We start from the raw sequence: 560,024 nt of genomic DNA, 5'->3' as shown, positions 1-560,024 counted from the left end.
TACTTTAAGGACTGGACTATTGTAACTCAATTCTGTCTAGTTCATCTGAATATCTATTCCAGAAACTTCAAAAAGTTCAAAACACAGCTGCTCGGATCATACTTAGAGTACCACGATCAGAGCACACCTACCCGCTGCTCTGTACCCTACACTGGCTATCCATTCGATCCAGAATCAAACACACCAGCAAGATATTTACGCTCCTCCTCTGACAATTGTATACTCATTATTCCCACTATGAAAACAAAGTCATATGGACAGCATTCTTTTGCATACCAAGGCCCAGCAATGTGGAATGAATTGCCCACTGAACTTAGACACAAAGACACAGTGATCACATTTGAGAGGGCTCTCAAAACTCACTTTTTTCGACTGCAAGAACAAACTTAAAGATCTAATAATGTTTCCTACCTGAAATATTCTCAACATATTTTTTATTTTTTAATGTTTTTTTCTTCTAATTTCATGGTGTTTATTTTTGTAATAATATTATTATATGTTTTTTTATCTTATAGGTGTTGTCTAATGTTGTAAAGCGCTTAGAGCTTCTAAAGATTAGGCGCTATACAAAGTCCTCATTATTATTATTATTATTATGAAGTAAACACAAAATAATCTTGAAAAAAAGTTGTACTGAGGTCCAAAAGAATTAAAAGTTTCATATAAACTTAAGAAGTGGAAATGGATTGGTCCAACAAGAATTGTGATGTCAAAATGGATTTGCCCAGAACTCCCTTGAATAATTCACAATAGTTCCAAAATAATATTATAGTCCAATGAACATGTTTGTATTTCCACAAAACAGTCCAAACAAATGTTTTACCTTTAAAATAATACCTAAGTACAACATAAAAAACATCTGCAGACTTGATATTACATCAGGAACACAAGTAATAAGAATAACTCCAAAATAGGATTGCAAAATTGATTGCTTAGTTCTCTCCTTATATACACCTTCAAAGTGTCTATTACAACTATATGTCATGATACCTCATGTGACAGACTTTACTACTCAATCTAATATTTCAAAATACCGATTCATGTGACCTAAGCCATTCAACAGGAACTATCTTAATTCTTCTAAGATACCACCTAACCCAATCTGATTAAAATCAGATCTCCATTGATATACATCAAGATCTGATGGCAACCGTTTAGGAGTCATATTCTGGTAATCTATGTTATTACCATAGCCACTAATTTTATCCACCAATCAGATAAAGTCTTATATCTTGGCATTTGGAAACTGAGCAGTGTGGATGGAGAGCATGAATGTGTACCAAACAGTTTCACTTTCAGATTTTTGAAAGCTGCATTTCCATTGGCTAATTCAAAGGTCACGAGAACATGACCCTTAAGCAGTCACCATCAGATCTTCACGTAGGACAGCGGAGCTCTGATTTTAATCAGATTGCCACATGACCAATCCGTCCAATTGGCAAAAGTAGAATCTCAAAAACTTAGTGATAATTTTATTATTAGTAAATGTTAACACACTTTATTGATCCAATGCAATTTTACATTCTTTTGTATCATAAACTAGATCTTATGCACATATGAAATCCAGCTATAGTTATTCACTACAATTTACAGTCATGAATAAAAATTATAAAAATCAGAAAGGTCATATACCAGGAGTTACAAAAAATATAGATATACAAAAACACCTCCACTCATAAGGAAAAGAAAGATTTCATTTTCCATATTAATCAAGCACAAAAATGATAGTAACAATGAAATCACACATGAAGATGTATAATGAATGTACAAAAATGTATATGAAATAATACAGAACTCCCATACATGTGAAAGTGCATCTGCAATTAAATTTATTTTCTCCTAATGTGCCAAATGTCAGTGTTGTATTTTTGCAACATCCAACTGTATCTCAACACCCTCTGATTTTTATTTTTCATTTCATTGATGAAAGTAAGGGGGTTGTGATCTCTGAATACAATAACTGGAGAAACAGAATTAACATACACTTCGAAGTGTTGTAAAATCAAAATTAAAGCACAACACTCCTTCTTGATAGTGGAATAATTTCTCTAGTGATGATCCACATCATTTTTATCTTCCTGAATTAATATGCCACTAACCTCATAACCACTTGCAACAAGAGACATTTTAAATGATTGTTGAAATCTGGAGCTGAAAGAACTGGTGCGCTTTTAAGTATAGCCTTTAACTTATCAAATGTCTTCTGACATTTGTCAGACCAACAACATTTGGTCTTCTTACTCAATAAATTGGTCAGGGGCTCAAGAATTATGGAATTATTTTAGTGAAATTTCTGATAATATACAACCATACCCAAACATTGTACCAGCATCTTTTTACTGGTAGTCACTGGGAATTCAAAGATGGCTTTAACCTTAGTTTCTGCAGACTTGACTTGACTACATCCCACAATATGTCCTAACAATGTGACACAAGCTTGGCTAAACTCAGTTACTTCAATTGTCAAATTAGCCTCACTCAATCAAACAAAGAACTTCCAGATAGTTTCTAGGTGATCTTTCCTGCTGCTGCTGGATATAATGATGTCATCAATGTATGTATCACAGCCATCTATACCAGATGTTACTGTGTTCATTAAGTGACGGAATGTTGAGGGAGAATTTTTCATTTCAAATGGTATTACTTTGTATTAGTAGAGACCATTTTGAGTTGCAAAGATCCAAATTTCTTTGCTCTATCAGTAAGTGGAATCTGCCAGGGTCCTTTTAATTGGTCAAACTTTGTGACATATTTTGCAATTACAATTCTGTCAGTACAGTCATTGATTCTTGGTATTGGAAATTAGCCTGTTTAAGTAACACTGTTCACTTTTCTGTAGTGAGTGACACTGTTCACTTTTCTATAGTCAGTGCACATATGGAAAGAATTATCCGGTTTTGGCACAGGAATACACAGTGAACTCCAGTTACTTTTACTTGGTTCAGTAAAGTCATTCTCCAACAAATATTACATTTCCATTTTTCAAACATTCCTGCTTGAGAGGATTCATCCTGTAAGGGTGCTATTTTACAGGCTTAGATCTGCAATTTCAACGTCATGGTAGATTTTGTTTGTTTGAGTTGGATCATCTGAGAACAAGCACTTTTATTCACATATTAGCTGTTTAACTTATTCTTCTCTTGTGGTTATGGATGTGAAAATTTATTGTCCAGGTTCTTTAATGTTTCAGAATTTTTAAGACTAGTTGCACCAAAGTCAACAATCAAGTTGTACATCATCATTTAAGTCATCACTGTGTGGGACAGGAACAGCTAAAATAACTGAATGATTTACAGAGCTATCTCAATAAACTCCTTTAACACGTCTACGTGGTTGGTGATGCAGGTATTTCTGTTTCCGCCTCCCACAACATTATCTCCAGCTAAGTCATCGACTAGCAATGAATGAACACCCTCCATAGGCAAAGAAGTCACTGGTCCTGAAATTAAGTTTGATGTTAAATTAAATTATGGAGTGGAATGTGAATAAAATCGCACTATACTCATTGCAAAAGAAAACTTTCAGAAGCCTAAGATTTCTCAGACAAAGACAAAGTACCTGAAAATAAAATACTATGAGAAGCACATATGTCTCTTAATATTTTAATCGGGATAAGGTTGGCCGAATCACCAAAAAGTGATATAGAACCTTTCTACATGAATGATTCATAATTCTCCATAATAAAAGCAGACTCATCGGGTTTGTTTGGCCTAAAAAAAAAAAATGTATTGTTTCCAATACATGACCATGGCGTCTGTAAAACAAGAGCATTCAGAACAGCTTTGCCTTTATTCTTTTGCTTTTTTTTTAAACTTAAAACAATCAGAAATAACGTGCCATATTTTCTTGCGAGAAGCGCACTAGGAAGAGATACGGATTTCTGATCAGCCTTGTCAGACATTTGATTTTTATAAGTTGTGCCAGATTGAAATTTTTAAGTACTCGCTTGAGACTGAAGTGGTTTTCTACTAATCATCTTCTGATAGGAACATTTGCTGACAAATTAAACTTTATTAGTCAAGGAATAGTTATCGGATGTATGAACAACTTCTTCAAAATTTACTACCCGGTGTTGATGAAGGTTGAGTCTTGACATCACAATGGATAGAAATTTTGAAGTTTTCAACTAAAATTAATTATCTTAATTTGTCATAATCTTGATGGACCTTTTTTTTTAAAGAAGCGCACAGTTATTAAAATGGTAGAGCTCTTCCCCGTGCCACTTTTACATAGGTTTGGTTGTTTGCTTTTCTACAGTTCCAAATTCTCTGTCGATATGCCTTGGGTACCAACTCATAAGCCTTCAAGATATAATTCTTGACCAACTCATAATCAACACTTTATTCTACTGACAATGAAGTGTATACTTCACGAGCTTTGCCAATAAGTACACTCTGTAACAATAAAACCCAGTGTTCTCTTTGCCATTTAAAACTTACAGATATTTGTCAAAATGTAAAAAATATTTATCTACTTCTTTTTCCGCAAAAAGGGGGAACAAATTTAATATTTTTGATAACATCAAAACTGAACGTGTAGGAGAGTAATTTTTGCTTGCCAGTTCTAATTCTTTAAATTTCAATTGCATTTCAATCTCTATTTTTTCTTTTTGTATTTGTAATTTCATTTGCATTTCTCTTTCTTCTATTATATCTACATTTTCCGCTCTTACCTTTTTCTTTCTTTCTCCCTTTTGCATTTGTAAATTCATCTGCGTCTCTCTTTCTTCTTTCTGAACTTGTCTCTCTTTCTTTTCTATCATTTCTCTCTTCCCCCTCTCTCTCTCTCTCTCTCTCTCTCTCTCTCTCTCTCTCTCTCTCTCTCTCTCGCTTTCTTCTATTTGCATCTGTATTTCTCTTTCTTTTTGAAGCTTAAGTCTTCTTAGCTATATTTCCTTATTGTGTTTCAATTTCAGTTCTTTTAGCTTCATTTCAGAGCTAGATAGAGACTTAATAATTAATCCCAAATCATTAGCTTTCAAAAATGTCCTTTTCCGTCAAATACTTTACCAAAATATGCTTAATCTCCTGTTTTAACAAAGACGATTTAGTGTTGGAAAGATAATAGCGATTGGCGAGCTCTAGCAACTCATCTTTCATTAAACACTCAAAGACTTCCTGAGGCGGATTGGAAACAAAATTCTCCACAACTGATGACATTGTGACAGATTGTTGGTTTCAAAATATAAAGTAAAAAGACCAAGGATAAAGAAATGTTCTAAAGAAAAATTTATTTAAAATTATAAAACATTTTAAATTTCTCTTAAATATTTCTAACATTTTTATCCCAGACGAGCCCCCACTTTCTGCTAGGACTCTATGGTCATAAACTAAGTAATAACAAGAAGCAAAACCAACAAGTTTTGTAAACCTTAACAAATAATCTAATTATCAAGGTTAAAAATGAAAATGCGTGAGGAACTTGTGAAGTGATTCTAAAATAATCATGAGAAAGGTCTACTGAACTCCAGAAGAATGAAAAGTTCCATATAAACTTCAGAACCGGAAATGCACTGGTCCGCCAAGATTCGTGACGTCAAAATGGTGTTGTCTAGAACTCCCTTGAATAATTCACAATAGTTCCAAAATACTATTATAGTCAAATGAGTACTCTCCATTTCCACTGAACCGTTCAAACAACTGTTTTTCCTCCCAAATAATATCTAAGTACGACATATAACACGTCTACAGACTTGATGTTACAACAGAAACACAAGAAATACGAATGACTCCAAAATAGGTATGAAAATTTGATTGCTCATTTCTTTCCTTATAAACACTTTCAAAGTGTCTCTTCGCCAATACGTCGCAATACCCCACGTGACACATCTTACTACTCAATCTAATAATTCAAAATACCTATTCGTTCGACCTAAGTCACTCAAAAAGAATTAACTTAATTCTAAAATACCATCAAATCGATCTGTCCAATTGGAAGAGGGCCGAAAATCTCAAAAACATATTAATTAATGATTTCATTGTTAGTAATTCTCAGCACATACGTATCTATTTATAGATCCTATCATTTTTACATTCTTTAATATCCTAAATTAGACCCTATGCACGTAAGAAATCTAGATACAGATAATCACTACAATTTACAGTTGTGAATAAAAATTAAAATTCAGACAAAATCATGTACTAGGAGTTCAAAAAATTATAGATATACTTAACACAAGTGGCTTTTAACACTAGCACACAAACACTCTTATCGATTATTTGTCCCTTAGAGTAAGTGGCTTTTAAAACTGGCACACATGCTTTGTAATGTTTTGTATGCACAGAGAACAACTGGCATTAAAAACTGGCACAACAGGCTTCTTTGAACCTTGGACAAGAGGCTTTTAAAACGGGGACACCAGCCCTGTGATGGTTAGCATATACATGAATACATGGGTTACTTATCCTTGAACATCAGCCCTGTGGTGGTTTGTATGTACATAGATCAACAGGCTTTCAAAACTGGCACGACAGCCCTGTGATGGTTCTTAACACACAAAAAATCACATCACTCTGAATTCTGTTCGCCAAAGTATTTTTATACGAGACAACTTGGCTAAATAGAATGCTTAAATAAATATATATTTGAAAACAGGTTATAAAACAATGGGACTAAAACAATTGAACATGACTTCTTTAGCTTTATTTCTTCTAATTGAAAGTATTAAACTAAAACACTTTACTGTTGGATTTAGAATTTGAAAAATATTTTTAAACGATTTGTTCATGTGACAAGTGCCTTTTAACTATCAAAATCAAACCATGAGAGATATTAGCATTACAGGGTTTTGTATATCGTTTCTAGAATAATTAAATAAAATATTCTCTCTCTCTCTCTAAATGATTAATAATCATCATCATCATCATCATCATCATCATCAATCCCGTAGCCCAAGAGGTCGTTTGGGGCACCACAAATGACTTCACAAACAATTCTCTCCATCTTTCCCTGTTCTCTACTGCCCTTTGGGAATCTCCAAACACCATGCCTGTCCACTCCATGATGTTGTCTTCCCACTTTTTTTCTATGTGCCTCTTCTTCTTCACTCCCGCACTGTGCCTTGCAAGATTATTTTTGCAAGTCCAGATGATCCTGAGACATCACCGTACCACTTCAGTTTGCGCCTTTTCACAGTAGTCAATAGGTCTTCATATGGTCCGATGGCTCGTTGGCTCCTGCTGTGGACCTCTTTGTTGGTTACATGGTCCATGCCCGATATCTTGCGGTAGCATCTTATATAACACAATTAACTTTACAGGTACATAGCTTGACTTTTAAATTACTGAACAAATACCAAAGATATCAGAGCCTGTAAATTTCATATGAACTTTAACAACATTTAAATCTTTCTTCTTATCTTAATGGTGTCACCTGCATTAACACAGTGAGGTATTGATGTCAGTGGTGATTTATAGACATACGAACGAATATTAGAAATCGGGTTCCATGTTTATTCAGCACTATATAGCGTAGATTGTATTTATGGGTACCCTCCTCCTCCTCCCTCCACATACATACATACATACATACATACATACATACATACATACATACATACATACATACATGCATGCATACATACATACACACACACATACAGAGTCCCGATAGTATTTTAGGAATGAGGACAAGAAACTTTTTCATGGCATCTACACAATAGAAGCAATTTCTACTAGTTTATGTTACATTTGACAGAATTTAACATTTTCAACTATAAACCTATCGTATGATGAAACTAATAATTTTATATCATTGATTTATCGCCTTATATGCAAACTGACCCCACAAAATCGATCGATATGTAAACAAATAACCATGGACGGTACACTAAGTTTAATTGTTACCTCCGCGAGTGTCTTTCAAAATTACAGTGCAACGAAAAACTGGAAATTATCTGAAAAAAGTCTTTTTATCACTTACCTATTTGTGTACCAAATTACAAAATTTCCAGAAAAATAGCAAAGAAATAACAAGCTAATTCAAATATCTTTAAAACTTATCAAATGCAGGTTCTGCATACTATTTGCAGATTATATTCATTATTAAATAAAAGTAAAAAAATACAAGATAGTCGCACAGGAATTCAATATTATATAAAATGGACAGATTTCCCCATAGAAATATCAACAGTATTTTCATAATGGAAATGATAAATTGAAATTCAATTCAGACTGATTATTCAGCATTTTGCAAAATTACTATGATATTTTTTAACTGTTGAAAATTTAATAATGCATTTTGAAATAATTTGTAAAAAAAAAAAATCTTTTTTAAAATTTTGACAACTGAACACTTACTGTTATATTCAGTCACCCCATCGTAATTCTTAGCGGAAGAAGCAATGATAGTATTCGCAAGCATGTTAGATGAATCCACAAGAAACGGACGTTTCCGTGTTTCACGCCACTGCCTGTTTCGAGGTAATATGGCTCTTTTAAGGCAACGGTTGTGCATCATAAACGCCAGGTATCTTATTTATTTTTAATCTTGCGCATAATACCAAAGATGGGCTGTAAAGACTGAGGACTTGTTGGTTGTTTTTAACGGCACTATAAACACGTTTTTAACTATATCATGCCGAGGGAACGGGGTCTCAGCGTCTTTCCCGACCCGGGAACACATCGAAACAGCCAATCCCGATTGTTCAGAGTTGGCATCGAACCCACAACCCTTGGATCATGAATCAGATACGTCTACCAACTGAGTTTCCGCGGCTCACCCAAGATGGAGGAATCTCAGTCTCAGTGTATACTATGAACATTTCTAGAATAAAGTCCCTAGCAGACAATTGCAGCATCAACACATGGTGATCATATGTGTCTGTGCGGAAGATCAGTGGGTAACTGCTCACAAACATTTCGAGCAAACTGTACATATTTCAACGAGACATCCTGCGATAATATCAGCAGAATCATTACTACATTTTAGCACCCAAAGAAAACCTCCTTTATCAATCTTTTTAAAAGTGTTGTATGATATTGTCATGTGATTTAAACATTTTATTTAAAATATCAAACACCATATATATCCATTAAGGTCATCAGATGTCCAATATGGCGGCCAGTAACATCTGAAAATGTATTTTGTCTTGTTTGATTCTTAGAATCAGATAGTTACATAGAATCTGATATTATGAAACCCCATATATGTCCAGCTGTCTGTGTATATATTTGCAGACAGGTCTTCCCATTATGCATTGCTCTCATATATCATCGGGCGTAATAGCACAAAATTGGTCATATACTTTCCTACTCTGTTATTTAGTAATACAGAAACATACTTTTTTTTATTCCACTTCACGTTTGGGCTTCAAAATATGTCAAAAGTTGAAATGTCCTAAACCTTTTAGGGTATGAAGGTTTTTTTCGTCAAGACAACACATTAAATTTTTTTAAAAGAGATGCCGTAAATTATATTGAGAAAGTTAGTCCCAGAATCCTAAATATAGGTTTAAAAAATGATGCGACATAGTTCTACCTTGCCTTAATTAGACAATGATCTGTTAGAACTGATAAATATTCAGTTGTAAAATAAACACGAAAATATTTAACGAAAAAAAATATAAAAGATAAAAAAATCTCTATCACGAAAATATTAAATACTATTAACTACTCCTTATATCAAAATATATATTTCTAGAGGTTCATAATTTCCTAACTGAAAGTTCCATTTTGGTAATATTGTTACAAGCCAGGGGTCTTTACTTGACCGAGCGGTGTCAAACCCTGGCGCGATTCCCGCTAGAAGTCATAAGTTTACCCCAAATTTCTTAAGACTTCCATACAACTTCAGTTGTAAATTAGAAAGCCCGACGTGTCCATTCTATACATAAATTTTACTCTAATCAGTGCAAGACCACAAATCTCACAGCTTACCAGATATACATCAACTGCACATCTGCATGATTTCTCTTCATCAACTTTCCGTACTGTCGGCAGTTCACGCCGTAGAAACTATACAACTATCCCTTAAAAGAAGGAACTATTTTAACTACGCCACCTTAGGCCAGTCAATCCATGGTTTCCAGGTACATCTCGCCAGTACAACTGCATCACATTTGCCACCATGGGGACATAAACGGTACCTGCTAAGTCCCTTCTTATTGATTCCATTGTGTAATTTACCTGTCTCCTACCGTAAATACTGCCACTTCAGTCACACCACCAATGTACACCATTAGATTTGAGTGGGTCGGTGGTTATTTCATGGGTTTTCCCGGGTTCTTCCTCCACCATTAATACTGGCCGCCATGTATAGCCTATCGTGTGCTGAAAAATGGCGTTAAACCCTACAACAACAACAACAATTGGATCTGAATAGGGACTATGGTACACCAGGGACACTCTCGTGCGGTTTTGACCTGAATTCACTAAAAGTGAACCATGGCATCATGGAAACTCACAAACACGTCACTCCGTGACGCTTGCTCCTAGTAACTGTCTAATTATTTCGGGCTAAAGAATATTTCCACTGCACCGAATGCCAGTAATCAGATAAGAAATCACAAAATTCTAAGAATTCCTTAAAACGGGGCGCTATAACTAAATGCGCATATTCCAAATTTATTACAATATTATAAAAGTATCTTTGTGTAATATTTCAAATACCATAATATGTGATTTTTGCTATTTCATCTTACAGGTGTACAAATTTAGATCCTTTTACATTTTCGCCATCGTCAGGTACTTTCATGTACTTGAATACTTCCTTTTTTAACAATGCGATTACACATGATGTAAACTATTACGGGCACATTTTGAATTATAGTTCGGGAGATACCCTCTTTATGTATCACGATATGTATCACTTATTAAATATTGGTAATATATTGTAAATACTACAGTAGTAATATTATTGTTAAATATTTATTCAACTGATTACCAAGAAAAAGTAGTAATGGTTATATAAATCGGACAAGTAATGTTATAAAAGTATTGGTCTGGTAATATTATACAAATTAGGCAAGTAAAGCTGTGTAAATTTGGCTGGTAATATTATACAAATTAGGCAGGGAAAGCTGTGTAAATTTGGCTGGTAATATACAAATTAGGCAAGTAAAGCTGTGTAAATTTGGCTGGTAATATTATACAAATTAGGCAAGTAAAGCTGTATAAATTTGGCTAGTAATATTATACAAACTGAGCAAGTAAAGCTGTATAAATTGGGATAGTAATATACAAATTGGGCAAGTAAAGCTGCATAAATTGGGCTGGTAATATTATTCTAATTAGGCTGGTAATGCTATATAACTTGGGCTGCTAATCGTATACAAATTGGGTTAGTAATGCTATACAAATAAAGCTAGTACCTCTATATAAATTGGGCTAGCAATTCTATATCAACTGGGCTATCAATGCTATATAAATTAGGACAGCAATGCTATATAATTTGTGCTAGTAATGTTATACAAATTGGGCTTGTACTTTACACAAATTGTGCTAGTAATATTATACTAATTGGGCTAGTTATGTTATACAAATTGAGCTAGTAATACTTTACAAATTGGGCTAGTAATTCTATACAAATAGAGCTAGTACTTCTATATAAAATCGGCTAGTAATGCTATATAAAATGGGCTAGCAATGCGATATTAATTGTGCCAGTAATATTATACAATTTGGGCTGGTAATGTTATACAGTTTGGGCTGGTAATGTTATACAAATTGGGCTGGTAATGTTATACAAATTGTGTTCGTAATGCTATACACATTAGGCATGTAAAGTTAAAGCCAAACTGGATGAGAATGAATATTCATGTTTTGTTGTTGATACGAAGAATTTACGTAAAATATTTAAGCAAAGAATTTTAAATTTTAAATGTATTCAATAAAGAAAATTTAGTAGTCATATTCATGATAGATGGGCTTTATATTCATATAAAAATGTAAACACTTACAGGAATTTGAAAATTATGTGACTATTTTGTCTTCTACATTTAGAACTGCATTTGCTAACTTGAGATTATCATCGCACCGATTAAGAATTGAAAGAGGCGGAATGCTTAAAATAGACTCGAACAAGAACATCTATATTGTAACACTATTGATTTAGAAAATAAGTTTGTCCTGTGTCACACCATCTTTTAAGAAAATATATACGTTCCCATTGTTGTGTAAGATCAAGTCTCTCTTCCAATTTATAGTAGCCTACTCGTGTTAGTTAAATTAGTTAAACAAAAAAGAATGATGCTTAAACCAGCAAGATATATCTATAAAGCATTCCATTTAAGAATGATTCTGTTTGCACAAGATTGACATGTGTCATATTGCACATTTATGACAAGAACCTACTCTCATTCTATATATATACACATTTTCTGTGCCTGTTTGTTTACTGAACTTTGTTCAGCACTGCATTGGCTTGGTAGAGTTGTTATTATTGTTGCGGGTTTAAAACCATTTTCCAGCACATGTCACGCTATACATGACGGCCATTATATATAGTGAAGAAAGAACTCGGAGAAAATCTCGGGAACAACCACCGACCCATAGGAACCAGTAGAATTGTATAACAGTTATCTCAGATTTACTCGTTTCAATTTATGGTCATGTATTGTCCACTGTTAACTGCAGCCAAATCTACAAAAGATGCTGTCGCACTGTGGATTGCTTTGACATAATAAAATGTGCAAGATAGAGAGAAGTGAAGAAAAAAATGAGGGAAACCATGGGAAAATTCTGCCCGTTCGACAAATGTTACCAGAACGAAATGCACCCTTTGATGAGTAAATTGATTTAAATTATTTCCAAATGAAGGTTAAAAGATGAGTTTCCATGTGGTGAATACCCCTGATTACATACGTTAACATGCTAAGAAAACGGAAAGAATAATGAACGAGCTTCGTACACGCTTCGCCAGTAAATCAGACCAAGTTGCGATATTGTTTCACCCTAGCAGCGTGCAATGGGATCGCTGTGGCACGTGCGTATCACGTGCCGAAACGGATCGTAGGAAATGCACTTTAATGTGACAAGTCGTACGAGTACAACAATAAACTGAATCCAAAAACGCTTTTACAACTTTTGGATCTATAATGCACTAATTATGTTAGCTAGATTTAGAGAATTCGCATCAAGGTTATACCTGTTAAAAAATAATAAATACAGTTTACAAAAAAAAAAAATTACCAACACGATTGATGAAATGGAGCAAAGAAATCTTTTCTATATATAAAACATGCATTAATTAAATCTCTGTTTATTTGAATTCCCAGTGTAAAGGATTGAATAATGTACATGTTGTTATCGGTTTATGGACTGTATAGATCACAGAAGTTTTTTCTTTGTCTCGTCTGTCAAGAATATTGCAAAGATCATTGTGTGTGTGTGTGTGTGTGTGTGAAACTTTCTCTTTTCCAGCTTAGTTTAGTCCTTCTCTGGTCGCCTTGTGCCACTGTACTCACTGACTGACTTCGTCAGCCGGATGGAAAGTTTGTGCGCCATATCCCGTCTCCTAGCAACAAATAAGAAGTGCATCCAGTGGATATATTTTGCTGCAGACTGCCTCGGCTTTTACTGATACTCTCTCTCTCTCTCTCTCTCTCTCACACACACACACACACACACACCACATACACTGTTCAGCTGTTCAGGGTGATTTGATAAATAAAATATCGAAATCGAAACAACGTTTTTCATGTAGTAACATTGCTAAACAACATAACACCATTTTGGGTATTTAACCTCGTTTTGACATATTAGCAGCAGCTTGGCGAGACCGCCCTACCCCCTCCTTCCACTCAAATCGTAATTATGGGTCTCCTTTCCAATAAAAAGTATTGTTTGATGAAAATTTTAGGACCCCACTGTGTCTGGGCCTTCTCCCTACAATAGTTGCTAGAGTTGCTTGAGTGGTTGCTCCTTCACTGTATATTGGGTAATGTATACGCCTTATCTTAAAGGAGACATAAGACATATATCGAAAAAATCTGCGCTTGCAAAAACACACACAAAAATAAAATAAAGCATTAAATTTACATTATTTCCCCTTATTTTGAGAATCATACAGCTAAATTAGCAATGAGTGTACATAATATGGTCATAATCACGTGTTTATATATATATATATATATATATATATATATATATATATATATATATATATATATATATATATATATATATATATAAATGAGAGAGAGGACAATAATATATGAATGAGAGTATACATATATTGATAAAGAGTAAAATAATGAATGTGGTAAAATGACTGAGAAAATGATTGTAGATGAGCAACGAGTCAAATGAAGATGACATGGATGAGTAAATGAACGTGTGTATGAGTGAAAGAGTGAAAGATAATTTATGACTAAGTAAATGAAATGATGAAGGGAGATATAACAGAATGAATGAGTAACAAAAAGAACCGATGGATTAATGAAAGATTCAATGAGAGAGGGACTAAAGTGACAAAAAATAATCCATGAATTAACGAGGACATAACAAAACGAAAACAAGTGAGAGACGAATGAATAAATTAAACAGAAAAATAAACGAACTTCCAGTAAATGAAAAATCAATTGATTGATGGATACGTTGATAAAAATCATAATGAGATATAGTTATTAATCTTTGATAAATTTTTTTAATTCACTATCTCCACACCCATCTGAAACCAACTGAGCAAAATCGATTTAGTTCAAGAAAAATAAGCCACATCCTCACACTCCACCCAAATCTGATCGTGGACTATCGGCTCCCCCACCCCTTGCAATAATAGTGAAAGTGAGAATGTTTCAATCATCTTCCATTTCGCTAGAAAAGACTGCTTGAAGCTAGCACTATGTTTTTGATTTTTATGAGTAACATTCATTCTTTTTCTTTTCTTTAAAACATTGATGAGGTCATTAATAATTTGGAAACGCCCAGTCTATAAACTGAAACTGAAACATTCTTATAGAACATTTATAAGAAATTTTAACTTTTATACTTTAGATAATGATTGCCATGACGACACAATAGTCGCTATGAAATATTTAATTAACTTTCTTCATTACGTTCCAAAATCTCCCCGAATATCTTACATCGGAAAAAAAAAAACATGATTTGAATTTGGTAAAGAATTTTAAAATTATAACGCAATAAATGTCGATGATCTAAAGCAATTGTCAATATTATCTAAAGTTTTTTATATCTATTATTATTATTATTAGTAGTAGTAGTAGTAGCGGGAAAAACACGTGCACAAATTCAGAAAACACCAGGACCAGGACCAAATTCAAGAGTTGTTAAAAGTTAGCATATCGGTAACGAATTTGTACAATATGACGCATTTGCACATATTATTATTCTCTATGACACTCGCACAATCTGATGAAAAAAAAAAACAGTGTTTCTAGCATGCTTTCTCTTCGTATTTCATAGTTCCTAATTTTCCAACAACATGTCTGTATTTAACAGTTCAGCCTATCGCCCGTTATCAAGTGTCAGTTGTAAAATGCATTACAAATTAAGGGCTATTTAAAACTAAATATTTCCTAGTTGATGACAGGAACGATAGCATTCTAAGCTAAAATTTTCAACTGTCGGAACTAATTTTAGGTTTTGATAAAGCTATCATGAAACTCGTATCAACTGCTCGTTAATGACCCGGGATGAACATTGCGCCAAACACATGCGCGTGGCGGTAGAGACAATAATGAGTTGCATGCAGCGAGCAAGAAGACGTTTCTAAACAAAACCACGTGGTGACACAGATGTACACGACCGAAATTTTCTCACACAATTTGCTTTAAATAGGCGAGGGGAAAACCCTCAGGCTTCGCATTTTTTTCATCCATTTTTCCATAAGGACCTCATCTTACCATCTTGGAGGCCATTACTAAGATAACGTACTTACGACAGTCCAACTTTGATTTTTATATACATAACTGGTTTGTATATTAATCCAACAATTTTTGTTGGCATGTCAAAACTTCAACATTTTTTACTTTCGTAATTATGTACGAAGAGGAGGTGAAACCAGATGAAGCAAGCGTTGTCACAATTACTGATATTTCGGCTGGAATCAAGGTGGGGCCATTTCCGAACTGTTTCAGCACTGGACATAACGTTCGAGACTTTCCGGAAATCAACTATATTTTGGAGGTATAGCATTCTTTTTATACTGGTTAACACAGCTTTTATCGATGTAGTACAAATTGATTGATAGCACAACCAGGAAGAGAGAGAGAGAGAGAGAGAGAGAATAACATGCTTATTGTTTACGCCCAATGGCCAATATATGGAGAATCCTGAAACATAATCAGAAAAGTTATGTCGCGAAAGCATTTATAAAATATTGTAGCGTAAAAATCTATTTTCCCTTTCTTATGATATCAGTTCAAACTGTCGCATAAAGGCGTCAACTGATTATTGCATTTGTACTTAGAAGAAATTTTTAAAAGATTACAACTCATTTATTCCTACTAATTTGATTCATGTTTATTCAGTTAGAGTTTGTTTGAGTTCGAAAGTTCTTCTTTTCAAATTATATAAATGTGCACAAAAGTTCTGCATAGTATGTGAAATAATTATCCGAGAATTATAATCTTACAAATTCCGTGGAATATGAAATTTTGCTTTTCCTGCACAAATCCCTTCATAGCTACACAAGAAAATACAAAAAATATTTTTAACAATTTTCGTAAATGGGCTAATTAAGGTTTGCAACTAAATTGCAGAGAAAAATCTTAGAAGATCTCATACTACAAAAAATATATTCAAAATAATGGAAGCAAAAGACTACGGTGTGGAAAGGAAAATTAGTAATAAGTGAACTTTTAGACATACCGTACATACTCGTATACTCAGTAGTAAATCTGATTCAAGTGCAAACTACTTACACCCAGATCTATTGTCGCATGGCATATCTGGGTATATGCAGTTCGCTAGCACTTACCAGTAGAAGAAAAAACAAGCCCTTAACTGCCGGCTCATTATGCTAAGGCAGATCTGAGTCATGTTCTTTTTTTCAGTTAGACCGGACATATAAACAAGTACAAACGGTCCCCCCTCGGCCTTTTTTTTTTTTTTGTGGGGGGGGGGCAAACATGTAGTGGGTATCTATTCAGTTTTACGGACGCAGGCCAAAACATGTTTAGCAGCGAAATGGGGAGGGGGGCAAGTCCCCGGCCCCACGCCCCATGCATTTAAGTAAAACCATCGAGAATTGCACTATCAAGTAACCCTAAAACTGATTTCACGTTTATTAAAAGACTGGGGGCTCGCGTATTAATGGTAGAATAGTCATGTGTTAGAACAATTAAATACCCGGTGACGTTGATTTGTATTTGCAATACTTACGCATGTTTCTCTCAAACGAGTTGACCTTGTTCAGCCACATGTAGAGAAGGACACACGGTACTAATGGTATGGAAAAATGGGAACCAGCTTGGAAATGGGTGAACATAAATAATGAGTATATATGGGTTTAGCTGACCAGGATTGGTTAATAATGTGAGTTATGTGTCAGGAAAAAGAATCTTTTGAGAGCTTATCCTAGTTGTAAGTGAAAAAAATAGTGACATTGTTTTATTCATGGAATTTCAGTCCTTTAACAGTCTTGAGTTTGGAACACTCATTAAAAAAATTAGCACCTAACTCTTTGGTGCGGAATCGAAAGCACATGTTTCAAACACATGCAGGTCCAGAAAATGACGCTGCTCATATCCTTTCCTCTACACATAAGCTGACATCCAGGTTTCATCTATACTGATAAATATAGGCTCGATCATGAGCACTCAAAAATGTTAAGTTATTGAAGTTTTAATATCATGGTGTTTGCATAGGTTTACTATAGGAACTGAATTAGTACCGCGAGTCCAGAAAAGGCAAAGAGATATAGTCTAATCAACGGATGTTATTTCTTTTTGCTAGAGAAAGAGGTATAAAACAATAACCAGTCTTGAATTCTTATTCATACTGCTATTTGCAAACCAAAAATACATCAATCTATTTGTCAACATGTTTTACTTTCGTCTCTGTAGCACTTTAAAAGGACCGCTCCGGTGGCCTAGTGGTAAGAGCGTCCGCCTCGGATGCGGGAGGTCGTGGGTTTGATCCCCGACCGAGTCATACCAAAGACTTACAAAATGGTAATAACAGCTGCCTCGCTTGGCGCTCAGCATCAAGAGGTTAGTGTTAGGACTTGTTGGCCTGGTGTCAGGATAATGTGACTGGGTGGGACATCATGATACATGTCTGCGGCATGATGCCCCAGTGCTAGACATCACTATAAACTGCCACACTGCAGACATCGTAGCGATATGACTGTTAAAGCTACGTTAAAAATCCTAATCACACACACACACACACACACTCGCACTTTAAAAAATAGCAGGGTTGGGGTGGTACTGATTAATGCAATTATGTTAATTAATGATATCCATAACATGTATGTTGTACGAACTGAACTTAAATGAATGGAAAAAAACAATGATATACCGTATATACACATTTATAAGTCGAGTCCAACTGCCCACAAAAAAACATAGATCCGGATCTGCAGATGCATAACATGCAGACAGATCAGGGTCCAAGTTCTTTGTTCTACTGAATACTCTTACCAATCTGGAGCTGGGTCTGTGCAGTTTGAAGTTGAGCTCGACTTACAACTGAGTATAGACGGTACTTGAAAATTGATCGATCCTTCTTTTATTATCCTAAACAAATGTAATTAAGATAAATGCTGAAAATGATATAGCTATTACTGACCATGTTTAAGCTGCAAAATTAGTGACAGGAAGAAAGGAAACATCCATTTTCTTGTTCATTCATTTTATTAGTTTGTTAACTTCAACAGGCTTGTGGATAATAATTTCATTATTGATTTTGCACCAAATCATGTTAACAAGAGACAGACGAGTTGAAATATTTTGACCGAATGCGTCCATAGGATTACAATTAGTAAAATTGTAGTAGGATTGATATATCCTCATAGAAAAATTTCGACAATATAATATCCAGTCTTACCGTAAAATAAATTACCTCATTTGGTTTTAATAGATATATATACTGTTGTCAATGAAAGGAGCAACCTTACTCATGGAAATACATTCTTTCCATTTACACATACACACTTGATTATACCTACAACACAAATATACTACACATACACACCACACGACATATACTACAAAATCATTTTAAATATACTTACAAGATGACATACTACACAGACATCCTAAATATAGACACAAGATGACACATACAATACAAACACGTTAAATATAAACACACGGTGGCATATACAGCACAAACATATTAAATATACACACACGATGGCATATACAATGCAAGCATAGTAAACATACATACTAGATGACATACACTAAACGAACACACAAAATATACACATAAGATGGTATATATTACACACACACACATACATATGTATATATATATATATATATATATATATATATATATATATATATATATATATATATATATATATATATATATATATACTACACATAATAAATATGCACACAAGATGGTATATACAATACAAACGTATTAAATATACACACACGATGACATACACTGCACAAATACACTAAATATAAACAAGATGGTGTGATGTGATTTGGATTTTTAACATAGCTGTAACAATTTTTCAGTCATATCGCTAGGATGTCTGCAGTGTGGCAGTTTATAGTGATGTCTGGTACTGGGGCATCATGCCGCAGACATGCAGCATGATGTCCCACCCAGTCACATTATCCTGACACCAGGCCGACCAGTCCTAACACTAACCCCTTAATCCTGAGCGCCAAACAAGGCAGCTGTTAGTACCATTTCTGGAAGTCTTTGGTATCACTCGACTTTGGATCGAACCTACGACCTCTCTCATCCGAGGCGGACGCTCTAACCACTAGGCCACCGGAGCGGTCCATAAGCAAGATGGCATATACTCCACAAACATACTAAATATACACACAAGATGGCATAGTACACATACTAAATTTACACATAAGACTACACAAACATACTAAATATACACACAGTATGATATATACTCAACAAGCATGCTAAATTTATACACAAGATGGCATACATCACAAACATACCAAGTATACAGACAAGAGGGCATATTACACAAACATACAAAACATACCCATAAGATGTCATATTACACAAACATACTATATATACACACAAGATTACATACTAAAGTATTGAAAAAAGACAACCTTGATCATCAAATGCGTGCCATTGTTTCGGTCATTGGAAGGAAGTTCATTTCAAATCAAAGATCAAATATAAGAACACAACTTTTCGCGCATAATTGCGAGGTGTGTGTGTGTGTGTGTGTGTGTGTTATTTGTATTTGTAACGTAGATTTAAAGTAATTTTTCATTCATATCACTACGATGTCTGCAGTGTGACAGTTTAGAGTGATGTCTAGCACTGGGGCATCATGCCGCAGACATGTAGCATGATGTCCCACCCAGTCATATTATCCTGACACCAGGCCGACCAGTCCTAGCACTAACATCTTAATGCTGAACGTCAAGCGAGGCAGCTGCTAGTACCATATTTTGAATTCTCTGGTATGACTTGACCTTGGTTCGTACCCGTGACCTCCTGCATCAGAGGCGGACGCTCTAACCACTAGGCCACTGAAGCCGTCAAATCGCGAAGTGTATGTATGTATGTATGTATGTATGTATGTATGTATGTATGTATGTATGTATGTATGTATGACTTTCTATGACTTTCTTTATTTCCTCTTCAGAAGAGATTTCATTCAGTTAATTTTTCGTTAATACAGAAAAGATAGGAACTTAGCTTGACATTAATGGACTTACAGTACACTATATATATATATATATATATATATATATATATATATATATATATATATATATATATATACATACATACATGCATCCACATACATACACACATATATACATATATACACACATACACATATATATATACACACATACAAATATTCATACATATATACATACATACATACACACATATATATATACATACACACATATTAACATATGCATACATGTACATATACATATATATATATATATATATATATATATATATATATATATATATATATATATATATATATATATATATACACATACACAACTATTTATAAATATCAAGAAACGTAAAGAAAACGCAATATTTAAACACACGAGTGAGAGAACTCATTGCAAACGAGATATATATGCAACATAGATTAAGACAGGAAAATAAAAGAATTGGAATTATTTACATTCGACTGTAACGATTTAAATGGATTATCATGAACTCTCTCACTTAGAACACTTGTAAATAATTTATAAGATATAAATGAAGTGGGTCCATTTCCCTAATATACTGAACAAGCATAATATCAGATATCGTTTTCATTTGTTCTTCTGTACATTGTGTCTATTCCATCAGCCACCACAGACATGAATGCCTGCCATGATTGATCATCCATATAATCAAAGATGTCCACTCTCTTGCCCAAAAGGATATGAAGTAACGAGTCATTGTCCTGACAAAAAAGCCAGTGCGAGTCTAGAATGTCTATTGCATCTATTATTTTTAAATTAGATTAATTAATTGACCAGCCATAACATGATACTGACCAATTCGATTTCACTTTAACTCTTCCCAATCTTCAAACGACTGAGGGGGAAAATCGTCAAAAGGCTTGATGCTAAGGCATTATGAGATTTGAATATGTTCAGAATCATATCATTATAACCCACGACGGAAATGTATACGTCAATATTTTCTATAATAAAACTTTGAACCGCATGACCTGTGAACTATTTGATGGCAGTCGTCAGATCAAATGAGAAATCTGTCATTTAGTTACAAAATCAAAATATTATTTTGTATTGATTCAATTTACAAGAATTATTTTCGGTGGACCGGTTAGTGGCGAGTGAGAACTCTGAGGCAACTACCGAACCTAAATGGATATGCGCTATCCTTCCTCACTGCATCAACCTGAAATCAAACCCTACCGGCAAAAGCGCACAACAAATGTGTCACCAGTGTACTCTCCGTGATCCTAAGTCTCCCTCCTTGCTCCCACCCCTCTTTTTCGAAGATCACTGCACGCCATCGTACGGTCTTCCTAGAGTATTGCTGTTTGCAAAATGTATATAGGACACTCAAAGCTGTTAAAATATTGCAATCTCTAAAGGTTCTGACGTTTTGTGTATATATATATATATATATATATATATATATATATATATATATATATATATATATATATATATCGCTTAACCGGCTTGAAGCAGATGTTCCGTTTTTTAGTGCCGTTTTCATGATATTTGTGCTTGTTGCCGGTCTTCATCTACGTTATTGTGTTCATTATGTACTGGCTGTTCAATTCGTATGTGTTTCTTCAGCTCCTTGTTTTGGAAATGAGAACAATTAGACTTTTTCTCAGCTGTCTTGCTCCACTGTTTTTGAACAAACCGCCATCACGTGATACTCGCCAGTCAACCCGTTTTCCTATGATGGACCCTCATTAATTGCTTTAAATGATTACTCCTTGGCTCTCCACACTATATTGCGCTCTAGACTAAACGAACTGGGACTACATTCATCATAACCTAAAAGTAAACAGAAGCGAAAAAAGAAACGTTGTTTCAAAGCTGGCCGGCGTAGAACAGGAAGAAGAAATCCAGTTATCTCCCTTATTTCGGTTCAACAATTTAAAAAAAATTCGACCGTTAATTTAGATAACCTAATTCAAATCCCTATTAATTCGTCAACCTTTGTGTCAGCTATCCAAGAGATACCTCTGCGTATTGCATTATTCAATGCCCAGTCAGTAGGACCACCGGAAAAGCGCACAGAAATAGTTAATTTTATCAACGACCAGAATATTGACGTCTTTTTCCTGACAGAAACATGGCTAAAAACATCAGGCGATGAGCCCAAGTGTGCGGATCTAACACCCACTGGTTACTCCATCAAGTCGTTCCCCCTTAACTCTCGTGGAGGTGGAATTGCTCTCATCACAAAGAATTCCATATCAAACGTCTTAACCACACCACAACATTCAATTTCGACCACACGACGTTTGAACTAATCCAAACCACACTCACACTGGAGCAAAGGTCAGTCCATTTTTTCTGCCTATACCGCACTCCTTCTAGTAGAAAAAACAAGCTGGCTGAATCTCTCTTTTTGGAGCAGTTACCGAATCTCCTGGAGTATCGAAATTCGATAGGTGGCAACCTGATTATTCTTGGAGATTTCAACTTTCACTTTGACTGTCCAGGAAACCCAAACACATCAAAACTCATAGATTCCATTAATGTTTTCAACCTCAAATAGTCAGTTAACCAACCCACCCATAAACATGGTCACATTTTAGACTGGATTCTTCATAGACCTGATGATAACATTCTACTGTCCTCCCTGGCATCCCATGACCTAGTATCAGATCACCTCTGCATTATATGCCATCTTGACGTATCAGTCCCTAACCCTCCACCTTTACCTGCTACTAAGAGAAACCTCCGTATGATAAATAGAACCAAACTAATGCATGACATCCAAGCCAACCTAACAACTTGCTTACCTCCTACAGCAGAACAACTCGATAACTGCCTTCGTTCATTGCTCGACAAACATGCCCCAGCTACCAAGTGCAGAGTATCAATTCAAATGTGTTCTCCATGGTACAGCAGTGTTAGGGACCAGCTTCGCACTGCTAAAAGAGACCGCCGTAAAGCTGAGAGGCTCTGGCTTTCCACCAGACTCACTATTCATAAGCAGATCTATGAAGCCGCTAAGAAGAATGTCACAAATATAGTCCATGCAGCAAAATCAGCCCACTACAGTACTAAGATCATGGAAAGTTGCAGCTGCAAAGAGCTCTTCGAGATTACTAACAAGTTTTGTCAAGGAAACTGTACACCATTTCCAACTACCTTTTCTCCAGTCGACCTTCCGGATATGTTTGCAAATTTCTTTTGTGACAAAGTACAAGCCGTTAGAGATAAGTTTAACACCAAAATTTCAATTTACTCGTCATCACCATACAGTTGGGATACAGAATTTGAGCGACAACCATTAGCAGCATTTGAACCTGTCTCTATGGATTTCGTACATACAATCCTGATGAAGAGTGCACCAAAGTCATGTGAACTTTATCCAATTCCAACATCACTGCTGCTTGAGTGCTTAGATCCAGTATTGCCTTCACTAACTGATGTTATTAATACCTCTCTCTCATCCGGGGAATTCCCATCATTTTTCAAAACTGCCATTGTAAAGCCTCTGCTGAAGAAACCAACACTAGACCATAACGATTTAAAGAACTACCGCCCAGTTTCTAATCTCCCATTCATATAAAAAATCTTAGAAAAGGTTGTTCTATCCCAGCTTGTATCTCATCTGAATTCAAACAGTCTTTTTAGCAATGTGCAATCTGCATATCGCCCTTGCCACAGTACGGAAATTACTCTTCTAAAAGCAGTTAATGACATTCTCAGCGTTGGATAGCGGAAAGATTACAGTCCTCACCCTCCTTGATTTGTCTGCAGCATTTGACACAATAGACCATGATATATTACTTCACCGTCTCCAGCATGTATTTGGCATTCATGATACAACCATACTGTGGTTCAAGTCCTACTTGGTCAACAGGACACAACTTATATCTGAAAATGGAATACACTCCAGCCCAGTTGATCTATGTTGGGATGTTCCACAGGGGTCTGATCTTGGACCAGTTCTCTTCATTCTATACACTCAGTCGCTCTCAAGTGTCATAGATCATCATCCAGTGTCTCGCCAATTGTACGCTGATGACACACAAATAGACAAATCTAGCCACCCAACTCAAGTTGATGCTACCATCCAAGGTGTAGACAGGTGCAATTCTGATGTGAAATCATGGATGACATGGAACAAGCTGCAGATGAATGATGATAAAACTGAGGCCATTCTGATCACAACACAAAGACTTTCTCATTCACATCCTTTACCTCAAACAATAAATATCAGAACACCAACATTAAATTCACACAATCAGTACGAAACCAAGGTGTTACTCTGGACAGTACTCTCACATTGCACCAACATGTCATGACCATATGCAAGGCTGCATATCTTGAGCTGAGACGCATCAGCTCAATTCGCAAATATCTTTCAGTTGATGCCACTAAAACACTTGTGTGTTCATTAGTACTTTCAAGACTGGACTATTGTAACTCAATTTTGTCTGGTTCATCTCAATATCTGCTCCAGAAACTTCAAAAAGTTCAAAACACAGCTGCTCGGATCATACTTAGAGTACCACGATCAGAGCACACCTCCCCGCTGCTCTGTACCCTACACTGGCTATCCATTCGATCCAGAATCAAACACAAAATTTGTTCTCTGTGCTACGTTTCACTGTTGAACTCTAGTCCAACATACCTATCCGACCTCACCCAAGTGTACACATCAGCAAGATACTTACGCTCCTCTTCTGACAATCGTATACTCATTATTCCCACCATGAAAACAAAGTCATATGGACAGCGTTCTTTTGCATACCAGGGCCCAGCAACGTGGAATGAATTGCCCACTGAACTTAGACACAAAGACACGGTGATCCCATTCAAAACTCACTTATTTCGACTGCAAGAAAAAACTTAAAGACCTAATAACCTAATAATGTTTCCTACCTAAAATATTCTCAGCATGTTTTTTTATGTTTTCTAATTTCATTGTGTTTGTTTTCGTAATCATATCATTATATGTTTTTTATCTTATAGGTGATGTCGAATGTTGTAAAGCGCCTGGAGCTTCTAAAGATTATGCGCTATACAAAGTCCTCATTATTATTATTATTATAATATATATATATATATATATATATATATATATATATATATATATATATATATATATATATATATATATATATATATATATATATATATATACCAAGCAATCCTTAAATCTGCAAAAGCTTATACAATTTCAGAAAGTGCTAAAATGTGTCTTTATGCCGATAATTGCTGACATCGCACACCCCACATTACACATATGCACACCATCAATCCATCCATCCATCGCTCCGGTGGCCTAGTGGTTAAAGCGTCCGCCTCGGATACGGGAGGTCGCGAGTTCGAACCAAGGCAGAGTCATAGGCGTTCAGCATTAAGAGGTTAGTGTTAGGACTGGTCGGCCTGGTGCCAGGATTATGTGAATGGGTGGGACATGATGCTACATGTCTGCGGCATGATGCCCCAGTGCTAGACATCACTATAAACTGTCACACTGTATAAATCGTAGTGATAACACTAAACATTTTTTAAAGCTTCACTTAAAATCCAAATCACACACACACACACACAAACACACACACACACACACACACACACACACACACACAAATAGTCTTATCATATTCACAGCCTATTATGAAAATTCGGTCTTCAGTTAAAAACAAATAAAAGAATGAACACGAATACAACTACAACTATGAAGGATAACGTCAATTAATAACTGTTAAAATATCGTATTACTTTTCTTTCAATTTAAGTAATCTTGATTGTTTCAGCATTTTCTTTTAATTTCAACAGGTCGAATTTCGAAATGGGTTCATCCAACCATTGTTTTCCACCTCCAAAGACTGGATCAGGTATATACAACCTGCGCGTGACCTGCACGAGCAGAACGTGAGCCTATATAAGACGGACGATGGACATCTGTTCATATGCACAATACGCCCAATATCCAGAGGCGAACATCTGCTCATTTGGTATAGCGATGAAATGGCCAGGGAATGCAATGTTCCCGTACTTTTCCTAAACAATATTAAAGGTAAACACACTAATATATCTGGGTCAGAACAAGAATAATACAACTCAAAATCTTTTACAATAGGATCATAAATATGTTGAACAATAAAAGCAGACTTTTATACTTTTCAACTTTAAAAAAGACCCTTTCGTATCCAGTTAGATCTATTCTTAAGCTGGCAAGAAAGAAACGTGATTATCATGTATCCCTTCATTTTCCGTACATTCAGTTATATTTATGGACAACGTTAAACGTTATAGGTGTAAATTTCTCACAAGATATCTCTAGAACACCGTCATAAAACTAAACAGAGTACAAAATCCTTGCATTCCTTTAAGATAGAAGCAGTACTGAGGGTATTTACTACATTTGAATCGGAGGAGGATACCGACGTTTCGGATGGAAGATAGCTGCTAATGCTTTTGTTCATCGCGTTTAAAAAAAGAGAATGATTCTCAATGCCGACAACTAATTACAGTAAACAGTACAGATCCTGAAAAAAACTACTGAAGAGTCATGTACGTATCTCGCCCATTGCTGGTCAAAGACCACAACATGTACGCATCTCACCCATTGCTGACCAAAGACCACAACATGTACGCATCTCACCCATTGCTGACCAAAGACCACAACATGTACGCATCTCACCCATTGCTGACCAAAGACCACTACATAACATACTGCCCCTTCTATGGCGCAAGTCGAGTCACTCCATCGATGTGCATAAACTGTATACACGATGTTCCCGCAAAGGGAGTTGATTTTCAGTGTAGTTCATTTATTTTTTGTTTATTTATATATATTTATTTTTTTTTTTAAATAAGTTTCGGAAATTGACTATAGCGTATGAACTGAATTTTGCTGCAACATAATTGTGGTTTACCTCAATTCTTTAATGCCCTGAACATGTATATCAGGCGCGTAGCTGCCTATACGCAGAAACGCAGCTGCGTACGAAAATTTTGACGAGAAAAAAATAATGCATTTAAAACCAATTATTTAATGATTTCTTAGTACTGCAATCAACCTTGATATGAGAACAATCACTCCATGATTTCATGACCAGTGTTTGCATTGAACAAACGCAACCACTTTCTTTTTTTGTTGTTGACTAGGCGACGAGGGGAATGCCTTCGTCATTCTGCACTTGCGTATGACGAAAACTGGTTTAACTAACCTGCATACTTATACAAGTTTATGTGATCTGAATTATCATGGTAGTAAACAATGTTATCCCATGGACTGCTACTTGATTCAAAGGTGATGAATATTTTCTTGACAAAACAGCTCAATTTTATTAACCAACCTATTTAATAACATCGATAACCATTATTGCTCAGGACATCATTGCACATATAATCAAGCAAAGACACCGCGACTGACCTGTGTTTCGACTATGCCCATTTTAAATCTAACACCCTTTTCAAACATAAACAGAATATTAAATACATGTGTTATGACATTTAATAAGCGTCCAGTTGTATAAAACTTGAATTTTAAAAATTATAAATTTTTATTTGTCAATATTATTTCAATATGAAATCAGAGCTCAGCGAGTACAGTCCTTATTTTGAACAGAGTTTGCCATGAATAGCTCCTTTTTTGTTTGTCTAATTCTAATAATGAACTGCTGGAGACCTTTTTGTATAAATACAGTTGGAAGCGATTTTCCTTCAGAACACTGTTTTTCAAACTTGTCTGACCAATTCTCTTGCGTCTCTTTGCCCATTAAAATTTAGATGTTAAAGCGTCTTTCATTACAAAGACATATAATGATATATGGACACAGATAAAATATAACAACACAAATTGAAAGAATATTGACTAAAAATTTGAATTAGCCGAAAGCTCCAAAAAGTCAATACTTTCAAAATTTATTTTGCAAACAGTTATTTAATAACACAATATGAGAAAATGCTAAAGGCTATTAGCAACGTGGAACTACATTTCCCCAAATGTGTCATTATACAATCATACAATGATTAAATAGAAGATAATAATTGTTATTTTTATATAATAGGATCCCGGTGTTACGCCTGCACACACTGTGGCAAAGAATTTGTATATCCGAATACCCTCAAGTCCCATCTGATGTTCCGATGTCGGGCAAATCATAACGAAAAAGGCTCACAAAAAAGGGCAAGTCCAGAGATGCTTGGGGCTTTTCGACCTTTTATAAAAAGAGATATAGCAAGTGTCAGTCATATGGACCATCGAAGATTCGAGTCTGGTAGCTGTAGTTTTCCAGGTGATGCCAGAGCACTGCCTACAGAAAGTTTAACTGGAATGAGATCGGATTCATTATCATCATTGATAGCTAACAGAAATAAAAGAGAAAACTTCATAACGCATGTCCAGACTAATCTGCCGTATCAACCAATAAGTTGCACGAAATATGAAAGCCAAGAACATGTAAACGACAATTCCACCAAATCTATCAAACTGTTTCCCACAAGACTGCACAGTACGTCCAGTACCGTATGTGATGTCCGTTGTTACGGTTCACAGCCAACGTCATGTTGTGGCTTCAAGTTTTGTGACCGAATCCAGACGCAAAGTGTTAAGTGGCCGGATCAGACTGTGATAAAATCGACAATTTCCTTACCAGTGGACGATTCTCGTGAGCCAGTAGATCTATTGCATAAATCCTTTATCACTTTGTCCACTGAAAAGGGGCATCTTTGCATGTACTGTGGGAAGTATTATTCCAGAAAATATGGACTGAAAATCCATCTGAGAACACATACGGGGTACAAACCTTTAAAATGTAAGGTGTGCTTCCGTGCATTTGGAGATCCCAGCAACTTAAACAAACACGTGCGTCTTCACTCTGATGGAGATACGCCATACAGGTGCGACCAGTGCGGAAAAATTCTCGTCCGTAGACGAGATCTAGAAAGACATATTAAGTCTCGTCATCCACGTAATATGCAGGACACACATGATATGCATGAAAAGGATATAGACGTTGAATAATTATATTTAATTTGACGAGATTATCGGGGTTGGTACTTTAAGTGTTAAGCAGTTTTAAAAAAGCAATTAGCAGGTTTTGGTCTTGTTCAGTTATCATCCTGTTCCAATGTCAAGATTCTAGCAGTTCAAGTAGCAGAATAACTTGGATACAAAGAAGCAACTTATTTTTCTGTGACCTGTTTCTTGTATAATCTGAAATTTCGGAACTCAAAATTAGAGAAACGAAGGAAACATCGAACTTTACGCTTCTTACGGATATTTTCCTGTGGACGTTTGGTTAAACAGTCAAACCATTATAACAAAAGCAAGCATGTGTCATTATTTTTCTAGTCTTTCTGTCGTAACAAATTATTTCAGCATAAGAATTTAAACAATCAAATTAAATTGGAGATCTACTAATTCGTAGATCCAACTTGTACCTATACTTCACCATATTCTGTTGATTTTTGATTCACCAATCAAATTTCAGCTTTCAGCTATGTCGGAGGTCTTGATATGTTTTGTATTGTTTATGTTGGCTGTAACTGCACTTTTAGCACATTGACTGCATGATACTCACCTTTTAAAAGACTACATTTTCACTTCCTGGACTTTAGAGTACATGAGAGCAGCCATTTTGTTCAGCTCGCTGCATTAGATAGTGCGTAGTTTCTATGATTACCACATACAAAGAAATTTTAGTCACAAGAGATGAAAGTAACATAAGACTTATGCCAATATTCTCTCCACTGTGCATATTGCCAGTGTGAATGACTTCCCTTTATATCGATTATTGTCTTAGATCAAGCAGTATGCTTTAGAAATTGTACTGGGAAAGATTTTGCACAGAAACGATGAACAAAGAATTCTTTGGAGACAAATAAAATACATTTGTAATAAAAACCCTATACCTGCATGCTTTAAGCCTACACAAGGAACATATCAATTTTCATCAAAGAATGTCAGCATAAGATTCCTTCTGTAACCTCTTCCACGTGACCCTTGGGCAAACACCACCTAACTGCTTTAAAGTTACGTATCCGATAATTTTAGATGTAGCTTTGTATACACTCTAAGCAATGTATACAATATGTTCATGACCTTAGTACTGGTACACAACTAGAAAGAAAATCAAAACAAAAACTTGCCGCATGATTTTATCCGTCTATGTTGAACACTTGATTTTCAGTTTGTAAGAACAGTCACCTAACGAATATTCAAAGCCACTGCGTGCCCTATAGTGCCCGATAGCTCTGTGATGGCTTCTCCCAATAACGAACATTCAAAGCCACGGCATGCCCTATAGTGCCCAATAGCTCTGTGATGGCTTTTCCCAATAACGAACGTTCAAAGCCACGGCATGCCCTATAATGCCTAATAGCTCTGTGATGGATTTTCCCAATAATGAACGTTCAAAGCCACGGCATGCCCTATAGTGCCCAATAGCTCTGTGATGGCTTTTCCCAATAACCAAAGTTCAAAGCCACTGCGTGCCCTAGAGTGCCCGATAGCTCTGTGATGGCTTTTTCCAATAACGAACATTCAAAGCCACGGCATGCCCTAGAGTTCCATTTATAGCCCGGGGATGGCTTCGCCCAACCATGAAAATAAAGACATGGATTGCCCTAGAGAACCAAATATAGTCCTGTGATGGCTTCTCCTAACAATGAAAATAAGGCCATGGCTTGTCATAGAGTGACAAACATAGCTCTGTGATGGCTTCTCCCAATAATGAAAAGATAGCCAATGCTTCCCCTAGAGTGCCAAGAGTAGTCCCGTGATGGCTTCTCCTAACAATGAAAATAAAGCCATGCTTGCTCTGGTTTCTCCCAATAGTGAAAATAAGGCAATGTTGTAATAAATTATACTGATGTTGTCTAATAAGATGATTACATTTATTTGTGTGAGAATAATTCTCCCCGGAAGGTAAACACTTCTCGAATATATTGATCCGTGCATCTTAGCCTACGTTGCTTCACTTGCAAACTGAATGTTTTGTTGTAGATTATGTGACAGTGTTTCAACTTTGGAGAGATGGATGCATTTTTCTGTGGAATAAGTCAAAGCTTCGACATCATTTTTTCTATCGAATTAACCATGGTGCACCTTTTATTTAATGATTCCTGTGGAATAACAGACGTAAAAATGTGAAATGTGAAAAAAATTTCTAAGGACAAATAGGCATACACGTGGACACTTTTTGTGGTAGCGCTTTACAGTTTCGTACTTTACATGGGGCTTGTTTTTTTAAAGAAAAAGAATGTTCCACATTGGTTGCCCTGTCCATGTTATAAAGACCTTGAACATCTTAGGTTTTGTTAACAGAACTATGAATTCCATGTAATTTTGGTGTATGCTAAATGGGTGTAATTTGGGTTAAAGAGTTTAGACCCGGGCCTTACAGTTGTGCATGCATCGAAAATCGGCTAGCCCCACTTGGCCAATTTCATTTCCTGAATTTCAAAAGTAAATTGTAAACAAACGAGCCAATAACTTAAGTTAGGACTGGTCGGTTTGGTGTCAGGATGATGTGACTGGGTGGGACATCATGCTACATGTCTGCGACATGATGCCCCAGTGCTAGACATCACTATAAACTCTCACAATGCAGACATCGTAGCGATATGACTGAAAAATTGTTAAAGCTACGTTAAAAATCCAAATCACACACACACATACAGGGTAAAAATATATTAAAATTCTCTTACTTTAAAAATTTACTTCATAATAGTACCCTTTATAGTCATTAAGTCAACGCGATTAAATCTTTATTAATGCCTGTTTGACAATATTTATAACAATAGTCATAAAGATAATATTACGGGCATAATGATTTTGCAGAGGACAAGTTATGTGTGACGCTATCGGAATATCATGACGCGGAAAGGTAATTTGCATTAATTGGCGTTCAAATGCTATAATTTATGCTACAGTGTCACGAAATATAATTACTCTTGATGGTCACTGAATCGAGAAGGATGCGAGTTTTGGTAACGAAATTTTTGTTTTAAATACATTAGAATTAAGTGATAACATAGTTGTAAATACGCCCCTCCCCTAACACTACTGACCGTGTCTGCTGCATTTACAACATACCATATCATTTACGGTTCCTGTAAAAATGACTAAGTATCCTTCCGTGTTTCGATTTTGTGAATGCAGCGGGTATAGTCTGCTCGTGGTAAAATTACTAAGTTTTTCACAATCTTCTGCGCAGAAATGTAGCTTACCAGCTTATAAAATATTTGCTGAATTAAATCCAAATTCACGGATAGAAATGTCATTGACACAACATTTTTATATATAAAACAAATGTCTCCTTTGAATCAAAGTTTATTTTCCTATTTTTACGAGTAATTTTCGATATTTTAATTTTCAATCTAGTCAACATTCTCCGTTTTCAGTGATTTTATTTTTCTGTTTGAAATGACACGAAATAAAGATGGATACCAATGATAATGTAGTTTTTTCTGTTTAGTCACAGCTCTGTGTGCTGTATTGAGATAACTGAAGAGAATGTCGCTGCTTATAAGTTTTAGGAAATAAAACCCATCGCACTCACTGCAGTACTGTACTGTTATTCCCGTCTGTGTGTTATTGTTGCTGATATCGTTGTTGTTGTTGCAGTCGCATTATAATTGAGATCTGATAGACACCTACTAAAAAATCCAATGTTCTGTTGACTTTTGGGATTCCCACTCCACTTATTTTGAGTTGCCCATCAGATAAGGCGTTGTGTTTCTTGATAGGGAGAGTTAACAATAATGATGTTATATTCCAAGCGACGATGTTCATTTTCAGAAATATAGGGGTTATGATTGAATGGTTAATCACATGATTAATAGAACATGATCTTGCACGATCTCCATCCGATCTGCTCACTATAAGCAGATTATGATTTTAATCCAATTGGTTGTTACTGTTGTTGTCGGCCTTGTAACTGGACTAACTACGCTATTTGCTGATCCGAGTTTAACAATATTTAAAGCAAGATGTTTTCGCTCTGGCAAGTACTAGATTTTGGAGATCATGTACAGTTGGGTTGCATATGTATAGAGACATACATCTGGATTACGGATTAATGGCTTTCAAGACGGATATATTTATTTGAATGCGTACGTACGTACTTTATACTGCAGCCATGCCGCGTCTTGACCTCTGATGTACCCACTGATAAAGTTGGTTGTTGCGTTCTATCAAAGGCCGTCTGCTCTTCGGCCAAGATGCTCAGCTGTGGTCCCTGGCATAATATCTACGTAACATGGTTGTCTGGCGTCATCATGGTCTTTGTTCCACTCCATTCCTGAAAACTTCGCGTCCATTCACTGACTAGCAAGTAGTAGCACCATTGTCCTCGTTGCAGAGGTCGTTTTATCACTTTCCTGTAGGTAACAACAAATCATTTCCAAACGTGTCCAATTAAACCTCTCCAACTGGCCACTGGAGGCTGCCTGGTAGGGAATTGTTCGAGTCTGTGATATTCCCAGTAATCGGAACACTTCCTTGAACAAGCTTTAGAAATTACTTTCTGCATCTGTGTTCCAGTGATCATCAAAACGGTCACAAACTCGTGGATGAATTTCGCTGCTACTTGCTGTGCTACCTGATGTTGCTAAGGGAATGCTTCCATCCATTTTGTTAACTGGTCGATGATAACCAGCAAATATTTTTTTCCACTTATGCGATAATGGTCCTAACACATCTAACTGATTTCGGTAGATGGGAGCTATATACAGGTACATCATCTAAAGGGTGCGATTGATTTTACCCATTCCTTCGAGCTCTTTGCACAAAAGTCACAGCTTTTAACAAAGCGATCAATATCTTGGGCCAAGCAATACCAGTAAATGTTCTGCGTTACCATATCTTTTGTATGGGTAAATCCTTAGGTGACAAGTATTGGGAGCTGCAAGGCATCTCTCCAGGCTCTCTCACTTCTGAAATACCTAGGTACTACCAGCGGCAGATTTTCGTTTCCAAAAGCATCGACACCTCTATAGTGTAGAACACCATCAAGAAGAAAAAAACTATTCAAACACCAACCAAACGCTCATGAGCTCATGACTTTCTGATCGAACCTCACAGTTATCTGCTGGCTTTTAACATGGATCCATTTGATACATTTTCCAATGTGCAACGATATCTTCTTTGCTTTTTATGTCTAACCAGATGTACTGCACGTTTTTTGTTCGCCAGGAAAAACTACTTTCTTAATGGTAATTGGTACAATATAATCTACATCTTCAAAACTTATCCATTTTTCAGGCAGGTTGATACATGACTTGCTGCCCAAACATTGCAATGATTTGATGTCAACCACAGTTTGATAGCTGTCAAAATCACTGTTTCATCTAGCATCCTTGACAATGTATCTTCATTACCATGGTTTCTAGCTAAACGGTGCGGTAAGTAAAAATGAATACTGGCTCATTTCGGCGATTTGAATCTAAATAACTATAAAAGGCTGCCATTGTCCGTGATGTAATGACGACGCAATAAATAGTGTCTAAATTTGTTTGTGAACACTACCACTGTCAGCAGCTCTCCTCTGATGAGACTATACTTTTCTTGTATTGGTCCCTACGTGCTTTAGTGTGTGTGTGATTTGGATTTTTAACGTAGCTTTAAAAAAAATTCAGTCATATCGCTACGATGTCTGCAATGTGGCAGTTTATATTGATGTCTAGCACTGGGGCATCATGCCGCAGACATGTAGCATGATGTCCCACCCAGTCAAATTATCTTGACACCAGTCATAACAATAACCTCTTCATGCTGAGCGCCAAGCGAGGCAACTGTTAGCAACATTTTTGTAAGTCTTTGGTATGACTCGGCCGGGGATCGAACCCACGACCTCCCGGATCCGAGGCGGACGCTCTAACCACTAGGCCACCGGAGCGGTCTTTACTGAAGTCAATAACTCTCGCCTCTCCTTCATTCTTCTGTGGGAGCACAGCTCCAATGCTGAAGAAAGGCATGTCTGTATCCAGCACAAATATGCCTCCTTGTGTAGGAAAAGACAACACCGGAGAAAATGTATGTTCTTTAACTCTTCAAAAGTTTCTGATTTCAGTCTCTCCCATCTAAAAACCAACCCTTTCTTCAAGAGCTCATATAAGGTTCTGACGTTTTTTTTTCATATTTTGTTTAAAAAACCGACAGTAGTGATATGTCAGCCCATGAAATACTGTATTTTTTGGTACTCGCCAAGTCCTAACAACTTAGATCAACTGTATTTGTCTCTACACTATTTACACAGGGAAGCAAGGGAAACTTTCACAAGACCCCCGAGATGCAGTCATCATCACCTTGCACAAAAACAAAAGGGGAAAAGTCTGACTGCTCCAACTACCGAGGGATAACTCTGCTCTCCATTGCAGGCAAAATCCTTGCTAGAGTGTTGCTAAACAGACTGGTGCCCACCATTGCAGAAGAACATGCTCCAGAGAGTCTATGTGGCTTCAGATCCAATAGGGGCACAACTGACATGGTGTTCGTCATGAGACAGATCCAGGAAAAAATGTAGAGAACAAAACAAAGGGCTGTACATCACATTTGTGGACCTGACGAAGGCATTTGATACGGTGAGCAGAACTGGACTGTGGAAAATCCTTTAAAAGCTCGTCTGTCCTCCTAAATTCCTTACCATGGTCATCCAACTACAAGAAGACCGGCTTGGTCAGGTCAGAAACAATAACGACCTGTCACATACCTTCCCCATTGCAAATGGCGTGAAACAGGGCTGCGTTTTAGCCCGAAACTGTTCTCAATCTTCTTCAGCATGATGCTCCAAAAAGCAACCGAAAACCTTGATGACGAAGATGTCATCTATATCCGATTTCGGCCTGATGGAACCTCTTCAACTTAAGGCGACGTCATGCCCACACAAAGACCATGGAAAAACTGATTAAAGAACTTCTCTTTGCAGACGCCCTTGCTGCCCACATAGAAGCTGATTTACAGCGTGTAACATACTGCTTTGCAGAAGCTTGCCAGCTCTTTGGTCTTGAGGTCAACCTAAAGAAAACTGAGGTACTTCACCATCCTGCTCCCAAGGAAGTGTACCGACCACCAAACATCTTCATTGACCAGAGAGAGCTGAACGTAGTCCACCAGTTCACCTACCTGGGCTGTGTGATATCCTCTGATGCCAAAATTGACAAAGAAATAGACAACAGACTGGTCAATGCAAATAGCGCCTTCGGCAGACACTATAAACGAGTCTAGCACAATGTCAGTCTCAAGAGAGATACAAAGATCAGCATCTATAGAGATGTCGTACTGACCACCCTCCTATATGGCGCCGAATCCTGGGTCACCTACAGCTGCCACCTCCGCCTCCTTGATCGCTTCCATCAGCGCTGCCTCCGCACCATCCTCAACATTCACTGGAGTGACTTCGTCACTAACACTGAAGTCCTCAAACAAGCAGGGATCACCAGCGTTGAGGCCACGCTCATGAAGATACAGCTTTGCTGGGCAGGGCACGTGTCCAGGAAGGAGGATCATCGCCTGCCAAAGATTGCACTGTATGGTGAGCTGTCAATTGGCCACCGTGATAGAGCACCTCGAAAGAGATATAAAGACACCTTGAGAAAGACCCTCACCACCTGTGGCATCGATCACCGCCAATGGGCATCACAAGCTGCTGACTGTGAAATCTGGCGACGTACAGTTCACCAGGCTGCTGATACTTTTGAACAAAACAGACGGGCCATCTTGGAGGAAAAACGATGGCGAAGAAAAAACCTCGAACCATCGGCAGCACCCACCACAACCCAGACATTCCCCTGCAGCCTCTGTGGACAGACGTGCCAATCACGTATAGGGCTCGTCAGCCACCAGCGCGTGCAATAGACATGGACATACCCCTTCCTAATCTTCACAAGCGAAGTCAAGCCAACAACAACAACTCATTTTCATACTATCTCAGTTAAACAGAATTAATAAACTGTATTTTTGGTTTGTATCATGCACACTTTTTATACCTATTTTTTCTATTTTTAGGAGAGGGTGTATGTTTTATGGAAGAACAAAAACTAAGATTTTTTTCAGGGTTGATTCAATGAGATTCATGGCATTAAAAGTGCCTATGTACAACTTTTCCTTGTGAAAAGGTGAATTTGTTGCATTGTAACAGCATTGTCACTGTCCTTTTTTAAAAAGAAATAAAGATTTAAAAACTCATTAGTACTGTTCTTCAATTGCAGTGTTAATAAACTTAATTTCACATCATTGTGTATATTTTGTTCTGCGACTCCACTGGAAATGCACATGAAAGACTGGTAACTTGTCCATCTACTGTCATGAATATTTTCAATCTGCAAAATAGCAGTAATGAGTGTCAGCTAAAGCTTTCATGTGCTGTTGTTAAAGTCCAGTGCATTGTCAAGGTAATTTATTTACTTTTTATTGGAAAATAAAATATGACCTCTAGCCTGTGCACATCCTTAGTCAAACAGATCCAAGATTACCTATTTAATATGCATGGATGTCATTCACGTGAACTCATCCCAAAATTGTGGTGATGTAAGTTTATAATACCAACTATTCTCAAATCTGATAAAAAAAAGATAGTCTCTAATGTTGACAACCTCAGTCAATAAAATGCAAAATCACAGATGATTTTTAAAATGTGCATCTGTCATAAATAATAATAATAATAATAATAATAATAATAACAATAACAATAATAATAATAATAATGAGGACTTTGTGTAGTGCCTAATCTTTCGAAGCTCTAAGTGCTTTACAACATTAGACAACACCTATAAGATAAAAAACATATATGATGATATGATTACAAAAAACAAATACCATGAAATTAGAAAACATAAAAAACATGCTGAAAATATTTAAGGTAGGAAACATTATTAGGTCTTTATGTTTGTTGTTGCAGTCGAAATAAGTGAATTTTAAGAGCACTCATGAATTGGATCACTATGTCTCTGTGTCTAAGTTCAGTGGGCAATTCATTCCACATTGCTGGGCCCTGGTATCCAAAAGAACATTGTCCATACGACTTTGTTTTCATAGTGGGAATAATAAGTATACGATTGTCAGAAGAGGAGCGTAAGTATCTTGCTGGTGTTTACACATGGGTGAGGTTGGATAGGTATGTTGGACTGGAGTCCATAAGTGAAACGAGGCACAGAGAACAAATATTGTGTTTGATTCTGGATCGAATGGATAGCCAGTGTAGGTACAGAGCAACGGGGAGGTCTGCCCTGATCATGGTACTCTAAGTATGATCCAAGCAGCTGTGTTTTGAACTTTTTGAAGTTTCTGGAGTAGATTCTCAGATGAACCAGACAGAATTGAGTTACAATAGCCCAGTCTTGAAAGTACTAATGAACACACGTTTTAGTGGCATCAACTGAAAGATATTTGCGAATCGAGCTGATGTGTCTCAGCTCATGATATGCAGCCTTGCATATGTTCATGACATGTTGGTGCAATGTGAAAGTACTGTTCAGAGTAGCACCTAGGTTTCATACTGACTGTGTGAATTTAATGTTGGTGTTGCTGATATTTATTGTTTGAGGTAAAGGATGTGAATGAGAAAGTCTTTGTGCTGTGATCAGAATGGCCTCAGTTTTATCATCATTCATCTGTAGCTCGTTACATGTCATCCATGATTTCACATCAGAAATGCACCTGTCTATACCTTGGATGGTAGCATCAACTTGAGTTGGGTGGCTAGATTTGTATATTTGGGTGTCATCAGTGTACAAATGGTGAGACACTGGATGATGATCTATAACACTTGAGAGCGGTTGAGTGTATATAATGAAGAGAACAGGTCCAAGAACAGACCCCTGTGGAACACCACAACATAGATTAACTGGGCTGGAGTGTATTCAATTTGCAGAAACAATCTGTGTCCTGTTGACCAAGTAGGACTTGAACCACAGTACAACTGTATCATGAATGCCAAACATATGCTGGAGACGGTGAAGTAATACATCATGATCTATTGTGTCAAATGCTGCAGACAAATAAAGGAGGATGAGAAATGTAATCTTTCCGCTATCCAAAGCAGAGAGAATGTCATTAACTAATTTTAGAATAATAGTTTCCGTACTGTGGCAAGGGCGATATGCAGATTGTACATTGCTAAAAAGACTGTTTGAATTCAGATGAGATACAAGCTGGGATAGAACAACCTTTTCTAAGATTTTTTATATGAATGGGAGATTAGAAACTGGGCGGTAGTTCTTTAAATTGTTATGGTCTGTGCTGGTTTTTTCAGCAGAGGCTTTACAATGGCAGTTTTGAAAAATGATGGGAATTAGCCGGATGAGAGAGAGGTATTAATAACATCAGTTAGTGAAGGCAATGCTGGATCTAAGCGCTCAAGCAGCAGTGATGTTGGAATTGGATCAAGTTCACATGACTTTAGTGCACTCTTCATCAGGATTGTATATACGAAATCCATAGAGACAGGTTCAAATGCTGCTAATGGTTGTCTCTCAAATTCTGTATCCCAACTGTATGGTGATGACGAGTCAATTGAAATTGTGGTGTCAAGCTTATCTCTAATGGCTTGTACTTTGTCACGGAAGAAATTTGCAAACATGTCCGAAAGGTCGACTGGAGAGAAGGTAGTTGGAAGTGGTGTACATTTGTTCCTTGACATTAGCTTGTTAGTAATCTTGAAGAGCTCATTGCAGCTGGAACTTTCCATGATCTTAGTACTGTAGTGGGCTGATTTTGCTGTATGGACTATATTTGTGACATTCTTGTTAGTGGCTTCATAGATTTGCTTATGAATAGTGAGTCTGGTGGAAAGCAAAAACCTCTCAGCTTTACGGCGGTCTTTTAGCAGTGCAAAGCTGGTCCCTAACAATGCTATACCATGTAGAACACTTCTGAATTGATACTCTGCACTTGGTAGCTGGGGCATGTTTGTCGAGCAATGAACGAAGGCAGTTATCGAGTTGTTCTGCTGTTACAGTAGGAGGTAAGCAAGTTGTTAGGTTTGTTTGGATGTCATGCATTAGTTTGGCTCTATTTATCATACGGAGGTTTCTCTTAGTAGCACATAAAGGTGGCGGGTTAGGGACTGATACATCAAGATGGTATATAATGCAGAGGTGATCTGATGCAAGTTCATGGGATACCAGGGAGGACCGTAGAATGTTATCATCAGGTCTATGAAAAATCCAGTCTAAGATGTGACCATGTTTATGGGTGGGTTGGTTAACTGACTGTTTGAGGTTGAAAACATTAATGGAATCTATGAGTTTTGATGTGTTTGGGTTTCCGGGACAGTCAAAGTGAAAGTTGAAATCTCCAAGAATAATCAGGTTTCCACTTATCAAATTTCCATACTCCATGAGATTTGGAAACTGCTCCAAAAGAGAGATTCAGGCATCTTGTTTTTTCTACTAGGAGGCGAGCGGTATAGTCAGAAAAAATGGACTGACCTTTGCTCCAGTGTGAGTGTGGTTTGGACTAGTTCAAACGATGTGTGGTAGAAATGTTGTGGTGTGGTTAAGATGTTTGATATGGAATTCTTTGTGATGACAGCAAGAGTGGTGGGTGAACGACTTGATGGAGTAACCAGTGGGTGTTAGATCCACGCACTTGGGCTCATCGCCTGATGTTTTTAGCCATGTGTCTGTCAAGAAAAAGAGGTCGATATTCTGGTCGCTGATAATATGAACTATTTCTGTGCACTTTTCTGGTGGTCCTACTGATTGGGCATTGAATAATGCAATACACAGAGGTATCTCTTGGATAGTTGATACAAAGGTTGATGATTTAATAGAGATTTGAATTAGGTTATCTAAATTAACAGTTGAACTTTTAAATTGTTGATCCAGAAAGGGCATAAGGGAGATAACTGGAATTCTTCCTGTTCTATGCCAGCCAGCTTTGAAGCAACGTTTCTTTTTTTCGCTACTGTTTACATTTAAGTAATGATGAATGCAGTCCCAGTTAGTTTACGCAAGAGCACAATGTAGTGTGGAGAGCCAAGGAGTGGTCATTTAAAGCAACTAATGAGGGTACATCATAGCATAAACCGGTTGACTGGTGAGTATCATGTGATGGCGGTTTGTTCAAAAATAAAGGAAGTTGTAGCAGTGGAGCAAGACAGCTGAGAAAAAGTCTAATTGTTCTCGTTTCCAAAACAAGGAGATGAAGAAACACATACGAACTGAACAGCCAATACATGATGAACACAATAACGTAGATGAAGAGAGGCAACAAGCACATATATCATGAAAACGGCACAAATAACGGAACAGCTGCTTCAAGCCGGTTAAGCGATAGCGGCTATATTTTGAATCATCTTTTTCATACATAACTGACCTCATTCAAGATCTTAATGTAAGCTTACATATAATATTGGATGAAGCTTCTAGAGTGTTCACATGCTGACATGCAGGTCGTTGACAAAACAGATATCACATAATGGGCCATACTATAAGCTAATACAAATATCTAGATTCACAGAGCTATCAAATTGACACTGAAAAAGGCAAATTCACCATTAGATAGAAACAGATAAAAAGTAAAACTGATATTGATAATTCATTAATCAAGAACTACTTAAGCAAATAAATTTTATATTTAAAATATGTATTAAAGTCAATTTCATACATGAACATTCAACAAGCTATATCAAAATGACATTCAAAAAAGGCAAAGTCCCCATTAGAAAGAAAGAAATAAAAACCATAAAATCAAGAAATATTGTAAGAAATGAATTTAATATTTAAAATATATATTAAAGTCAATTTCATGCATCACAATGCAACATGCTCCAACTAGCTACAAACACAGGGGCTTGTTAGAAAGATAATCTGGAGTATCCGTCCTTGTATCATGGGATGGGGGTTCTAACCTGTAACAATATATTGGGTTCTAACCTGAAAGTAACATAGTGATCCCATTCTAAAACAATAACCATGAATACACTTCATCAAATCTGAAAGTAACATAGTGATTCCATTCTAAAACAATAACCATGAATACAATTCATCAAATCTGAAAGTAACATAGTGATCCCATTCTAAAACAATAACCATGAATAGACATCATCAAATCTGAAAGTAACATAGTGATCCCATTCTAAAACAATAACCATGAATACACTTCATCAAATCTGAAAGTAACATAGTGATCCCATTCTAAAACAATAACCATGAATACACTTCATCAAATCTGAAAGTAACATAGTGATCCCATTCTAAAACAATAACCATGAATACACTTCATCAAATCTGAAAGTAACATAGTGATCCCATTCTAAAACAATAACCATGAATAGACATCATCAAATCTGAAAGTAACATAGTGATCCCATTCTAAAACAATAACCATGAATACACTTCATCAAATCTGAAAGTAACATAGTGATCCCATTCTAAAACAATAACCATGAATACAATTCATCAAATCTGAAAGTAACATAGTGATCCCATTCTAAAACAATAACCATGAACAGACATCATCAAATCTGAAAGTAACATAGTGATCCCATTCTAAAACAATAACCATGAATACACTTCATCAAATCTGAAAGTAACATAGTGATCCCATTCTAAAACAATAACCATGAATACAATTCATCAAATCTGAAAGTAACATAGTGATCCCATTCTAAAACAATAACCATGAACAGACATCATCAAATCTGAAAGTAACATAGTGATCCCATTCTAAAACAATAACCATGAATACACTTCATCAAATCTGAAAGTAACATAGTGATCCCATTCTAAAACAATAACCATGAATACAATTCATCAAATCTGAAAGTAACATAGTGATCCCATTCTAAAACAATAACCATGAATACACTTCATCAAATCTGAAAGTAACATAGTGATCCCATTCTAAAACAATAACCATGAATACACTTCATCAAATCTGAAAGTAACATAGTGATCCCACTCTAAATCAATAACCATGAATAGACATCATCAAATCTGAAAGTAACATAGTGATCCCATTCTAAAACAATAACCATGAATACACTTCATCAAATCTGAAAGTAACATAGTGATCCCATTCTAAAACAATAATCATGAATAGACATCATCAAATCTGAAAGTAACATAGTGATCCCATTCTAAAACAATAACCATGAATAGACATCATCAAATCTGAAAGTAACATAGTGATTCCATTCTAAAACTATAATCATGAATACACTTCATCAAATCTGAAAGTAACATAGTGATTCCATTCTAAAACAATAACCATGAATACACTTCATCAAATCTGAAAGTAACATAGTGATTCCATTCTAAAACTATAATCATGAATACACTTCATCAAATCTGAAAGTAACATAGTGATTCCATTCTAAAACAATAACCATGAATACACTTCATCAAATCTGAAAGTAACATAGTGATCCCACTCTAAATCAATAACCATGAATAGATATCATGAAATCTGAAAGTAACATAGTGATCCCATTCTAAAACAATAACCATGAATAGACATCATCAAATCTGAAAGTAACATAGTGATCCCATTCTAAAACAATAACCATGAATAGACATCATCAAATCTGAAAGTAACATAGTGATCCCATTCTAAAACAATAATCATGAATACACTTCATCAAATCTGAAAGTAACATAGTGATCCAATTCTAAAACAATAACCATGAATACACTTCATCAAATCTGAAAGTAACATAGTGATCCCATTCTAAAACTATAATCATGAATACACTTCATCAAATCTGAAAGTAACATAGTGATTCCATTCTAAAACAATAACCATGAATACACTTCATCAAATCTGAAAGTAACATAGTGATTCCATTCTAAAACAATAACCATGAATAGACATCATCAAATCTGAAAGTAACATAGTGATCCCATTCTAAAACTATAATCATGAATACACTTCATCAAATCTGAAAGTAACATAGTGATTCCATTCTAAAACAATAATCATGAATACACTTCATCAAATCTGAAAGTAACATAGTGATCCCATTCTAAAACAATAACCATGAATACACTTCATCAAATCTGAAAGTAACATAGTGATTCCATTCTAAAACAATAATCATGAATACACTTCATCAAATCTGAAAGTAACATAGTGATCCCATTCTAAAACTATAATCATGAATACACTTCATCAAATCTGAAAGTAACATAGTGATTCCATTCTAAAACAATAACCATGAATACACTTCATCAAATCTGAAAGTAACATAGTGATCCCATTCTAAAACTATAATCATGAATACACTTCATCAAATCTGAAAGTAACATAGTGATTCCATTCTAAAACAATAACCATGAATACACTTCATCAAATCTGAAAGTAACATAGTGATCCCATTCTAAAACTATAATCATGAATACACTTCATCAAATCTGAAAGTAACATAGTGATCCCATTCTAAAACTATAATCATGAATACACTTCATCAAATCTGAAAGTAACATAGTGATTCCATTCTAAAACAATAACCATGAATAGCCATCATCAAATCTGAAAGTAACATAGTGATCCCATTCTAAAACAATAACCATGAATAGCCATCATCAAATCTGAAAGTAACATAGTGATCCCATTCTAAAACTATAATCATGAATACAATTCATCAAATCTGAAAGTAACATAGTGATCCCATTCTAAAACAATAACCATGAATACAATTCATCAAATCTGAAATAAAAGACTTATCCCATTTTCAAACAATGTGAAAATTTAGCGATGAAACAGAAAAAAATATGTACCTGTTTGTGGCAATGGAAGTTATGAATTCCAAATAACATGAAGTATCCTTCTGTGCATCAAGGCTTATTGGGCCAGAAATTATGATTGTCATCAAATCAAAATGGAGAGTTAAAGTTGCTGATAAATTAAAATACAAAAGTGACAAGTCGTAAGTAGGCAAAATCTTCAAGTAGCAACATGGTAAGACACTTCGATATATTTGAGTATGCTGACTGCATAAATTCACACCTATTTTTTAAACCACACCATCTTGTGTCAATTTATGGGAAATGATGTAAGCTTACATACCAAATGTAATTAAAATCTGAGTCTCAGCAGTGTCCATGAGTTCAGCCAATCAGATGTAAGATAACCTCATTAATATATGAGTATGTTACTAATCAATCTCATCCGTGATACTTATGACACCAAGTACAATACAAAGGATCGTTCTGTATATCTAGTATTACAGAACAGAAATTTTCTGCAATATCTAATTTTCCTTAATACTATTTTACATTTGTACTTAATGTCTGTTTAAGATGTGATCTGTCTATTGAGTAGACTGTTTATTTATCTGAGGTGTCCATTGATCCCATATGAGCTAAGTCCTGAGACAAATTAACTTTTCCAAAACTTCCAGACCTGCATGTTGGATTACATGTACACAGACCACCGTTTCTCAGCATGAACTGAATTAGTGGTGTTGCCTTGTATGTTGACACAACTGATGTTGAAATCATTTTTATGCAAAACAGATTTAATAATTGTAAATACATTCCGAGATGCTCAGATGAAAATTTCACTGAGTTACAGACACATATATCATTCACACTGCTGAGCTGAACAAACTGGAGTAAGTACACATGGTTAGTTTGGATATGGTGATTTACGAAATGAACTGATAATAGAGGTAACTGTCATTATAATGGCCAAGATTACTGCTACTGATTGTTTTTGGAGGTAACAACTCTTTGGAAAGACCATGCCTATAATTCTGGGGTATTATAATCCTTCATTATATTGTCAATGGAACAGGTATAAATGAGAAAAATGAGTCTGAAATCTGTAAAGGATATTTGCTTGATTGGGTGAATAATATATTTCATTGAGTGGGCAAAAATGCTAGTTTTTTTTACCCACAAGGTAAAATATATGTTATTAACTCAGAACAAGTAAATTTTTCATCTTAATTTATGCTCAGATGTAATGGTTAGCGATATATATAATAAATTAAAGCAGCTGATTTATAATGATGTCCCAAACAACGTCATCTATTTATTGTCCATGTTCAGCTGTTAATGTATATTCACACAAAGACTGTCAGTAGTAACATAATTCTCTTTCCTAATTCAAGGAAGAAAGGCAAATAAACAAAAAAGTGAGGAAAAAATATCCTGTTGTGGGATTTCAATGGGCACTTCAACATGGCAGGTGGCTATACTTACCTCTATACCAAGCAACCTACATCGCAGACAATATTTTTTTATCACAAAGTTCTCGATGTCTGTTGAGTGCAGTGAGAATATATTTTTTGTAATTCACTCCAGTGAATATTCTAAATTATTTCTAATGGAAAATCTATTAATTCACGGTCTAGTATAAAATAAAAATATATACTTCATATCTATCATACTTATTTTTAAATTTCATACTATTTTCATATATATAAAACTATTTATTTGTCTAGATACAGAGTTAACTTACTATCCTCTGGCATTTCTTATGAGAATAAAATTATAATGAATACCAATGTCATGATAAACATTGTAAAGTTTTGTTTAAAGGGGAATTCCTGTCTGATTTAAGAGCTGAATATTCTATTATAAAGATCAAATTTACAATTAATACATTGGTTTCTACACTATTTCTGTCAGAATCTGAATGTTTCATTGTAATCACAATCTTTTTAATCAGAGTTGACTGTACAAAATTATTAACTGGAACACCATATATTTTAATTTTCAAGCCTAGTCCAACTGCAAATGACACAAACCATGATCTGCTGGCATATAATGTGTTGGTAGAACTGAGTCTATGATGTTTGTTCTACAGATTACTCTGAACAAACTGCAGCAATCCAGATTTGCTGGTGCATTAGGCAATAAAAGATTTGGGTCTGTGCAGTTTGCAGTTGAAAATGACCTATAAGTGAGTACATCTGTAATTAAATAAACAATTTACAAACACATTTAAGTACAATTTAACTGCAAAGTGTTTCACAGCTGGCCATGTATCACAACATGCTAACAATGGTGTAACAAACAAAATAAACTTAATTAAACAAGTTGATCAGGAAATCCATATTCACTGAGAGGAACTGGACACGGATCTTTTCTTAGCTAAGTCATCAAAAAACCAGTCTCTCTTGGAATCAATATACTGAAGAAATTTATTCACTCTTTCCTGCCGATCTTTGGCATACTGCTGAACTAAAGTTTGACAGTTTGAATGGTCTAATGTCTTGCTGACTTCTTTCATAACACAGTGATAATCTGATTCTCTCTGCTGACGGTCTAGATTCATCTTGTTACTTTGCTTCGCAGACTGTAAGATAAACAAATAACAGACTAGCAGTATGCAGACTTTCTGTAGCAACTAATAGTTCATATTGATGTATGTCCCATGATTGATTTTATTAATACATTTGAAGTATGAGGTTCTAAACTAAACTACTAAATGAATGCATGTTCCAATAAAGGATTTCATCATTCCATTTTAAGTATCAATTTACATATGACAATAGTAATGGGATGAAGTATAGTAACAGTTTACATACATTAGTATGATATGATGTAACAGTTTACATGCAACAGTAGTAATGGAATGAAGTAACAGTTTACATGCTTCAGTAGTACACAGATCAAATAACAGTTTACAAAGAGTAGTAATGGGATCAAGTAACAGTTTACATACTAAAGTAGTACTGGGATCCAGTGTACTGTATATTTCATTTAATTTATAATTGATTAAATGTAATTGTTTGTAAGTTTTAAAATCTTTTTATTTTAATTTCATTACATGTCAATGTAATGTAATCTTGTTTACTTGATTTGGCATTTTTTTGCTATAGAAAATTCAGTTTGACCTGACTCTTTTCATAAACACCTAATAACAGTAACAGTGTTTCTATTTTTGACTTAGTAAAATGATTGGCTTTAATCAAGGTCATACTGGGAGTACGTGATTTTAGATGTAAACAGCCTCTATTTCACAATTTTAGGTTTTCTGAAATAGCTCAGTAGTTAGTTTTAATAGTGATGTTTAGATAGATATTTCTCAGTTTGGGCTTTTACCTTGGACACTGGAAAGTGTTTTGTTGTGACCAACTTGGAGTTGTAATTTAATTTTTATTCAAATTATTTGGATTCTAAAAGATAATTCTTTTTCCTGGAAATATCTGAGTGCTCATACATAATTCTTGGACAAAGACATTTCTTTAAAGTTTATTCGGAATTCAAACACTGGAATATTATTTTCTGTGGTTCACAAAGAACTGTAATCACATCGGCGATATACCTACTACAGTATACGTCACTGCCTTCCATTCTGGAATTTTCATCAGGACTTGAACTTGGATTCATTAGAACATTTCATTATTAGGACTTCTCAAATTTAATTCATGGATTTTTCTTGGATTTTTTCTGGATTTGATTTCTTAAAGCCTTAAGTTCTTATTTTTCCATTTTTCCATTGTTTTTCAATGGAAATAAATTATTTGTTAAATTTTTCAAAGCTTGTTGTTTTCACTCTACCTTTTGTTACTGTTTATTAGCGACTAAACACATAGCACAAGGCACAGTTTACATCCTACAGTAGTACTGGGATCAAGTCACAGTTTACATACTACAGTAGTAATGGGAGCAAGTACCAGTTTACATCCTACATTATTAATGGGATCAAGCAACAGTTTACATAGTACAGTAGTAATGGGAGCAAATAACAGTTTACATCCTACAGTAGTAATGGGATCAAGCAACAGTAGTAATGGGATCAAGCAACAGTTTACCTACTACAGTAGTACTGGGATCAAGAAACAGTTTATGTACTACAGTAGTAATGGGATCAAGCAACAGTTTACATAGTACAGTATTAATGAGAGCAAGTAACAGTTTACCTCCTACAGCATTAATGGGATCAAGCAACAGTAGTACTGGGATCAAGCAACAGTTTACCTACTACAGTAATACTGGGATGAAGAAACAGTTTACATACTACAGTAGTACTGGGATCAAGAAACAGTTTACATACTACAATAGTATTGGGAGCAAGCAACAGTTTACATAGTACAGTGGTAATGGGATCAAGTAACAGTTTACATTCTACAGTACATGTACTGGGTTCAAGCAACAGTTTACATACTACACTAGTACTGGGATCAAGCAACAGTTTACATAGTACAGTAGTACTGGGATGAAGTAACAGTTACATACTAGAGTAGGACTGACATCAAGTAACAGTTTACACACAGTAGTACTGGGATCAAGTAATAGTTTACATGCAGTGGTACTGAGATCAAGTAATAGTTTACATACAGTAGTACTGTAATGAAGTATCAATGATACAAAGCTTATACCAACAGAAAATTGATTGATGATAATTTATTTTTATTAGTTAAGTTCACCTATAAAGCATTTTAAACTAGACTTATTCATGATGGATGCATCACAAAGAGCCTGCTCAAGTCATTGGGAAATCAGGGTCCATGGCTCTTCTAAATGATAAAGTAGAATGCTGGCAAATAAACTAATTCATGGTATTGTTTGTAAAAGGTGCCTGGCAAATATGGCTGAAATCCAACAATGCAAACAAACCTTCATAAAATTATGCTGCATCAATTAAAGTCAGATGAAGAAGCAATTTGATGCCAAAACTCCTGTAAATGATGTCATGAAATGGTGGCAATCAAAAACATTTTTAAGGTCTCATCAATGTAAGTCACTTACAAAAATCAGGATGATGTGTTATCGGCAGAAATAACTACGTAAAAGAAATCATAGAATGTTGGAAATCAAAATCATTCAAGGTCTATCAATATAAAGCTACATATCAGATTTGGGTGAAATCCAACAAACATTGGTTAAGTTAAGATGCAGAAACCAAAGTCAGGAATATGAGCAATCAGGGGGCACAACTCCATCAAATGATGCACAGAATCCTGGAAATCGAACACATTCAAGGTTTCATCTATATGACAGCACATACCAAAGTCACAAAAATGTGCAATGAAGGGGAATAACTTGTGTAAATAAATGCAGGAAATGCAGTAAATCAATGCACCATCAATAGAATGCTGTTTGCCAATTTTGATTATCTGTCAATGCCAGAATATTGCAGACAAGTTATCATGAATTACCAACAATGATCTTTCTATGAAAACAATAGGATCCCTTCCCCAATCCATGTATTTAAAGTACCAACAAACATGATCTCTCTATGGAAATAACAGGACCCTTTCTGTAAGCCAAGAATTGAAAGTATCAATAAAGAAATGATCTCTCTATGAAAAGAATAGGATCCCTTCCCCAATCCATAAATTTAACATACCATTAAAAATGTCATTTTTAGCAAAAACACTCAAATTGACACCCTAGAAAATGCATTGATAGGAAGTATTTTCAGAAATGTTTTGATTGGTCAAATTGATGTGTCATGAAAGCCCTACATTGCAGAATATACTTATCTTTATTTGAACAGTCTGAACAGTCACCAGTACCAGGTATTATAAACGCAGTTCATATTTCTATCCATAAAATTGACATTATCATGGTTCCTACAACAATACCATACTTTCTGGTATTGAACTGCAAAAAGCTGGACTATGAACTTTGAACTGCCATTGCTGTTACATTATGTACTGGCAGATCCAACCCTGCAATGTTTGTTCTGTAATTTATCCAAAAAATGATGACACTGACTTGATGCATTATGTGGTGGCATGTCAGGATCAAAACTATCTGCATTGTCATGACATGTGTGTTGATATGACAGTTTATGTGACATTTTTCCTTTGCTACAAATGATAGCATTAATTAGCCTAAAACAAAAATTTTAAAAACTTCTTCAATAAGGAGGCACTAACCCTTTACAAAGTAATACAGACTGGTTAATGAGATTCACACAGATCTATTAAACTGCAGAAAAATTTTTGATGCTACGTATGTTGGTTGGTTTTTAAAATATATTTGGCAAAACGAGTAAAATATTAAAATAAACTAGAGACAAACAGTCATACATATAATTATATTGTTATAAAGGATATACAATATATCAATTTAAATTATACAATTTTTTATATAGTGCATTAGCATTAAGTCTATTAGGATACAGAGTATCTAACTTATGAATCCAATAAGTTTCTTTCATAAGTCTATTCATGTCACCATGCACAATATCTATTGGCATGAAAGAAAAATCAAGTAGAGAGTGATTACTGGTGTTAAAGTGTGTTGAAACATTGAGAACACCGGTGTCTGTTACATTTAGATGAAGAAAAGTGTATTTTTTTATTTTCTGTCTGTTTAGTTCTGATTAAAAAATTTTGCAAATTCTTGGGTCTTCTATAAGCGAGAACTGGTTTAATTTTGAAAAGTGATTTGACGCTAGTTTTATTGGATAAATTTAGGAGACTATAATATTTATTAATTATACAACCTATGTTCTCAATGTGCAAACATAAGAGAAAGTACTTCTTTCAGTAGTGCTAATAGAAAAGAGGTATTTTCTCTACGCGATAACACTAACTGCATATCAACTGACGTGATTTATTTAATAACCTGTAAAAAATGTAGCATGCAATATGTTGGACAAACACTACAACAAGTTTCTAAGAGAATGAATAATCATCGCTTTCATATAAAAAATTACAGAGATCCTTAGTTTTCCTCTAATGTTTCAACACACTTTAACACCAATAATCACTCTCTACTTGATTTTTCTTTCATGCCAATAGATATTGTACATGGTGACATGAATAGACTCATAAAAGAAACTTATTGGATTCATAAGTTAGATACTCTGTATCCTAATGGACTTAATGCTAATGCACTATATAAAACTGTATAATTTGAATGGATATATTGTATATCCTTTATAACAATATAATTATATGTATGACTGTTTGTCTCTAGTTTATTTTAATATTTTACTAATTCAAGTTTCATTAGAGACTCATGTATCTTTTAGATCCTGTCATATATAATTGTTATGATAATGATTATCTTTTATGACATTATGTAATGACGTAATTGTTGTTTTAAAATAAAAGAGGTCATCCGTTACTTTCAAAACATTTCGTGCCTGAAGAAGCATACATTAAATGTGAAACTAGTTGCACAGAATTTTCGGCGTTTGTGTTGTTTTTTTAATCACAATTTGGCAAAATGAGACAACTTTGATTTAATTTAAAGCGTCAAATAATTTTTTCCTCAATTTTCCTATATTATGTTGAGATATTGAAATAATATTGTCGTTGTGGGGATTAACACCATTTTTCAGCAAACAATAGGCTATGTATGGCGGCCAGTATTAATGGTGGAGGAAAAACCTGGGAAAACCCCGGGAAGAACCACCGACCCACGAGAAGCTACTGGCAAGCTTTCTGACATACCCACATTGGCCGAATCCTAGACTCGAACCCATGCAGAAAGAGGTGAAATGGCAGTGATCCGTAACTGAAAGCGCTTTAGACCACTCGGCCATTCGGGGCCCCTGATATTGAAATAAGTGTTAAAATCACTAGCAGCATATCATATGATTTCTCCTTTGTTTGATAAGTAAGGTAAAACTTGAATAATGTAAATATAAAATTTTCTGCATAACCTGAATGTCTTTCATAGTCATATGGGGTTGTCTTCTGCCTGCAACTTTAACAACTTTTAACAATGCAAAACATGTAACAAAAATTCTGGCACTTTGCACTTTTAAAATTCAAGTGCATTTAATTTTAAAATGCACCAGCAGTCCACAACAAGGCAAAGGATGCCATTCCCTATTATCCCTTACCATGGCACTGTACTCCTTTACCTACAGATTACACATTCATACCAGTTTCACTAATAGGGGTCTGAGCACTGGTACTAAAATATATCTAGCATGTGTGTAGCACATATTGGAAAAAACTTCCTACCTTGGATTAGTGAAAGCATTGATTTGATTTCCCATGATACAAGTAATAACCCAGGAGAGCTAGTGGTAACCACTTGGCTGTGTGTTTATTTCTAAAGTTTCCCATAAACAATTGTCAAAATTCCATCCAGTCTTATGTCTGTCATCAAAAAATGTTTTTATTTTTCATTATTAAACATGTTGCCAACATATTTTTTACAACTTGCAACTGACCTGAACGGCATCATAATTTTTCTGGTAGTGAAGTATGGCTGCATAGAAGTGCCATACACTAAACTCTGGCCACAGCACTTTCACAAAGGCCAAAACACTGAATGAGCTCTGAAAGAGATAATGTCAAGAGAATAAAATCCTGTAAATTTGTTTATTTTTGTGCATAATAATTTCATAGTTATGTGAAAAATTGAATTTACAACAGTACTTACATTTATAGATTGGGAAAGAAGTCTTGATGTGTCCAATTAAAGGAACATGTTCACAGAATTGTTCAATTTGTTGTTTGCAGTAATCATAAAATTACAACAGTACCAAGCAGGATACATCATATATCCAGCCCATGTTTAACAGTCCTATAAGTAGGCATTAGTAGGTATTGCTGATCTGGAGATTACTGACTAATACATATCAATGACCTTGACCTATGTCTTTAGACCCTAAGATCTAAAGGTTTCTTTCTTAACATCCATGATGACTGGCCATGGAATTTACTGTGTATCATTATTGTGCAAAATATGTTTCTCTTCCAGTTCCAAAGACTCAGACCTTTAATCATTAAAAACCAAATCAATAGGCATTTCTCATACCTTAAGTGCAAAAAAGCCATGTACAGACTCTATAAAAAAAAAGTTATAACACAATATGTAAACCATCAACAAACTCTAGCAAGTGCACCTGGTTGAGAAATGACATTTTTGTGCAGAAACTGTGTCATATTTCAGCAACAGTAACCTTGACCTTTGACTTTCTTTCACCAAAATCAATATGCTTGTTCCTTACTCCAAGTGCAATCCATCTACAACATATAATTCTGGTGTCTGGTGTAGAACAAAAGTTGTTTATTTATTTTAGTTTGTGACCTTGATCTTTGACATCTGACAATGTAACTCCAATACTATTTGGCTTCTTCTTATGCCATATGCAAACCTTCCCCAAAGTTTGGTCTAGGTCTGTACTGTGGAACTAACATTAGGAGTGCTCTTCAGACAAAATGAACATCTGAGAGAGTGACAGGTGTAGACAATGAAAGACAGCATATTTTGTTTCTTAGCTCTAACAGGTGATCACTGGTGAAACAAATGAATTCCTAAAGTGCAGATTTACTTTAGCATTTGTCATCTGAAAACACCAACTCCACTTCTTACTGAATGAAAAACTGATAGAGTAAATACGTCATAAATTCATCTGGTTTCAATATATAATATTCATGACGTATCTATGCAAGTGAGACAAAGTGAGAGGTGTGTGGTAAGAGAGAGAAAGAGGAAACTTTACCTGCCACAGTAGAAAGTCACTCAGCCTGACCTCCCCTGATGTGCGAATCAACAAATCAGGATCAGCGGACTTGTTGGTATACAAGCATTTCTCAAGCAAATCTTCTGAGATATCACTGTTAAGAATACAAAAGTACCATAAAACTCAAAAAGACTGAAGTATGCATTAAAGCTCTGATTATCCAAATGCCAGAATGGAGAAGATATTTCATTAAAAAATAAAATGTGCATGTATGAACTTTGATAAACAAGGGAAAAAAGTCAATTAAATGGGTGATAACTTTGTTGCTTTAAATGATATAACATTACACAACTGACATAAATCATAATAAACTCATGTTCATGTTTTTGATATTACATATATATATGTATATATGAAAGACAAAGACATGTGCTAGGCATTAAAAGTTTACTTCAAAGTTCTTTTACACACTATTATGCAAATTGCCAATTTAAAGCAGATTTTCATCATATGATAAATTTAATGTTACAGTTGTGCTCTTTCCCATAAAATTTATAAAACTATATAACTAGTTTCATTCTTTTAATTAACAATGGTTTATGCATTATATAAATTACATATTTTGTTTCATAAATTTCAAAAGAAATGAGAATCAATTAAAATCCTCCATGTTGCACACTGTTCTGACCTTTCTTTTAACATTCCCACTTGAATACCTTCTGCCAGTTCTCTGATAGCTGTACTGATCTCATCACGGGAGGTATATGCAAAGCATACATTTAGGACGGCCCTGGAAGAGGCATATAAAAAGTACTTATTCAATAAGAATGTTCAGGAAATTGACAATAAATGACTTGACAATAAATGATGACTTGACAATAAATGACCTGACAATAAAATGACCATGTCAGAAGATACCAAACTTTTTATTAAATTATTTTTCTCCAGTTATGCTAGTGATCTCATTACATAATGATAACTTTCTTTGCTACCCTCCCATTACAGCTGTCCCACAAAGATGGAAAAACAACTTTCTGTTGATATACAATTATTTATTTCTAAATATTACATAGACAAAAGGGAGCAACTGTTACAGGTACACTCTCATTGATTTGAACTGTTTAGTTTTGACATTTACCATGGAAAATTACATTTGTGCATACTTAGAATAAATTCTGGTGTCCCCAAATTCATATAATCATAACTGAAAGCTTAGTCATTTGACTTTTCTGACTGACAATTTGTATTAATCTTCACAACAGTCCCTCTGTAAAATACATCCTAGTCTAAAGCAAGGGTCAATTATTATTTTAGCTCTCTGGCGTAAACATGAAAGTTGTTCAGATGACAATGCCTTATGACAACAAATTACAATCAAGCTTAAGTTACAACATCAGTTTTCCAGGACTATAGCTAACTAAATAGAATTTTCAAGGAAAAGTTAAACAAAAATCTTCATATATAATCAACCCAGAAATTGAATATGGAACTGTAAGTGCTGAATTTGCTGGCAGCAGTCTCTCTCTTTTTCTCTTTTTTTTTTAAAACTGTATTCAAGGATATACTAAAAACAGTAAGAACTGCCAATACTGCTACAAAATTATGCAATGTAGACAGGGCTGTTCCAATAAAATATAACTGAGGTAACCCAGAGAAGGCAAGAAATGCCAATACTGCTGCAAAATTATGCAATGTAGACAGGGCTGTTCCAATAAAATATAACTGAGGTAACCCAGAGAAGGCAAGAAATGCCAATACTGCTGCAAAATTATGTGATGTAGATAGGGCTGTTCCAATAAAATATAACTGAGGTAACCCAGAGAAGGCAAGAAATGCCAATACTGCTGCAAAATTATGTGATGTAGATAGGGCTGTTCCAATAGAATATTATTGGGATAACCCAGAAAAGGCAAGAACTGCCAATACTGCTGCAGTAGTCCTCATATATGCAGTTTCTAATTTAGCATCATCATCATTTGAACACTTTTAGTAATCTGAGTACTCAACATATATTTTTAAACATGAAAATTTCCTGGGTACCATGTCCTGGAGATATATATGAAGCAGCCCTCGAACATTCGGTTCAAATCACATTTACCAACACACGTTTAGGTTTTACTTGCAAAAAGGTATAATAATCTTTCTCAAGCAATCAATCAATAAGTTTTGCCACTAAAAAGTTAATAAAGTTGCTGGCCCTATTTCATTATTTGATTCAGAAACATTTCAGCAAAATCAAATGTTACAACACATCAACATTTCCATTCATTTCAAATACCAGACACACAATACTCTGTTGATCACTTTGATAACAGTGTTAGCTTTTTTCATGCCTGAGATTCCAACAGAATCATTTTTAAATGAATCAAAGAGCTATATAAGATGACCGAATTCCATAGCAACAGTCATCAATATACAGCTTTTTTTGCCCTGAATATCAAGTAATTTGTAACAATCAAATTTAATTCATTGTCCTACATCAATAAACACAGTGTTACACAAACATGATGCAGTTAGGAGCCTTGGTCCAATTTCACCAATACAGGTCTTAAAAGTTAAGTGTTGATTTAAGATATTTGATTAGTCAGTTTTAAGTTAGAAAAACAATTCACCCAGCCAGATTACTGAAATCAAGACAAAAGTTTAAGTCCATCCTTAAGTTTCATTCATGAAATCTTCACCTGGAAAGCAGAGCCGAAATGGTCTTGATTTCCACTTCTGTGGTCATGGGTTTGATCTGTTTTCTCTATATTTTTAGTTCCTTCCACTGCAAGGCATTATTATGCCAACATGAGAGCCACCAAAAACAATCACAGAGCTCTAACTAAGTAGCATATTTGTTTATTTTACATAGAGAAAATGCATACAAGTTTTTTAGTACACTGAAATTAACTGAAAAACTTTTTAGTTTTAAGAATTTAGTTCTACGCTGTCAGCATATTGCTCCTATAGTCTGATCAGAATAGACAATGCTACTATTTCAAGTTCCAGATGTTTCATGCAAATCTGCAATGTAGCTGTAGCCAATCAATTGAGAAAAGTCACACAAACAGCGCTATATAACTGAATGGACCTGAACTAGTTTTTGATCACTAAGACACAAGATGTATTCTAAAGGCACAAAGAAAGGTCTAACTTTAAAAAAAAAATGCAAAAAAGTTCCAGACCAGGAAGAAAAATTACACAATTTGTTTAAATAGACAAGCCTTTACATTTCTGCATTTATTTGCTCTTCCTTTGAAAACTGTCTAAGGCAATGTTAATATTGTTGGCTTTACCTTGTGTTATGTTTTGAGAGATTGACAGCTTCAGCCACAAGTTCCTGCAGGTCTCTAGGCAACAAGGACAGGTTACCCAGTACATGAATACATACTTCATGTTTCTGTATTAATTCCCTAAAATGGAAAGTAACAATGTTCTAACAAAAAGAATGCAAATTTTAAAGTGAATTATGTTTCTCTGAGAATATTTACCCAATCACATTACATTAGGAATATTAGTCTGTTACACTGTGAATCCAGCCTGACAAAAAAGATGAAAATTGTATTTTCTTGTCTCTCTCATGTAGACAAAGGGCAATAACTCTTGCCACATTACCTCCCCATGCCACTGACTGGTGTAGCTAGCTTTTAGGTGGCAGGGTCCAGTTTCGTAAATTGGCCCCATGGCAAATATGGTGTGACTTTTTCAGCTTTTATTGTTTACTATTTATAGATATGGATACATTTGTGAACTAAGTGTTTTGGGCTTGTGTTGTTCTTGAAATTGATGTCAGGCATGTACACCTTCCATTGTTGCTCTGCAGTATGTTGATAGTGAAATACCAATAGTTGGCTCGGAAGAAGAGCTAGCCTCCCATAGCAGTAGACATGTGGGTTCAAGGCATGTAGAATATCTCAAAAACGGCTTGGATGACAGCTATTCTGAATTGCATCAAGCTTTTTAGTAGAAAATGTTTTTTAAAATTTTCATCTAGGGATAGGGCTTGTGTTTGCACTGTGAGCACCACATGCTGTTGAAAATGGCCTTTGGATGTGAAAAATGCATGTATAAAATAGGGGTTGGGGTGCATAAACTTCTTCTGCTATGAACTGCATTGACTTCTCTGGGCAAGTGAATAATATTCTTATGCTTAGTTTCAATATAGGTATCTAAAAATATGGACTTTTTTTTACCTCACTTGTGTATTTGATTGTTTATGATTTTTTTATACTAGTCGCTGATTGTGGCATTAAATTTGTACATAAAACTGGCCCCTGCCCTCTTAGCTGTGCAATATAATAATGAGGATGCTTGCATGGCAGGATGGTTGGGAGGGTGTTTTAAGTAATAAAATTGGGTAAGTATTTTTGGAGAAACATAATTTACTTAAAAATCTGCTTTCTCCTTTGAATATGTTCTCCAATCACATTATGTTAGGAGAATAAATAATGGGATAAGTAATGGGATATTGAGCATCCAACCTCCACCTCGGCTATCTTTTCAGGGAATGATGGTTGGCTCCCCATGTGAATGATGACCTGTGACCCTTACATACAGATTAGTAAGAAGATGAATATTGAAATCTTCTTACTTAAACAATATCACTGTCAAATCCAGTGAAGTTAGCAGGTTGTATTGATTGATCTAGTTGGGTCTGGTGGATGTCTGTGCTGCCGACAAGGGACCATCCAGATGTAATGTTTTCCTCTCTGATGCTAAATCTTCAAGATAAAAACTGGAGAAGGTTGACTCTACATGCCAGCCAAGATATTCTGTTATATCTCTGACTGAAACATTACATTTGAACACAAGGCTCAGAGATGGCTTGAAGCTTCTAAGTTGTGATCTCTGTGACGTGACTCTGATCTGGTGAGACATCAGAGTACACCAAGTGTACATCGAACATCAGCCATGAGGCAAGGGCTGAAGGGGTGATATCCTGTGTCCCCACTCACATCAGAAGGAAGAGGCATTTGCACATGCCACCAATTGTCTCTGTGCATTTCAAGTAGTGCTTGATAATGCAAAAATGGCTGCTAATTTCGACCTGACCATGGAAGAGTGTGAGCGAGTCACAACTCTTTAGTTAGCAACTGATGGAAACCTATTTTTGGCTACAAAGCCTGCTTGTGTAAAGAAAACCAACGAACCCTCCGATGTGAAATGAAGAGAGTTTAGGTCAACAGGAGGGGCATGCAGCTCGCTTACCCTGCATGAGGAAGCTAAAGCTATCAGGAAATATGTCTTGTACAACAGTAATTTTAGCAAATGTGGGCTAAAGGCTTGAATTGTTAAAACTCAGGATTGATTCCATTCAGAAACAGAATAAGGAATTTTGGGTCGATTGAAACGAAATTAGGCTACAAAATCTGACAGGGTTTTATTATGCCCACAATGATGTCTGTCACGATGCTGGAATGTGTCCAATAGCATGGAGCAGTGGCCTTTGATAGAGATTTGGGAAAACTGTTTCTCCTCAAAGAGCCAGAGAAAAATGTCAGCAAGCTGAGTGATTGAGGCACTCAGAGGGATGATATTATTGGTATGGCACCAGTAATTAAAAACATGCCATTTTCCCTAGTAAGCCTCCAGAGTGAAGGGCCTTCTTGCTCTTGAGGTTTTCTCCACAACTGAAGGTTTAAATTGTCTGTCTCGCAAGGCTTTCCTGATAAGAGCTAAGCTTGGAGAAGACGGTCCAGGCAGGAATGAAACACCTGCGCCCACTGTTTTTTGAGAAGATATGGGTTGGCCAGAATCTTCCTAGGCAGATCTATCACTTGATCAAGTAAACTGATGACCCAGGACTTGTTCCATTCTGACCCCATAATTTCTGGATAATCTTTGGTACAGGACTGCAAGAGGGTAGGCAAATGCACCCAACACCTCCAAATTGATTGACAGGCATTCACACCCCAAGCTTCTTGGTCTGTGATTGCAGAGATGAAGGTGGGTAACCTGTGAATCCAACTTGATGCAAAAGGTCAGTCATTGGACACTCCCAGGGTTTGCTAATCTGAGTAAAGATCGCAATATGGAGAGGCCATTCCGTGTTAAGAACTTGAACTCTCCTGAATAGAATGTTGGCCAAGACATTGAGTCTGCCAGGAATGTATCTGATTTGTAGACTAATATGGAGATTATCGCACCAATGTAGAAACTGCCAAATCATCACCGCGGAGTTAAAGGACACAATGAGGATCATTTTGCCTGAGAATCGACCTTTTCAGAAGTGAAAGGCATTGATGACATTCTTCATTTCTAAGAAGTTGATGAGTAGAGGCTGTTCCCCTGGCTCCCATGAGCCACCGACACCTGTGAAGTCTGACAACAGGTGAGCAATCCAACCATGCACACTGGCATCGGTACATACCGTTATTTCCAATTGGGGGTTCTCAGGCGGGATTCCCATGGTCAGCCAACCTGGGTTGCACCAATGATGCAGGAATGATCAAACACCAGTGTGGGTTGACCAACAATGTAGAGGGGCAGTTCCTGATCTGCCTGCCTCTAATTTCTTCCAAAGTAACAGTGACCCAAACAGGGTCGTCCAGAAAGGAAGGGTATGACAATGTTAGAGCTACTTGAATCAGACATGTGACGTTTTATATTAGGTGTAAATTGGCAGATGCCATCAAAGTATTGGATATGGTATGATGAGTAGTAATGGTCAATGACTTTAGCAATCCTGGCCATCACCTCCCATGAATGGCTATTGCTAGGTGTATCCGTCAAATCTGAAAAGTGACAATTAGGCCAAATTCAACAATGAAGAACGAACAACAACATCCTGAACCAGCTCTGATGTGGCATGGAGCACATTTGTATGCCTTACAAAACAAACAAATGGACATATGAACAGCTGCTATACTCTTGTTAAGTGCAGAGAGATTAGTACTGAAGGTGACTGTCAGCTTAAGTCTAACCGATTGGGGATGAAACCAAAAAGATGGTGTTTCTTCCTCCATGTCAAGACCTACTAATTATTTAGCATTATGGTCCTGTGTAGTGGTGGGGTGGAGGGCAATATGAAGTAGCCAACACCCTATAAATGTCCTGGATGGCAGCTTGAAAGCTAAACTTCAGTCTGTTCCATGGTAGGATCCGAGTATGATGTGAAGGATGGTAGATCTGATGGAGCTGAGTCACACTCACTTTGCATCATGGCCCAATCTTGGTTTACTTGTAGCTCTGGAGAATTCATATCAGGTGGCAATGAAGACTCAATTCCATCCCTATAAAAACTTCACTAGCTTTCCCTTATGAACAAGCATTGAACGAATGGAAATCTGGCACTGTTGGGACTGATGGCTAGTTTGGCCTGCAAATGGTGAGCCTGGAAGCTGGCAGAATAGATGACGTTCCAGCTATCACTGGTACTGGTTGCTCCAAGGGCCTGGCTGGACAGACAGATTTCTCAATGAAATCTCTGTCATAGTAAGGGCATGTTGCTGACGTTACAGTTAGACAGATGGATCTGTCACCAAGATCCACCTAAATCACAGCTGGCCGGACTGATTCATCAAAAGGACCACATGGTGGAATGGACAGTTGGTCAGTCACAGCTGAATGGTTTTATTATGCAATGAATTCGATACAAACCCCATGCATACTTACTTGGACATGCGAGGGACTTATGCCCACTGGGCTGCCTAAAATTGGGGAACACTATCTCAATGAGTCAGAATGCAATCAACAAACTAGTTGGCTGAGCTGTCTTCTCAAAAGGTCTCCCATGCTGGATGGTAGGTGATGGCTGGATGGCCGGTAATGGTGTGGTGGTTGTTGGCATCTGTTAGTCTCGAGAGACGATGGAAGTGTGCCCATGAGAGATGTCCTGGTTGGTGGTTGTGCAGCGTCTGCTTTGGCTATGTAGCTCAACATGGGAGTTGTGTGGTGGTATAAAGAGGTGTATCCCATGTAACACCAATAATGAATTGTAGGTTGTCTACCTTGACTTATTCATTCTTTACTTCCCTTCAATGATGTATGGACCATTGCTTTGATTGTGCATTTAATGCATTCAGTAGACATTTCTCCTGACATGACAAAAGAAGAAAACAAAGCATAGATTAGCAAAATCAGCACGTGACTACTGGCTAATACTGTAGCCCAGACTTCCATTGACACATACTACATATTGTACACAATGTACACTTAGTATATACAAACCAGGAGTCATGGTAGACTTCCATAATCTAAGTTCAATTAAAGCATTAAGATGACATTCTTCTGAAACTACACAAAACAAGAATGCAAAGCATAAATTAGGAATTCATCATGTTACTAGCTTACTAATAATACATATATCTTAATAATGGGGTAATTGAAAAAGTTGCAATCAAAACTTATAAACTATGCTTTGAACTTATTCATGTATTTATTTGACCTTTCTACTGAAATAAACCATAGAAGGGAAAATCAAAGTATCAATTAGCGATGCAATGTAAATAATCTGCAAAACCCCAACACCATTAAAAATAAAGCAAGCAAAAAAGGTCAAACTCATGTGAACTCATAATGACCTTGCAGAGATAAAGGATAACATGGTGTTAAGTGCTCTTACAAGGCCAAGTCACTCAGACATGATTTTGGTATTCCACAAAAAAAGCTGAAAATTTGAAAGGGGGCAGGTCCTCCCCTAAAGGGGTCTCGAGAGGCAGCACCCCGGATTCGGCATACCAGGGGCTGAAGGCCAAAAATACATTTTATAATCATAAAAACTGCTCCTGGTGCAACTTAAGATGATAATATATAACACAAAAAACATTTGAAAAACTAACAAACAAAAAATTTCAACTTGACTTGAATAAATTCACATTATTTATTGTCACAAGAATTTGTTCTCCAATACTATTGGTGCTAAAGTTATTTCATGTCCGTGTCAGTGTTCACATTGTAATTAAGTAACAATAATTTCTAAATTTTTTGCATCAAAAATATTATACTTCCCTCTTTTCATAACAAATCTGTAAAATAAACACCCAAGAACATCAACTATACAAATAATCCCATACATTCGCTTGTCTTTTTCTCCAATGGAGATAACCTGTTGATATGCCAGTCGAGCTCTTTTTGCAGCTTTGGCAAAGATTTCTTTAGCCTTCCTTTTGGGGGTCAATGTGCAATCGTTTCTTTTCCTTCTCAATGAGAGCCTTTTTCCTTTCAAGCTGGTGCTTGTATTGGTGACATGCAGTGCGCATATTCTGACAGAGAGCTACATCTGTTCTCTCATGCAAGAAATCTTTCTTCTTATAGTAATTAACTGCACTTTTACCAGATGCCTTCTGAGCTTCAATTTTTCCATATGCAGCTTCTTTTGTAGGTGCTGTTCCAAATGCTTCCAACCCCGATTACTGCTGAGGTCAAAAAATGCCAGTCATCTAGCATTCAGTTTTCTCATAAACTGACCAACTAAATTTCCGTCAACTTTTTACGCCAGCCATTTCCATTTCCATATGTTCTTTTTAAACCTTTATCAAAACTTCTCGTGTCATGGTCTCTCTCAACAACTCGGGATGCCATTTTTTTGCAAGCATGCTTCTTCTTTCCATTGCCATCAGTTTCCATTACATGAATACTCATTGAATGAATTAAACTTTTGACCAATCAGAATACTCTTTACGAGAGTCGTGGGCTAACTAATATATGGAATGAATATGTTACAAGGGTTGTTGCGGAATAGGACCAGAGTTCTTAAAAAACAGATTGGAGATGACAAAGAAAACCAAACCATATCAAGAAAAATTGGATTCAAGTCAGGAGAAAAGCGGAATTCAGCTTTAAAATTGAGAAAAATCATGTCTGGTCACTAAAGGTGACAAAATCAGTCAAATCTGACAGAAATTGGAAAAAAGAATGTATATAACCTGCAGAAGAATAATTTATCCACATTATAAATCCAATATTATTGTTGGATTTTCAATTACAACACAAAATTGGCATGGATTGTCAGAGGATAAACTGTACATTGATACCAGTACAGTAGCAAAGATAAAAACTAGTGACATTGGGTGGTGGCAAGGGGAGATAATGGGCAAGAGTTAATGCCCTTGGTCAGTGTGATGGAAAAGAAAAGTTGATTTTTATCTTTCAGTAGAAGGATCGTGAAGAAGCAGGCTTAGATTCATAACATAATGTGATTGGGAAATGTATTCAAAAGAGAAATATTTTTTAAAAAAGGATTAAAAAAAGTAGATCACAAAAATTATTCGATGAAAGTTTATCAAAATTTAGCAAGAATACTAGATCTGTGAAAATTCTTTTCATGTTAATATATACATAATAACAGAATAATTAACAAGTAAACTGAAAAATATTATGTCACAAATAAACTGAATTTAATCAATTTCTTAAAGCTCAATAAACCTAAGTGAGAGTATATATATATATATATATATATATATATATATATATATATATATATATATATTAATACCTCTGACTGTGAATAGATTGAATGGAAACATTACTTTATCAGCATGAAAATTTACAGGTAAACAGGCATTTCATATTTACTTGCAGACCCTGAAACTGGAAATTTTACCAAATCTGCACTTCTTTTTGTATCCCATTTGAATTGTATCTATCAATTTTCAAAAATTGTATTCCAATTTTCAAATTCATTACGAAATGCATTTGAGTCTTGTTCTACTTTCATTTATTTGCCAATGTTCTCTTTTCTATTTTTGCATTTGTGTTATTTTTTAGAAAATGCATTCATCATTTCATTTGGATGCTGTGTGCATTTCACTTATAACTGTCAGCATAAGTTTGAGTCAAGGCTTGACCAATAAGGGGTTTTTGAGAAAACCTGCCAGTAGCTTCCATGGGTCAGCTGTTATTCAAAGCCTTTCTGTGTTGTTCCTCCATAAATACACTAGCTGCCACAAAGCAAAACCAAATCAATAATTTGCATTCATTTCTGCACACTTTCTTCATGTCACTGGTAAATTACACATTTCAGGGTCTGTATTTATAAAAACATGCCTACAGGATTTATTTGCCAAAGTCTGTGCACAAAAGGATTTTTAAAATAAATATTGCATTAATTATGGCTTGAAAACATACTTTTCTTCAAGTAAGCGGGCAAACTTTTGCCTGGCCAGCTCCAGCAGACAATCAACCTCTTCCTTTGATCTTTTGAAATTCTCAATGCTGAAGGCATAGACTGTGACTTCTGTTATACCAAGATTCAAGCACCACTCTAGCGTCTGAAATATATCAGATAATTCTACAAGGTTTATTAATGCTTGAGAATAAACAAAGCTGAGCTTAATACAGACTAATACTGACAAGGAGTTTGAAAGGGTAATTTGAGATCGAGCCTGTGAGACAAAAAAAAAGAGCATTTGTGAACAAAAAGTTCAGAACTGCAAATATTAGATGATCTTGCATACTTCTGAATTTTCATTGAGACATTAGCCCATCTTTTGTCCACTGCAGAATCCCTAAAATTATCACTGTTGACTATTCTGTGGGTAGACCGGAACAGATTTCATGAGCTCTTCAATGAACAAATATTAAGGGTGAATGCTGTTAAAAACAGGAAATGCAAATTTCAATTCCCTGCTTCTCATTGTCCTGATCAATGTCTAACTCATCCCAGTTGCAATCAAATTTATGGAGATATTGTTCCGAAATAAAGTGAAGAGTGATGCAGACCTCTGAAAATCAAATGCAGCCATGGTTTCATCAATGTCAAGCAGCATACCAATTTAATAATTAAGCAATTTATTGTGCAGTACATCAAGTGGGTGGGTCTGACAATCAGGACCTTTAACCTCTATTAAGCAACATTGTAAAAAGCTGACATCGAAATCAGCTAAGACCTCGTCAATATCATGCCATATATCAAAGCATGACTGAAATCTTATTGAACTAATGGGGATTGAAAAAGGGTTGCTTACTGCACTGTTGCAGTTCTGTCCCCTTTTGAAACTTAAGAATATACCAAAGGCCCATCAGTTTTGATAGTCCAGGAGTCGAAATGAGGGATTGATATTGATAATCCCTCAAATCCTGGAAAGCAACAGAATGGATAAGACCACCAAATAGGGTATCTGTTTCCAGATGAGCATCTGTAAGGAGGTTCATGCTATGATTTAGCAGGACCTTTGAAGTGTCCAGTGCACTGAGATGGATTAACTCCACTGAAAGCACCGGGGTCATGGACAAAAAGCATCTGGAAATCATGATAACTGCTTCTAATAAGCTTTGCAGAGTGATAGGAGACAGAGATTCCTCCTTCAAGACATAGAAGGAAGAAGCCAAAAACACAATGCCTCTAATGACATAATATGGATGTGTGCCAATGATTCCAAGGAAAACCTAACTTGAAAAGCTCCAGCATGCAAGAAGTGGAGATCTGATAGGCCAAGTAGGGGAGTATACATTATAACTACATGCTGAGATTGGAGATTTAAATGTAGATGTGAGAACTGAGACAGTCCACCCTTTTGTTGCCCAGCAAATTTCTGACCTCTAGAAAACCTTTGTGAGAGCTTCCAGGCCATAGCAGATTACAGGTCCAACAGAAGATATGGCACTGAAGCATCCGCCTGAAAGCCTTGCCAAACTGAAGAGGATCTACATATCCCCCAAATCTCAGGGTTTAGGGCATAAGTTGGGGGGGGGGGCAGAAGATTTCACAGCCTTATCTAAGGACCATACCACTGTACTATGGAATTTTCCAATCTGGACCTTGCTCCCATTCTACTTGACATTACTCTCATTATCTACCATAATTTGTTATAATTGATACTTGTATTTTCAAAATTTATTTTTTTTCCAAACTAATAAATCATTAATTAAACGACCAATTATGCATTTGGTCTCCTCAACGTAGGGGTGACTTTAACCTCAAGATATGTTACATTAGTGGCTGTCAAACAGGTTACATTGGGACATAAACCTGAATCTTTTCATTGTGACATAAACCTGAATCTTTTCATTGTGACATAAACCTGAATCTTTTCATTGTCACATAAATCCGAATCTTTTCATCGTGACATAAACCTGAATCTTTTCATTGTGACATAAATCTGAATCTTTTCATTGTGACATAAACTGAATCTTTTCACTGTGACATAAACCTGAATCTTTTCATCATGACATAAACCTGAATCTTTTCATTGTGACATAAATCTGAATCTTTTCATTGTGACATAAACCTGAATCTTTTCATTGTGACATAAACCTGAATCTTTTTATTGTGACATAAACCTGAATCTTTTCATTGTGACATAAATCTGAATCTTTTCATTGTGACATAAACCTGAATCTTTTCATTGTGACATAAATCTGAATCTTTTCATTGTGACATAAACCTGGATCTTTTCATTGTGACATAAACCTGAATCTTTTCATTGTGACATAAACCCAAATCTTTTCATTGTGACATAGACCTGAATCTTTTCATTGCAAGATACATTCTTTGAAAATAGATATTCATTGCCATTTTACAGTTTTCATCACCTAGAATCAACAGAGACATGGACATCTACTAATGAAAAGCTGTATGGCACATTTTCTTCCAATGAAAAGTGGGCCCAGTGTGGTGTAGTGTCAGGATTCAGGATACAAAGGACAAAACAATTTCAGAAACATGCAAGTCTATGCTTACAGTATATGTTGGGACACAATCAAATAAAATAAAAATTTCCTATCCCAGATTATGGTGAAACTTTTTTTGCACCTAGGTCATATGTCCCAAGACTTAAGAAACAAAATAAATCTGTATTGCAATTGTGCCCCCCCCCCCCCGCATGTTACAATAAAATAGATAAACAAAACACTTAGTTGACAATAAAAAGAAAGTAACTAACCTTGTATTATCATTTATTCCTTTTTTTCAACAAGAGCATTAAAGAATAAAATATATCCAGGAAATCTGTGTATGTAGTGTAGGCTTCCATACCGTAGCATGTATCGCTTATGTCTGATAACACATGACACATTGTTCATTGACATGAACATTGAAAAACAAATTGTGTTTGGTTGCGTTCAAAGATTTGAATATGTTACCTGACTGAAAACTGGATCAAACAAAATCGCAAATAAGAGGGAAATAATCAACCAATATCATGAAGACAATTGTCATTCACATATGATACTGCGTTAGGTGCAAAATAATCAAGACTGAATTATATACAGGTCTACTGTATGAGTCTCTCACAAATAAAATTCATTATTTGAAAACACATTCACTTGAGTGCAAGTGACAATCTTTATGCCAGCACAGGTTACAAAAGTATCATTACTATTTACCCACAGACGTCAATGCTACTTTGTATTAAATATTACTACAGATGCCAAGCACATAGATGCCTGGGTGGTGAATAAACACAACTGACAGAAAGCAGTAAACTCTTTCTTTGAACTTACTGACAGGACATCATAGACAAAGATTATTTTATTACAAAGCAAGCCAACTTTGGTTACTTTTTTGTTTTTTTAAAGATATCACTACAAAGGTTATTTATTGCAAAGCAAACCGACACTGGAAGCCGACAATGGATTCTTTTAAGTGTACTGATTTTGTTTTTGTTGTGTTTTTCTTGAATGCAAAAAGACTGCAGAGATATAGAAACAAACTCTGGTTCCTTTTCACTGGTATTTACAGGAATTTTGAACATAAACAATGGAACAGATTTCAAAGTGACACAGTATAGTGCTTTGTGCACTAACATCAATGACCCAACGTCGCCCAGAATATCTGAAGAAAATAAAATCATGTGATGAATTCATGCAGGCAAGAAGAGTAGCAGATGATTTTGCAAACGAGAGGGAAATAATCAACTGATATAATGAAGACAACTGCCATTCACGTATGACATGGTGTTAGGTGCAAAATAACTAAGATCAAATTATATCCAGGTCAACTGTATGACAGTATCTTGCAAATAAAATCATTATTCGAAAACACATTCAAATGAGTATAAGGGACAATCTTTTTGCCAAAACGGGTTTCAATAGTGTTATTGTTATTACCCGCAGATATCAATGCTCCTTTGTATTAATTATAATTACAGATGCCAAGCACATAGAAGCCTGGGTGGTGAATTAATACAACTGGCAGTGAGCAGTATACTCCTTCTTTGAACTTACCAACATGACATCAAAGACAAAGGTTATTTTTATTACAAAACAGGCCGACCTCGAAATATGACTTTGGATACTCTGAAACCTTTCTTTACTTTTTAAAAGAATATCAATACAAAGGTTATTTTATTGCAAAGCAAGCTGACCTCAGAAGCCGACTAGGGATTCTTGTAAGTGTGACAATTATTTTTCTTGTTTGATTATAGAAAGCTGGCCAAGATATGAAGCTAACTCTGGTTCTTTTTCACTGATATTCACAGTAATTTTGAAAATAAATTGAAACAATGGAACAATTTTTACAGTGGCACAATATAGTGCTTTCTGCACGGACACTGATAACCCAGCGTCGCCCAGAAGATCTGGAGAAAATAAAATCATGTGATGAATACATGAAGACCAAAAGAGAAACAGATTTTTCTGTTGACAATATGATCATTAACATGGATGAAATTCTAGTGTACTTGGATCGCATTCCTGGACAGACTCACAACAAGATGGGGGTCAAAAGTGTGAGAATTAGACTGGTATAGATTTGAAAAATCTGACTTTATTCCTTACAGTTTCTGCTTCAGGTGATGTTTTGCCTGTAACAATTTTTCATGGTATGAGAAAGCTACAAAATATATTCGTGCCCAAAAGAATGGATTATTCATGTGCAGGAGAAGAGTTGTGTAAATGAGATGCTGCTGCAGTGGATTAAAGAGTTCTATCTTGAGTACACAGTTTTATAATTTTTTAAATAAAATTTAAGTTGGAGTGCATTTTCCGACATGTAATTTTTGAATGGTTTAAAGGTGTCCCACAACTTATGACTAAAAAAACCGATGTGTCCCAGAACATACAGTGCACAAAAAATTACCTTTGAAATTATTTAATGGTGTCCAAATATTGTGTCCCAACATATACAGTAAATACAGTAATCTGCGACAATGCAGTACTCAACTGATTGGTACAATTATAAATCAATGCCAGTGCTGCTGTAAAATCAAATCTAAATTGATACTGTAATTAACTAAATAAACCTAGTGGTTCCTCATTATATGGCTGCTCATGGAAGTCATAAATTAAAGTGATGAGTATCATAATATTTTTATATGCTCATTTTATTCTCTGTTAACTTTACATTGTCAGAATCCTTCAATATTTTATGATATTGCACACCTTCATAGTGTATTCATTGTGCATAAAGGAACTACTTTCTATTGTAAACAAACATTAGATGCAGACACCAGCACTTCTGATTTGTAAACAAATCATGTACACTTGCATAATAGGCGCTTTACGCTTTGGTTGATTAAATTTTTTCCTGAAGGAATGAAGTAAAGCAGATGTTTTATGAATTGCCACATTCCAGCTGCTTTGGCACATCCACATTACCTTGTTTGAAAAATTGATTCAGATTTAGGTTAGCTAGTTGACGCAGGAAAGGGTCCTTACAAATAACATATAAGTGAGAAGGGTTAAACTGTCTTCTTTAGCTGGTAATAAGGATGGCAAAAAAATATACTTACAGTTTTACATCCTGAATTTCCTCAAAATGTAATTTCTTAGTTCTGCAAATCCGAATTACATGAGCTACGTCATAGATTCTTAATCTTGATTACACAGTAATTTTGAATTAAGTGCAATTACATCCTCCTTACTGCACTCAAAATGAAATAAGCATTAATTCCATAGCATCTTTTTGATATTTGCAATTGAAAGACTTCATATTTTTCCCACATTATCATTTCAAGCATTCAGTGATAGAAACAGAAACTCATTTGCAAACAAGATTATCTACAAGTATGAGTGGAAAGAAAGATCAAGGCAAGCAACAAATAAAAACCAGATTACAGAGTGGCACCCTAATGGAGACATCTGACACAAGTATGAGTGAATCAACCTTGAGTACAATTCAGCTGGACTTGGATGAAATAAAGCAAAGTCTCAGAGGGAGCATTTCAAAAGCAGATTTTACATCTGCTATTGCTGACTTGGTGAAAAAGGATGACCTAGCAGAAATTGTTACAACTATTGTGAGGAAACTGTTAGAGAATGTGAAGGAAGATCTGAGAAAGGAGATAGTAGCAGAAAGTGAGAGGGTAATAAAGGAGAGGACAGGAGAGTTGATGGACAGGGTGGATTCACTGGAATTTGAAAACCACCAACTGTTAGAAAAATTACAAGAAGTAAAGAAGGAAAATGATAAAATGAGGATTGATATGAAAGATTATGAGAGGAGATCAAAGCAAGCAAGTGCAGCTTCAAACCAGTTCGAACAATATTCAAGGAAGCTGAACATAAAAGTTTTAGGGCTGGAGGAGGAGGAAAATGAAAATCTGAGAGAAAGAATTCCGAAGTTGGTGAAGGAAGTTACAAAAATTAATTTAGATAACAGGGACATAGTGGCTGTGCATAGGATTCCAGGTCGACAGGGACAACCAAGGCCAGTGATTGTCAAATTCTGGAGTCTGGATTGTAAACTTCCAATTATCAAGAAGCGGAAGGAGTTTCTGCAGTACAAAGGAATTAGACTGGTAGAGGATGTAACCAGGCTGAATACTGAACTTATAAATAAATTATCTAGGCATCAAGAAATTGACAGAGCATGGTACTTTAATGGATCTGTGTATGGTAAAACCAAATCAGGAAAAAGGATAAAATTTGACATCTATGATGAAATTGATGAGAAAATTAGATTATAAGTGTAATAAGCAATTCTGTGAACTTATGAAATTGACCGAATAGGTATGTGAACTTTCGTTTTTATACTCCTTTTTCTACTCTAGTTTGTTTTAATATTTTGTTTATAAGACACTTCTTTCCCTCACCAATTTTATCCATAATTTATATGTCTGATGATTCACTGGTCCACTGTTATATCTCTCCCTAATAAATTCTCTCACTAGTTTATAAATCATCTTTCACTCTTATACTCTCATATACACATTTACTAAGTTGTTTACTCACTTTTCTCAACATTACTCTTCCATGATAAATCTCTCAGTCTCACATTTTTTGCTCATACATTCAATCACCCACCACTTCCTTGTATGCGCTCTTTCACTCTTTCTTTTTCTTCCCTTTTACCCCTTTTTTTCATTCATTAAGTTGTAATTTATATCCTTTTTAATCTGTGCCGTTTGGTTTACAAAACTATCTCTAGCTCCAGAAAGGTCTGTCAGAGGTGCATAAGAGTTATCACAAATGGAGTTGTTTCACTTGTTGTCCATAGTATACTGTATCAATGTCAAATGCAGCCAAAGCTACAGCCTTTACTGTAACACCATGGATGATTTTATTATGGATGTTTGTATTCTGTGTGAGTGTGAGTGTGAAAGCCATGCATATGATAAACTCAAGGTGATAATTACTTCATACATTCCTGTACAAGAATATGTATGTGTAAAATTTCTGCTGTTTTCATGGATAATAAAATAAAAATTATATCTATTAATGTTAGAGGCCTGCAAGGTTCAGTCTTAAAACGAAGGGATATTTTTCACTGGGTAAAACAAAAGAATGTATCTATAATATGCTTGCAAGAAACTCATAGTACAAAGAACGATGAAATATATTGGGCAGCTGAATGGGGATACAAATGTATATTTAGCCACTGCTCTAGTAAGAGTGCTGGGGTTGCAATATTTTTTAGAAATACTTTTGAATTTATAATTCATAGAGAAAGATGTGACAGTCAAGGGAGATTTATTATTTTAGATATTACAATTAATGGCAACAGAATAACCCTCGTGAATTTGTACGGTTACAATGATGATAATCCTAGCTTTTTTAGAAAGTTAAAGGAGGAGACTTTATGTTTTGAGAACTCATCAATTATAATGTGCGGAGACTGGAATACTGTTCAAGACTTAGATTTGGATACTTATAATATTTTACATGACAAACACCAACAGTCTAGGGCAGCGATTCAAGACCTGAAAAACGAATTGGAATTAATTGATCCCTGGCGAAATTCCAACCAAGACTTAAAGATGTATACCTGGAGGCAAAAATCTCCCTTGAAACAAAGTAGACTAGATTACTTTCTTGTATCAGATGACATTCATATGAATACAGCAGATGCATGTATCTTACCAGGGTACAAGACTGATCATTCAGCTATTGTTTTGAGTGTGGCGTTTTCAACGTTTCCAAGGGGAAAAGGATATTGGAAATTTAATAACCAACTGTTGAGGAACATTGAGTATACTGATTTGGTCAAAAAGTGTATAACTGACACTGTAAATGAATATTATGTAGGGGGAAATAAAGATGACTCTCTCCATGTTTCTCTTTCCTGTAACGACCAAATGTTCTTTGAAATTTTGAAAATGAAAATAAGATCTGAAACTATAGGTTATTCTATTAGGAAATCAAAAGAGAAACGGGAAAAATTAAAGAAAATTGAGCAGGAAATAATAGAAATTCAGGGGAGACTGTCGAATAACATAAATGGGGAAATTCTGGAAAATTTAGAGAGAAAAAAAACAGAATTAGAGGAATCTAGGAAAAAATACATAGAAGGTGTTATATTAAGATCTAAAGCTAGATGGTATGAATTTGGGGAAAAAAGCACAAAGTACTTTTTAAATCTTGAAAAAAGAAACTATGTTAATAAGACAATAAAGGAAATTATTTTAGATGATGGGACAAATATATCTGACCAAATAGATATTTTAGAAGCACAAAAACAGTTTTATATGGAATTGTTCAAAAGTAGAATTGCTCAGCTTGATGATGAGGCTATTCATGAAACTCGAAATAGATTTTTTAATCACAATATTAAACTTAGTCGAGAGGAAAGAGAATCATGCGAGGGTCTGCTTACAATTAATGAATTTGGTATGTCTCTAAAACGGATGGAAAATGGAAAAAGTCCTGGCTCGGATGGATTCATTGTAGAGTTCTATAAATTCTTTTGGAAGTCTCTGGGGGGATTTATATGTAGATCAATAAATTACGGATATACTGTAGGAAAACTTTCAGATTTTCAGACTCAAGGAGTCATCACCTGTCTTCCAAAGGAGGAAAAAGACAGAAGATATTTTAAAAACTGGAGACCTATATCACTTTTAAATACTGATTATAAGATTGCTTCGGGAGCAATTGCAGCTAGGATTAAAAAGGTTCTTCCATCAATAATCAGCGATACTCAGAAAGGATATATGAAGGGTAGATTCATTGGAGAAAACACCAGACTATTATATGATATCATGGACCAACTTGAGAATGAAAACAGATATGGTTTATTATTGTTAATAGATTTCGAAAAAGCCTTTGACTCAATTAACTGGATCTTTGTAGAAGAAGCTCTACAATCTTTTAATTTTGGTGATTCCATTTGTAAGTGGTTTAAACTGTTTTGTAATGACTCTAATAGTTGTGTTATAAATAATGGACATATGTCATCTTTTTTCAGACTTGAAAGAGGATGTCGTCAAGGAGATCCCCTTGCACCTTATTTGTTTATCATTGGAGTTGAGATTTTAGCTACAACTTTAAAGCAAAACGTGGATGTACGGGGAGTAATCTTTGACGCCAGTGAATATAAATTGGGTCAGTATGCCGATGACGCTTTTATTCTTCTTGATGGATCTAGTTTTTCTCTTGAAGCAACTATGAATATCTTGCAAGGTTTTTCTCTATTATCGGGACTTAAATGTAACATAACAGAAACAAAAGCTATTTGGATTGGAAACAGGAAATTTTCTAATGAAAGAATATGTCCCGAAATGGGCCTAATTTGGTCCTCTTCTAACTTTACACTCCTTGGCATAGAATTTTCTCCAGATTTACAACAGATGGTGGAAATCAATTATATGAAGAAACTAACAAAGGCAAAACGAATACTGGCAAGCTGGAGTCAAAGACATCTATCAATAGTTGGTAAAGTAATTGTTGTAAAGACTCTTGTTCTGCCCATATTCATACATCTTTTTTCAGCACTTCCTAACCCATCAGCAAAAGTTGAAGCAGAACTAAATCGCATGTTATTTAAATTTGTATGGGGTGGAAAAGTAGAGAGAATAAAACGTGATATACTAGTTTCCCCAGAAAACGAGGGAGGACTAAATATGATACACATATTTTCATTCATTAGGTATATTAAGATAAGATGGGTTAAAAGATTGCTGGAAAAGGAAAATGGAACGTGGCAGAACTTAGTCAATACAACTATACTCAGAAATAAAAAGGATATTTGGAATTTAGGGAGAAGGAAATTAGAAGAATTTTGTAAGTTCATTAAAAACAGTTTTTGGAGAGATGTAATTTTGGCAGTATCTAAATGGAAAGAAGAACCGCAAAATCCTAACGAGTATCTATCCATGAGTATTTTAAATTTTGTCCCCCCTAAAATGATCTATCAATACAAATCCTGGACAGAAGCTGGTTTTGAAATTCTGAACGATCTAGTAGATGTTCACGGTAATTTAATACCTTTTGAGATAATAAAACAAAAAACTGGAAGCGATGATTTCTTGAAATACTTCTCCTTAATATCCAGAATTCCTAAAGCATGGAAAGATGCCATAAAAAACCACCTAGTACATAATAATTTTGATAAGCAGGAGGATAAAATAACGAACTTGCGAAAACAAGATTCACTCAAGTTTATTTACAAAGATCTTTTACAGGAAGCTAAAAGGCAACACACTGCGAAGCAAGAAACTTGGATGCAAGTATTAAATAAAAATATAAGTAGTGAGGAGTGGTCTGATATATATAGCCGGGCAAAATGCTGTACCAAGGATACCAAGTTGATCTCTTTTAACTTTAAATTAATCCACAGAATAATCGCTACTAATGATTTTCTTAAAAGAATTAACATATTTGATGACAACAAATGTACTTTCTGTAAGAGTGAAACTGAAAGTATTGAGCATCTCTTTTATGACTGCAGTATTACTTCACAGTTTTGGTACCGTTTTATTGAAGTTTTTGCACCTTTTTGCCCAAATATTGTACATCTGTCCAAAAAAGAAACATTTTTAGGAAGTGAACAACTGGACAGTTTGGGTAATTTTCTGCTTATTTTGGCAAAATATTATATTTATACTTGCAGATTCAATATGAAAAATCCTTCTATTTTTGCTTTTAAGCAAATAGTTGCAATGCATAAGAACATTGAAAATTACACTGCCAAGGTAAATAAAAAAGAGGACCAATTTCTTCAAAAATGGACCTCAACAATGAACATTTAACTTGTCTCTGACTTGAGGGTAAACAGGAACAAAATACTGTAATATCACAAAAGCCATGTCACCTAGATTTTGTGCCATATGCATGTGTATATGCGTGTGTGTGTGTGTGTGTGTGTGTTTCTTTTTTACTTTCTCTGTAGATTATATTTATTATCCCTAGATTATCTGATAACCAGAAATGTTTGATTGTAAGGTGATCCTGGGATGGTTCCCCGACCCAGTGGTCAACCTATTACGGGGTTTAAAAAAAAAAAAAAAGAAAAAAAAAAAAGAAACTCATTTGCAGATGTCAACATGCTTCTCACTCACTTTTTCAATCTGGTGTTATTTCAGGTGGAATTGTCACATATAAATCCAGTCCATAATCATGAAATTTTGTAGAATCGAAACAATATACCAAAATCTATTCATTCCAGATCAAATGGAAAAGTTATTGCAATGCGCATTCATTCACAATATGACTCCAAATTTCAATTTTAACTAAACATGCCATTTTCTTTTGAAAGTTATGTCGTGCACGCAACTAAGTTCACATTTATCTGGGCGGAGTTGTGTGCAGTAATAATTTTGTTGTTGTATAATGGTGAATCTGCACTTGTACACTGAGTTTGGAATACGGCATAGATTCAGTTACTTTGTTTCTTGTAGTGTATTTTGTTAATATAATTATCCATTAGGTAGAATAAGAAAATGAGCATATAATAAAAAGGTCACTGCATTTGTATGGGAAAATATGAACAAGTTTTTCAGATGGATATACTGCACTCCCAAGGTCATGCAGTATTTACATCCTAAAAACTCGTTCATATTTTCCCATACAAATGCAGTAACCTATAAAGACAGCATTATATGTCAGAATGCCAAAATAAGACTGAGTCATAATAGTATATACAAACACAAAAAAGTATTTAATAAGTAAACTCACATTATAATTGGTTCTCATTAACCCAGAATGTAGAACAGATCAAGTTAAAACATGTCTCATTTAATACCTCTGCAAGTTTGTCAAATCCTTTCAAATGACCTTCTGCTCGATCCATGCTTTTTTTCTTTGCAAAACGTCTATTTCCATCCATGATGATAGCAATATGTTTTGGGATTGGTCCAGACTTCAGTACACGTTCACACAATCTGTGTACCCATGTTCTGTTTGTCTGACGCTCAGGGAACCACGACATCTTCCTTTTCTAAAAAAATACATTCACCTTCATTCAAAAGTTTCAACATCACCTGAAATTTATTAATTATTTATGCACAATTATGGTAACTGTTGTACAATCAGTCATTTTTCTTCTTTCTGTCAAAGTTACCCTGACCTTTAAGCATTTTAATATGAAAATGACAGGGTTCTTTCTTAGCCCAATTACAAGCAATCCAAATAGTTTGCTAACTGTAGATGGTGAACAATTAGAACTTATGTGGGAAAACAATTGGTAAAAGAGAGATGGATGAACAATATCATCTTATAATATACTCTGCAACATGATAGGTGTATAAAAGGTGCACCAAAAAAATCAACTGAAAGCACACATCATATTTGCAAGCCCTACCTCTCTCTATATTAAAATAAGCCATCCTTTTGTCTAATGGAAGGTGAAGAATTTCTCCAGTAAATGTTTATTTCTGGAACAAGCCTTGTCAACATATATATTAATGTGATTTTATTAGTTTCAATTTCTAACTGAAAGTCCTATATTTACACAAAGAAAGTGTCTCTGCTCAACAAAGTGTCCCTTCCCATAACAATGGTGTAATGATCACTAAATGTGCCCCTCTTTTTTCTAGCTTCTGTAACAAGTTCTAAAATGGGGCACTGTAATTAACTGGCATTTAATGTTACATCAGCACAGGAATGATTATTTAATGCAACAGGAATAAAGTACCTTGTCCTGAGACAGTCACAACTAATCCAGGCTGGTCTGGTAAAGATGTGAACCTGTAACCACTTACTACTGGAGTAAACAAAATTACAATAAGTACTTTCATAGAAAGCACAGCACCATTGGTTAAAGAAGTAATCAAAACAACAATTTTCTAATTCTCATTTGTAGTGCCCCCACTAAGCCATGCTGCCTTTATGTGAGTAGAAGAAGATGGCCATGACCTGTATATCAAGCCTGCCCCTAAGCTGGTTTTGTAAAGATCAATATGTATCAACTCCAAGCAGCATTACCCAGTGGCCAACTGTATTTGAGGTTAATCTAGAGCATGGTAAGACATATGGATGGATGTTTGGGCATAAAAATAATTACTATGTCAAAAACAATTAACCATCCTGGATACTCTGGCAGAAAGTTGCTGAAAATATTTGGGAAAGTTCCTTATTGTCCATTTGGAAAATGAACAGCCAATAAGTACTTGAATTGGTAATATACTCTAGCTGAGAAAAGCTTACGTTCTCTTTTCTCTGATTATATATACTAATAAAAGAAAATATATAAATATGATCATTATTATAATGTTGATTACATTTTGGTTTATATCAACAAGAACAAAAAATAATAAATTTACCAAAATTTCAAAACAAATTAACAATTTTGTCAAACATGAAATTCCAACGAATTATATATCTTGCCTGCTGCCATGGTGTGATTTCACATTAAGATGGTCTGAGCGTCAGAAGGAGACTAAAGATGCAGAAAATATGATAGGATAGAGCATACTGATTTTACACTTAGCGCATAGCAGGTATCAGTCACATGGTATTGGATGAATAACCATACAAAAAATGCATTTAAAAACTCCTTAAAGTTTTCACATGATTTTGACCTTGCCTCGGAGTCTGAGTATGGTTAGTGATCTATAGTTGATAACTATCCCTTCAAGGTTTGGAAATAAACAAAAAATGTACAGAAATCTTAAACCAAATACTGAACCAAGATTTCAAATTAAGGTTAAAAAATAATGTGAACTGAAAAGAAAGGGGAGATTCCATCCAAGCGATTGCTCTGAGACTTAAGACTTATGATACAGGGTTAAGTCTCAGGATGACACTGAATAACTTCAATCTAAAACAGAATCAAGCCTTTCTTGAATTTTATATCCAATGGACCTGCAAAGTTATGATTTACTGGATAATTAAACCAGGTATCAGATTGGGCAAGGGTCCAATCCTGTACTTTCATTGGCTAAAATCAATACAATCTGACTTACTGTATTATACATGGGCTTAAATCTCTTTCTGCATTTGGGAACCAAAAGAGGAAAAGAGAGACTAACTGATCTCAATTATAACATTTATAAAAAAATAAATGAATGGAATAACTGTCACACTAGTTCTACAGTTCATTACAGTGGATATTTGTCATCCTTGGACTGAAGAATGAGAATGACAACTGTGGACATATGACCATAATGATACTTTAAGCAAAACCAATGAGTTGTATAGGTGCTTAAAATATTGTATGCTGATGCTAACATTCTAAATACAGCACTGAATTGTTCATTAAAATACTCTCCATCCATATAAAATCTATACTGCACGATATGCTTTTTTTTTACACATTAATCTCATACAACTTGTTGTGATTGCTGTTTGTAACCATTCTGCATTGTTATATATATCCGTTCCGGTTTGAATTTGCATGTACATGAATGAAGAAACCACAGAGGTTATTAATAAACAGTGAGCAATATAAAGGGAAAATATCTGGTAATATTTATAGGTAAATTGTACGTACGCTGTCAAGTATTTTGGGTTAATTTGTTGTATTTTGTGCTATATCTCATGGCAGTCCTTTTCTTACATGTAACCAATATTAATAATTATTCATGTCTCTTCACTAGCTCGTACTATTTTGTTTATTATTAACTATATATTTCTGAACTTGACAGACCACAATATAACCATATCCATATCGATGCTTCGTATTATTCTTGTAATCCTGAAACACTCGTTTTCTCTGAATTATAGCAATCTATGATTTCACGATTTGTATCTACAAGTTAAGGTATAACTAACAGAACTGTAAATAGGATAATACCAACTGCTTTTTCAAGGTCCCATGGAAGTAACAGATGAAACGTGTACACAGAGGGTATCCCCTGTGCGACGTCACTTCCAGATCATGAAGTAAATAAGTCACGTCATGAGAAAATATAGTTCTCAAAATTTAAAACAAATTGAAACACTAAAAGAAGCATATATTTTTAAAAGACCATTTAAAAAGTAAAAAATCATTGTTTGTGATATCAAATAAGTCAAATTAATTTTACATTATTATATAAATCAACTCATCGTGGTGAGATTTAATCTCAAAAAGGAAACCTAAAATTACTCCGCATCCAAAAATAGTGCGTTTGTTGTCGATCTATGGAAAAGTGTTTGTTCACATAATGGCGACCTAAGTCGCGTAGTGTTCGACTGTTGTGTGTATGCTACGAGGCAAGGAAGTTAAGTTAATTTTTTTTTAAGATGTCAGAAGATACTAAGAACATCCATAGAGTGTCTTCAACAGAGTCAGGTACAGTTGGAGCTTGGAAAGTACTTTCTCAGTCTATTTCCTTATCACTGGCTGCGACCTACATTCTATGTTCTTTCGTTTCAGAACTGTACTTCTTGATAGAGAGGTTTCTGTCCACGGGTCCGTGTCAAGAAGCTGCAGAGGTAAGTGGTCGTCTTTCTGTGGTTTCTAAGGAATGTCATTTGACTAAATTTATCAGGTATTTTTTCTCCATTTCAGGTACTACGACAAGAGCTGCACAGACACGGGGTGAGTATCCACACGTCAGTTTCAAAATTTGCAGATCCAAATTACGCGCTTTTTCGCGTTATATCTTTTGATATTGCGGCCCAGAGCGCATTTATTTTGAAAATTAATATCTCTTTTTCTACTGTGTGTCATGTCACCAAATTTTGAGTGAAATTTTCAAATAATGACTTCTGCAAAATTTTTGCAGCTTTTGCCCAAAAGACTTGACTGGGAAGGAAGAGAACATAAAAGGAGCTATGAAAATTTGGTAAGTTGGTTTGGAGACATAAGTTTGAGTATGCCATTATATTTTTTATTTTCATACAAAAATTGAACTGATGGTGAAATTATCATTTAATTTGATCCGAATTGCTGTTTGTGATTCGTACTTTTGAAACTATAATGCAAAAATGCATTTTCTTAATATGTTATTTATAAGAAAATCGGTTGGAAAATAGAATATTTGGCAGATTAACATATCGAGTCCTGCCCAGAGTTCTTAGGATGACGTTTTTGAGGGTGTGACCAAATTGGCCAATGAGCTTAGGTATTGGGTTATTTAGGTTAAAGAATTAACAAACGTATCCGTTAGACAATATTTGATTGGTTAAAGAGCAAATAGCATTTGGCAACCATCCTAGATATAGTCTATTTCGAAATGTAATTGGCGGTTGCACTAACTTCTGTTATACTCTGTTTCATATGTGACGATGTAGGTCACCTTTGAATAAATCATTGAAGGGGAATAGAAACCAGTAGATCTTGTAATACGTTTAATATTTCAGGGGAGTTAACTGTGTTTGCTATTTATGTACCACATATCATAAATACATGGAAATAATATAAAATAAAAAGATAATAGGAAGAATAAAACAAACATTAACAAATTATTTTTTGGACCTCTTCTAAGTAAACATGATATTGTGCTTTTACCTAGTTGGCAGCAGAAATGGTTTAGATAGTTTTGGTAGATATTTACTTAAATTGAATAAAGTTTTACCAGTCTCAAAGCAGATTGAACAAGGCATCAGATCTATTTTGTTTCATATTCTGATAATACATATGAGGCTTTTTCCTTCTTTTTTTGTCAGCCATTAAATACTGGCATAATAGTACTTTTCTTCACAGAGATATAACAAAGTACAGTTACTAAATTAATTCACTTTTGTTGTTTTAAGAGCACTTGGTCTTCCTATCCATTTTTGGATGACTGGAAATTAGAGCCAGGTTAGCTTATGTAATGGCCCTGCATTTCTCAACCATTGCCAGACTGTCAAAAATTACTTAACATGATGGAGTCCATTTCTGTTAATATGAGTTTCTATCATCAGAATTGTGCATGAGCTGGACAGTGAGCAAGATCCAAAATAAAGCGATCCTGTATCTGATTTTCTAAGTTCATTAACAATCTGGAAGCTATATTTCTGATTTAATTTTGATCATGCTTGGAATCAACTTTGATCATACTTGGAATATAAGGTTATATGATCAAGGTCTTGGATCAGATTGATAATGAGAAAGATCAAGGTGATCTTCATCTGATTGATCATGTAACCATTCCACTGATTATTTCTGATTTTGGTGTAAACTTAATCAGTAGATTTAAACCATCATGATGATAGATGGGTTCATTTGTGAGCAAGATGAACACATTGATCAGGTGATCTTCCAGTTGATTGGTTGAACTTGTCATTACTTAAGTAATTGTTCGAGTCTCGGATTCATCCAATGTGGGTATGTGAGAAAGCTTGCCAGTAGCTTCTCGTGGGTCGACGGTTCTTTCTGGGGTTTTCCCGGGTTCTTCCTCCACCATTAATACTGGCTGCCATGTATATCCTATTGTGTGCTGAAAAATGGCGTTAAACCCTACTTCAACAACAACTTATGTGATTGTATCTGATCAGATTTTGTCATCAAGTTTGGAAATATGCTTATTCATCATGATATCCAATTAATTTTATTATGAACAAGAGGATCAAGTTGAATAATATAAAATGTATAACGTAAAGATAATTGTATAAAATAAAACATAAAAATAGATATGTGAATCGATAAAATAATTGTAAAACCAATAACATATATGCATGCCAATAACTTCCCATGGGTTGGTGGTTGTTCATGGACACCTTGTATAGCCAATCATTTGGTGAGAATGGTGTTACACCCAACAAAACTGATGCACACAAATAACAAAACAAGCTGGCTGAGCCAAGTACAACAGTAGTGGCATTCTGATAATATTTAGTGCTGATAAGTAACACTTAAGATGTAATGAACAAATGACAGTGGATTGTGCCCTTAAGTAAGAGGTGAGGATGTTAAGTGGTTATGTTATCATGTTGCTTCACAAGGTTGAAAGGCTCAAATAAGAGGTTCAAAAGGCAAGGGCATAACAAGCATATTTCCAGGACAAAAAAAAAGGAAATTGGAACAAAAAACCAACATATGCAAATATTGCTTTTAATGGAATCAAATGAAGTAAGAATGTTTATAGATAAGATCACTCAAAAATTTTCTTAAGTTAAGTTCCTTATTTTGAGAGGCTAATGCAATTAAATTTTTTAATTTAAAGCATTTTTTGAACATCATTTTAGTTTTAACATTCAGGTCACTTGTAGAGAGCCCTGATTGCCTGCTCTGAAGTCATGCAACACTTGAATTTTTAGCAATGTCTTTGCTCAGATGTTTGCATCGCATAATATTATGCTTATCCTCCTCAGAAAATAATATGGTAGTTCCTTATTAAAATGTTGAAATGTCAAATCAGTGAAATGCTTTTTTCTCTTTTTATATTTGATAACTCTTAAAGGTTAAAATAAAGAATATCCACAATCATTCTTCAATCATTAACCAGAAAAACAATTAAGCTATAGATGTGGTTTTTGTTCCTGAAATATTAGAAGTGAAACTAAAAGATAAGCCATTACTTTTTATTATAATTTTTTTTGGACTATGGTAGACATTACACTAGGTAAAATAACAGTTTTTGAAAAATAGTAGATATTAACACTTTCCAAGCATGGCTTTTCACACAGTGAAATGCAGGTTAAATTCTAGTCCTGTTTTTATTAATATATTGCAGATAGAGTCAAATTGTCATATCAGGTCAGATCATTTGTTAAGAATATGTGAACGTGTGGGACCATTACTTGATAAAGAGCTGAAGCCAAGTGTGTGTGGAGTTGCCTCCCTTCTTGGTGCTGGAAGTTTTTCATTGCTTCGAACTGCAGAGGGTAAGTAATGTTTTCTAACGCGTTATATACATTCATGATGACAGTTATTCTAAATGTTCTTTGATAAATTTTTCTTTGAAGGATGTAACTCTTGATATCATGTCCTGTGCACATTAGTATAATGGATGTATAAGAATGCATTTTTGAGAACAATAAAATGGCACGTGATTTGTACAGAATTGTTTAAGTGTACGCAGTAGAAAATCAACAAATGTATTTGATTTATTTTGGCTGACCCAGAATACCACCTTGATGTCATGAATGATGGCTATTTATTCTTTTCTGAATTTTCAAATTTGGTGTTTTTGTGGAGTATGAGAATATATTTTTTTACTTGTAGACCAGAGCAAGGTCTACCATTGCATGCATTTTACTGTAATTGGCAATTATGCAGCTAAAAGTTCATGACAGTAATGTTAGAGTTACTGATGGGAATCAGTCAGAAATTCATAATCGATAATCGGTTCCACTTAACCAACTGGTAATCGATTATAATCGGTTACTAAGAGCAAGTTTTAATTTTTGTTTGTTATATAGTTATATCTTTGATCATTAGTTCAAGATGTTAGTACATGTACAGGAGTAATCTCTTTTAATGACATGTATACTTTAACCTGATAATGTTACATTTTTGTCTAGTGTGTTATGTGTTATTTTTGTTCTACAACTTTGTTAAATGGATGCAACTTTGTATGGCTAAGTCATATGCAACTGAAATACTGCTGCAATCCCCCAAATTCTTTTAATTCATATGTGATGTCTTTATAATTTTAATTGTAGAAGGACATGGTTTTCTTGTTTGTCATTGTTTACAAATACTACAAATAATGTTGCATTTAAACTGAAACAAATCATCAAAATATGTTTAAATTTATTAACTCAACAATTTAACAACTTGATCATGTAATAATGGCTACATGTTCCTAATTATGAAATTTTGCACCTATGAAATATCCAATGGTTTTACATTTGTAGTTGTGAAGGAAATTAATAAATTTCAGGTAAACTTTAGTGGCTGGGAGTTTTACTAACCTTTGTACTTTGCATACAGCTAAAAAGTAGTCTCCCTTTACACACAATCGATTGTGGACTTCACAATCGATTATCTTATTGGTTCGTTCAACCAACTGATGATCGATTATAATCAATAATCGGAACAACACTAGTTAGAGTACTGGATATTTTTTTAAAAGAGAATTCTTTAAATACAATTTTATTTAGAGCAGTAATACCAGATTCAGAATGTGTTTTGTAAAATGTAGAAGAGGTGCAAACATATCTGATAGTGTTGAGGAAAGTTATTCACTCTCCTTAAGTATTTATAACATTATTTACAGCACAGCACATCACATCAAAATGGTGGAACCTGTAAACATATCAGTATTTGTGAAAGGCAACTGCCATAAATCTGGGACAGAATTTTAGCTCAGAAAACATCTGGAAATTGTTATTTTGAATATTAAGATTATGGAAGCAATTTAAGGAATGTGATGGCGCACAAGAGTAACATTGCTATAAAAATACAGAAGCACTGCAGTGCATATTTTTATTTATTTATTTTATCAGGGTTGAAGAAAACCAGATGGAGTTGTCATATGCATGCAGTACTTCAACATCAGAATGCTCTTCTGCCTCCCCAAAACCTTGCAACACCATTGTCCAGTGAGTTTTGTTTTAAACTGCATATTATTGTCTTGTTTGCGTTAGCAAAAGGCAAAAACACAGGTTTTATTTTTTTCAATTTAAAATGAATTGGAAAAGATTGCATTGATGTTTCATGTTAAAATGTAGAAATTCAGATACAGGGAGGTACACAAGTGACACTGCTTTAAACCATGGGTCTCAAACACGAGGCCTGCTGGCCACATGCTGCCTACCAAGCTGTATCCTGTGGCCCTCAAAATGATTGTTGTCACATTGTAATAACAGAGATAACAATGGTGGTGCAGCCCTTGGGTCATCAGGGTGGTTTGAGTTTGAGACCCCTTTAAACATTTGAAATAATACTTGAAAACCATGCACTGTAATGTTATTTGAGTACATATACTGTGAAACTTTATTATGCAGAAAATGTTACTGTCATCAGAAACTAGTTATTTTCTGAGAAATATGGTTCTTAAGACAGAACATTGGAAATAATCATAGCACATAGTTGTGATTCAGACTATCATGGAAATACATGAACTGTGAGTTCAGTGTTTGACTCGTTACAGAGCAGAGGCAGGTTATAAAAATTGCTTTTTGTTTCATTGCAGAATGTAGGCAGGGCACAAAAAATCACTTTTTCAATAGTGTTGCTAAAGTATATGTCAGTATTGAATTTTTGCATGTAGCCGAGTTACTCTGACACTGTTGTATATAGTTATTAAAACTTGTGGTATATTCATCTTGTACTTGTACTTAGGTAACACTGACATACTTTTCATGTTTGACTTATTACATTAAGTCCTTGCATTTAGCTATTTTTTCTAAAACTTGGTGGATGTATTCATCATGAAGGATGCTTCTTGCCATAGACAAAAATTGGTAACAGTTACCTAATTTTCGTACATTCCTGGCTTTGCATGTTATTTTGGTGATTATGCAAGAAATAGCATCCATTTCTCTTTATCAGTTTTTATACCTCCTCAATACGGGTTAGAAATGGACCTCAAAAACCTATTTAAAAAATTTACAATTTTGTTTGACCTTAAAAAACTAAAAAGAACCTAAAGAACCTGAAGGAAACCTAAATTTAACAGACAAAAAACCCAAAAGCATAACAAAAGTATATTGAATGGCTCTACTCCAACCCCACAAAATGCTTTTTTAGTCACTGTATTTTTTTAGGCTAGCCTAGCAGTTAAGAAAGTGCACAAGTTTCTTAGCACATAGAGTTTTTTTAAATTTAAATTATATATTAATTTTTACTTTATTTTCGTTTTATTTAGAAACAAAATGAAAGAATGCTTTTTCCAGTTTTTAATAAAGGTTATGCTCACCATGGAGATAATCTTGTTACTGTCTTGGACCGCAGAAAAAAATGATAAACCTTGAAAGAAAAGATACTTTTAAAAAAATCCTCAAATTTTAAAATTGAATTTCACTTCTAACCCTGTCTATAGTGCCAGGAGTGTTTAGAACTGCATGCTCCATTTAAAAATCTTCCATCTGGAACATTCTTTTTAGTCCAGCTAGTTCTGTAGTTTTTGATGGATTGTTCTGAAACTTGGTAATGGTATGGTCATCACCTACAAATCAACCAATAACTTTGCACCTGCAATTTTTGTAGAAGTTGCCATTGTTGTCTTTAGCGTGACACAATCATATTAGTGCATTTAGTGTAGTTTTCATGGATTGCCTGGAAAGCTGATAAATGTTATGGTCATCAGCTGAAGACGAGAAATGTTACTAAAAACTCAACCACATTTATAATTCTTGAATATTTTGATGTCTCATTAAATAGAGTTTGACATTTGCAAGTGTTGCCATTTTAAAATACCCAAAACATTTGCTGTTTATACTGTATGTAATATATTGTGCCTTATTTTATTTCTGTATTTTGCATATTCAGTGCCATTAGTCAAAAATTATTTTAGATTTACAGTTAGTATTTATTAGCTTTTAGAAAAATGTGTATAATAACTAGAGGTGAAACGATTCATCGATGCATCAATACTTTTGCTGAAACGATACACATCAATACAAGAGACAGAGAATCAATTCAAAATGGTACTTACCATATGCATGTTATTTTAGTCTTCAGCAGTCATGAATAATTATTATTATTTGCCTTGTTATACTGTAAAATTATAATCCATCTGAAACAGCATCTTCAGTCACAGGCACTCATGTTTATTAGTAAAAACGAAAGACATTATTTGAAAATACCCACTTGCCATCTACAAGTTAACACAAATTGACATAGTTCATAATCTCCCCCCCCTCCATTTCGTGCTAATTATCTTAACCCAGAAATATGTTCAGCATATACTACATGTATAATGAAGTACTTTACTCATCATTTAATAACCACTTTAGGTGGCGCTCACCAGATAATATGTACTTTTGAGAGAGTGACGTATGTAAGGTGAAGTAGTTCGCATTTAAAACATGCACAGTGGAGAGAATGTTTGCATACCTCTATGCTACATTAATGTAATGTGGATGATATTTCTTTTGGATATTGTACTTTTGGAAATTTTACATGATTTAAGCACACTGCTAACTAAAATGACTGCTCCCTTGTGTTAAAAAATCAGTCTGAATTAGTCTAAAGTACACTATACATAGCAGCTATTAAAATAGGGAAAATGAATTTTGCCAGACTAGACAATACCAGCTTCTGAAAGTGCAATGAATGAATTACCAAATATATAAAATGTAAAAGAAGTTATCGGCTCTTTTTTATACAAATGACCTCTGAAGTTCAGGAAGTGAAAATGACCAAGTAGAGCTAGCACTTTTTTGAAAGGTGCACATTTGAAGTAAGGCCAAGCTGTATACTCTATAACCCATAGTACACCCATCAATCATACACCAAAATAAAGGGAATTAAAGGTTCTTTGCATTATACCTAAGATATACAAGGTCTTTTTTAAATAGCCAGTATAACCAGTGAGGAAAGCCGGGGACATTCTTTTTCTTTAAATTCCTAACCCTATGCAAAATGCGAAACTGTATAGCGCCACCTTAATGAGAAGTTTGAATTGTATCTACTGGTGTGTTGCACATTCAAATATGTTACATTGAATTCTCATTTGTCGTTATTGCTTCTTTAGCTCCATGTTAAACAATAGCCACCAATCGGAAACCAATGTAGCTTATTCTCTACGTGACAAACAGAAAGTATTGGCAGAGCAACGGAGAGACTTCAGGGGAAAGTCATTAGATATGTCAAGTGCTTAAGTGGAGATGCTGTAAGGGTGTGCCATTGCATGAATTATGCAAAATTTGGACAAATTTGTGCACTTGGAGAACAGTGAAACGGGTGGACTCCCACATATTCATTGAATGTCCCTCATATGAAAATGTGCTCAGCGAAGTGTATAATTATTATTTAACCATTCTTGTCGATACATCTGTTTTTTGGGTATGGTTGCGAAACTAAATTTGATTAAAACAATGTGCCCAGAAATAAATTATGGTGTAGTTTGAACCATTCATGAAGAAAGTTTTACAAATGCATGTTTAAAATATGAACTACCTAGAAAGCCCAAAATGTCTGATTCCCAGTGTGGTTCATTACAGTTTCGTTTGGCAAATACTTGCTGATGATAGTGATTATGACAGTAATTTATAAAGTTATGAAGAATATCAGATTGTTGGAGTTGGGAAAGTGTTAATGAAGATACCAGTGAGTGATTTTGAGCCCGAAATGGTGTTAAATACGAGTCAGATATACACGCTGGAGAGACAAAAAAATAGACGGAATGATCCTTTCAGTGGTATTTTGAAATTAAATGTACAAAGTGCAGAATATTGAGCTTAATTAAAATACAGACATTTTAAAAGTATAATGCAATTTCATTTTTTTAATTAATCAGATTCGCCCAGGAGATCATATGCTACAAAACAGTATATATTTATCCATATCAGGGTTAAAATAAATTGAATTAAATAAGGATTACAAAAAGCAATTAAGAAGTAAAGATATTTATTTTAATACATCTCTCTGCACAAGCATTGATGGACTAATTACCCTTATACAGCATTATGGAACAGAAATTTGGCATAATAGTTAGTAAACTACTGATTTAACAAAGGAAGTTTATGTTGGTGAAAAATCCTATTTTGGAGCAGATGTATCAAAAAGATAATATCTGTGATCTCTGGAAAACTGTACATAACAGTAACAAAAATCAGTTTCCCAACATATTCAAGATGACAAATCTACTTATATATATGCCCCCTCAGAAAGAACCACTCAACAATATTGATACAAAGAAAAGGAGCAGAGTATCCTCAGAATTAATTAACAGATTAATGCTTATACAGTTAGATGTGACATCTGTCAAAGCTGTTGATTTCATAGAGCTATAAGAAATTGGAGCAGGAAGAAAGAGATATATATTGAAGTATAGGTAAATATTGACCAATGACCCTTTCTTCCTCCCCTCCTTTTTTCTTTGATAAAGGGGAGGTCTCCCTTAAGATAAAATCCTGTTATCATCTCTCCTCAAATTGGAATTTCTCTTCTTTATGTATAGATATTTAACCAGTGAATGAAGGTGCTAATGGAATAAATGAAATTAGCATAGAATGAACGATGTGGTAGATTTCAAACTTCTCAAGTTTATCCCTTGTGTAAGTTAAAGAAAATTGTAGAATAGGAATGGGTGTAGTCAGTAGTTTTCTTTCTTCACTAACAAATACAAGTACCTGTGGCTGCAGCATTATTTTGCATCTGCAGGAAATAAAACGTGATTGATTTTGTTGGTTTTCAATGTTATTCTCATGCCTGGATTTGTTCTTGGTGAGATTTTCTTTGTACAAGGAAATTGCATTATTTCTTCTGTTTTGAAGATAACTTCGTAATGTCTTCCAAGTGTAACTGAGACACGAAAATGGTAATAATGTTTTCAGATCATTCATGTTGTACAAAAACAAAGGGAGATAAATGGACCCACCATTATATGGCCAAAAATGCTGGATAAAACTCACTGCAACCAAAAGTTCGAAAGTAATGTGGATATCTTCTCATCAGTGAGGATTGCATATAAATATATGATAACTCTATGTCCATCTGTAGTCTGCATACTGGAAAAGCAGACTAGAATGTCAACATGCATGAAATGGCACCACCTACCTTCCAAAGAAAGACCATCAAGTTGATATGTGTATTGATATGTATTGTATAGCAGGCTGTGTATCGTGAATCGTATTTATACATGGCACAGGTGTATCGCTTCACCCCTAATAATAACCCAGTATGCATTCATCCAGAAATACTTTTGTATTCTTGGATCAGATTTTACAAGTTTACTTTTGCTGTACATATACAACTGTCTAAAGTAAAAGTTATATAGGTCAGAAGTTTATAGATCTTGAAGGATTGCTACAAAGAAATAATTGCCATTTAAATTTAAGTAGAATCAAATTCTAAAAAATGAAGTCCATTACTGAAACAATCAGTCTTAAATGCCTATGTGACCTGTAGTCAAGTGTTTATTCATTTTAATATTTACACTTTGTATTTTCCTGTTATTACATGGGAAATTAATCTGATTCATTCATTTACTGATTACAAATAATTGTAAATATATTTTAACCTTTGTTTACAAATATTATCAAAGCACACAAGAAGGGTGCATCAGCAATGCACACCATCCCACATTTGGAGTGAATGCCTCATATTGCAGAGCTTGTTCATGAATCATGCAGTCATACACAAAAATCATGCTTTTTCCATTAAAAAATAAACCCAGATAAAAATGTCGTGGAAGTTCAAGCCATATGCAACTATTTTTAGTCCTTTAAAGTCTTTTCTGGTAATTTGTAACATATCATCAGTTTCCGGCACACAAAACATAGCCCATAATTATTGCTGTCAACCTTGATATTATACATAAAAGTCCAGGAAGAATAGGAACATGGACATATTGACCAAGTGTTTTAGAGGGATACTGCATATTGAAGTAAAAAATATCTTGATCATATGCGATTAAAAATGTTTTTTTGTAGATTTAAATGCTTGGTTCTTTCTATCATATTGTTCTCATAAATTCAAGGCCATGTGTTGACGGGGCGAGAGCTGAGTGGTGCATTCCATTTCAACCATGTGGTGCCAGTATCCACGTTCAGCAAAGTGACCATGCTAGGTCGGAAGCTGGGACACCTGTCAGCAGTGTATTGTATTCTTTATGACAGATCTGGCAAGTTTATTTTCACTGTAAGTATAAAGCTGTCAAGTTGGATGTTTATTCCTTATTATATTTTGCACCTATTTTCTTTATATAAGATAGGAAATTAACTGATTTATTTCCTCATGAATTTTTTGGGGTTATGTGCTGGACATTTGGTCCATTGTTCTCCAGCAATGATCTGCTACCTGTACATTAACTCTACTCATAGTTTATTCAGGTCAGGTCAGGGTGCCTCACAGTATCCATGAACAGATGTAACACAAACATTACTGCGGCAGGTAAAAGAGTTTAGATATGATGGCTGCACTTTACAGATGGAGGTCATTTTGTTGTATAATTAATTCCAAAATTTGAAAATGAAATCGGGGGGAAAATGTGACATAATCTTTGAAATCTGCATGTGGGCTACTGCATTTATCCTGCTGCATTCATCACCTCATATGTGCAAAAAAGGGACAAACCATCCTTAAGTAATGGATTCACTTAAGTAGTGGAAAGTCTTGAAAATGAAAAGCAGAAAAAATATGTTAAAATATTATGAATACCCTCGCCCACACTCAAGGAAAATAAAAATTCCATTGATGTAAAAATTGTTTTTATGTCTGATGGGAAATCTGGTTCCTTTGTCTTGATAACTTGTTGCTTCTTGAATTCCTGGCTTTTAGTTTCTTTAAAAGGTCATTGACCTCATTAGTTGACTATGATATACATTTGTTAAACAACACCAATACAGAAACTTCCAGAAAAGCTACTCACATGTCTAAATTCATACTTGTGTGAGAGAAGCAAACAAGTTAACATTGACAATGTTGAATCAGACATTCAGTATATACATGTAAATAAAGGTGTGTCACAGGGATCTATTATAGGACTCATACTATATTTATCTTGTTCCCAAATGACTTGCCTCTTGTATGCCCATCATCTTTAGTTGTATGCAGAATTAGTTTTTGTTCGGCTCTCTTTAGATCAAAATACATTTGATACAGGGTGCTGATGATCATCTGGTCAAGATCTGGCGAGGGTATGATGGCCGATTGTTGGCAACATTACGAGGACACTCAGCAGAAATCACAGACATGGCAGTCAACTATGAGAACACTCTACTGGCCACAGGGAGCTGTGACAAGACCATCCGGGTCTGGTGTCTCAAGACAAAAGCTCCTGTCACTGTGCTTAGTGGACACACTGGCATGATCACATCACTTAAGGTATGGTATATGATGTTGGATGATTTATGATTTCATTGTCTTGTAGCTTTCAGATGAGTTACACCCTTTTCTTTGGAATCTTGACATAGCTGCCAACCCTCACAAATTTGGTGTGAATTTCACGACTTTTTCAGCGATTCACGGATTCACACCTCAAGACAAAACTTCACGAATTCTCCAGTCCTCAATTATTTTAAATCTTTAATAAAAATAACCGATTTCCCGTTAAGTGCTAGTCTTGGTACTGCTGGTCACAATATTAGTAGATCTACAGCCGATTAGTACAGTTGGCCCAGTAGCAAGCATTTTAGCCTATTTTAATCTCTACGTATAAGAGTAGTTTTACAAATGCTTTTGAGAGAAACTGGGGCCTAACCGGAATTTTGCTCTGCGCATGCGTCATCAACACTGATTTGAGTTACCGTTCAGCATCGCATGTAAGATCTTGAAAATGTCTTCACCACCAAGGAAAAAGAAATGTATTACTCAAAAAGTGAAGTTTAATTTGGAATATATCAAAAATTGGCCATGCATTCTGCCATTAAACATTGATATTCATCATGCTATTTGCACTCAGGGCGCCATCGCAGAGACGATGTGAGGAAGCACGTCGGTTGCAAAAAACACGTAGAAGTTGGGAAAATTAAAGAATTCACAGATTTCAGCTCTGGAATATTTTAAACCATTGGCGAAGACCTGCAGGCTACCAACGCTGAAGCATTATTTGTGAGTTTTCTTGTTGAACACAATCTACCTTTATCAGCTGGAGACCATGCTAAACATTTGTTCTGACAAATGTTCCCAGACTCGCTTCCAAATTTTCCTGTGGAAGAACCAAAAATGATGCAGCTCCTGTGCATTCCTCACAGCAACAGTGACAGTGAAAGAGTATTTTCTTTAGTGAGGAAAAATAAGACAGACTTTAGGGCCTCCTTAGCTGCAGAAAATTTGTCAGTAATTTTAGTCACCAAGATCAACCAGCAGGCAAGAAGTCGGAACTGTTTAGAAAACAAATTTACGATCAAGCAGTTGAGGAAATTCAAGTCTGCCACGGTATCATGTCTTGATAAATAAATATTTCTGCATATATGTAGTGTTTTATTTTTATTCTACGAACCTGATATAGTGTAGTATTGACAGTCAGAGTGGATGGAGTTATTGTCATGGTATTTTTCACGAATTCATGTCCAAATTCACGACTTTTTATCCCTATTTTCACTAATTGTGAGCCTGGAAGGTTGGCAGCTATGTCTTGAAGCCAGTTTTAGCATCAGTCTGAAAATGTGCAGCAAATTAGTTTTTATGTTGGCACATGTTTGAGTCAAATTTCTTTCCTGGAATCTTAGAGGACTATTAAACTGGGGCTGCTAATTAAAACATGTAGTATTCTTTGGCTCCATCAGTCCTTTTAATTCATTAACCCCTGGTGCCGCATTTACATGGTAGGAGGTAGTAGCCTACTGCCGAACTCTGTAGCGTCAAGGTCATGTATGATACACTAAAGTGAGTGGTATTTTAGAAAGGTAGACAGATGTAGCTCTACAATGATACCAAATAATCTGGAAGTTCTAATTGCACTACAAAATACAGAGAGAAAACCTTTATTTTTTAGACCTGATTTTCTTTTCACCCAAAATTCGCCTTTGGTCAGAATCTGATTTTGAGCCTGGATTGAGACCTTTTGGTCTCAGATCTGAGGCAGACTGGTCTGAACTGCACACAGAGAGATGAACCTTTGCAAAAAGTAGGATAAGATGGGCATTTAGAATAAAGAGTGGTCTTGATATGAAAATATGGGGTCCGTTAAGCAAAATAAAAAGAACTCCAACTTTTACCCATCTGCTCATGCATGAGCGAAATAGCCAATGAAAAACGATGTTTCTAACACAACTAGGCATTAGGTTAATGGAAAATCATCTGGATGTTGATGTATTAAGAGTATTCAGAAATGGCCAACAAGATGTGTCTCCTACTCGCATTTCAGGTGAAACGACAAAAACCTCCAGGGGTTAATGAGTCTACCAGTTTGTTAAAATAACAAACATTGTTAGAAAGGTTACTGGTTGATATAGTCACGAGGCAAAGATTAAGAGCATGGTGTTTTACAGAGTTTTTGAGGACTGAAAAGTTAATTTATTATTTTCTTTAGCTATGTATTCATAGTCATTGAGACTAAATGTCAGGCTTTTGTGTATTTCAGTTCAGTCCATTTATTAAAGGTGATGCAAGATACTTGTCCTCTACAGGTGGTGATGGTTGTGTCTGTTTCTGGGAATGGAATGCTAAAAGGAATTCTTTTCAGTAAGTAAACTACATATGCACTGTACCTGTAGAGTACCTTAGTCAGCAACTGTCAGTAAATATTGCCATGATTTTCAATGAAAAGACAAGATGGGATATTTTTTTCTAGCCTTGCTTCAGATGCGTACCATTGAAAAAAAAACTGCTAGCTCAGCTTGGTCATTGTCACTTCCTGGCTTCAGAGGTAAATTGTCAAAAAAAGAGCCAATAACTTTTATTTACACTTAATATATTTGGTAATTCATATATTGCACTTTCAGAAGCTGGTATTGTCTTGTCTGGCAAAGTTTATGTTTGCTATTTTAATAACTGCTAAAGATAGCGTACTACACGTTAATTCAGGCTGACTTTTTTAGCACAAAGGAGCAAGCATTTTAATTAGCTGTGTGCTTAGATCATGTACAGTTTGCATAAGTACAATATCCAAAGAAATTTCAGCCACATTACATGTAAGTAACTTGGTGGTATACCAAAATTCTCTCCATTATGCATGTTGCAAATGTAAACAATTGTATCATTTATACTGTTCATGTAGGCAATAAAATATTAAACTTTCTTGCATTATATACATTGAATCTGTCATTTTTAGTCAGTCTATTGCATGGTACTCTACACTTATCTATTAAAATAACCATGTTCTCTCCTCTGTTCAGGAAAAATAGTTTAGAAGCAGAACAGACATAATTTAAAGTAAACAATTATAGAACCCATTTTTCTGTGTTCAGATGTGCATGTACTGTAAGAAGATGTGTGTGAAGTACATGTAAATAAAAATATGCTGATTTTGCAATTAATTTAGGTGTGTTCGTATTCAAGCATTTTTGAAGAATTGGCTAATTTTGCGCAAGAAATGATTATATTATTTTGCAATTAATAGGTTAGGCATACTTTTGTGGTAAACACTGTTTTGCAAATCTGTTTTAATTGCACTACATGTGTTCTCACTAATACTATTCTTTTTTCAACAGTAATAAGCCTATTAAATTCATTGAGAGGTCTCGAGCAGGTGCCCAAATGTTATGTTCATCATTCAGTCCTGGCGGTGCATTTCTGGCCACAGGAAGTGCAGATCATGTGATAAGAGTCTATTTCCTGCATGCAGGCGTTCCTGAGAAAATTTGTGAACTTGAGGCTCACACAGTAAGTTTCCATTACCTTAGCCTAAACATTTTGTTAAGTTAAAGAAGTGCATCCAGTCTTTAACCAGAGTTTTTAAAGAGCAGCATGTAGCAAAATAAACATGTTTCTGTCATGAAGATCCTTGTGGGAAAGGTTATAATTGGAGTAGATATGTTACATTGACCCAACTAGATGTATGACATATTTCCATTAAAAGTGTCGGATTGCTTCAACGTGTCTTTAGCTATTACAGTGTATTGGAATTGACATTTCAACTAATTTAAGCATTCATGGTGTTGCATTCTATATCAACATATACAGTGGTCCCCCACTTGAACAGTACCCTCTCTCCAGTGGCCACCCACTTTATATGGCCAGAATCCCTTGGCATCAGTGAGTTTGTGTTCAAAAGTACCCCTCAGAATACTTGGCCAGGTCTCTAATGTGGCCATCAGCTGGCATATTAGTGCAAAGACTGTCAAAATTTTCTCTCACAATTGAACACATAATGGTTGTTTACAAATAAAAGTCTCATTGATATTTGTTGATTTCTCAACTCAAGACATTAACATTTGTTCCAGCTGCCAGTAAAGTAACTTCACTCCACACAGAGGAAGTAATTTGATTATCGTTACTTGTGTGTGTTCCTTAAATGTCAGGTTTTGTCACTAATAATTTTTTCTGGCTCATATTACCAACAATAATTAAATAATTGTCAAGGTGATAAAAGCCACATATGGAGATGCACCAGACTGTTCAGCTTGAGCAGTGTAACATCTAGTCACCAGAATGTAAAATAGTATGCTAGCCTTTGTGGCTTCCATCTTGTAGATTTCAAAATGTACTTAACTGGGTTATTACTGGAAATTAAAGCTCGACCATGTAGCAAGCTCATGTTTTTGTTAACACTGAGCATCTTGTGTAATAACCACAAAATTGCAGATGAAGGAATAATTTTTTTGCAAAAAGTGCAAAATGTCTTATTTTAGAATGAAAATTTGTTTAAACAAAAAGATGGAGAGATCTTTGATCACTGTTGAGAGATTTGTTGTCAGAAAGATTCAAATAAATATTGCCATTATATACATTCAACTGCATTGAGTGGGAAAATGAAATTGGTGGACTTGCAGGGATAGTTACAGTAAACATACCATTGATATTAGTTGTATCACATTAAGCCCATAACCGGATAATATTCCTGTGATTTTTAAATGAAATTAGGAAATATTAAAAAAAATAGTTAAACCTTTAATACTTAAACATGTAGGTATTACTTGCACCTTTGTAATTGACTTCTAGAAATGCTGCCACCAGCAAATTGTTTCTCTTATACATATGTACCACATACAGTGTGCATGTGTGTGTGTGTGTGTGTGTGTGTATGTGGAATTGTTATCTGCCCTTGGCACATTAATACACATAATATATAAATATTTTTTCAACAATAGGTTGTTTCAACAGTAGGCCATGGCTACTATATTCTCTAAATCTATGATGAATTTCCACTCATTAATCACTAGTGATGTAATAAACTAATAACAAATATTAATAATCCCTGTCTTCTAAATGAATTAAACATGGGACACAATTTCATCATCTTTGCTTTCCCTTTCTCTCTCTCTCTCTCTCTTATTCATAAGGCAAGCCTTGTTTCCTTTTAATGAAAAATGTATACATCGTCTGGTATATCATTAATAAAGCATACATTAGTTATATATATTAATGAAGTTTACTGTGCTTTTTTTTTTCAGGATAGAGTAGATAGTATTGGTTATGCAAATGCTGAAGACCGGTTTGTAAGTGGCAGCAGAGATGGGACTGCCAGGATATGGAGATATGAAAGGCAGGAATGGAAGAATATAGTGCTTAACATGTCGACTAAGCTGCAAGAGTAAGTCAGCAATTGGAAGAGCATTGTATTGAAACTTTTATTGCTTTTCAAAAATGGATTAAGATCTAGAGCAGTATCCAATAAATCTCATCTGCAGATGACTGGATCTTGGATACCATGCATGATATTATGACTTTGTCTGCATTGCTTCAACATATAAATATGAAAATATTTCACAAAAGAGTGAGCAACTCATAAATCAGGAAAAAGGGAAATTGTAAGTTTTACACCCATTGTCAAGATAGCTGCTCTATAACACAAATAGACCATTTAGAAGCTACATTCACTTCATAGGAAGGTCTCAGAACAACTGAGTCGTCTAAAGTGCTGACTGTTACAGATCATTGCCATCTCACCTCTGTCTGTGTGGGTTCGAGTCTCAGGTTCGGCCAATGTAGGTATGTCAGAAAGCATGCCAGTAGCTTTTTGTGTGTTGGTGGGTTTTTTCCGGGGTTTTCCCGGGTTCTTCCTCCACCATTTATACTGTACACCATGTATAGCTATCTTGTGCTGAAAAAAGGCATTAAACCCTACAACATCAACAACAACACTTCATAGGAAAACTATCATTGATATGAAGATCATTCCATGTTCATTTTTTGCGTTTTTCCCAGACTGGTTGTCCCTGGTTAGTACAATACTTTAAACAGCCAAAGTGTACCTTTCACATTTCAGTGAATTAAGCTCTCTGAAATCAGTAATTCTACAATATATATATATACCTATTTGTTTAGGGGAAAAAAGTTACTTCCAGATTTGTTAATGTTTACTTAATTTATATACAGTAACAAATTACACATTTGGTGCAGTATTGGTAGCAAATCATGACACAGAATCGAAGTACAGGTTAATTGTCTTTTCTAACTCCCATTGATCTGGGTGGTACATTGTTTTTAAAAATCTTTTAAATGGACAAAGTACATACAAGGTTTAAATTGTAGAGATGTCCAAGTAATAGTGTTGTTTGTTTTTCTTCAAATCCTGTCTCGTATAAAGCAGATTTTCCCCTCACCCCTCTTTTTGGCACTCTTCAGAATTTGTAACCAAATTAGTACCTCTAAATGCAGGAAAGAAAATAATCAAGAAACCAAACACATAAAAAGCCGAAGGGATTTTGGTCAATATCTTTTTCAGAAACAATTCCGTGCTTTTCAGGATCTTACCAACATGATAAATGAAGCACATTTTTACTGTTACTGATGTTATTGTATTGTTATTCCTCGTGATTGCTCAGTATTTTAAATAACGAAGAAATTTCCACTTGGGCTATATATACACATGCCTTGACAGAAGTAGGGGTGCAGTTAGTACCACCACTTTTGATAAATAGTCATAAAAGTTGGTAAATATTATCATCACCTGAAGATGTACATATTGACTTTGGTCTCATCATATTGGCTACTTGTTTAATGCTGTGTGTGATAATGTTGTTAGAGAGAATAGCCATGCAGATGTTTATAAGGATTGTCTTTGAGGTTGGTAAATATTATGATCATCACCTGAACAAGTGCATGTCAACAAGTCACATTGATCCCATCATATATGTTAAAGTTATTACACCTTTGTGATGTAGCATAATGCACTGTATTACAAAATCTTGTTAGTGCAGTTTTACTATCCCAGTTTTTGATGACATCCCTTGAAACTTGATAAATATTGTGGTCAGCACCTGAAGATGGGCATATTGGCACATTACTTTACTCCCACGCTTTCTGTTGGAGTTACTGCCCTTTCATCTTATAGCTTTATGCTGTGTATGACCTCTCAATAGTCTGTCTACTCATTTTTTATGGCATGACAAGAAAGTTGGAAAAGATCAGAATGGTCACCAGAAGATGCACATATTGACAAAGCCTCATGTTCAATGGAACATGTTGATCTGAGACATAATTAATAGGTACAGCTGGTTGGCATGCAGAGTCAACCGTCTCAGCTTCTATCTACAAGATGTAGCTTCACAAAAAAAAGATTTGAATCTGGTAGGTCTGGTGTTTGCAGCCCAGACAATCACTAAACAAGAAGTCTGATGTCAGCGCAGTCTTAGGATGGACATTGAACAATGCTTTCTCTGAAATTGTTAACATTGCCATGTGCAAAAAGTTCAACTCTGAATTGATGCCACCATCAATGGATGACATCATACTTACTCAGTCTTAATTTTTTCTAGCAAAAAGTCAAGAAAATAACTACAGCTCATGTACTTGCAATATTTCCAAAAGTTACATCTGCTGTTTATCACATTTTGAAAATACAGTAAATGAAAAACAAAATCTGAAAATTTCCAGTAAACATACAAGTCCTTCTTAGGAGAAAGAAGTTGTATACAGTACAGTCCCTCTCTTGAACAGCCCTCCTGACCAGTGGCCACCTGCTTTTTACAGCCAGAATCCCTTGGTACCAATGACTTTGTGTTCAAAAGTACTCCTTAAGAATGGCCACCCCTCTAACATGACCAGTGGCCAGCATAGTAGCATAAAACTGTCAAATGTTCCCTCACAAGCAGTTACATTTTATTTTAAATGTGTCCTGTACCAATAATTAATTCATATGATAAGGTGAGCAGTCAGATTATCTCTACCAGTACCCATCTCCCAATTTCAGGTTTCCATTACTGAAAGTGTTTGATAAAGTACATGTAACACTAGGATTAATATTATATCATTATCTTTAAATCTGACATTTACAGGAAATTGGCTCGACAGTTTTGGGTTTCACACAGGTGTAGAGTTCTTCTCTTTGATGATTACAACCAGATGTAATTGTCAAGATCACAGCATGGTCAGCATAGGCTAAATATAGATTTTGTGGCTTAACACACACAAAGATTAACCTTGAACAAAAAGGGTACCAGACAAACACCAAAAATCATATGAGAGTAAATGTATCGCTTCATTTATAAAGAAGGCATTTCATCCACTCCACAAAGGTTTCAGCTGCATAATTAAATTGCAATACATAGCAACATAGGAATAAATCATTACAAAATGTTAACATATCATGTGAACAGAGACATATTTTTTAAAAAGTCATTTATTTGACTTGAAGGCATGGGTGGATGAGCTTGCCGAACAATTTTATGTTGAAATGATGCAAATAAACAACATCATAACAGATAAAGGAAAATCTTCAGCAGCAGTGGGAAAATGGAGCTAGAAAAGAGAATTATATGTATTCCAGGATTTAATGGCATTTTTTAATGGTTTTGCTTTGTGCATGACAACAGTACCACACTCACATTTCACGCTTACATCAAGAATAGGATTTATTATGATTAATGTATGTTCAGTTGAAATAATTCTATTTGTAAGACAAGAAGAACCTTTTAATAATTAATGTTACTTTTAAATGTAGATATTAAATGTTTGACATATATAGCTTTCTTACTGTGTACATTACATATACTTCTCTCAAAAAAATTTAGTCCCCCTCTGGAAAGGTCACCTGTCTTATAAGGCCACTTTCCTGGTGCAGAAGGCATGGCTGTATAAAAAAGGGGACTACTGTACATGTTTTTCACTTGCTATTTATTTAATGGTATTTTCTTTTCTCTAATAGTACAAAAACCAATGAGCCAGAAGAGAACAAATCAACCAAACTGAAGGTCACCATGGTGGGCTGGAATATTGATGACAAACTTGTAGTGACAGCTGTCAATGACTTGTCTCTCAGAGTTTGGGATGCTTCCAATGGAAAACTGCTCCATATTCTCAAGGTATTAGCAGCCAGTTATACTCTGAGCTCAGGGTACAGAATGACAAAATTATTTTTAATAACACCCATCATGAGTGTGTTAAATTGTGTACTTCAAGTAAGGAGAAATTGGAAAATTTGTATGTTTTAACAGGAAATAACATAAATATGTATTTGCTTATTAATTGGGTCCAACTGCAGAGACCCAGAACAAGCTGGCAGGGTCATTGTTGCTTATAGTTGGACTCCACTTCTAAGCAAGTATATATGGTATAAGTCTGCCCTCCCCTCTCCATAAACTAAAATTTGGTTCAAAGTTAAAATGCGGCATCTATTTTCAAATGATCCAATATGGAAAGCAATATGTTTGAACACATTAAAAAAATATGCATATGCATTTGCCTTGAAAGTCAATATTGATTTTATTTTTCGTTCTGATTTGTAACATATTCTGGACTTATTTTGTCTAGAATTGCTCGGAAAGAAAGTTTCAATCTTATCAAAAACCTAAGAGAATTTTTTTTTATTTCAACAGAAGAATGTTAGATATAAAGTCAGTTGTTTTGAAATTTGAGCTAAAAATTGGTACTTACTGTTCTGTATGTGAAAGAACTTTTATTCCAACTCTAACATGCAAGAAAGAAGTTTTTTTAAATCACTTATAGAAGTACCAACAATATTTGAATGATTTGTTTGTTGCAAATTCGGTAGCATCATTGATTATAATCCATGATCTTGCATAAAATTTATACTCCCCTTTCAAGTTCCAATATGAGTTGTACCAGTAGATCAAAATACCCACCATTTAAAACATTTATGTAAAGTCAGTCTGTGGTTCTCATTATCAAGAAGACTTCGAACACCTTGTTTAAAATTGAATCATATTTAATATTTGTAATCACTGGGATGAATTAAGACGTAAATATGTACATTGCTATTTAAATTTGTTGATCTATCCAAATTTTTCATCAAACTCTTGAACACTGTAAACCAGATTCAAGTGCATAAGAATGCACCATGTGCTGTACCCTTAAGTGCAATAGCTGACAATACATATTTAGCATCAGCACCAAAAGCACAATTTGCACAACAAAACAATACTGAATTGTATGAGAAATGATTTAATGTATGCATTGTAAAAAAATGTAGGATATATGAGTATGTTTTCATCTTTTTCTCTCACTCACTCTCTCCCTTTCTCTCAAACATGCCACTATTCTTTATTACCAATATTTTGCAACAATTTCATAACTAAATAGACATCAATACTTAATTTAAATATTTAAAAATATTTGGCTCTCTCTATGGGGGTATTCATGGGCTAGATTCTGAATGTAAAAGACTGATTCCCAATCAGTGCTAGGCTGATCCCAGCATTACATTGTATTCTGGGCTGATCCCATCTCAAGTAGAATTGGTGCTAGGCTGATCCCAGCTCAAGTAAAATCTGTGCCAGGCTGATCCCAACATTTGAGTATATTCTGAGCTGATCCATTCTTCAAGTAAATCTATGCTAGACTGATCCCAGTAGTACTGTGTATTCTGGGCTGATCCCAGCTCAAGAATAATTGGTGCTAGGCTGATCCCAGCATTAAAGTGTAATCTGGGCTGATCCCAGCTTCTGTAAACTGTGCTAAGCTGATCCCAGCTCAAGTAAAATCTGTTCTAAGCTGATCCAAGCATTCAAGTGTATTCTGGACTGATCCCAGCTTAAGTTGACTGTGTGCTAGGCTGATCTCAGCATGTTAATGTATTTTGGGCTGATCCCATCTAAACTAAATCTATGCTTGGCTGATCCCCACATAAGAATGTATTTTGGGTTGATCCCATATTCATGGGATAGAGCTAGGCTGATCCCAGTATGAAAAAAGTATTCTTATATTTTTCCTATTTAAAACTGTAAAAAAAAACGTGACCTTTATGTTATTAGTATAGCTTATGAGTATCCAATTGGGGAAAAATGCTTAAATGAATTTGATATTAAAATACATCAAATGAAAGCCCCCAAGAGGATGCCAATTTGGGATGTGACAATCCATTCAGAAGGACTGGTGTCCAAAGCTTATGATACTAAATGTATGTACACAACTATTCCTGAGCAGAAAGGAAGCGGGGGGGAGGGGGCACACAGCTGGAGTTTGATCTGCTTGGGGCACCAAGAGCCAGAACGTTTCATTCTGAAATCGAGAAAGAGCATCAGCTATAAGGTTATCCCTACCAGATATATGGCATGCCTGAATAACGAATTGTCCTTTGGCAGCACACCATGTTAGTCTTTGAACATATTTCATTATAAGATTTATTTTGGATCGGCCTTTGTAAATGATTTCAGCAGTTGCAGAATTGTCACAGTTTGCCAGAAATCTTTTCTTGGTCCACTGATTTCCCCATTAACTCCACCAATCCTGCACGTTTTGTGTCAGAATGGCACACAATATCCAGAAAAGTTTGTATTCCATGTCACTGAATGACAGTGGAAGAATGATGTGTTGTAAGATGGTCATGCCTTCAGTGAACCCATATGAAGAGCAGTGCCATATGATGTGGACGGCTGTATTGGTCTGTGCACCCATGAGACTGCCGAGCTGTGCACATTCTATCCAAAATGTTTGTATTTCCCTGTCACAGAATGCCAGTGGAGGAATGATGTTTTGTAAGATGGTCACGTCTTGCATGTACCCATATGAAGTGAAGTGCTTTCCATATGAAGTACATTGTCCATATGAATTGGATGTCTGTATCAGTCTGTGCATCCGCAAGACCTGAAGGAAGAAAAGCTGAAAAGCAGAATTTGGCAGTAGGAAGTGCTTTGGTGATGTGCAAAATGACTTGAAGTCAGCACAGTTACAAACTGGAAATTTTATCACTCAGGCAGATATATTTCTCAAAGGAATATGACTGCAACCTATCCAAGACCCGAATAATACTGTCTGATAGATATTGCTTAGCACCCTGATGCTGCCCTAATCCTAAAGTATGAGTTTTGTATAATTGAGAATTAAAACCTCATAGCACGAGCGACGTGCTCAAGGCTTGGTTGAACTCCTGCCTAGTTAAGGGAAAATCCCACCCACAAGAGGTAAGGAAGAGTGGTCCCAAATGCCACCCAGTAGTTGTAAATAGTGATGCAGCACATGATCATGGCATTGGTCTTGTGCTTTTTGGGGCATGACACTTAGGCAAAAGGGGTACCCTTGGAGTGTTTGTAATGTGTAAACTCGACAACTAAACCATCGTCACTGATCTGAATCCGAGAGAACTGAAGTTGAGTTTCTGCATCCAGGTTGTCTGTCATTACCCCTAACTGCAAGAATGCATGAAGTGCAAGGAGAAACATAGACTTAAATAGAGCCACACGGATGGCATTGTGAGTGAATCTAGGCAGGAGTAGAACAAGTTTTTTGTAGAATACACTAATCAGTGGTAGTCTGCAGCAAATGTTTATGAAGTTTTTGAAAAGAAAGGAATTGATTGGATCGTGGATGTTGTTCAGTTTCTTTACATAGCCAATAGCTGAGACATAGGTAGCTGTGGTAGATACTGCATAGGGTTTTTCAACAAGATATGAAATGAAAATTGCCAAACTGGTACTTGAAAAAAAGGATAGTGCTGTGGAGTTTTAAAGTAGTTGAAAAAAATCAATACAGTGTTTCCAAATGAACCTGTATGCTTCCATGTAACATGGTTAAAGAGCACTTTTTACCATAATGGACAATTTTATTACTCCCAGTCGTTAATGTCAGTAGTTCTGGGACCTGTACTGGGATTTCCTCTGCATAAGGTGAGAGCTGGAGGAATCTGTGCAACATTCTTGAATTCGTTAGCGAAGATTCTTATGCACTGTCCATGAATGGCAAGGATTCTGCTTCATATATTGCAGCTGTCACTGAAGGGATGGAAGTTGTCTTCCCCTAGTGCTGCATTGTTGTCCATGATGGGAATATCTGGTGGCAATGATTCTGCTTGTCCTAAAGAATAGCATGTCAGATTGGTCTGTGCTTCCCTCATGCCAATATACCTAGAGTCAGTCAAGGTGTGAAACACTTTCAGATAATAAAAGCCAGAGTATTTCGCAAGTCAATACTGTCCTCAACAATTGGGTCACTGTCGAAACATTAGGATGTGTTGACTGCACTTCCAGTTGCGCATGGGCAAAATTGTCTGTTTCAAGAATTGGTTGATTATCATTAACACTGTTGCTGCTATATTCCCTGAACAAATGAATTGATGAGATTTTGTTAATCTCTGGCTTAAATGAATGACTTGACTAGAAAGTTCTTGTCTAAGTTTGGCAGAGACCAGTTCTCTGGTAATGTCACGTTATAATTGGCCATTGATGGCGAGCAAGAGGGTTGACTCGACTTTTACGGCACAGAATCGGGAAGATGAGCAGAAAGTCTGTTTGCACAATATGGAAAATCACCAGATTCAAATCCAGCACAATCCATAAGAAAAGTTTGATGCTGAGACTCTAAATCCCTTGTCTGTACCTTTGAAGAGCCAGAGAAGTGAAACTCTCTATCTTTGAAAACCAGAAAAGTCACTGATCACATGGTACTCTATATGATCATGCAATGTTACATAAGATTATTGAATTTGGTTGGCTCTCTGAATTCTGCTGGCGATGCCAACCAGTAAAAATAATCCAGCTCATGCCCCCCCCCCCCCCAACGATCCTCCAACAAATCCCATGAAGACATGAAGACAGCGAGTAAGAGGCTAATAACAGTCTCTTGCATAATTCCCTGTATGCCTCTCAATTTCAAAGTACATGTACAACACTCCTATCCAAGTGTTAGCCTTGACTAAGCCTTGTAATTTGACATTACATCATCCTACCACACCACCAATTCCTCCCTTAATGGTCATTATCAGACAAACCCCATTGCAACACAGGCATTGTGTACCTAAAATAACTCAGATCATCAAGTTGTGCCTAACTAAAATTTAATAAGTTATCATTATAGCAGATAATACATAAACTTTTTAAAAATGAGCTTAGAAATTTTATGAACAATACTGCAAGATAATTCTTTGTGAATTATTGTTTTGTAGGATGTTTGACTTTTATCCCTTATATGTTGATAGTTACACTGGACATAGTATACATTTTTTGTCAAGTCTCATAGGCTGAATTTTACTCTATGTGAATTCTTTATCTTGATTTTGCCAGGCTCATGAGGATGAAGTGTTTGTCCTTGAACCAAGCCCTGTTGATAGACGAATAATGCTCAGTGCAGGGCATGATGGAAATGTTTTCATTTGGGACATTATTAGTGGGTCAAAGGTCAAAGGATTTTTCAATATGGTAAGATAGACATGCTCAGATTATGTTTATAAAATAATAATATTAACAATACGTTGAATTTTAGAACTACAGTTTAGTCTTCTGTATCACAATTTAATATTATTTAAAATTTCTCTAGAGAAAGAATTTAAGAAGTTAATTGAATATCAGCTATGTTAATTTAGATTTAAGGATGAATCAGGTTATGTATGGAAGAACTTTTTAGTGCTGAAACCAGTTTATGACAAATATTCAAACTGGAAATTTGTATTTAAAAATTGGTATCCTATATATACTCTCAACTTTACCACTTTTGATGCATATCATGACAATAAATCTTTCTGATGGCCTTTTGTGTGTCATTGTGTGTGTGTGAGAGAGAGAGAGAGAGAGAATTTAGAGTTAGAAGCTGTCAATTTTGTCATGAACATGGCTATCTTGGTGTCTGAAAACTTCATTCTTATACTGAATGGGGAAATAAAGGCCATGTGAATAAACTTTGTAATTTTTAGTGGCACAGGTTTAGAGTTGACGGATTCAGAGTCTGATTCTGTCCAGCTTGATGGTAATTATTATATGACAATAGTATAACATATTCAGGTTCAAATCAGATGCACACTGCATACTGTATTTGAGGTCAAACACACATCTTTTAATAAGCACATTTTCTGATTAAATTATAAAACAAGGAAATATTTGGTACATGTTTTGATCATTAGATAATTTCAGTAATGTATACATTTGTTGATACAGAAGAACCTATTTATACCAGACTCATAAATGAAATTTATTTATAATATCAAAGTATCGATTTAAATTGAAATGACTGCATAATGTATGTATTTTTTTCCAGTCTGTAATTTTTTTCTTCTGAAAACAAATTTTGCTGTTAATGGGGTTTATTGCAAACGTACTCGGTATTTCCACTTGCAATGTGTTCAGCCATTGTTCATTTGTTTTCCTTTTTCAGATTGAAGGTCAGGGTCATGGGGCAGTGTTTGATTGTAAGTTTGCTTCTGATGGTCTTAACTTTGCTGCTACAGATTCTCATGGACATCTCATTCTCTATGGCTTTGGCACCAACGAAAAACACAAGAAGGTATGTAGGATTTTGCCTTAAATGAGAATTTTCTAACATCTATTAATATTTTTGTGAATTTGCACAAAGTTTAGATTCTTTCACATTTTACATAAAAATAATGGCAGGTTTGCTTCAAGTTTTCTTTACCCTTTGACTGCACAGGCTGTCATACAGGAAGTTCTTCCAGTCATGGGCATAACTGACCGCCATTATTAACATAGATGGTGGCATGTTTATTTAATGTGATTTCCTTTGACAAAATTTTCGTACACTTTGAATTCACTGTTTATTGTAATGTACCAGTTCCTTTAGGTTTCATAGTTCATGAAAACCACAAAAATATTGAGCCAGTTGATCAAATGAACAACAGTCTTCTAGTGCAAAGATAAGACCCCATTCTCCAATCTACAAATTTAAGCTCAGACCAAAATGTCGTTTTTTGCAAAAAGAAATCGTTACTTGAACATATTCAGTAGCGCTTGACTTCTTTCAGATCCCTCAAGAAGTGTTTTTCCACACTGACTACAGACCACTCATCAGGGATGCTAATAACTTTGTTCTCGATGAGCAAACCCAACAAGCACCACATCTAATGCCTCCTCCCTTCCTTGTTGATATTGATGGGAACCCATATCCCCCTGCCTTACAGAGGCTTGTACCAGGCAGAGAGTGGTGTAAGGAAGACCAGCTAGTACCACAGATGGCTGTTAATGAGGAAGGTATTGCAGTATTTTATTTGGGATTGGATAGCTTTGTTGTACACTAACTTCACTTCTGCAACACAATCATGTATTCCACAGGTACAAGGGTTATGGGCACCCATCCAAGGTCAGAGGATTTCTCTGGACAGTATAGTTGTCAGTATTGTTTAATAAAGGTCAAAAGAACTTATTGTATAATCAGTGTGAAGTAAATAAATAAATAAATAAGCCTTTTAAACTTGATTTGTGAAGGCCTGAGATTTAGATAGTGGAATTTTGACTATTTGAATCTAGTAGAGTGTTCTTTACTTAATACTGTCTCTGTATTTTCAGTAGGGATTTCCTTAGAATAAGATTAATGGTATAAAATTTTACAAGCAGAAGGGTTGTGTATGTGTGCTATAAGCAGTATGTGTAATGAATAGTCATAGAAATATTTGGAAACTTGTTTCCTGGCCATCAAACAGTTTTGAGATGACAGGAACACGGGTAGCTAAAATTCTGGGATGTCAGTAAATGGTTATGCTGGTTCAGTCTGATTTTTGACAGATGAAAATCACATTTATTTTTCTCTTATTTATTTATCCTAATATTTGTATGTTCCTAAAGAGTAAATCCAATTTTTTATACAATGTCATTGACAATCAATATATCTTTGTCCATCTGTGTACTCAGGATGTAGTAGTAACCAGTAAGACCAGGTACTGTATTCCACAAAACTCGGGTTCAGGCTCAAGTCCTAGAAATTGAATATGATGATTGAAGCTTATCTAGGTCAGTGAAATGTACACAAAATGTATTTATTTACTCTATTTTACTCATGATGGGAGTAGATGCTGTTGAGCATAAGGATATACTCTATTTTACCAGTTTGGGGATTATGTTTGTATCCCTAGAGGACTTGCTGCAGGTGGTAACAACACAGGTCATAAATCGATCAAGTCTTGAGACCTGACTACTCCTGTAATCCTGGAGACTTCATTCAGTAGTGGGTGTACCTTAGTGACTACATTGGCATGAGTTGAAAAGGATCGATACATTTTGTATGTACTGTAGCAGTCAAGAAGAGGGCACTTTGAGTTTTGTACACATCAAGTTTTCATGATACAGGGTTGAGTTTATCAAAGCCACAGTTAAATAAACATGTTGAAGTCAGGTTGAGATCAGTTTTTTGAAATGTAATGGAGAATACAGCCTGCAAAAAATAAGGATACAAAATATTTAAATATTTAACTTTGCCAGTGATATGAACAGTTATTGCATATACTTTGTTATCCTTGTTAATTACTGCACCACACCATATAAAATTAAACATGTTTGAGAAGTTAAGCATGACCTCTCTCTCTCACTCTCTGTATGTATATATATATATATATATATATATATATATATATATATATATATATATATATATATATATATAAAATGTAATTGGAGAGAACAGCCAAATATATGCTCTTTTATTTTTCCATCACTTTATGATATTTTTATTGCAAAGGATTTCCAATTTGAGGTAAATCAATCCATCAATTGACATCCAAGTCTCATTTTCAGACAAAGATGTTCAGAATTCCATTTCAGTTTGTACTGAAGGAGATAATTCTATTTGTAATTGTCTTCATGACTTCTACACAATGTATGTACCCATAGGAGAGCAAGAGGTTCTTGGGGATATTGAACCAGTCCAGGAAGAACCAAGCAGGGCAGTCATTTCTAGAGAACAGCAGCAAGATGTTGCAGTGATGGACAGACCCATTATAGACCAGATGATTCAAGAACTGCAGCGACAGCAGGATCAAAGAATAGCAAGAGAGGGAGGAGAACCAATCCACTCTCCTCCACCTCCAGGGGGCTCTCCCAGGGTTCAGAGGTTAAACTCAGGTGAGCTGCAGTGTTTCAGAGAGTACACTAAAAGACAAGTTCATTGAAAGTAGGTAGAACATATTGCAGTTTTGCAGCCATTGCAAGTGCAGCAGGACATCTATATTTGCTTCTAACCATTTATCTTTTTTTCCATCCTTATGTCCATTCCTTTATCCAGCTAGCATGAAAAACTAGGTTAACAGGTAAAATTTGGTTAGCATGTAACTATATTTAAGTAGATAATCTGCAGAGCTCCTGATAAGAACTGAATGCATTAGGTATTTTACTCCATGACTTGGAACTAAAATTTTATTTTTTGAGCAACATTGATGAAGTATACTTGCAATTTTTATGTTAATTTGTTTGTGTAAAGAATGCAGTTTATCAAGGAGCTCTGGACTGAACTGGATTTGTATGCCATTTGTGTATATCTTAAGTTGGGCATTGTGTATCCACAAACATTTGCTTGTCTGTCCTTAACTTTGTGTGTGTATGTGATCTGGATTTTTAATGTAGCTTTAACAATTTTTCAGTCATATCGCTACAATGTCTGCAGTGTGACAGTTTATAGTGATGTTTAGCACTGGGGCATCATGCCGCAGACATGTAGCATCCTGACAACAGGCCAACCAGTCCTAACACTAACCTCTTAATGCTGAGCGGCAAGTAAGGCAGCTGTTAGTACCATTTTTGTAAGTCTTTGATATGATTGGGGAAGGGGGGGGTTGAATCCACGACCTACCTAATCTGAGGCGGACATGCTAACCACTGGGCAACCGGAGCAGTCCCTTAACTTTGTAATGGTTGGAAAGATTTTCATGAAACTTTGCCCTAATATTTATCATAAAAAGAGGGTATGCTACATTTCATAGCCATATCCAGTATATGGCGCAGAAATGAAAAATGTGATTCTGTGAATTTTTTTCTTGTAAGTAGTATAAATGTTGAACCGCTGAAGAGATTTTAATGAAACTTTGGTATTGGATATGAGATCAGTGCTGGATTGTACAGAATATGTGTCACTCTCCTTTCAATAGCAGTTCCAGTGATTTTTGTTATTTCATTGTCAGTTGGGGCAATTTCATTTCCTTGTCAGAAATTGAATCTGAAACAATTACATGGTTAATAAAGAATGTTTTCTGCTATCCACAATGACCGCTATATCAGCGACATTGGCATTTCATTGAAAATATTAAATTCTAAATTATTGCTATTTTGATCACCTTTTGATCAGCATCTCCAAACATTTCTTTTTCTGTATAAAAAAAAATAATCATATGCTTGCAATAGTTTATGCAAAGGTTTAGTTGCATATTGACCTTAGTTACATTCAGGAAAACTTGTAATATCTATACTTGTGTAGAATGAACTGGACCAGGTTTAAATTATGTAATAATTTAAGATATAGGCATAATTTTTCCAGTGGTAGAAGCAGCACCATCAAGATTTTTTTAGAATTTTAAGTGAACTTCTCCAAGAAAAGTAATCAATGATCTGTGAGTTAATTTTATGTTTGTATGCAGTGGCTGGAGGAAATGCTCATATGGTTGGAATGAGGAGAGTGGGAGAGACAGAAGGTGTCCGGCAGTCGCTTGGAAACATTTCACAAAGGGCCACACAACATGATATTGCAGCTTGGAGCCGAAGGATTGTAGTCAAGCCTCTTGATCCAGGAATTCTCAGGTAAAAGAATTTGTAGAGGAATTTATTAATATAGCTTCTTTTCATGGTTGTTTAAGCATCAATAGTAAACAAGATTTTAAAGACATCTATTAATTATGATTTATTTTTTATTTATGATTTTTATTTTGATTTATGTCATTTTACAGGCACACTGCTAGTCCATGGCACAGTCCAAATAACTAGTGCTCCATATAGTCCAAAAATATTTCAGATGCTTTCAGAATCTTAAATCTTTTTACAAGAATCGATTGAGAGCAGTTCAAAAATCATAAATGGTGCATAAAATTGTGGTAGTAAAAAAGAAAGCAGTTATCAGTAAAAGGAATATACTGAAACAAATTAATCTATATGATTTATTTTGGGTATTAAAATTGTAAACAACTTACCCAATAAACTTTTGAACATTAAGTCCTGATTTAAATGAATAAGTCTCACCATCATATCTGTATAAGAAAATGGTGTCAGCTACATTATTAAGATTCTGTGTTAAAATTTTGTGTTTTCACAAGTCAGATTTTGTGGTTCAGGGATGTATGCCCAATTAAGGTTTTGAAGAAACCTTGTTTGGTGTAGAAATCATGAAACATTAGGGATGAGTTTAAACATTAATGTGTGTGATCAAACCATTATTGGAAACTTTAGTAATCAGGTCTAGGATTTAACATTAATTTATTTGTAGTGAGAAGAAATAGTAGATTGAGAAATACAGTAGTCCTGCTGAATCTTTGATAGTCCTTCCCATGAAATGCTGACTGGAAACAACAGAAACTTTACCTGCAGTTGGACTCTTGAAATTAGGAAAAGTACCAGTCAAAATGGAAATTTTCTCATCTATGGCTTGCAGACTAATTTCAGGTCCTCTGTAATGCCATTTTTGTATTGCTTGAGAATTCAAATTCAAACTCAAACTCAGTTGTTCACTATTCACTAGTCATTGACTCTTGTCCCATAATATATTTCTTTGAGGCTATATAACACAGTGGTAATTTGCTTGCTACCACTATACCTTCAGGTTCAATCCTCAAGTTTGATCTGTACATGAATAAGTGGTTGCCCATCTTATGTACTACCTCAAGTACCAATATCCAAATCCTTAGGAGCATGTTTGACACAGATAAACATCCTTATGACAAATCTGTTAGACCTCTTAGGATTCTCACAGTTATTAACTTAGTGTATTGCATAATTTTCAATTGACATAATCTGCATATGGTTATTAACTGTCCCATTTCTAATTATTTTACCCCTGAAACCCAAAATGTTTCCATTTGGGAGTCATAAATACAGCCGGGACTTTACATTTAAGATTAGGTCTGCCCTCTTATTAGTAAAGCATCATACAACTGGAAGCTTCATTTCCACACTGACTTAAATGTGTAAATTAATTTTCATACCTGAATCTGTAATTTTAAAAAATATTCAGTGTTATTCTTGTATTTTACATAACAATATCTTACTAAAATATAATGTCTGATATTTTGTCACTGACACATAAATAAACCAAAGAACAAGGGCAAAATCTTGTATCTTTTAATTAAAGAGACATAAAGCTCTTCAGTGTTCTTTTTACAAATTCATCTATATCATGATACATTAACATCAAGTGCTACTGCAGCAGCGTAATGTTAAACTATTAGTGCTTTTGCATTTAGGTTAGAGCTGTTTCGATTAATCAGGTTGCTTGAGCATCACTCATTCGGCCTATTTGGTTTATTGAGTACGGTTTTTCCATGATGAAATTCCTTTATGGTACCAATAAATTTATTTAATTAATTATTATTACTACTTGGAATTGGAATACCCTCCACCTTCAATATAGAAGTTCCAGTATAGACTGCTAAATTAATTACAATACAAAGAATATTTTGTTTGATTCACGCTTTTTAGCTGGGATTTTTTTCAAATATAATTTTGCCATGATATAAGTGACCCACTTTAAAAATGGCAGCAAAAGTGAAAGTGAACTTTTTGAATTTTCTAGGAGAAACAATTGAAAATGTGGGCCTAATTTGGGTTCCAGAAAAAGGGAGATGGTCTGGCAAATAAACACAGTCTAAACCAGACAAAAGTGATTTGCATGTTGTGCATTAAAGTATACGCATTCATTGGTTAGTAAAAGATGTACACATGATCTTGAACAAAAGCATTTTTGTTTTGATTTTACAATCTTTTCTTGGCAAGCCTTGCCATATTATTTTAAAAAAACAACTTATAGATAAATAAATATTGTTTTGTATTATAATATATGCCAAAAGGGTCAATTACACTGCGTTTACATGCATTTAAAAAAAAAACAGCCTGTAAAAAATGTCAAAATAGGACAAAAATTAGAACAAATGGGAGGTTTTTACATGTTGTATATTCATTTTTAGTTTTAAATGAAATTCAGATAAATTACATAAGTTCAATGTGGTGCCAGCATCTAGTGTTTCTTCTGAGATAATTTTCATCCTAGCAGGCAATCTTATAAATAAAAAATGGTTCAGCTCAAACCAGAAACTGGATGTAATGGTGTTTCTCTATATGAATATGAAATTGTAGAGTCTTTGCTCCGAATGTTGATTGAATGACTCAATGGTACCTACATGTATTATCTTAGCATGTTGAAAATTCCTAAGTTCAAAGTTGAAATTTCTAGAATTTATAAACAAATAAACAATTTTGATAATTTGTTTTTTTATTAACGTTTTTTTTTGTTATAAACAATTGAACACAATTTTGATAATTTCTTTCTATTTTATTCAAAGAAATATAACAAACAGCAATCCTAAAAAATTAAGTGAATAACAATCCTAAATAATTAAGTCCTATTACAAAATCATTGATTATTTACCAGTTAGACCCTAGCAAAAAATTGATGCACTTATTTGATCATTTCTGTCGTGCAGCAGCCATATTTAATAGATTAATAATCAATCATTGATTGATTGGTGTAACCGATGATCGAGCATGAATATTTAACTAATTCCCAATACTAATTGGGGAATTGCACGTAGTACAGATATCAGTGCAGTACATTGTTACAAAAAGTATTAAGATGGCAGTACATGTAGTTGAATTGTGACACCTATGTTATATACATGAACATTGTTATACCAATAATCCACTATATCCTTATTATTTAATTTATGTTTCATTGTTTGTGCAGATGCTGATTATTATGTGCTAATCATAAAATTTTAATGTATAAATGGTATGCAATAACCAGAAGTTTTGTGTGGACTTTGAACAACTTTTATTCATTGCTTCCCATTTTATTTTCCCTGTAGGAAAAGTATAGAGTTTCGACTGGCCATGGCAGAAGAGGAAATGCACAAGTTTCTTCATGAGAGGAAAAAGAAACCACTGGTATTGTATGACGTAAGTATGGTAGTTCGGGGTATCTGAGCTGCCCAGACTCTGACTTGACCTTCTGCAGATGGGCAACTTTTAGAGGTGTATATAAAAAATCTAAAATCTGCTTTATCTCCTAAATAATAAATGGCAATATTCAAATAGGGTTTTATGAAATGTTTTCAAAGATCCAATTAGCAGTTTGATCCTAATGAAATGAAGGAAGCACCCTAATTATTATCATATAGCAGTTGTGACATTAAATCAAACCCACAGTATAATTCTTTTTCAATTTAAATGCTTGGTGTTGTTATATAGAGAAATTCTTAAGTATGTCATGTAAATATTAGCTATTGAAAATTATTTAAGGCTATTTCATTTAGATTCATCTGGATAAAATCATACCTTGAATACCAGTTTCTACTGCTATCCGTTAAAGATATGCTTGTTGTAACTTAGGATTCCTGTTTTCACTTCACCCTCAACTTAATGAAGGTAAATTTAATAGAATAGCCTTTTCACATGCATATTGCATTCAAGTAATTAAACTTTTACCATGAATTCATACATTTTATTGGAATAAATCTCTGTACACACTTGAAAAGAATGGTAATCTGTGAATCATTCTATACAGTTTTGCAAGAAGTCATCTTTGCTAGCCAAGGTTCCGATATATTAACCCCATCTACACCTTGGCAGATTGAGCAGATATTTCTGTGCTTCAGGTCTGTGAATTTCATTTTATGCAGTATCTAATCAAAATTAAGTTGTTTAAATTTGAACACTGTACCTAAATGATTTTGACAAGGGGAGTACAAACTTGAATGGGCTGATAAATAAGCAAATACACCTGTAATGGCTTCTCTCTGGTATGTAGTCTACAAAGTATCCTCTTGAAATCAATTGCCTCCACCATTTTTGGCTGATCTGCAATGTACCGCTATTACACGCTGTTGGTTATTTGGCCTTATGTACTAATGGAGGCAACTCCTGAAATCAATAGATGTTGCTAGGACAAAGTACTAAATTATTTGCTCGATCTTTCAAGGTGTAGATAGGGTTAACGTAAGGAAACCCTGGCTAGCAAAGATGGCAAGAAGTGTATGTGAATGTTTTCATTATTGTCTTCTGACGGTGTTTTTTATGTAACATAGTAGGAATAAACCACTTAATTTATCTTTCAATTGAAGGTGTACATAAAGAGTTATATAGTGTAATCATAAAATTTAAATTGTCATTAAGAGATTTTCATAACTAACTTTGAAACATTTAATTTGTTTAATAAAGTAATAACACATTCAGAGTTCGTGTACAAAAAGCATGATGATGAAAAATCATTAGAAAATGAAACATTTATTTCCATATTCTTGCTTATTTTTGTATTTGATCATATCATCATTATATGTGGGTCATCTAGTTGCTTTGTTCAGTCACAAAATCAGATTAGCTGCTCTTTTGCTGTTGCCATGGAAGCCTTTCTTATGTCACATGACTTGTCAGGGACGGCATGACTTCAGATGTCACATGACCAGCTCAGATATACCTGTTCTGCTGTACTTTGATGTGATTGTCACTATGGTGGGAGGCAGTATTTAATAGCATTTTTTGAGACATCTCTTGTTTCAAGTAAACCAATTCTTGTAAAATAAAGCAATAATACCAGGTTAAAGCCAATACATTTTATCAAAAGAAAACATTAAAAAAAAATTCAACAATTTTCTTTTAAAATTTCATGTGTACCTCACATATCAGGAATTGTTTTAACCATTCCAGTTTGTTTTAATTTTCTGTTTTGAAAATAATTGACTGTAATGTTTAAAATTTGCTGTTATTTTATTCCATTTTGCATGGTTAGACTTTCATGATAAATGGCCAGTTCACAAAAGTGGCACAATTGAACTCAGAAACTCTCTCATCTGCAGTAATATGTTAATATGCCACAGCTTGATGACAAGGATATATCTATTTAAAGCAGGAGATTTCTCTATTGTGTCTTTATATTATATTTAACCTGTGTGTACTTTCTTTCCTAACAGGATTTGTTATAGAACTGTTTTCTAATGCTAGAGTAGATCATGGTCTAATACACACCATATCATTTTCTTATAATACTTTCTGAATTTTACAAATCTCTCATATCATTCAAATATATTTTTGGTTAATTTGCAGTTTACCACTCTCCAGGCCAAAGATCCTAAGATTATTTTTTTTGTTTATTTCACCTGGCTGTAATGGTATGGCCCTGTAATTAATTGTTCATCGACAAGTTCTTGTTGCCACTTGGGAGGCTTTATTCCTGATCCAATTATGTTCGAACTTGCTGAGCTTTTTACCACTCTGGAGGCCATATTTCTAATCCTGTTTTGATAAAATTTGGAAAACAAGCTTGTTTCCTCAATGTCTTAGTGGAGTTTGAGCAACATCCATGCATGTTAATAAGGCAGTCTTGTATCTGATTGAATCTCCTACCACTTTGGAGACCATATATCATGTCTGATTTTGATTAAACATGGTACATTGAATTTTATCATCAAGATCTGAGATGAGTTTGATAAGTTGCAGGGTCCATATTAATTAATGAGGTAATTATTTTATCTAATTGTATGAGTTTATAACCATTCTTGACTTTGATCCTTCGTATCTTAAGATTTTGGTTAAGATTCATAATGACTGTCTGCCATATTTAATAATGAGGTGATGTTGTTTCTAATTGGCTGAGTTTGTCAACACTCTGGACACTATATATTTTGTTCCAAGTTTTATCAGACGTTGAATATAGATTTCAAATGATTTAGATAATGAGCATGATCAAGGTATATTGTATATTAATGAAATGATCTTGCATCAGATTGGCTGAGCTTGCTAACACCCTAATGACTATATTTCTGATCTGATCTTGAGTATATGCTGATTGAAAAATATCTGTAATGAGTGAGATCATGCATCATATTTGCAGTGCTTGTTGACCTTCAAGAAATTGTTTTTGTTAGGATTTTGATTTTAAAAAAAAGGTAAATGGACTTGCATCATCAAGATCTTGGATGAGTATGCTTACTGGGATTGTCCATGCATATTCTTGAGGTGATTTTGAATCTGATAATTATGTGCTTGTCAACAGTCAAGTGACTTTGTATCTTATCATATTTTCGTCAGATTTGTTTAATAATCTTATATCATCAAGATGTTGGATGAGTTTGATTTGCTGTGAGCTTGATACCACTGTGAAGACTGAAGTTTTCTCAGGTTTAATAAATTCGCTTATATTGTTATGCTTTAGACTGATTCTATAATAAGTGAGATGTGTGCTGAAGAGATTTGCTTCTGATTGGTTACACTTTTTACATTCTAGAGATTTCAGCTGATTTTCATCGAACTTATTAAATTATGAAAATTAAAAGCTTTAGAACATCAAGCTCCTAGATGAGTAAGATTTGTGTCTATTAATTACATCTTTATCATCCAACTCTGGTAAAATAGGTGAAAATGAAATAAAAGGTTGGCAAAATGCATATGGCTGTGTTCTTACAATTCTGCATAAGCCTGCTTAGCAAAATGTTGGACTGATAGGTTGTGTAAGACATGTGATGTAAACCCTGCCTGTTAAAATTGAAAGTGTTGCTTGCCCATTTGACTCTTTGGCTTATTTCTTTAAATACTTTACCTGATCATAATATTTAGGACATACATCATCTCACAAATCCAATCCTCCCAATCTAAACAGGATGTTAACCATGTATTTTGGCTTCCTGTTAGCAATAATATTTTCTTGCCAAGATAAAATGAGAGTGGCCTTTCCTTGGACAGAAGGACTGACACCAACTTATGTCATTTGCCAGTCACTGCATCTACATGTGACTTGTCACTATGATTTTTCAAGAGGTCTTTTGGGTGCTTTCAGATTTGTGCCTTTACATAAATCACAGTGATCCTTACGATTATTTCCCTATAATAGGGAAATATACTCCATTTGTTTGCACACGCACACATGCCTCAATAGAGCTGGATGTATAAAGCAAGCTTCATGTGATTCCATGCATCTTTCTGCATGGTACTCTGTAGTGCCAATAGTCCAAATCATTTTGATGGATTGTCTTGTTGAAACCAGGTAAATATTATGGTCTTGGCTGAAGGTATATGTATTGACCAATCACTTTGTTCCCACAATTTTTTAGATTTTGCTCTATTTTGTGATACCTTAATGCAGTATAGAATTTAATCTCAATAATGCAATTAGTTCTACAGTTGTCTTGCTAATTTTTTATGGATTACTGTGAAAAATAGTACTAATTATGGTCATCATCAAAATTGGACATAGTGATAAATCTTTGTGCACCTATAAATTTTTTTACTTAAAAGTTGTTCCATTTTTTAACAGAGCTGGGTGCAATGTATGAAAATATTTTGGGATAACAACTACTGCAGTTTTTTTAGTAGACTGCAGTGGAACATGTACATGTAGTCATCATCAGAAGATATGCATGTAATCATTGTACTCACAGTTTTTCAGCAAGAGTTATGTGCTGCTTCTTAATATTGATTCATCTCCATCATGGTGTAGATGTATTACATGGGAAGGCCAAAGATATTTATGCAAGCAGATTGTTCACCATTCCTCTAATTGTACCATGTTTGTGGTGTTGCCCAGTATCCCCATTTTTTTTCTAGCCATGCCAGCAATGAATAGACTATTAGGCCAGTATTGACAAGATATGGTGAACAGCAGGGATAAATCATGGTCAGCTCATCACTGTTTGCAAATCAAGGTATTGGCTATGATGACTTCAGCTAGCCCCATATCTCATCAGCTTCAGCTCTGACACAGTTTTGACCTTCCCCTAGTGTCGTTAAGACTGGGTATGGTGATCCATCTTTCCAGCATTCCAAGTCCCTAACTCAGATACAGACAGCATCTTGCAATCAGTCACACCACTTCAAGCCCTGGTCCTCTTGATGATGCATAGCCTGACTCTAACCAGTGTCCCACAATATCCAGTATGTAGGCATATACATCAGTACCCATTTCCACAATACCAGGTACCCATCTCACACTTTTACACCACTCAGAGTGAATACAAGGAGAGCACAGTTTCATGTCATTGATGGACATCAATCTGGTTCATCATCCCAAACTTGCAGCTATCCCATTTGGATGTCACTACCACTGCAAGAAGTTTCTTTGTCAACCCACATCTCTGATTCGAAGTTTGTTTGCATGCCCCCTCCTCTCTATTCAATCTGATGATGGATGTCCTGGAAAGACTCAAACTACTGCACATACATTGAAGAAAGTTTTAACTTCTTCCACAGAGTTCTGTTCTCCTGCACCTGCTCTGTCAATGACCACTTACAGAACTCACACATCCATTGTTCTTTTAACTAAGAAAGATCCACCTTCATAAAGCACAGATACTAGCTATGCTTTGTATTCCTTATCAAAATCCAGTCCGATTCAAACCCACCACTTCATTCATCTGGGCATAAAGTTCACAGACTCTTTTAATTGAATTTGTCTCCTTCAAGAATATGTCTTGAAGACTGTGTCAGTGGTGTTTTTCCATCTACTTGAAGCATCACATTTTTGCTTACTATTTCTTGACTACTTGTCTTGTGTCTTCTTAATGTAGTCAAGGATCTTCTCAGTTTGGACTACTTGTTGATGATACCCTTGCAGATGATCTCAGTTTGGACTACTTGTTGATGAGACCCATGCAGATGATCTCAGTTTGGACATCTTGTTGATAAGACCCATGCAGATGATCTCAGTTTGGACTACTTGTTGATGAGACCCATGCAGATGATCTCAGTTTGGACTACTTGTTGATGAGACCCATGCAGATGATCTCAGTTTGGACTACTTGTTGATGAGACCCATGCAGATGATCTTAGTTTGGACTATTTGTTGATGAGACCCATGCAGATGATCTCAGTTTGGACTACTTGTTGATGAGACCCATGCAGATGATCTCAGTTTGGACTACTTGTTGATGAGACCCATGCAGATGATCTCAGTTTGGACTACTTGTTGATGAGACCCATGCAGATGATCTCAGTTTGGACTACTTGTTGATGAGACCCATGCAGATGATCTTAATTTTGGACTACTTGTTGATGAGACCCATGCAGATGATCTCAGTTTGGACTACTTGTTGATGAGACTTATGTAGATGATCTTAGTTTGGACTACTTGTTGATGAGACCCATGCAGATGATCTCAGTTTGGACTGCTTGTTGATGATACCCATGGAGATGATCTGTTTGGACTGCATGTTGATGAGACCTAAGCAGATGATCCATAAATCCCACTACAACTTTGCCCACTAGACCAGATGATTAAAAGTTTGGACTACACAAGGTTTTTGTCTCAACTATTGTAAGAATGTGTCATGGCTTACAATGGACATTCTACTGCAGGATCATTTACCAAAAATCTTGATACTCAGATGCCAGCACAGTTGGCTGGGGTTTCGATCTCCTGCCCTCTTTTGAAGAAGTGAGGTAGGCTTGGTAGCACTCCATGCACAATTAATTTTTACAAGATGAAAGTCATTGTAAAGGCTTTTTGATCATGGTGGAATACAAATCCACATTGAAATCACCCATATCCCAAGCAGGCTTAACATCCTTGTGGACTCACTGTACAGATAGAATTAACTGATTCATACAGAAATCATTCTGTCATCCATCAATCTTCAATCAAATATATGCCCCTTGGACCTCTTTGTGATGATGTGTTTAGTTAACTCCCAGCCTTTATCTCACCAGCCCCAGATTTCATAGTCTAGACAGCCATTGTCCTTTCACAGAACTTGGACAGTCTCAGTGCACTTTTCTTCTGACACCTTTGACTCACAAGGTCATTCAGAAAACAAGGGAATCCAAGTGGTGAACAATCCTTTTTGTTTTTGCCCAAAGTGACCAAGTGGTCTAAGATGCTCATCATTACAGGTCACTGATATATCACCTTCATCCATGTAAGTTTGAATTACTGCTTTTCTAGCATGGGTATGTGGGAAAGCTTCCTCCACCAAATATATTGGCTGCAATGTACCTTGTGTCGAAAAATGGTGTTAAACCTACCAGACAAAACCAAATTGATCCTGATCATTCCCCTCAAATGAGTACAATCTTGAATCAGTGACATCTGGTATCTTGCAGCAGAGATTCCTTGGAAAATCCGGGCCTACTCACCACTTTCTGGAACAAAAGCTCTTGCAGATTTTCCTGGGAAACCCAAAAATGTTGACCTTACATGCCTGGTTGATATCCAACAAGCACTTGGATGCATATCAGCTCATGAAGTGGTGACAGTCACCACCAGAATAACATTTGAGTGAAACTTCTCACTGACCAACATCACTTAAACTTTGGGATGGACATCTGAGATGACGTTTAGTCTGTTTTTACATAGATGACCTTGTGAAACCTGTATTAGCAACACAAGAGACTACCCTCCCCACTCACTTATAGCTTATATTGATGTGGGTTACTCAACTCTAACTGGATTTGCACATGAGTGAGAAAAAATAATTTCTACACAACATCCATTCATTGACCTTTGCTAACTCTAGCCCATAAACTATGGGACAAAAGGATTAAATCTATCAAGCCTTTACGTCTGCTTCTATTGTATTATGATTGGTTAATGTAAATGAAGAAGAAACTGTTGTTTTTGTTTTTCAGTAAATTATGTTTCTTTGATAATACTTAACCAAACATAAAACAGGCATTCCCTCTCAAGTCCTCCACTAAGTTTCGTTTCCTGGAAGAACACGTGCTTCTGCTTCATTTGTAACTGATAGACGATGGGATTTGGCACCATACTCTTTAATGAAGGGGAGAATGCTCTGATTTTTATTTTTATAAGCTGATGAGATTTTGCACTTTAATTGCTAAAACAAACCAAAAGATGTGAAGTCATTTTTAAGGTTAGATGACTGGATTTGTGAGGTATTCCCCTTACATATTTTGATCAGGCAAGTAAGATTGAAGAACCTTTTTTTTTCCAAAACAGGTTTTTTAAGAATTACTTTTTAGCTGGAAATAGGGCTATTGGAGTGACTGATCATTGCCCCTTTTTGCAAACGTTTGTAACAGTTGGGACTGGTATACTACAGTTTCCACAGACATTTTATATAAGTTAAATGACATATCAGTAACATACTTAACTTTCTTGTACATTGACAACTTCATTATGCATAACATAGATACACTTATACATTGATAACATTATTTTATTTTTATAGCATTGATTAATTACATCATTTCATCACAAGCACATGGACGCAAGTTCATTTTCTTTATCATATTCATATACTTTGACATACTCTGTTCTAGAGGTACAAGTGTACTCATGTAACATATCTGCAATTTCATCAGTTCCTGAGAGTATATTCAAAAATGTAATATTTTCTCATCTATGTAAAGCATAGGTAAGACACACTGATTGCTTTTCCAACAAAGCTAAGTTAGCTAACTTTCTGTGAGTTTTATTCAACATAATTGGTGTAATCATCTTGGAGGGTACTATTCACCAATGGCAAAAACAGGTCACAGAAGTCTACTTTTTCTCACTGGTGGTTGTGTTAAGTTTTTCATTGAGTTCCATTTATCGGAAACTTATTTTATGTATTCATAAAGCTTAATTGGTGTATTCATCATGAATGGTAATACTCACCACATACCACAGTAGTCACATTTTAATGTTTAGTGATATTGTAGAGTTTTCACATTTAGCTTCTATTTTCTTACTTTTGTTGTATGTGCAGTCATGAATTGTTTATTTTGGATGGTACAGCTTACCATGGATAAATGTAGGTCACAGTGACCTATGTATCATGCTCATATTATATTTTCCAATTACATTTCTCTGATACTGTTGTATATACAGTTGTAAAACTTGCTTTATAATTTTAAAGTTGTGCCAAATTATTGGATGAAACTTTATTACTTCTGCATTGTCAAATATATTATTATATATTATTTGCCACAATAGGGTCCAGATCTTGAAAATATAGGTCACAGTTTGATAATATAATTTTATATCACAATTTTCTTTTGGCATGGTAATGTTGGATCGTTTAAAATTAGGTATGTAACTTCATAAACTAGCATGTCATAATTAGAAGTTACATTAAGGACCACATTGGGTTTCTGTCTCATTGCTGGGAGTATTTATTATATACCTATCAAGTTTCTACCCCAGAATAAACTAGAAACATCAAATCCCAAAGTAGGAAAATGACCTTTTTAGATTCCATATTACCATACTCTCAAGTTGGGCTGGAACTGCTTTATTCTCAAAGTTGGCCTGATTCAAATGAACAGGCATAAACTACTATGCTGTAGTGTTACTTGACATGCAAAAGGAAATAAGTAACATATCTGCAGCAAATCCTTATAATCAGGTTCCAACAATTTGTTCAATCCCACTTTAAATAACTGTCTAAATAATGCCATTTTTTCCATGCCACGTCCCGTTTGTAACCTCTCACAATGTCCTGCTTGAAATGATTAAAATGCTATCAGTGGTACTTTGAACAGGAACTTCCTTAGTTATCGGCTGGTGAACTTTTCTGTAATGTAAAATTTAGCAACTGCACAATAGCTGTAAATCACATATACAACTCTGTTCTCCCCATGCATATAGGAACTCTTATTATTAACAGTGATAGTAGTGAATATTTCTGGCTATTAAAAAAATTTGGTTTATGACTTAAGTTGAAGTTCATATCAGAAAGGTTAAAATTTTAAGCAATTTCTTTTCTTTTCAGTTACGTTTTGGGATTTTAGCTAAAACTTGATAGGTATATATTAAAAATATCATGTCCCATCAGCATACGAAAAATTCTGATAGAGACTCGGTGATTTGTGTCTAGTCATGAGCTGGATTTTCTGATAGTGATAACTCAACATGATCTTATGTTGCTGTGATTTATATATATATATATATATATATATATATATATATATATATATATATATATATATATATATATATATATAGGGGCCCCAAGTGGTCTAAAGCGCTCTCTGTTACGGACCACTGCCATCTTACCTCTGTCTGTGTGGGTTCGAGTCTTGGACAGATTCGGCCAATGTGGGTATGTGAGAAAGCTTGCCAGTAGCTTGTCGTGGGTCAGTGGTTCTTTCTGGGGTTTTCCCGGGTTCTTCCTCCACCATTAATAATGCCCGCCATGTATAGCCTATCATGTGCTGAAAAATGGCATTAAACCCAACAACAACAATATATATATATATATATATATATATATATATATATATATATATATATATATATATATATATATATATATATATATATATATATATATATATAAAATCAGTTAAAGGTGTGTCCTTTAACCAAGGTCTGGGTTACATGTAAGTATTTTAGGTTTCAGTCAGATTTGCCCACTTAATAACTTTAAGCTGTTTTTAAACAATATGATGATGCCTGGTGTAATTATATATTGTCACTAGAAGATGTGTTGGATTGCATGTGTGGTGTCTTGTCCTCAAGTTGAAGGCCACCAGTCAGTATTAATATTGTTTCTTTTTTATATCATAAAGCTGAGATACAGATATGAATCATGATGCACTTACGCTTCTCACTTTGATACCATCTCTTGTATCATAGTCACAATTTTGTCTTCAGGTCAGGGTAGCTGATAACTCTTTTGCCCCATTTCTGCACTTTTCCTTTAATGCATTTTGAAACAGGGCAATCATGGTTACTTTCCATTTCTGCCTAGTAACCTGCCATCTTTGTCATAAAGGTTATATGTCAGGTTTCATTATTGTGAACTTTTGTGACTGGCTATGATAGCCTGGGGACAAAAATTCACTGAAGTTGCATGCCTCATTTAGCTCTGTGGTTGGGAAACACGATAGGTTTATTCATTTTGGATGGTACTACTCACTGTGTGGAAAAGAAGGTCATTTTTACTTGCTTTTCACACTAGTGACATTTGAAGATTTTTGGATTATGCCACAGCAGAGCAGGTGATACATAGCATTGTCTTTTGACTTTTATTGTACTTTTCACACTTTCTCTGAGCAGTGTACTGTAGTTCTCCCTTTATAAGCCAATATTTTACTATAAGCTCTTTCCACCATGTCTACATGCATAAGAAAAAGTATTTAGGAATTTTTCTAACATGATTGGGAATGGGCCCTGACCCATCATTTTGGTAGAGATATTAAATATTTTGAAAAGAAAACTGGAAGTAAATTGCTGCAATTCTGAAAAAAATTGTTTCTTTCAGACCAGGGCCCATTTTTGGCTCCTGTGACCCATAACAAATTACAATTATTCTGATGATAGACCCACCCACTTTTAAAAATAAAAGTGTACAAGTTTGGCCTTTTTGTGCTTATCATGGGAGAAAATTCTTTAAGCTTTAGCACTTGCTCTCGTTTCATAGCCAAGCTTTTTGTTATAGTCTAAATAGAACTCACTGTATCACATAATGCATAAATCTAACACCACATCTCATGGTTTGGTTCAAATGTTTGCAGAATAACAAAGCTAATGAATTTCATATATGTCTTAAAAACTTGTAAATAAGATGATCACCAGGAAAAGAACTACAAAGGCATTGTCATTTCTTTTTTTAATTCCACATAGTACACAATATATAAAATATGTTAAGCTTAAATGTGGAGGAAATTATTGTAAATAAGGTAAATTTTTATGAAGTTAAGATTTTTTTATAATGAAAAAACAGTTATGCAGATATGATTATTGGGTTGAGTGGCTTATGCTGTAGAAGTGCTGTAGGTCCTTTGGACTTGTGTTATAAATTTGTTTAATTTCCATTACATTTCTCAGTATTGAAAAGGATATCTTGTTTTGCTTAGTAACCACTTTAGTTTTGTATATTTACTCTTATGATCAAATCACTGATTCATGGTAGCTTAAACTGTCTTAATGCTGATTTTTGTTATCCAAATATGTTTACAAATAAATGTTGAACAGATCAGTGATTGTGCAATATAAATCTTTTGTCAAGTATCACTAATTTATCATTGTAATTTGTTTCCTGCAGTGTGAATCAAGTGATTCAGGAAGCTATATGAAAACCAGGAAGAAGAAAAGAGCGAACCACACATATTCAACAAGAGCAGTTGAGGCAGAGGAAACGAGTGTTAACAGGCTGACGAGGAGAGCCCTCTATGATACAGAAGAGGTAAAAAGTTAAAGAGGATAGCATGATTTAAGGATTTCTCTAATGTTAAATTAATGTTAACTGCATGGCTTGAAAAGATGTGATCATTACATTATGACATCACTGATATGAATCTAATTTCATAGTGCTATGAACTCTTGTAAAGCATAACAAAATGACATGGCTGTGACTTCTGTCCTTTATTAAATAAAAGAGAAAAATGCTTATACAGATTTTTTAAAACTGGAATAAGAAACTCAAGAAAGAAAATAGTACAGCAATTATATGAAGAATATTTTTAGTTTATATTGTTTATTTTTATTTGTTCAGGAACCAGAGGCAGAAGCCGAGGAAGAGAGTGAGATACAGATGTTTGATGGATGGGGAGATAGTGCTAGTGATGGGTAAGCCACAAAGGAAATTATCTCAGTATTTATTGCATATGCAAATACAGCTGTTTCCTTTATGTACTAAAAGAGGAATGCCTGGTACAGATCAGTATTCTGTTATTGTTTCTCCCATTGGAATCATGTTCACTAGTGTTGTCTGATGAGCATTGTGCCCAAGCAGAAACCACTAGAACTCACTAAACGACTCTAAAAGAGCAGTTCCCTGAGAAGTCAATAATATATTAAGTATTTCACTTAACATAAAGTGATAATCATATATGAAATTGGTGCTGTATTGATTGTAGTTTGGGTATTATATCTCACAGAACTCAAAAGTTAGTACTCGTATGTGCTATTTGTGATGTATTCTTTATAAGTCTGATCACATGACATGGACCAATTCATATTAACATTGGATAAAGATTTATATCTACAAGATTTATTATAAGTTAACAATTTAAATGTGTTATTTTATGAAATTAGAACCAGTGCTATTAGAACAATATTTTGTTACTTGTATAGTGAAGTGTTTCTCACAGCCTCTCCTTTCCAGGGCTAGTGAGGAGGAGGTTACTTGCATATGGCCTCTCTTACACTATTGTGTCCACAGTGGCATCTTCATGCTGGGATCCCTGTTTTGACAGAGCATGCTGTGTGGCATGACCGAGTTAACAGTGGTGTAACTGTTTGGGTAGACTGGGTTAGTTAGCCTTGGCAACCAGTCTAAGAGAAGATAAACTCTTGACTCCAAACCCAGGTAGATGGAGCTCGTTAGCCTTCTCAAGCAGTTCGTCTAGGGGAAGGAAACTCCGATTCCAAATGCACCAAGTCCCAGCCATTGGATGATGGCTTCGCTGCCTTGTGGATATCTTTGGGAGAAGGAAAGGCTACGTGAGTAAACCCAGACAGAAAATCCGGAGTGGAGCCCTTAAGGTGGCTGGGTGTCAACTACGCCTTCCTTTTGGCAGCTCCTGCATCCAGATTGGTGCCAAATGTCGAGCTCAGCATTCCTTTGTAGCCCACCAGTAAGGACAAGAAGGGGGATCCTGACATCTGGGCAGCCCAGGACCTCCATACACCATGCCCGTGCTTGCACCCTGGAGAGGCCACTCCAGTCTTGCTACTGAATGAGGAAACAACACGAAAGCTGGCAGTCTATGGATTATAAGTCCCACCCGATTGGCATAGGGTAGGGGTGCCGTGGGTCAGCTGTAATGGTTGGAGGGATCATTATGTCCCACTGGCTGACTACTGCCAGCCTCAAGCCAGGTAGCCCTGGTCAGTAAGGTGTTGACCCACCAATGTCTGCCCGCTCCAGTAGGTGTCTGGAGCTCAGTGTTTTGTTCAGCATGACATGCAGATGGAAATTCCACACCAGACAAAAGAAACAAGAAACCAACAAAGAAGACTCCTGCTCTTCGATTCACAAGCTGGAACATGTGCACCAATGTGCACATGCATCTCTGACAACCTCAAGGAAGTGGACAACACCAAGAAGACAGCCATCATCAGTAGAGAGTTCACCAGACAAAATGCCAGCATAGCTGCTCTCCAGGAAACCAGGCTCGCATCTAGTGGCTCCCTCAGAGAGGAAAAGTACACCTTCCTCTGGAAGGGTTGAGAAACTGAGGAGTCCCACCATCATGCAGTGGGCTTCACCATCAAAAACACCCTTCTGGCCTCTGAGCCTCCCTCAGGCGGCACTGAGCGCCTCTTGTCCATCTGCCTTACCACTGCTGCAGGTAATGTCAACATCCTCAGTGTCTACGCTCCCACCCTCACATCTTTAGAAGACACAAGGGATCAGTTCTATGGGCAGCTGGATGAATAGATCAAAGGATGCCCCAAAGATGAACCACTATTCCTCCTCAGCAACTTTAATGCCAGAGTAGATGCGGGCCACGAGTCATGGCCTACCTGCCTCAGACATCATGGCACTGTAAAGACCAATGAAAATGGTTAGAGACTGCTGGAGCTGTGCATCTATCATGACCTGTGCCTTACAAACACCTTCAGGTGTAAGCCACAACACAAAGTGTCATGGAAACACCCAGGTCTCATCACTTGCACCAGCTCGAATTGGTCATCACCAGGCACTCTGCCATTAACAGCATCCTCTCCACCAGAACCTACCACAGTGCAGACTGCGAATCTGACCAGGCCCTCATGAGCAGAAAGGTGCACCACACACACTATACTGCCCAAAACGTTTTACAAGAAGAACGGCCCAGCCAGGACTAGTTCAATGCACACCTTTCAAGGATGGAACCAATAATCAAGGACAAACAAAAAGCCTTCATAGCTTTCAAAAAATGCCCTAATGAACAGACGCTTGCTGCCCTTAGAAGTGTCTGAAGCAACACCCAACGCATCACTTGACAGTGCACGAATGAGTACTGGCAGCAACTGTTTGAAGGAATCCAGTGCAGTGCAGAGTCTAGAAATATCCAAGGTATGTACAGTGGCAACAAGAAGGCTCTAGGCCCTACAGTGAAAGGGGTAACCCCCTGAAATCTCTGATGGGAGAGAAGATCGCCAGACCAGGAGCAACAGATGGCCAGATGGGTGGAGCACTACTCAGAGCTATACTCCAAAGAAACGTCAGTCATCGATGCGGTCCTTTGCAACATAAAGAAACTGCCCACCATGGAGGAGCTTGGCAAAGTGCCCACCTTAGAGAAGCTCAGCAAAGCAGTTGACTCCCTTCCAAACGACAAAGCATCAGGTAGTGACAGCATCCCATCCAAAGCTATCAAATGTGGGAAACCAACATTGCTTCAGCCACTGCACGATTTACTCTGTCTTTGCTGGGAGGAAGGAGCAGTCCCCCAAGACATGCATGACACCACAATTTACAAAAACAAGGGCAACCACAGTGACTAATAATTATCGAGGGATCTCACTCCTGAGCATCATTGGCAAAGAGTACACCCGCATCATACTCAACAGGCTGCAGCTGCTCTCAGACCATGTGTACCTGGAATCCCAGTGCGGCTTCAGAGAAGGCACTTCTACAGCAGACATGATCATCTCCCTCCAACAACTCCAAGGAAAGAGCAGAGAGCAAGTTGAGCCACTCTACATGATGTTCATCGACCTCACCATCCTGGCACAACTGGACTTGGAAGACCAAAGTGAGGTCGGTACTCATCAGGGAAATGCTCTTTGCAGATGACACAGCTCTTGTGACCCACACCGAGGATGCCCTCCAGAGACTGGGAGACCATTTTACTGATGCCTGCATACAGTTTGGGCTCACCATTAGCTTAAAAAAGACGCATGTCAGCATGCAAGATACCACCATTGTCTCTTCCGTCAAAATTGACCGTGTCACCCAGGAAGCAGTCAACAACTTTACTTACCTGGGGTCATCTATCAGCATCACTCTCTCTCTCTCGTGATGAAGAACTGGACAGAAGGCTTGGAAAGGCAAACACCATCATTGCACAACTAACAAAAGGGTGTGGGAAAACAACACGCTGATAGAGCATACCAAGCTCCAAGTCTACCAGGCCTGTGTTCTCAGGACCCTTCTATATAGAAATGAGACCTGGAGCACTTACATGAGGCAAGAGCGCTTGCTCAACTCCTTCCATATACAGTGCCTAAAACGCATCCTGAAAATCAGCTGGCAAGACCGTGTCCCACACAGTGAAATCCTGCAGCATGCAAGTATCCCCAGCATGTACTTCCTGCTGAACAAACGCCACCTTCGATGGCTGGGACACATCCGATGCATGGAGGATGGGAGGCTGCCAGTGGACATCCTATATGGACAGCTGGCCACTGGCACCAGAAGAGTCAGCCGCCCCTCACTCCATTTCAAGGATGTGTGCAAGAAGGACATGAAGGCATGCAACATTTCACCCGACGGTTAGGAAGTGCAGGCCAAGGACTGAGTCACCTGGAGACTGACATTAAGCAAGGGCATAGCAGTAGCTGGTGTGTGGAGAGGGAAGCTGGCAGCAGAGAAATGTGAGAGAAAGAAGAGCACATCAGCAATCCCAGCAACTCAGACTTCCCATTATGTCTGCACCAACTGCAGTAGGGACTGTCACTCATGCATAGGCCTGCACAGCCACAGCAGACAATGCCAAAACCCCAGAGACAGACAACACTCCAAGGGTGCTATTCGCATGGTCTGTTGAGACTGAGCTGCCAGTGATGATGATATTATAGAATCTGGGCTGCTTGACTAAGGGTCAGGGACTGGGCTGCAGGAGTGATAGGGCACAAGTCATTCTTGCCCTCTACATCAGTGACCAGTGCTCAAACTAGTCAGCCCAAAAAAAAGTGACTTCAATCACTTTTTTGGTCCAGAGTCACCTTTTTAGTGTATCTGATTTCCATTTCACTTATTTGAATATTACCACCAGCGAAATAAGGCTCAGAATACCTTACCTTCCAGTTTGGCAGTGATCCTATATGATTACTGATACACCTTATCTGGTTTTAACACCAAGTGAACATTGGCTAATATCCTGTGTACAACATATTAACAGCCATGACCCATGTGACTCAGTCATTCTCAGATCAATAACCTGCATATAGCCTCATTGATCATTTTTGTAGATGAATGTAATTACCAGCTTGACCCCTTAAGTAATCATTCACTGCCTTGCATTCTGGTTTTAAATGGCAAGATGATTTGATGATACAGGATTAATTTAAGTAGATGTTTCTGGTCTTAATTGCTTTATTCCAAAAGACAAGATATTGAAATATCCACAGCAATAGCCATACACAAGATTGTCTGTATAATGTAACTTTATTTCTTGATTAGAAACAACCAGAAAACTGGCCCATATAACAAACACACAGGTTTTTCATTTAATAATACGTTATAAAATAAATGTGCATCACTGCAGTTTTTAATGTCAGAACATTTGTAAAGCATTTTCTTGTAATCAATCAAAAATATCTCAGCTGACAGTAAAGAGTTTATATATATATATATATATATATATATATATATATATATATATATATATATATATATATATATATATATATTAGATAAGAAATACATATTTGCAAATAAAAAATTATTTCCACTTTATTTCACCATTTGTTCTCCCTCATTCTCACTTCTTCCATTTGTTTGATGCCTTCAGATGGCAAGTGGTCAGGGTCATAGTGATGAAAACAAGAAATTGTTTTGGCATAGTAATTCTTGATCTAGATCATGTACCATGCGTATAGTTTGTGTTGGACTTGCACTTAGGTATGGAAGATGCTGGTTGACATCAAGGTATAATTGATAATTGACTTCATAATTGAACCAAAGGTCATGGTCATTGAAACTTTTGGTCAAAACTATATAGTCAGCCATGCAGAGGCCTATTAAATATGATGCATGCATATTAATGAACTATTCTTTATTCTCTTTTTATCAGAATAGAGAGCATTTTTCCTATTTTTCTGATCCTAGTCTGAGCCCATTGTAACTATTGATAAGCAGTCACAACCACATTGGTATCTAGCATCCTCATTTGTGATATCATTTCAAATTTATGTTGGATTTTGTTAGTTTAACATATTTGTAAATAAGTTTTTTAATTTTTTAGTAGCAGTAAGTATATTTTATAATTCTGTTTCAGATCTTCATATTGTTTGGTGTGAATAATAGTTTAATCTGATGTTATTTTACCTTGTGGATCCTGCTATCTGTCTGTTTATCCTCAGTTGCTTGGTAGAGATTGCCAAACTTGTTATATAGGTTGCCATATGTTAACCAACATTGGTAGAGGTGTAATTTATGCTAATATTCCCTTCAGTCCCTATAAGAGACTCGAAGGTTAAGTTTCTCAAAATTGCTAATACTATGATATTTTGAATTTATTTTGAGCAAACATTATACATGCAGTCAAAACAAATTAGAAACATTTGGGTCCATTAGATTGATGGGTGAATATATACTAGAAAGTATTTGCATTTGCCATTGAGAGCTATGAAAAGTATCTCTGGTTGGTGTCACATATATGATTTATAATTAAAGATGCTTTTTTAATTATTTGCATACAATAGCAAGCAATGCTCAGTTTTGATTTGAAGCAACTTCTTTTGCATTCTATATTCATGTTATATGTATCATATTTTTTTCTATATGCATGTCAACAGGAATAACAATTGTAAATAATTGATCTTGCTCTACCCTACAATGTACTGTACTTCCATGAGGGAGGATAAATGAAATATTATATTGCCATTTTGTTTACTTAGGTTCAGTAGAAGACAATATCATTTTAGAACTACTTAAAAAGTCCAAAGGACTCCACAGAACAACAAGAGCTTAAAAAAATTGTGTTGTTGGCTGTGTTCATATTGAATTAGTCCCAGGGCAAAAGCAATTTTTTTTGCGGAGATAAAATGAAAAATATTACTTTTACATATCAAGACAGGTTTGGTGTCCTTTACATACTGGAATCTGCTTTGCCCCAGTTGTACAGATTTCAGGTTTTAATATTAAATTTTCACTAAAATATAATTTCTTAAAAACAAACACCGTTATTGTTGATTAAGCCTTTTTGTATCTTGAGTGTTGGGTCTAGTTTTATATATAAACTCTACTAATTTGACATTTCTTAAAAATGATACACCTTAATTTCTTGGCAGTATATCTTGAATTGTGAGGTCCAATTATTATATATGCTGTATGTATAATATGGTACACAGAACTCAGGATAACTTTGCTTTGACTGTTTTTGTTATTTTCTATAGAGATACAAGTGAATACTCTGATTGGATGGGTGACACTGGGTCCAACTTACAGCCTCCAACACGTACCTCAAGACGTGTCAAGAAAAGAAAAAGATATTCCTCTTCAGAAGAATTGGAAAGTGACAGTCATGAATCAAGAGAGTCACGGTCCAAAAAATCTAAGAAGAAACCACCCGCCAAGAAGAAGAAACCTCCCAATAAGGTTAAATTTGTAGTAGATATGCAATGTTTATATAAATTTTGGATTTGCACAATTTATGTTGTGCTCTTCACCACTTCAGCAATGTTAATTCCATTTTATCATGTGGTACCATATTGTGTCAAGTTTGTGATTGCTACAAATCAGTTAGAAAGACCCAATGAACACTGATGAATTTCTGAAGTTAGAATGACCCTTACCAGATTCACAAATTTAAGTACTTATAACAAATATTTGTAAAAGCACAAAAATGGATTCCAATCAAAATTTACAAAATTGAATTCATTGTAACAGCTGATAAACATCAGATGTCATCAAAGTCTCACATCCACTGAGGCCCATCAGAAAACCACAAGTTGCACTTTCAGCTTAAAATCAACATTTCTGAAAACTTGCAATTCATCCATTGTTCACATGCTTGCAGCTGATGGGCTTTGATTTTACATTACCTAGGAAATCTGATTAATAACCTGAAGGAGTTTAAGAGATCTTCATTTCTGGATCTTTATGTCTTTCGTGAACATCATGTACTGCTCCTTTTTTTATTTTAGTCTTGACCAGATTTTCTACCATTTACTTTTATAGTGCAACATTTACATCATGAAAAGAATTATTTCATATCATTGCCTAACAAAAGTTTGATAAAAAGTTGTTGCATTCAAAAGGAGTTTTGAATTGTTGTTTGACAATATTTGACCTCGGTAAATCTTTAAAATTTGTAGCAAAGTCACCTGTGTTTTTGATCATAACATATTAAAAAATTTTTTATTTTCCTATCAAAATCTCTATAGGCCAGTTAAGATAGAAAAGTATGGACATAGGATTTTGTTCCATTCTTAGCTCAGACAGCCTTTGGGCAAAATGAACTAATGGTATGGCCCTGCTTCCAGCATATAACGTCAGTCATGCTTCGTCCATCAACTTAGCAGACCTGTTATCAGTTTGAACAAATGTCTTTGCCAGTTTTGCCCAAGTGAGATATAAATGCTTCTTAGGACATGCTTTATCAAAGTTTGTGTCGGGGTATTTCTAGCATTAATGTGTCTTCCATAGCAACCATGTGGAAAAACTGCAAATATTTTCTTCCATTATGTATTGTTATTGTAACTAATATACTTTTTTAGAAAAGCTATCACAGAACACATTTATTTCAAGTACATTAAAAAGTCATCATAAAACGAGTTTCTTTCCAATACATAAAGAAGCTATCATAGAATAAGTTGCTTTCTAAAACTGTCTTATGTATATTTGATTTAAGTGTTTGTAAGTTTTAAAATCTTTCTAGGGGCCCCGAGTGGCCGAGTGGTCTAAAGCGCTCTCCGTTACAGATCACTGGCATCTCACCTCTGTCTGCGTGGGTTTGAGTCTCGGATTCAGCCTATGTGGGTATGTGAGAAAGCTTGCCAGTAGCTTCTCGTGGGTCAGTGGTTCTTTCCAGGGTTTTCCTGGGTTCTTCCTCCACCATTAATACTGGCCGCCATGTATAGCCTATCATGTGCTGAAAAATGGTATTAAACCCTACAACAACAACAAAAATCTTTCTATTTTTTTTTATTTTATTATATGTCAAAATAATGTAGTTCTGTTTACTAGGAACTCATACTTTTTCCAGAAAATAGTTTGACCTTTCTGTAAACATAAAGACTGACCTGATTCCCAACCTTAATTCAAATTGAGTAACAGTCACATCAACAAGTACTGTTTTTAAATTCATTTTTATTATGGGAGTAATAAGAGTGAGATTGAGGTTGTGTTGGATACATGATAAGAAGAATCTAATCATCAAAACCTTTCACATTTATACAAAAGATACCAGTGGACCATCTAGTCTAGCTGAAATTATTTGAAGCAGAAACATAATTAATAACATGTCAAATACTACAAATTTGTGTCTTTTTTATAAAATATAAGCTGAAAACTATCCTTTTCTATGGGGTATCTTGCAACTTAAAGCACCAACCTTATTACTACTTCTGTCTTTGAGACCAATGTATCTCATGTCAGTGAAACCATGGCCATTTAGGCCTCTTGATAACACAACTGGCTGTTAAGTCCACATGAGATTTTAGTATCATCCTTTGTCCATTATACATCACCATCAACTGTTATATAACAACTTATCAATACACTGAGACCGCTTCGGTGGCCTAGTGGTTAGAGCGTCCGCCTCGGATGTGGGAGGTCATGGGTTCGATCCCTGGCCGAGTCATACCAGAGACTTAAAAAATGGTACTAACAGCTGCCTCGCTTGGCGCTCAGCATTAAGAGGTTAGTGTTAGGACTGGTCGGCCTGATGTCAGGATAATGTGACTGGGTGGGACATTGTGCTACATGTCTGTGGCATGATGCCCCAGTGCTAGACATCACTATAAACTGCCACATTGCAGACATCGTAGCGATATGACTGAAAAATTGTTAAAGCTACGTTAAAAAATCAAAATCACATCACATCACATCAATACACTGAGTGACCAGTTTGCATGATTTTGCAGGGAGCATTATGCTCTGCACATCAAGACCTTTCAGATTTGTTCAGTAGATGCAGATTATGCAAATTAATATTGTCCCCATTACTAAAAATAGACACATCCATAAGCAACTTCTCAAAAACCTTTCATCAGGATTTGACCAACCTGTGACAAACCATCCAGATGTGAAGGCCTTTCAAGTTTGTACAGATGATGCCAATCTGTTATCAAATATGACTATAATTTCTCAAATTAGAAAATCTTTAAAATGCTTCTAAAAGAAAAATTTAACAGAATTTGACCAAATTTGACAGAAAGCATCCTGGCTTGAAGACCTTTATATATTAGTATGACTGATGCTAAGAATAGAAGAAACCTTTATGGTACATTGGGTCTAATAATCCATTATGTAGTCCTCATTGGCAGAGAACAACAGTTCTTAAACTTCTTGCATGTGCTTCTAATCAAAGGCACTTCCAATGCAAACAGTCTCTGCATTAATTTTGAAAGCAATGCAGAAATTGTACAGTGTTCAAGTTAGGAATGAGCAAAATATTAGCAAACAAGGATAAGAAATGTAGATCAGAAACACACAGACAAATGGAAGAAAAGTTCCACGGCGTACTCAGTATAGCAAAGAGTTATTGCACATTTTTTTGAGAGATGAAATTACTCCACTCAGGCTGACAGTATTAATCAATTTTAGAAGAAGAAACATGGCCCCTCAGCCCCCGCAGTTGAACAGCCAGACCCTCAGGAAGTGCAGACTATCCTGGAGAAGTTCCGTCCCCCTGATTGGTTGACTGATACCATTCCACGCAAGACACCCTACTTCCCTCAGATGGGAGATGAGCTTATGTACTTCCGACAGGGTCACGAGAATTATGTTAATGCTGTGAAGAGACACAATGTTTATGATATTGGTGCAAATCATAACCAGCCATGGCACAAGAATCCACACCTCAGGGTAAGAGTAACTTTTTCTTTTAGTTGCATCAGTATATTGTGAGACAAGGAATCACTTTTCTAGTGGTTTTGCCATTTTTATGGTCAACATTGAAATATGTGCTTAAAGGTAAGATATTGGATATATGTATATTAAGCATTTATATTTCCAGTACAATTTATTCCACCATAATCATTAAAAATCTATGTTAAAGTTAATATAAAGTGACTAGTCCAAATTTACAACTGCCTTATCTCCCCTGGCTAAGGCTCTGGATACAATTTCACAAAACACAGGATGACCAGTTTTTAAGATTTTAAGATATTGCCTACAATTTTTTATGTGATTACAGGTATTTCACTTACAAAATTATGTACTTTTTCATACGTTTCTCTTACATTTTTATGTAACTTTACAGCAGCTGTGAGGCAGGCATTTGTGCAAAGGGTTATTTTTTGATGGTATTTCTGTGGAGAGAGCAGGTTATTTGAGATGCTTTCTGGCATTCCAGTACATGCCATAAAATAATCTTGCTCTATCAAAGCTATTTTAAAACATTTTTGTACATTTTCCTTAAAAGAATGTCATGTAAAAATTCATCTGTGTAACAATACATTTTACTTTTGTTGATTGTCCAAAAATATAGAAGCAAATAAGACACTCAGAAGAGGATAACAAGTGAATAACATATATTTCATCAAGTGGGTGAAAAACGAATGGCAAAGCCACTTAAGTTTTTCACCAACAAGAGATAGAGGGGCCCCAACAACAAAAACACCAAGAAGAAATATATCCATTATTCGCTGATAGCAGGCACATTTTCATTTTAGAAATATGTATGACAGATCAAAATCGACAATGTCTGCAGTTTAACAGATTTTCTGCTGTATTTTATGAATATTTGCACCGAAAATATAAAAAAGTAACATAATTCTCCTTCCCAATCCAAATTAAAAGATTATATTAGGAAAATAAAAAAACAAACTTTGCACCTTGTTGGATTTGAACTTGGTTTGTCTTCAACTGGAAGTAGCCATACTTACCACTAGACTGTGCATTCATTGAAGGATAACTTCACATTTCTTGATTATAATATTATCAGTGTCTGTTGAGAGGCTGTGAGAAAATATCATTTCACTCCAGAAATTTCCCTCAGATAATCCAGTAATTCGTGACCTAGCATAAAATAATCACTAAATTTACTGAAATTGTCAAAAATCACTGAAGAAAAATTGCCCTTTATTAGTGGTTGCCAGGTTTAGGAAGTGCTGATGTGAAAAGAAACTGAGATGTAGAAAATTTTAATCCTATTGACTGGAAGTTCATTATGAAAGCAACTGTTCATTATAGTAAACATTTTATTCTATGCATTTGCATGTGATGCCATCAGCATTTACATATCATATAGGCATTTGTCTTTCATAAATGATAAAAAGATCAAAAATAATTTTGCTGTAAATGATGGTCATCATTATTATCATCATCATCATCATCATCATTATTGTCATTAGATAGTCTTATCCTCAGAAACTGGAATTAATGTTTTTATAATGGCTAATAATTATAGGTTAGTGTTTTGTATGGGAAAATATGAACAAGTTTTTCTGAGAAATACTGCACAACCTTGGGAGTGCAGTATTACTACGAAAAAATATGAGATTGTATTTGCCAATACAAATGTAGTTACTTTTTTATTATATACTCATTTTGCTTTTCTACCTAAGGCTTAATAATAAAAGGAACTCACTACAAGAAATGAAGTAATTGAAATTATGATGTATTCCAAAATAAATACACGGCTGTAAATTCATAAGTACACAGTAACAATATTAATGCACACATAGCACTACCCAGTGACCTTTGAATTTGGTTTCAAACTCCTCATTAGTTTAAAAATTATTCCCATTTTGTTCTACTTAAAATTCAAATTTAGATTCATATTGTGAATGAATGCACATTGAAACAACTTTTCCATTTTGTCTGGAATGGATGGATTTTGTTTTTCTGTTTGTGATGGATTGAATCTGTTGGGTCAGTTCCATGCAATGTTCTTTTGATTTGAGCAGTGGAGTGATCAGCATTAAATCAACTACACCTGTGATTCTGTTCTGTCTTTGATTGATTGGAATCATAATGTGGGGAAAATTTAAAGTATTTTCACATAAATTATTTAAAAAAATACACCATTAACATCATTTGTTTCATTTTGAGTGCAGTTAAGAGAACGTGATTTGAGTTGGAAATGTAGTCGAAATTACTGCACTGTTTTGTGGTATCAAGTTTTGGAACCCACAATATTGGTCATGTAATTCAGATTTGCAGAACTGAGAATGTACATTATGAGTAAATTCAAGTAAGTATAAATGTTAGTAGTATTATTGCCATTTCCATTACCAGTGAATGAAGACACATGTTTATACCCTGTCACTTGCATGCTCTTTGTTCAGTGGACCCCAGCTATTACCTGTAGTTACACTGTGAAAATTGCAAAGCAGCTGCTGTGTGATAGTCAGTGTGACCAGTGGAAATAAGACTACTTTGTCATCTTGGCTTATTGACATTGAGGTTCATCATTTTCTACCAAATCCTTGGGTTGCATTTTTTTCTTGGGTTTAGTGTTCTGACTGACTTGTAAAATGGTACATCTCTGATAGATATCTGATAGCCCTTAGCCTCAAAACATTTTGTATACCTAAAAAAAACTTGTGTATGATTTAGATTTTTAATGTAGCTTTAACAATTTTAGTCATATCACTACAATGTCTGCAGCGTGGCACTTTATAACCTCCCACACTCTAACCACGTAAGCCACTGGAGCAGTCTTGAAAAACTTCTGTGCAAGACACTCATTTGTGCAAGATACTTTTGTATAGCAGATTGGTAATTACTCTGTGATTGGTAATTACTCTGTGAATGTAAAAAAAATTTTCACAAGAAGACTTTGATGTCTAGTTGCTATGAAATTAAAAGTGTTCATATACAGCCATTGTGGCTACTATGAAGATATCTTAAAAATCTGATTATTGCAAATCGTTCTGTTACGTGTTTAGGCTTCTACAAAATGAATAAAGGAAAAAGTGAAGACAACAAGTTTTATAAAATTTAACAAATAATTTATTTCCCTAGACAACAAGGTAAAAATTAGAAAAAAAAACTTACGGTTCTACGAATCAAATCTAAAAGTAATCCAAGACTAATCCAAGAATTACAGAATAGAAGTCCTAGTAATAAAAAGTTCTAATGGAACTGAGTTCGAATCCCTATGAAATCCAAATTGGAAGGTGATGACATATGCTGTAGTCAGCTTCATACAGTTCTTTGCTGAATCACAGAAAATAGTATTCAGTGTTTGAATTATGTGTAAGTTTTGATAACAGTGCTTGTCCAAGAATTAATTTAGAGCACAAGTATTTCCATGGAAAAATAATCTCTTGGAATCCAAATAATTTGAAGAGAAAATAATTATCCCCAAACCTGTTCACAACATGAAACACTTTAACTTCTCAAGTGTTAAGGCACTAACAACTATTCTTTCTCAAAACATCAATAATAAATCTAGCTACATCGCAAAACAGATGCCCAGATGTGGGTCAGTCCTCTGGAAAAACCAGAGTTTGAAACCATTGCTACATGTTATTGGTCACATACTCCAAGCATGGCCTCAATTCCACTTTATGAATCTTACTCTGAGAAAGAATTTTTTGTTAAATTTAAAAAGTTGTTTACTTCAACGCTTACTGGTTCTGATTCAAGGTCAGGAACGAGGAACGAGGTCAGCATTAGATACAAAGTTTCTTTAATTATTTGTTTACAAAAAAACAGGTCAAACAGAACTGAACTGAATTTCTAGACAATGTCAAATTCAGTAAATAAATTACAATAGCATGTAATAGAATATTTTAAAAAAATAAAACTAACAAACAGACAATTAAAGCGAATCGAATATAAATTAAATCAAATATACATAACAGTCCTAACTGGAAAGTGATATCAGTGTAGAGTTAGTCCAGAAGTAACGGGATGATCTCTAGTTAGTACTGAATGAAAATAGTGCTTACCTAAAATACTGTTGCCACAATAAAGATTAAAAATGTCTCTACTTCTCCTGATTGGATGGTCATTTCAGCATGGGATTTTCAACAAAAGTCTTCTAATGGTGTCTTAATTGGTATGGCTGCTACAGTGGCTAATTTGGAATGTTGTATTGCTCAAGAATGTCTGATATGGTTTCAACACTGCAGTCAAAAAGAAGAAATGGTCTTATCTTGAATTCCAGGATTTTTTTTCTTGCCTTAATTGTTTAAGGATCCACTCAAAGCAGATATCAAGTAGGATATGCCTAAAGATAACAGAAATAAATGTCACTGAGGCAGTAATGTTTTTTTCCTATCAGCACATTATGCTGAAAGAAATATTGTTGAAAAAGTTTGACAGAATGTGTTTTTTATGTACTACAGAGGCAGGATGCTCAGCATTCACTCCATTGCCTTTTCACCAAAAGGAGTATATTCAAAGAAGAAAGGAGATTTTTTAAAGTTAATTACATTTTCCCTAGAATATATGCTATAACATCCTCCCACACCGCCCCATGAATGCAGGAATCTTAGTTGACATATTGTTCAGCTTAAAACTGAAGCCACCTTGTGTTGGTAAGGAGGATGTAATGAGTAAGAGTTTCTTCCCTTGGTGTTGATACATAGAAAAGATAATATTTTCATCTTTTCAGATGGACTGGATTCTGGAGGTAGAAGAGGCTTTATTTCCTTACATTAATATGATTGAATAAGTGTTCTCAGAGAAATATAATTTAAAAACATATTTGCTTTCCAAATATACAAGAGACCAAACTATATAGTACTTGTGTTAACATTGCTTCTCCACCCAACAATTTTAAATACAATATGCCTTTTTACATTCAGGAACAAGAGTTTGTAAAGATAATTGGGATTAAATATGAAATCCGCCCACCCAGGTTGTGCTGCCTGAAGCTGGCATACTTGGATCCTGTAACAAGCAAGCCAAGTGGTGGAAGCTTCTCTGTCAAGTGAGTGCTTTTAATTTATCTCACCTCTGCAAAGTAGAGAGGATCTATATTGTACCTCACCTGATGTCAGCATTGGCATCCACACATACAAAATTCATGTACATATGTACACTTCAGTGCATGTCAACCATTTTTGCTTCCAGGATCCTAGGCACCAGTTTGGAGTCTTTCATAGCACCTACCTCTTGGGGAGGGGTCAAGGAGGCAAACATTGTACATACAAGTATATTTATTGTACATTCTTGGTTAAGTGTTTGAATTTAGCTCATTTTTTTGGCAAATCATGAAACCTGGTGAGAGGACACATCTTGAATAGTACAGCACTCATCACCAAAAATAGGTCACTGAGTTCCATATTTCATAACTGTCTTGTGTTCAATTTTTGTTTTGATGTTTATCAAGTAATGTTAATGTTTCATATAAAATTTGATAGTTGCATGTGTCACATTTTCTGACTTCTATTAAGTTTGCATTTTATTTTTGTGTGCATCCTTTTTGCATATTGTTGTAGCTGGAATCATGAAACTTGGTGGGGTACTATAACCTTATCACAAAGTACGTCACTGTGATCCATATATCTTGCTTCACAGACTTTGGGTTCAAGTTTGTGCTTTAACTGTACATACTAGAAAGAGTCGAGTAGAAAACTAAATGCTTCTCTGTTGTATGACATCTGAACAAAGAGGTGTCTGTGACCTAAATTTCACATTTTACGGGTCAAGTTAATTTTTTTAATGTAGCTTATGACCACACAAGTTTTCTGCCTGCTATATACATAGTATCCTATCTTGAAAATAGTTGAGTGAATGCATTACTTCCTTATTGCCGAATTAGGTTATTATGATCCATGTTTTGCATTTCACTGACTTGGATTAAATGTTTTGCCCAAGGTTGTTTTCTTGGGCATTATTTATGTTGTTGTTGTTGTAGGGTTTAATGCCATTTTTCAGCACACGATAGGCTATTTATGTTTGACATATGGCAGCCATCTTTAAAGTTTTGTAATTGCTAATCCTGTTATTGATGTGGGGGGTTTCACTGCAAGAACACTCTTGATGTCTTATTCAGGTCCTGAAATAAAACTGCCTTTCCTTTATGGCCACCTTGATGATGTTTGCATTGAAATGGTTTTTCACCCAAAACTTGTGATGTACTTGCTTGATATTCAATGAAAATGGTAAAATATTATCTTGGTGATGGCAAATGAAAAATGGTAAAATACTGTCTTAGTGATGGTAAATGAAAAATGGTAAAATATTATCTTAGTGATGGTAAATGAAAATGGTAAAACATCTTGGTGATGGCAAATGAAAAATGGTAAAATACCATCTTAGTGATGGTAAATGAAAAATGGTAAAATATTATCTTAGTGATGGTAAATGCAAATGGTAAAACATTATCTTAGTGATGGTAAATGAAAATGGTAAAATATTATCTTAGTGATGGTAAATGAAAAATGGTAAAATATTATCTTAGTGATGGTAAATGAAAAATTTATTCTGAATCTTGGAAAAAATTCATACAATTTTTTTATTATCAACATCGAAACAAGGCACTGATTCTTTGTATCAGCCACCCTCTCTTAATTCATCCATTATTACATTTATCTGTGTACAATATGCCAATATTTTATCCTGCCTTGCTTTGTTCAGATTTCTTGTTTTTAGAACTTGGTGATACTTTCTGTTGAAAAGTACCTTATAATGGGGCATTATTTGGGAATTTAAAAAAAAATAATATCAGTTTTGTTCAAAAATGTTGTCTTAATTTTTGGCTAGTTATATTTTAACAAACTCAGATGTAGAGAGGATATGCAGTCTAAGGCAGTATATTTTGATTGGATATATTTTTGCTGTCATATTCTTGGGAGACTAAACTGCTATAATTTCTCAGCCACTTAAAGTCACTGCTATTCATAGCAACTGTTACTATTTCTTCCACATCAAAAGCTATCTTGTGTTGAGATCTTCACTGTTGGGGTGAAATAATACACTTGTACCATGTATCATTACCGTATTTACCATATGTTTTCGGACTGCAACAAATAATTACTTTTTTTGTTGTCGAAATACATATTAAATTCTTTAATTAGGTGTCTGAAAACATACAGGTGAAGTTAGATGTATTCCCCCGTCCGTAACGAAGTTACCATTAGCTGACATGACGATGTGGTGCCATGAAGTAATACAAGTATTTTGTCTAACACCACAGAAAGGATAATGAATGAAAAACAGGCATTACTTGCCTTTTTTGTCTATTTGATACAAGTCCATCCCCAGAAAACACAGCCATACATGTATTAGAGCCACGATTGTGTGCGTATTTTCCAAAAGAAATGCCATATTAGTAATTTTGCAATCCACACTTTATCCCTCTGCTAATTAGTGATCATTAAAATCTACATTACAAATGCACTAAAGATTTATTTCTGTATAATTGCGATATTAATACAAACCAAATAAAAAGATTTTGGAATTTTCTTAAGATATTTATGACAGAAACATTTTAGTATCGAGAGTAGAAATACTGGTACATGTATGATGGCTAATCTTAGAGCACCAAGGGTGAGAGGCTTCATATGGGGTGAGTGTTGTAACCACACCTAGGATGGATAAAAATAACAAGCCAGTTGCAATATACGAGTTGGCATGTTTAACATGTTGGTATTGTTTATAAAATAACGGTGATCTATTTGTTGTGGTTCTTTCTTCGTTTTTTTTCTCACCTAGCCGAGGGTAGCTTCAAAATGAGCAGAGCTTGCCAACTTGAAACAATCCACTGCTCAAAGATTGTTTTGTTGCATGTCAGAGATTTCAAGGTGTCTAGGTGATAATTATTAATAATATAACTTGTGGGATTTCTTTGACAGATGTGTTCAGAAATAAAAGGCAGCCATCCGGATTTCATTAAAAGAGCACACAATGTACTGAACATTTAGCACTCACAATCAATATTTATCATCTACAAAGAGGTTTATTACCTGTAGAACAATACCTATGTTTAAACCTTGGTATATAATGCCTCATGGATAAGGGTTTTGTTTTGTTGCGCAATGCCAATGAATTTTAGTAATCCATACCGACTCTCTGATGTAATGTTTAATGATATAAAGCAGGGGTCATGGTTTCTAATCAAAGCCATAACTGTCCCACCAGTTTGAAGTGGTTTTGTGTGTAACAATGTCTACTCTGACAACCAATCAAATTTTTGTTAGCCGAATCAAGCTATTAAAATACAAAGTATAAATAAAATACCCACCACTATCAAAAGTTTATATACTGGATAGCTGTTGTTGTGAAACATAATATTGTTAGGACTGTAATAATTTTAATGATTACATTTATCATACGTTATGTAGCAAGTGAGGAGGCACTGCCTAGTTCGTGGAGGGACTTTCCCTTGCCAAAATCGTTCCAAAGAGGCCAGTAGGCCATCCACAGAAGCGACCTCAAATTAATGATTCTAAGGATGCATCACAAAAAGAACCACCTACGAAGAAAGCTGCTCTAGATGACAAGTCTGATTATCTTGAACCCGAGAGTGCTACACATGGTTCTGTATGTGGCCACTATAAACATTATACATTAAAGCAAAAGCAGGATATCATTAACAATGCAAAACTTCTGGGAATTAGACCTACAACGGAAACATTCGAGATTCTGAAATCCACGGTGAGTACCTGAATGAAAATTGACTTTTCTGCAGATCTGAACTGGAATGGACATTTGCCTAAGTGTGGATGACCCATTTTATATGGACAAACTATGGATGATAAGATAGCTCAGTGGGTGCCCACTCAGTGTGACTTACAAATTCAAGTCATTGTTGAGGGAATATGTATATTGCGAGGAAGCTTGTCTCAACAGACTTTCAGGAGAGCAAATTCCATGCCAGTCATTCTTGGGGAGAGCATTTCATGAAAAGACATGGGTTTGTGCTCAGAAGCAGGACCTCTCTTGCCCAACATTTACACAAGGATTTGGAAGAAAAGATTGCTTCGTTCCACAAGTTTGTGATGGATAGATGTGAGGAGGACGAGTTTGACGATAAGTTTATTATTAACATGGATGATACACCAATGTACTTTGATCTTGTGCCAGGGAAAATGGCAGACAAAAAAGGAATCAAATTCATTCTGATTCGTACAACTGGAACAGAGAAGAGACACATTACTGTCATTTTAGCCATTGCAGGTTCTGGCGACATATTACCCCAAATGATTATTTTCAAGGGAAAGAGACATCTAGATCTGATGGCACAAAAAGGGTGGATTATCACAGTTCAAGAGAAAGCATGGATAGACAAAACACTAATTTTGCGATGGAGTGAAGAAATTTATTTGCCATTCACCAGAAGAGAGCGATCACTATCACTTATGGACTCATTCCAGGCTCACATCACTGATGGCGTGGAGAAACAGTTGCGGCACAGAAATGTTCTGCCGTCAATAATACCAGGAGGCTGCACATCCAAGTTGCAGCCTCTTGATGTGAGCATCAGTAAACCAATCAAGAGCTACCGCTGCCGCAGCTGGATGGAATACATCAGGGATGCTACGAATGCATTAAAATCATCTAATGGAAGCAACAACGGACAGATCAAGACAGCCAGCAAACAGACTTTGGACTGAGTTGTAAATGCCATGGACACATTGAAGGAAAAGCGCACAGTGATAATGAAATCTTTCAAGGGGTGCGGTATCAGTGTCAATCTAAACAGAAGTAAAAATGCGCTGATCAGAAATGACAAACAATTAAACAATATGGATGATGATAGTGTTACAGAATTTGAGGGCTTTTTGCCGGAGGACCTAAAAAAGGCTATGGACAAGCTACTTGAAATTGAATAATATATTTAAATACATTACAGCATTAAATCATATTTCTTTTCATTCTTTGATATTGCTATTTATTGTGTATGGCTTAATATAAAAATGTTTATCTATCAGTCTATCAATCTATCTGCATACATACATACATACATAAGATTAAGAATTTTAAATTATATTAGTTCATGGAAGTTCATGATCACATTAAATAATTGACAACCAAATGAAGCAAATTTTTTATCAGTTAAATTAACGGCAAACACACTGTGAATTTTACATTAAAATGACGCAGCAGATCTTCCTAAATTGTGTCTGAAAACATAAATTGTAGAAAAAATTATAGCTGAGCAGCATCTTAAAACTTACAAGGCATTTAAATATTATATTTCCCAAAACAAAATGGTGTCTGTAAACAGTGTCTGAAAACATACGGTAAATACGGTACATTTCCAGAAACACTATCTAGACTACAGTATATATTGTAAGCTTAAAAAGTAGAATCATCATAATGCATTGGAGTCCATTATTTTAACTTGTGTCGCTGTCAAGTCAATGATGATTATCAGTCAGAATGTTATTTGAAGTCCAGATAGATTGTTTATGATATGATCTACAATACTGTAGCCTCATGCAACAATACTGAAGTGCTTTTTGCTGAATCAAGTTAATTTTATTTTGATTCTCTAGTTTCTGTATTGAGATTTATACTGCAGCTACAAAAACAATGACAAATCATTTAACACTTACAGCTATAAAAAGTACTTCAAGTTGATAAACTGTTTTGTACATTCAACAACTGTTTTCCTTTAACAACTATTTGCAGGTATCATGACATGCCTGATGTCATAGACTTCCTGGTTCTGAAACAAATCTATGATATAGCCATGAAGAGGAAGTGGAAACCAGGCAAGTTTAGTGACAGTGATATATGTCTGAAATTGGACATGAGAAGATACTGAAATAACAAATTTCCACCAAAGATTTTTTCTCTATCATATTCACTGCCATGCATATTATTTCAAACACCTATTCTGTAATAAAGCCTCTACTGCCCCCCCTTACAGAACCCCTCCCTCTCTCTCTCTCACTCTGTATCTCTCCCTACCTCCCTCTTTCTCTGAGAAACACATTCGTTAACTTGTTTGTACAATAACACCGCATGATAGATGATGATCTTGTTCTATTTTCAACTTTGATACTAGTGCAGGATAATGTTGTTATACAGAAATAAATCTGGTTCATCTACACACTCTATACCCCCTCAAATCTGCCTTCCCATAATGTACCAGCAGATCTGGGTCAATGTAGTTTTGTTAGAGTAAATAGTAGAACAAGCAGCATAGACCCTGATCTGCCATTGCTTTATTTGAAGGCAGATTGGGGATATGTAGTGCGCAGTTGGATACGACTTATTTGATGTCCATTCATTCAAATAACATTTATTAGCAGTATTATCTTTCGTACAATAATGGAAGGTTAGATTAATCTGATGATTGAACATTCCGATTTATTGATACCATTCAAGTACATGCTATACATTCAAATACAACTCAGCATTTTTTAAATTAAAAAATATTTGTTTGCATCCATGTTTGAGCAAAATAAAAGCTGTCCAAGATACTGATATCATTATTTGATGCAAATTTTATTTTAAGCTAATATTAATACATTGTTAGGTGATCGTTTTCGATCAATGATTGATGATGCCTGGTGGTTAGGGACCATTGAAGCACATGTGCCATTACAAGCTGAGTTTCCTGACAGTATGTTCCAGTGCTTCCGAGTTCAGTGAGTAATTGTTCATTTTTTAGAATTATTAAAAGTTTATCAGTTTTATGCAAATCATATCACAGTTGTGGTTGCGGTTTTATCACAGTTGTGGTTGATATCTCACCTCTATCCAGACCGCTCCAGTGGCCTAGTGGTTAGAGTGTACGCCTTGGATGCAGGAGCTCGATCCCTGGCCGAGTCATGCCAAAGACTTATAAAAATGGTAATAACAGCTGCCTCGCTTGGCGCTCAGCATTAAGAGGTTAGTTTTAGGACTGGTCAGCCTGGTGTCAGGATAATATGACTGGGTGGGACATCATGCTACATGTCTGCAGCATGATGCCCCAGTGCTAGACATCGCTATAAACTGTCACACTGCAGACATCATAGCAATATGACTGAATTTTTTTTAAGCTACGTTAAAAATCCAAATCATACACACACACATACTCACTTTTATAAATGGTTTTTATCTCATCTAGCCACAAGACCACTGGAATTTATGGTGTGGCCTTTCAGCATTATGTGGAATTCATCGACCAGCCAGCATTCATCAACAAGTGTTATTTTGAACCTGTTCTCAAGATCTACTGCACAGGTATCAGCCAAACTTGGCACTAAGTATCCTGGCATAAAGGCCTTTCATATTTATACAAATGATGCTGATCTGTCATCAAATATGGGTATAAACCACTGAACAGAATTTGATCAGATTTTACAGAAAGCATCCTGCTATGAAGACCATTGATGTTTGTACATAGAGTGTCAATCTGCCATCAAATTTGGCCAACATTACCAAAGTTAGAAAAACTTGTCTATTATCTGTCAGTATTTGCTTGTTTCATCTTCTCAAAACCTGCATCGCTATTTCAACCAAACAATGATATAGAGTATCTTGGCTCAAATGTCTCTCAGATTTGTGCAAATGATGCCGATCTACGATCAAATATCATTGCAATTGCTAAAATTTGAAAAACCTTTAAAGGAGAATTTTACCAACCTTTATTGAAAGAATCTTTCATGCAGATCTTTCAAATTTGTACAGGTGATAATGATCAAATATCAAATATAGCCACATTGCTAAAATTTAGGCAACTTGTAAACATCTACTCCAAAATTGTTGAATGGAATCTGACCAAAGTTGTCCAAAAATCATCCTAGGATGAAGACATCATTTATGTAATTGATGCTGATCTGCAACATGGCTTTTATTATTAAAAAGGGAAAAAACTTTATAAAACTTCTCAGAAACTACTCTGCAGAATTTGACCAAATTTGGCAGAGAGCACTCAAATAACGTAATTTCACCATGAAATATTTCACTGTTACTGAATTTGGAAAATCCCTCCATGAAGTTCTCAAAACTCATTGAACAGAATTTGACCAATTTTACAGAAGTAATTCTGACATGAAGGGCTTTAAAGTTTGTGCAAATGATGCCAGTATGCCTTCACATATGCTAGCTATTATTGAAAATATAAAACCCTTTTCTATCTTCGAAATACCTCTTACTACTTAACAGAATTTGACACAGTTTGAAAAGAAAGTCTCCTATCTTGAACAATCTTTCAGATTTAAACACATGATGCTATTTCATCATCAGATATGGCTGCCATTATTAAAAGTAGAAAAATATTTGCATAACTTACCTATAAAAAAATATTGCTGAACAAAAATTCAATAACTCTCACACATAGCATCCTGGCATATTGGCCATTCAGTATTGCACAGATGATGATGATGTCTTTTCAGATGAAAATACAGAAACTTAACACACCGGAAACAGGTTTGTTCACAGTATATGCAATCAAGAGCATTGGTTAAATGGTTGTGTGTGTGTGTGTGTAGAGAGAGAGAGAGAAAGAGTTATTATGGGCCCCGTCTCACCTCTGTCTGCGTAGGTTCGAGTCTTGGGCTTAGCCTATGTGAGAAAGCATGCCAGTAGCTTCTCTTGGGTCGGTGGTTTTTTTCTGGGTTCTTCCTCCAACATTGACAGTTTCCGCCATGTATAGCCTATCTTTTGCTGAAAAATGGTGTTAAACCCTACAACAGCAGCAACAACATCAGCAGAGAGATATTTTTTCATTAGTATTTAGCTTAGATTCATTGGTTAGACTGCATAGTTATATCCAGACATTATTGCCTTTAACCACAGTCATACAAATTTACAAATTTCAGTTACATAAATTTGGTTCCAGAATGACAGAATAAAGTGAGTGTGCACAAGTGATGCACACTGCAACATGCATATTGTCAGCAAGAGAATCGTGAGCTTTGTTATAATTTGTATGGGCTACAACAAAAAGATGTAGAGCTTTTATCATTTGTCAAAAAGTTGTAGAGTATTATAGATTGCCATCAGTCCAGGTGGGCCAGTGTTCATTTTGGTTCTTGGATGATAACTTGTTGTGAACAGTTTTCAACACAACTGTTAACTTGTTTCCCTTAACCAAAAGAAGAACCTATTTGTTTGGAGCTCACTAGCTGCTAGGTTTGGATCATGGTTGCAAAAAGTTGATTTTGCTTCATTTCTGAATGATTCTTGTAAACAGATTTCAACACAGCTTGGTACAAATATGGGAAGAAAAAGTATTAAGAAATTTTGGTACATGTTTCCTTTTGCCCATCAAAGAACTCAAGGTGACTTACTAAAATTAGATTTGGGTCCTTACATTTCTTTTGAAGGTAATGGCTATACATGTGTTACCCTTGTGTTGTTGGATATCATGTTATTTGTGTATAATTGAAAAGTCAGTGAAGGCCTGCATGAAGCTTAGATACAAGCCCTTATGAAGAATATATTAAGTATCAATCAGCCTTCCTTTACCTGGCCTCTGTATACAAATGTCCTATGTGTAGAGGCAACCATTTCTGTTGGTTCACTTGTATATAGTTTAAAAGAAATTAACTCCAGTACAGAACTGGCATTTTGAAGAAAAAAGTGGATCATGATTAATTACATATACATTTATAATATTTGGTTACTTCTACACCATTCAAACTATGGGTATGATATGCAGTATTGGTAGATAGATGTTTAGTATGGTTTTAGAATTTTCATCCATCTCTTAGAAGAAAGGAGAGGAGGTGTGGGTGGGACACTTTTGCAGAGAATGGAGATAATCATAATGAAGAAAGTGCAGAAATATAAGAATCTGTGTTACAGAGTTCCATTTAGCTGTGGCTTATAACATTCATATTATTATTATTATTATTATTATTATTATTATTGTTATTATTATTTTTATTAATTACAGTTGGGATAATGGTGAAATAGAACAAATGAGCCCATGGGACTTGGAACCCATTGATTCTAGCAGTAAGTATAAAAATGGAATATATACTTGTCTACCATTTTACATAATTGAGAGGACTGCTCTGGTGGCTTAAGTGGCTAAAGCATCTGCCTTGGATATGGGAGATCACAGGTTCAAAACCTGGTCAAGTTTTACCAAAGACTTATAAAAAATGGTACTAGCAGCTGCCTTGCTTGGCACTCGGCAGTAAGAGTTTAGTGTTAGGACTGGTTGGTCAGGGCAATGTGACTGGGTTGGGCATGATGCTACATGTCTGTGGGATGATGCTTCGTTGCTAGACAACACTATAAGCTGCCACACTGCAGACATTCTAGTGATATAACTCAGATTGTTAAAGCTATGTTAAAAATCCACAGAGGAATAGGAGGGTGGGCTTATTTTGAATAGTGTAACAGTAATTAAATCGAACTGTTCAGGATGGTGAATCTCTCAGTTTGTTGTGACTTTATATTAATTGAATGAATCAGTAAAAATATTTATAGCATTATTTCTTGATTTAAAGAGATTTTTTGTAAAATGCTACCTGTTCTCTGTTATTGTTGGGTTTTTTTTAGTGTAAACAGTCACACCTCTTAAAATGTTTGGAAGTATCTCTTTACAGAATTGGAGAATGACAAAATCAAGGTCAGATCTGACAAAAGCAAATTTGGGATAAAGCCAGTTCTCTATTAATCCTTACTGATGAATACCAAATGCATGGTAATAATTATCTGACAAAACTCCCCAAAAGGGGGGTATGGTATAAGATTGATAATATACCTTGTGTATTAAACCCAACAATGAATTTCTAACTAATACTGGAGCTTGATTCAAATTATTAAAATAAGAATGCAATGGAAATTTTTCGGTTTAATATTATAGTGGAAGAGTGACTTAGATCAATGAATAGAAACAAGATGTGACATGTTAAAACATCAGTTCACATGTCTTTACCTAAACAATGACAAAAATGTATGATTTCAAAATCTCTTCTCTCTTTCTTGACCACTCCAGTGGCCTAGTGGTTAGAGCATCCGCCTTGGATGTGGGAGGTTGTGACTTATAAAAATGGTACTAACAGCTGTCTCACTTGGCACTCAGCATTAAGAGGTTAGTGTTAAGACTGGTCGGCCTGGTGTCAGGATAACGTGACTGGGTGGGACATGATGCTACATGTCTGTGGCATGATGCACGAACTAGACATCACTATAAACTGCCACACTGCAAACATCATAGCAGTACGACTGCAAAATTGTTAAAGTTATTTTAAAAATCCAAATCACACACACATTTTTTCTTTTCCTCTCACAAACTACCCTAATGGTCATATATATATATATATATATATATATATATATATATATATATATATATATATATACCCGGTTTCAACAGCTATTCCTTTGTGAAATTTCCTATATAAAAGTAATGAGCTAAAGTTTTATTTTCTTTATGTGGTTGTTGGTCAGATATTTCCTAACCCAATAGTAGTTTATTACAACTTAATTTGGTCTTTCTAGCATATTGGCCATGCAAAGGAAACATTATTCATTTGAAAAGCATGTAATAATAATAATGTTATAATTATAACAATGATAGGAGTAGTTGCTGCATGGCATTTTCCCATGGGTGGCTGCTATTGACAAGTTTCGGACTCATTATTTATGCATGTGTTGCAGCCACTCAAGGGCTTTACATATACACAGGTGACTGTTTTACACAGGTTCACCTTTTGAAAAAATACCATGCACATAATATTATTATTTTTATTTTATGTGCACTGTACGGCAAAATCAAATTTACAGGTATATGTTTTTATCTCCCAAATTTATGTTCAACACAAGGTTACTGTAGCCAGTTCATTTTAATCCATCCAGTAAGTGAAATCATCACCAACTGAAAAATATACACCAATCTTAGTTCATTCATGCTATATAAACAATATCAGGATTAGTCAGTTGTTCAACTTGTAAACATCAAAAGAAGCCATATATGGCTATTCAGTGTGACCCATTAACTTCACTTACCTTTGTAGACAGATTTTGAAATTGAATGACCCCCAACCCTGATGAAAAGGGATGTAACTTGTGTCTCTTCTTAGGGATGAACTTTTTTCTTCAAATACATTACCTGATCATAATACCTCATGGAACTACTGTTACCTTGCAAATCCATCCTTCTCAGGCTAAAACTTGCTAGCTCAAAAGCTAAAAGTTATCTGCCTACCTAGATGGTAGATAGAGTGATCTCCCTTTTGATACAGGGATTGGCACCAAAACTCATGAATATATCAGTTACTACTGGAGTGGAAGGCATGCTCTCTATATGGAGTTAACTGCAGGGAAGTTGGGAGGGTATATATGTATTATTGTCAGGTAAGAAGAAGAAATATATGTACTAATGTTAATAAAATGACACCATGTGACATCTTAAAAGATGAGCAACAATAGTTTTACCTGAAATACATGTATACATTTTCTTATCTTATCCGTTTATCAAAGATATTTTGTAGCCGGTTGACAATAAATGGAAATAGAAAATTGGAAGCAAAGGCTACAGAATTGTTCCACAATGATGGATGCTCTGCATTACAATGAAAGGTCATGAAGCATCAGTCCAACCTTTGTTGGAATGAATATCATTGAGTTGGTCAGTGTAACCATCAAATATGTGACTAAAATTTTCAATGTGGTCAGATTCAAAAGGAATTACTGTATGCCTTTTAAATATTATCTGATACCTTGCATTCAAATTCTGAGCAGGATGTCCAGGCAACATAGAAGATGGGACTTCAGTGACTCCAGAAGAACTTAAAGCCCTTCTGTATGCCCCCAAACCAGGGGAGTGGCCGGGAGAAAACCGAGATGTCTTCTGCAGCCGTGTCATCCATGGTTTGGAGAGACTTATGGAACACTCCTTGGCAGAAGATTTTCTCACACCAGTTGATCTCAACCTATTCCCTTCCTATGCCATGCATATTGAATACCTTACTGATCTCAACACCATAAAAGCTCGTCTGGAAAACAGATTTTACAGGTAAGCTTTAAGGATCAGGGTTATTAATCTAGTGGTGTGAAAAAAGAACTTGACCCAGACAAAATGGATCATGCCATCTTTACCATGGATGTGGTTGGGTTTCATATGTATTAGTCTTTATAATATACTTTTGTGTCAAATACATAAAATTATTGATGAAATATGTTTCATATTTTGTTAATTCAGTTATTTTTACATGTGAAAAATGTATCCTTATATTATCAAACATAAAAGTACAAGATTTCTCAATGCCATTTAATGCTTGCTTGAGTGTACCAGAAAAATGCATTTTGTGAGATTGAGCTGGAAACTGCTTGTCATCCTAGGTGTTGAAATTTATTTTTGTTTGCAAAAGATATTTGACTCAACCATTCGCCTCCAGAAAAAGTTATGTCCCTTTTACTTGACAGTATGAAAGGTCCGTATTAAAAAATATCACTTATTGCAAGAGATTAGATCATCTAAAATAAGCAGTTGTATCAAATTGCTGATATTTTTTTAGATCAGCCAGTAAATGCGATTGAAACCTGAGATGAACTTATGAAAAGGGTGGGTGGATGGTGTATTTAATCTTTAAAGTTTTTATTCAGAAGTTATTTTGGTACATATAATAAAAAGAAAATCTACTTTAATTTCCTGTGTAAATAATGGATATATTTCGTCTTACGATACAAAAAGATGTGTATTCAAACCTATGGTTCTGCAATTCATTAGAGCATTACATTGCTCATACTTGACAGTGAAATATTTGTGGTAATAAAATAGGAAAAGAAAATATATATTTTGAGTATTTACTATTTGGAAATTATTGTTCTCAGGAAGATGGCTATAATTGTTTATATTATATTTTGGTCATATTTGTTGAAAGTGTTTTAGGTTCTTAATGTTGGTGTTACTCAATTTAACAATTTTTACATTGGTTTAATATGCAGATGTCTGTGTTGACAATTCCTGCATTTATTTTTGCACATTTGCATGTAATTGTGTTCTGATTCAACTATCTGAATCCAAGATATTGTACAGGGCTTGGAAGGACAATTTTGCTGTAACTCCTGATCTTCCTGTAAAATAATGAAGAGCAATTAGCAGGGATGATAGAGAATCTCAGCACCTTCAAAACTTGCATATTTTATTTCTGTTAGGTGTGTTGAATACATTGTATCTCTACAATGTAACATTTATTACTGGCACGAAGTCCTCAAATACATATATATGCAATATAATGTATATAGGTGGTAATAAAACATAAAATACCCACCTGTCCAATGTAATTTATATTGGTATGAAGAAGTCCTTGAATACATATTTGTTCATTGTAATGTTTATATGTGGTAAGAAGTCCTCAAGTAACTATCTGTTCATTGTATTACGTATATGTGGTAAGAAGTCCTATAGTACCTAACTGTACAATGTAATTTGTATATGTGGTAAGAAGTCCTATAGTACCTAACTGTACAATGTAATTTGTATATGTGGTAAGAAGTCCTATAGTAACTATCTGTTCATTGTAATATGTATATGTGGTAAGAAGTCCTATAGTACCTAACTGTACAATGTAATTTGTATTGATAGCAAGAAGACCATGACATAATTTAAAATTCAATATATGCATGAGATTTGAATCATTATTCTTTTCTTTCAGGCGGGTTACTTCTCTACAGTTTGATGTGCGCTACATTGAAAGCAATGCCCAAAAGTTTAATGAGCCAAATTCCTTGATTGTGAAAAGAGCTAGAATTGTAACAGAAACCTTGCTCAAATTTATTTCGTAAGTTTGCCTCAGTATTATTTTACTAATGTGCTGCAACACATCCCCTTGCATCTTCAGACCATTACAAGTAAGCTCTATCTGTCGTGAATTTAGATTGAAAATTTTAAATTATTACAATATTTCTTGCCTAGCTGTGCTAGTGTTACTTAAATATATATTGAATGACTATACCTTCTGCTTACCATCTAAAAGAATGGCTGTCGGATAATAATCCAAAGTATTTAATGCATTTTAATCGGAGGGGGTCGCTATGAACTTGTTATTGATTCATAAAGTATAATTTCCAATTGATACACTTTATGGGATGGCAAATCAATGAAAATTAATGTTTCACTAAAATTTTACTTTGTGATATTCTGGTCTGGTATCACGCATCAATATAGCTGTATTTTCTGGCATATTATTAATGATTGTTGAACCAGTGCCAAAAACTCTATGGATTCAGTAATGTTCACACTTTGAGGTGGGGGGTGGGGTGCAATTATTTAATATCAGACATAGCACAGAAGGTTTGGTTGTGGAATATATATTAAGCACAAATTACCAGTTTAGTAAATAAAAATAACACAAATGAAGGTAAACTTTGTTGTAGCAACTTTTGTTTGGTAAGATGCAAGAGGTTATATGACTGTATACATAAGATAAATTGCTCACTTTAATCTTTACTTGCTGGAGTGTAGTCCAGTTGATGCAGTAAATTAACCTGTGATTATTCTTTTTCCTTTGCCAAAATTTCTAAAAAAAATTGTGACAGGTTTTCGTCATTTTCTGATGTATGAAAACAGCAAAATCATTTATTTGTTCATGTTTAAGTGAAAATTTCATTTTTGGGGACAAAATGTTATGAGACGTAATTCTGATATTAAACTACTTTCTTGCCAAGATTACTGTAAAAAAACAGTGCCCAATAAATTTAAATTTTCATTCTTTCTTCTCCAAAATTCTTAAAGTTATTTCACTAATGAGTTAAGAAAAATCATAAGTTGCACCTTTGACCCTGATATGAATTTGTCACTTTTGCTGGATTTGCCTGGGGAAACCATTGATGTTGAGACAATAATCAAGAATGGAATCCAGTAGGGATCTCCCTGGCAAGCGTGGATCCAATAGGGATCTCTCTTGCAAGTGTGGAATCTAATAGGGATCTTCCTTTCACATGTATAAATTCTCTCTTGTTGTGCTAAACTAACATTAGGTAACATTCATCCTTTAGCTCGAGTCACTGATGCGGCTAATGTGGGTATGTGAGACAGCTTGCAAGTAGCTTCTCATGGGTCGGTAGTTCTTTCCGGGGTTTTCCCGGGTTCTTCTCCACCATTAATACTGGCCACCATGTATAGCCTATCATGTGCTGAAAAATGGCGTTAAACCCCACAACAATAACATCATCCTTTAGCTGGCATTCATGCTCCTTCAGAGTGACACCAATAGATGTAGGATTCCCAACATTTTCTCCTCTTCTTACCTATTTACCTAATGTAATGTGATCAGGGGAGAGAAAGTAAATCTTAAGTAATCATGTTCCTCAGAGAATACTTACCTGACCATATTACAGATAATCCCTCCCACCCTTCCCTGCAATACAATCATCTTTCAAGATTTCACATAAGTAAAACTGGTTTAATTTTAACAGAATGTAGGCCACATAGTAGATAGGAATTCTCTTTTAATGTGAGACTTGGTGTTCTCTGGAAACTGTTCACTTATACCATTGTTTTGTTTTTATTTCTGTAGAAAAGGTTACAATGCTGTGATCCTGACCATCAGTGCATTTATTTACGTAGTGTAGTTCAACTCCTCCTCATTCATTTGAATTAGAGATCTCAGACTTTGGGATGTGATTGGAGCTAATCTAGTTTCTTTATTTCAATTTATACCTTGGGATTGATTCTGCAGAGTAGGAACACTTTTTGTATATGTATAATGTGGGTGGAGGTGGAGGATTTAGAAATGACTGACAAAAGTATGATGCTGATAATACCTTGATGCGAACTTCTTCTTTCAGAATTCAGAATTATTAATATTCACATGAACTCTGATTTCAGTGACCCAGACTGTGATAACCCTATCCCCATACTGGCTGAATTGGGCCATGTGAATGAATTCCAGGATGGCAATTCATCCGATGAAAGCATTGATGATGGTGATGAGAATTCTCAAAGTAGGAAAAGAAAAAGGGTATGTATAAAGGGTTAGATTAATGCAACGTTTCTAAAATCTTAGTTAATCAATACAAAATTATGCCGGTTTTGAACCGAGGTTTTATAGGAAGAGACAGATAGTTTGCACACTAGGTTAAATTATTTAAAAACTATCTCATAAAGCATGGGTATTTAATTATTTTAGATTTTCTTAATTATCCTCTTTAAGACATGGTATTTCTATTTTTAACAACTGCACTATTATTGACTTTATACAAATTTAAAATATGGATAATAAACTGAAAAAGGCAGTGAGATGTTGATAAGAGACACCTATTTGAAATTTATGTAAAATAAATTGGTCCTGCAAACTGCATTGTTTGGAATGTACAGATACCCAGCAGTGCTTTATCAGACTGTACAGGTACCTGACAGTGCTTTATCAGACTGTAGAGATACCCAGCAGTGCTTTATCAGACTGTACAGATACCCAGCAGTGTTTTATCAGACAGTACAGGTACACAACAGTAACTTAGGGCTGTTCCATTTAAACATACATACTACCCAGGGAAGGCAGGCCCTGAGTGGTCTAAAAGCACTCACCATTACAGATCACTGCCATCTCACCTCTGTCTGTGTGGGATCGAGTCTCGGGCCTGGCCAATGTGAGTAAGTGAGAAGCTTGCCAGTAAATTCTCATCAGTTGGTGGTTCTTCTCAGGGTTTTCCATGTTCTTCCTTCACCATTTAGACTGTCATCCATGTAAAACCTATCTTGTGTTGAAAAGTGGAGTTAAACGCTATAACAAACAAACAAACCCAGGGAAGGTGCTTTTAAAAAAAAATACATGCCAGGGTACTTGGGTTACTCAGAGTTCATATGAAATGATAAAAAGTATTGTATCTATGGGTGACTACTTCACATTAAAAGTGCCTTCCCAGGGTTCCAAGTATACTTTACTGGAACAGCCCTTGTCAGATTATACAGGTTTCCCAAGTAACTTGTCAGACTGTACAGATACCCAGTAGTCTGGAGCCTTTGGTGGTATAGTGGTCTAAGGTGCTCGCCATTACAGAACACTGACATCTCACCTCTGCCTGCATGGGTTAAAGTCTCATTTTGGCTAGCGTAGGTATGTGAAAAAGTTTTCTTGAGCTTCTCATGGGTTGGTGGTTCTTCTTGAGGTTTTCCCTAGTTCTTCCGCTACCAAATATATTGGATTCCATGTATAGCCTATCATGTACTGAAAAATGGTGTTAAACCCATAAAACCCAATCCAAACCAAGAGTGCCTCATCAGCTGTTCAGATACCCAACAGTACCTTATTAGACTGTAACAGTGCCTTATCAACTGTTCAGATACCCAACAGTACCTTATTAGGTTGTACAGATACCTAACAGTACCTTAGATGCTTCAGGGCAGGTGATCATGTGATTTGCACAAAACTTTTATGAATTCGTGCACTTGGAAAACAGTGATGCACAAAAACTTCCTTAAATTAGTTTCAGGTTATGCATATAAAAATGTACTTGATGCAGTAGTGTGCAAATTATATTTCTGTTACAATAAATTGAACAAATAAGAGTCTAAAAATTTCATTAGTAAGGACATTTTATTTTATCACCACACCTCCTCCATCCTAAAGTATGCAGATGTTCATTCATACAAAAGGATACATGGAAATCCCACTAATTATTTATAACCAAAACATGTGTGACCTAGAGGAGTTTTGCAGTTGAATAATGAATTTAAGTAAACATTTTCACCCAGTGCTCATTCAAGAGTAATCCACTGTGTAAGAACTGATTTATTGATCTTCAAGGATGCATATATACCTGACAGCCAGTTACTTGCACAGAGTTCATGACAGTTGGTGAGTATGTAGCAGTGATGCATCTAGGATGCATGATTGTGAAGAAATTTTTTTTTTAAAGATTTCTTGAAGAATGAGTTCTATGTCCGCAATGTTGTGCAAAAAGAATTGTTTGCATTTGTTGAGAAGTCTATATTTTTTGTATATTATTTAATGTAAAAATCCTGGTTATCACTCCCAGGAGCCATGTTGTCTTTGCATAGTTGTGAAACACATCATGTATTTTCTGTGTGTCATTTGCTTAGTTCTGCTTAGCTGCTATGAAAGTTCAGTAGAGCCATTGTTTGATGATGAGGCCAACTTGGTGGGACAGTGCATTAAATGACAAAACCAGTTAAAACTAATCCTTTTCATTATTTTAGAAGTGATACTTCTAATAATGGAGTGCAGATGTTTTTGTCAGTAGGCAGACTGATAGTGAACGAACATAGACTCATGCTAATCACGTATTAAAAATACTTACCATGTGATCCTATACATTTCAATGAAGCAAATAAAACTTGTTCAAGTCAAAAAGATGACATGAGTAAAAATCTGCTACCTAAGCAGTTATTGTAAGGTAAAATATATTGGTATGTTTTTACTAACTGTACTTTGACCATCATGACAAATAACACAAGATACTTTTTGTTATTTACTTTCCAAGATAGACCTGCTATACCAAACTTGTATATTCTAAAATACTTTTTTCAATGCATGCTATATTTACTATGATCTGTTAACGTTTCCAAAGATGTATGCACTGTTCTTATATGGCACACTGACAAACGAAGCTGCAAATGGAAGTATTTATTAGATAAGCTAACATGGTGGACGATCCAGCAGAAACGTTTGCATGAAGAAGATAAATATTATTTTACTTGTGTTTCCTCAGTGAAATTCATCACTAATGGTATTAAGCAAGAAGAGTATTTAGTTTGTTCAAGGATATGTATGTTGTATCTAAAGGCTATAAGACAGTATGCAGAAAAAAGGTAGGGGGTAAATCATAGGAATATTTTAGTACCCTGTCCACATAGTAGAGGTACTACTATTAGTACTTTTGTCAGATAATGCCAAAAAATCATGGTACAGAAACTGAGGTATCCTTCAAAAAACATTATTTCAATTCAGACTGAAAAAAACTTGACCATTGCTGGAAATGAATGAAATAAGTGATCTGCTTTACTGTTGGTGTGGCAAAGAAAATTCTTTCACATTTGGAAATGCTAATTTCAGGACATCAGCTCAGAATACAGAACAGATGAATTTAGTGCTGTACAGTAATATAAGGAACATATGATATGCATTAGTGTTATACTGTAATATACAGAATACATGTGTTTTAAGTGTTACAGTATACATAATGCATATGTATTGATATACTGTTATATTCAGAACACATGATGAGTTTAAAACTTATTATACTTGCTATTACTCTGTTTGACTGTTTAAATAAAATTCAAAAGAAACTTTAACATCATGCTGGTAGTGCCCCCCCCAAAAAAAAAAAAAATTTTTTTTCTCTCACTTCATTGGCTGCTTTTTATTCAGATTCATTGATGGCATGTGAACACATTTGCCAAAACCTAGATGCAGCCCTGATGTAGGGATCGTACACTGTTTGTTTAAAAAATTATGCTGGAAGACTTTCAACCTGAACAGCATAACCCATTGCATTGAAGTCATTCCCAAGTGCTCCAGTAAATGCCTATGCACAGCAAACTGTGTTTGATCATTGTACTTAAATGATCAGTAATCTTAAGATTTATTCTCAGAAACAACTGAAAGTGTTCTTTATCAGCTTTGAGATGTATAACAAATTTGTTTATGTTTATGTTAAGAGGCAAGATTATACCGATGTGCCATTCAACCATATGCATATAAAACTGTACACACTTACTCCAGAATACAAACCTTCTTGCAGTGTCAAGATAAGATTTCAGTTACTAACATTTTCAATAGCTTCTGTCCAGGGCTACTGGATCTTATGACCTTGCAGTAAACCTTTGGTGGAGATATGAAGTTGGCAAGGGTGTTCTTGCTTTTTTCATTTATAACATATTCCTACCCCGCTAACAACAAAGTCACATATTTGCCTACTTTGAGCCAATACAACAATGCTATATCCATCTGACTGTACTGTCATCTGCAGATTATGTGAGACTGCCCCAGAATCAGCATAAGTAAAACCAAAACTGTACACAGGTAACGTTAATTTCCAATTTTGGAGTATAGCTTAAATTATTGAAATGTACAAATCAAACATTCTTACACACTTCTGCTTCAGTTGTATTTTTCTCTTTCTAAATTATAAATTCTTCCTGGTTTTGACAATTGCAAAGTGAAGAGGTTGCCCATCCAAGGTCAGTGGTTCCATACATGTTGTCTGGAATACTCTATCTCAGCAACAACACCTCATCAACATCTGAGTCTTGTGAAGCATTTCACATGAACTGAAAATTAAAATAAAATGTAGCAAATTTAAAAGTTAATCAAATTTTCAGAAAGAGGAGAAAAGTTCTAACAAGAGAGCCAAGTTGTCAGATCCAGAAGCATGGAAATCTGAGTGCCAGCAACTTCTGGACAGAGTGTTCCAGTGGGAAGATTCTGAACCATTCCGGGAGCCTGTTGATGCCAACCTATATCCTGTAAGCAAGTTCAGTACATTTATAACCCAATTCATGTTGTAGAGCATTTATGATTTTTTGAGCACCCAGACATGCAGTGTAGTGTATAGACTTAAAGTTTTGACCACCATCACTATCGTGGCATTCAACTTCATAATATCAGTAATTATGCATGTAAAATAGGTTATTTCAATTGTAATTTTCAATCAGTCAAGAATACTGTGTAAAACTTGGAAATGTTTTATGTAATGTTATCACAATCTGTGATTTCTTCCATTATTTTTTTAAATCCCAAAGTGCCAACACCATCATATAATCTTTTAAACTTGGAAGTTCTTTAGATATGGATTTGAGAGTGTATATCTCTGTTGTTTTCAGCAATACTATGAGGTAATTGACAATCCCATGGATCTTCATACTGTGAGAGACAAACTGGCCAAAAATGAATATGCTGACCCACAAGATATAATAAAGGATGTGCGGCTTATTTTCCATAATTCCAAAATCTACAATACCAATAAAAGATCAAGGGTAAGCTGTTATCATCATTTTTTTTACAAAGTACAATATCTTAAATGAAGAAATTAAGTAAACACATTTCATTTTCTCACAAAGTACATAATTATAAATGAAGCCAAAGAGAATAAACATTTAGGTTAAAATTCATACTTTTATACAATTTAAAAACAAGAAAATAATGCAAATGTTAATGATTAAAGTATGCTTGCTGTGAATATATTCTATAAGTTCATGTAAGGATAGCTATAATTATAGCTTTAATGTATCAAACATACTCCATTTTTCATGAATGCCATAGCTCTTTGTAGGATTTAGGAAATGCAATTCCATGACTACAATTTCCAAAAAACTGAGAGTCCAGTACAAATGAAACTGTTGATCAAATTTAGAAAACTGAAGCTGAAATCCAGGATCATAAACTCAATGTCAGTATGCAAGGACTTCCACTACAGAAAGCACAGCACATGTGCTTACTATCAAAGCTTGGTCGGAACATGACCGAAGAATAAGGGCCCATGTGGATGGTTGTGCTAACTGTTTGATAGTTTATGGACATATTTAAACATAAAAATGTGCATGTTCATCAGGATACTATGCAACCATATTTTCATGCTTACATCAGTGTTATAATTCTGTATTAAAGTTGCTCACAAATTCCAATGTCTTTGCTAGTTCTAAAAATCGCAAAAGATAACTCTGCCATCTGTGCATAATTGAAGAAGTCTTTTGCTTGTTACTTTAAGAGTGTTTTGTTCTGTAAGAAAAACCAGCTGGCATTTGCCTGTTACTGCAGTCTTGTCAAGATGCTGACTTCTAAAACCTTCTATAAGATATGGCAGAAGCATGGGAATGGTGAATTCCTCATCATTAAGCACCTCAGATATGCATGGTGTGAGCAGGGACACGTTTTATAGAGCACATATCCCATAACCCTCTCCAGCATAAGGAACTTGGCATGGTTATGGAGGATAAGATGGCCCTGTTACATCACGATCAGACTGCCATATAAATATGATAGCATTAGGTCAGTAACAAAGCTAATCTTGCATGATATGTTGAATTATGGGGCTGCATATGTTGATCAGTATCTCATATGCCATCCCTACATAAGAGTACTGGCACTCTTGAGGATCATTCTCTCAATGATGGTGCCACAACTGATAACATGGAGGATAACATAACCCTGTCGTTCTGTCACAATTGGACTCTGCCATCTGAATCCAATCACACTAGCTTTTATAAGTGTGATGTACCTTTGCAGAGAGATTTGAATCAGGGAGGTTCTTTGGCAGCATCCAAGACCATCATCAGACCAATTTAAAGCAGGCACATCCTATTGATTTTACTCAGTAAGAAAACGTCATTTTGCATCTTTTCTGATAATTGGTACAGTGATCATGGCTTAGTTGACTGTCAGTTTTGCAGCTGTGATGTTATCAGTGCAGTTTACTCAATAGAAGGAAAAATCCTTGAATGTAACCATTGTAGAAATATGATGCTCAGCAATGCCCCCTCCTATTTCTTATCATTCTAAAATCTAAATATAATGTGATTGGGGAATGTATTCAGAAGAGAAAGCAGATTTTTAAAGTAAATAATTATTATCCTAGAATACTTACTTGATCAAATTACTACTAAACCCTCCCACACTTGCATGCAAATGCAAGCATCCTCATTGAGGTATCAGTGCATGCAAATGCAAGCATCCTCATTGAGGTATCACTGCATGCAAATGCAAGCATCCTCATTGAGGTATCACTGCATGCAAATGCAAGCATCCTTATTGAGGTATCACTGAAGCAAAAACTGATAAACAAGTGTAGAACTATTGCCAGCCATTAGCGGTGGATTTTGGTATGGGAAGGGTTGGGAAGAGTTTCTTTCCTTCATCTGTATTTGCTGAATTCAAGAAGTAGCATAGCTTCTTCCTAATCTAATGAGATTGGGTAAGTATTCTCAGACAAACTTAATTTTCTAAAAAAATTCTTTTCTAGAACCCTGGTTTCCCTTGAGGTGATTCTGATTTAACCAGAGCAAATCAGTTGCACATTATGTATCTTTTGGAGCTTTTTGTCTTATACATTTTCTAATTCAGCACTCCCTCACTATAATGCCCTTCATTATAACATGATTCCTGTTCAAAGGTATTCTCATTATAAACCCATCCTTATAACATGATCCTAGTTATCAGGCATTCTTATTATAAGACCCACCTTATAACATGATTCCTGTTACATGGTGATCAATCTCATTTCATATTTTATTAGTAGAAGTACATGTACTTCATTGTAATGTAGTTCCACTATGCATCAATACAGTATACCTTGTTATAATGGGAGAGTACTGTCTCCCAAACTGCTTCAGAATTGAAAGACGTTGACAAAAATAACTATTTATTAGTAGAAGCTTCGTTTTCTTTTTTCAGATTTATGCAATGACATTACGTCTGTCAGCTATGTTAGAAGAGCAGCTTAAAGAGATCATTAGTAACTGGAAAACAGCACTTGGGAACACCAAGAAACACACTCAGTTTACCAACAGGTATATTACACTGTATCTTGTGCAACTTTGCAAAGAAAACTGCTCAGGATAAAATTCATTACCAGCCATATTATTGGTACCTTTTTGTTGTTAAAAGATGGGGAATATTAACTTGGACTTGTTAGCCCATCCTTCTGGGTATGAAAACTTGTAACTTTTCTACCAGTCAGATTTTGTGTAGAGAGAGAGAGAGAGAGAATGAACCATGCAAACACTGAATATGTACATAAAATTTTCAAAACATACATATTAATAAACTACATTGCATACTGATTGCAGTTGTAGAAACAAATTAAGAGAATGTACTATGAAGGACAGCATGACAGATGTGTATCTGAAAACATTTTATAGAACAGAATTATGCATATACTGTGTTGAATATAGCGTAACCATGTAAAACTTCTTTTGCCACATGTGTTTACAGGAAAGAACATTCTTATTGCACAGATATGTTAAATATATTTAAAGATTTAATACAACATTAGTTAAATCTAACATACAGAATAGGGCAAGTTTTATTTGTCTAATCTTAGGAGATAAAGACTGTCAAGGTCATTCTTCTGCCATGAAATGTTCTCAGTAGTTAAGGTTCATAACATCTTTATAACTTGGGGGGGGGTGTAAGTTAGTGAATTTATTAATAGACCATAACATTATGAATTAAATCTCTTGTCCATCACAGATTTCATTCCACACGCAGCAAATCTGCTTCACACTCTGGTCACAGCTCTAAACTCAGTAGTTTATGGGAGGCAGGACCCTCAACCTCTGCTGGTTCAAGGGGAAGTAACTCGGCAAAACTTACTAATGGTAATGCCCACAGCTCCAGTGATGAGACAGAGGTGGAGAATAATGAAGGTGGTGATGATGATGATGATGATGATGACGATGATGACGAAACTGAGATAGATGAAAACTATGCATACCTTCAGTCACAAAAACTTAATCCTCCAAGGGGTAAGTATTTTCAACATTTTTCAATATGATGAAGACTTTTTACATTTTTATTTCAAATGCTGCTATTTCATGGCAAGGACAAGAACATTATAATATTCATACCATTTTAATGAAAATCTTGTTCAGAGTTTGCCAAGGATCATGTGACAATAAAGACATTTAAAGCTTTTATCATGTCTAGGTAGGTTGCAGTATTTCATTTGTGTGGGAGAAAAAATATTTCATGTGAGCTAAGAAATATCGAGTGATAACTTAAATTTTCATTTGAGTGACTATTTAAAGTTTTTCATTAGCTTGACAAATTGTGTGTTGTTGCCTGCTCATCTAGGACCTGTGAAATTTTGTTCTGAAGGCTTATGTCAGACATTTGAGTCTTGCATTTATCAGTTTTGATTGCTTTGCAGTTATATCAGATTTGAACATATTTTTACACAGTTTCTGTGTTTCAACTATTTTGCATCATTGTAATGGTTGTGGTAAATAGAATCGACCAAAATCCTTGTAGACAAAAGACTCTGAAGCCTTCTCAGCTGAGCCAGCTTTTGAACATGTGTTTCTGACACCAAAACAGTGGGTCAGGCTGCTGCATGTGGTCAGAAATGACCAAAATTCTTGTAAGGCAAAATGCTTTATGGCAGAGATCAGTCTAACTAAACCAGTTTTTGAGCATGCATCACTGACATATAAAAAAGCAGTGGATTTGTATTTATTATATCTTTTACATGTACAAATTATTGCAATTTTTTTTAATTATCTTCTATCATATGAATATGACAATGCAATTTGATGCAATGCCCACAAAAAAACCAACTGTTGTGTGTGTAGCTTACCTCACAGAGGTAGCAGTTTGCAAAAATATTGTGGGCAAAATACTTTAACCAAACAAGTTATTGAGAATATGTTTCTTACCCAAACCAGTAACAGATGTGACCAGATACAATAAATTTGTCAATGTAAATTATGATCTTAGAAATTAAACCTATTGGATACATACAATTTAGTGAGTGAATTCAATATGTTTCATTTAACAGAATTCCATTTCCGAATGAACAATATCAAGAAAACTATGGAAGCCATTATTAAAGTTTGTGGAGACATGAGATTAAATGGTTCTTTGGTATTACCGTTATGGAAATGAGTGTTTTCTTTAATGAAAAAATTGCAAACATCAGGGTTTGTTATTATGAACCACAACTTTTAATATTTAACAATCTTAACTCATTTATTATTGAAATATGAAATCTCCTGTCAGAGCCAACATGCCCTACTCTCCGTTTATATATTCATTCTTAAATAGATATATTTCATCTTCTTCTCCTATTATTATTTATGATTATGTACATAGGTGAAGTTCCTCCATTAGGTTTATTTCATCGCTGTGTTCTTTATGGAATATGTATATTCTTACAAAGCAATGTAGGTAATAGTTACCTATCTTTTATTGTTATTATTATTATTATTATACTCTTCTTATGCAAAAGTTTCTTTATGAGATTAAAAAAACTTTATGTGATACCAAATATCAAATATTTTCATCCTATACTAAACAGAGCCATCACTTTATATACAAAATAATGTGTTCAAAAGTACCGTTCCAAACAAACAAACAAATTGATGCGAGAAACACAATTCTTTCCTTTTCACACATTTTGTTAATATTCATTTTGGTTACAACTTTGTTACATGTCATTTCGTTTGTGTCCTCTATTGGTACTTTTAATTACTCTTGTGTCCTTTATTGGTACATTTAATGTGTGCAAGTGTGCATACACAAACACACACACATGTGAAAGCCCTCAAAGACCCCCAACAAATTTTAAGTAATGAGAAGTTTTTTGTTCTTTATGAAATTCACACCCCATCACTTGATAAATGCAGTTTTTCCACATAGAAATACAGTCCTCATCATGAGATACTTTTATAACTTTACTATCAGTCCATTGTAATAAAAACATTTTACTCCACAATGTTGAAATACTCCGTAAAATTCAGTGTTCACTGTTAAATAACCTGGCTTGAAGAAGGTGTTGAGTGTGGCTTGTGTTAATGACTCAGTTCTTGATGCTATAGCCAAGTAACACTCATCCTTAGCATTTGCAGCGTTTTTAAATTTCTTTAAGATCTAACACTTTTAAAGATATTCATTGATTGAATCTGACTATCATAATACTGCTCTGTCAATCTCTGAAAGCAAAGAATGCAAGACCACGCACATGGTTAATAAAACCATGAAATTTAGTTTTGAAAAAATAAGTTCTTTTGATCCTGACTACAAACGAACACCATCAATCACAGTGAGATCATAGCCATTCTTAAATGGCTTACCTACAAGCATTTGTTTATTAATAATTTTAATTTGCCTTTAAAAATGCACCCTTTTGTATTGTGCACAGACTTCAGATTGGCCAATTGTCATCCCTCTGTCAGCATGCGTGTAAGTATTATTTTGACCTTGCCTGCCCAAGGGACAGTTTCCAGGTCTTTGTCTCACAGATCACCCCATGAACATACTTGCTTACTGTATTTAATCTTTTCCAGCATTTATCAGGAATTTGCAGCTAAAATATATTTCCAAGTTTGATATGAGTTTTGGTTTTATTGGGTTTTTTTTAAGCGTTAAATTGAAATTTGTTTCCGAGTTCAGGGGTTTCAGATCACTAAGGAAAACATTGCTATTAAAGAAGGAAATTTGGGACTAAAAGAAAAATTGGTCTTGATGGGGATTCTGTTTTTGTTTTGAGAAGTTCTGCAGCTTCCAGGTGTAAACATAAAAATGTTGAGCTACATTTTAATGATAATATTTGTAAGCAGGTGGGAATTGATGACCTTTAGTTACTGACATGCAGTGTGTGTATAAAGGGCTTATTTCACTTTCCCACTAGAGTAGTGCCAATATTAACACTACCAAATGTACAATAGTACATACATTGTTAGAGCTCATCAAACCTTCAGCCATTAGTGCCAGTATTACTTATATAGAGCTCACCATACTTTCAGCCAGAGGAGTGTCAAGATCCAACATTGTAAAACACATTAATGTATACATGTATATAGAACTCATCATACTTTCAGCCAGATTAGTTCCAAGATCATACATTGTTGTTGTTGTGGGGTTTAATGCCATTTTTCAGCACACGATAGGCTATGCATGACAGCCAGTATTAATGGTGAAGGAAGAACCTGGGAAAACAATCCCAGGAAGAACCACGACCCATGAGAAGCTACTGGCAAGCTTTCTCACATACCCACATTGGCCAAATCCTAGACTCAAACCCACGCAGACAGAGGTGAGATGGCAGTGATCCGTAACGGAGAGCGCTTTAGACTACTCGGCCACTCAGGGCCCCTATCATACATTGTAAAACACACTAATGTATACATGTATATGAAGATCACCATACTTTCAGCTAGAGTAGTGCCAACATCAAACATTGTAAAACACATTTATGTATACATGTATATAGAGCTCACCAAACTTTCAGTCAGAGGAGTGCCAAATATTAAACATTATGAAATGCACATTAATGTATATATGTATAAAGAGCTCACCATACTTTCACACTGCTAATATGTCTAATTGAGAAAACTACCAAAATTTTGCAGCACAATTTTGTACAGTACTCTGTGGTTAAGTAACTTACATCATTTCTCAATTTTTCAGCTAAACGAGCTATTCGACGGCCGGTGTTATTCAGTCATGATAACATCGATGGTGATGACTCAGAGGTCGATGTAGACCAGGACGATGAAAATGATAAGGATTATAAAGTGAGGTCAAGACAAGTTTCTCCAAAGAAAAAATCACCAAAGAAAAAAGCACCAGGTAAAGGTAACTTGAAGCGATTATATTATGAATCGCATCATAACCCAGTGATTTTATGGCTATTTATACGGCCCCAAGATGAGGACATCTGACATTAGGATTATTCATTTGGTTGCAATTTTTGTACACTTCCATGAGGTGGAGCATATTATGTTATGTCTGCTAATCTGGTTTTGATTGAACTTGAAATACAAGCTTGCATCAGCAAGAACTTGGATGGGTTTGGTAATGAATGAGAGCTATGCATATTAATGAAGCAATCTTGTATCTGATTGATGAGTTTGTTACCACGTTGGAAGCCATTTTTTTAATGTTTTGATAAAACCTAAATTTTAGGTTTATGTGATCGAGATTTAGCACGAATTGGATACCTAAGACTGCATTTGTGATCCAGTTTTGATCAAATTTGGTAAATAGGCTCATATCACGATATTTTTTTTTTATTAATGGCAAGATCTATTCATATTAAAGAGATGATCTTGCATATGAATGGCTGAACTTCTTACTGCATGAGAGACTAGTTCTGACCTGATTGTAATCAGACTTGGTGAATAGGCAACATTCTTAACATGTTTGATGATTTTTATGATGCTCTTTTATCTGCTTTACTGGTTTTTATACTCTAGACACTGTAGTATACAGTAAATAGATCTGTGTCATCAAGATCTTGATTGGATATGATAATGAGTTAAATTCATGCATATTAATGATCTTACTTTGCATCTGATTGGCTGAACTTGTTAACATTCAGACATCTATATTTCTGATCAGATTTTGATCAAACTTGTCAAATATCCTTATATTATCTGGGATAGCAGTGAATAGGCAGGAAATAACACGAGTTTTCATTGTTGTTTATTGTAATTGAACCAGTAGCAGTAGAAGAGATAGCTTGCATTTCTCAACAGGTGGGATGACAGGAATTTATAATTTTTGCATGTAGGTAGATAAAAGGCAAGTCCTCTGGCTGTCAAGTGGTAGAATTTGGGAAACATTGGGCATGTAATATGCCAGGATATCTGAACACAAACAATGTTATATTATCTCAAACTGTTATTTAAATACTGTACTGTCCCCTGGGTTATCTCCCTATTTTGGGCCATGCAGTCAAGAATTCAGTGCATGTTTGAATATGATGATGTTTCTGATTACCGTTGTATTGACTTCATGTCATGTGACTATCAGTTGTGCAACCTTCACATCAGGTTAGCAGTTTATCTTTCATATAAAAACTCTTGTCATATTTCCCTCAAAGGGTACTCATTGTAAAGTTTGGCTGCTCAAATATTTCATTCTCCCATTACCTATTCACCTATCATTAGATAGAGAAAGTAAATTTTATATTAAATTCTTTTTGTCAAAGAATGCTTGCCTGACAGCATCGCTTTAAAACCCTCCAACACTTCCCCACAAATGCAAGCAGCCCCATTGATGTTTTGCTTAAGGGGGCAGGGTCCAGTTTTTATGTACAAATTTAATGCCGCAATCAGTGACCTAGTATAAAAAATCATAAAAAATCAAATACACAAGTGAGGTCAAAAAGGTCCATATTTTTAAATACCTATATTAAAACAGAGCATAAGAATAGTATTCACTTGACCAGAGAAGTCAATGGCAGTTCATAGCAGAAGAGGTTTATGCACCCCAACCCCTATTTTATACCTGCATTTTTCACATCCAAATGCCATTTTTGACAGCATGTAGTACTCACAGTGCAAACGCAAGCCCTTTCCCTGGATGAAACTTTTGAAAAACATTGTCTACTAAATAGTTTGATGCAATTCAGAATAGTTGTCATCCAAGCCGTTTTTGAGATACTCGGCTTGCCTTGAACCCACGTGTCTACTGCTATGGGAGGCTAGCTCTTCTTCCTAGCCAACTATTGGTATTTCACTATCAACATACTGCAGAGCAACTATGGAAGGTGTACATGACTGACATCAATTTCAAGAACAACACAAGCCCAAAACACCTAGTTCACAAATATATCCATATCTATAAATAGTAAACAGTAATAGCTGAAAAAGTCACACCATAGCCTTAAGTTAAGAAATTTGCCAGGGGCCAAATTACGAAACTGGACCCTGCCACCTTAAGGATTTGGCTCAAAATGGTTTATGTCAAAAGTTGTGTACATATCACATATTTAGACATTATCTAGTACAATGGTATAAAGGAAAACTTTTTGTGCACAAAACTAAAAATGATATTATGCTTTTAAAAAAGTTACCTCTTTGCGGCAAAAAGCACTGCATTATTTACATTGTGAATTATGACTGACTGCATTTCTTGAAAGATTTCAAATTGTTTGCAACCTACAATGCTCTTGGTCTTTGTTTACCACCATAGCATCAGTACAAAATCAAAATTCCTTTAAAATGTTTCATGAATGTCAAGAAGAGATCTGGAAGTTATACATTTTAGGAGGGAATAACAGAAATGCTATGTTAGGTGTCAGTGACAGAAGTGAAAAGTTTCTCTAAACTCTTCTAGCAAACTTAAAGAAATCACCCATTTAAGTAAATCATGAACTTTAGAAGTACTCTTAGACTGATATAAAAGAAGTGGTTCCTAACTTTTCATTATCATTCTGGAGATGCTAATAGCAACATCAGTGTTGTGTGAGTGTATATTGGTGGGGGGGGGGTTCATCGCAACACAAGTCTAGCTAGTCTGGAAAAGTCAAAGTTTAATCAATTAACATTAGACAATGCTGGAATATTGATATACTGATGTGTAGGACCCTAAAATTTACAAGGAGTGACATATCAAATAAATTCATTGATACATAGCCAATGAAATTGACCATACATATACAAATTACTCAATACAGTTTAACAGAGAAATTTCTTCTCAGACACTAATTTACTTACAACTGACTTTAATGTTTTCTGGAGTTTACAAAATCATAGTAAATAATAAGATAAGGTATAGAACAAATATTTATAGCGGAAAATCCAGTTCAAGGTAAAAAGCATATCACCAGCTTGGCTTTTGATAAGCACGTACCATAAAACAACTCCTGCAGAAGCTAAGTCAATCCGTCAAAGTCACTCTCTTGTGCACTTAGATCAGAATGACTATCTGGATGAGATTGAAGCTATTGTTTCTTTCAGCATGACTAACCGATTAATCCTACTCTCACTATGCAAACTGACACCTGCAAAAAGAAAAGAAACAAGTGATACTGATGTACTTTTAACATTCAGTGAAAACATAAGACTTTCAGAGGAGAAACTGTATGTGCATTGTCAAATGCATGAAGCTGCCACTTAATTTTAAGCTTTTCCCCCTTTGTTAACTGAACCTAGAAATTTCAAGATATATACATAACACTGAAACATTTTCTACTATCACCCAAGTGTGAGATATGAATCTCTTATGTCAACTTCAGAGTGGGGTCATGAAGGTAGAAACTATGTCGGTGTGCTAAAACTTTCATTCTTCTCACCAAAATATACCAAGTAATATGCCATATGCATCATTATTTCTAAGACTGTTCCACTGGTGACATTCAATATTCACAACAGTATGTTTATGTATGATTTCTCTGAATTCTATCTGCTCCTGTGGAGTTAAATTACTTTAAAGAATACATGTTGACATGCTATGCAATTGTTTAGGTGTGTCTGTATTGAAATGTGAATAGTATTCATAAAAATAGAGGTGCAAAACCTTGACAGCTACAGAAAGTGCAAGACTATACATTATGGTTACCATTTTGTTCCCATATTTAGTAAGTTATATCCAAAATATGCTACTTTGTCATGATGTAAACAGTCCTCACATGGAGGTACAAAACACAGTTACCTCCCTCTCCAAAGATCATCACATACAACACTATGTAATATATGGAAAAAGGAAGGAGATATAATAAAGCTAATGCATAAAAATTATTTAAATATACACAAAGAAACAGAAAAGTGTAATAGATGTGGCTGACTGCACCATCAAAAAATGATCAATTTTCCTTAAGGGGGCAGGGTCCAGTTTTTATGTACAAATTTAATGCCGCAATCAGTGACCTAGTATAAAAAATCATAAAAAATCAAATACACAAGTGAGGTCAAAAAGGTCCATATTTTTAAATACCTATATTAAAACAGAGCATAAGAATAGTATTCACTTGACCAGAGAAGTCAATGGCAGTTCATAGCAGAAGAGGTTTATGCACCCCAACCCCTATTTTATACCTGCATTTTTCACATCCAAATGCCATTTTTGACAGCATGTAGTACTCACAGTGCAAACGCAAGCCCTTTCCCTGGATGAAACTTTTGAAAAACATTGTCTACTAAATAGTTTGATGCAATTCAGAATAGTTGTCATCCAAGCCGTTTTTGAGATACTCGGCTTGCCTTGAACCCACGTGTCTACTGCTATGGGAGGCTAGCTCTTCTTCCTAGCCAACTATTGGTATTTCACTATCAACATACTGCAGAGCAACTATGGAAGGTGTACATGACTGACATCAATTTCAAGAACAACACAAGCCCAAAACACCTAGTTCACAAATATATCCATATCTATAAATAGTAAACAGTAATAGCTGAAAAAGTCACACCATAGCCTTAAGTTAAGAAATTTGCCAGGGGCCAAATTACGAAACTGGACCCTGCCACCTAAGCATTAACTGGATTACATCTGGTATTTATGTTGCCACCTATCTGTGAAATGGGGAGGTAATTTATAAGAGTTCCTTCTCTTTGTATCTATAAAAACAGCAAACCCGTCATTCAAAACCACCCCTTCAGCCAACAAAAGTAGTCACTTAAGACAGGTTCATGAAAGAGAATAAGTTTTTATTGCCAAAATTCATCTGGTTTAAGAAAGAAAAATGCGTATAATTTACATATATTTTGTTTTCTGTTTATATTGCTTGTTGAACTATTACAAGCATTCTTATAAAATATCATATAGCACTAAAAATATGTCGATCATAAACATTATCATTTTTTTTTTTGATGTACGCATGTAGTCTACCAAAACCTAAGTCACCCAAGGCATAAATAATGAATGGAGCAACAAAGTAAACAAAGGAATAACAGATATGCTGAGTGAACATATGACAAGATCTCTGACTTCGGCACATTTGTCCTCATGTACGGATTTGATAACTTTAGCATTAATAAAACAACAGAGAATACTTACCCTTGCAAAAACTTTAGAATCCGGTCATCCAGATAAAGCAAATAACTTAATATGAGAAAAAGACAGACCTCATTCACCCAAGTAATTACACATTGTAAATCCACAAATACGATTTAAGGCAGTAGTCTGTCCATTATGTTACAGTGAAAACCTAGTTGGAATATATCTTTTCATGACATTATTGGCATGCAGCAGGTTTTCACAGCAGATTCAAAACAAATACAAACCTTTGAACTGACCATGTACCTCCATGATTGTTCATCCGAAAAAGATGGACTTCATGATAATGGAACTACAGTGGTAATTTGACAAATGCATAAGTCTGGTTTATGGTCTTAGTCATACCATATATGCTCGTTTATAAGTCAAGTCCAAATGCAAACTGCGGACCCAGATCTGCCATTGTATAATGCACCAGCAGATCTGGGTCTGTGCAGTTTGTTAGATGTAAATATTAGAACAAAGAACATATACCTTGGTCTGCAGGTGTATAAAGATCTTTGTTGTTGTAGTTTGACTCGACTTGTTAATGATTATATATGGTACAACTTTACCATATAAATCAGATTAAACCCAGCATCTGACTTTTTCCTTCATTTTGTTTTGGAACTCTGCCTACAGACTCAACTCAGCAATTACAAAGGAATAAGTGAATGTCTGTAGTATTTACATCTGGTTTTTGATATGGTCATTCATAGCAGCTTTGAAATACATATTTTTCCAGAAAATCATGGTCACTCACAGCAGTATATTTATGTGCAGTATATACTCACAAGTCGAGTCAAATTGCAGTGTAGCATAATGTTCCTATTTTGTTATTCTACTGGTTACTCTTAACAAACTGCACAGACCCAGATCTGTCAGCATATCATGCAATTGTTGATGTGGGTCTGTGCATTTTTCATTGGACTCATAGCAATTATATTAAGCAATTATATGTGATAGTAAAATCAATCTGTGCAAGATGGTATTGTTCTTAATTGACAGGTAGTCAGTCATAGACAGTGTTACTTAAATCGGGTATTGTTATGTAAAGATGAGGCTGGGTTCCAGTGGTAGCAGAGTTTATTTCCCAGTATTAAGTAATCTAGTAAGAGTTCTCAGAGAAAAACAATTTGTATAAAATGCTGTCTCATCGGATGGTCTTGCGTGATTGTTTTGTCTTCTTAAAAGTTGTGCTGTATATAATTTTCTTTTTCCCTAGCCATGTAGGGGATCATTAGGTCAAAGTGACCTACTTTTCTTTCTTTGACAACCCTGCCCAACAGCAGTCTATTATATTAGGGATTTTTAAAAATCTCTTCTGAGAATTTTCTTAATTTGCTCCCAACTTCTGGCTCTTTCCACTGACAAACATCATGTCCCATGACTGTTAAAACAGTTGCACTGAACTTGAAATTCCCTTCTTTAACTGTCAAATACATCATTTGAATGAAAGTATACATGAAAAATGCTTTCAAACATTTGTGTACTTTTTTTCTTCAGCAAAATCTAAAAGTAATAAAAAGTCAACTGCCAAGAAATCTATACTGCAGGATTCATCACATAACAGGTCATCAGACACACAGCATAAATCTTACAGTACAAGGGCAGCAACTGGGACAATAAAACGACGGCGCTACGATCTGGAAGGATTCTTTACTGATGACCGTGAAGAAAAAGATTATGACTCTAGTAATGACAATGAGTCATCTAAAAACAGTGACTCAGAAAATGACACAAATTCATCTACATCATCATCATCTTCTTCATCTAGTTCCAACTCATCAGACTCAGAATCAGATTCAGATACCTGTGATAGAACTTCATCTCAAAAATCTTCTCAAGGAATTCGCAGATCTCTGCGGGCAGCAGCAGCAATGGAATCTTCTACCAGTGTACGATCCACAAGACACTCCACAAAAACTGACTATGCAAAATCAGCTACCTCATCTTCACAGGATAGTGGCATAAGGACTAGGTATCAGGGTCGCAGGACAGTTAAATACGAAGAAGACAGTGATGATGATAGCAGGAATAATTCTGATTCAGACTCTTCAAGGAAAAATAGTTTTAGTGTGAGTAGTCGAGGACGGGTGCGAAAGTTAACGGCACGAGCTCGTGCCAGCCTTCTCAGGGAGTAATGATTCATTGCATATTCAGTCCATATTAATTTCAGGTTTGAGCTCCACAAAGGATTCCCATCATGACATTATTATGTATAATATATGTTATTACGCTGTCAAACAGCTTGCATGTTAAATTTCTAATGTAGCTTGAAATAGTGCAATCATGTTACAGAAACTTTCCAGTTTAATTTGTGCTTGTCTCTGAGATTCATTTGTTGTGAATGAATTTATGAACATAAATTGTTTTTGTACTTGACAGAGTCTGGTCTGATCATTCTTAAGGGTTATATATTTATCACTAATAATAGCAACAGGTATCAAGAAAGTGGTCAAAAATAAAAAATTTTCAATAGAAATGAAAACCATGCCAAGAATAGTTTTGTCAGAATTTTTTGGGTATGTATATCAATACGTTCCTACTTTTTTTATGTGTTCGTATTTCCTGATATTCCTCCTTGCCTGTAGCAATGAGATATTCCTGTTTTATTTTCACTATGGCAGCTTGTTCATACTTTGTTATACATGAAAAGTACCCTGGAACCAATTATAACCCCTTAACCTTCAGATACACGTCCAATATTATAGCTTGATTTTCTCAGATACACCTCTGACGTCACTGCCTGATTGCCACTGCCTGATTTTCTCAGATACCCTATTGGTATAATTTTGTTACCATCTCTGGTCTAAGTTTCTCTGGTACCCAGTTTAAGTGGCAAGCCAGGTAAGTATAGTGGTCCCCTTTTTATATGGCCTCCCCTTCTGTATGGGGAAGGTGGCCTTATAAGAGGGATGGCCTTTCCGGAGGGGGACTATATTTGTGAGAAGTATATGTATATATATTTAGTAAGGAGCTACATGTAACTTCAAAGCATTTAATATCTTCGTTTAAAAGTAATATTAATTATTAAATGGTTCTTCTTGACTTAAAAGTAGACTTATTTCAAGTGAACATACATTAATAGTTCTTGATTCGTAAGTAAGAAATGTGATTGGGGTATTACTGGCCCACACATTAGAAAACCATTTAGAAACATTTAAATCTTGATACAAACATCTCTTGACATTTAAACTCATTCTCTTTCTATTTACTCCATTTTCCCACTGCTGCAAAATATTGTCCTTATCTGTCACAATGATGTTTATTTGAGATTTTCCAACATCATTATTGTTTGGCACTTTTTCTTCCAAAGAATTTTCCATTTACATGACCTGTTAAAGTTTTGTGATGATTTGTTCCTATATAACTAATTGTACTTCAGTTTAATCATGCAGATAAAACTTTTGTAGAATATACAAAATGCCCTACTTATAAAGGAAGTGATTCTTGTACTGTCGTGTGAATGTTTGGTCTTTGCTTGGTACCCTGTTTTGTTTAAGGTTCATTTCTCATTGTATGTTAATCCACGAAACTTATATTTAGCCTAGGTTGGCCATGTTATGATCTTGATAGTTATCACAACATTGTTGAGCCCATTTCCTGTAAACATCGGTATTTGTGCATTATGATATAATGTTAATTGTAGTGAAACATGTTTTAATGTACTTTAGCCAACACTTATTTCAGTAATGAAACCCTGACATCTGGAAACAGACATCAGAAAAGAAAATCAGAGTAATTACCTTACCATTTGAATTAAATATTGGTTTTGGACACGTATTAAATAAAATGTGTCCACTTTTGAGGTGTAATTTTGACATTTTTGCTCCTGAAATGTTGGCCACATGCCAGATAGGTGGCCATCCTTGAGGGGAACTTCTGTACAAAAAAATTTTCATACTGGCGGCTGAGTGGTGGGTGTATAAGACAGTCAGTATCTCTCATAACGGGAAAAATATTTTTTTTAAGTACAAGAAATAGTGTGTAATATGTTTATCATTTTGAGGAAGAGTTCGCGTATGAATTTTAATATAATACGAGTATGGCGTAGCTTCTGAAATTTAACAGTTTCACCAGGTTCTTGAAGTGTTTTGCCAAAATAAACATTGGAACAAAGTAGGAGGCTTCATGCCCAAACTTATACAAATTTAATATCTAGGTACAGTTATCAGTAGTTTTTGATTACTGAAATTAAAAAAATTGTACCTTGATTAGTCAATTGATTATGATCAAAATCGCTCATTTAGTATTCATAAATGGCCACCCTCAGTGCTTGAGTAAGATCAAATGATATATCTTTTTAATGTGCAGTATTTCATGAAGTAAATATTAGTTGTACAACAATAATGAGTACCATTACTTTGTGATTGGTACAATTATTCTGTTACAGTGTTTGATATCTTTCTTGGGATGCTGCAGTAACTTAGTTGGCAGAGTGTCAGACTCATAATCCAAGGCCTGTTGGTTCAGAACCCAGCCAGGGTCAGCTACTTCATTTTGTCTTTGAGAACAGCAATATCTTACATTTCCTCAGCATTATATACAGTAGGCAATAATACAACGTACACAAAAATGATATCTTTGATCCAAGATTCAGCTTGTTTTCATCTACATGTGCAGCTGTCATGTCCTTGCCAGTTTTAATTAAACAGTTTCAGTTTAATTAAATGTTTCCATCATGTGGAAATTGGTGTTAAATATGATCTTTCTTGGGCACTTTTTTTGTTTCCTGAAAATTCTATATTTTATGTGATATTTTTCTCTGCCACCAATTTCCTACACTTTCCTACATGAGAAAATAACAATGACCCAACTAAGTAGCTTAATTAGACATCAGCTTTGTTGTTTTATGACACAGCAACACATCAAGGTTATATCGTCCATTATAAATCATGTGTTGTGCATCTTTCTGTCAACAGTTTGTTACCATTCTTGAGTCCATATTTCAGATCCCGTTTCATTAAAGCTTGGAATATGGTTTATATCATAGGAACCACTTTAATGATTCTCATCATATTTGGCATTAATCATTATGAATCAACAAATTTATTCTGTGACATACTCATTTGCCTCAATAGGGTCAGGGTCACAATCATAGAGGATTTACATTAGGGTTTTGGTAACAGTCTTTCATTTACTTATATTTCCTAAACCATTGATTAAACATGGAAATTAATTTTTTAACATGCATGCTTGCACTTTTGTGCCTTGTGGTCTAGATCAATCATAAAATTGTGACTTTAGGTTAAAATTCACTTCATTTATTTATATTTCCTTAAGTCTATTATGGATTTGTTCACACCCTAGATGAATTATTACGAAGCAGTGATGATCATTTTGCAAGATGCTCACTCTCTCCTTTTGACCTTGAAGTCAAGGTCATGAATTTTCACAAAAGGATTGTGGGCTTGATGTGCAGGCAGAGACCACTTTGTATTTATGAAACTTTCTTCATATATGGGTGATATTTTTTTCTTCCCCTTTATAATTTGGATGTCTTTGATGCTATAAATATCATGATGCTGTCATAAAAGGATGATAGCTGGATAGATAGATAATGCTTAAAAACAAAAAGACAAGAAGAATATGTCACAGACACATGTAATTACAGAAGTGGACAATTACTAACCAACCCAGCCTAAGGACTTGTGATGCTATATGGTTGTTGATGAAGATGAACAGGATATATGTGGCATTGAAAGTAATGACTGATTAACTGCATGAAAATAATCATACAGTGGTAAAACCAATAAATATACAAGGAAGAGGATTAATAATTGAGGAAAGTTTGTGTATGATGCTATCTTCCTGCAGATATTTAGTGAAGTTATTCATCAGCTTGCATGCTTGCTGCTTATCACCTTTGCCATGTGCAAACATTCCTAAAAGACTATCATTGGAATATTTCCTGTTTTGTTGAACTGGGAAAGCAGTTTTTGTGACACTTTACCAAGCTGTTCATATGATTTTATTTTCATAAATTAGTGCGTAACCCATTCATTTTTTTAATTGCAACACAATTCAGAAAATATCTGTCAAATTATTCAGTATCTGATGCAGAGCTAAGTAGATTTCCTAACAGGTATCATTAATGACTGGTTTTACCATCATTTTTCCCCACACAACCTTCTGGACCCAGCTTATTGTTAGATGATTGGAAATCTATACATTTATCCAAACAGTATGTGTATTTGCACTGATATAAAATCCTTCAATCTGGAAGCCAAAATCTCCTGTATTTTACAATTTATTTTGAGCTTGTCTCTAATGCTTTAAAAGTAGATTTTCCTTTCCCTTCATGGTAGAACGGAACAATTATGCAGTCTATAATTAGTAAAGTAACGAGGTTTTGGGATTTTATGAGATGTTGTATCCCAGTACTTGTATCTTGTCTAGTAAATTAGGACCTTTGTAAAATATTTTAAGGTTGATAACAATATTCAAGCTAAAGCTAAAGTTCATTGGTCTTTTTCCTCATTTCATTTACCAGATTCATTCAAAAGCTCATCATTTTAAATAAGAATCTACACAAAAAAGATTAGTTGAAGTACTTAAGTTCATATAACCACTTAAATTTTTTATTACTATGCACTTGTGTTCTGCCAGATTTGGTACTGTGGCAACCAATACTGATTATTTACAATCTGCCTGACAGAAATGGGATCATCAGTGTCACTTGGCATGCAGTTTTGTCTTATGTTTATGCAGTACTTTCATTTTATTTTTTATACATCCTTGCACTAATTAGGACTATGTGATTTAATAGATGAAGAATGTCTTCCATTACTTATGTGATTTTTTTTTCTTCTAGATATATATTCAATTTCTGTTCTTTGTTAGCCTATTCCACTCATTAGACTTGTTTTTGTTAAATTCATCTAGATCAAGGAGAAATAATCCATCATGAAAAAAGATTCAACTCATTACCATTGTTTTTGGATAGTTAAATTCATCTAGATCAAGGAGAAATAATCCATCATGAAAAAAGATTCAACTCATTACCCTTTCTGTTACCAAGGTTATAAGGAATATATTGGTCAAAATTTTGAAAAAAATAAGTTTTATCTTTTATGTCATATATTCAATGTTATTTGCAAGTTATATATACTATATGTGTCCATTTTAAATGCATGCAACTGAAGAATTTCTGAGGAAATACTATACATATTCACTTATAAGTCAAGTCCAGATTCAAACAACATAGAACCTGATCTGCCATCATATAATATGCTTGCAGATCAGGGACTATCTTGTTTGTTATTACAGATTACTGCTAACAAACTGTCAAGACCCAGATCTGCCAGTGCATGATGAGAAGGTAGATCCGGGTCTGTGTGGTTTACAGGTAGCCTCCACTTATAAGTGAGTAGATATGATAGATCTTTTTAAAACAAAGTTAATGTGATATTTGGATATAAAGTGTAGATTTCCTGGGAGGGAAAGTGTTAATGCATGTACAGTCCAATATGTAATAAACAGACATATTGGATCCAAGTCAGTCAAACATATATTGGTATTATTTCTATCCGTGTTTTGGGAGCCATAGTTGCTCATTTTATGGAGCATCAGACTCATAATCTAAGGGTCCCAGGTTTCATACTCACCCACTTTGGCCTGAGTCAGTTGCCTGCCTCAATGTAATCTAACCCATGTTTTAGAAAATGGATGTTGGTGTGCTTCATATTTTTTGTCTGAAATGAATAATTAATTTAGAAGGATTGCCAAAGAAAGAAAAGATACAGAAGCTGCTAACAGTACTCCTTGCCTTTTGGATGGTTTATGACATTCATGAAACAAAATTGAGTATTTTAACCAAAAAAGTATATTTTCCCCTCATGCGTTTGAATATTTAGAACTCTGGGAAATATTGAAACCTTGATGGACTTGACACTTTGAAACTTTCTGTTGTCATTTATCTGACATCACATCTCATGCACTTTGCATTCTATTAAAACCATTGATAAAATAATTTTTAATTTGCCACTGCTATTTTCAAAATTGTGTTTGATGGAATAATTATATTGTGCCCATGTATGTGTGAACAGTATAGTAAAATGGATCTTGGCAGGATAAATAGAAGCAATTATCTTCAGCAAGGATCAGCACCAGTAGGCTAGCTTATGTCAGGAATGCAAACAAGTTCTGACCAAATCATGAGATTTATGATCCCATACAATTGCACATGATTGGTGATTTTCTTTCCCTGTAAGTGATGATATCACTTTTCTGTCTCTGACACAGGCTGCATTGTTTTTAGCAATGTTATGGTCTGGAGCTGAAGTGTTAGAGAGTTGTAATATATCTCTACATTAGTCAGTATATTGAAGCAAAAGTTTGATACAGTATTACTACCTGTAAGTCTAAAGTTTATAGCTGTCACATGAGCCTTTTCTGTTTTGGCTGTATTAACAGATGTTTAGTGTTTATGACACACCAATACAAGTTATATTGTGTTAAGGCAATTGGAGTAAAGTACCGTGCCCAAGGACACACCTTGGTAGTTGACCCACAGGCCCAACCCTAGGGCAAGGCAAACAAGGCAACTGCCTTGAGCCCTGCACTTTCAGGCAATGTAATTGGGGGGGGGGGGGCGCACTCATCCCTTGCTGTATTGAGACCCACAAGTCAATTTTACATCCCCAATCCCACAAAAGGGAGAATGTAGTCTGTTCTACATCTCCTGTCCAACAAAGGGAGTATAAAGTCTTCTCTACATCCCCAATCCCAAAGAGGGTTGCATTAGCAGAGAACTTCATCCTTATATTGTTGTTCATAGGTCAACCACTGGATTCTTTGTTTATCTATCAGTTCGCTTGTTTTTCTACCTTTTAAAGCATGGCAAATTGGCCAGTAAAAATTTAAGAAACCAAAATGATTCTCAAAACTTTTTTTTGTCAAAAGACTATACAAGATTTTCTTTAGAAGAACAGTTAAAAAATGACTAAAAACTTTTCAGATATTAATGACCTTATTTTGGGGGGTTTTTTTTGGTTATTTTTTAAAAAGATTTAACAGAAGCTTCAGCACTTTATTGGCTATAACATTCTGAGGAAATGGGAGTTAAGTGCCTCTTCTGTGGGAGATGCATCTTCCCTACATGGCTTTCTAATAGACTTGAATATGAGACAAAAACACCATTGGACAAGCATTTTTAGACTGGTATGTGGAAATCTCTGGTATGTCCAGTATTTGGGGAAAAGAGTGTGGGTGGGTAGGCCTCTCAATGGTCCCAGAAGTAATGTCATAACTCACACAGATGTAGAATACATACATTTGGTATGAAATCATTTTGCGCACAACAAACATACAACTGCCAGCATATCAGTGTGAGTCTTCTATATTTTGGTTCTGTATATTTACATGTTATTGATATCGAAGGACATATGGCTTCCAATTAAGGTGGCTAGAGGTGAACTATACAAGTTTTTTAAAGCTATGTCTTTGGACCTGTTTCGAAACACATGAGTTTTCAGGGGAAAGTTATTGAATGTTTTAATACAATCACACCTTATTCATTCTCTGAAGAAATCTGAATTTGCATTTGAGCATCCCAACAAATTTATGCAAGATTAAACTTATAAAAATGCGTGATTTACAGGAAATAGACTTGGCAGCTAAAATATGAAATTTTCTACTGTAAATTCATTTATTTTAATCACTATCAGTTTTTATGGTATTGGGAAAATTTCGATTTCAATTGGTTCTTTGATTTGTGGATTAAGGAATGTGTCATGTTTTCAAAGAAGGAAAAATGTTGATTGCATCTTTGAATTTGTGATTTCAACCAGGAAGTCCACATATAAATTTGATCGACAACAATTTTTTGCAGTATTTCTTTGATTAAAGTATTAAAGATAATAAGATTATAATTAATTTTTATGTGAAGTATGTCATTTTATATTGACTTCCACGGGTTTTTTTTTTTAAAGGGGAAGTAATTATGCCATATTTTTGTACAGTGTGTCATGATAGTGATTTCAGAGTTAATCAGTTGAAGGCTACAAGTTATGTGATAAGTAAGAGTTTAGAAGCATGCAGGTTTTCAGAGAAGTTTGTTTTTTGTTGTTTGCTCTGAATTAGTTTGATACAGTGCTGATAAGGATGAATTTGCCATAATACCATATACAGGTGTATACTCACTTATAAGTTTGATCCAGTTGCAAACTACATAGATCTGCTATTGCATGATACAATGACAGGTCAGGGTGTATGCAGTTTGTTTGGACTAATAAGTGAAACAAACAACATATTCCATGATTTGCCAGTGCATAATGTAACAGCAGATCTGGGTCTTTGTTATTTGCAATTGGCAACTTGCAAGTGAGTACATAATGTATGTACTATTTTGTCAGTTAATAATTACATTGGTGTAAATATTGTCATAAATTTACCACTTTGTGTTCATGTTTGTAAAATAGACATTACAGAATTTATTGTGAAGCATCTTTTGAAAACCAATACAAAATAAATATTTCCAACTCATATCTTGTTTCCACTGATTTTAAGTTTCATCGATTCCATGCTTGTGTCTTTATCCTTTGATTAATAAACATCTTAATAGAACTTAATTTTAATAATTTTAAGTTTAATAATTTTAATTGTAACAATTTGAATAGGGTCACTAGTATATGTAGTTGGCATGGAATTTTCTTTAATTCGTCTTGCAGGACAGCATTGTTACTCCAAAAGCATGCTATTCTGATCTACATTTTGTATGACCCTACTGTAAGTGTGGCCAGTACATCTTGCTTGATTTTTAGCACAAGTAGCCTGAGACCAGAAGAGCTTATGGAATGGCCTGTTGTCCATTTTCTATCTGTTAATACAAGTGTTATTTCTACTTCTACTTGGAGGATTGCTTGAAACTTCAAATGTACATTCTTCCCAAGGTCTAGTTGGTCCTAAATGAAAATTGTACTACAAGTACTCAGATATCCATTTCAAAACCTTGCTATCACTACTCCTGAACAGATATGGTCATATCAACATGGGAGTTTCACTTGAAAGATTTCTTATGTCTAGTTGGTCCTAAATCAAAATGGTGCCAATCTCAACGCAGTATGGCTGCTGTGGCAGTAAGCTTGAAAATATTGTTATTGGGGTTTGAATCACTTGATTCTATTTGGTCATAAATAAGAATGGTGTCAGACACATACAAAATGGCCTCCTTGGCAGCCATATTGAAAATATCACTACTCAATAGAATGTATTGACATAATTTTCCCCAGAGCACTTATGGCTAGTTGGTCTGGTCCTAAATGAAAATAACACTGATCTGACATCCAGTGTGGCCACAGTGGCAGCCATCTTGAAAATATTGTTATCACTCACTACTCCTCCTAGATGATGGATATATCTACATGAAGTTTTGACCAAAATTCTATCTTGTTGGTCACAAGTCTCTCAATCTGACATACAATATGGCCACCATTGAAAATCTTATCACTGCTCCTCTTAAACAGAAAGTCATATTGAGATGGAGTTTTCACAAAAAGATTTTTTTATGATGTCTGTTTCATCCTAAACAAAAATGATGCCAGTCTAACATCCAGTGTAGCCACCATGGTAGCTATCGTGAAAATCTTGTTATCACTACCTGAATGGATGGATATCCTATCAACGTGAGGTTTTTAACAACAGACTTCTTATGATATCTTGCTGTTCATCACTGAAAATGGTGCCAATCATAATATTCAATATGTCTCTCATGATGGCCATCTTGAAAATCATATTGTTACTCCTGTAGTTTTCACCAAAAGACAACTTATATCCCATGAGTCAGGGATGACGATAACTCATCTGACAAGATCAGGAACCCTGGAGATAGAAAATGATAGCATTCCATAACTGTCTTCTTTGTGTTATCACAGTTTTCAACCATACCTAAGGGCCCCGGATCACTGCCATCTCACCTCTGTCTGCATGGGTTTGAGTCCAAGGCTCGGCTAGCGTGGGTGCATGGGAAAGCCTGCCAGTAGCTTCTTGTGGGTCTGTGGTTCTTCCCTGGGTTTTCCAGGGTTCTTCCACCAGTTATACTGGCCACCATATATAGCCTGTATTGTGCTGAAAAATAGCGTTAAACCCTAGAACAACAACCACCATACCTCTGCATTGCCTGTAGCTAGGTTTTCTATAACTTTGCTGCAGGATCATCATATCAATCTCTTATAAAATCCTTACTGGTCAAAACAAGTTATTAATATTAAAAGCTAAGCAAGTCAAGCACCTGCTCATGTCATTTAACAATCCTAATCAAATTATCTTCACTGATTTTCAATTAACAGACTCTAAATTTGACCATATCTTAAAGTCAATTTTACAATAAAAATTTAGGCTGAAAGTAATCAAATATCTCATCTGTTTTTATAAAAGGTTCTTAATACACTTGTATATTGAGTATTGCATCATGGTCAACGTAGGTTCTTTTACACTTATCTGGGTGCAGTATTAATCAGTTTGTGATGAGAACATGTACCCCTACTCCCATTTTCATTTCAGTCCATCACTAGCCATCTATACTGTGAAACATTTTCCAAATGCTCGAATGAATGAACTATTTGATTTCTCATGTTCTATCTGCTTGATTAAAATGCCAAAAGTTAATCTTAATGTTTTTAGTAGATGTTGATCATCTACCATTTTCATACATCAGACTTTAATTTGTTGATAATTTGCATGTATTTGCATCTTTAGTAATTTGATCTTTTTGTTCTTAGATAAGTTGTTGGTGTTTAATTAGACATACAAGTACTTTAGTAGAATATTAGAAGCTTCCAGTTTCATTATGGAGAAACCAAAAGAAATACTCTCACATTTGTTCCACAGCCAGTGTATGTATAAATCACGAAGTTTTAACAAGGGTAGAAGCAGAACCTGTCTCCAAAGATATGACTCCTGACAGACTTTGCTAGAGGCTATGCAAGTAAGGAAACCAGCCTCAGTTGTAGACATTGCTAAAAGTTTGAAAGATACTGAGGCACCTACATTTTCTGCCACAGGGATAGAGGAGGCTGTTTATCTTGAAGAGAGACATGGAAACTGAATTGAAAAGCTCAAGCAAGTCGCAATAATGATGTTGGAACCAATAGCCCTAACATTAAAAGACCAACCAGGAGATCTTAATCAGAGTCAAGGATGTATGACAAGGAGTGTATATTTTGTGAGAAAGGTCAAATGGTTCAGGAGAGCTTCAGCACATAAAAAGTTAATCAAGAACACATGGGCCCGAGTTGATGCAAGGCTTCACAAGTGTGCAGTCAGCAATGGTGACGTGATGCAAATAGTTCATGCTTTGTGCAGTAAGAACAACACAAGGGTTGCAATGAAAACCAAAGAAAATGCAGAGGAAGTGAACATTCAGTTACATTGAAAAAAGATGAGAAATAAAGTTTATCATGAATTATTTCAGTAAATTAGAACTTGGTCAAAAGGTTGTCCTGGTCACTACCCTGAGAAACTGTAAACACTTATGAAATCTGAAGATGTCCAGGGACAGAGAATAAACCAACACAAATTTCTAGAAAACTGGAGTCTGAGCTCGGTAACGGCCTTTATATCTTCACAAACGTATGGGAATTATTGGCTGTACCTGATCGTGTGTTGTTGCAAAATTTAAAAAGAGAAGCTGTATTTAACTTAGTGGACCTAAGAATTCAACTCCTGATATAACAAAAATTAATTACTTCTATATAATAGACTAACAACTGAAAAGTTAAGGTGATCTAAGAAAGTAGGTCTTTGGCTGACAAGTTTTCATCAATATTGATCAATAGGTGAAAAATAATGCAAGATGAAATATTAATAAATATTTGTCTATACAGCTTAACTTGAACAGTATTTATCCTGTCCGAAGAAAGGTAACATGTCAGCATTATTTGTATGCACGCTATATGTTTGAAAGTGGTGTTGATGTCAACAATAGACACAATTATCACACAAACATTCAGAAACCGCAGTATTTGTCCATATGGCTTAGAAGCCTGGTGTTATGCTAAATATATTTAATATTCCTTGGAGCTTAGAAACAGTCTATTCTTTATAGGCAAAAGTCAAGATTTCCGAATGACTGTTGAGAAAATTGCAAGGAATGGCTTTTCTGAGTAGTACTGATTGCTTCAAACACTTTCATTAATTGTTGTGATTGGTTGACACTTAAAGCCACCCCTAAAAATTTAGTATTCTACATGCTTATGATGTCGGGTGGAGGAATTATTATTTCCATTTATTTCTAGTACTTTCTTTTGACGTGTATCAGTATTATGGATGCTTTGATTTCTATATTAAACACGTATTCACAATATGAATGATATTTTCATTAGGTATTACAAATCCATATGGACATGTTTTCTTTGTACAAAAATCTCCTCTCTGGAAGATGTTAATTCCAATTGCGTTTTTACCTGATAGTTTGTAAGTGTACCAGATCATATAGGTCATTTTAGAATGTCTTATTGAACATCAGGTGTGTTGGACAGTCCCATTAAACAAAATGTTTAACAAAAACGATTGGAAATGCTGCTGTCTCCCTTGATTTCATTTAAATTTTATGTGAATTATGTGGCTTATATTCAGGTTCAGGTATTCACGTGTTGTACATCGATGGGGGGGGGGGGGGCAAACTTGAGAAAAAGGCATTCTGTTGTATGAAGACCTTCATATTTTGCATAAATGATTCTGATCTGACATCAAATATGGCTGGCATTACTACAAATAATTTTTTTGTTATGACTTCTTTAAAACTGCTGAATAGAATTTTACCAAACTTGACATAATCTTTTGAATCTCAAACAGCACCTAAACTCCCTAAGAGACCCAGTGTGGCATCACCCCATCATACATCGGGGACAAGGATGGTCATAGTAATGCCATGGAAATATACACGACACTTTCAGAAAGAAAAAGAAATGACTATGGTGTTGAATCATCTGCAAGTCCAACCACCCAAGAGTCTGTCGCTGTAGGAGTTGTGCAATTGCTTCAATGATTATGAAGATAAACCAGATCGCGTGACACAAGAATTTCCAACTACGGATCTGCACATGATTCCAACAGCAATATGACTGAAGTTTCAGAGAATCATAGAAGAACCATAAAGATAAACAAAAGGCTTCTGATTTAATCTTCCATACTAAAAACTAGAGGACTTCATTATTTAGACACACTGAGGTACAATAATCAAGACCATTCGCTACAGGATTAGCAAAATGTATGTCTCAGTATTCAAACATCATAGTTCTACATATTGGATGTAATAGTTCTAGTGATGGACACTTCCTGCAAGAAATTTAACATTGCTACGACAGGCTGATATATGAGATGTCACAAAATTAATTTTTGTACAAACATAATCGTGTCAGAAATACCACAAAGGTCTGATGTAGATGTTAGATCACTGGATGAACTTTTTAAAGATATATAAATATTTTTTAAAGATGTTTTTAAAATAAGCAACACTAACAAGTAAAATCTGTGACCAGTTTTGCTTTGTTACTTCATAAGACTGAACTCAAAATATCTTATATGTCATTAACTGGGGGCGGATTTTACATTTTGGTGCTGCTTATTTTTTAATATTTAGCATATATCTCAGACAACTAATGATCGAAGTATTCATTAAACGAAATTGTTAAAGTCATCAGTAGCAATATTAGTAGAAGACCAAATAAAGGATGGACTTCATGCAAGATTCCTCCAAAATTGTCAGGAAGATCGACTTGTAATAAAGGGATTGCATTGCAAACTAAAAACATCGGGGACGATGTATCTGCACAAGAATTTCCATGATCGACTAACTGTTGGAAAAAATTTCTTCGTACATTGTTTTAACAATTGAAGGAACAACACTCCAGAAGAGCTACATAGATAGACAACGAATTAGAACAATACAGAGCTGAACATTTTTTGTGTGCGTGTGTGTGTTTTTTTTTATTTTTAACGTAGCTTTAACAATTCTTCAATAATATCGCTAAGATGTCTACAGTGTGACAGTTCATAGCGATGTCTAGCACTGGGGCATCATGCCGCAGATATGCAGCATCATGTCTCACCCAGTCACATTATCCTTACACCAGGACGACCAGTCCTAACACTGACCTCTTAATACTGCGGGTCAAGCGAGGCAGCTGCTAGTATCATTTTTTAAGTCATTTGTATAACTCTGCCCGGGTTCGAACCTGTGACCTTGTGGTTAGGCGGACAATCTAACCAAAAGGTCATCGGAGCGGTCGAGATGAACTTAAAACACTGCTGAAAGGATATATTCATGATTTTGACCAAGCACTATTTACAGAAACGGAATGAAAGAAATATGAATTTCTGTCTGTGCAAATAAAAAATCTAAAAAAACTGGAGATTATACAAAATAACAAATAAATTCTTCATGAAAAGATGAAATAATATCACAAAAAATTACCAGAGCAAAACCTAACAAATATTCAAGAACCTGAGCAGTCGGTCAGGAACAATAAGAAGAACCATTTTATAGATCATTCCGTAACTTTAGGAACAAACATAAGAGAAATGTGAATCTCACACGGAAGGACGAACGAACAAAAAATTAACATCAGAATAAACATGTAACTTCAGAAGCATCACGATTGCAGCATCAGTCGACTATTTCCACGTAGAAAACGTAAACCATATCAACGTTTCCAAATCAAGAAATAAAATGGATTGTCAACCTGAAAACGTAACGGATCCAGGCACAAAGAAACAAATTTAGGACAAAGCCGTAAAAATTACACAACAAACTGCACCACAAACTAGCAAAGATGTGTGTGTGTGTGTGTGTGTGTGTGTGTGTGTGTGTGTGATTTGGATTTTTAACGTAGTTTTAACATTTTTTCAGTCATATCGCTACGATGTCTTTAATGTGGCACTTTATAGTGAAGCCTAACACTGGGACATCATGTCACAGACATGTAGCATGATGTCCCACCCAGTCACATTATCCTGACACCAGGCCGACCAGTCCTAATACTAACCTATTAATGCTGAGCGCCAAACGAGGCAGCTGTTAGTACCATTTTTGTAAGTCTTGGTATGACTCGGTCGGGGATCGAACCAACGACATCCCGCATCCGAGGTGGACGCTCTAACCACTAGGCCACCGGAGCAAAGATCTAAAAAGAACGCTGAGAACACTCACGAAAATCCTGGACAACTTTTACAGAAATCAAATTCAAAGAGCGAAAAAAGACACTTTTAAATTTATCAGATCGGACTCTCGCTGACAGTGACTATATTCTGTTAGGCAAAGGTATTTGGAACTGTCCAGGGATTAAAGCTCGTGATAATATAACACTGGCAGAAGAAATCTTTGAATATACATGAAGATTAAAATCGAAGAATATTTTTTATATTCACAATCAAGAAGAAATTCACAAGATGAAAGTAAGTTTTATGTACAAAATAAGTCCTTCTTTGATAAAGAAATGAGTCTTCTTGTACGCCCATCAGTCTTGATATTTTACATTGAAATTACTGCACAGAAAATTTTAAATAACAGTCTCACAAGACATCACGCTAATAACAATTCTAGAATAGAACTTAAGTCTTTACTAAAGTGGTTTTGGCGCCCCAAGACCTCTGCCCCTCCCCCCTTTAATACGCTACTACACAAAATAGTGAGCTACATGAAAACGTATTCAGATGATATACATCTAACAAAGGAACTATTTTCTTCTCTGAAAATCATTGACAATTATGTAAACAATCTTGTATCAGTTAATATCCCATACTGGGGGGGGGGGGGATATTAACTGAGACAACCATGTATCCAGTATACGCAAACATGGGAATCCGGTGTAATGTAGACAAAATGGACAAAAACAATATTTCTGCTAATTATACAATTGATGATGTGGCAAAGGTGATAATGATATTGCTTGTTTTCCAGATATTGTACAAGTATTTCAAATTGGGGAAAAAATATATGTATACACATAATTGTGCTGAATTAAGGAATGCAAGTCAACAGGGAAGAGATACAATTTTTAGTTCCAAGTAACATCATCTATATTCTACTATTCAAAATGAAAATGACATCCAGTCTGATTTACACCGTAGTAAACATTTAGTTTGGTTAAAGAAGAACTGAGAATAGGTAACCTAAGCATCAGACGCATTCTATCTAAGCTTGACGAATTCAGTTATTCTTAAAGAAAAAAGATGTGTTGATATTTTTGGGATTGTAAAACGTTTTGGAATGAAAGAACAGATAATAACAAATTCAATTTAGATTTCTTTTATTCTGAGATGTGACATACATACATACATACATACATACATACAGACAGACAGACGGTGCATGTATCCTGGTCTATTTATCAGTTGATTTAAAATAAGCTAGACAACATGATCTAGAAACATGAGAACTTTAAAGCATTTTTATCCAAATCAATTTACTACATTCAAAGACTATTTTTACAACATGGGTAGTTGTCATAGCAAGATGACGTTTTCGCTAAAAGAACTTTTATCATATATATTTGTTCTTAAATAAAAATGGTGTTAGTAAGACCTCAACTATGGCTGTCATGATTAGTCATCTTTAAAATCTTGTTATAGTTAATTATCCGGAACAGGTGGTCATATCTGCATATAGTATCCACAAAAAAGACTTCTTAAGATACGTAGTTAGTCTTCAATGAAAATGGTGTCAATTGGACATCACACCACTATGGTGGCCATGGTAGCTTTCTAGAAACTCGTAGTATCTGCTTCTTCTTAACGGATGGTCATATAGACATGAGGTTTTCACCAAACTCTTCTCATCATGTTGCTGATCGTAGCTAATAATAACACTCATCAGACTTCCAACAGGATGGCCATGGTAGCCATCTTTAAAATCTTACAGTCATTTGTACTATTTAAGGGAAGGTCATATTAACGTATGATTGTCACTGTATGTTGTTGGTCCTAAGGTCAAAGTGACATTCGAAAATTATAGAAATCTCGCGAGAGGTACTTCTCTAGAATAGAGAGACATCATGAAAATCTTTTAATGGCTACTTCTTCTAAACCGATGGTTGTTATAGACGTTTTACCAAAACACTGTTGGAGCAATATGTAGCTGCTCTGAATGAAAATGGCGCTATGACCCCCAACATGGCACCATTGTGGTCATCTCGAAAATATTGTCATCAATATTCCTTTTACACAAATGGTGGCAACGACATTGATTTTTTCAGTATTACATTTCTTATAATATTTCATTGATTTTTAATGCACATGGCGCAGACATGACAATCAACATTTAGTGCACTAGTGAAGGAATTTTGAAAACCTGAACTACTTAGTCATTGTTTGCATTTTGTACTTCTTTGGGCATATAAAAACAATGATTTGCACATATGCACGTGAATTGTCGCCAGATTTTGTAGTTAGTTACATTCCAAATAAGAAGTTCATATCCAACACTCTCACATTGATTTTAAAGTCAAAGGTATTGAAACAGGGTTTAGACTGCTTGTGAGTATGATAAACAAGTATGAATACATTTTTTAATCAATGATGCAATTATTTCTTGTAAGGATTAACTATATATTTAACCAAGTATAGCACATGTACATATCTTGACACTGTCTGAGACAAATTCGTTCGTTTTCTATCACCGAGATCAGAGTGATGGTCAAAGGTCATAACAAATAACTGTTTGACTCACGTACAGGTATCTTGTAAATATGCAAACTTCAACGTGTAAGAAAAAATATTTCTTACCAAATCTGCCAACAAATACATGATGGGACAGAAAAGATCTCTAGATAATAATAACAATAATGAGGACTTTGTATAGCGCATAATCTTTAGAAGCTCTAAGTGCTTTACAACATTAGACAACACCTATAACATAAAAACATATAATAATATTATTACAAAAACAAACACCATGAAATTAGAAAAACATTAAAAAATAAAAAAAACATGCTGAGAATATTTCAGGTAGGAAACATTATTAGGTCGTTAAGTTCGTTCTTGCAGTTGAAATAGGTGAGTTTTGAGAGCCCTCTTGAATGTGATCACTGTGTCTTTGTGTCTAAGTTCAGTGGGCAATTCATTCCACGTTGCTGGGCCCTGGTATGCAAAAGAACGCTGTCCATATGACTTTGTTTTCATAGTGAGTATACGATTGTCAGAAGAGGAGCGTAAGTATCATGCTGGTGTGTACACATGAGTGAGGTTAGACAGGTATGTTGGACTAGAGTCTGACAGTGAAACGTAGCACAGAGAACAAATTTTGTGTTTAATGAAGACCAAGGAGACCAAAGTTCTAGGTCACAATGAGCAACTGTTTAAATTTTAGTTGCGTGATCAGTGATTAACTTTTTGGATCATGCAGTCTTAAATAATTTTACTGTGGATGAATTGTAATCGGAGAAAGCAGAGAAGTTTGTCATGAGATATAAAACATTGGTGTTGCTGTGGAGGTTAAAGGTCGAGGTTAGTATATTGCTAGGCTGGTTAACGTTTAGGAAAATAATGTGTTCATAAGTAGGCATTAGACTTCAACCAGACTTACTAATGTACACGGGTCATTCATGAGGATAATATTCAAGAGTCCAATGTCAGGGTGACTGCATGAATTGTTGCTTAACTCTTTGGGGTAGATTGCAGTGAGCTTTATGAACTGTTAAAACTTCGTTTTTTTACATTGATTGTTCACACATGTTTAATAGAGAAGATAAATTAGCTCTGGTAATGGGTTGTTTGAAAGTTCAGAGGTCAATGTCACATGTTTTAATTTTGTATAGTGTTAATAAAGCTGCAACGCTCTCACTGCAATATTACATTACATTATATTTATTAACTTTTTAGAGACATTTTGTTTGTAGTGAGGACATGTTTTTGTTTGAAAAACGCATACAATGATCGAGTGTAATACAAAATGACCCAGATAATGGTATGTATGTGACAAAAGGTCTTGACTCAGTTGGTATTGTGTGGAAGGTCTTTGAAGGCTATATTACATTCTCATCATTTTACTTACCAGCTGTGACCTTTAAGGTCTTATACATTACACAGATCACCATAAAGTAGTGTTATAAATAACACACCATGTTTTGTATTCATCAAGCGTTTACAAACAGTTAATTATATTAGACTTTCTATACACTAAATGCTATCAACACTGAGGTTAGTATTTACAATTTTGTCATGTTCTCGGATATTGTTGATGGTAGAGTCACAAGTTTGTACTTAGATGTATACTGTAAAGTACTGTACCATTTAGTGAAATTAGGTCACTTTTACCTCTATTCTATTATTCATTAAATTATGGTAATCTTTATTCATATTGCCAAGAAGGAGTTATATAACACCCTGTGAAATTGCACCATAAGCAGTATTACAACCATCAGTTCAACCTAGGTCACTGTGACATATTTCGTGGTTCAATGAATTTTGGTTACTTTTGAGTTGAGCTCTGTTTCTCTGACCTAGAGATGGTATTCAGGTCATTTTCTGATACTACTGCCCATTTAGTTACATAAGTTGGTAATTATAAGTATCATATGTAGTACAGCACTTTTAATTACAAATTAGGTCATTGTCACTTCAATTTCATGGTCCAGTGTTTTGTGCAAACTATTACGTTTATTTTTTTCCTCAGGCACTATTTGTCTATGGAGTCACATGGTGTTTAACTGGGTCCATGAGTATTGCAACTATCAGCAACAACTCAGTCACAGTGACCTGTGTTGCACGATTTTTGCAATTCAGCTACATGACCAATGCTATTTTTCACATTGTAATATGATAGAAACGTATGCATGACATAGTTTGTTCGTTACAACTGCTTCCAGTATCTCCAAACATAACATCCCAGTACAATAATACCGGTAACATTGCTTATCAAGTAATAACAAAAACAGTTTATAACCCGCATCCAATAGATGAAGAAAGCAAGTATCTATGTTTGTATTCTTTTTTTTCCTGTCCCATATTTATATCGTATACTTACACTGCACTTGTGGAATTATTATAATATTCACCTTCTTTAAATTTAATATTCGTATTTGTTCGCCTCTGATTTTCAAACCATCGTGGCGTTCCATGCAAGTGCAGTCCATGTAAGAAGTTCCATGTAACTCAGCCGCAGGAAACTTTTAACTGAAAATCCATTTTGAAAAGATGTAGGTTGAATTTAGTATCTTACTAAAGTTGACCATAATTTTCTTCCTCCTAGTTGAGATATTTGAATATTTTTGCTTTATTTGACAGATTGCAAAGTGATTCCAGGTTATGGATTGACGACGCCTGTGTGAAAAGTCCAACTGCTATCCATCGGTCTGGTGTCAAGACCGAGGTTAGGGTTTGCATTTAGGTAGTGTTCTCATAAACTGTTTGTTGCTGAATCACGTGATTTGGTAGGCAAACTTTTCATGACGAGAATTACAGCCATCAGTCAAACGTTAGTCACTGGAATCTATGTCAACTGGTTTTCAATCTGGCCTTATTGCCAGTAGCAGTTTACTTGTTTCGTGTTTCTTGGTTTGCATCATTAATTTGACAATAACATTTGCAATCAGGGACTTAAGTACAGTTATAATAATCTGAATTCTTCTTAAAAGTGTCTTGTTTATGATGTTCTAAAATTGGAGAAATTTACAATGAAATCAAATTACCTTCCAAGAATAATAAAAGACTCACAGATTTACAACTCCATCAAAAAGGACTAATTTTATTCGTTCTGCTACCTTTTAATCTAAAATGAAACCACTTCTGGCATTAACAGAATCAAGAACAGTAAAATAATGTAAAATTTAAACTTTGGATTTTAAAAAACAATCCTGATGAAACTGGATCCAGATATAATTATAAATATAGGTCACTTCTACATCTTTCTGGAGCTTTAAATGGTTGACACACTTATCTTAATGGTTTGGGTTCTTATGCAGTGAAATACCTTTGCAAACTGGATAGATATCTTTGTGTCCCAATAAGGCGATCCTAACACAAATCAAACTTCCTATATACCCTTTGTACTAAGTTCCAAAACTGCCATATATACTCTCTTATAACATACCCACCATAACACATCGATTTTTTTAATACTAATTTACTCCCAAGCATACTGACACGGTCGTTTTTCAAAAACGCGATTTTCAGTTATCTTCGAAAAAAGAAAAACAAACACACTTCAGTATATGCCCCTTACAACTAGCATCATTAACGGTTCACGGTCCTGAATTGAATTTTATCATTTGGGCAGTTTGAATACTTGCAATTAAAATGCAGAGGTCAGGTATAAATGGCCGTTTCACATATTTAACTGGCTGACAATAGATCGAGTGGCGTCTTTGAAGACTACAGTGCGTGAGCCCATTGTTCCAATTTGCATAGGTAAGATCACGAAGTGGAACAACCCAATATAAGTAAACTAAAGAGATGATAAATGCTTGTCAGGGAACAAAAGTTATTATTATATATAATTGCCTTGAAAGAAAATGTTTAAGCCACCTGTAATAAAGATTTTTGAGAAGTTTGTGAACAGCAGCAATGTTTCTTTTTACTCCATGTATAACACGCAGTGTATGATTATTTCAGTTTTCGGAAAAGTTTAATGTATGATTAATTTTTTAAGGCGATTTAGGAAGCGATTGCTTATCAGCAAAGCAAGAAAATCCCAGCAAAAATAAATTTCAGAACTCCTGGTTGACGGAGTTTTACTTTGTGAAGCAAGCCAGCAAAAAAAAACGTGCGGGTGTACGGGGATTTTTAAAACAATTACAAATACTGCAATATTGACATACATCATTCCACTATATACGTTGTCTGACGAATTAGGAGCACCATATATATATATATATATATATATATATATATATATATATATATATATATATATATATATATATATATATATATATATATAACACCAGCACGTAGAATGTGTTTCGCTTTAATGCTTCATCACACTGAATTCAAACTGAATTCAATATCATTGCTTACGTCATTAAATATGTTGTTTCTCAGTGATCAATGAAATAAACAATATGACATAAACAAGATGATGTCATAGATTACATTTTGAACCTACTTGTCTTATACTTTAACGAATACTTGACATGAAGATATGAATATGCAGCGCAGATTAATGACATTTTAATAATATTTTAATACATAAAATACATAACTATTAATTGATCTTTTAGCCATGAAAGAAATTGATGGAAAGACAATAATAAGGAAACACTCGTGTTTGCACAGTTGATTTGTGTTGATAAAGCGTTACCACTCGTGTTGGACAGAAACGTTTATTACTGCTGTAAGTCCCCACTGAACTTGAAAATATTATGCTACCTCCCCCCCCCCCCAAAAAAATGGCCAGTTTCAAATGTGATGTATATTCATTTTTTCTATAAAGACAAGCTAATATCATGGTTAGACTGCTTCACGTACAATTTTGAAAATGCTAACGTTATGCTCATCATGAAACAACTCTGCTCTGACCATGATTCGCTCGGAAAATCCAGCAGAGAAATATGAACACCATCCAGTCTCTAGTGAGTGTGTGATCAATACTAATGGTATTTGCATTCCATTCAAACCCTCGCTGAACTATTGAGAGTAGCAAAGACTATCTAATAAAGCCTCTATTTTGTCATTCAATGGATTTTAATGACAGAAACTTGACGTATGTTTGCGTTTAATGTCATTGTGGTTGTTATTATGTGAGTGTTTGCACATATACGTATGGTGATGATATTTGATAATCTTGTCTACAAACTATTTTTTGGTAAGTGTATTAAATGCTTTGAACAATACAGACCAGTTATTTTCAGAATTTGAATTCGCAACCATTTTCTATTGACTCGTTTGAAAATTTATCTTTATTCTCATTTGGACGACGTTGCATTTTTGGTCACACGCACTGACCCCCCCTTGAGACCCCCCCCCCCACACACACACATGAAGAAGAAAAAAAAAACGAATAGGACAAATAATTATTTTCTACACTGTCATTATGTCTTAAAATGACATGATGAAAATACATAAAATATTTTTCTATTCTGTACTTTTGAAAATGAAAACAAAACAAAACAAGTACAAGCATAACTTATTTATACGGTCAATATCTAGATTAGGTGAGGTATGTTTGAATCTTTATGGTATTTGTATTTGTTATTCATCGGACACGATGAATTTATTATCTGTACCTATGTATGCCTGCAAGAACCAATTGTTAACAGGACAACACCATACAGAATAGAACATCAATACCTTATTTGAAAGAGATTAATTAGTTTTGGGATTAAAACACAATACGAACACAATATTGTTGTTGTATGGTTTAACGCCATTTTTCAACACAAGATAGGATATACATGGCGGCCAGTATAACTGGTGGAGGACGAACCCTAGAAAACCCCCGGGAAGAATCACCAACCCACGAGAAGCTACTGTCAAGCTTCCTCACGTACCAACGTTAGACGAGCCTGAGACTTGAACCCACGCAGACAGCGGTGAGATAGCAGTGATCCGTAATGGTGAGCCACTTGGCCCCCCCCCCCCCAAACAAAATGTACACATACCCTTACTACAAGTAAAGAGCTTAGAGGCTTTTGTGTTTTATGAATTGCCACAGGCTTCCCATTTAAAGCTTGAATTGGAATTGTACTTTATCCCGCTAACATGCCGTTGTTTACAGTGATGTGTGATGTGTGATTTGGATTTTTAACGTAGCTTTAACAATTTTTCAGTCATATCGCTACGATGTCTGCAATGTGGCAGTTTATAGTGATGTCTAGCACTGGGGCATCATGCCGCAGACATGTAGCATGATGTTCCACCCAGTCACATTATCCTGACACCGGGCCGACCAGTCCTAACACTAACCTCTTAATGCTGAGCGCCAAGCGAGGCAGCTGCTAGTACCGTTTTTTGTAAGTCTTTGGTATGACTCGGCTGGGGATCGAACCCACGACCTCCCGCATCCGAGGCGGACGCTCTAACCACTAGGCCACCGGAGCGGTGTCCGTTGTTTACAGTGAATAGCACCGTAATTTTTAGCCAAATTATATTTAACAAGAAAATTCGTACTAATGATGTCTTTAGAATTTTGTATGGCCTGCAGAATTAAAAACTTAAATTTAAATCTACATGATTTTATTTTAATATACCGTATGTACTCACTTATAAGACGAATCCAACTGCAACTGCACAAACCCTGATCTGACGTTGCATGATGCGCCGGCAGATCTGGGTCTCTGCAGTTTATTAAAAATAATCATCAGTCGAATAAACGCCATAGACTCTGATCTGTATGCGCATTATGCCATGACAGATCCGTAACTTTGCAGTTTGACTCGTCTTATAAGAGTACGTATTGCAGCATTTTAGCTAAACTCTACGAAATTGGGGGGGGGGGGGAGAGCGTGTGTGATTTGGATTTTTAACGTAGCTTTAAAAAAAATTCAGTCATATCGCTCTGATATCTGCCGTGTGACAGTTTATAGTGATGTCTAGCACAGGGGTATCATGCCTCAGACATGTAGCATGATGTCCCACCCAATCACACTATCCTGACACCAGACCGACGAGACCTAACATTAACCTCTTCATGCTGAGCGTCAAGCGAGGCATCTGTTAGTACCATTTTTGTAAGTCTCTGGTATGACTCAGCCGGGGTTCGAACCCGCAACCTTCCTCATCCGATGCGGACGCTCAAACCACTAAGCCACCGGAGCGGTCACGAAGTTGATGAGAGTTACTGTGCTAACCTTGGTGTCAGCATCTGCACAGATAAAAGCATATGCGTATCCACCGACTGCACATTAAGGCATAGGCATATCGACAGCCTGCACAGATAATGGCAGGTTTTGAGTGGTTTTCGTATTACCAACCCCCTGGAATTGGGACTGTATGTATGTATGTATTTATGTGTGTGTGTGTGTGTGTGTGTGTGTGTATCGATAGGTAGATATGAAGCTTCTCCAGGGGATACATCTTGAAACATAATAAAACCGTCATCAGAAAGGTAGGTCTTATGTTTGTTTCATGCTTCAGTGACTTGACTTTGCAACAAGAAGATGGATGGGCAAAAATGTTTTAAAACAGAGCACAGACATTAACATTAAAATAATTATACGAACACTGAAGTGCAGAATAGGCTCATGCATTTCTCTGATGGGCAACATCATATATGTACCTAGCCGTGTATTGGGCAACATCATACATGTACCCAGTGGTGTACTGGGCCACATCATACATGTACCCAGTGGTGTACTGGGCAACATCATACATGTACCCAGTGGTGTACTGGGCAACATTATATATGTACACAGCGATGTACTGGGCACCATCATATATGTACCCAGTGGTGTACTGGGCAACATCATGCGTGTACCCAGTGGTGTACTGGGCAACATCATACATGTACACAGTGGTGTACTGGGCAACATCATATATGTACCCAGTGGTGCATGGCGTTGGGCTGCACGTTTTGTGTGCGAAAGTGTATGGCAGTGTATCTCATGTTAACTGTTATATAATCTATGCGAAAGCAATTGTCAGGATAAAATGTAACAATGGATATCCATACAAGAAATCGTGTCATGGAATATAAGAAGATATGTTTTTCATTGGGTCAAACAAAAGAATACAGAAATATATTAATACCTGCAATAACACGATGTGTCGCGCTAAAGATACGTTGTATTTTATATATATATATATATATATATATATATATATATATATATATATATATATATATATATATATATATATATATACTCCCAAACCAACCGAAACGGTTGTTTCGAAGAACACAATTTACACTAATTTTCGTGGCACAATAACTCAGTATATACCTGTAACACGTAAGTAGTGAATGGGGGCACCCTAGCCTCAATGGAAATTAGCATTACAGACCCCCCCCCCTCGGGCAACTCTAGCCTCAATGGAAATTTAACATGGGAAAAAATCATGGGCAACTCTAGCCTCAAGGGGAATTGAACATGGGAAAAAGTCTTGGGGCACTCTAGCCTCAAGGGAATTGAACATGGGGAAAAAGTCTTGGGTCACTCTAGCCTCAAGAGGAATTGAACATGGAAAAAAAATTCTTGGGTCTGTTGAGCGACAAGGGAAAATGGAACAGGGTCGGGACCCTATTTTAATACGTTCCCGACCTGATGGGTCTATGAAAAGGGAACATATGAAAATTGAAACAGGGATGGGTCTCTATTTTTTTTAAACCAAAAAAAAAAAAAATAAAAAAGGGGTAGGCAATTGTAAGTCTATCTCTTTTCGAGAAATGTGGGTGGCCCTGAAAAGGGCCTTTGGTTTTCTTCTTCTTTTAATTTCTTCTATTTCTCCACCAGCTTCTTATTTTCTGTCCTACACTCTTTCTCTTCTTTTCTTTCTTTTCTTCCTTCTTTTTCTCTTCTTTCTTCTTCTCCTCCTCCTCTTCTTTCTTCCTCTTCTCATTTTCTTCTTCCTTTTCAATTTTTTAATTCCATACTTTCATCCTTATCCTTTCCTCTTCATCCTCCTTCTCCTCCTTTATTTCTTTCATCAGATCACTGATCATTTCCTTTACTTTTCTTAAATTGTTGATCTCCATCTTCACTCGATGGGGACTATAAGAATAGTGATCCTCGTTTAGGTTAACTAACATTTGCTCCATCATACCCAAATTGTCCAGGACGTCTTGCAATGTTTTCATTTTATCAAGTTGGTTTGAAGCCATCTTCTTTTTTATTCTTTGTAGAATGGTTTGAACGACGAATACTGTGGGTTCTTATAGTGAAAGCGCGTACGTGATGGAAAACATCCCCCTAAAGCCCAAAAATTATATTACCTAGATCATCACTTAAAACGTGCGGACGTGAAGGAAAACATCCCTACTTTTCTCATTTCATATGATCTACTATCCACATACGTAAAGCAGCAATAAACAAACACCAAATCTACTATCCACACACGCAAAGCATTAAAATGAAACCCCAAATTTAATATCCACACAAACATACATGATCACTTACAAAGCCCAATAATCTAATATCCACACAAACGTACGTGAGCTCTTACAAACACAAACACATACACTTACACCACAAAAGAGTCAGTGTTTATATTCACACTACTCTACATACACACATTGGCAAATGGATTACTATTTCTTTTCTAGATTTTGGGTAGCCCTGAAAAGGGCTGTTTGTTTTTGAACTTCAGTGACACCTGGTTAATGATGGCACCTTCCAGGCCTGGCACCATACACACATCTTCTTCCCCAGTCTCCTTTTACTTTTTTTCTTGGGAGTGCAGAGGCTGGATGATTGGCTTCAGCACCCCAATCCTCTGTCTCTGGAATTTTATACAACATCCTCTCTCCTATTTTCTTTTCCTCCTCTTCCCTCTGTCTTCTCTCCTCCTCTTCCTTCTTTATCTTTCCCTCTTCTACTATGGCCTCCGCTGCCAGTTCATTTAACAGGCGCCTGACATATTCCAGATGTATCTGGAGTTCAAGAAGTTTGCTTATTCTGGTATTCATGGTCTTGTTAACGAATGAACAGGGTAGCTAGACTGCCAAGCGATTTTCAATTTATAGTTAAAGCGCGGACGTGAAGGAAAACATCCCCTAAAACAAAAGTTATATTACCCAGATCATGACCAAACAACGCGCGGACCTAAAAGAAACACTCACTCACTTTTTTATACTACCCATTACTAATTTAAAAATTTTCATTTTAAAAAATTATATACTATTCACATACGCAAAGCAATCAAACCCAAAATCTACTCTCCACGCACGTCAAACAGCAAAAAAACCCATGATCATTATCTACTATCCACACAAACACATACACTCACACCACAAAAGAGTCAGTGTTTATGTTCACACTACATATACACATTGGCAAATCGATTGTTATTTCTTTTCTAGAGTATTGGGTAGCCCTGAAAAGGGCTGTTTTTTGTGTGTGAAGTTGAAGCTAGGGCGATCTTTTAGTTTCTAAGAATGCGACGTCCTCTGACGATAGACTTTCTGACGATAGGTCTGCTTCTTCGGAAAGAGAAGAAGAACTCTTTGGTGTCGATACGACAATCGACAAAGTCTCTGTCAGGTTCAGGTTGCTGCTGCTGCTGTTGTTGCTGCTGTTGCTGCTCTCTCTGCTGTTTCTGAAGTCTGTACTTCTCTGTCCATTCTTCTTTCTCCTGTTCACTTCTTCTCTGAAGAGCTCTTCTATCAGGTCTTCAGTGACTTTTAACATTCTCACATTCTCTATCTCTTCTGGCTTCGGTATCAGACTGTGTCTTACCCTATGCAAAGTCACGTAGGATTCGTTTAGCTTAGCTAGTTTGAAGCACATCTTCGTAGGAGGATGAGTCGGCAATGGATGGTTAGATTGGAAAGTATCCCGGTTTTTAAAGTCAAAGCGCGGACGTGAAGGAAAACATCCCTACACGGAGTCGGAACGTTCAATGAGTGTCATGAGAGGGATAGTAAGAAGTCAAAGAGCATGAATCAAAATTCTTATAGCCAAACAAAAAGACAAAGGCATTTTTATTTCAAAACAACATTTTTTATTCAAAATCACTTAACACTAACAAACAACTCTAACATTTTTAACAATAATCCAACAATATAACATCAAACATTTTGTTTCAAATGACAAACATTTTTTTCCAACTAACACATTATTTTGGACAAGGCTGACAACGTTGTGAATGGAATTGTGATTTCCACTGTTGGAAGTCATTAGGCCATTGATGGACACTACGTTTCCTAGCTTGAGACAAAAGATAAGCATAATGGTCACAAAACCATCGATCTACTTTTATATCGTTTCTAGAAGAAGAACCAGGATCAAAATGAGTCACTAAATGTTCTAAGGAATAACCCAGGCTGCGATGATGCAGAAAATACACACAATATTGTCCACACACCAAGGAATCTGTGCCTTGTAATTTCACATTATTGAATCGGGTGGTCTGAGCATTTCTTCTCATAAAGTCAATGATATCGTCTTCCAAAGGAGACAATCCATACGAATCGAAATATTCCACACATCCTTCTTGAGGAAAGTAGACGGCTACCCAGTGGGTTCCTGGGAGATGACTGTCGTCCGTGTTGATCACATAAGCTAGATGGTCTTGAGGTTTACGATGAGGGAGTTCATCTTTAGCACAGACGACAGGATTCCAAGAAGCCGTGTACGAGCTGTGGTTCAAAAGGTAATAAAGTTCCCAGGTATCCATTGATTTGTGTGGGGTTTTTTTTCACAGGTAATGATAAGTGATCAATTCGATCCTGACCTTTTGCTTGAAAATGTCTGACAAGTAAAAGGCAATTAGCTCCGACTTCTTACTCTGGTCCAAGAGAGATTCGATGCGACGGCACTCCAGAAACGTTAATGGAGGAGAAGAATGTTTATCCAGGCCTTTATACCACCCGTTCAACACGAATTCTATTTCGATGTGATCCCAAGCTTTGTCCAGATATTCGTCCAGTTTTTCTTCTTGACTTAACATCAGACATTTGTCGAGTTGAATTTGACTGGGATGATCGTTGTGACATCCATAACACTCTTCCTTGATCAATTCTTTCATTATATCTGCCAGGAATGTAGCAAAACAGGATACTAAATGGGCTTCTTGTTCTGGCCATCTCGACTTCATCATGATAACTTCTTCGTCTTTGTCTTGAGATTCTTCTTCCCCGGTCTCCTCACATTCCATCTCCAAAGTTTCTCCACTAGGTAAAGAAGGATAACAGTCTTCCATGGCTTCTAATAGTCTAGAATGACTTCTCTCAAACTGTTGATTTCTATGGTATTGTCAAATTCTGCATACAGAAGGACGTTCACTGTGTGATCTGGAGGTGGATTTGCAAACTGAAGTTCCACACGAATCTGACCGGATTTTATAGGGTGGAAATGCCCCTCGTCGCTGCCTTGGTCTGGAGTGAAATCAAAACCCCACAAAGCATAGCCTCCTGCATAATCGTCGTACGAAATACTGTGACTGGTGTTGGTTCCTAACTGTCCGGTGGGTTCGTACAGGGACAAGTACGATCTCAAATAATTCTTCGCGACACCAAAGTTAGGTTCAAAGGGTCGGGTACACAAGGTCTTGCCGTCGCGACTGACTTCGATCTTGGACACATTGTAATGTTGAAACTCAAAAGGATTTTGATCGTGGGTTCCGTTGAAGGCTGAATTCCTGACGATACCAACAATCAAACGCTTGGGTAACTGTCCTTGGAACAGATGATCTTCGATCATAGATCGCTGTCCAGCGGTAATGGTGAACGTTTTCACTTCTACGCGTCGTATCGGATACTTGGCGGTCGTTCTGCTCAACGTGTGACTGACGTCGTTTCCCACTTTAGGCAACACTTCCACACGACGCACGTAAAGTCGGGCTTCTTGAATGATAGTTTTGTATTCATTAGCATGGGCCATCAAATGGAAAGCGGCACTGCTACGATTCAGTCTCAGACGGATATCCATCCCGTTGAGCAAATACTTTTCTTGTAACCACATGTCCAAATGCAAACGATCCATCAGTTCTAAACTTCGCCCTTGCAGAATTTTCTTACGACGTTCGTTAAACCCCACATTGTGAGGATTGTCATCTTCTGTTAGGACTGTGTCGTTAAACGTGGCTACACCTGCCGTGTCAGGTTTCCATACCACGCAAGCATCCAGATGAGTATTCTTGGCTTCTATTCCGTACGTCAAGAGATTTTCCAGGTAGGCACGATATGGGTAAGTATCCATGCTGCTGCTGACCAGTTTGTTATTCAAGTACAAGTCCACTTCGCTGAACAAGGAATGCATGAAATTGTTGACAGGAGCTACTCTAGCATCGCCTCCTGGATTGGTGTTGTCCGTTTTGATCACTTTCACTTTCAAGTACAGGTAACTGCTATTCAGATCGATGTAATCTTCGGGCTGTCCTTTGATTTCAAACTCGATGGGAGCGGAATCCGTCAAAGAGCAGACGGGATGAAATTCCACCCACTGGGATTCTTGCATGGTCATCATGGTCCGACTTGGAACAGGCGGAAGACTCTCGATGCATCATTTTTTCTCTTTCTCAATAATCGAAAACGTCTAAGTCTCGAACGGTTCTTCTTTTCTTTGCCTTTCTAGCTTTAGACGTGTGAAGTCTGGTGGGTGTTTTCTTCGTCGTCTCTTTCTGCCTTGTCCTAGCTGAATGCCTGACTCGGTAGCGTGCAGGGCATTTATAGGTGTTTCTCGTCGGCCCAAAAGGTCTTTACCCGTTTGCAACAAGACATTTTTGCCTGCCCTTATGAAGGCTTCTTTGGGGTTTTGTTTGTCGATGATGACATTTTGGAGAAATTGTTTGCCTTGCGTCAATGCCGCATCTTTCAAGGCGTGCAATCCGCGTGCCACCATCGGTTTCAACACCGGGGCCACCGAACGAAAGGCCGATTTTAACATATCTCCTAAACCGTGTCCTCGCTGTCGAGCAACCCCTCGGTAGACTGGATACATGACTTACGAGTCGTGAGAGAACCGTTTTCGAAAATGGAGTTTCACCGTGACTTTTCCTTTGGTGAATGGAATATTTTGTCCCAGATCTCCTTTTATAGCAATGTTGACCGTGTCCAAATACGACTTACTGACAGGTAAATAGTGAGGATGTACAAATTCGCGGTGAACGTGGTAAGTGTTTCCACCTTCCTCGTCAGCGGTCGTGGCAGAATCCACTTTGAAAGGAATGACACGCATTAACGGCACAGAGGTGTGTCCCACCACGTTATACTCCACCACATCGGAGTACACAAACATCAAATTCAGTCCTTGGTTCAGTTCTACCGGGGAACGAAATAACTTGGTAAAAGACTCGTTGTCATGAATGATTGGTAATTCGTTTTTCTTGATCATGGCCATTCTCATGTCCATGTCTCCGCCCAACATGTCAAACAATTCAGGACAAAATAAAATGGACACGATTTTACTCCCGTCAAATTTCATCAAGAAGCGACGAGCTGCTTTGTGGTATTCCATGGTGACACTTTTTTTGACACTTTCCAAAGCTTTCATAAACACGACATTATTAAACCTGGAGGCTATGGTGCTGACCAAATATTGACTACTAAAATAATAGCCTGGGGGAATGAACAAGTGATAGGTGGTGTACTTTTGATTTTTTGTGCCAGGGGTTTTCTTGTCATATTTGCCATAGGTATCCAAGTACTGTTGCAATGATTCGTCATGAACTTCCACATCAAAAAAGTTTTGATTGGGAAGGACATTGAGGACTTGGGTCGGGTGAATGATTTCTACTAAAGCCACTTCCCAATGGGCTTCGTGATCTAATTGGATGGCCTGAGGTAATTTGGCCGTGTAACAGCATAACGTGTTGTTGGGAAACACCTCTATGGAACTGTCACTGGGTAAGGTGAAGTAAAATTGGTTGTTATTGTTCATAATTCCAGAGTTCTGTGGCTGTCCGAGGGGTTACTGGACGTCAGGGGAGTGTCTCCGCCCAAAATGGGGTTGTTATTGTTGTTGGAGTGGTGACTGACACTGGCACTGGACACAAGGTTCCCGTTGTTCCCGTTCGAGGTGAATTTCAGGGAGGGATTAGGAAGCAGGTAACCGATGCAACTGCTCAATAAAATGGTCCACAATTGTTTGTCTCCTTGTTGCAAACTCAGATTGGCAATGGCTGCCCCGATGCCACAATACACCACGAAGATTTGGCAGAAAAAGACGATTTGCGTTTTAGGCACACGTTCTCCACACCACACCCACAAGGGTTGTTTCTGTAAATCTTGCAGAGAAGAACTGGGTGAAGGAGTGGTCGACGTAGCTGCGTCTGTGTGAAAGGGCATGATGGTCACTTCTTTTTATAGTCGATGACTTGCGAAGCGTCGATCCAAGAATCAAAACTGGGCGGATATCCTTTCCAACGTACTTTGACTTCTTTGACACGTCGTTTGCCCACTTTACGGGTTCTGCGTTCGAGAATGCTTTAGATGTCGTACACGTCGTCTTCTTTTTTGGTGACACGTTGTAACTCGGGCAAATAAAACGTTCCTTTGAGCACTTCTCCGTTCATGTCTTCCAATTTATAGACGGCAGGATGACGACCATGCACTCGTCCAGTGACACGAAACAATTCGGTGGTCCAGTTAGGTAAGTAACCTTTGTCGAAAGTGCGTTTGGTTTTGCCAATGCGTACCCAATCTCCTACGTCCAACACTCCACTTTTCTTGGGGACAGCCCTCGTCGGGGACGCACCAAACAGGCGCTCAAACACCAGCACTTCGTTTTCGGGAGTCACTTCTTGCGGGGCACGTCCGATGCTTCGATGGTAAGATTGGTTGTACGCTTGCACCAGGTGTGGTAAGATGTCGATGTACTTCAGAGTGTGGTGATGCGTAAAATATTTCCACATGCGTTCTTTCAAAGTGCGTTGAAAACGTTCCACGATGCTGGCTTTGGTTTCCGGATTCTCGGTGGTAAAAAAATGAATGTCACGTTTCTTTAATTCTTTTTGGAAAGCTTGGTTCAGAAATTCGTTGCCTTTGTCCGTTTGCCATCGAAGAGGGTGACGACCGCTTTGTTTCAACACCCGTTGCAGGGTTCGCACTAACTCGCTGCTCGATTTGGAAGTCAAGGGCACGACCCAGGCAAATTTGGAAAAGACGTCGATGACACAAAACAAATATTTGTACCCGCGATTGTAGCTGGCCAAATTAGAGACATCGGCTAAATCGGCTTGCCATTGATGATCGATGCCTTCCACTCGGGTGCGACTTCTGGAAAACTTGCGTCGAATGGGTTTGTGTAAAGTGTAGGTAGCTTGTTCTTGTAACCATCGTTGCACTTGAGGTAAACGGAGACTTTTCATCGAGCTTTGGCAGCACGATACAATTTTTGAACTCCTGCGTAACCTGCACGATGGGAGGGATCGTAGTAAATGCTGGCTAAGACTTTTTCCATTTGTTGGTTTGTGTGTTAATAAGGCACCCACTCTTGGAAGATGCTACTCTTTTTCTCTTGGGGTACTTTCTTGGATTGTAATGCTTTGCGTGTGCGGCCGGCAATAGGTGTCGAGGAGGAGGAGGAGGATGTCTGAACAGGGGATATTTTTTCTTGTTTCACTTCTGTCTTCACCTTCTTTTTCTCTTCTGATGAAGAAGGGGTGGTCATCATCTTTTTAATCCTTCCAATTTTGGAGGTAGGTGGTGTTGTTAACTTGCGTACTTTTTCTGGTGGAGTTTGAAAGCCTTCTTCTTCTTCTCCTTTTTCTGTCTTGGTCACTGGTAGTGGGGGTGGTGTTACTGGTGATGGTGCTGGACTTTTCATCAAGGTCTTAAAATCTTTCAGAGTGGGAAGAGCTGTTTCGTCTGAGGCTTTCTGGTGAAAGAGTTGCAGTCGTTGCAAGAGTTGACCGTACTTTTGCGATTTTTCTGTTTCCGACAAATCTTGGCGATCCATCAAGGACTGCAATTCGTGTTGTAACTGGGACATCTCGCTCAAATGGGGATTGGGAGGTAAATGCGGGGTGTGTTGTTCTTGCCAACGATGGTATTGCATCCATCGTTTGTAAGGCACTAAAGCTAGTTTTCGTCCTTCCATGGGGTTGTCAAGGGTCGATCCTGAGATCTTGGGACTTCAGAAGGTCTTTTTATCTTGCTCCCACCAGTCCTCCCAACATGGTTCCCAAGACTCCTTTCAAGAATGGACCTAACAAGAGGGGTAAAATGCCTCCACGTTGGACCAACATCTTCTTTTGACGAAGGGGGATTTTCTTTTGAACCATTCGACGAAGAACGTGACGATGTTTGCCTAAGCATTGTTTCTGGTGTTTGGACAAAGGGATCGTGCCTTTCAAGACGTTCAAACAACATTCGCACATGGTATCGATGACCTCTTTGGAAGCTGATTGAATGAGTTTTTTTCGTAGGGGTGGAGAAGCTTTGGACAGGACAGATAACATGTCCCCATGTTTGACTAAACGAGGAGGCAGTCCTTTCCTTTTCTTTTCTTGGGGTTGTTTAGAAGAGGGATGTTTTCTGGAGGGTGACATCTTTGAGTCTTCAGCACCAAAAAACACTGATTCCCTACTTGGTCACACACCTTTTTTATACTGGATTGTCTTTACGTCGTATCAACTTCAGGACAGGCATGACACGTCGTGCAGGGGTACGTAACGGACTAAATCGAGCCAGTTCTTGCTTGAACAAATCCAGTAAACTTTGTAACATGCCCGATCTTTCTTGGACTTTGATTTTGGGAGAAGGTACTTTGTGAGCAGCGGCCACTGCCACTAAATTGGAGGGTCCTGCCACTGGGGAAGTTCTTGGGGTCATCAACGGAGAAGTTCTTGGTATGATCAACGTCTCCAAGTACTCTTCAGTTCTTGGTGTCATCAACGGAGAAGTGGATGAACTTGAGGCTGCCGGAGACGCAGTCACCGCCGTGGCAGGTCGTGGTTTGCGAGTGTAGGGTTGCGTCCTGGCCGAAGTGCCTCTCTTGCGACTAGTTTTCTTCTGTGGACTTTTCTTTTTCTGGGGACTTTTTCTCTGTTTCTTTTTCTGGGGGCTTCTTTTCTTTTTCCGGGGTAGTGTCTGGTAAGAGGAGGGTCCCGCCACTGGAGAAGTTTTTGGAGACACGGGTCTCCTTGGGGACCTGGTCTTTTTCTTCTTCTTGGAGCTTCGTTTGACTTTTTTCTTGGGGAGAACTTTGGGGGCATTAGGATCCCATCTTAAGAGAGAGCGAATGATGACCCCTCCTAGAGTACCGCTCTCTCCAGGTTTCAAAATGATTTGTTTTTTGGTTTGAGTGTCGATGCGGAGATCGGCCAGTTGGGTCAAAGCGACTTTGTTTCGATCAAAAAAGCGTTTGGTTTGATGAGGAATCTGAATGATCCCTTGTAGTAATTGACGTGCTGTCACCGTGAACCATCGTAAGACTTCTTTGAGACTCGCTTCTAAGACACGAGCTCGTATTTGTGGATTTTTTTCTCGACTGATGCCATACAAGGTACGAATCAATTTGACGGGAAGATGCGATTGAAGGGACGTCATGTTCAAACTGTGTGAGACAGACGAAAAGTGTCTGAGGTTTTTATAGATTTTTTTGTAGAGTGAAGTTAAGTCGAGGACGGAGACGTGTACAGGACAGGCCCTCCGTCTTGGCCCCAGTGGTGAAATAAGTGGGTACGAAATCGCAAATCATCGGGGGTCGTAGGTTTCAAATCGACGAGTAAATAGGCATGTGGAGTTTGAGTGGCATCGTCGTACACCTGAGTCAGCCAAGGCGTTCCTAACTGTTTGGCTAAGACTTGCACTTGCGATTTATCTCGAGGGCTTTTAAACAAGACCACGTAATGCGCATTGAGACTGATGGTGCGATGGGCTTTACTTTGTTGAAACAAATTTTGGGTGATGTAAACGACACTGGCATTACGGTGATGCCCTTTGCGCGTGAACCACAGTTTAATTTCTTCTTCGTCTTCTCCTAACATGTTGTCAAAAATGACCAAATGGTTTTGACGGGAGTCAGAGACGATGCCGTCGTCTTCTTTAGGAATGCCTTCCACAAACACGATGGAATCGCCTTGACTTTCTCGCAAGAGGCTGTACGCCGATTGCCACTCTTTGTAACACCACACGATGCGTTGAGGTGGACGATCGATCAAATGATGTTTATGTTCGATCAAACGTTTGACGAATTCGGTTTTGCCTGAACCGCTAGGTCCTGCAATGAGCATGTTAAAGGGATGGCGAAGATACAAAGCCTCCCAACTGGCACGATCTAAGTGTTCGTCAATGACTTTGACAGTGGAGGAAAAGGGAGCAGAGACAGCAGAGGTAGCCATAGTGTCAGGAATGTCACTTGTGACACGAAAACAAACAAGACAAGAGTTTATATACTTTTTTCAGGACACGTTTATTGCATGTTTTAAACATGAATACGAAAGACAAAAATACATAAAAGCCAAAGGCTTAAGTACAACGATAAAAGGCACATCAAAACCATCAACGTGGAATAGAAACAAGTCTCTGTACAACATGTTTTGGGTAATGTTCTGACAAGTTCTATAGGGGGAAAGGTCACACAAGTGTCCTCCTGAAAGGGTCTTTCAGGCATGTCCACGACAGTCCTGTCCTGGGTGACGGGTTATTCTTCTAGCACTGTCACTAACACAGGTTGAAAAGTAACTTTTTTCCTTGAACAACTCTCGTGCATACTGAGCCACTTCTTGGGTCCATGCCTCAAATCCCCCTTTTTTCCATCTGTCCAATGGAGGTGTAAGTCACAAGCTACACACGCATCGTCATACACGTCTTCGGTAGCTAAAAGTTGACGAATCTTTTTTTTCCCGTTGAGGTCGAGAAGTATCCAGATGAAAACGCAAGGCTTTGAGCAAAAGGAGTCTTTCGTGACCATTTAAGGCCATTGGGGGTGGTAAGTACTGATCGTAAAGAGTCCACAAGGAATCGGCTGGTAAACGAAATCCCAGAAAACAAATGAAACCTAGTAAAGTGTCCAAGAGAACGAGCGGCATCGCTTTTGCATCCCTCAGGTTTGACACGCACAGCATCACTTTCCATGATAGGGTAGTGAGAACAAAGTTCCCATGATGCTTTACGGCATCGCTAAGGTCACAACGTACAGCATCGTTCCCATCGCAAGGCTCACAATCGCATTCCACTTCAGAAGCCCCAAACTTGAATTGTGCCTTTCTGAACTTGTTTTGCGTTTCTCTGAAAGTGTTCATCTTGTTCGCTTGGTCTTGGTAGTCACAATGAACTATCGATCTTGCCTAGGGTTCCTTTTTATATACAGACCAATACCGACGTGTCCATACGGTAAGGTGAAATGATTGGGAAGTCGCACTCGCTTCTGGTACACGATTTGATAGACTTTTTCCAAGGGTCGACTGACGATGTGGTGAGTGGGTAAACGTACAATCTTGTTGGGTTGATAGGTGGTCACTTTAAAGTGTTCATCTTCTCTAGACTGCAAGGCTTCTTTCAATACCCCAAAGTTCACCATTCGACTGGTACGATAATTCAGAGTCAATCCTTTCACTTTGCACTGCGTGTGCACTTCTCCTTGTTTGTCCCGGTATTCGTAACCGTAATTTTTAGGACCACCACTGGCGAAACTTAGAATCTTGTCGTCGGGGTGCTCGTCTGTCCAGGCTCCTAAACGGTCTCCTTCGATGTCAGGGTGATGTTGACTCGGGTGATGGATGTAAATGCAACTGTCCGTGTCAAAGTACAGGACACGTTCCCCTAACAGTTCCAAAGCTTCGTACAGTTTTAAGCGAGCATGAGCTGTCACGTAAGCCGCAATGATGTTATTTCCAAAGGGGTCGTCTTGCACAAAGTCCAGATCTTCTTCGTAATTGACCAAAATCAAATCCTCGCGAACGACGTCCACGTGTTTCATGAATTTGGTTTTGTCGTGAATCATCTGGAAGTAGCGGGAAGGTTCGGTCAAATACTCCGTCTTGGGTAAACACGGTCGTTGTGCCATTTTACCCCACAAGCAATTTAACCTCACTTTGGCAAACGATCGCCTGCCTTCGTTTTTCTCGATGTGGTCTAAAGTGATGCCTTCTTGTTCCCGGTATTTCTCTTTGAATTTTATTTGGTCTTCGGGAGTGTGACACCAGGAAGGATAGCCGCTGGCTTCTTGCTTCAGTTTCAAAAAGGCATCCACGTAGTCTGCGAAAATGCCTTTCTGAGTGGGGACACCCTTGTGGTATTGTTCTGTCTTGGGAAAGTGGCAAATTTCGTACACTTCTAACAGTTGGTATCCCATGTCCAGAGCTTTGAACAATTCTACGCTGACCCACGTCCCCGTCAAGGCCCGTTCTTCCTGGGTATGATGACAAGGTTGATCTTAGTTGCACGTTTCGGTACAAGTACGGCACAAAGGAAACATCAGTTTGCCTTGGCAATGGTGAGGTAGCACGGGATGGTACAAGTCCGTGGGAGGCAAGACTTTGCACTTGATCAGACCTTCGTATTGTCGAATGTTTTTCAGGTCGATGTGATCCGTGAACAATTGCGGGTGCCCTCCTTTCTCTTCGTCGGCTTGGTACAGCAAACAGGTGGCATTGGTCCTTCCTCCGTACAAACTATCCCTCAGGTTCAGCGGGTCCATGAACTGGTAGCTTTCCACGAGGCGTTTAAACTCGGGATCGGTTTTCAAACGGTGATCGTATTCGTGTTCCCACATTTCCACCACTTGGTATCCTTCCTGTTCTAACTTTAGGCGTCGCTGACAAGTGGCCTGGTACAAGTCTTCCATGGTTCGTTGTAAAAACTGAATTTTAGTGCCGCGATCAGGGTAACAGGCGGGACATCCGTGAAATAAGCAACCGTTAAACTCGTACACGATCTTGGGGTTTTCTAAGTCCCAACCATCGACCGAATGCGTTCCGATGGTCTTTTCGCCTCCTCCGTTGCGGGCATGCTGAATCCACTTGTCTTCCTTGTCGCACAAGTAATGTAACCAGCGTAGGGCTTTGACCGAGTATTGACGTTTGACATAGTTGGTCGTTTGAGGACTGATGACAGCTACGGTGTTTTCAGGCATGAATCTTTGGCGGTACACTAAGGAACACGCTTTGGCAATGGTGCAAGCTTCTTTCAAAGGATCGACCCCTCCGTGTTCCATGAACAGTTCTCGAAATTTTCCACAGCATAGCCGTAAAATGTCCACGTCGGAACGACAATACTTTAGCATTTCTTCCTGAAAGTCGAAAGGGTCTGAGGCGTGAGCCTGGTACCAAGCGTAGAAAGCTTCTCGTTGTTCGGTACGCATGTCGTCGGGGTCGTAATAGTGAGCCTCAGGCAAATGGGGTAGAACGGCGTGTTGATTGGCTTCCGTATTGAAAAAGTGTGGAAAGTACCCTTTAGCCATTTCTGTCATTCCAAAAGGTTTAGGCATTCGACTCAAACGCATGGCCAAATAGCTCATCGAATCTTTAAACTGTACTTGTCCCACTTGCATGAAAATGATTTTGGCTCCGTTCAAAGTAACTTTAGGACGTTCGGTGCCATGCTCCGTATAGTATCTGAGAAGAAACTGTCCATCGTATCCGGAGAAATTGTGAGCCATCACCGTGGCATGACGATGACAATCTCCGTAACGTTCGATGTCCTTTTGGCTCCACGTCTTGTCGATGGGGTCTAAGACCCATCGGGCGAAATCGGCTAGCGTGTTCGGTCCCCGAAAGATTTTTTCACGCCCTCCAGGAATGTTACTGCAGTAAGGGCAATGACTCACGATAGGTTCTTGAATGCACTTTTCGCACGCTCGATGAGCCACGCAGAAATTAGGAATGTGAATACCGGTCTCTTGCATGCATTCGAAATCGAAAAGGATGAAATTGTCTTTCTTCTTGTGTTCATCCTCTTTCTCTGGTTGGGGTTGGTATTTTTGCACGTAGCATTGGTGTTCCAAGTCCACGATGTGATGACAAATGTGACATTTTTTCTTTCCTGAACATACGTGTCCTTGGCACTATTGGTACGTATGCCTTGTCCATACGTAGGGCACAATCTCAGCAGTTGACAAGCGCATTTCTTCTGTGAACCTTGCGCCTTCAAATGTTGTTGGCAACAGGCAGGGCTGACAAACGTACGCAGACAAGTGAAACAATGCACTGGTTCTTGTCCTTCGCTCAGACAGGGTGGAGAGGCGAAACATCCTGAGCATTTCGATCCACAATGCTTGTGTTGCTCTCGATTGTTATAGCCATAGTCACATTTCTCACAGTAATAACTGTATCCCAGGAATCCAGTGATAGTGTTAATGGTATCGAAATGGTCATCGTGATGATAGACGTGAATGTATTTTCCGTCCTTAAAGTCTTTCCCTCGAAACAACAGAGGCCCACGCATTTCTTGAGGATGCACTTTCAAGGTGTATCGTGGACCTGGGGCATCTTGCAATTTTTGCATTTCAGGAATGCCACAGGGTTTGTCTTTGGGCAAGCCAGCTTGTTGTAACAGGAGTTCTGCTTCGTTTCGTTGTTTGGCTCGGTCCGATTGTCCAATAGTTTTCCAGGCTCTTTTCCATTCTACCGTGTCGTTCTTGTTGACATAGGTTCGTCCCACCACGATGGCCCTGGCTAAACACATCTGGTCTTCAGGGTTGTTAATTCGGACGAGACTTGTTTTGGTGCTGCGAAGCTCGTCCACCAATAATATCTTTTTGCGTCCAGTCCCTTGAGGAGGAGAGACGTGGGTCATGTCCATTGAGGCTTTACCATCGGTGATGTCAAATTGGTCACTGGATTGTTGTACGTGTTGAATTTTGTCCATGACTTTGGAAGCAGTCAATTCTGCAGGGGTGCTAAACTCAATCCAAACAGGGGATTTCAAACCGTCGTGTTGTATGGAAAGTCTCAAGCGATCGTCTTCTTTGGGTTGACATTGTCACTTGAGTGTGGTAAGTAAAGAATCCCACATCTCAGTGATGAACCCTTCTGCTTTCTCTAACGGTACGTCGGACTTGAAATTTTTAAACTTCACCCTGTACGTGTAAGCCGTGGTTCTAAATTTTCTAGAGGAGCGCTTTTCTGTCTCTTGAATGTCATAGTACTTTTCAGGGTTGACTAAGGGTGGTGAACTTTGTTTAGAGGAAGACTCTCTGGGCTTGAATTCTGGTTCACTCATGTCCTCTTCAAAATCACTGGCATGAATTTGTGCCAAGACTTCAGCCCTGGTACGAGGCGATAGATCACGTTTCTGCCTCTTACTTTCTTCTTCTTTCTTCTAAAATGAATTGGATCGTTTCATCTTGATAGCAAAAAGTCAAATGACTAAAGTTTAAACACCATGGACTAATTTATAGTCATGGCAGACCAGCGTATATAAAAGGGTGTTTGTCTTGTCCTTTCACTATTCATTTCACTCTCAAACCGAGCACAACGATGGAAGAGACTACACAAATCGAACGTTTCATCAGAGCTTTGCGAGGGGTCATTAGAAAATTCTCTTCAGACCAGCCGACGTACTACTCTCCTTCCTTGCGAGATAAAAGTCAAGATACTCGCTATATCTGTCAGAAGAAAGGGCTTTGGTCTTCAGAGTGTCCAGACCGTCAAAAAAGAAAAAAAGGGGTTAGAAAAGACAAAAGTCAAGATGCCTGTTATTATTGTCAAGAAAAAGGACATTGGTCTCCAGATTGCCCAAAAAAGAAACAAGAGGAGTCAGAAGAAGAGAGGGATTCTTCAGAGGAAGAAGAACAGGAGGAAGAAAGCAGACAGGTGAAGAAAAAGAAACAGGAGAAGAAAAAAAGAAGGGAAGAAAGTGAGGAGGAAGAGGAGGAAAAGACTGTGACGGTGAAGAAATTCAAAAAACAGAGAGACTAAACAATGAAACAGAAGAAGTCTCTGAACTTTTTAAAGTGCTCTGTTGTGAATTGTGAATTGGATTGTAAATATTTATAAAAGAATAAATTAGGTATAAAAAGGTAAGTGTCTTTGGGTTTTGATTTTAAAATAAGAACGTACACTCACACATTCATACACACGTACTATAGGGGTAAAATGGTTTTTTTTTTGAGTTATTGGCAATTGAAAGTTTATCTCTTTTCGAGAGACGTGGGTGGCCCTGAAAAGGGCCTTGTTTTTTTTTTGGTGTAGGGGTAAGTTTAAGCAATCAACTTTAACTGTCTTAATCCTTTGCCACGGCCAAGGCCTACTTCTGGACTGCGTACTGATGATGATGATGATGATGATGATGATGATGATGATGATGATGATGATGATGATGATTTGGTTGAAATCACTAAGGGTGGCACGGTAGGCTTAGTCACAGGGTTGGAGTGTTTAGCTCGGGAAGGTCGTATTCTCTTCAGTCGTAATAAAGAAGTCTGATACATTTGTTTCAGACTTCTTAACTCCGCTAAAATGTCTAACAATACCGTGACCGTTTGATTTTCACACCCTTGTTTCTTTGCTGCTGCTGCTTCTTCTTCTTCTTGTTTTTTTCTTACCTCTTCTTCTTGCTGTTGTTGCTGTAGGAGAAAAGCTTGTTCCGCTTCCTTTTGCTGTTGTATAAATTCCTCCAATTCTTCTTTCTGTCTCTGTCTAAAATTCTCCACGTGCGGTAATGAAGGAGACAAAGGTTCCGGAACAAATTCTTGCGAGGTAAGAAAATCCACAAAATCCCAATTCACCTCTTCTGAAAGTAAGTCCGGATTCCCTTGGGTGGTCTCCACTGCTGGTGCACCCCAATTGATCGTTTTCTGAGTTTCCGTCATGTTGAATAACTGTCGCATAGATTGACTGCACACAGGCGCTAGCGAATCTATATAGACCACGTGACGTCACAGACTGCTCTCTTCCGATTGGACAATGGCTGACTGAATTTTGTAAAACGTGTTTGGATTGGTTAATGAACTCAATCCGTTTCAATCCTTCCTCTACCTATAAATAAGCACAGTTCACTGCATTGATTCACCTGTTCTCGGCGCCTCAAGATGTGGACCACAGTCGAATCATCAACCCTTGCTTCTTCGATGATGTTCAGGACGGACATACTAATGTATGTCCGATCCAAGTGGACAGTTGTCCACAAGTCAGACACCAATCTGTGGATACGAAGAGTGTATGTGGAAAGGCAAGGATGCCTCAAGAGGACTCTGATTTATGGCCCTGCAGTAAGATGCAGCTTGAGGACAAGGAGATGCCGCAGATGCCCTTTATGTTAAGGGCATATTAACATAAATCCAAAGGCCCTTTTCAGGGCCACCCACATTTCTCGAAAAGAGATAGACTTACAATTGCCTACCCCCTACCCCTTTTTTTTATTTTTTTTTGTTTAAAAAAAAATAGAGACCCCTCCCTGTTTCAATTTTCATATGTTCCCTTTTCATAGACCCATCAGGTCGGGACCGTATTAAAATAGGGTCCCGACCCTGTTCCATTTTCCCTTGTCGCTCAACAGACCCAAGAATTTTTTTTTCCATGTTCAATTCCCCTTGAGGCTAGAGTGACCCAAGACTTTTTCCCCATGTTCAATTCCCTTGAGGCTAGAGTGCCCCAAGACTTTTTCCCATGTTCAATTCCCCTTGAGGCTAGAGTTGCCCATGATTTTTTCCCATGTTAAATTTCCATTGAGGCTAGAGTTGCCCGGGGGGGGGGGGTCTGTAATGCTAATTCCCATTGAGGCTAGGGTGCCCCCATTCACTACTCACGTACATACGGTAAACAGTTTTGCTTAGAGCTCATTAAAACCATGCTTTTGTCAGTTTATATAACAAATAGTCATAAAGGCAATTAAAAGGCAACAACGTCATGTATAAACAACCACCAGTTCACGTTTTACTTAACTGACTGACACTAGCTAGGCTGATTTGTTAGGTCCTTTGAAGACTGCTGTGGGCAAGCCAATTGTGGTAATTTGCAAGGGTAAAGTTCACAAAATGGAACAACTCAATTCATTTTAAGTTATAGACATATCAAAGTTAATACACATCATTACCCTTAAGGAGAATATTTAAGCCGTCTGTATTAAAGATAATTGGCAAGTTTGTGAACAGTGGCAACATTTCTTCGAAATCAGATTTACTCCATATATAAAGCACAATGCATGATTATTTCAGTCGCCCGAATGGTGCGCTTTATTATTATGTCGATCTTGTCAGAACACTATGAACTGACCCATACTTTACAGGATGAATTTAGCCATGATATACCTTGATTTAAAGACAATAAGCACAGGTTCGTGTTTGCACAGTTGATTTGTGTTGATAAAGCGTTAACACCCGTACTAGACAGAGGTGTTTGTCAATGCACGCTGCATTACATGTAAAGCCCCCATTAAATTTAAAAATATGATGTCCCTTCCGCTACATCCTCTAATGAAATAATCAGTCACATTTTTATAATGAGACAAGCATGTCTCATGGTCAGATTGCATCAGATACAGTTCAGACAAGCATGTCTCATGGTCAGACTGCATCAGATATAGTTCAGACAAGGCTAACATCACGGTTGTGAAGAACAAATCAGTTCTGACCAGGATTCGCTGTTTGAAAATGGGTTACATGCTCTGAAGAAAACAGAGGAGTTATTTTCTTTTATTCAGATTTGATTTTCCGCTCATTTTCTATAGGCTTAAGGGAAATATAGCTTATTATCATTGGGATGACGGAAACCTCCTCTCCCGTGCTACCTCAAGACACCTTTGAGACTCAATCCCCAACACTGTCTGGGAATATGGCAGGTATGAAAAATAGATGTACACGAGGCACGTTGAGAAGTATATGTATTGGGACACTGAATCTGGTTATAAATGTATTTTAGCCACATATCTAGCCATCGTGATGGAGTCGATATCTGCTTAGAAATAATTTTGAATTTTGTACTCGCAGAGCCAGATATAATTGCCATGGCAAATAGATTCTCTTCGACTTACTAGTTAATGGACAGATCTGAACTAGTGAATTTATAGGGTTATAATAAAGATGCTGCAGATTATTTAGGAATGAAAGAAGACAGTGTGATTTTGCATAATCGTTTTTGGTGACTGTAATGTTGTTCCTCACATAGAGCTTGAATTTTATGATATTTTACATGATATAATGTTATATTTTTAAATATTTATTATTTGTTGGCTTTTCTGAACGATTGTTTGTTATATACACTTATATGTTGTACTTGATCTAATCTAAACTCAAGTTCACGTGACTAAGGGTATTTAGTTTGTTAACAATATAATACATAGCTTATATTTCTCATTGAGTGTGGATTAAATATTCTGATCATTATCCATGAAAATAAACACGTTTATTCGGGTCCAGGTCTAATAAATGAGACTTCCATTTGGAAATTCCTAAACTTTTTGACAACTTTTAATGTTTTAGAGAGGAGGCTGACCTACACCCGGACTCTATTATTGTGTCTTAGCTTTTTATGTAATGTTGTTTACTTGAGAAATTACTAAGTTGTGCCTCAACATCTTGAAATAGCATCAGTGATATTATTGTAATCAGTTTTTCATTTGGGTGGATTTATTTTTTGAAATTATGATTCAATGGAATTATTAAGTGCTCATCAATAATATTTTTGAACCGGAACATTCATTTTAATTTATATTGAATTCAGACAAGAACATGTTGGATTATGTTATTGTGATACAGCAAAAGACTGTTAGTACATCGCCACACTCAAGGCCATTCGTACATCTGCACCTTCGAGACTACAGCCACATCGACACATTCAGTACTGGAATTTATTTGGAACACGACTGGAATTCAATTGGAACTTTATATATTTGGACTTGTGATATACATTTTTAGGACTATTTGGGATTTAATTAACAATAATCTAAGTTCTTTTGAAATCTTCACTTTGTATTATAGGTAAATAAATTATTTGTTCAATTTGACAAAATTTGTTGGTTTTTGGTCTTTTGTATGACTTAGTGTAACACTATTGCCCACCCACCGATCTATCTATCTATCTATATATCTATCTAACTATCTATCTAATGTTGTGCATAAACATATTAATTACTATTAGTGCTAGTGAACATTACGAAGATTTAGGCGCATTAGGGAGATATAGACCATATATCAATATTGAGAGTATTGGATTTGGAAGGTCATGTAAATGTTATTAATTCCAACACATTAAAAAGATTAAATAAACTCATCGGGGATCATATCGTGGATGATTATTGTAGACTTCATAATCCACACCGAGAAACATACTCGAAAAAAAATCAGTATTTTTCTTGTTTCCAAACGTCTTACAAGCTTGGAAAACGACCTAACAATTACATAAGGTTACAGGTCGGATTACCGATTACTACCTCTGAATTACAATTTAAAAAAATTAGGCATAGAAACGTCTCCTTGAAACTGAATAAAAGACTTTTAGAAGGTTCCATATTATGCGGTACAAGCGAAAAGCACTAAGAAATAGAACAGAAAATAATATGTACCACCAATTTGTGATCTTGATGAAATAAATGCAATAAGTGTGGCATAAATAAATTGCATAATTGGACTATTTCGGACGTTTTATTAATCGAAACAAGGGGCAGAACTATTTCATTTGTGAAACATAAGAAGTAAAAAAAGAAAAGAAAATGGAAACAAAACTAGTTACTGAAATTGATAAGTTAGAAAAAGAATTTAATATAAAATATACTTTATGCAGAAATATTGTCAGTTTTTGAAAGAGTTATTAGAGATATTAAAGGTTTAGCGGTTAATAAATAAGAACATAAAGTTACACAATTTGCAGATATCACAGCACTTATCCTTGACAATTCACAGAACCGTTTTATGTTCTGTTCTGAACCTTTTAAAATAGTTTGCCTCAGTATCAGGCCTCAAATTAAATAATGATAAAACCAGTCTCAGTATCAGGCCTCAAAGTAAATAATGATAAAACCAGTCTCAGTATCACGCCTCAAAGTAAATAGTGACAAAACCAGTCTCAGTATCATGCCTCAAAGTAAATAATGATAAAACCAGTCTCAGTATCAGGCCTCAAAGTAAATCATTATAAAAGCAAGGTATAGGCCTCAAATAAGTCATGATAAAACCAAAGTACAGGCCTTAAAGTAAATCAGAATAAAACCAAAGTACATGCCTCCAAGTAAATCATGAGAAAACCAAGGTACATGACTCAAAGTAAATCATGATAAAACGAAAGTACAGGCCTCAAGTAAATCATGATAAAAACCAAAGTAATATGGATAGGAAATCAAACATTTTGTAAAGATATGTACCATCATCCTCATTGGACCCTACTTTGAAAGGGGGGGGTGAGAGATTAGTCTTTTAAGAACAGAGCTTTCAATGAAATTAAATGAAATGAGAGATATTAATTATCATAATACATCTCCAAAACACAATCACCATTTACATCAGTGGACAAAATGAATATCGACACCTACTGGTAATTAAAACGTTAGCTCTATAAATAACAGAAATGTTTGTTCTTGATTTTACCCAACCAACCTAATGAAAAAATTACAGAGAAAAGGATTATAATTTTAAAAAGTTATGATAATGGACGACAGTTATTGTGAATTATTTTTTTAAATAAAAATTATTCAAATAAAATGTTACTGGGTTATAAACATACATATATCAAAAAATTGTCGGGATCATATATTTTTGACATTGTTAGGGAAAATTAAACACGTTGCAGATCATGGGATGGAATACATGAAGAAACTAAGAGATAATACAACATTCGTTTTGGAGAAAATATTCATTGCTTGGATTAATATTTATGAAGAAAAATTTATTAGGGTTGCAGATAAAATGGTGTTTTACAAATCTTGGCATAATAAAGAATGGAAGTTTATATGCGATATCAATAATGGAACTGAACTGAACACATTTAAAAAATTTCAGACAAAATTTATTATTGAAAAAATAAATCAATTAATTATTCTGGTTCTGCTAATAATATCTGTAAATATAATCTGATACAGGAGTAACCAGTTTACTTCTATTCAGATACGTCATATGTGTATGCCGACCATATTAAGATAGTGCTGAGAAGTACAAAGAGATGTTCAGATAACGTATGCAATTATTAACAATCATATTTGAATACACAAATCAAGACCAAAATGGTCATTTATTTGTTGAATTCCAAACCACACATATGGAAACTAATTTATAAAATGTATTCCAGAGCACTAGAGACATTAAAATACCATAGCTCCAGTACATGCTTATTTAAGGTCAAAGTTAGCAATATTGAAAGGAAAGAAGGAATTATAACGGTGGAGGTATACTTCGTTACTATACGTCTGACCTACTTTCCCTGCGAATGGAAATCGTAGAATGTAACCAGAATGGATCAATACTCATGAAATTCCGCCTCAATAAAGTGTCTAGGTTTACTATGTTCAGACAGACCCCCCCCCACCCCCCGGCTTAGCAAATGCTGTGTTTGAGGCTGATACAGAAAAATGTACGTTTTGTTGGTGATATCCTCAATGATTTAGAACAATAATCTTTGATACTATAACAAATGTCACAATGAATCCTACTTGCAATATTTAAGACTGACCTCCTTCCCTAAAATATATTGTTGCTACTGACAATCCAACACTGCTGTCATAATATAAATTTCGACTGTGGCGTAAGTAACTGGCATAACATAATGGATACAACACTAAAAGAACATTACATCTCAAATAGACGCCAGATAATCACGTTCAGAAGCGATACAAGTTTGTTGACAAAACATTTCCTTGATGATGGGAATAAAATACCTTTTCATATCATTGAAAAGATTTGATGTTATTAATAATAAACAATGGTCATATTAATAGTTACTATTGGAGGTCATAGATGCTCCCAAGCACACAAATACCCCCACCCCCAAGACCAACACACCCAAACACAAACAGTGAAATCTGAAAAGCAATATATAAAAAGCGTATGGCCCATAACAAATTTGCAAATTTAAAACTAAACAAATCATGGAAACTTACCAACCCCAACCCCTATACATTTTGTCACAAGCTCAGAAGACAATCTCTCAGACGTTTTTCTTTTAATGGTGCAATAATGACTTTTGCCTACCATAAAACCTTTGTTTAAATTAACCAGAATTAAAGCTTAAAAGTTCTGATGGAGTATGATGCCCTGCTTACTGACCAAACTAATGTCGGTGATATTTTTCAATGAGTAACATAATAACATTGCAAAAACCATTGTGTCCAATGAATGCATAAATACTGTTCACCATGGCATACAAGATATTCATGCCAATCAGCAACCTGAAAAACACGCAACTCTCACACAGAAACATGCGGTGTCAGAACAAGTTCTACAAATCATGAATACATACCCTAAAAAAATGCTAAAATTATACGCACCAGTTTTATGTTTAGAAAGCAGCATACTTTTTAATACTCATATTGTCAAAAGGAAGTTTCCAGATCCTCTTAAACAAACGTATGTGTCACCACTTTACAGAACAATCTGATCCCATGGATAAGGGCACATACAAATCAGTAAGTATTCCACCATTCATGGCTAATCTTTTTGAAATGCTTCTTTGCAATCAGATGTAACTGAATTGTGACAACAGTTTTCATAGAGTTCCACCTGCTTTATGAATATGGCTGGGATGTCGAACGGATCTAATGAATCTGGTGGAAGACAGAAAGGACTTCCTGGATGATGGCTCCAATGTGGCTGCAATACGAAAGAAAAACACTTCCAAAGCCTTCGACAATCTTTCGTACAGCATCACCATTAATAACAACCATAACACTGATCTGAACCTTACAATGTATAATCTGTGAACCTAAATATGTACAATTTGTGTAACTATCGGTTAAATTACGAAATACTTTTATTGTCATATCAGTAGAAAACTCATATAGAGTTAGTGATTCGTGTATTTTTACCCAGACCACTGACGTCAGAAAGGATCTCCTGTATCTTGTATCTTGTATAGAATACGTCACAAAATATTTAACGTAAAAGGCTGTTAAACAAGTGTAATCCCCAAGCTCATGCAAAGAAGATGAAGAAACCATTTAACATTTGTTTCGGAAATGTAATCATATTAATGAGCTTTGGTCATGCCTTTCTGAATGCGCAATAAAAAGGAGAATAATTTAAATTCTCACCGGAACATATCCGTGGTGACACATAAAAAATTCCGGTCCGCAAAGATCCCCTGCCTCTGCCTTTATGGAGGTTTTCGAGCCATAGTAGCCATAATGTTTATTCGCTAGCAACAGAAGATCTGTTGGTGCTGTATGATTATTGCTTGTATCAGTGTCAGATTACACAAAATATAATACTGGCCACAATTATACAAAGTTTGCAAAGGTAGTACATACCAGATAACTGAAAACAACTATGTAATTCCCATCTGTAATTTGCAATAATATTTGTGATTGGGTATGCGTGTGTCACGGGCCCATCAGAATTTATGTATAGCCTCTTACATTAAAATGACTACAGAACTGTGCACAAAGGCCGCATATTAGTTTGAGAAAGATTTCCTCAAACTTATGACGAAGACTGACAAGACTATGAAAATCTTTGGAAAGTATTAGCGTTGGACTTGTCCGTGATAGGAAGAAAACAATCTTCGAAGACTTCTTGCTGACCATGAATTATAGTCTCCAATGATCTTACATGGTGGGCTCATTGCCGTGCAGAGTAAAAATTGTAGCTCAAGCTGACAAGGCCTACCTATGTTGGCGCGTAAGTACAGGACTTATCCAAAATGCTGATGTAAGAGTTTTAATATGATAAAATTGTGTTTTCCCCAAAGCTCTGGCAAACTCTTTTTTTTTTGTTGCGAGGTTTGAGTGGCCGAATGATGGTTATTAACACATCAGTGGAAAATTCATAATTGAACCCGTAACATTTTAAATAAAAAGTCCTACCTGCGTAAACACGTAACGGTGATCCGAGTGCAATTCGGAGAGATTTCCACCAAGATGAAAAAACAACAACTGGATATTATTTGAAACTCTCCCCAGACAAGTTATCTGTGACCACCCCACTAATGTTGACACAAATGCGGGCGTAATAGTTTGAAGCAGCGAAATGCAACATCCAGGGATTACTATTAATGTGTCAGCGCCGGTATTTACCGCGATGTAACACGACGGTGGAATATTTCCATTTCCCTCAGACATTCCAGCTTTGTTGGCGGCTGCGGCTCATGCGGTTGCAAAAGTAGCTGCAATAGGAGTCATCGAGACTGCATCCAGCATGACTCTGAAAAAGAGGATTGGTGGATGCGATTAAGTGGAAAAGGTCTTCAACTATCCCAGTTATGGAAGTAAAAGGCTCCCGAGCGAGAGTGGTATTTGGTTGTAGCCTCGCTGTTGACACATTGGCCAATTTTGTATTTACTCGCGATGAGAAAGGCTGTCAAACATTTTTGATGAGTCTTTATGCAGGATGAACTTACATCGACGATTCCTTACATCGATGATTCCCTGCACAAGGAAAACTGGAATTGTTAACCTGGAGTCAACAGCAGGACCTTAAATTCACTAGGTGACACTAAAACACGTCTTCCGTATTTTTGACTTGCACGGCCTTTACACCTTTAAGTGAAGTTGTAGATTATTTAACCCAGGGCAGTGGACGACAACCAAAATTTTTATTCAACGCTTCCGCCGTACATTACGCCTATTGATATTTACAGGCGCTGAACGGTCCGATGATGTGGATCTGGTGAGGCTTGCTACCAAAGTGGGTTTGACCGAGTTTATCAGCTGGGTTGTTGTTGACATCGACTCGAGCAAGCTCGTGATTCTACAGGATCAAACTGGAAAAATGCAAAAACCCAAGATAGACATTCAAGGTCTTGTCACAACGCTACGAGGTGTTGTTGCGTCGAAACTGGCCGACATCAATGAAATAGTTGGAATCAGAGACTCTGTTGTGTCAGTTGCTTGTATGAAAGACTATGTTGACGATGCTGATGCCACAAAATAACAACATGTGATCATGTCGCATAGGTACCGTTACCACCACGCGTAGTAACTTCATGGAGTTTATTCGGAAGCAAATTTACAAGCGAAGGATAGGAAAAGAAAGACAGCATAGGAAATGATCGACTTGTTTTCATTAGTGTCGGTAGCTATTTTGAAACACTTCACATCTTAAAGGTGCACGAATCTGGATCGTATTTATTCATCGTAGCTTTAGTGGCCAGTGGAGTGACACGTCAATAGTGATAAATAATGAGCAGCGTGATAGACCATCAATAATGTTTACCGATAAAAAAATACAATGTTCAAAAATCGTTCACATAAAATATCGGTGTTGTCGGTCGCCGGAGATGAAGTTCAGTTTGAATGACACAAATTAAACGTACTAAGTGATGGATTCTGAACGCTTGTGATGATATTGTGGAATTTTATTCACCGGGTGATGGACCATCCATCCAGTGATGCTCATTTTGATCCACATGTCGAGTAATATCTGTGTCAGCGCGACGTTTACCAACACTCGAATACACTGAGACATAATCTTGTTAAGAGTCAACTAAAAATCGACAGTTGGGACCACCCTGATTTACAAATACTAAATCGAGGCCAGCTCGTCGTTAGCACGTGATAACGCTTGTCTGGTGACTGTACGGCCAAACGAAAATTTGATGTTAACTGACAAGGCCAGGGCGTTTGAATTTTTCCACATCACATCGTGCCAGCATTAACATGACTAGCTTTCAACAAATATGTGCTTATCTTTGTCACAGTTCTTGGATAAAAAACAAGAACCATTGACTGCACAAAACGAAGGAGTAATTAGTGTCATTCTATGAGAACCTGGAAACATGCAGCAATTGCCAGAGACATATATATTCCTTGGAACCATATGTTCTATGACTGCTTGTTAGCTATACCAGTGCAAAAAAACAAAGAATTGGTTCGAAGCGAGCGTGTATTTTGCACCCAAAAGAGACGAGTCTGGACGAGGTCTACCTGTCGAACAATTATACTACCGATTATACTATTAATGGAAGATCTATGATAGACCCTCCATGCTACCGACATAAAGAAAGTCGAAGCGGAACAAATGCTGCGAGATGAAATTACACAGAAAGCCGTGCTACTCGTGAAACACAATCGGATGTGTGTGCTTGTAGATGCTATTTGCAGAATTGCCGGGGCAACCATAGTTGATTCTGGGCGTGGCAGGGATCACGACTGCGACAACTAATACAGGTACACCAGTCGGATTTTTTGTTGGAGCCATATCGATAGTAACCGGTGTGGCTTGCGGTGATAGTAAAATGACCTGGTCACGACTATTTTCGAGAATACGAATCTATTCAGAACTTCTCGCGGCGGCACGAAAGCAGTCTTAATACAGTTACCAAGTTGTGGTCGAATGTTATAAAGGATAAAGTGATTACCATGGCTGAGTTCGGCACCGTGTTGACGTAAATTGCAAAGGGTCGGCAACTCTGAGTACAGATACGGAAACGGGAAATAGTTTATTTACAGGCAGGGAAAATATTGTAATTTCCTTGATCTGATATCAACCTAGAGCGTATAAGTGATAACATTAAGTCCATAAAATTAATCTGGTATCAACAAAAGATATATGCTTCCAAATAATAATAGGGAAATTAAATGTTGTGGAAGACAAAGTATCAGAGTAAAATAATATCAGCAACCTATGAAAATATTGTGATAATACTACCAAAGCTATAAACGCTTGCCATACTTCAGCTGTAGCAGGAAGCTTTACCACAAAAATCATAGATCATTTTATGGAACGTTTAATAGACATCTCATTAGGTGACTTTAAGAACAAATGCCGAGGAAAAAGTGGTGTGAGGTGTAATGCCTGAGGAGGGACGTAGAAACCAGTTACTTAAAAAAATACAATTTAGGCTCGAGGACGCAACGAAATGGGAAACAGGGCAAGTGGAATCTAAACAAGTACGTATCTATCTAAATGAAGAGAATCCCTAACAAAAAATACCTAAATACATTTTTTCTTGATCAAATTTCTTTCTGACATTTTTGAAGCATACTCTCAAATATATATGGGGTTGGGGCGGGTGAACATACATATTTAAAACCTTTTACCGGCATCAAAAGTGTGAATTTTGACAGCTTGACCCTGCTAGAATCTGTATCAGCCTTGCCAACACCACGTCTGTCCGGTAAGTTGCGCGTCGATGAATAAAGCCTGCGTAAGTTGATGTATGATATTCTGGACATGTTTGGCGTGGTATGTTTCGTCCATAGCCGCAGAGCCAGGCCAATAATAGTTGCCGATACACCGACGTTATGTAGACAGGCTTCAGATTCTTAGTCATCAATGAGATAGCGGTCGCTACCAAACAGCGCCATAGCTCCGTTGTTGACATCTGCGGTGTAAACATTGTCCAGAGGGGTTGCTACCATAAATTTTCCAATAACCTCGATTCGGATGTTGAACGTATCCTGCACATGGAGTTCAAAATTACCTCCTGATCTGTGTCGAGGGCATCGTACGTGTAGCACTTCCGGAGCACAGGAACACATATTGACGTAGGGTTCTTGGAAAGCTGAAATGAGGCGTTGTTGCTTTCTCAGCAATATATATGCCCAAAAATCTTTATCTAACAAGGGAACTGTGCTAAGACCGTGGTATAGTGAAACCCAATCTCATAACTAACTTTGCTACTAGGGCACATAGCTTCGCGAGCTTTCCTTTTGTGGGTCTTTTGAGTGGCTGGTTCGTCGACTTTCCAGTTAGTATTTGCTTGCAAATTTGCTTGACTGCAACAACAGTGATGTCGTTGGTCTAACCGATTGGGCAATCTTGACATCGTTTAAGCGGCTGATAGTACCGCAACGGCAGTCTTTACAGCATTCACCCCATGAGATGCCATTTGACACTAGGAAATGCGGTCCTAGCAAGAATTCCAATGGGCTGCTGGCGCCCCACATACCATAGCTTGAAAATATCGCCGATAACTTAGTCAGACAGCTCCACCAACACATACAGGGTTAACCTGCCTCAAAACTTTGTTCAGCACCTGATATATTGGCCAACTGTTAGAGTCCCGGTACGTAGATCTAAGAGGTTTCCGCCTTGGTCAGCAAATTTTGCAAAATATATTTTGCCCCCTTTTTTTTTTTTTTTTTTTTTGTTTTGCTGCGATCTTGATCGTCAGGGTCTGGAACTTCTCCGATGTCCAAAATAAATGTTACAGAGTTTTTGTCGTTGTTGCACACTAACGAGTACCGAATAGATATGCTGGCATCGTTGATCTGGCGTAAGACGTAGTAAAATGTTTCGTTGATCGCACTGGGAGCAAAAACATAATTTGTTCTATTTTATCCAACGCGTTTTGAGATTTATCAGCAGATATTCCGAGGAGCAAATGAGAAATGGTCGTAAGCGGTCAATCAAATCCCATTGGAGTCTCGGTGCTGTTTTGCACGCCTGAAATATCGAAAAGTCAATAATATACATAATTCCGTAGCGGCCAGCAATTAAATCCATTTACATTTCTATTTTTCAACAGTTGTACATATGACCATATCATCATGCGCTGTGGGCTAAAGACAGCCCCCCCCCCCATGTAAACTTATAATGCCTAATGTTAATGTAACTATCGAAAATATACTTACATTGAACCCTCACCGGCCCAGACAGCTTGCCTTATATACCATGGATGGTATTAAGTTTTTATTTTAAATTTAAAAGTATCTGTCTGTTCATGGAATAAAATTCCTTTTTTCTTTTTTTGGATTTTTTTTTTACATCAGACACATCAGTTATACGTATCTCTGCTTACAATTACACGTTTTAGTAATAACGCGGTAATAGAGCGAAGCGGTATACTTTAGATCAAGAGTAGTTGATTTTAATGTATACATTTAGGTGACAGTAATATCTAAAGACCCTAGGCAATAGAATTATAGTGATTTAATTCGGCAGAAAATTACCGATAACTTCGTTCTGAATGGCCGCCATAGCTTCCCGGAGTTTTGAACACCCCATCTCTTCAGCCACCTGCTCGGCAACTCTTCATCTGAAAACACTACTTGTTAATCTTTAAAAGCTATCAAATAAACCGTACACGTTTTGCTTTGCATCAATAACTGACAATCAAACTATACTACTTCATGGGCTTTGTATGAACTTAATAATGTATTGGCAAGTATAATTGAGCGACAATAATAAGTTACCCATAACATATCTAATCCGTGACAAGTTCGCGAAGAACATGACAGTGTGTACATGAAACCATGGTTACTAAGAACAGAAGCCTACCAAGGCTAATATGATATCCTTCCACCGATTAGGTTTCGTATATTGTAAATTATATTATTCAAAAAGTAAAGATCGTATAAAAATGTCATGTAACATATCTATGTAATAAACAGTCGTTTAGTGTGAATTTCAGTAAGGAAATTAAATAATAATGGTCTAAATAATTTTTCACAAGAAATAGTTCCTTTCACCTTGCGTAAGGACAACACCTGTACCGTATGTTATTAGTCTCACTTCACATGCAATGGCAGGTGGTCTAGACAGAACTGCAAACCATTAACTTTTGTAAAGTGGAAAATTTAATACTTTTTTCTAACACTGGGTTGAGAAAGTAAGCAAGGATGGCGGACGTTGAAACGGAGGGAGGGCCAGGTGATAAAGAGGCGAATAAGCCCCCGAGTCCCAAACCGGACACTGAACAGGGTGAAGTGGCCCCTCCGCTGGTGTCAATTAGTAAACGTAAGTTGGAGTGAAGGACTTGCCCTGTTCATGTTTTTTTTTTTATTTTTAAAAACTCTTTAAATGTATTTTTGTCATACAATTTGAGAAAGGTTCATATATTTATTGATTTGCAATCAGTTTTTTTTAAAAATGAAAACTACCATTAGGTAATTTAAAAAAATGATTATCCATTTTGGGGTGGTCAGAAATTGAAACATTTTAATTAAAAAGAATGTATCGGTAGATGTATATTTATAAGTAAAATGATAAAGCCCCAGTGATTTATAGCCAGGACATGTATAACACAGATTGGCAACTCCCTCAGTGTATCTGCACTATCTAGTGGCACCTTTTGATATCCAAATGAGTGGCTGACATGTTGAATGTCCAGGTAAAGGGTTGGTGGAGAATGAGTCAGAAATGTAATTAAAGTATTGGTAACTGTATTTTTATAAATGAAAAGTTTGTGACATTTAAGCAATAATGTAAAGTCAGCAAATTAGGAGTTTTGACACTTCAGTGTGGTACTGTTCCTCAAATTAGTATCTGATATTTCATTAGCATCTGACAGAGAAGAGAGTTTTTTTAAAATATTTAGATCCTAAATACTGTTCTTAAATACTGGGTATGGGATTTAAATTAAAACGAGCTTTCCCAAAACATGTTCAATCAGCAGAAAAGCTTTTAATGATATCATATATGACTTGATTTAAATCAAGATCAACAAATGCACAAAAAATAGACAGTGGAAATGTTACCTGCCAATTTGACTAATGATGTCATAACCACACCTTGGACTAGTTACTGAAATTCTTTCTTTACTTAATTTATAAGGCTAGATACACATGATAATACCTATTCTGTTTTTGTGTTAAATAATGATATCCAAGAGATGGCAAAGACTAATAAAATCAAACTGAACCACTCCAGTGGCCTAGGGGTTAGAGTGATCACCTTGGATTCGCAAAGTCGCAGGTTTGAACCCTGGCCAAGTCATACCAAAGACTTATAAAACAGTTGCCTTGCAAGGCACTCAGCATTAAGAGGTGGGTGTTAGTGCTGGTCGGCATGGTGTCAGGATAATGTGACTGGGTGGGACATGATACTACATGTCTGCATCATGATGCCCCAGTGCTAGACATCACTATAAACTGCCACACTGCAGATATGATAGCAACGTTCTGAAAAATTGTGAAAGTTACATTAAAAATCCAAATCACACACAGAGATCAAACTAAATTTTGAGATGTAATATGAAGATGCGTGTTCTTGAAGTAGACTCAAAATATAGATACCCTATAGTGTTCTTGCTTAATCATGCAGTGCCACATGGTGTTACCAGGGCTTTGTGATAACAAATGATCTGGTGAGGATTTGTCTATCTTTGAAACATTTGTCTCTCTTTATAGCTGTGAAAAGATAAATTTGCAATGGATATCTGTTTTTATTGTGTGTTTTTTTCCTGTTTATTTTTTTATATAAACTTTTAACTTTTTATGCCTCATAGAACAGGGAGTCACTGTGCTTAGTGTTCCCACCATTGGAAAGGTTAAGGTTGATAGATTATGGAGGTAGTCATTGGAGTGGACTTGGAATTCATCATATGTGCAACATGTTTGTACTTTGTATTAATTTTTGTGTTAGACTAAGTCATCTTAGATTTAAATATTTATAAGGAAATAAATTTGAGGTACTGTTTCATATTATTTTTTATTAATGCCAGGGCAGAAATCTATTACTTTAAATATCTGACCATATTATTAGATAACTTTTGAAAGGAGTCTTTGCATTGTGTCTAAGATAGTCTTGCTTTTTATAAAAAGGTGAACCAAATTTCAAAATTGGCAAAAATGTTTATTATTATTTGTGTATGCTTCTTTATCAAGTTGTATTTAAAATAAATTGATTTTCTTGTCAGCAAGTGTGTATTTGGCATGATAAATATAATTGTTCTCCATTTTTAATGTTTTCTTTTTTTAATTGACTGTTAACCTTTTATTGTTCAGATCTCAAATGACAATGTCTGATAAAATAGTTAATATTGAGTACAAACGTCTTGCACATATTCAAGAGCCACTACAGTGATGATGTGTGTTCTAGTTGGAATTCTTCTGTCCTGTACCCTCCCATCTTAACATGTGTATCGGTCAGAGGAAAATCGGACTAAGTGTATGGGCGAGCCACTTAGCTAATGGATGCTATATATGTGTATACCAGGGCTGGTGTTAGCTAGATGTGAGCCATGTGCTTGCACAGGGAACCATTATTAGAGGGGCACCAAATCAGAGAAGAAATAGGGTGAAATAAGCAGACAAGGGAGCTAAAATTAAACAAAACCATTTTTTTTTTCTTCATATGAAAATCTTTTTATTTGGTGATAACTTTCTTATCAGCAATATATAAAGTACATGTGCTTCTAAGATAAAGTATGCATCCCTGCCACACCATCACTTAAGTTCATCTGTTACCAGTCCACAACTACTTTAAATACAAATCCTCAGTCACAGTCTGGATAGTGAGGTTGCGTACAGTTTCAAATTAGGAACTATATCAAAACACAAATCCTCAGTCACAGTCTGGATGGAGAGGTTGCGTACAGTTTCAGATTAGGAAGTATATAAAACAAATCCTCAGTCACAGTCTGGATGGAGAGGTTGCATACAGTTTCAAATTCGGAAGTATATAAAACAAATCCTCAGTCACAGTCTGGATGGAGAGGTTGCGTACAGTTTCAAATTAGGAAGTATATAAAAACACAAATCCTCAGTCATGGTCTTAATGGAGAGGTTGAGTACAGTTTCAGTTCAGGAAGTATATTACAAAAACATGGGGATTTTTAGGGCAGATGCATCTGTACCTTTTTCCTTTGTTTTATGCAAGTTGCTCAGTGGTTAGCATGATGGACTTGTGACCAGAAGGTGTGTTTTTGAATCTGTCATAGCCAGTCCAGGTCAGCCGTTGTAATGTGTTCCTGGCCAAAGCATTAAAGTTGCCTTGGCATCATAAAACCTTTTATGTGTTGATGTGCTGCTATAAAAAAAAAAAACTTTTATTGCATTGCAGGAGTAGATTTAACTTATTTTAGACAAAATAGAAACTTAACTTTGAGCACATTCAGCTAGTCTAAGTCTTCAGTCAAATTCATATTTGTTTATCACTTTTAAAGTTCCTCTACAAAATCCAGTTTCTATATAAAGTTCATAAGGTTGGATTTTCTCAAAATCCTTCAAATCCAATTGTATACACTAAAGTTACTTATAAAACCAAACCCCAACACTTTCTTGTTTGTGTCAGATAGTACTTAGTCATACTGATAAATGGTCAATGTGTATTTGAATCCATGATTAGAGGTTCTGTCAATATTGACCACTTTGGTGGTTATACCATATGGCAACAGATCAAACATGCATGGACCTTGTTCAAATATACTTGAAGATCAGTCTTATTTCATTGTCACCATTGTATAGCCTAGAAGAGTTCTGTATCAATACCTGTTGATATATTTAAATGGTGGCAGGTAAATACCTTGTACACACAGATCGTTGGTTAATTGGACAATCTTGTATCACTTGAGTAATAATTGTGATGAGACATTCAGAGAACTTCTTACATTTGATTTATGTTGGGGTTTTGTATATATATATATATATATATATATATGTGTGTGTGTGTGTGAATATAAAACATACAATATAAAATTCATTTAAAAGATGGAAAAACAGAAATAAATAAAAACAATAGCACAAATACAACCACAAGTAGGGCAGGAGGGCATCCCTTAAATGGTCTGAAAAGATCAGCCATGGAGAGCATCCTCCAAACAAAAAATGTTTGGTAAGTTAAGAATTTCCCAGTCCTTACAGAATTATTCAAATTGTTTCACAGAGCATTGAAAGAATTATTTTAATTTGTATTTATTTGACGACTATACAAAATAAAAAGGTCATGCTTCTACCATATGTACTTGCTTATAAGATGAGTCCAACTGCAAAGGACCCAGATTTGTCATCACATAATGCTCTGACAGATCTTAGTCTATGCAGTTAGGAGTAATTAGTTGAACAAACAAAATAGAATCTGATCTGCAGGCACATTATGCTAACAACAGATCAGGATTTTTGTTGTTTGCAGTTGGACTTATAAGAGAGTATATACTGTAAGTCTTCATTTTGCATAAATTACCACTTTAGGAAAATAATTGACGTCATTTAGATCACTTTAACTTTCTCCCCTCCATTGTGAGATGAACTGATGTGTGGTTGGACACTGAAGGGGTAATGTACCAGTGCATCCCACTGAGTGGTTGAGTGAAAATGAAGGAATAAATAAATGTTTTAGAGAAAGAAAAAACATGTTTTATGAGTAAGTAAACTGGCAAACAAATAAGAGATAGGCACAGAGATATACGTTTTTGAAGAGAAATTGTATGTTTAACATTCAGTTTTATAATCAAAATGATTCTTGGTCACTTTAAACAAATTTTAAATGGTTTCGCTGACATAGTTTTCATGAACTCAGGTAAGTGATTTTTTTATCTCATATCATTGGTAGAATTTTTTTATGAAAAATCTTTGAACATTTAGCTGATGAATGATATAAAAACTCCTTGTAAATAAAAGTTGCTGAGAATGCTGTGTTCATTACTTTGCTGAAAATGTCTTTTTTTAAAAACATATTGCCTTCTAAACATGGTCACTAAAGTGACTTTAAATTGCATTAGATTAGTAATCTTCATTTAGACCCTGTAAAGAAACAAAAATTTAAGCTGTATTTTGCCAAGAAGTGTTATGCCCTTTAAACTATTCTTGACTACTTTCTCAAAATGTATCATTCTTTGCAAGAAATTACACTTGTGAAAAGTGATTCTTATTTACAAAGAAAAGAACAAATAGAAAGGTGCAGAATGAGTAATCATAAAAATAAATGAATAATTTAATGAATCGACAATGAATAAATTTTTGTACTAGAAAAGAGACACACAGTAGAATTATGCAATATATGAATGTATGTATAGATCAGAATAAAACAAGAGGCTAAAGAAATGAGTGCAAAATTTTAAGATCAAACAATTGTTTTTCGTAATTGTCATTCACGAAGGGACACTTGAAAATGTGATGTTTTGCATGCAGACATTATGATTATATTGAAACCAGGAATTTAAATACCGATTTAGGTGTAAATTACAATAATAACATGCTATATTTCAATTAGGGTTATAAAAATTTCATTAGATGGAGCAATAAAGGAAATATTTTCTTAGATGGTTACCCTCCAGTGCGCACAGTAAATTAAACATAGCTGACAAGCCACCAATCTCCCTTAATTTGAATATACTATTCTTGGGTAATATAGCAAGTCCTTATTTTATATGGACTGCCACATCTTGTGTTTATTATATCCTCTTGTGTCTGTTTTGTATACATTGATATAATCAGAGCATCATAATTTAAAAAAAAAATAGACAACTCTCAAGTGTCATAATAAATCTGTCTTGTTTACCATCTATACTCACTTATAAGTTGAGTCAAACTGCAAACAAAGATCATGATCTGCCATAGCATAATGCGCCTGCAGATCAGGGTCTGTATTGTTTGTTGTACAAATTACTCCATAAAACTGTACAGACCCAGATCTGCTGGTGCATTATCCAACAGTGGGTCATGGTCTGTGTTGTTTGCATTTGGATTCTGCTTATAAGAGACTATATATGGTTCCTTCGGTAAATGAAACTTTTTAATCTGAGAGATTTATTTATTTATTTATTTAATTTTTGCAAGAAACAAATTCATTAATATTAAATGGTTTATATGGATTAGTTGATAGGCTTCATTACTTGAGTGAAAATTAAATTTTGTTTCAGGATTTATCTATTTTTAAAGGACCCTCACAGTACAAAGACACCAGAATAGGTTCATTAGTCCACTGAGATTTTACAGCCTTTGAGTACGAACTTAAAAAATATTTTGAAGAAGTTGCAAACAAAAGATATGATGTATTTGATCCAGCACATTTTCCATTCTGTAATTACAATTAGGAAGTAATTTCCAGCACTTACAAATAGGTGTCTGGTGTAGTAATGTTCAGAAGCTGCCAGATGGGATTGATTTTTTTTCTGAACATTATTTTCAATTTCTTTTAAAGACCAGGTATGCACTTGAAAAAAGTAAGTTCCATGAAAACTTGTATGGTCAATCACAAATATTGACTAACAGTAACTTTTATGAATCCTGGAAAATGAAAACAATGGAAAAACAGACAAATGATATCTTTTAAAATATGGGTACTTGGGAACTGAGAAGTTATACTTGAATTGTAGCAGTTTGACTTCTCTTTACTGTTATTTGTCAGTTTTACTCAGTTATTTTAACTCAATGCCTTCTAACACATGACACGTTATTGTATTGTATCCCTGATACTGACTGTTATAAGACATGTGCATTTAACACAACATTGTAGAGGCAGTTTGACATTTCCACTAAAATACCAATATGTATCTGTTGACCCATTTTCAGTGGTTTTCAGTGTCACTACCTTCTAGGGACTGGGATTGATAACATTCATTGTGATGCACAGCCGCTGTAGACTTTCTCTAACCAAATACAGTGTGCAAATAATATTAAGGTAGAAACATCTACAGTAAAGTTCAGTCTAGTTTATTGTCCTGTCCTCAGATGCCTTTGTTTAAAGAGATGAATATATTTACTTTTATTGAATTTAATTATGTAGATGATCTAAAACCGTGATCCAAAACCATGTGTGATCTATGAAATTAAAAATGTCTGCTATGATGTGTGTAACCACATGTTGTATCTTTCTAGACCTATAGCATATTGCTAATGTTGTAGAATATTTATAAAGTCAAAGTAAGACCCAGCCTCTATTTACATTATCATTCAGTTGGATATAACAATCACATTAAAAAAGGGGGACCCTGAGTGACAGAGTGGTCTAAAGCACTCTCTGTTATGGATCACTGCCATCTCACCTTTGTCTGCGTGGGTTCGCGTCTCAGATTCAGCTGATGTGGGTATGTGAGAAAGCTTGCCAGTAGCTGCTTGTGGGTCGGTGGTTCTTTCTGGGGGTTTTCCTGGGTTCTTCCTCCACCATTAATACTGGCCGCCGTGTATAGCCTATCTTGTGCTGAAAAATGGCGTTAAACCCTACAACAACAAAAACAACACATTAAAAAGGAGATATTTGTTACTTTATAAATTGTTTGTTTTAATATATTTCAAAACCAGAAATATGACCAAACAAGCTTTTTTCATTAAGCTTGATGTTTTTTTCTTTTCTTATAGCAGATGAAAGGAAAAACGTGGGAGCCAACATTGTTTGTTTTTAGTATATTTCAGAAAGTGAGAGCCAACATTGTTTGTTTTGAGTATATTTCAAAACCAGAAATATTATCAATTAGACCTTTTTTTATTATGTTTGATGGATTTTTTCTTCCAGTGGATGACAAGAAGAAAGCAGGAACCAAAAGCCAGGGCCCACCTGCCAAGGTAATGTTTCCTTCTTTATAACTAATTAATAAATAATCCTTTACCTTATATAAATAATTAAGATAACAATACAGAATGTTATTTATTTTTCCTTTCATTCCACCTGGCACACTCGGTCTGTTTCATTAATCTAACTTCCATTCATTCACTTATCTCATTAGGTCTAGCCCATAAGTGCAAATAATTTATATTGATGTTGTAAAAAGAAATGTGTATTACATTTATTCAAACATAAGTTTTGACATGTTTGAAGACAACACCTTGCATTAGATTTTTTGATGAGGGACTGGATGTTTATTTTTATTTTACTAGTATTTGCAAATCCATAAACTTTAACTTTGTTTTTTTTTTTATATAGTTCTACCAATTTGTACATTTTATTCTTGACTGTTTGGATGTTCTTGTGATAAGGATATGGTGAACTCAGACAAGATCACTGTGTTTTGAGGGGCATTCATACACCCTTATTGAAATGGTAATTAAACCATTGACTGCAGAGGTGCAAACCAGTTGCGTTACAGATGTGCTATATGGGCCTGAGGCCACCAGTCTCCCCAGATTCCTTGCCAAGAAATTTATGTAAAGATTCATGTCTTGAAAATTTCTTTGAATGTTTACATGCCGATGTGCAAATAAATTTCAGATTTTTAATTGCCTATTCAAGTTTTTACTTCCCATGTCTTAAAATCCTGATGCTGCTATCATGAATGATATTGGTACCAAACATAATTAGGTTCCGTTAAAACCAGGTAATATTGATTGATGTTTCATCACATTATGAGCCATGTATTTTCTCCCTCTAACTGAGAAACCCTGCCATTTTTCATATGTGTATGAATTAATTGATGTTGATCAGCAAAATCTTTGGGTCATCCAATTTTAGTAGAAAGCTGGAACTCAAGATTTGAAGATGTCACTTGATACATAAGCCAACACCATTGTCTTCAGTCCAAGAATTATCAGTGTTATAAATGAAAATGTGACAGGAACTAAAATACAGTATTATGAAGTGATGAATCCAAAATAATTCTGAAAAAGTTATATTAAAGTCCAAAAGAGTGTAAAGTTCCATATAAACTTCAGAACCAGAAATGTACTGGTCCACCAAGAATCATAATGTCAAAATGTCATTATTTCCAGAACTCCTTTGAATAATTCACAATAGTTTCAGAATAATATTATAGTCCAAAAAAAGAGCACTTTCTTGTTCTTCTGAACAGTCCAGACAAATGTTTTTCCTCTTAAATAATATGTAAGTACAACATAAAACATGTCTGCAGACTTGATGTTACAACAGGAACACAAGAGATAAGAATGACTCCAAAATAAGAATGAATCTGATTGCTCAGTTCTCTCCTTATATTCATCTTCCATTATTGCTATGTTTGACAACATTCCCATGTGACAGATCATACTACTCGTTCTAACATTTCAAAATATCTGTTCACGTGACCTAGTTCATCTGATAAGAACTAACTCCTTTAAGATACCACCTGACTAATCTATCCAGTGAGAAAAAGGCTGAATCTTATAAAAACATATTTACTGGTAATTCAGTTATTAGTAACTGTCAGGATGTATATAAGCATGTGTTTATAGATCCTATGCAATTGTATTTTTTTTTTTATAAGCATGTAGGCAAAACCTTAGCTAAAGATAATCACTACAGTTTACAGCCATGAATAAAAATTTGCAAAACTGAGATAAAATCATTTACCAAGTGTTTAAAAAAATAGAGATATACATAACACAGGATGATTGATTTCCCATAAAAATATTTATTTGCCCTGATCAGTGGGCAGTGGGAATTTCAAAGGCCTGAGATTTAAATGTTATTTCAAACTTACAAACTATTAATAGTCACTATATTTAATTTCTCTTATGGTTTTGCATTATCAATTTGAGCATCATATTACCACATTTATGGATATTTTTAGTCTTTATTCAGTCCATATGTTAATGAAGTTGTAGAATATCTTTTGAAATATCCTAGTATCTTTAAGGCTGATTCTGTACTAGAGTGAAATGTTCACACTCAGCATATCAATTGTTTCCAAAGTCATCTCCAGGCTGGAGGAAACCAGATGTACATGCATTATTGTAGTTAGAAAATGATGGAGGCTGAAGAATTTGGAAATATTTATTTGTTTATCAAAATCATTAATATGAATCTGTTTGGAAGTAAAGCGTGCATCTTTTGTCCTCTCATAAAGGCTTTGTATTTAACTTCTGATTTTTCAGGTCCCAGCCAAAAAGAATGTGGTGCTCACAGGCGAGGCCATGAAAGAGATGCAAAAACAGACCAAACAGTTGCGTGATGAGCGCAGGATGGCTGTAAGTTTTTACACACTTGTATATTTTGTTTTGTTAGATAGACAGCATCATTTACTACATGGAAATTATTACATGTACCATGCATTTGTTTCTTGTTCCTTTATTTTGTGACTTTTTTAATGGCTGATCACAGGGGAAAATCTGAATTAAATGAAAGATACATTTTGTCTCTGACAAAACATAATTCATAACATGTATGAATTGGGTGATGACTAGTGCATTGACTGTTGTAGACCCTCTATGGCAGGGGTCGGCAACCTATAGCATGTGTGCCGCAAGGTGGTACATCAAGAGATTTTGTATGGCATGTGAAGGGCAGCCAAAAATCTAGATTTTAACAGTGTTACTCTCTTACTGGTAGCACACGCTCATTTATTTTGTAATTAATCTGAAAAAAATGGCACAACATGTAAAATATGTTGCTGACCCTTGCTCTGTGTATAGTTATTTGCAAAAGTTGTGTGCATCTACAGCTCTCTAACTTGCTCCACTCGGATTTTACAGGGTACTAGTAAAGAAGTCTCTATTGTATCAGATTTCATGCGCAAATTTGCATTCAACTAAATGTGTCACATTTGTAAAATTTTCATTTTTTACATGGAGGCCACTCTGATGGCCTACTGGTTAGAGCAACGGCCTCAGATGTGGTTTCGAACTCCGGCCGAGTCATACCAAAGACTTACAAAAATGGTACTAACAGCTGCCTCGCTAGGCGCTCAACATTAAGAGGTTAGTGTTAGGACTTGTAGGCCTGGTGACAGAATAATGTGACTGGGTGGAACATCATGCTACATGTCTGCGGCATGATGCCCCAGTTCTAGACATCACTATAAATTGCCACACTGCAGACATCTTTGCGATATGACTGAAACATTGTTAAAAGCTATGTTAAAATTCCAAATCACACAAACATACACATTTTTTACATGGAACATCATACCCATTTTTTTTCTCAGTTACATTTAGGCTGTTTGTGATATTTTCCCCCTAAAAATGAAATATCCAACTAATTTTTCTCTCTAGGACTTGCATGAAGACATATTTATATTTTCGAGTTGAAAAAAGGTTGTTGGTTTTGTTGATGAACCCATATTATTGGGAAGCAAGGGATGGCAGTCACATTTTTTTCTGCCAGCATCATCATTGTCATGTTTATTGAGGTTTTGGTTAAAGTTTTTCATGTGCATGTATTTCCTAAACATGTTGTTGATTTCTCATCATGTTTGGAATGAGTTGTTCTGAAGCTGAAGCATTTAATTCTAGAACAAACTTGCCCATGTTATCTTTGAGTCAATGTCTCTTTTCTTTAATTCTGAGCTCAACATGCAGACCATAACCTCTATAAAATAAAAAGTTATTTAATGATGATCTTGAAAAATTTCTGTTAAAGTTTTGGTTGGATTTATTTTAATTAGTGTATATTTCGATCTTAATCATAGACCTGCACCAAACTTAGAATGGCTTCCATATATGGAAAGGAACAAACCTAACAAAATATTGGGGTTGAAAAGGCAAGGATCAAGGTCACTGTGACTAAAGAAGAATATTTTTAGACAGTAATACATGTATTTGTTCTATTTCACAAACCTGAACCATACTTAGTGGATAACTTCCATTTGGGTGAAGGAAGAAGCCTATTGATTTTGAGTGAAAAGGTCAAAGAACTAGGTCACTGTTCAGATGGTTTTTGCACAGCAATTTCTTGACCATGTATCTCCACCAGCATTTGTATGATTAGTTTACATTTTGGATAAAAAGAACTGATTTTGGTGTCATCATGTTGAAGGGTAAGGTCAGTTTGACTTAAAGGAGACTAGAAATCAAAATTTTCCTTCTACGTATGTAATTCTCTACAGATTTTAATTCGACTGTCATGTTTATAAATTAAATATCGTAAGCGGGTAGTGATTTTATTGCATGGAAGATACCACGATTCCATAAATTGCTGAGTTTTTCTGAGTTTTAATGAGACGACAGATCATGTGGTACCGTGACGCAATACTAGCCAGTCCTTGAATACAAACATAAACATTGGCGAGCGAGGCAGACGGAAGGAGACCACATGTGGGGTTGCACATTCAAAACTTGAATATGCAGTCTGATTTAATAGTTTATGTACTGTACTGGTCAGTGCTAAAATAAATTTTTTAGACACAGGCCCCGGGGTGGTGACTTAAATAAACTCAAGCCCTGACTGAAATTCCACAAGCCCGGACAGTTCATACCTGTCAACTCTCAAGCCGGGAGAAAAACCTCCCGATTTTGGGGTTATTTCCTCATCTACATTCTGATCTCGTAATATCTCTAAATTTTTCGCAGCGAAGTCCCGATTATTACATTATGTCTGTCAATTTTCATTTGTCAGAAGAAAAAAAACCCATCCCCAAACCATTTATAAATAGATATAACGTATGCAATCCACAGTCTAAACTGTCACACTGCAGACATCGTAGTGATATGACTGAAAAATTGTTAAAGCTACATTAAAAATTAAAATCACACGCACACACGTCTAAATCCGGCACTGGATGAAATAATTAATATCACACAACAGTTTTTTTTCGTTTTTTCTTCTTCAGTAAATAGCACATGAAAATTAAACATTATTCAAGTAAATTTCAGATGTTTTTAAACAACTACAACAGTACTATAGTATAAAAAAATTAAAAGAATAAAATTGTCACCAATTAGCTTAAATGAAATTTTCTCTGCAAACAAAATCACATCTCCATTTCCGCCAAAGAAACTCGGCCTGTTAACACCTGACATTCCTCTTCCGTATATGTAAAGTTTAATTACCATGATTAAATTACAAGGAATAAAACAAAATATACCATGCAGTATATGTGGCCCTAAAGAACTAATTCTGAATAAATATTTTATTCAGTAAACAGTGTTACATGCATTAAGATTTAAACCTGAAGTCCATGGCATCATAGGTAACAACAAAATAGGCATCGTTTATTTTGGCAATCAATTGCTGGTGCTTACACATATACACACTGTCGAACATGGTTTCTTTGAAGTATGTCTGAAGGGCAGTCATTTTCACAAGATCAATGCAAGGATAAGGAGTATGTTCATTAGTCACACCAGCTTTATTGTTTGCGTACTTAAATCAAACCTTTAGCTATTTTGCAATTTAGCCAGAGCTGACCAGAATATGCAAAATGGGCTTGTCCTGGGGGAATAATAAGGTGTATCACATGGAGAAAAGGTATGTCCCATGGGCGCTCGAATATTGTGGCAAGGGGTTGAGGGTTGGGTCAATAGTCCCCCCCCCCCCGCCCCGTTTCTATTGTCAGCCATTTAATGTGAAACTTTTACCTCTTTTCTTTTAATCGTTGCTATTTAAACTGCCCAAGGAATAGTTTTATATCAGTTCCAATCATTACAGATTACTGTTTATACATACTACATGTATACAATGATTTTTTTTTAAAATTTGTAATTTTTATAAGATTACTGAAAATTGTGTTTTCTCGAAACACGACAGGTTTAGAATATTATTTTTGGCAAAGCCTCCATTTGATTAAAATCAAATCTAAATTTCACCTTGGACAGTAGTGATTTGATTTAGATTGTGGAGTGTTGAGGCATGTATGTCAACATCTTGAAAATACATTTACTAATTTCACCAGCGCGATCAAAGTTTCCTCAGGCAAACAATTTTTGTTTTGACAAGCCTGAGGGGCACCTCACTTTGAATACAGGATGGGCCGGAACTAAAACCAGAGGGGCCCAGGGTGTCGGGCTGGCAGATCTATTTTTAGCACTGCTGGTGTAGATAAAAGATCTGTGAATTGATTGTTGCATTTTGTGGTCACTTACTCGGCCTTCTGCCTATTTTCGTAACTCGCACGTTTAACACTTTTCACAGGATTTAAAATATTCAACGTTATGTCTGGAACAGCGCCAACTTTTAGTCTAGGACTAGCATTTGCGTATCCTTGAGCTGCCATTTTTTCAGAATCCCTCTCGTAACAGTCCTTTGAGAAATGTAACAAGCACATAGTGCTGTATGGTGTTGCTTTGAAATCGACTCGTTTGTAATAATGTATCCATTCTTTCATTATGCCTTTATCTTTTGGAAAAGAAAAAAAAATGTTGTCCACTGGCTTTTCTTAATGTTCTATTACACCCGTAAGCAGCACAAAACGGTATTGTCTTTTACTCTGACAACTCCCACTTGGGCTGCTAGAGTTGCTACTATGACGTCACATCCTGAAAGTAACCGAATAGGCACGGAAATTTTGCATACGAGGTCACGGAAATTCAGCTCCTAGAAGATAGGCCAATATTTTAATATTGGCATTACAGTTGCAGATGATACTTCTGAATAAGGTTTACTGCTATAGTACTTTTATTATTATTCAGTATTTCCATTGGTTTCTGGTCTCCTTTAAAGAAGAAAAGTGGTGTGTTCATAATAACTTTAGTTTTAGATCTTGTACCTTAATTAAAGTATGAGGAGTTATCTTAATGTGAAGAAGAGGGGCATTGATTTTTGGGTCACAGGTCATTTGGACTCGAGAAAAAGGGTTTTGCATATTTTAGTTTGAGAGTAATTTCCTTGATCAAACTTTGTGGATGATTTGCACTTAGGGTTAAAAAAAAACTTGTAGATTGTTGGGTTAAAAGGCAGGAGGTGAAATCTAGATTCTTTTCTAGGATGCAAATTGATGGAATTAATGATGATTTTTACATAATCTTGAGAGAAATAATCAGCTGAATGTGTGAAAATTGCACATATTTTCAAGCCCCACCTTTACTTTTTCATTAAATCTCTCCTACATTCAGAAGACTACTCCCTTTTCTTTTAAATGGAGGAGAGAATTTAACCAGTTTTTCTGGAATAGACCCTGAAGGTTATGTGAGTCTAATAAGAAAATATTAGTTTCTACAAAGTAAATTTAGTTAAAACCATATGTGGAGTTGCAGTGGATCAATGGTTAGAATGCTGGACTTGTGCCAAAAAGGGTGTGGGTTCAAATCTTACCATTGGATCAGCATGTGTCTGCATGTGTGGTGTGTCCTTGGGTAAGTCTTTTTACTCAGTTTGCATCAACACTGAATAACGTACTTGTATCACTTTTATGTAGAATACCAAACCAAACCAATCAAGACGACATACCGTGACCAAAGAGACCCATTGGTCAGTAATCTTAAGAGTCAGCCTGGATACCCTACTAATGTATATATACATGTAGAAGACATGTTAATTCATTAAATCTGGGCCTGAAATGGGAGTAGGAAATGCATTTTGGGGGTTACTTCTGATTACAGTCAAGTACATCTACTTCCAAGAGATTTTTGTTTAGCTGATGCCTAGTTGTGTTGAAAAGGTGTTTTTTTTTATTGGCTGTTTTGCTTGTGCTTGTGTGCAGAAGGGTAGAAGTTGGAGGGATTTTTTTTGTTGTTTATTTTATGGACCCATCATTTTCATGTCCTGGCTATTTTGTACTCTAAATCTCTAACTTATGCGTTTTGCAAAAGGTTCACCTATCTGTATACAGTTTAGGCTGGTTTGCCTTAGATCTCAGGTGAAAAGATCTAAAATCCGACACAAAATCCTATTTTACAACTGGTGAATTTTTGTTGTAATGAACATCGGGTCTCAAAATATTAAGTTTTTCCTTCTATATTTTGTAGTGTGAGTAGAAAGTTCAGATTATTTGGTATCATTGTAGAGTTACATCTGTCTTCTTTTCTACAATACCACCACTCTTTCATTATTTTAAATGACCTTGATGCTACAGAGCTTGGAATGTAGGTTACAACATCATGATGAATAAATGCTAAGAAAAGTCACTCAGCAACATTCTTGCTTAACCTAATGAACTTGGCATCAAGGTCACATTTTACAACAGTGCTTGTATCATGGAGTTGACATGCAGTCTTAGGTCTTCTTGAAAAATATGGTTCTAGCAATAAAAAATTATTAAAATTTACAGCTTTGTGTAGCATATCCTTGAAGTTTGACCCATAGTAGAGTTTTTGAATGGGACCATGTTGGCAAACCATGAAGGTAACAAGTTTTACATGATGTAATGTATTCAGAAGGATTTAAAAAATCAATAAAAGTTCCTACATATGAATCACTTGTTGGATTTGTAATTGTCATTCACTAAAAGCCTTTGAAGTTTAAGCTACTATAAAGCTCTGGTAGCAAAATTTATTGTATATAAACCATAAATCAAGAAAACCCTATGACTTGATGCAAATTTTATCTTCAGTACACTAATGAAGATAAATTCAATTTAAAAGATAAAATAGCCTTTTTTGGAAAAGCCTCACAACCTTGTATTTGTACTGTCTACATTATGCAGTCTGCTCAGTGTATTGGGAAACTAGTCACCAGTTTTGTCTAACCTGCATTATGTTTTACCTTATTGGTAAAAAAAGCAAGTAAACATTCTGTTTGCACTCATGGTTCTTTTAAGATTTTGTAACCATCATATCAAGTGAAAGACTTCTAGTAAATTTACTCAGATCACAAGGTAATTCAGAAGGTTTGGTTAAAATCAACTTGGACAGGTATGGTAATTAATCAAGTTACCCCCTGGGAGTAGCATAACCTTGTCTGATACACTCTTAACCATTATATGCTATTGTTAAAGATTTTGGTATGTAGTGCAGTAGGGTAATGGTAATTTATCAAAGCATTTACTTATTTCACCTTATTATCTTTTGAATTGGTCTTAGAAAAGCTAGGCCTTGTTACTCACCTTGAGTTCTTAATAATTTGTAAAAAAAAAAATATACAGATATGCTGCAACTAACAACTTAAGACCTTTCACATTAGGTTTTAAACATGCAATGAAATCTTTATAACTTTTTTTTAGAGGACACTCAACAGAACATGTTCGTCCCTAGTGGACATGTGTCCTTTAAACAGAGGTGAGTTTTGGAAGTCAGGCATAAAAAAAATGGGGTTAACATGTATATTATTAGCCTTTATGAGTAGGTGTCCTTTATATTGGTGTCCACTAAGACAGGTTTCCTATTTTTCGTTTTCCACAATAGCCTTTAAATTTGGTGACCAAATTGTAAGTTAGAAGAGAGCCTGTTATATATTTTATCAAGGGACAGTTTGTTATCATCACTTCAGACAGCTCAAACTTCACATAGTAGGTAAAACTGAAAAGAACAAGTGTCGGCCGAAAGTATTAAATAAGAATCCTTAATGTTATGAAGAGTATAATTTATTTAAGAGTATGTTTATGCATGAGTAATCAAACTTCCTTGATTTTGTTCTCTGTTCAGTTGATAACCATGTGTGATTTAAATGCCGTTTGGATTAAATGAGTTGTTTGTAAAATGAGACAATCTTTATGTAATTAGAAATTATTGATATTCTCACAGCGCAGATTGATTGGCTGTCACCATACATAAATGCTTGTAGCAGTCAGTCTTCTGATGTCTTTCATGTAATACTTCAAGCAATATAGATACTTGATGGAAATCACATTATCCATCAGTATAACATGGGTTTATGAAAATCATTAATAAATTATACAGTTTAATCTTTGGGGGGAGGGGGCTCAGGGCCCCTGTTTCAAAGTAAACTATTTCAGAACTATGGAAAGTTCATATTTCAGTAATTTACTTCCAATTGATTCAAATATTTTCCAAAGAGATGTACCCAGGCCCCCATCCCCAACCACCAAAGAAACATCTGTGATGCAATATATTATAGGCCATTTTGCATTGATATGTTACAAGGCTGTGACATAATGGGGTATGATGTGTATAAAAGGACCAAAAATAGAGCTGTTGAAGATGGTGAATCACTTTATTATTGGTTCTCATCAGCAGAAAACTTTAATTAAGTGAAGTACAAGTACAGGTTAAATTAAGTAGCAATGACAGAACCTATTTAGCCTAAGTTTTAAATGAAATGATGACCATACCATATGCAAAGACATGGTGTCCTGGTAAAGAGGAACCACTCAAAACTGGGTACAGTAATCTGTCTTCCAGATTATGATTGTATCTGACCTCTATTAATTTACCATATACCACAGCATTTTGTGTTATTTAATTTTAGCAAAATTTTTATATATATATATATATATATATATATATATATATATATATATATATATATATATATATATATATATTCAGGAATTGTAAAGTTTTATCAGTTATAGTGGGGCAAAAAATACTTTTGATATAATGATAATGTGACAACTTGAAAATGATAACAACACTATAATTAAAAGTATATATAATGCTACATTTACCAATTTATAAACATGTACACAGCACAGTGAGCCTCAAAGTTAACCTCTGCTTGCAATGCATGCAAGTCTTACACATGTAAGCCATAGATAATGTGCAAGTTGTACCTTGCTCACCTGGTAATTGTTTCATTTTCTTTATGTCCTTTCCTGTACAAAAACTTCTGCCCTGACTTTAACCAGATTACAGGTGGAATTTTAAAGCAGATTTCACTTAAAGCCTGGATTCCACTTATTATAAATTTTAGGTGGGTTCAGGGTGGAATACAGCCCGAAATATGCAAATTAGTCCATCTATTACTAGGCAGAATTTGTTTATTCCGTCTACTAGGCAGAATTAGTTTATTCCATCTACTAGGTGGAATTTGTTTATTCCGTCTACTAGGCGGAATCTGTTTATTCCGCTTATTTAGCCTAGATTCCCCTTATTATTACTTTTAGGCAGATTCAGGGTGGAATATAGCTTGAAATTACGGTTACAAGGCAGAATCTTTATTTCTGCCTAATTACATGGAAATACCTGCAGAAACCCCATCCAATAATGAAAATGTCAAGGCAGATTTCAGACGGGTTTTTTAAAGCATTTTTTGCCTAAACCATAAAAAATATTTCAGATTTCTATTATGTATTAAACTGCCTAATCATTTTTAGATATTATTGGGAATCAATGATAAATATTTACAGTAATATTTAAAATGGATCATAAATTTTATTTTGACAGACATTATCAAATAAGATTTAGGTTTTTCTTGTCCTACGGGGCAATGCCATTTTTTTTTTTTGCATACAAAATCTAATCCAACATGGCATCACTTAGTATTTTTCATTTCACTTTAAAGTTTGGTGAGATTTCACAAATATTTTTACCAAAACTTTCACTGAAATTATGTTGAGGTCTCACTCAAATTTCTTTGAAATATTTGTGAGGTTTCACAAAAAAATTGACTAAAACTTTTGTTAAGACCAAGGTGATATTTAAGTGTGCATGAAAACAATTATACTGATGTTGTAATTATATGACATCCAAGGCAAGAGAAATGGGAGTTAATAATAATAATAATAATAATAATAATAATAAATAATAATAATAATAATAATAATAATAACTTTATTTAGAGAAGGTAATTCAATTAGTTACAGAACTAATCTACCTTGAGGCCTTCTATCTGTGATGTACAACATATACAGTATACAACATGATATGAAGTATCTGACACTAAATAATTAAGTGGTTTTAAAAATCAAACTTCAAAGTATCAAGCCTGGAACATATGCACAGGCATCTGTGAACACATAAACATATATATAATATAAAATATTAATCTGCATTGAAAAATTCAGCTGTGAAAATAATGCAAAATTACAGAAAAGCATCCATTTGAGACAATTTGATTATGATAAGAAGAAAAGCTACGAGCCCGAGTTATGTCACTTGTACTGTAGACTGGATTTTTGATTGCACAAACTATGATGCTGCTGTGGTCTCTCGAATTAGTCCTTGTTCCATAAGCAGCCATGACAAACGTTTATCATGATATAATTACTCTTATTTTACACTGAATTCCAACACACTAAGAATATTTTGATAATATACACAATAATGCCTCACGAGATTGAAAGTAGATTCTACTTTTCGGCCAAGAAAAGTCCGCAAAGATATGTCTATCTTTGATGGACATGGATATCTGGCAACAATTCCCACCAGTGATCTACATGTTGTCCCTCCTTAAATTCTTAAGTTAATCAATTTGGAGTTGTATATTACTTCAAAATCATCCTGATTCAATTCCTTGTCCTATTTAGCATGTTAGCCACTACTGTAAAGCTCTTTATGGCACAAAAAGCAAAATGCTTGTCCTGGCGTTCACTTTTCATACAGATTGACCAGTTATGTTCCCATCAAATTTGCGTTCAGGGTATTCTCATTGCCGCACATTTTTCAAATGGTTATTCAATCTCTCATCCCGCTCGAAAATTCGAATTGCCATGTTTAGCGAACATGCTGAGACTTTCCCATCAGTTTCTGTTATGCGATGATTCATTGGGCAATTACAAAATTTTGACCAATCAGAAAGCTTTATACAACGATCCTCTGTTAAACAATAAACGGAACAAATACTTATTTGAAAGCTCGTTGTGGAATGGGACCGGATAGAGCATTATTTAAAAAAAAAAGTTTAGGAGACGATTTTAAAAAATGGGTCCATATCGAGGAAATTCAGGTCAGGAGAAAAGCGAAATTATGTTTTAAAATGGAAAACATGATGAAAACTTGTTTGAGGGCAGTTAAATCCAATTGAAGTTAAACAAAAATACAACAACAACAACAACAAATTTGAAAAAGAAATTTAACAAGGAAAGCTGTGGAAAGAAGTTATAAATTGTGCCCAAAATAACAATACAATTACAGCTATCAGAAACAGGAAATATAAATGCTGCTGAAAATCATTCAAATTGTACCAGAAACAATAAATTTTATTATATCTTATTGATATTTTTATTGAACTGTCAGTGATATTACAATTACAAAATATCACTATATTTTCAGCCATTTAACTTTACAGACAAACAAAAGCCAAGTCCTAGTTATGCCTTATTTAACTGATGTAAATGACTAAGTTCTTCATTCTGCCTAGATGTTGGTTAGAAAATAAACTAAGTCCAGATTCCTCCTTTCATATAATAGATGCCAGTGACTAAGTTCCTAATTCCACCTAGATGGTGGGTGGAAAATCAACCAAGTCCAAAATTATGCCTAAAGATGTATTTATAGCAGGAATTTGACAAAAGTCCATCTTAGAGTTAGACGGACTCTAGATGGATTCATCTTTGACTTCTCAAATTTTCCATGCCCGCCTTTGTATTAACCAGATTTTTAACATTTTAGGCAGATTCCGCCTGGAGTCTGCTTAAGTTCCAGGTGGAATCTGCCTAATTATTTCATACGGGTTACCTCTTATTTTTAGAATGTCTGCTTCAGATGTGGGAGGTCATGGGTTCAAACCCCAGCTCAGTCATACCAAAGACTTATAAAAATGGTACTAACAGCTGCCTTGCTAGGTTCTCAGCATTAGGACTCAAGTTTACCTCAGGTGTCAGGATAATGTGATCGGGTCTAGACATCATGTAACATGTCTGCGGCATGATGCCCCAGTCCTAGACATCACTATAAACTGCCATGCTGCAGACATCATAGTGATATGACTGAAAAGTTGTTAAATCTATGTTAAAAATCCAAATCACACACACACACACACACCTCTAAGACTATTTTGACAGGATTCTGTTTGTCAGACATGTCTTTATTGAGTATATCTTACAATTCAGGTTAAGCATCCTTAGAATCATCATGATATTGTTTCGTACTGCTGCATATATGTACTGGACGAAATATTGATAATGCAACAAGACATACTATCATGACATGTGCATCAACAACAACCTGATGTACCTCATGCATATGCATCAGCTACCACCTGATATACTGACATGCATATGCATCAACTACTACCTGATGTACCTCATACATATGCATCGACTACCACCTGATGTACCTCACGCATATGCATCAGCTACCACCTGATTTACCTCATGCAGAAGTATCAAGTACCACCTGACGTAACTCATGAATATTCATTTACAGTTATTGATTTTGGAAATGTTTACAGGCATTAATTAAACTAAATCATTTGCTCATGGAAACATTGCAGCATCAGATACATGTACCATGCTTTATGCTTTTGGCACATATAATTTATTTCACTGCATCCTTTTTGATCTACAGTTTTACTGTGATGCCATCAGTGTGATTCAACCAATCAAAAATGACTATGCTTTCTTGGAGTTGGTGACTGACTTGGTTTTTATCCAGTTTAGGCCATTGACTTTAATAGCAGGGGTAGACAAATCCATTGCTTAGGAGCCAGGGGCAACTAAAAATTGATATATCAACCATTTTTCCCATTGTGAAAGTATTATTCAAAAATGATCATGAAAACATTTATGATCATGGAAACATTTATGATCGTGAATTTATATATTTTCCAGCAATGGGATGCGATCATTAAATTGTTCCTCTGGACACCCACAGCAGAATGTCAGAATTATCTCCCAAAAAATTCTAATTCAGTATTTGAGTGCTGAGTGCTATCAGTCAATAAGAGGCCGCACTAATACTGTGTCAGCTACTTGTTATCTGATTAAGTAATCACAGTCAGTATGTAGTACCTGAGTGCCTCAGGGTGAAGCCATAAAGAAACAAGTCAGTTTACAACCTTTGTCAACACACCAACATGTGGTAGATCTTTAATTTTTGGCTTGACAAAGTTAATGCCTATTTATCTAGTATTACACTTCCTGATTGGTCTGTTTCAAGTAATTTGGGCACTCATTGTAGAGCATGGTGATATTTGCTTTAGATGGCTAATTTTAACTACAGGAAAATGGCAAGTTTCAATAAATCAATCACAAATCTTGTTGCAAATTATATTGGCTTGTTGGGTAATGGCTAAACAAAAGTGTAATGTGGATATCAAAATATGCATATTTCATTACAAATTGATTAAAGATTTTTGTTTTTTTTATATATTTCTTTTCTTCCTCAAGTGAAACATAAGTTTGTTCAGCAGTGGAAGTTAGAAGTTATTTATTTTATGTCATTGATACGGTATGTTGAATGATAGGCAGGAAATATTCCAAGTATAAATCTTTACACAGTTGATATTGATATAAGCTTTGAGCAAGGTCTCGACAAACAAAAGTCAATATTTGAAGATATCAGTCTAAGGTCTGATTTTGTTTGTTTGGCAACAACATATTGGCTAGGATTGTACTGCAGCTAATAATAGCAGATTTATGGCGTAAATCATGTATCATACATACAATCGACAGGATGATATAACAACAAAAATTTGAAAATGATTTATATAGTTTAATGCATGGTAAATTGCAGAAATGTTCAAAATTAGAAATTGACTAAGGTTTTCTTAGTCAGATTTTGCTGTCTAGAAAATTAATTTATCATTAAAATTCAGCATGGTAATTGAAGAATTTTTCAAAATTATAAAATGACTTATCAAAAGTATTTTGAAAAACTTATATTTAACATGTACAAGAAATATATTTAACATGTACAAGAAATATTACAAATTGAACAAACCAGTTGTGAAATTAACATTACAGTCTTATTTAAAAGATGATTTGTAAATAGAATTATTGTTCAAGACACAGTGAATGGGACAAATTATTGGTGATTCTATGAACTTACTGTATCCAACAGTAGATTAATCATATGTTTTTAAAAAGGCAGATGGTCTATAATAGGACTGAAAAAAGTATGGGGGAAGTTCTCTCCATTTGAAAAAAGGAGGGACTTTTCTGAATAAAGGAGGGTTTTAATACAGAAATGAAAATATGGATGATAATATGAGAAATGATTTTAGCATGTTCTGTAAATTTTTCAGCACATCTGTTTTGAGAAATGAGCATGAATCCCACATTCACACATGCTAGAATAGACTTGGCGTATGAACATTGAAACTGTCTTTGTAGTTCTTGTCACTGTAGTGGTAGTCCTTGATCTTTAGGGCTATCTGATTTACCTCCCTTGAGAATGTTTCCATCTTTTGGGATCAACTTTATATCACCATATTAACAGTGATCCCTCTCTTATGATACTACCTTGTTTGAAAAATGAGTGACCCTACAGGAGGTTGAATAGCATGGTAAAAATGTAATGCAGTCCACGGGGTGGAGAGTCATTGTAGAAGGGGGACAACTGCATTAATATTATTGTAATTATTATTATTATTATTATTGTGGTCTAAGGTTGACATTGCCCAGGGTGGGAGTGGGAGATAAGCGCCCCAATCCTCCAAAATGCCCCATAGGCCTGCGTCTCTTACTACCTCTGTCAACTAAAATCCAGCTCCTGGCCTTTGCGAGTGGCTTAGATTTAAAACCCGGCAGACCATGTTTTCTACTAACAGGAGAAGGGGTGAAGGCGGCCCACTGGCGCCTTAAAACCAGTTGCTTCGGGTAGATGGGACTTGTAAACCTTGGATGGTAGCTCATCTAGGAGAAGGAAAACTCCGATTCCAAACCTCTGCTGCCTTGTGGCTATGCCCACTCATGGGAAAGGCTAAGGGAGCAAACCCCGACAGAAAATCCGGAGATGGAGTCCCTAAGGTGGTATGACATTGACTTCAACGTCATTCCAGCAACTCCTGCGACGCCGTTGGTAACAAGCTGTATCTGCATTCGTCGTTCCCTTGGGCACACCAGCTGCGTGGAGAGGGGGGATCTGCTGCATGGGCAACAGCTGATTCTCCTTACCACCCTGCCCAGGCTTCATAGTTCCACTGGAGAGGACACTCCAGCGTCGTCGTACGGCGTAAGCACAACACAAGAAGTAGCAGTTTACCGGTTCTAAGTCAAAGCTCGATTGGCATAGAGCTTGGCGCCAGGGGTTACTTCTGACGGTGGGAGAGATCACCAGGTCTCACTGGACAGCTACCGCCCGCCTCAAGCTATGCAGCCCCCAGTCAGTAAGGTGCTGCCCGCCATGGCCTGCCTGCTTCACTGGGTGCGTGGAGCTTAGAGAACCATCTCGACAAGTGGGCCACAAAACTCTGCACCAGGAAAGACTAAAAGAAGAAATAAAAAGACTCCAACTCTTCGATTTGCAACCTGGAACATCAGGACCATGTGTCCTGGATTGACCACTGACCTACAGCAGATCGACGATGCACGGAAGACTGCCGTCATTGACAGAGAACTCTCCCGACTGAACATCGACATTGCCTGCCTCCAAGAGACCCGACTGGCTGACAGCGGCACCATCAGGGAAGCCAATTACACATTCTTTTGGCAGGGGAAGCCCTTGGATGAACCTAGGCAGCATGGTGTAGGCTTTGCCGTCAAGAACACGCTAATCGCCTTCATTGAACCTCCATCATCAGGTACTGAGAGAATCCTTGCCCTCCGGCTGTCAACATCCTTAGGCCCGGTCAACATCTTCAGTGTGTACGCCCCAACCCTCTGCTCCACCTACAAGGAGAAAGACAAGTTTTGTGAGGCTCTGGATCAGGCAATATCCAGTATCCCAAACAATGAAAGCCTTTACTTACTAGGAGACTTAAATGCTAGAGTGGGAGCTGACCATGAGGCCTGGTCCACCTGTCTCGGCTTCTACGGAAGGGGCAAGATCAACGAGAATGGTCAGCGACTGCTGGAGATGTGCTGCTCCCACAGCCTATGTGTGACCAACACTTTCTTCAAATGCAAGGAGATCCACCAGGTGTCGTGGAGACACCCACGTTCACGCCACTGGCACCAGCTAGACCTCGTCATCACCAGGCTTGCAGAACTGGCCAGTGTCCTCCTTACCCGCAGCTACCACAGTGCCGATTGTGACACGGACCATTCCCTCGTGGCCAGCAAGGTGCGAATATTACCCAAGAAGCTGCACCACGCCAAGAAGGGTCACCCACATATCAACACCTGCTGTGCAAGCAACCCAGAGAAAACACAGCAGTTCATCAGCAAACTGAAGGAAGCCCTCACCAAAGTGACACCTGATGACACCATTGACTCCAAGTGGTCCCATATGCGTGACTGTGTACAATTCAGCCATCACAGCTTACGGGAAGAGGGAGCGAAAGAATGTTGACTGGTATGAGGCAAACTGGGAGGAGATGGAGCCCGTGACTGAGGCAAAGAGGAAAGCCCTCCTGGCATACAAGGCTGCACCTAGCCCCAGAACATTACAAGCCCTCAGGATTGCAAGGAATAACACCCCGAAGACCGCCCGCCGCTGTGCCAACACCTACTGGCTGAACCTTTGCAACAGTATACAGACAGCTGCTGACACCGGGGATACAAGAGGACTGTATGAGGGTATCAAATAGGCGACAGGCCCACCCAGCTACAAGACCGCCCCCCTCAAGTCCAAGATGGGCGAAGTCATCACAGACCAGGGGAAACAACTGCAGCGATGGGTTGAGCACTATCTCGAGCTATATGCAACCCAAAACAATGTCACTGGAACTGCCCTGGACGTCATTCCAGACCTGCCTGTCATGGAGGAGCTAGACACACAGCCCACCCTGGAAGAGCTCGGAAAAGCCATCGTTTGCCTTGCCTGTGGGAAGGCTCCTGGAAGCAATGGCATTCCGCCTGAAGTCCTCAAGAGCGGAAAACCAGCACTACTCCAGCCCCTACACACACTCCTCTGCCTTTGCTGGGAACAGGGATACATCCCACAGGACATGCGTGACGCCAACATCGTCACTTTGTATAAAAACAAAGGAGACCGTAGCGACTGCAACAACTATCGGGGCATCTCCCTCCTCAGCATCATCAGAAAGGCTTTCGCCCGTGTTGCCTTGGCGCGCTTGCAGATCCTAGCCTCCCGCATCTACCCAGAGTCCCAGTGTGGATTTTGAGCCGGCAGGTCAACAGTAGACATGATCTTCTCACTACGTCAGCTGCAGGAGAAGTGTCGCGAGCAGCAGATGCCCCTCTACATTGCCTTCATAGACCTGACGAAGGCGTTTGACATGGTTAGTCGGAGTGGACTCTTCAGACTCCTGCAGAAGATCGGCTGCCCCCCACGTCTGCTTGCTGTCATTATGTTGTTCCACGAGAACATGCACAGCACAGTGTGCTTCAATGGCGCAACATCTGAAGCATTCCCAGTCATTAGCGGAGTCAAACAAGGCTGTGTCCTTGCACTGACACTCTTTGCCATCTTGCACTGACACTCTTCTTCTCCATGCTTCTCCAGTATGCATTCAAGAACTGCAGCGAGGGAGTGTACATCCATACCAGGGCTGACGGCAAGCTGTCCAACATCGCCCGTCTCCGTGCAAAGACTAAAGTCACAGAGGTACTCATCCGTGAATTGCTCTTTGCCGACGATGCAGCCTTGACATCACACACGGAAGATGGACTTCAGCAGCTGGTATGCTGCCTCTCCCATTCATGTAAGGAATTTGGACTGACCATCAGTTTGAAGAAAACGAATATCATGGCACAGGACACAGACTCCCCTCCCTCTGTCTCCATCGATGGGTACAATTTGGAAGTTGTCGAGAACTTCACATACCTCGGGTCTAACATCTCCAGCTCACTCTCCATTGATTCTGAGGTGGGCAGCAGGATTGCCAAGGCAGCAGCAGTGATGGCCAGACTTTACCAGAGGGTCTGGAACAACCCCAACCTCACAGAGAAGACCAAACTGCGTGTCTACCAAGCCTGCGTGCTCAGCTCACTTCTCTACAGCAGCGAAACATGGACCACTTATGCAAGACACGAGAGGAAACTCAACAGCTTCCACCTGAGATGTCTGCGGCGCATTCTGCACATCCAGTGGCAGGACAAAGTACCCAACACAGAGGTTCTAGAACGCGCCAACATGAACAGCATGTTCTCCATACTCAGCGACAGGCGCCTTCACTGGCTCGGTCATGTCAAGAGAATGGACCCAGGTCGCATTCCCAAGGACCTGTTATATGGGGAGTTAGCAGAAGGTGCACGACCAACTGGACGACCACATCTGCGCTACAAAGATGTTTGCAAGAAGGATATGAAGACAGCAAACATCAATGTCAACGACTGGGAGAGCTGTGCAAACAACCGTTCCAGCTGGCGTCTAGCTGTCAGACAGGGAGTTCAAAATGCAGAGGAAAAGAGAAGAATAAAACAAGCTGAAAAGAGAGTTAAAAAGAAGGATAAGCAAAAGCATACTTTGGAGTTATGCCATTGTCTCCCATAGACGGACGGATGCCAAGATTATTAATATTATTATTAGTTAAGGGAATAGTAACTTTTGGCATATATTTAGATTGCCTACATATTGTAAATTCAGTATTTTTTATACAGGGTATACCAGTTTTCATGGAATTTATATTACATGAATTTGAAGAATATGCATGTTCCAAGCCATGAATAAAATAACTATATGAAACACACTGTTTCCTGATTTCCTTTAACACATTAACCTCTGGAGGTTTTTGTCACTTGCGCCTGAAATTCGAGTTGGAAACACATTTTTAAAGCTATTTCTGAATATATCCTAATAAATCAACTTTCAGGTGATCTTCCAATAACATAATGCCTAGTTGTGCTAGAAACATCATTTTTCATCAGCTATTTGGTTCGCGCATGAGCAGAAAGGTAAAAGTTGGAGTTCTTTTTTTTTAAATTTTATTTTTTTGCTTAACAGACCCATTATTTTCGTATCGAGACCACTCTTTATTCCAAATGCCAGTCTTATCTACTTTGCAAAGGTTCATCTGTCTATTTGCAGTTCATACTGGTCTGCCTTAGATCTGAGGCCAAAAAGTCTAAAATCCGGACACAATATCGGATTCCGACCATGGCCGAATTTTGGGTGGGAAAAAAAAGGGTCCAAAAATGAGGTTTTTCCCTCTGTATTTTTTGCAGTGCAACTAGAAATTCCAGATTATTTGGTATCATTGTAGAGCTACATCTGTTCACCTTTCTATAATACCACCCACTTTGGTGTATCGTACATGACCTTGACACTATAAAGCTCGGCAGTAGGCTACTACCTCCTGCCATGTAAACTAGTCACCAGGCATTAATGTGTTAAGAGCAGAGTCTCAGTAGTTTCATATCTTATTGAAGGATATTATGAAGTAACTGGAATAATGAAGCCCCCAGGACATTGGCTTATATATCATGGTTTATATGCCACTATCTGCCATGTTGGTCAGATCCAAAATTTACATTTTTGCAGATTGTGAGCATAGTGGACTCCCATTATGATGTGCCAAAATGGCATCCTGCTGTTGGGATATACTCAATGATCTGCCATATTTGCATAATTTTATTAGAGATAAAGACCAAAAAAGAAGGGGCAGTAACTACTGGAATAAGGAATGACAACTTGTACATGTTCTAACTTTAAGTGGACTAAGCAGGGAAATTTTAGTCAGAATAGTATTACATAATAAGAAACATTAGCTCATTACTCATAAAGTAAAGAAGACAACAACATTGTTATTTCTCACCAAACCCATATTCACGCAATAAATTAAAGCATGGTTGGCAGCCAGTATATTTGGTGGAGGAAGAACCTGCCAGCAAACCCCAGGAAGATACACCAACTCATGGAAAGAGACTGGTTAGCTTTCTCACCTGCTCATGTTGGTGGAGCCAGAGACTAGAACCCATGGGGACAGGTGAAATTTCAATGATCTGTAAAGACTAGTACCTCAGACCACTTGGCCACCTGGTATCCCAGTTCATGCACAGTAATACGGCCATAAATATGTGGAAATGCATGTAAAGAACAGTGTTTTAAAGACATTCTGACTTTTATAATACTTACAGTTAACTTTTAATGCAATCAGTTTTCTGTTTCATGTAAATGGGGATGATGGCACACAATGGTTTAAAGGGACATGTAAAAAAAAATTATATGACATTATGTGAAAACTTGTTTATATTTGAACAGAAAATATAATTCAAGAGGTATTGCACTTATTTGGATATCAGCACTGTTCAGTCAATATTAAATATGTTTATTGCCCGTAAATAGTTCTTTCATTGATTTTGTAGGACCTTGGAGCATATTTGATGTTTGATCCACTCAACAGTAGATAGACTTTTGTACTGATATAGCTCCAATATTGGGGATTTAAAGTGTCTTTTTCTGTCAAGCACAAGAACATTATTAATTGTATATCTCCAGAAAGGTTTCATATTAGAGGCTCGTAAGAGATAGAAGGAAAACAACTGACAATAACAAACTTTGTTGTCTTTTATTTGTGCATGTTTTTTTCTGAAAAATTTTATCCAGATGAAAATTGCCTCTTTCAAACAAAATATTTCCATGCTCACATGATGATTAATTATAAAATCTTTTCATTGCTTTTCTAACCAGAATCAGAAAATTACGTTTGTGACTAGTGCTTACAGTGTTGCATACTGAGTTCAGGGGACATTCTTCCACATCAAAACTGTCATTGACTACCTAAATTTAGTAAATTCCCACATCTTGATCATTGTAGGAGGACTGAGGTACATAAAATGTACCCCCAGCTCAACCAAGTTGCAGCACTGCTTGCTTATGGATTATGCATAACATATAAAAAATAATCTCCCTAGAGAATTGATCAATTTCTTCAACCATGGATACATAGGATGTATATATGCAGTGTACTGTCTATAATGATGTTTACTCGACCATTAAAATGACCCCAGTTACAATTGAGGGAGCCTTACATTGAGGGATTTCCAGTAAGGCTGTTACTTGCAGTGGCATTAAAAGTCAAAATACAGTATTGAATGATGCTAAATAAAATTATAATTGGTTCTTTTGAACATAGAGAACTAACATAAAGTGAAATAAATAAGGTAGCATTGATAAAACAAAATTTGTTCAGTTGAATGGAATCCATGACCACACCTGCCTTTTTAAGAAGGTTGGCAATATACCAAGAGTCTTTACAATCAGGGACCACTGTATTGTAATGTATATGAACCTTGTGTATGGCCACATACTATAATCTTGTAACTTAATAAATGAACTTTTAGGCATCAAGTTATTTCTAGAGAGCTGTCAATACATTAATATTGTTTATTATTTGTAACTTCAAATATGCATCTTAGTAAGTACAATCTGGAAAGAATAAAATTTGAAAACATTCCCCACTTGGGTCACCTTGAAAAGAGACACATCATTTAAGGGTTATTGGCAATGTATTTGGTTTGATTCAATAGATTAAATAATTACCTGTTACTATTTGCTAAACCTAGGAATCTCCCTTGTGATAACCCAGGTATGGTGATTCAAACTTCATTAGTAATCCATTTAGATTTGGCAAGGGTATATGTGCACAGTTTGCATGAATTTTGAATTGGACTTACAATGGTACACATACATTTATTTGAATAAAAGAGATTGAATATCAGCCAGTATACCTGTCATGAATTACAGTTAAACCTTGCATGAGTGGGCCAGTTTTGTTGAATAATGTAGATGGGTAATTATCCATCCACATGTACTCAGGGGGTCTCAGCATGAGATAGTCTCGTTATAGAACATTTTCATGACAAAGGTTTCAGATATTTGTTATAGTAATTAACACAAAATGGAAACAAGATATGCACTGCATATACTCGTTTATAAGTTGGGTCCATCTGCAAACTGCACAGATGCAGATCTGCTGTTGCACAATGCTCTGACAGGTCTAGGTCTGAGCAGTTTATTAGGACTAATCAGTAGAAAAAAACATCATAGACCCTGATATACCTGTACATCAGGATCTTTGTCATTTGCAATTTGATTCGACTTATAAGTGAGTACATATAGGTATATGCTTATTATTCAGAAAGTTTCAGACATTTCTTTTACATGATTACCAAGCTGGTCATGGTTCAAGCGTATTCAGGTCTCCCTGGAAATGTATCAGTATGCAGTGGATATGAAATTAATTTAAGGAGTTTAATTATTTATAGTTGTGCAAGTATTTGATTAAAAAACATTTAAATTCTTCAGTAGTTAATTGCATAATGAAATCTACTGTTCATTTGTTAAATTAAATAATAGACAAAAGTGCCATGAACCTGTTAGCAGTATGAAGACTTTCTCCATTTTCAGGGTGATGTACACATTTCCCCAGTGTGGTTATTTCACAAATGAAGTATAAACATTATAAAATGGGCCCATCAAATGACATATTAATGTTATTGCATTATAAATCTCAGATGCAAGTCTGGTTTAGGGACTGAATATTAATTGAGGGTGGGCCGGGGAACATTTATTCTTCAGCAAAACAATTCCATCTCCCACTTAGCTGAAAAACTACTTTTGTAGCAAGAAAACATAATCAATTCTATCCAACATATTGGTTGAAATTAAGTAAAAATGTTTTGAAAATATCATGGTTGGAATGAAAATTCAATCTCTCTTCTCTCCCCGGATGTGGAAGGTGGTGGGTTTGATCCCCAGCTGAGTCATACCAAAGACTTACAGAAATGGTACTAACAGATGCCTCACTTGGTGCTCAGCATTAAGAGGTTAGTGTTAGGACTGGTCGGTCTGGTGTCAGGATAATGTGACTGGGTGGGACATCATGCTAAATGTCTGCAGCATAATGCCCCAGTGCTAGACATCACTATAAACTGTTACACTGCAGACATCATAGCGATATGACTGAAAAATTGTTAAAGCTACGTTAAAGATCCAAATAACACACACACAGAGGATTTAAAATGATATTATCAGTATGTGTGTATGTATATGTATTTAAAATGATATCACCTGTATGTGTTTATGTGTAGGATTTAAAATGAGATTATCAGCAAGTGTGTACGTATAGGATTTAAAATGATATTACTGGTATTAGTGGATACATGTATACAGGATTTAAAATGATAATATCAGTATGTGTGTATGTATAGGATTTAAAATGATATTATCAGTATGTGTGTATGTATAGCATTTAAAATGATATCAGTATGTGTGTATGTATATGTATTTAAAATGATATTACCTGTGTGTATGTATAGGATTTAAAATGATATTATCAGTATGTGTGTATGTATAGGATTTAAAATGATATTACCTGTGTGTATGTATAGGATTTAAAATGAGATTATCAGTATGTGTGTATGTGTAGGATTTAAAATGATATTGTCAGTATGTGTGTATGTATAGGATTTAAAATGATATTACCTGTGTGTATGTATATGTATTTAAAATGATATTATCAGCATGTGTGTATGTATATGTATTTAAAATGATATCACCTGTATGTGTGTATGTATATGTATTTAAAATGATATCACCTCATGCATATGCATCAACTACCACCTGAAAGTATGGGTGTATGTGTAGGATTTAAAATATTATCAGTATGTGTGTATGTATATGTATTTAAAATGATATTACCTGTATGTGTGTATGTATATGTATTTAAAGTGACATTACCTGTATGTGGGTATGTATATGTATTTAAAATGATAATATCAGTATGTGTGTATGTATATGTATTTAAAATGATATCACATGTATGTGTGTATGTATAGGATTTAACAGCACATCATCACAGTCATGCCAACTGAAAGCTACTAGATAGGAAAATAGTAAAGACAAAATATTGCCAAACTTCCCAGGAAGATGAACTCATCAAACCAAAGGTATACCAATATATGCACCATGAGACAAAAAAATAAAAGGTAAAAATGTTGCAAAAACTCCTCAAAGGGGCATAAAAAGCAAGTTAAGGGCAAAATCTCCTCGAACATCCATAGAAGAACAAGGATAAAGGCAAAAACTCTAAAGAGGGACATAGAAAACAAGGTAAGGGTAAAAACTCCTCATAGGGGCATACAAAACAAGGATAAAGGCAAAAACTCCTCCTAGGGCATGCAAAAACAAGATGTGGGCAAAAACTCCTCATAGGGGCATATAAAACAAGGATAATGGCAAAAACTCCTCCTAGGGCATAAAAAACAAGGATAATGGCAAAAACTCCTCCTAGGGCATAAAAAAACAAGGTAAGGGCAGAAACTCCTTATAGGGGCATACAAAACAAGGATAAAGCCAAAAACTCCTCATAGGGGCATATAAAACAAGGATAATGGCAAAAACTCCTCATAGGGGCATATAAAACAAGGATAATGGCAAAATCACCTCCTAGGGCATAAAAAAAACAAGGTAATGGCAAAAACTCCTCATAGGAGCATACAAAACAAGGATAAAGGCAAAAACTCCTCCTAGGGCATAAAAAAACAAGGTAAGGGCAAAAACTCATCATAGGGGTATATAAAACAAGGATAATGGCAAAAACTCCACATAGGGTCATATAAAACAAGGATAATGGAAAAAACTCCTCATAGGGGCATACAAAACAAGGATAATGGCAAAATCACCTCCTAGGGCATAAAAAAAACCAAGGTAATGGCAAAAACTCCTCATAGGAGCATACAAAACAAGGATAAAGGCAAAAACTCCTCCTAGGGGCATATAAAACAAGGATAATGGCAAAAACTCCTCATAGGGGCATATAAAACAAGGATAATGGCAAAATCACCTCCTAGGGCATAAAAAAAACAAGGTAATGGCAAAAACTCCTCATAGGGGCATACAAAACAAGGATAAAGGCAAAAACTCCTCCTAGGGCATGCAAAAACAAGATGTGGGCAAAAACTCCTCATAGGGGCATATAAAACAAGGATAATGGCAAAAACTCCTCCTAGGGCATAAAAAACAAGGATAATGGCAAAAACTCCTCCTAGGGCATAAAAAAACAAGGTAAGGGCAGAAACTCCTCATAGGGGCATACAAAACAAGGATAAAGCCAAAAACTCCTCATAGGGGCATATAAAACAAGGATAATGGCAAAAACTCCTCATAGGGGCATATAAAACAAGGATAATGGCAAAATCACCTCCTAGGGCATAAAAAAAACAAGGTAATGGCAAAAACTCCTCATAGGAGCATACAAAACAAGGATAAAGGCAAAAACTCCTCCTAGGGCATAAAAAAACAAGGTAAGGGCAAAAACTCATCATAGGGGTATATAAAACAAGGATAATGGCAAAAACTCCACATAGGGTCATATAAAACAAGGATAATGGAAAAAACTCCTCATAGGGGCATACAAAACAAGGATAATGGCAAAATCACCTCCTAGGGCATAAAAAAAAACAAGGTAATGGCAAAAACTCCTCATAGGAGCATACAAAACAAGGATAAAGGCAAAAACTCCTCCTAGGGCATAAAAAAACAAGGTAAGGGCAAAAACTCATCATAGGGGTATATAAAACAAGGATAATGGCAAAAACTCCACATAGGGTCATATAAAACAAGGATAATGGAAAAAACTCCTCATAGGGGCATACAAAACAGGGATAATGGCAAAAACTCCTCCTAGGGGCATAAAAAATGAGGTAAGAGCAAAAACTCCTCCAAGTGGCATACAAAACAAGGATAAAGGCAAAAACTCCTCAAAGTGTCACACTAAACAAGGATAAAAGCAAAAACTTCTCATATAGGCATAAAAAACAAAGTAAGGACAAAACTCTTCAAAGGGGCATGAAAAACTTGGTAAGGGCAAACATTCCTCAAAGGGGCATGCAAAACAAGGTAAAGGCAAAAACTCGTAAAAGGGGTATACAGAACTAGGTAAATGCAAAAACTCAAGGTTATGGCAAAAACTCCTCAAAGGGGCTTACAAATTGACGATAAAGGCAAAAACTCCTTAAAGGGGCATGCAAAACAAGGTAAGGACAAAAACTCCTCAAATGGACACACATAAAATGGTAAAGGCAAAAACTCCTCAAAGGGGCATACAAAACAAGGTAAAGGTAAAACTCCTCAAAGGGCATCCAAAGGTAAAGGCAAAACAGGTGCTTTTACAAATGGACAAAGAGCTATATCAAAATATGACTGATTCACAAACCTTGGCACATACAGGTTCACCATCTACATGTAGTATGATAAATCACTGGCATTGTTTTTAAGCCTTGATACAAAACAAGGATGAACCAGTTGCTAAAGCAAACAAAAGACTAGGCTTCTTGAAATTTAACAGACCATGACATGTCTATTTGACCCATACATTGTATATAAAATTCCATTTGTAACAGAATAGATACCAAGAGATTAAGAGACTTGATAAGGGCTTTGACTTGTGATAAAACTTGGATAAAAAAGCATTCCCAATACACTGGCATGAGATTTGTTGATGCATTGACTCTGATATGAAATATGAGCAAGTCATCTAGCCAGTTACTTTGTAATGGCAACTTCCAGACATATATACCCAAATTATGAAACTGTATACTTGTTTTGTCCTGTGGAGATATGTGCCCTTAATATTAAGGTGAAACATGTAGGCAAACTTTAGAAAGTCATTAAATAATGTCACATAGAGACATGTGTCTTTATTTTAAGTTGAAACATGTAGTTTATCTTTTAAAAAAAAATCATTAAATAATGTTACGCATGTAGAAGTGTGTCTTTAAATTAAAGTGAAACATGTTGGTACACTTTAGCAAGGGGTTAAATAATGTCCTTGTTTGGGCAGGGATCCTTTATATAGGTGTTTGTTAATAAAGGTTTCATTATATGGTATACATTCAAGCCTGTCATAATTGTATTGCATGTATTTTCAAGATTCATGTTTTCAGTAGTTCCATTGTCTTTGCTCATTTGGAAGAGTATCAGACTCATAATTCAAGGGTCATGGGTTTGATACCTACTCAGGCCAACTTGGGTTGGCTGTCTCAATGCGTCCTTGGGAAAGGCACTTGTAAAACATTTCCTCAGCATTTCATATAGCCAGAAATATATTAAATGTGCAATTAATACCAACCAGCCAACCAGACAACATTTTCTTTGTTGTAGTTTATGTCTAAGTAATTTATACAAATGAATCGATCAATCAACTTTAATATCTCCATGAAACACCGTGAAGGTAAATAAACTTGTATACTAGATACTACCACAGTGCCTTTCAATAGACAGTCCCTTTTTTAACCTTCAGCAAGTTCCATTTTTGAAATACCTGTTCATACTGATGTTAGATTAAATGAGATTTCACTAAGTTGATTTACCCTGATCATGGTTAGAACATGATAAGCAACATGTATGCATACAACATGAAAACCAGTCTTTGATTAAACCAATCAATACTGATTTACATTTATAGGTAAAAAGATCTGATCGATAAACTCCACTTAATGTGAGTTTCTAATTACTGAATGATTGAGAAGTACTGTTCTGCAGAGGTGAGAGGATGTCAGATTTTCAAGTCGACTAGTATTTATGTGAGCAGTAGAACTATTCAAAGGAGAAAGCTTATAATGTTTTTTTGCACAATTGTATGTAATAAATTGAACTAATCAAATCAGCATAGAAGAGGAGCCTTGTAATATTCTGGCATAATTATATAAATACGTTATGAAAGAAACTGTAATGAACTTCTTGAATTCATGTCATAAAATAACTCCCTCCCCCTTTGAATCCAATAATTTGCCTATTCATTGGCCACTGATGCATATATATTTATTTCTTTCTATTCTGCCATTGCTGTTGATTTCCCTTGAATATGATAAAAAGAAATTGAGATAATGTATTTATTGCAGAAAGAAGAGCTTTGTAGATGGAATAGTAGGTGGTGGTGGGTGCTTGATAGTACAGCTGAAACTTGCTTATAACATATTTTGTACTTTTGAAAGTCCCAGGTTAAATCCCACAGTTTTGACAAGTGCAGGGGAAAGGGATCACCCATCCAGGCATTTGAGAGTGTGTCTTATAGATTGCTAGAACCTATTGTACAATCAGCATAAAATCAGTGCAGTTGAATCTAAATATAAATTTGAATGTGAGGCATATCGACATAATATAGCATATTTTGAATGTGAGGCATACAAGCTAAATATAGCGTACATGTATTTTGAATTTGAGGCATACAAGCTAAATATAGCTTATTTTGAATGAGAGACATACTGACACAATATAGCATATTTTGAATATAAGACATACTAGCATAATTTAGCATATTTTGAATGCAAGGCATACTGACATAATATAGCATATTTTGAATGAGAGACATACTGACACAATATAGCATATTTGAATATGAGACATACCAGCATAATTAGCATATTTTGAATGCAAGGCATACCAGCTAAATATAGCTTATTTTGAATGTGAGGCATACTGACATAACATAGTATATTTTGAATGCAAGGCATACCAGCATAATATTGTATATTTCGAATGAATTCATGGAGCATAAACCAAACAATCGTTATAGGAGAACTATTCACATAAGCATTTTGTTATAATTCCAATGTAGAGATAGGCTTTATAAAAAGTCTTTTGGCCGTTCTTCCTAATGAACAAGTATTTTATTAGCTTCCCAAGAACACGGATCCCCAGGCAACCTGGGTTGAATTTATGAAGCATTTGCACTTTCATTCTGTTATTTGATTATTTTTACTTATTACATGTACTTTTATTATATTACATGTACGACAAAATTATGAATTATATAAATTTTGTTTTAATTACTGCATCAGATTCTTACAATTAGTTCAACTATCACATGTTCTTACTCAGCTCAAGAATTACTACAGTACAGATATATTAGAATTAAAATAATTTAGGTATTTTGCCTAAATTAGTGCAAAGTTAATAAAATAAATAATATTTTCAGTTTGTTTATTTTTGAAAGTCAACTGTTTTATTTGGAATATAAACAGTGTTTATTCCATGTCTTGTACATTTTTTATTCTTGATCAGAAAAGCTTTTACCACTGTTACTGTTTCAAGTGCTGAGTAAAGTCATTGTCATTAATTTGATTCACTCATTTCCTCTGATCTTTAAGTTCATAGTAAATGCATCAACAGCAGACCAGCAGTTGTTACTCCTTCACTAACATAAGTATTCAGCTTGAAAAATTGGACAATTTATTATTCACTACAGTTTGTTTACACAGAGCTTTTTCAAATAGGATGAAGTAATCATGATCAGTGAAAAACTTGCAGCACTGCTGGACTGTTTAAATGATGCAGCTGGATGAGTTAGTAGACTTGCCTATTATTTGGGTTTCACATTTTGTTTGTGATAGAAAAATCAAATGAATGTACAAAAATCTCAATATTTTCAAGCTCTACCTTTATTTTGTATTACATCCTGTCTATATGGAGGGCATTTTCCCCTTTTTTTTCAAATGGGGGCAGGAGTTTCCACTAAATTTTCAGCTTTAGAATTGTCCTGCTTTTATCATGCATTGTGATGTGTACATGAACCATTTTGAATGTTACTTTGCTGGAGAAAACAATGATGAATACATTTCTCCTCAGCAAGTGTGTGCTTTTAATACGTTTCGTAACAAAAATATATTTATTATGCTGCACATTACAATCAATTTAAATATCTTCAATCAACATTGTCCTTGTGTACTATTTTTCAACACACATTACACAAAGGTTAAAGAGAAAAATGACTTGGATTGTTTACAACTTCACATTAAAAACTGCATAATAGTATTGACAGACTCTGACAGAAAACATTCTGGCCTAGACCTTGCAGTTGGACAATAGCTGTGCCATGAAATTAGGATGAAGATGTAAAAAATGGAAGAAACATATCTTACAACAGTTGTTTTTGCAACATATGCATTAATAATACTGAAAGAATTTCATCATAAAGCATCCTACTGACCAAGATCTTTTGGCCAACTTGGTTTTGCATTTGGCTATCAGGCAGAAATTATGGTCATGTGGGCGATCTCAGGCCCACATTGGCCTCTTGTTATTTAAATGTATATTTTAATTAAAAAATATTAGTTGTTGTCTAAAGACAGTTTGTTTGTCTGTGTGTATTATAATTGAAATTAATATAGGAATGGAATTCCTTTAATTTTCTTTCAGCCAATGTACTTACATGTAGCAATATGTCAGTCAAGCTATAACTTATGCAGATACTAAAAGGGTTGAACCTAAGACAGTTCACAAGATGTTAAAAGATTCTTTTTAATTTTCCTATTTCAAATCCAGGAGCCCTTTTTACCCCCCTCAGTGTAATACCAGTTTTTAAAAAATATCAACTTATTTTCATCTTGTTGAAAGTATAAGTGTGGCAAAATTTTAAGTATTGGGTTAAAGCAGGGCAAAATGTACAGGTGCTCATAGAGAATGTACGGATAATCAGATATTCTGTTAAAAACATATATTAAGTGCAGATTTTTCTTCTCATTCATTTTAATTCCATGCAATAGAAAATATACTTGTCTGATGACTTCTGGATACATGTATTCCCAATTTGTATACTTAGAGTTTTCTGGTAAGACAAGAAGGGGACCCATCCCAAATTGTTTATTTTCAGCCCCTGGTTTATCAACTACTGATAATCTAGATATGTGGCAAACGTCACTATGTCATATAAAGTAACACCTACGTGCATCTGAACTTCTCAAGAGTCATCAAAAACATCTGAGTAAACATGATTTGTGATAATCTGAATTATTCAGTTCTGAATGTGATTCAGAGGAGTCCTTCATTTGGTTTTGATATAGTGTTTTTCCCAGGAGAAAACCAGGGACAGACTTTAAAGTTGTTGAAAATTGGCATTTGGCTTATTATTAGACAAAGAGGTCCTTAATAAATATTTTTCCAGATTTTTTTAAAAACAGAAGGTGGGTTTAGCATCAAGCATGAGCCTATCATTTGATAAATATGGTAAACATATGACCTAATTGGGGTGGGCAAACTATGACCTACAGGCCAGATCCAGCCAATGACCGGTGTTATCTGTTAATTTGCATCATAGTGTGTGGCTTTAAAATGTCACTTTTCCAGCCTGCTTCCTGGAAGAAGTAGCAAAATGCCTGACCTAGATGGAGAGGGGAAGGGAGGTGGGTTTTATTTTTCAATTTAGGAAAAATACATTTTTATTGAGGTACATGCATACTGTGCATTGTTAATGAATAGGTGGAGCCATCATTTCATTGTCTTAGTAAGGGCCAGTTCGGTTTGTTAATCAGCATGAAATGGTTGTATATGAAAGTGCAGATCTCAATAAAGGGAGAAGTTTTTAGTTTATGCTGTTGCCAGACTTGCCAATGAAGTTTGACCAATGAGCACATTCTGTGAGGAAAAATACATTGCCTTCCATTGGAGAGGTCATTTTGGGGTAAAATTGCATCAAGCCAAATAGAGAGTTCATTCCAGTGTGTCTGAATAAATGCAAAAAGGATGCATGCCCAAAATTTAGCCTTTTGCAGAAATTGCTTAGAAATTTAAAGCATTTTACCCCAAATGAAAAGCTCTTCAAAGTGTAAATAGGTAGCTTGATTGTAAAAGAAAAGCTGTACAGTGATATGTAAAGATCACCTGGCCCAGGTGATGTAGGTCATTTTCTGTAGTTCTAATTGGGTGACTGTCCTGAACAAGTTTAACACAACATTTGCCCTACTAAACAGCAAAATCATGTATATAAAGGATTCTTGTGTCTAATGCTATCTTGCAATTTAAAAATATGTGAATAGTTTTGATCTGAAAATAAATAACAAAAAAGAATTATATATATATATATATATATATATATATATATATATATATATATATATATATATATATATATATATATATATATACATACATACATACATACATACATACACACACACACATACATACATACAGTTTTTGCAATGTAGCCAGTTCCATCAAGTGAGGATCCCTATTTCTAGAGCATGTTGGCACTGACCAATTGCAGTGCAAAACTATATGCGAACAAAATTATATGACATGAAATCGTAAAACAACACAATCTTAACTCATTGTTTGATTCAGTAATATACATGTATTTCGTCACTCTTAGCATGATCTGTTCCATAATTCACACATTTTTATTATCAATTTTTGTCCTTAGTAAATATTTGTATTTGTCTTTATATGTCTAGTATTTTTGAAAAGTGTTTATTTCCTACTTTACTTATTTTCAGATGGATGCTAGACATGCTCACATATTCCAGCAGGTAGTTATATTTCTGTGTATAATTTCTTACTTCTTTTTTTTTATGAATGTATTGGAATATCATCACTAACAGTCTTAATATCATTAGTTATCAACTTGTTTGTGTGTGGATTTAATTTTACATTAATGATGGTGATGGGGACATGTACATTATAAATTGGAATACCTCTGACTTTTCTGCCAGCAATCAGAAAAACACCTTGGAAATAGTACAGTAGTTACCATAGCATATACCTATTCTTTGCTTACAAAATGCACATCACACACTATAGTATTAATTATGGTTGACTTGACGAAGATTCAAGCATGAGAACTAGAGTAATTTGTCTTACTGAACTTGTGCAGATAATTCCATAAAATATAATAATAATAATAATAATAATAATAAATAATATAAATAATAATAATAATAATGCTTTATTTATAGAAGGTGACTCATTAGTCAAGGACTATTCTCTCTTGAGGCCCTCTTAAGGAGAGTATAACAATGCACATTACATGTATATGAAGATACAATGTAGCAATAATTACTTTATTTTAACATGTTTAGTATTAAAATACTAAATTCCATTATCTATTAGAAACACATACATGCTCATTATATCTCTTCTTAAATACTCTAATATTTTCAGCAGATTTTACATGTAGTGAAAGCTTGTTCCACAGAACTGTGCCAGAGTGTTGGAAGCTCTTTTTATATTGCTCTGTTCTTGGTTTCGGTGCTAGAAGGTTTCCATGTGATATTGATCTCAACTGGTATTGTGTTTAAAAAGGCCTGAATAAGTCCAGAAGATACTCTGGTGCAGTTCCATGTAGACATTTATATAAAAGAATTGTCTTGTGAAAATATATCCTGTCATATATTATGAACCATTTGAGTTCTGTAAAAAATGCTTTTGAGGGATGATCAATAGATGCATCTAAAATTACGTGTGCTGCTCATTTCTGACACTTATAAATCCTGTCAAGCTCAGATTTAGTAAAGTTTCCACATATATTTTAACAATACTCCATTGTTGGAAGAATATATGACTTGTAGTATAGATTGCAAGTTTCCATAGGTAAATATTTCTTGATTCTGCGAAGTAGGGCAGTTTTGGATGACAGTGATTTACTAAGCTTATCAATATGGTCATTCCATAATAGCCTCCGCTTCAGATGCGGGAGGTCAAGGGTTCGATCCCCAGCTGAGTCATACCAAAGACTTATAAAAATGGTGCTAGCAGCTGCCTCACTTTGCGCTCAGCATTAAGAGGTTAGTGTTAGGACTGGTCGGCCTGGTATCAGGATAATGTGACTGGGTGGGACATCATGCTACATGTCTGAGTTTAATCTCATTTGGATAACTTCAGCATCAGAACTAGACGTATACAAGGTTGCATCGTCTACAAATAAATTTGTATTTGTGGATCATTGATATAGGTAAGGAAGAGGAGAGGGCCTAAAACTGAGCCTTGAGGGACCCCTGAATTAATAGTCTGAGTTTGAGAGCTAATATTGCCAATGCTTACTTGTTAAGACCTTTGGTTTAGGTATGATCTAAACTAGTTTAAAGATGGATTGTCGAACCTGTAACAGTTCAACTTTGCAGCAGAATTTCATGATCAACAAGATCAGAAGCTTTCTTGAAGTCAAGGAAAACAATCCCAGTCATATGTCCATTATCTATTTCCTTCAGCCAAAGGTCAATTAATTTGGTAAGTTCTGTTTCGCACAAGTGGTACTTTTTAAATCCTGATTGCGCTTTATGAAAGTATGTTTTCAAAAAATTATAGACCTGAATGGCTACATGCTTTTCAAATAATTTTGACAACACAGGTAGAATTGATATTGGTCTGTAATTCCCTGGATCCTCCTTTTCTCCTTTCTTAAAAATAGGTCTAACCTTTGCACATTTCATGCTTTTGATATGGTTCTATTTGACCTTGCATGTTTTAGGGTGTGACTAAGTTCTCAGCCATTTTTGGGTGATTTCTCCATTTGTACTCAGCAACGCTCCATCAAAGTTGTTGTTGTAGGGTTTAACGCCTTTTTTCAGCACACGATAGGCTGTACATGGCGGCCAGTATTAATGGTGGAGGAAGAACCTGGGAAATCCCTGGAAAGAAATACCGACCCTCGAGAAGCTGCTGGCAAGCTTTCTCACATACCCACATTGGCCAATTCTGAGACTCGAACCCACGCAGAGGTGAGATGGTAGTGATCCATAACGGAGATCACTTTAGACCACTTGGCCACTTGGGGCCCCTCCCTCAAAGTAATTCAGAGATTAAATTTTGTAAATAAACAAAGTGGTGTTTCAGATGCCATGTGGTGTGTTCATCCATCTTTTTGTCTGTCAGTCTGTCACACCTTCATTAAGTTTCAGGGTTCATCATTATTTTGAAGTAATGAGATGGTCAGTGTGAGTACATTTACTTCACTGACCAATTTGTTACTTCCCCAGACATAGTTTGGGTCAAATCCGGAAGGAAAGAAATATATGTACAGTGAAACCCCTTAAAGCCAAACCCTCTGCATACCAAAATCGCCTCAAGATAGAAATGTTAAAATCAGAGGGGATGAATTTGTGCCAAAACCTATGCTGTAGAAGCTAAGAGAAGAATTTGGCATAGAAACATTATTAATTATATACAGTATGGACATCTAGTAAAGTTATAAAATCATCTTGTTCCTTAAATGTTTCCTGAGACAAGGAATCTATTTACACATGGAACAACTGTATTCATGTGGCCAGATATAATTTTTGGATAGAAAGTACATTGTTAGGATGATTTTTCATTAAATGTAAAAAATAAATAAAAAGGCTTTCTCATTTTGTGTACTCTTACATGTACACAGATGTTTTCTCATAACATTCTCTCTTTCTTACTCGCTATCAAATCACAGCTGCAAAACCCTTAATAAACCAAAACTTTTCAAGACTGAAAGTTAAATTTGGTCCCAGGGATTTTCAGTTTTAATGGCTTTCACTGTAGTTGCATAATTTACAGGTATATGATTCAGTTGATAATAGTCATATTTTTAAATAAAAATATTAACAAATCTAGATTACGGCAAGCTCAGACATCTATCAGGAAAATTAAGATAAATTTTCACCACAGACACAGAATTGCACACAATTAGAAAATATTGTAAAGTAACAAACTAACAAATGATTTTATGTCAGAAGGTGGGGGAGGATGTGCGATCTTAGCACTCCTTATGATGTTTTGGTTATCGTTATCTAGGAGATGATCAACCATGGTGTTATTGCCTGGATGGAGTAAACAATAAAATAAAATATGAAATTAATGGATGGAATAACAGAGATATTAGCAGAGATATAGAATAGAACAACCCAAGTCTTCACATGTAAAATATAACAGTTTAATCAGTTACATAAACAAAATGAAATTCAACATGACATTTGAATGATTCACTTTCTCATAGAAATAGTTAAAGAATTTATGTGAAATTCAGTGAGCCATTCTGTTATACCCATAAAACAAATTTCATCATATAATCGAGTAACTGATCAAATTCAAATTGCCAGAATGTCAGCATCACCTAGTTGCTTCCAGTCTTTTCTGAACCATTGTTGATTGGTCATTGTTGCAGTATTTCCTTCCTTCTCCTCTCCCTTTAGCCTCTTTGGGTCATCAACCATCTTGGTTGTATACTGCGCTCTTTTCTACTGTGCATTATGGGTATGAAGCTATTTTTTCCTTCAAATAAAAATATAATACTCAACCTAAATATGTATTTTTTCTTCTCTTGTGACCAAACAATATTTTCCACTCTTTTTACATCAGATATCGTCTATCGTAATTCAACACATCTTCGCCAGTCAAGGTTCTGATATGTTAACCCTATCTACACCTTGGTGGATCAAACATATTTCTCTTCTTTGTCTTAGCAACATCTATTGGATGTCATAAGTTGATCCTTTGGTATGTAATGCCTACTAACCATTAGTGTGTAACAGTCATGCATTGTACATGGGCCGAAAATGCTGGATTCAATTGACTTCAAAAGGATACTTTGTAATTTTAACATCAGAAGTATAACAGTGTACCAGAGAGAAGCCATTACATATGTGTCAAAAGGTAAAGGATGTATTTTTACAAAAACAGACTGGCAGCAGAAAATCATATATTTATGAGTCCATTCCAGTTGTGTGCTCCCCTTGTTTTGATCATGTAGGAACAGTGTTCAAATATCAACAACTTGATTTTTATTAGCTGCCATATCCAGTGAAAATCACAGACCCGAAGCACTGAAATATCTGATCAGTCAGCCAAGGTATAGATAGGGTTTACGCATGACAACCTTGGCTAGTGAAGATGAATTCATCACATCTAAGCTATGGTCATTGCACAACCTAATATTAATACACAGTCCTACCATCATAAACTAATGTCTTTATAGTGGCTACTCGCATTCCTAGCTGAGAACTATGACATAATTAGCCCTCTTTGATAACCATTACAGCCTACTGTGTTTATAAATTACTAGCTGATCTGTCAGTCAGCACATGTTCCAAATGCTAACACCATCATTTCTTGGTCAAAAATGAATTCACAATTTAATCACACAAATAAATTAATTGACTTCACTCCTTTTCCTTAATACATTCCTTTGCTTATTGGTGATTCATTGACATACATTTCCAGACATAGAAAAATCAATTTTCAGCATACATGATACAAATCATTTGAGACAGATAATTTACTTCTCACAATTCGTATCAGAAGAAATGCCTTAAATCTCTACAATGTGTGATTTCTTTTACATAAAAGCCCCTAAATGTGATCACATTCATATAAATAAAATATTGTATGACATGCTAACAATACATGAATCATATAACAGACAAACCATGTGCATGCAACACTTAACTTCTTAACTCAAGGAAGTTTGAAGCATGAATTTAAATTTAATAAATTCAACAAATAATTACAGACTTACATCAATGAACATATTGTATGCAATTAAGACAATACCTTTGTGCCTTCACTTGCTTTTCATCAGAGAATTACCTCTGTCTCTTCTCTGGTTTTGGGTCTCTTGAATTCCTTACCCTTCCTTAAATGATTTTTACAAGAAGAGTACTTTTTACTTATCTTGGGGTCAGTTTCCACTTTCAGGAGAAAAGCTCAGACTAACTAATATCTCAAGAGAGATTGCCGATAATTTAACACCTTGAATTTAGTCTAGGAAGCACACCCCATCACTTAACTTAGCCAGCCAGGATTACTTCCAATTGCCAGAATAATGCTTTCTAGTCTGCCGTTATTATTAATAATTCTGGAAAATATTTTATGACATTTGTTTCAAATGGTACTAGATTTCTCAAACATTTTCACTCGTTTGTCTCAACTCTACCATTTGCTGCTATGTGACCTTACCCTGACATATCTGTCAAACTGTTATTGAATGGATTCTAATTAAAACTCAGTCCATGCCCTAAACAAAGCAGATCCCATCATTTGCAGTCAAAAATGTATTGCGAGTCTAGCCCAGATGTCAAACTTAATGGTTACATATAACGCTGACCATGACAGAAGGTACAGCTAAATTATCTCTTCAAAATTTTGAACCATTGCATTTTATAACAAGAATAAACATGAAAATGAACAAAATATGATTAAAGGTATAAACAGTAAAATTGTTAAAAGTTTGTAAAATGTCAATCCCTGTACAGTAAAGTCAGTATTCTCAATTAATAAAAATCAAGCTACCTGTACAGCTCTTCCATTTTAGCAGAAACTGTTCTGTGTTGGTTCTTTTCATATTCTCTAACTGTACCTTATGTTTTACATTTTCCCCTACCCTCCATGTTCTCTTATGATGATGAAAACCAATTTTTAAAAAAGTTTCATGTTTGATTCTTATGTTCAACACCTACAAAACTGTCAATCATTCCTTTTGCTTGGTGTCATAAAGTAACAAGTAATAATTAAACTACTTCTAAACTGCAAAATTCTGCTATTTTGAATTTCAGATCATTATTGAAATATCTAGTTTAAACAGTGTAATCCTGTTAATACATGTACATGTATATTTGATTCTTGTAGTATCACACATCTGATATGCAAGCATGTATTGAATGAACCAAATTAGCAGTATGGATGACTTGCATAGTAGACCTTCATTGCGAGTAAAAAAAAATGGAATACTTCAGCAAAAGCCTTGTTTTACAAAGAGCGTTCATACAAAATGGTAACGAATAGAAATTTACTTTATAGCAGCATCTTAAAACTTATTAGTAACACTAGAAAGTCAATTGGCTGGTTTGGCAATCACTTTAGCTTTCACTGGCCCTGACCATAATTTCACTTACCTTCAGCAATTGGGCAACCATTGCTGTTGAGCCCTTAATTGTTCATTTAGTTCTCATACACTTTGATGGGGCATCTATGTACCATGAATGCATTTCCAGTACAGTATTGTTTGCTTCCTGTTGTTGAGAATTTTTATATTTATGATGAGGGGAAAGGGGGGCATCCTGATGCAGCTGATATTGTTGAAATAACTTGGATTTCAATTGCATAATAGTTATTGCATCCAACTGCTCAAAACTATTTGAAAGAAAACAGGTAGAAGTTTGTTTAGGTATGTTTTCAATCAGAATCATTGCACCTGTGTGTGTGTGTGTGTGTGCATGCATGTGTGCGTGTGTGTAGGCTGCATGTTCTTGCAAATGATTTGCTTTCAGAAAATACCACTATTTCACAGGAAAGTTGTGTGCACTTTCCCTTTACATATACTGTTGGAAGTTTTTGCCAACATTTATTAAAATTACTTAGTCAGGGATACTGATCACAGCATGCTAACATCTGAAACACTCAAGAGCAAGACCATAAAAGCGTATTATTAATGCTTGATATAAGAAATAGAAACAGGTTTTTGACTTGTGTTTTTAAAAATAAAGGTTATGTTTGAAGGTGTTATTATGTATGCTGCATTTCCACTTGTCCTAATAATAAAAAAAACTGTTTGAATTTAGATGTCCAATGCTTTGGGACTTGAACAGAGTGCGGTGGAAGAATTTATGGTTATGGATGAAAGGGTAAGTGGTTAGTTTAATAACATTTTTAAATATTCATAGGTGAAATAATTTTAATGTGCACATTATAAAAACTTGATTTTCTGAGTTTGTAATTCTTTTACTATAATGTTTTTTTCTAGTGATTTACATATGTTACACAGCGTCAGAAAAGATGCATGAAAAACCTTCTTTACACAAGGTAGTAGTTAATTTTTTAAACAATTACATGTTTCTGTCATGACAAAATTTAGATACATGTATGTATGTGTCAAATGTTTTAACTTTTCTCAAAAAATGCACAGACTGGTATTAGTTTTTATAAATGTCAGCTTATATCACTAATACCTTTAAAAATACACAGCCTTTCATTGACCAGCTTGACAAATTTTTTTTAAAAATCTAATATATTTTTGAACTTGTTTTGAATTACATGAGTCACTCATTTCTTCTCACGTAGCACCATATTTTTTGCCAGCAGTCTCTTGATTTCTTTCAGAAATTTCTTTTTATTTAAAAAATGAAGTACTTTTTGTATTTAAAAATTATGTGTACTTTCCAGTTTGACCTGATGGAAGAGTTTTGGAAGGAGAACGGAATGAAGAAGTTGATCTTCTTTTACCAAGACTCAGGGGTAAGCAAAAATGAATGTGCAGAGCTCTTTCAGAATATGAATCAAATTGCTATCTTGATTAATTCTGTGCAAAATTGAACATTTATTACAAAGTTTTCTTATGGAACTTACTATACCCTCTTTGTTAATATTACATTGCAAAGTCAGTTGCAAATTAGCTCATCATTTCTTTATCAAATCGATAGTTTGTTTCTCCAAGTGTCATGATAGGGATGGAGACATCATGGAGAGGATTATAAAATAACTCTCCAGCACAGCCCTACGCATCCTGATGGAGGTGCGATAGCTTCTCTCAGAGAATAACCTCCACCACATCTCTTCATGTCCTGGTGAAGTTGACATAGCTTCTCTCAGACAATAACTCTGCATACCATGCTTTCTTCGAGTGTTACATCTGTTATTCTCAGCTGAATGGATGTGATCTTGGCAAACAAAGTAGGCAAGGTTTACTGTTAATCTGTCACATGCTAAAGAGTGTCACTGAGAGACAGATAGTCAATAAGAGAGAGAGAAAGAGAGTCACTGAGAGATAGAGAGTCAGTAAGAGAGAGGGAGAGAAAAAGAGAGAGTCATTGAGAGTCAATAAGAGAGAGAAAGAGGGTCACTGAGAGAGGAGAGAGTCATTAAGAGAGAGAGAGAGTCAGAGAGAGAGAGAGAGAGAGAGAGAGAGAGAGCACACACACTGGGGCAATGATTTATCTATAATATTGCCATTATAAATTAATGAACACATTTTTATTTTTCAAAATCAAATTTTAAATAGCATTAACTAGGTTCTGTGTTGTTTGTTCTACTGATTACTCATAACAAACTGCACAGACCCAGATCTGCTTGTGCATTATGCGATGACAGCTGGGTCTGTGCATTTTGCAGTTGGACTGGACTTAAAAGCAAGTACATGTATGTAAGGTAGAAGTGGTTGTCATTTGTAATCTAATTGTCCATATGTCTCAGAATTATGTTTTGTTTGCAATAATGGTATAAACTGTTTTTTGTTTAATGGAATCCAACAGGTGTGCCTATCATTAAGTCAGTACAATAGTTTGGATTTCTTGGATGTACAATTCTTGGGCAGCTTTTGTTTAAACTGAATTGGGAATGCACATGAATTTTTTACATCAGCAATAACTGCAAATAGAAGTATGGCTTAGAAGCAGATTAGCCTTTTCTAAACACGTGTCTTGACTACACAAGAGTCTTTTGAATAATTTTTTAGAGTCCAAATATATTATTGACATATGAATATGATTGTTTCTTTTCAATTGGCTATTCAGATGCAAGTCACTAATATCTACCAGACCTCTCTGCAATGGAGTTTTGCAGCATATGTCTTCCAAGTTGTGGTGATGATTTATATGTATGTACTTCTCCAACAGCATGAAGGGGATGACCACACTGTCCCATTACAACTCATGGATGGGATGACCACACTGTCCCATTACAACTCATGGAGGGGATGACCATTGTCCCATTACAACTCTTGGATGGGATGACCATTGTCCCATTACAACTCATGGAGGGGATGACCATTGTCCCATTACAACTCATGGATGGGATGACTACACTGTCCCATTACAACTAATGGAGGGGATGAACATTGTCCCATTACAACTCATGGATGGGATGACCATTGTCCCATTACAACTCATGGATGGGATGACCACACTGTCCCATTACAACTCATGGATGGGATGACCACACTGTCCCATTACAACTCATAGATGGGATGACCACACTGTCCCATTATAACTCATGGAGAAACAAAATTGGATGAGCTGCGTTACACTTTTTCAGTTCTAAGTAAAGTTAGAAATGACAATTCTTACATTATTTTTGAATATACATATATTTAATTTCATTTCAGAAAGGAGATGGGAGTAAAAAATTGTTCTTGACAACCGGAGATGAGGAGGCATGTCTATCTGACTTTATCTGTCTGTCTATCTCTTTATTAATCTATCCATCCAGCTACCATAAAAATCAGTCTTTACTATGGCCAATGTTATCCACATTGCATTTATGATTTTCTTTTAATAAAGAACTTCATTAAACATGTACACAAGAATCTTCCTGATCTCATTAGCTGTCCTTTGACTTGCCTGTTAAAGTTTTCAGTTTTCCAAACATTTCACAAGATATTTTTTGTTCAAACCCAAGTTAATTGCTATAAGTATGAGGAAGATCTTGTTGATTCTAATTGTATATACCATTAAAAGCAAAAATTAATCACATAATTACCTTTTGTTTGTTTTATGTCATTACCATAGCTTTGGATGAGGCATTTATTATTCATGCCCATCTATCATGTTATTACATATCTGTTGCAATTTGTTTCCTCTCAGTAACTTTGCAAGGACTTGATGGATTGAAGTTGCTTGAGGCTTGATAGTAACAAAAAACTTGCCTACCATATATACCCACTTATAAGTTATGTCAAACTGCAAAAAAACATAGACCCAGATCTGCCATCACATAATGTGCCAGCAGATCAGGGTCTGTTCTACAGATTAGTCCTCACAAACTCTATAGACCCAGATCTGCTGGCACATTATGCAATGGAAGATCTAGGTGTGTGCAGTTTACAGTTGGATGGACTTGTAAACTAGTATATATGGCAGATAGGTTAGGTGTTCACCATTTTGTTGTCCTGATGTAATGGAGTTATGGCCAATATCGAACACTTTCCTTCCTATTGAGGGGCCCTGAGTGGTCTAAAGCACTGGGGTCGAGTCTTGGGTTCAGCCAATGTGGGTATGTGAGAAAGCTTGCCAGTAGCCTCTCGTGGGTTGGTGGTTCTTTCCGGGGTTTTCCCGGGTTCTTCCTCCACCATTGATACTGGCTGCCATGTATGATAATAATAATAATAATAATAATAATAAAGACTTTATTTAGAGAAGGTAACTCAATTAGTTACAGAACTAATCTACCTTGAGGCCTTCTATCTGTTATGTACAATATATACAGTATATACAACATAATGTGAAGAGTCTGGCTTGACACTAAATAAATTAAGTAATTTTAAAATTCAAAGTATCAAGCCTGGAACACATTCACAGGCATCAGTGAAAACATAAACATGTATATAAAACATAAAATATAATCCTGCATTGAAATATTCAGCTATGAAAATGATGTAAAATTACAGAAAAGCAGGCGGTATTTTTTGTACTAGAACTGTTCAATTTTTTAAAGATTTCGTCCATTTAAGACATTGATTGGGAAAAGATGAAATGCTAGGAGCCTGCCTTATGTCACTGGGAATGTTGTTCCATACCAGTGGACCAGTATATTGAAAATTTTTTTAAACAATTCCTTCTTTGGCCTTGGTATAATGTAAGTTTTTCTTCTTATGGACCTTAAATTTGGAGTGCCATCAGCATCTCTTTGGTGAAAGATATTGCTTAGATAGACAGGAATGTCTTTTCTGGATACTTTATACATCAATTTGACCTTTCTAAGAAATATTCTTTCATGTATTGTTTAAATATTTATATTATTCATTGCATCCTGAAAATTGTCTATACTTTGATCTAGAATTAAATGGCAAGCCCTCTTTTGGAGTCTTAAAAGTGTTAGCCTATCTTGTGCTGAAAAATGGCATTTAACCCTACAACAACAACAACCTTCCTTATGCTTCATACATTCAAGTAGTCTCCAACTTGAATGAAAACATTTCTTGTAACTTTTATGTTGTTTTTTTGTTGTGTTAATTTCTTTTGTTCCATGAAAGGAAAAAATGTATGCTTGCCATCATTTATCTCAGGGACCTTTTATATTTGAGCATAAGATTTTTTTTCTTCTCCACAACAAAAATAAAGGATTGCAGCATTTAAGCTATCCAAAAATCAATGTCTATCGGATTGTAATAAAAGAATAAGCTGTCACCATTATTTACTCTAAACATTCTCCCAGAAATCAAGAAATCATGCCTTACTGATTCGTTTTCAAGCTCATGGACATTGCCTGCTTAATCAATTTTTCTTTATTGTCTGCCATTTTTGCAGCAATTAGTTTTGATATCCCAAGCAATCAATATAGGCTCAAGAGGCCGGCATTGATTTATTGGTCGAGAAGAAGGGCACTTCTAACATCCACCCTGATATTGTCCATTGTTGACACTTAAATCATTTACCCAGACATTGATAATTGTTGACACTTCATTGGTATACACTGACATTGTCAACTTGTTAAAAGCTTACAGTACCATATATACTAGCTTATGAGTCCAACTGCAGATTGCACAGACCTGGATCTGCTATCACATAATGTGCTGCCAGATCTGGGCCTATACTGTATGTTAGGAGTAATCAGTAGAGCAAACTACATAGACCCTGATCTGCAGGTACATTATGCTACAGAAAATCAGGATTTATGTTGTTTGCATTTGGACTTATAGGTGAGTATATACTGGATATTCATTTACATGCACACCTGCCCTAATTGGAAGAGTAAAATTGAGGGTTATTATAGCCAAGGCAAGTTTATGGGTAGTTCCTTTAATTAAAGGCCATGTTTATGTTTTCTTATTACCCACTTTTGTGAAGCTTGGGGGTATTGTTGCTACCTTCATATTTATCTGTTTGTTGCTCCATCTGTCCTTGACAAAGCTTGTCATCACTTTACCTCCCAGGCCACATTGCAGTTTTTAATCCAATTTTTTAGGTTGGATATGTGGCTGGTGTAGATGTTCAATAAGGTTAAATTGCTTTCTCTGACCTTTTTTCAAGGAAATTTATTTAAAACTTTTTAGAAAGGGGAGTTTTTTTGAGTAATAAGGTTTAACACCCTTTCTACATCAGTCAGAAAATTTCATTGAAACTTGCTTGGCTAGATATGTGGTTGGTGTAGATGTGCAATAAAATTCTGTGTTTTTGCACTGGTCCATTTTTTAAAATACAATTACACTTTAAGTGCAGCATAATATTTAAATTCAAAACACACAAAGAATTTATTTAAAAAACAAAAACGTTGCTGTTATCTGTTGAGCATCACTTTGCTTTGCATTCAGGTGAAATGTTATTAGGTTATAAATATAGTAGCTCCCTTTGAAAATGTAATCTGTCATAAAATAATCTCTGAATCGGTTTCTAATTACCTTTTTTCCAGAAGAATGAGTTGCTAATTGGTTCTGTGGTAAAATCTATTGATAACTCTGGCATGATTAAGGCATGCTTAACCTGCTTATTGTTGTTATGACAACCAAATTGCTGAACAAATTGATTTTCTGTGTTATATATACCTAGTAGAATGACTTAAATTTCAATTTCAACATTTTTGATGAATTTCACAAATTAAAATGTCATGAAAAAAACAGCACAATCATTGAAAGTGATTCAAATTTTTTTTATTCATAACCAATTTTACATTTTTCATTACAAGTAGGAATTTATGCTTTTTTGTAAGTTTTTGCTTGCTTATTTAATTTGCTTCATATAAGTGATAAAATTGGCATAAAAATAAAAAAGGCTGGGAAAACATTTTTTGGAAAGGAATTAATTTGGTATTTTTAAGGATTGTAGATTACTTAAAGCCTGGTTAAAAAGTTGTACAGAATTTTGCAATCTAATCAATATTCTGCTGTCTAAAATGATAGGGTTGAAACGATATGACTCTGTAAAACAGTGAAACCAAATATAATAAATAATCTACGATATGATACACATCCATATACATAAAAAGAATAAAGAGGCAAATGACTGATATTAATTATTCATGGTCATTGATGAATACCATAAATATTTATCAGGTAAGTATTGTTTTCTGTCAGTGTTTGGCTTTTTCATCAGTATATTATAATGGCAAAGTTACTGAGGCATAAAATGTGTTACCCATTATTGCTGATAAGCTACAAACACACAGATGTTTCGATGGATTAATTCCCAATCCTAAAGTGTATTTGATATTTTAATTCCCTTAATTTAGAAAACAAAAATAAAAATTTCTGTTTCAGGGCCTAAGTGGAATATGTTTGTATTTTATTCGAATCACAACCAAAGGAATCACCGTAGGAAACATTAGCAATGAAGTGAACTTTGGGACAGTGGACTGCAGTGGTGGCAGAGTATTGTTTGGATTTGAAAAACACTTTCAGAGTATTGTCCTGCCATCCTTAAAAGGTCTTGAGGTAAGATGTCATAAATTATATTCAAAACATGAATTGCTTTTGTCTCCGAGATCATTAGGAGAAAAATTTATTTATCAAGCACAGAAGATTCCTCTTTTGAAGTCACAAATTATGAATAACAGTGCTCACTATTGTATGACTTTTGAGGTCACGTGTTAATGAATAACATTGTTCAGTATTATATAAAATTCACATCCAGATTATCTCATGCAGTAGGAATGGTTAATAAAGTGACAGTGTAAACCAATTTTTAAGGGTTATTTTTTCATGATTAGATCAAACTATTGATTTGAAAAGGGTACTTATTAAAGTGTTTAGTCTCCAAGCTAATGAAGTGTTTAGTCTTCAAGTTAATCAAGTGCTTAATCTCCAAGTTAATGGAGTGCTTAGTCTCCAGGTTAATGAAGTGCTTAGGTGGCACTCTACAGTTTCGTATTTTCCATAGGGTTAGGATTTTAAAGAAAAAGAATTTCCCCGGCTTTCCTCCCTGGTTATACTGGCTATTTAAAAAAGACCTTGTATATCTTAGGTATAAGTAAAAGAACCTTTAATTCCCTTTATTTTGGTGTATGATTGATGGGTGTATTATGGGTTATAGAGTCTACAGCTTGGCCTTACTTCAAATGTGCACCTTTCAAAAAAGTGCTAGCTCTACTTGGTCATTTTCACTTCCTGAACTTAAGAGGTAAATTGTAAAAAAGAGCCGATAACATTTTTTACATTTTATATATTTGGTAATTCATTCATTGCACTTTCAGAAGCTGGTATTGTCTAGTCTGGCAAAATTCATTTTCCCTATTTTAATAGCTGCTATGTATAGTGTACTTTAGACTAATTCAGGCTGATTTTTTAACACAAAGGAGCAGTCTATTTAGTTCGAAGTGTGCTTAAATCATGTAAAATTTCCAAAAGTACAATATCCAAAGAAATATCATCCACATTACATTACTGTAGCATGTAGGTATGCCAACATTCTTTCCATTGTGCATGTTTTAAATGCGAACTACTTCACCTTACATATGTCACTCTCTCTAAAGTACATATTAATTGGTGAGCACCCCCTTAGTCTCCAAGCTAATGAAGTGCTTAGTCTCCAGGTTAATGAAGTGATTAGTCTCCAAGTTAATGAAGTGCTCACTCTCAAACGTAGTGAAACATTTTTACATGGCATATGTTGCTGCAACGAAAATTAAGTGTTCTTAAGTTTTATCTTTCTAAATTTATAAAATTTCTGTGCTCATAAACATTTTTTGATTTGCACTATATAGATGTTTCACTCTTCAAAGATTTATTTCATATGTCAGTATCATAAACATTTGACTCTCAGATCACAAATGTTTATTACAGGCAAGACAGAGGTCTTAAATAATTTTTAATTAAAAAAAGTTTTATTTTTGTTCAAATGTATGATAAATCCATGAAATATAACCTGCCATACTTCCCATGTCATTGGCACATGCCAAACTGAATACTGAATTAGAAAATTTTTAAGCTGCTTTATGAACGTATTGCTCTTTTATAATTGTGAGTAGTCTCTCTCTCTCTCTCACTCTCTCTCTCTCTCTTAAAGTAAGAAGTCATTACTTTTGATTCTTTGATTCATTCATTGTTTTGGATCAAATAAAATATACAACATAGAAATGCATGGCACATGTTTCTCTTGTCATCTCTTCATCCCATAAGTAGATAAATGAAATGACCACAGTAGATAATGATATGCCCATAAAGTAGCACATTTGTCCTGCTGTAGCACAGATAAAGATGTTAAGGATGTACCATATATATTCATCTATAAGTAGAGTCTAGCTACAAAGTGCACAGACCAAGATCTGCTATTGCATAATGCACCAGCAGATTTGGGTCTGTTCAGTTTGTTAGGGGTTATCAGTCTAACAAACAACACAGACCCTAATATGCTGGCACATTATGTGATCTGGGTTTGTATTGTTTGCAATTGGACTTAACTTGTGACTTGTGAGTATATATGTATGAAGCTACACTCAAGATTTGTGTTTGGCAGAATATTTTTATTGTTTGACTCTCAGAATTACCATTTTATGATAGAAGTCTTCATTGAATAAATAAGTTTAACATTTTGCCTGTGTGCCTGTTTGGATTTGTATTGTTGTAACAATTGTAAAGTACCGTATTTGCCGTATATATTGGGACATGATAAAATAATTTGTTTTTTTCCGGTCCCAGAACTTTGGTGAAACTTTCTTTCACCCAGGTCATGTGTCCCAACACTTAAGAAACAAAATAAATTTGTATTGCAGTTGTGCTCCCCCCATGCATGTTGCAATAATATAAATAAACAAAACGCTTATTTGATAATAAAAAGAAAGAAACTAACCTTGTATTGTTATCATTTATACCTTTCTTTCAATATGAGCATTAAAGAATAAAATATATCCACAAAATCTGTATATGTAGTGTAGGCTTCCACACTGTAGCATGTATCACTTATGTCCGATAACACATGCCATGTTGTTCATCGACATGAACATTGAGAAACAATTGTGTTTGGTTGTGCTCAAAGGTTTGAATATGTTTTCTGACTGAAAACTGGATCCAACAAAATCACAAACAAAAGGGAAAAGAATCAACTGCATGACATGGTTTTAGGTGCAAAATAATCCAGATCAAATTATATCCAGGTCTACTGTATGACAGTATCTTGCAAATAAAAGTCATTATCTGAAAACACATTGACTTGAGTGCAAGTTACAATCTTTTCACCAGCATGGGTTACAAAAGTATCATTACTATTGACCTGCAGATATCAATTCTTCTTTGTATTAATTATTACTACAGATGCCAAGCACATAGAAGCCTGGGTGGTGAATAAACACACTGGCAGTGAGCAATAAACTCCTTCTTTAAACTTACCAACAGGACATCAAAGACAGAGTTATTTTTATTACAAAGCAAGCTCACCTCAGAAGCCAACTGTGGTGATTTTTTTTTTAAAGCATATAAATACAAAGGTTATTTTATTGCAAAGCAAGCCAACCTTGGAAGCCGACTATGGATTCTTTTAAGTGTGCTGATTTTTGAAATATATTTTTGAGTATACAAGGACAGCCAAGATCTGGAAACAAACTTTGGTTCCTTTTCACCGGTATTCATGGGAATTTTGAAAATAAATTGAAACAAAAATGGAACAAAATATGGTGCTTCGTGCTTGGACGTCCATGACCCAGCATCACCCACAATATTTGGAGAAAATAATATCATGTGATGAATTCGTGCAGACCAGAAGAGAAGCAAATGATTTTGCAAATGAGAGGGAAATAATCAGCTGATATATTGAAGACAACTGCCATTCACGCATGACATGGTGTTAGGTGCAAAATAACCAAGATTGAATTATATCCAGGTCTATGTATGACAATATCTGGCAAATAAAAATCATTATTTGAAAACACATTCACTTGAATGCAAGTGACAATCTTTTCATCAGCACAGGTTACAAAAGTATCATTACTATTGACCTGCAGACATCAATGCTTGTTTGTATTAATTATAACTACAGACATAGAAGCCCAGTTGGTGAATAAACACAAGTGGCAGCAAGCAGTAAACTCCTTTGGATACTCTGAAGCATTTTTTTTTAAAGGATATAAATACAAAGGTTATTTTATTGCAAAGCAAGCTGACCTCGGAAGCCGAATATAGATTCTTTTAAGTGTGCCAGTTTTTTTTTTGGTATACAAAAGACAGCCAAGATATGGAAGCTAACTTCGGTTCCTTTTCACCGGTATTCATGGAAATTTCGAAAATAAATTGAAACAGTGGACTTTGATGTCCCAGTGTTGCTCAGAAGATCTGACGGGAAAAAATATGCGACGATTTCATGAAGGCCAGAAGAGAAGCAGATGATTTTGCTGACAATATGATCATTAACATGGATGAAATTCTAGTGTACTTTGATTGCATTCCTGGATGTTCTGACGATAAGATGGGGGTCAAAAGTGTGAGGATTAGACTCATGCAGATTTGAAAAGATCTGACTTTAGTCCTTGCAGTTTCCACTTCAAGTGGTGTGTTGTCTCTAGCAATTTTTCATGGTATGAGAAAGCTAAAAAAAATATTCATGCACTGAAAGAATTGATTGTATGTGTGCAGGAGAAGGGTTGTGTTGATGCAATGCTTCTGCTGTGGATTAAAGAGTTTTATCTCAAGTACAGTTTAAAATTTTTTTAAATGAAATTTCAGGTGGAGTGCATTTTCTGACATGTACTTTTCGAATGATTTTAAAGGTTTCTCACAACTTATGACTCAAAAAAACAACCCAATGTGTCCCAGAACATACAGTGCACAAAAAAATTATATTAAAAATTAATTTATGGTGTCCCAACATATATGGTGTCATAATATATGTGGTAAATATGGCAAGTGGGCAGTTTTACACAGTAACATCTACAAAATTTTGAACATTTTCTTTGATGTAATTTGTGAAAAATGGTCATCACTGCAATCTCCCATTTTGACCAATATTTTCAATTAAATGGGATTTTTAACATGAAAAATTAAGGACATTTATAAAGGGTGGGGTAGAAAGCCAGTTTTAAAATAGGACGTTTTTCAGTGCTGTTTTGGCATGTTCTATTTGACCGATTACAGTCTCCATTTGGCTTGCTTGCAAATTTCAGCAATGGGGCTCAATAGCAGTGGAAAACGGTCACAATGCTCAGGTTGAGGATTTTATTGAGGCTTTGGAGAAATTCATTGCCAGCCTCAACTCAGCTCGTGACAACATGGAGGGCCAAGTCAAGTTGGAGGAAAATGGTGTTGGTTTCATCATCGACACGGTGGAATCCCCTGCTGATTATCAGGCTCATGGTGGGTAGACGACAGTAATGAAGCATTTGAAATATGAAAGTTACCATGTGTTACTTGCTTTATTTTATAGTTATCATTGATTGACCAAATAATGAAGTATACATAATGTAATGTAATCTGGTACAGAATGCATAAGCTTTGAAGCCTTGAGATAAACATTCTCATTTTTTGTTGAGGCCACTCTTGAAACTTGACATAATGATTACTTTGTGCTTGTCCAACTAATGTCCATCAAGATTAATCTCAGTGCTGAAGTTTTTTAGGTATATTTTTTATTGGTAAATTAAAGGTGGGCCCATAAAAGGTGGTCTTTTGACATTAGATTACCTGCCCATAAGGCCAAGAGAGCCTATGGTATGGCCCTACAGCCATTGTGTATTGTTAGCTATCACACATTTGTCAACAGTTGTTTTTAACTGTATCACAAACCAGCAGACCAGACTGGATCAAACTTTGGCACAGCATCTTGGCATGAAAGGCTTTCAAATTATTCAAATGATGTCTGTCTGCCATCAAACTTGATGGCTGTTTACTGAAAATAGTGAAAAGTCTTTAAACAATTTTCTAAAAACTGCTGAGCAGAATTTAATCAAATTTGACAGAAAGCATCCCATCAAGAAGACCTGTAAAACTTACACAAATTATGCCACTCTGTCATTAAATATGACTATGATTACTAAAAATAGAAACACTTTTAAATTATTTCTCAAAAAACACTCAATAGAATTTGACCAAATTTTGCAGAAAGGATCCTGCCACAGAGGGCTTTCAAAGTGATTCTGATCTGCCATCCAGTGTATTAGGCACTGATGCTAAAAATTGAAAAGCTTCCTATAAAACAGATTGAGGTCATGGGGTTCCATATTTTGTTCAGAAGATGCCAATCCACCACTAACAGTCAAAAAACATTGATAACTTTGTCTAAAAAAATGTGCAGGAGAGAATTGTACCAACTTTGACACATAGCAGCTTGGTTTAGGGACCTTTTACTATTGGACAAACTACTGATTTGCCATTCAATTTTGATCAAGATAGAAGAACTAGAGAAATATGGAAACAATTATCTTCACATATTTAGTCAAGCATGTTACAATGAATGATCACAGCCCCACCTGGGCCTCTTGTTTTAACATGTAATGAAATGTATCAGTTGTAATGTATTAAAGTATTATTTTATATTATTTACTAACTTATAATGGGCATTGTATAGCCAGTTCTATGCTGACATGCCATTAACACCATATACGTGCACACATGTAATAATTTCATTTCTTAGTCCAAGTTGAATAAACATAAATTATATTTTCTTCTTGCATGCTTCCACCTATAATTGATTCACTTTGAGATGCATCAAGAATTCTTATGTTAAAAAATGTTGGAACTTACAAAAAGTGTTATTTTATGGCCTTATTGGTAACTATTTTATGGCCTTGTTAGTAACTTTATAAGTCACAGATGTTGACATATTTGTATGTTATAATATGTGACCATATAAAGCCAAAGTATCACATTGGATTGAGTGAAAAGACACTGACATGACTTTTTATATAAGTATTGAGTCACATACACAGTACCACAGTACATATTTGCCTATTAGGTTATACAGTATTTCTTGCATATTTATTGATTATGGTCACAAAATTTGTTATGTTTTCCTTTCCTTTATTGTAACTGCTGTTAGAAAAGTCTAGTGTATAAACTGAACATCAGACCTGTATTCGGGTACTCCTGTACTTGTAGCAGAACTTGTTCTTACAAACTGCAACATTTGAGACACAATGAAACTGTGGAAGCAGTAAGGACTCTTTCTTAATTTGTTGATTTGCACACTGATCAAAATGTTGTATTTTAAGATTGATATTAAACTAAAATTATGAGATTCACAGTAACTGAGACATATTTCACTGATATTATTTTGAAGAATTTTGTATTTAACAATAATTTTGGCCTCCCTGTGACAGCCTCAAACACTGACCACCTGGAAAAGCTGGAGAACCTTTGTATGATCTGGTCCAGGCAGATTGACCAGGTTCTAGCAGAGAGCGAGCAGATGAGACGGGAAGCTGACGACATTGGACCAACTGCTGAACTTGCCTACTGGAAGAGCAGAATGGCTAAATTTAACAAGTAAGAATCTGTTTTACTTTATAGTTGACAAACATCATCTCAGGAGTATGATTGTTTAGCTGTTTTCTATGATTAGACTACATTAGTACTTGTAGGACACCCAAATAAAGAAACTAAAGTGTGGTAAAAAACCAGGGTAGTAAGCTTAATGACATATATAAATATTTGGAGAATCCAGTCAGGAAGGGATATCATCTTAAGGTTTGATAAGTGTATTTTTTTAATACATGTAAAATTAAAAATTTGTTTTAAATTTATGTAAACATTAACTGAATTTAGATCACATATCTCATTCTTCCGTGTGTGTTTGCATTCAGTAATATCGATGTTACTGATAAAAGACAATTTTGTTTTAGCTTGTTGGAGCAGATGAAGAGTCCCAGAGTAAAGGCTGTTATTGGAATCTTACAAGTTGCAAAGTCAAAGGCCCTGAGAAGGTGGAAAGAACTGGTCAGTAAATGAACCCACTCCTTTCCAAATAAAGTATGGAATTTATATGACCCAGATTTCATGTTTGAATGTGCATGTCTGTATTCACACAGTCATGCAACTCAACATATAGCCTTTTATTCTGGGCTTAAACTTCAAGATATGATTTTGGGTTGTTTGTAGATGTGCAGTTTGGTCTCAGAATTGGCTGACCCCCCTGTGACCAAGACTGGATGGGGTAAATGTAAAGAAATTATGCAGGGTAATGAGTAAATTTGATAATTCTAGGGACTTGGGATTATTAGACTTTGGGGAAGGCTGTTTTTAAAGATTAATTATTTTGACTGTCTTAATCTTTTTGCTCTTTATAGCGATTTATCTTTTGAATCAGTTTATATTCATGTTAATTAGCTTCCCAATTATGCAATCCTTGTTAATGCTTATAATATTCTGAATTTGGTTAAGAAACATCATAAACAATATGTAAAATTGACTTGCATGGAAATTAAACAATTATTTGGCTTTCCTTTCACAAAGACATTATTGATGGAAATCAAAAAAGAACAAAATCACATGTGTCATGGTGAATGTTCTTTCATACCCACTAGAGATTGTTGTATAGAATTCCTCATGTGTGCCCACCTGTTTTTGGCACACGCTCATTAGTACAACTAGTCCCCCAGTTTTTACGGAACAAACACGTAATGATTTAAGGGTTAGAGCATTGAAATTTTGCACAAATAGTGTAGCTTTAACAATTTTCCAGTCATATCACTATGATGTCTGCATTGTGGCAGTTTATAATATTGTCCAGCACTGGGGCATCATGCCACAGACATGTAGCATCATGTCCCACCCAGTCACATTATTCTGTCACCAGGTCAACCAGTCCTAACACTAACCTCTTAACCCTTTACCTTGTGCAAGCACCTTTGAACATCTCTACTCCATTCGCATGGAAACGCCTTTTGACGCCTGCTGTAAACATCGGCCATTTTTAGCGGGTTTTCGTAGCGCCACCTTCAGGGAAAACCCCCTATTAGATACCTCATTCATTGCTGTGAATGACCATTACGTCAGATCACGTGGTTGCTGTTTATGCTCTGGTCAGAATTTGCTATTTAAAGTAACTGGGTCGTATTCTCCACTATGAAAGCTTCAGTGACTTAGGTAAAGGCTCGGATATTGATGTAGGTAGCAATTAGTTTTTATAAAATATCAAATTTAGATGACTTGGTGATGTAGACGCAGACAAAGAACTTGTAAATTTCGAGTATGAGAAATTGCAGCTACGTTTGGTCACTGACTTGATGGTGAACTAGTTCTCTCAGGATTTTAAAGCACATAAAAAATTCTTCCGTGAAAAATAATTACACAGCTATAACAATCAGACTTTACTCTTAAATTTTTCCATACGTAATAGATGTGTACCAAAAATGTAAAATGGTTAAAATTGCTGTTAAATGTAACATACACACATTGCTTAACAGTTAACAGGCAGGCCTATGTATATGGAGTCGAATAGGTAACAGGTGTTTTATTTATAGCGCAATTCACTGGGTAACTTTGCTACATGTGTATCCGAGGGCTAAAAAGCCATACCCTCTATGAGGTAATGGGTTAATGCTGAGCGCCAAGTAAGGCAGTTGCTAGTACCATTTTTATAAGTCTTTGGTATGACTTGCCTGGGGTTCAAACCCACAACCTCCCACATCCAAAGCAGATGGTCTAACCACTTAGGCCACTGGAGTGTTCGATTTTTTAGGCAATTGCCCATATGGTCAAACCACCTCTTGTATGACTGCCCAATTTTCGCATTTTATGATATGTGTCAAGTTTGAGCCTTGGGTACAGTTTAACAATGAACTTGATTCAGATGAGATTGATTTGATACAGCCCCCTGTAGGTATAGTTTTAAATTAAAATCATATTTGGTGTTTGTGATGGATGACCTTAAAATCTGAAGAAGAAAATTCATAATGAACAAAAGGGGTTTGTATCTTTGATCTCTGAAGTAGTGAAAGTCTGTGCTCAGATTTCAATTTCTTAGGTCACAGATATGTGGTATTGTAACTTTCAATATGATATTTGTATAACTAAAATGTTATTAGCATTTCAAAACACACCATGGTAAACCAATGAATTTGTAAATACTATGCTACCCCACCTCATTTCAATTGGCAAAACCTTCATAAATAATTGGATTATTTTACTTAAAAGGTTTACATGCAAACATCATTTACATACATGAATAACTGGACAAAATGTCATGGAAACTGGAGAAGATTTTTGGATTTTGAGTGATTTAGTATGGAATGACCCAGCTTTATGCAGTATAGACTATAATTTTGATAATTGAGCTACTGTTTCAGTTTTTCTTATGGATTGCTGTGAAACTTTGTGTGTATTATAATCGTCATAAGAAGATATGCAGGTAGATCAATGTACTTTAACTTTGTTCAGAAGTGTTATGCCCATATTTTTACTCTTGACTTCTCCCCATCATTGTTTAGAGGTTGTGAGTTTTGGAGGCTGGAGTGTAGAAAATTACCCACCATTCTTCCAGTTTATAATTGCAAGTTTACTGACTAATTGTATTTTCTTTTTGTATTTCAGGATGGCCAAATCACAGATGCTGCCAATGAGGCTAAGGACAATGTGAAATACTTGTACACTCTGGACAAGTTCTTTGGACCACTTGTCAAGTGCACACCAGTAAGAACAAATTTCTTTTACGGCACTATTGACAAGCAGAAAAACAGAGGAAGTATTTCATACTTTACAAAATATGTTAGTTATGATAATTCTTTAGCACAGACTAAATATAATGAATGGTCAGTTATATTCTGGATAATATAACTTTAAAGTTATAAAATAACAAAATGGTGTTTATTTGATGTACAGATTTCAGGATTAAAATGACTGCATAGTTTTTGCTTCTTATGGTTGATTTACTAAAAGAATGCAGTTTATATTGCAAATTTTGTTCCATTATTTTAGTGATTTTACCTTTTAATCTTTTTGATATATTTGAAATACTTTTGGTGTGTTTGAAATACTTTTGTTTTATTTGAAATACTTTTGATGTATTTTAAATACTTTTGGTGTATTTGAAATACTTTTGATGTATTTGAAATACTTTTTCAAAGAACTTGGGTATCATCTTGCTGTTTATTTTTTAACTTGCAAGAGAAAATATTTAGCTTTATTTGGTTTTAGAAGTTTTCTTCCAGAAGTTGGAAAGATTTTCAGCTTTTATATTTTTCATTCTTGAGATCTTTGCCTTTTATCTTGAAGCACTACATATTGAACAATTTTTTTGCCAGTGTTTTTAAATATTTCTAATTATAATTTTAGAACTAAACTGTCAATTATAATTTTAGAACTAAACTATCAATTATAATTTTAGAACTAAACTGTCAATTATAATTTTAGAACTAAACTATCAATTATAATTTTAGAACTAACCTATCAATTATAATTTAGAACTAAACTTTCAATTATAATTTTAGAACTAAATCAAGCAAGGATTGTGCTGATGTGCCATTAAACCTTCTGCATGCATACATACAGACACACAGACAGAGACATAGTCTGCCTGTCAGTCTTAGCTACCTGCATGCATACATACAGACACACAGACAGACACATAATCAGCCTGTCAGTCTTAGCTACCTGCATGCCTACAAAAATAACTGCATAATTTTACATGCATACCTACCTAAATACCTACCTACCTACCTACCCACCCATCCATGTTATAATCCATATGGAACATTTAGAAATGTAATTACTGTATTATGGAAACAGAAAATACTTGGGGAGTAAAGTAGCTTTGGTCTGATTTTTTGTATGTGATTTTTAAACCATTCAAACAATGCCCCATATTTTTTGTATTGTTAGGCCTCCATGATTGAACACATTCCCAGTCTGATGAATGCCATTAGGATGATCTACAGTATCTCCCAGTACTACAACACCTCAGAGAGAATGACCTCTCTCTTTGTGAAGGTTACCAACCAGATGATCACCACCTGCAAGGCCTACATCCTACAGGGAGTGTCTAAAATCTGGGAGCACAAGAGGTTAGTCAACACCCTAGAATTCAGTGAACATGAAAGTCATATTCCAAATCTAAACATTTATCTTTATGCCAACTTTAGTCCTTGAATATTCGGCTCACTTGGTGTTTTACAGCACAGCAGCACAGTTAGGTTATTTAGTGCTGAGCTGTTGGAGTAAAGTCCCTTATCCAGGGATGCATCATGGTAGCCAGCTAAAGTGAATTTCAAACCCACACCTTTGGTCTGGTATGCTAACAATTGAACCACTACAGCCCATTGTATATTCATGATCAAAGACATGGGCTAAATCAAAGTAGGATACTGGAATGGTTGATACAAGAGAATGAGTTTTATGCATAGGAAATTTAGAGAATAATGTTCCTTGTTTTCCCATTGATTCTGTACGTACAGCCTGCTAAGCTTAATCCTTTTTTTGATGCCGTGCATATAAAGTCCACAGAAATCCTCAAGAAGTTAATAAGAGTTGGTATTATTGACCATGCATATCCAGTGTTGCTGATTATTACTCCTCTCTTTAAGTTGTGTCTTTCAGTCCATCCAGGAATGTGATCAACATGCACATTGATTGACTTTATAAGCTTTAATAATATCTGTATCATATCATTATTAAAGCATTGTTACATTGCAAAAACTTTATATTATGTTCTAAAATTTTATAATGCAGACCTGTGATCCTCCAGCGAATAAATGAGTGCACCCAGTTGAATGAGGAATATCAGAAACAGTTCCAGAAGACCAAGGAAAGGCTGCGAGAGAATCCAAATGAGAGGCAGTTTGAGTTCAGGTACAATAGTTACTTTTTTATGCTTGCTATAAAGCTAATTCTTGCTGGTAGTTATTGTCCTATGATTGACTGTCCCCAGTTTTCTTGATATCACAGTCCTATGATTGACCGGCCCCTGTTTTTTTAATATCACAGTCCTAAAATTGACTGGCCCCAGTTTTCTTGATATCTAGACATCACAATCCATACTCTAGAAATATATTTGCTCCAATCTACTCATTTTTTCCGACTTCGAACATAAGGATCATCATGATGAACTTGCGTGAAGCAGGTTTATTGTTTTATAAATTCTTTCAGAATTGTAGCATCTTTTCATACATAGAATATGACCATGATGTTCTGCAAATCAGATGAATGAATGAAAAAAGATGGCCCATTTTAAAATGAAATCTTTTAGCTGTCATCGGGTTAAGGCTACAAACTTTGTATCATTGCTACATACAAGTTGTCAAATGACTAATTGCTGTTTTTATTTCATTGAAACACATAGATCATGAACCAATTATGTGCATAAGAATTACATATATTAACTCTTGTAACTTGTTTGTTGAAATGCTGAATTCACCGTATGCTTCTAACTGCAGATAACATAGTCCTAGGCATGTCATCACTGTATGCAATAGAAAATCAGTGTACCCTGTTAGGTTTCCTATTGATTAAATCAAAATATGAATGTCTGGGTCTATACTTTAACATGCATTATAAATGGGTAGATACATGTCTACTTTTATTCATTTGCAAAATCGTGTAATGGAATTGTTTCCTTTGATCTGGCACTGACAGCTTGTAGCCTCCTGCTGATTTTAACATCAAGAAACATCGAGGATATAAAAAAATATGTGCAAAACTTACTCAGTTCATTCAGGCAGTCCTTACCATTGTCACCCTCTTTGCATTTCAAAACTAGTTAACTAGAACACTTCATGTCCATATTTGCATGGGCAAGTCTGAATTTTTCACACAACAGGTGTGATATAGTTCAAAGTATTCTGTAAATTCTGGATAATTCCATACATTTCCATAACATAGAGATGCAAGGGCATATGTTTTCCTTCTTGTTTTCAATATATTGGACACATTGGATGCAGATGACATTACCTTATATGTATGTTTAGGCCTTGCATTCACCCACTGACTGAAAAGGACTCTTCCAGCAACTGGAAAATGACAGTGAACAAACCTTAATTCAGCTTGGTAGGACCTTTTATCAGCAGTACAACAAGAAAACTTTCCAGGTCACCCAGGAACTGTGTAACAACATGGCTATTAACTCCACCTCCTATATATTCTTATAATGTATTATAATCATGTAATGTATTTGAAGAGTTTTAATGGCTGGAGTATGAAAAAAAAACATTTCTTTAAGAATACTTGTGTGATCATAATATGGATACACCCACTCAAGCCCTCCCTGCTTTTACATTCCTGTTACTGGCAGCTGGCAGAATTTGGCATCACTTCCTTTATCGTTGGGGAGACTACTCTCTTTTGACTTGTGCCTCAGCAGATAGACAACTTTGTAGCACTTTTGTTGCTAAAACAAGCCAAAAAGATGTATTGAATGACTTTCTTAGCCTGGGAGTGCTGGATTTGTTGCAAATGTAAACAACTTCACCTTACACCTGCCACTCTTTCAGAAGTTAATGATATCTGTAGAGCGCCCCCGTTGTCTATCAACAGTCCATAACAGTCTCTTTTTACACTCCTCCATTTTCATAGCTACAGTCTTTCTTGTATGAACCAAGTTAAAATTCCTTTGAATTGTCTTTCTTTAAATTTTCCTTTGATGGATGTTATTATAAATGCTGGTTACGTCATTCAAAGTCATTCTTGGATTTTTGTTTATAATCTGAGAGCAAACATTGATTATTATCATTCATGGTCTCCCATCTAATACCTTTGGTAGACTAATTTGTACATAGCTTGTAAACAGAACTCTGCTTTATATTCATATTCTTGCAAATATGCTATTGAAATTCTTTTTACACTGAAATAATGGAAGATTTTATCTCAGGCATGAGCTCTTTACCACAGTTCCCCATGTTAAAAAATGACCTTCATCTTCTAAAGATGTAAAGGAAGCAGACAAAATTGCTTGCTCTTTCCTGCCTGAATAGTGCAGGGGCCATATCAAAACATTTATTTACAATTTAGGGTTGGAAGAAATCAATACATAGTATAGGCATGATACATGATGGTATGTCACTGCATATGAAATTGGACAAACATTTGGCACATGGATATGTATAACACTTTTCCATCCGTTTAGGATATTGATATGAATTTTCAGTGAGAATTACATCTTTGGAAAGTTTGACACCTTCTGCAAGAGACTTGAGAGAATCGCTGACATTGTCAACACGATTGAGATGTTTGCTGGGCTGGGTGATGTAAAAATCGAGGGAATTGACTCCATTGGAGTCCGCTACAAGACAGTTGTGGACCAAATAAAGAAGAAGAACTATGACATTTTGGATCACAGAAAACAGGAGGTATTGTTATTTTGCTTGTGTTAGCAGATTGTGAAACATAAGTATCATAATTCTAGCCATGATAGCTCTTGGCCAGATTAGCAAACCAAAAGTCTGGGTTTGAATCTTGCCCAGATTAGTACTGCCTGCTACTGTAGTGTGTTGCTGGACAAGGCATTTCACTCCCATTCTCTCTGTATTTGTATCAGTACTGCCTGCTACTGTAGTTTGTTGTTGGACAAGGCATTTCACTCCCATTCTCTCTGTATTTGTCTGCCTTTTCAGAACAGAACAGAAAATGTATTCAGTACTTTAGGCCTTCAGCCCATAATACATAACATAATAAACAGAGTTTAATACACAGTGCACCATAAACAGTATAGTAAAATACACTTAGATGTTGATATTGATACTCTTTTTATGGTTCATCTCTTAGTTTAAAAGCAAAATACTAAAATTTTAAAACATTTGTAATAAAGCTTATTTTCTGAGTGGACATTAAATTTATGAATTTATATACTGAAGGTTGACATAGTTCATTTCGATTAAATTGGTGTAAGAAGTACATATACATACAAAATGATACTCATCTTCTACACACTTGATTTTTTCTTTAAGACCATTTGCAAACTCTTTGATCTTTTTCAATTTTAGGGCTGTTCCATTTAAACATACATTGTACCCAGGGAAAGCAGTTTTAAAAAAATATATGCCAGGGTACTTTGATTTCACAGAGTTCGTACTAAAATGATAAGAAAATTCTAAATTGTATCTATGGGTTACTACCCCACTTTAAAAGTGCCTTCCCTGGGTCCCATGTATGTTTTATTGGAACAGCCCTTAGTGTGTCAATCATTAAATCATGCTTAGAACATCGAAAAGATGCAAATGCTTTTCTGATAATGAAAAATATATATAGTGTTTAATATTTCTCAATATCCAGTAAGGACCTGTATTGACTATAATAAACATATTTTGTAGGATTGTCTATTTTACTTGACCAAGTCTGTAATGAGAAATCAAATAGACATTGTCTGAACATAGAAAACTGTTGCTGTCTCACATTTCTTGTGCTAGCCATGCATAACTGAATGCATGAATAATTAAAACATTTTTAATTTTACTGTCCCATGTACTTTGGCTTGCATCATCCATTTTTTAAACAACATAACATTGGGACTTGCAAGCATATGCCTTTTATGTGTTGTTAATGACCAAATAAAGAAACTTTTCCAGTGGCACTGCCAGCAGTTTTTTACTTTGTACTTTGATATGGGACTCAGTTTTGTTTTCACATAGTCAAGACTTTTGGAAGCATTGGTATGGGATAGTGCTGGCTGATAACTTGCTGTTAACTTATCACTCACTCTGCTCTTAGTGGCTGATAACTTATCACTCACTCTGCTCTTAGTGGCTGATAGACTTTCATTAGAATAAAACCCCAGTTAGACCTAGACTCCAACATTTACAGATATCGAAGTCATACTGTTCAGATTTTAAATTTACTTTTTAGGGTGATACTTAGAAACATTGGTTAACATTTAATTAAAAAAACCACAAAAAAAACAACAAATAAAAAACAATGAAATAACTACCTACTGATAATCTGTACAAATTGTGACAACTGTAATAAGTTTTATTATAACAACGTTTATTATGTATGATTTTAGTTTGACACAGACTATCTGGAGTTCAAGAACCAGATTGACAACCTGCGAATGTTGATACAGGCCTTCATGGACTCCTGGTTCTCTAGATCTCTCACGGTATGTAGTATTTCTTTCTTATTGTTATAATTGTTGATGCACTTTTATTCATGGGTACCAATTTTAGTGGATTATAAGATAGCTGAAATCTGCAAGTTTAATAAACAACAAAAACTATAGTCCGTCTGTGATGATGGTGGATTGATCCTTACTCATTAAAGGCTTTATATAGACAGACTTAAGTATAGTCAAACCTGTCTTAACCAGTCACCTTTAAGAAAAGGACAGACTGGCCACTTAACACAGGTGACCTCTGAATGGAGTTGCAACTATTGTTCTTGGTACATCAAACACTATTATTATTATTATTATTATTATTATTATTATTTTATTGTTGTTACTATCACTTTAATCAGTTTTATTCAATAGTAAATCTTAAATCTATATTCTAACAGTTTTAGATCTTTTTAAAAAAAATGGGGAGCAACATATTTTAGGCAGTTGGCATGATAATCGGTTCAAAGACTTCACTGTAGAAATTTATCATTCAGAAGTTCTGGTGGTGAAGGATTTTATTCATAGATTTCTAAAACTTTTCCCTCTCTCTGTTCTCATTTACAACACATTTTGCTCAAATATATGGTAAGTGGGAAGGTAGATAGATGTTTTTATATAGCCTTTTAAGTTGAACTTCTGATTCAAATGAGTGTGCTAATTTAAGAAAGACTGGCTTGGCATTCCTTGAAAATGTTTAACAAAGAGAATTTCTTGGATTAAAATGTGACTTTAATGTTGATAAATTATCTGTTCTTGGATTAAAATTTGTAACCTTATGATTAAATGCCTATTAACATTGTCACATTGGACATGGATGTTTAATTAAGATCTGGCATGTACATTATGATGTGATTATTTTTTCAGTGCACAATGCATTTGTGCATATAGATTTATGCAGACTGGTTTCATACTATTATAATGCCTCAGCATTTTTTTCTACTTACAGTAATTACAGTCTACCCTTATGAAACAAATAGCAGTGTTTGAAAGCTAAATTTTTTCTTGCGTTTTAAATGATATGCAGAAGAATTTACTACAATCTTGATCCCAAGCTATTAGTGCATAGTAAACACTGGTAGGAAATGTTCTAAAGGTAAGAGTGGATAACCTAATGCAAATTCAGGATAAAAACAGTTATCTATTAATCTTTTTTGATAAATAAATATGTTACAGTTACCACTAAACCCCTCCCCCCAAAAAAGGTGGAGGGTGGTCAATAAAATGATGATTTAAGCATTTATTTGGCTTTATTCAATTCTTAAAATAAAGTTACCCTGGCAGATTCACTTGAATATGGTGAGTATAATCAAGATAAAAACATATACATCAGTTCAAATGACACATGTTTACTTAATCAATGGGTTTCTGCGAAAACAAATACTTATTTGCACAGAGGCTGTAAGAAACCATCATTTGGTTAAGAAACACCTGGCTGTTGACCACGGAAAACAGGTAACCATTTAATACTGACAAACACAGAGTAATTCCAATTGAGTGTACAGGCAGGCCATAATTGGAATGGCCATTGAATGACAGCTAAATAAAGCCGACTATAAGAATAGGTTTGACTGTACTGACTGCATAACTAAGCAAAATGATTCTTCTGAAGAAATTTAAAGATATTTATATTATTTATTTTGTTACAATGTGCTTGTGTTCTTTTTAGTTGATATTTATTTGAGGAAAACTAAAATGGGTGGCATCCATCTGAGTTTTACGAACTCATTTAAACCTATTTTTGGAGAAACTTTCAAAAAGATACCTATTTGTAAAGAGCTACATTTATTAAACCTTTTATGAACCACTTTATCTTTAAGAATTCTTTTCTTTATTCATTTAAATATTGTATATACTATATAAAGCACACATATTCCCAAATAATTTAATTTTGTGGTCCCATGAATTGTGTTGGCATTGTAAGTGCACTGCACAGATGCTATGGTATGTGCCAGATGAGCTGATACCAGTATTTTTATGTTTTTATCAAGAACCACATTTCCAATTTAGAAAAAAATTATACAGACCTTAAATATGTCAAACAGATAGAAATATGCTTAGCCTTTTTGTTCAGTTGTTGCAACTGTCATCTCATAATGTGAATGAATCACATCACATTACAGAATAAATTCTGTTGATTGTTGATTTTCTAAATTCAGACTGAGAAGGAAGTGGAACTCCTAGTGAAGTTTGAATCCATTGGAGGGGCCCAGCTGGACATGAATGAGAAGTATATGAAGGTCTTGATGAATTATGGACGTGACCTTGAGTCGATCCGCAAGCTGTACCAGAAATACAAGTCGGAGCCCTTCATCCCACGGAACTTGCCACCTGTGGCAGGAAGAATTGCCTGGGCTCGTCAGCTATACAGGAAGATTGAGGGACCCATGAAAGCCTTCAAGACCAAGCCAGAAATTCTGAAGGTATTTGGCTCAGTAAAGAAAGTTTAAACACATGCCATAAGGCAGAGAATATCAATTTTTAATGTTATCCATGGATCCATATTATTTATGTTTTATTTTCAGTCAATAACATGAGCTTTACATTTACTCTCATTACTAGTCTTTGTAAGTAGCACTTGCATTTTGGTACAGTGAAAAAAAAACCCATTAATTTCAGTCTCAAAAAGACAATGGCCAAGGTTACAGGGACCAAAAAAATGGAAACTTTTGACATAGTAACTTCACTTGTATAACAGATATCTGGGCCCAGACTTTATAAATGGCTTGCATTTGAGACAAGAGAAAGGTAAAAGGCATAAGCCACAGTGACTGTAAGAAAACAATAGTTTCTGCACAATCTATTGAGTTTTTCCTTTTTTTAACTTTTATGGGTGACTTTCGTATGAGAAAAGGAGGACACCATATCATTTTGGGTCAAAAGGCACAAGGTCAGTTTCACATCAAAATAAAAGAAGAAAAAAACAATTCCACAAAAGTTTTAAGTTCAGTCCAACATGCCTTGACTAAACATTGTTGATGGCTTGCAATTGAGACAAGGAAGGCAGCTGTTGATTTGGGTGCTAAAAAGTCTAAAGGCCAAGGTCAGAGGGACTCCAAGGAGGAGAACTTTCTCTATCAAATAACTAAGTGTCTTATGCCATAAAACCATGACAACATTTTGTGGATGGCTTGTATTTGAGACAAGAATGGCATCAGTTGATTTTGAGGTCAAGAGGTCAGATGTCAGAATCACTTTGGCTGAAATGTGAAAAAATGGTTTCTGCTAAATAACAGTTAAATCAAATCATTCAAAATCACATGTCACTATTGAAATCAGAGATCTTCCCATTAATGCCATTAAAACCATGCTGTGATGTTACTGTCAGAATGCTGGTTTAAATCCTATTCTATGGGCTGCCAGAGAAAGGTTCTAGGTGACAAAAGCTCAAATTTGAGATCTTAGCTTGTTGCGAACAACACATGCAGATATTATTTTACTCACAGAAGAGCATGCCATTTGAAACATGTCAACATGGTCTTTTAATTTATCTTGTTATAAGCCTGATGTGTGTTAAGGCCCTTTCAATCAATGATATGGATTAAACATACAGTGTCAGATGGTAAGTAATATTTATTTTTTATTCTTTGAAGAATATGCTATAAAAATCAGAATATTCATGGCTCTGCTAATCCAATACATATTGACAAATCTTTGTGCTCCCATGACCTTTGTTGTATGAATTATTGCCCTTTTGACTTTCATCAAGGTGCAATTTGTGACAGAATTTTGGTAATACAGCTACTCTTGCAGTTTTTAGTGGGTTGATGTGAAACTTAGTTCATCATCACATATGTATAATGAACAATCATTTTACTTGTGATATTTTTGGAATTGTGCACTTTTGTTTTTGTATATTCATCTCTATGAGATGGACAAGTATGGGTGGAAGCCATGGATATATTTACCAAATGTATTTGCTTGTAAGTCAAGTCCAAGTAGAAACAACATAGACTCTGGTCTGCCATCGTGTAATGTGCTGGCAAATTGGAATCTGTGTTGTTGTTTGTTCTCCTGATTACTACTAAAACGCTGCATAGACCCATATCTACTGGTACTTTATGTGATGGCAGATCTGGGTTTGTGTAATGTGCATTTGGTTTTGACTTACAAGTGAGAATATACAGTATATGAGTGAATTGCTCACTATTACTTTAGTTTATGTTTTGAAGAGTTCTAGGTTCAATTATTGATTTATTGTTATGTATTCATTATCTTTGAATGTACAGCATCCAGAAGCAAAGAAAATTGTGAGAAACTACAACAAGATGGCTGGAGTGCTCATGGAATATGAGGTTGGTGTATAATGAGCTTAGGTCACCCATGACTGCTTCCTCCTAATTTTTATCTTAATGTTTGTATCTTTTTTTTTTGAATCTTTTGAAAGAAAAATGCTTGTAATGAATATTTTTCTACTAGTCTTTAAGATCTTGTTCAAAATTATTTTTACCAAGTCACTGAAACTTTGGTGGAAAAAAGCAATATTTTCAATTACTATAAGCTTTAATGTGCCATCAAATAAAGATTTATTTCAGAACATTTCAATTCTTAATAACACAACAGTTTAGGACTTTTTTGAAAATATTTTTATAGCCAAATTTTTCTTAATGATTTAAAAATGATACATGAATCACATCCCAATAAACAGGACTTGATATTCAGAGACTTTGGTTATTGAACACTTTGTATGTATGTTAGGTAAGAAAAAGGTGTGAGTGTGCGCATAAGTTTGAATCTAACCATTAGATCAGTTTGTGTCCTTGGGGACTCATTTTACTTCCATTACCTTGACACACTAAATGTTCTACTTGTGTTGCTATGCCATAAGACACCAAACCAATTATTTTTCTACATATTTTTGTCTTCATATTGTAAGTATACAATATGTTGGCTATTCAGACATTTAAATGTATTGAAACACCCTGATATATATTCCTTTTAACAATTATTTATACCATTTTTTCGCATAGGACTTTTTAAATGAATTTAGATAATATTTTAGAAGATTGAACTTTGTGAAATACAGGCCTGGCCCAGACGTGATAAAAATCACCAATTCTAATTCAAGCTGAATAGTGTTATGATTTCTGGAACTTATGTCTCATTTCAGATATCCATTAATTAGCCATTTGCTGTACATGCTGTCAGCTATTTGTAGTTATTAGATATTGAATTATTATTTTATATACAGTTAATTCATTTGTTTAATTTGTGGTTATAAACTTCTGTGGTTCCATACAAAATGGCATTTTCATTGGTACATAAGTGGATTTGGGAAAGGATCCTATTGTTACTTATTTTTTCCACCATGGATAATTTATCATTAAATCTTTTAATTGGTCGTGTGTAGCAACCATGAAATCCACAAAAATTGGTACCCTACGAAAGATATTGAATTCACAGTAGCTGAAACAAATTTAAGTAAGCTCCATTTTGTATCCAGCTCCTTTATCATCGTGGCTGGTGCAGAGCTGTGGAGGCAGCTAAGAGTGGCCTGCATGCCTCACTGTTGCTGAGACACCCTGAGACAAAAGAGCTGTTTGTGAATTTTGACCCACAAGTTGTGGAATTGATCCAGGAAGCCAAATGTTTGCAGTCACTCAACCTGGAAGTGCCTGATGCTGCAAAGGAGATGATCCTGAAGGAGGAGGCAATCAAGAACAATAACGTGGAGTAAGTGTAGAATCTGTTTTAAAGAATATCCACATTTGTAAAATAAATACATTGCAGCTTGAAATGACATTATGATGTGATTGATATGATGTCACTTGTCATCCATTTGTATTCTAGTGCTCAGAACTCTCGAGATTGGACATAAAATGGTCTCATTATGACATCTGTTTCATAATTACCGCTTGGTTAGGAACAAAGATTTTCTCACAGAATATTAGGCAGTTTTCAAGGATTAAAATATGCTCAGAAAATGTTGGTGTCATGCCTTTTCTGTGAAGAAACTTTGAGGATTTCTTCAACTCTTCTTTCAAGAATTAAAAGGTTTCTCTGTGTTAAGATGTAAGACTTACAAGTGAATTTGTTTCCTTTTCACTATCACTACCTTAGCACAAGTGAAATAATGTGAAATTTCAAGTTAAGGAATTTTTTTTGAGAATTTGAGTAAAAATGGGGTTTACGGCTGATTAATATTTTTGCACATCTTTTGCCCCCCCGGTTGTGATAAGATTCTGTTTGTAAAACATGTCTTGGTTGAATCTATCGGACAATTATGGTAAATCGTCCTTAGGATCATTGTGATATTTTATCATTGTGATATTCTTTTTAACTTTTACATATCTACATAATAAAAAAATAATGCAACCAAACATATTGCTTGGACTTGCACATAGGCTAACACCTGATTATAGGGTGCATGTTCATTCACACAGTAATTGATTTTGTGAACATTTACAGACAGTAAACTAAACTAAGCCATTTTGTGTATTTTGATGATCTGCTATTAAATCCTACAACTACTACTACCTAAAAAAATGTACATTTTTGGCACTATACATTCACAATTTTTGTAAGACATTGTGTTGATAATATTGTATGTTACACTGTGACATTATGTCTGGCAATGCAACATAATAATGTCATGTATGTTACAATGTGACATTACATTCAGATGTGCAACATAATGTCATTATGTTACAGTGTGACATCATCTTATAGTGCAACATAATTTCATTATATGTTGCACTGACAGTACAGCTAGCAATGAATTATAATGTCATTGTATGTTACAATGTGACATTACATCTAGCTGTGCAACATAATGTCATTGCATGTTGCACTATGACTACATCTAGCCATGCAACATAATGTTGTATGTTACACTGACAACTTGCAATATAACATAAGATTATCATTATATGTTACACTGTGGCATTCCATCTGGTCTTTGATGTTGTTGTTGTTGTTATATGGTTTAAAACAATTTATCAACACAAGATTGGCTATACATGGTGGCCAGTATAAATGGTGGAGGAAGAACAGGGGAAAACCCTGGAAAGAATCACCGACCCACAAGAAGCTACTGGCAATTTTTCTCATATACCCACATTGACCGAACTTGAGACTTGAACCCACGCAGACAGAGGTGAGATGGCAATGATCCGTAACTGTGTGCACTTTAGACCACTCAGCCACTCAGGGCCCTGGTCTGTGATGTAATAATATCATGCAGTATGGCAGAGTCTTTTCAGTAATGTGATCATTATACTATGATATTTCAACAAGACTGATAATGGCAATGATTATGGCAAGTCTGTGCAGTAATGACATTGTTAGCATCGCAGATTCAAGGTCATTATAGAAAATGCATGAATCTCAAAGCAGACAACCTGTGGTATATAGCATTTTTTAAAAGTCATTGCATAATTTCATTCATGATGAATACATCTGTAAGTTCCTTATTTTAGACTGTGTGAGATGCTGATTGAGTACAAGGCAATCCTGGAAAGTATCCCACAAGTCCTTATGCCTTTGATGCAACCATTCCGAAATAAGGTGGAGGAATCTCTTGCACCTGGCTGGGGTGCACTCACTTGGACATCTCTCAGCGTGGACAACTGTAAGTTTAATATAAATCTCTTTCATTGTGATGATCATAATATATGTACAGGTTGCAGCCAGTGTTTACGACAATATTCCGTTTTCCACATCTAATTTAGCAAAACCTCATACAACAGAATGGACTGGCACAGTCAATGGGGAAAGAACGCCTATTGAATTTGAGCTTCATATGCAACAGATTATCTATCTTTGAGAAAATTTATTTGTTAAAGTCAATAAGAAATAGTGCCCCACCCTCTTTGTTTTACTGACTTAAGAATAGTAATAAAACAAATACACTTTGGGTGCTCAGTACACTTTAGTTATGCAGTGCGTTTTATGGCATTCTCATTATTTTTTTTCTTTTTGTAGACATTGAGACTAACTACAGAGTGATGCGAGATCTTGAGAAGTTGGTCAAGACAGTGAAGGACATTCTAGATTGCCGAGTTGAGGCCGTCCTGAATGACATGTCCTTGTCTGCACTGTGTGATCTTCCTGAGGATGAACCTGTCACCATGGAGAAATTCCTGGAGTTGACCGCAGAAGTTGTTGAGACAGAGTCGGTGATGCTTGCTGCGTATGTAACATAATAAACTGGGCCTTTTTTCTCATCTGGATGTTTTGTGAAGGCAACATAAGGAATGTTTTGTCCTTCCATATATGTATTAGTGTATGCATGTGTAATGTTGGAAACTGCATCTTACACTGGCTAAAACAGGGACTTCAGACTTTAGGATATGGTTGGAATGGTTTTTATATACACATGGTAGCCTGAAAAATGTAATTCCTTTATCTCCTCTCTACTGTTACTAGTGGCATCCTTGTCTCTGTTGTACACTCAGCATCACATTTTTTATTTCCTCACCATCCAGTTTTGAGTATTTTGTCCTCATGAAATTTTGTCAGGGGTTTCATTTCAAACCATTTCAGTGGCAATTGCAGTCTGTTTCTTCTATTATCAGTTGTCATAGAATTCCTTAACCCTTTACCTCATGTAAACGTCTATGGATGCCTCTACTCCATTTGCATGGAGGCACCTTTTGATGCCTCTACTCCATTTGCATGGAAGCGCCTTTTGACGCCTGCTGTAAACATCAGCCATTTTGAGCCGGTTTTTGTAGCACCACCTTTAGGGAAAACCCCCTATTAGATACTACATTCATTTCTGCAAATGACAATTACGTCAGATCACGTGGTCACTGTTTATGCACTGGTCGATATCTGCTATTTAAAGTAACTGAGTCGTAATCTCCACTCTCTAAAATGGTGGTCGCGGATTTCATTCAGTACTTACGAAGTTTTCACGATTAGAATCACAATTAAGAAAGATTCAATAACTTATGTAAAGACTCTGATATTGATGTAGGCAGCAATTAGTTTTGATAAATTATCAAATTCAGATGACTTAGTGATGTAGACGCAGACAAAAATCTTGTAAATTTCGAGTATGAGAAATGGCATTTACGGTTGGTCACACAGCCTCACTGACATGACGGTGAACAAGTTCTCTCAGGATTTTAAAGCACATAAAATAATCTTCCATGAAAAATAATTTCACAGCTATAACAATCGGACTTTACTCTTAAATTTTTCCACACATAATAGATGTGTACCAAAAATGTAAAATGGTTAAAATTGCTTTTAAACGTAACATTCACTACATTGCTTAACAGTTAACAGGCAGGCCTATGCGTATGGAGTCGAATAGGTAACAGGTGTTCTATTTATGGCGCACTGCACTTTGTAACTATGCTCTATGAGGTAAAGGGTTAATGTATTACAGATACTTGACTCTGTATCTTGAAGACTTTTTCTTGCAGCATTTAGGAACTTTAACGAGCAAGTACATGAAAGTGACAGACTTTTTTTTTCATTACATGCAGATGCTAGGCAAACAAATTAAGTTTTTTTTAGAGTTCCTGTTCAGAATTTCAGAACATGTAATAGTGGATTAAAGTCACAGAAATAAAGAATTTGGGCTTAGATTCATCAGAACAGGCATACCATAACTAAGGTTTGTCTTAAAACAAAGTCCAATTTTTTTTATACAAAGCTCATTATGGTGTATTATATCTTATAAGTCAAGTCCAACTGCACACAATAGAGATCCTCATCTTCCATCACATAATGCACTATCAGATCAGGGCATGTGTTGCTTTTTACTCTTAAAATGCTGCATAGAACCAGATCTGCCATCACATTATATGATGGCAGATCTTGGTTTGTGCAATTTGCAGTTGGACTTGTGTAAGTGTGTATTTATGGTATATAATGAAAGCATGAAGCTGAGGTTCAGAAGTGAATATCTTTACAACTGCAGTTGGACAAGGATGATTGTAAGTTTAAAAAACAGGGAATCAAGTTTTGTTGCAAAAAAATATCAATCCTTGATGGGGCAAACAGAAAAGCAAAATGTTTTATTGCTTTATAGTATCCCCATGTCTAAGTCAAAATTCAGATCAATACAAATGAATTAACAAACAATTTATCAATCAATGAGTCACATGATCAGACATTCGTATAATCATCACTACACTTTCTCCTTTATTCCTTTATAACAGTCAGAGCCACCTGGTTGAAATGGCAGTGAATGACATGACAAACACCCTAAAGAACAACTTACCAGAGAAAGACCGCACAAACCTGTCAGCAGAGGATGGTTATGCCTGTGTCCAACCCGATCATAAAAATAAGAAGCAGCGTTGCCAGGAGTGTCAACCATGTTGTTACTATGCTCTTCACAATCTCTTCACACAGAGAAACACAGAGGCTCTTGTCAAATGTAAGAATAAATATCTCGGTTTCCTAGATCAATAAAGCAGTGTATATTTTATATATCAAAACTTATGTAAAAAATGTACAGACTGTTAGTCGTCATAGTCAAATGTACTAAGAAACAATTGGTTCAATAGGAATATCCATGAATTCCACATGGGTCTGTGCATTTTGCAGTTTGACTAGACTTATAAGGGAGTATATACAATATAGGTTCACTCTTGTTGAATGGATTTTAAAATGGGCAGAGCTGATTTGTAAATGCCTTTTAGTTGTTTATGTTTTATGGTTTAAATCAGTTGGATAACTTTGATTTTTGGCTTGCACCATAGGTATTTCTTCTTCTAGTCTGTGGAAGGGAATAATTTCCATGTCCAATTGAAAAAACCCATTGTGCCTGGGTGGAAATCTGATACTGTTATTACTTATATTTATGGCTTTTTTACTTCTTGATTAAAAGGTATATTCTGAGCAATGAATTATATATTCACTGTCATTTATAAACAGACCTAATGCTGCAAGAGAACAGCATGAATCTTGTGATAATTCATCTTTATTGAAGAGGAAACATTTTTCGTTAGATCTTGAGATTTTTCCAAACTTCAGATTTAAATACCCAGAGTAAAATGTGTTACCATTGATATCATTTCTGTCAAATGCATATTTATGAATTTAAGAACGGAAAACTTCGAGTGACACCCATGAAAAGAAATCATATCTTGTTACTTAATGTTAATCTGCTCCTATCTAAGACGTTAGGTGAAAGAAATTAAAAATTAAATGAAAAAAGTCTTTAATCTTTATTGAAGATAAAATGTTGAAAAAATTCTACAAATGTATATATAACTGATTTAATCAGTTTTGTAAAAATGGCTGAAAGGAAGGAAAGTTTAGAATGTTAAGAAAATATTTTATTATTGTTGAAGTTTATTTTGCTTCCAGGTACTCGCTTGTCCCTTGATGCTATCAAGAGACGTCTACAGACCTCCAACAAGTATGCCAAGGATGACATCAAAGAGGACCAGAAACCCCCTCTATTCTGCACAGACATAATGCTGTCCCTTCCCAATGTTGTACTCCGGCCAAGCCTGGATGACCTGCAGTCCTCACTAAACAAAGCTGTACAGATCATTCTTAAGACCTCACAGGACATCCCACAATGGGAGCACATGGCACTCCACCAGAAACAGCAACAAAAGGTGGCATTTTAAAACTACAGATTGCCTTTAATTTATATGTCAGTATTATTGTGTCCCTTGCCGGCTCTTTGAAGAGGGCATATAATGTTGCCAGTTCCATTTAATTCATACGTTTGTATTAATCCCATATGTTACAAAAATTAGTTTTGTGATTAATAAATTTTAAATGTACTGATGAATTTAAACTGAACTTAATATTGAATGTAATATTACAAAGACTTTCTTCAGTTGTATTGTTCATTAATCGAGTTGTGGCACCTATTAGAGTTACAAGTTTGGCCTAGCATCTCAAAAAGGGATCTTTTTAGTGATATATCAGCATGGGCATTTGTGTCCACTAGACACATGTATCTATGTACAAGATATTCGGAGCTTAATGCTAATCTTTTGTGTGCTGTCCATCTATCTGTCCGTTTGTTTCTAGTTTTAGCATATTGGTAGATGTAGACATAGGTTAAAATTTGTGTTTAAGGTTTTAATTATCGCTCATGTGAAGGAACTAAGCAAAGTTCCCACAGGTCAGTGAACAGTCAGGGTATTTATTGTTTAACCTTTTACCTCATAGTATCTGTTAGTTTGTATCTGGCAATAAATCTGTGCTAAAGCTATGCATTGTAGTGTACTCTAAACAGAACACTTGTTGACCAAATGATTCTGTGTATAGTTGTTAAGTGCAAAGATAGAGATATCAGATTTGTTGTCTGTGGACAGATCAGACATTGGATTTTATGGAAAGACACTCTATGTATGATAATGTAGGAGGAGGAAAGGCCACATTTTTTTGTTCCTCATCATAAGTTGACACTGTCCATTAACATTTGGGGTCTGAATCTCTTCCTGGTTAGGAAAGTCAACTCCTTTGTACGAAAGACACCTGGTATGATCTCCATTGTTCAGATATCACTAAATGACCAGAGATTCCTGACACTCGGTGCCAGTGAAGGATAAATCCTTAGCCCTTTCCATTGTAAGAAAATCGCCTGGAAGCAAGTTGCACTTTGCTGACTGGGATGAGCAGCACCCTTTCAAGGTAGACATAATGCTGGTGACTGATATAAGTGAATCAGAACCTTCTGATGACAGGGATGATCAATCATCTTGCTTTCATAGATCGAAGGTTTGTTTGTCCGTAAGATTTTTTTCACCATACTGGTCTTGGACCGGTCATTGGGCATTGTTCACCAGGAACTGGTCAACTACCAGTCACAGGGCTTAGATCACCAATCACTTGTCACAGGGCCATGCTTTTCAAAGCAACTGGATTCTAGGTTTTGTTTGTCAGTGTGGAGACGGATTGGGTTGAAACCTTCCTGTCTCCATGTAAAATTTCTGAAAAACCACTACCTATTTTGACTATATTTAGCACAGTGCATCCTGATATGTATATATACATTTGTACAAATAATGTTGATCTACCATCACATATAGATGTCATTACTTAAAATAGTAAAGCCCCTTCCAATGACTTCATTAAAAAAAAACTTCTGGACAAAATTTCATCAAATTTGCAAAAAATGTTCTGGCAAGAAACCTTTCAGTTACATATGATGTTGATCCACCTTCAAATATGGCTGGTATTACTGAAAATAGAAAAGCTGCAGTTACTAAAATAGGAAAAACCTTTAAATGATATCACAAATATTGCAGAATAGAATTTTGAAAAACTTGACAGAATCCATCTTGGAAAGAAGACCTTTAAAATTCGTACAGATGATGCTGATCTGTCATCAAATATGGGAACCGTTTCTTAAATTATAGAAAAATGTAAACACCTTCTTGACAACACCATTCAGCATAATTTAACAAAACTTTGTCAATCAAATTTTTAAAAAATTTTGTTTGTGAAAACTAATAATGTTATGATAAGTTCTAAATAACTAGTTTTTAAAAAAATCCTAACAAAATTATCTCCTTTTGTGAAGTTTTATTGGTTGCAACAATTACAAATGGTGGCCGCCTTCTGTATTACCAGCTCCAGGTCTCACATGGAAAACATAACTACATATTGTCATTTATGTTTTAATTATGAACTAAATGGCTTTATCAACAAAATTGATTATAATAAAATTAAAAGAAAATGTGTGCATAGCTTGATCTGAAAGAACTTAACAGAATTGGGCCAATTTTGGTAGAAGGATTCTGTCATTGAGTCCTCATATTCATACCATCAAGTCCTCATAATCTTGGCATCAAGTCCTCACAATCCTGGCATTGAATCTTATAATCTTGGCATTGAGTCCTCATAACCCTGGCATTGAATCCTCATAATCCTGGACATATAATGCTTATGTGTAATTAGGTACTGTTGAAAAAACTAAAATGAGAGAAACCTAGATGTGTTCATTTTTGTAATCACATATGCAGCACTGGAGGAAATGGCTGATCTGCATTTCATAGTTACTCTTGCATTTTGTCTGTTTGGCAGATGTAGTGAGGTGAACAATCTCATGCCATCTTGGACTGTTTGATCAATCTCATGCCAACTGACCTAATATATTCACTTGGGTGTTGCTTTTAACTTGCATAGCTTAAGAACTAATCATCATATTGTGATACAGTTTTTTTTTGAATGTTGTCTCATAGATGTGCATTCGACTTATGAGTTTAGCCTCATCTACTCCATTTTGGACAGAGTTATATCCCCCGTTAAGCATGTTCTTGTCTTCAACTTTGAATGCTATTTAAATGCAGCATATCCCATGAACCATTCAACATATTTTGATGAAATTAAATAAAAACATTGCCTTCATTCATAGCTGGCAGGTAACTTGTAGAATTTCATCGGTTAAAGAGGATCTTTATGATAACTTTATGGTCAGTTTACCTATCCTACCTTCCTACATTATCCCAAGAGGTGCATGTGATACCATGATGTAAATGGACTTTATTTGTAACATGGAAGAAAAATAATTTAAGTTTTAAATTGTGAACTGGTATTTTCATTTCTTTATTTCAGGAGATTGAGAGTGCTGCAGCTGAGCAAGCTGAAGATGTGGCCAAATTGATGCCCACATCTGTCATCAAGCCACTCAGTAAAATCATCAGTGAACACAAGGATGTGGTGAAGATTGTTATCCAGCTCAACTCCATCATCAGCACCTTCAAATCTGATGTGAATGAACTGCTAGAGGTCTTCACCAAGTACAATCATCTTTGGGAAAAGGTCAGAAGGCCTTAAAATTTTGCAGAAATTTCTTCATTTATAACAATAATAGTTTTCCTTCCTTTAAGCTTTTAATTCTCTTGACAAGCATTTACAATGGTTGAAAGGCTAGATAAAATGATGCCTTTTGGTTGTTGCATTCATGCAGAAAGCATTCCTTTTTGTGAAAGGTATCAATAAATTATATATGTTTATTGTTGCTCTTAGTGAAACTTGGTGTCTAACCCTGATATGTCCCTTTTAGCCCACTAGCAGAAATAACTTAAAATAATTTTAACCTGAATCATTTGATTGTACCATCAAGTATGCTTGTATAATTCATCATTAATAAGTTATATCTAAATCATTATTTCTTAATTCTACAGAGTCCTGAGGAAGCTGTCAAAGAATTCATGAACAACAAGCCAATCTTGACTGAAATTGAGTCTCAAATTAAGTTCTACCAGGTATGTAGATAAAGACATTACATGGTGACATGTTAGGTTTTTATGTGATGAAAATTGCTGGGAACTGTATTTATTATCCATGCCCTTTCAGCAATGTATAGGCATATTGTTATACAGTCCATATGTTGTACATATTGATGTAAATATATAGGCATATTGTTATACAGTCCATATGTTGTACATATTGATGTAAATGTATAGGCATATTGTTATACAGTCCATATGTTTTACATATTGATTTAAATGTATAGGCATATTGTTATACAGTCCATATGTTGTACATATTGATGTAAATATATAGGCATATTGTTATACAGTCCATATGTTGTATATATTGATGTAAATGTATAGGCATATTGTTATACAGTCTATATGTTGTACATATTGATGTAAATGTATAGGCATATTGTTATACAGTCCATATGTTTTACATATTGATTTAAATGTATAGGCATATTGTTATACAGTCCATATGTTGTACATATTGATGTAAATATATAGGCATATTGTTATACAGTCCATATGTTGTACATATTGATGTAAATGTATAGGCATATTGTTATACAGTCCATATGTTGTACATATTGATTTAAATGTATAGGCATATTGTTATACAGTCCATATGTTGTGCATATTGATATAAGTGCATAATGTCCATGAACTTACCATTACAGCTTGAAATTTGGTTGAATGAAAGTTAATTAGGTTTATATTCTGCCAACACTTTTGGATTTTTTTTACACCCCTGGTGGTGGGGGATAAAGGTGATTTTACATAAATTTAAAAAAATGCCAGCAATTTATTGCATATGTCTGAGAATAAACTTGTGTGATCAGTGACTCAAGTGTCGAGACATGACAGACTGTGACCCCAGCATTATGCCATAGCATATTTCTCTACCTGCCACCTCCTACCTCAGTACCACCCAGTTTTGAGTCCTATGGTCATAACAAAGAAACTGTTGAGATCCCCACCCTATAACCATACATGTTCTTGCTTGGCATGAAAAGAAAAATGTATGCATGCAACTGATATTAATTAACCCTAAGGCTCATCCCTACCTCAGAGATATAGACCCTGGACCTAACTTTATAACTTGAGATCTCCACCCTATATTCATGTATAGACTTACTGGGCATGGCATGACATGACTAAAATACACATGGATGTAACATTGACTACAGGGTCCATTCCTGCCTCTTGGGACTTGCCTCCAGGTCATAACTTGGAAATGATTGTTACATGACCTGTAACCAATAATGCACCTACTTGGCACGATAAGACAGAAATATACATGCTGCTGACATGGTCCCCATGGTCTCTCCTTATCCTGTAAAGGACTTGGCCCCAGGATCATAGCATGGAAACTATTGAGATCCCCTTGATTGAACCCCCATCAGTCTTTTTAGACACAAAAAGACAAATGCACACATCCAGCTGATATTGTCTTTTAGGCATTTCGTACCCAAGAAGCTCATACTTTACCAAATGGGAAAGTAGAGTGATACATGTTTTAGAATCAGAGAATTTTAGTCAAGACTTTGTTCTTCCAGATTATTGGTTATCCAAACTACATATATTTTGTTAAGCATTTTTGTGAGTTTGAATGATTAGAATTGTGGCTATGATGGCCTCGAAAAGTCAAATATAGGCTGTAATGTCAATGTAGGCAACACTGAGTGGAATAATTTCTTAAATTCAGATGATTTAGTAATATGTAGACAGTGAAATGGTGGATATAGAGGTTGAGAATGGTCAGTTACAGTTGGTCACACAGCTTCACTGACTTGACAATGAATGAATTCTCTCAAGATTTTAAAGCATTAAAAAATGTTCAGTGAAAACTTTTTAAAAAAATTTATGACTATAGAGGTCAGGTTTTACTCTTAAACATGTAACAGAAATGTACCAAAAGGGGAAATGGTTAAAATGTTGAACTTAATTTACACTGCTATAAGGCAGGACTATTCCCATATTCATATATATAACAATTGTTTTATTTATTGCACACTACACTATATGGCATTGGCACACATATTGACAGCCTACACAGTACCTGATGCAGTGAGGTAAAGAGTTGAGGTGCTCCCTAATTGGAAGAAAAATTCCCACTTAAAATTTGTTTAAGTTTTGTTTTAAGTTTTGTTTTTAATATTTTACTGTCATTAAACAGGAAAGAACTGATTTGCTTCTTTTGAAAGTTGATCATACCAGTACAGAGAAGTTTTTAAAAAAAATGTAGTTATTTGGTATGGTTCACACATAATAGATCATCATTATAATGTTTATATATTGACTCAAATTTTTAAAAATACTTCACAAAGTCAGCATAGTAGCTGAACTTATAAGCAGCATTTTTCAGTTTTATTAGAGAAAGGAGTTTGGAATTTGGTTTGAAAGTTTATAGTAGATGACAGTAAGCTTAGTAGTAGATGACAGTAAACTCAGTAGTACATAACAGTTAACTAGGTGGTAGATGGCAGTAAACTCAGTAGTAGGTGACAGTAAGCTCAGTAGTAGATGACAGTAAACTCAATAGTAGATGACAGTAAACTCAGTTGAAGATACTCTAAAATAATTGGTAACATTTCTTATCAATCGCATGGTTATGACTGGTATCAAAATGTAATTTGGCTGATATATTTCCCAAATTAATTTGCTGTCTTTCAGAAACTGGAGACAGAAATTGAGGAGATTCAGTCCAGTTATCGGGTTGGCTCTGTGCTTTGTCTGACAGAACAACTGAAACTTGCCCTCATCACAGAGGCAAGAAACTGGAAGTTGGCATTCTCTAAAGCCTTGAATGAGAAATGTGCCAAAGAGATGGATGAAATACTGGAATTTACAGAGAATCTGATGAAGAGGTTGTCACGTCCTTGCAAGGACCTTGATGACATCCGTGCCCATATGTCTGCACTTGGTGAAATTCGGGAGGCTGAAATTCGCATTGATATGACCATCACACCCATAGAGGAGTCCTATGCCATGCTGAACAAGTACAATATTTTCTTCAATGATGGGAATGCTGAGAGAGTGGATTCCTTGTCCTATGGATGGAAAAAACTGAAAGCACAGGTAATCTATGTTTAAGCGTTTTACATCTGCAGTGCGAAATGTTTCTATTTTCTTTGATGGAATTGTCAGGAATTGTTTGGTGCTACCCTAGTTGAAAATTTTGTAAGCTTTTTATACATGCATATTTTGAGATGCTCTTTGCACTGTTAATTTTAGCACTGTTTGCATTTTTGACAGTATAGTCAAAATCACAGTTCCATACTATCAAATATTAAGGCTCTATAGTACACAAATGTCCATATTTATAAACCAGGTATATTTCACATTTAAAACCTCTGTCCTCTACATTATGACAATAAAATATTCTGTCATAAAGCAAGAAAATGATAATTATAATTGTTATTATTATTTACAATTGTATGCCATAAAATTGAAAAATCTTTTAGTCATAATTTATAAATAAATGGTGCAAAATAATGGAAAAACCATAGAGATCAGTATCCATAGGTACATGTAGTTGACAGTACAAGTTATTATAACACATTATTATATGTAAACCACTCCAGTGGCCTAGTGGTTAGAGCATCCACCTCGGATGCAGTAGGTTGCAGGTTTGAACCTCAGCTGGGTCATACCAAAAACTTTATAAAAATGGTACTAACAGCTCCCATGCTAGGCTCTCATGATCAAGAGGTTAGTGTTAGGACTGATCGGCTTCATGTCAGGATAATGTGACTGGGTGGGACATCATGCTACATGTCTGCTGCATGATGCCGTAGTGCTTGGCATCACTATAAACTGCCACACTGCAGACATCGTAGCAGTATGACTGAAAAATTGTTAAAACTATGTTAAAAATCAAAATCACACACTTATTATATATTCCTATTATTACTGTTATAATGTCAGGTAATACAGTTTGGGATTTGACCTTGCATAATAGTGTCACAAAGCTATGCTCTTTTATACAGCAAAGTCTTTCCTGTTAATTGATAGGTGGGATCATTTTTATTAGACATATACCTGTAATTTACGAATGTTGCATAAAATAATATGCCACTAACTCATAACAACTCTTGGTATTTTTTAAATTTTTTTCATTAAATGAATATTGTACTAAATAGCCACTCGTAAATAAATCCTTTATGTAATCTGTTCTATAGGCCCATCAAGTCCAGGATCACTTGCTGAAGATACAGCCAGACTTCAAGGCCAGTCTTCTGACTGGTGTGCAGCAGTTCCAGATTTCCTCAAATGAATTTGTTTCCTTGTATGACTCTAAGTAAGTTGAGATAGTTAAATAGGCATAGAATCTTCAGACACTGAATCTTTAGGATGAATCATCATACAGTTAAATCTGTCTTTAAAGAAGCAACATTTTATTGTTAAGAAAGTTGTCCCTTATGTAGTGGTTAAATATGTGGATACAGTTTAAAAAAGGACTTTTGGCTAGACTGTTCATAGAGATGGCCTGTTTTCTGTTGTCCATCACCAATCTGTTGTATATTGTTAGACATTCCATCACAGATTTGTTATTGCTACTATTTCTAATCTACCAGGATGATTGCCATGAAACTTCACACACACACACACACACACACACACACACACAAGGTCATCGCAAGGTTTAGTTGATCCTAAATGAAAATGCTGCTGCTCAGACATCTGATATGACCACCGATGACAGCAGCCAGAATGGATGTTCATATCAGTAAACAATGTTAATTATGATGTCTACTTGGTCTTAAATAAAAATAGGGCCAATAAGTCATCCAGTATGGCCATTGGTTTTCACCAGAAGACTATGTTGTCTAGTTGGTCTTAATTAAAAACTGTGCCAATTTGATACCTAACATGGCCCACACAGCTGCCATCTTGAAAATATTGTTGCTGCTCCACATAATTGGAAAATAGTATTAAAATTGGGTTTTCGCCAGAAGACTTCTTATGATGTTTGATTCGTATTAAATACAAGAGGCACCAATCTGACATCCATTATGGCTATTATCTTGAAAATCTTGTCATTTCTACTCCTCCTGAATGGAAAATCATATGGACATGCTATTTTGCCCCAGAAGACTAATTATGTTATCTAATTGGTCCTAAATGAAATGGTGATGAACTGATCTCAGATATAGCTCCCACAATGAACAGATTAAAAATCTTGTCACAAATTCTCAGACTCAATTATCATATTAACATTGGGTTTTCACCAAAAGATTTCTGATGGTGACCAGTTTCGCCCAAATGAAAATGGTTCCAATATTACATCAAATAGTGTTGCCATAGTGGCTAATTTGAAAATCAAAGCACCCAGGAATATCAGAGATGGTTTCAGTACTGAACTGTTAAAAAATATAAATATTGTTATCTTAATTTCCTGACATTCTTTTCAGCCATATTGTGTCAGACCCATCAAATGGCAGTCCTATTTGTAGAACTCTGTGCATTTTATCTGTGAGTTATGCAAGAACACTTTCTGAGACACCATAGGTGGTTTGGCTATCTCAAGATTCACTAGTGTAGGATATCAACTACTGTGTATTTCTCAGTTTAAAATATTTTATTTATGATAGGTCTGAATATTACAAAGCTTGAAATATCTGAACCCTTTACCTCATGTAAGTACCTTTGGATGCCTCTACTCCATTCTCATGGAAGAGTCTTTTGATGCCTCTACACTATTCACATGGAAACGCCTTTTGATGCCTCTACACCATTCTCATGGAAGCACCTTTCAGTGCCTGCTGTGTACATCACCCATTTTGAGCTGGTTTTCATAGTGCCACCTTTGGGAAAAACACCTATTAGATACTACATTCATTGATGTGAATGACCATTATGTCAGATCATGTGATCACTGTTGAAGATCTGGTTGAACTCTGATATTTAAAGTAACTGGGTTGTAATCTCCACTCTCCAAAATGGAGGCCACAGATTTCTTTCAGTACTTTCTCAAGTTTTCACAATTAGAATTGGAACTATGAAAGCTTCAATAACTTAAGTAAAGGCTCTGATATTGATGTAGTAGCAATTAGTTTTTTTAAATTATCAAATTCAGATAATTTAGTGATGTAGATGCAGACAAAGAACTTGTAAATTTCGAGTATGAGAAATGACAGCTACAGTTGGTCATGCGGTTTCACTGACTTGACAGTGAATAAGTTCTCTCAAGATTTTAAAGCATATAAAAAATTCTTCCATGAAAAAAAAAAAATACATCTATAATGATCAGATTTTACTCTTAAATCTCTCCATACATAATATATATGTACCAAAAATTTAAAGTGGTTAAAATTGGTGTTCATCATAACATATACTACATTGCTTAACAGTTAACAGGCAGGCCTATGTGTATGGAGTCAAATAGGTAACAGGTGTTCTATTTATAGTGCACTGCACTGAGTAACTTTGTTACATGTATATCGAAGCTAAAAGCCGTACACTCTATAAGGTAAAGGGTTAAAGTGTTAATGTTTTAGGACCAAGACCATAAAATGATGAGAGGAATTTGCTTTCATGGAATTAAAAAATATATTCTGATTTCTGAAAGGTGTATGAACATTGGAATACTGTATACATTCACATACAATTTAAATCCAACTGCTGAAAACATAGACCCTGATCTGCTGTCACATAATGCACTGGCAGATCAGGGTTGACGTTGTTTGTTAGACCTAACAAACATCATTGACCCAGATTTGCTTGTCTATTATGCAGTGGCAGATCTGTATGCAGTTTGTAGCTGAATCCAACTTGAATGTGAGTGTATACAGTAATTGTGACATCTTTGTATAAGCTAATTGGGATATCAGTTCCTTTCCAAAAATACTTCCCAAGATCACAGACATTAGAAATCACAACCTTGAGAATCCAGGAAATATTTCCTTGTCCTTGGTCTGTATTTGAGGCAAATGGCTTAAACAAACTGTTCTGCTGAAGAAAGAGACTCGGTATGTTCCACTATGGTTGTCAATGTGGTATTTACATTTTTATTTATGACATAACTGTATTGATTTTGTTTTGTCAAGTGGTTTTATACAAAACCACCTTATATTTTTAACAGAGGACCCATGGAAGATGGCGTTCATCCTCGTGAAGCATCAGATCGTCTCAACATCTTCCAAGCACAGTTTGATGAGTTGTGGAGGAAATATGTCACTTACAATGGTGGTGAAGAGCTGTTTGGACTTCCTGTCACAGATTATGCAGAGCTGTTTCGGATTCGCAAGGAACTGAATCTCCTGCAGAAGCTGTATCAGCTGTACAACACAGTGTTGGAAAGTGTCAATGGCTATTACGACATCGCATGGGTTGATATTGACATTGAGAAGATTAACAATGAACTGCTGGATATGCAAAACAAGTAAGCTGTTTAATACCATATGTACTTGCTTATAAGTCTGGTCAAATTGCAAACAACAAAAATCCTGTTCTTCCATAGCATAATGTGTCTGCAGATCAGAGTCTGTATTTTTTGTTCTACTGGTTGCTCCTAACAAGCTGCACAGACCCAGATCTGCTGCTGCATTATGCAATGGCAGATCTGGGTCTTTGAAGTTTGCAGTTGGACTCATAAGCATGTGTATACAGTATTTCAAAATTTGCTTGTAGCAAAGTTATATGCATAAGCTGCAGTGAAAATTAAAATAATATTTTTCACATATTTCAGCTCTGAGTTACACCTTACTTCCTGTACTTGATTTCAATATTTGGAACCAGACCCCTTAAGCTGATCCAGATTTCCTCATGTTTTTTGTATCTAGGATTCATAATTAGCGGTAGTCTCTTTGCCCAAGACTATAATTTTACAATTATACTTCTAAATTTCATACTTTTGGTAGACCTGGCTTGGGATTATTGTTGGTAACTATCCTCATATTTTTAAGTATTGATATGTAATTGCAATTAAAAATCAAGATTTTTTAAGTTTCCCTAATTCAGCTACTGGAATTGTTGTTCTTGTCTCAGAAGCATGAGTTATCAGTTATTCATTGATATGAACCAAATATTATTTATGAAGTGTTAGTCAACTTTTGTGGAGCACTAGTAAACTCGTGAGGAATTTAGGCTAGTAGATTTTGTAACATACTAGTCTTGTGACTAGAGAAACATTTATAAAAAAAATTGAGCCATTTTTGTAGCAGACTGAAGCAGATAGTTCTAATTAGTTATGAAATGAGATGATCCCAATTAAGAGCTGTTCATTGAAACCTTGACCTCCTGGTAATAAAACCTGGACATTTTCATGACAGTTTACAAATCCAGTCCAAATTCACCATTAACACATATACATAGTTTGTGATGTAAATCCTGTATAAATATATAGTTTGACCTCTTGTTCTGATATGTGTTTTAGTTTGGTAGATTTTATGCAAGCAATATTTTGAACTCTGATGTCTTTAAAGTTGTAATTTCGAATACAGAATCAAATCTAGATGTAATGTTAGTCCTTCATTTATGATTAGTTCATCATTCAGTCAGTAGCATTGATGTATTTTATTTGCAGATGTCGTAAACTTCCAAAGGCCTTGAAAGACTGGCAGGCTTTCCTAGAACTGAAGAAGACAATTGATGATTTTAACGAGACCTGTCCCCTTCTGGAGATGATGGCAAACAAGGCCATGATGCCCCGCCACTGGGAGAGGATTGCACAAATCACAGGGCACACATTTGATGTGGATGCAGACAACTTTCTCCTCCGAAACCTTATGGAGGCACCCCTATTACAGTACAAGGAGGATATTGAGGTTTTTTTTAATACAATTTATGCTCGTCATTGAATGTTAATGATTGACATGATAATCATCAGATTAACTTTAGTCTGGGATAGCAGTTATAATTTGGAATGATTTTCATCATTTGTATCCAAATTTTACTACTCTAATATATCAAGCTTCCACGATTATCTATAAATTAAATGTAAACATTAATCTTTTTATAACCTGCCATATTAGACCATATTATGATGTTTTCCAAATGTCCATCGGTGACCTATTTCATTTCCACACAATACTTCTAGTTTTCTACCATTTTCAGCTACCAAATTTGTGGATGGTTTGCACTTGGCATAGAAATAAAGCTTATAGATTTTTGAGTAAAAAATTCAAGTTAATGGTCACTGTGACCAAAAGAGAAAAAAATAGTTCATGCACTAAAACATTGGTTCTGCATCACAGACCTCAAGCAAACTTTGTGGATAGCTTGAGGCAAGGTAGTTTAGTTGATGAGCACATACCTTAGCTGAAGACCTGATGGTCAGTAAACTCCAATGACAGCCATGCCTGCTAGTACTTAAATTTTGGACTATTAACATAAGGTGGGCATATTATGTGTCAGTCATAGTACTCCTGTAATATCGACAAGGCTTTCTCATATTTGAGTGACCTTGTTACTTGAGAGGAAAGTACATGTGTACCCTTGCTGTACAGCTACTAACTCAAATGAATAAAATAGCAACATCATAAATGAGCAATTACATTTGTTGTGTAGTTCTGTGCAACACTCATTTACAGATATTGTGGTATGCTCTGTCTGTCAGCCCATCAAATCCCCCCGACTTTTAAATTACTGGATGGAAGGTCACCAAACTTGTTACATATGTTGCCCATGTGATAATTATCTGGCAAAAATGTATAGCTTTTAGTCCTGTCCTCTGTGGTCCCTTGGAGGGTTCAAATGGTTAGTGACATTTTTAAATATTTTGATCCAAAATTTGAACATGCAACAAATAATAATGTTAGATAGATTCCAGTTTGCAAACCTTGGGTCAAGGGTGGGTAATATGTAACAAAAAGGGGTGGGGTGGGAGGTGCCATGGTGTGACATTTAAGGAGTTTGTTTTAAATTTTGTTGTCTCACCTGTGATAGCATGATGAGACCTGGAAATCACATTTCTACCACCATGATTAAAATTGTAACTTAAAGCTGTGTGCCAAAGTTTTTGCAAAATGTATATAGAAAAGAATATGAGTGCATGGGTTGCTGTTGAGGCATTACATTCTGCAGAATCCTTGTTAATTCCTGTGGCTTTTGCAGGACCAGTTTAGATAATTGATCAGTATTACATAACCTTTCTAGGATGTGTGTATTTCTGCGGTGAAAGAGAAGGACATTGAAGCCAAACTGAAGCAGGTGGTCACTGATTGGAGTACACAGGACTTCCACTTTTCTCCCTTCAAAAATCGTGGTGAATTGCTGCTAAAAGGTATTGACATTCATAAATCATGGGAATGACCTATCTTTCTGCTTGTTCTACCAACCATCTCTCATTTTTTTCCTGATTTGTTTTTTGTTTTCTTACATAATAATAATAATAATAATGATAATAATAATAATAAAGACTTTATTTATAGAAGGTAACTCAATTAGTTACAGAACTAATCTACCATGAGGCCTTCTGTCTGTTGTGTACAATATATACAGTATATACAACATGATGTGAAGAGTCTGGCTTGACATAGATGATGTATTTATCTATTTTACTACCATATATACTCACTTATATGTCAAGTTTAAATGCAAACTGCACAACCCTAGATTTGTAATCACATAATGTGCTGGCAGACATGAGTCTCAGCGGCTTGTTTGGAATAATCGGTAGAACTAGCAACATAAACTGTAATCTGCCAGTGCATTAAGTGACAGCATATCGGTCTCTTTTGTTTGCTTTTGAATTCGATTTGTATACAAGTACATGTTATACCCTTTCAGCCACTTTTTCTCCATCTATTTCAAGATCTGCCACTCATCCTGATTTACTCAGGATTATCCAAAACATTTGTTTAGAAAATCTGAAATCCCAATTTTAAAAAATGTCCAAAAATTTGTTCAAAGTACGTTTTTGATTCATGATGGCTGTGAAAACAGTCATACTGTGAAAATTTTAAGTTTCTTTTCACTTTCATCTTTTATGTTGAATTAACACTATAGATCAGCATATTTTTGTTTAGTAAATAGCACAAGACAGCAGAGATGTCAATTCCTTTATAATGTTTTTGTAAATATATGGTTGCGAAACCTGATTCTGATTTTTTCTCCAAATGCTGTTTTTTTTCCCCCATTGGCATCCTGATTTTCATTCCACTCTGGTCACCATCTCCATCTCCCTCTCTTTTTCTGTCTCATAATGGTCAACTTTCCTCACTTACACATAAACATGATTTGAAATGGCAAAAAGCAGTGCAATAAGATTAAAAAATTATGGAAGTTTTGATTGAATAGTTGATTCATGGAGTCCTCATTTACATGCATTTACTGCAGACATATGCTTAGCCTATTGAAACATTCTCTGATAAACCTCTGACTCAATTCAGCCACATCATGGAAAATAGATGCTGAGCAACAGTTACTGACAGTAGCTATTTTGTTTTGTTAGCTGATGTTGTCTGCCTTCACATCTTGAACCCTTTACCTCATGCAAGCGCCTTTGGACACCACTACTTCATTCGCATGGAAGCACTTTTGACGTCTCTAGTCCATTCATCAACCATTTTAAGCTGGTTTTCGTAGCCCCACCTTCAGTGAAAACCCCCTATTAAATACTATGTTCATTTCTGCGAATGACAATTACGTCAGATCACGTGGTCACTGTTTATGCTGTGGTTGATATCTGCTATTTCAAGTAACTGGTTCGTAATCTGCACTCTCCAAAATGGAGGTGGCGAATTTCATTTAGTACTTGTGAAGTTTTCACGATTAGAATCACAACTATGAAAGCTTCAATTACTTAGGTAAAGGCTCTGATATTGATGTAGGTAGCATTTAGTTTTTATAAATTATCAGATTCAGATGACTTATTGATATAGACGCAGACAAAAAGCTTGTAAATTTCGAGTATGAGAAATGGCAGCTACGGCTGGTTACACATTCTCACTGACTTGACGGTAAATGAGTTCTCTCAGGATTTTAAAGCACATAAAAAATTCTTCCATAAAAAATAATTACACAGCTATAACAATCGGACATTACTCTTAAATTTTTCCACACAGATGTGTACCAAAAATATAAAATGGTTAAAATTGCTGTTAAACATAACATACACTACGTTGCTTAACAGTTAACAGGCAGGCCTATGCGTATGGAGTCGAATAGGTAACGTGTGTTCTGTTTATAGCGCGCTGCACTTTGTAACTATGCTTTATGAGGTAAAGGGTTAACTACACTACTGATGATGATTGCACCCACATGTCAATAGATTTTGCATGTTATTTCTACAGTTGTCAGTTCTTTTGAATTTTGATTTGTAAGCATAAATTTACTGATGCTGTGTTTCAGGTGACACCACCACTGATACAGTCACCTTGATGGAAGACAGCTTGATGGTCTTGGGTTCATTGCTTAGCAACAGGTAAAAACAATGACCTTTGACAGTGTTGTTAATCACTGAATATTTGAAGACAGTGTAGTCTTATGCCACTTGTTTAGACTTGTATAAACATTAACACAAGAAAGAGTGAAAAAACAAGCTTTAAAAAATACAATAATTTATTTCCCTGGAAAAATTCTGTAAAAATGAAAAAAATATGAAGTTACGGTTTTATAGAATCAAATTCAAAAATAATCTGAGAATAAAATTTTAGTAGTCCTAATAACAAAATATTCTACTGATTTCACGTTCAAATCTCAACGAAGAATCCAAGTGGAAGATGATGACATATGCTACAATCTGTAGTGTTGAAGTCTACAGTTCCTTGTAGAAATAAGAATTCTCACTTTGATTTCTGATAGCTGAATACATTTTTAGAAAAAACTGTTCTTGTTCCAGAGTATTGCATGAGCACACGTATTTTCCAGAAAAATAACAGAACTAATCCTTTTGAATCCAAGTAATTTGAAATAACTCCAAACCAAGTAATTTGTAATAACTCCAAACAGCACAACATACAATGAAAACTTTAATGGCCCAACTTCTACTGAGAATAATTCTCTAAAACATGGGTTATATGGACTTTCTAAAATGTAAACAAAGGTCACATGATCATCTTCTGGTAGTTTATAGAAGCAAGTACTTGCTACAGATTATTTTGTCCCAGTGAGATCCTGATTAAAACCAATCATTTTTACTCTAAGAAATAAAAAATTGAAAAAATTGTTTATGTCTTAAAGACAAGGTCCCATCATGACCTTGGAAACAACCAATCATTTTAAAATAAAATAGAACTTGTTTATGAAGGTTGCTACAAATTCTGAAACAAGGTCAGGATTTAGATCAACACCTGGTGTTTATAAACTAACAGTCAAGGTCAAACTATTTTCTAAAATAGTATCATCTCTAGTGAAGAAATTTACAATATCATGTAATGAAAAATAAAAAATTGTTTAAACAGACAAACAATTAAATTGAAATAAATATATATTAAATCAGATATAATTAAATCAGATATACATAACAATAGTTTCTACATAATCACATACCACTTGCCAGTAATATTGTTTGCTATTAAAGTTACATTCCATTTGCACACAAAAATGAAATTTGAAATAATTGCATCACATGATTGTGTGATTCTACTGATAAATAGATGGAAAACTATTTTGAACAAAAGTAAACTAGAATTAAAGAGGGAGTTGTCTGAGCATGGACCTGATATGTTAGGTGGATAACAACAATTTAAACAAGGTGGTGTGTTTTCCAGGATATTGATTGCCAAACATCGGTATTGTGAATGTCAAGAAGGCAGTGACAAGGTCATTGTAGCACTTATATAATTTACTTGAGGGTTTGCAAAGCAAAGTATAGAGAGCACAAGCTTTCACTTTCCAAGTGTCACTAGCTTTAACTTTCCAGGTGTCACTAGAAGACTCTTTCTGATAGAACCGTTAACTTGTCTTTCTTTAAAAGTGTTGTAGACATAAAAAATAAAAACAATCATGTGCACTGAGTTCACATTTGCATTTTATTGAAAGCAAGTCTTTTGATAACAAAACCTTCTTGTCACTGAGTAAATAATACTATTTTTGAATCATTACACAAAGGATATCTGAAAATTAACCAAGCCAAACTAATACAACCACTTGATCCTGTTACCCAGCACACATACAAGGTTAACTGCACCACTTTACATTGGCATGCAATGACTAGATAGGTAAAGTATGAGTTGGTGGTATTGAGTTATTAATAAATTTGTGAAGCTAAAAAGTTAGATAAATTACTGCTATTTGACAGGAATAATTTGTTCATTTTGATTGGGCTTTTATGGCACAGCAAAGCAAGGAAGTTATTGAGTACAAAGGCAAATGGAGTAGAGTGCATTGTACAAGGACATGCCATTGTAGCCAGCCATCGATGATCTATTCATAGGATTCAAAACCTCTTTTGTGGCAAGTCTCATGGCTAACTACTGTATTGCTGCAGAGTTCCTGTCTTCATTAGTAACCTCTTACAACATATAGGAGGGCACACTTTGCCAATTCCTTATCCCTGAGCCAAAAGGGGATGATATTGTCGGGTTCATAAGTGAGATTTTACCTATATAATGTGATATTTGCAGATACAATGCCCCTTTCAAGCCAAAGATACAGGAATGGGTACAAAAACTTACAGGTACTACTGAGATCATTGAGAACTGGCTGGTTGTTCAGAACCTGTGGATATACCTGGAGGCTGTATTTGTGGGTGGTGATATTGCCAAACAGCTGCCACAGGTATGTCTTCATCATTGTGATATACCTCATACATAATGTTCAGCAGTTCATTATCCTCATCAGGTTTCACTACCTGATTATAATACATTAACAGTACATCCACTTCCTTGCATATTCAACATACGCAAGCTTTAAAAGATGTTTATAGTGGCTTTTGGCTTGCTGTAGAAACAAAAATAGTACCAAGTAAACATCCATTTCTCCAGAAGTACAGCTTCAGTGTTTGTTTTCATTTTGTATATCTTTATCCAGGTGTAATTCCAATCTTTATTTTTTAGTTCATCTCACTTAATATGGTCATTCATCCTTCATGCATTGCACATTCACAGTTATTATTTACAACTATAATTTTTTTAAAAACATGACATATTCATGCAAGTCTTTCAGTTTGGTTCATTGGATGCCAATTTGTTATTTTACATGGCTGCCATGACTAAAAGTAGGAAATCATTTAAATACTATTTTTCTCAAAAACTGCTTATCAGCGTTGGACCACATTTGATACAAAGCAGTTCACATCAGGGTATTTACAATTTATTCAATTGCTGCTGATCCATCATTCATTATGGCTGCCATTACTACAAGTGTAAAAATCTTTAAAAAGCTTCTAAAACCCCCAAAAACACAACCCTGCTAAACAGAATTTCACAAACTTTTACAGTACTTTGGCTAAGAGGCCTTAAATAATTGTACAAATGGTACAATAATTTTGAAACAATTGTTTTCATAACATATGTGTTCAAAAGCAGTGGAAGAAATTTCTGTAGAAGGCATCATGCTCACCTAGATTCTTTTACCAACTGCTATTGTGTTTAGCAGTTTGGTAGATGTCAGCCTAGTGAGCAATCTCAGACCCACATTGGCCTCTTGTTCATTGCAATTTTTAGTGACTAAAGAAGCTAATGCAAGAAAACAAACATGAAGGGTGATTACAGGGAACCATGCTGTAACATGCTTCATTGCAAGACAAATTAAAAGATTACACAGTTACATCATAACTCTTGATTGTTTGTCTTATTTAAGACACAACCCAAAACATTAGTCAGGCTGAAAAAAGGATTTAAAAAACCCATAAACTTTCATAAACCTATTGATTATATATTATAATTAATGTTCTTATACCATGGGGCTATTTTAGTATCAGTTGTTACATAAATTGGCAGGTAGTAAAATTACTTTATGTTTGACTGGTATTTTATTTAGCCTCATAATACTGTACACACATTTATCAACTTCTGATCATTCTTGCTATACCATGGTTCAGTATGTAACACTGTTAGCAGTTATCAACCCCAGCTACTGTATTATAGCAGAGTTTATTCCACAAATTTTCCATCACGGTTATAACTATTGTGGATGAGTCTTTGAAAGAAATACATCAAACTGAAGTGTTCACAATGACGATATATATCTTACAGGAAGCCAAACGTTTCAGCAACATTGATAAGTCATGGCTGAAGATCATGCAACGTGCACATGAAAACCCAAACGTGGTTCAGTGCTGTGTTGGAGATGACACTATGCAGCAGTTGTTGCCACATTTGCTGGAGCAGCTAGAAATTTGCCAGAAATCACTCACAGGTTACCTTGAGAAAAAACGTCTTGTCTTCCCACGATTCTTCTTCGTCTCTGATCCCGCGTTGCTTGAAATCTTGGGTCAGGCCAGTGATTCTCACACAATCCAGGTATGAACTATGATTAGCATTGTATCTCACACAATCCAGGTATGAACTATGATTAGCATTGTATCTTGTGAATAAGTTGCTTTAAGTATTATTATCATCAGTGTTATTTAGAACATTTCTTTTACTTTCTTGAATTAATTAATTTTGTAGGTATCAGTTTTCATGGTTTTTGCCAAGAAATGAGTTGGGGTTTTTTTGTACTTGAATTCCTAGTTTTTGGGACAGGTTACTATTGTTTCCACAGAAGGATCTTTATTTATTGGAACTTTTAAATTTGTTGCAACCAAAAGGCCATGAAAATTGATAACCCACCAAAGTCCACGAAAATTGGTACCCCACAAGTAATAGAAGTTCACAGTATTATCAATGGTACCCTATTAACTCTCTTATAAATTGGGTAATTGCTGACTGTATAGACCCTGATCTGCTGTTGCATAATGAACAGACAGATCTTGGTCGTTTGTTTGTTCTGCTGATTACTACCATACTATTCTCTTACCTCCATGTTTCTTTGTTACCCCCCCACCAGTTTTTAAAATGAAAAACATCTAGCATATCTAGCATATAACAAATGCACACAATTGAGTCATTTCACTCATCAGTCTATAATTTCTAACCTGATTGTCACCAGATTCCTCTAACACTGTCATCTTGTTGATGCTTCAAATACAATGGATGCTCTCATTGTAAACAATCATACTATCCTTTTCCAGTTTCTAGAACACTTCATGTTCAGTTCATCTGCATCCTTGTAATGTCTAATTTTAATATTTCTAAAAGGATTGAACAAAATTAAAAACGTAATTCTTACATACTTGTTTTCTAAGAGATATAACTCTCAAAGTTTGGGAAATTTAAGAAATTACGTAACACTTATTGAAGACAGTGTACTACATCCCATGTGTTGTTCGAAAATAAAAAAGACTGGTCCATGCAAACATGGTGCCATATTAAGAAATTCCCATCTGAAACCAAATGTGAAGAAGATGACAGTTAGAAACCCCTTCATAACAGTTAGGTTAAAATTATAAATTGATGAATGAAATGACTACGTTTTCTGTATTTTTTTTATATCTTTGTAACTTTTCATTTTTAAGATAATTAGTGAAATACAGTGAGATGGTAATTGAATAATATAACAAACTGCAATGGTATTTATTATATACACTATTTTGCCATGTGGTCTTTTATGTAAATAATGATGCCACAAGTATTTGGATTTGTGACTGTTGAATCTCTTTTGATCTGTGACAAGTTATAATTAAAGAAAACAAGTACCTGTGACCTGTTTGAATCATCATTTTTATTATGTTAATCTCTCCAAGTTGAAACTAGTCCAGAGGGAGATTTGATTTAGTCTTGTGAAAGAAAATGTTTGCCTTTTCTGGTATATTGCTTGACATCATCTATCATTAATCTGAGTGGTCACAAGACCTTTGTGATTCATATCATGAATCTTAGTGGCCACTAGACTTTTGTGATTCACAGTATTAATCTGAGTGGCCCACTAGACTTTTGTTAGTCACAGTATTAATCTGAGTGGCCCACTAGACTTTTGTGAGTCACAGTATTAATCTGAGTGGCCCACTAGATCTTGAGTAGTTTAAATAGTAATAATTATAATTACAAGTTGAGTAGTACTAATAGTAGTGATTACAAGTAACACTTTGAGTAGTATTAATGATAATGATTACAATTTCAGTTTGAGTAGTGTAAATAGTAATGATTAGAATTTCATTTTGAGTAGAATGAATAATATTGATTACAATTACAATTTGAGTAGAATGAATAGTAATGATTACAATTTCAATTTGAGTAGTTTAAATAGTAATGGTTACAATTTCAAGTTGAGTAGAATTAATAGTAATGATTACAATTACAATTTAAATGCAAATTTCATTTATAGAATCATCTGCTGAGTGTGTTTGACAACACAAAACTTGTTACATTTGATGAGAAAGTCTATGACAAGATATTGGCTATCAACTCCCAGGAAGGGGAAAATGTTCACCTGGATGAACCAGTGTTGGCTCAGGTATTGACAAATAATTACATAAAGCAAGGCTTAGCGGATGATACACATTGAACAAATGAATGTTATAACCGGAATAGTCCTTGAGTTTAAGTGTATCCTTGAAAAATCCTTGAACTAAAAAAAGTTCGTTTTGTCCCTAAAAATCTTTAAATTTGTGGAAATAAACATTTCTTGAATTCTGCCAAAAGTTCCTTGAATTTTTCAGAAGTCTTTCAAAACAATAAAATGAAGTAATATGTCACTTTTTAAATTCATGATTTTTTTTGTGATCTGATAAAGTTGGGTGGATCAAATGACTCATGACCCTGGTAGTTGCTAGATGGAGTAGTGTTTCTTCATTGTAATGGTGTAATTAATGACTGATTTAGTAAGAATTTTGACCCAACTAGGTATAAACTTTGTTTGTAATTCAAAATGGGAGCATTACCCACTTTCCATAAGAAGGCGTCATTTAGACATTTTGAAGCCCTTGAAAAGTCAGGGTTGTACAAACAATGAGGTGTGATTTTTTTAATCCCATCAGTTTCAGGCATGAAGGAAAATGATCTCAAACTTATGTGTAAGAGACTAATTTTCAATACTACATCAACCCAACATGGCCACTTGAATCTTAATCATGAAAAGACTGTAACATTGTAGACTATTTATATAGCATGCGGAACAGTTCGACTTGCTGTTCTTCTACATGTTGATCAAATAAGAAAGGTTTTCAATATATCCAATTCACATACTGTTGTGAAAGCCATCTCCACATGTGACCAGACTGTATCTAAAGTTAAATATAAATTTCTTGAATTTGTTTTACTGGCCAGGAACTCAGATTCTGGGAACCAGGTCTGGAAAAGTTAATTATTTTTTGGTTACTTGATAAACTGGTAATAAAAGTAACACTATGACTTTCAGTTATAAGTAGTCAGTATTTCTTATTTACTGCAAAACACCATTAAGTAGTGCACATTTGTGTATAGTTCCTTGATAGAAACTTTCATTTGTGTATTTCTGCTATGAAATTTATGTAACTTGTTGAATTATATACTGACACTCCAAGCATAAGATTCGAACTTAATTTGTTTTTAAAAATTTCAAATCTAATAAATGCCAGTGAAAAAACTGTAAAAGAGAGCAAATTTATAAATAAAGGTATGTTAAACAAAGTTTAATGTACACCTTTATTTTGACTTCCTTTGTTTTAGGGTAATGTTGAAGTCTGGCTGGGTGACCTGTTAAGGATTTCTCGGAAATCTGTCCATAGTGTAATCCGGCAGGCAGCTGTCACCATTCAGGATCCAAATTTCAAGCTGATAGAATTTGAGAGCATGTTCCCAGCTCAGGTACATTTATTGCATTGTCCTTAATGTTGAAAGGCTGTCACAGTATCAGTCCAATTTGTCTTGGTCATGGTATTTATTCGGTCTTCTCAAACTTGCATAAAGATGCAAGAGCATGAATATCCAATTTATCATTATATCTTTCTAGCTACATTTCTCTTGTCTTATACCTAGAAAACTTTGTTTTACCTAGCAAGCACGTCCTTTGAAGATTAATTGCTCTTTTACCTCTGCTGGTGAAAATTAGTTATTGCCCATGTGCCTTTTCTTTATCAAACTTATCCTAAGTGTTGATCTATCTTATTAAACTTTTGTTAAATATGAGTTTTTGATATTCCGTTATCCTTTCAAATGTTTCTTTGGCAGTAGCAGCACACTTTTTCATTAATTTGAAGCTGACTTTTACATTAATTTGAAGTTACATGCAAGTATGCCTCTTTTTAGGAAATAAATTTTGCACCATTGGCATGCTGCTTTTTATAATTTGTTTTTATACAAGATATCTATTTCTATCTATTTATCTACTGAGGCCCAAACTTAATGTAAATAATAATGGATATACTTGAAATTGTATGTAATTTTTACCTATGACTTAGTTACTAATTAAAATCATTATGAACCACTGATCAGAAATGCTTATTTGACAAGGTTTTAATTGGATGACATTTATACAGATTTTGTTTCTTTCCAGTATTGGTTGAGATTTTGTTCTCAGTAGAATTTTGTTGTACTGTTTTGTATCGGACCCTTACATAGAAATGCTTTCTATACCATGCTAACCATTTCTTTTCAGATAGAAAGAAAAATTTAATTTTAATTTCAATAAGTGTCCAAAAAAACAAACAAGCGAATAACAAATTAGAGCCTAAGTAAAGAATACTACACCTACAACCTCAGGCTCCCCTTTAATCAAACAGGAAATGAGTGACACTTTATGTGCATGGAAGTGAATGAAAACAAACATTACCTGCTTGGTTTAATCTCATTTACTGTATTGTTTGGCATTTGTCAATACTTTATTGACCTGGAAGTCTCCAACTTTCATTAATGCTGTAATTTTGATATGCAGATAGCAAAATTGAAAATGGGTCATATAGCTGTACCAGTTCTTGCTCAGTTACCATGTCAATAAATTGTTATGAAGTAATATAAATGCTTTTATACTATAAATTTTATAATTATTTTGTATTCATTTGTATGTGATTGATTGTATTTCTGATTTCTCCAACAGTTAAATAAACATAATGATACAAATAGAATTCTTTTGAAATTATGTTCAGAAATCAATAGGTATGAAAAAGTTATGTTATCAGAACCTTTTTGGTGTCTGAAAATGTATATTGTCTGATAACAGACATTAATATAGTATGTATCTGTTTCTGTTCATGGTAGGTGGGTCTCCTTGGGATACAAATGGTCTGGACTCGAGACTCAGAGGAAGCTCTGACAAATGCCAGGACAGATAAGAAGATAATGCAAACCATGAACCAGAAATTCTTGGATATGCTGAACGAACTGATCAACCAAACTACACAAGATCTGTCCAAGATAGACAGGACCAAATTCGAAACCCTTATCACCATTCATGTCCATCAAAAGGATATCTTTGATGACATGGTGAGTGAAGAAAGATTTCTTTTGCAAAATTTGTCATTCTTTTGAACTTGCCTGCTCCTGTGTACATACCACTATGATTTTGGCTAATCATAGCAATTTTATACATTGGATTTTGTCTTATATTCACCTGTGTATGGATTACACATTCAGGTTCAGTGATACAATGAAATGAAATAAAGCAATTAAAGACTAGGCTTGTCACTTTTTAAACCCATGATATTTTCCAGATATTTTTTTATATGTGAGAAATGAATAGAAAAGAAGGTTCTTGCTGACCACTGTGTCACACTTCTGGAGGTCTTAAGGACACAGAAAACTATCGGATATCATCTTTGAAGAAAGCTTCAGAAATATTTTACTTTTTATCCTTTATGCATTGTGCTGATGTAAAAATATAAACTAATGACTACAGTTCAGGGAGAATTTTCAAACTAACTACATTGGGAACGATGTCATTGTTACATGAATGAATCACTGATTAACCATTTGGAAGACAGATTTTACTAGCCTGTGATATTGGCTTGCTAATTTAGGGCAGGTACCAGCAAACTGATGACTTTCTTAGACAGGATGCTTTTTTCTTCCATTTGAAAACCAGTTTCTCTGATTCAATATTAATGAAAAGAATTGGCTGGAAAACCAATCTATGTAATAATTTATGGTTTAAGAAGGAATCAAAGTGGATTTTACGGATATGACTTGTGAATTTTAAATCACTGAAACATGATTGTGGAGAGTAATCTTTTTGAACTTTGTTCTATGTCACATCAGAAAATGGAGAAATCAAGAGAGTGTTTTCGAAATTTAAAAGAATACCTAAGTGATGTAATACACCACTCAAGTTTAGGACTTCATCATGTGTGTTGCAAGGTTTTTGGAGTCAACTTTATGATCAGTCACAGTGGAGAGTTAAAATTATTGGCTAGATAAAGTTTTTGCTTATAGAATTGTAAATTGCTCATGTTTGAATTCTGGCATTGATCCACTTGGATTTTTCCCATTTGTATTTGGATATGGGCACTGATCCACTTTGATTTTTTTTCTCCATTTGTGACACAAACTTTAACCATTTATAGATCCAGCTGATTAAAGAAGTAAAGATATTAAAGATATATTTTTCAAACAATTTATAGCAATCATGACATTTATTATGTAGATTATACTTGTAATTCTCAAATTACTCTTTTGTCCACTTGGATTACCACAAAAAATATCACTTTCCATTGAGAAAAGCAGTTGCATCATTAACATCAGTAAGATTCTTCGAGAAGTCATATTACCCATAAGTGGCTGTATTAAAAAGAAATACTTCTTTATCTCCAAATCTTGTATCCATAAATGTTAGGAAAAGTAACTTATGATGAAACCTAGAATATGACCACTTGTTTCAAATGTATTAAGTTGTATAGTTATCCATTCATTAAATTATGAAGGTTTACATGATTTAAATTAGGTTTTAAATGATGAAATGGTTGACAATTTCTAGCATATAGGGCCTTTGCCTAATTATATGTGAACACTTACTCCAATCAGCTGATGTATTATGTGACAATGATCAGTGTCTATACTCATTGCAGTACTTAGGCAGATTTGATATTGTTATACAGGTGAAGATGCACATTCGATCACCAGGTGATTTTGAGTGGCTGAAGCAGTCCCGTTTCTACTTTGTTGAAGACATTGACAAATGCCAGATTTCCATCACTGATGTGGACTTCACCTACATGAACGAGTTTCTGGGCTGCACAGAGAGACTTGTCATCACTCCTCTGACTGACAGGTGAAATTAAATAAGAAATTTCTTGAATATAGTTAAATATTCTAACTTGTGCCATCAGATAGTGGTCAGCTTGTTTACATAAATTTGAACCTTTCTCAGGTAAACACCATAGTCTTTAATCATTATATCACCACTGGCATTCTGCCTATCAGAAGATCACATCTGAATTCAAATGTGCAACAAGAAAATACCCTGTCATGAATCTTCATTTAACGTTCTTTTTATTCAGTAGCATTAAATGTATACCTTTCATTATTGTGATTTGTATGGCGCCTTCATTGGAAATAATGTATTGACAATATTTATGCACATTACCTATGTAATGATATTGTCTTGTTCCCATCTTGTGCCATCCATTGTTTGTTTATCTGTCAACACTTGTGAAGACAATGAGTCTTTGTTTCTAATCAGATGTTGATCAGAACTGATATGATTTTGACTGGAATAGGCATGTAAGCTTTTATCCTTAAGATTTTGGTGAAGTTTGAATATATGAGTGTTTCCATGCAAATTATTGTAAACAGTCTAGAAGCCATGCAAATGATCCGATTTTGATCAGACTTGGTATATACGTTTTTATATCATCATCTTGGATGAGTTTGGTTATGAGCAATATCCATGGAAACAAATGAAGTGATCTTTTATCTGATAGACTGAGCTTATGAATACGCTAAAGGCCATATTTCTAGTCAGATCCTGATAAGATGTAGTAAGTAAACTTTTATCAGTAAGATCTCAGATGAGTTTGATCATCGTTTTCACCAGTTAATAAGAAGGTCTTGCATCTTATTGACTGAGCTTGTGAACATTCTTGAAGTTGTATTAACCACTGATCCCTTGCATGGGGGTGTCATTGGTTTCAAATTACTCCAGGGGTGTTGCCTAGGCTAGGGGGTAGGGGTAACAACAGATCCAGTATTCTATGCCGACTGTACAGATTATCTCCCATTACAATGCCCAGTTGGTGTATGTACTTTCATGATGGGGCTATGAATAGTTTCTGAGTTATGAATCTTGGTCTAATCCTCAAGGGCAGGGTAAGATACAGGGAGGATATTGGTTGTATAATGATTTTCTTTTTTATGCTGAGAAAGTGGTCTTATATACATGATGTCGGAAAGAGGATAAAATAACATCAAGATTAACCGACAATGCAACAACAATTCACCAAGTTTTCCTCCTCCATCTATTGTTTCAATATGTTTGTAAATTTGCATTGACAAGCTAACACTTGTCAACCACCTGGGTGATTGGTCTTCTTCTTTATGTATATTAGCTGTGTAAACACATACAACATGGTAAATAGTTATCATACAAAATTTTTGATGGAAGAAATTGGTGAACGTCACACTAATTTTGTATAGTATCAAATTTAAAATGGATTTAGGATTTAAATTTAAAAATTGATATACAACTTTTTACGCACATTATACATTGCCAATCTGAACTTTGCTAGAAAGTTTTCCAAATATTATTAATTTTGTAAATTTTCAACTAAAAAGGTGTCATGATTTACAATGTTTTAGAACTTAAAATAGAAAATTATATTTTTTTTTTTTTTTTTACAGATGCTACATCACATTAGCCCAAGCCTTAGGGATGTCCCTTGGTGGTGCTCCAGCAGGTCCTGCTGGTACTGGAAAAACAGAATCAGTCAAAGACATGGGACGCTGCCTTGGAAAATATGTGGTCGTCTTCAATTGCTCTGATCAGATGGACTTCAGAGGTCTTGGACGTATCTACAAGGGTAAAGCATTTAAGTAGTTTTTCTTAAAATATGCATGAAGAGACTGGTTGCAAGTTACCTGCAAGCTTTAAAGCACATATTGAACCTTTTCAGATCATGACATTTGGAGTTATATTGGAGGAATACTAAACAGCTTTTTGTTCATTATATTCACTGAATGACAGTAGTAATAATAATAATAATAACTTTATTTGAAGAGGGTAACACAATTAGCTGAAGAACTAATCCACCTTGAGGCTCTCATACAAAGGAAATTTATTTATTTTAACTGCATCTCTGAAGCCAGTGGATATATGGACAATTGAAATACATTCTTGGAATACTGATATTATAAAACTGAAGTCCATAGAAAAAGCAGAAAAAGGCTTTCTGTCTGTGCTCTTATTATTAAATTGTTTGTTGCATTTTTTTTTCTTCAAGTGAAAAGGGCAAATCTTAGTTTGAATTCTTTTATAGAATCAAAAGTTATCATGACCTTTTCCTTACCTGTAAATTTCCAACCACAGCAGCTTAAAAAAATAAATATCAGGAGAGTTATTTCTTTATGATCTAATGTTACTAATTTTTTGTAAATATCTTTCAGGTTTAGCTCAGTCAGGGTCATGGGGATGCTTTGATGAGTTCAACCGTATAGAGTTGCCTGTGTTGTCTGTAGCTGCCCAGCAGATTGCCATTGTTTTGCAGTGCAAGAAAGAGCGCAAGTCACAGTTTATCTTTACTGATGGTGACGTTGTTGACTTAGATATGGAGTTTGGCATTTTCTTGACCATGGTATGGCTTTATAGGCTCCCATAATTCTCTAATATAGTTGAAAATATTTAGCTGTTTCATGCAATGAGTAAAGGTACATTTTTTTTTTAAGATCAGCAAAAGTCATTTAAGGATTTTACAAATATTTAATTTGTACATATTTCTTTTAGATTGACCCAAAAGGTTTAGTTGAATATATAGCTGTTAGGCAAAACCTGTCTGCTTTGTGGCACTTTTCCTTGACACCATGCCAATGTTTAGCATTTAGGCAGGGCAGAGAGTTTAAAAAATAAATCCATTCTGGTTTATTTTTGAAATCAACTTCTTTGTCTGAAAGAGATTATTTTAGATGCAAGCTGTGAATCAATGAGAAAGAATCAATTTTATATTTAAAATTTATTGTCTGCGATAAGTCCCTTGAGTAAAATTTTAAGTAGCTTCACCAAAACTTTCACTTCTCATCCAGAGAGCTATGGAATTTACTCATTCATGCATTTGATTGCATATCCAGTCCACTGCAGATATTATTGTCATAATAGAAAAGCTGTTTTTTATGTATTAGAACCCAGGTTACGCCGGTCGTCAGGAACTACCTGAGAACTTGAAGATCAACTTCCGCACTGTTGCTATGATGGTGCCAGACCGAGCTATCATCATCCGTGTGAAACTTGCCAGCTGTGGTTTCCAGCAGAACATAGTCCTTGCCAAGAAGTTCTTCACTCTGTACAAGCTCTGTGAGGAGCAGCTGACCAAACAGGTACAGTGTTGTACAAAACACAAATTAATACATGCATTAACATTGTTGATTTGTATTGATATATATGCACACAAAACTGAGATAATCTTTTTCTAACAATATTGTCACTAGGGTCTTTTTATAATGCACATTATTTTTGGGTCAGAAATTTATCATCCTGTATTTTCATTTCTTTTTAGAAAAAAAAAAAGTCATGACAGAACACTTTTTTAATTTCTATTTTTCAAGTTGTAACCAGTTTTACCATATATATAGCGTATAATTGGTTGTTAGCTCAGCATGCCCATAAGACCAAGTGAGCTTATGGTATGCCCTTATACTTGATATGCATCACCTGTCATTCATCATCTGTTGTCAATCCATTAGCGATTGCATTTTAATGGTATCATTAAGATCTTGGACAAGTTCAGTAATGAGCAAGTTCTGTGCATATTAATGAACTGAATGATATTAAAATGATAATAGTAAGTGAAGATATATTTCTGAGAAAGGCTAGGCTTCTGCACAAAGTTTCAAACATTATGGCCCCATTATATGTCAGTGAACTATTTCATGCTACAAAACAAGGCATCGCTCCTTATTTAGGATCAATTTCAGCCAACCATCTTTCCATCCCAAAACCAAATAAAGAACTCTTTAAGAAAAGTTTTCAATATTCAGGATCACTAATCTGGAACAAAATCCCAAAGGAAATTAGAGAAAGTAATAATATATAAACATATTCAATTATAATCTAATTCAATGAATGAAAAGTAGAATTGTTTAATTTGACAGATTCATTACAGCTTAAAGTATAAATTCACAAACCTTCCACTGTCGTTTCACTACTTTTGTACTGTATATACACAATGTACCTAGTTAGAGCATCTGTTGTCTAACTACTTTTGTACTGTATATACACAATGTGCCTAGTTGTCTCACTACTTCTGTACTTTATATACACAATGTACCTAGTTGTACTTTATATACACAATGTACCTAGTTGTACTGTATAGACACAATGTACCTAGTTGTACTGTATTATAGACACAATGTACCTAGTTGTACTGTATATACACAATGTACCTAGTTGGAGCATGTTTGTTTAGATTTTCTGTTTATTGTGTCCTTATATAATTTAGCTTATTATCAATGCTATTTTTGTGTGATAAATTTTCTGTTTATTATGTCCATTTATAAATATAGCATATTATGAATGGTGTGTGAATATATGTATACATGTGTGTATGTTCATGCATAAGTGTGTAAAAATTAACCTGTACTTGAATGTAAATGTGTATATAATAGAGGGCCACAAGGAGGATTAATTCCATGCAACTATAATTGTGTCACCCTCTTTAAATAAAGTAATTGTCATTATTATTATTATTATTATTATTACTATTATTATTATTATTATTATTATTATTATTATTATTATATCTTTCATCATATTGTCTGAATTGTTACCACTCTAAAGACCATCTTTTTCATTTGATTTTGATCCAACTTGGAATATGGGCTTATATTATCCAGATCTCTTATAATTCATATAATTTGCAAGATCAGCACATATTATTGATGTTATCTTGTATATGATTGGCTGAGATTGTAAACTACAGAGGCCATGATGTTATCTTGGATATGATTAGCTGAGATTGTTAACTCTCTGGAGGCCATGTTTCTAATCCAGTTGTGATTAAATTTAAATTTATAATATATTATTAAGGTCTCGGACAAGGTTGATAGTGAGTAAGAGTTATATATATCAATGAGGTCATTTTGCATCTGATTGGTGAGACTTGTTATCAGTTTCTGATCTGACTTTGATCTGACTTCGAAAATTTGCTGATCATGATCTTGGATGAGTTTTATAATGAATGAAATCCATGCAGATTAACAAGGTCATCTTGCATCTGAATGGTTGGACTTGATCAAACTTGAAATATATTTTATGTCATCAAGATCTTGAACTAGTTTGATAATGAAGGAGATACATATTAATTTGGTGATCATACAACGTATTAGCTAAGCATGTTAACACTCTGGAGGCAATATTTCTGACATGATTTTGATCACATTGGAGCGTGGGCTTGTGTCATTAAGATCTTGTATGATTATAGTATGTTAATGGCTGGCTGAGAGTTTTCAGAAGCATTTTGCACCAAAATTAAATTTGGTGATTCTGTACCTATACTTTGTTTACTGTAATTTATCACAGGTGCACTATGACTTCGGTTTGCGTAACATCCTGTCTGTCCTACGTACCCTTGGTTCATTCAAGAGATCCAACCCAGATGAACCTGAGCCAGTCATTGTGATGAGAGTTTTGAGAGATATGAACTTGTCTAAACTGGTGAGTTACTGTTTTTTTCTAAAATTTAAGCACATAACTTCAGCTAAATTCAAACTGTCATATATATATATATATATATATATATATATATATATATATATATATATATGTGTGTGTGTGTGTGTGTGTGTGTGTGTGTGTGTGTGTGTGTGTGTATATATAATGTAATAGAGTCTGAAATGGAATGGCACTTGCTGGACATTTTTCTCTGAAAATTATGTGGTAGGGATATATTTTTGAGTTTTAATTTAAAATCATTCAGTGGTGTCAGAAGTTGTGATACATGATAAAATATTGATATACCAAATTATTACATGTACCAGAAAATGAGATGTCATTTTTGGTTCCAGATTTGCAGCTGCTTTAGTATTAGTATTATATTTTCATGATTAACTGGTTTCCTCTCAAAATCATTAATTATAAATCAACTTTTGTTTTGTTTGAGAAAATTATTCATTAGAATTCACCCAATAACATTATTTTATTTCGTTCTACATTTACTGTTTGGAAGTTAAATAATAACAGACAACAGGATGACTTGCTAACTCAAAAATATGTTAATTAACACACATTTCCAATAAAGTTGGATAGTGAAGTTGTATTTTATCAGGTCCCTAAATAAGTCTTGGATGATGTTAATAAAACTTAGTTGTTGTAGCAAGTTACTTTTTTTTCTTAATTCGGACCTAGGCCTTGCATATTTTGCTCTAAAGATATAATGTGCTGACATATCTTGACACAGACCACATGGTACCATGGTACAAGGAACTGATCTAATGTATATTAGTACTTACCCTGGGGCAGCCATTCATTTAAAGGATTTTTTAACAAGTATAGAGATAAGCTTTGAAATCTCTTTTGTCTTGTGTTTTGTGATCATTGAGTGTTAAACAGAATGCTTAGTTGATGACACCTACATCGATTGGCTAACAAAGAAACTGTCAATAGACAAAGCTATCATTTTGAAGTTAGTTTAGTTGCCAATAGCTTCATTGATTGTCCAGCAAAGAAACTGTCAATAAACAAAGCTATCGTTTCGAGGTTAGTTTAGTTGCCAACACCTTCATTGATTGTCCAGCAAAGAAAGAATTTGTAAACTTGAATGAGTTCACTTTGAATTGTACTGTATTAAGGTGTTCATTTGGCAATAATTGTAGTTTCATCAGTTGATAAATGTAGGGAAGATTTCCATTGGTCAGAAAATAACCATGTGATCATATCCATTTACATCTATTTCTGTATAAACTGTAAGGAGAGCTGCTTTATACTTCCATAAATAGTGTCACATGCAAAGTAACTAATGTAAACACTGAATCGAAAGGCATACACACTGCATGCCTTTTAAAATTAAATAAAAACAGTGGGTTTATATTTTATTTAGAAAATTTAATCAATTGATTTGATAGAATCAAATAAAAAATCTTTATTATTTTTCTGATGATAAATAATTCTTTCTTTGATTAGGTTTGAAGAAAAAGCTGGGAAACTCAAAATCTGTGGCTTGTTACAAATGAATTTAAAACTATAGTTAAATGGGTAAAGGGATTGGGAAGAGGGGATGTTCAAAGACTAACCATTATAACAGTTATTCCTACTATGTAAAATGCCAGCCTTGATAGCTGTAATATGGAGGGTGGGGGTAAAAATCCTGCTACTCCCCATCATAACTGTCATGGTTGATGTCTTGCACTGTTTTACTATTAGACTGATCACTATAACCATTTACCAATAGTCATAATTTCATTTGTAAGTAGCCCCTGTAGTTAGCCTAAACTGTTAGTGAATACAAAAAATAGATTTAAAGAAGTGAAAATTGGTTGTTTTTTTTATATAGTTTATCATGGTATGAACTGTCAGTTGCCAACTCACACAGCTTGCATAAAGCCAGCGAGAGAGATTGAGAGATTAAAATCTCTGAAATGTTTTGTATTTTACTTCAGGTTTTGATGCTTACACCTAGAAAATGTTTCACACTTTCAGATGTACTTCATTGGTAGTTATGTTTCATTTCAGGTGGATGAAGATGAGCCTCTGTTTATGTCTCTCATTGATGACTTGTTCCCAGGAATACAGCTGGATAAGGCTGGCTACCCTGATATTGAGGCTGCCATTGAAAACAAGGTCAGCAATAGCTAATTTGAACTACTGTGAGTTACTTTAAATCATGGTGATCCAAGTGTTGTGTTTTTTGTGGGTAAGCTAGGTCATGAATTTAAAGTCACATAAAAATATAAAACAAGCCAACAATGAAAATGTCTCCCATTATTCAAGGCTATGCAGACCCTCCCCCACAGATAATATGCAAATGGTAGGGAATAACCTGCTGGATGTTTCAGGTATGTGTTGTTTTTTTTTGTTGTGAAGTTTTCTCAGTCCATACATCATGTATGCTTACTGATGCTGGTGGTACATGCCATAAATGATATAATTATGCCGTTTTAATTCTAATAAACTCAGCACCATGGAAGATATGTTACTTAATCTGTTTGAATGTGACCCAGATTATAATGAATACAAATTGCCAATTGGAGCCAGCTTGTTTCATAATATGAAGATCGTCTTTAGAGAGAATTTATCATGGAAATGATAAACATCTGTTCATCTTATTTAACCTCAGAAAATCTGAAAGATATTCCATGTTTTCTTTTTGAAGTCAAAAGAGCAATGATCATTGTCACTGTGGCACAAAGAAAATTGTTTTTGTGCATACATAGTTTAGTTGTACTTTGCAAATTTCGTGATGGCTTGCACTTTGGATAATAAAAAAAAATAGTGTTTGGGATAGGTTATTGGCTACAGTCACAGTAAATCTAATAAGAACAAAATGGTTTCAGCACAGTAAATTTAGTTTGACTGCATACTTTGTCTTAATATTATCCAGTCAGCCATGCCCTACTAAATCCTACATAGAGTACTATTGAACAGGTAATGGACAAATAATAATGTCCCCAGTATGATTAAAATCAGATCTCCACTGTCCTACATGAACAGCAGCCACTTAAGGGTCATGTTCTGGTGATGTGTGATATACCATAATTGCTAGTTTTATCAGCCAATCAGATCAAGTCCTATATCTTTGCATTTGGCAGACTGAGTAGTGCGACTGAAGAACATCAGTATATGCTGAAGAATTTGATTCACTTTAGATTTCTGAAAGCTGCATTTTTACTGGCTAATTGAGAGGTCACCAGAACAAGACCCAAAAGCAGCTACTGTCAGATTGATAATGTCCCATTTGTTATTCGTTTTGTTTTTTCTTAGGTTTCACTGTTTCTGACCAGCAGAATTTTCTGAAAGTCCTTAGTACAACACCAGCTTTAGGTTTTTCATTTACAGCCCAAAGGATCTTTTCAAAATTAGGAAATGCATTATGGGATTGTTCACCAAACCTGATGCTCAGTGGCAAGTTTAATTATTGAGCTCTTCGTGATTTGATTGCGCAGCATTTTTTAAATATTGAAATTGTTGGATACACATTGTTTATATCTCCAAAGTCCCTCAGTTTAAGGCCATAGTAAACAAACTGCAGCAATCATTACCCATTACTAATAATTCTGGTTTATTTCATTATCTTGCAGGTTCATGAGGCAGGGTTGATCCTCCATCCAGCATGGAGGCTGAAACTGATCCAGCTGTTTGAGACCCAGAGAGTCCGTCATGGCATGATGACACTTGGACCAAGTGGTGCAGGTAAAACCAAGTGTATCCACACCCTGATGAAGTCAATGACAGAGTGTGGTGAGCCACACAGAGAGATGAGAATGAACCCCAAAGCCATCACAGCTCCACAGATGTTTGGTCGTCTGGATGTAGCTACAAATGACTGGACAGATGGAATTTTCTCCACACTGTGGAGAAGAACTCATAAAGCTAAGAAGGTGAGATTCAGCTTGGTTGATTTTACTTGTGAATGTATAATTTTGCAGCTATACCTCTCTGGTTCATTGCTATTTTCCTACATTTATAGTCAATTTTATCACATCGCTGGGGGGCCCCGAGTGGCTGAGTGGTCTAAAGCACTATCTGTTACGGATCACTGCCATCTCACCTCTGTCTGCATGGGTTCTAGTCTCAGATTCGACCAGTGTGGGTATGTGAGAAAGTTTGCCAGTAGCTTCTCGAGGGTCAGTGGTTCTTTCCGGGGATTTCCCGGGTTCTTCCTCCATCATTAATACTGGCACCATGTATAGCCTATTTTATGCTGAAAAATTTCATTAAACCCTACAACAACAACAACATCACAAAGCTGGTGATTGAGTACTGTGTTCCATCTGAAAACCTTGGGAAAATATATTGATTTTATGCTTTTAATCCTTCAGTCAAACCAGACTGAATCAAATTAGATATTTAGATAACTTGAGATAGTCCAAATCCTGAATGAGTTAACTTGAGATAGTCCAAATCCTGGATGAATTTCCCTTGATCATATTTGTTGTTAGACTGTGTAGGTCTTAGGCTCTACCCATCTCTTACATTGGCTTTATTATACAAGGAAACATGAAAGGGGCTACCACTCCTTTTCTTTTGCAGCAAAACTGGTACCAGTTTGCTTCTCATAAAAGGAAAGAAATAGTCCTGTCATGCCCCATTAATGGCAACAGGATCATTAATTTTCCATTCTTGTGGACATGTGAGTTCAAGAAGGATCTGATTACATATCTTTATTCACCTGCTCTAGTGTCTCTATGTCCATCCAAACCTGGCAACAAAAGATGAAAAAATAGAAGTTTACCACCTTATTCCCACTGAGCTGTGTTGAGGCCAGCAGGGTCTTCAGACACCAAGAATTTTACTAGACACATATACTAAGATGTTTTTTGCCAACCGCTTTTGCATTTGATTATATGGCAGATATAAGCCAAGTGAGCAGTTGTGGGCTTACTTGGGTCTTTTATTTGTTTGCTTTTGATTTTCTACTAACATTCAGGGGCATTTATACATTGTGGGTGAAAGATGCAAGATACAAGAAATTTTATTTAAAATTTATGGTGGTCAGAGTAAAATATGTAAAACACTAACTTTGTATGAGTTATTTTACTGACATATCAACAGCATTTTATAATTCAACAAACGTGTACACAGATACAGTCTGACAGTACACATGCAACATTACCTTGCCAATGGTAACAGCTGTTTTAAAAGACAATGCAACATTAGATAACATTCAATACAGCAGCTGATTAAAAGACAATACAGCAGCAGATTAAAAGACAATACAACACTAGATTAAAAGACAACACTGCAGAAGATTAAAAGACAGTACAATAGTAGAATTAAAGGTGACACAATTGTAGATTAAAAGACAATACAGTAGTAGATTTACAAGACAATACAACAGTAGAATTAAAAGACTACATCAGTAGATACAAGATAGTACAACATCTGATTAAGTTATAAGACATTAATACATTAATAAACAAGCATATATATATATATATATATATATATATATATATATATATATATATATATATGTAACGAGTCAGAGAAAGGGGATTTAATAATTTAAATATGGAATATGAATAGTGTATAGTTTAAAAGTATGCATGATATCAGTTATTACAGCTGATTAAAAGATCAGAAAATATTATAATAAATGCAGCTAATTCACTTAATTAGATAAAATTAATGAAATCAGGAGAATTGAGGGTACTTGAAGTTCACATAGGAGAAGGTACTTACTTAAAATAGTTGTTTTTGGTGGGAGAATTTAAGTCCAGACAGTTGTGGCAAAAAGTTAACCCAATATATGAAGTGCCACTGACTGTTAAAAAGGTAGATGTAACACACATTTACGGTGTGGTCTGAACCATGTCTGAATCAGCATGTTAAATTCTTTGAAATCAGAAATTGTTATTAGTTCATTGGGCAGGCTGTTCCAGCTTCTGGGAGCATCAAATTTGAAAGAAAGCTTACCATACCTGTTTGTCTTCACTCTTGGTATTGTTGCCAGATTTTGGTTTCTTAGATTATATTTGCAGTGTTTGATAGTGACCAGGTTACTAAAGTAATCGGTGTTTTTGTGAAGTATCTTCTATACTCCAGTTGTCTTATTTCTTAAGCTACAAATGTAAAGAGTTGGAAGGTTTGCCTTTCTTAGCAGAGAATGATATGAGCAAGTAATATTGTCAAATACTGGATTTAGTGCCTTATATTGTATATTTCCTTTTAGTCTGAGTTAGGTTTGCTACAGAAGAGTCAGATAAGATGGCAGTACATGAAATTTGACCTAATAAAGTATTTGTAGATTAGTAGCTTAGTATTAGTGGACAAATAATGGTTGAGACTTTGCAAGATGTTTAATTTTTTTGTGTCCTGCTGCTTTTTGACATTTCTTAGTTGCTGAACATTGGTTGAGAATCAGAGTCATCACATGGTTTTTTATAGTGATACTAGTTACTTGTTGCACATTTTTGACAACAATAATCACTTGGAATTTCGGAGGGTTTGCTTGCATACCATTTGCTGTGAACCAGTCAGTCAGTATCGTGCTCTCATCATTCAGAATATATATTAAATGATTTAGATCTTTATGGATGTAAGAGATGGCATCAGTTTAACTATACATTGTTGTTTGCTTTGTGAAGTAGACACATATTCCTTCCACAGATGCAAACTAGAGAGCATTGAAATTTTTTAAAAGTCACCAGAACCTAAATTAGACCAGATTTTGTCCAATGATATTATAGATATCTTTGTCACATAATGGCTTACTTTTCCAGGCACAAAATGTTATCCTTCCATCTAAAAGAAAGGGACTTTCTAGATCACACTCATGACAAAATTTTATTTCATTTAGCTTGCTACATTTTTTCTTTCCTTCTATCAGGGACCATTGTCACATGATGACATTAATTTGGGGTGGGGGGAAGATGAAAGACATGATGACATTAATTTGGGGTGGAGGAGGGGAAAGACATGATGACATTAATTTGGGGTGGGGGGAGAGGGGAAAGACATGATGACATTATTTTGGGGTGGAGGAGAAGGGAAAGACCTGATCTTGTTGCCTTATTAATTTTCAGTCTTTAATTGTGCTACACAATTTTCTGAATTTTAACCAACAAACAATTCATATTTGTAACATTCATTTTTTTAAACCATGAATGTTTTCTATAGTGATATCCAGACATAAAAGAATGATACTAGGTATATATTTCTGAAGTTTTCTTTTTGTTAGTCAATTTTGCAAAAATGGAATTTTCTTAGCAAAGTTTACTCTTTTGATCAGAAAGAATGTTGTTGTAAGCATTGGAACTTGAACTACAAATTACTCTGCAAAAGGTCTCAATATGTGTTGTTATTTAATGTAATTTTCTGGGCCAGCAAATTACTCTGTAACAGGTTTGAGTCTGTGCTCTTCTATATATGATTTCATGTCTGATCATCTGAGTCAGCAAATTACTTGACAGCAGAGCTCAGTCTGTTCTGCTGTTCTATGATTTTGAGTTGACATTGAATCTGATTTGCTGGCAGATTACAGTAAATCTGAGTCTACATTAAGGTTCATGTTCCATGTAGGTAGATGAGTAACAAACTAGATTGTAACATAAAGATACAACTTAAATTCTGGTTACACAGTACACAGGGTGAACACATTTGACACAATCTGTTGTGAGGTTCATTTTCCATACGAGTAAATATGGTAACAAAATTGGACTTGATCATAAGGATCCTATTAAAATTCTAATTATACATTACACAGGGTGAACACATCTGGTTGGTACTTGATGGTCCAGTAGATGCCATCTGGATTGAGAACTTGAACTCTGTCCTTGATGACAACAAGACTTTGACCTTGGCCAATGGTGATCGTATTCCCATGGCAGCCCTGTGCAAGATCATCTTTGAGGTACATAACATCGACAATGCATCTCCAGCCACTGTGTCTCGAAACGGCATGGTGTTCATGAGCAGCTCAGTTTTAGACTGGAACCCAATTATCAAGGGTAAGTTGAATTAGTTTTTTTTTTAGTAGATGGCAAAATTTGGAGAATTCTGTTGATGCTGGTTCTTAGACTAGAAAATTCCAATAAAGGGGTTACATTGTTTAACTTAGGGCCTCAAAGAAAATGAAGAAGCTAACTCAGAGACTGGAATTTCATTGTCTATTATCAACTCTGTATAATACCCAATGGAGTGAGAAATTTTTTCATTCTATCAATCCGTCCATCCTCTGCCCATCCATCACAGTATAGCACTCTCAGTGTGAAATGTCTTTCTTGTAAAACCCTTTGTTAAACTTATGCTTCCAAGCTGCCAACTAACTTAAGCACTTCACTGATTTACTTCTGCAAATATTGTTGATCATTATTTATATAAGAGATACCAATCTAATTTGACATTTTTTATATATGTAGAATGACAGATTGAATGGTCAGGGTCTGCACTAAGATAAGCCAGGACAGTGTAAGGGTACTTCATGTTCCCAACCTTTCATTGGAATTTTCAAGAGGATACAAATTGTTTCTTGTGAGGTTGTCACACTTTTTTCCTTATTATGGCATTGGAAATATACAGAGATATACCAAGTACTTAAATTATTTGTTTATTTTAAGTATTGCTACCCTTTTGTAATTCCAAAATTCCTTTCTAATCCAGTTGGACAAAGATTACATACAAAATTGGAATAAGTGGTTGCTTTGGCAATTTCATCTTTAGTACGAGGAGAGATAACTCCCTCTTCCAGTGTAGCTTAACAAAAAGGAGGCAGGTTGGTCACCTCACCTCAGGAAGACTTGGGAAGTATGAGAGTCATTCTTGTCCTCCTACAACACAAGGTCCACTAGTGAATGGGCAGTCCTATGACACCAAAAGAATCATAAAAGGGGGTCTCTCCAGTGTGTGAGATTCTAGTGTGCACATTAGATCTTCTGCAGCTTCCACATTTCTCAATGGTTGGGGTGTTTTCACAGAAGTCCTTTCTATGCATTGTTGCATATGATTGGGAGTGGGCATGCACCTGGAGCCAAAGGGTTCAGTTCTTAATAGAATTTGGTCCCAGAAAGATGAAGGAATACAATTGCAAATGTTATGAATCAATGATCTTAAAATAAGTAACAGAAAAGAGCAAAAACCAACAAGTTTGATAAAATTAAACAAATAATTTATTTTCCTTGAATACAAAGTGAAAATTTAAGAAGAACTTAAAGTTTTGTAAATTAAATCCCAAATAGTCCTAAAAGTTCTGTCACAAGTCCAAATGAAGTATGAAGTTCCAAATGAATTCCAGTGGTATTCCAAATAAATTCCAGTATTGAATGTATTGATCTGGCTGTAGTCTCGAATATGCTAATGTTCCAGTGGCCTGGAATGTGGTAATGTGTGAAGTCTTTGACAATATCATCCAGAATGTTCTTGTCTGAATTCATGATAATTCCAGCTTAAAGTTTTAGTCCAAGAATATTATTGAGCAACTTTGTAATTCCAATGAAAAATAATTTGAATAAATAAATCCTCCCAATGAAAAACTGAACAGAACAATAAGACTGAATCTGCTTCATATGTTAAGGCAAGAATGAGTAAACCTTAGGATGCAATTACCATTTTCTTAAAATACTCAAAAAATAGGAAATTTCCACTCTGGAAGTTTCTAAAGTCAGAATCAAGACAGTATCTTGAACTCAAATCAAAGTAAACATGTTTAATATTAATAATGATCTGAATATTTAATCTTAGAGAAATATTATCTATGTATTTAAAAAATAAATGTCACTGGTCACGTATACCATTAACTTGATTATGGACAAGGTCAGATACAACAAAAAATATGTAAATAACATGTAATCTTTAAGAAAAGCATAACACATGAGGAACATATCATAAAAGCTGTCAGCTGTCAGTTAACCTAATGTGTATATGGGGTGAAAAGGTTGAGTTTCCACTCGTTCAGTTAGACAGTATGATTTCACTTATAGTAAAACTGTACATGTTTAGAAATTGTTTTAAATGTTGGAACCTTGTTGACAAAAGCTTTGAATAGTTTGATTTTTATTACAAGAACTGTAGGGCCCATAATTGTCCTCTGGCAGCATTATGTAGCCAAAAGAGTGTTCTAGAAGTGCTAAAAGAGTGTTCTAAGGTATTAAGTCAAATCAGGTTTTAAGCTTGGCATCTTAGTATGTTTCCATCATTGCTCAGGATTTCTCAGACTCTTCTGTGTTGAGACATTAAATAATGTTTGCTGAATGTAGTTTTTACAGATTTATTTACATTTATGTATTTGTGATACTGAATGGTCTAAGGCTTTACCCTTCATAGATCACTCACATCTCATCTCTGCCCATGTGAGTTTGAGTCTCAGCTCAACCAATGTGTGTGTGTGGGAAAGCATGCCAGTGCTTCCAATGGATCATTGGTTGATCCTCCACCAATTATACTGTCTGCCATGTATATTAGTAACCAACCATGTGATGAAAAATGGCATTAAACCCCACAAAACTATTTATATTATTAGTACATACATTTTTAATTTCATCGCCACTAGTCAAGAATTGTTGCAACTCAGATTGTTATTCAATAAACAAATTAACAACATCAGGAAAATATGTAGGAATGAGTACATTATCATTAAAACAAAATACAAACATATAATGTTTACATCCATTCATGTAGCTCCATATATCAAACTGCATGCATCTAAATCAATTTTTGAAACAGGATGGCTGCTGACCAGACCACCAATGCAGGCTGAAGTGATTTTCAACATCTTTGAGGCAGTGTTTCCCACATTGTACCTCAATACTATACAGTTCCTGTTACCCAAGATGGATGTAAGTATATCATACTGTGAAAATAACATTTTAAAATTTATTTTGCAAATTACACCAACTGATATATTCAGTTCCAAATTCTAAAGGTGTATTATATTATATGCAGTAAATATTTAATTGTTTCTTTATGCCTTTAAAAAATGCCAAATAAATTTGCATCTTAACTTATTCTTCATTATTCCATGCTTTTTTTGTAATCTCTCTTGTTTCCCTCAATGTCTCTTGTAGCTTTGTAAAAATAATTTAGTTAGAACCTCTAAATCCTTCAGGTTAAATAAGACATCTTTGTTTGCAGGTTTTGGAATGTAACTATGTAAGACAGGCAATAGACCTCCTGGAAGGGTTGATCCCTAAGAAAGATGACAACAAAGAGATAGACAAGAATCACCTTTCAAGACTCATTACCTTTGCTCTTATGTGGTCCCTTGGAGCACTTCTTGAGCTTGATGACAGAAAAAAGGTTTTTGTTTATCAATCATTTCAATACATGGATTATATTGCTCAGTTAGAAACTGGATATTTTTGTTTGCTATGCCTTGAATTGCTAGATTTTCCAAGTGAAATAATTGTGATAATTCACTGGAGTTAAAAGCTATGATTCTTTCCACTGAAATTTTGATAACCTTATAGTGTAGTTTGCTCCATTTTGACAGGTGTTTAATTTGTGCTTACACAGGTGATAGTATTGTTTTAATCATTGAGGCAACCACAGATTGTTTTCATCATAGTTTTTTTTGCATTCTCTATTTTAGGCATTTGTTACTGCCTTGAATATGTGAAATTTGACAGGCAAATCACGAATTTAGGTACTCATGAAAATGTCTTTTTTAATAACTTCAAAGTAAATGATACTACATTATCTGTTTTTCAATGTTGCAAATATTTACATAATCCCCTAGGACTGGTAAAATTTGGGATTATTTAAAATTGCAACATTAAAAACCGGTATTTATTTTTTGAATTAGGTACTACTTTTTCCAGTAATTATTTTTTTAAACAAATTTTTCTCTCTTTGAAACTGAAAGTGTAAATTTTGTTGTATTTAGATGGAAGAATGGCTGAGGAAGAATTCAACTCTGCCACTACCACCAGCAAAAGGAGATGATACTATCTTTGAGTATGTTGTGGGTGAGAATGGAGAATGGGAACATTGGTCAGGAAGGGTATGTGTTTTTTCCTTTTTTTCTTCTTCCCAGCAACTGCAAATTCATTGGCTAAAATTATACAAAATGTAGTGTCTTGTTAAACATTAAATTCCTTAGAAGATTCTTGGTATTCAATAATCAGTCACTAAATCATTAATTTAGGACAAGGAGATTTATGTCTTTATTTTGATACACCATGACTTTATTTCTGCAAGTTTAATATTTTGACAACTAAGTGTATATTTTCTTCATTCTTACTGAGTAACAGAATATCCTTCTAGCTTTATAATTTTGTAAAAGAAACAATTTTCTTAGAATGATAAATTGTTTGTCATAATTCATATTTTTTGTTGTTGCTTTTAAGTAGTGTAGCAGTTACTCTTTTGAATAAATGAATAAACACTAGTGACAAGTTTTTAAATTCATATGATACCCAGCTTATTAGAACTGTCCTTTAAAGTAAATATTTGCCTATCCTGCATCCACCTGCTGGCATGGGATGTTGAATAGACCCATTGTGTCCTCAAATCAGAGGCAACTAATAGAGATAGCAGTGGCAGCACAGTGGCTACCATGTCAGACTTGTGACCAAAAGGGCATGGGTTTGAATCCTGCCATTGGATCAGCCCAGGTCGACTACTGTGGTATGTTCTTGGGCCAGGCACTTTACTCTGATAGCCATGGTGCTAAATAACCTAGGTTTTCCTGTGCCAAACCAAGACTATTCTTTAACCTCACCTCTTTGCTTTGAACCACTATTACAGATAATTGCCTGCAAAATTTTGGGAATTACCTGATATACTCATAAGTCAAATCCCACTGCATGAAAAAGTATTATAAAAAAACTACCCTATTCACTAATATTCCATGAAATAATAGCTGCATGAGCATTTAAAAATTCATAAACTTTCCACAGGTAAAAGATCATAGACTCCTTATGAAATTCATAGAGCTTCAGGGTATGCTGTAATTAAATTTGTTAATTATGACACTGTTATTTAGGTCATATTGTTTTTTCATCAACAAAAAGCCTGTGTGACTGATTTATGGCAGGTAATAAATTGCTGGAGATTTCTAAGAGGCTCATATGATTTTATAATTTTCTTTAATAGGAGTGTTATTACAATTACAATTATTAAAATTGCGTATGAATTAGTTTTTATGATTTAATAGGAGATGAAATTTGCAACCATGTCATTTCATGTCCAGTCTGTTCACAAGTTCATACTGCCTCAGACAAATGTGTAAAAAGGGATATAGATGATATCATAAGGTTAAAGCCACATCATTTCAGTGTGTGCTGTATGCATTGATTTTATCGTACCAATCTACAATTATTTTATATCATCTTGAAATGATATGAAAATACCAGATGTTGAACAGTGTTCTCAATTGTCCAGTGTTTTCAAATTATACCTATCCTGTACCTCATCATAAGATTCTATAGGGCGATATACTCAAAAGATCTTATGAATATGCCCTATGAAATAATTCAAATAATTAATGAGAATTCAGTTTCTCTAGGACTATGAATTTAAAGTCAAAATGAAAAAAAGATATACCAATAATACCCATCCACTCTTCCTCCCTCAGTCAAAACTACATCTTTAAATATTGACAAAAAAATGTAATTTATTTCAAAGTAAGAACAAATTATACTTATGGAAATATTTTATGAAATTAATCAGTTTGCTATGTTTTCAACAGGTTCCGGAATATGTCTACCCTAAGGATAGTATCCCTGAGTACACTAGTATCCTGGTTCCAAACGTAGACAATGTCAGAACTGACTTCCTCATTCAGACCATTTCCAAGCAAGCCAAAGCTGTACTACTTATTGGTGAACAGGTTTGTTTTGTCCAAGAAATTACTGTTCAGGGTACCTACACTGCTGTTGATGTGTTGTGAATAAATAAAATTCTCCTTTTGAATTTCAGTGAATGATTCCAGAAAATATTAGCAGCTATTCAAGTTACCTGGTGAGCTTATGCAAGGGAATGTTATTTGTAAATATATAATTAATTGAGGGCTGTAAGGAGGATTAAAATACTTGTGTTATCCTCTTTAATTTGTTAACCCCAGGAGATGTTTATCATTTTTGCCTGTAATGGGAGTTTGAAATGCATTATGTGGGTTAATTCTGAATACATCTAAATATATCTGCGGATGCCAAGTTTTGTTAGAAACATCGTTTTTCATTGGCTATTTTGCTCATGCATGTGCAGAAGGGTAAAAATTTTCGTTTTTATTTTTGCTTATTGGGGTCCTGTCTGTGTGCAGTTGAGACTAGTCTGCCTTAGATCTCATGCCAAAAAGTCTAAAATTTGAACACAAAATCTGATTCTGACAACAGGCAAATGTTTGGTGTGAAAAAATTGTGTCTCATAAAAATATGTTTTTTTCCTCTGTATTTTGTTATATCAAGTAGAAAGTACAGATTATTTGGTAAGATTGTAGAGCTACATCTGTCTACTTTTCTGTAATACCTTTGACTTTAATAGGTCTTAAATGACCTTGACGCTACAGACCTCAGAAGTAGGGTAAACATTACCTCATGATGAATAAATGTGGTGCAAGTGGTTAATGAATTAAATAATGACCTTCTTCTTCTTTGTCATCTTCTTCATCTTCTTCTCCAAGCATGTATAACACACACACACACACACACATGAACGCATGCACATATGACCTTAAATGACCCTGATGCTACAGACCTCAGAAGTAGGGTAAACATTACCTCATGATGCATAAATGTGGCGCAGGTGGTTAATGAGTTAAATAATGTCCTTCTTCTTTGTCATCTTCTTCATCTTCTTCTCCAAGCATGTATAAGACACACACACACACACACACATGAACACATGCACACACTGAAGAGTGTAGATCCAGATATCTACCATTGCATTATGCATAGATCCAGGTCTGCCAGTGCTTTATTGTTACTACAGATCAAGGACTTTGATTGGATTTGTTGGGAGTATCATATAAGGATAAATAAATTTGGTCATGACAACAATATGAATGATCTTTTGTAATGTTTCTTGCTGTTTGTGGAGCCCTGACATACCTCTAGAGGTTGAAGTCCTGAAATCTGCACTGGCAGGGAAGGAAATGCAGGTTCATATTTTTCATCTTGTGTTATTCTAATTATTGCAACTGGCATTGTGTTGAGTTTACTCTAATATATGTAATTTTTCATACACTTTTTATTAAATACATTTTCAAATGTACAGATGATTATGGGTGAAATGGTATTTTTGTGGTTATACATAAGTTGCAATGTTTAATAGGAAAATATTACTTCTTAGATACGTTAATAAATCATAATACATTAGGAGTACAACCACTGCTTCATGAATTCAGTATTCCCAAGCTTGTTTTACACAGCAAAAGTGGCAAAGGTTGTCTGCCCACTAAGGTAGATGTTTGACAAAACAGATCTTTTGGTTGGCTACCTTGTTTTGTCCATGGGAAGGGAACTTAGATTCCATTTTCACAGCATGATGTAGCCAGTAGTGTGCTAAAAGTGTCATTAAATCGAACCAGTCAACTTATTTTAATGGCATATCTTTTTTTGGTATCATTTTCAACCTCTTCACAGCCAGTTTAACAAGAATTTGATTTCATCTGTGCATGCCATGGTTATACTACCTGTGTCTACAGGTGTCAGGACAGTAGGCAGGAAAATTCCCTTTCTTTCAATCCCGTTAGGTATAAGGCAATCATTATGCATCCTGTGGGAGGAATTCAAGTTTTCCATAGAATTAGAGACAGTGTCCTCTCAACCTGAGGATGGTGCGGGTGGTATTGGAGGGCATTCATAACATTTTCAGTGCCCCTTCCCTATATTAAATCATACCCATCATTAAAGAAGTCCCAAGAGACCTGAACACAGCAGACATATTCCAGCAAAAATCCACACTATTTTTACAAAAAGGGCATTTGAGATTTTTCACAGTGCCAACCCACTGGGATCTTACTCTAGATCTTTTCCTTGGCCCCATAGCTGGTAGCATACTTCATCAGGTCATGGTTCTTATTTCTTGTACTGCTCCAGTGGCCTAGTGGTTAGAGCATCCACCTCAGATGCAGGAGGTTGCAGGTTTGAACCCTGGCTGAGTCATACCAGAGACTTATAAAAATGGTACCATCAGCTGCCTCGCTTGGTGCTCATTTATTAAGGGAATAGTGTTAGGACTCATCATCCTGGTGTCAGGATAATGTGACTGGGTGGGACATCATGCTATATGTCTGCGCATGATGCCCCAGTGCTAGAGATCACTATAAACTTCCACACTGCAGGCATCATAGTGATGTGACTGAAAAATTTGCTAAAGCTATGTTAAAATTCCAAATCACACACTCACTTATTTCTGGCACTTGCCCACTTCATTTGGGCACCATATTTAGAACTGGGACTCGGAGATTGGGTCAGAAATCAGTTCAAGAGGTGTCACAGTCAGCCTAGACCTTTGAGATGCATTATAAACTTTAGCATACCAATTCAGAGATCTGCCTGGTGTTCGTAAGGTTTAAATATAAAGACATGTAGACTAGTTTACAGCACTCCCTTCTGGGAATTAGTACTTTGTCTCAAAATCTCTATTTTCCTTGGACCCTTCATCCCAAGGGCAGGTATAGGACCCCTTATGTGGGAGCCAAGTTAACTGAGCTGATCAGAAGATGGAGATCTTGTTTGGTAATAATACTCAAGATGAATGGATACTATTTCCATTCAGTCTTTGTTATCCAAGAACAGTGAGTTTTTCTTTCTGTATATGAGAAACTAACCCAGCATCAATGCATTATTGCACAAATCAGCTAATGAGGTTACTGCAGCAGCACTAGTATGACAAGTCACCAAATATTTTATTTACAGTGGTTCCTCTCTTGTAAGGACACCAATTCTGCAGCAGAAAATGGCCATATAAGAGGGGTGGCCTTTCTAGAGAGGGTCACACAGATTTGAGTAGTACATGTAAAAATATGACAATACTAATTTTGTCATATTTATATCTTAATTTCAAAACAGAAATGTGTTATGGAATCAATAGCACAAACTCCTTGGTGTCAAAGGATTCTGGCCATATAAAGTGGGTGGCTAACAGTCATTGGGGCTGTTCAAAAGAGGAACCTCTATAGTAATTTCACAGAATTTGATGAAGAACATGCACCAGTACTGGGGGCCCCAAGTGGCCAAGTGGTCTAAAGTGCTCTCCATTATGGATCACTGCCATCTCACTTCACTCTGTGTGGGTTCAAGTCTCAGATTCAGCCAATGTGGGTATGTGAGAAAGCTTGCCATTAGCTTCTCGTGGGTCACTGGTTCTTTCCAGGGTTTTCCCGGGTTCTTCCTCCACCATTAATACTGGCCACCATGTATAGCCTATCGTGTGCTGAAAAATGACGTTAAACCCTTCAACAACAACAACAGCACCAGCACTGTAATGTATATACAAACCGAATTAAAGTATTTTGTAGTGGAAGATCACATGATCCAGTCAGATATGTACTTTTTGTTCTTCAGGGTACAGCCAAGACTGTAATGGTCCAGGGTTACTGCTCAAAGTATGATCCTGAGGTTCACCTCTTCAAGAGTTTCAACTTCTCCAGTGCCAGTACACCCATGATGTTCCAGGTATGAAGTTTATCTGTAGTTTAACAGTAGAAACATATATATACACTGTGTATAATGTGTACATGAATGTCCATATACTATATATACACTGTGACATATAATGTGTACATGAATGTCAATATACTATATATAATGTGTATAATGTCTACTTAAATGTCATAGATCTAGATCTGCCATTGCAAAATATGACCACATGTAAGCAGGGTTCCCATGGGTCCTGGAATCCAGGAATCCTGCAAGTTTTGGAATTTTAAAAAATTAATTTTCAGGGGTCTTGAAAGGTTATGGAATTTCCCAAAACCTTGCAAAGTTTAGAAAAGTCATGGAATTTCTGAAAGTAGAATATAAAAAACTGATAAATGCTAACTTAATAGAGTACCAAGCACCAGTTAAAAAATCTTGTTTTGAACATGACACAATTTCACTTCACATAGCAAGAGTAAGTTCTGACAGTAGATCTCATATGATTTCTGTTTAGTTAAATTCAATAATTCATTTGGCCAACCAGCTACTTTGAGTTAGTTACCACTTGACAATCTGACAAAACAAAGTTGATTTCTTGTGAAAAAGTTTTATTTCTTTAATCTTACTTGCAATGTAGGTACTAATTTATGAATTTGGTTTCATTGATCTTTCTTTCCTGTTTTTGTACCAGTCTGTTGTAACATCTCATGTGGCACAGCCAGTCGTTTCATTGCTATATTGGATGGTAATTTAGATATTGAAAACATATGTCATTCCATTGCTATATTGGATGGTAATTTAGATATTGAAAACATATGTCATTCACTTACTAGTTGTTGGTTTTTTTGTTGATATATGACTTTCTTTATATTAATTTACTTGACAATGCAAGATATTGTGGTCATTGAGTTTTGTGACTTGGCCCTGGAAAAGTTTTGAAAAAATCATGGAATTTGGTTTTGTTAAGTCTGCAGGAACCCTTTGTAAGGGTCTTAGTTATTTGTTCTGTTCATGATTTGAAGTTAATTAATGATGATTTACCAAATTCATACTCCTCTTAGTGGGTTACTTCCTCTTTGTTGGTTGCTATCACTGAGGCAGCACTGTACATTTGTGGTAAAATGCTACCTGGAGAAAAGTATACTTGAAAATTTGATAGTTTATAATTTAAATTGTATTTACTGTGATTTTTTCTCTTAGCAGGCTTTGGTGCATAATGGAAAATTTTGTATAATATGTATTCTTTGTAGCAGTGATGGAATAGATAGCTAGTGGTAAGATAGCACAAGAGTATATGGCATTGTGAAAGACATAGCAGTGTGGTACATAGTCTAGCGCATTTTCTGTCAGTTTTGATGGATTTCACTGTGTCTCCTGGAAACAGTAGTTGGACCCATGTGGTCTGGGTTCTTGTTTACTAATCAGCAGAGGCAATGAGCAAAGGCTTGGATGACCTAGTGGAATGATATTGTGACCCATGTGGTTATGGTTGCCAATTTGTGCTAATCTGTAGTGATGATTGAGTGAGGCTTAGATGACATTGGGGTCAAAGCTTTGTTGCAGCACTGATATATTCTGCAAGAGTATGATCTGTGAGGAGCATGTTAAAACACATTATGCAGTATCATATCTTGGTCAGGAATTGTTTGCATTTGAGTACATGTTATTCAGGAGAAAGTGCTATTATCATTATTTTGGATGGAATCTATCTTACTCTGTAGTAAGTACAAGACTAAGGACAGACAGTAGGTCAAAGAAGTTGAACCAAGCAAAAGTACATGTTCTATTGGTATATTGTGCAGATGCAGCCAGCATTGAGGTCTGAAACTGTGACAATACTAGTTGAGTCAGACACTGTCTGTCTATCCTGCTACCTTCCGATCCACATAACCTACATGCATAAAAGGCCTTAATTACAACAGATGATAAACAAAAAGTATTTTCTGTCATGCTCTTTGTTGAGATGAAAAAACATTTAATATCTTTTATGTATATTATTTGCAGTTTTAAGGGTTTTCAAAGTTCATAAATATATGCATGCATACATACATGTACATACATGCATGCATGCATGCATGCATACATGCATACACACACACACACACACACACACATATGAAAACAATAATAGTTTCTGTAGATTTGTTATTTGTGGTATGTGCACCTTTACTTCATTTGTACAGAAAACCATTGAGGGGTATGTAGACAAGAGGATGGGTACCACATATGGCCCCCCAGCTGGCAGAAAGATGACAGTCTTTATTGATGACATTAACATGCCTACCATCAATTCATGGGGAGATCAGGTAATATATATATATATATATATATATATATATATATATATATATATATATATATATATATATATATATATATATATATATATATATAACACAAGAAGCAAACCATGGTGTAGCAAGTCAGATTAATCAGCCTAGGTTTTACATAAATTGACAGTTCATTAAGCAATCTTCTGTAATACTGTAAGAGCATAATGTGACATAAACTCTTTTCCATCCTATTATCTCATTTTTAGATCCATGGAATGTCCTTGGTGGAATAGGCATTCGTGCATAAGAAACAAACTTTTCTAACCTCTATGAAAATGTTATTTATTCATATTTATAAAATTATGTTAATAGTATAAAGCATTCTCTTATTGAATCAAGGGATAGCACTTTGTTTTTTTGTGTATCTCTCTCTCATATATATATATATATATATATATATATATATATATATATATATATATCAGTGTTCATCATGCACAGTTAAACTTGTGCATAACACATACCATCATCTATTTATATACAAAACATGACTGGAAAAGGTGGATGGGCCTTGTGTTATTGATTAAGATTTAGATTTGATCTATTTAATACACCTATGGTAAAAGGCTGATATGCCACAAGATTTTTTGATTTCTTTTGTGATATTATTACATGTAATGGCCGAGAGTAATGAAAACTGTTTTTTAAGGAAGTCTTTTTTTGTTGTTTTGTTTTTGGAATTCAAAAGATTTGTCGTTGGTGTAAGGTTTGCAGTGTTGCTGGTTTCCCTGCATTGAAAAGTACTTCTCAAGCAAACAGGGGCAGACTTAGCAGAAACTTCTTACATCATTTTGTCTTTTTGCAGTTTAAGTGATATTTGAAAGGAATGATTTACAAATTATATATTGCTACTATAATGTTTCTAGTGTTTCCATCTAACTTTCTTTCACAGACTTGTTTTTGCAACTGAAATATTTTCTTAATATTAAAATAAGACATTTCTCTATTTTATGTTGTAATTGCCAGAAGGAGTCTGAAGGAGGCTGTTGTAAAAAGTGACATGGTATTGTTTTAAAATGAAATACTTCATTTTGCTTAATAGCTAAATATAGAAGTGTGTTTTCTCTGTAATGAAACTTGTATGATTAGATGGAAGGAAATTATTGTCAACAAGAATACCACAAATTTTGTCCAAAATCAAAATAGATTGACATTAATGACTCTTTTAAATTTTGATTCTGGACCATAGACACCTTAGCCAGCTAAAACTGCTGTTAGAAAAAACATATGCCCCATCTAGTCCAACATGAAACAATAATTTTGTTCTACGCCATTATGTCAGTGTGTCACTTCAACCAGATTAATGTTTTTATATGGACTTCATGTATATTTTCATTAAAATGGCTGAAACACATTCGGAAATTATTATACTGTATGCCATGGTACCGATCATTGGCCATTTGTTTTGGTCAATATGGCTTACTTTTCTTGTTCTTGTGATTGTGTAAGGTTTTTGAATTATACCACAGACAAGCAAGTGAGACATAGCATTACATGAAATTCTTGTTTTGTGTTTTCCTCTTATTTAGTGGCAGAACATTGGTACAATTTCATTATAAAAATATCCATAGCTTCCCATATTTCTTCAAACATTTCAGTATCAGTATAGTGAATAGTATCATAATCAATAATACCATGCTCTTGTCTAATGAACTATGCAATTATAACACAAAAAACAATAATAATCAAACATTTTAGTTTCCAAAACTACATTGCTATATCCAACAGTTTGTAATAGTTAGGGTCATAAGAATTCCATGTTTTCTTAAGAAACATGACAAAGGATAATAGTGGAAATTTTTTGCTTTCAGATAACCAATGAAATCACCAGACAGATGATGGAGGTAAAGGGTTTCTATAACCTTGAGAAACCCGGTGAGTTCACCAACATTGTAGACATCCAGGTTATTGCTGCCATGATCCACCCAGGAGGAGGACGTAACGACATTCCACAGCGCCTGAAGAGACATTTCAACATCTTCAACTGCACCCTTCCATCCAATGCCTCCATTGACAAGATTTTCAGGACTGTTGGACTTGGATACTTTGTCAAGGAAAGAGGCTTCAGTCAGGAGATTTCAGACTTGGCTAACATGCTTGTGCCAGCAACAAGAAAACTCTGGCAGAGGACTAAGATTAAGATGTTGCCAACACCAGCCAAATTCCATTATGTCTTCAATTTGAGAGATCTAAGCAGAATTTGGCAGGTCAGTACATTATTGTCTCCAATAGTCAATGCAGCTCAACTCTGAATTGATGAATTCAGTTTCAGGTCAAAGGTCAGAATCATTATGACTCCAATACAACCGGACTTTGGAGAACTATTTTTGTTTTTGAGTAAGTTCCTTACCTATCCTTTGCAAATAGCATGCACAGGTAATAAAGAATAGATTCTGGATCTGAAGATTGAATGTCAAGGTCATATTAGGTTTAATAAAAAAATAATGGTTTCTGCACAGCAGATCATGAAGTTTAGTTCAAGACTGCATACCTTGACCAATTGTCCAGGTTATTGTGATCCATTGGTCAATAATCTTCAGAGTTGACCATGTCCAAACTAGTACTTTTATAGAAAACATGACACACAGGGTGGGTGTGTACTCTAATATGGTTTTGATTATTGTCACTCAGTAAGATAATTAAATTTTGCTGAGAATTTTATTTCTATGAATTTTGCAGTTGCCACATATCTTAAAAATTTCCATCATTTAATTTTCAGGGGATCCTGACAGCCAACAGTGACACCATTTCCAAGATCAGCATCTTAATGGGAATCTGGAAACATGAGTGCACACGTGCCATTGCTGACAGATTTACTGAGCTCTCTGATAAGGACTGGTTTGAGAAGACTTTGAGACAGGTAAATTTTCTGGTTTTAATGTGTAAAATGTCTTTGTATGAAGTAAGTTTTGTTATAAAGTTGATTGACATTTTTGGTTTATACTTTATGTTACAAAATGTGTTTGAATATAAAGTCATTCACCTTGTGACATAAATGGTAACTTTCAGAATTGATAAATCTTCATGATAACTGAGTATGCTCATTAGCATAGCATTTTCTATGAAATTATTTCATTTAAATCATACTTTACAATGATGAAGTTATTTTTGGTTGTTAGTGAAAAATGCAGATAATTCCCATTCATAGGTCTTCCTGGAAATTTTAGTGGTACTCTTTCAGTGGCATGGTATGCCAATTCAGGTCACTGAATCACAGTCCCTGTGCCTTGAGAGAAAAAGGATAGAATCATGTCACACATAAGAATTATCCCTCCATGTCCATGACTTTGAACTAATTAGACAACATTTTAGAAAAGCACTAGGTTCACATTATCTTGTTCCAAGATACGAAGTTCTTTGTTCACTCCAGCTTTGTCTTTGTTTTCCTTGTCAACAAGGAAACATGATCTCATTCCATCCTAGCATTTCACCAACCTCAACATAAGAGTTAAAACCCCCATTGAACTGAGTCAGTCTTTGTGAAGAACATACCTTAACAATAAACTCAGTAACCCCTTACATATAAGTGGGTCAAATTCCAGCCCAGGATTTTCATTTCCTTTTTAAGCTTTTCAGTACAACCATGAATATCTTTTTTTTGAGCCACTTGTTCTTGAGAACCGTGCAGATGACTTTCCTATCCCACCCTTTAGACCAATGATTAAGGTTTTGGACTTAATGAGGTCTTATCTCAGCAAATTGTGATGAACAATCTTGGTGAATTGAGCTGACTTTTCTGCACAATTTGTTTAGAACTTAGCATGAGTAAAACAATCATGCATCCTTGAATAGAACCTGATATTACATCGTTATCATTGCCAGAAAGGTTGAATGTTTGACTGGTTTCAAACCTGATTTTACATCTTTATCATTGCCAGAAAGGTTGAATGTTGGACTGGTTTGAAAGAAATTTGTGCCAGATATTAATACTGAATTCTAATTTTAGTCAAAATTCTGAAATCTTTTTTTTTACTGTCTCGAAGTTAGTGTGAATGTTTATTTGAAAACTTTTAATCTGAATATAACTTTTGGAAGGTTGCTGAAGAAGAATGTGGTTCTGCTGCTGCCAGTGAGATGCCTGCTGAGCCTTTCTTTGTTGACTTCTTACGAGATGCGCCAGAGGCTACAGGTAGATACTGGGCTTCTTTAAAATATTTTTAATGTTAAAAATATAATTCAAGTTTACTTTTGTTAGTCTCCTAATTCAAGTTTGCCACTTTGATGGAGCATATTGTGATCTGACCATGTCTTTCCTGCTGTCCATTAGGTATTTCCTTTTCTGCATGATATCTTCAGTTTTACGTCTGATACCAATTACCATATTTTGTGGAAAGCTTGCAGATGAATTAAGGAAGAAGCCCATTGATGGCAGGATGAACAGATGAATGGTCTGGATCACTGTAACTGAAAGAGAAAAATTTTGTTGCCACACAATAATGTTCTTGCTATATTATATACAAGAAGCAAACTTTGTGTCAGGAAGAGTCCTACTGGTTTTGGGATTGACTACTCCAGCGGCCTAAGTGGTTAGAGTGTCCACCCCAGATACAGGAGGTCATGGATTTGAACATTGGCTGATTCATACCAAAGACTTATAAAAATGATAGTAACAGTTGCCTAGCTTGGCACTCAGCATTAAGAGGTTAGTGTTAGGACTGGTGTCAGGATAATACATCATGCTACATGTCTGTGGCATGATGATCAGTGCTTGACTTCACTATAATCTGCCACACTGCAGACATTGTAGCAATATGACTGGACAACTTTTTAAAGCCATGTTAAAAATAAAATAAACATAAATAAACACACACATTTTGGGATCAAAAAATAAAAAGTTATGGTTGACTTCTGTTCAGTAACATTAGATCTTACTCACATAGCTGGGCATAATTTTGTGGTAAGCTTGCACTTTGTGTAGGAATTAAGTTTATCAATTTTTGTTAAAAAGTTCAAACTTCAAGATGAAAGAAGAAAACTGGCTATGCATAGTAGAATAAGTTTCAGACCTGGATCATACTTTGTGGAAAGCTTGTACTTTGGGTAAGGAAGAAGCCTATTTATTTGAGAAGAAAAGGTCAAGATAGTTGTGACTAAAGGAAAAGAATTGGTTTCTGCACAAAGACTTGATATTCACAATCATGTACCTTTCAGCAAATGTTGTAGATGACTTGCATGTTGAGTGAGAGAGAAAAAATGCTGATTGGTCTGGGGGTCATAGCTAAAAGCCAGTAAAGATGTTGTGCCCATAATTGAAGGGTTGCATAAAGCTTTAAGGAAGGCATTTGCAGCTTATTCCAGGGTGTGTGCAATAATGTACACCCATATGATGTAACTGGATGAAACTAGGTCACTGGTAAGATGCTGTGTGCAGTTTGTAGGTTGCACATGCCTGTTGTAAGGTATCATAACAACTAATGAATGATGAAACCAATGGGTGTAATTTATCTCACACCAGATTTTGGTATTGGCACTTGCACTAAAATGTTTAGTCATTACATTCAGATGCAACCATTTTTAGAAAATACAGCACAGCATATGCTGCTGTGACCTAGTTAGTGCCTCATGTATGATTGTATTGGTACATGTCAACTTGTAACTGTAAATGTGGAAGTATTGTGTTTTCCTCACCCTTTGGGTTCTACTACATTCTGAATAGGACACATGGGAAGTTTTTTTCCAGTTTGAAGGTGCCATGGTAATCTTTTTTAAGTCAATGGCATCATAAATAGGGTAATTCCTAATCTGTCTTGATAAAAAGTATGCAAAAAAACATTTCTTTACCATTTTATGATGGAAAATGGTTTGATTATTTTGGCTCTGAAGTCATAAAATTCTAAAAGTTTAGCACCCTCAACTTTGAATATATCATCTGATGTTTGGAAAGCAGCATACAAATGAGTTTATGATACTCTGTTTAATTCCAAAGAGTGCATAGGAATTTTAATACCATTAATATTTTTGCAGTGCTGTATTTCTGGGTGTATTGCAAGGATCTCTGAACCTCTTATATGTAACCTTAGGTGAACAGTTGATACACTTAAGAATCCATTTATTCATAAATTGGAAGTTCCAGTTTAAACTATTTTGGGGTATATTTAATGCCAAAGCATCAACTTTGCTGGAGATTTTGGTCAAAAAGAGTGAGATTTTATCTTTTATTTGTTTTTAAAAAATATATCAATATTAAACAAAATTTATCTTTACACATGAAATGATTTGTTTGTAAAAGTCTTTTATAAAAAGTGTTTTTATTCAGCAGGCTTTTTAAAAATGTTATTTCCTGATTAGTACCCTTCATAAGTAAGATAGTCTTGGTACATATTGACTTACAATTTTTACTGCACTGGTGCTCAGAATTGAAAATAAAATGAAAGAACTATTCAAGGAAATTAATTAAAAGAATGATGTCCTCAAACAAAGATGGATTGAAGAGGAAACCTGCAAGGAGCAGTAAAATATGCAGAAATACATAGCAAGATTTTTTTTGTGAAAAGAGTTATATTTGTGTGTGTGTATATGTGTGTGTACATGCATGTATATCTATATCCATCCATCCATCCATACACGTGTGTAATGGATTATGGAAATCATGATCAAGTGCCTAGTATCTGAATCTTGATGTTGATCTATTGTATCATCATTGTTGTCATTATTTTATGAAGCTACTGATCAAATTTGTACCTTGTTGTGCTAACCATCTCTCTGCAGGTGAGGAGGGTGAGGAGGCTGACCTTGAGGCACCCAAGATATATGAGCCAGTTCCATCCCTGGAGTTCCTAGCAGAAAAACTTGCCACCTATCAGGAGCAGTACAATGAAACAATCAGAGGGGCCAAGATGGACTTAGTGTTCTTTAAGGTAAATAGTAGGATTTTGAAATAAATTTACACCAGTTCAATAAAAATAATTTTCTGATACAGTTGAAAAGAATCAGTTGTAAGATTTATGGGCTAATCCAAGGCATGATTACATACTATGCACACACATGAATACACTTGGTAGACTTCTCCACGTAATTTGTAACTTTGCTGCTTCTTTGCAGTAAGGTAGAATTTGTTGCTTCGATACTTTCTGCCAGTTTGTCCTTCATTCCATAACTATCTCCTGAATCATTGGGTGAAAATACACCAAATAATATACATATGTTGCCCATGTGATAACTATTTGCAAGGGGGAGTGTAACAGTTTTGATTTCCTCCTCAGGGTCCCTGGTTGGAATAATGGGTCAAATATTGAATAAAACTTTAATTCGAGTAAAAGTTTTTATTTTCAATGGTTTCTTTTGTTGTGATAAAGACAAATAATATGTTAATGATTTGGGATTATGACTCCTGGGGTCATATTCATGACAGCCATGATCAGGGTTGTGGATTTAGGATTTGTTTGCCATACTCAGCAATGGAAGTAGCTACAGTTTAACTGTGATTTTCTTATTGGATATTAGGATGCCATGACGAACTTGGTGAAAGTCTCGCGCATCATTCGCACACCTCGAGGCCATGCCCTGCTTGTTGGAGTGGGCGGTTCCGGGAAGCAGAGCTTAACTCGTCTGGCCTCCTACATTGCTGGATACAAGACATTCCAAATCACTCTCACCAGGTAGGTATTGAGTAATTTCCAGGGCATAAAAATGATAGTTCTAGATGAATGGTACTGGGTCTGGGTTCATTAAGGAAATTAAAAAATGGTGTATTTGAAACATTTTGGTCTATAGTTAATTGTTTATTGCAAACAAAACAAAAGCTTAATTACAGTTGAGATTTTACCTTTATTTTAGACTGAACATTTTTGGGGGTGAAAAAAGATTCTCCTCTCCAGTTAAAAAAGGGGGAAATTTTTGGAATCTCTGGATGATTTAAAAAAGTAGACAAGGTAAAGTCTTGCACACAGCTTTTCAGTCTTGCAAATATTATACACAGTTTAGGTTTTTTTACAGTCGGTTGATCTTTTGGTGCAGTTTTTGAGACATTTGAGTCATTTATGCATTTCCTGATTCAAAAATAGATCCTGAGCTAGGAAAGGTATTTTCATAGTGGCACTGCTGGCTAAGATTGGACAGAGTTAGAAACCTTGATATATTCTAACAATCATTCAAATCCCATTGCTTCACAGAAATCATGTTTACTCTCAAGCAGAGAAGGCATCTGTTTAAAAATCTGAGAATTTATGCACAATTAATTTTGTATCATTGCAGTTGTCTGCAAATGTGTAACTTCTAAACAGAACAGGCAGTTCAGTAGTTTGAACCTAACTGCCCTATGCCCTAACAAAACCCCGAGTTCAGATTAGGGTGAAGTTGTTACTTTGATAATATACTCATTGCCATGAAGATGATCAAGTAAGGTGTGTGACAAATTCCAGTCAGATCAGGGTTCCTTCTCATGGAGATATTAAACTTGAATACTTGTGGCAATAGCTCTGAAAGTGATAGGAATATTTTATTAAAAAACAGTACAACCAAAGCATTGGCCTAATGGACAGTAATATCAGTACTTAGGCATGAGAATATTTAAGTGCTTCACAAAATATAAAAAGTGTAATGTTTAATGACACATGTAAAGTGATTTTAACCCTTTAGCTACGACTTTCGCATCTAAGCGTCTCCTGTAAGTAGCTCTTGAACCCCACTGATGCATATATGCAGTGCCGATAAGTCTAGTTTACTACCCCAGTGTTGCTTATGTGCGTAAAATTCAGCAGTATTCGGAACCCCAGTGTCGCATCTATGCAGACGAGACAGCTACGTTAACTAAATGTTGATTGGTTGAAAGTACAGAAGTTTACATATTTTTGATTATCATAACCAATGAGAGGACTGGTTGCTCAACATTTTGATACAAGTTTGAAAGCTGAGACGTTAAATTTAGACACACTGTAAGAGGTTTTCTGCACTTTACAAAACACGTGTAGTTGATATAAACAAAAATGGATTCCAATTCAGATATGAGCAACTTTGAAGGGTTCAGTGCGAGTGATATTGAAGAATTTAATGGAGCATTTGTAGAAAATGGATCTGATATTGATATTAGTCTGGTTTCAACACCCGATGTAAGTGATTTTGAATCGGATGACGAGGAAGACATAGTCCCACTTGCACAATGGAGTGATGACCTCACCATGTTCAAGATCAATGATTTTGATTCTCGTGTTGGTTCAACAATCGAGCTTGGACCACTAAGCAATGAGAAAGATTTTTTCCTCAGGTTTTTCCCTGATTGTCTGATGGAAATGCTTGTGAAAGAAACAAACAATTATGCCAAGAAAATGTTGGACCAAAATCAATACCAGAAATGGTATGAAACCAGCATCACGGAGATGTGGGCATATCTTGGAATATACATCGTCATGAGTATTATGCAAATACCCAAATATTCCATTGCCTGGATGACATCTGTATATTTTGGGATCCCAGGAATACCCAAAATCATGACAAGAGAAAGGTTTGAAAAAATAGGGAAATATTTCCATGCCAACGACACAAGCATCAACCCACCCAGAGGCCAACCAGGACATGACAAGATTTTCCATATAAGACCTTTCTATGATGCAGTTTTGCATAAATGCCAGGAAAATTATAACCCTCCCAAAAACCAGTCAATTGATGAAAGCATGATTGCTTATAAACAAAGACTGTCATTTAAGCAATATCTGCCAGCCAAACCCACAAAATTTGGCATTAAAGTCTGGGAAAGAGCCCATCCTCAAACCGGCTATGTCCATGAATTTCAAGTTTATGTTGGAAAGCCTGATGGACAGAGAGGGAGAGAAGAAGGGTTAGGATCTAGAGTGGTGAAAGACCTTACCAGAAAAATAATAAACAAAAACCACCACATCTATATGGACAATTTCTTTTCAAATCCCCAATTATTTGAAGATTTACGTCGAGATGGACTCTTCTGTTGTGGTACTGTCCGAGGAAATAGGAAAGGAATGCCAGAACCTTTAAAAAAAAACAGCAGTTTAAAAAGCCAGGGGGATATGAAAATTATGCAAAAAGAGACTCTGGTCTGTGTTGCCTGGAAAGACAAGAAAATTGTCCATATTTTATATAACAACATGGACCCCGCACAGCTGTCCAGTGTAACTGGAAGAGAAAAAACTGGCCGACAAAAAGAAGTAACTTGCCCGAAAGTTGCAGATGAGTATTCAAAAAACAAAGGGGGAGTGGATATTCCAAACCAAAACAGAATGCAATACAGTTCTTGTCGTAAAGCTAAGAAATGGTGGAAATATCTTTTTTGGTTTCTCATTGATACAGCGATATGTAATGCCCTGATATGTATGAAAGAGTCACCAAACCACCAGGTCAAAACCAAGTTTGGAAAAGAAAAGAAAAGAACACAGCTTGAATTCAGAATGAACTTGGCCAAATGTATGGTTGCTGGCTTTCAGGGAAGTAGGAAAAGAAAAACTCTGTCCAGTGTTGATACTGAAGGTTTAAGGCACTGGCCAGGACGGTTCCCAAAACGTGGGAGATGCAAGATGTGTGTTAGGGAAGGGAGGAGGCATGAAGTTTTCATAGGATGCAAACAATGCCAAGTACATTTATGTGTGGATAATGACTGTTTTGAGAGGTAACACTCTCATCTTTTTAATTAGAGTGTGGATTTCATTCATGTTTTTATATGTTGTTGTTGTTGTTGTTGTTGTAGGGTTTAACGCCATTTTTCAGCACAAGATAGGCTATACATGGCGGCCAGTATTAATGGTGGAGGAAGAACCCAGGAAATCCCTGGAAAGAACCACCGACCCTCGAGAAGCTACTGGCAAGCTTTCTCACATACCCACATTGGGTTTTTATGTGTACATATGTAAATATTAGATTTATTTTGTGTGATTCAGTACAGTTTTTATGACTGGAATTTCTTGTATGATGGGATGTAGGAGTATATAGAGTGAAAATATATGAATAACAGACTCTATACAAAGTAAGCTGTTTTTTATTTCACTGAAATCCTCCAAAAACTAATGAAATAATGAATATAAATGTAACCATGTTTTTATTGTCAGTTTCTGTAGTCAGCCATGATGATGCTCTAGTATTCAGCCTAGCAACCAGCCTCACTATCTCAGTAACTGATATGATAGCATTCAGCAGTAGTGAGACTGCACAACAGCTGTAGTAGCTAAAGGGTTAAGGACAATATGTAAATTATAACCAAGTGGGAATGTATAGTTTTAACCAACTCAGCAGTCAGGTATGCTGTAGCTAATACGCAAGTTTCCGATGGACGCTCAAGTCCTGTAATGGATAGGAGGATAACCACTAAATTAAATTTTCTATGCTATGTGCATTCTTCTGCATTGGTCCCTATATATCTTTCTGAAAAATACCACAGATAATGTTACTATATAGTTTGTACAATTAGAGATAGGAAATTGATACTTGCCATGGTCGGGTTTACGATGTTGAGGTTTTTCTTCATCTTTTTACTGTAAGCAGTAAAATCAATGGGGGGGGGGGGTGTGCCATAAAACTCAATACTGCTTGATGTGTGTTTGTAATCTTTCATAAGAACAAGCAGAGAAGCAGATATTTCAAGCTCTGATCCACAGTCAGTGAAGCCCAACAACCTTCTGCAGACTGGCTGCATACTCTGGTCTCAGTAAATCATTCTAATGCCATTTCAATCTCTGTGTACTGGTCCTCTATAAATCAATCAGAACATTGTTTGGTTTAGAAATGTTTCACTGTACATAATTTTTGTACACATTGAATGACAACAGTTTCTTAAAAAAACCAAACTGGCAGCAATAATGTACTCTTTGAGATCAAGAAATTATTTTTGTAACTGCAAATGGAATCACTGTAAATCTGTCTAGTTTGGTTTTTCCATAATATATGTCTAGACAAGTTATTACATTAAATAAATTTAAAGAGAAACTTTTTATGCACCAGATCCTACAATGTGAGTAACCTACTTGAAGATCTGAAGTTCCTGTACCGTACCGCAGGTCAGCAGGGTAAGGGGATCACTTTCATATTTACAGACAACGAGATCAAAGATGAGTCCTTCCTTGAGTACCTCAACAACATCCTGTCCTCAGGAGAGGTTTGTATCATTCTTCTTGTCCAGTAGTTAAGTAAAAGAAGAGACTAAATGATTTGCTTGTGGGTATATCTTAATGGGGAACAATTGTACCACATCCAACCTAATAACCACCTAGGGTGTTTTAAAAAGTAATTTTTGGAGTAAATTTTCATTTTAGAAGATACTACATCCCCTGCTGCAGTCTCAACTAACTGTTAACAGTCATCTGAATATTTCATTGAGAACTGATTCAAACTTTCTTTCTTTTTTCTTTTTTTTGTATCAACTTTAATATTTATCGACCTTTATATGTGTAATGGTTGATAATAGCTTAAGGCGGAGCTTCATGTTGATGGCTTTTCCTCCATGCTGAGATAGTCAGCAGAGCTTTATAAACACTGCTTACATTCATTGGATAAATTAAAGTATGTGGGAAAAATGAAATAGAAAATCCACAAAAAAATACAATATATAGAACAGTGATCAAGCATCCTTATGCAAGAACCCATTATGAGCTGTGGTCATGAGTAAAATGAATGGCTTTTATAAATGATACATGCCAGACCTTCATTAAATATCCAGATTTTTGTTTAGATGACATTGTTTCCATGTGTCTGCAGAATGTTTAATTCTGAAGTTATATTAATCCTAGAGGAGCTGATAATGGTAATAATTAATACATTTAAGATTTTAAGTTAGTTTAGAATTTGCAAGTACTTATAAGCTTCCATTCAGGAAAACAGAAAAGCAAAGCTTAAAAATGCAAAATACACACCTGCCAACCTTTTCTAGAAAGTGTTTGGGTTTTTTGAGACTCAGAAAGTGTATTATTTTGGTTTTTAGGGGTTGGGTCATTGTGAATGACTCAAGAAAACAACTTCATGTAATTGAGAATAATTTTTTTTTACTCAATATAAGCCTGTTGAAAATGATTGGTAAATCAAATATTTTATGAAGCAACTGCTGTATCAAAAAAAAAATTAATAACAGTACTTACAAAAGCTTGCTACAAAATATAACCATAATAAATCTTGGGAATGAAAATAGTTTTATCCTAAAAATATATTCATAAGGATACAATAAAGAATTTACAACATCTGATTCTGACAAATATGAGTATCATACTGAGATTTTTGTTGTTAATGTAACTAATAATCACAAAAATATACATTACTTACAGATATAGTGAATGTGAACTTCTCTTCTGCATCCATGAATACACTGGTAGACAAACAAAGCAGGTCATTTGTATATGGAATGCTAACACACATTTCATATTTTGTGTTGTACATAACATCATCATTTTTGTGGTAAAGCATGGTAAAGGCTAATATTTGTCAAAAACAAAACAATGACAAAGTAAATAAATTCTTGAAAATAAAATCATTAAAGTCAGATTTGGTAAACTGAACCTAGTCCCGGACAACCAGACAAAATTTGTGTCTCCCCAGTAGTCTAGATATCCATGTTTTCACTATATCATTATCATCATCATCAACAACATCATTATTATTATTATTATTATTATTATTATTATTATTAATGGTTTTTGTCCTGATATTTATTCACTTGCACTATTTTACTCCAGGTATCAGGTCTGTTTGCTCGAGATGAGTTGGATGAGATTCTACAGGAATTGATTGGCCCAATGAAGAAGGAATTCCCTCGACGAGTTCCAAGCAATGAGGTCCTCTATGACTACTACCTGTCACGCTGTCGTCAGAACCTCCATGTTGCTCTCTGCTTCTCACCGGTATGTACTTGTTTCTTGATTTCTTGAAACATTTCTTTTGTTTTATACCTTTACCATTTTCTGTTGTCTGTAAATTTTAAAGCAATTTTCTTTGCTTGAGTCTGTTTTTGAAGATTTTATATACGTTAGGGAATATAAATCACATTCAGCCACAAGAAAACTATTGTTTACTATTGTCATTAGTTTGCTTTGTATGCATATTGCAGAAATCTGCTAGACAAGAAAGTGCAGGAAAGCTGCATCTTTACAGGCAAATTTACAGATCGGTACTTTATCAGACAAGTTATTTCCAAATGTAGTACTTTTAGACATTTACTAGATTTGATACCTTGCATCCATTTAAGCTATAACAATCCAACAATTAGAAGATAATATAATAACTCCACATTTGTGGAAAAACGGCATATAACATTGACAGGGGTTGACAAATGAATAATTTTGTGAAGGAGAATTTCTGTCCCTTTGTTCATCACATCTCTCCAACACAATCTTTGAGTTGACAATAGGTAGTACTCCCAGTTTTTGGCATCCCAGAGAGCACAAGACCATCCATATAGCTGAGCACTAGCAAATGGAGTTATAAAATAAGTTTACATTGACCTCACTCAGGAACAGTTACACCTCATGAAAATCTTGGCTAAAAAAAACATGGGGAAATTTCCATGAGCCTGGCATTCAAATGTAACATCTCCATTAGAGACATAGTGAAATCAGTTGGGTGGCATGCTAGGATAACTTTTTCCAGCTTTTATCTGCGGAATATGGCCTCGCAGAAGAGAGAACTGAACCTTATCAGGCCAGTGGTAGCTGCATAGACAGTAACATGCCCCTGATTATGATGGCACAACCTTGCTCCAGGAGAGCTGGATTTAGAGGTAGCAAAGACAGTTATCACTATCTTAATGTAACCAGGTATGTATTATAGGAGAAACATGGCTTGCAATGTTTACACCCTTACAGTCATCTGGGAAGTTGTATTGCCTATGTAGTTCCTGTAGTGGATATAAACCCTAACCTAATATGGCCTCGCAGAAGAGAGAACTGAACTGTATCAGGCCAGTGGTAGCTGCGTAGACAGTAACGTGCCCCTGCTTATGATGGCACAACCTTGTTCCAGGAGAGCTGGGTTTAGAGGTAGCAAATACAGTTATCACTATCTTAATGTAACCAGGTATGTATTATAAGAGAAACATGGCATGCAACGTTTACACCCATACAGTCATCTGGGAAGTTGTATTGCCTATGTGGTTCCTGTAGTGGGTATAAACCCTAACACAATTTTACACAAGATGGCTGCCATGTATATGTGGTCTTAACACAGCTCTACTCAATTCAATGAACTTGGTGTAAATACTGGTGTTAAATATGCTAATGGTGTTAAATATGCTAATACCTATTGCCATAATTTATACTGTGGATTTATGACAATATTAAGTTAGTGTAAGTGAAATTTAACGTGCACATTTTCATTTATTCAAGTGAATTTGGAAACCAGTTCAAAACAAAGGATTTTTGGTTATCCAAGATGGCTACCAAAGTGGATATACTTGAAATTGAACTACATCTACCATATCTGAACTTCATTTGATACCATCTCAAACACATTATGCAAGTTTCATTCAAAAGTTTATGGATATATGCTAGTCATATATAAGGATTTCATATACTTGCCATCACTGTTATGAACAAGCTGAAAATATCAGAATCATGGAAACATATTTAAATACCAGCCTTGTAGGTTCCTTTCTCATCACACTCAGCTCAACTTTTTCTGCATCATTCTCTGGCTTTAGTATGATATACCTGAAAATCAAAGACACACAGATAATTCCATGCAGCAAAGTCATGTTCAGAGTGAAAATGAAAACAATGGTGCAGATGATGATTTGGAGTTATCCAATATGGCTGACATTTACCCAGAATTCCTGAGGGTCAAACGTAATAAATACAGTATCACTGTGCATATAGATCCACAAAAGTTTGAGTTTGTAAAACTGATATTGGATTCAGAACCTTGCATGACTTCATGCAGTTCAAGTGTACAAAATGGTATTTATATCTACAGAACACAAGAGAAAAACACTGTGACGGCTACATTGTATAAAACAACAAGTGATTTACATATAGAGGGGCTGAACAGTTTCACATGGTTAGATCATATTATTTGTAAATGTAGACATGATGAGAATACCCATGCAAAAGGCAGTTATATGCTGACATCTACACCAGTAACTAGATGTAGTACCAAACATGAAACAGCTCCTAAAGTCTTTGACCTAAATGACTCAAGCAATAAAATTAACACCCCTCCAGAGTGTCAGGCAATTACACGCTCCATAAATCATGACCAAAGCTGGGATGGCTTAAACTTTAATGATTTCTTCATGTGTGTACATCAAAAAACAATTAGGAACTTGGAGGCCCAAATTGAAGAATTAAAACTACAGTTACATACTATATTAAGTCAGCACAGGGAAGGGTTAATGAGCAAGTAACCTCATGTGAGACAGCAATTCAGACAGACTCCCAAATATCGACAGTATCAGATGCTCAGACACAGACAATCCTAGTACCAGCCAAAAGAAAATATAAATGATCATGCAAATAAAAACTGATACCCAAAGTAATCCTGCATTGCAAACAACAGTACCCCCCTCTCAGTCATGTGTCACACCTGCAACAGCAATACGTGTACACCCATGGCCCTCAGCTCAGACAAGTCTGTTGCCTTCACCAACAACTGCATTTCCCAGTGCTCAGACAAATGTGTCAAAATCAACTCGAGTAGTTCACACAACTGAAACACCAATTTCAGCACCCCTTCCTCCGAGATATGTGTCTGAAATACAATCCAGAGTCTAACACATGACATCACAAGCCAGAAAAGATAGGACTCTAATAATTGGCTCCTCAGTATTAATAATAATGATAATAATAATAATAATGACCTTATTTAAAGAGGGTAACACAATTAGCTAAAAACTAATCTACCTTGAGGCCCTCATACAAAGGAATTTATTTATTTAAGCTGCATCTCTGAAGCCACTGGATATATTGGGTTTGGAAGAAGGAAATAGAGTGGGCATTTCTAATCTCTGCTGGAATACTATTCCAGAGCAGAGTTCCAGAGTATTGGAAACTTTTTTTAAATAACTCCTTATTTGGTTTGGGAATTTTATACTGTTTGGTAGACATGGATCGCAGGTGGGGAGTATTACCAGGTAGCCTATACTGGAATAGTGATTGTAAATATTCAGGAGCACTATTCTGAGATATCCTGTACATTAATTTGGCTTTTCTCAAACAGATTCGGTCTTTAATAGGTAATATTTTTAACCTACCAGCTAAACTTTCCTTGCTTTCTTTCTGGATTGATATTAGCCCAAATGCTCTTTTTTGAAGATGTGCCAGCTTTGCTATGTTTTTATCATTTGAATTACCCCATACTGTACTACAGTAGTCCAAATAGGGTTGTATGTAACTGTTATAAAATAGTTTCCTGTGCCTTTCAGGGAGAAAATGTCTTATCCTACTGAGAAGCCATAAACTTGAATTGACTTTTTTACTGGTATGTTTGATATGTTCAGTCCATGATAGGTTATTATCTACCAGAACACCAAGTAGCCTATCATGACAGACTATTTGCAGATTTGTATCCTTCCATGTCAGACATAGTTCATCACTATCAAGATTTGTCCTTCTTTTCCGTGTTGAGATAAGTAATATTTTAGTTTTACCAGTATTTACCACCATGCCATTACATGTGCACCAGTTTTCCAGTTTGTTTAGTGCATTCTGTAAAGAAATTTCGAGCTCATGCTTTGTATTTTGGATGTCTGACAATGTTGTGTCATCTGCATAGAGATCTGTAGATGATATTGAGTCTCTTAGTAAAAGTGGTAGGTCATTAATAAATAAAATGAATAGTAGTGGACCTAGAATTGAGCCTTGTGGTACTCCATATCTAATTGTTTCAGGTTCAGACAGAACATTATTTATGTAAAATCTCTCAGAACCGGATAAACCTCATGAAAATATTTAGCTTGTGAGATTTGAACAATTACTATGATCTTTGCATTGAAATGCTGTGTTTCAATCTGAGACATTATTAGAGTCTTGGCTGGCATGCAGTCAGCCTACTCAGACCTCTATTTGTAAGAACTAACTCGGTAGCAAATGAAATTGAACCTGGTATGTCCAATAGCAGCTGTCCAGATGACAACTAGACCAAGTTAATGACAACTCAGCTTCTTCATAGGCATGGGATTTATAGTTTTTGATGAAATTGCCCAGATTTTTATTGGTAAGAAAGCACAGCATGTCTGATGATCATTGTTGCCTTCTCATTAGGGTAGCAGTGTATACTTCATGTTGGGATTCTGACCATGTGTGCTTCCTTACAAATGTAACTATGGTAAAGATTTGCTGTTCATGCATTTCAACATCTTATTACATATTCAAATGGTGTTAAGAAATGTCTTCAGCAGAGAAAGTTAATGTTTTAGTAAATTATATATTTTTGGAGAATACTTACCCAGTCACATTACTTTAAAACCCTCCCCAACATCCCCATACAAGTGAGCATCCTTGTTGATGTATCGCTAAGTTTAAACTTGTAAACATCTGGAACAAGGGTAACCACCTAGCAGTGGCAAAGGGGAGATAATTGGTAACTTTCTTCCCTTTGTTTGCATGTTATATATTTGAGAAAGACAAGCTGGTTTTGTCATTGAGCTAGCTTGATTTTATTTTCCTAATGTTGATGTGATCAAGAAAGCATTCTTAGAGAAACACAGTTCACTAATATGTTAACTTTTTGTTTTTTGTTTCCATTTTTTATTTTGCTTCATACAGTAATGATTACTTCTTTAACTGTGTTCTACAGGTTGGAGAGAAGTTTCGCAACCGTTCATTGAAGTTTCCTGGACTGATTTCTGGATGTACCATGAACTGGTTTCAGAGATGGCCAAAAGATGCTCTTATTGCTGTGTCCAATCACTTCCTGCATAGTTATGATATTGTGGCCACTCCTCAAGTCAAACAGGCTGTTGTGGACACCATGGGTCTCTTCCAGGTAAAGTGCCAATGCGTATTTATACTTGTACAAAACTGTGACATATTTGGGTATAAAAAACATTCACATTTTGAGCCAAGAGAAAGTTCAATAGATCGCTGTTTTATGTAATTTTAGGCATTTAGACATATCCTTGACATCAGTTCATGTAGTTGTTCATGTTTAGGGCAATAAAGCAAAGCCACACAATAAAAAGACAGCAATGGGTATTTTCTTTCCTTAACCCATTTTATCCTGAATACGACTGTGGTCGTAATTCCTAATTCTATTCTGAATATGCCTGCAGTCGTAGTATCCCATTTTATCCTGAATACGACTACGGTCATACTCTACTATGTATGTGTGTAGCGTCTCTAGAAACACGTGTTATACATCACAAATATATGTGTACTTCTTCACCTACACAGGAGATGGTTAAAGCACGCATGCGCGGTGAAATTTTAAAAAAAAACACGGTTGGAAAAGAAATTGTTGACTTGAAAATCGATCGATAAAATGATGGATGACAACTCTGATGTAAACATGGATGTTGATAGCGAGGGTAGCGACATTGAAGTTGACGATTTGGATGATTCCGATGATAATATTGACTTAAATGATGGGTTAGAATTGAATAAAGTTGATGAAAGAGATGATGCATGGCTTCATGGACTTTTTGACAGTGATTTGGAGAATGAAGCAGACTTTGAAGGCTTTCAAGAAAAATGGGTCCGTGATGATTTTTCACTTTTTTGCAGCCAAGATTTAAATTGATAGAAGGAGCAACACCCAGGAGAAGCCGATGCAAAACATTATTTTGAGTTACTTTGGGATGATTTAATCTGGAAAAGAATTGTTGATGAAACAAATCATTATGCTGAAAGATTTCTAGGATTAATTTGTGACAAGTTTTCATGAGAAACTGCACGCTGAAGTACATGTTCCAGAATGTGAAGTAAACAAATTGTTCCTTGTGTCATGTTGTCCAGTTTTAGTACAATTATTATAACTTTTGAACTAACAGTGCTAGAAACTTTAAATTCGGACCAAAATACTAGAAATTGAATTATCTTTATTTTATTTTTTTGCATAATATTAGAGCATTTCATTCATTTTCATGGACAAAAGATTCACTGAACATCATGGTAAGTTTTTTTTAATTTGTTTTTTTTCTTTCAAGTCATATTTCAAAATACAGTTGTGATCATGTACATTAGTAAATGATAAAAAAAAAACATACATCACTGTGTTGCAAATTGTATTACCTTTTCAGAGATATATAGTTTTATATACTTTATAAAAGAAATAACATTGTTACAACATTTTTAGTAAACATAGTGAAGGTAGTCACAATTTCAGCAGCTGCTGCTGTATGATGCTCCGTTTTACCACAATGTATTTAGAATTGCTTCTCAGGAATCAGGCACTGCAGTTGAAATTGGTAAACAGGATAAAATAGGTTAAGTCAAAACTCCATTGTAAATTGCTGTGTACTTTGATCTCAAAAACATCTTCCTATATGACAGCTGTGGGTTATAAAGATTTTAGGTGTGACTTAAATTTTTATCATACAAAATCACAAAATGTCAATCCTTACAGTTTTAGAAGTGGTTTGCTTTAATTTAACCATATTTGTTATGTTTGTTTAGCATTCACACAAATGCAGACAGCATAGCATAGATCTGCAGCTGCATTATGAATTAGCAGTACACAGTCTACGTAAAGTATTAGTAGAGGTAAGACTAAAAACCCGATCAACAGGTGCTTCACGTGATAGCAGATCTGAGTTCAAGGTGTTAACAGTTGTACACATGTTGTTAATAACTAAATTCTGTGCATATATCAACAGATTGTCATGTCTATATAAGGGCTGTTAACATTTTAACATACATGCTACACAGAGAGGGCAGTTTTTAAAACTTGTATGCCAAGGTACTCTAATTACTCAAAGAGTTCATATGAAAATGACACAATATTCTAAATTACAGCTATGGGTGAATATTTGATATTAAAAGTACTTTCCCTGGGTCCCAGGTATGTTCTATTGGAAAAAGCCTAATTACTTTCTTTTTTCTTTTTTCCAGGACTTGGTGGCAGAGAAGTGTATTGACTACTTTCAGAGATACAGACGACAAACATATGTTACCCCTAAATCATATCTGTCTTTCCTGGCAGGTTACAAGAATATTTATGAACAAAAGAGAAATGAGATTGGCATACTGGCAGAAAGAATGAACACAGGTAAGATAACTTGATTACATTTCTGAGAAATTAGATCCTTTGATTGGACTAGTTTCTATTTTGTTGTTCACTATAACTTTCAGAACATAATAATTTGATAATAGTGTTGGTTCTTGTTATGAGAGTATTTATAATTATCATCATCATCACCCTCTTCCTTAGCCTCATCCTCTTCCACATCCTTATCCTTTTCCTCATTATGATCTTTTGTATTGGAACTCGGAAGATATACCAGCTAAGTTATATTTTGCCAAACGTAATGTAAATGCAATCAAAGGTGTTATAGAGTCATGTCTGGGAAGTAGAAAAGTAGTTTTATAAAACAGGTTGTCACTGAATACAAGCTCATCTAATAATAGTTTGATAGTAGGGACCTGGAAAATATGGCTGTTGCAGGCAGGTTATTGTTTGATTATCAGAATTAGCACAATTTTGAAAATTCTTTGAATTTTCAGGACATGTTTTAAAAACTGATTTAATGTTTTAATTTTGTTATTTTCCTTTAACTCATTTGGCCCCGATCCCATCTGTATGCGTGATCTGGTTTCTGCATTCAATGGCCGATCCCACCTGTAGTCTTGGTTTGTTTACTGCATTCAGTAGCCAATCCCGTCTCCAGTCGTAGTGAATGTGTGTTAGATACAATGTCTCTGATTGGTTGCAAATGGTTTTTTCCAAGAATCAGACCAATATTAAACTAATCAGAAATGATTTTACTTTCGTTTGTGCAAATTTGAATTGTTCAGAAGCCAAGGGTTACTAATTGAGAGCAGTTTCACTACACATGTTCTGTTCATGAAAAATCTTAAATAATGGCGGATGTAAGAGTGATTTTTTATGACAATGAGAGCAAAAATGACGAGTTTCTCAGGTTTGGTCTTGAAAATATTGAGCAAGCAGAGGAAAGATATGTTCAGCAGTTGGATTTTTGTGAGATTTAGATTCGGACATAGAAGTTTCTGAGATTGAATCATCATCAGAAGAGAATGCTGATAGTGATGATGATAGAGCTGATGACTTATTTCTAAAAATGTTGCACATAATTTTGTAAATATTGTATAAATAAGTTGTGAAAGACCTGGACAAATAGGAAGCAAAAAATACATAACTGTGTAGACAAATTCATTTGGAATAATTGGTAAAAATTTTGTGGATTTGTATTGGATACAAGAAGAGAAATTAAGGTAAGAGTGAATGCATGTGCATGATGTTACAAGAAATACATCACTGTAGACAAATTCATTTGGAATAATTGGTGAAAATTTCGTGGATTTTTATTGGATACAAGAAGAGAAATTAAGGTAAGAGTGAATGCATGTTCATGATGTTTACAAAATTTTCCAAACAGGTAAAAACTCTCTTGGGCACAAGCAGCTAGACACAGGTTAGTGCTGCTTGGGCATAGCAGCAGAGATACTGATAACATTGCTGGGGCCGAATGAGTTAAAACTCCTTCAGTCTATTAAAAAAAACATATTGAATTTATCTGAGGGAATACTAAATATTTAAACAGAATAAAATTTATCACATTTTAAATTCATAATTGAGCTAATGTTACATATATCCAAAAGCAGTGAATGAATAAAATGGGATAAAATTGGGTGATCAGGTTCAGTTGCCATAAGAAAGTACTCCTTGAAAAAGTTTGAGAGGTTTTTGAAAACTACTTGAAAAATCCTAAATGTTAACTCTCCAGGACTGTACTAACCATGATAGAAGTATTTTTTGGACAGGTACATTATTAAAGGAGACCAGAAACCAATGGAAATATAGAATAATAATAAAAGTACTATAGCAGAAAACCTTATTCTGAAGTGTCATCTGCGACCGTAATGCCAATATTTAAATATTGGCTTATCGTCTAGGAGCTGAATTTCCGTGACCTCGTATGCAAAATTTCCGCGCCTATTCGGTTACTTTCGGGATGTGACGTCATAGTAGCGACTCCAGCAGCCCAAGTGGAAGTTGCCAGAGTAAAAGACAAGACCATTTTGCGTTGCTTACGGGTGTATTAGAACATTAAGAAAAGCCTGTGGACATATTTCTTTTTCTTTTCCGAAAGATAAAGGCATAATGAAAGAATGGGTCCATTATTACAAACAAGTCGATTTCAAAGCAACACCATACAGCACTATGTGCTCGTTACATTTCTCAAAGGAATGTTACGAGAGGGATCATGAAAAAATAGCAGCTCAAAGATACGCAAATGCTAGGTCTAGACTAAAAGTTGGCGCTGTTCCAGACATACCTTTGTACATTTTAAATCCTGGGAAACGTGTGAGATACGAAAATAGGCAGAAGGACGAGTAAGTGACCACAAAATGCAACAATCAATCCACATATCTTTTATCTAAAACAGCAGTGCTAAAAACAAATCTGATAGCCCGACACCCTGGGCCCCTTCTGGTTTTAGTACCGGCCCATCCTGTATTCAAAGTGAGGTGCCCGTCAGGCTTGTCGAAACAAAAATTGTTTGCCTGAGGAAACTTTGATCGCGCTGGTGAAATGAGTAAATGTATTTTCAAGATGTTGACATACATGCCTTAACACGGGACAATCTAAATCAAATCACCACTGTCCTAGGTGAAATTTATATTTGATTTTAATCAAATGGAAGCTTTGCTAAAAATAAGATTCTAAACCTGTCGTGTTTCGAGAAAACACAATTTTCAGTACTCTTATAACAATTAAAATTTTTTAAAAAAATGCATTATATACATGTAGTATGCATAAACAGTAATCTGTAATAATTGGAACTGATATAAAACTATTCCTTGGGCAGTTTAAAAAGCAGCGATTAAAAAATAAGAGGTCAAAGTTTCACATTAGCTGTCTGACAATAGAACGGGGGAGGGGCTACTGACCCCCCCTCCCCTTGCCCCAATGTGCGACCGCCCATTTGACGTGCCTTTTCTCCCTGTGATACGCCTTATTATTACCCCATGACAAGCCGCTTTTGCATATTCTGGTCAGTTCTGGCTAAATTGCAAAATAGCTCAAGTTTTGATTTAAGTATGCAAACAATAAAGCCAGTGTGACTAATGAACATAATCCTTATCCTTGCATTGATCTTGTGAAAAGGACTGCCCTTTGGACATACTTCAAAAGAAACCATGTTCGACAGTGTGTATATGTGTAAGCACCAGCAATTGATTACCAAATAAACCATGCCTATTTTGTTGTTACTTACGATGCCATGGACTTCATTTTAACAGTTCAAATCTGCAGTCACAAGTTACCGTACATGTGGCAACTGTTTTTCTCAAGTTTTATGCCCCACCTTACTTCCTAATGTTTAAGTCTTAATGCATGTAACACTGTTTGCTGAATAAAATATTTATTCAGAATTAGTTCTTTAGGGCCACATATACTGCATGGTATATTTTGTTTTATTCCTTGTAATTTAATCATGGTAATTAAACTTTTCATATACGGTAGAGGAATGTCAGGTGTTAACTGGCCGAGTTTGTTTGGCGGAAATGGAGATGTGATTTTGTTTGCAGAGAAAATTTCAAAGTGATCATTCATTTAAGCTAATTGGTGACAATTTTATTCTTTTAATTTTTTTTGTACTATAGTACTGTTGTAGTTGTTTTAAAAAAATCTGAAATTTACTTGAATAATGTTTAATCTTCACGTTCTATTTACTGAAGAAGAAAAAAGAAGAAAAAAACTGTTGTATGATATTAATTATTTCGTCCAGCGCCGGGTTTAGACGTGTGTGCGTGTGATTTGAAATTTTAATGTAGCTTTAACAATTTTTCAGTCATATCGCTATGATGTCTGCAGTGTGGCAGTTTAGACTGTGGATTGCATACGTTATATTTAAAAATGGTTTGGGGTTGGGTTTTTATCTTCTGACAAATGAAAATTGAAAGACATAATGTAATAATCGGGACTTCGCTGCGCAAAATTGAGAGATATTACGAGATCGGGAGGTAGATGAGGATATACCCCCAAAATCGGGAGGTTTTTCTCCCGGATTGAGAGTTGACAGGTATGAACTGTCTGGGCTTGTGGAATTTCATTCAGGAATTTAGTTTATTCAAGTCACCTGCCCGGGGCCTGTGCCTTACAAATTTCTTTTAGCACTTACCAGTACAGTACATAAACTATTATATCAGACTGTAGATTTAACTTTTGAATGTGCAACCCAAATGTGGTCTCCTGTCTACCTCGCTCGCCAATGTTTATGTTTGTATTCGAGGACTGGCTAGTATAGCGTCACGGTACCACGTGATCTGTTGTCTCATCAAAACTCGGAAAAACTCGGCAATTTACGGAATCGTGGTATCTTCCACGCAATATAATCACTACCCACTTACGATATTTAATTTATAAACATTGCAGTCGAATTAAAATCTGTAGAGAATTACATACGCAAAAGGAAAATTTTGATTTCTAGTCTCCTTTAAATTATCCATTCTCAGGTCAACATGAATTGCCCATCTAGTGATAACATTTAGGATCAAAGATAACATGAGAAACAGATTGCCCATCAACTGCTACCATTTAGGATCAGGGATAACAAAGAGAAATAGATCTCCATTTAAGTGGCTCATAAGCAGACACTTCTAGGTATACTGTTCTTTCAAGCATTAAAAGACAAGATGTGGTAAGACCATGTTTGGTCTGTCTGCCTATGTCCACAAATTACCATCATATCTTCAGGACACAACATATTACACCACTCCCTCGATAACTCGCGCACATCGGGGTCCAGAAACATCGACCGCACTATAAGCGAGGGGCGAGTTATCGAGGGACCTATAAAATAAGCCCAAAACCAATAAAGTGATTGACGACATAACGGAAAAATAAGGGGGGGGGGGTTTAGGCAGATTATACTGTTGAATACTCACTTTATAATCGTTCTGAGATTAACTGTTAATAAATATCTCTTCATAACGGTGTACTTTATTATTTTCTCATAGGACAACATTACAAATTTCAGGATAAATTACAGTATATTGAGGCGATCATCGAAAACATTATTCCACGTGGTTTCTGTTCGCTGAACATGTGTACCACTTCACACATTGTGTACTACGTCACTAAGTTTTATGTTGAATTGTATACATTCTAGTTTTATTGTTTGAGCCAAATTAGACGTTTTTTATACACAAAAGATCGACTCTTTTCGAGAAACAGTGTCGATCGAACGATAGATAGATAGATAGATTTGAATGCGATAGAAGTAAAATGGAAAACAAAAAAAAACAAGAGTTAATCAGTACTGACATATTTAATTGGTCTACAGATTTAAAACAACGTAAATTAGAACAAGTTAATACTTGCCGTTTCTGCCATGCTTGACAAATATCAATTCACTTTTTGAAAAAAAATCAGTTAATTTTTTTGTGTTTGTTACTCCTTGGTTTCTCTGCCGCCGAGCAAAATCCCTCAGATTTCTCAACTGTATGAGCTTTACGTAGTCAACATTTTGGGTCTCCAGCCACCTTATGGCAATATCAAAATATTTGCTTCCTGTGCAGAGGGGTGGGGGTGCAACATCTGTGTCTGCATCACTTTCAACACTTGTGTTACTCCAGTTAGAATCGTCTTCTGCTGCAAATTTGTTCGCTATAGAAATAATTATAGTTTCATCTGACATGTATTCGGCTGTAGGGCAATCATTGTCAGCACAAATCCACTCCTCCATCAAGAGAAACGCCCATCTCAGGACCATGAGTCTGTACTAATTTCTCCCAAACAGCCTCGGCATTAATGACATCAGTTTCACTGAAACATTCGAAGTCACTATCGTCGTCGTTGTCTCTGTTACTGTTTTGCTTTACATCAAAGGCAGCTCCAAGACCCTTAATCCAGCTCCCGAGGTCTCTTGTAATCGATTTTTTTTTAATGCAACAAACACTTCCCCAAGTTGTTGATCAAAACAAAGCCAGCATGTACATGTAATTAGGTTCTCACAGAAGTACTCACGGGTTTCGATGTGACGGTCAATTGACTCTTTTCATGTTTTCAATGAACAAACTATGTTGTGATTATAATGTTTACACTGAAACGGAATTAAAGGATTAGAACGTGACTTTCACACAGGAAGTCGTTTAATTGGTGTTTATTTCATTCTCTGTTGCCATCTGTTAACATTTACCAGAAGTTTTCATTGATCGCTATTTCACCAGACTGTTTATTTACAGTATAATGACAACTATTTATCCTAAAAACTTACATAATATATGATATCTTTAAACAGAGGTCTCGCTAGGATTTTAAAACTGGGTCTTTCTGCCTCTGAATTCAATCCCTAAATATCAGTATATTTTCTCACTCGGCCGCCAAGTCAAAGCCTTTGAACTAGCCGCCTAGCTGTTGCATCATGTTCTTTTTTTTTTTAATGTACTCTTATGAAATAGCAACAGTACATCAAAGAGTCTTTCAGTCACTGAATTCGGTCATTGTAAATATCAGCACAGTGAACTGATCAACACATTTTCCCACAAAGCAGGTGGCTGAAACAGGACCGGCAAATCTTTGAATTTTCCCGCGCACCTATTACATGCGTACGGAGGACTCCAGCCTCAGTGATTTTCTGCGTCCCTGATCAAAAATTGGCTTCCAAGTACGCGTAATTAAGCATTTTCGAGATCTCTGAAATTAATTCTTCTCTAGAGCTTGCAAATTGCAAAATATGGATTATATTTTTACGGGCATTAATCACCATTTTCGATGATAAAACGAGCAATGTATCAAAGTTTAATTTATCAATTCTTATCGTAATTTTTTTCATGTTCAGCATATTTTAAAGATATTTTAAATACATTTTGTCTGGAAAAAATCGGGAGCCAAGACGGACACCGCGTTATAAGCGGGATCGCGAGTTATCCGGGCGCGAGTTATCGAGGGAGCGGTGTACCTCATAAAAGCAAAGCAAGCAAACCATTACTGCCTGATACATTGCTTGTTTCCTTAGGCGTCACATCTTTGTATACTAACATACCGCACAATAAAGGGATACAGGTGTGTTGAGAAGCATGGGAAACTAGAACTGTAGACAATCCCCCCACACACTTTCTAGTCCAACTCCTGGAGCTTGTCCTAAAACTCAATAACTTTGAATTTAAGGAAGAAAACTACCTCCAAATCAATTGAACTGCAATGTATATAAAAATGGCCCCTTCGTCTGCTAATATTTTTATGGGAAAACTGGAGGATCAACTTTTAGCTTCGGTTGAACTTACACCATACCAGTGGGTACACTTTATCGATGATATAGAAATGAAGTGGAAACATGGAAGAGAAAGTCTGGATGATTTCATATCAAAAGCAAACAACTTTCATCCCTCAATAAAATTCACAGCAGAAGTCTCCAACTCAAACCATGCTTTCCTGGACACAACAACCAGACTGGTAGAAAGCAAACTCCGTACAGACATCTACTCTAAACCAACCGACAAACACCAGTATCTCCTCCCTAGTAGCTGTCATCCAAAACACTGCATTAGGAACATCCATTATATCCATGCACTGAGGATACGCAGAATTTGCTCTGACAATGCAACATTCCTAAAAATGTCTGAAGAGCTATCTAAACATTTAATTTACTGAGACTACGACAAAGACCTGATTATGGAGGCAACCCAAAGGGCTTAACAAACAAACCAGGATGACCTACTAAAATATGGAAAGAAGGAAAAGGCTGATAGGATACCATTTATCCTGACCTACCATCCAGACAACCCCAAAGTAGGTAAAATCATCAGGAAACACTGGCCCATCGTGGAGTTATCAGATGTACTAAAGTTAATTCTCCCTAACAAACCTGTAGTAGCCTACCAGAGACCAAAAAACCTCAAGGACATCCTAGTCAGGGCAAAGTTAATGCCAATCACTAATCAAGACCACCCTAGTCAATCTGGCCCCTGTGGCAATAAAAGGTGCAAAACCTGTCAACATATGATAGAGACCAGGACATTTTCTAGCACAGTGACTACGAAAAAACTAAACATACATGGTCCAAACAAAACGTGCAAAACAGAGAATGTAATTTATCTCATCACATGTAAGATCTGTAGCCTTCTTTATGTTGGAGAAACTGAAAAGCTACACAAAAGGATCAACCTTCATTGATCTGATTGGATGACAAAGAAGCTGTACAGAAACCCAGTCGCAGAACACTTCTCCTCCTCTGGCCACACTTTCAGTGATATAACACTTATTGCAGTTGCTCACAACCCCAACTAGAGTTCCCAAACCAGGAAAGAAAAGGAATCTTAATGGATATACTGCCTTAGAACATTGAAACCAGAAGACTCGAAAAAGACAGCCTTGCACAAATAAAATTATCTTTTGCAGCCAACACATTTTCTTTTAAATAATTCTCAAAGTTTGCTTAATAGCCTACAATGACTACTGTAACAATGAAATATCCGGGATATAATTTGCGCTTATATAAATTTAGATAAAATAACAGATGTCATTATGGCTCATTGATTTCTAGGTCAATAAAAATATTTTCCAGTATCATCAACAAGTTGAAATAAACTAGCTGAAACATAATTCAGCTAAAGGTTTAATTCCTGTAGAAACAGCCATGTAACGTTTTGTTAACGTAACATTTTTATGTTTTATTTGTTTGTCTTGTCTATGTTTTGTATTTGCCTTTGAAAAAGACTTATTAAAGAGTCGAAAGTGCTCAAGCTAGTTAGATACTAGTTTTGCACTGTTTGTTGTCAGTTTATTGCATTTATATATAGGTCAGAAAGTCTGAGTTCAAGGTCAAAGATGAAGAAGTATTTTATGCACTCAGTTCAGACAATATGTGAAAATCTCTTTCAGGTTTGAAGAAGCTGGTGGAGGCATCTGAGTCTGTAAATGAGCTGTCCAAGCAACTAGCCGTTAAGGAAAAAGAATTGGCTGTTGCATCCAAGAAAGCTGACCAAGTGCTAGCAGAAGTGACACAGAAAGCTACAGCAGCTGAGAAAGTCAAGGCACAAGTGCAGACTGTCAAAGATAAAGCACAGGCCATTGTGGATACTATTTCTGTAAGTATGAGACAAACCTGTTTACATAAAGACTGATCTACATAGAAATGAATAGAAAATGAAAGAATGTTGTATTATCTGTCATAAATACAGTGTAAAAAGATTACAAAGATTTAGAAAATAGATACACAGACAAAAAGAGGGAAGCAAAGGACTGTTGGTTTATTGTCTTGTCCATTGTGGATTATGTTGTAAAGTTCAGACTAACAGATTGAAATGAAGCAAGTCGATTACTTGACAAAAGAAACAGTCCTGTTCATTGACCTGCCACTCCAGAATTGTGTGCAAATATGATATAAATATGGAAATATTAGCTTAACATTTATAAAACACTACTTTGTTCACTTTGGTTTTATTTACATGCATGACAACACATTGTGTATGAATCTTTCTTCATAGGAAGCTTTTGATACATTACAGGTCTTCACAAAGAATAAAGTGTCAGACTCATTAATTAATGATGGAGTAAGTAAATTATGAATAATAAATAAACAGACAAATCGGTTAATAAACACATAAATAAAATGGTATGTACATTGATTGCAGGTTGACAAGGCAATTGCTGAGGAGAAACTGGAGGCAGCCCGACCTGCCCTAGAAGAGGCAGAGGCTGCACTTCAAACCATCAAACCAACCCACATTGCTACAGGTATATAGTATTTATATGATTATGCAAGCACTAAACTGTAAACCACATATTTCCAAACCTGAGGTTGCATCATGTGCTTGCAGATTAAGTTTTAGGCTTGTCTCTTGAGATCATAGATGCAATGCATGGCATAGACTAATCTGTCATTGCATTCTGTAACTCTCTGAGTCTACATTTAGCCATTCCCTTTGGTATTGTATCACTACATACCTTGAGTTTGTAATCAGATGCGGCAGTATTTCTGTCTTGCCCATATTAGCAGATATCAGTTTCATCAAAGGGTCATTTTGAGGTAAGACTAATGGAGTCAATGAAAATGGCAGCCATGACAGCCATCTTGAAAATCTTATCACTGCTCCTTTTGAATGGATGGTCATATTAATATGGGACTTTAAAAATGTCTAGTTTTGTACATCCAATATGGACCCCACAACACCCAATTTGAAAATTTTGTTATCCATCATTATATCAAAGATATTTAAAACAGTTTTATTTTGGATATCAGGAAATTTGTATTTTAGCCAGCAGGATGTCAGTTCCATCGAAGGACTCCTTTTCAGAGAACTTTTTTTGTAATCTTTCTCACATGATAGGTAAGGATTATAATACCATGCATGCTTATTTTACTGTAATGAATAATTACAATGCAGCAGGGTAATACTGCTCCTTCTTTGAGAATAATCTTCTCCTCACCAACATTTAGATCTACTGGTAACAGAAAGAAAAGCTTATTTCACAGTCCTGCATTTATTGTCTGTCATCAGTTAGCAGTTGTTTATTGCTACTCCTAAACTACTTGGATGAATGTCATAAAACTTGGGATACAGTTTCATCCTGCAGTGTGCTTGATCCTGAATGAAACCGGTTTCCTTGAAACATCCATATGGTCACCATGGTGGCCATTTTACAACTCTTTTTACTGTTGCTCCTCTGAATGTATGGTCATATTTATATGGAGTTTTCATTAATGGAATTCTTATGAAATCTAGATGATCCTAAATGAAAATGGTGTCAATCTGGTGTAAAAATCTTGTTCTTACTCTTACCAATGGATGGTCATATCTGTATGGGGTTTTTCATGAACAGACTTAATGTCTTATACATGGTCCTATATTAAAATGGTGTCAATCTCTACTTATGATGTGTTGTTGGTACTGAATGAAAATGGTGCAGATATGACCTCCAATATGGCTACCACAGATGTTAACATGAAAATCATATTAATTTTACAGTGAATGGTTGTGTCATTATAGTCTTTTACTAAAATGGATCCTTTGTTCCTACAATATATATTTTGACTTGTATAAAGATGATCCTGATTAAATCTCCAAAATCTTGAAAATCTTATTGCTGCTTCTTCTGAATGGATAGGTGTTTTCTTTTAAAAATCATGTATATAAATTTTCATATTGCCACTTCTTCAGAATGGATAGGTGTTTTCTTTTAAAAATCATGTATATAAATTTTCATATTGCCACTTCTTCTGAATGGATGGGTGTTTTCTTTTAAAAATCATGTATATAAATTTTCATATTGCCACTTCTTCTGAATGGATGGGTGTTTTCTTTTAAAAATCATGTATATAAATTTTCATATTGCCACTTCTTCTGAATGGATGGGTGTTTTCTTTTAAAAATCATGTATAGAAATTTTCATATTGCCACTTCTTCAGAATGGATAGGTGTTTTCTTTTAAAAATCATGTATAGAAATTTTCATATTGCCACTTCTCCTTAATGGATAGGTGTTTTCTTGTTAAAATCATGTATAGAAATTTTCATATTGCCACTTCTCCTGAATGGATGGGTGTTTTCTTTTTAAAGTCATGTATAGAAGTTTTCATATTGCCACTTCTGAATGGATAGATGTTTCTTAAAGTCATGTATGGAAATTTTCATATTGCCACTTCTCCTGAATGGAATGGTGTTTTCTTTTTAAAATCATGTATAGAAATTTTCATATTGCCACTTCTCAATGGATGGATGTTTTCTTTTAAAATCATGTATAGAAATTTTCATATTGCCACTTCTTCTGAATGGATGGGTGTTTTCTTTTTTAAAATCATGTATAGAAATTTTCATATTGCAACTTCCCCTGAATGGATAGGTATTTTCTTTTTAAAATCATGTATAGAAATTTTCATATTGCAACTTCTCCTGAAAAGTGTTTTTACTTGTTCAAAAATTAACAATATGCAGCAGTTCCAAAATGATAAAATGGTGCTGATCTTACCTCCAACATGGCATCCATAATTTCCATCTAAAAAGTTATATTATCACTAGACCTCATGAAGACATATTGACATTGGCTTTTCACTAGAACACCATTTGCACCAGGAAGTAGTTCTGAATGAAATTGTGCAGGTCTGAAAACCCTTTGTCTGCTGCCCTGTTGTGAATAAGTTTGAAAGCCAGACCTAATTGACTTTGGGGTCAAGTCGAAGGTTCTAGTTTGCATTCTTGTACTTTGAGCTTTTGAACAGATTGACTTGCACATCTAGAAGTAAATTTTGGACCATACTTTGTAATTTTGCTACCAAAATAATACTAAATTAAAGCAAACTTGACAAGTGGTGTGTCTTGACAGTATCCAGGATGAGTTCAGTGATCTTCTAGCCATGATATCAGGTTAAATGTCAGGCTGTTAGTAATATATTTTTACTGAACCTACATGTAAGAAAATATTATTGTTACTAATTTTGGTATGCTGGAGTTTATCAGCAGTATCTTGACAATTAATGAAGATGAAAGGAGGGAGGAAATAGACCTGTCACGAACTCCAGCAAATTCCTTTTGGCTAGTAAAGTGTGAGTCTTGCATCCTTGTATATAAAGAGTCAGTGGCAATGAAAATATATTGTACAATTAGTTATAAATGTACAGCAGAAATATGGAAACTCAGACCCTTAGATTGGCAAGTTTATTAACCTTTAAACTTGTACAGCCAGAAGAACTCAGATGCATAGACAGAAGCCAATATATGTTTAATTACCTGTAATTATTGTTTTCAGTACGTAAGTTGGCCAAACCACCACACTTGATCATGCGTATCATGGACTGTGTGCTACTGCTTTTCCAGCGAAGACTTGACATACCTCAAATGGACCCAGAACGACCCTGTATCAAGCCCTCTTGGAGTGAGGCCCTAAAACTTATGTCCTCTGGCAATTTCCTTCAAGGACTTTTGACATTCCCCAAGGTATGTGCAAGGAGTAATACAGCTAGGTGCCCATTACCACGTATGTGTATATATTTTTGCATCTTAAATAAATCCTTTTGAACACTGAATTATAACAATTGCCTAAGAACTTTCATACAAGTTGGAATGGGACTGTTGATAAGGGGTGGATGTGCTTATTAGGTCGAATATGGCATGTATCACTTGTCTTATGGTAGAAAGTGATTGTTTAAGAGAATGAATGTTGCTAAAGTGATTACAGGGATTTCAAATCTGACTTTCTGAAGAAGCTTACGTATAGAGGTAGTTTTGGTTCTACTGTTATCTAAAAAAGTTGCACCACAGTATTTCTGAACAAAATGTGATACATACCAAGGTATAATAATTATTTTTGATATTTTATAATTCACTTATTGCACTTTCAGCAATTTGTATTATCTAATCTGGCTGAATTCATTTCATCTGTTTTAAATAACTGCTAAAGTTATTGTACTTGTTAACTCTGGATTAATTCAAGTTCATTTCTCAAGCACATGGGAGCAGAAATTTTGATCAGCTGTCTGCATTAGGCAGCACATTGTTTCCCTGATACCACATATAAAACATTTATAGTCACAGCATATGAATATAGCTTATAGGGATGCCCATGTTTGCTCCACTGTGCATGTTAGAGATGGACACAATTTCACCTGATACCAACACTGGTTTCATAAGTATGTAATAACTCTAGAGTGGGACAAAATAAAAATGGTGCTGGTCCTATGTCCAGTGTGACCACCACAGCAACCATCTTGAAAATTTTGTTATCACTTCTGAATGAAAATTTGTATTACCTTGGGGTTTTCACCAGAAGACTTCTTATGATGCCTAGCTGGTCCTGAATGAACATGATGCAACCAACGCACTCAGTATGGCCACCGCAGAAACAATCTTAAAAATGTTTTCATTGCTACTCCTTTTGAATGAACAGACTTATCAACGTTGGGTTTTTACTATCTAGTTGGTAGTAAATTGAAATGGTGCGATCTGACCTCCAATGTGGCCACCATGATAATGTTGACATTGTGCTTTCACCGAAAGACTTTATAATGTCTAGTTGGTCCTAAATGGAAATGGTACTAATCTGATGTCCAGTATGGCCACTATATTAGTCATCTTGAAAATCTTGTTACTGCTTCAAAATGGAATGTCGCGACATAGGATTTTCAACAGAAGACTTTATAATGTCTTGTTGGTCCTATATTAACATGATGCCAATCTTGAAAATATTTTTAACTCTATTCCTTGTAAATGGAAAGTCATTTGGACTTGGGGTTTTCATCAGATTTCAAACAAATAGAAAATGCTCTTGCACAGGAGATAGAAATGTATATAGTAGGTGATGCAAATAAGGACTTTCTCAAAGCTCAGATAAAGAAAACAGCGTGGAATTTATTTATTAGGCCTTGTCCAGCTGGTAAATGAATTTGCAAGAGTAACAGAAATATCAAGCACTATAATTGACCACATTTATACCAACCCCCTAGGCATTGTGGCAAATGTTAAAGAACAGAATATTGTTCTTAGTGACAAGTACCCTGCTTTTCTCACAAGAAATGTTGTTGTTGTTGTTGTTGTTGTTGTAGGGTTTAACGCCATTTTTCAGCACACGATAGGCTATACATGGTGGCCAGTATTAATGGTGGAGGAAGAACCTGGGAAAAACCCGGAAAAAAACCACCGACCCACGAGAAGCTACTGGCAAGCTTTCCCACATACCCACATTGGCCGAATCGGAGACTCGAACCCACGCAGACAGAGGTGAGATGGCAATGATCCGTAACGTACAGCGCTTTAGACCACTCGGCCACTGAAGGCCCCCAAGAAATGTAAATGCAAGACAAATAGCAAAATGTGCACAAAACTATCACTGATAGATTGTTAAAAAATTGAGGAACAATTTCTTTATGACCTAGATAAAGTTAGATGGAATAGAATCCAAAATTTTGATGATATAGATAAAAGCTATGAGGGTGTGGACTGACTTATGGATATATTCTCTGAATATGCACCACTGAAAGTACAGTGGGTAAAGTATAAAATCCAACCTATCTGACTTATAACTTAAATCTTAGTTGTCAGGAAAACACACGATCAACTAAAGACTGGGAAGGCATGCAAAATATAAAATATGGAGAAATAAACTATGAGGTATCAGACCTGCCAAACCTTGTGATTTTGCAATAAGTCTTATGAAATTGACTCTTAAAATATGGACTTAAGAATAAAAGCAAAAACATACAGAAAAATGATTGTTGCCAAAAAATCTGGATAATTGGTTCATCTGTGTTTGATTTGGATTGGGGTTTCATATTAGAACTAGTTGAGTTAGTCTGGAAACTAGACTAACTTTACAGCAGTACCTCAGAGGCTTTAAACTGCAAATATTTTTTCATGCAAAGTGTCTGCATGATCAAACTGCTGATCATAGAATTTTTTTAAAATGGCATCCAGCAAGTAATGCATGTTGAAGATGAAAGGGAAAATAAGCCTCGTAAAAGGTGTTAATAATCAGCACACACAAATCTTACCAATGAAATTCACTCACATATGGTAAATAGCACCACTGTCACTGATGACATTGATATTGCATGAGTTTTCAATGAATTTTTCATCAACATTACCAAAAATTTAAAGGATGAAGTGATGGAAAACAACTTTGACGACTAAAAAAAGTTTTTCACTAGCAAAATCCCATGGGAGGTATGTTTCTTTTGATACCATGAAAGATTCAGGACCTGATCACATTGGTCCATGACTCGTAAAAACATCAACCTCAGCTATTTCAGCTAATCAATTTAAGTATTGTGACCTTATCTGCCCCCATAATATGGGAAATGGCAAAAGTAATGCCTATTCACAAATTGGGTTTAGGAAGATGCAGACAGCAACTAACCAATTTCAGTATTACCAAGCTGTTCTTTGACTCGTTCATGTCATGTTTAACCACATACTCGCTGTTACACTGCAACTAATGAGGCTTTATACCAAATCGTTCATATGAAACTACCTTGATCTCCCTAACTGATAAATGACTCAAAGCACTTGATCAAGGTAGAATAATAGGATCTGTACTTATTGACCTTAGGAAAGCTTTTAACATGGTGGATCATTTTTGAGCAAACCAAAAATTTACAATGGTGATGACAGCACAACTTGATGGTTTAGTTCACACCTGAATGAGAGAACATATCATTTTTATATCAGTGACATTCAGTCTGGTACAATTAGGTATGGAGTCCCATAAGGGTGAATTCTTGATCAATTACTAATTATATTATGTATTAATGACCTACCACTTTTATTGGGAACCCAGTTTTATGTACAAATCTCATGTAGATGATACAGCATTATCAGACACCCAAAACACAAAGCATGAACTCAAAATATCTTTACAGACTGCCCTAAACAAACTGACAGCTGGTGCTCAGGCAATGGCATGGTAGTTAATTCTGGTAAAAATATTGTCTATACATGACAAAAAAAACAAACAAATCTTGATAGTGATGAACTATGTCTAATATGGAGGGATATAAATGATGAACTGTGTCTAATATGGAGGGATATAAATGATGAACTGTGTCTAATATGGAGGGATATAAATGATGAACTGTGTCTAATATGGAGGGATATAAATGATGAACTGTGTCTAATATGGAGGGATATAAATGATGAACTGTGTCTAATATGGAGGGATATAAATGATGAACTGTGTCTAATATGGAGGGATATAAATGATGAACTGTGTCTAATATGGAGGGATATAAATGATGAACTGTGTCTAATATGGAGGGATATAAATGATGAACTGTGTCTAATATGGAGGAATATAAATGATGAACTGTGTCTAATATGGAGGGATATAAATTTGTAAATGGTCTGTCATGATAAACTACTTGGTGTTTTTGAAGACAATAATCTGTTATGGACACAAATTAAATATATCGGTAAGAAAAGTTCATTCATGCGTATGACTTATAAGTAGGATAAGACATTTCCAGAAAAGCACAGGGAACTATTTTATAAGAGTTGCATACAACCCTATTTAGATTACTGCAATGCAGTTGGGGGTTAATTTAAATTATTAAAAATTTTGCAAAGGAAGCATGTTTTCATAAAAATGCATTTGGACTAATATCATTCCAAACAGAAAACTGGATATTGCATTCATAGTATTTCAGGATGCTTTCCACTGGAAGTTGAATTAGTTCTTTGTATCCAGTAGTTGTGATGCATTGCCAATGAATTCAACATTTCAGGACACTATCAATGAGGAAACAGTGGAAATCCTTCAGCCATATCTGCAAATGGAAGATTACAACCTCGAGACAGCCAAGAAAGTGTGTGGTGATGTAGCAGGACTCTGCTCCTGGACACAGGCTATGGCCTTCTTTTATACCATCAACAAAGAAGTTTTGCCTCTCAAGGTAGGAATTCATTACTTAGAGCTGTTTACTACCAAATCTCTCAAGTAACAAAACTAATCCATTTTGTACCAATGGCTAAAAACAATCCTCTCAGTGCTACATATTTTGGTGTGTATAACATAACTAATACATACATGCCTATTTTCAATGCAGTCTGAGATGAGAAACATACTGTCTTTGAAAACACCATGCTGGCTCAGTGACGCATTTATCACCATACAGTCACCAAGAATTATCAAATAGTGTGATTTAAGATTAGAAACAAAACAAAGAGCCAAGTTTATTTTTGAAAGAGAAAAGCAAGTTATTGAAAATTTGATACATTAAGTTATTTTTTAATTTCATGACATGAATTCATATTATATGTAATGCAGTGTGGTATTTTGCACAGCTGGAAATATTCATGACAGAGTAGATGAACTAGTTACAAGTCTGCCATTTGGTTGAGTCACAAAAGAAAGGTGCAAAGAAATCTAAAATTAAATGAGTTTATGTACATAAGCATCCCAAGAACTGGACTATCAAAGTCTGCATTCATTATTTGCATATTAAATAAGGTTCTTAACAACATAGTGTAATCCACTGAATTCAGTAGTTCAGAATGAGTGTAATGTGTTTAGACGTCTTTGGTGTCTTCACCCTTACATCAGATTGACGTGGAGAAAACTTTTATTTGCTCTACCATACATCACACATACCATGCCATCCTAAAAATAGAAAACAGAGGTACAAAAGTGCATATTGCATACCAAAATATGGTCAATGTGTGGCATCATCATGATGTTTGACATTCTTCATGATTGATTCTGCCCTTAAAATATTACTTTGTCACCTTGGGGAAAAGTCTTAATATTTCTGTGGTTTTTAGAGTAAATCTATTTTTATCCCTCATGCAAGGAAGTTGGCCTGGGATATAGAAATGTGTTCTATGCATCCATCAGTCACTCAGATGTTTGTTTCCAGAGCATAACTCAAAAAACTCTTTGAGATATCTTAGTAAAATTTAGTAGACATGCTTGTTATACTAGTAGTATGTATATGCCTTTTGCTATTCAAAATCCTTGTTGTAATAAAATGTAATAGTTTTGTATGTTTGTCATTCCATCCATCCATCTGTTATTCACACTTTAATTTCTAGCATAAAAAGTCTAAAACTGTTTAAGATATCTCTTTGAAATTTTGTCTATATATTGTACTAGCGGCATGTGTAGATGTGCCTTTCTCTATTCACAATTCTAGAAAATGCCAAAAGAATTATTGTCTCTTATTTGTTAACATTAAGAAAATCACAAAGTTTGTACATGAAACCCAGATATATTGCTCATTTTATTGTCAAAAATGGTGGTTAGTATCCATAAATATGAATCAATATCATAAAATTCTTAACTTCTAATAAACAGTCCTGTATTTTTTTACATTTTCTTTGAAACAAAAATTCTCATTACACTGTAAATAACAATCTTTGGTACAATTTTGATAGTGACTATGTCAATAATGCCTACCATTGACACTACTTTTATTTTAAAAAATGGCAATGAAATATGATTGGTCAAGTGAAATTTGTATTTTAGTCAAATATTTTAATTCAATTTCACTGTAAACATCATAAATGCAGTATGCCGTCTTCTGTTCAAATGTGATAAATGTCAGTATACCATCACATCTGTTCAAATGTGATAAATGTTAGTATACCATCACATCTGTTCAGATGTGATAAATTTTAGTATACTATCACATCTGTTCAGATGTGATAAATGTCAGTATACCATCACATCTGTTCAAATGTGATAAATGTCAGTATACCATCACATCTGTTCAAATGTGATAAATGTCAGTATACCATCACATCTGTTCAAATGTGATAAATGTCAGTATACCATCACATCTGTTTGTGGGCTTTTCTTTGAGAATCTAATTAACTACCACCTGTTTTGCTGTCTGATTTGCAGATGTATATGTTGTATTGTTAGACTCAAAAACAGACATGTATTATATAAGCATGTTAATTATGTCTTTAAAGTCAAAGAGAATTGAATAAAAGAAATCCTTAAAAGGCATGCAGAACCTAAGAGCTAGTGGTCCTGGTAGTTTGTTAGTTCCACTCATTTCAGTTGACCACTCAGACACTGTTATAAATATTATTGTTTAAGTAACAATTAAACTACTTTAAATTGTCCTAGTAATTTTGTAATTCACAAGTATCATCAGAGATAGCAAGGCAACCAAGTGAAAGGAGTTCTCACTGGATTCAAAACTTTGTTTGATATGATTTATTATATAGAAGTGAGTTTCAAAGTTTGATAGATAAGATTCATTGTGGAGACGTGTGTTTCCAAAGTTTGTAGTGGACTTAACATTCCTGAATCAGCAGTCAGAGATTTGCTTTAGGATGAACAGAAGTTTCACTATTACTTACAGTGAAATCATGGCGTGAGTATTTCATGAATAAAACAGTTACAAAAATTAAGTTTCAGTGTTAATGTTTTTACTTTCTACTTTTTTAAGAAAATGAATTTTGTTTTGTTATGTAAAAAGAAGTCATTCAATAACAGTGTTTTACAGGTGCACAATGCGACATACTTGTTTTGTTTCAGCATCATGCAATTACGTTTTTAATGATTATATTGAAAATACGGGTAATTTATACAGAAAATTTAAGTTTCTTGTGAAAAAGCTGTTTATACACAATTATTCCCAACTTGATTTTAAAACAAGTAATCATTCATTAAACAGAAATGCTAACCCCACTCCATCTATGCTTCTTTCATTGTCTAGTAGGGATGGCACCCCCTTTTTCATTTTTCAGAGGTCCCTGGGTAACTCACACCCTCACTTTATTGCAGTCTATGTTTTTGGACCCTGTTGTGTTCATGTTATCAAGGGAGAGGTGTATACCTATTGGACTAGTGCCTCTGATGTGCCTATAGCTACTCATAGTTCATCACTGTTAGTATTTTTAATGTTTGTTTATATTTGTCTATCCATCCATCTATTATCCATACTTTTATTCCATTGGCAAAACTCGAAAACTAAGATATATGACTGTATGAAATTTGGTAAACATATTGAACTGGTGGTGTAGTGCTGCTGAAATGTCTTCATGTTTAACTATTTTTAACTTTGTCCATTTGTTGTTTTTTTTTGGTGATCTTGTTGATTTAGTGAAACACAATGACAAAATGTCATGATTATAAGAAATTCAGGGCGAATGAGGACATGCACAATATGTGCCTTGCCTTCACCAAATGTATTTTTTTGCTGACATGCAACATGTGCTCCATGTAGTTGGAAGTTCTGTGAAAGAGTGTCAAAAGCACAGAAAAATGTGGCAGATCTGCCAGTGAGCAGACACATGCTGAGCATTCACCCTCTAATGGAATCTTATGCAAGCCTTGTGGGGGAGATTGTTGTGGTACCCCCTCCCAACTGCCACATCTGAGGTGAGATGTAAACATCCATCAGCTACCATCACATCAGCAAAGTGGAGGAGCAATGCACTGCACTTTTGAAGTCATCAAAATTTTCCACACCATTATTCAAATTATATATGTGTTGCCTGGCACAAGAGGTGATACTACAATTAATTCAGGACAGGTTTATGTCCCTCTGTCTCTCTAGCATTAATAGATATGTTGACAGCATGGGAAAGTCCACACCCCACTTTTAGGTGTTCCGGTGGATGCAAGTTCACCCCAGATATCCAACATGGTCTTCAGGACTGTAAGTCTGGACACATGACGTTTCCATCAGATCTTAATGATCCCTCATATAATAAAGTGGTCCCAGCTGATGCTCACTAGTCCAGTGTGCCTTCTGGTTATCCATACTGCATGCCTAATCATTGTAGATTGGACATGTCGGCAACTCATAGATACAATTACTGGAATCATACTGGTGGAGCCATCCATCCTCCTGTAACCAATGGCATGGCCTGTACCAGAGCCATCCATACCACCATCTGCATGGCCAACAACCATACTGACCATTCTAATGGTGAACCAGCCATTAATACTGGTGTAACACATTGGTCCTATGTCAGTAGATCTAAACAATGAGGCAGACACTCCATCCTTCAGTCTGCTTCCAAAGTCATCAAGGATCAGAGAAATCAATGACTCGCTGTCCAGAAACATTTGAGACCTGAAAAATTCTATGATTTTCCTGAAAGCCAGTTGCCAGTGATATTTTCAACATACTGGTACAAGACTCACTCTGGTACCTTCCAAAACTAAACTCTCAACCTTAGACAAAAAATGTGGCAATTGTCAACATGTTTTGATTCAGTTTTCTACAAAATTGAAACAAATGTATTTCATGCTACATCAAAGCAGGTGGGTATTATCATAGCCACGTCTTTGATGTTGGATTTGTTACTCTTTTTTCACTTAGCTGAAAAATCGGGGGGAATGAGTATACGTGGGAGTTGATGGTCAGAATTGCAAGAGTCAGAAAAAGACTTTATATGGCAAATGTGCTGTCTCTGCTAATCAGGACATAGTTTGATGTGATGCATGTTAACAGTCTATGTTGGGGAGCTGTGGTCATTCAGTGGTTAGCATGCCAGTTATAGGACCAAAAGGACGCAGGTTCAAATCATATGATTGGAGCAGCCTAGATTAGCTACCATGAAGTATACATAGGCAATGCACTTTACTCCAAATGCCTCAGCACTAAATAACCACTTGAGTTGTGCCATAAAGCACCAAACCAGACCAAAACATTCCATGTGGCACAAACCACATTATGCCCTAACCTTGCAACTGACACTATTTCTGTGTCAATTACTTGTTAGAGACAAGATTTAGGAAGTCAGGAGAATGGCAGCTCAAAAGGAATTTTTTGAACACACTACCTGGTGTAATCTGAAGTCTCAAAATATCAAAGCTGCCTACTGAGGATTTCATCTTACAAAATTAGAGTGTTTTCTGCAGCCTTAAGTTGGAACAACATTTTGAACCAAGATATAATACAAGCTGTTGGTTGGCATGCAGTCAATATTTTCAAGTTTTTGTCAGGATTTAGCCTTGCAGGAACGAAATTGGAATCTGGTAGATCCATTGGCTGCTTCCCATCTGCCCACCAGATGCACTTAATGCCAACATGGCCTCCTGATCAGCACAGTCGGCACTTCTGCTAGATTCAGCTGTTAAAACTGTAAGAAGAATTCAATGTGACCATCAGCTGTGTTGCTTTCAAGTTAGGAGAGTGGGTTATTTTTCAAATAGGGAATAAGCCTTTCTTCCACTGAATGTTGTCCAGGGTATCGGTAGAATGATCAGCATATCCTCTCACTGTTACATATTCTCGTAATTTTAATGTGTTCTCGAAATGTATTTGAAGGAGAAAGCAAATTTATAAGTGAGTTATATATCTCCAAGAATACTTATCTCATCACATTGCTTTAAAATCTTCTCTGCCATGCAAGCATCCTCATTGATATACCGCTAGCTTTTTGCTAGTGACACCTGGCAGAGGTAAGGGAAGGTAATAGGCAAGTATTGCTGCCCTTTGTATGATATAGACAGAAAAGTTGGCTTTTATCATGGATTCAGGAGTAGGCAAGTTTATTTTCTTAATGTTACTGTGACTAGGTAAGTATTCTTAGAAACAAAATTAAAAAATTTCTTTTTTCAGTCAGAACTGCATAATCATTTAAGATATTTCCATGAAACTTAATACGCAAGTTATACAAGTGATCTAGATGTGCATTTTGCTGTTAGAAATCCTTCAGTTTAAAAAAATGGTGTGACCTTCTATCAGACCATTCCTTTACTCACTATTTATTTCAGGATCAGAACTAAAAACTGTTCAGTATATCCCAATGACACTTGATGTGTGTGTGTGTGTGTGTGTGTGTGTGTGTGTGCGTATGTATGTCAAGAGAGAAAGATAATAGTTTTATTTTGCAGGGGAATAATCTTCATTGAGACAGATAGACATACAGACAGATGACCAGGCAGATGTCAGGTAAGACAATAAGAGGCAGACAAAGAAAGGATAGTACAGACAGACTGTAATTAAAGCAGTTGTTTTTAATAAGCTAACTTGTATGCTATTTTAATATTTTGATAGGCTAACTTGGTAGTTCAAGAGGCCCGTCTGACTAGTGCCAATGCAGATCTGAGCAAAGCCCAGGGCCAGCTAGATGAGAAGAACAGAGAGTTGGCAGAAGTGATGGCACTCTATGATGCAGCTATGAAAGAGAAACAGGTATGACTTTATACACCCACCATTGGGCAGAGTGTATTGTGTTATGATGTTGTCCAACCAACAGTCCAGCCATCTGTTAAAATTTTTGTTTTTACACAATAACTCTGAAATATTTAGATTCTGGGGTCTCAGTGTCAGATGTCAAGGTTGAAATAAGTAAAATTAGAAAATAAATGTTTCTGTTCATTAAGATTATTGAAAGACTACATAGCTTGAGCAAAGTTGAGGTCACTGATATGCATTAACTGATATGCATTAACCCTTTACCTCACAGAGTGTATGGCTTTATAGGGAGTTGATATACATGTACCAAAGTTATTCACTGCAGTGCACAATAAATAGAACACCTGTTACCCATTTGACTTCATACAAATAAGCCTGCCAGTTAACTCATTAACCCCTGGAGGGTTTTGTCATTTTTGCCTGAAATGCAAGTATGAAACACATTTTGTGGGCTATTTCTTAATACATCCTAATAAATCGACTTCCAAGTGATTTTCCATTAACCTAATGCCTAGTTGTGTTAGAAACATTGTTTTTTGTTGGCTATTTTGCTCGTGCATGAACAGAAGGGTAAAAGTTGGAGTTTTTTTTATTGTTGCTTAACAGACCCATCATTTTCGTATTGAGACCACTGTTCCAAATGCCCATCTTATACTACTTTTTGAAAAGGTTCCTCTGTCTGTGTGCAGTTCAGATGTGTGCAGTTCAGACCAGTCTGCCTTAGATCTGAGACCAAAGAGTCTTAAATCCTTACACAAAATCAGATTCCGACCATGAACGTCCAGAATATTTGGTATCATTGTAGAGCTACATCTGTCTACTTTTCTAAAATACCACCCACTTTATACATGACCATGACGCTACAGAGCTCAGCAGTAGGCTACTACCTCCTGCCACGTAAATCCGGCGCCAGGGGTTAATGAGTTAACTGTTACAGCAGTGTAGTACATGTTATGTTCAACATCAATTTTAACCATTTCGCATTTGTAGAAAGATTTAAGAGTAAAATCTGATCGTTATAGTTGCATAATCATTTTTCACGGAAGAATTTGTGTGCTTTAAAATAATGTCACGAAAATAAACTCATCTATTGCCTGAACCCAGCCCTCACAACAACAAAAATTAATATCTTTTCTATTTATTTAAGGATTGGCTTTTTATTTTTTTAATTTAGTGCATTAAGAACTGCAAACATGATGAGCAAATGTATAAACTGTATTACCGGTATAACCTGCAAAGCAGATTACACAAAGTTTGCACATTGTTTTTTTGGTTCACACTTTGTTGAATTTTAAAAAATATGCAGTAAATACTTATAATTAAATTCAGCAGCATAAATAGTTAAATATACTCATAGTTTAATAAAATTCTTTTATTTAATCATATTTTGAATTTCATTCATAAGGCTCAGTAATACAGAAAAGTAAAGATTCATGAGTATGGAACAGACAATCAGAGAAAAACATTGTTTTTTAAAGCCACTCCGTCTTCTCATTTGAAGATGAGACCACAGTTTTAAAAAAAAGTCATTCTTGAATGATAGAAATCATTGTCCACAATGACTACTTTGTTGTTTTTAGGCAAAACACAATTAGACCTTCATTATCATCAATTTTAGGACTGTATACAAATCACCATGCAAAATGCCATTTCACACTGTACCGTCATATCTTCACATCAAGATATTTAATCTGATGATGTTTAATTATTCATTTAACCCTTTACCTCATGCAAGCGCCCTTGGACGCCTCTACTCCATTTGCATGAAAGCACTTTTTGACGCCTCTACTCGATTCGCATGGAAGCGCCTTTTGATGCCAGCTGTAAACATCAGCCATTTTAAGCCGGTTCATAGCACCACCTTCGGGGAAAACCCCCTATTAAATACTACATTCATTTCTGCGAATGACAATTACGTCAGATCACGTGGTCACTGGTTGCTCTTTATGCTCTGGTCGATATCTGCTATTTAAAGTAACTGGGTAGTAATCTCCACTCTCCAAAATGGCTGTCGCGGATTTCATTCAGTACTTACGAAGTTTTCACGATTAGAATCACAACTGTGAAAGACTCAATAACTTAGGTAAAGGCTCTGATATTGATGTAGGCAGCAATTAGTTTTTATAAATTATCAAATTCAGATGACTTAGTGATGTAGACGCAGATGAAAAACTTGTAAATTTTGAGTATGAGAAATGGCAGCTACGGTTGGTCATGCGGCCTCACCGACATGACGGTGAACTATTTCTCTCAAGATTTTAAAGCAGATAAAAAATTCTTCTGTGAAAAAAATTACACAGCTATAACAATCGGACTTTACACTTAAAATTTTCCACACTTAATAGATGTGTACAAAAAATGTAAAATGGCTAAAATTGCTGTTAAACGTAACATACACTACATTGCTTACTGTTAACAGGCAGGCCTATGCGTATAGGATGCGAATAGATAACAGGTGTTCTATTTATAGCGGGCTGCACCTTGTTACTATGCTTTATGAGGTAAAGGGTTAAAGTGTATTAACATTTGTAGTATTAGTAAAGATATAGAATTTATTTGAGAAAAAGGCCAAGTATTTGGTTCATGATTAAAGTCTTACATAAGAAGATTATAGATATTTTTATACATTACCAAATACCTCATATATCAAATGTTTGCATAGCTCAGATGGTTGAAGCATTGCTTCTAGTGCAAAGGTTGTGGGTTCAATCCCACCTGTGGCCACAAAATATTTTCCTCTTTTATTCTCCTTTTATTTTGTTTTATTTTATTCTAAAAAAGTTTCCAAGGTTTTATGCCAGACTCATTCTAGTCTTAAAGACTAATAGAAAGCTCAGTGTAATTCATCTACCTTCGCTTACTCAACAAATATGTTGCAATAAGTCTAGACATAATTGAATCATAATTCCAAATCCATAGTCACCCAGCTATATTTAAGCTACATCAGTTTTCCTTAAGAAAAAAAGATTTCAGTTTTGTCCATTTCCAAATTGGCTCAACATAAGTTCATGGTCATTCGCAAAAATTATTGACTATGTCGTAACCAATAGCAAATGTGGCACATCTGGATGACATCCTCCAAACTTACATGGTAATTTCTTTTCTGGTAAAGGGCAGGAACAATCTCCTATCCCTTCTAGGTTACCTGGGCTTTTCATTGAATTGCCCAATCTCGACTAATCCCATCATTTTGTCCATCTGGTCATGAAGTTTATAATTGATATCATCATCAGTCTTCCTCAAGTATGCATGCTGTGGATTATTGAACATGTTTCACTAATTTTCAACGGGGAATGAATTACAGCAAGACAGTTCCTGCAACTATTCAGCTTGCCAAATGCATCAACAGATCTGATTCTACATGTCCATCTTTTCATGCACCCATTGCAGATGTTCCATTTTGGGTGAACTCAACCACAAAATCAGGTTCACAATCAAATTAGTATTTTACCTGAACTATTGGTCCAACAGATGATGCCTCATGCTAGTGATCACTCTGGAAGAGCCTCATCTGGAAAATATGGTTTGTATGAATGCCAGCTCATATGGTCAGGAAGCCCACATGTGGCCATGCTTTGATATGGTCAGTAGCTAGTGAGATCAAGAGGAAGTACCTATTCCTATCAGCCTTCTAGAAATGAAGGCTGTAATCAAGGATTTTTTATGTAAGAAGGACTGACTCTAGTCCTTATGATATCAGACAATTCTGAAATCTTGGCTTACCTCCTAAAATGGGGTTGGGGGTGTTTGTGACCAAAACACCCAACCTATGAATTCTAAGTGTAACTATGCAATTGAGACACATTTCCAGCAGGTTCAGTGTTCTAGCCAACTCTGTCAAGAAAGGGCCCATTTCTTTATACAGAATGGTCCATTTGTCATTTGATCTTTCATCAGATTTGCATGCCGTGATAGACCTTTTTGTGATGAAGTGGGATCACAAATGGCCTACCTTTGTCTCCCTTGTCCCAGATCCTGAAGCCTGACCATGGATGCACTGTTAGTTTGGGGTCTTTGCCTAACCTCCCTTCAGACAAACAGCCCTTGTAATGAAAATAATACACACATTGAGTGGTCAGTTCTGCAAAATAGTTCTCAGGTGGGACAAGTCTGAGTCAGTGATCTACTTGATCTGACAAGACACATATTTAGGAAAACCCCAGTGAGGCTGAACCTACTCAAACAGCATGAGTCACAGATGCTTCATCCAGACTAGCTCCTGCCTGGCTCTTGTCAGGGAGCTATTTGAAGAAAGGAATATCAGCTTTCAATTATGGAGAGAATCTTGTAAGCTAGAAGGAGTTCAACTTTGATGACTAACAAGGGAAAGTAGTGCTTGTTTAGGCATTAGTGAAAAGTCAATACCATCATCCCTTTGTGTGCCTGGATTCCAGCATGCAGGGCAAATGAGTTACATGCCCATTTCAATTGACTTGAACTATCTCTAGATAAGTTCAGATGGTTGCCTGGTCCTAATGATGCAAGTAGGCTTTGTAGCCAAAAATGGGCTGCTGTCAGTAGGCATTAAGAGATTCATCTTAAGCTCACTTTCTTTGATACATTGAGTGAAGTGACCATACGAGAGCCTGTCCATGCTCTTAAGAATCGTTTGAGATGTACAGAGGAAAGTCATAGAATAAGAAAAAGACACTTTCTCTCTGTGAAAACCAGGCAAGAGAATATCACCCAATAAACCCTATCATTGTAGCTGAAGTGGGTTATTTGCTCTGCGTACTCTGAAGTCTTGAATTAATGGATCAGATCAAGTTGCTTAATGAAGATTTCAGCTCATAAAAAAAGAGCAATCATTGCTAGCCTCACTTTGAAACATATTATTTTGATACAAGACATAATATAAGGTGGTAGGTCTAGTGGCTGCTGTCCAGATGACCACCAGACTCAGTTGATGTCAGTACAGCCTCCTCACAGGTAGTAGTTCAGTGCTTTCACTGGATATACCCATACAATTTATCAGTAAGAGGAGTTTAATAATTTTCTTCTAAGCCAGGTCACTGATCATGTGACTATATGCTGTGCCACTGTTAAGTTAGGAGTGCAGGGTATCCTTCATGTAGGGAATCCATTCATTCTTCCTTCAGATGGCACCTGCTGTGGTAGAGGTAGGATGCTCAGCATTCCCTCCTCCTTGAACCTATTCTACTAATAATAATATGATAGGGAATATGTTTTAGAGGAGAAAGCAAACTTTTTTGTAAATTATATTTCTCTATGAATACTTACCTGATCATATTGTGGTAAAACCCAACCTCCTCACTAATGTAATCATCTTAAGTTGCTATATCGCTCAGTTTAAAATTGGTAGTACTAGCTGTGGTCAAGAGAAGGTAATGCATAATGGGTAAGAGCTGCTTCCCATGATGTGTATGGTATGTAGATAAAAAAAAGATTAAATATTCGCCTTTTCTGGAGGTCTGGATTCAGGCAGTATTGTTTTTTTAAATAAATATTATCAGTAATTTGATCAGGTAACTATTCTCATAGAAACATAATTTGTAAAACTTTGCTTTTTCTATCAGAACTATGAAAGATATTGGTAAAAAGCAAAATTCCCACAAATTACTGTTAATAGATGGAATTACATACATTTCAGTTCTGACCAAGTTTTGTTTGCTTGTATTATATATCTCTTTTATCACAACATTTTGTTATTTTGGAGTCTTTTGATTGGTTCAGTATGATATCATTATTATTATTATTATTATTATTATTGTTATTATTATTATTTTTATTATTATTATTATTATTATTTTTATTATTATTATTATATAATTGTTGTTGTTGCTATCCCCAGACGCTGGTGGATGATGCTGAAGCCTGTCGCAGAAAGATGACCAATGCTACGGCCCTTATTGAGGGTCTTGGAGGAGAAAAGATCAGATGGACAGCAGCTAGTAAGGGATTTGAATCTCAGATCAATCGACTTGTTGGAGATGTTTTAATCTGCACAGGTTTCCTCTCATATTGTGGACCCTTCAACAATGAATTCCGAAACATTCTGCTGAAAAACTGGAAGAAAGAGATGAGTCAGGCCAAGATTCCGTTTAGTGATGTAAGCAAATATCTTTTTATTTATGAAATATTAAATTTAATGTTGACCTTAAAAATGTCTGAAAAATGAATGAATACTTAAAATTAGAGGGTTGTTATAAACAGGCTTAAATATTTTGGGGATATTCGGTGCAAACTCCCCTAAGCAGCCACATTTGGAATAGAAAATGAAATAGATACTAGAAAAGAGTAAAATAAATGCAGAAAATTGCAGAAGAGAAAGTCGGATAAGATGGACAATTGTTGAAGGGAGGTTGGAGTGTTATGTTGTTTATGTTATTCCAACCAGTGAAAGAAAAACATGAAGTGAAGTGGTGGATACTGTTTGGAGTAAGGGTATTTATTATGTCAAATAAGGTTGCTATAAAGAACATTTGTCAAGCAAAGGTAAATTGGCAAGAAGTGTACACAGATTTTATCTGGCAAGATATCAGAAATCGAAATTGAAATTGTAAGTGTCTGAATAATTCTTATTATTTGTTTGGCTTTGAATGCTGAAGAAGACTGTACTACAATCTCTAAACAGAACTTAATCTTTCTTACAGGCCTTATTCTTTGGATTGGGAAACTGCAGATAACATTAAAAATATATCTCCTAAAAGTCCTTACAGATTGTTTTAATACCACAATATGTTTTACTGAAATTTATTCCCTTCAGCATAAATTAGAAGTACAGCAAGTACTTCCACCACTGCTACTTCTTTCACTACTGTGACTGCTACTGCTACTGCTACTACTACAGTTCTTTTTATGCAGGACCTGAATATAGTTGGCATGCTGGTAGATAATGCCACGATCAGCGAATGGAACTTGCAAGGCCTACCCAATGATGAGCTGTCCATTCAAAATGGTCTGATTGTCACCAAGGCTTCACGTTACCCACTACTGATTGATCCACAGGGTCAGGGCAAGATTTGGATCAAAAGTAGAGAGAGCAGCAATGAGTTTCAGGTAACATTTAATTGTTTTACCTTGTATAAACTTGGTTCTAATACATGATGTACTACATAGTGTTCATGGTTGAAATACCTTACACATCATACATGATTGCTTGAATGTTGAGGATCAGTGAACCAGAAGACCCAGAGGAAATAACCAGTGTTGGATGGGTTACAAATTATATTGCCACGCACTTAAATCAGGGAGGAAACTAAAGATAACACTTGTGTTAAGGAAGCACATTACCCTTGCATTATGAAGGCCACCAGAATCCATTGGTTAATAGAGATTTCAGTTCTTGGGGTAGGTTAAAATTATTTATTCATCTCGATTGTCTACACACATACACAAACACACACACACATGCTTTAATTGCTCTGTGAGACACTTTTTCTTAAATTTATAGTGTTGGCCTGAAAGTTTTTAAAATTTAATATAAAAACATTAATTTCAGGTATAATAAGTTGCAACAAAAAGCAAATATAGACATAATTATTACATGTGCTGATAGTATTTTTATTTTTCAGGCTGGATTCACAATTTTTTTTCAGCTTAGTATCATCCTTCACATGTTTTCTCTCAGTCTATTTATTTATAAAAATAATTGTTTTCTTTAGAAATCTATTTTAGAATGTTTCATCAAACAACAGCAATTTATGCCTCTATCCAGTTTAAAGTTAATCATAGTCCTTAAAGTCTTACATGTGAGTACAAACCACAAGAATATGGGCATGTGGGAAAGCTTGCCAGTAGCTTCTCGAGGGTCGGTGGTTCTTTCCGTGGTTTTCCCAGGTTCTTCCTCCACCATTAATACTGGCCGCCATGTATAGCCTATCATGTGCTGAAAAATGGCGTTAAACCCTACAACAACAACAACAACAACAAACCACAAGACAAAGAAATGAAGAAGCATGTATTTTGAGGGGCTGATGTAATGTCTATAGCACAGGCCCTGGAGCAATTGTTCAGTTACAAACTTTTGATAAGCCCAGGAGACATGTTTTCAAACCTTTTCTGTCTCGTACTTTGTGGCTGTAGAGTGCTCAAACAGTTCAATAACAATTGCAGGGGAGAATTGTTGAGCACCAATATCTGACATATTAAATTAGCAAATGGCCATTTCGGCTCATATCTTGATCATGCCAGGAAAATATAGGGATTTTAGGATCTGTATGTATGTGTGTGTGTGTGTGTGTGTGTGTGCATAACATCAAGTTATCATCGTTAATAGTATTGGGGGTGTTTTTATTATATATATATATTGTCATTAATAGCAGTTGTAGTATATTGTGGTACATTCCTTTCAGCAGTATTTTCTGCCACTCTGATGTTTTGAAACTTAGTTATTAATTGACAAGAAGCTGTATCACATAACATTTAATTGACTGGCATTTCCAGTCAAGTAAAATGTTAAAGTTTTATTTCATCAAATTACAGTTGCATGGAATTTCTCAGAATTGTTCCTCAGCTTCAGATTTTACATCATCTTAGTTATAATACTTTTAACAATATTGCTCTTTTAGACCGTAATGTTTGTAGAAATAATGAAAAATAATTATTGTTTAAATTATACACCTGGTAATCTTTTAATTCTTTATAAAAGAATTAAGTAGTTCCTCAGGTGCGTGTCTGTGTCTGTGTTTGTGTGTGTGTATTCATGTTTGTGTTACTGGGTGAATTAGGGTCATAAAGAATCATCTTATTAGGGTGGAGTTTTCATTTTAAGAAATTAAGATCAGGTACATGTATACTTGTATATATAACTTGATTAAGGACCAGCCTTTACATCTTCTGACAGATACCTTGAATATTTTTAGAATAAAATGTCCAACCCCAAAATAGCTTTAAAAGAATAATGCTGTTTGTAGATAAAAAGCATAATGTCTGTTAATCGTCTTAGTTGAAGAAAAACATTTGCCTGAGATTCATTTTTTGCTCTACTGGCTATGGACCTGATGACAAAAAAATTGTGATATATTTATAGCATTTTAATTGTTTTTCAGCATTATTTTAGTCAACTGACATGAAAATATGCAGAAAAAAAGTTTAAAGTAAGAATATTGAACTTCTTAAATTGTGAACTGTCTACATTTCCTACTTTCTATTTTTGCCAACTTTGCCTGATTTGGCTGGATGGAAAAGTCATTTTACCCAACGCATGGACCATGAAGCTTCTTTTTTTTCTTTAAAGATGACGTCCCTGAATCACAAGTACTTCAGGGCTCACCTGGAGGATGCACTTTCACTGGGACGTCCACTGTTGATTGAGGATGTGGGAGAGGAGCTTGACCCAGCACTGGACAATGTCTTGGAGAAAAACTTCATCAAGTCTGGATCCACATTCAAAGTAAATCATTGCTTATGAATTGACTAATAATTCCTGTGCTTTTTCTTATATAAGTAAATGTCCTCATGCTTTTGTAGAAATTTAAGGACTCTGTATGTATATGTGTATGATGTTGCAAAAGTGCAGAATGTACCATGCTGTCCATGGGCAGGGCTGTTTACATGCCTAGGCATGATACAACTTTCAGTGTTGTTTTGCCATAAAACACCAACAAAAAATAAAAGACAAACCCTAAACATAACTATGTAGAACATGCATCAAACTGAAAGTGGGTGATAGTAAACCCAGATGCTGTCACTAATTTTGATTTCATTTAAGCGACACAGACTTCAAACTGCTTGTGCCAACTGGGATAGCAAGCACTGTTTACAGTGGGGTGTATGTTATGTGTTGGTGAAGAATGAGTGCTTTCAAATGATGGAATATTTAACTTTTTACACATGTATATTTTTACATATCTAAGGGTCCAAGCTTACTTACTTATAGTTGAATATCTCCTCATGTAAGGGTTATGACAGTAAAATATGGGTAAAAGTACTCTTCACTAGTTGCCCATAAAAGTGCCCTGTCACTAGTTGCCCATACAAAGTACCCTGTCACTAATTGCCCATAAAAAGTACCTGTTCACAAGTTGCCCACAGAAAATACCTGTCACTAGTTGCCTATAAAAAGTACCCTGTCACTAGTTGCCCATGAAAGTACCCTGTCACTAATTGCCCATAAAAAGTACCTGGTCACAAGTTGCCCACAAAAAATACCTGTCACTAGTTGCCTATAAAAAGCACCCTGTCACTAGTTGCCCATAAAAAATACATGGTCACTAGTTGCCCATACAATGTAGTAGCTGATTAAAGAGTTTTTAGAAGTTCATTAAATTTGCACAGGTTGAAGATAGTAGATTCCTTATTAACTTGCAAAGAAAAGGGTATGTTGGTGATTAAATTTTGTCAGTATGACACAGTTCTTGTTTTCAGATTGGTATTTGGCAACTGAACATTAGCATGGGTGATTTATAAATGGTTGTAAATGGATGATGATTTGCAAAGGTACTGTGTAGGTTGTGTTCACTTTATCATTTTCTTTCACAAGACAGTTATTGCAGTTATTAAAATTGTATAATAATTTCTACTCTTTCATCATTTGATAACCATAGAATGATTGACAAATGACAGATTCTCTTACATCTTGTCCGGTGGCCTAGTGGTTTGAGCATTCGCCTCGGATGCAGGAGGTCATGGGTTCAATCCCCGGCCGAGTCATACCAAAGACTTACAAAAATGGTACTAACAACTACCGCGCTTGGTGCTCAGCATAGAGCATAGAGAGGTTAGTGATAGCACTGGTCGGCCTGGTGTCAGGATAATGTGACTGGGTGGGACATCATGCTTCATGTTTGAGGCATGATGCCTCAGTGTCTGACATCACTATAAACTGTCACACTGCAGACATCGTAGCGATATGAATGAAAAATTGTTAAAGCTATGTTAAAATTCCAAATCACACACACACACACAGACTATCAGTGTAGATTTTGTTGCCAGAGAAGTGCAACTGACCATCTAGTCGGACCTGAAACCATTGTTATAATAGCTATCATACATTCAAATTTTTTTCTTGCACATCAGTATTCCATTTAACCATTTACCTCATAAAGTGTATGGCTTTTTAGCCCTTCAATACATATGTAGCAAAGTTACCCAGTATAGTGCACTATAAATAGAACACCTGTTACCTGTTCGACTCCATACACATACGCTTGCCTGTTGTCTTTTAAGCAGTGCAGTGTATATTACGTTTAACAGCAATTTTAATCATTTTAAATTTTTGGTACACATCTATTATGTATGGAAAAATTTGAGAGTAAAGTCCAGTCATTAAAGCTGTGTAATTATTTTTCACAGAAGATTTTTTTATGTGCTTTAAAATCTTTGAGATCTCATTCACCCTCAAGTCAGTGAAGCCGTGTGACTGACTGTAGCTGCCATTTTTCATACTCAAAATTTACAAGTTTTTTTGTCTGTGTCTACATCGCGAAGTCATCTGAATTTGATAATTTGTAAAAACTAATTGCTGCCTACATCAATATCAGAGACTTTACCTAAGTTATTGATGCTTTTATAGTTGTGATTCTAATCGTGAAAACTCCATAAGTACTGAACGAAATCCGCGACCTCCATTTTGGAGAGTGGAGAATACAACCCAGTTACTTTAAAAGCAGATTTCGACCAGAGCATAAACAGCAACCACGTGACCTGACGTAACGGTTATTCACATCAATGAATGTAGTATCTAATAGGGGGTTTTCCTCAAAGGTGGCACTACGAAACCCTGCTTAAATGGCTGATGTTTCCAGCAGGCATCCAAAGGCGCATGTATGTGAATCAGGTAGAGGCATCCAAAGAGCTTGTATGCAAATGGAGTAGAGGCATCCAAAGGCACTTGCATGTGGTAAAGGGTTAAAAAAAATGTAAACCTTGAAGATATTGTCGACATGTATAGCTGTGATATCATGTAAATGGCATGATAAAGATACTTAATAAGAATAAGAATGTTAGGGCAAAATCGAATATCCCAGTGCCTACAGTGGCCCCTCTAATTTCAGATTGGATCCCTCCTGTATTGTTAGTGAAATACCCGTGGTGCTTGTGGGGGAAAAAAATCTAACTTCAATTGTGCTGACAAAATGTAGAATTGTATTGAAAGTTGTTGAAAGGTTTATTAAGTATTAATATTTATCCCTCTGTAGACCTCTTACCCTGATGAAGATGGTTTTATTTTCTGTACTTCTGTTGAAGGCTGTAAATCTTGTTTACAAAGCGAAACATGTGACCATTGAATAGGCAACATTGCCTGGGTTACCTATAATTAGTGCCCACTTGGCTTTAACATACATGTTATTCTATTGTCAGTAGGACAGACATATATTTTTTAAGGCCATCTACTTTCAGTACCATTTTTAGTTGAAATCTACTGCTTTTGAAAATCAACACATTAAAAAAAATGAAAAAAGAAGGAAAAGCAACGGTATTTGTATGCATTCTATCCACACATTACTGATTTAACCAGAACCAGTCTACTGGGGACTTAAATAATTTCAGCAGTTATTGCAATTGGTATAGTGATTAAGGCTAGCATGTGTACACAACAAGCAATTGTGATTACAATATTTTTGGAATCTGGAGAGTTTAGCCAGACATGGGCTGTTTTTCTGAGATATAATAAAGAGATGAAAGATGGTCCATGATGCTTTTGAGTCTTTGATAAAAAATTAGCTGCCCTTTGTTGGAGGGGATATAGAAAGGATTTTTGTATTTTTAACTTTTCATATTTAAGGTATAACAATTGCTAACGTTGTGTGAGATAATAGAATAAAAAAATGTATAGAGTCCCCTTGGGCACATGGAATTTGAGTAAGGGCCTGTTTTGTTTTAAAGCCCGTAGCCCTGGGCCCGTGTCAGTAAAACATTTCTTTGAGCAATTTGAGGTAAATAATGTAAAGAGTGGTGCATATGGTCTTAATGTAGTAGGATACATTTATCCAGCCCACCAAGGAGATGTAATGAGATATTCCTGTCCAGTATTTGAGATAATAAATGACAAGGGGGAAAACTTGTGTCCTGCTACTTTTCTGAAGATGTCTAGGGTATAAATTATAACCTAAAAACTTTGTGTATACTTTGCCTAAAAGTTGGGTCAACTGCATATGCCCATTTTTGCCATTGGATAATATTCTGGCAGATCTGAAGTTATGCAGATTATTAGGAGCAATCAGTAGAATAAACAACTTTGACCCTGATCTGCCAGGACATTATGCAATGACAGATCAGGGTCTGTGTTGCTTGCCGCTGGACCTTACTTCTATGCCTGAACATAGAGTATAACTGAATAAAATATGTGTAAAGTACAGTTCATTTGTACTGGTCATTTTACACTTGTGTTCAAGTAGGAAATTCTTCAGGGTAGGTCAAAGCCTTTTGATTTATTAATAATTTCAGAATTTTACATCATAATTCTTAATATACTTTTTTGGAAAATGGCTAATGCAAAGTCTCCCTCCCTTGAAAGATTCCTTTGCTGAAAAATTTAAAGTATTTTTTAGATTAAATTTGCTGTTAAAGTTTCTATTTTCTTTAAAAATGAAATGCAGGCTCAACAAATAGTTTTTTGTACATTATACTTTGCATATATTTGCACCCCACCCCATCAACCCACAAAATTCCCACTGAAATAAATGCAATAAAAAGTGTTAATGTTTACAAAAGTAACATTTTTCTAATGATTTGTTTTTACTTTGTTCTAATTAAAACTTCTATAATTTTACCAGGTAAAAGTAGGAGACAAGGAAGTGGATGTGATGAAAGGATTTGTGCTGTACATTACTACAAAGCTGGGTAATCCCACATACACTCCAGAGATCTCAGCTCGAACTTCAATCGTTGATTTCACTGTTACAATGAAGGGTCTGGAAGATCAGTTGCTTGGAGTTGTAATCCTCACAGAGAAACAGGTAGCCTGTTTGAGCTAATTGTTTGTACATTTTTAACTGTTTTAGACAATTAAAGTTACTGCTTCTTATTTGGCTTGGAGTTGTGTCCTTGCAAATCAGCTTACATTTTTCTCAATTCCAGCCATCATTGTTGAATTAACAACATTTCTTGTCCACACCATGCCTTGCTTTTCATTTGCCAACAGGTTGAGCATGGCCACATTCTTGATAGCCTTTTTTGCCTGTATTTTCATCTTCTAAAGTCTCAAAAGCATTAATATAATGTGTAATACCAGAACAAATGTAATATTTCTCAAGCAGGACTTTGAAGATCAGATTCTGATACATTCACCCATTTAAGGAGAATAAATTATTCATGATGCAAAAAAATTGTCACGTGTACATCCATAATATGTTAATGTCACATTTACACATCATAATATATTAATGCCACATATACACCAAATAATACAATGATGTCACATGTACACCTTGTGATATATGTCACATTATACACTCCATAATATATTGATGTCACATGTACACCTTGTGATATATGATGTCACATTATACACCCATAATATATTGATGTCACATATACACCCCATCATATATTGATGCCACATAAACACCTCATAATATATTGATGTCACATATAAATAAATAATATATTGATGTCACTTGTGCATCACATGTTATATTGATGTCACATACACATCCTATAATATGTTGAAAAGGTCTTGACATTTGGATGCTTAATTGGCAAGGTCTTGATGTGTTGTAAGAATTTTTAAATATCCTTTTCAAACATGATCACATACTGTGAAATTTCTTTCTGTTGGTTTTTAATACCATTTTGTTTGAGAAATCTGCATATTCAATTTTCTGCACAAGTTATGAATTGAAGACAATGTTGTTAACAGTGTGGCATACTTTTTTATTTTTATAAGGATGATTTGTCGGAGAGTTGCAAAAATAATTATGCTGAGAAATTTCATTTCATATCACATTTGATACACCTTGTTGTAATTCCTTACAGGAACTTGAGCAAGAGCGAACCAACCTGCTGAAAGAAGTTTCTGCCAACAAGCGTAAAATGCAAGAACTTGAGGACAACCTATTGTATCGACTAACCTCCACGCAGGGCTCATTAGTTGAGGATGAGTCACTGATTGAGGTGCTTAGGATTACCAAAGCAACTGCAGAGGAGGTTAGCGAGAAGCTGAAGATTGCTGCAGAAACAGAGATTAAAATCAACACAGCTCGTGAAGAGTTCAGACCTGGTAATCATTTGTCAGGAAGTCATACATACCTGTGTTAAGTAAGATAAGGAGTATAAGAGTTAATATAGGTTTATTTCTGTGAATTATAAAATACATAGTTTCATTTTTTTTTCAAACATATTCAGTCTGATTCTATGGATTATGTAAATTACACAGATGACTTGCTTACAACTCAGAGCAACATTTAGGCTGTCCTTGCTATTGCAATGCCTCAAAGAAAATTTTTTTGGCGAGTCCAGTAGATTTTAGCAGGAAATTAATATCCTTTCCAGTAAAAACAAAAATGTCCTTTTTTAAAAATGTTGTAATTGAAAAATTCTTTGACTGTAACTCACATTGATACTTGTACTTTTCAGTGGCTACCCGTGGTAGTATTTTGTATTTCATCATTGTGGAGATGAGCATAGTGAATGTGATGTACCAAACCTCTCTCCGTCAGTTCCTGGACATCTTTGATATTTCCATGGCTAGGTCTGCAAAGTCTCCAATCACATCAAAACGTATTAACAACATCATTGAATACCTGACCTATGAGGTGTTTGCATACACTGCAAGAGGTGTATATGAAAAAGACAAGTTCCTCTTCACCATTTTGATGACTCTAAAGATTGAGATGAATTCAGGCAGAATCAAGAGTGAAGAATTCCAAGTCTTCATCAAAGGTTTAAACATTGTTTCTTTAATCTCAAGTACTTTTTATATGAACAAGTTTCTTGGGAATTATTAATATCTGTACACATGTATTTTTTAACATGAAATTCTTTTTGTTATATTTGGATTTGCTGACATTAAGAAATTATTTAGCCATTTGGTTTAAATGGTGTGAACATTACAGGTGAATTGTGGTATCTAAACATAAAGAATTTCACATTATATCTCATGCATCCATGAAATTATTTTGTCCCATGGTCAATTACAGGTGGCGCTGCCTTGGATCTGAATGCAGTGGAGCCAAAACCCAAGAAATGGATCTTAGATATGACATGGCTGAACCTGGTGGAGCTTAGCAGCAAGTTGCCACAGTTCTCCCAGATTGCAGCACAGGTTGCCAGAAATGACAAGGTAATGATTATAAATCACAGCATTTTACCCATTTGAGTTTTGTTTTAAAATAAATGTTTAAAATAATCGTCCCTTCTTCTTTAGCAATGTTTTTAATTGATACAGGTAATGCAAATTAGTATGTGTTCTTAAAACACATTCCACATGTCTATGAAATTCTGTGAATTTGAAAAATATATTGTAATAGCAGTAATAAATTACCTCCAACTACAGCATCACTTATCATTTCCAAGGGAAACAAATTAAATCCTCCAGTTAGTATATAATTTTCTAGAACACTAGAACGGAAGAAAAAACTTCCCATTCTGGCCCCTACATCTTGGGCCCACACAGAATACTCTTCCACTCTTCTATGGATGTATGTATGCAGTGCAGTTGTTCAATTCAGTCAGTGCAAAAATGCATTCCTTTCAAGCTTTAAAACATCTTTTTGCATTTCAGTTTCATTTTTTTTGTACATGTGAGTGTTAATCCTTGTTCCTTGCGTTAATTAAGTGTTACTTTGACTCTCAGTGTGGTTTGTAGGTGCTTTTTGCACCAGATTAATGAAGCTGAGTTTGATTGATTCATGTTTATTTTCTTTGTTCTGGTGATAGGGTAGGTATCACCTGCCCTTTGTTTGTTCTTGATTTTGTTTGTTTGCATAAATATTCTCTCTCAGAATATGATCCTTAAACAAGATGTGGAGGCATTAAAAGGTCCCTTGGGACTCACACTACATGCCTGGCATGCATTGAGAGTGCACATAGCAGGTCCCCTGGGACTCTCACACCACTTGCCTGTCATGCATTGGGTATGCACATATCAAGTCTCTGGAACTCTCGCACCATTTGCCTGGCATGCATTGAGTATGCACATAGCAAGTTCTCTGGGACTCTCACACCACTTGCCTGGCATGCATTGCATATGCACATAGCAAGTCCCTTGGGACTCTCACACCACATGCCTGGCTTGCATTGAGTGTGCACATAGCAAGTCCTCTAGGACTCTAACACCACTTGCCTGGCATGCATTGAATATGCACATAGCAGACAGGTGTCTGTTGTGTTGTCTTTTCAGTGACAAATATGGGACCTAGCAGAAAGTTGCCACACTAATAAGATGTAAAAGGCAAAAAGAAAGATCCTTCTTCCTCCTCAGCTTTTTTTAGGACAATTATCCCTGGGGGAATAGTAATTCAAATAATAACAATACTGGAAATATTGCAAATAATAACAACAGCAATGCAGATAATGCAAATAATAATAACAATTTATATCAGTCTTCCATGTTTGGGAAATGTTACAAGGCCCAAGGATCCCTGATACTTGCACTGCTGCCATCAGGTTAATGCCAGTGATGGATTGATCCTGGCCAGTGTCATATTCTCTGCAGAGCTGCTCCACCAGTGAGGGAATGTTTGTAGATTTCTAACGTCTGGCTGGTCTGTGGCACTTCATATACTTAGATGCTTTTCTGAGGCCTCTTCCCCTTCATGGTGTCTCAGGATTTGAGCAACCCTGAAAAGAAGGAGGCCGGCCCTGGGTCTTGCTTCCAATCCTGCCACATATGCTTCTTTCCAGTGTTCCCATGGGAGTTTGAACATCACTGTTTTCAGGGGTTTGGTGAAGCATTAAAGATGATATGTGGTCATTACTTTAAATGAGAGCTGTCAGTTTTGGTTCTGGGAATACTTTCTTCTTTCACAAACCCCCCATCTTACAGCACCAGTCCATACTGGTGTAGTTTAAGTAGGTGGTATACACATTTTGCAGAATGACACAGTAGATAGAGTATTTGACTTAGAATATTTGACTATCAGGTTCCAGCTGTTTATTCTCAGATTGTTTTGTAGGTTGAAACTCATAATTGGCCTTCTTATCTTAAACAATTTTCTTGGGGAAGAATGCCCTCAGATTGGGTGGTCTCCATCAATCTTCAGAATGCAAATCCTCACAAGCCATATTCTCTCCACAGAGAAAACACCTCTGGTTTTGCCAGGGCCAGGAGGTATTCCAGTTTTCCATTAGTATTTTAGAAGGAGGAATCTATATCTGCAGCTCCTGGAGACCATTGTTAATGCATCAAGACATGCGTTGTTGATGTCTATAGAACATCTCTGCAGAGATGCTCCACCTCTGCCGGGATATTAGCTGTTTTGAGCTCTTCTGTTAGGACTTATTTACACTCTCAGAACTTTTACTAGGGTGATGGGGGTAGTTTACCCCACTAGTAATCCCTAGAGATTACTATCCAATATTTCAATGACTGGTGGGCACACAATGTCCTGAGAGATTCCCTTCTGAGGAACTTGTCCCTTTGATAGCAGACTAAGTACTTCTAGTGAATTTTTACTTGTGCCCTCTCCAGTTTCTCCATCAGCTTGAATCACCCTGAGATCTGATTTTCACAACCACTTGAGTTAGTGGTGAAAATCAGGACCAGTTTCTCTCTATAATTCCAATTCACACCCCAGCTCTTCGCTGCTTTCTGTATACCAATAGGCAAGGTATTAGTTCTTAGGGATCTTGGTCCTCATATGAACAATTTGGAAACATAGATACTGTTTCAAACCCTGAAGGGGTGGGTCAACCTTGTAAGGAATTGCTACAGGATCACCTCAGACAATATCAGTGGTAGCATACCTCAGGTAGCAAGGAGGTACTTGTGCTGCTTCTCTTTGTGTGGACGTTTGGAACCATCAGAGCATACTGCATTACAAGTTCACCATTTTAAGGGCAAGAGGAATATCTTGGTAAACAGTCTGTTTAGAAGGGGCCATGCATTCCATGATGGCAAGGTCACTGCACCAGTAGGTAGCAGAGTGTTTTCCAACCATTGGGAAGACCCTTGGTGAAATTACTTGCAACAAGACTGAACAACAAGCACCCCTTTTATTTCTGCCCAGTTCCATGTCAGAGGGCCTGGGAAGTGGAATCCGTCTATTTAATGCAGGATCATCTCTCTCAGTGTGTACATTCCCACCTTTCAGAATGATTCAGCAGGTGCTCCACAAAGTCAGGACCTCCACTGCTCAGTGCATCCTGATAGCATCACTGCGACCCTAGTGGTCATAGTTGAGTGATCTGCTTAACATTTTTTGGAAGAGGAGCTCATATGATTATCACAGAGAAGGGACATACTGTTGCAACACAGTGGGCACTTCTCCACAGCAGCCTACAAATTCTCCACCTTGGCATTTGACTTAATTGCAATCTGAATCATCTAGGTCAGGTCAAGAGATGGTCTTCCACTTCCATGATTTATGATAAAAAGAGGATAATCTTTTGTGGTTGGTGAAGTAGGAAACACATTGATCCTAGCTGTCTCCCTTTGAGTGCAGTGGCAGATTTTCTTCTCTTCCTTTCTGAGGAGGGGGAGTATTCAGTGTCTGCTAAAGACCAGCCATGTCTTACATATTTAAGTTATCTATTGGTCCCATCATCATGTTAGACCCACATCTTTATGATCGTATCAGGTGTTCATTGATGGCCCGTATCCTGCTGACTAATGCCTTGATGGAATCTCATGCATTTTGTGGGCAGAGTCAAAAAACTTTTGAACTGTTGAGTGAGGCTCCCCTATACAACTTTACACTTAAAACCGTTTGTCTTAGCTTTCCTTGGTGTCTGCAAGGAGATAGGGTGAGCAAAACATCATGTCATTAGAAAAGGTTGTTTGTAATTCAGTGGTAATTATGATTTGGTTTATCTTCTTTGCCTACCTCATATTGAGATCCCCAGTTTTAGTTTGGGGATGAACAAAACAGGCTTCTTTGCCCAATTAGGGCCTTAAGGTTCTGTTTTGTTGCTTCTAAAGAGCAAAGAAAGGGTCATTTTCAGCATCCAACATGTTAGGTGGATTCACCTCACTATTGAGAGAGCTTTATTAGTTCAACCCCTAGAGAGATGTTTCCTTTATGAGAATTAAGGCCCATGAAGTGAGGGCTGTTGCTATTTCTTGGGCCTATCTAAATCATTCTTCATGGGGAGATGTTATGAGAACCATTTTTCAATGGTCTCACACTACCTTCTCTGCCCTTTACCTTTATGACCATTCTGGTGGCTTAAGTTATTCGAGTGTCAACCTCAGAAGCAGGAGGTCACAGGTTCAAACCCTACCAGAGACTCATAAAAAGGGTACTAGAAGCTGCCTCGCTTGGCACTTCAGTTTTAAGAGGATAGTGTTGGGACTGGTCGGCTTGGTATCAGGATAATGTGACTGGGTTTGACATCATTCTACATGTCTGCAGCATGATGGCATGATGCCCCAGTGATAGACATCACTATAAACTGCCACACTGCAAACATCATAGCAATATAACTCAGATTGTTAAAGGTATGTTACAAATATAAAAAAACATGAAAACACATTTCCCTTTGATCTATGGCATTCCAGAGCAAAGATGTTTCTTCATTTTGGCATGTTAATATTGGCCCCAATTTGGCCCAATCCTCTACCAGCTTACATCAGTTGGATAAGTGTAATATTTTTATGTATTTTCCTGAGGCAAGCAGTCTTCCTTGAACTCAGCAATGCAATGGTAGCAATGCAATAGTAGCAGGTAATGTATTGATGCTATTAAAATATATGGGAGTGAGGTAAAACTAAATAGTTATGTAATAACTACCACTATTGCAAAGAGTCCCTCTCTCTCCAGTCTGATGTTCTAAGAGTACTCTAAGTCCAGGTAGAGAAGGAAAAGTCCACATAAAGGCCTGTGACATAAGTGTCATATTGGGACTTTATTCTTTCTGTTCTAGTAATTTAGAACATTCTATACCAACTGGAAGATACAATGTCTTTTAGCTTGGACATGAGGACTTGTGTCCCAGAAATGCTAAGCAATGCAGTAATGGCAGGTTAGTATTACTTAATTAAAATTAGTTTTGCTTTCGCACAAATTAAAATTTCTCTGAATAGAACACTCAGTTGTTACTTCAGGTTGTTTATAATTAAATGTTTTGTATATGGCAAGACTGAAATAGGGAAACAAGAAGGCTCTCAACTGTAGGTATTAATAGATGTCCTACATTTTAACTAATTTTGTAGCCCTCTAGTATGTATGTGGGATAGGTAGTATAAACTTGTAGGTGCATGGTCATAAGTAGTATCAAGCTGAGGGTTCTTGGCAATAGGAAACTAGCATAAGTTTGATTTTGTGGGTTTAATGACATTGTTTTAGCAAATGATAGGCTATACACAGTAGCCAGGACATTTGGTGGAGGAATAATTGTGGAAAACCCTGGAATGAACCACCAACTTACAGGAATGTATTGGCATGGTTTCTCACATACCCAAGTTAGATAAGCAGAGACTTGAACACATGCAGACAGAGGTGAGATATATGGTTTTTCTGAGGCAAGCACCTGAGACCACTTGGCCACCTGGGACATGTAAAGTAGCATAAGTAGTGTGAAAATGAGTGTTAATACATTTGATAGGAATCTTGGGACTAGGGGGCTGTTATTTCCCTGGATGACTCTTGGTTAAATTCATTCTGACTCAACATATCTGGTATACACTTTATTTGGGTGCTTATCGTTTCCAGCAAAATATGAAAAAAATATATGTTCTTCATTTATGGAACTTGCCTATCACTAGTAAGTTTATGTGAAAGTTTGAGTTTATGTCATGTAATATTCTTAACTGTATATAAACTAAACAGTGGCAGAGACCACTTCTGTTAGAGAGATCTTCTATTTTTACAAACCAGAAATGTTTTTTCCATGTTTTATTATTTAGATTCTAAAACAACCTGTATTGAAGAATCACATGTCCTAAGAGAGTTTTAAGTGGCCTGTTTGTGACAGATTCCATTGCACATGTATACAAATTATAAACCTGCTGTCTTTTTCTTGCCTTCTCAGGCCTGGAAGGCCTGGTTTGATGAGGATGTACCAGAAGACGCAGTAATGCCAGATGGCTATAGTACAACCCTTGATACATTCCGTAAACTGCTTCTGATTAGGTCCTGGTGTCCGGATCGCTGTATCCCAATGGCTAGAAAATATGTCGCTGAGGCCATGGGAACCAGGGTAAGAACTCTTGCTTATTTACTGCATGTTCAACTGCAAAAGCATAGAATTCAGGTGTACTGTCAGATAAAGTGTTGTCTAATCAAGGTCCAGCATAGGGCGTGAACTTCCAGTAAATCATCTAACATCACATCTAGGTTTATGCTTTTCACAGTCGCACACACATTGTATCATACATGTGATCCTTTCTAGTTGTAGGATAAATTCCTATGATCAGCATTGCCTTCCATCCCTCCCATTTGTTTTGAAAACTCCAGTGTCCAGTTTTTGAAGAAAAAAATTACAGTATGAACTCTCTTGGTCAGATGGTATACACAACCCATGTCCATATCAGTAATGCTGTTTGTTTATTATTATAATCTTCTGATTAGTCAGATGCTTGCAGTTTGTATGTAGCATAAGAGAATATTCATTCAAAGTGACTTAGTGGTCTAGCAATTCAGAAAAATGTCTTGTCCTATTTAATATGACTACCTGAGATCTTCACCACACCTCATTAGGCATTAGAGATGTCAAGGAGTTACTGAGAGGTCTTGCTGAATGAGACTCAGAATTGACAAGTGGAAGACACTTTCTCAAGAAGAATCTAAAATAAACACGGCAGTAGTAAATCATGTCTAGATGATAAATATTAAAGGATGAGTAACAAGAAACTACATTAATAGTAGGAAAGATGCTCAGCAATTCAGCTAATGACATTTCACTCATAAAATTATCAACACTGTTGGTTGTTGAAAGTCTTGCACCAGCTTAATTTAACTGCAAATAATGGATTTGAGATACAATGCATTTTCTATGAATATGGTCATTTTGGCATGTTTAAATACAATTAGAGATCAATTACACTCCAAAATCAAGATCGTGGTCTACCTCATCAGTGACATTTATTAGGTAAACAGCATGATTCATAGCTAATATTTCTCTGTGGTTCTTGATTAAATATTCAGAATTATTATTTGTAAATATGTGTATTTCAATTTGAGTTAAAGGTACAGTCTTGATTCTGACCTTAGAAAGTTCCATAAAGGAAATTTTCCATTAAGTTGGCAGTATTACCTCAGAATGGTAATTGTGACGTAGGTTAAGTTGAGAGGTATATAAAGTTATTTACCTAAGGTTTATTCATTCTTAGCATCTCAAGCAAGATCAATTTTATTGGTGTGTTTAGTTTTTAATGTGGGTGGAGCTATTTATTTAAATTATTTTTCACTGGAATTACAAAGTGCTCTTTAGTAATCTTTGGACTAAAACATCAATTTGGAATTATAGTGAATTTAGTCAAGGACATTTTGGATTATATTATTGTGATACAACAAAGACTTGGCACTTCTCCATGTTCCAAACCAGTGGCACATTAGCACATTTGAGACTACAGGCACATCAGCATATTCAGTATTGGAATTTATTTGGAATACCACTGGAATTCAATTTGAAATTCATACATTTAGACTTGTGATGGAATCTTTGAGATGTTTTTGGCTTTATTTCACGAGTTTTTTTTTAACTTTTCACTTTTTGATAGAACCTTTATGACTCTATGGGATTTATTTCACAAAGTTCTTTTTAAATTATCACTTTGTATTAAAAGGAAATAAATTATATGTTGTATATTAGATAAATTGCTGGTTTTGCTTTTTTCTGTCACTTAAGTTAAGACCATATAGTCATATTACTGTGCATTGACAGTTACATTGATTTTATTATGTTCCTAATTTATATATGGGGTTTGGTTGCATGCTATCTGATCATGTTTAAATATCAGTATGTTTAAAAAATTTGATTCATTCTATTTTTATCCTTTTTTTTAAAATAAATTATGTTTTAATGCCACATTCAATACAATATTGGCTACATTGTGCTATACATTTTCCAAGGATGCACTGAGACAGCTGACCCAGGCAGGCCTTGTCAGTTATAAAACTCACAACATTTGGATTACGAAAGTAACACTCTACCAACTTATTTTGTAAATATCTTGATTTGACCTTTTTTGGGTGGTCATGTTTGTTGATACAAGTATGATACTAGATACAGTTTTTCTTTGACCTCCTAATACTTAAATAACTGGATCAAAAATGGCATTAAAAATTATGTAATCTAAGTCTAGGTGTTTTGAAGTAAGTCATTAAATTTCTCCTATCGCACTCTCTGACCCTCTCATTTTATAACAGATCTGGCATGGATTTCATGTAAAAGAGTTTAGTCGTGACATAAGTTTGAGTCTACAGTGCAGCAATCTGATTGGATGAAATTTTAATATAACCTAAATAGAACTGATTACAAATCTTAAGGGTGGACTAAAGCTTTTGTGACATTCTGGTAGAATTGGACTTGGTTTTTCATTGTCTGATGCCCCTACCCACAGGAGATGTTTGCAGAATATTTACCTTAGTAAAATGCTAACTGCATCAGTATATGCAATTATTTCAGTTCTTCTTTATTTATCCACAGCAAGCAAATATCTGATTTTTAGCCTACCAGCATTAAATGCAGGAGAGCTATGCTATATCCGAATGTCATGATCATAAGCTGCGGCAGCATTGATCTTAACAATTGTGAACTGTTTGTTTTATCAATTGGTCTGCAGGCAAATTTTGCTGCCATCTGATTGCTTCATTTCTTGTTTTATTTAGTATGCAGAGGGTGTGATTCTGAATATGGAGACAATGCATGCAGAGTCCAACAAGAGGGTACCAATGATCTGTTTCCTGTCCATGGGATCTGATCCCACAGAAAACATCATGGTTCTAGCCAAGAAAATGAATATACGTAAGTTGTTCTCTATTTTCATTTGTTCTAAATCTTACGGTAATGTGATTACAGGGGTCCATGAAGTGGCATTGTGGTATCTTTGGAAATAGTTATATAACAGAATGGTCCTAACCAAAGAGGAAATGTCTTGATAAAATTGAGGGGTGGGGTGGGGTGGGGTGGGGTATTAGATCTCAGCTCAGTCTTATTCTACTGTCTTTGAGACAAACTTTCCTCTGTAAAATGGCTGTTTCAAGGAACATAATGACTACCAGTGTGTCAGATCATTTTAAAGAAAACCAGTTATTTCCTTTGTTAGTTATTCAAAGAAGTACAACTTCACCCAGTATCAAACACGATCAGAAAGCAAGAGCCATGACCAATAAATTTTACAAATAGGATATAGGCATGTGATGCTCATATTGTGAAAAGGTACTTCATTTATGTGCATAGCATCCATGGACACATAATAATTATTTGACTGTTAAGTACATGTAAACTTGACCAAGAATCTTGGAATGCTTATTACACTCTGTGAACATGGGTCAGTGTCAGAGTACTTTGACACCCATGTAATGTTTTTGTTGAAATATAACTAACCATAAAAATGATGTAGTTATATGATTGGACAGATACAGTGTGAAATATAGAAAATATTTTTTCACCCTTTATTTTCATTTTTGAAAAGTATGTCCTTATATTTTCACTTTTGATAATACAAGATTTCCAATCTTTCCATGTAATGTGCAAACCTGACAGCCTTGACTGTATTAGCCTTAAGAATTTTTAACTGAAGCAAGAAAAACAAGCACTTTGTGAGCTGAAATTTAGAAATGGAAACTGCATTACATTTTGGACATGGAAATCATTTTTTATTGAAGAAATATGACATGATGCCTTTCTTGTCTCAATGAAGTTATTTCCCCTTGCCACCTTTACAGTAATGATAAACCAGCTGTGATGCATTGCTGAATCAGACGTTCTTTGCTGTCAGATGGAGTAAAATAATTATAACAGGTCAAAAATAAAATGTACTCTCTTTAGTCCCAGATATTTATGTGATCATCAAATGAAAGTGATGATATATTTTGCAAGGGGCCTTGTTGTGTATTGAAATTAGTTCAGTCTTTTAAACTTTGATTCAAGAGGAAGTCTGGTATTTAATAAAAAGAAAATTTTCTTTTCAGGTGTAAATACAGGATAAAATAAATCTTGGGGTACAAAAAATGATATATTCTAACTCATGGCTTTATGCAGGTATTTATGCAGGAAATAGAAAATATGTTGATAACCTCAAAGCTAATAGAAAAAAAAATTGTTGTCATTGCTATTTAAATATCACATTATTAATAAACTGAGAGCTACGTGTTTCTCATACTTCTTTCAGTTATTGATTAGTGGTGCAGTCTGAGGACACCTGAAACAAAAATTGAGAAGCTAAGATGTGGCAATGTTATTTTAAATTTGTGTTAACACATTAACCCCTGGAGGTTTTTGTCGTTTTCATCTGAAATTCAAGTAGGAAACACATTTTGAAAGCTATTTCAGAATAAATCATAAAACACCAACTTACAGGTGATCGTCCAATAACATACTGCCTGGTTGTATTAGAGACATATTTGTTCACTGGCTATTTGGCTCGCGCCTGAGCAGAAGGATAAAAGTTGGATTTTTTTATTTTTTTATTTTTGTTGCTTAACGGACCCTTTATTTTTGTATTGAGACCACTGTTTATTCCAAGTGCCATCTTATCCTACTTTTTGCAAAGGTTCATCTGTCTGTTTGCAGTTCATACCGGTCTGCCTTAGATCTGAGACCAAAAAGTCTAAAATCCAGACACAAAATCTGATTCCAACCATGAGCGAATTTTGGGTAGAAAAAAATTGGGTCCAAAAAATGAGGTTTTTCCCGCTGTATTTTGTAGTGCAACTAGAAATTCCAGATTGTATCATTGTAGAGCTACATCTGTCTACCTTTCTATAATACCACCCACTTCAGTGTATCATACATGACCTTGACGCTACAGAGCTCAGCAGTAGGCTACTACCTCCTGCCACTTAAACTCATCACCAGGGGTTAATGGGTTAAGACAATGTGTTACATTGTTGTTTCTCAGCATATGATTGTTTTGTGGGGAAGGGGCTCTTGTTTTTTCAACAACTGTTTATATAACTTTGAATATTAAATTGTCTTTTGGGCAATTAAAGGCTTATTTGCATCTAAGAATAAAATCATTTCTCCAAAACATATCTTATTGTAGGACTTGTTTGATACTTTTTGATGTTTTTGTTATAGAGTGTGGCGCTATTTCCATGGGTCAAGGTCAAGATGTCCATGCTAGACGTCTTCTTGCAGCATCCATGTCAGAGGGAAAATGGTTGCTCCTGCAGAACTGTCACCTGGGTTTGGATTTCATGGATGAGCTGCTAGAAACGGTTAGATCTGAAAACACGCTGTGACACAATAACTAATAAGATGAGAACATCAAACATTGCATCCACCTAGACCAGCAGATTGCCATTAGAACTATGTTCTGTATTGTAACTTTATCATCACCTGCATCAATTATCATAAATACTTTCATATTCATACATTTTTAGCTCCTGATCTTTCATCTTACACAAATAAAGATTGGTCAGGGAACACAAAATATTACATTGTAGAAACTTTATTCTTTATTCTTCTAAAAAAAAAAGAAAACTAGCATTATTTACTTATGATTGATTGAAGAGTTAATATTGACTGAAACATGTATAACTTCATATCTGATATAAACTAAAAATACTTGCCCCAATGACTGTACCCTTTCTGCTTTTTAGCATAGCATGACAGACATGACAACTAGGAAAGATGAGATTTTGTTGTAAATTTGAAAATAGTCCAGGTTGTCACTAGCGGCCATGCATGGAAGAAAGGCAAAACTAGCGGTTGCACACAGGTGACCGCTGTACATTTTCACCTTTTAAAATTGAATTTTGAACAAATACAATGCAATGGTTATCATTATTATTATTATTATTATCAAAATTGTTTTCTTGCACTGTACAACAAAGTCATAACTACGGGTGTAAGTTGTTCTCTCCTAAATTTATATTCAACACAAGATTACTGTATCAAACTCAATTTAATCCATCCTATACTCCTATACATGAAATCGTTACTGACTTAAAAGTATACACTGATCTTAGTTTGTTCATACTATAAAAACCATATCTGGCTTAGTCAGTTACTTAACACACCAAAATCAAAAGTGATTCAGCTTATTTGAGAAGCCTGTGATGAAAAGAAAATCAAAAGAAACCCTATATTGCTATTCATAGTCTCCCATGAACTGAAATTTTGCCTGCCTTTTTAGTGTAATGTTGAATTTTTTTAATTCAAATGTACAAAATATTGTCAGGTTTTATGGCTTTGAAATTTGTGCATCTTACATTTTTTTGGTGTTGAATGACCCATTAACTCATTCAGCCCCAGCACTGTTATCAGTATCTCTGCTGCTATGCCCCAGAAACACTAAGCTGTGTCTAACTGATTGTGCCCCAGAGTTTCTACCTGTTTTAACAATTTTGAAAACATCGTGCACATGCATTCACTCTTACTTTATTTCTCTTCTTATATTCAATTAAAATCCACAAAATTTTCACCATTTATTCCAAATGAATTTGCCTTCACAGTGATGTAATTTTTTTTCCTAATTGTTCAACTCTTTCACAACTTATTTATACACTATTTACAAAATTATGTGTAATGTTTATCCACAAGAACTCGATCATCATCACTGTCAGCATCATCATCTTCTGACGATTCAGTCTCATACTGTAGTGATTGGAATTAAGTACCTTGGCTATAGACATAATGTAGTGATTGGAATTAAGTACCTTGGCTATAGACATACTGTAGTGATTGGAATCAAGTACCTTGACTATAGATATACTGTAGTGATTTAAGTACCTTGGCTATAGACATGCTGCAATGACTGGAATGAAGTACCTTGGCTATAGACACACTACAGTGGCTGGAATTTAAGTACCTTGGCTATAGACATACTGTAGTGATTGGAATTAAGTACCTTGGCTATAGACATACTGTAGTGATTGGAATTAAGTACCTTGGCTATAGACATATTACCTTGGCTATAGACATGCTACAATGACTGGAATGAAGTACCTTGGCTATAGACATACTACAGTGACTGGAATTAAGTAGCTTGGCTATAGACATACTGTAGTGATTGGAATTAAGTACCTTGGCTATAGACATATTGTAGTGATTGGAGTTAAGTACCTTGGCTATAGACATACTGTAGTGATTGAAGTTAAATACCTTGGCTATAGACATACTACAGTGACTGGAATTAAATACCTTGGTTATAGACACACTACGGTGGCTGGAATTTAAGTACCTTGGCTATAGACATACTGTAGTAATTGGAATTAAGTACCTTGGCTATAGACATACTACAGTGACTGGAATTAAGTACTTTGGCTATAAACATATTGTAGCGATTGGAATTTAAGTACCTTGGCTATAGACATACTGTAGTGATTGGAATTAAGTACCTTGGCTATAGACATATTGTAGTGATTGGAATTAAGTACCTTGGCTATAGACATATTGTAGTGATTGGAATTAAGTACCTTGGCTATAGACATAATGTAGTGTTTGGAATTAAGTACCGTGGCTATAGACATAATGTAGTGATTGGAATTAAGTATCTTGGCTATAGACATATTACAATGACTGAAGTACCTTGGCTTGAATCATACTTCAGTGGCTTAGCAGTGGTTACTGTGTTGCAACAATATAGCTGCAAGTGAGAATGCTGCCCAGACCAAGCACAGCCTGGTCTGAACAGGATGTGGTTGCAAGTCCAAACATGCTAACTACCAAACTATTGCATCTCCATTATTTATGTAACATAGTAAAAATTACATAGGTGATAGAAGTTTCCTGATGTACACTGAAAATATGCAATGATTTACACACTGTGTGTGACATGATTGGCCAGCTTTCCTCTGTAATCAGTGATAAGCAGTAGTTAATTGATATATATTTATTGATAAGTCATTTTAAGTGGACAGATATCGTGTTTGTAATCCAGACATTGTGTGAGCAATAATTGTCAGGGTACTTACAGGTTGAAATCTGTCTTACAAAATACATGTAGTTTCCTGGTTGATTTTATTTTCTTTGGTACATAAGGTTCAACAATACATAAAGTTTAATTATTGCTGAGGCAACTGGTGTAAAGTGCCTTACCCAGGGACAGACCACACAGTAGCTAAACTGGGCTGATCTGATAGCTGGATTCTAACTCACACTGAGAGTAACAAAAATTATTCCAGTTTCTCTTTTGATTTGTAAAAATAGAAACCTATATAAGCTATTGTGTTGCAGATCCTGACAACTGAAGTAGTTGATGACAAGTTCCGATGCTGGATTACAACTGAAGTTCACAACAAGTTCCCAATCAATCTTCTACAGTCCTCTATCAAATTCACTAATGAGCCTCCACAGGGTGTCAAGGCTGGTCTCAAGAGAACTTATGGACTCGTTTCACAGGTATGTACAGCAATTCGTGCAGCTGTAGGTACATACATATACAGGCAATATACAACCACAGACATGTACAACTAATATATATTTACACAGGTATATACAACCTGTGTTTTGCCTCAAGAATGTACAGCCATGCTGAAGCATTTTACCTGTCAAATCATAGAGAACCAGTCTAACCCAGATAGAAATATGAACAGTAAGTGAGTTGAAGTGAGCCCAACATGATCATGTATGATTGACAGTTAATAATACCTTCAAAAGAAAAGATAATTACAATATAGTTCTTGAACCACTAATTGTTTTGAATAGGGTACCAGTCTTGAAGTTTGGGGAACCATGGACACCATACTTAATAATCTATGTGCTTCATAGATTGGCTACATCTACATGATTTCAGTATTTTTCTAACAGGCCAAAAATAACTTGTGTGCCTATCTTTCACTAGCCCGGTGATTAAAGTAGCTTTTATTGGTAGTCTAATTAAGGGGCATTTATTTGAGAGAGTAATGAGGAAAGAATAAAGTTAAAGTAAGATATAATATAACAGCATCTTAGGTTAAAGATTTATACACTCTGTGTTTGATGTTGTTGTGTCTGTATTTTAGGAACAACTAGAGTATAGCAACTTGCCTCAGTGGAAGCCAATGCTATATGCTGTGGCATTCCTTCACACCACAGTGCAGGAAAGGCGAAAGTTTGGCCCTATTGGCTGGAACATCCCATACGAGTTTAACCAGTCTGATTTCACTGCCACAGTTCAGTTCATCCAGAATCACCTGGATGATATTGATCCGAAAAAGGTACTTGATAATGATTTTTCTTACCTGCCATAATGCGAAGGGACATGTAATTTTATCCTTCTCTGTCCATCCATATGTCAACCAGTTAAGTTAATATGGAAACTGGGGATTTAACTAGAACCATAGAAGTGCCAAGCAAGCACAATACCACTATTTGGACATGTTATTGGCATGATTATTTGTGCATACTGGGTTAGGGATGGGTCTGCCAATCAGATGAATTAATTGGCATGCAGTTTGCCTAGTTGAAGAAGACATCAAAGATTTGTCAACAATGTCAAGGGATATATTGCCCAATGCAAATACATACAAGTGTGACCTTTACATTATATCAAAGTTTGATTTGGGGTTTAGGAGCATTTTCTCAGTAATAAACAGCAAATTATATTCTTTAGTAAATATAGAAGAGTGATATGGAACTGTGTCAATAAAATGTTATGTGAACTGTGCTTTTCTGCTTTGAATACAATCCCTGATCACACTAACATTAAGCCTGCTACCTCTCAAATCCAACCCTACTGAAAGCCCATCAGATCCCTTGCCACCACCAGATGTCACCAGTTTCTAATCATTGCTTCCATACACAACATAGTATAATAAGGAAAAAGCCTCCCATTAAATCCAAGTATTTGTATGAAATTCAAGCCATCCATTCAAAATTTGGATTTATTTTGAAAATTTTTTTTATTCATAAATAGATGGTGCTTATTTTATGCTTTTGATCTGGTGAATATTTTGCAAAATTGATCGCTTTCTTTGACTTGGTCATTTTTAGACCACATAGTTCAACATGCTGTTGTTGACTTTATTGTTTTCATGCATGCCATCTTTAGTTCATGCACTCTGTTTAATGATGGGTGTTATTTAGCATATTATTTAGCGACTCATTAACACACTGATGTGTTAATTTATCTGTTGTTTCTATTATCATTTCAGATAATGGAGTTCAGATTTAAGGTTGCCATTGAAGAGATATACTGGGTGTTGTCAGTTTTGAAATGCCTTTCACCCACTACCACCATACATGACTTTAAGTCAAAGCATTGATTGACATTGATTCCAGTCACATTTTAGGTGCAATGGTACAGGACATGTTCCACGACCTACTGTGATAAACTCTTGTCATTGGATAAGAACATAAGCAATTATAATATCTACCCCATCATTATATAAAGTGGATAAGAATATCTGTTTTGTCACATCAAAGCTGGTTCCCAAAAAAATGTTGCCACATCTTTGATGCTGGATCTGGCCTCATTGGCAATTTTTCAACTAATGGAAAAATAGCCAACCAACATACCTGGGAGTTGACAGCCCAAATTGCATGGGTCATTAATAGAACAGTTTACCAGACCATGGCCAGTGTGTTGACTGCCATGCCAATCTTGATTTTGTACATCATATAGCATATTTATGCTCCATATCACTAAAACTTCATCATGCCCTGACTTTAAGGATGACTCAGTTTGGCTCACCATTGCTGTTACGGAGCAAAATTGAAAAAGTTCAGAGGAAAGCAACTCAGGAACAACCTCTCCAACAGACTGTTCAACCTATATCCTCATTTTAAAGCCTGCCTTCCTACCACAACAGAGGAATGACAGGCAAGTCAGGCAATGGGATCTTTTTCACCCAAAGGATTGTTCAAAACAAAACCATATGCCAGTATACAACAGTTAAACCAGTGTAGGAAGTAAGAGACCAAGTTTCTCTACCCAAAAGTTTCCTACTTCCCAACACTGACTTAACATCCCTATTGACCCAAGTGTTTCAAAAGTTTCTTTGGTTTCATACTACAACTAGTTTACTAATTTTGTGTTCTTCCTGTCAGACTAAATAACAGCCCATAGGTCTTCACCAGAAGTATGGATTGCATAATCACCCTGTTCCAGTTGACATCCTCTGTGGCAGTGGTGGCATATCTGGACATTTTAGTCCAAAAACATATGGGAAGTGGTATTGTGCTCAAAGGCAGAAACAATCTTCTATTCCTTTTGAACCATCTTCATTTTCTAGTGAACTGGGAAAAACCTGATCTTCACCTATCCCAGTGTTTGCTTGACCTGGGTATGTAATTTATGACAAATCTCAATCTTCCTCATGTCTGTATGGATTGCTGAACTCAATTAAGTCAATTTCCAACAGGATGTGGATTTCAGCAATGAAGTTCTTGCAACTCCTCAGGTTACTCAATGCTGCAGACCGTTCTGGTGGCCTAGTGGTTAGAGCGTCCGCCTCAAATGCGAGAGGTTGTGGGTTTGATCCCTGGTTGGGTCATACCAATGACTTACAAAAATGGTACTAACAGCTACCTCGCTTGGCACTCAGCATTAAGAGGTTAGTGTTATGACTGGTTGTTCTGGTGTCAGGATAATGTGACTGGGTGGGACATCATGCTACATGTCTGTGACATGATGCCCCAGTGCTAGATATCACTTAAAGCTGTCACACTGCAGACATTGTAGCGATATGACTGAATTATTTTTTAAAGATATGTTAAAAATCCAAATTGCACACACAGACACACACAATGCTGCAATGGTTCTGATCCCACTGGGACACTATATATGTGCCTGTTACAAATGTATTTGCTATTTCAGTGGCACCCTTTTCTAGTTCATTCATTCAGAAGGTCATTATTACAAACAAAGTATGATAATTTCTCTTTCATTAGGGCAACCACAGTTGGTTGATGACAAGTTCCTTTGGAGAAGCCCTAACTAAAAATGATGTGTATCAATGCCAATGCATATTGATGGGGAACCCACTTATTACCAGGCTTTGATATGGCCAGCAGCAAATGGAGAACAGGGGAAGAGTTTCTTCACATCAGCCTTCTATAAATGAAACCAACCATAAACAGCTTTAAGCTATGGAATGACTAACACTGCTGAAAGTCAGTCATGATTATGTTAGACAGCTCCATAATGGTGACTTACCTTGCATTCTCAGTCATTTGGGTCTTTTGCTCCCCCTCAACAGTCATAGTACCAAAATTAACAAGAAAATACAGGGTCAGAATCACAAGAACATTGTGAAAGCCCCTCTCAGATTGGATAGGTCCTGTGTAAGTGATCTACCTTAGCTATGGATGGACATACCCAGGAAGATTTCAGCCAGTCCAAGTCTTCTTAAACAAACAAGGTTGCAAGAGTTTAACCCCAGCCTGAACCATCTTCTTCACACTTAGCTCTTGTCAGGACAGACTTGTGAGAGATAGAATTACAACCTTTGACTGAGGAGAAAATCTTCAGAGCAAGAAGGCCCTCCACTCTGAAGATCTGAGAGAAAGTGGTGTGTTTTCAAGGACTAGTGTTGAGTCAATACCATTGTCCCTTTGAGTTCCTTGATCCCTCAACTGTCTGACTGTTTTGTCTAGCTCTACAAGGAAAAATGTTTGCACCAGTTACCATCCAAAGCTACTGTTCCATAATATCTGACACATTCAGGCACCATGGCTGAGGAGATGTCAGTCATGATAAAGATCTATCAGAGCTAGTATCCAAGTTTGATTTGAATAGACCAATCTTGTAACCTTGTTTCCAAAATGGAATCTGTCCTGGGTACTAACATGGATTAACTTGGAGAAAATCAGGCCATTTGCCTAGACCTTGCTGAAACTGTTATCGCAAAAACCTGTACCCTTTCAGGTGACCCGAAATATCTTCAGTTCATATCAGATGGTTCAGCAATCCTCATGACACAACCATACTTTGTGGCCAAGAAATGGTAACCATCAGAGATTCATTATACACTCCCTCTTGTCTTTAGAGAAGTTGAGAGCAGCAGCCATGCAGGATCCTGTCAGCACCCTCAGTCACTACTTTTTGAGGTACACAGAGACAACAGCAAACAACTCTTTCTCTTCGTGAAGGAGGGAAAACAGGATATCACCTCTCAAGCCCTGTTTCCATGGTTTAAGCAAGATATATGCTTGGCCTACTCTGATGTCTCAAAAGATCAAAGTTGCCTCATGAAGATTTCAGCTCATGAAATTAGAGCAAGCATTGTGAACCTCACATTCATTAGCAGTATTTTGACATCATAGAAGCTGTTGGCTGACATGAGGAGTCAACTTTCTCAAGTTTTTATCTCAGGGATTTAGCCTCACAGAGACAACATATGATTATGGTGGGTCCTGTGAGTGTGGCCCAGATGACCTCCAGACCTAAATAAACCAACACAGCCTTTTAGCTTGCTGGATTTGCCATTGAATTTTGGTGGTTAGAAGATTTCAATAATCTTAATCTGGTCACAAATCACACAACCATAGGCAGCATTGCTTTAGGCAGAAGAATGGGTTATCAGTTTGCTTGGGGAATCCAATCCAAGGATACCCAGGATAATTGTAGGCTGATCAGCATCATGTCCATCTATTACTTATTCCCTTAGTGTTAATGTGATTGTTGTTGTTGTTATTGTTGTTATAGGGTTTAACGCCAGTTTTCAGCACGAGATAGGCTATATTTGGTGGCCAGTATAAATGGTGGAGGAGGAACCGGGGAAAGCCCTGGAAAGAACCACCAACCCATGATAAGCTACTGGTAAGCTTTCTCACATACCCACATTGGCTGAGTCTGAGACTCAAACCCACACAGACAGAGGTGAGTTGGCAGTGATCTGTAATGGTAAACGCTTTAGACCACTCAGCCACTTTGAGCCCCATTAATGTGATTGTGGAATGTATTAACAGGAGAAACCAGATTTTATAGTAAACCATGGTTCTCTGAGAATACCTAACTGATCACATTACTTGAAGATCCTCCTAACCATTCTGCTGTAGTAGTTTGCTCAGCTTAAAAGCAGGCAGTGGCAAGGGGAGATAATGGGCTAGAGTTACTGTTCATTTAAGTATTGTTGGATTTTGAAGGGAGCAGGCTTTTATTCTAATGTTTATGTGATTGGGTAAGTACTCTCATAGAAACATAATTTGCTTTAAAATTTGCTTTGATGTAGATATCACAGATGATGTCTTACTTATTATGGGCAAAATAATTCAAAATATTCAATTGAAAAAAAGCTTTTGCAAGAAACACCTCAAAACATTAGGACAAATCATTCATCCATGTATGCATGTGCACATATTTATCATAATGAAAGGTACTTACCTAGGAATTATACACTTTGTAATATGTATGCACATGCTTTTCATTATTGAAGATGATTATGCAAGAATGACATATGCACATGTTTATCATAATTAAAGAGAATTACCTAAAAATATTATACTATGTAATGTAAAATTGGATAGTGTAACTCATATATATCAAAATATAAAATATGTTTACTTCATTTTATTTTGTTGTGTTTTAGGGTGTATCCTGGACCACTGTGCGCTACATGAGTGGTGAGGTGCAATACGGAGGTCGTGTCACTGATGACTATGACAAACGTCTTCTGAACACATATGCCAGGGTCTGGTTTGGTGAAAACATGTTTGCTGACAACTTTGCTTTCTACACTGGTATGGTGTTCCCAAGCATTCAGTTAAACTTAAGCTATGACTGGAATTCTATCTTTCATTCCTGCTATTTAACATGATTTCTTCATTTGTTTGTTTCAGTACAATTTTTTTTATTCAAAGTGAATGTCTTAAGCCAGAGAAGAAATGCATACCTTGCTATCAACAATTACTTTCCTTAGTTCTTTAATCACACATGGCATTTATCTTTCACCAAGGGTAGTAATTGTTGTTAATTAACCAAAAACTGTACAAATCTACATTTAGCAAGAGAACTGAGACCAGCAACATTATACATACATGCAATTTGCTAATTATTTATGCCTGTCATGAGGTGAAATATAGCCAGAAAAGAGTTGTTTGTTTTAACATGACAGGTATAATCACAAAGGCTAGTTTGTTGTCATAGAATGAAATAGGGTTTGTTCTGTTTAACGTTCATGGTACAGGGAAGGCACTTTTTAAACAAATTTATATGCCAGGATACTGTCATTTCTGAATGAGTTAATTATGAAACAACCAAAAATTCTAATTTGCTTCTTTGGGTGAATACTGCACATTAAAAGTGCTTTACCTCGATCCCATGTATATTTTTCTGGAACAGCCCTAAATAGAAAATTTCCATTTTTGGAAAATAATAAAAAGAATATTTATAGTGTACACTTGATTGCATGTTAAATGTTTAAACTTTTTGTCAAAGAAAATATGAATTAATAATAATAATAATGAGGACATTGTATAGCGCCTAATCTTTAGAAGCTCTGAGTGCTTAAATGAGGATTGTGAACGTTTTTGGTCTTGATTAATTTTATTTATCTGATTTCGTTTCCTTTTAGGCTACAAAATACCCAAGTGCCGGACATTAGACGAGTACAGGACCTACATCGATAGCTTGCCATTGGTTGACTCACCAGAGTGCTTTGGACTTCACTCCAATGCTGATATCACGTATGTTACATCATCACTGTAACGATTATGTTTTATTTATGATTATTTATGTATTTGATGAAAAAGTGAACCAAAAGTGTTATTGTTTGCTGCCACCCACCCCATAGTAGCAAAAGGGGTATTATTGCCTTGCTGCTGCCATCCATGCAGTCATCCCACATCTGTTTTTATGCAGTAGCACAAAAGCTGTCATTCATAGGGCTGTGAAATTTTATTCTTATAAGGGTCATTTTTTAATTTTGTAGATTTTTTTAATACAAAAATATTGTTAGCATAATTAAGTACACTAATTGCTGTAGACAAATGGAATATAACAGGCATATTTGTATGAGAAAGAATTGTACATATTAGGTGACATAAATAGGGGCCTCTTCAATGAACAAATAAACATTGGTTGGATTTTTTAAAAATCTTTATGGATTTTACAATTAATCAGTGAACCCACTAGGGTAACATCTGATTCAAAATCACTTATACGACCACACATATACACAAATACTAAAGAAAATGTTTCAAGCATTTCCCTTCCAAAGTTGGTTTGAGCAATCATTTTGCAATTTTTGGCAAAGAAAACATAACATTGTGGGAGAAAAGAATGTTCATAAATCTGTCACATACAGGTCTTTTAAAGCTTTCAATAATGACAATTTCTTAAAGAATTTAGAGCAAATACCCTGGGGTACTATAACAATTTTTGATTATGCTGAAGATATTTTAAACGCTTGATCTGATCTGTTTCTGGAAGTTGTGAATCAACATGCACCATTGAAGACACATAGAGTTAAATATGGTCATCAACCTGGCTGGATTACCACAGAAACTTTAGATACTATGAAGAGACGAGACCACTTGAAATCTGTAGGTAATGAAGATGAATACTAAATCTGGAGAAATAAAGTAAGCAGAATGATTAAACAAGCAAAGGTAAACAACAACCAGAAATTGTTGATGAAAATAACCCCAAATTTGGAGCAGGAAAGTACAAAAAAAAAGACATGCCAATTCCTAATTAAGGATGGAAACCATGTTCATTATTCATATGACATTGCAAATATTTTCAGTGAATTCTTTGTGAACATTGCCTCTAAGATTACAGAACAAAAGGTAGATTCTGATCATTGAAAACTAAAAGCTTTTGTTCCACAAAAATTCCAAATGGTACAAAATTTGATATCAGGGAAATAAGTTCCAAGTTTGTTTTGAATTACCTCAAGCACATTGATGCTTCTAAATCTACAGGACTTGATATGATTGGTCCAAGACTTCTTAAGGCAGCTGCATCTGTTGTTGCTGATAGTATTACTTTTCTGTGCAATGACAATTTGAGAACTTGTCAATTTCCCCAGTCTTGTAAAACTGCCAGAGTAACACCACCACATAAAGCTAGATGAAATAAGGATGTAAATAAGTATAGACCAATATCAATTCTTCCATCCCTTTCCAAATTACTAGAAAAGCATGTACACTGCCCCTTGTTCACAAGCTACTTCATGAAAATAAATCTGGCTTTCAAAAAGATCATTTTTGTAAAACTGTACTTATCTCTATGACTGACAAGTGGCTGAAAGCCATAGATAAAGGAAAGCTTGTTGGTACGGTAATGATTGGTTTTAGAAAGTTTTTTGACCATGTAGATCATGAAATTCTTCCTGAAAAGTTAAAAATCTATCAGTGTAGTGAAGGTACTCTTATGTGGTGCACATCCTACTTGAGCAATAGGTTAAAACATTTTACATTAAATGGACATCTATTTGAAACTAAAATTCTAAGTTGTGGAGTGCCACAAGGTTCTCTCCTGGGTCTTTGTTGTTTGTTCTGTTCATAACTGACCTACCCCTAAAAATAGGAGATACATTTTCATCAAATGACACTACTTTGTTTGATACTCAAAGCAACCAAGCAGAAGTTGAATAACCATCAAACTGTTCTCAACAGACTTCAGATAATGTGCAGGGAAATTGGTATGATCCTCAGTACAATCAAAACAGAAGTCTTGTTGGCTTCTGTAATAAAATGTGGGGGAAAACAGCAGTTACAAATATGAGAAAAATTTCCAGGATTTAGGAAAAGGCATGTAAAATAATTCTTGATCAGAAAACAGAAAATGCTCAAACTGCAAGGCTACCATTCAAAGTATTACCAATACTTGCCAATACATGAAAGAATATTTTTGAGAAAAGCTAAACTGATATACAAGGTGTTTAGAAAATCTGCCCCCACTTACCTAAACACCATTTTTCAGGAAAGAGTATCTACTGGTACCTAAACTCTAAAAAAGTTTCCAATACTCTGGAACTGTGCTCTGGAATAGTATTCCAGTTGAGAATAGAAATACCCACTCTATTTCCTTCTTCCAAACCCAGGGTCCTGAGTGGCCGAGTGGTCTAAAGCGCTCACCATTATGGATTATTGCCATCTCACCTCTGTCTGCGTGAGTTCGAGTCTCAGCCTCGGCTAACGTTGGTACGTGAGAAAGCCTGCCAGTAGCTTCTCGTGGGTCGGCAGTTCTTCCCAGGGTTTTCCAGGGTTCTTCCTCCACCAATTATACTGGCCGCCATGTATAGCCTATCTTGTGCTGAAAAATGGCATTAAACCCTACAGCAACAACAACAACAACAACAATCTTCCAAACCCAGTACATCCACTGGCTTCAGATATGCAGCTAAAATAAATAAATTCCTTTTTATGAGGGATTCAAGGTAGATTAGTTCTTAGCTAACTGTGTTACCCTCTTTAAAAAGGGTCATTATCATTATTTTTATTATTATTATTAAAAGGGCAAAATTTCAAAGTACCCAAGTCAACAAGGAGCTTTTCAAAAATAGCTTTCAGTTTTCAGGTGTCTTGATTGGAATAACATTCCACATGATATTACATTTACTCCAAGCATCTCTTCCTTCCATAATAGTTGTAATAGATTTTGATATTTTGATTACAGCATTTTTTTATATTTTTATAATTTCTTTTTGTTTCTCTGCACATAGACTTTTTGGGCTGCAATTGAGGCTTACATTTTTGACAAACAAAAATCAGGTTTTTCTGTTGTGATGGAAAAATCACTCAGCAATCTTTTATTTGGGAATAGGGGGTTCACATTTAGCAAATTAAAAGACAAGTGTCACTTTTCCATAGGTTATGACAGCAGCAACAGTGAGAGTTTTGATGGCAGCACCACTGCTATTATTTTGTTTCAGATTTTTGAGCTCTCCTAGTCATAATCCAAAACTGATGGGATGGCCTATTGTTTCTTTTCCATCATCCATTGGCACAAATTTGTTTTCACTCCTCTTTTCTTAGAAATTCAGAGAATTGCCATGAAATTTGACACAACACATTCATTTCAAGTTCTAGGTGGTCCTAAATGAAAATAGTGCTGCTGAGACACCCAGTCTGGCCACCACAGTGGCCATCTTGAAATTTTATTTTTATTGTTACCCCTCTTGAATGGATGGTCATATCAACATGTATATTTCAATAAAAGACTTTTTTATGATATCTGGTCCTAAATGAAAATGGAGCCAATGTGACATCAATATGATCACAACAGAAGCTATTTGTAAAATCTTGCTATCATTCAAGAATATCAGTTATGGTTTCAACATCCTGAAGTTAAAAATAGTTTTGTATTCCCAAAATTCTTTTCAGCCAGTAGAGTGTCAGTCTTTGAAAGGACTCTTGTTTTAAAGTCATAGAACTCCTAAATCAGTCAGTGTTTTCAACTGAAATGGAAACTTATTACTGCATCCTGCCTTATGTTCATGTTGTTTTTTGTCAGAATGTCTGTCTTATATACATAAAAGATAGCCTTGTTATCATGTTACTGCATACAAGTGAGATTTAGTGTTTGCCAGAAATCTCATGTTGTAATACAGTCAGCTCTCATTACACTGACCAGTCATTTCCAGCCATTTGGTCAAAATAATGAATCAGTCTTTGGAAAGATCATGCCTTTAATTTAGCAATAATAATAATAATAATAATAATAATAATTACTTTATTTATAGAAGGTAACTCAAATAATTACAGAACTAATCTACCTTGAGGCCTTGTAGCTGTTATGTACGATATATACAGTATATACATGATGTGATAAATTTGGCTTGATACTAGTTGATTCATAAAATCTCATTTTCAAGCCCAGAACTTATGCACAAGCATCAGTGAACACAGAAACATATATAAAATATCAAATTTCAACCTGTATTGAAAAATCCAACTGTGAAAAAGATGCAAAAGTACAGAAAAGCAGGAGGTATTTATATTACTAGAACTGTTCAACTATCATAAGATTTCATCCTTTTGAGACTTCAGTTATGAAAAGAAGAACTGCTTGGAGCCTCCCTTTCATCACAGGGAATGCTGTTCCTTACCAGTAGACCAGTATATTGAAAACTCTTTTGAAACAGTTCCTTCTTTGGCCTTGGAATAATATAAGTTTTGCTTCTTACTGACCTTAAATTTGGAGTACCATCAGCATCTCTTTGGTGAAAGATTTTGCTTAGATAGACAAGAACGGCTTTTCTGGATACTACATACATTTGGCCTTTCTAAGAAATATTCTCTAATGGATTGGTACAATTATTATATTATTGTTTCCTGAAAATTATCTATACATTGAAATAGAATTAAAAGGCATGCTCTCTTTTGGAGCCTTAAAGGTTTTGTTTGGTTTGAATTAGAGGTATTTCCCCAAATTACAATACAATAGTCCAGATATGGATGAGTATAACTTTTATTAAAGATGACACTATACTCGAAAGAAATGTATGTTCTGATTTTCCTAAGCAGCCATTGAAAAGAATTTAAAAAATTTGAACATGTTTACTGTGAATAGATGAAGTCAGATTGTTATCTATAAATACACCAAGAATTTTATCATGAGAGGTCATAATAAGGACAAATAGAACCTGGAATTTGTCACTATCTAGCCTTGCTCAATTTTGTTTTCTTGTTGTAACTAGTAGGGCTTTTATTTTTTTGTAATTAAAATCATACTGTTTTCATTGCATCGTACTTTAAGTCTGTTAAGAGCATCTTTTAAATTATTTTAAAGTACAATTTTTATTTTACCTGATTCAGATAATGTAGTGTATTTGCATAAAGGTCAATGGAAGAAATGTAATTTCTGATCCACAGTTAATATTTTTACTTTCAGAAAGGTGACCAATTAAAATATAATTTTTGCACTCTGTCAGTTAAGTAAGAAGTAAACCAGTTTAGGGAGTTGTCATTGCATTGATAGATTTTCAGTTTTTCAAGCAAAATTTCATGGTCTACAAAATCTAAAGCTTAATGGAAAATCAACCATAATGGTGCCTACCATATCTTTTTTATTTAATGCTTTCAACCATTTATCAAGCATAGATTTTTGTTTTTGAAATGAAATATTCATGTACAATCCTCGGACATACTCCTAGTGCAGTTCCGTGGTAATGTTATTGTAAAGGACAATATAGAAAGGAAATATGCATCCATGTTTCCAGAAAATTGCTTTTGGAATGAGAAGCTGAATATTTTGTTAAATGGATAAATTTAGCATTGAAATTCCTGTGGGAACCTGAATATTCCATTGTAAAGAATGTTGATACAATAAGAGTTCACTATACATGGATCCTGCATGTACAAGACCTCCTTTCAAGATGGTCCAAATATGGACCATTTAGTTCTACAACAGACTAGCACATGTTAACACTGCTAATAGCCATCCTTCTTACAAAAATCCTGTTTTATGGTCCAAAATTGAATCATACTACTATTCTCAGGTATTCCACCAATGTTGCTACTGAGATGTTGGACACAATTGTAAACATTCAGCCTAAAGACTCTGGTGGTGGTGGAGGTGAGACTCGTGAGAGTGTAGTCTACAGGCTTTGTGATGACATGTTGGAAAAATTACCCGAGGACTACATCCCATTTGAGGTATAGTGACCACATTGCATTTCAAGAAAATTAGTAAATAAAATCAACATGAAGAATAAAATAATGTTTATTTACATACAAAGAGACAAAAGAAGCTTCTTATGGTGTGAAGCATTTGATTTTGTTTGTAAGACTCAATCTGTAAAAGGTATTCACTTAATTGAATTAGAATCCTCAACAAATTGTAAAACTGCAATGGAGAATATGGAATGGCTTATTTCTGCAAGACTATACATGAGTTGGAGAACAGTATTATCGATCCTGTCTTGACATCCAAAGCAATCATACACTGTATACACTGTAAATAATGGCTCATGGTAAAATGAGTTTACATTACATTAGGGTGAAAACTACAGTTATGAAAAAATTAGGTGGCCATAAACAAACTGTGTTAGTATATATATATATACAGATTTACGGTAGTTACAAACTGAGTAGTAGTAGTTCTGTTATTTTTTATCATTCATAAGTTTAGTTAACAGTAATTGTCATTATTGAAAATGTGTCACTTTAAATTACAATACCAGTATTACTCCATCATAGTCAGTTACCTTTGATTTGATGTAGTACTTTCAGTTATTGTGTTGCACAATAAGAAACTGATGTTTTCTAAATATGTAAAGATTTGTATAATTTTTGGTGAGTGAAAATATGAAAAATACTGGTAATGACCCACAAGACCTGACAAATATTTGGTCTCATTATGTAATGTGTGCTGGGAAAAGTAACGTCACAGCATTTTTATTGTACAACAGGTTAAGGAAAAGCTGAAAAAGATGGGCATCTTGCAACCACTGAACATCTTCCTGAGACAAGAGATTGACCGTATGCAGCGTGTGATTGGTTGTGTACGAACTATGCTAAAGGATCTCAAACTTGCAATTGATGGCACCATCATCATGAGTGAAAACCTTAGAGATGCTCTGGATAATATGTTTGATGCTCGTGTACCTACCTTATGGAAGAAGGTGAGTGTAAACAAATGAATGTGACTTGTTGCAAATAAATACTGTCCAAACCTTTTCTTTGATATATATTGAGTTCAGCATTCTCATTATTTTTAAATTTTAGCTCTTAAGAAATATGTTTTCCTTTATGGTTGAAGTAGTATACTGAGACCATTATAAAATGGTCTTATCTGAGCACCTTATATGCAAAACTGTGTTGTGGTATTGAAATAAAATGAGTCTGAAATACCTGGTAAACCTTTTTAAATCAATCATTAGTAGGCAAATCTGCGATTGGCTTATTTTGGAGAACAAAATCTTGTTGGAATTGAGCTGCTTCTTATATAGGCAGACTTACTGTAGAGGTTGGCTGGGTTTTGTATGGTCTGAGCAATACATTCTTTTTGCAGATTTCCTGGGAGTCAGCCACACTGGGATTCTGGTTTACAGACCTGTTGGACAGAAATGCCCAGTTCCACACCTGGCTTTTTGATGGCCGACCTCACTCCTTCTGGATGACTGGATTCTTCAACCCACAGGTATTACGAAGAAAAGAAAGAAAGAACATAAAAATAATTGATCTTTAAATCTGAATGAAACTTAGCCTATTTCCATGCTTACAGAGAAGGTTCTGTCACTTATGCAAATATGCCATATTCATGGATTATCAGAAGGCCATTCTTTGGTCAGTCTAATTGGCTTCCTTCATGAAACAAGTTATAAAGCTGTTCACATGAAAATCATCCAGCCACATGTATGAATAGTGTTCCCTGACTACAGTGCACCTCAGTATAGTGTGATCTCATGCATCCAATTTTTGGGATGACAGTAGTTGTTAGTTGAAATAATATCTACCAGCATTGTCAGCAAATTGACGAGATGTGTAATGTTATTATCATGTGCTGCAAACAAATTTCATCAACCATGCCTCTTTCCTTGAGAGGCCACATTTTTTATGTCAAAGTCATACATACTTTAAAAGAATTAACAAAGTCTACTTAATAGACTGTACTTTAAAGCAGTGATGTGGAAATATATTATTCAGTCAGAATGAATAGTTCCTGCAACATTGACAGCCAAGTGTCTTTTTGTTTTTGTGGATACCAATTTTAAAATTTTTACAAACAGTAAACTAAACTAAGTTATTTATGCATGTAAACATTCCAGCCTTATATCCATGCATAATTCATGTACATTCATTATAAAAACAGCATTTGACCTAACTCACCAGGCAGAACTATCAGCTTAACTAGCGGATTCCAGCTATATGTAAGGGAGAGATGTAGCTTGATAAAATAATGATGTGTTATTTCAGAGTCCCACTGATAATTTTAATCTGAATATTAGTCAAGTTGCTCAAATTCAGACCTAATTTGACAGTAGTATTGTTTATTCTGTGTAATTGCGAAACTTTAGAGATTTCAAAGTCTCTTCTGTTAGGCGTCATTATACCAAGTTCAGTTTTTGATTTGTTATGACTTTTGGAGCAAGTGCTATGTGACATGTATTAGACTGATGATAATGACAGATGCTATACTATTTTTTTCAGGGTTTCCTGACAGCCATGAGACAAGAGATTACACGTGCCCACAAGGGCTGGGCTCTGGACAATGTAATTCTGGACAATGAAGTTACTAGGCAAATGAGGGAGGACATTCATGCGCCACCAAATGAAGGTAAAAATTGATTTATCTATCTATTGGTTTGTCTATCTATCATTCTTCCCATCCATCCAACCAACCAAACAACCACCTACCTACCTTCTTACCTATTAAATTATACATAAGTTCAAACAGTTTGTATTTTTAACTTCGATTTAGTTGTGAAATAAATCTTTAAGAGATGAAAACTTAAGACCCAGGGGAAAAGTAGACTTTGATGAACAGTAATAATAATCCTTGCATGTATTAGCTTGGGGTTCAAACTTGATACCCCAAACATACATACGGAGAGAGTGAGTTTTTACTATATAGGCCCTTTCACATGATTTCACTTGATTAAATAAAATCTGTTTGTATCAAATGAGGAAGTTGTAAGGGTTACATATGTTTGGTACATTGCCACAAATGTATTTGTAGTTATCTTCAACAATATAAAGATTCTGTGTTAAGTTTTCATAAGTCATATTTTTGACACCAGTTTTAATATGAAATTTTGGTGTAATATACTACTATATGCCAAAACTTTGTATCCTGGTATACATATAAAGTCCTCCTATCTTTCTTTCAAAGTCCTCCTATCTTTCCTTTGGAATTTGCACCACCTTATCACTGTTTTCAGGTGAAACTGTGCATTCTGTAGAACACGTCATTTGCTATTTGACTGCTCTTTTCCAGGTGTGTATATTTATGGTCTTTTTGTGGATGGAGCTGGATGGGATAGACGCAATTGTCGCTTGGTTGAACCAACCCCGAAAGTGCTCTACACCTTAATTCCTGTCGTCCATGTGTTTGCTACAAATGTTGAAAAAAACAAGACGACCAGTATTTACGAATGTCCAGTGTACAAGAAGCCACGTCGTACAGATCTTACATACATCTTCCCACTTCAGCTGAAAACCAACAAGCAGCCAGATCACTGGACTCTGCGTGGAGTTGCACTGCTTTGTGATACAAAGTAAATGAAGTTCTTTTTTGAGAGAAATAACAAATTACATGAACACCTGAAAATGGACTTGACCTTCCTAGAAATTTGCACCAAAAAAAGACTTTTGGATTTATAATAAAATTATGAAGACGTGCCTAATATTTTCTTTGCATTTGAAGTGAACCCTTGTATCTGAGGTGCACTGTATAGGACTTAAAGAATATGTTGTAGATGTTCCCAAATATAGGTTAAATATTTATGCATTTATTTGCCAATAAATTGAGTTTGAAGATTGATTATGAAAGCATAATAAATTCAACACATTTAGAAATTTTAGAGACCTTGAAGTTCAGTATTAAATACTTAGAATTTGTTTGCAAAATTACATGGCTAATAAGTATTTCCAAGTCGCATTTACATGCATATATCAGTGTTTTGTCATTGCAATAATTGCATATTACCAATTCAAATATTTTAGTTGAGATCATATTTGTTGTTACTAATTAATTATTAGAAGTAGAATGTTTTGGGATCCTAAGTTTTGTTTGATTCAGGAATACGTTTTTGCATCAATACAAAGTTATGTTTGTATTTATGACTGTTTATAATACTTGACAAGGCATAGTTTTTAATTAAAAATTAACATTTTGCCAAAAACAGGGTCACAGTTGTGCATGGTTTGTATTTTTGTGGACTTGACATTTATTGATTTTTATTCATATCAAACTGGTATACAATATTTACAAAATGATTGAAATGTTTTCTAGTGAAGAATGATTATTTGATAAGGACGTAGGTAAAAAAAATTGTGCACATAAAAACATAAATTTTCAGTTTCATGTAAATAAGGACCCTTTTTTTTTCATTGTTTTAAAATTTCGGATGGGAAACAAAACTTTTTAAAGTTTGAATAGGCATGTAGTTTTCACTTTTTTTAAATATACTTTTTTTTAGAAATAAACTAACAGTATTAACTAATAAAGTATTCATTATTTTTTATTTCAATTATTTCTATATTTAAACTGATTACAATGTTTGTATCTACACCTTCCATATATAAATACTTATTGGTAGCATTTTGGTGGAAGTTTGAGATTTTTTAATATTATATATGTACAAAGGTCACAAACTGCTGAAATTTTATTGTGATAAAGTATAAGGGGTAATTGAACATTTTCAACATTCCGTCCTGTATCCAGTCAAAACAAACTTTTTCCATAGTAGGTTACAGTCAGCATTCTAAGTTATTCAATGAACTTGTAATTTTTGTTATTGGTATATTTTGTGTGCTGTGTTCATTAGTATATTTTTATATTGCTCATTATGTTTTCCCCGCACGGTATATTTTTGTCTATTTTACCGTTTTTAGCATATTGTGATAATAATAATCATAAACTGAACAGGAATTCCGTCCATCTTGCATCAGCAAGACAGTTCTTGGTTTTGGTTAGGAGTTTTCTGTTTCCAATTTCAAGAATGAAGTTCCTGCTTTTCGGTGTGATTCTTTCCATACTTTGTTACTGTCATCATTATGCCTGTATGTAAGAGTTCAAATTTTTGATGCCAAAGCTAAAATGAAAAACGTACTGCTATTTGCTATTGCCGTTGTTGATTGTTTGCACTAAAAATAATTGTTAACAATATCAATAAAACAAACATATAAAAATATTTATCTCTTGTTTGCTCATTTTATACTCACTCTTTAGTGTTAGCAGTATTGTGAAAATATCTGTCCATCTATTCAGTCATTCGAATTTGCAACTGTTTCCTCCACATGGAGATAAGCTGTCCTTATGATATCAGTCTACAAGGAGGTGTGCAATGTTTAGCCCTCTCATGAGAGGCTCTTCTGAGGAAGTCCAAGGTCAAGTGTAACAAAATTTCAAACATGTTTCTGAGCAAACTGTAAACCTGCATTCATCAAAAGACCCATAATGTATGTAACAGACTTTTTCCTTGCTTTTCAAACAAAAGCTGTGACAGTATCTGCATATCCATTTCTGTTGATTGGCCGAGTGGTCTAAAGCGCTCCCCGTTACGGATCACTGCCATCTCACCTCTGTCTGCGTGGGTTCGAGTCTCAGATTTGGCTAATGTGGGTATGTGAGAAAACTTACCAGTAGCTTCTCGTGGGTCAGTGGTTCTTTCCGGGGTTTTTCCGGGTTCTTCCTTCACCATTAATACTGGCTGCCATGTATAGCCTCTTGTATGCTGAAAAATGGTGTTAAACCCTACAACAACATCAACAACAATTTCTGTTGATGACACTTTGTTTCAGATCAGTAACTTTAAAACTGTCTATGATTAAAGAATGAAACTGTACAACTGTGCATCATGATTAGAAAGTTTCAATACTGTATTGGGGTCCTATTGTCAAGGTCATGTCTCAATATTTTATGTTCTCATCACGCTTTTCCTTCTGCTTCATAACTTTAATGAAATTTGAATGAAATGGATTAAACTTCTTATACTGGAACATCATGTCAAGAAATATGATAAGTGGTTGCTATCTTCAGGGTCATGGCTCGACATTTTGCATTTGAAACCACTCTGATCTACAACTTTAAAGCCATTTGAGATTAAGGGAAGAAATGTTTTTATACTTGTATTGTCTACCATATTGGAGATAATATCAAGGTCTCATGGTTATAGTTTAATATTTTTCATTTTTCATCACACTTTCCTTTCTGTTCTATACCTTTAAAACCATTTGAGATTAAGGGATGAAACTTGAAACATTTGTACATCACTAGAAGGTGTGTTGCATATCACATTGCCTTTATTTGGAAGGGTTTATCTTCATACATAAGTTTGATGCAGTTATTTATATTTGCATGTATATAACTTTACTTTTAATCTCCACCAGATATTGTGCTGATGTGCCATTAGATTATAATGCATACATACCCTTCATACATAAATACAGCCAATGTGGCTATGTGAGAAAGCTTGCCAGTAGTTTCTCGTGGGTCAGTGGTTCTTTCCGGGATTTTCCTGGGTTCTTCCTCCACCATTAATATGGCCACCATGTATAGCCTATTGTGTGCTGAAAAATGGCGTTAAACCCCACAACAACAAAAACAAAATACATGAATACCGTCTTTGAGATCAAAATCCTGACTCAATACTGATGGATGTTTCAGGACATTTTTGCTTCTGCTCTATAACTTGAGCTGTTTGAGACATGGTATACTCAGAATGATCACTAAAAGGTGTGAAAGTTTCTTCTCTCAAGGTCAAAATCATGGCTCAACATTTTTCATTTATTCATCACACTATTCTTTTAGCTCTGTGAATTTACAGCCGTTTGAAATTTAGTGTATGCAATTTTTTATTTGTATACCTCATTTGAAGGCATGTTTCAAGGTCAAGATTACAGCTCAATGTTTTGGGTTTTCTGGCTGTATTGGAAGATGAGCTGTGAAGGACCAACTGGTTCCTATCAGGCCCCAGTGATTGAGTGGTCTAAAGCACTTGCTTTTGCCAAACATTGCCATCTCACCTTTGTCTGCATGGGTCTTGAGCTTGGCCAATGTGGGTATGTGAGAACACTGCCAGTAGGTTCATCTGGGTCAGTGGTTCTTGCTGGGGTTCTCTGGGTTCTTCCTTCTTCAGTTATCTTGGCCACAATGTATAGCTTGTCATATGCTGAGAAATGGTGTTAAACAAAAAACAACAACAACAATTGTTCTGATCATCATAGCCAAGGTACATAACACCTTCATTTCAATTCCACTAAGTATTGCAATGTTTAAAATCAAGAGATGCAGCAGGTGAGATGTGAACCACTTTGATCAGTGTCAAAGTGTTATATTTTGAACTGTTCCCTTATAGTTTCTATTCCACTCTTTGAGATCATGGGATGAAACTTCATCGAGTATTATCAACGTTGGCAATAATATTAGATACATTAACGTTGGCAATAATATTAGATACATTAACTTGCACTATTCATTCAGGGGTCCCTCAAGGCTCTATTTTAAGCTCTTTCCTCCTTCTTATCTATGTAAAGGATAAATAATGAATCTTCAAATACAGATTTGTTTGCAGATGATACAACCTTGTGTACATCTAGTTCTGATACACTGAAGTTATTCAACGAAAGATTTGATACACTGAACTTATCCAAAAAAGATTAGACTTGGACCTTATTAGAGTTCAAGATTGGCATAACATAATAGGATGGTAATTAATGAAGGTAAAATAAAAATGTATGACTTTGAGGACATCACAAAAGCTACACAAGTTAGGGCACCCAGAAATATCTTTTACAATAAGTAGTCATCAGTTACAAACTGTCAAACATGAAAAGCTTGTAGGTGTGTCTGTAGATAATCATTTACAATGAGATGATCATATTGATAAGCTTTTAAGACACTGACATCCAAAATTGCCCTACTCAGCAGATTCAAAAAATGTTTACATGAACTTTCAATAAATGCTACAATTCATAAATTCTTCCAACAATGGACTACTGTTTGACTGAGGAAACACCAAATCTCAGCACTTGAGAGGATTTATAAAGTTCAACAATGGACAACACACATTATTTTTTTATGTGTCTATTGATCAACCATCAAAAGCATTGTTTACAGAAATAAAATGATTCACAGTATATGAAAGGGTATATCACAGTGGATCATATACATAGATAAGAAAGAGGAGAGGGCCAAAAACTGAGCCTTATGGGACCCCTGAATGAAAAGTGTGATATTGTGAGCTTATGGCCAATGCTTACTTGTTGAGACATTGGGTTTAGGTATTGTCTAAACCAGTTTAGCAAAGGATTGCCAAGCATGTAACAGTTCATCTTTCGCAGCAGAGTCAAAGGCTTTCTTGAAGTCAAGGAAAACAATCCCAGTTATAGAAACATTATCCATTTCTTGCAACCAAAGATCTGTAAATTTGGTAACTTATGTTGCACGAGTCTACCTGATTGTGCTTATGAAATAGCGTTTTAAAAAATTCATATACCTGCATGGCTAATTGCTGTTGAAATAATTTTGATAATAAGGTAGTAAGGTCTGTAATTGTCTAGATCCCCCTTGTTTAAAGATAGGTGTAACCTTTGCACATTTCAAGGTACAGTGTCTGGAAAATTATCACTCATTATACTTAAATTTACAATACGTGTTATGACTTTGTTATTACTGGTGCAGCAATTGTAGGAATTTATGGACCAATACCATCCAATCCAGAAGATTTATTAATACTCTACTTGCCATGTATTGTTTTTAGACCTGACAGATTTCTTTTCATCACATTGATTATTTACATAAATGCATGAAGAAGATAACATATAATACACATCTGTTGTACCATGACCACATGGAGTACAAGAAGGCATTGACATATATGACACTTAAGGAGTGTCAGAGGGAGAAGCAGCTTTAATAAGTAGCACTTGGTATGCAGATCATCTACTAAGTGTTTCATCAGAATATGCACAGTTGGATATTTGTGCAAAAAAAGTTAGTACATGTACTTGTATTGTTACACTGTGTTTATTTGAGACTGTGGATTTTGACATTCAAAATAGTGGATTGGTGTTGTGAATTTACAGTTAGTTTCACTGCATTCTGTGCATATTTCTAATAAAAATGTTAATGATTATTTTGTTAATGTGCCCAAGAAAAGTACTTTCCCTATCTGAAATACAATTGGAATTCTCTTCACTACCATACCCTTAAACGTTCTTATCAGAGTTTTTGCTTGTGTCCATGTCCATTGCAAATATAACACCTGATATGCACAGTTGGATATTTGTGCAAAAAAAGTTAGTACATGTACTTGTATTGTTACACTGTGTTTATTTGAGTCTGTGGATTTTGACATTTAAAATAGTGGATTGGTGTCATGAATTTACAGTTAGTTTCACTGCATTCTGTGCATATTTCTAATAAAAATGTTAATGATTATTTTGTTAAAGTGCCCAAGAAAAGTACTTTCCCAATCTGAAATACAATTGGAATTCTCTTCACCACCATACCCCTAAATGTTCTTATTAGAGTTTTTGCTTGTGTCCATGTCCATTGCAAATATAACACCTGATATGCACAGATGGATATTTGTGCAAAAAAAGTTAGTACATGTACTTGTATTGTTACACTGTGTTTATTTGAAACTGTGGATTTTGACATTTAAAATAGTGGATTGGTGTCATGAATTTACAGTTAGTTTCACTGCATTCTGTGCATATTTCTAATAAAACGTTAATGATTATTTTGTTAATGGGCCCGAGAAAAGTACTTTCCCTATCTGAAATACAATTTGAATTCTCTTCACCATCATACCCCTAAATGTTCTTATCAGAGTTTTTGCTTGTGTCTGAGTCCATTGCAAATATAACACCTGATGGCCTTGCCATGTTGAAAGGTATCAGTTACATGGCCTGTTTCACAGCAAAAACTGACAATTAGTAGATGTTTTCCTGAATATAGGGGTATAGCAGTTTATATTTCTAAGTAATAAAGCAGTTCCATTTGCACATGTCCTTAGAATACAATTTTAAGTTGACTTTATTACAGGTGTGTTGTCCAAAAGAATAAATGATACTGGTCTATTCACATCAATCAGTAAGTAAAGTATTTACTGGGTTCACTTGTGCACTGACAGAAGGAGGTATCCCAGATGCTATTATATTCCTTGAACATTGAGAATGCTGTGTGTAAAGCAGACTTTCATAGTTGTTTTTTATTTCAATTGTTTCCTGTCTGTGGAAAGATTCAGGATCATTACTATCTGCCTGAACTGCTCAAGATTGGTGCAGTCAAGGTCTAATTTGGGAAGTTCTTCATAAAATTTACGTTATAGGGATGATACAATGCATATTCATATGTGCCTATGAATATGATTCCAACAACTGAAATTCCTGTTTCCATCAACTGTTTAATTGCATGTGATATTTCATTATTTAGATTTTGTCATTTTAGCATTGGAAGATAGCACATGTTTAGATATCTCTACAAACTTTAAACAGTGAAGACAATCTGACTCATTATATGACAATCGAAAAACATCATTAATCCTTTCTGAATTACTTGATGCATCACAATAAAACTTCAAACACAAACACCAAACTAACCCAGCTGAAGTAATCCAAGTAATATGATATTTTTAACAACTTTAGTTCTTTCTGAATTAAATTGATCACACATAGTAAAATCCAGTGATTAGTTTAAGTTATTTGTTTCATTATCAATTTAAGCATCATGTAGTAAGCAAGTATACAATCATGTGATCACAGGAAGTCTTTGCCACTAATATACTACATTGGAAGTAATGTGTGAAAAAAAATGTAATAATACCTGTTGCAGAAATTTTTAAGTAAATAATGTTGAATATGCAAATTTCAATGAGTGTCATGTAGGACAGGAGACACTCTCACCTCGGGAGGAAATTCCTCCTGCCCAGGAGGTTCACAAGTATGTACCAAGTCTGTCTTAATGTTAGTCACCAACTTTAATGTAACATACCAGCATAGATTATGTCACATATTTAGGACATAATTACATTTAATGATGGCTGAGTGGTTTAAAGCACTCTCCTTTATGGATCACTGCCATCTCACCTGTCTGCATGGGTTTGAATCTCTGATTTGGCCAATGTAGGTATGTGAGAAAGCTTGCCAGTAGCTTCTTGTGGGTCAGTGGTTCTTTCCAGGGTTTTCCAAGGTTCTTCCTCTACCATTAATACTGGCCGTCATGTACAGCCTATCATGTGCTGAAAAATGGCATTAAACCCTACAACATTTGAATGAAATTAGTAATTTTAGTACAAATGACCTTTCTGGAAATGGCTGAATCACACTTGTTTACTTTGTTGTCCTATACAAAACCAAGATGTTGTACTCAATAAATATTTTTTAGTTTGTCTTTTCTTTAAGGTTACTTTCTATTTAATAAAGTAACATTCTTCACTGGTTAGTGACTCTTCAGGAAAGAAAATTAGAAACAAAATATATATAATTTTCTTTAGACCTATCATATGATGCAATTATAACAGCTCATTGGCTTAATTAGTTTTTGTGAACCTAACCTTGCAGTGTGTGTAGGAAAGTATGCCGGTCTATTCCATTAAAGCTTAGAACCTGCTAATTTTACTCCAGTTTAATCAACCATTCTTTAAACTAAATGTACACACATGCATATTTGCACACAGGAACTACATGTACATACTGTACATGCATATTTGCATACAGGAACTACATTTACACACATGAATATTTGCATACAGGTATTATGACACTATTAATGATTATGATCTGTTTGGTGGAAATTCAGATTTAAATTTTTCAGAATCTATTCATGACAACTTCGATAAGTTCTAAACACAATATGCTGAGTTTGCACCTCAGAGAAGAGGGTATCATTATGGGGAAGAAACCAGAAAACCTAGACAAAACCATAGAACATGGATAGACAACTATTTATCCTTGCACATGTGATAACAGGGATCTAACCTAGACTAAAAAGGTGCAAAGCTAGAGCATTACATGGTTGCTGTGCTATTCAGAGCCTGGCTGATGTCATGAATTTACTAATCTTATCTATAATTTTCAAACAAACTGATTAAAATCAGATCTCTGCTGTCCTACATGAAGATCTGACAATGACCACTTATGAGTCGTGTTCTGGTGACCTATGTAATTACCATAATCAATAATTTTATCCGTCAACCAGATGAAGTTTGATATTGTCATGCTTGGGAGACTGAACAGTGTGTCTGAAGAGCATCAATGTGTGCCAAATGATTTGAATCACTTTCAGATTTTTGAAAGCTGAATTTCCATTGGCTAATTCAATGGTCACCAGAACATGACCCCAAAGCAGTCACTCTCAGACCTTCACATAGAACAGTGGACATTGATTTTTTAATCCAACTGAATTTTCAAAGGAAACACAAGTAATTTTCTTAAGGTCATCTAACTGATCACAACTAGACTTGCTTGACATAAAGAAAGACTTCTATTGAACATTTGGATCAACAAGGCTTGCTGGTCAGGATCCACAAGTCATCAACTGTAAGCAGTAAGGGAAGTACTCACTTTGTAAATAAAAATGTTAACTACATGTAGGTCCAAGAATTTTGACAAATTCTGTATCCCACAATTTCATCACATTACTACCAAATATAAAGTATTCAATTCATCTTTCCATAGTTCATTCTAATCAGCAGTCATAGACTACAATCAACTGTTGCTACGGATATCCCCCATTTCTGTAGCATATGTTAACATCTTTAACCTGTGATAAATTAGTCATTAATAAACCCTAGAAAGTAGATCCAAATGACTCCATTTTGTTGCATTATTCACTTTCAATGCTGATGTACCATTAATGAAAGTCTGGCAACAAATAGGTGAGAGTGTTGCTATAAGACTGCTTTTATTCACTAAACTCCACAACTTGTGTGTGCATTCAAATATAGTTTCTCTGAAAATTATACCTTGCAGGATCATGGATTTGAAACAGGCTCAATATGCCCTACTGCATCTTGTAAGAGGCAACTAATGGAGGCAAAACAACTATCAGTGGCTCAGTGGTTAGCATGATAGATTCATGACCAAAAGGATGCAGTTCAAATCCTACCTTTGAATCAGTCCAGGTCAACTACCATGATAGTGTGTCCTTGAGCTAGGCACGTTTCTCCAATCACCTCCTCACTATGTACTTGTACTGATGTGCCAGTGAGGTAACAATGAAAATTAAAGCCTAAAAAGTATGGTCACAGCAATGCAGTTTTAGCACACAAAACATATTCCTCAGTGTAAATGTCATGGCAACTGGTGGAAAAAAGTATGTGAATTTGTGCCCAGACATAATTTTTAACCATTCTTCAAATCATTCCCAGAAATTTGGTCACAGTGATCCAGTTTTGGTGGGTAAAACATGTTCATTCCAAGATGTGTATAAAGTGTCAGTTCGATCTTGACAGGTGAGGTAATATGGGAGTTAAAGCCCAGAGAGGGAGGATGAATGGCTAGATTGACAAAGTGAATCCACTATAATGTCAGCATGACAAAGTGAATCCACTATACTGTCAGCTTGACAAAGTGAATCCACTATAATGTCAGCTTGACAAAGTGAATCCATGATACTGTCAGCTTGACAAAGTGAATCCACTATACTGTCAGTATGGGAAAGTGAATCCATGATACTGTCAGCTTGACAAAGTGAATCCACTATAGTGTCAGCATGACAAAGTCAATCCACGATACTGTCAGCTTGACAAAGTGAATCCACTATAGTGTCAGCTTGATAAAGCTGAGGGCATACTGTAAGTGTAAATGGTCATTAAAATATTAAATCAATAAACCATGTGATAAATTAATAAAGTGAGAGATATATAAGAAATAAGTAAGCCTTGTGTTACTTTTTGTCAGACTTTATTTGTATGAAGAAAATGTTGATCAACAATCTACAGTTTCCCAATTTAAATGTGAATTTTCTTTCTAAAGATCACCATTTTACACAAAAACCCATTAATAACAAATGGCCAATGACCTAAATGCAGTGGAAGCAAATGCAAAATATAATACATTACCATAATGCAAAGGTTATTAAATCTATTACATAATTTGTGTTTATATGAATATCTGTTTTGTAGTGCAGCTATATTAAGAACATAAATTGATTCTGAAAGGATTAAACCCAAATAAACTATCACTTACACAGTAATAGATCCAACATAGATTTTTCATTTTTCAATTTTCAATGACATGTCATTAACAGCTTAAAATGCTTCATAAAAGCTCTTACTTGATATACCATTTAATTTTTTTGAAATTGGAAAAGAACAAAGCCTTGCGCAGAATAGTCAATTTTAAATGTGGGGTATGACCAATTTTCAAGAATTTGAGCTCAATACAAATTACAAATGGAAGATCCCAACATAAAATGTCTTTGCTACAAATGGCATTTCTGTCATAAGTACCCTATGTACTAACTTATAAGTTAGGTCCAAGTGCAAACAATATAGACCCTAATCTGCCATCACAAAATGCACCAGTAGATCAGGGTCTTAGTTATTTTTACTTCTGATTAATCCTGCCTGCATATTATGAGATGACATATCTGGGTATGCAGTTTGCAACTGGATCTGACTCATAAGCAAGTATATTTGGTATAGATATAAACTCAGCTATCAACAAGAATGCAGCTGTAACTTTTTTTTGAAACACAAAATTTTCACACCTATGAACATAAATGAATTTACAGTATTTGACAGTATTTATCTACAAACCTTTCAGCTTTCATTATAAACTGATTTCTATCTGTTAATTTAGTATTCATAAATTAGTTATTGTCTGTTGTTCATTTTTTCTTCACTTGTAACTCTTTATTTTATCCTGCCACGTTTTACAGTAAATCATTAATTAAGAGTTTCAGTTGTTTTATTCTGCATTCATTGTAGCAGAGGCAAATTGGTCGGTCAGTGTCCAAATGAATCCATGCTCAATAAATTATATCATGTACAGTATAATCAATTTCAGATAAATCATAAGAATATTAAATATACAAAAATTATCAGATCCTGAATAAATAATTTATTATTAATGTTCAAAGGGCTGGCTTGTCAAAGATTTATGTCTCCATCCATAGGTTACATTATGTACAAGCAAACTTGGAGGGGTTGCTAAATGTATATATGAATTCTACAATATAAAATACCATAAGCAATGTCAACTTGCAAGAAGATGAACTATAAAAATCCCTTGATAACAAAGTATACCTTATGGGCCATATATCATAAAGAATTTGCTCTTTGTTGTGATGTGGTATTTTATTGCACAGCAACACAAGTAGTTATTTAGTGCCAATGAAATTGGAGTAAAGTGCCTTGCCCAAAGACACATCATGGTAGATGACCCAGGCTGAACCAGTGGCAGGATTTGAACTTGCACCCTTTTGGTAGCAAGTTTGGCATGTTAACCACTGCATCTCTAAATCTGCTGTTGTATCACATAAATCCATCTACCAACAGTTGACACTGAGATCTGCTATCACATGATATATGGACAGATCAAAGTCTATTCTGTTCTTTCTGTTTATGTTTCAAGCCAATACCTGATTTGCAAGTGCATTTTGTGACAGTAATACAAGAAACCACATTCAGCACTCCCTCACTATAAATTCCTTCATTATAACATGGTTCCTGTTATGAGACAGGTATGTAAAAGAATCCCATTTCATTAAGTGGTAGTAAAATTATATGCATCATGTACGTCATTATAAGACAATCTCACAATAAGCTTGTATACTCTATGGCTCACATGTACCATTACAATGAGGGAGTACGGTACCTGTTTTGTTTAGAGTCGGACAAAGAATGGGCTTGATATGGTGTAGGGATACATCAAGACCAAACTGAATATCCATATCAAAAACAAAATCAGTCATCTAAGATTAAATGGATACGTAATGATATCTGTGTCTACCTTGTTCACATGCAAGTAAATCATACAAGGCTAAATACATTATCCCATTAAGTTTCATTTTGTTCTAATGATGTTTTGTGTAACAAACGATAATTATTTGACAATAATGATGTCAATGGTACATAATATTTGACAATAATGATGTCAATAGTACATAATATTTGACAATAATGATGTCAATGGTACATATATTTGAGAATAATGATGTCAGTAGTACACAATCACTAATATGCTTCAAAATCCAATTCTTAAAGTAAAGCATTCAGATTATGAAAGTTAAAAAATGTATCATTCCTTAAAGATGAAGATTAACATATCTTTAAATGTAACATGCTATTTTAATGTTAGAACATCCAAACTGCCAGATATATAATCAAGAAGAACCTGTCACAAAAAGTCTGGTGTTGTTATGGAATCTAGACACAGAATGTGGCATTGTGCCAAAGAATCTGTCAAAACGTCTGGTGCTGTTATGTAAACTAGACACATAGTGTGACATTATGTCAAAGTATCTGCCCTAAAGTCTGGTGCTGTTATAAAATCTAGACACACAGTGTGACATTGTGTGCTAAAGAATCTGTCAAAAAGTCTGGTGCTGTTATAAAATCTAGACACACAGTATGACATTGTGCCAAAGAATCTGTCAAAAAGTCTGGTGCTGTTATGAAATCTAGACACACAGTGTGACATTGTGCCAAAGAAAATTATATTTACAATAACTCTTTGCAAATATTATTTTCCTGACTTCACTAAATGTATGTCACCAGTTACTTTTAACTGACAAAATATAAATTCCATATATTTATCAAAAATATTAAAAATTTCATGTACGAGTTATGACCAACATGGAAATAATGCCTTTAAAAATCATCTATGTCCTTGAATTTAAATGCACTGGAAATGCTGCTTAAGATTTTCTTCCTAACTGGATAATATTTATTGTCTCTACGCCGATAGGTAATTCAGGCTATGATTGTTTTTGCACAATTATTATCTGAGGTTGACATTTGTATTTTACAAGTGGCTTAGAATTCCATAGCTTTATGTTCTAACTCCAGTATCTATTGCAACAAATTCTGTTAATAAAATAACCCTAAGCTACTTATATTTATAGCAATGATGGACAAATGAAAAGGATGATATGAAATATGCATAACAGATCCAATATATATATATATATATATATATATATATATATATATATATATATATATATATATATATATATATATATATCTTTATCATTAACATTCAAATTATTTTCAACATATTTCTTTATATAATTAACATTCAAGTTATAATTAAATAAAATAAACTCTGAAATGTCTCAACTATTAGAAATGGCTATATAGTATACTCAGTTAGATACAAGTTGATCCCCTGCTCCATAAGAAAAACTATTAAGTTAACAATTCACTTCAAATCAAGCTGAAATTTTGAATTTATAAATTCTTGCAAGTTTATGATTTAAAATAAATTCACATTTTTTATTTTCATAATGCAATTATGTGGTGATTATATTCCATTTATGTGACTTCTTTTCTTGCGAACCATGATTAAGCTGCAAAAATTATTAAAATGAAACTAGAGATATCCCACTTTTTTAATTCATGGTAACTGAGCTTGCTAGTTTAAAACATTTTATGTTCATGCCCCCAAATATCTGACATTTTAGTTGTATGTTCTCTTTAACTAGAATCTTTTTTGCAAAGAAATGAAAGGGAATCAGCTTGTATAAGCAAAATACAGTTAACTTTTGTTACATTCATTCAGCGACTAGAAATACATGTATTTTGCACAGACACAAAATTTAGCACACTAGGCTGTGAGACATGTAGCACATGACACAAAAGTTTGCACAATAGGCTGTGATGTATGAAGAATTTGATCAAAAGATGAAAATAAATAGGTTCTTTCATCATGCCCAACCCAATAATATTTATTGTTTAAATCTAGTTTTACTCCTGATTTTCCAACTGTAAATTCCTACTATTACATATGGTAATCTCAATGATGCAGAAAACTTGATAGCAATTTTAGTTAATAAATAAATGTTACTGACATTTGTCACCCATTTTAAAACCTGTATATTTTATTAAATATTAAATAGGCTCATCCTATTAACACCTTCCATACACCAATCGTGATCATCTGACCATTAATAACAGTGTTCATGCAACAATTGTGAAACAAACAGAACTTAAATTATAAATACCAGTAACGTCAATAAATGCATTCATCAGTTTAAAATGTACTCACATAAAAGTCAGATCCAACTGTAAACTACACAGACACAGATCTGCCATCATATAATGCATCAGCAGATCTGGGTCTATGCAGTTTGCTAGGAAAAGTCAGTAGAACAAACAACACAAGCCCTGATCTGCCAGCGCATTATGTGATGGAAGATCAGGGTATATGTTGTTGGCAGCTTATACAAGGGTACATATGGTACTTATCCCACACTCTAACATCAAGTATGGGGATACTGTGATACCCTCTGTCCATCCACCCAACAACCCATCTTTCTGTTCCATACCAAACCTTCTCCTAAACTACTTAGTGAAATTTTATAACACTTGGCATTTATCTTCATCTATGATAATCATCTTCAAGAGGGTATCTTTCATGGCTCCCTCCATTTTTTTCTATGGGAAAGCAGATAAATTTACACCTCTGTATTACCAGTCAAAGGATAACAAAGGGGCATTGCCCAGCTTAAATTCTTCTAAGACAAATGTACATTTGTCATTCTATTTTGATGTAACTCATGGTCTGTTAATATGAACTGGGGTCATGATATACAAGCAATGATTTATATGAGTTGCTTTTGATAAAATACATCTGCATAAAAAAGAAGAAATGTGAGATACAATCATATACTCAAAAAATATGAACAAAAAGTAAAAAGATATAAATTGAAGGACGGAGCTAATAATGTGATAAAACTGAAATTATTTACTAGAGTAAAAAGATATAAATTGAAGGACGAAGCTAATAAAGTGATAAAACTGAAATCATTTACTAGAGTAAAAAGATATAAATTGAAAGACGGAGCTAATAAAGTGATAAAACTGAAATCATTTACTGCATAGACTTGTGTATAGGTCCAACTGCAAACAACATAAACCCTTATCTGCTGGCACACAATCCACTAGCATATCAGGGTCTATGCTGCCTTTTGTACTGATTAATCCTAATGGACTGTGTAGACCCCAATCTGCTGGCAGTGCATTATGCAATGGTAAATATGAGTCTGTGTAGTTTACAGTTGGTCTCAACATATAAGCAGGTATATATTGGTAAAACTGAAAACAGGTAAAATAATTGTGAATAATAGTTCATCCAGAGAGTGATTAAAACCTTTACAAGAACAAAACAAAAAACATACTGCTTGATTTCAAACTGAATAACAGAATAGGTCCATTACAAATTTATCATAACTTTAGCATTATTACACAATTAGCATGAACATGCTAGATGCTTAACAAATGCAACATACAAAAATTAATGGTACAGGAAACAAGTCTACATATTTCTAACGAAACTATTACCTTATAATAAACATTTTTTGTAGAATGACACAACGTAAAACAAAAATCTTTCATACATTCAAAATCTTGTTAAATCTAAAGAAAGAAATATCAAAAGTAAAGTTAAATGAATTAATCTGTTTTGAAGTTAAAGTTTACGTTGACAGAACACTCTGATTTAAAGATACACTGCTCCCTCAATAACTAGTGACCTGATAACTCGCAAACCCGCTTATAACACTGAGTCAGGCTTAGATCCTATTTTTTTTAATACTAGAAAGTACAAAAAATTTGACCCCTGTTTGTTGAACATGAAGAAAATCAATATTAAAATTGCTAACTGAAATCCTGATATATTGCTTGTTTTATTGTTGAAAATGGTGTGTATGACCTAGAAATTTGAATCAACATAATGAAATTATCAATGTTTGATAAGAAGTCATGTATTTTGTTAAAATTTCTTTCCAAAAAAACATTCTTGGTACACCGTAAATAACAGTATAAAATAAAACAAAATTTCAATAAATGAAAATGTCACTAATGCCTACCTGAGTCAGTACTTTAATAATATTAACATCCCCCCCAAACCCTGCCATTCTCTGGATGTCTATCGGAGTTTTGGGAGGCCCTTCTGTAACTACCACCCTCGCTAATAATGTGGTCGATATTTTTTGACCCTGTTCTGTGCAAGTTATCGAGGGAGACATGTGCAGAGTTTACTTTGACAGAACACTCTGATTTAAAGTTACCTATGTGTTCTGGCAAATACCATAGATCAAACCATAATGTATCATCATTACAGTCACAATTACCTGGGTTACAGACATCATAAGAATTCAATTTTACGTTTTACAAGATTCATCAAGTCAGGAAGTATGACATAGATCACACACTGTATAAACAGTCATAGCAAAGCAAAAGCCATACATGCATAGTATGTAACTGATTTTCCTAAATCATGGCTTCATGAATCCTGTAAAATATGAAGTTCAATGCTTATAATTACAAAATAGTTATAACAACAATAACAGAAATAAACAACAGAAATTCATATTAAAATCTTTTTACAAATATTGTCAAATCTCATGATTTATGCACAAATAAATTAATAGTTCCTTTTTGGTAGCATGAACTAATAACTTTTAGTTTTTTGCATCATGTGATTAAATTTTAACCAATCTAATTACTTGTTACAAAGAAAAGGAAAAAATATTTAACCATAATCTAATGAACATGTAAATGGAAATATGATTTAAAACCACTGTGAATTATGCCTAAAAGTATGGCTGGTACTGCTGGAATTTCCTGGATTGCTATAGTTGCCAAAACTTGAGTTTGAAACATTTCTGGGTGACATCACTGGAGAACTGGTACTCTGTCCCTGAGGTTGATCAGCACCATATGAATAGCTGAAAGGTCGTCCACCTCTTGGTGCCATGTTCCATGTTCTATTGCTGGAATCTGAAATTCGTAAATGAAATAGATATGATTCATTACAAAATGCTGAAATTTTCAAATCTTCTTCCTAGACAATCAAAATAAATTTTTCACGTTCAGAAATTTTAAAACTGTCACTACTCTTAAATATAAATTTTTGCATAAATGCTTTAATCTATTCTATGGTTTTATCAGAAAAAATTAAGTTTTTGCAACAATACGAGACTCTTTGCTAAAACTTTAGTTAGGCCTGGAGTTATAAAATATTCTCAACCAATTCACTAAACCAACAGATTTTCATGGGATGAAAACCAAATCTCATGGTAAAGAAGAGTAATTTAAAAATGGACCATGATATGACCTCCTCATGATAATGAAGAGTAATTAGAAAAATGGCCTATGATATGCCTACCTGATGATAATGAAGAGTAATTAAAAAAATGGACCATGATATGACCTCCTCATAATAATGAAGAGTAATTAGAAAAATGGCCTATGCTATGCCTACCTCATGATAATAAAGAGTAATCAGAAAAATGAAAAATGATATGCCTACCTCATGATAATGAAGAGTAATTAGAAAAATGGAAAATGATATGCCTACCTCATGATAATAAAGAGAAATTAGAAAAATGGAAAATGATATGCCTACCTCATGAAAATGAAGAGTAATTAGAAAAATGGAAAATGATATGCCTACCTCATGATAATGAAGAGTAATTAGAAAAATGGCCTATGATATGCCTACCTCATGACAATGAAGAGTAATTAGAAAAATGAAAAATGATATGCCTACCTCATGAAAATGAAGAGTAATTAGAAAAATGGAAAATGATATGCCTACCTCATGATAATGAAGAGTAATTAGAAAAATGGCCTATGATATGCCTACCTGATGATAATGAAGAGTAATTAAAAAAATGGACCATGATATGACCTCCTCATAATAATGAAGAGTAATTAGAAAAATGGCCTATGCTATGCCTACCTCATGATAATAAAGAGTAATCAGAAAAATGAAAAATGATATGCCTACCTCATGATAATGAAGAGTAATTAGAAAAATGGAAAATGATATGCCTACCTCATGATAATGAAGAGTAATTAGAAAAATGGAAAATGATATGCCTACCTCATGACAATGAAGAGTAATTAGAAAAATGGCCTATGATATGCCTACCTCATGACAATGAAGAGTAATTAGAAAAATGAAAAATGATATGCCTACCTCATGAAAATGAAGAGTAATTAGAAAAATGGAAAATGATATGCCTACCTCATGATAATGAAGAGTAATTAGAAAAATGGCCTAGGCTATGCCTACCTCATGATAATGAAGAGTAAGTAGAAAAATGGAAAATGATATGCCTACCTCATGATAATGAAGAGTAATTAGAAAAATGGCCTATGATATGCCTACCTCATGACAATGAAGAGTAATTAGAAAAATGAAAAATGATATGCCTACCTCATGATAATAAAGAGTAATCAGAAAAATGGAAAATGATATGCCTACCTCATGATAATAAAGAGTAATTAGAAAAATGGAAAATGATATGCCTACCTCATGAAAATGAAGAGTAATTAGAAAAATGGAAAATGATATGCCTACCTCATGATAATGAAGAGTAATTAGAAAAATGGCCTATGATATGCCTACCTCATGACAATGAAGAGTAATTAGAAAAATGAAAAATGATATGCCTACCTCATGAAAATGAAGAGTAATTAGAAAAATGGAAAATGATATGCCTACCTCATGATAATGAAGAGTAATTAGAAAAATGGCCTAGGCTATGCCTACCTCATGATAATGAAGAGTAAGTAGAAAAATGGAAAATGATATGCCTACCTCATGATAATGAAGAGTAATTAGAAAAATGGCCTATGATATGCCTACCTCATGACAATGAAGAGTAATTAGAAAAATGAAAAATGATATGCCTACCTCATGATAATAAAGAGTAATCAGAAAAATGGAAAATGATATGCCTACCTCATGGTAATAAAGAGTAATTAGAAAAATGGAAAATGATATGCCTACCTCATGAAAATGAAGAGTAATTAGAAAAATGGAAAATGATATACCTACCTCATGATAATGAAGAGTAATTAGAAAAATAGCCCATGATATGCCTAACCCTCATGATAAGGAAGAGTAATTAGAAAAATGGCTTATGATATGCCTACCTCATGATAATGAAGAGTAATTAGAAAAATGGATCATGATATGCCCATCTTATGATAAAGAGATTTAGATTTCATCCATTTAATACACCCATGGTGAAAAGCTGACATACTGTAAGATTCTTTGATTTCCTTTCAGATATTATTCCACATAATGGCTCAGGAATATTGAAAATTGTTTTTAAAAAATTCTTTCTTAGGTTTTGGAATTAGGAAGATTTTGGCTGTCATTGATCTAAGGTTTGGGGTGCTGCTGGTTTTTCTGTATTTAAATTACTTCTCAAGCAAACTGGGGCCGACTTGACAGAAACTGTATACCCTATTTGCTGGCCTATAAGTCGATGCAGAGTATAAGTCTAATCAGCAAATTTGACAAATTTTCTATCCATCATCATTATAGAAGTTGATGCTGAGTATAAGACGAGGCCTGATCAACACCTTGGATTGTGTTTTTCACAGCGAATTTTATCCTTACTGCAACTTGGTAACCATTCCAGTCAGGATCATTAAATGTAATTGAAAGTACCTAATTTATTTCACAAGAAGTATTATAAATGTATTATGTACTTTTTGCTATATATAATGATGCTGACCAGAAAATTTATTGAGTTAACAGACATGATAAAACTTGCAATGCTGTGTGGAATTAAATTATAATAACTTCTGTTATCATAAATATTACAAGTATCACTGTATGCTATTTCAGATTACCATCAACAGGGAAATAACTGTATCATTAATACTAAAATGCATCTTCGTGGGGGGAAGAGATATACAGAGAGAAGGATGCACATGTATTCCAACACATTTTTCTTTTTTGCACCTTGTGATCAAAATCAAATATGGTCTGATATGAGAGAAAGAGAGTTCAGCTCTTTGTGGATTTTTTTGTTCTTTTTTTAATTTATTGCCCCAATGTTGCTGAAGCTTTTGTCAAAGAGATAAAACATTAATAAATGAAACAGTAAATGTAAACTATGAAAATACATACCATTCTCCTTCAGGGTTTAAATATTCACAATAGTTATATCGATATAGTCGCCATTAGGTTAAATCCCAAGAATGACCATTTTGCATGTTGTCTAATTTTCACTGCAAGTATAATGACCTCTCCATTCCTGACAATTAAGATTTTGTTTAAAATGCATGTACTCTTCTTGTACTTAGGCGGCAACTGTTTTTGATCTTTGCTCATGCTAGATGTACTTTAAATTGCTATTGGTTCCATCAGCAAGTTAAAAAATGTCACTGGCTGAGAAATTTACAATAATAACCACCTGGCATTTCCTTTAACTATGGTATGGTATTCAAAACACTCATGGGTAGCCTCATTTCCCTATTAGTAGCTTTGTTCATCTGACCTGGTCTGCAGAATCTTGACCTCAAACAGGTGTTATCTTGGAATGACTGAATACAGCCTAGCATATTTAATTAGCATGTGAATACCAATACAAAGCCATGTGATTCTTGTAATAATGGAAGTGGAAACAATAATTAGAAACAATCGCTTAACTAGTGGTATTAATTGATAATGGAATATGGTACTGCACTCGTACACAGGTAAAAGCAGTCATCAGGTAAGTGAACAATACAGATTTAAAATCGTGAAGACATCTGTCTGTCTTTCTCTCAATGGGGCAGATGGATTATTTGATTATTAGGTGCAAAAGAAAATTGTGATGGAATATGTCTTTGTCTTAGTTATTCATCTTCTAACGTGTAAATTCTAATGCACATATATGTAATTAAATTTAAACAACATATATTACAAACAACTTACATTACTGGTGCATGATACTTTAGTGCAATTACATCTGATCTATGTTAATTTTTAATACTGATGATCATGTAAATATATTTGTTCATACACAATCTCTTCCCCAAAATGAAATATTTGTGTACATTATTTTTTGTACTCTTGGAGAATTATTTTCCATACGAAAAATATGACAAAGCAATCTGGATGATATAATCAATAAATAAGTTGATTTGGCATACAAGACAAAACTAAGATTTTCTGGTCAAAAAGTATCGTCTTATAGGCTGGCAAATACAGTACATCATTTGGCCTTCTGTAGCAGAAGTCATTATTGAAGAGGATGCATGTTTAATGTTACCATTGTTCTATAATGTTTCCAGGTTGCCAATCTAGTTATATTGTATAGGCTTGTCTTTGCAGCCCAAATATTTTCTTGATATTAACATCAGAAGAATGTCCCCATATATTACAATAGTCAAAATTAGACTGAATGTAGCTCTTGTAAAAGTGACACAGTACTGTTTTTGAATTAAATACTTTATTTTTCTTAATAGCCAAAGAAAGGAATTTGTTTTCTTTAAAATGAGATTTATATGATCAGACAAAAGTAAACTACTGTCAACAAGAATATCAACAATTTTGTTTTTGGAAACCACTTTCAGTTTTTCATTATTATAGAAAAGACTCAGGTCATCTGTCTTTAATTTTGCTCTTTTCTGCTGTGTTGTCATTAATGAAACCTTTGTTTCATCTGTATTTGCAACCATGCCATTTTCCTTGCACCATATTTTAAGTTTCTTGATGCCATTTGAAGATTATTTTCTAATTCAGTTTTGCAGTTGTGTTCATCAGAGAAATTAGTATCATCAGCATATAGATTTGTTGATGATACTATATTTCCAAGTTGATGATACTGTATTTCCAAGCTGATGATACTATATTTCCAAGATGATGATACTGTAATTCCATGCTGATGATACTATATTTCCAAGTTGATGATACTGTATTTCCAAGCTGATGATACTGTATTACCAAGTTGATGATACTATACTTCCATGTTGATGATACTGTATTTCCAAGTTGATGATACTGTATTTCCAAGTTGATGATACTTTATTTCCAAGTTGATGATACTGTATTACCAAGCTGATGATACTATATTTCCAAGTTGATGATACTGTATTACTAAGTTGATGATACTATATTTCCAAGCTGATGATACTGTATTACCAAGCTGATGATACTATATTTCCAAGATGATGATAATGTAATTCCATGTTGATGATACTGTATTACCAAGTTGATGATACTATATTACCAAGTTGATGATACTGTATTACCAAGTTGATGATACTGTATTACCAAGTTGATGATACTATATTTCCAAGATGATGATACTGTAATTCCATGTTGATGATACTATATTTCCAAGCTGACGATACTGTATTTTCAATCTTCTGAGAAAGATTGTTTATGAAAATAACAAACAAAGTGGCCCAAGGATAAATCTTTGTGACACACATTTTATTCTTTTATTTTCGGATACATATCTATGTAAAGTCACTTTCTGAAGTCTTTCTTTCAAAGCTGTGTCCTTACATTGGTATATTTGTAATTTTTCTAGAAGTTCATGAACAACATTATCAAAACTTTTCCAAAATCAGTCGTAACACTCCCAGCTTTCCTTCATCTAAAGCCAGAGTTATCTGTCAACCATTCATATTAACACCATTTCACAGGAATGATTTTGCCTAAAACCAGACTGGTTATCATGGAGAGGTTTGTGGTTACTGAGATAAGTCATAAATGATTCATGTACATGCCATTCAATTAATTTTAAAAAAGGTGGCAGTATAGAAATCAGACAAAAATTATTCTAGTCATCATCTGTCCTGCTTTGTGGAGTGGAGTTATCTTTGCAGTTTTACATAACTGTGGAAATTTATCACAGGTGCTGCTGCTTTCAAAAACCTTGGGGCTATGGCTAATGGGTAAATGAATGGGCGTATCCCTATTTGGTATCTAAGTAACACCATATTACCTTGTTTCATATGATTATTGGCATTCATATTTCCAGCACCAACAGATGGATGAAATTCATCTTTCTCTGAGGAAGAAAACAAAATGAGTGAATAATTATTCTAACAGAGGTATGTTAAACAAACCACTATAAACCTGTACAGAATAAACACAACTACTTCAGTATTTGCAAATCCATGAACAAACTGTAAAATCAGAATTCTTGTTTGTAGAGAACAAAAATGAATCCATTAAATAGTTTTTGTGAAATCAGATGTTATGGTAAATGGTGTGATCCAACAAAATTGTATCCACACATAACCATCTGTTTACTCATTAAACTACTCAAGTTTAATCCTATGAATATTTCTAACTCCACAGTAATAAAGTCTAAGATATTATCTGAAATTAGCATTCACAAGGAAAAGGATGACTAATAGGAAAAAAATCAAGAAAATCGGAATCAAAGGTTTTAATCTATTGTGATGTTGGGGCCAGAAACTTGATGCTGCTAAAACAAGCCTGAAGTCTTGCTTGTTCCTATATAAACACAAATTATTTGACCTCTTGCTTCTTATGGTACTGAATAACATTGAATTTCACATTTCATGTTTTGACCCAAAAATCTTATTTTAAATCTTTTAGTACTTTACTAGCTTAAATTCTAAGCACAACCTAGTAATAATGCAAAACAAGAATCTTTGGATGATACAGTGCAACGAAAATTGAAAAAATACATGTGGTTTAGAGCCAGTTTTTAAGGAAATACCATATCAGTTCCATAAATTCTGCTATACTGAGAAGTATTACAGGGTTTGTGGTACATCAGCACATTCCTGGCTATACAGTATAACGTTTCAGCTGCAGAGTTATAGCTGTCATGAATTCCACTTAGTATTACTCTAGTGGAAGATCATCATGACCTGTTATTCTCTGGACTGTTACTGAATGACAGAAAAAACACTGTCAAGATCTTTTTAAACTTTTCCCTCACTTTAAATCCCCTCAATATGCCACAGTTCCTCTTTTAATGCAGGTATGATCATGAACTGCATTAAACTGGTTAAATTTAGTTTTAGTGTAATTGCTATCTAATCTATTTCACTTAATTTTAGCTCTTAAAACAGCTGTTAAAGTGTAATAATACATGGGTCCAAGGGAAGGCACTAATGACCCACAGATGCAATTTAGAATTTTACATAATTTTCAAATAAACTCTTTGAGTACCCTGGCATATATCTTTTAAAAAGGAGTCTCCCCTTGGTACAATGTATGGATCAGTTGTGGGTCCTATGTATGTTTAAATGGTACAGCAATGGGTACAATTCATGTTTAAATGGAAGAGTCCTAATATTGTTTTACATCGTTAAATACCCTATTTTTGCATTTGTAGGCAATTCTGTGACAAAGCCTTGTTATAACATACCCCATTATAAGATTCTCACTTATTACACATCAGACCTAAATGGCTCCCATGAACAGCATTATAAACAGAAGAAGTGTTACAGAAGTTACTTAGGTAGATGTCAAAACAAATGCTACTTGTAATTCCTAAATAAAGATAAAAAACATGGACTTTAATAAGATAAGAAGATAAGAAAATACATAAGAAAAACTTTCCCTTATTCTGTTAGTTCTTCTAACAGTTTCATAGTAATGATAATACTTTCAAAGTGCACCTTGTCAAAAAAATATAAATAAAACAACAAAGGATAATTTAACTATAGTTTCAATATGTTGTGAAGTCTTTGACTCAGTTAAACTATACACAATTAATTCAAATTTATCAGTAAGAATAACATAATTACCCTTCATTCCTCCATATCTTGAGTAGTAGCCTTTACTAGCATTAAGGGTCAGCCCATCAGACCTCGTGATGCCCGTCCCTGCTGTGACATTCTTCTTGATGCTCCAAACATTTTCAAGATCAACATGCTGGTTTCCAAATCCTGACAACAGAGGGATATTGTTATAGATAATATACAACAGCTGCGGAATATCATCCCTCTCATTTCAACCATTTAGATGTTTCACCTCACAAAAGAATAAACACCTGATTTATATTATAAGAATTATAGAACTGAAGTGTTTGGCAAGATATATTTAAAACACAAGAACAACAACAAGAAAGGCATAGAATAATATTTTTATTTATAATTTTTTTTTTATTGAAAAACACCAAGACAACTCCAAATTGAGGACATCTAAGCTTCCAAGCTGTTGTGAGTCATTCCCCTTGAATGATCCATGAATTCTTCCATTACAAAATCATCACAAACCTTCAATGACCACTCATTAACACTTTTACCAAATATGATTATTTGAAATTTGCCAGAATGATACTGATTTGTATAGCAATGAGATCAGTGCTACTAAAATTTAATAATAACTCAAAAATCTTTCCCAAAGCCATCGGATAAAATGTGCCTATAGTTTGCTTGGAAAATTCCATACATTGATTTTATTACCTAGTGTCTTCCCAGTAAATAATCACATGGCCCTTTGACTTCTTATATTTTCTTTGATAACTGCAACCTGTTTCAAATAAGGATTTTCAACATGTTATACGCACACTTCATTTTCATTTTGATTACCTCATCTTTTTCCAGTTATTACTAACACTGATTCTTTTTACGAAGAAGGCTAAAAGTTACAAGTCACTCAGAACTTAAGCACCTTCATCATGAAGTGAAATCTAGCTGATTCTTTTAATAATAAAATGGCTTGTGTTATAAGTCTATACAGTCTGAATTAGAAAATATACAGCTGTACTTATAACATACCCCTTGGGGACTTTGGTTGATTAAATGTCAACTGATCCTCAACCTCAACATCTCTGTTTCCCTTGGGACCAGCATATAGAAACTTCTTAGCACCTCCTGAAGACAGAAATAGAAATAGAAATAAATCTTTATTTTATGTTTCTACTTGTCAATGATAAAATTATTATGGTTTTGAGTAACTTTTAAATCAAAATTAAGATATGGGTCGATCAGATTTCAAAGTTATACCTGAAGTAAAAATAAGTATTCAGTGGTAAAAATAATAAATGACAGTGAAATCCAAGCAATCAAACAGTATTTTATTACTTTATTTATCATGTAACCTTTACCAGTGATAGCATCATAACATCTTGTCATAATACAAGTATTGTGAATGGAACATCAGCCAAATTTCCCATGGTCCATATCTGTAAAGTAGATCGTGTGTGTGTGTGTGTGTGTGTGTGTGCATGTGTGTGTAAGGTCAAACAACTCACATCAGCACAATCCTGGCTATAAAGTGCATAAATTTTGACATCCCCCCCCCCCACAAAGGCATAAAATTCTAATTCTCTGTATAAATGGCATCCTTTTGAAAATTCCACGAGGTGCTGGAATATCACCAAATGATGCTTCTCATTGCAACAAGGTTACCTCCATTAATCATCTCTCACAACTTGCAGAAAAAAATGTTACAGTACAGAACCAATTTCCTTTATTCAGTCACACTGACCATTACCTTTCAACCACAAAAATGATAACCCCAAATTGCAAGCTACTGTAGACTCTTGTCATTTGAACTGATATTATCTGAATACAAGGTATTATCCAAACCTTCTTCTGGCCCCAGCTAAAGTTGTTCTTTGTTTATATCCTTTATACATCCATTATCCAAACATCAATTATTCAAGTACAGTCCCTTAATCAAAGTACATGTAATTTAGAAGTCTGAAATAATCTAATCCTACTGAACTGCTGTTGTTGTTGTTGTTGTAGGGTTTAACGCCATTTTTCAGCACACGATAGGCTATACATGGCGGCCAGTATTAATGGCGGAGGAAGAACCCGGGAAAACCCCAGAAAGAACCACCAACCCACAAGAAGCTACTGGCAAGCTTTCTCACATACCCACATTGGCTGAATCCAAGACTCGAACCCACGCAGATAGAGGTGAGATGGCAGTGATCCGTAACGGAGAGCGCTTTAGACCACTCGGCCACTCAAGGCCCCTATTGAAATTGCAAAACATTATCCAAAGTGTGAACGCCATCATGAGCGCCATGTTTGATTTCTTGGATTGTGACACCTGTTGGTCCAAACTGTGACTACTGAATAATCTAAAAGCTAGTTATGTTTATAAATAAATTGTGAATAAATAGTAATATATAAGTGAATAACAGATATATTTCATCTTTTACGTGAAAATACCCACTCAATGAAAGATGTACATTATTCATTCATTCAAGCAAATATTATCTAGATGTTACTGTGAGTTAATCGTGGTACAAATATATCATTATTCAAGTTGTTTCATAAATATCATAAGAAATTAATCTTTGTAAGATCCTCCATTTAGTTAACTATACTTTCTTATATGACGAAATCAAAAGGAACAATAAACTACTTTTACAGTCATGTGTAAGAATTGTTTGTTCTACCAATTACTTGTACTTACTGCACAGACTAACATCAGTCATTGCATGGTGCAGTTTACAGCTGGACTCAACTAGTAAGCAAATATATACAGCATGGTGGGCTGAATAACTAGAAAAACTATGAAGATTATTAATATCTAAATTCTGTTGCTATTTTTACAGATTTTCTTGCTGATTACCATTTAATCTTGAGTCATTTATGTACTGATAAAAGTAATTGAGGATTTTTTTTATAGCAAATTCAGTGTAATACCTTCTTTATTTCATGCTAGTTATGTATTCTTCCTTTATGCTGGATAAAGGTAATAATATTTCCATGGGTTATTTTCTGACAAAAATCCAACTGCCCTTGTGCATTCATATTGATGATGCATGTAGAAGATTATCTAGCCATTATAACATTTTTATCCCATACAGCGTTTAAATGTATTCATAGCTTTATGGTCTTTCTCTAAATTTAGAACAAAATTAATATAACAGATCCAAATGTACTGAAATTTAATTTGAAACAGGTCTTCTGAATATAATCCTCATAGTGAATTTGATTTCAATCCATTAGGTCCTTCAAACGTTATTGAGCAGGAATGAAATCTGAGATGAATATGATGAGACAGGATTGGACATGATAAACATTGGTGACATTATATGCCCCATCAAAATAATATGATCTGGGCAATAAAATGCAAAGTGAAATTACCTAATGTACCACTTATGCTTGCCTACAAGTCAAAACCACAAATCCAACTGCTAACTGCATAGACCCAGATCTGCCAGCACATAATGCCCTGGAAGATCTAGGTTTATACAGTTTGTCAGGAGTACCATCTGGACTAGCTTATATGTCAAATAAGACTGTAAACAACAAAATCCTGATCTGCTGTAGCACAATGCTCATGCTGACCAGAGTCTATGCTGCTTGTTCTATTAATAACTTCTAACTGCACAGATCAAGATCTGCTGGTGCATTATGTGATGGCAGATCTGGGTCTGTGCAGTTTGCAGTTGGATTTGACTTACAAGCAAGTATAAATGGTAATCAGAAAAACAAACAACAAAGACCCTAATCTACTGGGGAATTATGCAATGGCAGATCAGTGTATTTGTTGTTTACAGTTAGCTCCAACTTACAAGCAAGTACATATGGTATCTAAGGACATAAATATACAAACAGTTCCTCTGTGTATGTAATTTCAGTGTAAGCACTTTCTTGTCTTTATTGCACTATAATAACAGGATGGGAAATTGAGCCCATTCTTAGTCTGCAAAAAGATATAATTACAACAGCATGCATGTCAAACATTTTAGAAGGCAGTTTTAAAACTGATAAAGTCTGCCCTGTATAAGTATGCAAATTATGGAATACAATGTCATTCAAGTAAAAATCTCTTCAGCTGTTTTAGTGGCAACCAATCAATACTGCCAGTATGGCACACAAGAGAAAGCATTCCAAAGCACTGATACAACATGACTTTACAACACTTGTGAATGTAATGTACATGCACCATGTGGTTATTGGTACATGTACTCAGCAGTAGCATCATTTGAAATGCCTGGAAATTTGTGATGTCATGACATTTCCTTGTAACCAAGAGCTCCAAAAAATATTTAACTACTGTATAATTTTTTTTCAAAAACAGAATAGGGATTACAAATGTGAATATAAGGATAATGACATTTATTTATTCCCCACATGTACACTGGATACATGAGACTTGGTTAACTCCAATTGGACATAGTTTCCTATGATTAAAAAAAAGCCAAGATATCTTACTATAGGTCGTTTTTCTGTCCTTGGCATCCTCTGTAAATGCTTGTATGAAAACCAGTTACCTCAGTTATATGAAGCAAGATGTACTACAAAATACAAAATTATACTACTGGGAAACAATGGAAAACATTCTGCAAAATGTATCAGTAAGACTATGAAGCCCAAATGTAAATGTACAATATTTTGACTCTTTTATATGTTAAATATTGAAAATAATCAAATACACAATTCTAATTTACTTGTTTGCTTAATTTTTGCTTTTGTTTGGTTTATTGCCATTTTTAGCACATGATACATGGCAGCTAATATGATTTCTTGGAAGAAGTTCCATGAAAAAACTACTGACCCATGAGAAGCTATCATCAAGCTTTCTCACATGGGAAGTTACCAGCAAGCTTGCTCACATGGGATTAGCTACAAGCAAGCCTTCTCACATGGAAAGCTACCAGCAGCTTTCTCACATGGGAAGTTACCAACAAACTTTCTCACATACCCATGATGATCAATCTGAGAAATGAATTCATGCAGACGAAGGTGAAATGTATGAGCGTCACCTTAGGTCACCTGGCCATCAAATACAATTCTACTTTTAGTTTTGTAAGTATAAACCATGAAAATAAAAATACATTCAAAAGTTTTGTTGATTTTGTATTGGTATGGTTGACTTCAGTTTACATTACAATTTACTATGCATATCATTTACGTTAGTTTAAAGATACGATTCTTGAGGTTAATACAACTAATTACTTCAAAAAGGTTTAAAGCAACTTCAAGTCAAATCTACCTCATAAATTGACCCTTAATTATCATTTTGTGTTTCAGAAAGGTAACAACTCAATTACAACTAAGATTAATAATGGAAAAACTGAGTTTTCAATGTTCCTATTGCAATCTGAAAGAATAAACATTTTTGCAAATTATCACCAATTTACAATAGGGGCATGACATCAAAGTGATAAAATTAAGGAAATATAATTTTGGGGAAACAAACCAGTACACAGAAATAAGGTATTTTGAAATCAATGTTAAACTCTTGCTCAGCTTATGAAGGATTTTAATTTGAATTTAAATTAATTTAATTTAATTAAAACAAAACAGAATGATTCTTGAAGGAAGTCTCATGTGTAAATCTCAAATAATGAAATACAATTTTTGTGCATGTTCACATGACCATGTACAAATATTTGTATTTACAAATTTTTTGCAACAAGTACAGTGTACTGTGCTATGTTTAAATGTTTTCCAGTGTACCATCACAATGTTGCATAGGATTTGTTGAGACTGGTAATCTTTTCACAATGTTTGCATACATATTTGGAGCCTTGGCACCTTGCCATGTGGTCTAATCAGTGTTGTTGATTTACAAGTAAACAATGTGCAACTGCCAGTTAAAAGTTTAAGGCACAAGTTTCCTGTCCTGAGGGAAGCACAAATTTATTCTATATTTTACTTCACTGGTGCATAACATCTAACCAACTTAAAATTATTTTTACAAGCCACAAAGTGAAGAATTCTGTAAAGGTTATAACTGGAAATAATAAGTTAATTTCCAAAGCTTGATTTTAAAAGAAATGTTGATCAATGACTTGTGCAACTTTGTTTCCAGGGTTATATTGAGGATTCAACCTAATGGTGCCATTGACCTATCATGGAGACAAAATTAGTTCTAGTCCAAAGAAGAATTACTCACTACTGATGACAAATGATGAAATACAATTTATAATAATTCAGGGTCTATTCTATAATGTGAGATCGCAGGATTCACGCTAACTTCAAAAAAAGATGTGTTGAAATATCAACCAGATGTGCCAAACCATTTTAAAATGTGGGATTGCAGGATTCATGCTAATTAAAACTTCTAAAAAGATTCACTTGAAAAATCAACAAGATGTGAGAAAATCTTGCATTATATTTTGAAGCTTTCCTTTATTTCTTCATTAAATCTCACCTATATTCTGACCCCTTCTTGTAAATGAAGGGTGAAATTTCCTATCTACAATTTCAGTTCTAGAATAGACCATGTTGATTTTGACTGATGTTCACAGATTCAATGCTTCAACTGGTTCATGATCAACGTGAGGGATCTGTTGCAAATCTGCCATATTACCATTATTATCATGATTATCTTGCCTCCACGAAGATAAAAATCAAGTAATGTGCATTTGTCTTTTCTTCATTTTGGATTACTGATGTTTTTGTATATAATTGCTCCACTTGGCATGTAAAAGTAAATGAACATGATACAAAATCTTGTGACTAGACTCTTAACCAGGAAAAGTGCTCTTGTCATATTGACATGGTTCAATCTCTGAATATTTTGATAAGAGTCTCACTGATGTAGATCATTTAAGGGTAACTGTACTGCTCAGATAAAATGAAGTGGTGGTACTTTGAGTGCATCACTTACAGGTCTTTTAAGCACCACTTTGGAACTTTTCTTTGTGCCATTATGGTGAAAAAAAGTGCTCTAACTTGAACCCCATGTTTGTAAAGTTTTTGATAAATAATAATGATATTACTTAAAGTTCTTTAAAAAATTTATATAAAAAGGTAAATTTTGTAAAAGCCATTAGAATACATGTACTTTGATTTTTTGCTTAAATAGAGTTAAGTAATTAACAGTGCAATTTTGAATTATTTAGCCCATAAGGAAATGTTTGACAAGTAATTTCCCTCAAAATATAACATTTTTGGAAATTCTACTATCCAATTAATGTACAAAGGTGTATGTGTGTGTGGAGAGAGAATGGATATATGGTATTTATTTGGGTCATGAATTTTGGTTTGTATACTAGAGACAGGTATGTCTGTTGATGACACAATTTGACCTTAGATTTAGTTAGCCTTAAGCCAGAGATAGATCTACAGGGAAAGTTTTTTGAGGTCCACAAGTTTCATTTATAAGTTAGGGTCAAATTTATAGCATTAGCAGTAAGCATACAAAACCATAATGGTTCATACAAAACTAAATACACAAAAGGAAAACCTTCTCAGAAATTCCCAACCGATGTACAATTACATAAAATATACATTACAACATTAAACCCTAACTACGTAAAAGATAATAATGTTAAGTTTCTAAATAAAGGCAATTTGTATGAGTGTAAAACACTGCAAATAATAATACAAATAATAGTGTTCAAGATGTTTATTTTGAATCATTCCATTTTCTGAATGATATTAAAACAGGTGAATTCCTAACAAAATATTTTGAAACAGCATGTGTGATGCTGAAAGGGCTCATATTTCAGCTTTGCTCAAGGAACTGATATGCTGCTATTATTTGTATTTCATTTTAAAAACGAATTCTTTCTGACACAAAATGCCAACAAGCTGTTCCTGGATAAAAACAGTGAGGACAGCTCACATTCATCCATCTTTTGTAAATTAAGAAAACTGGTTCAAGCGCCAAGTTTCCAAGTTTCGTGTATCCAGTTTACAAGAGGTGTTAATGGTGGTTTTACTGTAACAAATATTCATTTAACATGTCAGCACACACCCATTTGTGACAGTCCAACACCTTGAAATGCTATCAATATCATAATATTTTCTTTTATGTTCTGGGTTTATGCAGTTTGTTAGGAGTAATCAGTAGAACAAGCAACACAGATTCTGATCTGCTGGCACATTAAGCAATGGAAGATCAGTGTCCACGCTGTTAACACAAAAGGACTCAATCTATAAACGAGTCTATATGGTAGTTTGTGAACTTGAACTGAGTTTCTAGAAATAATTTTTTTCATAATGGATAAACACTGCACCTTACATGTACTGTATTTGTATTGAGTGATAATCTGTCATGACCTCAAAACATTGGATATTCAACTGATCTATACATGGAGTCAATACAACTAGCCATAAATAGATAAAACCTTAGGTGTATTCCTGATTAATCTAGGCGTATTCCTGATTAATCTAGTTTACATTATATTCAGCACACTAGCTGTTACCTATGTACTGTCTGATCCATGATAATGAATGCTATTATATACAATGGGGAAGTATTGTGCTAATTGTACCCCATGCAACTGTATCATGATCTCCAAAATACATCATGGATCAATGTTCAGCTGTATAAATATTATAGACTGAATAATGTGATTAATCTCCTTTCTATGAGGTAATATGTTCTTTAAATTGGCCTGTTTTTAGAGCTATGTGGAATGCAACTGAGTACCAAACCAGGTAAAAAGGACTTCATCATACTATTCTTTCCCTATAATACCCTTCATTAAAATCAGGTTCTTGTTGAATGGTGGTATAATTATGGATCCCTTGTCATTAAGTGGTAGTAAAACTACGTTACATGTACTTTTGTATTATGTACTTCATTATAAGGAAGTCTCATTAAATGTTATACTCTAGAGCTCCATAGAAAGAATTATAATGTGGCAGTACTGTATCTGGAAATCATGTAATAGTCCAATGTGGAAAATAACTGAGAACCAGCAAGGTAAAAAAGATGTTTTCAGTGATGTGTCATTATACTGTCCCTTCAATTAAAGAACCTTCATTTATAAAGCACTTCTTCTTACAAGGCAGGTATGATTAACAAATAAAACTATATGAATCATGTACTTCAATATACTAGGCAGTTACATAATAAGACAGTATACTTCAATACTTTCAAAGACAGCATTATAACAAGGGAGTACTATCAGTAAATCATGTGCTTCACTGTACAGCAATCTCACTACAGAACAGCATGCACTATGACTCCCATGGACAGTGTTATAATGAGAGAGTACTGTATCATGTACTTTGTTACAAGTCTGTCTTATTATAAGACAGTAAATTCAATGACTTCCATTGACAGTGTTATAATGAAGGAGAAATGTATCATGTAGGCTTTGAAGGCAGTTTCAATATAAGATTATATGCTACTACTCCCAAGGACTGCATTATAATGAGGGAGTACTGTATCATGTAATGACCCATTAGTGGCACTACATAACAGATTTTTGAAATATGAAGACATTCATACCTTTGTATATGCATTCTCATACATTACTCCATCTTTATAATGCTTCTTATGGAGCCATACAAGTGACCTTCATTAAAGGTAATGAGACCCTTATACTCAGTGATCTTCTAACATGGATGTGCCACATCAGTACATAAAAAAATTCAGGAAATTTAATTAGGTGAAATCCCATCCTAATTGGTTTTCATTAGCCATGAACTAAAATTAAGTGAAATTTAATTCATGTAACAATTATAACTCAAATTTTCTACAATTTAACGGAGTTCATAATCAAACTGTATCGGAAAAAGATTCACCAGTATAATGAGGGGAGTTATAGTGAGGGACCAATATATTTGAATTCTTGTACTTAGTACAAGTACTAGTACATGTTCACTTTTCTTTTAGATCTGAATTCCAAGGGTTGTTGTATAAATGACCAATGTCACAAGAATAACCACCACTCAATAACATTATTTTCTTTAGCAGCAAAGTTTTTCTTTTGAAATTATTACATTGAAGCGAAGAAAAAGTTTGCCAATAAATACTGAAGTTATCACATTTCAAAATTACAAATTTTAACCTAGCAATATCTTACTATATACTTCATGTGCATTTAAATAATGCTTCAGAAACAGTGCTAACCAAGATTAATGCTTCACAAACAGCCCTAACCAAGACTGATCTGTTTACAACACAGAAACTGTAAATACTGTGGCTTCATTTATTTCCATGGGAATAATTTTTTGTGGTTTTGCCAATTTTCTTCATTTTGTTGGTAATTATATCTGTGCATAATTGCTTGATGTTCCTGGAAACGGAAATGTATGGAAAAGTTATTTTCCACTTGGCATTAATAAACTTCATGGTTCATTTACTTGACAACTTGTTGTAGACATCAAATTTGACAATTTATGCATTTTACATCATATCTTATCAATCAAATCAATAGAAGGTCAACTGGTAAGTATATTAATCATGAAAACTTGTAAAATATGTGTGTCATTCTGCCCTTCTTTGTAAACCTTCTGCAAAATGGTCACAAACTGACAACAAAAGTGCTTCTGATTTGCAAAAGCACCATAAAGTAGCTTGGTACATTACAAGTTTTAAACAATAGTATGAGTGTATGAGTTTCTTGACTCACATTTATAAAATAAATATAAAAATAAATATCTTCAAAGTTACTTAACTTTCAAATCTACAAATAAGGTGAGATTTGTTTCTGTCACTTGTTAGTTTTAATCTAGGCTAGCTTACTAAAGCTCCAATTTAAAGATGGGTACTTACTACCACCACCCTCATTAAATATCCTGTCCTCAGTAGGTCTCTAGCTACTCCCCTATGGCTTTACGATCCCTACCCTATTGCCAATTTGGAAGCTCCAACATGACTCATGAAGATAGGTACTTACTACCACCACCCTCATTAAATATCCTGTCCTCAGTAGGTCTCTAGCTACTCCCCTCTGGCTTTACGATCCCTACCCTCTTGCCAATTTGGAAGCTCCAACATGACTCATGAAGATAGGTACTTACTACCACCACCCTCATTAAATATCCTGTCCTCAGTAGGTCTCTAGCTACTCCCCTCTGGCTTTATGATCCCTACCCTCTTGCCAATTTGGAAGCTCCAACGTGACTTATGAAGACAGGTACTTACCACTACCAACCTCATTACCCTATCTTCTGTACCTCTCTAGCTACTCATCTCGAACCTTCAAGATCCCTACCCTCTTGCTTCTCTCCAGATCACTAAAACACCTTAAAAATGAGCCAGTTTAAAAGTACCCCTCCCTATTGCTACAAAACTCCTTTCTGTAAGAAATTCCTAAATGGAACAAAAGCTTCAAACATTATGAGGTAGCAATTCAATGTTTCTGAGGAACAAATAAGAAAATATTTTAGCATTATGACTTGTTAATTTAGTGAGTAATGTTCTTACTTTATTCCTTCAAGTGCTTTCACATATGCATCCTCAACTCTGAAAACTCAAATGACACAAAGGAATTTTAAAGTATCTTTGTGATCAATATCTTTCAACCTTGTGTGAAATAATTCTTTTATGTAATCAAATTTGTCACATAATTTTAATGAAAAGTTTCAATGTATTGCAAAAAAACTTTCTCTGAAACCTGTCAGATAAATTCCTCTTTTTGTCACATATCTTTATCATTTCTTTCTTTTTCCTCAGAAATCTACAATTGTCTCAGTATTTATCAAGCACCTTTGACTTATTTTAATTCTGATAGGATATCATTCAGTAAAGCTATCAAGTCAAACTCAAAATAAGATGATGAATGTTAGTAAAGTCTGCAGTGTTCTCCCTCACTATAAAGACTCCCAGTGATAATGTGGCCACTCACTGTAACACAGGTATAGTCACAGACCCCACTGCATTTGCTAAATTTATTTTCATTTGTGATACTCAATTAATTTCACTTGATTTTCATTTTTGGCTAATAGGAGAAACAATAAATGTGGTCAAACATCATAAAATACCCAGAAAGTTTTCATAGTTTTGTGTACGACTATATTATGACAACATACATGTGTTATGACTCTATGGTCTTAAACCAAGTAACAGAAAAGAGCAAAAGCCAACAAGGTTTGTAAAATTCAACAAATTTATTTCCCAGAAGAAAATGTGAAAATCTAAAAAGCACTTACAGTATTGTGAACAAAATCCCAAATTGTTCTAAAAGTTCTATCAGAAGTCCAAATGTATGAAGCTCTAATGGAATTCCAGTGGTATTCCAAATAAGTTCCAATACTGATTGTGTTGGTGTGCTAATGTGTCAATGGTCTGGAGTGTGATGATGTGCTAAGTCTTCTGAGATATAACAATAATATAATCCAAAATGTCATTGTCTGAGTTCACTATAATTACAAATTAATGTTCCAGTCCAAGAATATTATTGAGCACTTTGTAATTCCAGTGAAAATAATTTGAATCAATTAATCCACCCAAACTCAAAACTGAACACAACAATAAGACTAAATCAGCTTCAGATGTTAAGCCAAGAATGAGCAATTCTAAGGTAAACAAGATTATATATCATAAGTAGTGATCTGAATATTTAATCCACAATCATAGATAATTATTTTGATACGTATTAAGTTTACAAAATAATCACTCCAGTGGCCTAAGTGGTTAGAACATCTGCCTCGGATGTGGGAAGTCATGGGTTAAAAACCCAGCAGAGTCATACCAAAGACTCATGAAAATGGTACTAGACTTGCTTGGAGTTCATCATTACAAGGTTAGTATTAGGACCAGTCACCCTGGTGTCAGGATAATGTGACTGAGTGGGACATGATGCTTCATCTGTGGTATGATGCCCCAGTGCTAAACAACACCATAAACTGACACAATTCATACATCATAGTGATATGACTAAAACTGTTAAAGCTACATTAAAATTCTACACATGTTTACAAAATAAATGCTACTGGTCAGGTACACCATGAACTTAATTTGGGACAAGGTCGAGTGCAAAATATAAATACATAATATACAATCATACAGAAAAGCCTACAAACAAAACAAATTAATATACATAATGTGTTATAAATCTAAAGAACAAATGCTGTAAACCTGGGTTTCCAATGCAGGAGATTTTTCAATCCATATGTCAACACATCCCCCCACCAACAACAAAAACTATTTCACCTAAATTTTAAATCAGTTCAAAATATTGAAGCATGACAAAACAATGAAAATAATATAGTAAAACAAATCATGTGTGTCTGTGTGTGTATGGGGGGAATGGTGTTTTATGGTGTCCAGAATAATTACCCAAGTCACCATTTTTATAATTATATTTATTCAGCACATTTCATACTTTGAAAAATCCCCTTTTTTGTATAAAAAAAAGGCACAGCATGTCCTATGTAACTGGCTTAGTGCAACTGAAAGACAGTCTACTCCTCAATTCTTAGACCAAAGTGCCATTATAGCAAATTAAGTTACTTCAGACGTATTGTAGTTAGCTATGCATACATTAAAAGATACATTTGTATATGGTTTTCTAAGCTCTCTTGATAAATTTAATTATTTCCTGTTTTAGTACAGTTGGTCATGATAGATGGGTACATTTGCATTTACTGCTAATTTTAGTAACTGTTCCTGTTAAATGTGGTGTCATCCAGAGCCTACTCTGGCTTCCCAGTGGGGCTGCTGTGGCAATTAGATTCTATCAGCCCAGTGAAACAAAGTTACCTATTATTGACCCCTAATACTATGTTTGTAGATTAACAATAATCAATGATAACTTTGTCTTTACAGCCAAATTCTTAGTTCTGTGACCATATGTTGCAAAATTTACAGTACTTTTAGTAGGTGCAAGGTGCTTAATATATAGTTAAGTACTGACTGTTATTTGGAATTATTTACCTCGTAAGGAAATATTTTACAAGTAACTTTCCACTAAATAAAAATTTGTTGGAAATTCCACTACACAATAAATTTTACTAAGGTTTGTGTTGTGTGGATAGTAGATATATGGTTATAATTGGTTTCAGAAGTTAGGGTTTGTACAAACTGGTTTATATACTAGCGATAGATAAATGTCTCATATGTACATACAGGAATTTTACACTTTCTCATTTATAAGATAGGGTCAACCATATTGCAGGCAGTCTCCAAAATCAAATAATTGCTACACCATTCACATTCTAGTCTGCCAGCGACTGTCAGAGAAAAAACATCATTGGGGCCCAACCACTGTGGATGAAGAGCAAGGGCACTACCTGATGTCCACTGTAAATGAGGAAAGGATAGAACCTGCTGTTCATTGCAGTAAAGTTGACCTACTCCCCAGCAGAAACCTGAGCAGTAAAGGCAACCTACTTCCCCTTCAGAGAATGGGTCCAGCACTTCAAACAAAGCACAGTGGTTGAAAGGAAGAAGGCACAGCTGTTGGATGGTTGGAGTAGGAGCAGCCAGCCTGGTAAGGAACTTTGGAAGATGGAGGTGTCGAGTTTCAGCGACATCAGTGACCCTTTGTGATGAACCTTAATAGACCAGCTGCTTCGAGTACGGCTGATCACTCATTTGGCTTTGAAAACCTCTTTCGACTCTTTAACAATTACAAATCTGACTTTTTCAAACCATTGTCTAAATCAAAACTATAATTTCTACAATAACTTGGAAAATAAGATCACTAAATTATTGTCAGGTAACTTATGTCCCAATTGGTTTACATATTTGGGAGACATTAAGTAATCTATGTCCACTTAATTTGTAAGGAAAAATCTATCAAAATATTTAAAGTTTAAAGGATGGGAGATTTCATTTCCCTGCTTGGAGACCATGGGTGCCACTGATTTTCCAGGAAGCTTCAAAACATCCAGGTTTAAGACAAGCCTTGCTTTTAACATACTTCAGTGTAAGATGATCTCACTCCAAGGGCAGTATGCACTTTTATGGCTCCCATTAATCGCATGATAATTAGAGACCAATGCACACAGACTGGTAGTCAAATACCACAATAAATCTGGGCGCTTTCTTTCAAGTACACTTCTGAATTGTATGGGTATCAAAACCACTTTCATAAGAACTGATACATGCATGTACAAGATTTAAACATTGGCCTTTCATTTTGGTACTAGAACTATAATTAGATGTGTTTTGCAGTAAATGTCAGTCCATGTATATTGTACAAAAATACTGATAAATTCTAACACTAATTTGAAGGTCAAGATCTTCAGAGTATGTATCAAACAAGTACTAATGTTTACACTGTACCATTATATATACATATAATGGATTTTATTATACTAGATAAAATCTTGTTATGAATCAATGACTTAACAATAATCCCATACATGTAATTGACGTCAGTATGAAACATACATTATCCATAAGGATCACAGTCAGCAAGACCCATTATTAAACCACTCTAGTAAATTGTGTATATGACCGTTTAGATAATAGATCTATCACATCATTACATAGGGCCCTATAATTCAGTGCCAAGATTTTTAAAAAGCAACAACAAAAGATTTTCTGAATACTTTTTCAGTGATTCATGACTTAAAAATGAATTTTGTCTCATGGAAAATGGCAGATTTGTTTTAAAATAATCATGACTTAAAAATGAATTTTGTCTCTTGGACAATGGCAGTTTTGACGACCTGGAATACTCATATGTTTATTTCTTATCACATTTATCACACACACTCACAAGATCTACATCTTAACAATATATATTAAACGAACTCAAGAGCCAAGATTATTCATGTATCTCTTGTCATTGGTCAACAGGACAATCAAATCTCCATACCTACATGATTTATACACAAGGGGGCTTTATTGGTCTATTCAATTGATAGCCACTAATGCCTTAACAAGCGTATACCACTCTTCTGATCAAAATTCTCATGAAAATTATCAAATTCTATATACACATGCCATGACCTAACATGCATTGTGGGAGAGAAACTCCATCTAAACATCAAAAAAATTGTTCAACCTAGTACCACAGTTGCCTGTATACGTCTTGTCACTAAAAATTAATGGGGGGTGGGTGTAAATTGGCCTTAAGAACAAATCTTTCAAGTGTTTCAAGTTCCATGATGGTGATTCACATTTTTGCACCAGCTTTAAAATGTAAAGAAAAGGTATTTACCTGATCTTCTCCACTGGAAATTGTTGTTGATAAGAAATGTGTTTATCCTTGGGAAGGTTCAAAGAAGTACGATTTTCCTACTTCAATCTCTGAATCACAGGGATTCATTTAGGTTTCGGTACACCTCTAGGCTTTTCTTCTGATATGCATCTATCAGAATATTGCATGGCTACTTTCACTGCCCAAACTCCAGAGCTAGGAAAGAAAAGCTTGGCAGCACATTATAAGTTGCTTCCCTGTCTATTAATGTTGGTGTGATTTATTTTCTTTCCTAAACCATATACAATTATGCTGGATTGCTTTTGATGCACAAAAAGTACAACAAAGACAATTATGCAACCAAAATCCCCTCCCCCATCTCTCCTTGCACATGGAAACTTTGACCAAATTCGCAAGAAGGAATTTGATTATGCATGTTATGAAAACAAATTTTTCAAGATTTTTCAGATAATGCTTTGTGTCAAGGTCAGTCAAATTCTGATCAGGAGTTTTGTAGAAAAATTTGTGTAAATGTTTTCTGCTTTTGCAAATGGGAGCCATTTTTTTATGGGGATGAGCATTTGTAAGACATTTATTAGGACATTAAACTGATCGGTCTGTTAAGAGGTGTTTCAAAATAAGTTATTAAAGACTTTTCATTTCTTAGCAACAGGAGCCCGGTCTGATGGCAGAACAGCTTCATTTATATCAACTTAAAAGCCCTTCATACCAGAATTGTTTTAGCAAAATTTGGTCAAATTCTGTTCAGCATCTTAAAAGTTACCTTGTTTTTAGTAATAGTTGCAATATTTGATTGCAAAATGTCAAAATTTGCATAACTTTGAAAGCCTTTATTTCCAGAATAATTTGTGTCAAATTTGGTAAATTTCTGCCCAGTACTTGTTTAAGAAGCTGTTTCAGAGTTTTGTTTATTTTTAGATACAGCTACGTTATTTGAATGTGGAGTGGCATCATCTGTATAAAGTTTGTATACACCATTATGCTAGGATGCTTTCAATCAAATTTGGTCAAATTCTGTTCATCAGCGTTTAAACTGAAGTTTTCTGAGGTTGGGTTATTTTGTGTGACTTTCGTAATGGTGGACATATTTGAAAGTGGATCCACATTAGTACAAAACTGAAAGTCATCTATGCCTGGATTCTTTCTGTGAAATTTGGTCAATTTTTTTCCCAAATTTTATTTATCCATTTTTAAGAAGTCATTTCAAGGTTTGTTATATTTTTCATACTAATGGTCATATTTGATCATATACCCGGTATCTGAAACATCCGAATAAAACTGACATGCCAGGATGCTTTCTCTATCAAATGTTGCCAAATTCTGCTGAGCAAGTTCTGGAAAGTCATTTAAATGTGTTTCTATTTTTGGTAATGGTGGATCAATATTATTTTAAAAATTTGGAAAGATTTTTATGCCAGGATGCTTCCCATCAACTGTAGCATAGTTCTCTTGCCTTTTTTAAAATCAGAAACTGTTTAAAGGTTTATCTTTTTTAATAATGGTTGCCATATCTGAGAACAGATCAGCATCATTTGAACAAATGCCAAAATGTTTTTGGACAAAGTTAGGTCAAGTTCTGTTCAGTGGCTTTTGAAAAAATGTCAATACATGTAGCAGTTGTTAATGAATGAAGCATAGTGGCCAATGCAGAGCAGACAAAAGACCATAAGATCAGCTGACCAGTCACTTCAAAATGAGAGATAGCTGAAAGGAATAAAGGACAGATGAAACAGGCAGGCCCAATTTAATATTCCCCATTTTCTATGAAAAGCGGGGGACAAAACTTAATACAACAGGGATAAATAAACTTAGCCAATGTAATACTTACCCATCAAAGAAATTTTCCTGTCTCTATCTTTTCTTCAGACCAAAGACAAAAATATCCACTTAAAAGCAATATCTTTTGTCAAAACAAAATCAAATAAGCTACACTGTTTCCAAATTTAAAATTTCAGGTAACCACAAATCAATCAATATTACTTCAAGTGTACAATGACCAATAATTTTTCCTCAACAGGATTACTAAGAAATACATATTATGCTGAAAGCTGTTAAACATTCAGCCAAAACCAAATGAACCAAGTTTTGTCACAACTCAATGTTTTGAGTAAAAATTCTTAAAACTTCCTAACAGGATTCTAATATATTCCAAAATACGAAATGTTCTTTATGTGATGAACTGAACACACCAAAATGACATGCTATTAATAAATGACATCAAGTTCAACACATTTCTGCATAACAAAGACTCCTATATTGTGAATATCCACCATCACAATGAACCAATTATAATTTCTGCAAAACAAATAGCAGGTTCTTGTATTTCAAGTCAAGAAATATTAGCCAAGTGGCATAATGCCACCATTTTTCATCTGTTCTGTGAGCAATGGTGTATTAAGGTATGAACAAAAGCTCTGTTGAACAAACTGGACCTGGTGATTTGTAAGAATGTATATGAAGCCATGGTACATTTCTTCTGTACTTACTTTGATTTGTTTTGTGTGAGGTGTGGCACTTGATGGTTTAACTTGATTACATGTTTTGCAGGTATTTCAATATATCACGGTACTGGTACAACAACAGACCACAAATGTCAACACAGGTTTCAGTTCTTGACAAAAAACTTGTGTATGAAACTGGATTCATGAGAACAAACAATGGTGCTTATCTGAGAAATCAAGTTTTTATGTCTTAAGCGGAACCTCAATTAATCAGTCTGAGGAATATACAGGAAAAACTCCACCCCCTTATTGATTGTTTACAGAGGTTGATACACTCTGATCCCATGGCTTGAGCAACTGTGATATTATAATGTAATAATGTACAAGACATAAAAAAATTATGTAATTCTAATGTACAAACTGAATCCACTATACAGTATTTGTCCTGACATATAATTTTACTTTTATTTACCTCAAAGGTGTAAACTTTATTTTATTGATTAATTTCATTTACTTTAGACAATGTTCACAGTGATGATAGCACCTGAAATCTGGATTGCCTCATTGCCCTTTCATTTAATTTTTTTTCTAGTTCCTGGTTTGCTTTCCATTTATGCATAGCAATGAAAAGCCACAGTGGGTCAGAAATGTGGATATCACAAACATCAATCACTCAAGTGATCAACATTAAAAAATAAACTCAAACAGTTCCTGGTAAAGATTTATCTACCATGTGTTCAAATACACAATATAAAATGAGACTTGTACAATAATTTACCTCTTTTATTTTTTTAAAATTATAAATATAGCAGTACATTTCTGATGCTGTATTCATCAATTAACATGTGTCTAGTATTCTAAAGTTATTAACTGATTTCTTCTTCATCTGCCTCATGATTGATATAGTCGTTTATAAGTCGGATGCAAATGCAAAGTGCATAGAACCAGATCTGGTGTTGCATAAAGGAGGCACAGATACAATAAAATTCAATAAAACAATTTAAGCTATGTTAGCAGATTTGATTTGTAAAAGACACCAATAAACAAACCAGAAATATGCAACAAGAACCAGACCAACTTTTCAAAACTTTCTTAACCACATTCAATTGAAATTCGCCCAGTTCCCCTTCATCTGATTCCAAGAGTTGGATAAATTAAAAAAATTCTGACAAAAATGTACACATCCCAAACCTGTCAAATCAAAGTCAGAAAGTCTTAAGTTTACTAATATGACAGAATCAGTGGGGGGGGGGCACTTTTGTGAAGGGGGTACTCAATATGTCCATCTTTTTCCAGTTTTTAATGAAATATGTTCTATTTTGACTTGAAAAAGGGGTGCAACCAAACCCACCAACCCCCTTCTTCATCTGCATGTGAATACAGACTTATAAAGCAGGAGTTATACAAAATGGAGTAAGTATGCAGTTGAAAGCATTCTAAGATCCATGCATTTTTTTAAACTTGAATGACAATATTAAAAGGTTTTTGGAAAAAAGCATGTGCTGATAGAACCATCCATTTAGGAAAATTAGTTCATTGTGGATATTCATATTTGAAGTCATTGTCACTCATGACCAATTAGATATAAAAGTAGTCTTTTGATGAAAACCCATGTCAATATATCATTCCATTTTGGAAGAGAAGCAATAACAAGATTTTGAAGTTATATGCAATGGTAGCCATACTGGATGGTTGATCAGCACCAATTTCATTTAGGAACAAACAGATATCATAAGAAGTCATTTAGTGAAATCACCAGGATGATATGACATCTCCATTCTGTAGGAGTAGTGATAAGATTTTCAAGATGGCCACTGTGGCAGCCATTTTTGATGTTCAAATGGAACCATTTTCATGTTGAACCAACTAGACATCATAGTCTTCTAGTGAAAGACCCCATGCTGATATGATTTTCTGTTAAAAAATAGTAGTGATAACAAGATTCGAGGATGGCTGCTTTGGTGGCCATATTGGATGACAGATCAGCACCATTTAGTTAAGGACCAAAAAGACTTCATCGCAAGTCTTTTGGTGAATACCCTATGTTGATATGACCAACTTTTCAGAATTAGTGATAAGATTTTCAGGTTGACTACTCTCATGGCCATAATGGATGTCCAAGCAGAATCATTTCCATTTATGATCAACTAGACCATGGAATGAATGTGTGTATAAAGTTTCAGGGCTATCCTCCAAGTAGTTTCAGAGGATTGGTGAAAACAAACCTGTGCTAACAGCCAGATGGATTATGAGGACATCAGACAATGGACAACAGGCCATTTTTAGAGGTTATTCTGTTCTAAGGCCAGTGGAGCTAAAATGTATGTACTAGTGATGTCATGATGAATGTGAAATTCAAGTTGAGATGTGAATTTCCTCTGTATTAATAATAATAAGTCACGCTATATTGTGAAGAGGAATGTTAGGCATGGATTCTTCTGAAAATGGTTAATATATCTAAATTAAGGGCATGAACTATTGCTCAAACTGTCAAGTCCCATTATGTCAAGATCCTACCCTAATGTACAAGACACTGACTTTGACAAAACAGAAAATATATCAAAATAAATACCATGGTTTCTGTATGGCTACAAGATGTGTTCTTAAATTAAATTCATTACTTTATCAAAATAATGTATGTTTCTGTTTGTTTGTTGCTAAATACCGCAGGAGCACCATATAAATTATTTTGTACTACTATCTCCATATCTTAACATCACCATTTGACAAAATTCGCAATCTACGTGGCCCTGCTCTACTGGTTACACTGAAATTTGGTGGACAATGGATAGCCATCTTAGGCTACCCCATATCTGCCATGCCAAGGTGGCCATATTAGAAGGGGACAGCACTAAACTTGGTACAGGACAATGTTACCTTATGTACAGGTTTTTTAAGCCCCTCTTCAGTAACGTTTTTAATAATAATTAGAAGAAGAAGAAAAAGAAGAAGAAGATGGCAAAGTAGAAGAAGAAGAAGGCTTTATTTAAAGAAAGGAACTCAGTACAAAATTATTCTTCCTTGAAGCCTTCTCTACAATTTACTTATGTACAATATATACATTATTCAACACAAGCTAAAAGAGATTACTTGTTTGATATTTACCATGAAGTCAAAATATTTATTTTAAGCAGTACTGATTTTTTTTGGATTGTTTTACTTTAAAAGGCAAGCTTCCAGACTTATGAAACAAGAGTGTGAGTTGATATCTTAAGATCTGGCCTGGTCAGTTGCCATAGTGTACATGTCCAGAATATGGCACTGTACTCCAACTGCCTCAGTTGGATATAACCATTTGTGTGTTGATATGCCATTAAATACCAAAACAAAACAATTTGTATTACTGCTAAGGTCATACTGCACTCACACAATGTCTTTGTAACACTTTCACCTTGTACCCACTGTTATCAAGAAAACACAATCTTCGTTTCTTATTTTGCTTTCAAAATGAAACAAAAAAAAATAATTTTATTCATTAAATGTATCTAAATTTGTGATACTTGTGCTTACATACACACACACACACTATAAATTTGTTTTAGGACATTGATATTTGTGATAAAATGAATTAAGAGAAATTATTCAAGTGTAGACTGCCATACAATGGCATTGTATATGAATACAGAGACCCCCTATACTGAGCTACAATAAAGCAAGATATGAGTTCAAATCTACAGTATAGGGTAAGGCCTAACCGGAAATCGCCTCGGACATTCGCCTCGGCCGAATATCCCGTTTTTCGGCACTATTCAGAAGTATTCGCCTCAGCAAATAATATGCGCACAAATGGCTACAAGTAAAATAATTTGATAAATATCGAACTTTTAAAAAAAAGGTTTTTTAATACATAATAATTTAGTTAATAATAAATTATAATTACACAAACAGTTAACATTCCATTGGACTTCATGAATCATGATTGATGTTAATTTATTTAACTCAATTTCCTTTAGTAATTTCACTAGCATTCCCCAGGTGGCATAACTTTTCTGCTTCTGGTAAATATTTGAGTGTAGAGATGCCATTTGTAAAAAAATCGCACCTACTATTCGGTTCGTGCCTGGATCTGGCAAATAGTACATCCAAATACTCGGATTCGGTACTCGGTGAAAATTATCTACTCGGTTAGGCCCTAGTATAGGGAGGACTGAATGTGTTGAAATTCAGCACTACACCATTTCTGTTAATTAGGAATTTAGATTATTTGAAAACTAGTCTCAGTTTTGGCAGATATCCTTTAGATTCATTATTTCATTATTCACTGATGATTGACTGTAGACAGAAAATGATGATCAAACAGATTTTTTAAATCTAATTCATATCATGGTTTGAATTCTAAACATTATTTTCTCCATTTAAATCAGTCAACATTATTTGATCAGAAGTATTCTGATTGGATTTTCTCTGTTGTGCTCTTTGTCCATAATGTTTGCCAAATTCTATTTAATTCTTTGTACAGTGATCCCTCACCATAAAGCTCACCAGTATAACACAGTCCCAGGTAACAGATATAACATGGGTTTGATCATGGTACCTATTACTGGCTAATTCTAGTTTACATGTAATGTACCTCAGTATAACACAGTCCCTGTTATAATATGGGTCTAATATTGGATCCCATTACTGGCTCAATTCTAGTTCACATGCAACGTACCTCAGTATTGCTACCCCTGATATTTATGTTCATGGAGCCCATTACTAGCTCAATTCTATTTTCTAAGTAATTTACCTCAGTACAACACTGTCCTTGATATAACAGGTATGAGCATGGAGCCCATTACTGGTTGAAATCTATTTCCATGTAATGTACCAAAGTATAACACTGTCCCTGATATAACATGGGTATGACCATGGACATCCATTACACTGGATAAACTCTATTTCTCCATGTAATGTACCAAAGTATAACACTGTCCCTGATATAACATGGGTATGACCATGGACATCCGTTACACTGGATAAACTCTATTTCTCTGTAATGTACCTAAGTATAAGGTGTTATGCCTATATCACAGCAGACTTTCTAGCTCCCCTGAATAGCATTATAGTGAGGGTGCATTGTACTAAGAATTTTGTTTCCCCACTCTGCCCTCAATGTGCAAGCTCTGATGCTCCACCTACCTTTTGCATAAATTTCATTATATAATTTAATAAACTTGTATTTACACTGAATTAAACATTATCATAAAACCAGTTTTATTGACTTGTGTTAATTAGTATTTACAATTCAACGTTGATGTGATGTAGCTCTTTTGATAGCAGAAGCCACCACCCCCACCCTCCATCCCCCCAAACCCCCCAAATAAACTATTAAACTCATATTTACAACCATGAACCAACACACATGCAACAAAAGGAATAAAAAAACTCAGGTAACACAGATAAAATGCAGACCCCCTCCCCCTCTATACACCAAAAATCTTCCATTTATGACAATAATACCAGGAGTGGTAACAGACACCAAGACCAATTAACAACCATATTTTAACAATTCTATTAAAGAAGAAAAAACTTATAATTTTTTTAGCATTCTAAAAAATGGTCATAGATTCAGCGTTTCCCTTTACCCTCATTTGTGCAGCAGATCAAGATCCCCAATTTTTTAAATTTTACCTCAGTTCTGACACCCAAGTTTATTTTTTAATCAATCTAAACCCCAATTTTGACACCTAGTGGATTGTTTACTCTCAATCTTGCACCCATAGAGGAAACACTGTACATTTTCCATTTTTACTGAAAGTATACACTGAAATCATATTGACAGTTATGATCACACCTCTTTAGAATGAATAAATGGCAGATTAAAAGAACCACAGATTGAAATGTAATCTGTTCCAAGAGTTGTCATTCTCATAGGAAGACAAGTAATTAGAACAAATGAAGTTTTATTGTATGAGATACATGGACTTCCATTTTGGTATAGTAGAACAAAATGGCAAGAAATGTCTCCCCCCTGCCCAAGACCAATAAATGAAGACCTACCCATCAGCAACTGTAAAGCAAATTATATTTGTAGAATAAATAATACATATACAGCTTTCATATGATATCGGCATTATTGATCTGCTGATTCAGTTAAATCGTTTAAAAAATGTACATGCAGTATTTCAGACTGACATATTAACAAACAAACTAGAAAATACAAGTTTGAGTTCTGGATTTACTGCACTGTTACTCTTCAAATGTATCACTTGCTTGTTTTGCATCTTTTATATTAGCATATTTATAAAAGCATGTAAAAGTGTCTTGTATATATGAAGTCTGTGTATGAATATCTCTCTATACTTTAGTAACTAATGTTGTTTTATGAAAAGGTATAATACTAATGTCAACTTTATTGCATGCCACACCTTTGCAGAATAGCCTAAAGGTATATAGCAAAGTAGAAGTGAGGCTATGTATACATGAAGATGTTGCTGAAAGTCATTTTTAAAACATGGAAAATGAAGCAAAATTTGATATATGGAACTTAATCCACCTACTTTCATAAAGTATTTTAGTATGTATTTGCAGATATGCTTATGTGTAAATAGCTATTTTCATGAGAGAGAAATGTTTGCATGAAGATATATGTATACCTTTTACAGAGAGCCTCAAGTGAGATTAAATGTATTTAAATGAGTTACCCTCTTTAAATAAAGATATTATTATTATTACTACATGTATTATTATTATTATTATTATTATTATTATTATTATTATTATACATGTATTTGTGTATATGTGTGTGTGTGTGTGCGTTATAATCTTCAACATGAAACTGAATTGACCCTTTGACATTACATGGGCTGAATTCATGCAATAATGTACTCATAAACTGGGATAATTTTAACTGCATTTTGAGTATTTATTCAGAATCAATATGTACAGAGGTTTCATCAAGTTTTCTGACTTAAAAGTAACTACAACAAACAAATGAAAAATTAAACAAGAAAAAGCTCATATCTCCAAATGTGTCTATTTAGCCAGAAAAAGAATTGTTACAAGTAACTAACATGTGCAGAAATCATAACCATCTGATAAACCTGCCTGGTTGCCTTTTATTTTAAAAATGTGATAAAGGAGTATTCATTTCACTTTTGCAAGTGACACCTCTTTTGAATGCATTCTTTGTTCCATATACATTACATGATAAGGAACTAATTTGCAACAATACCTAGCTGTGAAACTTTCAATTGCTTGCCATTTAGTTCTATGTTGTGATTAGTCTATTTTAGGTACAGTACTCATTTCTATATTCGTGCCTATTTTAATTATTTTTACCTTCACTATCTACATGAATGCATCTCACAGCAACTCAGTTTGAGCTATTGTGACACACTTCATCCCATGATAATGGTCTGGTTTTATGTCTGATGGCACATCAACACAAGCAGGGTATTTAGTGCCAAGGCAACTGGAGTAAAGTGCCTTGCCCAAAGACACACCATGGTAACTGACCTAGGCTGATCCAGAGGCAGGATTTTGAACCATCACCCTTTCGGTCATAAATTTGCCACACTAACCAACTAGCCACCACAGCCTCTCATCATGCCAAAATAAACTCTTAATACTAGCTTGGAGATGAAAGGTAGAAACAAATGTTGAAATATGCAGCTAGAGTTGAGCCCCGAGTCTGTCACAGTAACCCAGTTTTGGTGCTCAACAAACCTTCATCCCATTGGTAACTTTGGTGCAGAGGTATGACAAGCTAGTTCAATTCGAGTCCCATCATGAGTTATAAACAATTCTGAATAAACTCTGGAGAGTCACAGTGAGTCAATTTTGGTTTTTGCAATATGCCATTCTACTATGCACTTTAGAGCACATTTGCTTGCTACAGATAAGCAACAGTGATTTTTAACAACCTCAAAATGTAGGTCACTTTGACTCAGTATTGCAGTGCAACATACTTCTGATCAATACACACCCACAGGATAAGTTTGTTGACAATAGGTGAAAATGTACTGGAATTAGAGCCAATTCAATATAATAGTGAACAATTCCTAAATAATGGGTCACAAGAACCCAGTCTTGGTCCAGAGTACAAATTCATCCCAAGATGCATCTGTATTGCAAGTCTGATGTCAACTGATACACAGTCAATCCTGTCTTAAGCGGTCACCTCTAGGAAGTGAGAAAAATGGCCACTCAACTTTTGATGCAGTTCAATTTTAAACAAAGTTTATTTCTACAATAATTTTGTTTTCAATTCATGGGATTTAAAAAATGTACCTACTTGAAATGGGTGATTGCTTACCATATATATTCGCTTATAAGTAAAATTGCAAGCAACAGAGATCCTGATCTGCCATGGCATAATGCCCTTGCAGATCAGAGTCTATGTTGTTTGTTCTACTGATTACTCCTAACAAACTGCACAGACCTAGATTTGCAGGTGCATTATGTGATGGCAGATTTGGGTCTGTGCAGTTTTTGGTGATCCACTGGATCTGATTACTCTTTTAGATCGGGTCTGTGCAGTTTTTGGTGATCCATTGGATCTGATTACTCTTTTAGATCATATACACAGGGTCTGTGCAGTTTTTGGTGACCCATTGGATCTGATTACTATTTTAGATCATATACACAGGGTCTGTGCAGTTTTTGGTAATCCATTGGATCTGATTACTCTTTTAGATCATATACACAGGGTCTGTGCAGTTTTTGGTGATCCATTGGATCTGATTACTCTTTTAGATCATATACACAGGGTCTGTGCAGTTTTTGGTGATCCATTGGATCTGATTACTCTTTTAGATCATATACACATCCAATATGCTTTATATACTCACTTGTCGAACAGCAAACAACATAGACCCAGATCTGCCATCACATAATGCACCAGCAGATCAGAATCTATATTATTTGTTCTACTTATTGGTCCCAACAAATTGTATAGTGCATAATGCAATGACAGACATGGGCAGATCTGGACCTGTGCAGTTTGCTGCTGGATTCAACGTATAAGCAAGTATACATGGTAACAGTACTATAAACAGCGAAAGTATATATTACTTCACAGAGAATACCATATGTACTCACTTATAAGTTGAGTCAAAACTGCAAACATAATGCATATGCAGACCAGGGTCTATGTTGTTTATTCTACTGATTACTCCTAAAAACCTGTAGAGACCCAGATCTGTAGGCACATTATTTGATGGCAGATATGGGGCTGTGCAGTTTTCAGTTGGACTCTTCTTGTAAGCAAGTAAATATGATAATATAAAATAATTAAATCTGTGTTAACCGGGTTCTCTATTATCCCTACTGAACTGATATTTTCTCTCCTTAGAATAATGTGCTTGAATGTGCAACACAACCAGTAATCTGAGTAGCTGATTTTCTCTTATTTTTATACACCATGCACATGATTTGTCTTATTTCTGTTAATTTTGTATGACCTTTTGACATTTTCCTTCCCCTGATAGTCAACACATCAGAATAAAGTTATACAGATCTACAGGAAGTAAAAGAATACAGACTCACAGGTTCCAATGTTGTGATGAATGGACCAACAAAACAAGAAATAGAGGGAAAATGCTCAAAACTCTGATGGCAAGAGGATAAAAAGTAATATTCATCATGTCACACCTTTTAGTAATCTCATCATGTCATCATGTTACACAGTTTATTGTTCAAAACTGTTACATTTTAGTAATCTCATCATGTCATCATGTTACACAGTTTATTGTTCAAAACTGTTACACATTTTAGTGGTCTCATCATGTCATCATGTTACACAGTTTATTGTTCAAAATTATAACAAATTTTAGTGGTCTCATCATGTCATCATGTTACACAGGTTATTGTTCAAAATTATTACAAATTTTAGTGGTCTCATCATGTCATCATGTTACACAGTTTATTGTTCAAAATTATTACAAATTTTAGTGGTCTCATCATGTCATCATGTTACACAGTTTATTGTTCAAAATTATTACAAATTTTAGTGGTCTCATCATGTCATCATGTTACACAGTTTATTGTTCAAAATTATTACAAATTTTAGTGGTCTCATCATGTCATCATGTTACACACTTTATTGTTCAAAATTATTACAAATTTTAGTGGTCTCATCATGTCATCATGTTACACAGTTTATTGTTCAAAACTTACCTTTTAGTGGTCTCATCATGTCATCATGTTACACAGTTTATTGTTCAAAACTGTTACCTTTTAGTGGTCTCATCATGTTACAAAGTTTACTGATCTTGTCATGTTATACATTTGAGTGGTTTCATCATGTTACAAAGATTATTAGTCTCATCATGTTAAGCATTTTAGTGGTCACACTGCATTATGACTTAATCAATGATCTGACAAGATCAAAGACTGGAAACATTAACAGCTCTTCTGCTTGAGACAATTGTCCTGAAATGTCCAAATTATACCTTAAAAATACATATGCAAAAATCAATAGGCTCTCTGGATGTCAGTTAATAATCTTGCTTCATAAAATGAGGATAAATACTTCAAATTTATTTGGATTTATCCTACAAAGTAATTGTCTCAGCATTGATTTCCAATAACTTTGCCTTAACAGCAAGATAAGATTGTGACATGTCAGAATGGTTTGAGTTCCACAGATACTAAATAACACACAAATTACAATATATACTCATGTATAAGTCAAGTCAAACTGGACAGACCCAGATCTACCATGATGTCACATAATGTGCTAAAAGATCTTGGTCTATGCAATTTGTTTGGAGCAATTAGTAGAACAAACACCAAGGACACTGATTTGCCAGCACATTATGTGATGGCAGATCAAGGTCCCTATTGACTTGCAGTTGAACTTGGACATTTAATTGAATATACAGTTGGATATGGTATCTACTGTTTCAGTGAGACCTATTCAGATAAAATAAACATATAAGCAAATTACACATTTTGATGACATACAGAAGTACAATAAGTAACCAGACACCAATGTCACAAAAACTAGCTTAACACAAATGAAACTCAGACTAGACTCAACACTTCAAAATTAAAATTCATATTTAAAGACTCTCAATACAAATAATATTTGGCATGTACATGTATGCAGAGGTACAAGCAATAATATTATGCAAACAGAAGGAGTAAAGTGAAAGCTCAGATCATTCTTTTTAAAATCTGAGCACGGAATTCAATATGTATGTATGTATGTATGTATGTATGTATGTATGTATGTATGTATGTATGTACGTACGTATGTATGTATGTTTATTGGCACATCAACACAATCCTGGCTCTATGGCGCCAAGTAAAATTGACAATAAAAATGGCAAAGGTAACAAAATGCCAAAATCTGTGCGAACATAAACCCTTCAGAATTAAAGTAAATATACACTCCTCTAAGATAAAACATAAAAGCTTAGGATGATATGTTGTTGTTGCTGTAGGGTTTAACACCATTTTTCAGCTCACGATAGGCTATACATGGCGGCCAGTATTAATGGTGGAGGAAGAACCCGGGAAAACCTTGGAAAGAACCACTGACCCACGAGAAGCTACTGGCAAGCTTTCTCACATACCCACATTGGCTGAATCTGAGACTCGAACCCACGCAGACAGAGATGAGATGGCAGTGATCCGTAACGGAGAGCGCTTTAGACCACTCGGCCTCTCGGGGCCCTGCTTAGGATGATATAACATCTCATCAAAAGTTGTACAGCCATTTCAATGACTAGGAGCCAGATTTGGTTGCAATAAGTGTCATACAGTAAATTACATTAAAATATCTTCAAGGTCTACTCTGGACATAGATACAAGTCACAGAATTACATATTTCTTTGATGTGACCTTGACCTTGAAGAAAAGAGGCTTGGCTATGGTAAATCGTATATCATCTAGTGATGATATATATTTGTGAAAAGTTTCATTAAAATATGTCATGAAAATCTCTCCAACTATTAGAAATGTATGGGCTAGATAAGCTAATGTTTCACAATTGATGTAAGAACATAGACAATGTCATAACAGGTGTACAAAAATCTAAGTGTTATGGGACCAAGTCTTCATTTGTACAGTGTAATAGGAATCATTCTTTACCTTTCTTATTTTGGAACAAATTTAAAAAATGTGACAATGAAGATATGGCATTACCAAGCACCCTTCCTAATGCCAAATCAAGTCAGATGACCCAGGCTGGCATACCCCACCTAGGCTAGTCTATATTAGCTTCCTGGACATTGTATATTGGAATGGTACACTCCTGACAAGTCAAGTCCAGCTAAAAACAACATAGACCCTGATCTACCACTGCATAATGTGCAGGCAGATCAGTGTCTCTGTTGTTTAATGGATTACTCCTAACAAAAATGGCACAGACCCAGATCTGCCCTTGTACAATGTGATGGTAGATGGGGGAATGGGAGTGTGTCTATGCAGTTTGCAGTTGGACTCAACTTATAAGTGTGAGTATATATAGTAAACTTGTTTGCCAAGAAGGAAATTATTCTACTATGAAATAGCATGTAACCTCTTGAAAGACCTATTGTATAGAGCCACTGTTGGAGTAAGGTGGGGAATGCCTACCCATTCCTTTGTCCTTAAATTTATCAATATTTACCTATTGGATATTGGGTCACAGGAGAACTACATGAAAATATATGGAAGAGCAAGCATACTTGTCAAGGGTAGACATATATACTGGTATTATAAGAATTAAGACAAGAATAGACACAGCTAGAATTTGAAATAAATACACAAAAGGTTAAAGGTTCTCAATATAAGTGGTCACAAAAAGCACGAGCTTTCATAAAACTGCATTGTATGGTCAATGTTTTGATGACTTCTGAAGTACATGTATTTTATTTTTTCCATTCCATCATGACATCTTCACAAATGCGCTTAACACAATCAATAGCAAACATATTAAATCAACTGAAAAAGAACTGTCATATATACTCATAGGCTGAATCCAGCTGCCTACAATATAGACCCTGATCTGCTGTTGCACACTTCAATGGCATATCGGGATTAATCCTAATAAGCTTCATAGACCCAGTTATTTGCGGACAACTCCTAAATCCCTCCCAGCATATATAGCTTGGTTAGGGCTTTCGAGGTGTCCCCTCATAACTTTCCAGATACCCAAAGGTTTAATAGTTTAAAGTTATATTTTATATGAGGTTTCTCAAAAGAACCCAATAAATGACAAAGTTTTCATTGCTTGAGGGTTTCTGGTTCTGTACTCACCTCCCTTCAGGTATTTCACCTGTTGGTCAGCTTTCCTTCCCCTTCCACCCTGTTAGGCTAAAAAAGTATGTGACTTGCCAGCAGTCATTTTATTTATATTAAACATGGCTTTATGTGTTGTTTGTAATTTTACTATTTGGTTTGAAGATGTCAAATTGTTCTGGGTTATGTTTAGTTAAATTTTTATTCTACTTTTATTTTATGGTTAGTGTGTGTCTGTTTCCTCTCATTCCATGGCTCCACAATCTAACCCTGTGCCTCACTTTTGCAACCAAGTGTCAGACAAGGGGCCATCCTTCAAATATGTATGGTTTACTGGAAAACCAGTTGTTCTTCCTATTTTCTTCTATTGTACATCTTTTTTAGGATATTTATTTTGTCTCTCTCTCTCTCACACAATATATATATTAAAAAATCTTTTCCTTCTCACTCTGTCTCTGTCTCCAGGCTCATAAAGGTGATATAATATTGTTCTTTATTTTCCTTTTTCTCCCATTCTGGAGACTACTTTTCTTTCTTCACTGTGGCACAGATGGAACAGGTGTCACGTCAGTAGTACTTTCTGTTGTACTTGCTGGAGTTACTACTTTTCTCTGCTGTCTCTATTCTCTTTATAGTTTTTCAGTTCTTTCTCTGGCATCTTAGTACTTTCTGGTATGGTTTCTGTACTAACTGATTTGCTTATTTTTCCTACCAATGCACTTTTCCTGTTTGTTGCCTCTTTTCTTCCACTGCACTTTTTTGGTGGCAATTCTTTTCTGTCTCAGGACTATGACACTGGGCATATCTCAAGGATTTTCTTCTTATTTGAGATTGTGGCTATTTCAGTTTCCACACCTATTTCTCCCTGTTTCTTCAGTTTTGAGTCTATTTCTACATTTGTTTTGGTGGGAATTCTTTTCTGTCTCAGGACTATGAGACTGGGCGTATCTCATGGATTTTCTTCTCATCTGAGGTTGTGGCTATTTCTGTTTCCACACCTATTTCTCCCCGTTTCTGTAGTTTTGGGTCTATTTCTACATTTGTGTTTACTATTTTGGGAAGAAAGAGAAGCCTTGTGCACTTCCTGGACTTGCACAGGCTGCATGTGTTGTACATGTGTATGTTTGTCTATGTCTTGTATTGTTTCTTCATTTGCTCCTTCATTGGTATTGCAGTTGTCTTCTGTCATGCCCTTTAAATCCACAGTTCCTGCAAACTAAGTCATATATGCAGCCTTATACCTTAATTTTACTAGAAATCCATGCAAGTAAAAGACTGTTTTTAGTATCCTTGCCTTTTCTCGCAATTTTGAAAATTCTACGTCCTGATTCTACCATTGGATAATCATTACATGTTGCCATCTTTGCATTTTTTATTTTTAAATTGGATTTCCTTCTAATCTTTCTGTTGTTGCCGCAAAAGGGATTTCTAGAGCTACTCCTGTTATGTATACATTCAGTTTGAGTATAATTTCTTGTCTACATAAGGCAGAAGGTCTGTTATTTCTCCTGTCTTCCCCATGAATGTTTAACTGATCCTAGCAATGGTTCTTCTCCTTTTGGGTGGATGATAAAAACTCCCTTTTCAGCTCTACTTATTCTGGCTATCTTGTCCCAAGGTAGTCCTTTCAAACTTACTATTTTTAGTACATCTGTCACCGATGACCTTTCTCTTTCTTCTTGAATGTTCATGAAATCTGTTGCTTGGGCTCTATTCTTCCCATCCCCTTCCACATATGTATCAAAATTCTTCTCCAGTTCTTTCCTTGACATGGTTGTTTCCTATGGGTATTTGCAATGCAAATATACACATAGCATAGACCCAGATGTGAGAGATCAGGGTCTGCACAGTTTTGCAGTTGGAATCGACTTCAAGGTAAGTATTATATATGGAAGCAATTGATCTAAAATAAGTTGCATGTAATTTTTCATATAGCTTTCATTTATTATTTTCCAATTGTACAAATAATTATAAAACAGGCTATTGATTATAATTTCCTTAGCTAACTGAGAAAAAAAATTATGACTTGTTTAGATTGACAGTGAATTAAAAAAATAGTCGGTATGAAAAATTGCATCAAATACCAAAATAGGTTTCTTGATGAGCATTTCCTTTCAAGATATTTTGTGCTGCAATAAAGTCTGCAGGTATCTTCAAATGTACCAATGGAGTTTTAATGTTTTAATGTGAAAGTACTTAGTACAGTCATAAGTGTATGTATAAAATGCCTATAATATGAATAATTTGAGGAAGAATGTTGGTGCATGTTTGGACTTGAGGATGTATAAAATGTTTGCCATTATTAGTAATTTACCTACATAAATAGACCTGTAAAAATGTAGTGACTGTCATTATTTCATAGTAGAGATTATAGCAGCAGATATTAGCATCACTACAAGCTATGAGAAACAATCCACTACATTTTTTTGTCTTCCATACCTGCCTGTGCAGAGATTTTCTAATTTGTCATGAATATGCATATACCTGCTCTATAAATCAATGCAAGCACATGCAAAATTATCTTGCCATTACATCTGACACTGACTGTTCAGACTGGCTAAATGAGCTAATCAAAGATTCTCTTTCAAATACAGTTACTTATTTGATTCAATAATTTAGCACTTTCAGTGCTGTGCAGAGACTGTTTCATTGTGTTGTTGCTGACATATTTGTTATGCATGCTCATGAAAAATGAGGAAATCTCAACTATCAGACAGTAGTGACAAAAATGTCATCTTTGTACACATACTGTGTTCATGTCCAAATGATGCTAATTGTATACTTTGTGCATTTCTTATTCTAAGACAAAATACAAGCAAAATAGTAAACCATCAGCTATACAGATCCCACTTGTCCAAAGGTTTCATTCATATGGATCCTCTATGTGTCCCTTAAATATGTAAGTAATTGTGGATAAATTTATAAATCATTCATAAATAGCAAATAAACTGGAAAAAAATCCATTTCTGTGGATGGGTCCTGATAATCAAAGTTATACTGGATTGTGTTCTATTTTTCTCATTATCTTCTTCTTCAAAACTCCAACAAGATGCCAGACAATTTTGGGATATAAAGTGCAACCTATTTAATCCAGCCACTTAGAGAACTAAAATTTTTGGCTGGATAAGAATGTGAGCCTAAATAATCATTGTAAATTCAATTATATGTATTAAGATGCCAAGATGAACAAAATGCTCTCAGCTAATATGGAGGTGGAGCCAGCAAGAATTTCTGAAAACCATCAACTTCAGCTTGACAATGAATTGTTATAGTAGTAAAACTAAAAAGCAAAAGACAGGTAGAATCAAAGGAAGCTGCAGTGGCTTACAAAGTAAGTCACTCTACTTTTGACCCAACAGGTGTGAGTTCTACTTTCATGAATGCATCAGAACAGATTGGCGACTGTGGTGTGTCCTTGGGAAAGTTCATGTTTCTGCCCCAGCCCATTTTGGCTACCTGGTGTGTCCTTGGGAAAGTTCACTTTTCTGCCCCAGCCCAGATTGGCTACTGTGGTGTGTCCTTGGGAAAGTTCACTTTTCTGCCCCAGCCCAGACTGTGGTGTGTCCTTGGGAAAGTTCACTTTTCTGCCCCAGCCCAGTTTGTCTACTGTGGTGTGTCCGTGGGAAAGTTCACTTTTCTGCCCCAGCTCCATCGTATTCCATCCTTTTCCAGAGTATACGATGGAAAAAGTACAGCCGGGTAGACTGGCTACTACAGTGATATTTTAAGTCATAAATATGTCATATCAAACTGATTTCCTGCAAAAGTTGGATGGTTAAGTCTTGGAAGATAATAATAAAAGTTAGTTGTTGATCCTGATATCTTATTTTCTTCATTCACACTAAAGATTCACATATTCTGTTCTAATTTCGGTATGATGTGCTGACATGCTGCAATGTAAAATATTTAATAAACATGTCGTGTGAAGGAATGATGTAATGTATATAGTACAGACCATGAGGCAAATGTACAATTATTAGGTTTTTCTGTAAGTATTGGGGTTTTTTTAGTCAAGGAGATAAGTTTTTACACCTCTTTTGTCTTGTGTTTTGTGGTAATAGCGTGTTTAAACTATTGAGAAAAATAGACAAGTGACACCTCCATGTCCAACAAAGAAACCATGTGTAAACCACATTCATTCAGATCTGGCTTTTTAGCTTGGTTGGCACAATATTTTTGGATTGTCTTATCTTATCTTATCTATATCTATGTTACCTTAATTTACTTTGTTAAGGCATTAATCTAGCACTTTCATGGAAAAACAAATTTTAGACCATTTGATACAATGACATTTCAAATAACAAGTGTTTGACAATTCAGAGTATGAGAAAGTGAAAACTTCTGATATGCTGGACATGTAAATAAAACAGTGATTTCAGGATCCCTGATACATACATACATACATACATAGGTAGGTACATACATACATACATACATACATACATACATACATACATACATACATGCACACACACACACATACATACACACATATGCAACTTATATGTATATATCTGAAAGCTAATGCAGAAAAATAAACATTCAATCAAAAGACAAATTCATATATATATATATATATATATATATATATATATATATATATATATATATATATATATATATATATATATATGATACACAATGGTTACATACACACATACTAAGTTGCTTCAATCACAAAACAAACAAGAGCCTTTAAGTTGGTATGCAATACATATTATCTTGACTACAATATATTCAAACAATAATAAACTGCCTTTCTAGATCTGATATGTACTGATGCCATCCAATAACCTGATTAAAATTTTATGTTTACTACTGTTATTATCTCTATATGTATTGACATACCTGGCTGGCTTGTCATAGCCTTTATTTATGCTGATGTTGATTGCCTTGTGACCACGTCAACCATCTGATAAGGAATCCTCACACATTATCCACTTGTAGATAACATGATCATTTACCTCAATAATAGAAACTTTAGGCTATATCCAACAGTATACCACCAGCATAAATTATTGACTCGGATCTATATAACCATATCACCTACTCCAGGGCTTGACAAATTAAACACAGGCGATGGAGTTGTGGCTGACACGACAGCAACATGTAACAGCCAAGTGGAATGACAATGAATCAAGTTGCTTCTAAATCGGTTGATAAGAAATTCTTTTACAAATGCCTTCTAAATTTACACCTTAGTAGATCAATATTTCACAGAATGGTATTGAATTTTAAAACCTTTTTCAATCTCATGTGTATGTCCTCTTCTATACTGATAAATTATCCAACTGCAGATGTAAACTGAGCATTTGTGAAATTGACATTTCAGCCCTGCCTATCAAACTCAAACAGACATGTTGTCTGGATTATATGCTCGGTCCCTCTAGCTTTAATTTCACTCCTGCAAACAAATTAGGCATACCTTTATTGCCTCAGCCAATACACACAAATAACAGGTAAATTATTTAACCCTACAGAAAGAGAAGCTCCATACAAAGAAAAAATGCCATAGAACTCAGGATAAATAAAATAAATTAAAGAATGTACAGGTGTAAAACAGTTATAAAGTACCAATAACAAAATGAAAAGGAATATTCCTTTCACTTCTAACTGGCACTAATAACAGTATGTCCACAGTAGTTACTGTACATGAAAGTATTTATGGGTAATCACATTTTTATCTGCTGTGAGGTAAAACTCATAGGTATACTACTGATGGTTTAAACTTATCTAGAGCTGGATTCCTCCATCCCATTGTAAATTCAGAATGACATGATAGGGTTTGTGGCTTTCTTGCTGAAGAATAATGAAAGATATGCAAAATGTGCAAAAGAAAAAATAAGAATTTAAGACAGAAAAAAGAATGTAAAATGGCATTTGTTAGAGATGCATGAGGATACAAGGTTATACAATAAGTTCATCTGGCCTTCAGCATGTTCAGCACACAGACTATAATCTGCTGTCTACATAGAGCTAACGTTAAATCAAACTTAAGTCTCAAACCTATCCACATAATATACTAAAAATGCAGTAAAAGTGGCTAAAAAATCAACTGAATAAGGCAAGGCACATGCAGTTTTGGACACACAAGATAAATCAAAATTCATATTTCTTACTACAACCATATACAAAAACCAACACAATCATAACCTGTTGTCCACAAAGAATGAATACAAAATCTTTAACCACAAACTTTTCACCATAAATTACACAGCCAATCAGTAAAAAAAAAGGGTAACAAACAAAATTAAAGGAGACCAGACATAGACTAATGAACAAACAACAATGAAATTTAAATTTCATAGTCACTTATTAACCATAATTAAAATGTTAAACACAATCTTTGACCTGCTGTCTACATTCACCGATGACTTCCATGTGATGGTCATACCATAAGCTCCCATTATTGTTACAGAAGCCACACCACTGACATGGATGGCTTTCTTTCCAAACTTGGTAAATGTTAGACCTGGCTTTTACAAGCTAAAAACAGCAAATGTTGATGGATGGTTGTTGTTGTTGTTGTAGGGTTTAACGCCATTTTTCAGCACATGATAGGCTATACATGGCAGCCAGTATTAATGGTGGAGGAAGAACCCGGGAAAACCCCAGAAAGAACCACCGATCCACGAGAAGCTACTGGCAAGCTTTCTAACATACCCACACTGGCTGAATCCGAGACTCAAACCCATGCAGACAGAGGTGAGATGGTAGTGATCCGTAATGGACAGCGCTTTAGACCACTCGGGGCCCCGTTGATGGAAGGCTGTTGATGACTGGTGGTTGGAGACAGAAAGATGACTGTCACAAGATCATGCCAATGATGGTAACAGCTCATGTGACATGCAGCTCATGAGCTACAAATTATTTGCATGATAAAAGTAATCAACAACACAAAAAACCAGGATGTGTCCACACAAAAATAGATGCCCCTGCCTGCCTCCCCAACTCTCATACTATGATATGGACCAAAAATCGTATTCCTATTGCACTGTTTTTAAACTTACATATATATATATATATATATATATATATATATATATATATATATATATATATATATATATATATATATATATATATATATATATATATATGTATGTATATATTTAATGGGGTGGTGATGGCTAAGGTTGACAATGAAAAACAGGGCCGGTCAGCTGATCGAAATATGTTTGTGACATAAATGAAAAACAAAAACAGTGAAAATAAGTTCCTATCATTTATGAATAAAATCATCTACATATACATGTATTTTCTTCAGGCTACATCCGTGAAACACTAGGCAGATTCATATGCTATTCTATGTTTACTACTTTACATTCCTGTATTTCATACAGACCAAATGAAAGTCTAATTGATTTCATCTTAAAAACTGGTTTGCTGAGTTCAATCCAACCTTTGGGTTATATTTAAATTGACTTTTGGTGATGGCTCAGAAGACCAGAGAGTGTTAAATATGGCAACACATAAAGCAATCAAGCAGAGAAAAAGTTCAACAAGCACAGAGTACAGCTTTTATTGCTTTAACTGTTGTCAATAATTTACCACAATGAAAACTGAAACAGGAAGAAAAGACAAATAATGAATATAATAAGTGACACTGGGGTATTTTAAATCAAAAAACAAATAATGAATATAATAAGTGACCCTGGGGTATTTTAAATCTAAAAATGATCAAAGAGACTGATGAATAATTGTGGCTTTGAAATATCTGAAGAGGCTATTAATGTAAGTCTTTTACACCATAATAGACCATATATACTTATGTACAAGTCAGGTGAAACAAAAAATATAGACCCTTGTATGAGATTGTGTAATATGCTGGCGGATCAGGGTTTATGCTGATTGTTCTACTTGTTAAGCCTCATAAACTACACAGACCCAGACCTACTGATAAACTGTGCACCTACTGATAGGAGTCTATGCAGTTTCAAGTTGGAACCAACTTTTATGCATGAGTATATATGATAAATACTGAATGTACTGCATGTTAACTAGAACCTACCTTTAAGGAAATGCAAGGACCAGTAAAATTCATTGATTAAAATATAAATTCATTAACAATGAGAACAAATACCATGTTGTCTGCACATTTTTGTATCTTATATGTTCTTCTGCACCACCATTTCTACAAATTGTGAATACTTCTCTGTATTTTATATTTTGTTGAGAACTTTTTCCATATTACGAAGTTGCAAAGTTTCATATGTTTTGAGAAATAACTTTACTTTTTATTAATATTTATTTTCAGCACTGCTTCTAATTTTAAAAATAAGAATGTCTGTTCCTGCATGACAAGCTACAGAGGAGATATAAAATGTGGTCCCTTGTTCATTTGTGGCAATCATTATGGAGAAGATGGAGTTATTCGTGATATATGAAGTGATGATAATGAACACTTGTTTGATGATAGTGTACCTCTTTTTTTGCCAAAATATACACCAACAAAAAGACATTTTGGGCATCCATTATTGTTGAGCGCAGTTTGTGAAGCAAGCCCTTATTATAATCTCCGTATCCAGATTACAACATTGGATATCATTAAACACTGCAATCAAGTGGGTGTTGTAAATGGGTGAAACTGAACAGGCATAATTGGAACACATTTTCTTGACTGAATAAGAATAAGCTCAACTAGTACTTTCCAAGGACACACTAGTATACTAAAAACATTGATAAGCTCTGAATCAAATAATAATCATTTTTTTATGTACAGTACAATAGTTATCCAAAGAACTGCTGAAACTCTGAATGATCACAGGTACGTCAAAAGGTAAAATTAACATAATTGTGCAATTTCATACCTAGTGACCTTGACCTTTGATCTATCAATTCAGTAAGGACCTGCACTTCCTCAGGTGTGATCCAACTAGAAAGCTGATAAAAACTGAGCACAGGAGACTTTAAGAAAGTAGATCTATTATATTTTTTGGAACCCAAAATGACAATATTAGCTCCAGTGACCATGACTTTGGAATCTGAGGAGCTCCAGGTGAATGACTGATCTAAGGTGTTCATTTTTATGGATCACATACATTTAATCTCTATGCATGTAGGTTTGAGTCTCAGCTCGACCAATGTGGGTATGTAAGAAAACTTGCCAGATGCTTCCCATGAGTCATGGTTTCCCTTTGTTCTTGCTACACCAAATATATTGGCTGATACGTATAGCCTATCATATCCTGAAAAATGGCATTAAATCCATTTAATAAAAGCTCAATATAGGAAACTTTACTTATCAAGTGGAAAGCATAAAAGTTATAATGTAAGCTCCAGTGACATTGACTTTTACCTCTCAGCTTCAGAATCAAATTGCAGCTGCCCCTACCATGGTATAGTCTACCTATAAAGTTTGATGAAAAATAGGACAAAGAAACTTCAATTAACATGCCAAAGGAAAATCACTTGTTCACCTCTATTGACTGTAACATCTGACCCAGCAGCAAGAGCTCAAATTAAATATTTCAATACTTTCAAAATGTAACTTTACCGTGTGACATTGCTCTTGCTTCATTCTGCAAGCATTAAATTTTCCAAAAATGTACTGTAAATTGTTACCAAATTACCTTCTTGCAATTATTTCTCTAACAACAGATGTATCTGGAAGAATTCTGCTGCACCTATACACAATCAAGGTTATACGAAACCAACAACAAGTAAAAGTTGTAAATTTAAAAAATGTAAAGATGAAGAACTGCACAAAAACTTTACGATAATAAAGTCGCATAATTTCTTGGCTTTCTGGGGGCTTTTATTCCTTTTCCATGAAAACAGCTGTTTAGCCTATAGCTTTTAACACTTGCCATTACTTAATGATAATGTATAGTAGACAATGGTACAACCATGATGTCTTTAAGATGACACAATATCTATTCTGTATTCCCAAACAAAATTTTCACCAAATACAAAAATATTTCTCATACATTATATGACTTTAGGATAAATCTATTACAATGTCCTGTCTTAAGATTTGAATGCTCGTTTCATTTTATATTTTTTTATTTGTTTTTTTTTTGCAAAGGAGGAGTTTAAATGACTAATCACCAATATTTATATCACATATTAAGGTGACTGCCCCTGAAAACAAAATGCAAGTAAGTGAAATACTCTATTATCACTTTATTTCCTTTCTCAGGGCAAAAAAATATATAAATCTGAACACAGCAGACAATATGATTTTGAATGTTGAGCTTATCTCCACTTGCAATAAAATGCAAGCTTACAAACGTTGAATTCTAGCACTGGCAGCCCCAAAATAACATTGGTTTCTACCCCTACCCATGCACAAAGCATATGTGATGTTTGAGAAAGACAAGACCACAGCAAATCAAAGTAATGTTGTGGACACCACTTTACTGAGATCACTATACATACATACCTGCACCTTTGGCCATGGGATAAAAATTAACATCCATGTTTAATATTCTGTGCTAAGCAGTATCATTTACTTTGCAGTGGATAAGACTGAACATATACTGAAGTTACAATAAATCTCAATGGTTACTATAAACATCAGTCATCACACACCAGGAATATTGTCTGGAATCTCTTGGGAGTAAAAATATGACATGGAAAATGGTTGTTCCTAATATGTTCTTAATCAATTGGCCACAGCGAATTAACATCAAATGGTAAAAAAATACAAACTTGTCTGGGTGTGATCTTGATTAACCTTGGTGATACATTATAATGATATTAATGCAATACACAACATCCCCAAAAAATGTCGCAGTCTGTTTTACTATACTATTTTTGAAAATGTAAGAATTCATTTTCATGAAGATTCCATAGTCAAGATCAATAGTTTTGGTAACAAATTCCAATCTTTGATTGTTTTTGGGGGAAAGGGTAACTATCCATTCAAGCAATGAGTATCCATTCAAGCAATGAGTATCATTGGGGTATATTCATGCTGATTTTTTTTATTCCTTTCTTACTGGATAAAATTCAAATCAGATTTTTACAGTAATTTTTTAAACCTTTACAAACAGTTATTAATCTGTTGCTTCTGAGGCTCCCAAACAACTTAGACCATACTGAGGTTGTACTGCCTTGTGTGTGCAGTGTAGTCATAATTGGATGTAACAAACTGGGCAGCATGCTTCTGGATCTTTTTAAGTTGATCTGGTAATACTTGGGAGTAAAGATCCCAGACTGTACAAACATATTATAATATAGGTCTAACTAATACTGACAGCTAATTCTTTCAAATTTTATAGTATGATGATATCTTAGGTCTTAATAGGCCTAAATTATGATCTGCTTTAGTGCATATTTTAAATGTGTTCAGATCACAAATAAGTGTGATGCCAAGATATTATGGGGGGGGGGTGTTTAAAGATTTTCTAAAGAAGCTCTGTGCAAGGTATATGACATATAACTTGTATGATATTTATCTGTCATTTGCATTCTACCATATTTTGGGGGAAGAAACTGCATAGCAGATTTATTTGCCCATTAAAATTAGAATTCGATTATAAACAAGAAAAAATCTGCAGTAAATGTATTATTTGTAATTCAAGACAATAATAAAAATTACAATGAAACTGACAGAAGAATACTATACTACCTTTCATTCCAAAACTCTTGGACTTACAGTAGAGATCAATAAAAACAAATGCTACAAATGTAAATATAAATTAGATTTTACAATTTGATATCTATATCTGATACAAAATTAAATTTTAATCCTGAAATATATAATTACTGTTCACAAGAAAAATCTTGCTAACTTACATCTGAAAGAACAATTCTACATGTCTTACCTCATTTCAACCAACTTTCATACCTTAACTCAAACTTACTGTGCTAACATTGGTAATGTTATGAAAATATTCTTTGACAATATTTTTGTAAATTCAGCACGTGCTATATTCGTGTTTCCAACCAAAATCTGGAAGTCAAAACATGGATACTGCAGTTTATTTGTATGTGTATGGGGGTGGGAGTGTTTACATGATAAAAAGTTCCAGGATTGGAGCCATTAATATTAAAACAGGGCAAGTATGGTTATTGGAACTGCACATATTTGTATTTTGCCTAATCAAACCAACAGAAGGTTAACATTGTAATATGCATGTAGAAATGACAAATGTCAACATCATAAGATTTGCTGTTTATGTTAGATTCATTCTCGGAAATAGGTGATATCCGAAAACATGTTGTCGAACGGTAAGTTACCCGAATATTTGTACTGAATTACATAATTTGTATCTAATCTGCTAGTGACACTTACCTGTAGGGGTAATGTCGCTGTCCCTCATTTAGGATTCTTATGCATAATCTGATACAGATTAATAGGTGAAATTGTCATTAGTTATTTTAAAATTCGAGTTGTCGTAGTGTCTGTGATCCAGTGTTGTTCACGACGCCATGACTGAAGTAACGGTATCTTATCATTCAATCGAAAGGAAACTATGCATCTCATTTCCGACTATGTAATAGTTGGTAATGAAAAAGCGTATTTAAACAATCATAATAACATCGAAAAAATTTTTTAACTAAAATTGTTTTGATCCAAATAGTACTGTTACCTTAATGATTTGAATTAAAACTATGGCATTGAGAAATATGACCCTATTATAGTTTATAAAAGTTAAACTGTAAAATAAGGACATAGATGACACATCAACACAACAAACCTGTCGTACAGAGTCTCTCTCTCTCACACACACACACACACAGTGTCCGCTTTCATTTTGCAATGTATATCTTGGACCGATACTCTCGAAACTTATTGTAGCTTTCAAGGACAGCGCTGTGAAATTAAATAATTAATTGTGCAAAGCACTCCGTAGTGATCTGGGTTGGTTTTAGTGGTAATTTCAGCAAATTGTCTAGTCAGTTATGCTAATGAAACGGGGGCTGAGTACCTTTTTCCAAGGACACACAAGTTCAGCCAACCTAGCTGGACTGAGAGCCCCTCCCCCGCCACACACACACACACACACACACACACACACACAACCATTGGATTATATTAAGCCTCACGCTCGCCAACTAAACTACTGCGGCTCCTCGTGTTTTGTTTTGATGATGATGATCATCATCATCAGTGAAATATCCAGATGGACAAAAAATAATATCGGTACATTTTACCAAAATAATAGCTTTTATCCTGGTGAAATATTGCCAATAATTATTAAATTTCTCTTTTTTGTATGTTATAGAAATACTTCTTTTTGTACGTTATACCATACTTTGAAAAGATGAAAATAAGAATTACATTTGTGAAACTATGTTAAGTCCCCATGCACACAAAAGGTTACATGAAAATGGACAAAAGTTCCCTATTTTACACGAAAATCTAATCAGGTGTTCAACAAATGTACACAACATGCCTACCAAATAATTGGTCTAGCCTCCATTCCATAAAAGAGGTGAAATGAAAATAGACGAAAGTTTCCTTTTTGACAAGAAAATCTAACCGGACAATCAACAAATGAGCACGGACATGTCTACCAATTTAATTGGTCTAAGTCACACAAAAGTAAAAAATGTATTGCTAATTAGTTTTCCGGGACAAACAGTTGGTTGATTGCTTGGTTGGATTTTAATTGTACTTTCAACACTTCGTTGTTTATAGAGTTGCGCTGTATTAGCAGTTCAGCCGTTTGTCGATGTATCATTTTTCATGTGGTACATACCGCGGTATTTTTTCACTGTGACGGTACTTCATTAGTTTATGTAGGGATGGAATCCATGGCAATGCCCCAGTAACCTTGTTACGAATTTTATATGGGCAGCATGTTTCCATTTTTCAACACAAATAATTTGTTTAAGAAGATTTTTGCAGCAAATCAATTGTATCTGTCACAAATTAATTTTAAATATTACAAGTGTAATTATATTTATGAAATTTTGATCACATGTTTAACGCGTGACAGGCATGCCAGCTTGGTGGGATGTTGTGAAAGATATTTGGGAGAAATCGAATGTTTGGAAAACTGTCAGATTTACGATAAAATAATGTCATATTTAGTTATATACTAGCGTTATGTAGATGTATTAAATACAGGTATTCCTTGGTAAGACGCGTTTTAAAAAAAAAAACAGTTGTTTATGTTTTAATTTTTCGTAATTTTTCAAATCCACTACTATTTTCTCAGTTGTTTGCTAATGCATTTTCTGTTTATTTGACCTCTCTGAAAATATATTGCTCGTGTGTTGTTTTCTTGCCTACTATATCAGTAGTTAGCGATTTGTGTGCTTCAGTGCGAATACTTCCTGTTTTTATCAATGAGCTCTCTAATACCAGCATAATGTCATTGACAGGGTGTTAAATATAATGTAAGCTTAATCATCTCACTTAAGTTACAATTTGTGTTCACAACTTATTCTTCAATTAGCGTTAACATTGCAAATTAATCTTCGATAAGATACTGACCATTTTAGTTTAGGTGGTTGTGAGTACCTGTGATTTTCTTTTGAACTGAGATAATTTATTTTATTTTATTTGAAGATAACTTTTTATAAAAAAAAATAATAGAATGAATATAACCTGGTGTTTTTGTATCCTAGAAATCAGCGCGACATAAGTGCGGTATACCGTGATACGTATTGCGGTATATTCAGAAATACCGCAGTACACAATTTTTGTGGTACTTAAATCTAGATTGTACCATGCCATGAAATGGCTGCTTATTATTTTCGGGGGTGCGGTGGGAGCAAATATGTAGTGGTCAGCTGTTAAGTTTTACGGATGCAGGCCAAAACATGTTTAGAGGTAAAATAGGCGGGGGAGGGGGACAAGCGCCCATATGTGTACCTAATTACCTTTACTAAGAACATGTCGATGCTGGTCTGAACGGGTATGGAACCGGCGACCCTTGAATTACGAGTTGTGTGTGTACCAACAAAAACTAAAGGAGTTTCCTAAAAGAGGAAGTCATATGAACACGTAATCTAATTGTAAAGACCTGTGTATATATTGGTTGTTAAAAGTCAAAATCCAAATGCAGATAAATACATTTATTTTATTTTTTTAAATAAAGAAAGAAATAAACATATCAACATGTGAGTCCATTCCTGTGCGTCAGTTTAAGATTCAAAATTACTCAAATGAGGTCAAATACATGTACACACACACACACACAAGCACGCACACACACATCTACTGGCGTTAACTATCACATGGCAAGCGCTTCTATGTACTCGCGCTAAAATAGAGATGGGACGTGTTGACATACGGACAAATGGAGAGCAATTAAACTTTATGTTCCCTTCTGCTATCGCAATGGGAGCATGTTTATAGCATGTTTCACGCCTGCAGTCATCGTACCCATCGGTGTCCGATTACATCTTATATATTTGTTCTGAAGACCAAAGTCAACGTTCCAAGCCTATGTTTTTTATAATCCACTCAATCAAAGGCAAGTATTTGGGATATTCCCCGGATGGGTCGGTGTCATTTTGCAAGGAAGGTTTAACTTAGGCCTACAGTATAATTGAATTCATTTTTTAGTGGGTCTAATATATTTTAATTCGTTTTTTTTTTTTAATTTTATATCTTGTATTACTAACGTAGGAAAATGGGCCATTGCCCTGTTGTTATGATAGCCCGTTGGTTTTCTTGACTTTGCAATGCTAAAGTTGGGAAATTGACAGTTGATCCATCTTGAGGGGCATTTAGTTGATCCATTAGTTTTTGTACCTATAATGTTCTCGAAAGAATCGATTTCTGTATAATAATTAAAAAAAAAAATAATTAAAAATCAAAGAAAGGAAGCGTCGTGACTATGCAAGTAAACTGACCATGTCTGCTGTATAAAGCTGGAAAGAAACAATGAAAGAAAATATGAACAGTATGCTAGCAAATTAACAAATCCCGTGAAAGTGTCTCGGATTGTAAGCAAATGAGTGTGATGTACTTACGTGATTAGAGCACATTAGTCATCAAAATCCTATACGTTACAGCCCCACCCCACTCTCTCTCTCTCTCTCTTTCTCTCTCTCTCTCTCTCTCTCATTCTTTTTTTCCCTTCTAATTCAGAATACAATTGTGCACTAATGCTTAAATTTTTCTTCTTTCCTTTAAATAGTTATGGAATTACAAATTATTAATTTTATAACATCGACAACTCCTTCTTCCTGAAATTCGTTTTGTTGAATTTTACATATTTTATTGATAATAATATAATTTCCTAGGACTCCTGTTTCACTAAATTCCTCCATATTTAACCTCTGATTGAAATGCTACATTACACAGCCTATTATATTTTTTATGATCATACTAGGATGCTTTTACAGAGATTGAGATAGTATGAAGGAGGAATCGAAATAATTTTAAAGAAAACCTTTGAAACAGAGTTGATGAATTCTTTCAACATCAGAAAATCCGTAAGTTTTCATCAAAGATCAGACGAGATTCTCTGTAGGCTGTTTAATTATATTATGAAAGTATTTTAATCCTATATGCATTTACAGGTCTCAACCTGAAGAGGAAAATTTTAGATGTTCAGTGAAACTGAGTCCAGAACATTTATCGATGAAAGTTTCGCATAAAAGAATATTCAGTCATCATGAAAATTCTGAAGACTAAACTTCTAATTCAGTATCATCATTATCAAGAGTGATGACAGAGTTATCGTGTTCTGATGATTTTTCCGGCAATTTAGCGTGCGCGTCATCCATTTCCCATGAGTCTTTGGAAGCAGCCATCATGGTGGTTAAATTTGAACCCCCCGAAACGTCACGATACGTATCAATATGCAATTCTTTAGAATGCGGTCCTGCACCAAGAACCGGTACATGGTCCAATCCCTGATCCTGACACTGAGCGTAATCCATGTCACGGAATTGATCATCTTTATCAAGCATTGAATCGGAATGTGTTGTTGTTGTACCATTTATATCATGTTCTTTTAGTGTGTTATTAATCGGTTTGTCATCAGAATTGTCTGACGACTCGTCATCAGAATCTGAAGAAGAGAAATCAAAATCTTTGAAAGTGACATTGATCTTTTTTAAGCTAGTTGACAAACTTCTTTCCGAAGAATTTGGATCAGCATTGTTGACAGGCTTGTATGATTTAGCAGATTTTTTATTTAAATTTGAACTATTTATAGTGTCTAAATCATGACTAGTTGATGCATGAACTGAAATTTCGACATTAAACCCCTTAGCGACTGATTGGTTCGATGAAATTCTTTCGACATCTTTATCCAGGATGTCTAATGCATCTGTTTCCAACACGACCGAATCAACCTTTTCAAATTCTTCTTCTGCAAATTTGCCTCCGGAAACATCGGGAGTAATATTTACAATCTCAATTTTCTCGAAAGACAGGGAGGGCGAACTCTCTTCCTTTGGCACATCATATGAACTTATGTGAAATTTTGCATCGAGTGAATGTGTATCTTTCTTTTCAGATGTGCCATCATGAGTGACGTCAAATGAAGAATCACTGCTACCGCTTTCACTAGTAGAAAATGCCTTTGAATCCGCTCTTACTTTTTCTTCCTGATCTGCGTTTGCATCTTGTGGAGTAAATTCCACCTTTTGAGAGTAAATATTTTCCAAAGTACATTCACCAGATGAGAACTCTCCAAAATGTTGGATGTTTGGATTCAGTTGTCCATATATATCACTGCATTGGTGTGTTTCCTGAACTATATTCATGTTTTTTACTAGATTCTCTGATTCAGCCTCATTCTGGATAGATGATGCACTAAGCGCTTCTTTGTTCTCTACAGTATCATTATCAATTTCCTCATCGATACTAGTTGTTATCAAAGTCATGACGCTTTCTTCTATTACCTCTGATGTAGGCTCGTCGATATCTTCTCCGTTTCCAGTAGATAAATCAGTAAATGCTAATTCTTCCTTTTGTGTTCTCAGTTGGTGAACATCTTCGACGAATGCCTCAGTACGATCTTTCTTATATAACTGTTTCTGCAATTGTTCTTCATCGTGGTCTGAGCGTTGTTCTAAATCAGGAATTTGTAACAGAACTTGTTTATCTTGAAGCCATTGATGCCCAGATAAATGATCAGACGATTCGGCAAAAGAAACATCCAATTGTCGTTCCACTGGATGTGAAGCCTTATGAAATATATGTTCTTTATTTGTCTGTGTTGATTCCCAAGTTTCTTCATCATCTATAGTTTCTCTGAGCAAATTAATAGATGGGTCAGTATGTCTTTCCACTTCCATATTAGTGGATATATTCATTGATCCCGAGAGTTCATTTGCATGCATTTTCAAATGATTTGGTATTTTCATTGACCCAGTTGGTTCATTTGCTATTTCCTGAATGCTAACAACCATGACGACTGACTCGTCATTTCTATGAGTTCCAAACTCGACGTACTGATCTGAGTCGAGCCTTTTTCTCTCTTTGACGATGTCGTTTTCTTCTTCCTCTGACACTAGAGGCTTTTCATCAAAAGGTTTTAACTTAATCACTTTATTCTCTGGTGCTTCAGCAACGTTTTCCATGATGTATGTTGATTGTTGTGACCCGGCATTGTTCACAGTTGATTCCGGTGAAACACTTTCGTCGAAATTAGTCGGTTTGGTCGACTTTTCGAATGCTTCAGCAAAAGTCTGCTTGACTTCTACTGATTGTTGGAAAACGGTCCTGTTTTCCGTTGATTCCACTGGAACAAGATCAACTTTTTCAACTTCTTTAGTTTCCGTAGAATCTTGCCTCCTCAGGCCTTCAAGCAAACTTTTATCGACGTGAATCCTCTTCTTTGCTTTTACTTTCCCTGTATCTGACTGATCCAGTGCAGTTTCATCATTTACGTCATGACTCAGCTTTTTCTGTATATTAGACTGAGATACCTCTTCTGTATTTATTCCCGAAGAATCATCTGATTCGACAGCCCTCCAGTCTTCTACCACCAAAGATATTCCAGATGGAGATTTGAATCGATTCTGACCTGATACCTCCACGAAAACATTTGCCTCTTTATCGACATCTGTTTCAGAGGCTGGACCATCCGATCCGGCTTCATTTCCTTCCCAGAACTTGTGCGCATCTTCCCTGACCAGACTTAGTGTGGAAGGTCGCTTATCGTAGAGCGGATTTGTAAACTTTCCGAAATCCTTACCGAAAACCATTCTTACAGGGTACTTCTTTCTGTACCAAATATACAAAACCAAAAGCCCTATCCCGATTATAATGAGCGGTACCAGGACCCCGGCAACAATGGCACCGATGTTTGGACCTCCATCATCAGGTGAATTCGGAGTTGTAGTCAAATGATTATGCTGGAATATTGAAACAAAAAGCATCTCAGCAAGAGAACTTCTGATGTTATATACTTGGCTATGGTTATAGCAGTGAGAAGTCATTGATGTTTCTTTAAATTAATGCTATTGGTGTTGGTGATGACGCCATAAATCAACTGTTTATATATATATATATATAGAGAGAGAGAGAGAGAGAGAGAGAGAGAGAGAGAGAGAGAGAGATAAACACACACACACACACACACACACACACACACACAACACGAAAGCTGATAGAGGGTACTGATATGCTTTATCGACTGTTCGGGCACGTCAAGACCTTATTTTCGGGGGACAAATGGGGCTGTGTGGTTGGGGTGAGGGACATAGGCAGCGGCAGGGAATTGAACATAGAAAACAGACATTGCTTCAAAACAAAGGAACTCACGGTGTTATGTGCACTCGTGTGTAGCAGACACACTCGCATGAAGAGTATTTGTATTAAAATATTAATTCCGCCTACTATTATCAAGCATTCTTCTATATAATCCAGGGATGTTTGGTGTATATTTATAAGTCGTTGCAATTAATTATATATAGCTTGATTTCTTTCATAGGAATCCGGAATGAATGTTGTTGTTGTTGTTGTTGTTGTAGGGTTTAACGCCATTCTTCAGCACCCGATAGGCTATATATGGCGGCCAGTATTAATGGTGGAGGAAGAACCCGAGAAAACTCCGGAAAGAACCACCGACCCACGAGAAGCTACTGGCAAGCTTTCTCACATACCCACATTGGCTGAATCTGAGAATCTGAGACTCGAACCCACGCAGACAGAGGTGAGATGGCAGTGATCCGTAACGGAGAGCGCGTTAGACCACTCGGCCACTCGGGGCTCCCGGAATGAATGTGTAGACAGATGAGAATTAATTACTAGGTCGTCATGCGAGTGTGTCTACTACACACAAGTGCATATTACACCAATTGAGAGAGAGAGAGAGAGAGAGAGAGTGAGAGTTACGACTATTTAATTAATTGTTGACCACTGAGAATTGTACTCTCTGGTCTTATTAATTAACTTTATTAATTTTAATCTCCAATAATTTAGTACATTTTATGGCAATGACCAATACATTCCTGCACTGGCCGCCCTTGCATTCATCCTTAACTTTTCCAATAACTTTATTATTAATATCATTTAATGGGCGGTCATAAAGCCTATTTTTTCTGTTTTAAATTCCAATAAAATACTATTAGTATCCATTTATAATAATGAGACATATTCACCATTTTGAATTATTGTGAGTTTAGTAAGACAAATGCATATGCAATTTACTTAAATGCAACCCTGGTTGGCCAGTGTATACAGGCCGATTTAGCATTAATTGTTTATGTAGGTATGTAAACGGCTATTAAATGACCGCTAAATATATTTCTTGTTACAAATATAAGCTGACACAATTAATTAATGGTTGATACAACTAATAAAAAAAATTTAACCTTTTTTCGTACATTTTCCATATTTTTCCAGATATTGAGTTATTCATTATCTTGCAGAGAGTGTTGTCAAATTAATTTTTAGATCGTGCTGTCAGATTTAGATTTAACTGGATAAATGAAGACAACCATTTTTTATTGATGAAACTGCAGTACCATATGAACTTCTATTTTTTTTATGACATGGCTTGTATATAATTTTAAATTTCTTTAATATGCTCTGTATTTACATTAACTCATCAAATTTGGTCAGAATGCATCATAATTAATAAAATTCCTATTCAGATCTTGAGCTAAGTAATTTCATAGTAATTTAATCATTCTTCTTCAGCCTCTTAAGATTAAAATGCTAAAGCATAAGAAATATGCGATTTTCTGGGTAATCTATTCCGATGTGCAAAAATATAACTCTTTTTGAAAGTCTTCTTGGCTATGATCAGGTAATTTATCCACTTAAATCCGCTTAAATTCAGAAATAGGTAAAGCTTTCATCATTGCCCAGCCATACAAATTGCTGCAATATGAATAAAAAATCCAACTATTTTTTAGCTTATTTGCGTAATAATCACTCATGATGGAAGTATTAATTTATTTTCTGAAACTATTAAAATGATGTCCCTCAGCCCTGTTTCTATAAACCAATTAATTTCAAAACCTGCTAATAGCTCTAATCTGCTTTTATTATTTTTTAGAAAAGCAGGGAGAAGAAGATCCCGAAAAGGATCGGCGCCAGACCGCAGCATTGCTCCACACCGCTGTTGATAGGGAAAGAGTCTGACGAGAATCCATAGTACAGGACTGTTCCCTTCATGTCGGCGTTGAAAGAGAGTATCATGATGCGGAGGTGGGGGGTGGGGGAAGCCGATCTTACTGAGAAATTCAGATAGGCCCTTCCTGCTGAACAGGTCAAAGGCCTTAGTGACGTCGATGAACATCATGTAGAGTGACTGACCTTGCTCTCTGTTCTTCTCTTGGAGTTGTCGGAGAGAGAAGACCGTGTCTGTTGTTGACCTGCCTGCTCTGAAACCGCACTGAGATTCCGGGTGCACACGGTCCGCAACCAGCTGAAGCCTGTTGAGGATGATGCGGGCGTACACTTGGTTAACGATGCTCAGGAGTGAGATCTCTCTGTAATTGTTACAGTGACTTAGGTCGCCCTTGTTGATGTAAAGGTCACAATGGTGGAGTCGCACGTGTCTTGGCAGAGTAGCTCATGCAATGTCGGTTTTCCAAGTTTGATAGCTTCAGGCGGGATGCTGTCGCTACCTGGTGCTTTGTTGTTTTGGAGGGAGTCGATGGCTTTGCTGAGCTCCTCTAAGGTGGGAACTTTGTCGAGCTCCACCATGGTGGCTGCTAAGTGCCGTAACGGTGACTGACGTTTCTCAGGAGTATAGCTCTAACTGTTGCTCACGGTCTGTGATCTTCTCTCCCGTCAGAGATTTGCGAAGGCAACCCCTTTCACTGTAGGGCCTAAGTCATTCTTGATGCCACTCTTTAATACCTTGGATATTTCCAGACTCGGCACTACCCTGAATTCCTTCACAGTTTCTGACAATACTCGTTTACGCACTGTCTAGCGATGCGTTTGGTGATGTTTCGAGCACTTCTGAGGGCAGCAAGCGTACTTTCATTATGATATTTTTTGTAAGCTATGAAGGCTTTTCGTTTGTCCTTGATTATTGGTTCCATCCTTGAAAGGTGTGCGTTGAACCAGTTCTGACTGGACCGTTCCTTCTTGCCAAACGTAGACATGGCTGTGTTGTAGATGGAACCATTCACTGCGTTCCACTTGGCTGTGTCATCGTGCTCTGGCAGGTCCTGAAAAGCCTGGTCCAGGGCGGACACATACTCCTCCACCTTGGAGGGGACCGACAATTCCACTGTGTTTATGCCAGGGCGACCTTTTGGTTTTGAGCGGTGTAGTGTGTGGCTGAAGGCGTATCCTGCTGTTCACGAGGTTGTGATCGGAGTCGCAGTTTGCACTGTGATAGCTTCTGGTGGAGAGGACGCTGTTCAGGGCAGAGCGCCTGGTGATGACCAAGTCGATCTGGTGCCAGCGATGAGACCTGGGGTGTTTGCATGACACTTTGTGTTGTGGAGTACACTTGAAGAAGGTGTTTGTAACGCACTGGTCATGGTAGGTGCACAGCTCCTGCAGTTTCTGACCGTTTTCGTTGGTCTTTCCAGTGACATGATGTCCGAGGCAGGTAGGCCATGACTCGTGTTCCACACCTACTCTGACATTAAAGTCGCCGAGGAGGCATAGTGGCTCATCTTTAAGGCATCCTTTGATCTGTTCGTCCAGCTGCCCATATAACTGATCATTTATGTCTTCTGAAGACGTGAGGGTGGGGGCGTAGACACTGAGGATGTTGACAAGACCTGCGGCAGTGGCAGGGCGGATGAACAAGAGACGCTCAGTGCCCCCTGAGAGAGGCTCAACTGAGGCCAGAAGGGTGTTTTTAATGGTAAAGCCCACTCCGTGCTGGCGGGGCTTCTAGTGTTCTCGACCTTTCCAGAAGAAGATGTAGTTTTACGCTCTTAGGGAGCCGCTGGAGGCGAGCCTGGTTTCCTGGAGGGCAGCTATGCTGACATTTAGTCTGGTGAGCTGTCTATCGATGATGGCCGTCTTCCTGGTATCGTTCACCTGCCTGAGGTCATCAGAGATGCATGTGCGTACGTTCCAGCTTGCGAATCGAAGAACTGGAGTATTCTTTGTTGGTTTCATGTTTCTTTTGTCTGGTGCGAAATTTCCGTCTGCTTGTCACGCTGAGCTCCAGGCACCCACTAGAGCAGGCAGACGTTGGCGGGCCAACGCCTTCACGTTCATAGAAATTGTCCATTCGTCAGAAAAAAAATTCATTGATTGTGTTGCTTGGGAGAAGTTTAAACCTTGCAATATGGAATCGTTGAATAACACATATACAAATTGATGTTCTTATAAAGAAAATAATTTTGATGCTAATAATGGATATGCTTGTTGGTAGAAAAATGTTAAAGTATAACAAAATCAAAACATAATTCCAAATATCATTTATACAAATTTATTAGACGACTATAAAAACGAAAATCGCGTCACATGAAACTACAAAAAAGAGAAAAATGTTTATAATGTGGTGGATTTATTAAAAATCATTTACATAGCAAAAGAATAAACATTACATTTTTTAAATAAAAAAACCCACTTTAACCTTTATAACATCAGTATTGATACACCTCAATGAAAAACAAAAAGAAATATAACTGAGGAATGGTACTTTATTGAATAAGATTAAAAACTAAATTCAAAAACTTTCATTCAGATGATATAGTCAAATTATTTAAAACGATTTTTTGTTGTCTAGCCAAGTCAAAACATCCTCAAAAAATGTTGGCTACAGGAGCATTGTTTCTTGCTGTTGCAACCTTGCAAGGTTTTAGGATAACACAATGCTAAGCCTTGCCATTATTGCATTAGGCCTAATTCTTCTTTAGTTAATTTCCTAGAAATTGTATTCAATATAAACACTGTACCTAATAGCAGTATTGTGAAACGAAATTTTATAGTAACTCATAATTCTAAATTATGGTCTTAATTTCACACACACACACACACACACACACACACACACACACAAATGCATATTTACATACGTGTATGTGTGTCTTTGCGAGTTCCTGTTGAAAAACGAAAACATATGCATGTAATCTATTTCAATGAACAATCCATCCTTTCATCCACACATTCATCAACCAGTCCTCCAGGAATAAATCCACTGTATATCAGTCAGTTTCTAGATAGATTCATCAACTAATCAATAAACAATCTATCTGACAAGTAGTACTAATTAAATGAAGTAATTTCATTGAAATGTGATGATATGCTTTTAAGAAATGTGTAATTATTTCGAGAAACTTATTGGTAAATAGGTGAAATTAAATTGTTTTTCAAAGTGGAGCTCAAACAATATGCTCACATATTTGTTTTTTCGCACTGCTATATTTACATGTTAATCATCGTACCCATGTTTCTCTCTGCCTGTCTGTATGGTGAATGTGTTTGGATTTCTAAACTAGCTTTATAACAAAAATTGCAGTCATATCGCTACGATGTCTGCGGTGTGACAGTTTATAGTGATGTCTAGCACTGGGGCATCATGCCGCAGATATGTGGCATGATGTCCCACCCAGCCACATTCTCATGACACCAGGCCGACCAGTCCTCACACTAAACACCTACCGAGGCAGCTGTAAGTACCATTTTTGTAAGTCTTTGGTATAACTCGGCCGGGGTTCAAACCCGCGACATCCCGCATCCGAGCAGACGCTTTAGCCACTAGACCACCGGAGCGGTTGTCTGTTTGGTGAGAGATTCGGAAAAGTTATCTTGTACTCACTAGTTAATTATTTTCTCAGAGTGAACAGAAGATGAAATTATTATCCCTATTACAAATATCATCCCTTTTTTAATCCTACACTTTCTTGATTATAATAAAAGAAACAATTGTGCTTTTGCATTATTGCATAACACATGTCACTCTCTCTCTGTCCCTCACCTGTGCCGTAGGTGGTCTGGTGTCATTTGTTATATATGATCCCATCAGCATCCCAGTAATTTGAACTGACCCTTTAGAATAAAGTAAGAAAAAATGTATCGAATAAAATGACATATAACATCATTTCAGACTGAGTTTGCATAAAAACTTTAACTTGATCTGAAGATATTGAGTTTCGTCTAGCTAAAATGACCGACACCTGAGCTGAACTCTTACAAGAAAAGAATTCTGACTGTAAAATGAGAAAACTTAAATATCTATCAAACATTACTTTAGACTTACGGGTAACGTGCACAATGAGTGAAACAGCTGCAGTGACGTAAATAAGTGTTCTCTCTTTCTCTAAGTATCCTACAGAAGTATGATAGATGAAAATTGACAGCCAAATAACATCATCTTTCAGACTTTCACACCTACACACAATTAGGGGCAGCTTCTAAATTTGTGATCTCTAGCAATGGTTGCAATTTTTTTTAAAGCTTTAAGAATGAGTCATGATTTCCTAGCCACAAGAAAAGTCATGAAAACATTATCATTTTCGCTCGCTAGTCGGAAAAATGTTTTCCCCTAAGTCGGTAATTTTTTTATGTGTTTTAACTTAGAACATGATGACAATTATTTAAATCAATCTCCGTAAGATTCAAAAAGTTTCAAAACAAAATATCACACGTTTTCCAGCTTCAAAGTCATAAGTTATGCTTGGATCAAGGGTGGCATTAGCGCTACAAATGTACAGTAGTTTTACAGAAAAATGCTTCCATTGTTATTGTTATGTCAAACAAAAGCATCATGCCATAAATAGTCTGAAGTAACAAAATTGCACTTTCGTATAAAAAGTAATTGCAAAATATACTCCTTTAAGTAAGATTATTTAGTCTTTCGACTTTTTAATAAGATTGCTGTTTTTGAAAAGTTATAAATGTATATTTTTATGTACGAATACTTAAAATTGAAAAGAAGTTTTATCCTAAACGGCAGTAACAAAACTTTGCAGATGCTAAAATGCATCCTTTGAAAATGAATAGAATATTTTGTTTTCAAAGGGTCGACAACACAAAACAACAGTGCAACAGCAACATATATAATAATTCCCAGTCAATGAAATTATATTTCCCTTCCTACAAATGTTGCTTTTGCTTTTGTGAAGGATAATAATAAGCTGTTCTTTTAGAGTGAAAGGTTCACGAAGAGGTGAACAAAGAATGTTTGTTTGAGTTGGCTTAGGTGTTCCGGTCGAAAGGTCAAATTATAAATTGTACAAGTCTCATTCAGGAATAGTAGTGTTAATGATCTGTGTATGATCTATTACGTTGTATTCACCCGGTTGACATATATCGAAATGCATAGTTGATATATGTTTTGTTGACGCATTCGACTGCAATAATTTAGTTTTCGTAGACATAGAAATTAGTATTCCATATACCGTCTATTTTTATATATATAAATAACTTCAACTTTTCCCCCCTTCAAATACCCCCAACTTGTTCTATTCAATTTTTTTCCTTGCTGTTTCTTTCAAATTTGAAATGTGCTGAAATATGGAGAGAAACATATAGAAATATTTCATCCAAGAAATTTAACGATTACATACCTCCGTTAGTATTTTTTCTTACCAAGCGCAATATTTCCATTCATTATATATACCTTTACGTATTCCTTACATATATAAGATGAAAGCTGACACTTGGCCTCTAAAACGTAATTAATGTATCAAATTGCACTGGAGCCCTTGCTGCTGCGCCTGTATTTTACCCAAGCTGATTATTTTATTTTGGGGGCGTGTCGATGCGATATCATTACAATGATGAAGAAGCCCCTTATAAATAAGAAACTGCAGTAGTATTAAATATCAACTGTTTGTTTGAAAAGATAATCATACTTACCTTATTAAAATAAATTTAACTGATGACTTTCACGTGTATTTTAACGATAAGACGATCCATCAAAATAAGCCTAATTTTTACATTTACCAGACATTGCCCCGGAAGGGGGCGTGTACTTGTGTGGGTATTATAACCTCCTTCCGTTGTACCATTCGGCATATTTTGGTGTTTAACCTTATATCCGTTGTAGCTGAGCGGCCCATTTGAAACTCTAATGGCTCAATGATTAGGTAGTGCTAGATCTATTTGTCGCATATTTTTTGTCAAGTTGTTAAAACATTGACACCACCAACATCCGATTCCCTTACTAGAATCAAAACGGCAAGTTTGGTGGACAAAGCTTATTTATTAATGTCTGTTACCTGACTTTTGAGATATTGCATCGCACACGAACCGTTCAACTTGTAAATACAAATCCATTACAGTACTGTACAGTAACGTTAACAAATTCGTTCGACCATTTATAATTTGTAAAAAAATTTTTTATATCTGATGTCAGATAGCTGTCGTTTAAGAAAATGTATTCTTGATTCTAACAGGACCAACAAGCATTGGAAGTGTGGACTTGTCAACAGTGCATTAATATGTTTATATTGCTTGATGGTACTAATGTTAGTACCCCTCCTTCGTGGACGGGTTACTAAAACCACAGGGGCTCGTATCGTTGCTTAAAATTGACCTGTCATACATGTACTATATAATGACTACAAGGGAGGACACTTCTTTCCTTGCTCGCGCGACCTATTTAAAAATAAACGATGATATTCAAGCTACGCTTTGCGTAGCTTAATAAATATAGCACCGATATTTAGCTCAGGCATTCCATTGTGTATCCCTATGAAAAGTTTGACTTAATATCATACCTTTAAGGAATGCTAAATCATTTTCCCACGGTACCGTTTGACATGGTCCTGATCACGCCCGCTTAATATGCAAGAACAATGCCCTGAATGAAATACTACCTTCTCATTGGCCAACTGAAAATAAGTATAAATAAATAAAGGACGTCATTTTCTTTTAACCAGTGAGAGGACAATATTCCATTCAGCGCTTTGTTCATGCATATTAAGCGGGCACGATCAGGACCATGTCGAATGGTACCATGGGAAAATGATTTGGCATTCCCTAAAGGTATGATATTAAGTCAAACTTTTGATAGCGATACACAGTCAAATGCCTGAGCTAAATATTGATACCAAATTTAGTAAGCTACGCAAAGTGTAGCTTGAAAAATAAGTGTTTATTCATAAATAGGCTGCGCAAGCAAGGAGAAGTGTCCTCCTTTGTAGTTATTATATAGTACTTGTATGACAGGTCAATTGTAAGTAACAATATGAGTCCCTATGGCCAAAACCAGCCTATATGTATCAATGGAGCAGCTGGGTGTGATTCACACCTGGCTCTTTTTCAGCATATTGTCTGAATATGTTATGTACATATACGGAAAGGAATTCAAGTCTTTTTATTTAATACCAGAATTGCTGAATTTCATTCTAGAAATGCATGTAAAGTAGCAATTACCTTCTTTGTGCATATTTTCTTTTGCCATGTTAGTTAATCTGATAACTACTCTTGTTTTGAGTCTCCTTTTTCCTTGCATCATATACAGACATTATATCCTTATTCTGAAACATAATAGACTAGTCAATGGTATGCAATGAATAACATTTAGAGTATCCAAATATGCTATAGCAAGCCTTATTTGGAAAACAAGTTACCATGAGAATCTCACGTTATCTGTCACTACAGACAAAGTGTGGTTAGTGTAACCATACTACTATATTTTGTCTTATATTGAATTAATAGCTTAATCATAAGCCCAACTTCCTTAAAAGTACGACTCAACTTGGAGGGCATATTTTTACTAATTTATTAATTTTGTCTTGAACAAAACTTTTATTTGCTTCATTACATGATATGGGATCAGTGATCAGTGGTCAAGGCTACAACATTGTAGATCATTTCTTTAGCATGATAAGCAAGAAAACTATAAACATTCTTACCTTACAGAAAATCTGCTGTTACCTGTTTTTTTTTCTTCTTGAAACACTTAAGAGTTTTGCATCAGTTTCTCTTGCATCATCATGTTGCATTCTGCATATTTGCGGAAACCCAAAAGAAGAATGAAAGTTATGTAGATCATAATTTAATTGTATGATTTTGGAAACTTTGTATGTAGTTATAGACCTTGTTTCTTCTTTGAGTTTACAGTTTCATGAATTATCTAGCTAAATAATAATTAAAAAAATTGACTCTGGTATTATTTAATATGTGATAAAAATTTTACAGTTTGACAGACATTAATTTCACCTAATCTAAGCTTACTATGACTGGAAAATACTGATGATACTGAGACAGAATTATAACTAATTTACAAAAAGAATTGAAAATCACAGAAACAGATAACTTATCACCAAAATGGATACTAAAATCACCAAAACAAATCCTTAAATGAACTTTGAAGTTGTACTGACTTCATGTGATTGAAACAAACTCTAATTCACTGCAATACACAAACAGAACACATATCTAACAAAAAAACAAACACCTTTGGATTCATGGAAACAAAGTAGAATCACACTTTAAAGGTTCTATACTTGACCGGTACTCTGAAACTACCAGAACAGTGTTTGAAACATTGATGTCCAAGAATAAGTATTATAAGTGTTTGACAATGGGAAAATTTTTCTGTATTCATAGTAGTTGAAAATATGGGGGTGACAGGTTAGCAATGATTGCTGAATTTGGACATTGTGAGAAAATGTATGTCAAATATAGTTTAACTTATGCCACTGATGAAGCCACCTTACATTAAGATCATGTGTGATGAAGCTTTATGATCATTATTAAATGATCATACAGGTTGATTGATGACATACATACTGAGGAAAGAGATAGATGGTAAGTAGGTACTTAAAGAACATACACCCTCCTATCTACCTTGCTGCAAACAGGTATATATTCATCTGATGAAATTTTTTCAATGATTTTAAAACTTTGTTCCAGCAATGCAGAATTTGTTTTGGTAAAATAAAACAAGTTTTATTAATTCACCTCTTGTTTTAAAATGGCTTCTGAGTCTATCTGGGCAATTTCAGACTTAAAGGAGACTAGAAATCAAAATTTTCCTTTTACGTATGTAATTCTCTACAGATTTTAATTCGACTGCAATGTTTATAAATTAAATATCGTAAGCGGGTAGTGATTATATTGCGTGGAAGATACCACGATTTCGTAAATTGCCGAGTTTTTCCGAGTTTTGATGAGACGACAGATCACGTGGTACCGTGACGCTATACTAGCCAGTCCTCGAATACAAACATAAACATTGGCGAGCGAGGCAGACAGGAGACCACATTTGGGTTGCACATTCAAAGTTGAATCTGCAATCTGATATAATAGTTTATGTACTGTACTGGTAAGTGCTAAAAGAAATTTGTTAGGCACAGGCCCCGGGCTGGTGACTTAAATAAATTAAAGTCCTGAATGAAATTCCACAAGCCCGGACAGTTCATACCTGTCAACTCTCAAGCCGGGAGAAAAACCTCCCGATTTTGGGGGTATTTCCTCTTCTACCTCCCGATCTCGAAATATCTCTCAATTTTGCGCAGCGAAGTCCCAATTATTACATTATGTCTGTCAATTTTCATTTGTCAGAAGAAAAAAACCCAACCCCAAACCATTTTTAAATATAACGTATGCAATCCATAGTCTAAACTGCCACACTGCAGACATTGTAGCAATATGACTGAAAAATTGTTAAAGCTATGTTAAAAATTCAAATCACATGCACACACGTCTAAACTGGCACTGGACGATATAATTAATATCATACAACAGTTTTTTTTTTCTTTCTTTTTTTCTTCTTCAGTAAATAGAACGTGAAGATTAAACATTATTCAAGTAAATTTCAGATTTTTTAAACAACTACAACAGTACTATAGTATTAAAAAAAATTAAAAGAATAAAATTGTCACCAGTTAGCTTAAGTGAATGATCACTTTGAAATTTTCTCTGCAAACAAAATCGCATCTCCATTTTTGCCAAAGAAACTCGGCCAGTTAACACCTGACATTCCTCTACCGTATATGAAAAGTTTAATTATCATGATTAAATTACAAGGAATAAAACAAAATATACCATGCAGTATATGTAGCCCTAAAGAACTAATTCTGAATAAATATTTTATTCAGCAAACAGTGTTACATGCATTAAGACTTAAACCTAAGGAAATAAGGTGGGGCATAAAACGTGTGAAAAACAGTTGCCACAAGTACGGTAACTTGTGACTGCAGATTTGAACTGTTAAAATTAAAGTCCATGGCATCGTAAGTAACAACAAAATAGGCATCGTTTATTTGGTAATCAGTTGCTGGTGCTTACGCATACTCACTGTTGAACATGGTTTCTTTGAAGTAAGTATGAAGGGCAGTCTATTTCACAAGATCAATCCAAGGATAAAGATTATGTTCATTAGTCACACCGGCTTTATCGTTTGCGTACTTAAATCAAAACTTCAGCTATTTTGCAATTAAGTCAGAACTGACCAGAATATGCAAAAGGGGCTTGTCATGGGGGAATAATAAGGCGTATCACAGGGAGAAAAGGCACGTCAAATGGGCGGTTGCACATTGGGGCAAGGGGGGGGTCAGTACTCCCCCCCCCCGTTCTATTAGACAGTTAATGTGAAACTTTGACCTCTTTTTTTTTTTTAATCGCTGCTTTTTAAACTGCCCAAGGAATAGTTTTATATCAGTTCCAATTATTACAGATTACCGTTTATGCATACTACATGTATACAATGCATTTTTTTAAATTTTTTAATTTTTATAAGATTACTGAAAATCGTGTTTTCTCGAAACACGACAGGTTTAGAATCTTATTTTTAGAAAAGTTTCCATTTGATTAAAATCAAATCTAAATTTCACCTAGGACAGTGGTGATTTGATTTAGATTGTGCCGTGTTAAGGCATGTATGTCAACATCTTGAAAATACATTTACTCATTTCACCAGCGCAATCAAAGTTTCCTCAGGCAAACAATTTTTGTTTCGACAAGCCTGATGGGCACCTCACTTTGAATACAGGTTGGGCCGGAACTAAAACCAGAAGGGGCCCAGGGTGTCGGGCTATGAGATTTGTTTTTAGCACTGCTGTTATTAGATAAAAGATGTGTGGATTGATTGTTGCATTTTGTGGTCACTTACTCGTCTTTCTGCCTGTTTTCGTAACTCACACATTTAACACTTTTCCCAGGATTTAAAATGTCCAAAGGTATGTCTGGAACAGCGCCAACTTTTAGTCTAGGCCTAGCATTTGCGTATCTTTGAGCTGCTATTTTTTCATGATCCCTCTCGTAACATTCCTTTAGAAATGTAACGAGCACATAGTGCTGTATGGTGTTGCTTTGAATTCGACTCATTTGTAATAATGTACCCATTCTTTCATTATGCCTTTATCTTTTGGAAAAGATTTTTTTTTTATGTCAACAGGCTTTTCTTAATGTTCTATTACACCCGTAAGCAACGCAAAACGGTATTGTCTTTTACTCTGGCAACTCCCACTTGGGCTGCTGGAGTCGCTACTATGACGTCACGTCCCGAAAGTAACCGAATAGGCGCGGAAATTTTGCATACGAGGACGGAAATTCAGCTCCTAGAAGATAGGCCGATATTTAAATATTGGCATTATGGTCGCAGATGATACTTCAGAATAAGGTTTTCTGCTATAGTACTTTTATTATTATTCTATATTTCCATTGGTTTCTGGTCTCCTTTAAATGATATACAACTGTATTTCATTTTTGGTAGAATCCATTTCTGTGATTATATGTTTTTGGCGATTTAGTGACACATTTGTTTCAGTAAGTAATGCAACTTTGGGAGTCTTTATTGATAAAGTGAGACTCGGTTTCCAATTATTTAAACTCAATGAGTTATTTCAGAATGCATTTTGGAAAAATGAACATTCATTTTGGTGATTGAAACCCACAATTTTGCTGATTTTAAAGTTAAATTTTGTAAATTCAGATTTGTGTTTGATGTTTTACAAATCCATTGCAGTGATTTACAAGATCCATTTTGGTGATTGGAGATTCCAGTTTAGTGATAGATGAGAATCCATTGCTGTTCATCAGAACTATTTTTCTGTCATTTTTTGGTGCATATGTATATTGTTTGTGAATGGCTAAAACATCAAAACTGAAGTCATACACCTATTTTTTATTTTGAAATGCAGATCAGGTAGCTAGGAAGATAAGATCTACTTATTCCTTACCCTTTGCAACTTTAACTTCTCATCTTCATTTATAATAAATACTCAAAACTAGACTCTGCTTCAGTAGATATGTATGTGATTCTACCCGCAGTAGGCCTAAAATGCCTTTTCAAAGACTGTCTACTGCACATACCATTTCATGCTGAAATCTACAACTTTTGAAAAATAAAAGAATTTTCAATAAATTTGAATGTAAAATCATAACATTATATTTGTATGCATTCTAACACATTTGAGAAACCAGCCAGGACCAATCTACTGGGGACAGGAAGTGTTCCACCAGTACAAAGATTTGTGTGATCATGCAGAGCGTTGCAAATAGAATTAGAATTGTTAAAGTACAAACATGTGAACACATCAAGCAGTTGATTGATTGCCTTATTGCTGACATTTTGAGAGTTTAAGGCCGAATGTGGGATTGTTTTTGAGGTGCTATGTAATCATTCATGATGTGTCCTGAGTCTTTGATGAAAATCAGCCAATCTTTTATGGAGGGGAAATAAAATGGAGACTGACCATAAAAAAGGATTTGGACATGCACACTAGAGTAGGTAATTTTTACTTTTTGTTTTGTTTAATTTTTATTATGTTGTTCAAGATGTTTTTAAGAGGAATATTTAAGGACAGCTCTTACATTTTTGTTCAGTTCATATAAAATTCCACTGGCTAAGAAATATTACAAGTTGAAGTTCATAATGTTTGTACATCAGAGCATAAGTGTGTGCAGGCAAGTAGCATAGGTATTGAGTTTACATTATGTGATCCAAATGTAAGCATTATTTGTATTTCATGCACTGAAGTTTTCATACATGAATTAAGTTCAAGCCCCTATATAAAATAAATCATTTAAAAACACATTACAAGATAATTAATTTTAAAGTTGTGATAAAATTATTCAAAAATATTACAAGCATAAGTACATTATGTATATTTTTATTACTATTTATTTCAAGCCTAAAAAAATCCTTTTTTAAATGTTTACAGTGGTGAAACATGCAAACAGAGTTTTGGATCTGAGCCATGAGGAGATTGAAGCCCTTGAGTATAATACTGAGGAATACATCTAAATTATAAGTCATGAACTTCCTACAAAGGGTGAACAGAACTTGGAGGTGTATTAGGGAGCAGTCCACAACCATATAATCCCAGCAAACAGGAAAACTGTTTTTGTTGTTATTGTTATGGGGTTTAACGGCCATTTTTCAGAACAAGATAGGCTATATATGGCAGCCAGTATAAATGGTGGAGGAAGAACCCGGAAAGAACCACCAACCCATGATAAGCTACTGGCTACCTTTCTTACGTACCCACAGTGGCTGAACCTGTGACTCAAACCTATTCTGAGGGTGCCCCGAGTGGCCAAGTGGTCTAAAGCGCTCACTGTTCCGGATCACTGCCATCTCACCTCTGTCTGCGTGGGTTCGAGTCCAAGGCTCGGCTAGTGTGGATATGTGGGAAAGCCTGCCAGTAGCTTCTCATGGGTCGGTGGTTCTTCCCTGGGTTTTCCAAGGGTCTTCCTCCACCAGTTATACTGGCCGCCATGTATAGCCTATCATGTGCTAAAAAGATGGCATTAAACCCTAAAACAACAACAACAACAACCTATTCTGACAAAGGTGAGATGTCAGTGTTCCGTGGCCCCCAGGAAAACTAAAGTCAGAACCTCTTTGCATCCTGAGCATGACTGTCCTGTCATTATAACATTCTGATGCAGATAGAGTGAACATTATCCATTCTTCACAAAATGCAAAGTGATTCATGGGGTAGTCTGGATCGGAGAACTGCTGAGAGCCTGTTAAGTGTGCAGATTAATAAATACAACAAATGTCATTAGTGGCCACCAGGCTGATTGTGTGAAGGAACTGCAGTTGCTGTTGGATTTTATTTTAAAAAATCTTTGCAGTGAACTATAAGATAAACAAGTTTTCCTTTTTCATTAATTGGCAATATACTGACTCATATTAATTAATTTTCCATCAGAACCTGATTCCGATTTATATTTAAAACTTGCTGTTTACTTTTAGTATGAAGATAATGAATATTATGGCAAAAAATGCACTTGTTTTTTCTTTGATATGCTGTTGTTGTTGTAGGGTTTGATGCCATTTTTCAGCACAAGATAGGATATACATGGAGGCCAGTATAACAGGTGGAGGAAGAACCTGGGAAACTCCCCGGAAAGAACCACCAACCCACAAGAAGCAACTGGCAAGCTTTCTCACATGTTCACAATGGCTGAATCCGAGACAAACCCACGCAGACAGAGGTGAGATGGCAGTGATCTATAATGGTGAGCTCTTTTGACCACTAGTCCACTCAGGCCCCCCACCCTCGAAATGTAAAATTTTTGTCCCCTCCCCATCTATTGGTTTAGTAATCAATGTACAGATGAAAATGTTAAATCTACTTGTTTGAAATCCTGGTTCTCTCACATGTATAGATATGCATATTGCAGGATAGAAAGAAACTGATGCAAACTCATTAGCTTATCCAAATAATGAAACATGTCACTGCCGCTTTTCTCTAAGAAGGTAAGGAGGCATATAAAGCTATGTAAACATGGAAAAAAGTTGATAGACCTGCACTTACCAAGTTTGTCAGCGACTGATAATCCTATTTCTAATCTGTTATCATCCTCTCAGACCAGGTGCATGTGTGAGTTGCTACTGTAGTCAACTGTAACAAGTAATGCTTGCAAAGGTGTGTACATTTGTCATGAGCTGCTCAATATACATACATTTGATGTAAAGATCTCTTAATATGTTTTTGCTATGTTTATTGATTATAGCTGAATTCATTGGTTGTACCCTGTTTCTGAACATAATTTTATGATATAAATAGATGGTCAAGGGTCTCAAAATTGGTAGTGTCATAAGGATAAACAAAAACTTTGACCTTTTCAAGAAAGTAAAAGGCCATATTATAAGGATATTTACATTCAATAATTGGTTATTATGTATTTACTTTTACCGCACCTTTTACTTTATTTGTAAAAATTAAGAAGCATTTATCATTCCATTAACTATTGTTTTTCCCCATGAACATTTGTCTTTCAACTTTCTAGTCATAATATCTGCATATAAATTTATAGATGTCAGTCTGGGAAGAAACCTTCTATAAGAGACACATCTTTCTGTAGGAGATGTGTCCTTATAAAGGACAAATGATTATAATGGAGAGTATTTATGAACCCATTTTATTTATAATACTTGTATATTTAACTATGATCAGAGATTGAAAAATCTTTTTAACAAGCCCACTTGCCCAATCAGACCAATACTGCAAAATTTTACTTGCCCAGTCAGACCAGTACTATAAAAAGCCCACTTGCCCAGTCAGACCAACACTACAGAATTTTACTTGCCCAAAATAAAACTCTTACTCAGCCAGCTGTTATAAAAGTATAAAAGTTGCTGGTGTTAACAATCTAAATTTGTTAATGTGAAAGGTTGCTTCCTGGATATCATTATTTTGACCCTTGGAACACAAAACTAAGTAATCACAATTTGAATACAGTCTGTTTTCCCTCTGATAGGCATTTATTAGCATTGAAGAATGAGAACAATGGGCATGTCCCCCTACCCCAATATAACAAACTTCTAGATTTTTAACAAATAAAGTCAGCAGTATTGTCAGCAGAATCCAATTTTTCATTAAAGAGGAACACAATATCCCAATTGCACGAATAACTGAAAAATTCACTCAAACACTGAAATTTGTCACACGCTAGTTTGAGTTGAATGAACATTTATATAAAGTCTACATGTCCAAAAAGGTCAAAATGGTGTGGTCCATTGAGTGTCCTTTGTTGACAAGATCCTTTATAGACAGGTCCTTTATCAACACATCCATGCTGATGGTTTTCATGAGAGGAGAGGTTTTGATTTAATCTCAGGTGATAGTGTCAGTATGATGACATTTATGATCTTATAGTGTACATGATGTTAACAATACAATACATCAAAATAGATAAA

The 560,024-nt window shown here is 35.3% G+C and overlaps 5 protein-coding genes and 1 long non-coding RNA gene across 14 annotated transcripts; 2 read left to right on the top strand and 4 right to left on the bottom strand.

Moving 5' to 3' along the window:
* Positions 1–42,426: 42,426 nt before the first annotated feature.
* LOC149793586 (dehydrodolichyl diphosphate synthase complex subunit DHDDS-like) lies at positions 42,427–81,333 on the bottom strand. 2 transcript variants are annotated; one of them, XM_089967546.1, is made up of 8 exons: positions 81,263–81,333; positions 78,268–78,462; positions 66,057–66,199; positions 58,286–58,402; positions 55,696–55,797; positions 55,047–55,161; positions 53,769–53,876; positions 42,427–47,975 (listed from the first exon to the last, which is right to left on the bottom strand). In XM_089967546.1, exons 2-8 carry the CDS (start codon positions 78,451–78,453, stop codon positions 47,736–47,738), a joined length of 1,011 nt encoding a protein of 336 aa, XP_089823672.1. In that variant the 5' UTR covers positions 78,454–78,462; positions 81,263–81,333; the 3' UTR covers positions 42,427–47,735. The 2 variants fall into 2 exon arrangements, with proteins under 2 accessions (XP_089823672.1, XP_089823673.1); XM_089967547.1 differs by having other exon boundaries at positions 81,259–81,327.
* A 252-nt stretch (positions 81,334–81,585) lies between these two features.
* On the top strand, positions 81,586–189,918 carry LOC149793585 (bromodomain and WD repeat-containing protein 3-like). Of its 3 annotated transcripts, none has more exons than XM_089967545.1 (35): positions 81,586–81,738; positions 81,823–81,881; positions 81,958–81,987; positions 82,175–82,234; positions 85,049–85,199; positions 86,766–86,861; positions 92,909–93,069; positions 94,033–94,254; positions 96,455–96,555; positions 97,524–97,695; positions 99,426–99,565; positions 103,121–103,277; positions 108,429–108,563; positions 109,513–109,641; positions 110,117–110,342; positions 111,975–112,205; positions 113,711–113,870; positions 117,140–117,218; positions 129,251–129,391; positions 129,701–129,774; positions 136,480–136,681; positions 139,853–140,113; positions 145,012–145,136; positions 150,788–150,870; positions 151,641–151,752; positions 154,992–155,053; positions 157,790–158,066; positions 159,709–159,834; positions 161,883–162,015; positions 166,338–166,481; positions 166,839–166,991; positions 169,405–169,520; positions 170,203–170,477; positions 174,139–174,300; positions 180,937–189,918. In XM_089967545.1, the coding sequence occupies exons 1-35, from the start codon at positions 81,690–81,692 to the stop codon at positions 181,572–181,574; spliced, it is 5,442 nt and encodes a 1,813-aa protein (XP_089823671.1). In that variant the 5' UTR covers positions 81,586–81,689; the 3' UTR covers positions 181,575–189,918. The 3 variants fall into 3 exon arrangements, with proteins under 3 accessions (XP_089823671.1, XP_089823670.1, XP_089823669.1); XM_089967544.1 differs by having other exon boundaries at positions 117,140–117,230; positions 157,793–158,066; XM_089967543.1 differs by having other exon boundaries at positions 117,140–117,230.
* A 48,468-nt stretch (positions 189,919–238,386) lies between these two features.
* Positions 238,387–467,600, top strand: LOC149793583 (dynein axonemal heavy chain 5-like). Its single transcript, XM_089967542.1, has 83 exons — positions 238,387–238,607; positions 246,042–246,091; positions 248,333–248,425; positions 280,168–280,200; positions 287,191–287,253; positions 287,792–287,863; positions 289,728–289,775; positions 293,814–293,987; positions 298,643–298,832; positions 300,794–300,959; positions 301,316–301,409; positions 304,005–304,103; positions 305,292–305,473; positions 306,138–306,257; positions 308,548–308,749; positions 310,399–310,494; positions 312,648–312,911; positions 314,718–314,783; positions 315,932–316,161; positions 317,907–318,058; positions 318,412–318,619; positions 320,604–320,824; positions 321,760–322,016; positions 324,973–325,179; positions 325,545–325,625; positions 328,296–328,700; positions 329,804–329,922; positions 332,707–333,006; positions 334,150–334,390; positions 335,721–335,847; positions 337,917–337,989; positions 340,133–340,286; positions 341,705–341,971; positions 343,878–344,006; positions 345,200–345,337; positions 346,727–346,951; positions 348,559–348,731; positions 350,300–350,478; positions 351,062–351,249; positions 351,791–351,985; positions 354,186–354,320; positions 356,334–356,441; positions 357,899–358,198; positions 362,026–362,269; positions 364,980–365,092; positions 365,388–365,552; positions 366,139–366,255; positions 367,945–368,085; positions 371,765–371,875; positions 374,023–374,145; positions 375,984–376,379; positions 376,892–377,032; positions 378,208–378,301; positions 380,881–381,029; positions 381,616–381,770; positions 386,071–386,224; positions 387,792–387,956; positions 392,842–393,030; positions 395,094–395,250; positions 404,050–404,255; positions 404,802–404,904; positions 407,913–408,100; positions 412,378–412,545; positions 418,618–418,755; positions 424,571–424,828; positions 425,584–425,778; positions 427,958–428,113; positions 432,438–432,620; positions 433,639–433,882; positions 434,239–434,544; positions 434,802–434,944; positions 440,794–440,961; positions 443,595–443,730; positions 446,008–446,147; positions 449,110–449,274; positions 449,877–450,071; positions 455,385–455,535; positions 456,369–456,480; positions 462,243–462,399; positions 463,155–463,367; positions 463,757–463,885; positions 464,896–465,022; positions 465,683–467,600. The coding sequence occupies exons 1-83, from the start codon at positions 238,490–238,492 to the stop codon at positions 465,964–465,966; spliced, it is 13,821 nt and encodes a 4,606-aa protein (XP_089823668.1). The 5' UTR covers positions 238,387–238,489; the 3' UTR covers positions 465,967–467,600.
* LOC149793584 (uncharacterized) lies at positions 283,553–290,162 on the bottom strand. The gene is made up of 2 exons (XR_016422856.1): positions 290,102–290,162; positions 283,553–283,906 (listed from the first exon to the last, which is right to left on the bottom strand). It is a non-coding gene; the product is annotated as an uncharacterized LOC149793584 (long non-coding RNA).
* An 8,697-nt stretch (positions 467,601–476,297) lies between the features above and the next one.
* LOC149793582 (uncharacterized) lies at positions 476,298–535,171 on the bottom strand. 3 transcript variants are annotated; one of them, XM_089967539.1, is made up of 5 exons: positions 534,920–535,171; positions 492,090–492,185; positions 491,115–491,255; positions 489,329–489,394; positions 476,298–483,365 (listed from the first exon to the last, which is right to left on the bottom strand). In XM_089967539.1, the coding sequence occupies exons 1-5, from the start codon at positions 534,945–534,947 to the stop codon at positions 483,157–483,159; spliced, it is 540 nt and encodes a 179-aa protein (XP_089823665.1). In that variant the 5' UTR covers positions 534,948–535,171; the 3' UTR covers positions 476,298–483,156. The 3 variants fall into 3 exon arrangements, with proteins under 3 accessions (XP_089823665.1, XP_089823666.1, XP_089823667.1); XM_089967540.1 differs by lacking the exon at positions 534,920–535,171 and adding an exon at positions 527,527–528,059; XM_089967541.1 differs by lacking the exon at positions 534,920–535,171 and adding an exon at positions 508,914–509,364.
* A 2,475-nt stretch (positions 535,172–537,646) lies between these two features.
* Positions 537,647–549,891, bottom strand: LOC149793581 (uncharacterized). 4 transcript variants are annotated; one of them, XM_089967535.1, is made up of 3 exons: positions 549,776–549,891; positions 547,893–547,963; positions 537,647–541,899 (listed from the first exon to the last, which is right to left on the bottom strand). In XM_089967535.1, exons 2-3 carry the CDS (start codon positions 547,941–547,943, stop codon positions 539,221–539,223), a joined length of 2,730 nt encoding a protein of 909 aa, XP_089823661.1. In that variant the 5' UTR covers positions 547,944–547,963; positions 549,776–549,891; the 3' UTR covers positions 537,647–539,220. The 4 variants fall into 4 exon arrangements, with proteins under 4 accessions (XP_089823661.1, XP_089823662.1, XP_089823660.1 ...); XM_089967536.1 differs by lacking the exon at positions 549,776–549,891 and adding an exon at positions 549,537–549,649; XM_089967534.1 differs by lacking the exon at positions 549,776–549,891 and adding an exon at positions 549,484–549,591.
* Positions 549,892–560,024: the final 10,133 nt, after the last annotated feature.

The sequence above is a fragment of the Sinohyriopsis cumingii genome, chromosome 8, assembly GCF_028554795.1.
Source record: "Sinohyriopsis cumingii isolate HCF-2022 chromosome 8, ASM2855479v2, whole genome shotgun sequence".
In the NCBI taxonomy this organism is placed as follows: Eukaryota; Metazoa; Mollusca; class Bivalvia; order Unionida; family Unionidae; genus Sinohyriopsis; species Sinohyriopsis cumingii.
The sequence above is the reverse complement of the archived record's forward strand: the minus strand, read 5'-3'. Positions and strand labels throughout refer to the sequence as shown.

Bases quoted from the DNA above. Each gene is read 5' to 3' on its own strand.
- LOC149793586 (XM_089967546.1), bottom strand. From the start codon at position 78,453: ATGTCGTGGTTCCCTGAGCGTCAGACAAACAGAACATGGGTACACAGA. The intron at 66,200-78,267 runs GTATTAAATGAG...GATATATTTCAG, and splicing joins GATTTGACAAACTTGCAGAG to ACGCTAGAGTGGTGCTTGAA. The intron at 55,798-58,285 runs GTAAAGCCAACA...TGCCTCTTCCAG, and splicing joins CTCTCAAAACATAACACAAG to GGCCGTCCTAAATGTATGCT.
- LOC149793581 (XM_089967534.1), bottom strand. From the start codon at position 549,523: ATGGAAATATTGCGCTTGGTAAGAAAAAATACTAACGGAG. The intron at 547,964-549,483 runs GTATGTAATCGT...TTTATTCTAAAG, and splicing joins AAGAAAAAATACTAACGGAG to GGTCAGTTCAAATTACTGGG. The intron at 541,900-547,892 runs GTGAGGGACAGA...TCAATATTCCAG, and splicing joins CCAGACCACCTACGGCACAG to CATAATCATTTGACTACAAC.
- LOC149793585 (XM_089967543.1), top strand. From the start codon at position 81,690: ATGTCAGAAGATACTAAGAACATCCATAGAGTGTCTTCAACAGAGTCA. The intron at 97,696-99,425 runs GTAAGTTTCCAT...TTTTTTTTTCAG, and splicing joins GTGAACTTGAGGCTCACACA to GATAGAGTAGATAGTATTGG. The intron at 110,343-111,974 runs GTATTGCAGTAT...ATGTACCCATAG, and splicing joins GATGGCTGTTAATGAGGAAG to GAGAGCAAGAGGTTCTTGGG.
- LOC149793583 (XM_089967542.1), top strand. From the start codon at position 238,490: ATGGCGGACGTTGAAACGGAGGGAGGGCCAGGTGATAAAGAGGCGAAT. The intron at 449,275-449,876 runs GTATGTACAGCA...TCTGTATTTTAG, and splicing joins CTTATGGACTCGTTTCACAG to GAACAACTAGAGTATAGCAA. The intron at 465,023-465,682 runs GTAAAAATTGAT...GCTCTTTTCCAG, and splicing joins TCATGCGCCACCAAATGAAG to GTGTGTATATTTATGGTCTT.
- LOC149793582 (XM_089967539.1), bottom strand. From the start codon at position 534,947: ATGAGGGACAGCGACATTACCCCTACAG. The intron at 492,186-534,919 runs GTAAGTGTCACT...TTCTGTCTTCAG, and splicing joins CAGCGACATTACCCCTACAG to GAGGTGCTAAGAAGTTTCTA. The intron at 491,256-492,089 runs GTATGTTATAAG...CTCTGTTGTCAG, and splicing joins TCAACCAAAGTCCCCAAGGG to GATTTGGAAACCAGCATGTT.